The sequence below is a fragment of the Helicoverpa armigera genome, chromosome 8 (assembly GCF_030705265.1).
Source record: "Helicoverpa armigera isolate CAAS_96S chromosome 8, ASM3070526v1, whole genome shotgun sequence".
NCBI lineage: Eukaryota > Metazoa > Arthropoda > Insecta > Lepidoptera > Noctuidae > Helicoverpa > Helicoverpa armigera.
The window spans coordinates 1,415,951-1,979,111 of record NC_087127.1 but is presented as its reverse complement, the minus strand read 5'-3'; the positions used below and the strand labels follow the sequence as shown (position 1 = coordinate 1,979,111).

The following is a 563,161-nucleotide window of genomic DNA, read 5'->3' as shown; positions in this document are numbered from 1 at the left end:
TTTTTTTTTTTTAACGACGTAAAAAATCATCAAATGACCCCTCCCGCTGTGGGTTAGCAGCGGTGAGGGAGTGTCAGACTCTTACTGACTAAAAGCCGTCGTGTTCCGTCGTAGGCCTTCTTATGTGCTAGGGCCGCGGTACCTCTTTCGAACAACCCGCAGCCCAATAAATATTATATCTAGTAATGAAATTAAACTAAAAATTCATATGACAGTTAAAGTGCGCTCTGCTACGCTGCTCTTTCGGTGTGAGTTGACCCTTGGATGACGCCGTATTATACGCCTTACGACCTCACAGTGACGCAGTGAGTGGTGAAGAAGTTCTGTAGGTACATAACATATTATATGGTCTTACTACAAAAACTTTACCATGTGTCAAACACTTGTCTAAAAAAAATGTGGTTCCAAAATGGACCTTATTTCAACGTCATAATTTGTCAAAACTTTTAAACGTAACTTTAAGACTCGTCTAAAAAAATGACAAATTATGATGTTGACATATGGTTCATTTTGCAGCCACAATTTTTTTAGACAAGTGTAAAACAGGCGTTTAAGTTTTTGTAGTAAGGTCATTTATGTTTAACACTAAATGGCCCTTAGCCCTTGGATATTGTCTGAAAATTCAAGTTTAAAACAAAACTTCCTGGCACCAGTCTTATGGATGTCACTGCCTAGAAATTAGACGAGCGACTCTATTTTCGCCAGCGCTTCAAAAATTGAGGTAAATACCAAGTCAAGGACAATTGCCACAAAGCAAACTGTACTCAATGGCAGTTCAAACGATCAGAAAACTCACCAATCAGAGAACAAGCGTAGGTAACGCGATATTTAGCTCCGTCCCTATTGGTTATTCCATGCAATAACGTGATACGCCGCCCGCGAGAAAAAAAAATACTTTTGTCAGAATGAATCATACAATCCGATTGAAATATACCTACTTGTGACGTCATTATTCAAGTCCGTCCCTCTTTCCTAGTTAGATACTTACAGACATATTCTATGTGTCATAAATTCTAATATATTTTTTTATCAGAAACAAACGTTAATTTATAGTTACTGTTAGTAATGGGATGGGCCCGTTGTTACCAACACATAGATAATGCCTTAATAAAGCTGATTGCATGTAATGATATTATCCCTGAATCGACCGGTATAATATTTTTAGTTTGAATACATATACCTACGTGTGCCTTGTTGAAAATTGCATAAAAATCTGGTTAGTAGTTGTTAGGTTACGCGAACATTAAAGTACCTATTTATGTTAAATTTTAACCCCTCTGCTCGACAAGATTTTGACATATGACTACACCGTTGATTCGGCGGGATATTTTGAATCGCGACATGGAAGTCAAAAATTTGTACTAACTTTCAACACATGAATTCTAAGTCCGTAATGCCTGATTAGAAGTATTTTACCTATAACTTTAGAGCTCACTTATTTGACAACAACGTGCAAAGGTCAAATGGGGTCAATTAATTCAGAAAAATATAATAATTACGGTGTTTTTAAGTCTATCGAAAAGTTAGGCATTTCAAATTTGGTGAAAACTTACCAATAAATAATCGCATCACTTTCTCAAACACAACACAAACGACATATTTATAACATTTTCAATCCATTGCAATACATTTCGTGCACTTATTTATGTTCAATAACTAAAAAATCAGCACATAAAATACACAATAAAAATTAACAATATTTACAAGATCAAAGTCACAGACAAGTAGAGTTTGGAATAGAGTTTTATTTTTTTTTTCAATCATCGGTGTGCATTCGATACCTAAATCGGATATTTATTATAAATAATCGAATACCAATTTTATATATTTTTTTTAATAGCAACTTATTTCAATTTTATTTATTAATTTTAAATTATAGGTTCAATTTGGTTTTGTTGTTAAGAAAAAAGATATTTAAGTTTTATGAAAGTTTTAGCATTAAATTTTTATATGTATTATTTATTTTGGTGTTGCGTCATTCGTAATAATTTTTAACTTTAATTGAATTTTTATTACCTATTACGGAATTTTAATTTATTCTTATATTATATCTGAACAATTCTAAGGTTTTTGTTTCGGCGGAGGGTAAGCCTGCTCATAGAGGTATTTAGCCTACTTCAATCGATCTCAGTGGCGTGCACTTGGAGAGGCCTATGTCCAGCAGTGGACAGCGATAGGCTGATGATGATGATGATGATGAGGGTAAGCCTGGTGTTCTGAAATATAATGCAATTTGTAACTACCAAAGTAATGTACTTATTTGATGATGAGAAACAATAATAATAATTGATTGATTTTAAAGTCACCAAATATTTTTAACCGAATCCCAAAAAGGAGGTGGTTCTCAATTTGGATGTTTGTTTTTGGTCGAAAGGGTATATTCCCCATATTTGTTATTAGGTCCAGGATCTGATGATGGAAACCTTGAGAAATCGAGGGCAACTCTCGAAAATTGTAAGCATAGATAAGGTTATAACTTGACACTCAGATGTATGTCTGATAACACTATGAAACAGTAAAGGTTTGGAGCTGACCTGATGATGGAGACCAGAGAAGGTCGAGGGATCTCGACAACCGAACTTCTCTCGTCTCCATCTCCTTCACTGTTGCAGAGGCCTCGTAAATACGAATAATATAAGCACAAACACGAGAAAGTTTAAATATTCAGTTGTCGAGTTCCCTCGAACTTCACTGGTCTCCATCATCAGTTCAGCTCAAAACCTTCACTGTTGAATAGTGCTACCAGGCAAACACCTGAGTGATAAGATTTCAACCTATGTATTTCTGCAACTTTCGAAAGTCGCCCTCGATTTCTCAAGGTTCCATCATCAGATCCTGACCTGATGATAACGGGACCACCTCGGAAGTATACGCTATCAAACAAAAAAAGAATCATTAAAATCGATAAATAAATGGCTGAGTAATCGCGTAACAAACATACAAAAAACGGTCGAATTGAGAACCTCCGCTTTTGGGAAGTCGGTTAAAATAAGTCGGCGGCGGCCATCTTTCCATCTTGGACCAGCTTTCGATGAACAGCGAACTATTTGCCCTTTCAAACAATGAAATCGTCATAAAATTTTGCGATAACTACACCTAACTACGGCTCTCGTCAAATAGCTTTGCCGCTCAGTTAAAAGTTGGAAGTAACGAATCGCCATTAAGTTTGGCAGGTCTACAGGAATCCTGCACATAAAACACCCGAAGAAATAAATAAGTCTTCATTTGCCGTCTTCAGAAACCCTAAAACCGAAGATTTTTTATTCCGGCTACAACGTATTTTCTACCACTGATTTTCTAGCATTTTTTCAAAATAAATTAAGTCATTTTACTTTTCCTAATTTATTTTCAGATTATGGTAAGTACCTATACAAAAGTGCAATTTAGTAATATTATAATATAAAATTATTAAATCGATTCTTTATTTTAACGAATCGGATCATTCGATGCAAAACTTCTATCACCGTCGCCATCTTGTCTATGCGTCTTCAAATTTAAAAAAACAACTAATGTAAACAAACATGGCGAGTTCGATCAGAATTCCCGGTAATTACGATTGGATTTTAAAAAGGTATATTTCTAACGGGATGCTAAATATGAAAGGTTTGAATGCGTAAAAATAATTTAAATTTATTTAGTTATTTTATTTAGTACTCACAAATGTGGTTTGATTGGAAAGAAAATAAATATGAGCGTAAATAATTAGGAAAGTGTATGACTGATTCGCAGACCCCAATTGGGGTCTAAACCGAGCTTACGGTGACATTGATGTTCAGACCCCGATTGGGGTCCGCTACGGATTTGACGGTTAAACCTCTAAAACATAAAGTAATGTTCAAAATGAATGAGATAGAATAATAAAAAGAACGAGAACAATAGAATGGCTCAGTTATTGCTTTAGTTTGGTTTTAGTGAATGTGGGTGGAAATGATGTCATGTTCAATGAAAGAGACAAGGCGATAAAATCAGAAAGAGATAAATATAACTTCACAGTTAAACAATCATTACATTCGAGCGGTGTAAAACGTGAGGTGTTTGACAGTTTTTTTTAAGACAATGGCGCTCAGCATGATTCGGCAGATCCTTTCTGGCAAAGAAAAGAAGTAGGTATTTTGGCCCATTGCCACTGACAACATAAACGCCCGTTTTGCTTAAAACAGCGTGCATTTTTTTGTGACGGTTGTTGTAAGAGAACTGACGTTTATCTTGGTGGCGAACTTGGCCTCTTATCTTTCAAACATCTGTAATTTCACAGTAGGTAGCCGCTCGATTGTAACAGACACTAGACAGCAAAGACAAAATGTTCCTTCGAGATTGCATGTCGATGTTTGTGCAGCCATATGATGTCCTCCTAGCAGATTTATCGGCTTCGGTGGTTGTTCTCATGTAAAGAGATTAGTCAACTGCGTAAGACATATTATAGTGCACAAGCATTTGCGCAGACACAGGTGCACCCCCTATTCCTTCACTCTCATAAACCGATGGGACGGCAAATCTGACACGACCGGATCTCTCATCAGGCACAGGACCGACTTTACGTGCTCTTCGATGCACGGGTGTATCACCAACTTCCAGGCTCCGGGCTACTTTGTGCAAGTTTCGTGACAAAGTGATTTCGGCCCGTCCCGGGAATCGAACCCGAGACCTCGTGCTCAGCAGCCGCGCTTGCGACTGCTAATCCTACGAGGCAGCCACATAGGTACCTACACTACGTAGGTACTGTAGCGCGCAGCACGCTCGGTACCGGAATATCATAGGTATGTATCTATTTTATAACTGAAACATAGAAAAACTTTAACTTTGGTTTATTTTTGATTGGGAGCGAAGTGACGACTTCAATATAAAAAACCTAATACTATTCTTTTTCTTGGAACACATTTAAATAATTGTCCGGCCAGTAATAAAATATAATGAATAAAACCTTACGGTTAAAAAGTTTAGGTTCTAGTCAAAACGTAGGTAAGGAAAATATGCTAAAATAACCAGTAACTAGTGACCAGTATTTGATAAAAGAATGTTCCTACTTATAACTTACAAAATTATGTAGACACATGCGCTATGTAGACATAAGAATTCTAGTTTTTTTTTTCTAACAATTGTCAACGAATTAATTTACTATAAATTATACTCTCGTCATCTGTAAAAACTCACCTTCATTCCATTTTGCAATGGTATAGATTGAGCTAAGCACAAAAGAAAACTTAGGTATAAAATCCAGTTTGTTTATTTCTTGTGGAATTTAAATTAAGATGTTATTAATATTATGTTACCGATTAATGTGATACTCCAATCGGAAAGTCAACTATAGGTATTTAATTAAACTGGTTATAAGTTTGTGTGAAACGTTGTTTATAAAAATAAAATAGCAACAAGATAAAACATGAAATAAATTTTATTTCAAGTTTGACACAGTTAGGACCGAATGAGCAACTCCATTAGATTATTGTGATAGTCCTGTAGCTGGGGCCCCCGAGGGCTCTCGCTACGAAAGCCCCCGACTTTCCCCACCAACCAAAACGTCTCCATACAACCCTTGCCCTGGAAATGCAAACAATGAAATTAAAATCATCATCTTAAGAATAATTCATTATTTAAAAATAATGTATTGTGAATGGCTCAGGGTTATATTTAGCAAAATACCAAAGGTCATATTCTGAACAGCTTCTGCTTAAACTAGCTTAGATAAAAAATATAAGTAGAGAGATATTTCTTATTTGATGCCATGCCTTGTGTCTAAGGATGCTGATAAAACCGTGAGACCTTAAGTATCGACATAAGTTACCTATATTTAACAGTATTAAATTACATTATGAAATTTCCGAATTTCCACACAATAAAGAACAAACCATAATTGAAATGGTGTCATAGATTCCGAGAATATACTGTGACCCACCAGAGATGGAAAGATAAAGATTCATTTCAAAGTCAAAGTCAAAGTCAAAGTATTTATTTGCACATGAATACAGTAGGTTCATAAGGTGTTACAAAATTTCAGTGTGTTCGGTATTCAGTCACAATATAATGACATGCAAATTAGTTTATACACACACATAAACATGCAAGTGATAAAGGTTAGGTACCTATTTATATTTTGGAAATTTATATTGTAAAAATATTGAATAAAAAGGATTATCAATTAGCCATCTACGTAGTGCCCTTTTGAAGCGGGTAGTTGGCTGAGAATGTCATAATAAGTTCTATGATGATCTATATCTCGAATTGAGTATATCTTAAATGAATAAAAATAACTATGGTTTATTATTCATCCAAGTTTGTTATGTATTTTTCCGTCCAAGTATGGATCGTCGCCTTTTTAAGATTGGCTATATTGGATTGGTGGTGGTTATATCGACCAAATAGACTTTGCATGAGGGTTTTGCTTTATACAAGCTATTGATTTGCATCCGTGTCAAATTTCAGAATGTTGACATAAGATAAGTGAAATAATCAATTGAAAGTACGGTATACAGGAAAAAGCTGATATATGCTGCTTTTTTGTTCTTGCATTTTAATACCTAGTAAGTATACTCAGAAGTAATCTTTTATGAATGACCGCTGCGTATGCTTTGCGTTTACCTACACATTGTATATTTTATTTGGGCCGAGAATCATTAGAGAATCATCATAATTACCTCCTTGAATTTGAAACGGATGTGCATCAACAGCTTGTAGGTGCAGAATCATTACATTTTATCAATTAGAAGTAGAATCAAAGAATAAGACATTGAGTTTACTTACCGCAACATTGACGGGACCTCTCGTCTCGAACTCATAGTTTCCGATTTCATCTAATGCTATTTTCGTTGTATACGAAATGTGGATTTTCATGGCTGTTGACAAAAAACGTTATTTAGGAAAGCTTTTTTAACCTAAAAAAATATGTATATTTTTTCTTGATTAAAAGGTGAAGGAAAACATCTCGAGGTAACTTGGACTATATACAGTCTGAAATAATAACCAACCCGCATTTAGCAAGAGTGGAGATTAACGCTCAATCCTTCTCAAAATGTTCTTCAAATGTGAGAGGAGGCTCTTCTTCTTACATACCTTTTTTTGTTGATGGCAAAAATCATCAAGTGTCAGACTTTTACTTACTAAAAATCCATCGTGTTCCTTCGTAGACCTTTTAAGTACCAGGGACGCGGTAACTCTTTCGAACAACCCCGGCGGATTCTTACCTTCGCCAGTACTCTCCATTCTGCTGGCAGTATTGATGGTGTCCCCGAAGAGGCAGTAGCGCGGCATGGTGGTGCCCACGACGCCGGCCACGCAGGGCCCCGTGTTGACGCCCGCGCGGATCATGAGCGGCGCGCCGGGCCGGTGCGGCACGCGCGCGCCCTCCAGGCTGCGGAGGAGCGACAGCGACATATCGGCTATTTCTGACGCGTGACGGTTACCTGCAAATATATTTGATCTCTTTTTAATTCCTTTCCAATTGACCTAATCATGACTAGAAAGTTAGATTTTCCCGGCAACAGAATGAGATAGGTACCTAGAGGCTAAATTCTATATGAATGCGTTAACTTCCCTTGAAATAGGGTGACACTACGGGGAACAGTAGGATATATGCCACTTACCATTTCTTTGTGGTAATCCCGACACGACCATGTAAGCGTCTCCAATCGTCTCCACTTTATACACGTCGTAATGTGTGATCTTCTCATCAAATAACCTGCATAAACGTAAGAATGGTCACGGTCAATGTTAAGGTCAGGATTCACGGATTTGTCACTATCATCATTATGTTATTTATCTACCAATATATAGACTTATACGTCATTCAAAATTAGATCTCATAATATATTATTATCTAAGCATGTCATTCACTAACGCATAAAAATGAGATCCTTTTTTGTAATAATCTGCATGAGCGCGCACTTTATCCTTACACTTCGTCATTCTTGGAACAACGTGATGACACCTAGTGACTTTGAATAACCTATGACATATGAATATCAAACTATATCCTGTTACAATTTGAACCGCGAAGACAAATCACATTTTTTGTTGCCATTCACAATTTCCCAATTTTAGACTTTTCGAGTGCTCAGAAGCCACGTAAGTTTGACAACCAGTCTTAACGAGGGGTATTGAGTTGCCCGGATAACTGGATTCAGGTGGTCAGATAGGCGGCCACTCCTTGTAAAACACTGGTACCTACTCAGCTGCATCCGTTTAGACTAGAAGAGATTTTTTTTTTTTCAAACTTGGCTGCAAAACAGCACTTTTCGAACGTCAGAAAAAAAATACATAAGACAACCCCCAAAGCACCCACCCTTCACCACTTCCTATGTGTTTTTGCTGGGAAGAAGAAGTGGCTCAACAAACTCCCCAGCAACACATGTCTGTCTGTAGGTTAAGAAAAGAGATTAGATTATGACGAGCTAGTTTTACACTAAAACCAGTCTGAAACAGCTTGTCAGTTACATAAATATATCCTGACATTAAATCTTGGCACACTCTTTAGTAGGTACTTAACAGGAAAGTGACTGAAGGAACGTACTTTGCTTTTACATTTATTGCATTGCAGATTAGCAATAATTAGCATTAGGCAACGATGAGATGAAAATCCAAAGTGAGTTTTGAATTTAAAGGATAGGTACTTATTTTGCATTCCACAGAAAGATACAAATCTTTAATGTGAGGAAACATTTTTTTTGTTTACACTAAAGGCTCCGAAAATACAGAATGGATTTGAAAAATTATTTAACTGTTGGAAAGCTACACTCATCCCGTGAAACATATATTATATTTTACCACTGTAGGTACTGAAACCGCAAGAAAACAGCTATATCTAATAAGCATACAAATACGAGGACAAAGGCCAATAATAGTAGTAATTACTTTTGCGGATTTTATCGCGGTTATGGCGGTAACGGTCCATGGCATAGACCATAGATAGAATAGTTCAAAATGTTCACCTTTCAAATAATATTCATCTAATATTTAGTTATTTATATTTAGTTTGTTTTTAAAGTAGTACTTATTATACTATCTCTAAGTACCTATAATATTACACATTCAATTTCTTATTTATTAAGTTTTATGCACCGATTGATGTCACATGTTAGTGTCGGCCATCCTTAAAGGCCATGTCTAATATTCGCGGAAGTGTCAGAAATCAATATGTTCGCTAAATTCCCACATTGAGCAGTAGGTACCTACCTACTTTAATAGGCATGATGACAAATTTTTAAATTCCTTTGTATGATGTAGGTATACGTCTATTTTATATGAAAAATTATTAATTTTAAGAAAATGCGAAGTTTTTTTTATCAAATAATTGCATTTTTCTCTGTCCACTGTGAATCCGGCGCGAAAACGCTTGTCAGTGTCATGTCGTCACTTGTGACGTCACGACTGAAATTACAAGACGCAAGTAAACAACGCTCGTGCAATAATTAAGTTTTTTGTGTTATTAAATATGAATTCGAAAGTGCATAGGTGTTGTGGGGTCCCCCAGTGTGAGAACACATCCAAAACAACTCCTGATAAGTTATTTGTGTACGTTCCTCACAATAAAAAAATACGAAACAAGTGGCTTAAACTTGCAAGGCGAGATTCAAAAGCAATATTGCCCAGGGTACAACTTTAATTTTATGAAGATCACTTTGATGTAAGTTATTACATAGTTCTCTAGATTCTAGCATAGAAGTTTTTTTAATTAAACTAATACACTTACATGGAAGTTTTTTTAATCAAACTAGTATACTTACATGGAAGTTTTAACATTTCTAAATTCAGCTGACCAAAAATCTTTATTTGATGCCAAAAGTTCTCCCAGCATTATGATATCAATTCTAGGCAAAAAAGCGCTGTTTGCCTTGATAAATCCGGGCTCCATAACTCGTGTTATAAACAATTAATTAATTAAAAACAAAGATCGCAGTGGAAGTTCACAATAACGAAATGTGACGTTCGCGCGCTTTCGCGCGAGTTGTTTTGAGAGATGACGTCACGAGCTCTGATTGGTGTTCAAGATATCATGGCGGATTGCCTTATTTCGTAATTTTATTTTATAAAAATACATATTAATCACATTATTAATAAAGAAAACAATGCGCGTTTTATATTCCAAGCTTCAAGTTTAATTTAATAAATATATTATTTTAATGATTTTTGATTACTGTCATCATGCCTATTCTGTGGTGCTGTTCGATAATTTGAGTCTACCTAATATTTGTCTGTTAAAAATGTTTCCGATTACCCATAGTCTTGACTTTTTTTTCGGGCAAGCTAGGTGGTTGTAATGTAAGGGAGGAAGTTTCGGACATATTGTACCATCCCCTGAAGAAGACTATTTCAATGGCAAGATAATTAATATTAAAATAATCAAAAAATATTTGGTAAGACGGATGAGACTCAGACTCAGTATTATCCAGATGACCTTGGAAAAGACTTTGTTAGCTTAAGTAAAGAAGGACATGATGGCGAATATTTACAACAGCGTCTTAGTTTGTTGCATCAAATCAGGACTAAGCTGACTCCTTGCCATAAAGTATAAACTGTAGCCTAGCATTCATGAAATGGAAGGAACGTGGTTCAGATCACGAACCTGTACAGCATATTGAGCATATTTATCACCTCCATGGGGGTGCTACTGGCCGATATGTTGGTGAACCCGACGATGTCGCTAAAGAATATGGTGACGGCGTCAAAAGCTTCTGCTGGGACGGCCCTCTGTGCCCTCAGTCTCCTCAGCACGGGCAAAGGCAGCATTCTCGATAACAGAAGATCACTCTTCTGCTTCTCTGCTACCAACTTTTGTGTGCTCTGCTCGATTGAGTGTGTGAAAGTCTGAAACGAACAAAACATCTTTAAAAAATCAGTTTGCAGTTGTAACTCTAGTGAACCGAAACATCCAATGTGATTTAAAGGTGAAATAACACAGGCTTTAAAAAATGACAACTTTTCTGACGGACTCGAACAATTTTTTGGCATGGCAAATGAATTTTTAAAAAGCTCTATGACGTTATTTTGCTAATTAAGATATTGGATTTGAATAATTTTGGGAATTCGCCATTTAGTATTTATTTTAATTTAGTTAAAGGTCATCTGGCACGGTTTCTGCGGTTCGTGATCCACGCACCTATTGTTTGTGACTCATAGAAAATACAGCTAGGGTTTTGTGTTTCCATTTTTTTTCTCCATTCAGGAACTCCACGACATGTTACCAATACCTATACCATAATAAATGAAGCCATCAATCAAACATGATCATCTTCCAAAATATTCAGCTAACAGATAATGATGATATTTTCAGAATGCACAAAATAACTTTATTTGCTCTAGGTATAAGAGGGTTTGAATATACATAAATATAGAACTCGTTTCCTCTTTGACTTTGACTTCTAAATATGTAATAGGTACCTGTAATCTGTATAAAGTAATTACTTTAAAACCACGGTTGAAAAGGGTCCCTTTGGTAAGCGATGGGGGGTGCTGTTTAAGGCTGATGGTAATTTGATGATTTATACCCACTACCTACTTTCTTATGTAGGTAGTTAAGAAACTCGATAGAAAGAATCCGATAGAAGTATCATACAAAATTTTCAAAAATGTACATACTATACTTTCTGTATACTACGTGGCTCCTCAGTCCAAATATTCAGATTGAGGAGCCACCTTTTTGGTCATATAACTTTTGAACTATCATACTACAAATTTCAAGATTGATCCTACAATACTTTTTAACTTACTACTAGATAAGTACAAAACTTCATTAAGATGCAAAAAGTGGCTCCTCAATCCATTTTGACATGTACTTCGGTCAGTATGGGGAAACCCCATACCTATTGTAGTGACACTTACAAGTCAGATGACTAATCTTAAACTAAAACTTCTTTGAACAGTCTCAAGACTCGCATATAAAAGTAGCAATAGTATTAGGATGCTTTAGTGCACCATTCGCTACCGCATCGTGGACAGTCGTGTGTTGTGTGTGTAATTAAGAATTTCTGCTGTTAAAAAATGCGTACTAAATTTCTTTTAGGAGTGCTATGTACAGTTGCCGGTTTAAGCATGGCGCGACTATTGATTGCTCCTTCCCACAATAAAGGAGTTGACGTTGAACGTAGTCCGGTCCGCGTAGCAACATTGGAAAAACAGATCAACTCGGGACACGATAGAGTTGAGTTTCCTTTGTCAACTTCTGCTAAAAGTGGTTTAAGAAGATACAAGAGGTTTATAAACCCTGGACAAAATATATGTCCCATAAACACAAATGCTACACAAGTTGGCTCCACTGTGCAATGTGTAGACAACGAAACGTAAGTACCCATCAGCTTGATTTTTTAATCTTTTTTTAATGGGCGGACCATTTAATCGCACTGTGTGTCGGGTTCGATTCCCGGGCCGAAATCGCTTTGTAGGAACTTCCACCTCTGAGCCTGGAAGTTGGTGACACACTCATGTTTTGGAGAGCACGTAAATGTCCTGCGCCTGATCTCTCTGCGGTCGAGGCAGATGTTAGTCACATTAAATACTTAGCTCTGTTAAATAGCCACTCCTTACAAAGGTTCCCGTTTGAAAAAAAAAACAAAACCATCATGAATATCAATAGTAGATACTCTCTTGATTGAACGTTGTCCTTTTGTTTATTAAATACTTATTTTAGTTTTTTTTTTAATTTTAGATACGAAGATGCATCAAATGATCGATGAAACAATAGAAGCAATTTTATCTATAGTACAAGTTCACCTTATTTGAACATTATAATATATCTTCCTACATAAAAAAGTATTGACGGTATGAATAGTAATTTTGTGTTTTTTATTAAATGTGCCAATCAGTGCTGGAAATAATACGCAATTTAATTTTGATAATTTCTCTCCACAAAAAATACAATTCAATTTCATAACACATTATATAATTCTTTGTTCCAAAAAATAGTGTGTTACAGAATTTAGATTTTTATTTAAAAATATTAAAGTTTGATTAATTTTAAGAATCATTCAAAAGTATTTTTTTCGAGAAGTGTTTAATGTGCCCTTATCCTTAGACATTTACATTTATATATGAATTTTTGTATTTAAAAATAAATAAATACGAACCTCGTGAAAGCAGAGAAAGAGAAACAAATAAAGTATCTCGACTTAGCGCACGAGGTTGTCGCCATGTGGAGTGTCGACACGGCTGTTATTGTGCCGATTGTCGTTACGGCCAATGGTTTAATAGCCAAGAGCCTCGACGAACACCTCAGGAGGCTCTCGTTGGGCGACTGGATCAAGGGACTGATTCAGAAGGCAGTACTCCTTGATACGGCACGTATTGTGAGGAGGTTTCTGTCTCTGGGACCCTAACCACCGGTACCTTGGACCCTGTGCCCGATATCGGTGGCAACCTATTTTTTATATTTTTAAATGTTTTTTATTTTTATACTAGCTTTCCGCCCGCGGCTTCGCCCGCGTGGAATTCGGTTATATTGCGGTATAAATCACAACTATAAGAAAATCATCAAAAGACCCCTCCCGCTGTGGGTTAGCAGCGGTGAGGGAGTGTCAGACTCTTACTGACTAAAATTGTCGTGTTCCGTCCTAGGCCTTTTATATACCAGGGCCGCGGTAACCCTTTCGAACAACCCGCAGCCCCGGCTGGCCCTGGCCCTACTGGGCCCCACTGATTTCAAAACACCTTAATAAGACTAATTCGCGGCGAACCTTAATACCGCGATACAGAAAAGCACAACGCCATCTATCGAGCTATCGGGAAGCTCGCAATTGAACAATGAGCTACAGGTTAAAGCGCGAGATATCATTGCACTTCTTACGTATCTTAAAAAAAACAACGTCACCACGTTTTAAAAAGCTATCATTCCACTTCTTACGTATTTTAAAAACACATCGTTACCACGTTTTAAAAACACCCAGCGCCATCTATCGCATACCTCAAGAACTAAATAACTTAACTAATACATATACCAATTAGTAATTCGTTGAATTATAGTTATTTCAGGATAAGTAGATGTAAAAAAAACAGTTAAGACGATAAAACAAATTGTACGTCATCCCTCGGGAATTCCTCATTTTCGAGGATTCATTATCGTATCATTTTTTAAACGACACACAGCGCCATCTACAATCCATCCATCAAGCAAACAATATTTTTGTTTTCCCTCGGGAATATCTATTTTTTTTAGGGATAAAAAGTACCCTATTATTTAATCCGGACTTCTAACTTTACGTCTGCAAAATTTCAAAGCAATCGGTTCAGTAGTTACGGCGTGAAAGCGGAACAAACAAACAAACTCACTTTCCGATTTATAATATTAGTAAGGATTTAATATTTAAAAATGTAATAAATATGTGCAAGAATAAATGAATGAATGAAAAAATAAATACGAGTATTATTATAGATATTATAGAGTTCATTTATTGGATTACAAAATGTATGATTAGGTACTCCATATACACTGTGTAAGTTCCTAATATATTGTTCCTTACATGATTTTAATAAAAATGTGTACAATAAAACACTGATACTGTCATACTTATTTGGGACAGAAATCGAATATACGTCATCGCCGTATCGTATTTAAGTCAATCGTCAAGTCTGGATTCCGTATTTCGGAAGGCACGTTTAATTCGTCGGTCCCAGCCATCATTTGACAATCTTTGTCAGAAATCTGGACAGTGAATGAGATAATAACGAGGATGAAGTATCAGTTCTCTTGATTTAACACTTGTTTGTCTAATTTACTAGCAAACTGGTCATTTTTCTTCTTTGATTTCTTCATATCTAAATAAAACTATAATAGATAAAGTCCTTAGATTCTTTGTTGAACAGTACCACCGCTTAATAGTTTTTTTTTGTTCATGTATGTATGTATAGCAATAATACCCCAATGCTAGACAGACTTTAATCCTACTATCCTACTAATATTTCTTATATATAATATACAACATGTAACGTAATTAACGCACACCCTCAAACACCCTAATTAGAATATTATGTTATAATCATAATACATACACTGAAATTTTAATTTAACATGTATATGCATTGTTATTTACTAAATTAGTTATACCAATTTTTGGAGAACTTTTTGGTCATACTACTACGCACGCAAATATAGCGCCGCGCGCCGCTCGACTCGACACAACATAACCAAACTACGGAAAAAGCCGACAATACACGAAGTCTTATTACTTTGAGTTACGGTCTATTTGAATTTGTTTTGATTGTACAGGGTTAATATGACAATAATTTTCGTAGTTTTAATTATTTTTGGGATAAAAAATTACCTATATTAATAATGATATAAATCGATTCAGTAAACGATTGTGAACAAACTAATTTCAGGATGTGCGTTAATTAAGTTACATGTTGTATATAATATTATAAATGTCAATGTTTGTGAAAATGTATGGATGTATGTTTGTTATTCTTTCACGCAAAAACGGCTGTACTGATTTGTTTGAAATGCGGTATATAGATAGGTGATATCCTGGATTAACACATAGGCTACTTTTTATCGACACACCACGCGGGCGCGAAGCCACTGGCGGAAGCTAGTCTTAAATAATAAGCAATCACTAAAACGTAAATATGAAATTACACCAAAGTTATAACAAGGAATTAAGATGGTTTACAGGTCTCATTTGTTACTGAGTTAAAGAAACGATAATGAATAATTATTCAAATCACGTAATAATACGTAGATACAGACATAAGAACTAGAAAAAGATGCAAATGACAAAATGAGGTAAAACAATGCCTTAATATCCGCAAATGATCGTCACCCTCCACTGTGTCGTATACATAATTATACAATAATAGGTAGGTACTCACTTTTCACAAGGAATACACTCTTCCAAATACAGTACTTTTCCCTCAGGGCAGTCACACTTTGGTCGAATGACAATCGTCGTCAATTACTGGTTGATCAGATGCCTTCCATCAGCCAGTTGCATCAAACACAACATGACCAGTAATGCGATAACCACTACGATATGAATTTTAAAAAGCTTCATGTTGATACCTGCTTACTGCCCAACTGCACAAAACTTTATAAAGATCTTTGTATCCTGCTCCTTATAACGATATAAACTTGTTTGATTTAATCACTAGAACCGGCAACATTTGTGCCGCAAAGCAGGTTAAAGATTCAGAAGGTAAAGTAAACATCTCCCAAGCCTTATTCAAATGAAGCTGGGTTGGATACCAGTCTAACTCCGAAATGTGCTGTAAGTGACTTCTCTATAACCAAAACGTACTAAAAAACAGTACAGTCAAATAAGTTTACCACTCTGAATTCTGGTATGTGATGCCTCTTACTAAAGCACTACTTATGATGTTATTACCAAAGATTTAAACAGACATGTTTAAACCAAAATATCATGTTAAACATCTGTTCTTCTTTTGTAACACCATATATTTTTGACCAAACATTTTGACTTGTTCTGGTCCAATTTCTGATCGGTTATTAGCTATTCTTAAAAACCAGAAGCAGGTTTGTTTAACGAGGAAATTACAAGAAATAGTTTAAATATGAAAATCAACTAAGATTAGTCAAGAACGCGGCAAAATCCTATTCTGTCAAACTATAACATGTCTTGTCACAATGACGTTCGAAAAAAGAATCTTCCAAGCATAGATGCACGGCTGAATGGCGAGGTGTCTATGGTCGCTCGTCTCTGCTGCCCTCTTTGTAACCACTGGCAGCTAACACGGCCTCTCCTGACACCCTGACGTCCTCGGCAGGATCTGGGTGAGCCTGGTTGAGTCTCGGAACACCTGCACATGCAATAAGCGAGTTGGAGCTGGCTCAATTTCGTCATATTTAAATCTCGATTGGTTATCGTGGTCATCATCGGTTTTCTGAGGACATGACACTTTCAGGATAAGAACTATTCGAGGACTTACAAACCTCAAACAAAGTACTAATCCATTTAAAGAAAGAAAAATAAGTAACATCAACTTTAAATCAAATAACAAGTACAAAATGAATAACAGAACACTGGTATACCACCCAGTGACTCGCAAATAAATAACGTCAACTTTAAATCAATTAACAGATACAAAATTAATAACAGAACACTGGTATACCACCCAGTGTAAGTGTGTCGAGTGTAAGGCTGAAACATATTAGTTGTACACATATAAACACACAACATACAAAGAAATCATGTAAATTATTAACCTGGTTTGGAGTGTAAAGCTGAAACATATTAGTTGTAAGAAGAAATACGATTACTTTTACTTATTAGTTAAACCGTGGGTGCAAGCGTGCACTCAAGCGCAAGAAATATGTTATCAAGAACAAATACTCGAACTATACGAAAGTCATAGTCAAGCCAGGGGCTCAAAATATACGGAAGTCATGGTCAAGGCAAGTCATAGTCAAGCCAGTTGTTCAGACTATACAGAAGCCATAAGCCAGGGGCTCAGACTATACGGAAGCCATAAGCCAGAGGCTCAGACTATACGGAAGCCATAAGCCAGAGGCTCAGACTATACGGAAGCCATAAGCCAGAGGCTCAGACTATACGGAAGCCATAAGCCAGAGGCTCAGACTATACGGAAGCCATAAGCCAGAGGCTCAGACTATTCGGAAGCCATAAGCCATGGGCTCAGACCATACAGAAGCCATAAGCCAGAGGCTCAGACTATTCTGAAGGCATAAGCCAGCAGGAGCACCAGCACAGCAGCGCTCGTGCCGCGACGAGCAGCACCGGCATAGCAACGCTTGTGCCGCGACCAGGAGCACCGGCAGAGCAGCGCTCGTGCTGCAATCAGCAGCACCAGCACAGAAGCGCTTGGGCCACGACACGGCCGTTACACATTCTCGTGTATAAGTCTGCGAACAAGCACTTACGACATACATTTCGTTCGGCCACTTCTGACCATCAAAATCTGGAAAGCTTTTCGCTCTCAAAGAAATAAATTCAAGGCAAGACTTAGAAACTATGTCTCAGAAATATCATTATTACTAAACATGTATCAGCAACGCTGAAAACACAACTACCATTACAGTTTTATAAGTTACGTGTAGTTAACTTCACTTCAGCTTTTGCTACACAGAATACTCATATGACAATACCAATGGTTGGTACATTATTACACATTTTTCCTCTAAATACAGCTAAGAGCATAATTACTTCAGATGTGTAATCAAAACAATAGAACAGATCACCTGACCTCAAAGCATGATATGCCAGGTCTGCTATCCACTGGCTTTCACTACCGGAGTATGCCAAATGAGATACTGGCCGTCAGCACTCCGTACAGCATCCAAAGCTTGTGCAGCAGCACAGCACCCGGGGAGCATGAAGTGTCACAGCACTCTTACTATGTCAAACGACACAGCACCTGGAGCGCTTACACCATCACCTCACACAGCTTAGGCTTATCCTCAATACCTGTAGTCAGCAAGCATCTGGCTAAGGTAACCAAAAGTTCAATTGACAGACTCTCAAGCATTGTCATGTTACAGATTTGAACATTAGTTAACATCAAAAATTAATGCAACCGAATTACATAATCAGTAAAAGAAAATAAAAACTAAGGTCTGAAAACAGACTTTCAATTTGTAAATTGTAAAATGGCACCAAAAATCTAGAGCCTGTTGCACAATTTTAACTATTCCATTTCAATGAAAACAATTTGAGTAAGTCAATATCAAATCAGTGTGCATTTATATCACAAAAGCAGTAAACTTATATTTCTGTGTAGGTACTTGTTGAAACTCTCATGAGCAGAAAGATTAGAAATAAATATTATTGGGCTCATTTACACAGTAAGCCTGTTAGTTATCTAACTCAAGTTCTCATACACATTCAGTATGTCTTTAACCAATAAACCACCAAGATGGATTACAAGACATGTATTACATAAAGGCTAAATAAAATCGGATTGATCTCACCATTCACATACAGGTAGGTACATTACAGAATTCTTCCCATAACATCTGGAGCATAGTAGGAGCAAGGCATGTTGTTCACGGATACCACAGCAATACATAGGCAGAAAGTCATTCCACCCAAAACACACGAGAGCAGCATCAGTGTACTAAGCTCGAGCAATTCTCGAGCCGCCTGCATAGCATCTTGAATCCACCAATCTATGCAACGCACTGCAATCCATTACAAAATAAAATAGAACGGCAAAAACTTCGGTAATGGCGGATATCCTTACACCGCGTCGTACTTAGTAAAAGTGCCAATGAATCTAAACTGAAATCAAAAACTTTATAGTGGGAGTGAGACTATCCCACTTCTGATCTTAAAAACCAGAAGCAGGTTTGTTTAACGAGGAAATTACAAGAAATAGTTTAAATATGAAAATCAACTAAGATTAGTCAAGAACGCGGCAAAATCCTATTCTGTCAAACTATAACATGTCTTGTCACAATGACGTTCGAAAAAAGAATCTTCCAAGCATAGATGCACGGCTGAATGGCGAGGTGTCTATGGTCGCTCGTCTCTGCTGCCCTCTTTGTAACCACTGGCAGCTAACACTATATATAGCTATCTGACGAGAGCAAGGTCCTTAACTATGGGTGCATTTTAACATTGACATTTCATTTCCATGACATTTTCATTAATGGGTTGACTACAATAAAGCTTAGCTCCTATACTTCGTTATATTTCTGTTTTTTATTTTATTTGAATCAATTATATAAAGGAAATAACCAAAATTGTTGAAAATCAAGTTTTATTGACATTATGCAAAATGCAGTTTCTGCGAGCTTGTTTCTAAGAAGTAATTATAAAATCGCTATGTGCTATTTATAGAAATTCAATATAAATTTATAATTGCCTTCGGAAATAAATATCTATGATCATTAAAATATATTGCTGCTTCGTACTTATACGTATACCTAATGATCATAATCTCCCGAGCTTTTTCACAACTATGTTGGGGTCGCCTTCCAGTCTAACCGGATGCGGCGGAGTACCAGTGCTTGACAAGGGGCGTGCCTATCTGTCCACCTCAACCCAGTTACCAAGGTAACCCAATACCCCTTGTTTAGGCTGGTGTAAAAATTACTGGCTTCCCCTAAAGTCTACCCATTAAGACTGCCAAGGATGTTCATTGACAGCCGGGATCTACAGTTTAACAAGCCCACCGAAACACAAACATTGATGTTTAAGATATTACTTAGTAAGTACATACAATCTTAGAAAAGTTGCATCGGTACTTGCCTGGAATCGAACCCACGCACTCGTACTTCAGTGGTTGATCCTTTCCCCACTGAGCCACTAAGACTTTTTTATGTATATATATCTAATGATGAATCTAATATGAATGACCTTTAAAAACATAGGTAGGTAATGTTACATAATATTTTATATAGAGGTAGGTGTTGTTTTAACTTGAACCAAGGACTTTATTCTTGACTTGATCAAAATGAAATTACACAAATAAATTATAAAGTTTCAAGGTCAAACCCGGAATTTAACAAACCAGTGAAGACGATATCATTTTCTTCTAAATACACCTATATTTCACCAATAAGTTTAAAGATGCCAATTGGTCATTGTTAATTCATGAGCAATTTAACACTTAAAAATTACATAATCAATTAACTACTTTATTTATAGAAAGACGCCAAACATACTTTGAACACAGGGAACTATTGAAAAGATTCAATTACAATTGACATTAAAACGGTGAAATATCGATGTTACTTAGAATGTTGCAAATAAAGTTTATAAATTGACGAGGATCTGCAAATAATAGTATGTATACCCCTGTTCCCAGTACCAGACATTTGCTTTTATGCACTCGCAAAGATCATCAGCTACCTAGTTTTTTCCCAACTATGTCGGGGTTGAATTCCATTCTCACTGAATGCAACTTAGTGCCTGTGTTTTACATGAACTGTTTTACATGCCTCTTTAACCCAGTCATCTGAACCATCTAATACTTACCTCGGTAAGACTGGTTGTCAGACTTTCTGACTTCTGCTTTCTATTTGACCAACAATGATCCTTATAAACATTATAATTAGTTCTGGAAGACAAGTTTACGCTAAAGCTAATAAAACAAATGACAAAAGATACATATTTTATTTCGGATAATAATTACATTATCTCATATTAATATATAAAAAACATACATTAAATGGAACGGAACTAACATATTTTTATTAACTAAGTATATTATACTTAGTTAGTAGTGCAGTCCACTTTTTTTATAAATTAGGTTACATAATTACTAGCAAAATGAATGTAGACAATTAAAATAACTAAAATTTGCACTGAGTTGAATATTGGTGGGGACCTTGGGCTCAGCATTATACATAAAATATCAAAAGACCTCATCAATCCAGAGCGAGCTTCCGAAGATATTCGAAGCCAAGCCAAGCCAAGGTTTTGGATATTTTGTAATTTTGACAAAAATGTCAGACACACCAAAATTGTAGATGATTAAATTATATACAAAATTAACAATATATTCTTTTCATATCGATATGATGCTTGCATATATATATTTTCCAATGCAAGAGATAATGTCATAAAATATATTATATCTCTGAAAATACTTTCAATTGATTATTAGTATGTTAGGAAGATACATATATTACACTGTCAAAACTTAATGTAATTAAATCACCTGTCTAAGCCAAAGCACCGACATACATACATGAACATGATTCTACTATTTGGTATCTTCGTTCGCATTCGCCATCTAAGAACTTTTTTACCCTGAAACAATGCAAAAATACTCAATATATAAGTCAGATATATAATAAATATATCCTATATATATATATTGTATATATATACACCATAAGAATAAAATACAAAATCTATGAGAGTGACGACTACTCAATTAGGAAGAAGAGAGTTTAAATAAGGGGAATAAAACGAGCGATTAAAAAAAAGCTTTGCGACTGATGATGACATACTGTATTAATAACTTGAGCGGTATGAATTTGAGTAAGCAAAAAATTAACTAAACTAACAAAGAATAAAAAATACTGATTAATAATAAAATCCAGAACTTTGAATAATGAAGGCGGACTTTGCGCTTAAAGGAATACTTATTGGATGCCTTTTTTATGTCAAGGGGAAGGGCGCTTCAGAGTTTTATAGTACCCGAAACAAAAGTATACGTCGAAGACATACTCGATTATGACACATCAATTTTGAAAGTATTTTGCATTTTTTTTATTATTTAGCGCTTTTGGGGCACTGTAATTTATTAAAATATGATTTATAAATCTAGACGTGGTTGCAGACGAACACAATAATCGCATTTATCTATATTTATTTATTTAACAATTTATGTACACACACAGAATACAGAGAAGAAGACAAATAGAACAGATTGTACCTACAAAGGCAGAGCTATACTTATTTATATAACGAAGTTTTTTGATTGAACATGCGAACCTCAGTAAGTACCTACTGGCCGGATTTTCAAAATCTTTCAGTAAATGATAGGCCGTTTATCGTTTATAAAAACCTTTTACAACAAATATAAAGTCCTTAAAACCATTTTTTTATTGCCCGTTTTTTGCAAAAGAGTTTATTATGCTCGTAGAATATGCTTACAAAGAATGTTGGTATGCAGATGATGAAATAAATATTCTATATACATGATATATACTCACCCTTCGAAAGTAAGACACATTCCGTAGCAGTAGTACGAATCACTCGCGCAAATGTTAGATCCAGGGTGTATAGCCATTTGTCGCTTGACTCTTGTATGACCGGTGACTTCTAATTGATTGTTGACTGGGTGCGCCGAACAAAATGTGACCAAGAACGCACTAACCACCAACACAATATTATAAATGTTAGAGAAATTCATGTTGACACGTTCTCACTCGTCCACGGCACTAAACGGTATGTAAAACCACAAGCTCGCAAGAGCTGTTATATACTTATTGAGGCCTATATCTGCTTATTCATGTGACTAATAAATAAATGAGTCAAAACAAAATATCTATTTGTAAAGTCTTATGACAATATGTGTGACTTGTAGGCACTAAGGATTATTATCCTCATAGATAAGGTTCATATGTGAAACAATGAAACAAAACTATGTCATATAATGAAAATGCAGACCTATTTTCTTCAGTGGCGGAATGAAAAAAATCGTCATACCTAGTTGTTTTTCGCTTGCTCTTTAGTTAAACTAAGAGTACCTCACACTGCAGAGCCGACGGAAGGATGTTTTTTTAAAGAAAATCATGAATTCAATCATCATGATTTTTTTAGTCGGTCTGAAGCCGACCAAATACCTGATAATTCGTGTGAGTACTAATTCATTCTCATAGTGATTTGTGAGCCCAAATAAATTACCGGCTGACTAAAAGTTCAAGTATCAATTAGCTAACTTGCCAAAAGTTTTCAGCTAACTTTAAAATAAAAAATGACTTTTACACAAATTAAAAACATATAACTGAATTCCAAAATTCTTCTTATAAATATTAAAGATATATTCCGAAAATGAACTTGTTATTAAAATTCTGAGTCAATTAAGAGGATTTATGAACATGACAGACTTTCTGAGCCATATAATCCGTTTCCCGCTCTCACGCTTCATTTCACGGAATTAAAACGGATTTCCAACGGCAAAGTAATTCCAATACCTCCAAGCTAATACCTTAAGTTTATCATTTTTTTTTTTCAATTAGAGGATATCTTTTTCGATGTCATTACAAGGAAAACTCAGTTGAATTACTTGTTCAGTTCTTTAATTGTTATAGATAGGTATTAAGAGATAAGGAAAACATTTAACTAATAAACAAACACCATTAATTGTAAAGTTTACGACTTTATTTCATGAATTAATTAACAATTTTCCTCATTTACTTTAAAATTATATGATTCATATACGGCCCGAGCACCGCTGCAATAAATGCATATGCGTTTCTCATTAACATTAACTCCTATGCACCTTTGGCACGTAGGTACACCAGCCGACCTCACTCAAGGGTCGAGTAGTTTTCAGTGCTTTCACCCTGGTGGATTTCTAGCCCAGCACAGTCCAAGGGCAAAAATCTGTCGCTCGGTTCTACAGCTTTTTTACATTCGCCGATTTTTCAAATATTCAACTAACTAAGCGACAATGTCATTTAAATATCGAGCGGAAAATCGGCCAGTGTGAAAGCGCCGTTTAGCTTCCTTTGACACACGTGCATCTTGGTGGTAATAGCGCTCAGGACAGCCACAGAATTCCTTCACCAACACCCTCTTCCGTGGTGATGCAAGGTGCAATGTGTATTGTGTGTATACATATGTTTGTAAAAATAACAGCTCTACTCAAGGTAATAATTTCGACACAATATTTCTATTTTTTTTCTTCTTCCGTGTGCAAAAACAGAATTTGTGAGGAAAATCTTACAATTAACCTGATGAAACTTTATTTTTTATATAAAAATAGATATAATTTCAGCGATTATGATTCTTCATTCTCCTACTAACTTGACTCCAGTTCAATAAAATAAAATTCAGGGTCCATTTTGAGAAGAGGTCTATTTTTGACAATATGGGCACTCGTCTGCGTCTGTTGAATTTTTATATCTGAAAAACAAAGAAAAATAATGCTATATTAAACATTCAATCTAGTGAGTAGTGGGTGATTATGATTATGATGAGCGTAAGATTGCAGATTCGATTCCCAGGTTGGGCAAAATAGTGAAACCTTTTTGTTTATTAAGAGTCCTTTAAAAATAGATCACACAAACGTACCTAAACCATATTTTTATGAAGTCAGTTAATATAAAATCTTCCTTCTTTACCTAAATCTTTTAAACTAAAGTATAAATGCAAAATTAAATGTACAAGATAACGGGTTTTTATTAAAAACATTGTAAGATGAGATCTCCGTTAGTACAATTTGCCAGTATCAGTGTTATGAGTCTTAATAATAGATGCACATAAATGCAATATCTTGCAATAAGGAAAAGATCAGATGTCTGAATTATTTATCAGAAAAGCGTGTATCTGCCTAACAATGTAACATAACTACAGGATTTATGTAAAAAAAGTCTTGTTATGAGGCAAAACAGTGGCAACAAATGTATCTGTCAGTGGACATTTATATGCACATCATAGAACTCATACGATTTGTATAGCCATCTAGGTACTGGCATACCCATCAAAAATGCTATGTAGCTATGCTATGTTTGTGACATTGTTCTAGGCTATGCAAGCACCATCGCAACTTTACAAAGTTATATATACATTTTAAGACCAAAGACACCAATGACTGAGAAAAGGTGAATGAAGGAATAAGGCCTTGAAGAAACAACAGAACAAGGATTGAGCAGACGAGCACGCTTTATGATGATTAACGCTCATTCCTCCACTCATCATCTGCCGAGCCTTGTCCCAACTATATTGGGGTCGGCTTTCAGTCTAACGGGATGCGGCTGAGCAATAATTTGACTGCGACTGCCTATCTCACCTCCGAAACACAGTCATTGGTATCTAAGATATACTTAGAAAGTACAAACAAACTTAGAAAAGTTGCATTGGTACATACTTGCCTGACCTGGAATCCACCCTACTACTTGAGAGGTTGGTTCTTAACCCACTAGGCCACTACGACTTTTTTCAACGCTCCTCTCTAGGTGGAAATTCACACTGCGGTAACACAATAAAAAAGCTGATGTTGAAAATTTATTATGTACTTACTCTTCACAAGTTACGCACTTCTGTATCAGGAATACATGATTTTTTGGGCACAAACAACTCGGGTTCATAAAGGCTTGCCTTTTGACCCTCGAGTGTGAATTATTGTCTATCAATTGTTTCACTGTTGGCAAACTTGCCGTCCACACTGTGGCTGATACCAACGCCATAAAAAATACTAATAAAAATAACTTCATGATGAAAACGTGTCTGTCTCAATGTCTGAGAGGAAAATAGTTCATTTTAATAATTCCATGACTTTATATACCGGTCGTGGAGCGTGAAGTTAGCTAATTAGCTGTGCAGTAAAAAATGGTATTCCCGCGCAGTCACATACTAACTTCATACTCGTCGGAATACATAGGTTAAGTAATTAATTTGGCCTTGGACGACCGAGCGTGGCTTCAAGCCACCCTTCCGATCAGATTCGGTGGCCTCGGTGTCCGCAAAATTTCCAGTTTAAGTCTACCGGCGTTCCTATCCTCGGTCTGCGGCACTAAGGAGTTGACCAGAAAAATTTTAGCCCCTTCACTGGTCGATTCTGAGGTGCCGTGTCTGACTGATGGCATGAACGCCTGGAAAGTGGCTTGCCCAAACACAGCCTTCCCTGAAAACCCGGCTTCCCAGAGACAGTGGGACGAGCCGCTCTGCAGATTGACGAGAAATAAACTAATTGAAACATCTGTCAATACTGCTGAGCGTGCCCGCCTACTGGCTGTGGGAGAGTGGGAGTCAGGGCTATGGCTTCACGCACTGCCGTCACCCAGCGTTGGGACCATGCTGGGTGACACTACATCCGGCTCGCTACATGCCTACGCCTCGGCGCTCCCACTGCGGCTCCGCATCGCTGCCAGTGTGGTGAATCTGTGGACCGCCTTGGGCACCATGGTCTTTCCTGCAGCAAAAGTGCTGGTCGCATGGCACGACACGCCAGCATAAATGACATTATCCGTCGTGCTCTTGTCACCGCCGGAGTGCCAGCCATTTTAGAACCCAGAGGCTTGGCACGCGACGATGGCAAGAGACCAGACGGGATGTCTATAATGCCTTGGAAGATGGGAAGGTCTTTGGTGTGGGACGCAACCTGCGTCGACACCCTTGCACCTTCCCACCTTCCCAGTACGGCGAGCTGTGTCGGTGCAGCTGCTGCGGCCGCGGAAAACCTCAAGCGGCACAAATATGTAAACCTCACCGGCAATTGCATTTTTGAGCCGTTTGGGGTTGAAACCCTGGGACCATGGGGCCCAAGTGCCCACAGACTATTTCGAGAAATTAGTAAGCGATTAGTGGAGTCCACTCGTGACCAAAGGGCTGGCCTATACTTCGGTCAAAGGATATGCATTGCCATCCAGCGTGGCAATGCAGCCAGCCTTTTGGGCACGATCCCAGCTGACAGCGATGCGGATGAATATTTTGATACCTAGTTTTAATATTTCCCTATTATAGATTAATATTGATTTTTATGAATGAATAAATAACAATCTTAAAAGGTTAAGTAATACTAATAAAAATAATAGAGTTGAATATACTACAGACTAGCTTCTGGCGTCTTAATCACACACACTTTTCCGATACAAAAATCTACGGTAAAACCGTGTCTATGGAGGTATGCACAGTCAGTACAATATATTCAATTACTTATTGACTTGAGGTTCGCTATGTTAGGGTCGGCTTTCAATCTAACCGAAAGATATGCACAAAGTTGATTAAAAATCATCCCTGAATGTTAAGGGTCAGGCGCCAGAAAGTCTGATAGCCCATCGTCTTGATACGACGTGTGTTACTTACTCTAGTCTAGTGTTACCCATTTGTAGTCGTCATAATGTAGAACGCTTAAAAATATAGTTATTTATGTTATAATGTAAAGATATATAACACTAATACTTGCACGGAACTATATATTTAGTAATCTGTGCTGTACGGGATAAGACTCCAAGATAGTAAAATCACATTATAAGAATTATTATTCTTGTTTTTCTTTTCTAATTTATCGCCAAATCCTTGAGAAAAGTTTCCATAGATACTTATCCTCCAATCGGTCATTCATTGCTATTTAAGTTATACAGGTATTTGCGTAATGGCTCCTGTATGCATCAGCTACTGTTAAAGGCTAAACAGGTTTTAATAAATAGTTCCTGTAATAGCTTGAATAACCATAATATGATAAACGAAAAAAAACTCAAAAGTATGATTTATTAAAATAATGGGTTTCATTTTTATTACATAACTTTTCTTAAACATGATGACTGAGAGCACACTACAAACTTTTAATTTTTTTGGGCTTATTTTATTTAAACCGGTATAAATAAATTCCTGTATGTGCAAATAAATAATTAATTAGCATTTGTCATAACGCAAAAATAGTATTTTCCTTCTTCGTCATAATGTTTTTATTCGCAAATCGGGCACGAGTCTGCCTCTGTAGCCTTTTTGTATCTGAAAACATACAAAAAAAGGCTATGTAATCTTATGAACAAACATGTAAGTAGTATGGGAAAGTAAAATAGAAATAGTCAATTACTATTTTCAGTATGAGGTTACGGATTCCATTCATAGATTGGACAAAATTGTATTGTTTAAACTTTTTGCAGCCAAAGAAGGCCTGTTAAGACAAAGTCGTTATTTTGTCCGTGAATATTTATTAATTTTGCAATGTATGAAGGACAAAATTATATAATAGGAAAACAAGTACGTGAGACAAGACATGACTGAAAATCCAAGACCAACTTTACTTATGTGGGCGAAAAAAGTAGCATACTGAATAAATAATCGGAACAAACATTTCTATTAAAATCGAAAATACAATAATGGTGTACTTACTGTTCACAAGTTATGCACTGCGTTCTTAGAAAAAGCATGTTTTCTGGGCACCGACATTTCATTTTTCCAACAAACCACTGCCTTTTGAACCTCAAATGTGGCTTTTGATCTACCAATTGTTTCACTCGCGGTACTTTTGCCGACCATATTGTGGCAAATATTGATACGAAAACAAATATAGTTAGCAGTAGCTTCATAATGAATACGTGTGTGGTCGACGGCTAAGAGGAAATTACTTATTGCAGCTACTCCATATATTTATATACTAGGTCGTGTAATGTTATGTAAGACAATTTGCGGCGCAGTAAACAGTGTTATTAATAACATTTTAAGTGCATAGTCATATAGCTAACTTTAGGCACGTCGTTTTGTCAAGCGTATACCCATACATAGGTACTTTGTAATTATAATGTACTTCACAGTGCAAACAATTCTGATTTCATTGTAATGATACATGACATGCTGTAAGCATACTAGGCAATGAGTCAGCCTCGTTTATTTATTTAACTTTTTCGAGAAGACAGGGAAATTAATTCAATAAAAATATTAATTAATCCATTCAATTAAACACACAGTGGCAACAATCATGACAAACCTTATCAGAAACTTAGGTATTAGCGCATTTTCTAAACTTATTTTAATAACGCATTGTTGTCATGTTATATTTTAGGTTTGTTTGTTACTCTTGCATGGAGATACTAATTGATGTATCATAATAACATTTATACGAACTTAAATTTCTATTCCATCAGTATACCTACCCAATGCTACCGGTGCAAAGTTACCTATTGGAAGCAAAATGCCGACCGCACGCGCAGCAACTTTATGAAATCGGTGGATATCCGAGAGAGATTGGAGATGCTGCCGTCGCTTCGATCCAAAACGAGGCCATGTAGTACATATAAAACAGACGCTGCGTGGCACGTGCGGGCGACAGTTGCAGTCGGCAACTCGATTACATAACGTATCTTAACGGTGCATCCTTTGTGATCGATACGAATGCAAAGCGTCGCAGTAACAACAAATAGTCGATTAAATTCCTTTGAAGTGGCCAACGTGACATCGTGCGGTACAGCAGTGGCCGAAGCGTACATCTACCTATCAGTTCGCCTCGGATCGATTCATGTTCGCGGTTTGCCAACACAGGACGCCGAAGGTCGTACAGGACGGATGACCTTTTGGGATGGTAACCGCAGAAAACCAAACTGATTTCATAGACATAAATAATTAACTATTCTTTATAGAGCAGCATAATGTACCGAATACACTTGTATGAGAACAAATGTTTAACTACAACCAAATAACAGAACCTTTTTAACCAAAATGGGTCAAATCGTAACCGTTATAACTGAGAGACGAATACGCAAATACAAGCTACCGTCCTTGAAGCATTGTAAATATACTTTCGGAAACCCGTTCTGGGCACATCACTATGCATATTTTGATGTGTTTAGTATATAAGAAGATTATTCAATCGTGTCTCGTCATTCGTCTGTGCGTTATCTAGTGACAATGAAGCTCTATGTGTTTTTGTTTGTGGTGCTAACCGCGATGGTGACCATGGCATTCGCTTACCCTGGGAAGTTTAACACGCCTGAGAAGTGTCCCGCGGGCTACATTCGAGTAGCTGACAAATGTTTTACTAGAGGAGTAAGTACTAGCTATAGACGTAGCTTTAATTTAAGTGTGTGTGCGTTTAAACGGCTCCTAGCTGCATAAGGATTCAGTTCATCAACAACATAAACGTCAGTTTTACTTAAAACAACTGTAGGGTGTATTAAAACTACTAACACCCAAATAATGAAACGCCACTCGATAGTAAGTTCCTTCATCTAAAAACTAAATAATATCTAAGTAGCATTTGAATTTTAAAGGGAAGAACTTTATTGATTCACGACATGCTTAAAACAAATTAAAGATGAGATACTCCGAATATCATTAATTGTAAAAAAAAACTATATTACATGACAATACCTACTAACCTTGGACTAAAAATCAAGCTATAAAAATTCTGCATTAATTAAGTTATTCTCGTGCAATACGAGTTTGATTGGAACTGGTTTTCTAACTGGTTTTATAAAAACATAAACAAATCATTATTTACCGCTCAGTATCCCTTATGTAATCCGAATACAAGTTTTATTCAATATATTTTTATTTCGAGAAATCCTTGAGAAAATTTTCCATAAAGATTCTAAAATACAATCGTTAATTTAAATGTCAATCATCTCATAGCAGTTTTACATGCATATATGTATAAAAGATAGAATATTATCATGTTTAAAGGTAAAATACAGCTTGTTGAATAGAATCGATTCATTGATAATAACCTGCCCATGTTAATTAGTCAGGCATAACTTATTTTGTTATTTATAACTCCCGCAAAGATAAGAATGTTAAGCGTACATAATTATAAAGTTCGACAAATTCGTTTGTGGCAGTGCTATTGTTTATGCGAGTAGGCATTGCTTACGTACCCCCTTAACCTCAGTCCAAGAGAGCTTTACAAATAAGTTTGCCAACTACTAGTCCTATAGAAGAAGATTTCTACAAAAAAGGTGTATACCGCCAGTTTCGTGGCCGGCTACGTGACACCAGTCAGCGAAACATGACGTCGACACTTTCTGTGCATTTGCACAAGTTAAGCAGATATACAAAGAGGGTCAAACCTAATAAAATCAAATAAATACTGTAATGTACTGAAGAACGCCATTAATGAGTCAGTCAGTACAAACAACGTTAGTTTTCCTTGAAACCTTTCAACTGCACAAAATATTCTGTAGCCCAATTTTTTATCTCTGCTTTACTAAAATGATTCCTGTAGCTAAATCACTGAACAGATATGGTTATTATTTTTCAATTCCCTATACCTCTAGGTAGTCTAACATAAAGTACCTATGTATGATAGGATTTAATGTGATTAGGTTTAACGCATCCATAATATATGGGCCATAGATGTCTAAATAAATAGTTAACAGAATAAAAAAAACTTACCTACCGAATTGAGAAGAGATTTTGTAGTGAAGCCTTATTATATATACCTTCTATAAGTACATATTTAAACGAGATTCTTTATCCCACTGCTGATGTATTCCGGCAATATTTGTCATGTCATGACATACATATTGTTGTATGTTTCATTTATTGTTACTATATAAAAATATATTTGTCCCCAGAAACTGTGATGCGGAAGAATGGAGACGTCCAAGATTTGAAACCTGACCGAACATCTGTAAAAAACAATAAACGCTTAACCGAATAAAACAGTGTTTATATTTTGCCTAATCCCGTAAAGAAATATAGGTGCACAAATAAACATAATGTTTGTAAAATTCTAAAATTAGTCGACTTGCTGTTAGTTGATACTCCTACCTTAAGCGGGAATTACACATACCTATTGTCTCGATAAAGGGAAACCCTTTAACGAAATCAAAACATGTTCAAAACCACAACTATAATTTAATTTGAATAAGGAACCACAAATAATTTATAAATTATTTTACACATTATTTACACTACCATTATCTACCTAAACACAAACATTATTTAAACAAGGAAAAATTTATTGTTTATTCAATATGTAACTCGTAAATATATTTTATTAAATACTTACCCGAAAGCTATGATCAGAGAAAAGATGCATAAAATATACAAACACGATCATTATTTCAACCCAGGTTGCAATCAATTGACAACTAAAGACAACCAATAAAAAAATCACGTTTGCCATTAATTCATGCATAAATATAGACCTGTGTGTATCTGCCGATGACCTAAAGATAATATTCATTCTTATTATAATTTGCAATGCAAATATGACCTTTACTCCTCCAATACTAAGAAGATTATTACAATATTTTAAGCTGCCCAACCAGCAGCTATTTAATTTGCTCAATTATGGTCTTAGATTACTATGAACAGAATTAAAATAAAACCATCATAAAGTTTTTGTACTCGTTTTTTCTGTGATTATTCACTGTGCTACGAAATTTTCGTAGCGCGTCGTAGCATTTTACGTAGCAACCGTAGCAATCAAAAAATATATTGCTCAAGAATACTGTAATAAATATAACGTGTATTCGTATGTTCGTACGTCATATTATGAATAATACTTACTGTTACAATCCAGCTATAGTCCAGTTGCTATTAATAAATTAAAATGACCTCGAAGGAGGTTAACGATCGCCGCAAAAACCTTATTTCACAGCCATTTAATATCCAATTTTAAAATATTATGTAATAATGAATTCAAACTTGTTCTTTAAGAATATTCGTGTTGCCGAATCGTTTAAATCAATTAATGATATGATACCTACGTTTTGTTAAAAGGTATTTTTATTAGCAAATTGGATTGGTGTGGCAGAGTCATGCTTTGCCTATATTTATGTATTTTACTACCGTGCAAAACAGTAAACCCTGCCAGATGACCGACGACAGTATAATTAAATTGGAGCACATAGATACATGATTATGCTCATACATTTTTTATTTAATATCGACCATGTAAAGATCCAGATCTTAAGTATATAATCGTGGCATGGTGGTACACTTATCCAATATCTTTTAACGAATATTCAACTTGTTTGGCCCACCACTCTTTCTCGAGGAAAATTATAGTTAACTACTTAATTCGGGGAGTTTAAGTAGTGTCCATTGAACCCAGTTGATACCTAGTTGAACTATTGAATTTATCATGTGCGAGAAAGGAACGTATATCATAAACACCCAGTAAAAGAAACTATTGAATTTATCTCGAGAGGGAATAGAACTCACTACTAAGTTAAACATACCTGTATGGTGTAAGCTATGTGACGCAACAACAGCAGCATGATGGGAGAGGCGAGGAGGACGAGAGCCAGGATCGCCACTCCGATGCCGAGGGTCCGACGAGCTACCCACACCACTTGCCGCCCCGACCAACTGAAAATTATTATAAAGAGTATTTTATTTACAAACGATGAACAGTGAAACCTACTCATTTATAAAAATATCATCATCATCAGCTTTTTTGATGCCCCACTGCTGGGCACAAGCCTTCTCTCCCACTAGTCACCGACTTGCTATATACAAAGTTATAAAATAATAAAATATTAGGTATAAGTATTTACAATTACAATTTCAGACTTAACAATAATATTTCTTTTAACGGCCACGTTGTAGTTATGGTAAAAACTAAGTTTAAAATGCTTTGTTAAAAGCGTAATCTTCAAAAAAAGAAAAGGATAGAATACTAGATGTGTACCTCATCAACGTTTCTTGATTAAAATTAAAACATCATATACAAGTTTTTTTTGTCTTTGCAATTGTTTGAATAAGTAGTAATCATCGAGCATAATAATATTGGAAATAAGAAAACATTTTAAAAACAACAATTTAATATCAAATAATTCCATCCATACTTTTGGTAGTGTTCGCGTGGTACAATATTTACAGTATTACATGTTGATACTAGATGGCGCTGTACGATGGGAGGCGAATCCTGAATCGCGCTATGGTTTCGTTACACTGCGAGACATAATAACCGAAAAGAATATATTTCAGACTACGGGAGTTCATGCAGCTTCTAAAGAAGCAAATTTTTTGAAAATCGTCTCTTTTAGAGACGATTTATTAATACCACAGGTAACCTTAATAGTTATGTTAATATGTACTTCGAAAGTTTAGACAGCAATTTCTTCCGTACGCGTAGAGTTGTATGCTGCTGTGTTTGTTAATGTTGTATGCCATCTACCTATTAGTTCCAGTACAACATTAATTGGTCTGGGCTACATTAATGGGTATTTTATTATTTTACACCTGGTTAACGTTCACCAGAATAGACGGATAAGCGCACCAAACTTTCAGTATCACACATGACACACACGCACCGCAAGAAGTCCTTGTAATTTAGTAACAACGTTCGGAGCGTAATTTGTGAACCACAGATAATTAGCAATGAAAACAAAACAAAAACAATGGCATGATTCACTGACTTTTAGTCTAATATACCAATTAACATGACACACCTCCAAGATTGCTTGAATCTTGAATGAGTCATTGCTGATGTTTCATTAAGTTTTGAGTTACTCATCACGCAATAAAACGCTTATTTTTTATTCTAATTACCTTTAGGTATTATTTAGATATTGGACAGGTCATACATCATCATCATCAGCCTATCGCAGTCCACTGCTGGACATAGGCCTCTCCAAGTGCACGCCACTGAGATCGATTTTCGGCTTCTCGCATCCAGCTCCTGCCAGCCGTCTTGCGCAAGTCATCACTCCACCGTGCCTGAGGACGTCGTACACTACGTTTGCCGAGGCGCGGTCTCCACTCTAGAACTCGTTTACCCCAACGGTTATCGGTTCTTCGGCTAATATGGCCAGCCCACTGCCACTTCAGCTTGCTGATTCGGTAGGCTATGTCGATGACCTTGGTTCTCTGACGGATTACCTCATTTCTGATGCGATCCCTCAGAGAAACGCCGAGCATAGCTCTTTCCATAGCCCGCTGAGCGACTTTAAACTTGTGGACCAGCCGTACCGTCAGTGTCCACGTTTCGGCTCCGTAAGTCATGACAGGTAGGACGCACTGATTGAAGACTTTTGTCTTTAGGCACTGTGGAATCGACGATGTTAGGACTCGACGTAGCTTCCCAAATGCAGCCCAACCCAACTGAATTCTCCTATTCACCTCGTCCTCAAAGTTGTTTCTACCTAACTGCAATGTCTGCCCGAGGTATACATATTTCCGAACAACTTCGAGAACGGCGCCGTGTATCGCAATCGGTTCCGGTAGAACATGTTCATTGAACATGACCTTGGTTTTGTCCAAGTTCATCCGTAGGCCGATGCGTAGAGAAGATTCAGCCAGGTCGTTAAGCATCTGTTGTAGGTCCTGCAGCGTTTCCGCCATGATGACGATATCGTCAGCAAATCTCAAGTGAGAGATGTGTTCGCCATTGATGTTGATGCCGCGTCCTTTCCAGTTCAGCGTCTTGAACATATCCTCCATTGCATTAGTGAACAGTTTCGGGGAAATAACATCCCCTTGTCTCACTCCTCGATGCAACGGTATGGGCCTTGTTTGCTGATTCTGTACTTGGACGGACATTGTAGCGGCTTTGTAGAGACATCTCATCACTTGGATGTATCGCCAATCTACTTGACAACGCTGCAGGGACTCCAGAACAGACCAGATTTCAACCGAGTCAAAGGCCTTCTCATAGTCCACAAATGCTAGACACAGGGGCTGATTATACTCTTCGGTCTTCTGTATAATCTGCCGCACTGTGTGGATGTGGTCTATGGTGCCGTATCCGCTCCGAAACCCAGCCTGCTCCGGTGGTTGGAATTCGTCGAGTCTTCGCGCAAGTCGGTTCGTGATCACTCTTGAGAACAGCTTATAGACGTGGCTTAGGAGGGAAATGGGTCGATAGTTCTTCAACTGGGTTTTGTCTCCCTTTTTGAAGAACAGGACGACAACACTCCTACTCCACGGCTCTGGAGTTCTCCCTTCAAACAGGACGGCATTAAAAAGCTTCTGGAGCTCCCCCAGTACGGGCTTACCTCCTGCTTTTAAAAGCTCTGTTGTAATGCCATCCTCGCCAGGGCTTTTCCATTTTGAGCTGTCTCAGAGCGATCTCGATTTCGCCACTGCTGACTTCTGGCAGGTCTTCGGTGAAATGGCGTGTTAATGTGGCTCTAGAATCCTCATTTCCGGGATCAGGTCGAGATGCATGCGATGCGTATAACCGGCCATAGAAATTTTCCACTTCCGAAAGGACTGCCGGCACCGAAGAAACGACTTCTCCACTTGTTGTGGTCAGCTTCGTCAAGTGGCTTCTTCCAAGAGATTGTACGAACACCTTTGACCCCCGATTCAGCTCAATTGCTCTTTCAATGGCAAGAGTATTGGAGCACCGGAGGTCGCGTCGTACGTGCTTGTTGATCTCTTGGTTTAGAGCCCGCTTAGCTGACGAAGTGACAGGCGGGTTTTCACGTCGTTTCTTCATAAGCCCTAATGTCTCTTCCGAAAGCTTTGATTTCTTGCCCTTACGCTGCATGTTACAGAATCTCGAACCTTCCTCCCTGAGGATCCGAACCACATATTCGTGGTTCTGGTTAACGTCTGTTGTGGTTTCCACGGCGGCAAATCGGTTCTCCAAATTTGACTGGAACGTTTCGGATCCTGTCATGGTTTGGAGCAGTGTTGGTCGGAGCCTGGCCTTCATCAGACGGAAACGTTCGGCCTTGAAGTTGATATTCAGAGAGCCTCGGACAAGTCGGTGATCGCTACCGGTATTAAACCTATTGATCACGGAGACGTCTCTGAATATGTGCTTCTTGTTCGTCATGATGAAGTCAATCTCATTTTTAGTCATAGTGTCGGGGCTTTGCCACGTCCACTTCCTTTGGGGCTGCTTTTTGAGAAAGGAGTTCATCAAAAAGAGCCCCTCGCGTTCGAGGAAGTTGACGAGCATTTGCCCCCTATGATTCCTGCTTCCAAATCCATGGGATCCTACTGCCGATTCGCCGCAAATCTGTACTCCCACTTTAGCGTTAAAGTCCCCCATGACAACGGTGTAATGGGTCTTTGTAGTGAAGTGGAGGGCCCTTGATATATCATCAAACATATCCTCCACTTCATCGTCTGAATGTGTCGAGGTCGGTGCGTACACTTGCACTACCTTGAGGCTATACCTGTCGGTAAGCTTTATGATAAGGTACGCTACCCTGTTCGACACACTAGACACCTCCACAACGTTATCAGCTAGGGACTTATTAACCAGAAACCCAACGCCACCTTGGGATTGTTGGTCTCCCTCTCGGAAGTACATTAGGTGACCTGATTCGAGGGTTATGGTGTCCTCCCCCTCTCTTCGAACTTCACATAACCCTAATATGTGCCACCTAATCTTCCCAAGTTCCACCTCGAGTTGCGCCAGATGCGAGTCAAGCCGTAGCGTGCGGCCGTTGTACGTCGCCAGAGTCAGTTTTGTTAGGTGGCCTCCCGTAACCCGGAGATTCTTCGCACCCCCTGCCCCGCCGTAACCACGGTCGCCACCGTGACCGGGAATAGCGGGACTGCCGGGAACTAGGGGCCGTGGCTTTTTTGTGCTGCTCATGGAGGTATTTAGCCTACTGCTATCACGCTGGCCAGACGGGTTGATAGAGGGTTTTTTTTTCGAGTTTTCCTTCTCTCGCACTGGTGTTCGGTGCAATTGTCTCCATTAGTCGACTTCTACGACACCCACTGGAAGAAGGGGTAGCGACATATGTATTCTTAAGCCGTCGCTACACGGCTAGCCGTCGCTACACGGCTCATACATACATGGTGATAAAATTACATTTTATTTTCGTAGATATAATCCAACCATTTAACTAATCTCATAACTAGTAGAAGTTTTCAATGGCTATAGCTGCGGTACGCAAAGAGAGATAGTAGGTTTTCATCAGTCTGAAAGACCACCCCTTAATCTTGGGGAAATCTACTTAGCGCACCATACTTTTTATTTGCAAAAAGAATACACAATGCAAAGGCAAGGCACATATTATTTAAAGCAATACGTAACTAACGTATTTTTTTTGTTATCACTAAACAATCAACTGTGGTGCTGTGGTACTTACCCAACTATGACCCACAGGTCCTGTTGAACTACCCTCATTCTGTCGAGGTAAGTAGACCAGTCTACAATATCAGTGTACAAATATCGACTGATATTCGCTGTCGTGGGCTCGATTCTTGGTTGATTCACTATCGTCCTCTTTAATTCTTCAAAACTGAAAAAAAAAATAACACAATATCTTATTATGTCCATGTTGCAGAGGTAATGATATATCCTTACATATGTACGAAAGAAACTGCCCTTTCATACTTAAAGATTTTCAGCTAAACCCGTACAAGTTTTCTGCCGCGTATAAACCCGGAAAATTCGCTGGGTTTCCCCGGTTCAACGGATCTTACGCATATACATCCGATAACCGCGATCCCAAATAACTGAACCAGCGGCCGAAAGTGCCACGCATGTATGTCATGTATGAGTCCCAAAATCCTCTAGTGTAAAAGGGCTCTTCAGTAAAAAACCTGGCATACTAAGTTTCGTTTTAAACATCCTACATTGAAACGTTCATTTGCATATATATTTATACAATAAAAACATGTCGACTGGGAGCGTACCCAAGAGGCTGGCAGCATTACGTCGTTGGATGGCCATGCTGATCCTTTGTCCGAGGTAATAGCCAGCCTTTTGGTCAACCAGCCACCGAGATAGATCTTTATAAAACGATTAATACTCACAACATTAAAACTTCATTCAACTCTTTGACCTCCTTAACAATTTTCTCTGTCTCCAAATACTGTATGGTAGACTTCAGACTATCTCTCCCGGAGTCAAGGTGTGTTTGTATACTGCTTATTACTATGGAGTCCAGCTTTTCAATGCTCAGGTAGTAAGAGTGCGTTGTGAGGGCGAGAGACAACTCCTCACGGGATCTGAGGAGGTCGGAGCACGCTGATAACTGCCTGGAAATTTAGATGAGTTAAGTTAAATTCATCATCTCCTTACCCTCGGTCCCAATTTTATTTGAGGGTCGGCGCTGTATGTAAGTTACGATTTTTTGTTAGATAATCTTTGAATAATATCATGATGACCATAGCATTCATTAATGTTAGTAGATTTTGTATACATGATGGTTCTTGGCTGTATGTGTTCAAATGAAGGCAAATAAGAAGATACCGTTGTAACTTTTCATTTATAATTTACTTTCTAAGCATATCGAAACATCTAAACGGGTGAGGTAGTGTATTAATAGATCTAAAGTGAATATTAAAGCCCTTTATCTATATTTTTTCTGATTATATCTGCATCACACTGCATGCCCAGCACGGTGAGTATAGGCAGGCAGGCTGTGGGTAGGCCTTTTTCCAGTGCATTTTTTAGGGCTGTGATGAATATGTTTTGTCCTAATTAATCTAAGAGCAATATTTAAACCGTGCAAAATTCTGCAGCTTAGATGCTTTTTTTACCTGCATAAATAGGGAAAACTTGAATGTTTTCCTTTAATATGCTAGTTTTGACCACAAAAATGTATCAGAGACTCAAGACAATGTTTCACATGTTAATATTTGAGGATCATTTCCTCAAATGACTTAAGGCCAAAGTCTACTTAAAACATAAACTTTAGTTTTCTTAAAATAATTCAAACAAATTAATAATTAATGGATAGGTAATTGAAAGTCACCGTAGAACATTTTCAATACAAAATATTCAGTGAAACTGACATGGAAAAATATTAAGTAGGGAAGACTGAAGGTGTAAGTACTATGTGATATAGGCAAAAAAGAAGTCGATCTTTTTTGCCAGTGTGAGATTTTCAAGGTTAAGTTACTGTTGATGAGAATTTTGTGGAAGACATTAAAATATTTTTGCGAAAATATCAAACTTCTAGCTTTTATCATGCAAATAAGTTTGCGAGTTTTGACAAATATCTCATGTAATCATATCATTTGAAGTTATAAATAACATCGTATTCAAAGAATATTTTATCCTACGAGTGTATGTAATAACTTCCTGAGGTTTTTCACACGAGGCAACATAAAGGGATCTTTAACAATGTGACCTCGCCTCTATTACAATTTTATGGGTGCTCAAGCTATCTAATAATAAAGTTTTCAAATAAACTCAGTCGATCGTTTTTGTTATATCGTGATATTGTTTCATTTGGGAATGTCGAAAAGTATTTCTAATTAAAATACTTTTATTTTAATATGCTCTAGGAATTAACTCATACATACATATTTCTAACTTCGAAAAATATCGTTGAATTATATTTATTTCTTTTACTTATATGTAATCGTGGAGAAAAAACTTTTCCAAACCATTTTTTTTCAATAGAAAGATCGATTAAAGATACTGCGTTTTTTTGGAATTACCTAATATTTCGTGGCTATTTTATTAGACCTAATTGTCATTCATTGCTTAGGTATCTTTTGTACGCATTGAAGCAGGCAATACCTAACCTTTTGAAAATCAATGTGAGAATGCAGGAAGCCCTATATAGACTGACATTATACAGCTTATGACATAGGTTCTTCTTCTTATCGAGAAGCCCTATATAAACCGACATTATACAGCTTATGATAAAGGTTATATTCTTCTTCTTATCGAGTGAGCTGCAATTTTAATCACTTAACAAGCCCAAATGTCAGAGCTTCCTCAAATTCGCCTGACGGCCACTGCTGTAGAATACGGCCACTGAGGTAAAATTATAATTATGTGTTGTTAATAAGAAAAATATATTTCTATAAGTAAAAAGTACGTACGTCTTACCTCCAAAGCGATGAGGTGGTTGTCTTAACATTCTTAGCAACGTTCAGCAGTAGTAACGTATTTATATCTTCATATATTCTCGTCCTTTTAAACGCCTCTGCTTTCAAATTTCTGTAAATTTGAAAAACCACGTGAATAGTATAGCTATTTTCTCAGTGTCTTTTTCAATTGCATACAATAGGCATAGTGAATTTAAAATTCCATTATGTACTACTCTATGTCCTCCATTATCTACTACCCATATGTACTGCCTCTATGTACTCCATTATGTACTGCCCCTTATGTACTACATTATGTACTGCCCCTATGTACTCCATTATGTACTACCCCTATATACATTATGTACCACCCCTATGTACTCCATTATGTACTGTATCATTTGTAACAGATTTATTGGAAACTATAACAACAGCTATGCGTATATTCCTTTTCTACCTAATGATGTAAGATCTTATCTCTCCTCGATCGTTCCCTCAATGCTGAGGATCGTGACTCCTTTTTATTTCGTCAACCAGTTGTCTCCATCGGTTACGTTCCGTTGCTTGGTGTAGTGCAGTGCTGACAGATATCTCCAGTTCCTCCGATATCTGGTCTGACCACCGTTTGGGACTTCTACCTCTAGGTCTTTTGCCTTCAATTTTTCCTGTTACCATCAGGCGTTCCAAGTTGTTAGTGTCTCTGCGAGCAACGTGGCCGAAATACCGTACTATTCGCTGCAAGCAGGTAGTGGATAAGCGTTTTGTCTTTTCTAGCTTTAGTTGTTGTAGAATGGATACATTTGTGCGGAAGGCTGTCCATGGTATCTGCAGCATACGGCGCCAACACCACATCTCAAAAGCGTCGATTCTCAGCCTGTCGGCAGCTTTAAAAGTCCACGTTTCCGCACCATATAATGCGATGGAAAAGACAAGAGTGCGGACCAGATGTATTTTGGTCCGATATCTGATGTTTCGGTCCTTCCAGACTTTGTTCAACTGGGTCATCGCTGTCTTTGCCATGCCAATTCGCCTACGTATTTCAGGTTCGCTACTTCCCTTATTTGTTATTAACGAGCCAAGGTATTGGAACTGGTTTACGGTCTCGTAGTCTTGTAGGATATCAGTGCGTTGAATAGTGTCAAATCGATCAACGATCATGAGCTTGGTCTTAGATTTGTTAATTGCAAGTCCCATTTCCAGACTGGCTGTTTCTAAACGACGCAGCAGCTCCGCCATTTCGTTTTCGGATGATGCGAAAAGGGTGGTATCGTCTGCATATCTCAGATTAGATATCTTGACTCCACCTATCTTTATGCCACCCTCCCAGTCTTCTAGCGTTTGACGCATAATGTGTTCTCCGTAAATATTAAAGAGTATAGGAGAGCTTATGCATCCCTGACGAACGAAGATCTTATACATATTTTCTTTAAAGACTTCAGTAAATGTAAAGAATTTCCAATCGACATTTCACCTCCCTAAAATCCGGGAATATACGCACCCTTTGTGTGAAGTCCGCATTGCGTATAGTGATTACCGCCCTAGCCCTACGATGTAATTTCATTTGACATTTATTATGTACGTATGTCAAATGATATTGAATTCCTTAGGCAAATTGCAATGATTATTTCTAAAACAAATAATATAATAGGTGAATCGATGTATGAAACAATCCTAGTTGTTTTGAAGTAATGCGTATTTCTATCTTTGCATAATTCTGGAGATTCCTATACAAACCTCCATTTTGTATTTCAAACTATAGCCATATATAGCATAATCAAAAGAACTAAAAACATGTGATGGCCTCATAAATACTAAATGAATACTTACTTGATATTTATGAGATCTTCCCTAAAGTGGCTGCATGGAAAACAGTACAAGTTTTATTTATTTGAATGTTCTATAAAGGTAAATTTATGTTTAATTTTATTACAACAGATTATCCACCCATTGTATGTAGACTAAACGACAGTTGACTCGATCGATAGCAAAAAAAAATATTTTTATCTTGATTCCAATCAAAGTTTTCAGACGGTGAAATACCAGATTTCTTGTAAATTGAATACTACCCGTCATCTTTATACTGATTTCTAAGCACAAACATACTACCGGATGACTAAATGTTTTCTGTGTATTTTTTTACAGAATTACTCATCTAAACTCATACTCATGTCTGCATAAAATATTTCCAAGCCTACGGAATATTCCATTCAATAGAACCGCTTGAAATAAACACACAATCCCAAAAAAGGCGATTCAGTTATAACGCAAAGCTAATTTAAGAAATGACGTTGGTAGAAAGAGTATTGTTTGTACATTTATAAAAACCGGCAAGTGCGAGTCGGATTCGTACATGAAGGGTTCCGTACCATTATTTATAAAACCGCATATACCTTGCCGTTATCGATATCGAGCAAAAATGAGCAAAAAAATCAGGTTTGTTGTATGGGAGCCCCCCCAAATAATTATTGTATTATAGTTTTCAGTATTTGTTGTTATAGTGGCAACAGAAATACATCATCTGTGAAAATTTCAACTCTCTAACACGGTTCATGAGATACAGCCTGGTGACAGACGCACGGACGGTCGGACGGACGCGGATAGAGGAGCGAAAACAATAGGGTCCCGTTTTACCCTTTATGTACGGAACCCGAAAAATGAAAATAATTCACCCAAGACTATAATATTCGAATCGAACCCAATAATCTCTGTCTTTTCCCTCGTATCTAGAACGCGTATGAATTAAGTCAAATCAAACGGTTGGTAAAACCTGTTCTGCACCTGAAACCGCAGCTGCGCAATTGTAATGACTCAAGTCCCCTTTATTAGTAAACATTTTGACTTCAATAGAATACGAAAATACTCATAATACAATCAAAAAAACATAAAACATTCCATTCTCAGTATTGGACCACACTATAATTAAATTATAATATTTGACATACTATTACTTAATAATAATTTATTGACGTCTACAATTAGAATTATTACGAATTGCTCCAATACAGTCATTGCTATGGAATGCCCAATACTCAGTTGCGTAATTTAATAAGCTGAGGGAAATTTCATAGAAGCATTTACCGCATTCCTATATAGTATTATAATAAAATTATCTGCATTTTTCACCGTTAAGTGGCTGCTGTCATATCTTAGTGCCATTACGTACTTCGTATTAATAAATTGGACTTTGAGACTCCATCTGGTCAAATTAACCAAAGCAGCAAGTAAGCCACAGATTATTAATTTATTCTTTGGCATTTAGAAAGTCATGAACAGTCATCAACCCTTTACTAACTGGTTCGAGGAGGTCACATAGGCATCAACTATGTTGGGGTTGGCTTCCAGTCTAACCGGATGTAGCTGAGTACCAGTGCTTTCTGACTATCCGTAACGACTGCCAAGGATGTTACCTTGAAAACGCACTAGTGCCTACGAGCGATTGTCCACTAGCTAGTCAAAATGAATAAAATATATGTACTTCCTTAAACAACATACTAACTGTGCTAAAAATAAACTCAAGCCGACCACAGAACGAAAGTTACACGGAAAAACATAATATTTTCCAAGAATTGTCTGTCCAAGAATGATGTAAGTATTACTATTTTAAACTGTAGCCTAAGAAAACCGCTAACTTGAATGGAATATATCCAATGACTAATCCTCAGTTGAATCTCTAAAGTTGCCTTTTTCATATAAAACTCAGAAAATACTTAAAAACGAGTCAGGTCTTAGGTGAGTAAAATAAAATTAGCTGATTGGAGGAAGAAGTAATAGGTACTTAACTTACTATAGTGTCATCAAATGGTCCTGAATGTCAGGAACACTGGTGAACTGGTCAGCTATCGTCACGAACGCCCTCTGCAGAACCGTTCTGAAATCAATGTGAAACCGAATAGTATGATAGCCATAGATTTAGGATCTGACTGTCGTTTGATAGATCGGAAATGCGTGACAGATATGGTATGGACCCAAAAAACTAACACTATAGTGGCCTGTAGCGAATTTTAGCTTCATTAAAAATCTATTTACTATTCTATATTTATGGTGAAAACCATTAGGTGCAGAAAGTCTGAGAACGCTTGCACTTAACAAGTCTTTTTTTTTAATCTTAAATTACGATTCACAAGAAAAAGCAGCGAAGACAGATTAACTGACTGAGCGTCTTAGTAACAGAGTCCCGTAATATATAAAACACTCGAAATATATAAAACATAGTGAAACGCAATTTCACAGCCTTGGGACATGATGGAAGGTTTTTGCAAATACCCATGAATCCATTTAGCGATAAGACTGCCCATGTGTTTCTAAACTTTTTAATATTTTATTTTTTTTTGTAATAAAGAATCTATAGAAGTTACAAAAACCACACTGAGAGACATCACTTGCACAAAACATTGGTTGAGATACCACCCACTAGTCATCTCTCGCCGAACAGAAACACAATGTACTCAAAATACCTAAGTCCCTGTGGTAAAAATAGGTACCTTATAGCATGCCTACTGCCGGGACAACAAACTATAGTCGCATAATGAATTACCTATTATTTGTGTACAAGTCATTTATTTATGAATGACACAATTGGAATATACACTGTTTGTGTTTTTTGGAAATCTATGCATGCATAAACAGAGTGACAAATAGTTTTCTACAGCTACTTATTTATTGAACGAATAACTTTATATTTATTAACCTATAAGTTCCGAAAATGACGTAAATAATAATATTTTTGTTTGTCAGAGTACAAAAAACAAAGTTGTTTGTCGCGTATGGTCGCGTACCAACGTGAGTTATTATGTTCCACGTGAAAAGATATGTTTTTATTTTGTTTGATTATAATAATTTTAGCTTTTGACAGCTACTGCCGTGTTCCTTGCTTTTTTTTATATATTATCAGTGTTTGTGTACCTACACAGTTGATGAATCAAGAAAAAAAATAGAACAATCTAGTAACCGAAATTTATTTTTCGGAATCTAATGCTTTTACATAGTTCTAAATTAACGCCCCAGTTTATCTTAGCTTTTCTATTATAGTAGCATTTGGCAATTATATCTCGCGATATATTAGACTTGATGGCCTACATCCAAAATTAGATTATTCTTAAAGCGGCTCTTGATGGGATAATGGGATGACAAATTACCTTTAGAATTGATTTAGTAGAAGCTCATATAAATAAATACATAAATAGCTAAGTATATCTAGCTTATATTATTTTTCTCAAACATTCCTGTTACACACAGCAAAAAAAATCAGTTTCTTGTTTTCTGACATATGTTTTGTAATACATATATTGTGTAATGGTAAGATAAAATCAACACATGTCTTGTTAACTCAGACCCGTCATAAATCACGCACAGCGAAAAAGAACAATAACAATAACAGATTTATTCGCGAAAAATAAAACTACAATGTGATTAATCCGTTCTTAGTACGCAGATTAATGATTCGAGGCCCGGCCATTCAATGGGTTTCCCAAATGCATATTTACTTACGAGTTTTCCCTGTTATACCTATGTACGCAACTAGATAGCCTAAGCCTAAATAGGTAAATAGTGGTTTTCAGTATTTACCTATTTACGCAGTACGCATAGTTTGTTCAAATCATGAATTTCAACCTCTACCTCCTTAGCCGAGAGTCGTATTTTAATTATTTCAGTTACTTATGTAGATATACTCTGAACAAACACACAATGCAAGGAAAACCTTGCATTCATTTTGTGGTTAATTAATAATGACTTTATTGGGGCCTAATTTCCGTATTCGGGTAAAAGTGTTGCAAATAAAATCAGCAGTGCATAACAAACAAACAAACGAATATTTTGAAAAAAAAATGTACTTATACCGGACTAAGACAATTTTTAATCTACATATGCTAATATGAGATAGGTGATCTATACTAATAATGATTAAACGTTTTACTTGTACCCCAAAGGCTCCGAAACTTCTAAACCGATTACACTGTTACCAAAAAACATAATATATCTCTACATAGGCTATATTTTTATTTATTTTATCCCAGTAGGGGTAGTAATTCCTACGGGATGCGAGTGAAAACTACTATTTATACATACTTATAATAACAGCTAGTAATAAACTTAAGTTATAAGTAGTAATAAAACTTACACTTCTATTGTTGATGATTTGAGGAGATAATCACTGATGATATGTCTCTCGTCTTGCAAACTGATGATCAAGTCTCCCATGGACAGAATTGTGTCTACCTGAACAAACAAAATAAGGACATTTAGTAAGCATTTCATGAATAAGCAGAAATAATGTAAAATTTAAATTATTTGTACTTATAGAACTATTTTGCGACATTAATTTTAGTTATTTAATTATTTATGAAGACTGGCTCAAATCTTTTTATGTTATTGTCTCTACTATATAAATAAGATGAATACTTAGTAGGTACATAAATTTGGTATAAATAAGTATATCTTAAACTAATCTATTTATCTATCTATTTCTATGGAAGGGCTATACAACAACCGAATTTCTAGCTACTATAGAGACCTTTTGATTTTATGACTTTGTGTTTTATTTCCTTACCTCAGTATCCAGATAGAGCGAGGAGTCTAACGTCTGTGAAAGCTGCGCCATATTGGAGCAGTTCTGGATGAGCAGGGCGACGTGAGGAACGAAGCAAACGATCAGCATCTGCAGTAAGAAGATCCTGCGACCCCGTCTGCAACAAATTCACTTTATACTTCATTTTCTTTCCGATCCTTTATCACATCAACTTAATGCCGTCCAGACTGATTGAGCTGTTTTCCCCAAGGAAATCAGCCAGTTGTGCAGGACATATTATTATAGTGCAATGTACAGGTTCAGGTTTTTTATGAAGGAATTGTTAAGCAATTTCCTAATAAAATAATGTTTTTCAAATTAGAAATACCTAAGGCTCAAAAGCTCATCGACAGCATATATTTTATGTCCGTTTTTTCTTAAAATTATTATTAACTTTAAATTCATAGAGAATAACAGTTTTAAGTTTCAATCGTTTCAACCGATATCCTAAAAGATATTACGTGTGTAAAATCACTGCTGTGATGTTGGGCTTGCCAACCTTCCGACAGGCAGGGTCCTTAGGTGTTGATGAGGGTAGACGTGTTAATAAAACAACAGAACTACATGTCTAGGTATAGTCAAGGCAACCAATACCTACTAAGAAGTGCACCCCTTTATTGAGTATACTACGCTATTTATACAAAGGAAAAGCTACGTGCTTATCTTAACTAATTATTATCTTATTAAATATCTTATTCTGTACGAGGCATTCCTATCGTCTACTTATCTTAACATTATCAATACTAACTAATCACTACGTGATCATAGACCACACCACATCACCCTTCCAAAGGAAAAAAAAAATAAATGCATACTTTTTTTTTTTTTTACCTTTTACAATATAACTTAGTCCTATTTTTATGCACTACTTTATCTACATTCGACTTATCCTTAATTACAACATTTGGTGATTCATCCTTGACAACCACAAACGGTCCGTCATATACACAATCTAATTTGGTACCCGTTTCATTTTTAATTAACACCAAATCACCTTCTTTATAAGTTATTGGATTTATATTTCTATCATAACACTCTTTCCTCAATATTTTACTAGCTACTAAATTTTGTTTAGCATCAGCTTGAGCTCTTTGTAATCGATACTTAAATTCTAAAGGGTAATTATCAAAATTATACAATGGTTCAACACTTGCTCCTTGTAAATTACTTGGTAATCTGCATATCTTTCCGAAAACTAATTCATAAGGTGTATACTTGGTTACGGTATTAACTGTTGTATTATATGAAAAACACCAATACGGAATCCAAGAACTCCATGATGTTGTACTGTTATTTGTTTGTATTCTCAAATATGCACCTAAAGTTTTATGAACGTTTTCTAACGATCCTATACTTTCGTGATGATACGCTGTTGATGTTGTTTTCCTGATTCCCAAGATACTACATAATTCTACCATAACTTTTGAAATAAATTCAGAACCCCTATCTGTCGCAATGCCTTCTGGTATTCCATAACTTAAAATAAAATTTTCTGCTAAAACTCTTGCTACCTCATTTGCCGACTTGTTTTTTAATGGATAGGCTTCAACGAACTTAGTAAGTTCACACTGCAACGTCAATATGTACATATTCCCATATTCGTCCCTATCAAAAGGTCCTACTACATCTAAATAAATCTTTTCAAAAGCTGATGATGCTGTGGTTGTTATGGTCATTGGTTCCCTAATATTTTTCTGATACTTTTGTTTCTGACATTTATCACATTTCCGCACATACTCTCCGATATCTTTTTCTATAGATGGCCAATAATAATACTTTTTTATATTGTTCACCATCCTACGTATTCCAGCATGTCCACTCGTGGGTAAAATATGAAAATCATTCATAATGACCTTTCTTTCATCTATATCTTCCACTCTTCGTACACCCGTTACTACACAAACTTTAAAATCTCCACATATCGATTTACTATTCTCTTTAAAATATTTTGCCAGTTTTTCTATCATCTCTTTGTTATAACAATTTTTAAAATAACTACTTCTTTTATTCCATTTTCCACACAAAATGTGACTATGTCTTTCGACAACTCGTCTCGCGATGATGCCGATAAAGATTCATAGTTTATATAAATACTCGAGTTTTCTGGCATATACATTAAATTACGCGACTTTGCAAATATCGTTTTACAATCATTCTTCTTGTTACGTAACAACTCTTCCCACTTATCTACACCTACCTGAAGTACTTCTATATCATTTCCTTGTTTTTTAAGAACTTCTACGATCCTAGGGTGATCAGTCCTATTAACCGCAGAGTCTGTCTTACGAATATCCGAGTTTTTTAACTGTTTGCACTGTGCTCTGGTCATTACAGATATAGTTTTTTCATGCATGCTCTTTAACTCTTCACTTGAAATAACTATTCTGGATAAAGCATCGGCTAATACATTTTCCTTTCCTTTCACATATTCGACCTCAAAGTCGTATTCTTCTAAACACAATCGAAATTTAGTCAACCTACTGGAAGGATCTGTCATGTTAAACAAATACAAAAGTGGTTTGTGATCAGTTTTTACAACGAACTTTCTCCCATATAAATATGGTCTAAAATACTTAACTGACCAAACTATAGCCAGCAATTCTTTCTCTATTATAGGATAGTTTAACTCACTCTTATTCAAAGATCTACTAGCATATGCAACAGGTTTTCCATTCCCATTGCACAAGACACTACCTATAGCAAAACCTGAACTGTCTGTCTGCAATATAAAAGTATTTTTATCAGAAAAATTTGGATAATCTAATACTGGAGGATTCATCAATGCTTGTTTTAATAATAAAAATGATTCCTCACATTGTTCGGTCCACTGAAACACCATATTCTTTTTACACAACTTAGTCATTGGAATAACTATTCTAGCAAAGTTAGGAATGAATTTCCTATAATAATTTGCAAATGCTACAAAACGCTTAACTTCCTCACTATTTGTTGGACGCGGATAATTTTTAATTACTATGACCTTTTCTGGGTCTGGTGAAATACCTTCTGCTGAAATTACGTGCCCTAAATAAAGTATTTGTTTTTTCAAAAATTCACACTTTGTTGGATTAAGTTTAAGATTTACTTCTCTTAGTCGAGAAAAAACTGACATAAGGTTCCGATTATGCTCTTCTAAATTCCTTCCGAACACTACAAGGTCATCCAAATATACTAGACATTTGTCATAATTCAATCCAGACATGGCTACAGTCATTAACCTGCTAAACGCACTTGGACTTATTTTTAATCCCATAGGTAACCTGCACATTTGATACTGACCTTTATCCGTAGTAAAAGCCGTATACTTCCGACTATCTTCATCTAAACTACACTGATAATACGATTGAGATAAATCACAATGACTAAAGTAAACAGCTCCTGACATTGAATCCAAGATTTCATTTATATTCGGTAATGGAAATTTATCGTCCTGAATTTTTTCATTCAACTGTCTGTAATCTATCACTACACGCCATTTTTTCTCACCACTACGATCCGCTTTTTTAGGAACTATCAATACAGGACTAGACCACTCACTAACTGATTCTTCAATAATACCATTCTCTAGCATCTCCTGTACCTGTCTATCAACTTCCTTTTTCTGCATATACGGTATCCTATACTGTTTCCTATAAACTGGAGTAACATTGTCTTTCAATCGTATCGACTGCTTATATACATTCGTGATAGCTAACTTATCTCCTGGAATATGGAAAATATCTGGATATTTCGCGCATATTTGCTCAACTGACAACCTCTCCTCGGACCTCAAATAGTCAAGTTTAAGTAAAGAAAATATTTTCTTTACACGCTCAACGTCCTTTTCAGGTTTTACAAAATTACAACAATCGAAATTACTTAATGGGAAAACTTCTACATTCGACATGCTACACATAACTTCCTCCGAGGTTGTATTTAAAATTCTAATGGGTATCATCCCATTCCTAGGCCTAGCCATCACACTAGCTAAAAAAACTCCTTTGCGTAATTCTTTCCTAATCACTACACAATCTTCTGCTCTATTAACAGGAAAATACCTTACTACTTCACAACGCGGAGGTATAGTTAATAAGAAATCATAGGTCCTTAGCGGCATCGAAACTAACTGTCTAGCATGATTTTAAGAGTCAATCTGTTCGTCGAAAATCTATAATACCTCCATACTTCTGCAAGAAATCCTGTCCCAATATGCCAACTGACTTACAAGGCAAATCATCAAATATATAAAACTTATGCACGAATGAACACTGTCTGTGTTCCAACTTTAAATGTACATAACCTATAGCTCGTAAACTACCTCCTACACCATTAATCACTAACTCATCCTTAACTATCTTACAGTTCAAAGCGTTATCCCTTAAAAAAATATTTTTTACGGCTGATATCGACGCACCCGTATCTATTAACCATTCGCTATGTATACTATTTATTACTAAATTAACCCAGTTAATACTATCGTAAGCTAAAATATGCTTAGACTCGAAAAAACTGCGTTTCATTCAACTGTCCACCTTCGCTACTTCGTGACATTGACAATGAATCATTATCGCTCCGCACGTGCGAAAAGTATGCTACACGCCTTCTACCTTGCTGAGTCTGCCGTCCTCGATAAGCATTATTGCTGCGACCGCGCATTCCACCGTTATGCCCCATGTTGACATTTTTGCGCGTACTCTGCGTGTACGAATTTCTTACAGAATGTCTCCTAACACTATCTCCACGACCTCTATTGAATGTAGAAAAACTACTCCTTGAGGGCCAGCGTTGGTACGTCATGACTTGTGACGATGAAGCACAATTCTCGTCCTCTGCTACCCTAATAGCATCTTTTAAGGATGTTAAATTCCGTGCCGTAATGATCGTACCAAGACGTTGATTACGAAGGCCGTCTGCAAACTTCCTAATTGCATATTTTTCGTTAAATGGTTGTAATATTTTATAAGCTTCCGAATCTTCTCCCGCCTGAGAAATAGTCAAATCAGTCATCAGCCTTTCTATTTCTGCACCAAAGTCTGCAATTGATTTATTATCTTGCCTAGTGCGTGTTAACTTAGCTTGTATTGCAACGTCAGATTTTACCGTAAGAAGATGTTTCTTCATATCTGCCAAAAGACTGTCTACCGACGCGTAAGTAGGTGACAACCGAATCCTAGCACCCTGGGTAAGCCGTGTAGTTAGCACAAACTTAATCAAAAGAACACTATCGGTCCCTTCTAACATAGAACTATATAATCCTATAGCATCAATTAAATCTTGAGTAACTTGTTCATCTCCATTCATTTTCGGTAGTAAGCTAACCGCCGTTTTCAACGAAAACTTTTCTGCCGCCATTTTCTGTTCGTTACTGACCTCGCTCTCAAACTTAATAGTATTTTTGTACAAACTTTCTATGTTACTCACTAATTGCACTAATTCCTCTGAACATTTTTCTTTGCTCGTTCCTTCAATTATACATTTAAATTTACTATAAAGGGCTTTTGCTTCACCTATCTTTTTATCAAAGTTTTGTCCCTGTCGCCTACTGGGACCTAATTTAACAATAGCTTCTCTTAATAATTTTAACTGTAAAAATAACGTTGTTAACTCTACTTCCATTTGAACAAAAACTTATTGTCTCTAATTCACAATAAACCACAACATTGTCACAACACTTAGTACATATTTAAACACTTACTTCAGATCTTCCTGTCGCTCCGTATGCTCCTTAGGCCGTCTGCACTACTCTTTGCATCTCCCTTTGTCGTATTTTCTCTTCAATCCAGTTCTGGTGACATCTTCTATATAACCAGAATACCACGCCAATGATCATAAGCGCAAAACAAGTGGCTATAAAAAACAGCACCGTGTTGGTCGTTGCTAATTGTTCCTTCGCCACCGTCGCGACATTTGATCCTCCTGCTGCCGTCTGGGCTACTATTACTTCTTCTTTGGACGTCGTGCTTCCCATGGCGTTTCGATATTGTCCAACCGCTCTCGCAGGGTCTCGCAGGGTCTGCTCGAATCACAAGATCCGCTCGAATGGCAGGGTCCGTTCGAATGGCAGGGTCCGTTCGAATGGCAGGGTCCGTTCGAATGGCAGGGTCCGTTCGAATGGCAGGGTCCGTTCGAATGGCAGGGTCCGTTCGAATGGCAGGGTCGCCATGTGATGTTGGGCTTGCCAACCTTCCGACAGGCAGGGTCCTTAGGTGTTGATGAGGGTAGACGTGTTAATAAAACAACAGAACTACATGTCTAGGTATAGTCAAGGCAACCAATACCTACTAAGAAGTGCACCCCTTTATTGAGTATACTACGCTATTTATACAAAGGAAAAGCTACGTGCTTATCTTAACTAATTATTATCTTATTAAATATCTTATTCTGTACGAGGCATTCCTATCGTCTACTTATCTTAACATTATCAATACTAACTAATCACTACGTGATCATAGACCACACCACACTGCTCTTTTTTCCCTTTGTCTCAAAAAAATAACTGTGACAATTTAAGAAGTTGATACACTGTCTATTCTCTCACCCTCATAGCACAAAGTGGCGGTATCCAACGCGGCCGGAGAGAGATCAGGCGCAGAACCGACACTTTCTCATTGTATTAAACAATAATAATTAGTATCTAATGATTCAGACACTTAATCAATTACTTAGAAAATTGCGGTCAGCCCATCAGGTAGGCATCTGAAAACTTGAGAATGCGTACGTGACAACAAAATTGTCGTTCACTTCTGGATAATTGACCACAAACACTATGAATATTCAAAATAAAGAGTCATCCTGTCCCGTTAATTAGACCTATGAATCAATGTTATTAATTTTCAAAGTCAATGTCAAAGCTCTTTAATCTGTGTTCACAACTTACGAAGGTGTTAGTTTGTATATAATACATATATAGTCTCACTTTGCCCTGCTCGTAGAGCGTACAGAAATAATAAGCAGGTGCCTAAAACTAGGTAAAATCTGTATAGGTAGCTACTTGCATTAATCATTATATGTTCAACGTTTCTAACATAAAGGCACTGTTTTTGGAAATACAAATTTCTCTAGAATGCACTTCAAACCGCTAGAATATTTAGTGAGAATTCGAGTCATACGACCCAATTATGATTCAAATGAATCACCTGTAAATACAGGTGTGATTACATTAGGTTGAGGTGTAGATTGAAAAGTCGTTGTGGCCTAGTGGGCAAAGAACCAACCTCTCGAGTATGAGGGCGTGGGTTCGCTTCCAGGTCAAGCAAGTACCAATGCAACTTTTCTAAGTTTGTATGTACTTTCTAAGTATATCTTAGACACCAATGACTGTGTTTCGGATGGCAAGTTAAAATGTAGGTCCCGGCTGTCATTGAACATCCTTCGAGCAGTCGTTACGGGTAGTCAGAAGCCAGTAAGTCTGACACCAGTCTAACCATGGGGTATCGGGTTGCCCGGGTAACTGGGTTGAGGAGGTCAGATAGGCAGTCGCTTCTTGTAAAGCACTGGTACTCAGGTAAATCCGGTTAGACTGGAAGCCGACCCCAACATAGTTTGGGAAAAGGCTCGGAGGAGGATTACAGGTGTGATTACCCGACTGCGCAGGATAACTGTAATATTTTGACAAGGTTTTATTTATGACCTAAAAAGTATGAACCGTTTTTTTTTCGATATTTACAGAAATGTTTAAACTTAAATAAATAGGTAACCAAATTAAATCAAGCTTCCAAAACTGAATGTGGTAATGATAATTAGACTATTTATTCACTTCATTCAAATAAGTTAGATACTCAAATACCTACAATCTACATATGTTCTAGAAATGTACGTAAAGGTACATTAAATGGGTTATTGAACAAGGCATTGATACAAGGGTAAGTTCTACCAATTAGGGTATTCTTGTTCCAACACAATTGTACAAGGAGAACCTTCATGTCTTGGATCAAAGTTATAACGAGCCAAATTCACCATTCACCTATGTAGTTCAATCTTGTTATGTTAAGTTCTGTTTAGACTTAGCGAACCGAGAACAACTAAGAGTTAGAATAAGAGCATTATTTCTAAGCATTTTAGGGTTATGGACCTATCATTGTGTGTTCAAAGATTGACGCATTCGAAATGTGGTGCTGGAAAAGATGCTCCGTATATCTTGGATAGAACGTCGGACAGAAATGAGCCAACCTGATGAGCTGAAAACTCAATAGCGCCTTTCTGTCATCTGCCGGGAGTCCATAAGTCCATAAGGTTTTCGGACACACATATTAGTCCCAGGTAGTCTATACATAATCCTAACAACTGGTTCGATTGAGGGGAAAAGGAGCAGAGGAGACGCTCGAGAAGCCACCAGGACTATATAGCCGTACAGCTGCCACAAGATCGGGTGGTCTGGAAAACGATATTTTTTTTTACACAGAGCCTTCTTTCTTTGTGCAGTATAACATACATTCCCATATTTTTTCTTTATGGCTTTAGCTTGTTTCAGTCTAAGTCATTATAAGCGTTGTTCAAAATGGTGATTAAAGCTCACACATTCTTTTCATGAAAATAAGCCTGTGCCCAGCAGTGAGATACTAAAAAGGCCTATTACATTATTACTACTCATTAGAACGATCTGTTTCATTAAAACAATTTTTTCCAATGTATTGCGCATTACAAAAGTTTTCTCAAGATTCGATGGCATTGATAAATTCCGAATAAAATTGAGGTATGGCATCCCGCTGTGCCGGGCGACAAAAATTTCGATGAAAACCGATACTAAGTGTTGTTTTTTTTTATTATGTTAAAGTTTATGCGGTCTTGCGTCAATTCTCTCAAAACTATTAGTAAACAAATGACCTGGGTATTTCCCTTGTTTTTGTTTATTTGTTAGTAGAATTTTTGAGTTAGGAGACTCATCGCTTATTAGTCAATTTCCTAGTAAGAACTTAATTAACTGCGTAGTACAATTATTACACACTAACGCTTTTCTACTACATAATTTAGATGTAATTCTTTTGAAAGTAATGTAAGGAGTAAAAAAAGGAATATACTAATATTGACTTACCAGTTCACATACCTATCGTAGTTTTTTATTGATAACTAGTTAATATGGCGATATTTTTGCCCTCTTCATATGAGAATCAAAAACGTTCAAACTATCTTTTCACACTAGTTTGTTGCACTTAAACATGGGATATACGAAATATTAGCACATAAAAATAACTAAAAAACATTAAATTTTCACATTTAAAATAGCAAAATGCTTACATAACAACATTAAAACTAAAATTTTACGGAACAAAAGAAAAAACAAAATTTTATTCTCAGTTCCAAATTCAAACCGCATTGAATTTTTTTAAATAAATTTTTGTGGCTATCTGTCCTAATCTCAAAGCTGCCAGGGTGTTGATTATCTAAAAAGGTTTATTCAACAAGAAGGTTTGTCATAGGGCGAAATTACTCATCGAGGATGTATAGCGGGGATTTATATTGTTCACAGATATTACCTGTACCTAAGTAGATATATTAATTAGTCATAGCCCATCGGGCTATGAGAGTGAAGGAATAGGGAGTGCACCTGTGTCTGCGCAAATGCTTGTGCACTATAATATGTCCTGCGCAGTTGGCTAATCTCCTTACATGAGAACAGCCGCCGTAGCCGATAATCGGCTAGGAGGACATCATCATCATCATCATATTAATTAGTCGATGTTGTAATTAAAAAAAAACCATTATTCTAATTGCCCGTGTTTGATTGTAATTGAATTATAAAGAATTAAAGAAGTCCGCCTTTGTACAGTGTTAAGTAAATATGTGCAAAAAGTACAATCAATAATTCATAACACAGGTCAACAAAAGAAAAAAAAAATTTTGGTGCCGAGATCTCATTTACGGTTTTGTATTAGGTATGCATTGACAACACTAAAAATATTTTTTTTTTTTTCCTACGTGTAGTTTTTTGTCTACCCTCTATTTTTTAACTTTGCAGTAAATAGTACTTTCGTGAGCACGGTTTCAAGTCTTATTTGTCTCTTTCAATAAATAAATCGATTTTGATACAATGTCTTCATCGCGTAGAAGTTGTGTCAATGATCCAAATATGTTTTGTTACATTTGTGGGGAATATACAGTCAAAAAGTTTAGGAAACCTATTACAGATTTTATAAAAAGTGCCTATTTTTCGTACTTTAACTCGCAAATTGAAGATAAAAACAAGCCATGGATACCGCAAATTGTTTGTAAAATGTGCTATGAACACTTGAGACAATGGGTCAGTGGTAAAAGAAGCCGTATGAGGTTCGGGGTGCCTATGCAATGGAGAGAACCAAAAAATCACTTCGATGACTGTTACTTCTGCTGTGTCAATTTGCATGGTGTTAACGTTAAAAAAATGATTTATCCAGACTTACAATCGGCTAGAAGACCTTTACCACATTCAGAGGAAGTACCTGTTCCAACGTTTTGTTTTACCTATGAATCATCATGTGAAGAAACCGATAGTAACGCGTCAAGCGATAGTGACATTGAAGAAACAGCGTCTTCAGAGCCAAAACCTTTTACCCAAGTCGAATTAAACGATTTAATAAGGGATCTCGAACTACCTAAAGAATCTGCAGAGTTGTTGGCTTCTAGATTAAAAGAAAAAAACTTGTTGGCGTCAGGTACGAAAGTGACATTCTATCGTACAAGAGAGCAAGATTTGCTACCATTTTTTAATTCGGAAAATGATCTTGTTTTTTGTTCGGATGTGCAAGGTATACTTCTCAAAATGGGTCTTTCAAAATACCAACCAAGTGAATGGCGTCTCTTCATAGACAGTTCTAAACGAAGCCTTAAGTGTGTTCTTTTACACAATGGCAACCAATTTGGTTCAGTTCCCATTGCTCATTCAACCAAATTAAAGGAAGAATATCAAAATATTGCACTTGTTCTAGGAAAAATCAAATATAATGAACACAAATGGAGCATTTGTGTAGATCTAAAAATGGTTAACTTCTTATTAGGACAGCAAAGTGGATACACCAAATACCCATGTTTTTATTGTCTGTGGGATAGTCGTGCTAAACAGCAACACTGGAGAAATAGAGATTGGCCTGTACGTGAGATGTTGGAAGTGGGAAAGCAGAATGTAATAAACCCATCTTTGGTTCCAAGAGATAAAATTATATTGCCCCCCTTGCACATTAAACTAGGACTAATGAAACAATTTGTGAAGGCGTTAGATAAAAATGGGCAATGTTTTTCTTATATAACGAGAAAATTTCGTAGTCTAAGCATAGAAAAGATAAAAGCGGGTATTTTGATGGACCACAGATAAGAATATTAATAAATGATACTAATTTCTCAAGTTCAATGACCAGTTTGGAGCTACTTGCGTGGAATTCGTTTGTTGAAGTTACAAAAAATTTTCTGGGAAATCACAAGTCTAGTAACTACTCTGAAATTGTTAACAACATGCTGGAGAATTTCAAAAACTTAGGATGTAACATGTCCATCAAAGTGCATTATCTCCACAGTCACCTTGACCAGTTTCCAGAGAATCTTGGTTCCTATAGCGAAGAACAAGGGGAGCGGTTTCATCAGGACCTAAAAACTATGGAAGAGAGGTACCAAGGCCGATGGGATCAGCATATGATGGCTGACTACTGCTGGGGGATGCAGCGTGATTGTCCTGCTACTCCTCATTCACGAAAATCGCGTAAAAAGAAGTTTTTGTGTACATAAGAATTTAATATATGTTGTTTTTGGTGTAATTATGGTTTTTTCTGTTTAATAAAAAAATCTAGAAAACTACACGTAGAAAATCAAAATTTTTGCTATTTATGTAATTACTATAGGGTCCTAAATTAAAAAAATAATACAGCTTTTCGGCACCAAAACCACTGTTGACCAGTGTAATAAAAGTAATGGAAACCATTATTTAACGAAAAACTAATGAGTGGAAATATTAAGTATATCTTTGGTACTACACACGCTGGTACACTGGTGCTTATTGGTTTTCATATTTAATAGGCTAATGCAGTGTCGTAGAAAAAAAAACATAAAACAAGAAGAAAGTGCTATTATTTAATTTTTTTATTTGTATTTATTACGGTGTCGTTTTAACAGAACGTTTTGTTTTACTTACATCTTCTAAATCAATAAAAATCTTTAAATACTTACTAGTTTAACATATAAAACATATCTATTAATTTGTCATGAGAAAACTAAATTATATTCAGTGTGGAACTCCGAAATCCGCAGTAGTGATCTATGGAGCTAATTTATTATCTTCGCAACGGTCCAACGTCTGCAATTAGCAAAACTAAACGAAGTGAGCATATAAATGGCCTAATGAATATAATGTTTAGATTAATGAACCATTAAATTCTCTTTGAATGATTATTTTAACATCTGTTAAGATTTTTTTCAAATACATATGCTATGGTAACTTCCTTTCCAAGGTTTCCGTTACGTCCCCCAGGAATAGCTAACTTTTTTTAAAATTATTTATTACGATCAACAAACAAAATATCAAATATATATAAAAACTCCATCTCCAAACATCCAAACACTCCCAGAACAATAAAACCTTACAGATTAAAAATATATATTTTTTTAAAAATATTCAAATCTTTGTCACCATTTAAAAATAGAACGACCCAATCGCCAAAGCAAGAAGCTTAGAAATAAAAATGGCGCGTTCGACTTTGCAATCAGCTCGGCTCAGGGACTTAGCAGCTTCAACCAAAGAGTTGTCATAGACAACTGCCACTTGACATCCACAACCCTATTACGGATTAGCGTCGAGATTTTCTCTCTCTCTGACTATATCTGTACAGGAATTGAAAAATCCTTATTTCTAAATTCTTTATTTTCATGTTTAGCAGAAAGGCAAACCCACACAAAAAGTTGTAAACCTTCCTCCAAAAAGGAGTTTTCATACTATTCAGATGTTTTTTTTTATGCCTGTGTAGGTTTAGGTTAGAGAAAAAGGAGGTTTTTATATACCAGACCAGTAACATGCAAAAATTGAAATGATATTAAATATATTAGCTTATAACTAGTACATTTAACAACTATTGTAACTTTATAAAAAAAATATTAAAATAAGATTTACAGAAGAAAAGAAGTGCAAAAAGTGGAATCTAACTTTACTCAATACACAATATCTTAAACACGTTTTAGATAAATACAAAACATAGCTAAACAGAGTGCCTAAGTAAATAACAAGCTAAAAATGTGCCAGCGTAAAAAATAACAGGTCTATAATTAAAATACACTCTCAAAGTTTTTCTATTTGGCTTGCAATTTCCCGAGTTTTATCGTTGTGTGTTACTTAAAACTTCGACGATTCAACTTTTGGGATAAATTCATTACCAATGTGAGGTTTTCCTATTACAGATGAGCCGTATCCAGACCTTTTGCTAAGATGCAAGCCTCGGAATGTCTGGATCCACCTTTGGATTTATTTTTTATCAATCAAGGATTTTTTTTATACAGACACCGTAACAGCTCATCAGGAAAAAGCGCGAGTGCTGTGCTCAATTTCAGACCCCAGTTTTGTAGTTTAATTAAACTAGTAAGCATAAAAAAATCCTTAGGAAAGTTGTTTATAATCATGAGTAGAATCACGAGTTAAAGTATCAGTAACTACCTAATTACCAGTCACCCTTTACCAGTAGATTTTCCTAAGGTAACCAAAAAACTATACCTATCGGTACCAGGCGCCCATAAAAAAATAAGATGTCTTTTTCTGTTCCGAAATCAATCTCAATTCGGAGCCGTCGAGACGAATTACCAACTATTTGCTTCTCGAAGCTTCGACGTTGCATATACGAGGAAATACGATGGATCACTGATGAAATGGATCCAACTTAGATGGTATACGTAAAGGTATCTAGACAGGTATATTTATGTGTTACTTTACAGTAATATGCCTTATTTTGCGTAGAAAATAATCTTTACTCGTTCTCGTTCTAAAAACTACTTACGTCAATCACAATTCCTTTAATAAATACACATTCTTTGCCATTCAATATAAATAAACCACATAATAAAGTTATTAGAACATAGTTACGTTTATTACATTTCTGGTGATTTTACACAATAATATGAAAAATATTACTTACCAATTAACAATAACAAAATACTTGAATATGTAACCAATTTGTTTACTGTATTTACATTTTTTCGCGGAATGTGTGAGCTATTCTAATAAACAATCTAAATAAACGTGCCAAACGTAATGTTTCGTAATAAAAGGAAAGACAAATATTATTCTCCAGTTTAATTTGGAATACTAAAATACGCCATAAATATGTCAAAGGCCAACTTGATGAATCACTCCTTAAAATAATTATATTTCATGTGACGTATTACTCATTAGATGTACATTATATTATATTATTTAACTAAATAGTCTGAACCAATTGACATAGTAAAATAGCATCTTGTATACTGATTGACAGAGTTGTCAACTGCACCAAGAAATGCTCAGACAATAAGTTGTAATTATGAAAAAAAAAAACATAAATGCGAGTCAATCAAGGTTCACCTTTTGTAAAGAACTGTATTCGTGAATAAAACCAAGGAAGCAATTTACTAGATTTTGACAAAAATAAATAGGAAAAATGTCCCTCTAAGGCTTTGAGAAGCCAGGGCACGCCACCATCGTGGCGGTAAGTCCCCTCTTTGAGGAGTGGCTCGGGAGGAGTCACGGCGCCCTCACGTACCGCATGACGCAGGTCCTCACCGGACACGGTTGTTTCGGGAGGTACCTGCACCGCATCGGTCGTGAGGAGGCGCCCGGGTGTCACCATTGTGCGGACAGCCCCGAGGACACGGTGGACCACACAGTCCAGGTGTGCCCCGCATGGGAAGGGCACCGCCGGGTCCTCGTCGAGGCTTTGGGCGGCGGCGACCTCTCGCGTCCGGCCCTGGTTCAGGCCATGGTCCGGGGCGAGAGGGAATGGGATGCCGTCGCCTCCTTCTGCGAAGCGGTCATGCTCGAGAAGGAGGAGGCGGAACGCCAGAGAGTTCGCACCTCTCATCCCGGCCGCCGCGCTGGACCAGGTAGACACCATGGGCGCCGGGTGTCGCGAGATGACTCCCGGCCACCGTAGGCGTGGGTCTGTGGGCGGTGAGTTCGGGTGGCTCATCGTCCCTCTGTCTTTCTAGACGACAGACCCGTGTCGACGGCGCGCGTTGTTCCACGCGCTCCTCAAAGAGATGTCAGCAACCCCAGCGGGGCCCAGCAGGGCCAAGGCCTGCCGGGGCTGCGGGTTGTTCGAAAGAGATACCGCGGCCCTGGTACATAAGTAAGAGTCTGACACTCCCTCACCGCTGCTAACCCACAGCGGGAGGGGTCATTTGATGATTTTACGTCGATAAAAAAAAAAAAAAGAAAAAAAAGGCTTTGAGAAGCTTATCCGCTTTATCCGTGTTTAAGTGACCGTGTTTAAAGGCGCCGAGTTTTGCTAACCTTCTTATTCTTTACAATATAAAGAACTCATAAATTAACTTGTATATCTACTATTTTGTGGTATATATAAGTGGTTATATATTTTTGGTGGCTTTCCCCAAAACACTCATTATATGTCAACCTATCAAATTGTTTTAGAGAGAGAAATGCAGGAATACTCTGGGTCTATTTACATTTTAAAGATTTACTTTCGGGTTCGAATTATACTATTATCCTAGCTCCATTAGCTTTAAACACAGCCTGAATAAATAAAAGAAAACTAAAACAAACAGAATCCAATATAACCTGACTTGTCAATGATCAAACTTTTTTTTAATATTTCGAAAGTGGAACGCTAAAGTCAACATGCCAGATGAAATTTTGGCACACGTAACAGCACAATAAAAACTTCAACCTTTTTAATTAAGAATGTTGCCGAATGAGGGTTTTCTAAAATGGCAATTCACGAGGTGGCAGCACCGAGTCGTCAGGTCCAATAACTGTCAAAGTGCTTATCTTTACTATGAATAGTGAACGATTTTAGTGTTTTTTTTATTTTATAATTAAAGCACTGCATTATTGTTTTACTATTGCGGTTGAGTAAATAAAAAAAACTAAATCATATTGTGTTAACAAATTTTTCAACAAGATTTTCCTTAGTACCAGTGACTTTTGCACCTTCTCTCTTAGCTCAGTTCGGAAACCTTATTCTGACCGTAGTCCATAATAAAATCAATAACACTTCCAATATGACAGAATTTCAATAAAAAATAAGTTCGGCACCTACAATTCCATACTATTTGACAGCTGTTTGGACCAGACGCATACGTGGCGCCACCCGGTGGCAGAAAAAATTTCAAAAACCCTCATTTAATTAAAATACAGGCGTTTTCCCGCGCAGGCTGTGGAGGAAAATGCGTGTGTACCATTTTTCACACCCTTGAAAATGATGTTTGTAAAATGTGTGTTGGCAGGTAAATAATTTAGCATATATATATGTATGTTTGCTTGGCTGTAAAGTAGGTACTTTCTTTAATGGTTTTAGTGAGTCATTTTATAACATTTCTGTGTAGATATATAAATAAATAATACCTAATACAATTGGATAGAATAACCTATTAGAAAACATATGGCTACAAAATAATACAATCAATGTGTATTTATACAGTATAAAACATGTTATCATGTGTCTGTCATAAACTGCTAGTTAGTTGGCTGCCCACAGTACATACACATATGCAGTATGTATTATATAAGGAAGCTTCGGCACGTGGAATAGTGCTTCAAATGCGTTACGCACACATACAAGCACGGAATGACACAACCCCACTATTAGAAAAGGTAAATTAGGAGAAAGGAACTGACTTAATCTTGGGGCAAGAAACCTTTTTCTGTAACATTTTGTAGAAAAGAAATTGAAAGTAAATCTTTGTTATTGTAGGTACATATGCCTTGCCTTGTTTTACCTACCTTTTTCCTCTCTATTTAGCAGTCACCATCGGATCTCTAAATACAAACTACATGGAACAATAAAACATGACGTAATGTTATCGTTTTCTCGCAAAAACCAAACAAAAATGTTACAAAAACATCTAAACAGTTTGGATACATGATGAATGAGATCAAATCACGCACGCTTATATAGCTACAGGCGTGTTGTGTCTGTGCTCGGAATAACAATGGCCGCCGAAATACAAAGGTGATATATTGAAGTAAGATTACAAACTACAGGCTTTTCAGCCTGCCGACAGTTTTATCGGCCGCTTGATATGTATGAAAATGCGCACATTACAAAGATTAAATTGTAATAGACAGCTGTGTTGCTGGGAAGTTTGTTCTTCACCGCTTCTTCTTTCCAGCCATAACACTAGGAAGTGGTGAAAGGGGGGCGTTTTGGGGGTGCTGTCATTCATGTAAAATTTTGACGTTAAAAAGTGCTAATCGTATTAGCCTATTTTAATAAATGATTTTGACTTTGACTTTGACTTTGACTTTGACTTTGATCAACCAGTGCAAACTAGTGCAAAGTTCAACTAGTTTGACGTTTCGAAAGAGCTTTCATAGGTCTATTTGAAATAAAAAAAAAATCGACTTTGACTTTGTGTTTGATTTGGTACTAAACCTGTCTCAAACCGACTGAACAATGATTGGAATCAAGATTTATTAAAAAAAAAATGCAACTGTCGGCCGATTGTTTAATCTGCACTCTGAGAGTACTCTGCTCGTAATGCTGAGTGATGAAAGAGTAAATTAAATGTGTAGAATTGGATGGGAACAGATTTACTTTTAACTCCCTCCAAAATAGAGAAGGTTCTATGTTTAACTGGTATTTTTTTTTACGTAATCAGGCAGGACTTATAAGAATCGGGGTCTTTGTGGAAAAAATCCATGTATTCGCTTTAGGAAAAGCTTTTTTGCCTACCTATGGAAAAGCAAACTTTCAGTCCTTCCCAGAAATCGTCGAACTTTAATTTATTTTGTCAACCAACTTACGAAAAAGGTTCTGGATTCGAATGTATTTGTTTGTTTGTTACCCAAGTTTTGAAGACGCCTCAACCTCTTTTATTCATAAGAAAAGGTATACCTGCTGCTACGTGGTCATACGGCCATAAGGATTTTCCTAAGCACTTATCTAAATCGAAACTCGGTATAAGTACACACTGAATTTCTGATAACAGAACAATATTATTTACAAAGTATTTGTGCAAATAATTTTAGTTAACTTAAGCCCTCAGTTCACACACTATAGTGTTTTCTTATTTTGTTACAATTATTAAAATAAACCATTGTAATTCTATCTATTTATGTTAATAAAAACGCCCACTATACAATTTAGATGTTGATTTAAGTTTCAAAAGATTCTCATCATTTTCCTTTCCGTCCGTGACTCCGTATCTTTTATCTTTTGTGTCACTGAACTCTCTAGAAACTCCATAATCGACAGGGTTGAGACTTAGTTCAGAAACTCCTAGCTTTGTCTCTTAGCAAAAGTTTGTTCCTATTCAGTATTTACTTACAATTTACTGGGAAAATGGTCTTCGCAGACTAACGAGTCAGCATTTCTGTGACTTTCATATAAAATCTTCGTTATGTCAGAAATCTTAAATCTATTAGGTATTCCTTACTAGGACTTTTGAAGAATTCTCTTGGAAACGCGATATAACCGAACACTACGCGGGCGAAGCCGCGGGCGGTAGCTAGTTTCTTATAACAAGATATAACTGAAAGAGGCATCTAAAATTAAAGTCACATTTTAATTGTATAGCAGATTTCCTTATACTAACTTTCATTTGCACCTTTTATTGACGCCTAAGTTCCGAAATATCAAGAAAACATCATACCTATGGCCTTATATACAGTATCTACACATTTTACAAAACCAAATCACACGTGAAAATGTATTACGTACAAAAGATTCCTATTTTCTTTTTTCATTTGTAATGTTAGGTATATTTTTATTGTTATTATAAATCTTATCTCAGGACGCTAGCACACGCTAGACAGTAAGATATTGTATGGCTCAAATGTCTCGGAATCAAAACTGTAAATCTAATGCGAATAGGAATATGCTAGGGGTTCCGTATCAATAATAGTATAGACGTTTTTAATTATTAGTGATAATAGTTTGATCTGATTGGGCCAATAAAATGTCATTTGGTTTGTAAGTCAAATCAGAGAGACCATATTTTATCTCTAAAATAAATTTGCGTCAGTAAACAATTAAAGGCAGTACAGTAATCAACTACTCTTTCACAAAACTAGGCGGAAAATTAGGTAGAGGAAAAATAACTAGTAATTTACAGGGATACAAACGATTTCGTAGGCATAAATAGGTTATACCTACTTATTCGTAATTTATTTGATAAACTTATCGCATCTTATGGTTTCAAAGATCTACATAAGTACTTTCTTGCTTCGCTCTCAAGTTATTATGTATTACTATAGTAAAAGTAAAAATACCCTTACAATTTCTCAAAGATACACATTTTTTATACCTCGCTATTACATGATACAAAAATAACTCAGATAAAATCTTACGTCCCACGGCGACTAAGATTTCGCGCTTTGGTAACGGGACCCTAAACGGACCAACTACAAATTTATTTTACTACAAAGGAATAGTTATTGCCTTCTCTTATTCTGTGATAGAATAAAACTTAGTAGTAGTTTTATATATAGATCTAATATGTACTTGTATCTTATTTACATATCTTGTATAATATGTATTTTTTTAAAATAGTGTGAAAGTCGATATGGTCAGAAAGAATATTGCCTGTAAAATAACGGCAGATAGAATTGCATGTAAAAAAATGGGATAGGGATGATAATGATGATGAACACAGTTTATAATAAATAAATTCCTTTGCTTTGTGAGTATCTCTACTTTGTATGCTTAAATAAATCCTGAAAGCTCGTATAGTACGGATTTTTTACAATCGATTTTCAACCTTATCACAATAGTGGAAGGTTAATGTTCGATTGGTAAAACATTACAGAGGTAGGTTGACCTGCTAGCGTTGTACCTAATGCTTGTTAATTTTTCACAAAGACTAATTGCCTGTTTCGGCAAAGACCTTCCGGATTTAATCTGCTTTAGTACTCAATGTACTTTCAGAAATCGTGATCACGGGAGATACGAAAATTATTAGCACTTAATACCAATTTATATTATGACTCCAAAATACGAATTGCGATTAAAAGTAGGAACATACGTTAATCTGGCGAATCTTTAGATATGACTAGCTTAAATTAATTACCTAAATATGTGCCTGTAATATTATTAAACTGATGAGTTTGTTTGAAAACTTCTTTTCATGTTAGATAGCCCATTTATCGAAGAAGGCTTAAGGCTTCTTTTAATGAGGGTGCGCGGAGTTATACTCACAGGAACCGGTAATACCAGGATAGTTTTTAGGAGGTAATAAGTTTTACTATTTAGTAATCTAATCTGCTTAACCTAGCATAGTTGAGTCCAACTGCGTTTATCAGTTAGCTAAAAGGTGTTTCAGCTGCTAATCTCCTTAACGAGTTCAACATTTGCAACAAACGCGGTTAGAGAAATGAAAGGGTAATTGATGAAGCGTCAAGTAAGTTAATTAATTCTTCAAACAAATGATTTGTCATCAAAATGTGGCTTTCGTTAAAATTAAGTTTTTCCTTTTCCATTTTCCCTCTGTTTTTTAGTACCTATAAGTAACAATCATTTGTACCTATATAAACATAATTTATGCAGGTATTTAGTATGTTTCTAGCTAAGTATTTCCCGTAACCTTTCCGGTGTTTACTATTAGTTATTCTGAGAAAACGAATAAATTAAAAACCTATAAAAATGCACCAGTTGTTTCCGATTTATAAATATTCTAACAAAATAAACCAAACAGAATTTAGAACAAAAATGTAAATATATAGGTACGACTAATGTTGTTATTTCTGAACATCTCATAAATAAGTGAGTATACAAATTTCGTAAGTGATTTCGTCTATTACCGAGACAAAAGCTTTATAAAAAAGAATTGGATATTAAGCAATTGTTTTTCTTTATAAGAAAACATGCTTTATTTATAAATTCTTTGATACGAGATTATTAATGTTAAGAGAATCGCAGCTTCAGGGAGTTTTACGAAGCTATCTTTATAAATGGATTTCATAATCAGTTTTGAACGATACGCACTTATGCTTGAAAAATAGACATTTTGTCAAAATAGGTCAAGGTGGTGGTGTCAAGGGATGATGGTGGCCTAGTGGGCAAAGAACCAACCTCTCAAGTATGAGGGCGCGGGTTCGATTCCAAGTCAGGCAAGTACCAATGCAACTTTTCTAAGTTTGTATGTACTTTCTAAGAATATCTTAGACACCATTGACCGTGTTTCGATGGCACGTTAAACTGTAGGTCCCGGCTGTCATTGAACATCCTTGGCAGTCGTTACGGGTAGTCAGAAGCCAGTAAGTCTGACACCAGTCTAACCAAGGGGTATCGGGTTTCCCGGGTCACTGGGTTGAGGAGGTCAGACAGGCAGTCGCTTCTTGTAAAGCACCGCTACTCAGCTGAATCCGGTTAAACTGGAAGCCGACCCCAACATAGTTGGGAAAAAGGCTCGGAGGATGATGTCAAAATAGGTCAAGGTAGGTCACATCAAACATCTTAAATATTTAGAAAAACATTCATTGGCTTTATTTACAACGGGCTTCCGCCCGAGGCTTCGCCCGCGTAGAGTTCGCTTCCCAACCCTCCGACTAGCCACTACCCCATCATCAGATTATTTGGCTTCTGACTACTCTTAACGATTATGGGTCCGTTCAAACAGACCGGCTCGGAGAGCATCGGCGCGTATTTTTCTTTTCAGACAGACCGGAGCCGATCGGCTGCATGTGCTAAAGAGCATGCAATCGGAGCCAAACCTTTAGAAAAATTACGCGATCGGAGCCGGTCGGCTCCTCTTATTATTTCACACCGAGCACCTTCGAGCATTCTTAGTGACAAAAGCAGTGCACATCCAAAAATAAACCTTACTACAATTACTAAGTACTCGATTTTCAACGTGTTAAGAAATTGCTCTTCTCTCCGAGCCAGTCTGTCTGAACGGAGCCGACATCAGAGTCCCGAAGTATGGAGGATCTCATCATAACACGGTGGTCACCCAACCATGGACCGACCGCGACAATCGTTGCTTATTCTGTGGTCGAAATGTATGGATGTAACTTCTCCACGAGCTTATTAATACTAGTATGGTGAATGTGGACTCACTTGGACGCTGGGTTGATGTGGATGAAGCCGACCTTCACGGAGACCACGTTGTCCTGCCTCTCGGATGGAGTGGTGCAGTGTGAAGAGCAGTTTTCCACCTTCAGCGTGTGAGGCGTCATAGCGCTGCAACAGAAACCACCATATTAGAAGACCCTCGGCCGCACACTGCAAATTATGTATAACTAGACGGAAAATAATACTTTTATATGTATATGTAAATTAATTTATTAAACTGATATTTAAAGATGATAACTTGGAATAATAACATGGACATGACATTTGTGTAATAGGCGCTAGGTACCTATCAAAAAATATGGGATTTCGTTTTTTCGTAAAATATGTGTCACAGTAACTATTATCCTTAATGAAGTTGTCACGGGGACTTATGAGTGTAGAGAGCTATCAATGTAATAGTGAGTGCACACATATGAATTCGAGCTGCAATTTAGTACGGCACAGTGCAGTCGCGATCACCAAGGAGTCAGCACGTCTCACCATGAATTCGCTCACGATTTTCGCGTTGTTCGGCGCCTTGCTGCTTACGTTGGGGAACACGCAACTCCTGGATCGTTCACAAGCTGATCAACCAGATACTACGGTTTTTACGCGGCTTAAAAGGCAGGCTATACTCGATCGGCTGTCTCACCCGTGCCCAGTCGATACTTTCTTCTACGAACAGACCAAACAGTGCATAACTTGTGAAACGTGAGTATTACCAAATAACATTTATTATTGTATGTAAATTTAGTGAACGAAGAACTGATGCTGGTGAAAAATAACGGATTTAAAGGCCAAAACAAGTTGAAAAATCGTAGTTGGGTTTTAGGTAGCAGGTAGCTAGCTAAAATAGACAATCAAGAGAAAAAGAGGTCATTCAAGTTATCTTTTCAGTTCGTATTATTTTACGCAGGCGTGTTTTGTTTTATTATTTTTTTATTCAATCTTATTTTGTTTTTTTTTACATACTATATTCTTGTATACAATTAAGAAGGAATAAAACGCCAATCAGAAATAAAGAATCATCTAAATCGTCAAATAATAAAAAAATATATATAGAGAGTATAAGAACTAATAAATATCAAATTAAATTAATATTACTTCACTTTTTCAGGTATAAAAACGTGACGGAAAGCGACATAGCCTGTCCGTTGAAGAAACGTTAGTTAAAACGGATTCATATGCTACCAACAAGCCGAACCAGCGAAAACTTGTATAAACTTGTAATACAACATACACCGTTTTTACTTGCAATTAAGATAATTAGATATTATTTCATATTAAAACGTTTGTAATACTACAACAATAGTTTCATTTGTCCTGGGCCCCGATTCTCCTAAGTTAATAATGACAAAATCGAATAGAAATCGAATCGCAATATGATCGTAATAGCAGTTTTAACCATATCGGGCATTCTGCTACTAATAAAAGACCAATCGTATTCGATTGACATTTGATTGGTGTGCGATTGGTCTGCTATTTTGATGATTTTGGTCTATACGGTAGTTTGCTGTACAATCATTTTGCAATCGTAAATCATTTGCAGACAAAATGATTCATTATTGAATGACAGAAAAGGATAAAAACGTTTATTTCAAAGAAAAAATAGCGGAATGCCACATACGCTTCAATCGTAATCGAGTCGGGATTGGATCTCAGTCGAATCGAGTCGAACGTCAATCGAAGGGCGCTCAAGTAAAATTAGGAGAATCGGGCACCTGTTGGGCACGTCAATTTTACGAAAGTAGGTATACCTACATTAAATAATATTTTATCAATTCTGTTGCGGACGCCGAGCCTGCAGTAGATATAGGCTAGATGTATATAATATGTGTACTTAATTTAGGAATGTTATGAGGTAATCGATTGTTGTTAAACCAAATGAATCTGCATAACATGCATGCTGAAACCTGCTATTACTGATACTATTGATAGCCAGATAAGCTTTGTTTAATATGTGTTTATGTTGTGACTAACTTGATTGTTACGTAATAAGATTTTGAATGTAACGGTTTTTAGTAATAATATCTGGCTGATGCAATAGCAATAATCATTGCGCAATAGATAAGAAAGCTTACATGTGTGCGTAAAAAGATAACGGTCATCAGTATTTTTCCATAATTTTCACCAATGAGCATGCTTAGTTTAATCAAAGAGCCCCCTCGTGTCGAGTAGCGGGACTAAAAAAGGTCAGGCGTAAGTCGTAAAATTTTAGCTAATTGGTCAACGTAAATTGTAACCCGTCCGGTACCCCTACGACTTGAGACCTTAGAATATTGTATAAAGATAGAGTCATTTTTCAAAGAAATTGTAGTCGACCCACAGTAAGCAAGTAATGCTCGTTATAACCAGTGCTCAGTGAAAATAGTGAAAGTACTAGGGTAAAACCTATGCCCTAAAACTCTTAAAATTGTTCTAAATCTATGTGCTAATAATTGTGTTCTATAAAATCGTGTAAATTGTGTTATAAAAACTGTGTAAACTGTATTATAAAACTGTGTTAAACTTATGACCTAATAGTGTTAAACTTGTGACCTAACTTAGTGTTAAAACTTATACCCTAACTTCTTTGTGCTTAAAACTTGTAACTTCATTGTGTTTAAATCTCTATTGTGCTAAACTCTATTGTGTTCAAACTATTGTGTTTTAAATCGTTATAACTTTGCTGTGATAAATCTCGTAGTGTTTACAATCGTGTGTAACCTAATAAAGTCGTGTAAACTAAAGAGTAAACTTAATGTAAACCAGTGATAACAATTGTGGTGATAAATAAAAGCCGTGTAAAAGTGTCGCATTCGTTTATTATTTAAACAAGTCCCTGTGGCAATACATTCGCGTATAACTCTAATCCATACAGTCCACTCAGTGTTTCGTGAGTTATCGCCGCCGTCGAGTGTAACCGCCGCAGTTTTGGTCCTTCGAGCCGGATCTCGAGGTCGTGACCAGCTAATAATAATCTTCCACGCCGATTTCGGCAACGGCGACCACTTCGACCCTAATGGCGTGCGTGTGCTCTCATGTGGCTGGAGTATCCAATTTTGTGCGTGAAAGTCCGCGCACACTGCGGACATGTCAGGGTACCAGCCACAAAGTTGTAGTTGATAGCTACAGGTGGTCGAGCTTTCAACTCATCTCGTTTGGCATCCAACTCAGAAAGCCGGCGTGCTTCAAAGTCAAAGACTTTGGCTTTAACGCGGCTTCTCCAGTCTCTGCGGTTGGATGCCAGATTCTCCCACTGAGACGGTTCAATGGAACAGCTTTTCATGTGGCGCTTCAGCACATCCTTGTATCGCAGCAGCTGTCCGCCACGTTTCCGCTTGCCCTCCTGCAACTCGGAGTAAAGGATGCGCTTGGCCACTCTAGTATCCGGCATGCGCAGTACATGCCCGCACCAACGAAGCTGTCTCCTCATGAGGTATGCTTCAATGCCACCTACATTGGCTTTCCTCAGCACTTCTGTGTTACGCACACGATCAAACCAACGGATATTTAATATTTTGCGCAGACATTTGAGGTGGAAGCGGTCTAGTTGCTTGATGTGGCGTCGGTACGGTGTCCATGTTTCCGCTGAGTAGAGTTTACAAGGCAACACAACTGCCATATACACAGAGACCTTTGTGGATATCTTTAGGTCATGGGAGCTGAAGACCTTCTTGTCGAATTTGCCGAAAGCAGCTGCTGCAGCACCAATTCTGCTATTGATTTCGGCGTCAAGGTCGCACTTTGATGTTATAATGCTCCCCAAATATCGAAATTTATCGACCTGCTTCAGCACATCTTCACCAAGCATAATGGCCAGTTCTTGATGTCCGTGATTGTCTAAAGACATCACTTCTGTCTTTTTGATGCTGATTTTTAGACCAAATGTACAGCACTGCTTGTGAAGGTTCGTGACTAGCTGTTGCAGGGCTTCAGGGGATTCAGCCACGAAACAGAGGTCATCTGCATACATAATATCCTGTATATGTGCATAGGACACCTTTGTGGTCGCCTTGAGTCTATTCAGATTGAAAAGTTTGCCGTCAGTCCGATAACGAATACGAACTCCTTCAGGAGAAGAAGTCAATACTTCCCGGACTACAACTGCGAAATATAATGCAAACAATGTGGGAGCCAGGACACAACCTTGCTTCACTCCACAGGTGACGGAGAAGAAGCTCGATTGGTCATCTTCAACCGCTACACAACATTGCATGTCATCGTGCAGGAGTCGCAGGAGTCTTATGAACTTCTCTGTACACCCCAACTTTCTCAGGACCTTCCAGAGGGCCTCGCGAGGGACGCAGTCAAAGGCTTTCTCCAGATCAATAAAGCAGAGATACAAGTGCTGTCCCTGCTCTCTACTTTTTTCCTGGAGTTGACGGACTGCGAATATTGCCTCACAAGTTCCTCTGTCTGGTCTGAAACCAAATTGGGTTTCCGGCAGAATCTTTTCAGAAAGGTTCCTGAGGCGGTTCAGAAGTACTCTGGCGAAGACCTTTCCAGAGACAGAGAGCAGTGAAATACCGCGATAAGAACCACATTCCGACCGGTCGCCTTTGTTCTTATAGAGAGCCCTGACGCGTGATAACTTAAAAGTTTCAGGAACTTGTTCTTTCTCCCACATAAGCACAAACATTTCCCAGACGCGCGAATGCAGTTCCTCGCCGCCGTACTTCAGAAGTTCACCTGGTATAAGGTCTAGGCCAACCGCACGCTGATTTTGCTGTTGTTTGATGGCACAAAGCACCTCATGTTTAGACAAGGCATCATCCAATTCTTCTGCTATTTGAAGTTGAGGCAAACTGTCTATGTAGTGTAGATCGGCTGTTCGATCTACATTAAGTAGCTTATTGAAGTGTTCTGCCCAACGATCTAACACTTCATTTTTGCTTTTCAGCAGACTTTTACCATCCAGCGACTTCAGTGGTACCTTTATGAAGTTGGTGGTACCCAGGAGATTGCGAATTTCACTATAGAAATCACCGAGCTGATTACTATCAGCAAGCCACTGGATGTATTGAGCCTTGTCTTGCCACCATTTATCTTTAGTGTGTCTCGTGAGTTTACGCAACTCACGGTCACTCTCTCTTATAAGTGCGCTGTTATTACTGCGCTTGAGAAGTTCTCGGTGTTTGGCAATAGCTTTAGAAAGAACTTCGTCGTTCTCATCAAACCAGTCTTGCTTGCATTTATTTTTTAGACCTATGGTGTTAATGGCTACGTCAAGAATGGACGACGATAAAGCGTTCCAGTCTGCATCAATATTACCGGTATTTTGATGAGAGTGTATATCACATGCCAGTGTTTCAGCGTATTTGCTTCGGGGTCCCGGATGTTTGAGTTTCTCAATGTTTATATTCTGAGGCTTTTTCCTGCTAGCCCTGAATGGTCGCCGAAGGCAAAGACGCAGTTTGGTGACAATTAGTCTATGGTCCGTCCAGCAATGAGCACCGCGCATAGCACGAGTGACTAGGACCTGAGAGATGTCTCGCTGCCTCGTGATGGCATAGTCAATGAGGTGCCAGTGCTTAGATCGTGGATGCATCCACGTAGTTTTGTGCTTAGCAGCAAGGCGAAACATGGTGTTTGTGATTGCAAGTTGGAATTGAGCACATAAACTAAGCAGCAACTGGCCATTAGAGTTGATGTTGCCTACCCCATGTCTACCCAAAACTTTAGGCCACGCTTCATAATCTCGACCAACTCTAGCATTGAAGTCCCCTAACAAGAGAATCTTTTCTCTGTTCGGTATTTTATGGAGACATTGTGTAAGTTCTTCATAAAATTTATCCTTGATGTCGTCAGAACTACCTAGCGTCGGTGCATAAACACTGATAACATTAAGGAAATTGTCACCGTCTAAGTGAAGGCGCAATGTGGTTATACGGTCCGAGATGTGAATTGGACATTCTTGAAGTGTCTTCACAAGACTATTCTTGATCACAAAACCAACTCCCGACCTCCTTGGTTCTGTTGCAGCAGTGCCCTTCCAGTAGAAAGTGTAGCCACCGCCATGCTCGACTAGCTCGCCCTCATCGGCAAGGTGGGTTTCGCTTACAGCAGCTATATCAATGTTGTAGCGGCGGAGTTCTCGAGCAACTATGGCCGTTTTTCGTTCTGGGCAGGCGTTTGTCTCCCGGTCGAGAAGGGTGCGGACATTCCATGCACCAAAAGTCAGTAAAGGTGTTTTAAGTTTATTATTATTGCGTCGACCACGAATAAAAAGATGCGGAAGCAGCCGTGGTTACTGCTATCCAAAGAGTGTTTGGGGAGAGCATTTTTTTAGGGCACCTTTTCTAGCCCCCTCCCAGGCTGAGCAAGGAAAGCAGTGCTCCCCTAAAAAGGGCTGCTTTGTCGCTCTGGGTGCTGCCGGATTCCCTCTGTCCCTCCAGCTCAAAGAGAAAACGACCACGGCATGTACTCACGCCCCCAGAGCCGCTAGTGTGCAGGTCTCAGACAAAGCTCAGGTTGCATCAGCCCGAACCTCTCTACCTCAACCTATCGCCACTAGTCTTCGCCAAATCGGGGTCCATTATACGGAAGCAGTCAGATGCGCAGGATATATTATAGTGCTCAAACATACGCGCAAACGCAAGAGCACTCTCTCGTCTAACATCCCTTTATCCGATGGAACGGTGAACCGCTACGATCGGAGAGATGTTAGATGCAGCAGTTTGACATACGATAACACGATCCCTATCGCTGCCTCTAGGCCTTCCTGCGATGCCTCGGTGTCTTGCCACCAGTGGTGGTCTGCTATTTAGCCAAGACACAATTTCGGGGGATTTCCGATCAGGCTTGGGAGATGTTGTTCCCAAGCGCCGGCGTCGACGGTAGCCGCCGCGCTACTGACTGCGCTCGCCGCCGTGCGACACTGTGCACGACACTGTGGCGCCCTCCAGCGGACACGCCAGGTACTGTGGAGAGCCTGCTCTCGCACACGTCCGGCACCGGCGGTGACCGCCGCGCTACCACCAGCTAGTGTAAATCCGAACCGATAGTGCAGTGAACGTTGAGTGAAGTGATTACGTGTGTGCCGTCTACCGATCGCGATGGTTATCACACGTAGCCAGAGCGACTTGACGGAGTTGGAGGAGCAGAGGCGGGCCTCTGAACGACGAGACCCGGGCCTGCTCGCATCGCTGCAGCGTCGGGAAGCGGAGAGAATAACTAGGGAGCGGATGCGTCGCCTCTCCATGGACCCGCCGGCATCACCGCAGGTAGAACAATCCACTTTATTAGCCACTGAGCACGCTGTCGCTGGACCTTCATCTAGGTCAGTAAGGTCGACTACCAGCGCGACCACGCGCTTAAGGCTTGCCGAGTTAGAGGCAGCTGAAAAGCTGGCTGCTCTCACCCGCCGAGAACTGGAAATGGAAGCTGAGCTGGTGAAAAAGCGGCTTGCCGCTGAAGTATCTGTAATTCAGGACGACCAGGAGAGCGTGCAGGACGAGGCCCTGCACGATGATCACCAGCACCAGCACAATAAGGTAAGCCAGTGGCTGAATACCCATACCCCCGCTGCACGGGGGGAGGGGGCCGCACATACTGCGGAAGAACACAGACCAGCGCGAGATGAACGGCCGCGGGAGAGGTCGCCGTCTAGAAATAGAAACAGTATAGATCAACTTGCTGTAACATTGGAGAAGATGGCGCGCCCTCGGCTGAGGCATACGGACCTGCCGGCGTTCTCCGGAACGGTGAGTGAGTGGCTTGCATTCAAGGCAGCCTTCAATGATACTACCAATATGTATACAGTGTCCACGGCTGAGAACCTTCAGCGGCTCAGGACGTGCCTCAAGGGCGAGGCACGGGAGGCGGTAGCAGCACTGCTGCATACAGCAACTGATCCGGCTGTAATAATGAGGACGCTGGAACAGTGTTTTGGTCGGCCGGAAATGATTATCGACAAGGCGCTGGACGAGTTGAAACGCGTGCCGCGGCCCGGATCTTCGGCGGCAGAGTTAAATAGCTTTGCAGTTAAGGTACAAAATACAATATGCACACTCAAAGCCATTGATCGTCGCGGATATCTATATAATCCGTTACTTACAAGGGAAATTTTGGAAAAGCTGTCACCACACCTGAGATCGAGATGGTGTGACTTCGCCTGCGATAACGAGGGTACTGCGGAGCCAGAGATATGTAGCCTAGCACGTTTTTTGATGCGCGAGGCAGACAGGGCGCTGAGATATACTTACTCAACAGTAGCGAGCGCCTCGACTGCCGGTCAAAAGCGGGAGGTCCGGCCTGCAGCATCTAAGTTCCCAGTCGCCGGCAAGAAAAAGCAAGGTGCAGTATATGCCGCTATTGAGACAGCGGCCGACCAATGTTTCCTATGTAAAGAAAACCACGCGCTGACACAGTGCCCTAAATATAAGGCCATGGATATAGGCCAGCGCTGGGAGTTTGTAAAAGAAAACGGCATTTGCTTTAAATGCGCCGTCAAGAAACATCGGCGCGTCTTATGCCGGGCAAAGCCGTGCGGCCTTACATTCCGATCCTCCTGCCAAGAAGGAGGAAACAGTCACACCCAAGACACAGACGGAGGAAGCAGTAATGTCGGTAGCCAACCGAGCCGCCGCCGACAATAGGGCCGTCCTGTTGAAGATGTGCCCCGTGGTCATAGGAGGACCACGGGGGGAGGTAAGGACCCACGCGCTCCTCGATGAAGGAGCAACTATCACATTAATTGACAGCAGCCTGGCAGAAAGTATTGGCGCAGAAGGCACCGTGCGGCCACTGCACATCTGCGGCGTCAACATGTCCTCGCAGGAGGAGGACAGCCAGGTGGTCACCATTAAGATAAGAGGGGTGGGCAAGGAGTGCTCGCCCCACCAGCTTCAAGCAAGGACAATTAAAGACCTGAAGCTGCATCAGCAAACAGTGCCGGCGTCGCTGCTTGGTTATAAGCACCTGCGGGACCTGCCGGCAAATGAGGTTTGTTACGCGCCCACACGCCCAGGAGTATTGATTGGAACGGATCACTGGGAACATATTGTCTCGCGAGAACTCCGGGTCGGAGGTCCGAACCAACCTGCTGCCTCAAGAACACAGCTGGGTTGGGTGGTGCATGGAACAGCACCTCGGACGCTCGTGGCCACTGAAGATGGAGTGCTACATATTCATGAACGAGACATGAAAGGTGATAATCAACTTCATGAACTTGTGGAGGCGCATTTCAAGATCGAGGCCCTAGGTGTCACTCACAAGACAAGAGTGAGCGACGCGGACCGTCGAGCACAGGTCATCGTGGAGGCCACAACCACAGCCATCGAGGGCGGCTACCAAGTGGGGCTGCCGTGGCGAGAAGACGCAGTGTCCATGCCGCCTAGCTATAAGGCGGCACTACGAAGACTGGTCAAGATTGAACAGAAGATGGACGCCGCGCCTGAATTCGCGGTGCAATATACATCGCAGATAGATAACCTATTGGATAAAGGTTATGCAGTGCCATGCGATGGGACGGAGAAGGCCAGCCCCAAGTGCTGGTACCTTCCACACTTCGCGGTGCAGAACCCAAACAAGCCAGGTAAGCAGAGACTTGTGTTTGATGCAGCAGCCCGAAGCAATGGTGTGTGTCTTAACGACGCACTCCTGGCCCCGATTTACTGCTCTCCCTCCCAGGCATTATATTTAGGTTTCGAGAAAAGGCTGTGGCCATCACAGCTGATATCCAAGAAATGTTCTTGCGTATAAAAATACGCCCCGAAGACCAGCCAGCTCAGCAGTTCCTCTGGAGAGGAAAGAACAGGAGCAGCCCGCCTCGAGAATACAAGATGACAAGTATGATATTCGGTGCGGCGAGCTCTCCATTCATGGCGCATTATGTGCGCAACCACAACGCTGAGCTGCATGGCAAGGAGTGCCCGCTGGCACTAGACGCCATCACACGCCATCATTACATGGACGATTTGGTGGTAAGTTATGATAACGCCGACGAGGCACACACTGCAGTACAAGAGTTACAGAAAGTACACGCCGTCGCCGGGTTCACGCTGCGAGGATGGAGCTCCAACGATCCAGGAGTTCTGCGCAGCGTGCCTTCAGAGCTGCACACTACTGCACCTACACAACTGGGTGGTGAGTTACCTGCCAGCAAGATATTAGGCCTATACTGGAGCGCTGAACGTGACGAGCTCGGGTTCAACACTGCAATGAACCGCGTGCCAGCCGAGGTGCGCAACCGAAAGCGCGCACCAACGAAGAGAGAGGCTTTGAGCGCAGTCATGTCAATCTATGACCCGCTTGGGCTTCTAAGTCACTACACAGTAAGGGCGAAGATTATCCTTCAAAACCTATGGAGGCTCCAAATGTCTTGGGACGACTCCATTCCACAAGAGGACAATGAACAGTTCTCGGAATGGTTGTCGCAACTGTCAAACCTAACCGATTTAAAGCTGCCCAGGTGCTACGAGACAACCCACCATGAAGAGCGTGAACTGCATGTGCTGTGCGACGCCAGCGAGCAGGCATACGCTGCTGTGGCGTACTGGCGGATGCCGAACAAGGACGGCGCCGCAGACATCGTGCTGGTCGCTGCCAAGGCCAAGGTGGCGCCGCGGAAGGCGCAGACCATACCGCGCTTGGAGCTGCAAGCCGCGGTCATAGGGGCCAGGCTAGCCGAAGCTATAAGAAAAGAGCATCGGCTTAACATAACAAGAACCGTCTACTGGACGGACTCAACCACAGTCGTGCACTGGATACAGCACGACGCGCGGCGATACACGCCCTTCGTCGCGCATCGCCTCGGCGAGATCGCCGAGCTAACTTCAAAGGAAGAATGGCGTTGGCTTCCAACGCAACTTAACGTGGCGGATGACGCCACACGTTTAACTGGTGCGTCAGTTGCGATAGGTGCGAGTGATAGATGGTTTCAGGGTCCGAGTTTCCTCCAGAGCGGCGAGCACTGCTGGCCTTGCCGAGCCAGCCCCGAAGATGACGACGAGCACGAGACGCTGCACGTCGCCGAGGCCCCTGCAAGCTGGCTGCCTAACCCAGCCCGCTTCTCCCGCTACAACGTGCTGGTGAGGGCCACGGCGAGGGCGCTCTTGTTCGTTGACAAGTGTCGGCGCGCCGCCACTACGCTCGAGCTCCGCCACATTGAACGGGCGGAGAAGGAGCTGCTGCGACGCTCCCAGGAAGAGAGCTTCGCAGACGAGATGGCGCGCATGCAGTCGGCGCGTCCCCTGCCACGGACGAGCCGGCTGTACAAGCTGGATCCCGTCATGGAGGACGGGCTACTCCGGGTGCGAGGCCGCATCGAGGCGGCTACTGCACCAGCTGAAACCAAACGGCCAGTCATACTGGACGGCCGTCACCCACTAACTAAACTTTTAGTACAGAAGGAGCATTGTGCTGCGGGTCACGCCAACAGGGAGCGCGTGACAAACGACCTGCGGCAGCGCTACTGGGTGCTGCGACTGCGCCCTACCGTGCGCGCCGTCGAGGCCAGCTGCGCCTTCTGCCGGCGCAGACGCGCCGTGCCCCGGCCGCCAGCTACAGGCGACCTGCCCCGAGCCCGCCTGGACCCGTTCCACCGCCCGTTCACCAATTGCGGGGTGGACTACTTCGGGCCCATGAACGTCAAGGTGGGCCGTCGCCGAGAGAAGAGGTGGGGCGCGCTCTTCACGTGCCTGACGTGTCGCGCTGTCCACCTTGAGCTGGTGGCTTCCCTGTCAACGGACTCTGCCATCATGGCGCTGCGCCGCATGGCTGCGCGCAGGGGATGGCCGAGCATCATGTACTCCGACAACGGCACCAACTTCAGAGGTGCCGACGCCGAGCTTCGAGCGGCATACAACGAGTGGTTGCCGGCCCTGAAAGAAGTAGGGCTGGCGGCCAAGATGGAGTGGCGGTTCATACCGCCTGGCGCGCCGAACCAGGGAGGCGCCTGGGAGAGGATGGTGCGAACCGTCAAGTCGGCTCTCGGCACCACGCTCCACGAGAGGGCGCCCTCCGAAGAAGTCCTGCTGACCCTGCTGACTGAGGCAGAGTTCGCAGTCAACGCGCGCCCCCTGACTCACGTGAGCGTGAATCCCCTCGACCCCGAGGCGCTCACCCCCAACCACTTCCTGTTGGGCTCATCAACGGGCCTGCCCACTACGGGCCCATGCGACGAGGCGGACCGCAGAACCTGGCGGGCCGCTCAAGCGCTCGCTGACCGGTTCTGGGCACGCTGGGTGCGCGAGTATCTACCCTTGCTCGCGCCCCGAGGCGAGCCCCAGAACAACGAGCGACCACTGCAGACCGGCGACGTGGTTCTCATCGCCGACGGGACGCTGCCGCGTAACGTCTGGCCGATGGGGATCGTCGAGCGCACACATCCTGGACCTGACGGCGGCATCAGAGTCGCCGAGGTGCGGCCACGAACGGGAGTCTTCCGGCGCCCAGTCAGCAAGCTCGTCGTCCTCGTGAAGGAGGAGGCTACGCGTGCTGCGCCGGGGGGAGAGCTGTTGCGGACGCCGAGCCTGCAGTAGATATAGGCTAGATGTATATAATATGTGTACTTAATTTAGGAATGTTATGAGGTAATCGATTGTTGTTAAACCAAATGAATCTGCATAACATGCATGCTGAAACCTGCTATTACTGATACTATTGATAGCCAGATAAGCTTTGTTTAATATGTGTTTATGTTGTGACTAACTTGATTGTTACGTAATAAGATTTTGAATGTAACGGTTTTTAGTAATAATATCTGGCTGATGCAATAGCAATAATCATTGCGCAATAGATAAGAAAGCTTACATGTGTGCGTAAAAAGATAACGGTCATCAGTATTTTTCCATAACTTTCACCAATGAGCATGCTTAGTTTAATCAAAGAGCCCCCTCGTGTCGAGTAGCGGGACTAAAAAAGGTCAGGCGTAAGTCGTAAAATTTTAGCTAATTGGTCAACGTAAATTGTAACCCGTCCGGTACCCCTACGACTTGAGACCTTAGAATATTGTATAAAGATAGAGTCATTTTTCAAAGAAATTGTAGTCGACCCACAGTAAGCAAGTAATGCTCGTTATAACCAGTGCTCAGTGAAAATAGTGAAAGTACTAGGGTAAAACCTATGCCCTAAAACTCTTAAAATTGTTCTAAATCTATGTGCTAATAATTGTGTTCTATAAAATCGTGTAAATTGTGTTATAAAAACTGTGTAAACTGTATTATAAAACTGTGTTAAACTTATGACCTAATAGTGTTAAACTTGTGACCTAACTTAGTGTTAAAACTTATACCCTAACTTCTTTGTGCTTAAAACTTGTAACTTCATTGTGTTTAAATCTCTATTGTGCTAAACTCTATTGTGTTCAAACTATTGTGTTTTAAATCGTTATAACTTTGCTGTGATAAATCTCGTAGTGTTTACAATCGTGTGTAACCTAATAAAGTCGTGTAAACTAAAGAGTAAACTTAATGTAAACCAGTGATAACAATTGTGGTGATAAATAAAAGCCGTGTAAAAGTGTCGCATTCGTTTATTATTTAAACAAGTCCCTGTGGCAATACATTCGCGTATAACTCTAATCCATACAGTCCACTCAGTGTTTCGTGAGTTATCGCCGCCGTCGAGTGTAACCGCCGCAAATTCAGTTATTAGAAGAACGTTGTCATACCGTATCCGTGCTTCGAAGGGCACAATAAACTGAATTACCCGGCTGTCCGTAGTCAGAAGCCAGAAAGTCTGACAACCAGTCTTACCTGGGTAACTGGGTTGAGGACGTTAGATAGGCAGTCGCTCTTTGTAAACCACAGTATCTCAGTAGCAACTATGTTGGAGTTGGCTTCCAGTCTAACATCGTTTATGTTGTCGGTGAGCCTTACTCAGTTTGATACTGGCTGGATACTGATCGTGGTAATGCGAGCTACCATTCCTGTAGGTACATTGTGCGTGCGTACGTTTGTGGGTCCGATTCAACTATCGGACGGCTGAAAGTTTGCCGTGTGTGGGAACTCTAAAAAGCCACAACGCATTTGACATTATCCTTACTATTCCTTACCCAAGCCTAAACTATATACACTGGTAATTATCGATTATATTAGAAAAGCTTAAACTTTAAAGGTTTCCATCAAGCATCAATTTAATTATCAGCTTATCTATAAGAAGCCTTATAATGAAATATGCGATTCCAACGCTAAGGATCATAATTTATCTTGCAAATATTGTGCAATATGTTGGGGTCTGTTTCCAGTCCGACTGGATGCACTGATCGGTACCTACCCGTACAGGTTTGTTTGTACCGGCAACCTGTTTCTTTATGTAAGCACCCTAAGACTGGTTGACAGACTTACTGGGTTCTGACTGCCAAAGATGTTCAAATGTCAGGTAAAACATTATGATATAAGACCTTTCAAAGCGAAGAGCCCACATTTAATCGTTTGTTTTTTTTGTCCTAAAGCCAATTTTAATTACAGAGTTTTATTTGACTCTTGTTTACGGAAAGTATCCCACATATTTGCCATCCGCATTCCGCATAGCTTTGAATTCTTGAATTCATGAGTTCTTTTTGACTATTTAGGAAGCATTGAGAATTTCAGGAATTACTGGAATGTTGGATAACATGCCCAAAGCTCCCAGGCTCCGCCTGAGCAAATGCTTGTGCACTATGTCAATTATGTTCTGCGCAGCTGGCTGATTTACTTTGAGGTAAAAAAGACAGAAATAGTACAACGTATTAGGTACAACTTATTTGTCTGGGTTGTAAATAGTTTAGTAATTAAAAGTCACACACACACAGCACAGCAAATGAATTTATGGTCACCAAGTCTCCTAGTCGGTGGCAGTGTGTTGAGCAGTTTTGCACCTTCAGCGTCATAGCACTGCAACAGAATAATAAGCCCCGCAGGACATCTGAGGCGAATGACGGGGAGTAGCGACCCCACGGGGCTATATATACCGAGTGCTCCAGGAAGAGTATACTGTCTCCCTCCTCCGGCCGCCGTCCAGAATAAAGCATGACGGGGGATAGGTCTCCCGCCTCTGGCTTGCCTTCATTGAAACAAATTGGCTTGCTGTTCAGACTGGAGTGGCTAGAGCAGGGTTAGTAGCCTGCTCGGAGGGAAGGGAGCGAGTGATCTGCGTTAAAATCAGTAAATCATTCCCGGGGGGAAAGTAAGTAAGCTGGCAAGCCTCCATTTTTACATGTATGCAATACATTTTTATCAGCAGGTGCCATAGTTCCCATAGTTATCAGTGGCGAGAGGTGGTTACATGAAGTAGGGAAGCAACAGCAAAAAAAATTGGGGGGGAGTACTCAGGGACACAGGTAATTTCTCAGTCCACCTTGCAAATGACTGAGAGACTGACAGTTTGAACATGTTTTCTCGAGGAATTCGGTAGATTCGACTGCCTACCTAGCTTCCTCAACCCAGTTATCCAAGTAAGACTGGTTGTCAGGCTTACTGGCTTCTGACTGTCCCTAACGACTGTTACGGATGTTCAAATGACCTTCAGTTAATCGTGCCCTCCGAAACAATGTTCTTCTAAACACTGAATTGATAAAATTATTAAATATACGTATACTTTCGTAAGACTGATGTTTATAACAGGATAAATAAAACCATTGTTGAAGCATTACATACATTTTAATACGAAATCATATCTAATTATCATAATTGCAAGTTACAACGGTGTAATTTGTATTACCACCCAAAACAAAAATGTGAAAGACTGCCAAGTTCGATAATATGGGAATGCTTCGCCTATAAAAGAAGTGAGATCTGAATAAGTACCAAGTTCCATACACATACCTCAGTTAAAAATAGTTACTTTTTAATGATGTTACTTGGCAAGTTTTCATACACCTTGTTATAAACCTACTAAACGCAATGAATCAAGTATTTAATTTTCTATTAAAACTTGCCAAGTAATCAACATTAAAAAGTAACTTTTCTTAACTGAGGTATGTGTATGGAAGTTGGTACTTATTCAGATCTCACTTCTTTTATAGGCGAAGCATTCCCATATTATCGAACTTGGCAGTCTCTCACATTTTTGTTTTGGGTGGGATTTCATTTATTTTTGTAAGGTTGTTTATTTTATTTTTTTCTTATGATGAAGTTAGTTAAAGAAATGTCTCATTTATACTATCTTTTAGATTTTTTAATATGCACTATGTTTCTTACAAAGAAATGAACTAGATTAACTATGACTAGATTTACCAACTGACTGACATGACATGTTATCATATATTATGTTCGTGGATCAAAGTTACACATTCGTTATTTTCGAAAGTGATTCACACTTGGCCGTTTTCAGATTTTTACTTTACTTTGACTAAATACAAACCTTTGTACCATTCGAAGATATATTATATAAATATAGATAAATTTAGTTCGTTTTAGTTCCTTAGGGGTATAAATTTACACCGGGTATAAAACACCTTCATTATTTTGAAACCGACTCACACTTGGCCATTTTCAGATTTTTCCCTTTACCTTGACATGAAGACCTACCTCCATGCCAAATTTCAAGTCAATACGACCATTGGAAGTGGTCTAGGTTTTTGATGAGTGTGTCAGTGAATAAGTGAATCAGTGAATAAGTGAATCAGTCAGTGAGTGTATAGTAAAAATAGCGATTTTCTGACGTCAATATCTCAAGACCTACAATAGGTATATTAATGAAATTTTGTATTTTAGATAAGTGAGGGGGTCTCAACAGATACTAGAAATTTGATATGCGTAAATAAAATAGATTTTGAGTTACAGGGGGGTCGAATTTGGCCCGAAATGGTTCGTGTAATATAACCCACGGCCGGCGTGTCGCCTTTTTTGCTCGAACTTGGCGGACACACTGCCGTGTGTCTAGATAAGCTTATATACACATGTTTTCGCTGGTTCAGCTTGTTGGTAACATATAAATCCGCATCAATTTTTCAACTAAACTTTCTTCAACGGACAGGGTTCTTGATTGTCCGTAATTATTTGATACCTGAAAAAGTAGAAGTAATATTAATTTACTATAGTTTTTATACACTCCCTAGATATTTTTTTAAATTTTGAATTATAAGCACTGTTTCATTATAATGGAATTAGCTTCTGCCAGCGGTTTCATCCGCATCCCGTGGAAACCTCTGCACGAACTCAGATAAAAAGTAGCCTATAGCCTTCCTCGATAAATGGGGTATCTAACACTGAAAGAATTTTTCAAATGGGACCAGTAGTTCCTGAGATTAGCGCGTTCAAACAAACAAACTCTTCAGCTTTATAATATTAGTATAGGGACAGTTAGGCTTTTTTTTTTAGCGACGCTACAAATCTTCAAATGCCCTCCTCCCGCTGTGGGTTAGCAGCGGTGAGGGAGTGTCAGACTCTTCCTGACTAAAAACCGTCGTGTTCCGTCGTAGGCCTCTTATGTACCAGGGCCAGGGTAACTCTTTTGAACAACCCGCCGCCCCGCCTGATGCATACACACACCGCCCAGGGAGACGGTGAGGTTATGTGGGGATCGCATGTTACCAACGGTAGCTCTTAAAGAAAACCTCTTTTTGGCCCTTGATTATCTTTTTTAGCTGGCAGGTATCGAAACTACGATTTTCGGCCTTTTAAATCCGTTATTTTTCACTAGCTTCAGTTCTTCTCCTCCATTAAATCTACATACAATAATAATATGTTATTTGCTAATACTCACTGTTCACAAGTTATGCACCTTTTAAACTGTTCGTTGAAGAAAGTATTGTCTTCGCACGGGTTTTCCAACCGACTAATTATAGCCTGCCTTTTGAGCCGCGTAAAAACCGTAGTATCTGGTTGATCAGCTACTGAATGATCCAGGGGTTGCGTGTTCCCCAACGTAAGCAGCAAGGCGCCGAACAACGCGAAAATCGTGAAGGAATTCATGGTGAGACGAGCTGACTCCTTGGTGATCGCGACTGCACTGTGCCATACTAAATTTCAGCTCGAATTTATATGTGTGCACACATTACTACTTAAGTCTACGTGACTGCTTCATTAAGGAAAATAGGTACTGTGAATAATATTTTCAAGAAAATACGAAATCAAATATTTTTTTGGTACCTAATATTACACAAATGTCACGTCCATTTTTTTATACCAACTTCAAGTTATTATAGTTTCACATTATTTTAAACGTAAATAAATATACACACATTTACTATATACAACTTAAAACTAATAAAAAGCACCAAAAAAACTGCTCCTCGTCGCTGTCACTAGGTAATGTACTCAAAAGGCTGGCGGCATTGCCATGTTGGATGGCAATGCTCAATCTTTGTGCGAAATAAAATCATTTAATTTACATTTAAGTTTAGTAAATTAATTTACATAAATAAAAGGTCAAGTCCAAAAAAAGGAAGAACTTCAAAAAAGCCACTAAAAAGCTGGAGGCCTCTAGGCAACGCATTCTAGACCGATGCGCCTAACCTTCTTTGTTTACTTCTTGTTTTCTTGTTGCTTTTTAATGTGTTTAAAAGTTGTTTTTTTGTTTTTGTAAAATGTTTTTTTTTTATATTCATGTTGAAAAAGACTTTCTACCGGTATGGGTTAGGGCATAATGATATTTTTTATGAAATAAAATTAAAAAGGACTCTACAAAAAAAAAATAGACTTCATAAAACACTGAATGGGACCAAATAAAACTTATGGCAAGGCTCAGAAATGTTAGGTAATTAAACCACTCAATTAGCAAAACATTACATTCCCGCAATTCTGTGATGAATGGCTTCTATGACACAAGTTGGTAGTGAATTCCCATCACCTCGAATAAAATAAGCCCAAACACGTGGTAGTTGCAACATGCTATTCTGGAGTTCCCTCGACTCTCTGTGGTGTCCATAATCAAATCAGCTCCAAGCCTTCAATGTTTCACAGTGCCCTCAAAGATACATCTACATGTCTGATTTTGACTTGATACGTCACCATCATCTCGGCCATAGGATGTCCACTGCTGAACATAGGCCTCCCCCTTAGATCTCCACAGAAACCTATTGGAGGCGACCTGCATCCAGCGTCTTCCGGCGACCTTTATAAAGTCGTCTGTCCACCTTGTTGGTGGACGTCCTACGCTGCGCTTGCTAGTCCATGGTCTCCACTTCAGCATCTTTCGACCCCATCGGCCATCCGCTCTGCGAGCAATATGGCCAGCCCATTGCCACTTCAACTTGCTAATCCGGTGGGCTATATCGGTGACTTTACGTCTACGGATCTCCTCATTTCGGATTCGATCACGACGATGACTTGATACGTTTGTACAATATTTGAGCTTTGCCCTCGATTACTCGAAAAAATATTTAATTTCGTATTTTCTTGAAAACATTATCCACAGTACCTATTTTCCTTAATGAAGTAGTCACGTAGATTTAGGTAGTAGGTAGTGTGTGCACACATATAAATTAGAGCTGAAATTTAGTACGGCACAGTGCAGTCGCAATCACCAAGGAGTCCGCACGTCTCACCATGAATTCCCTCACGATTTTCGCTTTGTTCAGCGCCTTGCTGCTTACGTTGGGGAACACGCAACCCCTGGATCATTCAGAAGCTGATCAACCAGATACTACGGTTCTTATGCGGCTCAAAAGGGGGTATATAATCGATCTACCGAAAAACCAGTGCCCAGACGATACTTTCTTCGTCGAAGCGTTAAAAATATGCATAACTTGTGAACTGTGAGTATTAGCAAATAACATTTATTATTGTATGTAGATTTAATGGAGGCGACGGACTGATGCTGGTGAAAAATAACGGATTTAAAGGCCGAAACAAGTTGAAAAATCGTAGTTGGGTTTTAGGTAGCAGGTAGCTAGCTAAAAGAGATAATCAAGAGCCAAAAAGAGGTTTTCTTCGAAGCGCTAGCGTAGGTAACCGAACTGTGTTATCATGTCATTCAAGTTATCTTTTCAGTTCGTATTTTTTTACGCAGGCGTGGCGTATAAAATTAAGAAGGAAAAGTGATAAAACGCTTCATGTAAAGCACTGGTACTCAGCTGAATCCGGTTAGACTGGAAGCCGACCCCAACATGATTGGGAAAAGGCTCGGAAGATGATGATGATGAGTGATAAAACGCCAATCAGAAATAAAGAGTCATCTAAATCGTCAAATAATAAAAAAAATATCTATAGAAAGTATAAGAACTAATAAGTATTAAAATAATATGACTTCACTTTTTCAGGTATAAAAACGTGACGGAGAGTTACGAATGTCCGTTGAAGAAACATTAGTTAAAACGGATTCATATGTTACCAACAAGCCAAACCAGCAAAAATATGGATAAACTTATAATACAAAATACACCGTTTTAACTTACAATTAATATAATTAAATATTATTTCGTATTAAAATGTTTGTAAAATGCTTCAACAATGGTTTCATTTATCCTGTTATATACGTTAGTCTTACGAAAGTATACCTATATTAAATAATTTGATCACTTCAGTTTTTAGAAGAATATTGTGGTACTTGTGTTTCGGAGGGCACGATAAACTGAAGGTCATTTGAACATCTGTAACAGTCGTAACGGGCAGTGAGAAGCCAGTAAGCCTGACAACCAGTCTTACCTGCCTTAGTCTTTTCACAATTATGTTTAGGTTGGCTTCCAGTCTAACCGGATGCTGCTGAATACCAGTTTTGTACAAGGAGCGACTGCCTATCTTATCTCCTCAACCCAGTTTCCTGGACAACCAAATACCCTTACTAAGAGTGGTTGTTAAGCTGGGTACTCACTTAGCAGTGTAGCACGTAACGTATCAGATACGGTATCAAGTGAGTACGTAGGCACGAGCCCGCTGCAAGCCGCTCGAGCGTGGAGCGCTGTAAGCTCGCAGTGACCCGCCGAGTGGCGGTTTCACTGCGAACACAAAGGCGGCTCGCAGTGTGTTCGTGAGGACCGTGGACGAGCCGTACCCACTTGCAGGTTGATACCGTATCTGATACATTACGTGCTACACTTCTAAGTGAGTACCCAGCTTTAGACTTACTTATCTTCTGACTGACAAAAATTTTCAAATGACAGTAGCTAGTAAAAAATTATTCAATTAGATGTATATTGTGATTATTGAGCTATGAAATCGTTGAACCCACAAAATACTCAAAATGATTTTGGTTTTGGTCCTAAAGCTAATTTTAATTGCAGAATTTTATTTGATCCTTGTTTGCGGGAAATGCCTCACATATTGCCATTCGCATTCCACATAGCTTTCCGCTTGAATTCTTTTTGACTATTTAGGAAGCATTGAGAATTTCAGTAATTTCTGGTTTCTGGAATGTCGGATGCAAAACTCCCGATTTTATTGTTGACAACATTTGCGAAGCTTTTTTCTAGCTAGTACAATGTTATTTTGTTTTTGTCTGGTCTCCATCCATCGTGTTCCTTCGTAGTCCTTTATGTAACAGGGCCGCTTTAACTCTTTTGGACAATCCCGCAGCCCCGGAGGAAAATATATCTATACTTCACTCTACTTCTTCATAGTTACATTAAAAAAAACGTTAGTCTATTAGCTTCCCCTTCACACAGCATATTTGTCTGGTCTGTAAACCGTTAAGGAATAAAATATAGTCTACTGCACATCTTATGACTTAAGGGTTACCAACTTAATATCGCTTGCCACAGCATTTTATAGCAACACTTTCTTCCTACACCACATTCTTTAACACGTAGAAAATTGCGAAGAAGATACTTATTATAAATTCCGGTCAGTTACCCATTGTTTACCAGCAAGTTTGTAGGACAATAACCACAGGAAGTATTGCTTGTTTACACCAGCTAGATAGATCGGTTCACAGGAATGTTTGACTATTAGTTACGACGAGCTTCTAGAGTAAGTTACATAGTTAGGTAACTAATTGCTAGTTATGCAAGAATTATCACTTATAATACCACAAGAGCTTCAAAATTATCGGGTATTTTCCGATAGGTTCGTTGCAAACAAATGAAGGAGTCAAGTTTTTCAGGTTAAAAAATAACGAGCGCGAAGCGCGAGTGATTTCCTGAAAACTTGACGACTTTATTTGTTTGCAGGGAACCTGAGGGAAATGCCCGATAATTTTGAAGCTCGTGATTATTTTTCCGTCCCAAATGTCGGCCACAACCTGTCAGTTTGACGTAGCAACGACCAGAGAAAATATTCAAAAAAAATTATCAGTATAATACCATGTAGGTTGTACCACGTGACGTCGAATGGTGCAATTCTATTGGTCGATATTTGGGTCGGAAAAATAATCTACTTAAGTTGTGTAGGTACGTACGTAAGTACGGTACGAGTATGAAGATGGCAGAACTTTTTGAATTATAATTATTTGAATTGTAGTTAATGGCAATATAATATCTGATATTTTCAAGCTACGAACAGCTAAAATTAAATGTTTTTGTATATTTTTAGACTCACACTTCAGCCAGAGCGGAAGAATTTTTTAACAACCTGTAGATTTCCGAATATTTAACACAGCGTATTTATTTTGAGGACAGGATGTATGGATAACAATCAATGTATCATATGTTTTATAAAAACTTATACGCTTTCGTGGAGTTTGGCCTTAACAGTTAATTTCCCGAACAAGTTCGAAATAAAAGCGTAATCATTATCAATTACTTCCAATATTAATGCAGCCTTAAAACCGAAAACAAAATTATAAATATGAAATAACTGGAATCCTATTAAAATTGCTGTCTTTGAAGGTTTTTCTGTAATTGACTGAATATTATCGTGGACAGACCAATTTGTGGAGACTTAAATTAAATTCTGTCTTCAAAGGGAGCTTAGAAATTGACGCTGAACGTTATAGCAAGATGGTCTAAACTTGTTATTGAGCTTAGAATATATTCCGATATTCTCTAGTATCGTAAGTTTTCTGTTTATGTCGCCATTTTTATACTATTGTTTAGTTCTGTCTGTCAGCACAAATATTAATTAACTAATTTTCCTTGAAATTCCCTACAAAACATTCGGTACCACTATGTATTTTTTGTAAGAATTATAAATCAACTCGTCCTAGTCAATCTCGTCTACGTGGCCGAAACGGGAAGATTTTTGCATCTAAATACCAAAAAATAGAAAAGAAACGAATGGTTTCTATATTATAGAAAAAGTCATCTCTATTTTTTTTTAATAATTTTCATATGAGACTAATGAAACTCGTCCAGTTTGAACTACTTTTCTGAGATGAGCCCGATCGAATAAACGAACTTTTCAGGATTATAGAGGTTACATTAATTTAGAATTTTAGATGTTAAAATCTATTTATGTACCCAATGTCATACCAAACTAGACCTTTCGCTTTAGGCCAATAAAGTCCCATCAAAAATTGAAGTTAAGCTGCTTACTACTCACTCGAGTGCAAACTAAATGGTTATTCCCGGATGATCCGTAAATGGTTGGTGAGGGATTATACCTGGGACTCGGCGACATCCACCTGTTGGCTAAATATTTGGGGCAAATAGAAATTTACTAGAAGTCCAAGAGGTCAATACTGTTGCTACCCACGCTTTTTTTGAAGGGGATTTTTCATCATACTAGCCGTTTTACCGCGGAAAAAATCTCATCGGTTAAGTAGTTTCAGGGCCTTTAGGTTTATATTTATAGAAAAGAATTTCTATGTCGTTCTACAAACTCACTCAATAAATTAATTAAAACCCATTGTTTTATTATTTGCATGCCCATTGACGGCAAAATATAACCTATATTGTATTGTAACAACTGCGTATAACTTACAATCCATGTTTGCAAAATAAATTATTTAATTTGATTTGAAACCCCCCAGTTTTTTTAATTCTGTGAGTAAGATTATTAGTGATTAAAAATATTATAACGCAAAAGGAGGCATAGTTTTTAAAGTTTGGTTTCAGACCTTTCTTAAAATATATACACATTTATTTTAATTATGTTCATTATTTTCCTGCAAGTATCATACGCATTAATGTTTCCGAATGAGAGCTTACGTCGCTTAAAATTAATGTTTATATTTAATTGGTTAATTAGCGTGGAAACGAGTTAATTGGAAATTCATAACACCTTCGCCTGCGGCAGTCTTAATTAAGTTCAACTTATTTTGGATCTTACTTTAGGCACATATATCACGGAGTAGCACATACTTCTACTAAATGTACTTTTTAAGATAGGTACAATGATTTTGAAGAGTAGGTATATAAAAACGAGACAGCTTGTCCAAAGAAGTCAAATTCCTGTAAATCAATCACAAACTTTTAAAATAGTTTTACAAAAGTTTCTCCTTAAATGTCAGATACAATGAGATTGCTACAGAACTTCAGACGTAGGTACAATAAAAAGTTTAAAGTCTGCAATCACAAACACTTTGCTCAGCCACCTATTCGATAAAAAAACTTCATACTTCAATAACTACCTATACAATTCATTGATAATATAATCCATCATTATTTACTCTTTTAATCTTACTTTGGTTTAAAAAAATAACACAATAAACCGATTATTTATATCACATAGTTTTGGAGATAAACGTGTTTAAAATAATCTTCAAAAAAATGGCGAACCTATGTTGCTAGACTAGAAAATTCCCCTTGAAACATTGCACGATCGTTATTATTAATAAAGCTGGCAACATTATGGAGCACATCGTTTAATTAAACTTGGTAATTTGCAACAGATGTTGTATGCGGTGCAGTTAGCTGCACTCAATTGTGCAATTAACTGTTATGCATTTCCATATTGCTTAGTTAAAGATGAATAATGTACCCACTATGTACCCACTATGTACTGGGCTCATTCAGAGGTCAAAGTTCAGCCATGAAATATTTAAAATAGTTTAACCAAACTAGTCTAACTCTTTCAAAAAGTAAAGTAAAACTTCATTTGAATACTTTAAAGAGTTTGCAGTTCAAAATAGTTTAAAAAGTCATTTAAACAAGAAACTATGTGTAAATACCGAAAGTTTATTTCTGAATATTACTCTGCAACTTAAAGTACCTACATATATCAAAAGAAATTATTTTCTAAAAATATCAAGTGAATATTGGGATTCTTTTAATTATTGAGATTCAGTCAAATAGTTTTAGTTTTGTGAAATAATAAGTAAAAATTTTCGTGGCCCATGAGGGGATCGAACCCGCGACCTTCGCGTTATTAGCACGACGCTCTAACCAACTGAGCTAATGGGCCGGTCCTGTTACTGTCGAAATAACCGAGTGTGTTCTGGGACACTCGACTGATAACTTTGCAGTCAATTTGATGACCAAAAAAGTAACCACGAAGAAGAACAGAAAGTTCTGCTCTATGGCATATGGCATAATAAAGCTGAAAATTCATTTGAATTGAGTCTGCTTGTGACCATGGATGCTGTAGAGGATCCGAAACGCCGTGATTAAATAATATTAATATAACCGCGATAAAATCTGTGAAAGTAGTTTAATTTAAATTCATTTGAATTTAATATTTACTGCAAAATAATATATGGTGATATTATTTTGCAGTCAATATTGATTCACCGTCTACGTTGCAATTTTAGTTTGCAGTCTATATTTTATAACAGAGACGTTATAGACTATAATAAAACTCTAGAATCAGACTCGCAATCGATAGTCTGTGAAAACGTCGGCTGGGTGTTTAAAAATTTATAGCATTATGTTACCACGGTCAAGAGCGGACGACTGTCGCAATAGTATTGCCCAAATTAATAAAAAAATTTAAGTATTGGATTCAGTTTATTTATCTAGAAACACTATAGGCTAGTATTTAAGCGGCTGTAACCCCTGGTGGAATCTCAAATGTGATTTTTTATTTGGATTTGGATTGCAATATCTTAAATTTTGAACAATAATCATGTAACTACTTGATTCTCCTTGATCTCAACAACTATTGAATCAACTAATTCTGAAGGACTGTTTCCTTAGTGTGATAAAAAATCATAAAAATACTTCTACCAGATCCTAGCCAGTAGAATGAAATAAAACCGGTTTTATGCGGAAAAACAAATTCATTTAAATCACACTTATGTTTGCTCAGAATCATCTCATCCCCGACATCGCAAACATAACACATACTTTATCAGAGCAAAACCAATCTTATGTCATTTGTCATACGTCACATTTTGCGTTGTGTCACGGTATATTATTATCATGCTTGCTTGCGGATGGATGTTGTCCCATATAAATGCGTTTGGGGCCTCAGGGTCACCTTCAAATATCTCAACAGATGTTTCAACAAGGAAGCTCTCTTAGTTTGATTAAGAATAGCTTTTCATTATTGCTTTTTTAAGTAGTGATGCTTATTTTCCTTCTATCAGATTAACTGAACTTTATATCCCTCTTTTCTTTCTATTAAACATTGTCATACCTTTTTAATTGAGGCATATAATTGTAATTAAAACATCTATCTCAATATAATAAAGAGGAAACATTTTTTGTTTGTTTGTACCCTAAAGGCTCCGAAACTACTGAATCGATTTGAAAAATTCTATCACTGTTGGGAAGCTACACTCTTCCCGAGTAATATAAACTATATTTTATTCCGGTACAGACAATAGTTCCCACAGAACGCACTCTTTCAATAATAACAAGAACATAAATCTTACGACACGTTTCGTTCTACGTAGCGTAGGCGCGTAGCACTGCGTAGCAGTCGACTACGGCGTAGCAGCTTATGAAGTTATTGACAATATACGGTTTTAAAATCAACTGTACATTGTATTTTACTTCAAGGAAATCGTAACAATCATGAATTGCTTCATATATGCCTATATGATTTCAGATAACAACATTTCCAGCACATACCATTCAAACGGAATTCCCAAAAATTCCACATTATTATATAACAAAATAATATCAGTAGAATTCGATACAAAATATTTATTTTATTTGACCTACGCTCGGCGAATTCGCTCGTGTCAAAACTTGATTATCTCATTTGGATAAATTCGCGCGGGAATTATGAAAAATCCGTAGCCATTTTGTCTGTTACGTCACAATTGGAACGCAGCGGTTAAAAATGTTGTAATTTTTTACTGTTTTTTGCTGTTGTCTGTTTGTTCTAGTAATTGGTAGTAAATATTTGGTTGTTTATTCGTTCTCTGGCGGATTTCTCTTGGAAATTAAATGACGTAACCAGAAAGATCGGTGACCCTTCCCATTGTGTGCTCAGAGAGAGTATCAGACTTTTAAATAAAGTTCTTTTTTCAAAATGGACTTTTGCCACTGACCTCCATATTTACACACTGGACCGGCTGTTCCGTACGTTTGACAGCAATTTTTTTGTGCCCATTTGAAGCGCCAATATCGTCTAAGCGAGTGTCCACAGAACTAATTTTGACGTATAATTTCAAATGGCTGTGAGAGAAGTGTTTGTTCTTTGGTTCACTGTAAAATAATTTTAGTACCACGGGCACTCGCTACGTCTAACAGCGCCAAAATGGCGATTATCAAACGGTCACAAAAGCACGTTGACTACAGCCTGTCCAGTGGTAAATATAGAGGTCAGTGACTTTTGCAGACTCTTGTAAAACGTCATAGTCTGAAGCCATAGGTCTACCAATCACCAGAGAGTCCTGAGAGCGAGGCATCTCCATTAGATAAATAGTTCTTGATGAATAACTTCTGTAGGCTCAAACAGATAGACGCACTCGTGTAGTTTCAAGGAACTTCTCTACAACTCTACGCCTTTGTGAGTATGAAGGTACTCAATTACTTATACATGCAGTACACAATATGTGTATATGCATTCTGCAAATTTTTTATGATGATTCACAGCTTTTGGATGTATATTTATTTATTCAACAAGTAATGTAGATGGTAAATTAAGAAAAGAAGGCAATTTTTTTTTTATTTTTCAGTTTCAATATTAAATACCTGAATTCTCTGCCTAGCCTTATCCCAACTATATTGGGGTCGGCTTCCAATCTAACCGTATGAAGCTGAGTACCAGTGTTTTACAAGGAGCGACTGCCTATCTGACTTCCTAAACTCAGTTAACCGGGCAACGAAACACCCCTAGGTAACACTACATAGTTGACAGACTTACTGGCTTCTGACTGCCCATATCGACTGCCAAAGATGTTCAATGGCAGCCTAAATTCTCTTTACAAAATTCAATCTTCCAATTAAATAACTTAACACCCAACTCCAACTCATGTTTATTAATTAAGTGATAATACTCAGAGAAGTTTTATCCGTATTTAAATTGTTTTAAGAAGACAAACGTCTGACCTCGTCTCAAGCATCAAGATTATTCGGATTACATCACCAACAGCTGAGCAGTTTCCAATTAAATCTTCAGTCAATCTTATCTTATATAAACTTTCATAATTGCTCCATGTTTTCCAATTATAAAACTGTTGATAACTGTTGAAACAGCCTCTTGATTTGCTTTGAGTGATTGCAAAAGACTGCTGAACGTAAACCTAATTAGTTTTGCCAAATGAAAGTATCCTACCTTTATCATAACTGACGAGAACTTTCCCGTTTTTTTAAATTTTAATACTAGCGGCTCCGGCTGCACCGTAGGTATGTATACGTAGTATGCTCCTATGCACTAACACCTTCATTCATAAATTCATTTTCAGCCTACATTGTCCCACTGCTGTGTAAAGTCCTCCCCATCACGCTTCCACACTTCTCGATCTTTCGACCGAGTCCACCAGTCTCGACGATAGGCGTCCAAAACCTTCGCCGTAACTAAAATATCTATTGATCTATCGCGCACAGAAATCCAAAAAGACGACTTTTAAAGAAGTCTTTACACAGTTAACCCCATTTTTCCTGCAATAAATGAACAAACAAACAATTTATTAGCCACTCCATAAAATCTCAGTGACCTGTATGTTTGTAAACGCTCCGCGATACAAAAGAGATTTCTAGTGGGGCGCTACGTTAAAAGGAAAACGACGAAACGAATACATTTGCGAGCAAAAAATGGGAGTCACTCAATACTTTTAAGAGGTTATTTTTCTTTTCATCATCTACCCTCGTTTCCCAAATATGTTGTGGTCGGCTGCCAGTTTAACGGGATGCAGATGAGTACCAGTATTTTACAACGAGCAACTGCCTATTTGACCTCCTCAACTCAGTCACCCGGGCAACCCAACACCCTTGCTAAGGCTGGTTGTCAGACTTACTGGCTTCCGACTACAATTAACGACTGCCAAAGATGTTCAATGACAGTTATTTTACTTCTGTGACTGTAGAATTTATCTTGTGTAGCAATAACTTCACGTGGATATAGCATAGCGTAGAAGTTAGCCGAAACTTAAGTACATGAAACAACGATTTATGATAGAGGAACATAAACTGAATAATATAAAGGGATGTAAGGCTACACGCGATGATAGTAACTGTACTTCGTCTAATATTAATCGGTGAATAAGGTCAAAATGCTCAATTATCAGCAGTGTAGGGTTACATCGTACGTGGGCCGTATTATGACGTGAGCCAGATGCCAGAGCAAAACAAGGATAAGTGCTTATTATGAATGTATAAGCGGTATAGAGACTGAATCAATCGCTATGAGACTATTCTTGGTCTCATAGCTAAAAGTCGTTTGCTATGGTCATCCATACTTAATTAGCGAAATTAAATCAGCAATTTTTTTCGATTTATGGTAAAGAAATAAAATGCACCAAATGAGCTCACATTCACGGCTGTTCAATTTTATTACAATTACAAGTGATTTCTCTTCATCATTATCATCCTATGAATGAAAACACGACCACAGGTATAAAGCTTGGTTCGCGTAAATATTTTTATGTGTGACCCAATTTTATTGTCCTCACTGTAAGAGTATCCCCACACTGCAGACTAAACAGTTGGCTGAAAGTTAACCTCGTGGTTGGCAGTTTTTTTAAAAAAGAAAGTCTTTATTCCAATGAATGTTTTCAGTCGCTCTAATACCGACTGAATACCAGATCCCTGTAATGTGCGTACTACCGTACTACCATTCATCTTTATATTGATGTACGAGCCCAAACAAACTATCTGCCGACTAAAAGTTTGAAGTGTACGGGAGCGCTACATATACGACGGTACGACACTTTCTCAAGCTTCAGGGATCAGGAACGTGCCTGTTACGTATTTCCCCACTAAAAACATACTTTGTATTTTATAAGGGTATACTAATAAAATGTTTTAGGAACTCATTCCCGTAGCTCATGTTCAAAACAAAATAATTAAGTAACTATTGTTTGGATGAACCGTTGTTCAGTTTAATTAATATTCGAGGGTATAAGTGTTATTGAAATGTGGAGTCAGGTTAATTAAATTACTCCAAAAATACCTTCCTTGTTACAAAATCATTTCTTGTATTAATGAAATTGGCTATTAGGAAAATTGGTTCGGATATAAACACCATCTCGATGTTTGGAAATAATGATCTTATACTCCATTTTTCAGTGCAAGTACTTTAAAGATAGATAAAGAGTGTTCATGAGTTTGACCCGAAATTAAGATTTGTGACCCGTTAACCCATAAACCTTTTGACAATAGGCTTGCCCACTACTATATACTATATATACGTACATATGTTAACAATATATAGTTGGTTTTTAAGACAGACATTCATATAAGACGATTGATTTACTCTTCAACTAAGGCTAGCTATATAGCATCCTAATTACATTCTTATCCTTACAAACTCTCATCAAGACTTTTGTCTAAATGTCCAAAAAATTTCTGCTTTTTGGAGAGGATCAGTTTTATTATCTATTTTTAGTCCGTAACTATTTCCCTTCATTACGGGATAATCATACTAGCATTTTAAAGGCGAAAGTTCGATCGTATCGTAGATTTATTTGATGAAACTTAGCCATCTAGCGTATAGATACATGAAGAATAACACATAGGCATACTTTTACCTTTTTTTTTTTTTTATCGACGTAAAATCATCAAATGACCCCTCCCGCTGTGGGTTAGCAGCGGTGAGGGAGTGTCAGACTCTTACTGACTAAAATCGTCGTGTTCCGTCATAGGCCTTTTATGTACCAGGGCCGCGGTATCTCTTTCGAACAACCCGCAGCCCCGGCAGGCCTTGGCCCTGCTGGGCCCCGCTGGGGTTGCTGACGTCTCTTTGAGGAGCGCGTGGAACAACGCGCGCCGTCGACACGGGTCTGTCGTCTAGGAAGACAGAGGGACGATGAGCCACCCGAACTCACCGCCCACAGACCCACGCCTACGGTGGCCGGGAGTCATCTCGCGACACCCGGCGCCCATGGTGTCTACCTGGTCCAGCGCGGCGGCCGGGATGAGAGGTGCGGACTCTCTGGCGTTCCGCCTCCTCCTTCTCGAGCATGACCGCTTCGCAGAAGGAGGCGACGGCATCCCATTCCCTCTCGCCCCGGACCATGGCCTGAACCAGGGCCGGACGCGAGAGGTCGCCGCCGCCCAAAGCCTCGACGAGGACCCGGCGGTGCCCTTCCCATGCGGGGCACACCTGGACTGTGTGGTCCACCGTGTCATCGGGGCTGTCCGCACAATGGTGACACCCGGGCGCCTCCTCACGACCGATGCGGTGCAGGTACCTCCCGAAACAACCGTGTCCGGTGAGGACCTGCGTCATGCGGTACGTGAGGGCGCCGTGACTCCTCCCGAGCCACTCCTCAAAGAGGGGACTTACCGCCATAAAACCGCTGACTGAACCTAGTGTGAAGCCAGTAACATAATATAACTAAGGAAATAAAAGGAACAAACAACATGTTTTTCTTCCGTTATTTATTCCGTAGCAATTGTGAGAGGATTTACATCGTATGTGAATGAGGTAGACAGGTAATACTCGCTCGGTATCGGATTGTAAGCGATATTATTGAGATGTGAGAAGTATTGGCTCATTTTGTAAGATTAGTAGGTGATTATCTCTGGAATTGAGAGTGAGAGTTATCTGTAAGGAATTTGTGTGTTGAGAGGAATGTTTGAAGGTGTTAATTCGAATAATGGGTGGATACATACAGTGATAGTCTTATTATATGCTAAAAGCGATTGATTCTTGACTCTTGAAATAATGAGTGCAACCCGTCTCGTTGTATGCCGGGGCAGATATACGCGAGACACAATTGATTTTCTATTGTTTTATATTAAGAGGCATACAAGCAGTTAAATTAACAATTCCATATTGTTTAGCACAGATACATATAAAAGGTGTAAGTTTGTATTTTTAATAAACCTACCTAGTATTTGAATACCTCAAAGAATAACACGGCCATTCCGGGAACATAAATTAAACAAAATAACAATCATTTTGTATAATAAATCCTCTTAGTTACATCCCGCTTTTGGTTTTCCACAAAATCACCAACCAAATCCGTTAAACTTCTTATGAAAATATTGGTTTTAAATACAATAAAACCGGCCAAGTGCGAGTCGGGCTCGCGCACCGAGGGTTCCGTACAAATCCTGTATAGATAAAAAGTGAGACTCGCTCAAACCGTTCAGTTTAGAACAATCATAGTTATAGTAATTTCGTGAGAGTCAAAATAGTTGATATTTTTATTTTATAATATAACTAAAATAGTAGGCCATGTATGACGTTTCTTTGAATATAAATATTTTATTAAAATTCCATGGAGACGAATGTCATTTAAAAAATATAAAAGACAAGCAGTTTCAGAGGATTGTACAGTTTGCAATGCTAGTTATTATTGCTAAAGACTTTTCATAAAGAACCAGGATCCAGGATCCAAGACCAGGTTCTGATGAGGATCTGGAAACCCTGAGAAATCGAGGGCAACTCTTGAATATTGTAGGCACGCACCAAGTCAAAACCAGACATGTGAGTGTATTTTTGAGGGTACTGGTAAACAGTGAAGGTTTGGAGCTGATTTGATTATGGAGACCACAGAAAGTCGAGGGAACTCCTGAGCGATATGTTGCAACTCTCACGTGTTTGGGCTTATTTTATTCGTATTGACGAGAACTTTTCACAAAAGTTAAAAATAAAGACTTTTTTCAACAACAAAAAAACAACTTCTAAAAGCAACAAGAAAACTGTTAACGTAACTAAAACATACTGTTTAGGAGATCTCTCGACTTTCTCACGTCTCCATCATCAGGTAAGCTCTAAACCTTCACTGTTTGATAGTATTATCAGACATACATCTGAGAATCAAGTTTTAACCCTATGCATGCCTACAATTTCTGATAGTTGCCCTCGATTTCTAAGGATTTCCATCATCAAATCCTGACCTGATGACAATGGAAATAAACGGCGAGTATACTCTTTCACTACAAAAAAATGATTTCTCAAATCCGTCAAACTTGGTCGTTTAAATTCCCCATTGAAATGAGGAAAATATTCGATGTTTAAACATGATTTTCTCTAGATTCCCATGGTTCACATTGATACGACTAATGCCATAGTCAGTACATCAGAGCCTTATATCATTATACTGTGCTATATTTCGTTCGTGTCCGCCGTGGGTATGGTGCCCAATGACCTTTGAATGATCTAGAATTTTTCACAGTTTAGAGGCAATTAGATTTAAGAAGTGTTTGATATGAATTTCAACTTTAATATCTCTACGCGTTCATGTGAAAAGGGGTAGGCAGGAAGTTTATAAAATAAATATTTTATGTCATGTAAGCAAAAATAATATTTTAATATTTTATGTAACTTCAAATTTATCATTTTCGCAATTTTTCCTTTATCTGTACTATATGACGTTGCTTCGTGCCGAATTTCAAGATTCTGAGTTCACGGGAAGTACCTTGTAGGTTTTGATTCCCTAGCGTGTGACGGAAATTCGTGTAAGGTGTCGGTATAACTGCTGTATCTTTTGATCGCGTTAACTTAGAAGTTTGATTTTTTCACTGCTTAAAGGGACAATAGACCTAGGTATTTGGTATAAATTTCAATTTGATACCTTTATTATTTCGTGAGAAATAAGGTAATAAGTTTCATTTTATTAAAATATTTTTATTATATTATATGACTAAAAAAATGTGATTTTCGCAATTTTTCCTACATTTGCATTATATGACAATGCTTCATGCCAAATTTCAAGATTCTGAGTTTACGGGAAGTATCCTGTAGGTTTTGATTCCTTTGTGAGTGTCGAAAATTTGTTGAAAATATCGACATAATCGGCTGTATCTTTTGATTGGCTTGGCTTAGAAGTTTGATATTTTCACAGCTTAAAGGGGCAATAGACCTGAGTATTTCATGTGAATTTCAGCTTGACACGTCCACGCGTTCTTGAGATAAAGGGTCTTGACAGACAGACAGACAGACAGACAGACAGACAGACAGACAGACGGACAACAAAGTGATCCTATAAGGGTTCCGTTTTTTCCTTTTGAGGTCCGGAACCCTAAAAATGAAACGATATTCTCGGTAAAACTGGCCGATGAAATAACTTTGTAGTCGAACCGATTACAAAAATATAATCGAGTCGGGCAAATCGAAACTCATCAGAATTCCATATTCGATTTCCTGACAACGGATATTTGTATCTCTAATCGTTTACCACAACCGGCCGGTACAATTGCATTCCGAGCACCCGGATATACGAGCATTACCCGGCTTCGTGCGAAATTCCCGGGTATCTCGGATTCCGGGACTAATTCCCATGAATATGTATTAGAGAAAAATTAATATTCCAGCTATTTCTTTTTAACGGGAATTTGGAAAACAATATGTATGTAAATCTAATAATCGAATGAAAAAGTCGATATTCGTTCCCTTTATAAAGAATGGCAGACCCATTCTGATTGGGTTAGGCGTATTGACAAATAGGGAGTCGTATGTAATTAGCACGTATATTATTTTCTTTTTTTTCGTGTCTGATCGGTTAGGTTAGGTTAGAGGTTCGGTTAGAGTGGGTATGATTCTAATAGCTAGGCTAGGCTGGGTATGACTTACTTCTTTCCAGTAAATTTTCCCACAGTCAGTTAAAGTCTATGTCAATTCAAAAGAAAACCTTAGCAGGTACATGAAGTAATGTTTCATATGAAACAGTATTTCTATTGGTAAAAACTGTATTAAAATCTGCTCAGTCGTTCTGTTTTAACTGTGGGCACACAGTGGGTGGTTGAAGTTTAATAAACGTGCATAACAATAGATACCATTTGTACAATTTCGTAAATTTTCTGGTGACCAACGAACACCAGCGAAAGATATTAATGACAAAACAATATATCTTGCAAAAGGTCAAGCTGAAGAAACCCAAATAAAGTATTATCTTACAACCACGTGTGGGAAGTGCCCTTATTAATATAAATAGAACGTCCAATAAGAATACCCGCACACTACAAACTTTTAGTCGGCCGATAGTTTGTTTGGGCTCATTAAGCAGTTTGAAGATGAATGGTAGGACGCACATTACAAAGATCAGGTATTTAATCTGAAATTTCAGGAAATCTCAGGAAATCTGAAATCTGAAATTTTGATCAGGTATTTAATTTGGTATTTAAACTTTCATTTTAATCCAGATTTTCTTTCAATAAAAGTTTTATCCAACCATCGGGTCAACTGTCGGCCGACTATTTAGTTTGCACTGTGCGGCTATCTAAGTAAATAGTATCTATGTATCTTTTACCTTTACAAATTGTTGTGTAGGATGAGAAAACATGTTTGTAATACAAGGTTTCACAAACATTAAGAGGACGAATTGGAATTTTTGGCGCGTAGGATGTCAATTTTTCTCAGTAAATACAAAACGGATCAAAATACAACTTGGTTACCTGAAAGTTCATGATATAAACCTTATTTTGTTAGTTGTAGAAACATGATTAGGTAACTTTTATAACAGAGAAAAATATATCAAACATACCTCTTTTTAAAAAGAGATTCACATATTATGGGCAAACGGGACCGATTAAAGCCTCTTAACTTTTTTAGTAGTTGAGTATATACATACTCTTTAAAATTGTAGTAGGATTTTTTATCAAATTATCATTTCTAAATAATAAAATTACAAAACCATTTTGTCGCTTACGACTTTTAGTTATAAGCTAGCGCGCGTATTGTTATCCTCGCCCCGCTCAGACGCTCCGACCCCTTTTGGCGCCTTAGATGCGCGTGCCGGTTATGGAATTATTGTTGACCACTTCCTCGCCTTAACAAAAAATATTTGCTACGGGGAGGAAATAAATTGGGAATAATGAGCACTTATTAGTTTGTTTGTTTTGAGAGGTTCTATAAACAATGGTTAATGTTGATGTTCTCCGTAATTAAATGGAGTGCCTAAAAAGCTTAAATATACTTCATATTGATTTCGCTTTTATGAAAATTAGTCAATAAGGTTTTGACAAATAACGCCTAAGTTTGTAATGTATGTAACTCGTAGGTATGAATAAATGGATGGATGTTTGCCCTCGTGCACACAAAATTAATACTACTGGATAGAATACAGAATAATATACAAGGGAAGGAGTTCTTTAAAGAAGTGAGTGTAACTCAGGAGCTGGCCATTCTAAACTAAAATAACAAAGAAGAAAGTTTGTAAGGTGATGATACTGACCATGCGTGGGAAAGGTCAATATTAAGTTATTTGTTAGTGTCATTGGCTATATTTTACGGTATTACTGGAACGGTGACCTAATTCGTGTATTTCATGAATTAGAGAGGACGTACATCTATTGGTTGAAAACCTGACCTCTGCCTCGATAATCGCAAAATGCTTTATACTATTTTGCACTTTATTAAGAAAACAACTTGTGCTCTCGCATGATTGAGTGACAAAATACACCCTGATAGTTATAATATGATGAGTAGATAGGACAACAAACAATTTTTCCATCCTTCTTTCAATAAACGTGATATTGTGTCTCGTCTGTTTATTCAACCCAAAATGTAATCCAAACTAGATTGATCATACTACATAGAAATGGCCTCTAGAGATTATCATAATCGTTCCAGCTTCAATCTGTAGTTGCAAAATATACCTTAAGACTTTAGTATATAGGTCGAGTTTTGAATGTAGTGATTTTCCGGAATTTTGTGAGAGAAAACTTTTGAGAACACTTTTAATGATCGTTTATTGTACCGTCGCATATAAAATGCATATCTTCAGTACAATATTTAAACTGGGACATTATTAGTGTAATTTAATAGGTTTTCTAAACAAACATTACTTTCGTTTTATTTGTAACTAGCTGATCCCGCGAACTTCGTATCATTCAAACAAACATATTAAAACCAAAATCAGCTCAATCGGCCCAGCCGTTCTCGAGTTTTAATCAGACTAACGAACAACAATTCATTTTTATTTATATAGATTAGTATTATTTAAGCTGGGGAGTTAGTTGCGCCACTTTTTATTCCCTAAAAAGACATAAAACTCCAGCCGTCTCATGTAATTGTGACTTTCGAAAAGTGTTGTTTTTAAATCTGTCTCTAATTTAATTTTTAAAAAATAACTGAGAAAATCCGAACAGTTATACGTTTACCGTAATTTCTAGAGGCAAACAGTATTAAAAGCAGTGCTTCCAGGAAAAGATTGCTTTTATATTTCAAAAGCACAGAAAAGTTCGTATCGATTTTTCTTTAAAAGGATGAACATTTCAAAGGAAATAGGATAAACATTTGACGTCCAAAGTTAATTTTTTATCAGCTTTCATCGTTACTTTCTTTTGAAATTCAAAAACGGGTCCTACGCAAAACTTCAGAGCAATTAAAAAGCTTAAAAACGGAATAAAGTTAGGTTAATGGCGACAGAAGAAGAAAAAAAAACAATTCAATGGAAAATATACCTTGTACTAACAAGGTTAAGGTTCATAATGGTAAACTAAGGGATTATGTATTTAAAGTAGCTTCTATACTTTTTCTGTAAAGCCTTCAGCTTTACAAGTAATTCTTATTCACGTCAAACCGAGCTAGGGAACATTACTGATACATTTTTAATATTCTCCTAACGAAAGGGTTTGTTTAGTAGTAAGTTATTTTTAGAAATAATTGTTTGCCAACACCCTGTTTTCTAAAGCGGGTTGAAGGATTACTTGAATTAATTAATTTGTTGTCAAAACTCGCCTTTTCAGTTGTTAAGGTTTTGATATTGTTAATTTAGAATTCGAGATAATGTCCAATGTTTGATTAGTCAAGTTTGAGTAGCACTTTACAGTTCTTAATCTTATCCGTCGAATATGAGGAAGTGACTACTGTAATTCAGTTACCGGCAGAAATGACAGTCGGGGTTATGTTCTGTTTAATTCAGCACATGAAGTAATTCTGTAAGTAGACTCTAAGCAGCATCGAACCCTGCAGCAGAGGGATTCTTCGAGAGAGTTGCCGCGGCCCTAGAACACAAAGGGCTGTAGAAGAAACATGGTAAGTTTTAGTCAGTAAAAGTCTGACACTTCTTTACACTACACGCACAGGAGGGCTCATCTCATGATTTCCCATCTCAACAAAAAAAAAGAAAAAGGCATCACCGAGTAAAGTGACCTAACTGATTTTCACAGTCCCACGCAATCCATTTATCATCATATCAGATAAGCCTTTGGACTAAATGAAGCTATTATTTCTCCTTAACCAGTTAACCATTGCCCTACTCACCTTACCCGTCACTTCAGAAAGAGGGTCACCTATTTTTAGACCGACTGCCGAAACTTGTGCCAATATCACCGCAAACACTGATACTGAAAAAGGCTTCTGTGTTTAAATAAGCCGATTTAAATGAGCTACTCATCTCATTTGCCAAGCATTTTCCCAATTATTATTGGGGTCGGCTTCCAGTCTAACCGGATACAGCGGAGTGTTTTACAAGGAGTGACTGCCTATCTGACCTCCTCAATCCAGTTATCCGGGCAACCCTTGGTACGACTGGTTGTCACAGTAACTGGCTTCTCGTCTACGCGTAACGACTGACAAGAGTGTTCAATGACAGTCGGGATCTACAGTTTAACGTGAGCTCCGCAACATTGCCATTGATGCCCAGGATATACTTATATAGGCTAAATAGTATTATCTCGAAGCTAAGCAACAGCTACATGACTCGAAAAGTTAATTACTCAAAGCCCGGATGATTGGCCAATTTTCAACATCACTAAACATTTGATATCATAACGAAACTCCTCCTTGCCTAGTACATTTAATACTATTTCATTCAGCACAAAGCTAAAGCGATTTCAAATCCCACTTTGGAACATTCTAGACCATTCTAGATCCATCAGTTAGTGATTTCGAAGTTAATGGCGGCATAAAAACCGAAACTGAACAGCGCAGATATGATGGCCCGGCTCAGAGCGTGAGCTCGCATGTTAATGAAATTTGCCGGCACATTCCAGACATTATATTCAACTTTTACTGGACGAACTAAGGTATTAGAGAACTTGGGTGGGTTTTCAATTGTTTTTTACTCGAATATAGAACGTTGTAAGAAGGATGGCTTACAAAAAGGCAGGTGGCTTACAGATTAAATGTCAATTTTCAAACGAAATATAAATTTTCTAAAAACTTTTTTGATAAAATAAGTTTGTGTTAGAAATCTTTACAAAAAAGTATTTTATTGACAGAATATGAAACCATTTTAATACAGAATAACTGAGAGAAATCTTGAACTCTATTTTAAAGTACGATAATATAATAACCTTCTATGTAAGTATACTTATATTTTAATGTCATAAAATACTATGACAATAATAAGCATATTGTCTGTGGCAGTGCCCGACTCTAAGCTCAACTTAGTAAGTGAGGGTCTTTGACTAAGTTGAGCTTTGAGTCGTTCATTGTTTAGCTCTAATACAATATTGTCTTATCTTACTTGAGCTCAACGACCCATTACATGACGATGCTAGATTTTCAGGACTATTTTTGCTCATATCCCTAAGTCTAAGAGCCCTGCCTCATTAGGACGCCAATGGCGACGTCGCCGGCTACGAATCCAAGCAGTTAGTATTGAAATGTATGGAACCTAACTCACTTGGCTACGGTTTGGCAACGTCGCCAAATTGGAGGCGTGGCCACGAGCTACAGTTCCCTACGTGGCTTTTGGCTACCGAGGCAGCTTGGCGACGTGGCCACAGTAGCCACTATAATGTACACGGTAAAGCGCACCTCCCTCACACAGTCGCCAATGTGGTCACCAATTAGCGTGCAATTTCTTCAACGACGACGTAAACAATTGACTGTCGAGACGCCATGGCCACTCGACTTGGCGACATTTGGATGCCAGAAGTAGCCAGCCCAAGCCGCTGGCGACGTCGCCATGGCGTCCTAGTGAGGCAGGGCTCTAAGAGTACTCAGCACACTGCAAACTTTAAGTCGGCCGATAGTTGGTTTGGACTCATGAATCAGTATAAAAGATGAATGGTAGTAGGCACATAAAAATGATCAGGCATTAAGCCGGTACTAGACCGACTGAAAACTTTGCTTAAAATCAAGATAACCTTTATAAAAAAAATTTTGCTAGTCATCGGGTCAACTGTCGGCCGACTGTTTAATCTGCAGTATACGGGTACTCTGAAGGTCTACTTAACTTTATATACGTAAACCATTGTGAAGACTTATGCCCATACTTTATAAAAGCCTCTTGGGTATTCTCTCCGTTTTGAATTTACGTACTTATGAATAATTTTATGAACGAAAGAACGCGGGTCACATATTTTTGGGTGAAATAGCAAGTAATTTTGTTGATGTATTGGAAAACAAGGATCGCAAAATACTGGTTTGGTGACCCCTGTTATCTTTTTATTAAAATATATGTTTGCGTAGACCATAAATCAGTATTTATTAGGAGTAATGTAATGAAGTAATTCTGGTTCCAATTCATTTTGGACTAAATGATGAAAGCTATACCTTTTCTTTATAATGAACATCAAATTGCTTACGAAAATTTTGAAAAGCAACAACGCAATGGGCTTTCTTAAGAGCAAAGCTGTCTATTGAAGACTTTCTTTGAATGTCCCTAACACAATTAAAAAGTACCTACATATGTAGCTATTCAAAGCTACGAGCTACACGCTGCAATCAGCTACATACACACTTTCGTCTTAACGATAAAGACAATTCTGCAAAGTCGCATTTTTTACTTCATATTTAATTCTGAGATATCAAAATCATTTGGCTATTCATTCACAAAAGATTACCTATATTTATTTGGAAACTGTTTAACAACCTGTTGCCTTTTGTTCTATGATAAAAGTAGTATGTACTGACGCAAGTACAAGAGTGGAAGGGGACACAAATACAAACTGTCGAAACGTCTCAAGAGTTTTTAGTAAAAAGGGCAAAGGCCCAAAATAGAGGTTTCGATTCAAAAGGAGTCTTTATTTAGAAGAGTATTTTTACACAGAAAGAAAGAAGTTTTCTTTCCTACTTTCTTTCTCCTGTTTACTTTCTAAAAACCATTTTGAAATGCCGGGTTTTTAGTAGACACAAATTCAAGAAAACAAGGAAATGAAAGTTGTTCTTTATGACGATATTTTTCTTGAAGGACAATCGTAAATTCAGGAATTCAGTGCTAAGAGGAGTTTCCTTTGTGAGTGTGTGCGGTAATTGAGTGAGATGTTGACGCCAGTAATATTAGGTTACAGGGAAGTTCCGCGTTTTATTAGGTACCTACAACTTTTATATATCATAACAACTATTTACTGTATTGATCTACTAGGTATAATAAAATAGGATTTTAGTACCAAGGTATCTTAACAAGAAATTTAAAAAATTACTCACCTGTTTAAACTTTTATACATTTAAGTAAGTTTTTTCTTAGCTCCAAGTATTTCCTTAAATAACTTCTTAACAATACTGACTTTCATTTTACAGACCTAGCATAATAGAACAAAAAACACTGTAAAACTTTCACTGAATACTATGAGCCATGTTTTCTAAATAACATCACTATCCACCAAGTTTAACATAATACACGAACTGTTTCATGTTTAAACATAAATTGCTTATTATTTCATTCAGAATATTAGTTCGTGTGTATGTAAAGAGGAGCACATTGCTTCGACACGAGCGCCTGACGCGATTGCCTGGGCAATACTGAATGAACGCTGACTGGCCGGTTGGCAAAATTCACACAGGCGCTCTTACAAGCTCAAATTATGATCGTTACCCACTAAGATGTAACGTTGATCGTACAAAAATATTAAAGATACCATAGTAGTGTTTTCGATTAATGTTTTTATTAAATTTGTGGAATGAAAGGAAGTAGCAATGTTTGATTATTATTTTTTGATGAATGTCTATGATGAATATTAAATCCCTATTGATACATTAAAAGAAACAGAACATTATATTCCTTATTTAATGAATTAGAAAAATATTTATTTACTAACCATTTTCCCACGGTTTCGGTTCGGTAGGAGCGGTTCAGTAGTTTAGGAGCCTTTATTCTTTATTTATTATAAAAAACACCTCTCTATTTCATTACTTAGTATAGATTTACAGTTTTGAATGCAAATAATGAGTGGACTTTAAATTCAATATTGCTTGACATTCACCTAATTGCATGTGGGTGAATTCCCAAATGTTACCAAAGTATGGATAGTATAACGAATTCATAAACAGTAAGCTACTTATAATTGTAAACAGACGGAAAATGCGTTTATTTGGTTCGTTTGTCGTATTTTCAACGCATGAACGCCTCCATCGATTTACAAATTGGTTCACAGATAATTTGGGATGCGAATAGGAATGCGAGCCGTCTTTATAGGAAAAGTGAGCATCGCTGTAGGGAATATGATTATCATAGAGATACAGAAAAATAAAGGAAACAGGTCACAACACACTGATATGTACCTAATACCTAAACGTGAAAGTTTTCTTTTATATCGGGTGTGTCGTTCACAATCACATTAAATGAAATGGGTTAATATACCGGTTAATATATGTCGGTTAATACAAACAAAAAAGAAAAATACGTAAAAATAAAAAAATGATTTTTTCAAACAAAGTAAATAGAATAAAAATGTGTGAAAATTAGAACACCATATAAAAGCCAGTCATTACAAACAACTGAAATTCTCCCTTGAAAACTGACATCTGTCAACTGATCAAATCGTTCGATAGTCCTAACTTTATCTCTGCTTTACACATGATGTTGTAAATTATAAAAACGAAAAATGACTCCTGTGGTTAAACCACTGAATGGATTAGGTTATTTTTTTTACAATTCGCCATAGATATCATAAAGTATATGCGATAGGATTTAATGTGATTGGGAACGACACTCTCAATTTTTGTACTCCTTCCTGCAAAAACGATTTATACAAATCTTGATGACACAGGTATTGTTCATTGAATTAGTCTTTTTACATAGTTGCTAGAAGTAGTTCTCTTAGGACACAGGTAAAAGCGTAGGGTATCGCTAGTTTCAAATCTTAAAAAGAACATACATTGCGAGTTAAATAAAAGCTTGTAAAAAGCTTCTAAATTCAACCGTTTTTGTGCATTTTCTTTAGTAATTAAGTTTTTAAAGTCTGCAATAAATTATATACATTGGTAACAAAATATTTCTTGTTCCTTTATGTGCGTGAAACCTTATTCAGATGACAATGAAGGTCGAAAGAGACACAATAAAACTAGAAGTTCGTAAACTACGCCCCACAAGTTAGCACTGTTAGAGAAGATTTACTATCTCTTTGTGCCTAATGGTTGTTTCTAATGATTACTGTCGCGTTATTTATATGCATATTTCTAAAAGTTAGGTAAGGTTGTAAGTTTTGAGGCAGATTACTTTCTGTTTCGTATTGTTTTCCGAAAAATGAGGCATAATGGTTGTATCACTTCACTTTCCCAGTTGAAAGATTTTTTTGTTGGTATATTGGAGTCGCAGTTCTAGTTTAAAATTTATTTTGTCGATCAAAGTAGCAGCATGAATAAACATTGCAAATTAAAGAAAAGTTTGTAAACCACCATTTGCATTTTACGCAGGGTAAGCAGCGATAAAAAATAAGCCACATAAGCCAACCACATGCATATGTTATCCAGTAGTTTCTACATTTAAGAAATTTCGTACTTTATATGCCACTTCTTCTACGTTATACTCTCTTATTTTATTCTGTATCTTTATTTACGGTTTGTAAGCAAAGATAAGTGTACACCGCCTCCTCGTTCACTCGGTTAGGGGACACTTATCCTTGTCCAGTGAGCGTGCATACTTTGTGAACTAAATAATATATTCTACTTGTCCCGTGTCCGGCTGTCCCGTAAGCTAGACTTTATGAACGACTAAACGACCGCGGGTTTGTGCGAGTGGAATAGTTCCTTTTGGAAGAATTATGTTAGCGACGAACTCCTTCAAAGCATAGTTAAAAATAAATAAATATCCATAGAATAATGTACAAGCAATAAAGGGGACTAACTTATGTTGCTGATGCACGACATTAGGCATTAAAGATCCTTGCCAACTTATGTGCCGATTATAATAATCATTATCATCTAGGCTGCATAGCCTTTTCCCAATTTTGTTGTGGTCGGCTTCCAGTGTAACAGGATGCAGCTATGTACTAGTGTTATAAAAGGAGTGACTGCCTATCTATCTGACCGCCTCAACCCAGTTACTCGGGCAACCCAATACCCCTTGGTAAAATTCGTTGTCAGACTACTAGCTTCTAATTACCCGTAATGACTGCCAAAGGTGTTCAAATCTCAGCTGATTATAATAACGTGTGGTTATATATTTGAAATCATTGCCTCCCAATATCCGTATAAAGGCGCTATAAATATAAAATTTATTGGTCTACGTGTAGACAGCGAGACAGCCGGTCGCGCGCCGTTTAATCAATTTCAGCTGGCGAGTAACTTTGTGATGCGTTCTAAAAATAGAACTGAATTTTCTCTTTTCTTGGTAGAAATAGGGCTCAAAGGATGTGTTTATTTTTTTAGCTGAAATAATCAGAATATTCTTAGTGATACTTATGTGATAATAGAAAGTTTGTTAGATTTTCACGCTATAGTAACACGCACTGATTAAGATGAAAGGTGGTTAAGACTCGAGGCTACTTTTTGTACGGGACATACCCACGAGGTCATAGGCGACATGCAATAATTTTCTAGTTTAAATTCAGGCTTTAGCGCTTACTAGTGGGTTACCTGCTTTATACATCAGGCATCACCTATTCTCTTTTAGAAGAAGCCGAATTTACAGCCGGAATTTTAGCTGTCTTGCAGGTTTAAAAGTGACACAAATCTCACACAGGTACCACACAGCCTTAATAAAACTCTTCACAAAAATAGGAATCCTACTTGAAAGGACGTCTCGAAAGACGGTCTAGATTTTTAAGGTTCCGTTCTCAAAAAAGTGGCAATATAATCCATCCATAACAGGATTTTCGCATAGAACAACTTCACAGATAATATATTTATCTTTTATTTTTATTCTTGACTAGCTGTTGCCCGCGACTTCGTCTGCGTGGGCAATTTCGAATTGTCAAAATACTACTTATGCCATAGCGTAGGTGTATTCTTTTATATAACAGTATAATTAGGATTACCACTTAGCAGCAGCACGGGTTGATCAATCAAGGTGGTGTCGACGATTTGTGACTATTTATCTAAACAAAAGAAGTAAAGTTTGTGACGTTGTGGAAATCTCTGGATCTAGTCAACCGATTTGGAAAATTATTACGTAATTCTCACAGAAAACAAAGGTCTGACAAAGTTGTCATTTGTACATTTTCTGCAGCAGCTGCGACAAATCAGGAGCCAGAAAGTCCATGGATAACGCGGTGTCTAGTTTACTGGGTTGAAGAGATCAGATAGGCACTCCAAGTAAACATTGGTACTCAAAAAGATTCGGTTTGACTGGAAGCCAACACCCACACAATTGAGGAATAGCTGGGTGGATGATGACTGAGTCATCAGGCAAGCGCATAGTTTCACTACTTGTGTTTCGGGGATTTTCTGTGCACTCACTCACTATGTTATGTTGGAATTCCACCGAAATGTTTGCATTAGTTCACGATCAGGTAAAGTATACGTCCGAGAGAGTAAGTCCAGTTCGTGTGTTGGCACTTGAAGCCTGCAGTTCTTCCAAGATTTTCAAAATGTACGCTCGCAATTTGACATTTCTTGGTGGAGCCAGCAGATCAGAAGAAACATAAGTGCTGTGTTTACTGTGCGTCACTACTGCACAACGGTAAAATTTCGTCTTTATAAATAGCATAAACGTTCGCTCTCTTGCGGAGGACGTTTCATCACACGTAGGTAAACAGGACAACAGTATATTATCATCGAACCGCTTTCAAAGATCTGATGAGCGAACAGACCAGAACTGACTTGATCGCCTCGAGATAATCAGAGCTCTATGAAGCGATCATTCGCTTTGGTGCCTACTGTTATTGTGGTTTCTGAAAATGTATTCAATTAACCAACGATGAATATAATTCTTAGCAGGCCGACTCTTTTGACTTCTCGAAAATCATAACGTTGGTTTTTGTGCAATGCACAAACGGAAATTCGATATATTACACATTCGATATTCACACTTCTACAGAATTGATATTAAAAGGTTTGACCAACTTTAGTGATCCTTCAATAAAGTTAGAGAAGCGGGTGTGCATGATGAACATTAAGAGTTGGTAAATACGTGATGAAGATGACCTAATTCATTACTATTCTAATTTGTTTATGTACCACAAAACTCAAGTTAAGGTGGAGAAAACGATTACCAAGCTCCCAAAGGCCTGGGCATTTGCAACACGTTGCATGGCATCCTGGAAAGTTACGTAATTCTCAGCCATCAGTTTGAGCAGCGTGAGGGAGTGTCAGGCTTTGGCCCTAGTGGGCCTCACAGGGGTTTGCTGAATCTCCTTGAGGGGCGCGTGAAATAAAGGGTCTCCCAGAAGCCGCAAGGTCGATGACCCACTCAAAACTAATCGCTCACGCCTACGGTGGCCGGGAGTCGTCTCTCGACATCCGGCTTTCGTGGTGTCTTACCGCAGTGGCTGGGATGAGAGTTAGGAATTTTCAGTCGCTCCGCCACCTCATTCTTTGTCATCCCATTTCTTCTCGCTTCAGATCATAGTTTAAACCGGGGCCGGGTGCGATAGGTCGCACAGTCCGCACAGTGGTGACACCCGGGCGCCACCTCCATGAGATCAGAGTTGGGAATGTATGTTTGCAAAAAAACAAAATACCCGACTGCACACTAAAAAAAGAGTAAAACAAGCCCCACAATAATATTGATCAATACAACTTTACTGAATATAATTTATAAATATTGATGGAAAGCATCGCAGGCGGGGACCAACAGAGGCTTATTTATAGTCATTTCGGTTGTGCACCATTTAGCAGAATTTTCGTTGGTGGCGGTCAAGGTGGTCCTGTCACAATACGTCAACAAGATGTCAACAGAAGACAAGAGTTCGTTCGTTCTGAAAACGTACAAATTACGCGTCGCAGGCCAGAGACATACTTGCTTTCAACTTCTGATCACAAATCATCGAGCTAAGAATTATATCACAAATACACCGTTCACCATTACGAACAGTCACAGTCACACGTTTATATCATTTATATTATTCAGTTACAAAGACAGAATTACTATCAAACGTGTTTTCGCTAAATGTTCTATTAGTTTTTACCCGACTGCCAAAGAAGGAGGGTAATGTTTTTCGAGTGTATGTAAGTATGTATGTATGTCTGTTCCTTTGTGACCTCCTGTAGCCTAAACGGCTTGATGGATTTTGATGTATGAGGTATCGTTAGATTTGTCTTGATTACGGGAGTGTCATAGGATACATTTTATCCTAAAAGTCCCACGGGATATTTTTCTAAATTTCCTTTAAAAAATATGTATGCGGTATCATTAGATTCATTTCAATCACGGGAGTAATTAATATAGGATACGTTTTTTCTCAAAATTCCCACGGGAACATGTTAATTCTGCGTCAACGCAAAGCAACTCATGCGTTAGCAAGCAAAAAGCGATTCTTTTGGCGATACAATCACGTCGTCTTGATCAAATGCATGAACGTCGTCTTGATCGTCTTGAACGTCGCATTGGCGGTAAATTTATGTTGCGGAGTAACATCACTCGTAATCTAAAGCCAAATGTCGTCGAAATAATTTAAAATGGTACTTACATATACATAGTCTTCTACATCTACAACATTTTCGTTAAATAAAACAGCTAAAAGTTATAAATAAAAGAATTATTATTAAAAAAAAACAAAATACCCGACTGCACACTAAAAAAAGAGTAAAACAAGCCCCACAATAATATTGATCAATACAACTTTACTGAATATAATTTATAAATATTGATGGAAAGCATCGCAGGCGGGGACCAACAGAGGCTTATTTATAGTCATTTCGGTTGTGCACCATTTAGCAGAATTTTCGTTGGTGGCGGTCAAGGTGGTCCCCGCCTGCGATGCTTTCCATCAATATTTATAAATTATATTCAGTAAAGTTGTATTGATCAATATTATTGTGGGGCTTGTTTTACTCTTTTTTTAGTGTGCAGTCGGGTATTTTGTTTTTTTAATAATAATTCTTTTATTTATAACTTTTAGCTGTTTTATTTAACGAAAATGTTGTAGATGTAGAAGACTATGTATATGTAAGTACCATTTTAAATTATTTCGACGACATTTGGCTTTAGATTACGAGTGATGTTACTCCGCAACATAAATTTACCGCCAATGCGACGTTCAAGACGATCAAGACGACGTTCATGCATTTGATCAAGACGACGTGATTGTATCGCCAAAAGAATCGCTTTTTGCTTGCTAACGCATGAGTTGCTTTGCGTTGACGCAGAATTAACATGTTCCCGTGGGAATTTTGAGAAAAAACGTATCCTATATTAATTACTCCCGTGATTGAAATGAATCTAATGATACCGCATACATATTTTTTTAAAGGGAAATTTAGAAAAAATATCCCGTGGGACTTTTAGGATAAAATGTATCCTATGACACTCCCGTAATCAAGACAAATCTAACGATACCACATACATCAAAATCCATCAAGCCGTTTAGGCTACAGGAGGTCACAAAGGAACAGACATACATACATACTTACATACACTCGAAAAACATTACCCTCCTTCTTTGGCAGTCGGGTAAAAACTAATAGAACATTTAGCGAAAACACGTTTGATAGTAATTCTGTCTTTGTAACTGAATAATATAAATGATATAAACGTGTGACTGTGACTGTTCGTAATGGTGAACGGTGTATTTGTGATATAATTCTTAGCTCGATGATTTGTGATCAGAAGTTGAAAGCAAGTATGTCTCTGGCCTGCGACGCGTAATTTGTACGTTTTCAGAACGAACGAACTCTTGTCTTCTGTTGACATCTTGTTGACGTATTGTGACAGGTAGTTATAACCATTGATGTTAATTTTAGAAGTGACACAATGTTTTCGGTCGTATTTTGCCTACATTCTTCATTACTCAAAAAGTATATTAAAACCAGGAACTTATTTTTATTAATTACAATGTTTTTTTATATAATAATAAAATCTTAGACTCGCAATGCACTTTCAGTGTGATGCATGTTTGTTATTGGATGAAATGAATGGATATTCATGTTTGTGAGAGGTATAGCTTATATTATGTCAGAACAACATATATTATGTAGAGTTTTTAAGAATGTGGGGAAGTTCATAATTTCTTCGGGACGTGGGTGCCGCTTCCCATGGGAACTACTGCCCGCACCGGGATAATATATACCCTATGTTACTCGCAGATAATGTAGCTTTCTAATGGTGAAAGAATTATAAAAATGTCCCTGATGATGCGCTGATATTTCTTGTAGTGTTTTTATAGTAGCGAAATACACACGTTGTCATATAATTTTTTTTTGAAAGTAAGAACATACCATGACAAAGTGAAGTCTGTTTTCATTGATATTTTACCTATTACCAGTTTTATGGCACATCTGTTTCTGCATGATTTTCTTCATCTATAATTTTAGGATATCATTTCTTTAAATTCAGTTTTTTGCTCAAGTTACTTATAAAAGCGTTATTTTCTATGTAAAGATTGATAATAGGCCGATAAACTTACAAAGTTCAACATTCAGATATGTGTCATTATTGCACCCGCTGTTGCAGAAACGTTAACAGAAATTATCGTTCATTGCTCATCCCCCGTACGTGATAGCGTGATAATATATATCCTATATGTTGAACCGGCCCCCAGGTAATATTCATTCAAAATTTGATTTAAATCTATGCAGTACTTTTCGAGTTCAGTGAGACCAAACATACAGACAAACAGACAAACAGACATACAGACAAACAGACAAAAATTCTAAAAACTATATATTTGGGTTCGGAATCGATAATAGATCACCCCCCAAGTATTCTTTTAAAAAAATATTCAATGTACAGTTTTGACTTTCCTATCATTTTATTATATGTATATGTTATGGACCAAGTGATAAATTGGGCAGTATACATAATGCCCGGTCATTATGAACAATGCCCAATATGAGAGTGCAATTTGATAATAATTACTCAAACAATCAAATTGACCGGGCACTATACATATTGCCCGTGACCTTTTGGGCAAAGTAATACAAACATATTTAATTTCATTTTTTTACTGTTATTGACATTTAACTTAAAATGAACTAAATATAACACATCCCATATCAATTGACAGAGCATAGAAGTAAGCATGCAACATGCAGCAAGCATGGCTTCTGTCACGGCTCCGGCGCTGCGGGGCTCCGGCGGTCCCATGCGAGCTTATCGTCGCAGATTGTTTTCACGCTCACCACCGCAGCTTCGGCTTGCTGGCCGGCCCAGCCGGCCAGCCTCAGCCGCGGCGGCGAGCGCTTCAACTACCTGCGCCTCAGCTCGCAGGCCGCCTCGCCCCTCCGCGTCTACGCGGTTTTGAATTGCACTCTAGGGGTAGGGCAGACAAGACTACGTGGAGTCGGTTTTGCAGCGATTCGTTTTCGTCACTAAGTTCAGTTTTTAATACAATGTTTTGAATCCAAATTAAATTCTACCATAAAAAAAACGAGCCAAGAAAAATACTATAATTTCCCATTAAAATATAACATATAATTTAAAACAATAATCATAAAATATGCAGCAAGTAACAGGATTTATTTATTAGAACAACTGCCACCCTCGCACCGCATAAAATATAGCTTTATTATCAAATTGCCCAACTATCATGTAGCAATATAATAATGCCCGTGCAATGTGATAAATAATGAAGTTAACATAGTTATTAATCACTTGGCCCGATAAAGCTAGACATTATTCATAATGCTCGGGCATTATAAATAATGCCCGAATTAATCACATGGCCCATAACATATAGATTGTACCTACGTAATAATTTAGTTTGGAAATAGAGTATTAGAAGTAGAATAGTAAGTTTGTATATAAATGTATTACAATAACGTATGTAATATTGATATATCTTTTAGAGGTTTGGCAATTTGGAGAGTGTCTCTATTGTTCATCAGTATAGACATATAGTTCACTTCACGGAAGTCGGTTACGAGATTAGCCTAAACACAGAAAGATGGATGATACAGAACCAACTATCACTTTAAGAAAACAAAAATAAACGCGTCAATGTCACTCAAAACAAAAATATATTTTGCGAAACGAATTGAGAAAACTTTGTGAATATTCGAATTATGTCACTTTTGTATACTTTTGACGATAGGAATAACAATGAATATTTTATATATTTATGATGTGAAGAGAAAATTCTTATAAAGGATAAGTCTTTAATCCTTTACTCAGCTTAAGTCGGAACAAAATTATTGAAGTGAACACTCGTCTACTGGATTCTGTTATGATGACGACAGATGGTAATACTACAAGGACGTATGGTAATTAGATCGCTCTCAGGCCCCTTTTAATTATTATGAAAGTAAGAAGATTTTGTAATGCCATTATTTTGTTAATTTGCTTTAACTTTAGCTTCCTCAGATCATGGGCATAGATGTAATTATCTTTAAGATACCTATCCTAGTTATATTCGTATTCCACAAAACTGCAGGCATTATTTGTTATGTATGATTCTATATATATAATAAAGAGGAAAAGTTTGTGCTTTTGTGGCGATGCAAGGGGTAATCTATAGATCCGCTGTCCGCTTTTTAAACTTCTATCCCACTACAAAAATCATTTAACATTTTCATACCACTAAATCACACTCAAGTCTCCAAACTATCAAACGCACAGCACATACCTACATACCCATACTACCACAGTGACGTCACAACAAAATGCCTCGTGATTACCCAGGGTATTGATTAGAAGAGCAACAGGTCAAGTGTTCCCCCGGACAAAGGTACAAGCGGCCAGCTTTAACTATTCATACTCTTTGGTAGCTCTCCCCGGGTAACCTTTAGTACTGGGATGACGTCAGAAGGGAGGTCATTTGTAGTGTGGGGATGTTGGTAGGTTTTTATGGGTTAGTGTGTAGGTTTTGGGGTAAGGGATGTTCGGGTAGGAAGCTGATTTGTTTTATTGAAAATTGTTGACGACTAAATTATCTATAGTAATACACAGCTGAAGAGTTTGTGTGTTTCTTTATTTGCTTGAACGCGCTTATGTCATTAACTACTGGTTCGATTTGAATAAATCTTTCAGTGTTAGATAACCCATTTATCGAGGAAGGCTAAGGGCTAATTTTTATACGTGTCCGTGCAGAAGATCCCACGGAATGCGGATGGACCGCAGACAGAAGCTAGCATTTAAATAATTTCAAATCAAGCTTATGTAGTGGAATTATTATAAATGGAATTACTTGCTTATTGTAAATGGAATTACTAATATCGTATTTATAATACCGAAGTAAATAATTCAACTGTGAAACACGCAATCAGAATCAAAGATAAAATATTTCTCTAGTGTGCATCTTATTCTATTTTCGTATAAAACATAACCTAACCCAATATATTACTACAAATTGAATTTCCCGCAGCAATTCCATGGCTCATAGCACCGCAACATAATGTGTTCCCATATAATTGGGATCGTGCAATATCGTCGCTAACTGCCGCTTGCCACATTCCGGGCAACTGTGTCTAGTCTTTAACGTTCTAATGTTACTACATATGTGTGGGTGACCTGCACTGAGCAAGGAAAGAATGGAGATGCCAAAAGGCAGGTAGGTCACGCATCTTCGTATAGGTCAAGTAGGCGTGATTAAAACGATCATCACAAGAACTAGTCAAATCTCTAAACCGGTTATGTGGGAAACTGTCTTATATTTTTTTTTACACTGGTTTAATAATAATAAACAAATAAATTATAAAATAGAGGCGTTCAGGTTTCTAGTCAAATCAAGACAAATCCGTCAAAGATTAGACATTATTGCTTTGGTAAAACAATAGGCGCTTTAAAAAGCATATGATGATAAAACTAGTAACTTTCCTCGTCCCCCGAACACCCGCATTTTGGCGCGCTGCTTTCATAGGAAGTTTTGCGCTATGACATCTCTGGTAGTCATTTTCTCCGTGGCAACCTGTACTTACGTACCATGTATGTATGTGTGAAAACAGCCAATTTCATAAGTCATGTCGATAATAGGTTAATTAATAGAGTTTCTCACTGCTAGTGGATCTGACATATTCCTTGAGGCAATTTGCATGATATTTGCCTTTGAATCTAATACGTGTGTGAAATTATTATTCGCATTCAATTTTGAACTGGAAGCGTGGTTTATGCACGTGTAGAGTCACAGCTAGTTGGTAGTTCGTATATGTATAGCCTCCTTATAGCACCGTAGTACATGTAAAACTTAGTAGTCCATATATGTATATCTTCTTAATCTACACACAGTTTTGTAGTCAATACATTACTATGTAGTCCATGCCTAGCTTTGTAGTCCGTGCACAGTCATGCGAAGTTTCTCAACCCATGCATAGCTTTGTATTCAATGCATATCGTAATCCATGCAAGACGCCGTAGTCTATGCTCATGACCGTAGCTAATTCGTAGCGCTGCGTAGTCATCTCGTAGCATCGCGTAGTATATTCTAGTTTACGTAAGCAGTTGCGGACCGGACTACTACTGATATAAACAGCCTTACTACAAAAACTTAAACATCTGTTGAACACTTGTCTAAAAAAAGTGTGACTGGAAAACGGACCTTATTCAACGTCATAATCTGTTTTTTTTTAGACAAGTGTTCAACAGACGTTTAAAAGTTTTTGTGGTACGACGGTAAATGTCTTTAGATTGTTATATCTATTACTAGAAAGTCACAACAACTTATTATACTCATTAATCATTTTATTGTTATACAAGAATAAAGTGTTTCTTATTCGAAACATTATATCTATTTATTTTACTAAAAAAATATATTATATTGGGGGTTTTCATCACAAAGAGGATTATGTCGAACATCTAAATCATTCCCAAGAACTGATATTTCAGCTCCAGTCGTCTGTAATACCCTTGTGTGGGGTCGTAGGTGTTTTTGTGTATCCAACCTTTAGAGTATCCGCATACTGTAGACTAAACAGTCGGCCGACTGTTGGCCCCGTGGTTGGCCAAATAAAAAAAAAGACAATCTTGATAACAGTCGTAGTTTTCAGTCAGTCTGTTACCGGCTTAGTGCCTGATCTTTATAACGTGCGCAATTTTTAATTTATTCTTATTTTATTTTATAAACTTAAATTAAAAATGAAAAATAAAAGCTTAAAATTAACTAAAGTTAACTAAAGTATAAAATAATAATAAATAAAGTAAAAACACGTTAGTAACAAATAATAATAAAATTGCATTGCGCATACTACCATTCATGTTCATTTTGATTTATGAGCCCAAATAAACTATCGGCCAACTAAAAGTTTTTAGTGTGCGGGCGATCTTAAACTCACAAACAAGCTTTTCTCTGAAACCTATTGTACTTATACATCCAATTAAGCTGTGAACTTAAATGAAATAATTGCCAAAATTCTCAGAATATGATGCCACAACTACCAACTTTGTGTAAATAAATAGAAAACATTTGAGACTGCTTACTGCAAGCACTTGGTTCAATAACTTTGAATACCCACCTTATTTGGGAAGTAATGACCTTTAAAAGTCTTTTTGACTTTGACCTTGAGAGTCATTAATTTATTGACCTTGAACTTGAGAGTCATTAATTAGTTTAAGGACTAATTTATTTGCGAGACATTTTGAGATCTTTCTTCACTAACTCTTAATTTATATACGCGGTTGGTTTATTAACTTCTTGAGAGAAGGAATGACACATATTTTTCACAAAAAACGGTATATTCTTTTACATATTATACTTACATCAACTTGCTTAATGTATTATATTAAAGTACTTCTCCATGTCGCTGTCATTTAAGAAAGTGCCTTTCTTGTATACATATAAAGGTAAAAGGGTGGGTTAAAAAAGTTGTGACTCAATTTATTTATTTTCATTTTAGTTACCTACTGTTTTTATAGAAATTTGTTTATGCTTTTAAAGTGCCAGTATTATGAGTTTCGTTTATACCTGCACTTATATATTTCATATTGCCGGAAAATAACAATTCTAATTTTTTTTTCTCAAACAGAAGCACATTAGTAGGAGCCAAATAAACCCAAAAGCTTTAATTTTTTGGAATAAGCTCTTGGATCAATGGAGGCTAAAATCTGTCATAATAATAGATCTCTCCCAAGAGAGAGAATGGAGACCGAGTTCTTTCTATATTGGAACTTCGAATATTTAAGATATTTCTTATGAATATTTAAGTCTTTGTTGTCTTTATACAGCTTTATGAAGCAAATCGTCCCTTCAAGCGTGCTTAAGAGAATAAATACCTTTTGTAAAAAATATTTGTGTTTATAAGCTTCTAATTTTTATTGTACCATACCATATAAAGAAAACACCAACCATAATAGGTGTACCTATTTTCATCTTCGATTGATTTCTTGGTATAATCATACTGTGAACTTCTTCCCGCACCCGGATAAAATATAGCCTATATTACTTGAGGATAGTGTAACTTTCCATCACTGAAAGAATTTTTCAAATAGGATGAGCAGTTTCGGAGCCTTTAGGATAAAAACAAACAAACAAAAAAATTACTTATGTATATATACATATTTGTATAGTATTCAATAGATTAGCAATAATAGCAATCCAGTGCTTAGATTTGTGCTCAAATGACCAAGTCAAATAAACTCCAGTTTGCACAGACCATCAATTTTCCGGGATGACAAGCCTATATGGTATAGTACAGTTTATGACCTCAGTTGCTGACAAAGATAGAAGCCCGAATATCAATACACGAGCAGAGGTCAAGGTCACAATCTCTGCGGTATCCGTTTTATTGGTTCACGTCTGCAATCCGATGTACTGGTAAACTATATGTACCTTTAGAACGAAATACAGGTGCACTGTGCTATTAGAGGTTTATTAAAAACTTTTAAAGGAAATAATGTTTTAGTTGAGAATTTGTTTAAAGCTTAGAGAAAATTCACATGTATATTTTTGCTTTGTGATCTCAAAAATTCGAGATTTCAGGTCCGAGCAGCACGTTGTAGCTTATTTCGGAGAGAAACACATCAGCTTATTCATTTAAGACTTCTGAGCTTTGAATATATTCTTAAAAGTTTTAACAAAAGCTACAAAATATCTTACACATTTTGTTAGAGTTACTAAATACAATATTTAGTTCATTTTGGGAGACCATCAGCATTATGAAAACGTCAGCGTCTCTTAAGTAGCATATTGAATTTCATTCAAAAAATATTGTTAAGAAGAAAACTGACACCTACCAAGCTAAGCAAGTTCCCCGAAAAGTACCTATCAAACAATTTCTTCTTGTAATCGAATTTACCTTGAAACAAAGTAATAAAAACGACGCTCATGAATCTGTCTGGCTGTGAAAACTTTAGGAACATTTTATCCCAAATGATTTATAGCAAAACCGTTTCTTACGAGTGCCAAAATTTTGTGCAAACAGGAGCATTGTTTACAGCGTAATTTATCACCCTTTATGGAGGATTACCTTTAGAACGTGTATGACTTTTGTTTTTAGTTTCCTAAACTTTAGAGCCTACAAGAATTAGTCAGAGGAATTAGAGAGAAAGCCATAAACGATTAGATATTTTAAAACATTTGCAAAAAAAAAGTATTGTTAGGTGCATCGGCCTAGAAGTCTGTGTTTAGCGGATACAGCTATGTTTATTACGCGATCAATTGAAAAACCTCCACCTTTTTGTGAAATCGTTTAAAATATGTAAAGGTGCTTCAAAAACTCTATTCTACATATTTAACAAATATTCTCTATAGCCTTGCTTGTATTCCATATCTAGGTATGTATTTCTCTGGTTTGGCATGTTTCCGTATTTCAATGCTGGTCGGCAAATAGAGGCCTTTTTCCAAACTTTTGTTTACAATCAAAACAATTTCAGGACCTTTTCATACAAGAGAACAAACAATAAACTTACATACAAAATAGAAAAAGCTTTGCCGTGCGTGGTAACAATTTCACGCTTCACCTTTCAGCAAAACATTCTAATTTATTTATCATATTTGAGGCATTATAACATAGTTTGTTTAAAACTGGCGAAAAGTAAGCTTTGCTAACCAAATATTTGGGATCCCTTGGGGTTTGTTGATTTTAAAATCAAGCAAGGTTAAGTTAAACAACCTAAGGCAATTATAACTATTTGGTTTATACTTTTGGTACACAGAAAGCTATATGCACGCTATACTTAATTTTATAACCAGTACTAACCGGTTGTATCCGGTAACATGCTCTTTTCCATAAAATTAAACAATCTATTCTCCAAAAAATACATAACGCGTAAATTCTAAGCCAGCATTCCTTATATGTACTTATTGTAACTTTGTTACCGAGTCAACCATGTGTGAAACTGCTGTTGAATATACCACCTCCAACTGCGACTTTACTCGTAAATCACGAGTGTAATAAAACGTACCTAGTTATATGTAAGTGTGTAGCCATATTTTACTGAATATTATTAATTTACAGCATGTACTTGAACATTAAATTAACAGACAGACTTTTAGTCAGCCGACAGTTTGAGTTTGAGCTTCATAAGTACCTAGATATGTAGGACTGCGCACATTACATAGGTCAGGTAATTGGTCAGTATCAGACCGACTAAAAGTTTTGAGTGAATATACGATTTTCTATTTTTTTAAATCCAACAATCGGACCACACTCGGCTGATTACTCATTCTGCAATACGTGGGAAAAAAATTCGCAGTGGCCTAGTGGACAAAGAACCAAACTCTCGAGTATGAGGGCGCGGGTTCGATTCCAGGTCAGGCAAGTACCAATGCAACTTTTCTAAGTTTGTAGGTATGTACTTTCTAAGTATACATATCTTAGACACCAATGACTATGTTTCGGATGGCACGTTAAACTGTAGATCCCGGCTGTCATTGAACATCCTTGGCAGTCGTTTCGGGTAGTCAGAAGCCAGTCTAACCAAGGGGTATTGGGTTGCCCGGGTAACTGGGTTGAGGGGGTCAGATAGGGCAGTCGCTCCTTGTAAAGCACTGGTACTCAGCTGCATCCGGTTAGACTTGAAGCCGACCCCAACATAGTTTGGGAAAAGGCTGGGAGGAAGGGTGTGGGTACTTAACTGAGAGTAAAAACTATATATATTAACTTAAAAAAAACTTTGGAAAATATTAAAGCAAGCCAATAGCTCGCAATACACCACAAACTTTAGCAGTACAATCCCAATTTGCGTCCGAATAATGGTATGTTAACAAGCACATTCACTATAATAGAAATATGGTTTATTCAGAAGCAGTTAACTTGAGTTAACATAAGATAATAGCTGCTTTAATAGCAATAGTTTCTACCACGGTTATCATCTAGATAGACTGTGTTATTCGAAACAAATGGTTCTCAACACTTTTTGAACCATTCATATATAAAAAAAAAAACATAAAATACTCGTGAATAAGAAAAGGGGTCATCGTTCCTGATGAACGTTTGGGTTTTATACTGACGCAAAAAATATATTTATACTTTTCATATATGTAGTTTTTCTACCTATGTTCGGGAACAAGTTCCACGTTGCAATTAACAGGAAATATTGCCATCCACAGAGTAGGTATGAATATTATTGCATGCGACTTAAACATGGCCATTAGTTACTCAAGCATACGACTGTCAATGACTTCATTCAACATTAAAAAGTTTAGTAGCTTTCTAGTTGAAAAATGTTGAGAACCTCTGATTCAGATATATTAATATGTTGAATATTAATGCCTACTATTTGGAAACTGTAATGCTAAATATGGAACTCTAGGAAAATTAGGCTAAGACGATTCACATCAACCAAACATAGACATTAACTTCAAGTCATATTGAAACTAACTTACATATGTACATATTAATGACTATAATAATGTTTTGGCAAACATATTTCTATATGAAACTCAAATGTAAGATTGAATAAACACAAAGTCAAATAGCTGTACTAAAATTAGCCCAAACACAGGTTTATTTATGCAAACTCATATAAGATCCCTACTAAAATTATAAATGCGAAAGTAAACTCTGTCTGTCTGTTTGTCTGTTACGCTTTCACGTCTAAACCACTGAACTGATTTTAACAAAATTTGGTACAGAGATAGAGTTGACCTTGAGAAAGAACATTGGATAGTTTTTACCCCGGACTTTTGAAGAATTCTCTTGGAAATGCGATATAACCGAACTATACGCGGGCGAAGCCGCAGGCGGAAGCTAGTTGTAATATATTTTGTCCAATTCTATCTAGACATTTAAATAGAAGTGGCCTAGGAAATATGACTCCAATATAACAGATATCTGTAAGCATTACACTAACATTTTTTTCCAAAAAGTGTGACCACTATTCAGGCTTTTGCTAAGAAGACTTTTCTATTACTTTTGTCCGTGCAAAAGTCCGTGCAATAATTATAGAAACAGAAACATATCTTAACCCACAAGAAAATTTAATAGACAGCAGAAAAACCTTTGTGAAAAATTAAATACAGCCAGCGAAAGAGCAAGATTGTACCACAAATTAGATTTGTTAGAACAGACTTGCCACGAGGCACTATTTGAGTGACATTTGCTTATTATATTACACGAAGTATATAAGGGGCATACATTTACTTCATACAGTCATGAATTCAGTTGCGTTTTCGCTGAGTGAGGGTAAGAATACCCGCATACTGCAGACTAAATAGTCGGCCGATAGTCGGCGATTCTTTTAAAGAAAATCATGAATTCAATCACAGTTTTTAGTGGTTCTGATTCTGGCTAAATACCTGATCTTTGTAATGCGCGTGTTACCATTCAACTTTATAGGTACTGTTACGTTAGGTGTTAGGTACAAGTGCCAACCGAACATCGTGTGACTCAAAGTTTGCATTGTGTTCTAAATATAAAAAATGCGCTCTTACCTTAAAATTCCTCTGCGCTCTCAAATCAAATAGTTCAATTCAATTTTAAAAGTGTTTTATTTGTTGAGATACTCTATGAAATAAAGTACCTACCCATATCAATCTTTTACTACCATAGTCCACATAAAAATACTGTTAGTCGGGTTTTATAGCAGAAAACAAGATTTTCTGACGCTGCAGTCTGAAATGAGACATTATAAATGTAGTCTGAATAAAATATTTCAATTACTGTGAACTACAATAAAAATAAGGGTACATTCAAACTGTTAGCCATAGTAAACCTTTTTATCACGAATCTAGCAAGTTTGAAAAATACTATGAAACTATTTTACACTGAGCTAAATAACCAGCAGACCGGCTTGTTAGGCTAGGCTTCCAGTCTAACCGGATGTAGCTGGATACTAGAGTTTTACAAGTATAAATAACTAGTAGATTTGACTATTTATATACCATCTTTGATATCCATACCTACATACTTACACGATGACAGCGTTAAAAGTAGTGATTCTAATTAGTCTGCACTTTTATTTTAACAAAACTATTTTTTAAGTTATAACGCAACAAAGATTGAGAATAGAGACTCGTGATGTCACGTCTATGTAGAATATGTACTTAGAAGTGACGTAATACAAAATTCAATCGTGGTGTATTTTGTTGTTTGTGAGAAAAAAAGAAAAATACGTGTCCATTATTTTTGGGTTAGGTATCTAAAAGTTAGACGAATTACTATTTTCGTTCACCATGCCTATTCTACTAAAAATCTCCAGTACAGACCAACCTTTACAGGAACAACCGACGGACTCCCTAGGGATCAATACTCACTAATATTATAAATGCAAAACTTTGTCCGTCCGTGCATTCGAACAGTGTTCAGCTGAATCTGCGAACTTTTGCATAAATGCATTGTATTTACAAGTTTTGATCCCGGGTTTAGTTTTCAGGGATTCCAATGAAATATTCATTATTCAGTAGGATTAGGCACAGAGCTCGTATTTGCCCAATGGTGGGATTAAGCTGTCGAATATTACTTCCGCGATAACTGGTATTAATGGCTTGATATTTTATCTACCATAGGGCTTATAAATGTGCACATTGTCTGTGTAGAACTTTGATACTAAGCGCTCTATAGCTTACGCCTACAAAGACAATAAATATCTAGCTATGTACATTTACACAAACCACGACGACGAATCGTCTGTGAAAAGTATGTTCCTATCCCCTTCCTATCACCTCGTTACACCTTTTTCGTCCCACTGCAGGGCACAGGCCTCCTCTCACACGAAGAATGTTTGAACGTTTATCACCCCTAACTCTAACGCTCCTATCACCTACAAAACACAAAATTCTAAACAAAACAAAATGAATTATGTTCAATTGAAGCCTAATTACTCAGCCAATCAAAACATCACGACCACAAGGTGCAGCAAACTAATTAAAATACAAACACTTGATATATTGAAATTGCACTCAACCTCGTACATTTGACAAAGCCACATAACGCTACACCGGACAATTAACTTAATTAATATCGTAAAACCGGTTCAAAGTAATAACAGCTAGTTGCGGTTTACTAAATTACAATTTACTGCTATATTAATTTATATAGAAAGGGCAATTTAATTAGTTTTCAGAACATTAGGGCTCGCAAACAAGTAATTATACTGTCTTTTCTAGTTTTATGTGTCGTCATTTGATCATATAATAAGCTATCGAAAAACATCTGCCGTCGCGTCGTACCAAAAAAAATTTTAAACTTCTGTTGAACACTTGTCAAAAAAAACAGATTATGACGTTGAAAAAAGTTCGGTTTTTCAGCCACTTTTTTTAGACAAGTGTTCAACAGATGTTTAAGTTTTTGTAATAAGGCTGCAATTGTTTAGCCTTTCCCCAACTATGTTGGGGTCGGGTTCCAGTCTAACGAGATGCAGTTATCTACCTGTGTTTGCATGAAATGACTGCGTATCTGAACTCCTTGGTAAGACTGTCTAGCTTCAAATTACCCGTAACGACTGTCAAAGCTGTTACCGTTCAAATGGTAGTAGGGATTAACAATTTAACCTGTCTTCTGAAACACAACTATCACAAACCACTATCGGCAGGGATTCTTAATTCGCATTTATACGATTCTTGGCATTTTAAATTTTCGCTTGAGACAGCTGTAGGTACCTATCTGTAAATCAAAAATCGCTTATGATAGCATTACGCGTTCGCGTTGGACTCAAATATAGAGCAATACTTTACTACAACGTAAAATGCTGGCTTTTTATGATTTACTAGCTGTTTCGGTGATTTCACTAGTATTCCGAGGTAACTTCTGCCGTAGGTACGAGATACCAACAGTGAAAACATTGTTCAAATTGGTTCCGTAGTTTCACAGCCTTTAAGCTAACAAAATAAAATTCGCCTCTATTATATTATAATTTAGTCGTGTATAAATATGTACGTAGATAATAATTCGTTCAAAATCATTCCATGTATACCTACGTTCTGAAAACACAACTAAATAAATATGTACTTAAGAAGTTAGTACGTTCTTCGAAGCCGAAAGCTATCTTTCAAGTAAGAAACGTGACCCAATTACCTAAAACAATATTATGAGTATCAAAGTAAAATAAATCAGAACTTTTTATTTATTCACAAGATTCAAATTGTGCTCATTTTCCCTACAGTATCGAGACTCTCGAACTTCGAAAGAAAGTATAAGCTCGTGTAAAAAGTTGGGTTTGTTTGTGAAACTCATTATTTAAGGTTGATATTTTAGAACACATTTATGTGACATTGAGATAAAGAAATAAAGGGAAATATATAAATAGTTTTCTTTTGTTTTATTGTAAAATCAGAAATATTACATTAAATGTACCTTTCTGTAACATCATCCTTCTGCCCCTACCTTGATTTGTACAGTCAATCAGTTAGTGGAAGTTATCGGAACATCATCACCCTTATACACTATTATTTACTTAACTATTATGTCCAGTATCACCTTTCTCTGTAAAGTAAATGTATTCAAAATTACTGAAACTATCAAAAACTTGGTGGTAACTAGGATTTTACCGTACCTGCCTCTTGCACCTTTATACCACTTCTAGAAATAAAAAATCTTACACGAAATATCACAGCCCGTTTCCAGAAAAACAAAGGAAAATTACCCCCAATGCAGTCAACATTTCCACAAGAAAATGTTTGAATTAACTCGCGCGTAACATCGCGTTGCAATTAATTTCAGAAATTCATACGGATTCTGTGTTTCTTGAAGAACCTTTCACTTAAAAATGCAAACCAAACGACTGTTTCTCAACATCACAATTCCATTGACGTTTTAGACTTGTTTACTTTATCCTGGCTTCATTACAAACGCGCAATGGATACGGTACATATCGAGAGTGTAGTATAAGACGCGGTTGCACAATTGAGTGGGTTGTCCTTACCAGGAGCGGTTCTCAACGTGACTTGGAACCACAATAAGTGATCTTGAAAACCGACTGCAGCGGTACAGATGCACTTGAAAATTAAATTTTCTTTATAGACTGCTGGAACGGAGTTAAGTAGCTTTAAAAACAGACGGGAGGTTTATTAACCACTTCACTGTCCATACAGCTGACACAATAGTTAAACAATAGGTGTGTATCACATACGACTCATTGGACAGATCATTTATTAAGTTTTTATTTTATCACATTTCTGTGATTGCCATTTTTAAAGGTGACTACAAACTTTATAGAAATAAAAACACTAATGCGTCTTATGGCTAACTTCAGATATGAAAAGTTGGTCAGTGGGTCGTCTTAGGGGCGTTAATTGGCACCAACTATTATAACAACAAGCTTGTTGTTATATTAAATACTGAGAAAATAAAAAGTATACAGACTAATATATACATAGGACAGCGTCTGAAATTGTTAAAGAAAAGAACTACATATTTTACAAGAGGTAAGTCAAAGTTTTATTCCATTTTTCTTGTTAATAAATAAGTAGGGTCGCCATCTGTTTTAAATTACGAGGACGCTAACAGTAGCTTTCACTTCAAAATTCTGAAATCTTATGCTGTTCTGCGTTCAAAGTTACAAAATGCACAAATTGAAACGAAATCACTGAATTGTAATGTATGACGTCGTAAACTCTACGCTATTCTTACCTCCTAAGTGGATGTTCAGACCGTGGACCGACTCCTCGAAAAAGCATGGTCACCCAACCACGAACAATGCCTTAAGTGCACTTACAGACTTTTTTCATAAAATACGTTTTGTAAAATGAAAGAAATTTAAAAAAATAAAAGGTACTCAAAGTTGAGTGTGTTTTGTTTTAAAAATAATTTATGTACTCATGAAAGGGTGTTAGGCGTTTATAAGTTTAGAGGCTTTGTCGCTTAAATCCTAATGGATTAAATGTATGTGTAGATTGAATTAGGAACGATGTTAGCCAGGTTTTAACTTTAAACAGCTTTATAAAAGGGTTCAATGTCTCTTCGTTGACAGCAACAAAAAAATAAAAATAGAAAAGAAAATCCTTTGCCTAACAGTAGAAAATTATTACAAAAATACTACACAACAAAACACCTGAGTTTTCGAGTACTTTTTCCTCATCGCGAGCTTTTTGAGTAATTACTTTTCTTCTCATAAATACAAATGTTACAAAAATAGTAGTTGTTCTAAAATCTGACTCTCAATATCAAAGTAAATAATATTGGGTTTGAAAACCAGTTTAATCAATTGAATATCGGGTGTCACTCCACGCACCGGTCACAATAATGTGACAAACATTCACATCAACATGCTTATTCAAAAATAGTCTCTATAACAAGACGCCGAAACTTCAAAATCGAATAATATTCAAAACTGTGGTAAGTACAATCAGAGACCTTTATCGTAATCGGTCAAATGCAGCCATTATCTGTGGACGGCCCTTTAATGATACGCTCGTTATAATCTGTGGTAGCTTGTTACCAACTCCTTACCTCGACCGCATCATTGGTATCTATTTTATAAACAGTAGGTATTCATTTAGTAACGCGCGAGCCGGCAGCGCGCGCGCACGCGTTCACGCCGCCATTTTGTCTATTTTTAAACATGGCGTTGAGGTTATTTTTGTTTTTATTCTTTGTCGGGTTCGTGGCTAGTCAGGCCCCGAATCCAACCATAAGAGTGGCCCATGGTGTTCTGCAAGGAGCTTGGAAGGTGTCCACTAAAGGCAGGTCTTACGCCAGCTTTCAAGGGATACCATATGCGCGGCCGCCGATCGGGAAATATAGATTTAGGGTAAGTTATTAAAACTAGTGGTCATGTTTCTTTGCTAAGTTTGTAGATGTGGTTATAATACAAATGTATTAATCTGCTTTCTTCTCAAGTGTTTAAGTACTCACACTATTATAGCATTTTCTTGAAATGATAACCCTTCTTCGATAGATCGGTAAGCAAGTAAAAAGTTTTCTCAGCAGCGTATAGCTTACATAGTTTTGTCACTATCGAGAAAAAGTAATGATAGAAACTAAATCACCGAAATACCAACAACTTATTGAATGCGTATTCCTTCTTTATTCATACCGCCTCTAAATTGGAAATAGCACTGATAAACTTTTCCTAAAATGACTAAAATCAGAGACACCCTACTAAAACTGGGAAATCAGTATTAATTAAAATACCTGCCTATATTCAACTTTAAAGTGTATATTCAAAACATAAGGTAAACAACGCAATATAGTGGCTTATATTTGCCTTTATTATTTACTTAAAACAACCATACAAACTACATACTACATGTTTAACCTTGAAAACAAAGTTGGCGACCTAATTTAATAGTAGGCTTATTGTTTGTCCTTGAAACTTGTATTTAAACCTATTGTACTAATACTGCTACGAATTTGTGCTTAGTTTTTTCGTGGCAGCAAAGAGTTTATAGTCTGAACGCTTTTTGGCGCATTTTACAGTTGACAGCTGCTGTCAGCTAGCACAAAGGTATTTGCCGGCTTTTTCCCTTAAAATCTGAGAGCTATCAACTGCACAGATCAGTCGGTACACCCAGGTACACCTATAAAGAAACAGCTGGCTTCAACAGCAAATTGAAAGTAGACTTAAAAGGAAAAATTCTTACCTTCAAACAAACTGTACCAATTTGTAACCGACTTCCAAAAAATGAGGTTCTCAATTTACCTTTACGTTTTATATACATATACATAAGTTTTCCCAAAGATTAGAGAGTACAGGTGAATTTCTAATTAAGCTTTAATTAACAAACTTTTCCAATAGCACTCCTTTCGTTTAGGAATTTTCCTAACGCTCGTAAAATTTTCGAAGTCCTTTTAAAATGAGTTTATTAAAGAAACTTAGATACAGTCATGTTCACGCTCAAAATACATACGGCGATCTATCGGAATATTGTATACATGTACAATGTACATTCAAGTAGCAGAATGGAGTAAACTGTCTTTAAATCTACCTTTTACGTGCAGTTCGAGTAGGTAATCGTGACTGGTCAATGAATAGATTTGTCTTTCGTTTAGTGCACTTGTCTAACTATGTATTTATTGTAATATTGGTAACGGAGTCTGTACATAAGTAAAAACAAATAGGTATAAACATCATGAACACATAATACCTATGTAGGTAGTTACGTTAACATAAACTTATAAAACCGGTCCTGTTTTCTTTGGAAATTGTTAAGAATTCTTAATGGTTTTATAATTGTTTTTAATAATTTAATTATCAGTAATTATAGGACATCAATCTAAGTATAAAATACCAGTAGGTATGTGATGTACGGAAAAAAACTGGATTTTTAATTGTGACTGAGTAAATAACAAAGTACTTACTTAGAGTTCTTTTGAACTTGCTTATCTCAAGTCAATTTTTGGGTCGATATGGCAAATTATTTCAGTGTTAGATGGTTCTTAAAGAATGCTAATTGCTTTTAATTCGGTAGTGCGAAGAATTTTCCCAGTTTTCCACCCACGAGACGCAAGGAAAGCCCTGGATGCAAGCATGGGAGCGAGACCGAGACCCACCGACATATTTTTCTTACAACAACTGTTCAATTGTAAAAATGAAAGTGAAAATTCACGGTTCACTGAACTTGAAAATTTATAAAAAAAAAAACAACAAACAAGTAAAGATACATAGTTTATAATATTAGAATTCGTTAAGATTATTTTTGTATCGAGCTGGCCGCTTGGTATTTTTCGCAACAAGAATTATCATGTGTTTATTCTGAACTGGTATTTATATTGTATTTACTAATACGCCTGCCAAGACCTTAATTATTTGTATCAACTAAAGTTTCTAATCGGCTCTCAGTGCCCACTCGTCTCTCTATTGATACCTGCCTAGCCTTTTTCCAACTATGCTGGGGTCGGCTTACATTCTTACCTTGTGTAGCTGTATGTCTATCTGACCTCCTCAACCCAGCTAAACGGGCAACCCAATACCCCTTTGGAAGACTTGGTTTTGATGGTAACTCAAAAAAACTACCATCATAAGCAAAACGAGTTGTTGATAATTATAAGTTATTTGACTTGAAGTCTAGACTTTTAATAATAAAAGAAAGCTATGACAATACATCTTCGTACCTAATAAATATTGATATTGTCAACGTGGAGGCAATAAAAACGAAGTGGAAACGGCATAAAATATTCGGTTCTATTTGTGTATTCTATTTTTAGTATTTCTAGCTATTACGTAATTTAGAGAATTTGTTATTCAAGGCTGGAATTCCATCTCTTACAAACACTATTAAAACATACTACCACGTCTATACTTATTTTTAAACGGTTTTATTAAACGGTTTTATTTAGCTCACCCTGTTTGTTTTATTTATTATTTATTCTTTCTTGGGTCAAATTTAGTAATTCAAATTTAAGTATCTTCCTGTTGTCAGATTGATCTGAAATTTGGTACACACCTTGAATTCCGATGACAATACAATATAGTAATATCAATGACATTGTAAATCCAAGATGGCCGCCGGTACAAAATGGCGGATTACATATTTTTTCCACAACCCCTCAATATGGGTATCAAATGAAAGGGCTAGTCAAGTAGAATACTGTCAGCAACCCCAACGTGGCCCAACAAGGCCAAGGCCTGCCTGGGCTGGGGGATTGTTTGAAAGAGTTACCGTGGTCTTCGTATATAAGAGGCCTACGACGAAACACAACGGTTTTAGTCAGTAAGAGTTTGGCACTCCCTCAACGCTGCTGACCCATATATAGAATGAGGAATATTCGGTATTTTCATTAAATACTAAAAACTAGAAAATAAAAAATCGGTAAAAAAACTTTTAAGTTAAACGGTTTTATCTTATGTGCACTGAAAACTAGAAAATAAAAAAAACTGTTACTTACCTTAAACCTACGTAGGTGGTCCCGGTCATATTAGACTAAAATAAAAACGTGGGGCCCTCTGAAATCCTACCTATGGCAAAGCATATCTTTATACTTTGGTAGATCGTGAGCTCGGCGTTCGCTGGTGAAGCCGCTACGGCTGATTATTGATTGTCAAAATCTCCAGTTACGATTATAGTAAGTCGATGCAATCCACACCTATTATACCTCTAGAAGAAAGTATTACAGCAATAGTTAGGTAATAGGCCCCACGTTTTTATTTTAGTCTAATATGACCGGGACCACCTACGTAGGTTTAAGGTAAGTAACAGTTTTTTTTATTTTCTAGTTTTCAGTGCACATAAGATAAAACCGTTTAACTTAAAAGTTTTTTTACCGATTTTTTTTAACTATTACTAACTTGCCAGCCGAATAAAAAGTAGCGTACAATCTTATTCAATAGACGGACAGCTTATGTCAAGATTGTTTTTAAATTGGTCCACCAAGTAACAAACCTTTTTAGTTACGTAATTATATAATACTAGCCGTTTTACCGCGATTTCACCCACCTCCCGTGGGAACTACTGATCGTACCGCAATAAAATATAGCCTATGTAACTCGGGAAGAGTGTAATTTTCCAACAGTGAAAGAATTTTTCAAATCAGTTCAGTACTTTTGGAGACTTTACAAACTGACAAAAATTATTCCTATTTATTATGTTAGTATAGATAGATTAGTACTAAATACAGATTTGCAAACATACAAACTAAAAGAATAACAATAGACACTTGTTTTAAAATGGAGAGTTTATAGCGCGTTGGTTGCGACCAACAATTTGTATCAATATCAGTTGCCAGCTCAGAATACAAATTGGATGCAGTATTCTCGTTAAAACTGATCAAGTGTAAATTTTAAATACAAGCTACAGGGGTTCCGTACCACAATTATTTAACCTCCAGGGACCAATTTTAAACAATCGTTGCCAGAATGGGAGTTACGAAAATTTGTTAGTCTACTTCTATCGTAGTAGATGAGAAAAATATAATTCATTAATCATTTCTAACGTTGCCACGTCACTTCAATTTACTTTGTTACAATCGTTTCACACCATGAAAAGTTCGAAAATAAAAATTTAACCTTACTTGAAAGACAGCTACTTACAGGCCCTCTTTTTATTGATGAATTTCTTAAAATGACAACTTAAATCATAGCATTAATTAAAAGCCAATCTATATAACAACTACGCAGTAAACTAATGTTTGAATTATAAACATCTTTTTCGTGAACAGAACCCTAAAATCGGTATAAAAGCTTGTCACTGAAGTGGTGTATAATTACTGAGCTTTCATAACTAACTGGTCTCCGGGGAACGAGGCACGAGCGCAGCAATGTCTTCAGAAAAACTTTGATTAATGTAAAGCACCAAGAAGTTCATTATAATTGCTGAAGGTTCCACGTTTTTCTTTTTTTTTACGTATCTATTTCATTTATGGATAATTTTTTTATTAGTAACCTATCCATCTGCTTATTTGTTACTAAGTAGAAAAAGAGTTTTCACAAATCTATTCTGCTCGTATCGGGATAAAATACAGATTAAGTTACTGAGGATGAGTGTAGCTTTCCAATAGTGAAAGAATTTTTTAAATCGGTTCAGTAGTTTCAGAGCCTTTGGGGTACAAACAAACAAATAATAAAATGTTTCCTCTTAATTATATTAGTGTAGGCTACAGATAGAATTTTGACATCAGCTTGCTTTGTATAATTAACGTGAAATTCCTATCTCTAGCAAGCAAAACAGCAGATAGACAAATTAATGGGAACGACTGTTAGTTATTTCTTCAAAGGTTATCGCTTTTACAAAGATTTTACCTAGTACGTTCCGAAGAAACTTGGAATGCTACGAAATTTCAAAACTTTCCCTCGTAGAAACACAAAATTTTACTCAACTCAAACTTTTTCGTTATTCTATTTGGATGCATGTTTTTATTCTTCAACATTTCTTTTTCAATTTACTTTATTATCCTATTCTGTCACTCCTTTTGTTTGACACGAGAAAAGAGGATTAAATTCTTCATTTTAATCTTTGAATATTTTATACATACAGAAGACGGAGCTAGACTTGATGGACACCCAATTAGGTGAAAACGAAAAATTCTTAGAAATGTCTATGTTGAAATGTACGAGCACATTGCAGACTTTTTAGTCGGCCGACAAGTTCGATCGAGATCATAAAAATGATCAGGTATTTGACCGGTATCAGATCGACTGAAAACTTTGATTTGAATCCCGTTTTTTTTTTTTAATCTTAATTCTTTAAATGGTAGTGGGAATAAAGACTTCCACTATTCCCACTAGTTCCACTGAACATTTGCTGTAGAACTAATTGGACATTTTGTTCTACTACACAGAAGAAGTACAGTCGACGGCCTGGGTGACATCTCGCCGGGTCCGTGGACATATGCATATCTAAAACCTTTGGGCCAACTGTCAGCCGACTGTTCAGTCCACAGTGTGCTCTAAGTCTAAAACGAAAAATTCGTAGAAATGTCTAACTTGAACTGGAATTACAAATTACTAAGCGAGAATTCAAAGTATTGTATTTCTGAATATCTTCAATAAAGGCTATTCTATGAAACAACCTATTGTGTTAATGTCTCTAATGAAATATTAATATCTTCATTTACAAAGGGTTTCTTGTTCCTATCTCTTGACTTCAATCTTTGCAGAAACTGTCTAAAATCTATCTCTTCATCATTTAGACCATCCTTTTGATCCTTGCCCTTGGAAACAGGTGATTATAATATTTGGTCTTAGTAGCCAGATACCTAGTAGATTTAGACGTACAATAGACTGGTCTTGATAGAAGATATGGGTCAAGAATCCAGCAAACTCTTTGTAAATAGCTACTGAACTCATTTTCCACGATTAAAGCAAAATATTATGAGAAACTAAGAGATATTTAAGTTATTTCTAAGCAAGGGTAAACTATATGCTCCTCTTAAATTCCTATTTATTTACTATTTATGTTACCATAGTGCAAACTAGACTGAATGAAATGTACATTTTCAAAGTGTTATACCTACAGTACCTACCTAAACTGTTTTATCTTTCCTTTCACAACTATGTATGTTCACTTTGTTTACAATTAATCATATAAGCTATCACAAAGGTGTGTTATCGAAGTGACCTCTGTTTCATTATACCGATAAACTATTGTAAACATGCAAATAAATATATAATTGGTAACCAAAGCAACGGACAACCTTGGTCTGATTAACCTGTAAAGCTTTGGTTTCCTAGGAAAGCGGTGCCGTCATATAGCGGCCGTAATACAGCGGTGAATGACGTCACCAGAACGTTGTCTATGTAAACAAAATGGGGCGGTTTCCTAGAGAGCGGTACCTGATGCCGTAAGTTCAAAAAGCGGTGCCGCCAATTGCATGACGGCCGTCTTGACGGTGTCAGATAGTTTGGTGAACGTTTTATTGAAAGCGGTGAAGCTGCTTTTAATACGTATTTGTGTTTTTTTTTTCGGAACAACGTCAAAAATTAATAACAACTCTTGGAGCAGCGAGGACGACGAAATTTTAATAGATTTCGTTCGTAACCACGAAGCAATTTATAATATAAAAAGTAAAGATTATAGAAAAAGTCAACTAAAACAGAATTGGTGTCGTGAAATTTGAGAAATATTAAATAAAACAGGTTAGTAAGTATGATACAACTAACAAAAAGTTCATGACGGTGTGTTAAAACGGCCGTGGAACTTTCCACATGTCACCACCGTAAAGACGACCGTCTATTTGCGTCCGTAATATAACGGCCGCTATGTGGCGGCGCCGCTTTCCTAGGAAACCCAAGCTTTATATGTCGGAGCGCTCATATGCACGAGACACAATAGATTTTCTATTTTTTTATAAGTAACTAGCGACATACAAGCAGTTATTTCGAGTAACTAGTGGTGATTTTATTTGCAAAAATAAAAGAAAATATTTTTTCGAGTAGGTAAAAGAATTATTAATTATGTTTTTCTTTGGAAAGGAAAGAAATAAGAATTTATCCAAGTGGACAAAATCACCCAGTTAAAGCTGCAAGGGAAAAAAAAAACTTTTTAATAAATCTTGGGATCTGTCGAAAAAAGGTTAAATAGGTTAAAGGTTAAATTAAATTCTAGCTACAAATTCTACATTAATTTCTTTACTTGTACTTGGTAAGCCTAGATAGATAGATAAAACATTTATTGAGACAAACAAAAAGACACCACAAAGATACACAATAAGAAAAATAAAACAAAACAAGAAGTGGCCTACGATCCTTTAACCTCAGTAAATATAAATTACTCAGCCGAATTCTCTAGAATAAACTAAATCCAAAATTCCCATAAGAATAGTTGAGACATAAACAAACTATAACACAACATTATCCAGAACAAGGCGCCACAACGAACTTTCTCTATTATCCCTCAGTAAATACAAACTTAAACAAATTAAGTTCACAACCGTATCCGATCAAAGTTGTTTTAAGTCCATTGGAAATGTTTGTCAGAACAATAGTTAAATCTGAAGGAAACTGGTCAATATTAATAAGTAAACAAACTTAGTTGTTAAGGTCAGACAAGAAACTTAAGTATAATATTGATATTAAACCTGTATTGTATAAATCTTACGTAGATTTTTGAGGCTTCGAGAGGCTTTTTACTGGAATATTGTTACGGGAAGTTTTGTGATCTGTATTTTTATTGAAAAAGGTCGGAAGTATTTATGAGAAGTATCAGGAATAGCAGAACTCATCCACATGCGAAATAACTGATTAAAAAATGATCTGCTTAGTTCACTAACATGTACATGGAGAACAAAATGACTAGCGGAGATGTCATAATCCAAAATCTCCTTTGAAAGTAGTGCGCTAAAATGCGGGGAACAAGGAACATTACCAGCTCTTCAAAATAAAATCACCAATCAATCAAGACTAATCTTTGACTGGTTGGTTATGGTTTTGATTTGCCCAAGATCCCGAAAACCTCGTTAGTTCTAGTAGCTGATCGCGCACTGCACAAGCAGGCGGCTAACCTACCTTCCGCATGTCATCTCCGCTGTCTTTCCTTCATCCGTGAACATATCCCTTTGTCAAAGTTGACTTTTTTCTCAACAATAAAATTATGCTAGGGTAAATCTTCTGCACCAATTGTTTCGATAGTGCAGCTGTTTCTCATACAAATGCATAAGTATTGTTGCAATCTGTAAGTTGGCTGCATACATTTCAAATGCCAATGAGCGTTTGACTCGACTGCATGTAGAATTGTAGATTTGTCTCAATGGGGTCGTGACTCGTCCTGAGATGGAAATTGTGAACTTTCTGTTATTTTTCTTTATTAACTTTTATTTGTTGAAGTTTGAGAAACTCTGTACATCAGATGCTACGTTTAATTTGATGTCTGCATACACTCTCACAGAATTGGTAGTATTAAATTAATCATCATCATCTAGTCCTATCCTTGTAACAATAATTCGGCATTCTTCCATATCTTTCATATGACAACATTTCACTAGTACGGCATTAAATTGGAATAAAATCACGTAAAACCTTTAATAAAACAGTGAAAAAGTAATGAATTTCTAGCATTCTTTTACACTTACATCTTTTCTGCATTGTTTTATTTATTTTCAAACCTTCATCAGTGATATATGACGGCTCCACTTGCACATATTTCAGCTGTAAGTAAATTACAGTAGGCAGTACATGAATAACCATGTGTCAGTGAGGCTCTCCCGAGTGATTGATCATCAAGTAATTAGGGCAAGAGTTACGCATGGTGGACTGTGCTCAATATAATCAGACTAACTGGAGTGACTAGGTTGTATTCATATTGTGTCTAATGTGCCTGAGATACAGTGTTCAATGGAAAGGGGTTTATAATCTTATGTAGTACTGAAACTATCTATACTACTAATATAAAGTTGAAGAGTTTGTTTGCTTGAACGCCCTAATCTCAGGAACTACTGTACTGATTTAAAAAAAATGCTTTCAGGGTTAGATAGCCCATTTATCGGAGGTAGAGTTTTTACCTGGGTGCGCAGAGTAGTGATTATGGGCGCGGGAGAATGTTAGTATGTTATTTGGGCTTTAAACAAAATATTTACATTAATTGAAATAAATAAATAAAATGAACTTATATATGTATGTTATTTTGCTATAAAATATCGTAAGTTTTCACACAACCTCATTTTCATGTGTATAGTATTAGTGTGGTATCATAGAATGGATATAAACTGAAACCTAATTAAGACCGTTTCTAGCAAGGTTTATGAAGACATTTCTTCAAGATACGAGTTAATAAGAACAGCTAATCGAATAAAGGTGCTATCTCATTTAAGTTTACCTTTTCTTTCTCTTTCCTTCCTTAATCTAGATTTCATTCACAGAAAAACTTTAAATTAGTTGATCCGCAAGACCCGTACAGATTCCATCATCTGTATCCTGTTAAACTAGAAGCCAACCCCAACATTATTGGGAAAAGGCTAGGCAGATGATGGCATTTATCTACCATGCTTGTATTTAATCTACATAAACTAACATGCTTTTCATAGCTATTTCAAGAATCACTCCAAGCCGTTGTCCTTATTGGCCACGGCGGCTGTTCTCATGTAAGGAGATCATTACTTATTATGCAGGAAGATGATGATGAAACATATGCGCAGACAAAGGTGCACTCACTATTCCGTTAAAGAAATCAGGACCGACATTTACGAGCTCAATGAATATATGTAGCTTATACCAACAGCATACATTCAGAATGATCTCCAAAATCACGTCTGGTTTCAATCCCACAAATCTATTCACGAAATCAAACGACACATTCATATTCTATGCAAATTTTCCACCACAGTTCACATGCAGTTGCAGTAGGCAATATACTCCAAAATTGCTCACTACACTGAAACTGATTGCTTTGTCTGTATGTCTAGCGTGAATTTAATGTGCTCGCTTTCATATGTATCTACTAGGAAATAATTAAACTAGTTCATATCATAGCTATTGTATTTCCTGGTATGTTAAGAAAAGGTATTTAATGTTAGACTGAAATTAAACTGAGTGCAAAAAAAACTGGTTCCTTACACTTAAAGGTTTGTTTTTTGTCTTAGTTCTCACGTTCACTTGCAATGTTGACTAGATTGTTTAGTGCTTGATTGGTTAGTTATGTAGGTAGGTATCATTGTATCAAAGTGAATGTCTCATGCTTTAATGTCACTGACACGGCAAAGTAGTATATTGTAAGTACATATACATTTTAAGCAAACCTATTTTGCTTTTGATTTTAAATAACTGACCCGTATTTACTTACCTCTAGTATATTTCGTTAGTAAAGTTTATCAAAGGAGTTCCAGACACATACAAATATACATAAGTACGCGTATATTGTCTAGACATGCAGAGATGCAATCAAGACATCCTCCCATTCCCGTTTGTATCAAAGATGCGGTCGGTAATTGCAATTGTAAAGCCAGAATAATACGAATCATAAATCTTGTCTTGATTCTAGATTTAGCCATTTCATTATTTGAATTTGAATTTTACTTTTATCTATAATTTCAAAAAAGTCTATAGTTTAAAAAAAGTCGTGGTGGCCTAGTGGGCAAAGAACCAACCTCTCGAGTATGGGGGCGCGGGTTCGAATCCAGGTCAGGCAAGTACCAATGCAACTTTTCTAAGTTTTTATGTACTTTCTAAGTATATCTTAGACACCAGTGGCTGATAAAAAGGTGAAGGAAAACATCTTGAGGAAACCTGGACTATATAGTCTGAAATCACCAACCCGCATTGAGCAAGCGTGGTGATTAATGCTCAATCCTTCTCCGTGTGAGAGGAGGCCTGTGCCCAGCAGTGGGACGATAAATAGGCTGTAACTAACTATAATTTCAAAATATTCAAACATGAAAATATAAGCCACAATTTTTCCCTGGTTTTTCTCGCGCATAATACTGTCTTTGTTTTATACCTCTTCTATAAACTCGCAAGATAGATTCTTTATGAGTATTATTTTGAATTTTCAGGAACCACAGCAGTTGAAGCCATGGCTCGGAGTATGGGACGCCACCAAGCCGCTGCCCGCGTGTCTGCAATACGATCCCTTCATAAAGAAGATCACAGGTATCAGTAGTTAATCGCGTATTAGCTTTATTTTTCGTACATTTTGACTGAAGTAAAGTTTAATGCAAACTGAAAAGAACCACGATGAAGATTCTCCTCCGAAAAGGCACCTCTACTGTGCCTTCTTACATGTCGAAACAGACAAAACTTGAATAAGGATTCATGGATGTGTTACAAAATACTGAAACATTTTCAATGAACTAAAAAACCTATTTGGCCCTCATGTAACTTGCTACAAAGAAACTGTAACAATCTCTTGACTACTACTCTCAAGACGAAGCTGCCTTTCGTTAACAATTTCGTGAATACATTTCACAATGTTTCCCCCATTTATTGTAATTACACAGCTTCCAAATTAAGAGACATCGTCGTTTCTGCACTCCAGAATTGGTTTGCACGAACCTTTATTTCGGCCAGATCATTTAACTTAAATAAAGCGGTTTCTCCCGCAGTTTATTTCAGAAAGAAAACTCTTTCCAAGTTCGTTTAAGTTATACTTATTGGAGAAAACTTGTTATTTGAAATATCTGGAAGAATTTATAAAGCATTGCGGTCAAGATGTAGCTGACTCGTGTCTGGATATTCTCTCTGATTTAGTAACTTAAGAACTTTAGTGTCAAACGGTTTTTGAATCGTAAACTTCTTTAGCGATGCTGTGCACTTTTTGTGATGGTGAAAAATGCTAAACTTGCGACTAATCACGTCACCAACAGATTTGAAAGACCATAAGAAACCAAACTGTCCGTCAGCATAACGCATTACGTATCGGTCGGTTAGATGTGAACGAAAAAGTGAATATTATGAAAATACAATTGACTGCAACTGCCGAACACACGCGCCGCGACTTCAGTTTTTTTTCTAACTAACTTCTTTCTAACTAGCAGTCGTTTGATTAATCGATATTAAAAAAAAACTATTAACCTTATTATCTACACCAGAGTTCAGACGAACTAAGAAAAATGCAAGTCATCATCTAATTCTCCTAAATTCCTTCACCAGGTAGCGAGAACTGCCTCTACGTGAACGTCTACACTCCGAAGATGAACCCTGGAGCCAACTTACCCGTGATGGTATTCATCCATGGAGGTGCCTTCATGTATGGAGAAGGAACAGTATATGATGCCACCAACCTCATGGATTGGGATATGGTGGTGGTCACTCTGAACTACAGGCTTGGACCTCTAGGTAAGCATGTTGTAAAGCTATTTATAATATCTTATTTATCGACTTGATCTCTTCCGGTCGTGTCAGATTGCCATCCAATCAGGCTATGAAAGTGAAGGAATAGTGAGTGCACCTGTGTCCGCGCAAATGCTTGTGCACTATAATATCTCCTGCGCTGCTGACTTCCTCGTAAAAGCAGCCGCCGTAGCCGATGATCGTCTAGGAAGCCAGTTATATTATTTATCGACCTTAGGACTCGACCTTAGGATAAATATGAATAGGTACTTGTAAATGTCAAATAATCTCGCATTGTCCACTACTTTTGTCTCGGATTTCCTATTCCTAGACCAACTGTGATAAATTCTTATCGTCAATGGTCCTCCCACTATCATCGTCATGATTCTATTTATATCTGCGCACGAGTGCACTTGGGGATACAATTCCTTTTTGTCTGCAGATACTGAATAAAAATCTTAATAGTGTGGGTGATCACATAGCCGAGTAAATTGTGGTAGAGTAATGTAAAAGAGACCGTTTAAATAATGTGACTATTTTAAAATAGCGACAACACTGCGGGAAGTTCGTGAGATCGATATACCGAATGCTTGGTTGTAGTATTATTAGATACAGACTCTTAACTGTCAGATATCTAATTAGTTTAGGTATCACATTGATAATAAAAAAGCGTAAGTGTGATGTTTGTATGTTTCTTAATTCGCTCAAATTGCTGGTCCGATTTCAAACCGATATCAAAATAACATAGGTTTCACGTTCACTTTCACTTTTTATACGTTTTCAGGAAGATACTTCTCAGGAAATCGCAAAACTGCTGGCTAAAGTTGATATTACTCCATAACAATTATACAATATTGCCCTAGCTCGTAATACTAAAGTAAACAACAAAAAAATACTGTTTCATCAATATATTTACGCAAGTATCTGTAACAACATTATTTTCGCACAAATCAACAAAACTAAAAAAACAAAGCCTTAGAAACCTACAACTGTTACCCAAACACTTGTAACTTTATTCGAAAATATATCTACAAACAAACACACAAAATAAGCACATTTATATTTGAGCCAACCGACCGAGACCTTATCTCTTTTGTCCAAGGTCGGGAGAATAATTCAGGGGAACAGAACCCAATCATTTTACATAATAGCCACAATAATAACAGAGTAATGAAGGAAGCTGTTTATCTCTTTTGTATTGTGTGTTAAAACACCCAATTTTCTCTTTTGAAAAGGAATATTGTTCTTTGTAAAAATGTTAGGAGTGAGGTTTTATGGCTAACAGTTTCACCTGCATTTTGAGAGAACTACTCTTCGTAACTGGATGAAAAGTAGGCTATGTCCTGGCTCAAGCTCTAAATTATGTATGTTTCAAATGACAATTAAATCGGTTCAGTGGTTTTGGTGTGAAAGCGCGAAAGATAAACAAAGCTTTCGTATTTATAACATTAGTAAGGATTTCAAAGTAGCATAGCAACTAAAACAGATAAAAAATCATTCCAGCCGTTTAATTCTTATTATATTTTCTTCTTATATTATTGTCTTCTCAACTAATCACGGTCATTAGCTTCTAAACCACTTCTATCTCCTCAGGTTTCCTTAGCACTGGTGACGAGTTCGCTCCCGGCAACAACGGGCTGAAGGACCAGTCCTTCGCGCTGCAGTGGATCAAGAACAACATCCTCATGTTCGGAGGCAATCCTGACAGCATCACGTTGACTGGGTGCTCCGCTGGGGGCGCTAGTGTGCACTATCATTATTTGTCGCCGTTGTCTAGAGGTAAGGATATTTACTCGACTTATTTAATTAGTCAATGGTGGTTGAGGAGCTTTTTGATGAATACTGTAATACAAAATATTTAAACCATACTAGTTCCTTCCAAAGCTCGGTAATTTTCAGGAGCGTATGCGTCCCTTTTCAGTTATCTAATCGTTGCTTCTATTTCTTTGCCTATATTCCTATCTCCTTCTCTTAATCCATTAATCCCTTCTTAAACAGCCAAGCTCGCGCGCAATCGCATTATTTACACGTTTATGGAATTTACCTACACCTTTCATAATACAAACTTTGAATTGCTATGTCGACACTTTTAGTCTCAAAAATATTTCCCACCGAATAGAATACGAAAAATATCTTGTTTTTATCGACATAACAACAAAGGCCGCTGACCCTACAAAAAAACTATCAAATGAACCATAACATCAGTTGAGCGAACCCAAAGTTTCCTAACTAGATATCGTACAAATCCTCGGAGTAAGGAAAGAGGAGCGGAGAAGCCATAATGCAGGTAGGTCAGGCACCTTCTTCTAGGTCAAATTGGCATGACCAATGCGATCAGTTATGACTGAACCAACAAGGCTTTTCGGATCCTTTGAGCCATCTGTCAACGATATTTGGTATTACAAAAATGTTTACATCCAAAGAAGTCATATAAGGGCGTAGTCAGTAACGTTCCTCTTTCCCCGCTCACCACGCATTTTGACGCGCTACTTTCTTAAGCAATTTTTCGTTATGGCACCTCCGCTAGTCATTGTGTTCTCCATGTAGTCGTACAAATCAGAAACTACAGTCTCCCGGGTCGTCGATTTGTAGATAGCAGCGATCACTTGGAGATTTCCGTCACGTTTCTAAACCAGTACCAACTAATATATTTATTATAGAGATGTCTCTAGTTATGATCGCAGAAATCGAAGACTCTTGTGGAATCCTGAATGAACCGTGCATGAGAAACGATAAAACTAGTTTACGACATTTCTGAACTGTTGTGAAGTAACTTTGGGAATGAAAAAGTTAATGATTTCATATAATAATATGTATATACTTAGGTACTTAATATATTGCGTCATCTTCGCACACAGCCAGCTAGCCCCATGGTAAGCTATTTATTAGCTTGTGTTGTGAGTGCTAACACAACTGATAAACTACATATGATATACTTATAGACACATATTACAACACCCAGACCACAGTCAACAAGCATGTCCATCGCACAAATTTTGACCGTACCGGGAATCGAACCCGGGACCTTCGGCAGTCTGGCATGGTGACCATTGTGCCAACGGGGTCGTTAAACATCATTAGCTATAATTTTTTTAATACCGCACTTATGTTTTTATTTTGTTTGTTGTGAACACAATCGCTTTAATTTCTTCAATAAAACGTAATTCATTGCTGTGTTTGTTTGCAAAGTTTTCCCTCTGCCAACCAGAACACAATAATATTGTAGAACAGTCAAATGAATGCTATTGTTATTCCGAATGTTACACAAATAGCTCTCAAATGGGACAAGAATTGTGTTCAAAACTGCATTTTATTTCATATTTTCTTTTATTTTGTTAGCCAAAATATTTTTAGTCGTTAGGTACTTATTTCTTAAAGGCATAAAGGCACGTTTTGAATGCTAACTGCCGACTGCAACTGCAGACCGCACTTGCCGTGACTGCAAGAAGTCGGTCGTAGCTGCACTACTGTTGTGTATGTATTTGCCTACATGAAATCGTTTTGGATCGAAGCGGCAGCAGCACGTGAAATCGCCCTCGGAGATCGATTTTTTTCATGCAGTCGCGGCATTTGCAGTCGAAAGCTAGCATTTAAAACGTACCGTAAAAGTTTCGAAAAAGATTAGATCGTACAAAACGTGTCAAAAGTACATAAAAACAAAATGGCTGCGGGTCAATAAACAGCTGCAATATGCTACAGGCACCGCAAGTAATTAGAATCTTTAGTTCTTCGAACAGACGTTCTTTATGTCAAAGTTATGCCAAATTCTCTCGGTAATGGAAAGAGCAGAGCGCGATTTTCGTGTGTTATAGCTTTTTAACTGCGATTTTAAGCTGAAGTTTCTTTTAAAATTCGAAGTTAGTTTAATAGTTTTCAAATAGATTGTTATTTCTCTATTATTTAAAAAAATACGATTTCACAGTCATTTGCCATAAAGAACTCTACTTATTGTACAAATCAGTAATGTTTATAGGGCATAAGAAAATATTTACCACGTTTTTTTAGATTTTCATAAACTTTTATACATTTTCAGTAATGAATACCTACGTGCCTTATCGGTTAAGCGAAATTAGCTATTCTGCGCCTCCGCGTAAACGGTATTTTTAACCGAGTGATGAAAAATTAATTCAAATACTCGTAACAGGAAAACGTCTTCCACCTCAACCTATAATTTTATAAACGCGAAGTTTTGTACTTTTTTTACGAAACGACCACCTAGGATATGTAGATGAAACTTCGCAATCATGTAACTAACCTATACATACATCGTATTAACGTAGGTACTTTTTATCTAAGTGCGGGAAACAGATCCCTCACTAAACAGATAAGTAAACCGCTGGCGAAAGCTTCTTCATAAAATCCTTATTCCTTAGTTATTTTAACCCTGACTAACACTGCAAATAAGAGCTTTCCTAGAAACATGTGTCTTGCATCCTTTGTCTCAGTTCATTCCCTTGACAAACACATTGCAACAGCTAGCTGCATTTATTTGACTAAGCAAACCCACACACTGCCGACTAAACAGTCGGCCGACAGTTGACAACATAGTCGCCAAATATTTTAGAGAAAATCTTGATTCAAATCTAAGTTTTCAGTCGGTCTGATACCGGCTAAATACCTGATCATATTGATCTTCATACTGCTTCAAGGAACTTAGAGTCATCTCCTGAGACTAGGCTATGTAGGATAGACATCTAAGCGAAGTACTAAATGAAATCTGAATCTTCATACTGATTTATGAGCCCAAACAAACTGTCGGCCGACTAAAAGTTGGCTGTATGCAAGCTAAAAGGAACAAGGAACGTAAACTTTCAACTGCGTTTGTCTTTGTAATTGTTCTTGCAGATAAACATAGTGTTTGGTTTGTCAACACGTTCCGTTTGACGCACGGTAAACGTTACACAGACATTTTGTGTCTACAGCGGTGTAGGGTTATTGTGAAATGCAGATGTAACATTATAATAGTATTAAGTATAGTTAAGTACATCTGACTAAGTTAAGTTTAAGATAACAATAGCGTTATTATAATTTCTGAGATCTTGCAAATTGTAAGATGTTTAACCATGGCTCCTGAATGTGATTCATAGCCGAACAGAATACCTAAGTCTTCAACAGAAAAGAGATTATTTTAGTCGACACCTAAAATACGACGTGTGGGAGAAATTGTCAGAGCAATTTGTTACTTCTACGAACTCCCTAAAAAACTTCAAAAGCTAGCTCAAATCTACAATTTCATTCACCTTCAAAGTCCCTAAAGAATGTCTTTCTAAAAACAAGTCTGTAATTGGACTAATTGGTTCTCCACAATCTAGTCAAACGCTCAAATGTTCGCTAAAATGAAAAGCTATGACAGACAGACACAAAGCCGAATGCTAGTTGTTCTTTGTCCACTATTCGGATTTATCCGACACTGCAAAACATCGAAAAAGACATCAGAATCGATTCTCTAACGCTCGTTCCCAATATACTATCTCTATCTGTTCATTTGCTAACTAAAGATACAATTTTGACATAAACCCCATACAAGTAATGTCAAATTTCTATCTCTAGTAACCAAAACAATAGATAGATAGGATATTGGGAACGGCTGTTAAACGAACGAATGTCAGTTGTGTTCTCGATTGGCAGTTGACATCTTTATTGTTCATACTCTATTGGATTTGTGACGTATGTAGATTTGAAAAAATAATCGTTTTGACTTTGCACGAAGTTTGGTTAAAAAGTACAACCTCATTATTGGACTTTATTAACTTTGGTCTGTGATTAAAAGTTTGGGCTCGATTTCTTCTTGATTTAGTTGTAGAATCTTTTTGATTTAGTTGTTGAAGATTATGTCCTATTAACTTAGTATCTGGTAGGTACAGTTATTAACTGCTGACTGAAGTAATGAACTGGCACTGAGTAACTTATGAAATAAGCTTATTTAATCTACCATTCAAAAATTCAGTGCAATATTTATTTCAAGTAACAGAACTAACGATGAATAATGAATTAAATAAAAGAAACGTGTTATTCTGACAGTTTCCTAAGTAAGGAATATTTTATGGTCGTTTGTTTTGCCTGCTATGTAGCTGGCCACATCTGGCTGATACCACTGGCTGAATATACTTAGGCACATTGCGTAAGTACGCAAGAATAAAAAAAAAGTTTGTTTTGTTTCGAATTTAGAACGCGTCGCAATGGCGGGATTTACTGCAGATGTTTATTTTAAGTGTTTATTGTTTTACTTTAATTTTCTTTATAATGTTACTTAAATGGAATTATAAATAATATTGGCATTATTAATGAGGACCGTTTCATAATACGATTGAATTTATTTGTTAAGAGCTTTTAAACTAAACAGATGAATACTAAATAGGTATGTTCGAAAGATTATTTGTATTCATTTTCACTTATTCTCAGGGTATGTAGTAGACTTTTTTTTAACTAATCCAAATCTATTTTTCTGGACAAACCCCGTATGTTTTAGAAAAGATTCTGCTCTCAAACTAAGCTCGGACCCACCGCCTAGTTTAACTAGTTTCATGATTGTTTAATGTATGTATTTCCTATGTACAATCTAGTTAAGAACTTTTGTAATGGATTCCTAGACCAATTTTATTTGACCCAGTAAGGAAGTTTTGTTCATTTTGTAGACTTCTTTAATTTGTTGCCAAATTCAATTTGTTCTGTTCTTTTTATTTATTATTTACTTTTTTTAAAACTAGGCATCCTTTTGCGGCTTTGTACGAACAACCTTCTCCGTGAACAATTCTAATGGCTTAAAATCTCATAAAATACTTGCCTTGATCAGACAGTCAGACACGACAAAAGGCTTGGTTCCAGTTATGTATTTAAATCGGAACCTTATGAATCACTATATTAATCGGGGAAATCACATAAAAGCCGTGTAGTAGAGTAGTAGAGATTTCTAGTTATGCCCCACCAGACCAGACACCTACCGTCTGTCTTTTTTAATAATTGCTGTACATAGATTACTCACAGATTACTACCTCTGCAGAGATAACGTCAATCAAAATATCCACTCCATGTTCCAGGAACCTTCGCCCGTGGCATAGCCTTCAGTGGAACAGCCTTAGCCGAGTGGACCCACTCCATCAAGCCGGCTGAGAAGACCAAGGCCCTCGCTGCTATAGTCGGCTGCCCCACCAACACGAACAAGGAAATGATGGACTGCCTCAAGTATAGGCCCGCTGAAGCCATCGTTAATGCACAGATTGAGATGTTTGTAAGTATAACAGTTTAGAAATATGGATAACAGCCTAGCTAATATAGGATATTTGCTCCCCTTGCACGCAAAAACTGTTGGATAGATTTCGATGAAACTTGGCAATATAGCTTCATTGTAAGAATAACATGTAGGTTTCTTCGTACCCATGTGCGAGAAAAAGTTCCCTAAGAATCAGGACACGGGTGAAACAGCGGGTGAACGCTAGTAAACATTAAAACTATAGCTCATTCAAATTAAAGCATACCTATTACTACCAAACGAATGCATGATTCTATCTAACTTGCAATTTTCATAAACAAATATAATACGCATTGCAGTGGTTATATTCACGTCAAACGGTAACGTCAGTTCTTCAGTATATTTTTCCTGTTATAGATACTTATTAGAATTTTCCTTGCCTTCATTCATACACGCATTTACAGAGTCCATATCAAATAAGGGGCTCCTTTATTCATCTCAAGCTACTAACTAACTCTAGACAACTGAATACCTCTTAAAATAATCGGACATATTATTCACATCATAAAATGTTTCATCATTAAACGCCCAATCAATTTGCAGTCAGCACTCTATCCTCGTTTGCATGCGGAACCATGACAGTTTATGTCTCCATCAAACACAGGGTATATTGGCATACTGCCAGAATAGTGTTCTGCGGTAGTGCAGTACTTAATTCTAAGCTAAACTAGATCAAAAGCAATTAATAAAAAAAGTGCCGATATTTATTTATTCTGTATAGGTATGCCGACGTAGATTTAGAAGACCGTTTGATAGATTGGCAATCCACCAATAGTTTGGCGTAAAAATTAATAAAATGTATTTTTGGGTATCAATAAATAAAAAAGTTATATTATATGGAAACGCTATCCAAACACACTACATATACTGATATCGAAGACAAGGAAAGACATATTTAAACCACGCTTACATATTTACTCATATGAAAAGTCACCCAACAGATGTATTTCAGTTTTATCTTCGCTAAAATACTCGATCAGAACAATTACTTTTATGTCCAACTTCGACCAAACTTTGTAACTTATACGATCTAAGTCTTACTACAGATTTTAAAAATAAAGCAACCTCTACCCTTTAGCCTAAGATTTATTCTGGACCTGACCTATTTGGCACGGCCACTTTGAGCAACTTTGTTCAAAATCTATTGAAACTGTACGTTACCTATTTAGCTTTTCACTTTAGCTTAGCTGGAACTGCAATTTTCTGTACGTCATGTGGTTACTATAAGCATTTGTTTCTTGGAGAAATCGTAATGCATAAATCTTCAATGAATGTTTTCTTTCATCTGGTTACCAAAGTCAAACAGTATTTGAAATTAATCTTTTGCTTATGAATCGTCACACTAATTGCACTCGATCCTGTCTGTCATGAAACTTGGTTTTCTTTTTTTTTATTAAAATTGCACTAAAATTTGCTCGTTCTGATAAAGCTGATAGGCCTTTACCGCATGATATCATTTTCAAGTCCATTTGTTGGTACCAATAAAGTAAGTTCTTTTTAAATCTTTTCTCTAGGAATGGAAAGTACACATGTTCACGCCGTTCACCCCAGTAGTGGAAGCTCCAGGAGTGAGGGAGCCGTTCTTACAGCAGTACCCGTACCACGCCACCAGGGCTGGTGCCATGATGAACGTCCCCCTCATCACGTCCGTCACTTCGGAGGAGGGACTGTATCCTGCTGCTGGTGAGTTTAAGGACCTGGTCACCTGGTATTTAAACATTTTTCCACTTTTTATTTTACCACTTTGTCTGCGTGGTACCAAACAGTTCTCTAGGACTAATGGTCACTGAGATTATTCGTGGAAGGATGAACGGACAGGCAGACTTAGCAAAACTATAATGGTTCCTAGTAGACTATGGAACCTAAAAAGCACGAAAAATTAACATAAAAAATAAAACTAACTATTGCAGTCCGCTATTGTCCCTTCGGTCTTCTCACAAAGTTGCAATATGGCCAGAAAATGGCATAATCAATGGTCACCTATTCTTAAAATTTCACTGACTACAACCAATCTCCCCAGCTTACCAAGAGTCACCAGACCTCCTCTCCGACCTCGAAGCTCAATGGAACCAGCTCGCAGCCAACATCTTCGAGTACAACGACACCCTACCTCTGAGCCAACGCAATGATGTCGCTATGAAGATTAAACAGCACTACTTAGGAGGAAAGCCGGTCAGCCAGGAGACTTACCCGCAACTTGTACAGGTAGGTACCTAATTAGAGGATTTTCTATGTAATGTTTGTATCCTGTGGTCTTTGGAATAAATAAGAATTTGGGAATTGTTAACTAGAAATAAGATATCTTCTGCAGTTCAAGATGCAAAGTCGAAGTTGTTCTTTGTTTCCTATTACCGACCATAGGTTAAAGATTATTATTTTGTCTAAATTTAAAACTTCTGTTTTATGTTTTTTTGTCATATCGCCTTTATTGTCCCCATTCTAAGATTCAAGATAATGCCGATATTTTCATGCAAACTTTGCAAACATAGAAGTAATGTACCGTACCTAATTAAGCAACTACTGAGATTTCTAAGTTCTATCCAGACATACCATATTCATAATCCAAAATTACGTATCGTCATAACCTCACATACCTTTACCTAGCTTTAACTTAATTACATTTCAGTACTTCGCTACCTAAGTCTGACTAATTACATTCCCCCTGAAACACACGGCCTCGGCTCACTAATCATGATTCGATTGAATTAATGGCTATTGATGGACGCCATCTTGTTATCAATTAGCTCGATGTTTCAGGTAGGGTTATGTCTTAATTGTTATTGTCGTAAATCTATGTAATCTATGACTACCATGGTGATCTACCCAACATACATTTCCCTTTTAAAAATTTGAAGTTATTGCAAAAACTATATTTTGAAAAAAAAGATACAAAAAATCTACGCTTAACTAAATATTGCATGTGATGGCTCATATAATTTGGCAAACCACAGCTTTAATTCAAAATCTAATTGTACTCCTTCTAAAATATTTATTACAAACGAAAAGTAATTTTCAAAGACCTCTGCTATCCTCAACTCCTGTCGGTTTTTCTCCATAGGAAACTACTTTTGGAATAAGCAAGAATCAAGCTTATTTACATTTTATACATACACAAGTGCTTCTAAAGACCTAAATAAAACAAATAATTTGAATTAACTTCCAGGCTCTGGGTGACCGTCTGTTCGTAGCCGAAGTGGGCAAGATGGCGCAGATCCACGCATCCAAGTCCGGACAGCCGACTTACGTGTACCGGTACGCTTACCGCGGTGTCAAAAGCCTTTCCAACCTGATGGCGCATAATGATGCTAATTACGGTAAGTTTGTTTTTAAGAAAAACATAAAGAATGACAAAAGACTATTTGAATTGCCTGTATCTTAATTGTTTCGGAAATGTAATGTATCCTATGGTCTGATACTAAGCGTTTGCCACACATCGTGCCTAGTGTGGTGGTGTTTTTGCATTATAAAAGCTTTACATTCTATGCAAAATAAATAAAAAAATCTATGACATTGGCACGAGATTTTGAAACCTACTTAAGGCTAGGGTCTTCAATTCTACATTGATGTGAACCACAGGCGCAGTACGTGGGTACTTTGATATTTTATCGACAACATGATCTGATTCTTATAATGCTTCCCGAATGATGCATGTGAAATAAAACAGAAAAAAACTTTTTCACGACTTCCACAATCTCCCAAGTCCCAATTTTCAAATTTCTCATAAAAGTGGTTACACCGACTTCTTTCGCAGGAGTGAGCCACGGAGACGACGTGCTGAGCATCTTCAAGTTCCCCAGCATGGACTCCAGCGACCCGCAGGACAGAGCCATGGTGGACGCCCTCATCAATATGGTGTACTCCTTCTCCACCACTGGGTAAGCAATTTGAGAATATTGTAGTCATAATCTAGGCAGTGATTTCCTTCCCACTTCGTATTACGTTACTAGCCTGCCTGTTTTCGCCCGAAGACTGAAGAAAAGAAAAAAAGCATTTAAAATCAGATAATGAACCTTTTTTTTATTCTTCTCTGGACAGTTTTTCAAGCTCCCTTAAGATTAGGTAAGGTAAAAGCAAAACTTTACAAGTAACTGTAGATAAGTATCATATACATACTAATAGGTATACAATCTTACCTCTAGACTGTAAATATACCTATAGATAAAGACGTGAATTTCCGTAACGGGTACACCCAGTAACAATACCTAATTATATGTAGGTATAGGTACATATAGACCAGCTGTACTAGAAAATCCTAATCAGACATTGATATGTACCGATAATTGGACTTTACAAGTTATTTGATTATTATTGTCACGTGCAGGTACCCATGTGTGTGATAAGAAATATCTTTTGATAAACTCCTATGACATTATACTTTCCCAAAAATGTACTCGTCTACTGATGTTCTTAAAGTTTTGTTTTTATTTACAACAGCCATGCATATAATTTTATGCAGGTAACCCACTTGATTTATCGCCAAGTGCGAATCGGATTCGAGCACGAAGGGTTATACATATGTAAAAAAAGGTTCAATATTTTATTGTTTACTTCATCTGCGAAAATTTCATCTCACTCAGTACATAAGATAGCTGATACAACTTGATGAATGACGGACAGCGAAGACTTAATACCTAATAGGATTGCATTTTTCAAAAGTCAATTTCGTCGAAACCCAAAAAAAACATACTGTTTTAATTAATTTTATTTTTTCAATAAACTTTTTTTCAGAACACCAAAACTGACCAACGGCGGCCCTACCTGGGAACCAGTAAAGCCTGGAGCACCAGATTTAAATTACCTGGACATCCTCTCTCCCACTAAGATGGAAATGAAAGCCTCCGCAGACTTCGGACAAAAATCATTCTGGGACAGCTTAGGATTTAATGAGAATGAAAACTATCGCGTTTATTTGAGAGATGAACTTTAAAATGAAAAAAAGCTTTCTTTACTTAAAATAAGTTTTTAAATATACTTTTTTTTATTCAATTTTCAACTTTTTTATGTTTATATGTTTCCTTGGTTAGGAACGTTCTTTTTTTATGTGAGAACAGTTTGTTTTTCTTATCTCTGCTTTCATTTGTACCTTTTTTGTGCCATAGATATATTTTCTTCCTTTCATTGAAAACGATCTTCGTTTTCACTTTATATACGTATTAAGGGAAATAAATTACTTACGCTTAATTAAAAACATCTTTTCCTTGTTACCTATGACGTAATTTGAGTAAGCCTTCAAATTAATTTGGCTTTACAAAAAAAAAATGTTTAAGTACAGGAAAATTTATCAATTTTTGCTACAAAAGGTGTAATTCTGTGGGTAACGATTTTCTATTTAAAGGTAAGGAAAATATTTATTTTTCCTGAGCAGCCTTTCGTCGGTGAAAATTACCTGTTACCGTAGTACAAATATTTTCAAATGTCGCCAAAAGGTTTTTAGGTTTGCGCATTCGTGCCAAAACTATTGTGCCGATTTAAATGGATACGAACACAGATAAGTACTTTTTAATGCGAATGAAAGTTTGTAATTAATTTAAAGGAATTAAATTTTTATGAAAAAATTGTATCGTCATTTTGAGAGCTGAATTAAGAGCTGAAGTCTGAATGAAACTCTGCAACCCTGCAAGTGGAAAAGAGCCTAAGAGAACGTAACCCCTCTAAAGAATATTGGGAATAGGTATAAAAAAACTACTCTGATACTTAGTTGACCAAACAAATAAACACTAAATGAAACTAGTTTTTACAGTGAATATGAATGTAGATTGTATAGCTAAAAATAATAGCCACGTAAACAGATAGAAATCGAGTTTATTTTTTGGGCAATGTTAAATATTAGAAAACTGTCTAACATTCGAAATTCCACAGCTTTCGACGATCTTTTTATGTGATATCGGTTCAAAATTAATTAAACCAAGCAATTTCGATATCAAATATGATGAGGATGATAGATGGGTATTTTATGGGTTGCCCTCCCACCTCCCACTAGTAAGTACCTACCTGTACCTTTTTGACGTCATTGCGTATAATTTCGGACATAGGTATTTTTTGTCGTCTTACCGTTTTATTAAAATGTATTTTTTTGCAGGGAGGTACCTAGGTACCTCTCTTCTTGAATCTTGGCGAACCTCATTTTTGCAATGGAAACTTCTAGTTGTCCGGAATAGTGAGTCAATGCTCGATTTAAAAATAGTGTTGTCAGCATTACGTTATAAATTCGAAATAATTGTGTGATTACCTTTCTGCCTAAATAGTTCTACGAACCAGCCTATAAATAGAGATAGACTTGTTGATTGATTGATTGATTAGGTAAAATCCCTACTTCCCTATACATAATGTATTGATAATAAAGGTAGGTAAGTATATTTTGTTTATGCTTAGGTACGTAATAGGGTATTTTAGTCTAGATGAGAAAAAAAATAAAAGTGTATTACAATGATTGTTTAGAGGAAAAGCAATCGGGAAATGTTAGTTTCACTTCGTAAGGTACATAAATATATTTTTTATTGCAGTTTAAAGTTTTTAGGTTTTTTTATCTGTCTTTGAACACTACGAAATGTCGCCGCCATGCTAATGACGTCATTACGGTAGTAAACAACTTTTAACCAAGTGTTTCTCATATTTATATCCACTGGTACTTGAATCCATAATTTGTCTGGTGTTTTTACACTAGTGTTCTCACATTCAGAAACAACACACCAACGATACGGAGCATAATTACTCATTATTAAAATTTTCAATACATATCAAAATATGTACCTATTACTGACAGCTGTAGTTTGTTTACTAACGTAATGACGTCATGACCAAAAAACAATCATGGCGTCCGTTGTGTGCCGCGTTTTCGCGAAATACGCGCGAAATTTGAAATTATGATAAAACAATTAATTTATATTCGTACATAACGTGAGAAAAAAAAAATATTTTTAATTTTTTAGAGATATATTAAGACTAAAGAATTTATTTAAGATATATTTCAAAAATGCATGTAATAGGTACCCTATTAAATAGTGGTTCAAGGGATGACAAAGATATTGAGATCACTTGGAAAACCTAACATTCAGTATGTTGCATGTAATAAATCTATGTAGCTTTCACTAGTAAGTATGGACTTTAGTCCTATAAGTACTTTATTCTTTACTTACTTATTGATGCCTACAATGAAATTCATCATACTATTCTCGTCTATCTAAATAACGTAGTAGGCAGGTACAACGTAACGTAGAAACTGGTAATCAAATAATTATTACATTATAACTCGGAACACAAGGTGCGTCTGACCTTCGAACTAACCACTGTTCTCGAGTCTACAGACTACAGTTCAACTTAAATTGAACCTTTACCTTGAGAAATAACCAGGAAAATGATTCTTCAGTTAATAATATTACTTAGAGTTGTATCTCAGTAAATAGGATCAAAGTCCATGCTTCATGGACCTAGCTAGGACACACTCAGTATGCATGTTAGTGGGTTCCCACATATACTTGCCTGCTCAGTGCACAGGGCAACTACCTCAAGCGTCTAAGATAGCCAGACAAATATCAGCAGTCCACGTACATATTTACAATTTCACAACACAGCAGACATTTCGTCATCTGGTGTGTTGTGATCTAACAACATTTATTATGCATGCTGTGTATTTATGAATCATACCGAGGTTCTCTCTAAAAATAGATGCGTAACTGACGCTTTGGCAGACTTTCCAATACAGATTAGTTGACGCACCGTTAATTAGGTTGTCTGAAAACTGTTATCTTGCGAAGATTAGAAGTCAACTGTCTTATATTATGAGGCAGTCTTAAAAAAATACGGAGTTGGGTATGAGCCTTTGTCGGTCTTCTAGCGCTTTGTACCTTTGTTCTGGGATAAAGAAAGAATAAAACAAAAAATTAAAAATACAAATTTATTTCGAAGCAACACTGAAAATAGTTAAATATAGAAATACATCACAAATACACCCACTTGGTTACTAAACTACCCATAACAAACCCATACATAATATCAAATTCAAAACCATACAGGAAAAACACTTGCACCATAAACACAGAATAGAGAACAACAATCTGCTTACCATAAACTTCTTTCTCGAAAAATGTCACTCTTTTTAAAATACTCGCAATTATGCGCGCGAAAAATACAATCATATTCGCAATTTTCCCGTGTACACTGGTTCTCCCTATTCTGTTTTCATGACAACTTTTCTAAATACAAAACAAACAATCCAAATGGATATGAATAATAACATTTTGTTTGAAAATGTATTAGAACATGAATAAGTACAAATTGTGATAAGAGGAAGCATAAATACATTTAGTGTATGTTAAAATTGTTTATGGGAATACAGCCAATCTACCTAAAAATAAATGGCGGCAAAAAAATCTCGCACCAAAAATGATGTAACTGAGGAAATGTGTTGTTATACACACATTGTCTAAGATGACTAATCATTTATTATTTTTAGTGTAATGTGTACTTTGAACTTTGAATCCAAATACAAGATTATGTCCAACTAGACCTGTCTTACTGGTGATAAAATCAACAAAACACCTAGATAGACCATATAAATACTCAAGCTCAAATGTTTGGAAGAGGGTACATTTATAAAGAAAACAATTTTTTTATGATTTCTTTGACAATCTTGCAAACTGGTTTATATTATATTTCAACAAGATTGGGTTGTCTTTTTAAATTAAAAATAAAACAAATAAATTAACAATTCAGACTTTTGTTACACAAATAAACTTAAGAGTAACTTAATTGCATCATTTCATTTTCATACAAAAATATGTTTGAGGATGTATTGAGAGCACTGGGTGCTTCCGATTCAGTAAAAAATATATATCCTGCACACACTCAACAATTATTTTAGGTAAATAATGTATCAACATCATATTATATGTATAAAAAACACAATTTGTATGTTGCAACTGTTAAAAATATTACTTCATATGAAATGGACACTGACCCTACCATCATTTCACCATAATATTATAATTAGATACCACAAAAATAAATGCAAACATTGCTCTTTATAATGCCTTAATTAGTTACAATAATTGTGAGGACATTGCTTAAGTGATTGGTTATTATTAGAATAAACATCATATATGAAGGATAATTTTAACAAAACCCCATAACATTACAAGGCAGGTTATTAGATCTAAAAATTACTGGAATCACAGATTAATCATTGCATATTTTTGATAGACTGATAGCAGGTATTAAAGTTGTTCAATAAGCTTAGTGATGCGAAGACTTATAAAATGTTCATGGACTCATACATCACTACCTAATCAGACCACAAGTTACATCTTTGACGTATCTATTCATCCTTCTTGGAGTCACCGCCGCTGGCCACTGTCAGCTTCTTCTGCAGTTTGCTGTGCTCCTCAGCAAGTCTGTCATACTCCTTGTTGAGGCTCTCAGCCTGGGATTTTACAGCCTCTTTGTCCTTCTTCTCCTTATTCAATTCCTTTTCGAGCAACGTGATTTGGCTCCTAAGGTCCTCTACTTCTTTCTTGGCCTTCTCGTCGCCAGCGCCGGCCTGGTCAAGCAGCGTCCTAGCGGTGACTGTAGCGCTCTGCGCTTGACGGAAGTTAGCCTCAGACTGCGCCAATAGAGTGGCTAATTCCGAGATCAGCTGCACCAACCGGCGAATTACAACCAGCAAGAATAGCGCGAAACCAGAGATGTAGAAGTTCCTCTGGGCACGGAACAGCCTCATGTTACCTTGCATCTCTGCGTCCAAGTGCTGGTGGTCCGTGGACTCGATGTTGGAGTACTTCTGCATTTCGCGGATGGCATCGAGGAGGCATAGCACTAGCACGCCGATCAGAATTAAGAAGTAAATAGATGCTTGACCACTTATGTAAGCGAGGAATTTTGATTTGAAAAACCTCTGCCATTTTGATGGACTTGCGATCGGCAATGTCAAGAGGAGCACGATGGCTATTTCGGCGTATAAGAACGTCGCGATAATTGTCCACTGTAAACTCATTGTGAAACTTTGCAAACTCTAACTCTTACAATAAATCAAATAGCTGCAGTACTAGCAGCAACACAACACGATTAAGAATCGGCTTTATCAAAACGAAATGCGGTTTTTATATTAAAAATAATCGGTGACTAAGGAAAATGACGTACCGTTCAAATAAAATAATGACGTGTCTAAATCACTAAAGAAATCCATACACCGGACGACTGAATTCACACAGAAGACAAAGGTCAAAAACGTATGGAAATGAACTTGTTTCTAACTGCGTATTCCTGAACAAGACGTCAGATGAAAAGGGAAAATAAAAATAAAATAAATCTAGTTTGTTTTAATTCTCATTTGACTATATTAGATAGAAACTCCATCATAGAATTGTACATTTTTTACGCCCTAGAATTGTAGGTCTTTTGCGTAAAAATAAACAGCTGTTGAATGGGTCAACAAGACGAAAATGGATTTCGTTTCTAGACGAACAACGTTCCTTCCAAGACGAGTGGTTTCAATTTTAATTTATTATCAAAAAAGTAACAAACATTCTCTAAATCATACGTTTTAACCCATACACTATCGTACACTATATTTGTACAGGTTTCCAAATTCCAAAACATTAAAACGTGACGTCGTTTGGAACTGGAACGAGTGGAACGTAAAACGGAATCTTTCTGTCAAAAATGAAATGACAAATGACTGCTCATCCCGTTTTTGAGTGACGTCATTTTATGTAAAAGTTAAAATAAAATTGTTTAAATTATCATATTTATATTTATTGGTCAAATAAAAGACAGATCTGTACAACCATGGCTGATCCTAAATATGAGAACCTTCCTGGCATAGTGAGTGCAACTTGTTGACAGGACAGAAAATTATTGATTTTGCTTTGTGGTGCTAAGTTTTTATTTCTTTTAGGCGTATGATCAACCTGATGTGTATGAGACCGGAGACCTGCCCGAGGCTGACCAGCCCGACCCCGCGGAGGAGGAGGAGAACGAATGCATTGAACAGTTACATTTATCCGTAAAGGATTCCTTCAACAAGTTCAAAGGCAGATTTTTAACTGGTGCTGTCGACTTTTCTGATAGACTTAGCAGAAAATCTAGGATTGGGTACAGGTATTTAATGAATCTACATCATTTTCTATACTGTATCTACAAAAGTAATATCAAAACTGCATTGAAAATAACTCTTTTAGTATTTGTTTCATCTTATTACTATTTACTTCTAAACTAGGGCTGGTGAATGGGAACTGGCGGCTGAGGGTGAACCGGAGACTCCCCTGGAGCGCTACAACAGGCTCCGCTGTGAGTTCTCAGAGCTACTTGAGCAAGTAACAGAGCAACAAAACAAAGCTACTGAGAGTGAAAAGGTAAACAATACATAAGTGGATTAAACAAGAACATAAATAGAGTTCCACAAGGTTCTCAACCTTGTAGAATATATTAAATGTTGAGCAATGTGGCATCATAAAGAACAAGTTACACTATACTGCTACTTTGAAATTCCAACTAAAATAAATCTCATCAATACTTAACCAGGTTAAAATTGTAACAGACCTAATTTAAATTACATTTTCTATGAATGATACATACTATTCCTAATTTTAGGAAGAATACACAAAACTGGCAGTTCAAATCAACTCTACTAAGAAACTACTGGAAGAATTGAAATTGGAGGAGGGAGAACAAATTGACCCGAAGGCTGAGAAACTAAAGTAAGTTCTCTTTGATCAAATAAATATAAATAAAACTGTATGGTATGGAAAAAAAACTCTGAATTTAATAGTACTTTTGTTTATTTCCACACCATTTGTAATATACTTGTTTAAAACATTTTTTCTACCTAACAATGATTATAGGAATTTATCTTCAAATCAGTCATTTCCATCTATTACAACTTTTTATACAGATGTCTTTTTATAACATGTGTACATGTTTTGGTCTGGCATTGACTTTCAAGATGTACCAATTAAATACTGCCAACAGTATTGTTAATTATTTTTACCTTAAAATCAATCAACATATATCTATTGTATGTCTGTCATGGCTATATGTTGCATACTATATGTTATATGTGCCTGTTATGTACTACTACTGTATGTTATATCAATTGTTGTGTATTTCAGGGAGTACCTATCGAGCACCAATAAGAAGAAGCAAGGAGAAATGATGACGGCTCACTTGAAGCTCAAGCCTGAAGTGAACCTGGCATACACCACTAGGATAGCTCAGCTGGAACACAGGTACTTTATAATACTACAATTTCATATTAGTCTGCAGTAATCACTAATTAACTCATAAATTTTTGCTAAGGGACCACCAACACTTACTATTCATGTAATAATCATCAATCAAATATGAACTAATGTTATCATGTGTAAATGTATTTTATTGATTTCCACAAAAGATATTTATTTAAGTCATTAAATATATACAGGTTACACAAATTGGAACAGGCAGCTGGAGTGAGAGATGAGGAAGCTTTCCGAAGGTTACAGGCAGCAACAGGACAGGTAAGAGATAATTATGAAAACAAAAAAATATTTTATTTGCTATTGTTTCAAGCAGTTTCATCCACATCTAGGTGTAACTTCTTATTGTACATGGATAAAATAAAGTCATATATTGAAGAATCGCGAGAGAATTTTTCATACCAGTTCAAATAGCTTAAAAGCTTTTAGGGAACAAACACAAGAAGTTGTCTTTATAAAATTGGTAGGTACAGATTAAACATAATTTTAGTTTAGCAATTCTACATAGAAGACTTATCAGGCTGCCCGATCTTGTATATACATGGCCACAATGTTTTAACTTACTTATTTATATTATAGATATAGAAGAAATAGTGTTACTATTGATAATTGAATGTTATTTCTCAGGCGACGCTCTGCGGTGCAGCAGCATCGTTGGCAGCTCAAGCAACACTGCTAAGACCCGGCGAGCTCGCGGCTGCTGAAGCCAGGGTTACTTCTCTACTGACCAATGTGGAAGCCCTGAAGACCGCGGTCAAACCTGCTGACCCTGAGTTAGATGCTAAGGTAGGATAGGAACATAAATTCCTTTAAAATTAGTTGTAATTAATAACATTAATTATTAAAAAAGTACAATTATTCTCCAAATTTTTTGGAAAAAAAGTGCAATCATTCTCCAGGAACTTTTTGGTGCCCATCTATAATATAAAAATGAATCGCAAAATGTGTTGGTAAGCGCATAACTCAACAACGCCTGGACCAATTTGGCTAATTCTTTTTTGTTGTGTTTGTTATTGTCAGGAGACAGTTCTTATGAAAAAAAAATTGGGTAAAGTAGAGAAGTCAGTTGACGGGAGCGAAGCCGCGGGCAAAAGCTAGTACATTATAAATTGAAGTTATTTGATAGCCCAATGATTGTAGGTAGGAGTAAACCATGCTCTGATATTCCCAGAATTTGTGCAGATTTTATTAATATTCCTGGGTGATTGTGCTAAATAAGAATGTATATTTCCAGGTGAATGAACTGTACAAATTGCTGAAACAAATAGATGGTATATCACATTCCGAGATATTGGAGCGCATGGAGGCTTTAGAGGCCTTACATAACCAGGGTAAGTTCAAACATATTAACAATTCTTAAATCTCAATATCCTTTAGTAATTTTAATTGCCATTCTTAATGACTGGGGAAAAGACGAAGGGGCAGTGTTCCTGCAAGATGGTGTGACCAAACTCAATTTTATCTGCAACTCCGTCTGCACGAAGCTATACACACTGCTGCTGATAGGAGCACCTGGAGGAAATTATCCCGGCCCAATCTCATTGCTGACAGAGACTAATGATGGTCACGATCCCCAGTCTATGGGGGAACGACTTTGATGATGATGATGACTGCTTACCTACCCTAATAACTGCTTAATGCCTTTAAATTGTAAAAAATAAACAGTATTGTCACACAAACAAATTAACTCAATGACTACACCATTTCGTATTAAATTCACTTACATCATCATTTTCATCGTTTACAGCGAGCAACTTCGGCAAATCCCTAACAGAGTTAGAGACCCTACAGACGACGATAGCTAGCGGTGTTCAAAACAACAAGGAGCTCCTACAGGGTGTTCAGGAAGTGTTCGCACACAACGTCGAAAGTGTTCACAAGGAAATCAAGAAATTAGACGAAAGGATCGCCAAGCTGGCCGCAGCGTGATGATCGAGTCACTGTAAGGAAATCGAGTGACTTGTCGATGTTTCTTGGACTATCCAAACGTCATTTGTCATCTGCTTATAGCTTGTTCAACATTACTGCGATTTTTTTACTCGATTAACAGGAATCGATTCTGTAAATTCGATTTAAAAATTTAGTTTTTTTTTCGATTTAGCTGCTTGATTTGTATCCTCAGAATTGTTGGCTCTCTTTACCTTATGTATAATAAGCTAAATCAAAACCAATTTAATATAAATTTTAATTAATTACAATAAATAAATAATCAAATCATCGACAAAGCAATCGATTTTCAGACATTTAAATAAATAATTTGGAGATTACTCTCGAATCATTTACTGTAAATGCAATTATTTGAGATTCAAGTCATAACCATTTTGTATTATTTGCTCATTTATACGTGCTATACAACTGTTACCGCATTTCGTGATTCTGAACGGATAAACCATAATTTACATTCCGTTCTATTAACTGTCCCAAGTGCTTTACAAAATATTTCTCATTCAATGACTAACCATGATGCAGTTACTACTAACGAAAAATGTATCAAAAATATATTTTGCATAATACCGCAGTGGCTTGTATTTTTGAGGGTCCAATGAAGATTTTTGCAAATACTTAATATCATTTTATTTGCAACGTGCAATACGTAAAGCCTTAAGATTCAGGGCTTGTTAATTATAATTTCCAAAGTATATCAGAAGTATGAATTTCAATTTGTCACAGGTGCATTTTTCTTCTGCAGTTGCAAGCAAGAATGTCAGCATTATATTTTATTACTATTATTTCAAAATGTTGAACATTCACCATAATAACTTGTATTGTACGTTATCTATAAGAATAGACTGCTTAAGAGAATATAATTTATTTAATTATAATAAATCGATTATGTAGCTACTTGGTATTTTATTTACCACCTTTATCGACTTTAGTATCCGTAAAATACTTTTGTAATGACCAGGCAATTTTTCGCCGGCATTGCAGCCACAAACAAGTATTTTCATAGAACAACTATGTCTCACCTACAAGCTTTCAGCGCAAATTGAGTAATAATAAAACAACACAGTGCATTACGTTAGTAATGTTTTATTTTTTATAATTACTTAGAACCTAAGCTTCTGGAAGAACCACTTGTTCTTTCCGCTCTTGTATCTCTCCTCGAAGCGCACTCTTGTGTTGAAACGGAGCTTCTTGCGCTTGGCGGGATCTTTCAGGTCCTTGGCGCTGAACTTCTCAAAGCTGAAGTCTACGGAGTAGCGGGTGGGCATCAAGTGGTTGTAGTTCACCACCTGGAATTAAAGAAATAATAGTTTGAATATGCAGTAAATGTAATATAATTCTGTGAAGGTCATGGTCATAACTAGGCCAGTTTGAGATGGTTCCAGTTTTCTCAAATAAACATGTTGGCCTCTGACAATGCATTATCAAACACTGATATTGATGTAATAGGCGAACAATGAAGAGTAATTTATTGTCCTGAGCATGTAACTACATAGGACAACAAAGTAACTGATTTGGCCAAACTAGGGAACCAAAAGCTGTAGTTACAAAGATAAAACTGATATTTTCACATAAAATAGTGGAACACAAAGGTGTGTATATGCTATGCAGATTGAATCAATGAATTTAACTTTAAGGATACAAGTACTGGGAGGGAAATTCCTAAATTTCACTGGAGCTTGATTTGCATCCACCCAACATCATATTGCCTAAGTTTAAGTTAAGTAAATCTAATTTTGGCATAGATGTATTCAATTAATGGTACTCCTATCAAATAATTAACTTGCGCAGATTTAAATGAAATCCATCAGCTGCTGCATATGTCAGAAGCTATTGCTACTAAAGCATAAGCCAATAGTTGATGTTTTTCACAAGTTCAACCAGTATAACAGTAAATGTAAACAACCACATGTGTTTTTCACTTACACTATCAGTTGTTAGCAAAAAATATTGAAATGAAAAGCACCTCTAGTGTGAAATTAATAAATTCACTTGGTAACAAGTTCGAAACTGCTAAGTTACTATCACGCATAGGAATGATAAGGCAAACTTCTCAAACAATAACAAAGAGGTTATATTCAATTTAAAGTACAACTCACCTTGACAAAAGGCTTGACTTTGGAGCGCTTGTGGATTTTGTTTTTGCCCATCCTCTTGTGCACTTTGCGGGGATACCTGTCGATGCCGGCGACGAAAGCGTGTCCGTAGGGCTTGTCTGAGGTACCTTCGTCGTAGTTTTTGACTACGATCGCCTTGCGGCCCGCGTACCGGCCACTGAGGACCAGCACCACTTTACCTGGCTTCATAATCTTACCCATTTTGGGTGATCTGAAAACAACAAAACTAACCTTCAAAACTTGTCTGTTATTTCTATAAATCTCGATTTAAATTTCTACTCCTATCAACGTGTACTACAATTAACACTCAATATGAACTCCTAGAGTGAGTGTTCACCAAAGAATATGCACAGTTAACCCAACAATCACCACAAACTCTTGTGTACAACACGAACTTTACTATTCTATTTTCCACGCAAACTTTCAAGTAATTCGTAAAAATATCGTCACTATTATAACGTGCTGATCACACTTTTAACAATCGTGAACAATTCCATTCAATTTATTCCCTCATTTCATAGATTTTTATGGATATTTTTAGAAAAGATTCCAAAACTCACATTCCCTTTACCCGTCGACTGAAAAAGAAACTGTGTTGCTAATGTAAAAAAACAGCTTAGTTTGACAGTGACATTTTCGAACGCGTTCGGTTTAGCATTCATCTTATCAAGTTAAAAAAAGAACGATCTACTTTTATGCAGTTTAAAAATAAGCAATCCATATTGATTTTATTACAAAAGCATTGAACATTATCAAATAAATTGGCCTCTTCAATTTCACACGTCCTGAAACATCAAATATATGCACGGAAATAATAAACATTAGCTAATCAGTTGTGCTCGAAATCGAACAAGCCTTTAAATAATTTAGTGTGGCAACTCAAATTAGTGATGTGCAATAGTGCAAGCATGGCAGTTTCCTGACGGTAATTTTACGGTTTTCTATTATTTACTGAACAGCAAGCTTTCTCATTATGGCGCCAAATGATTTCAAAATTGTAGCATCAATGAGATAGTCAAAAATTATTATAACTGTTTTCTAGTTTATACTGTAAAATAGCGATTATAAAATGTTGTTTTTTTTTTCATTTTTATTAAAATACCAGCAGTATTGAGACGAGGAATGTGTAATTTATTATGAATCCACATTCTGCTGGGGATGAAATTACTTCAAGTGCGTTAATTACATAGAATACAGGGATTGCCAAGAAGAAACAAGTGAGTTGATTAATTGAGTTTAATATCAATAAAATAAGAAAATTATTTACACAAATTTTATCAAAATACAAAAATAAAACACTGTCACATACATATAGGTAATAATAACGCTTTGAGGAGGTACTATTATAATTACACATTAGTCTTAGGTATGTTGCAGCGCAGCTGTATTTCAAACCTATTTATCCTCAAATGACACATTTTCGGATGAAGGGAAATGTCGAAAAAAAACAATCTTTTGTACAATTTGTACATATACACGCATGATATTTTGGTCTAAACGCATTCAGACAACCAAAATTCTATAGAAATTAACTACGCATTAATTACAAAGAACTTCACCACTTTCTAATAACTTAAAACATGCAAATACGTTTACACCAAAATATCATACAATTTTATTTCAAATAATTACTTCTAACTAGAAATAGTCTTTCTAAGATATTTATGGACATTAATATCTGGACTTTAGTCAGGTCAATCAACAACATTACTATGATCATGTGCATTGTCATTTCAACAGTGTTAATATAGCACTAAACGTGAAAATTTAAGTACGCACAATCAAACTAATGTGCCAAAACGATAACTACATTAAAATAAATATGAGAAACGGAATGTGCAGTGATGAGAGGCAGACGAACGAATGAAAGAACAACATAAAACAGTTCCTAGTAGGCCGTTCAACAAAACCTTTTTGCTACGTATTAAAAAAAAATACGCTGCTGATATGTTTATTATGTAGTTTAAAAAAATATTGTATTTACTGGCACCAAAACTAAAACAGTGTTTGTTATTACATACGCAATAGTAACATTCACAACAAATACTATTACACAAGTTCTATACAAAATTGTCCTTAGATATTTGTTTTACATATTTCTCATGAATATTTACATACTTAAACCTTAATAAATAGAAGACAGTTATTGTATTTTTTTCTATACATGTTAAAACGTATCACCATCGAATATTTTGATAATCAGCGTTCGCGAACTCGCGTATCAAAATCTGGTGATACGTTTTATATATTTTGATATTTTATATTATATAATATTAATAATAGATATTTATTTATTTATGTACATAATGTAATCTCAACTGACTCACTTCTATTTCAACGCGTTCAGTACATCCCGTGTAATTTAGAATAATATATTCTTTTTACATTACAAATAGTATAAGTACAGTTTATGCTGGGCAAAATAGGAATTCGGAAAGTTGAGATCCGTGATGAAAACAAAATGGCGATACTTTATTACGCACGTTTTTAACGCTTTAAAAAATTGTCGTTTCGAGACTTTCACAGACCAAACTCAATGTAGATTTTATGTATAACCATTTAGCCACAATTTTGGTAATTTGATTGTTTATTTGCAAACTACTCTAATGTGGTCTTTCATTCGAAGCGAAGTTTGTCGATGTTTTGCAGGCTAAAACTCTGTCCATGCATTTAGTTTACATAAATTCTACATAGAACATAGCTGACACTCAATAATTCCTGTCACAACCGATCCTAACCAAAGATATACATAGGTCTGATAGTTCACGCGTAGTCTGCGCTCATAGTGAACTCTGGCAACTACTGATATTAAAGTTAATTTAGAAATAGCAACTATTTAAATAAAACTTTCAATTGCATTGTTCATAAACTTTCAAAGCTGCCTGATAATACCGACATTATGTGTTCTTCATACCACGATACTCAAAGTCACTAGATTATGCGCCGGCGCCGCGTAATTCTAACTAAGGTTTGAGTATCCGGAACGAGTTGCTCGAGCCAAAGTTTTTACATAATTTTATATTTAATTATAAATTATTTTAGTGCGTTGTAATCACACAACAATTTTTCACATTTTAACACACGCAGATATGATTATATCGTGAACATTTAATCACACACCTCGGTAAACTTAAGATTTTATCTCGCTATCCCGCTTGGGCCACTAAGCCGCGTCGTCTCGTCTCCAGTAACATTCCACATATTTTATATATTTTGTCACTAATCATAAAATAGGAAAGTTTAATTTATTTATTTATTTATTTATTTATTTATACTTCATGCACATTTCGTACAATGGCGGACTTAACGCCTTAGGCGTTTTCTCCCAGTCTACCTTTAGGTGGTGGAGAAATAGCAGTGGTAGGTGCAAGGTTTTTGTTTGGATAGTTAGTTAAAAGTATACAATATATATATAGATAATAATACATAATATACATACATACATACATATTATAATTGCCAGGAGAGATAAAGAGATAGATAAAAAAAAAACAATCTACGGTAGCGATTCTGCCAATTTCCTATGGATGTGGTCGCGTAATTTCTTTTTGAATGTATAACGACTGTTAGCCATCCTGATCTCCAGAGGTAGCTCATTCCAGAGAAGAATAGATTTAACAAAGAAGGAAGAGTGAATGATATCTGACCGGTGAGCAGGGCAGTGAAGAAGACGATTATTAGAGGAGCGGAGATTTTTGCTATGTTGAGAACATATATATTGGAAGTGAGGAGTTAAATAAGAAGGCGTACAGGGAGAGTGTAGAATAGAGAAAAGAGTAGTTAATGCCCTTATCACACGACGTTGTCTTATCGGTAGCCATTTAAGTTGCGCTCGATAGGCTGACACATGATCGTACTTGCGGAGATTAAAAACGAATCGAATGCAATTGTTGAGAAGCCGGTCAAGTTTATTGAGCAGATCTGCATTCAGGTCGTAGTAGCAAACATCACCATAGTCGATTATGGGAAAGATTAAAGTTTGCATAAGCGTCGCCTTCACGTTAACTGGGAGAAAATTTTTCAAGCGATAGAGGAACCGCAGCGTGCTGGTCACTTTCTGACTGACAGCTGCAACCTGTGATTGCCAATTCAGCGTGGAGTCAAGGTGTAGGCCAAGATTTTTCACAGTGCAGCTGTAAGGAATGTTAACCCCGTTAAACACTAAAGTTGGTAAACCAAGACCATCAACTTTGCTCATAGCTCTCGAACCCCCAATAATGATGGCTTGACACTTGGTAGGGTTAACCACCACCCCAAACCTATCAGACCAAGTCTTCACCACTTCTAAATCAGCATTAATTTTGTCAATAGTATCAGTCAAGTCAATGGCCTTGGTGTGACGGTAAAGCTGCAAGTCGTCGGCATAGAGATGATACGAACACTGAAGCTCGAGGGTGAGTAGATTTATAAATATCGAGAATAGAAGAGGTGAGAGTATGCCGCCTTATGGAACGCCAACATTCAATGTACACCAACTTGATGAGCCTTCATCCACCCGAACAGACTGCTGGCGATCCCGAAGATAAGAAGAAAACCAATCTAGAGCTTCAGAAGAGACCATCGAATAGGATAGGATGGATAGTAAGATATCGTGACTGACGGTATTGAACGCATTCGAAAAGTCGACTAGAACCATCACTGTTAGGTTAGCGTCTTCCGTAGCCCGCCTAATATCGCCAGTCACTTTAAGGAGGGCAGAGGAAGTGCTGTGGCCTGGCCTAAACCCAGATTGTAGCGGGCTAATGAATTTATTTGCATAAATAAAACGCGCAAATTGTTTATGAGCACAAGCCTCAAGCACTTTGGACAGGAAGGGAAGAATGGAGATTGGACGGAAATGACTGGGGAGAGTGGGGCTGGAAATTTTGGGAAGAGGACGTACGAACGCTTTACGCCAAAGCAACGGGAAAGTTCCAGAGTAGAGGGAATAGTTGACGATGTGGGTGATAACAGGAAGGATCGGGACAAGGATGGAAATAATCATTTGGCGACTGATGTTATCACATCCCATCGCTTTAGACTTAATGGATAGGATAATTCTTCTGATCTCTCCCTCATCGACTGGCTGAAACTTAAAAGGATTAATATCAGGACGCGTTAGACTTGATATAAAGTTGAGAGTGTCCTGTTTGGTTAAATAATCCAAATGGGAAGATGTGCTGAATTGATTGTTTAAAGCATCTAAAGTTATAGAACTAGGTAGGTCTAAATGTCGCGATTTGCCAATACCCAGAGTCCTTAGGAACTTCCAGATATCAGCAGAAGTCGATGATGAGACATTGCTAAGTATATGGCGGCGTTTAGCGTTGCGTATCATCAGATTACACCGATTCCTTGCAGCCTTATACAGAACCCAGTTTTCATCCGTGCGTTCCCTCTTGAACTTGCGAAACGCCCGGTCCCTCTTACGCATGGCAATCTTGATAAGACTGGTCATCCACGGAGCTGGTGGCCGTTTTATCCTTACCTTTTTAATTGGTGCATGGACATCGTACAGCTTGTTCACTGAGTTGTTAAAAATAGTGACTTTGTCATCTATGGAATCAGCTGTCATCAAAGGTGTCCAATCAATATTAAAGGCGTCCTCAAGCAACCGATCTACATCCATGCGCGCGAAACTCCGCCTATGCAAAACCTTAGTCTTGGGCTTAGGAGGTTTAAGGACATAGGAAAGGAAAATGAGGTCGTGATGAGAAAAGCCAGGAGCAACAAGTTGACCGTGAGAGGAAATGAGGGATGGGTTGGAAATGATCATTAAATCCAGCCAAGAATCATCACCGATTGTGGATCGATGAGTAGCCTGAAGAGGCAGTATAATTAAGCTGGATGACTGAAGAAGGTGCAGGAGTTTACGGGTTCGAGGAGAGTTAGGAGCAAGGAGATTTGTGTTAAAATCGCCCATGATAATGTAATGTGCATACTCTGAACCCAGCGATTCTAAAACCGATTCTAAATCAGTGAAGTAGTCGACGGAAGGGGGACAGTAGACAACACCAACGACAGCTTTGGCTCCCTTTACCGAAACCTCTAGAAAGAGATATTCAGCACTTGCTAGAGGACCAGAAGAGCAAGCCAAAATCCTATAAGGAAAGTCTGATCGGAGGTAAATTGCCACGCCACCCCCTCTTCTCCCAAGCCGATCATTCCGAATAAGTACGAAGCCAGGAAGAGAGTACGAGGTGGACAAGAGATCTGGTTTAAGCCAGCTTTCAGAAATCAGGATGGCGTGAACATTAGAGTTACTAAAAGTCACCAAGAGTTCACTGTAGTGACTCGGGACACTTTGAGCATTAATGTGGCATACATTAAAAACTTTATTTAATTGCTGGCTTTATTTAATTTATCACTAGATTACAAGAATTAATAGACTTGACGTTCTCATAAGGTCAAATAGCGCAAGTGATACAAAGGATTTAGCAATTTGTTTAACGTGGTTTTATCACAACAAAATTCAGGAAAGTTTTATAATCCCACATCGAAGATCAAAAGCTCAAAATCAATGAACAAGACGCGTGCTCTAAGCTACCTGTGACTACAGAATATTTGGCACATTATTTCACGCATCGTGCATTTTTTACTTTGGAGAAGTCATCTCTGTCAATTTGTGTCACCTCGCTTAGTTTGCTACACCTTTTATGAATGGAGTACATTATAAGAGTAGCAACGGCGTCCAAAACTAACGATAAAGAAATAATACTTTTTTTGATAAAAACGTCAAGTAAAAAACGCACGCTGCGACATTTTCTAAACCTCGCTGCGCCCGCAGAAAGTTTCAACTAAAAAAATTGAGGCAGATTAACGAATCAGTCAATTCCATAACCTCCGACTACCTGACACGTCGATTTAAACCTAAAGGAAAAACATACAACAGCTCCTTGAAAAACAATGTTCATAAATATATTTTTTACACAATAATTGAGACACTCGGGTGCTGATACATTTTCTCTTTTATATAGTTCTATATAATTATTATGTCATCTCGGAATCACAACACTGGGGGACTATGTACACTCTCTCGACGATTCACAATTAAATATAGGTCAACATTACAAATGACTCACAAATATACATAGATATAAAAGTGGGTGCGCTCAGACGGAGATCTCGTAGTTGCAGTCGTAGACGGAGGCGCGGTCGGGCGGGTCCGGCGGCGGCGCCCGCGACTCCAGCGCGTCCTGCACCTCCAGCGCCCGCACGAACGACAGCGGCCGCCCGCCGCCGCCGCCCGCCCGCCGCCGCGCGAGGGGCGAGGCCACGCCCGGCGGGAACACCGCCACGCCGCCGCGCGGCGCCGCGTGCAGCGCGTGCGCGTGCGGCGCGTGCGGGCGTGCGGCGCCGGCGCGTGCGGCGCGCGCTCCGCCCACAGGTAGTTGCCGCGCTGCGGGGACGCGGCCAGCTCGCGGATGTCGTCGGCCGTGGGGCGGTGCGGCGCGGCGGGCTCGGGCCGCAGCAGCTCGCCCTCGGACAGGAAGCGGCGCTGCGGCGAGGCGCGGCCGCCGACGCCGATGAAGTCGGGGCGGCGCGGCTGCGTCGGCGTGCCCGGGTTGGACCTGTCAGGCGCGGCGCTCACGTCAGGGGTTTAATCGCGCGAGCTCGTCCGAGCCCTCGCTATCGTTATCGTACGGCCTACGGACAGAAGGAGAAGGGAGCTGCGGGGCGAAGCGTTTGCACGTGCGATCGCGCGACCGGCGCCGCCGCCCTCGGACACGGCACGTTCAGACTGCCCCGCGGTGCTGCGCCCCCCTGTCGGGGACGGCGGGGCGGGCACCGCGGGGAGTGCGGTTCTTGTTATCAGGTCAGTTATTTACATGAATGATCACTAGACCGTACCGCAACCCCGACTACGTCCCAGATGTCACAATTAACAAACAAGTCTAATCTACGTTTAACAATGAGCATGTAACACGTGTTTGGGAGCAGAGTATAGTCATCGTCGGAGGTGACGACCGGGTTCTGAACGCGTAGAACTTTGGGTCCGGAGGCGGCGAGCGCCTGCTACGGTTGCGGGGAGCATACCAACGCCACATGCCACAACTATGTTACACTAATATATCATACACACTACTGCATCACTACGATCTACTGCATGCTTATCCTGGTGAAATAAGTAGTAATATCGGTGTTAGTATCTCTTGTAAATTAAGCTTCTCTTGAAATTAATTGTTCTAGCTTTAAAAAACCAAGAAGCATTATTATCTAAAATACAGATTTGATCTTAAAAATAAATAAGTCAACTAGGTGCAATGTGCTTGAACAAAAAAACCGTGCATCATTTCATCAGGATAAAACAAAAACACCGGCAAGCAACGACACGACATACAATGGCATTGTACATGATGAATAACTGTATTATCTTGAAATGGTAAGAAGAATTCAAGCTTAAATGCTTATGAAAACTTTCTGAAAACGAAGAATCCATTAAAAATTCCATAAAATTATATGAATATTTGGAATAAAAAATCAAGATAAAAATTGTGGAGATAGCACGAAAATATAAAGAAAAAAATGCTGGCTTTATTATGACGAAGAAGCGACGAAAGAATTATTTAAAAAAAGGAAAAAAATCGTGAGTTCGACTAGCAATCGTTCGTTTACCATGAAGCATAACTTGTCTATGATCATAAGTCGACCATAGACAGGCGTTGGTAGCCGTTTTCAGCCATTGTATAGTGTGTCGTACTACGCCTGCGTCCCGGTTTCTCACAACAGCTTGCAAATAAAAAAGTAATGTATATATTTTTATGAGGTATACATAATATTTGTGTGAATTCTGTCATTTTATCATCCACCAAAAAAAGCTAAAACTTCAAAACTGAAGGATATTTTCTAAATTGATGTAACAGACAGAATTCCCATAATAACCTAGTTACACCATTTTTATTGTACCTAATTTTTGAATTCAGTAATAATTAAGACAGAGCCAAAAAGGCTGCTTGGTCCCCCTCCCCAATAAAATATTAAAAAAGTGTAAAATACAAGAGTGGAAACCGTAGCCACAAGATATGTATATTTTTTTAAATAAATTATAATACAAGTTTTTCTTAAACATGCAAATTGCTTAAAATATTACGGTGTAACTGATTATATATTTACAAAAAAAAACTAAATACAAAAAAAAACATGCTTAACCGCTTCGTGCTTTAAAAAATACATTAAAAATATAAAAAGCACAATCAAAAATAAACTTTCAGATTTCTGTTCCCACATTATTTACAAAAACGTCGCAGAAATGTCTTAAAGTAGAATAAAATATATTTAAAAAGAACTGCAAATGCAGGCAATTTTCAAAAACCTAACGCTTACTTAGTATTAAAAATATTCGTAGCAAAAACAGAACGAAGTGCATAACCATATCAAATATACAAAAAATAAAATAAAGTAAGTATATGAATTAGTGGATATTTTTATTATAGCTCTAATTATTACAATATTTAAACTTACTGTTGGGAATCTGAAATCTAGAAGAAGAAATAGTTAAGAACGGCTTGATTCTACATGATTTTTTAAGAAGAATTTCTAGGATACATCCAAATAAAAAAAAAACTAAAATGAATGAATTGCAATATGGCGACATGATAGATACGGTCAGACCGTTTTTTGGTGCATTTGACTTTTCTGTCAGCCAAAAATGCAATTGCCATTGAAAACTGACACCTGTCTAATGAACAAAATATTCGGTGTAACTATCGTTTTTTGTGCAGTTGACAGTTGATGTCATTCAGTTTATACAATGTTACCATCCCTTAAACTGACAGCTGTCAACTGCACATCATACGAGGTGGCACTATAAAATGATTTATTTAATAGGAATGAGTACCAGCAGTAATGATAAGCTTATGTAAAAATATCCACAAATTCTTTGTAAATAAATAAATAAATAAAAATGGCATAAACACACAAACACACAGGGGCAAACAACGACAGTAGACGAATTACCGTTGACACGTCGGCTCTATGCGTTAGGTCCACCTGCCGCGGTAAGCGGTAAATCACAAAGTTTATATTTCGTAACTGCTATGAGACCACAAACATTTTTATATAGAATTTCTTGCTAAGAAATTAAAATTTCCTCCAGCCATGATTTTGATATAAGTTAAGTAAATGATAAAATATCCATATGTGGGCTTGAAGATGAAATAAAAGAAGTAAAACCATTTATTCACACAACACTTAATGACTGTTTTAATGACTATTTAGTACTGATAAATCGTTTGAAATTAATAAAATGAACATGAAACAAGAATAACGTAAACGCATGTAGGATAGAAAGACAGTAGTTTTTGGGTAAGCACAAAAAGGTTTTCACACAACATTTCTACTAAAAGTAGAAAAAATATATTCATGGTCTCACCGCATATTTTTTTCGTGTATTTACATTTTATAGAATTCTTTACATTCCCAGTTAAAATACCTAATAGACAATAAACTAGGAAACTGATATTCCATTATATTTTTGTGACCCTATTAGGGGGTAGACTAAGATTTTTACTCATTGAAGATTTGATATTATTTCTAAATCATCAAGATGTGTAAATGATTTATCTACAATTGGAATTTTAACCAGGTTTGCTTAAATTATTTTCGTTGTATAACTTTTTTTTTATAAAATACGAAATGGGGCATTTTTTTTGCTGAAACTCCAAAATCTCAAGTCTACCCACACTTTGGCCACATTTAAAATATTTATATGTATTAGTAAGCAACCCTCACATCTTACGAAGCTAAATATACACCACTGACAATAAATATGGACAGTAAATTAGTGTTCCCAAACTCAGTAACTTCTAATATGTGAATGCAAAACATTTTACATGCAAATAAACACTGAATCAAATCAAAAACATATAAGCACAGTACGGACTAAACAGAAATATAACTTTGCAAAATATCAAAAGTAAAAAATATTTTTGTTACTGTAAAAAAATTTATTTTAAATTATTTTTCAAAGTTATACTTCTGTGCTCGTCCGTACCGTGGTTTAAGCGATGCATTCCCGGTTTAGGTAGAAGGGGATCAATACCATTTCTGTTAATGATGGGAACAGGCCATGATACAATGGGAAATAATATAAATACCTATTTAATCATTATGGGAACATGTTCTCTTCTCGATAAATCAGCCAATTAGGTAATCCTTTATTGAAATTTTGATCTAGTAACATATTTTAGTACAGTAGTATAGTTTGAAGTTCAATTATCAACCTTGATTTGACGAAGAATTTTGAAAAATTATACTTGTTTTGCGGAAACTGAAAGGATGTTTTCGAAACATATTAACATTTTTCAATCACAAATAAAATAAAAAAATCTTGATAATTATCTCGTCAAATTTTTAAACAGTGACATTGTGACGTCATTATCCATGACTGAACACTAATATAAAGTGACGCCATATATTGTCTTTCAGTCTCCGCCGGTCCTTGGTCGCGGCCGGTCGTACATACCTTCTGACTGGACTGCTGACGGCCAGCGGCGTGGGGACGCCCAGAGCCTTGATCCTCTGTTGCATTGTGGGCGAGGGCCGGGCTCCGCCATTGGAGCCCGTGTCGTATCTCACCGGCTCCATTACGACTCGGTAGCCGGATGTCGTGGTGCCACCGTGGCTGGAATACCATAAAGAATCGTGTGAATACTTGATTCAGATTTGGCCTAGTGGACAAAGAACCAACCTCTCGAGTATGAGGGCGCGGGTTCGATTCCAGGTCAGGCAAGTACCAATGCAACTTTTCTAAGTTTGTATGTACTTTCTAAGTATATCTTAGACACCAATGACTGTGTTTCGGATGGCACGTTAAACTGTAGGTCCCGGCTGTCATTGAACATCCTTGGCAGTCGTTACGGGTAGTCAGAAGCCAGTAAGTCTGACACCAGTCTAACCAAGTGGTATTGGGTTGCCCGGGTAACTGGGTTGAGGGGGTCAGATAGGGCAGTCGCTCCTTGTAAAGCACTGGTACTCAGCTACATCCGGTTAGACTGGAAGCCGACCCCAACGTAGTTTGGGAAAAAGGCTCGGAGGATGGACTTGATTCAGATTTGAAAACAGTGTGATCAATATGACCATTTAAATATTCTCTTCTCATTCGATTCTTCTGTAACGAGTGATATAGAGAAATTGGTGGCAAGGGGCAAACATAACTGAAAACTTGAATCAATCCTGACTTTCAAACAAAATTTTATCATTTTTATTTAACTACTCAATATCATCATTGGCTAACGTGGAGTACCAGAAAAAAAACTACTCAGTCGACTAAAAATCTTAGTTTATGTAGTTGTAATGTACATTAAATAGTAATTCATTGTCACCTGGTATTTCTCGAAAGCGGACTGAGTCTCGGATAATGGTGCGGCCTAGGCGGCAGATGATGATGTGCGTCGGGCGGGAACAAGTTGGCAGCCGAGCCCCGGCGCTGCAGGGGCGGCGGCGTGGGCTCGCAGTCCGCCGACTGGGAGGCGCCCGGCCCGTCCAGCTCGCCCTCCGCCTCCTCCCGTCCCGGAGACAGCTGCGAGGGCGCCGCCCACACCAACTTTACACTCTAGCTCTTACTCACTCGCCGATAGGGGTTAAAAGGGAGAGGGACAAGGGGACAGTCATACGACTCGGTTTTGAAAATAGGAACAAAAATTTTACTTCTAGATTGGATTTTGCAGTTTGACAACCCATCTCAAAATTACTGAGGTAGATCCAAACTGAATTGGTTATGTTAAAATTTTGGCGTACAATTTCTCCCTCGTGAAACACAGTTATAGGAAAAAGTGCGGACAGTAAGAATTAAGTGTTTATAAACAGAAACTGATCTACGACACATAAGACACCACGATAAAACATTCCATCAAGGTTAAAGAATTAATATTTTTATGTTAAACAGCGCCATTGCAGTTTGCATTAGTTTTTAAAGCGTGTGAATGTGAAACACTGACTCCATGACAGATTTTTTATTATTCAGTGAATTATTGAACAGAAAAAGCTCAGAAATATGTGATATAATAAAACACACATATAGCTTTATATTGTAATAAGAGATTTTGTGTTAGAAATGTTGACAAAGTCGGAATACGTTACTTTGATCTAATTACTATTATATGTAATGTTAATTCTATGTTTCTTAATGCGATATTTATTTAAGTAACTAATATCTATTATTTCTAAATGCTACAAAATTATGTTCCGACTTCGACCGAAAACTGGTTTTACTTTCACAGTGCACAGATCACAAAAAAAAATTATGACGTACCACAAACAAAAGACAATTCATCAGAGATTTGACATTTAAGTGCATAATAAATAAATAAATAAAAAATGTGCATTATAAAAGTGACACCAAATCATGAGCATATCCACGGTTCAGGCTAGTCTTCCAAAAACTTACGTATAAAATAACGTCATCAAAGAACGACAAGCCTAAAGCCGTTAAAATTAGGACGTAGTAACTTGTTCAACCGATTCAGTACCATCACCACAAAATTACCTGATTGACTATAGTTCAGAAACATTAGTAGAGAGCCAGACATATCATGTCTTCAATTCACGTTAGTAAGTAAAGATTTAACAAAAAAATGTGCAAGTGCTAATTTCGACCTTATGTCTGTGAATTGAAGGTATGTAATTCGCTCTACAAGCATGATAACTAGATGATGCTACTGCCTTATTGGATGTAACAAGCTGTATTATTACAGCCGCTCTCAACATTATATCTATCTTTGCTTACCTACTAGAGATAGGAGATTGACATTACTTGTTGGTGGTAATGTCAAAATTCTATCTGTTGTAAGCTAATGAATAGATGGATAGAATATCGGGAATGGTCGCTAGTGAAGCATGAATAATAAAGCTAGATAGATGCTATAATTACAAATGGTTTTAGAAATGAAAATTATTTATTTTATGTGTTTTTAGTAAGATGTGAATATAAGTTAAATCCTTTTAATTATTTAAAATATTGTGATCTAAGATAAGCTTCTATAATGACAATAAATAGTTAGTTTTACTGTCGTTTTATTTTATGGTTACACCCAAATATTTTTGGTGCATTTAAAAACAAATATAAATGTCATGCACAAACACTGAAATCCCAAATTAAGGCTACATAATGATTAGTTTATAGGCACAATAGTCTAACTAACCCAATACAGACACAATACTCATCGAAAACCATAAATAAGATCAGATTTAGAAAGAGAAAGATGTTGATAAGACCACAAACAATCATGCGATCCAAATCTTTAATAGCAGTATAAATGTTTTCTGCAAACACCAGCCAACATCATATAAATCAACCGAGTGTAAGTTTGTCTTGTCTGTTTCTGGTAGAGACGGAAAAAAATAGCAATTACCCACTACTTTCAAGTGACATTTGAGAATGTGATTGTTGTGGATGTGACTCTTACATCCAAATATCCTGTTCTTTCCTCATAATCCTCACCTAGCTTAGCAATGTCCCCATGGCAATTCCCACCTCATAAGGCCTTGTTATTTGTCCCCATTTAGCAATGACAGAAATACCCCCAAAATCCCACCTAGCTTAACTTAGCAATGACAGAATTACCCCTCAAAATCCCCCTAGCTTAGCAATGACAGACACCCAAGTACCCCCAAATCCCCCCTTAGCTTAGCTTAGCAATGACAGAATACCCCCGAAAACCCCCCCTTAGCTTAGCTTAGCAATGACAGCAAAGCGTCTGGCTCTCACCTTGTTATAGTGCGCGTGGGGTCCGGCGGGGCGGTGCGCGGTGCCGTTGTCCGCCGTGTACGTCTTTACCTGGTGCTGCGTGTCGGTCGCTATCGTGGAAATGGCGGACGCCGAGTGCCCCCCGCCGGGCATCGCTTCCCGCCGCTTCTTGCCACCTTTGTAGATGTATTTCGACGGTCGGACTAGACTGGAAATTGATTGAAGAGGATTTTAAGATTTTTTTCAGAGATAGGTAACTGATTGTGATGTTGAGACTGAGGGATTTGAAAAATAAATTGTGCAAAAAATACAACCAACTTGGAAATAACAGAATAGAGAAAAAAACTGCTAAATATTCTGAAGAGGTCGTCACTAATTCAGAAGTGATTTATCGACTTTTAAAGCAAGAAAATTTCACTAACAGTATTCGATATATCGATAAACTTTTTTTATCGATATACAAGTAATGAAAAATTGTCCTATGCTACAGATATGTATGATCCCTACCTAAACGGAGCAACAGAGCAGGATTTGCATCTTCAATCTATTGGGATCTTGTATAGGGTTAGGGCTGGCGTTTATCGGTTCGCTACTATCTGTACTTTTTGGAACTTTGAATCTGTAAATAGGTATTATAACTGAATAACACCCATTTTTCATACTAGAACTACAAAAATCTATGGAAACTATTTCGGGGACAATCTGAACGCAGAATACATTTAGGGTAATCGAAATTGACATACATAAGTTGGCGCAATAGTCAATACACTTGAATACGTCCTATGGATTTTTGATTATTGATTTCTTATTTATTGTTTTTTGAGCCCGGAACAAAATTTTTGTTGCTATTTATATCTTGATGATAAGGATGATTAATGTTTTGGCTAACACAGTGACGATGTAAAATATCACCATGACTTGTCAATCTCTCTTTTTATGGTTTCATTTAGGAACCTCCTACATATTTGGTGTAAAAAGGGGGGAGAAAACACTTTTTTTTAATCATAAGTGTTTGCCTAATTTATCCAAATTTACTATGAAATAATGTTAAAAACATAAGCGATAAAACATAAGCAATAATACATTAAGTTTGGACACTGCACGCTAAACTTGTAATGTTATCGTATGTAACTGAGTCATAGCTGCAGGTATCGATTACAAACCATGTGGTATCACTACTGTCATATCGATATTGTCATTTCTAGCGGTTAATATTTACAACGTGTTTTAATATAAACTTATATTCATAAACGAGTTTTTTTAACTTTGCAAGTGAAATACTTATTACAGGCAAAAGACCCAATCACAGTTTTGACGATCAATTAATTTAAACATTTGATACTTGTACTTTTGGAAAGATATAAATCAAATTGCACTTTTCTATCTAAAACAAGATTTTTCACCTAAAACAAGCCTCAAACTTTTACCTTTTCTTTTTAAAACAATTTCAAAATTAATTGTTTTTCCAACACAGTCGTTTATTAAGTGCGTAAGTTCTGTGACTATTACCGAAATAATAAGCTTTTCTTTGTAAGTAACCATTAACAAAATTGTCAACTTACCTAGGATACTGTGGACCAAACTGCGTATAACAGCAGTTGTACCAGCACCCTTTCGAGAAGGGGTTGTAGCCCCCGGTGAACTTGCCCGTCACCTGCTCGTTGGTGGTCCTGCCCCGGGAGACCAGCACCATGTGGAACCCGGTCAGGCCGAATATCGGTATCGCTAGTAGTGCGATTATGCCCATTATTACCATTCTGAAAGGTACTGGTTAAGGATTTTTGTAGAATGTTCTGGAATTGAATTAAGACTTTTCCAAATATTTTATTTATCTGTTGTTTGGCTTAATAGAGATGGGAATTTGTCATTACTTGTATAAGGCTAATGTTAAGATTATGTATGTAGTAAGTAAATCAACAGATAGGTATAGAGTATTGGGAACGGCTTTGAAAGACAGCCATGTCATGGTCGTGAAAATTTTAACTTTTAACTTCAATTAAGTGAATAAATTCAGTATTTTTTCAATCAACAACTAAACAGATAAACAGATAAATTCAAACCACATGAAAAACGTGACTGTTTCGCAACTCAGAACTATCTAATTCCGCTTACTGAATCTGTTATCTAAAATCCGGTGAAATACACTCGAATTATTAGAAACAAACGCAACATTTGTAAAGGATACGACACAATAGGCTCGACCTGCGTCAAAGTTTTGTTATTGTTCATGATATAATATAAACTGAGGCCGAATATGCTCAGCATGTGTATGGAAAGCGATATTAAGAAGAAGAAGAAGAATCTGTAGTTTCGTCGTCCGATGCAGTTGTTCACCCACGGACAGTGGTGGTCAAATGTCTGTGGACAACGAACATAAATGTCTTTAAAAAAATAGAGGACTAATATTATGAAAGGTATTTTGCAATTTAAAGTCTTAGGCGATACAAGCATTATCGTGGCGTGTACGCTGCGTATACGTTAGTATACGCTGAAATAACGCGCCGTGCGTACACGTGTGTAATGGCTCCCTAAGACCTTTTCATAATGGGAGCTAGTTCTTAATGGGCTTAAAAATTATGAGTAATTTTTTGCTATCAGATAGTAATTTGTGAATAGTTGTAAAATAAGTATTGTTAAAACATAATTTCGAGTTATCATCGAAAACGATGGATAAGACCTCGCCCACTACTGATTAGCGTTGATTTTTCCTAGAATTTTACTTGTCCCTGAATGGGCATGCGACCATTTAGTCCATGGAGCATTAGACTCTAATAATGAATGCGTGCAGATTTTCTTGCGAACTTCGTAAAATTATCTTTGATATTTTAGATTCCTGTTTATAGGCAGCCTCTGCGTCTTCCCGTACCTACTGCAATCGTCGAACCTGGCCGCTCCATTGGGGTCACCACTCAAGATTATAAATCTTGAACTAAATGGAACTTTAACACCCCATCACTTTTCAAGTATTCAAAAAATTTGAAGCTTAAAATAAGCCTTCATTTTTCCTCATATACAGTACGTTAAGTTTGCCATAACCTGAAGGCTTGTAACTCTGAGATTCCTTTTTAGAAGGTAAAAAGTTGAATATAAAGTTAAAAAAAAAAACTTACTTCTATGCAATGATTGCACACAGAACAGTGCGAGCACCGCGGCGGCCGGTAGAACTTGCACGTGACGCACCATTTCATCCGCACGGTTATACCGTTGATCTCCACGCTGCGATACAGGGGCGCTCGGAAGTCGTCCTCGCGGTCCTCGTCAGGTGGAGCTGGGGGGGAAAGCTTGTATGTATACTTGGTAGAAAAGAATTTGGGTCAGTTTTCATCAATGAATATGTTCGATTTCTTTTTTTGTAAAAGATTCTGTAGGTAAATCCTACCTAGGGGTATCGTGTTACCCGGTTAAGATTTTGGGAAGAGTAAAGGTGTAGAGGTCAGAGAGGACAGACAGTCGCTCTATGTAAAACACCCCCACGTAGTTGGGAAAAATCTAGGCAGACGTTTATGTACCTAGGTAAATACCTACCATAATTAATGTGGTAGCACACAATGATTTGTAGACAGTTCTGATCATAATTAGTGTTGGGGTAAAATGAATTTATCTATCCTAAAATGTGCTCGATTCTAAGTAAATCTATTATTTAGGCTAGGTTAAGCTTAAGAAGAGTATGTAACAGCCAAATTCTTTGATGCTTTTTAAGTATTTTTAACGGTTTCAAAACTAGTTTTAAGAAACTGAATGAACATTTTTATCTTATCTACTAACAAACAGATAATGGACAATTTATGCTATAAAAGTAGTGACTCTAAATGACATTAAAAGACCATTAACAAACCATTACCGAGTCACGGTAGGAAATATCGTTTATTAGGCAAAGAGCTCAGGATCGCCAATAAAATTATACACTTTTAAACATTAATATAGTACCAATTATACTATTACATTATACTTTTATCGCGTTAAATTCGTAGTAAATTAATTAAGGGCGAAGTTAAGTATACGATACCAAAAGTAAACGACAGAGTTGCGATCAAAAATAATAGGTAAGTACTTAGGCTTGATAATTTGTAATAGCTCAAATCAAAATCAAATTGTTTTTATTTCAAATAGGCCTTTGCAGGCTCTTATGAAACGTCACATTAATTAAAACACACACACATAAATTAGCTAAGTTCAAAAACTGAAAACTGAATTTAAAATAACTTATGGCAGTGGTTTCACGCGTGTCCCTTGGGAACTACTTCGCGGACCCAGGCAAAAAATGTAGCCTTCCTCGATAAATGGGTTATCTAACACTGAAATATTCTTCCAAATAGGACCACTAGTTCCCAAGACTAACGTAGTCATGCAAAAAAAAAAAACAATACAAGCTTTTAGCTTGAAAATATTATAAATATTAGTATCTACAAATATATTTCGAGTTTCGACCTAAAAAAGCTTTACAAAAAAAAAACAATTCGTGCATTCAGGCCGTTATGCAATATCGATTTTCTGCTATTACTCAGTACAACAAAATGTCCCTTAAATTAGCGCAATCGTGTAAAATCAAGGGCATTCACATTAAGCCCGACCGATAAGATAGTGTTTCACAACGCACAAACGTACCGTATATGTATAAAAAACTTCATTAGCTCTGTCTAAGTAAACCCTAATTTACTTGTAGTAGGGTGCGTTTAGAAACGTAGAAAGAATTAGTGCTAGAATTTGGACCGAATACTTAAACGACCCACATAATTAATTTTACGGAATTCTCACAAATCATTCTATGTCTCTCTGCCGTACTTGAGTGATTTAGGCGTAATTTTTTTAAGTAGAACTTAAATTTAATTATAGTTTTTCTTAGCATCTATTTAACTTTTTTCCCAGGCAAGTTCTTTTCATACAAACAGCTCTTTTGAAACTAGCGGGCCTTCATTTTATACTCACCTATCAAATTGTTCTGAAAATGCTTTGTGACAATGTCCATTAAAAAAATTAACAGCAAAATAATACTCTAATTCCCAGCTCTATTTCGTTGGTCTATACTCACCCTTAGACATACAAGATTCTTAATAGACTGTTTGTCTATGGCTTTGTTTAGTTTGCTTGATTAACTATTGCGGGCTTTCTGAAGGGCGGGTCATTATTTTTAGTCTTAGAACAATTAAGTGAAGGATCAACTTGGATTACCCACCCTTCAGGCAATTTATTACTCTTATAAAAGCATTTACTAAACAATTATATCAATTTATGTTTAGTTATTTAAAAGCTAAAGCTTAATTAAAAGTTTAATAGTTGATTCAAAGTTTTTCGCTAACAATGGAATTTTATACTCCAACCGCAATTAAAATTACACCGTCAAATGAAAATAAATTTAACTTTAAGTAATCTGAAACCTTATCAAATTAATCCTTGCACTGAACTGTGTTATCAAAGATAGATAGTATTTTATTCGCTAATGAATTACATGTATCATTCAATACATAATGTATTTTTGACACACCCGTTTTTTTCTAATCTATAATATCTCAATTTAAAGACTGATCGACAAAGTTAAAATTAATTCTTCTCATAAAAAGTTATTTTCAAGTTTCCACTTGAAGCTAGATACCTGTTATAGCAAAAGTTATTCAAAGTAGTTGAAATACCTCTCCGAATACTTAAACGTCACTTAACTTTAAGTTTCTGTCGATATAAGTGTAATTGATACAGAATTATGTTAAAGCAGACCACTAAAATTGAGTCGTGTTATATATATTTATACTACTGTACATTTTTACTTCAAATGTAGCATAGTATCTCTAGTGTTAAGAGGATAGGTTTCGCTACGTGTACGGACTGTTTTAAAAAGAAGAAAATGTTACCTTTTGGTATGACTCCCGGGTCCATGAAAGTGGCCAGGGTAAAATTGGCCAAAACAAAAAACGTTATGAAGCCTTGGTACGCGGGAACCCATGGGTGCTTGTGAAGGTAGTATTGACACCTGAAACAGACATACAAACAGTTAACTAGTGTTAATGGCATCCAAGACAGATTACGACCACGGCGGCTGTTCTCATATAAGGAGATCAGTCAGCTGCGCAGGACATATTATAGTGCACAAGTATTTGCGCAGACACAAGTGCACTCACTATTCCTTCTCTCTCATAGCCCGATGGGACGGCAATCCTACACGACCGGAGAGAGATCAGGCGCAGGACCGATTTACGTGTTTCAATCACCAACTTCCAGACTACAGGCTGCTTTGTGAAAGTTTCTAAAATCCACAAAGTGATTTCGGTCCGACCCAGGAATCGAACCCGAGACCTCGTGCACATACAGGTATTATTACATATTAGATTTGCTGAGTGAATGTGACATTTCTATAGGTCACGTTATTCACAGATCAATGAGTAGGTGAATGATTTTATTTAATTAACATTCCTGCTAGGAGACAGGTATTAATATTAAATACCAACAGTGTATATCAGATATCATATTACTAACTTATTTACTTATTATTATTTTGTGTAAAAAAGTAATGACATATAAATTATGCTTTATGGAAGTAAGTAAACCATCCAGAAATTGAATATCTAGATAAACAGGATTTGTGAGTACCTATAGGTAGGACTTGTAGACACACAAAATCAAGGAGATTACCTATTTATCACACATTCACAGATACAAAACAGAGATGCATTATCTTATCTAGTTTCACATGCAAGCGATAATATAAACCTAATTACAACCTCTTCATAGCAACATTACCCCCTAGGTAAGTTAGATAAAATGTTTACCACTTTTTGACTGAGATTTTATAAGAGGTACAGTCCGTTACAAAGGTCCTCCAAGTATTGAAAAAAGTTCCTGTGTAATCTGATATTTGCTAAGATTCTCACCTTTCTATCTAAGGGTAAGGGAAAATTGACATTGTTATTTCGTCCGCCGTATCGATCTTTTACTTTGTTTTATTTTAACCACCATTAATAGGCATTACGGGTAGTCAGAAGCTAGGCAGTCTGACAATCAGTCTTACTTAAGGAGTTTGGCCTGGTAACAGGGTTGTGTAGGTCAGATAGAAAGTCGCTCCATGTAAAACACTGGTATTTAGCTGCATCCCGTTAGACTGGAAGCCGGCCCCAACATAGTTGGAAAAAGGTGAGGATAGCAGGCAATGAGAAGAAATAAAAAGTACACCATCAATCAAGTTAATTGGAGAGAAAATGAAGGAGGAACTGCTTAGAAGAGATGCTTGGTAAAAATCAGAAAAATTTAAGGAGTATTTTTGCATCATTCATAAGGAAAGAATTAATGTGCCACAAACGTTGTCAATGAATTTTATAAATAGGCATGATTATTCATCACACGAGTAAGTGGGTAAATTATATTATCAATTAATAATATTTCCATATAAATGGCATAAGGAAAAGGCTCTACGTCCTATGTTTTAACGGTAGAATACTTTAGCATGGCTAGAAACATTTTAGCAGAGAGCATGTTAGGTTTCAAGTATACCAACTATTAGTAATTTTGCCGGAATTTCGAGTTCCAGAAGGCACTATAGGTAAATACCGGCTGTCATCTCTGGCTTGGCTTCAACGTCTCTGGCACTTGTTACGAGTAGTCAGAAGTCTGACAACCAGTCTTTTCAAGGGGTACTAGATTGACCAGGTACAGGGTTTAGGAGGTCAGATAACACGGAAGTCAAGTAAAACACATGATACTCAGCTGAGTAAGACTTGAAGCCAACCCCAACATAGTTGGGAAAAGGCTAGGCAGATGATATTCAGTTTTTAAGTAGGTGAATACGAAGAACTAGATTAGTAAAAAAAACTACGAGGATGCACACATTGCACACGCCGGGCATGGGATCAATAGAATGAGTCGGGCCAAAGCAAAATGTTAAAAAAATATGACCGCAATACTGGGGACCTAATTGAAATATGGTCAGTTTGTCTGTGTGCAGTTTCGCGTTAACCCATTTAGTGGGAGACTTGTTAGGTAGGTATACTGTAGATAGACAATAAAAGGCTGACTTCGTAATACTCAAACGTTACTTAACTTTAAGTGCTACTTGAAATAAGTAATCAGTGCTTAGAATTGAATTGGATTTTTGTAATGAACCTACTTGGTAAAGAGCAAAAATTAAAAACAAAAAAAAAAAACACTGATGCCCTAGACATGAAAAAGATTCAAATAAGAAAAGTCCAACTAAAAATAAACGAGATAAACCAAACTTATAAGAACTACAGACTTAATTTACGACCGGAATTCTTAGCCTATAATTAAGAGGCTAAATAAATGCATAGTTGCAATAGTTTACAATACAATACAGACTATGTTTATCGCCGGAAACCCCTAAACCAATCCGCGGTACTAAACACTAGTACCAAAATAAATGTTTCGTGTTAATAGATTAAACACACGCTTGTTCAACGTACATTTAAATTTTCCACAGGTAATCTGACTAGGCTTTTCCTAATTGGGTTAAACTTAACTAAAGTAAACCAGTCCAACTATCATCAGATGTTACTGTCCCATTGCAGGGCACAGGCCTCTTCTCAAAAAGAGAAGGAATGAGCGTTAATCATCACACTTGCTTAATTGTTGGCGATTTCAGACTTAAAAGTCTAGGTTTCCTTAAGGTGTTTTTCCTTCACATTTAAGTGATTCAATTCAGCGACTGAGTCATTGGTTTCCAAGATATATTTCGAAAGGATGTTCTACATTACTTGAAAATGTTACATAGGTACTGGCTCAACCTGGAATTGAACCAAGAAAACATACTTTCTATCAAGAAAGCAACAATAACAATTATGCAAAACAATTATAAGCTATTATAATCAAATTAAAATAATAACACGCTGAACTTATACCAACTTGTTCAAAACAGGTTTAAATAGTTCACCACAATGTAATTATCACAATGTAAATATTTAAAAGGAGTCTCAACTCAACAGTTATTACATAAGTATAGCATTTAGTGTGAACTTAACCCAGTTTTTTGTTAACTTGTTAAGTTAAAATCAAGTCACGGACAATTGAAATTAGTAGTTATAATTACCATTTAACACCTGTTTTTTCCTACATAGTTATAGGTACAAAAATATAATTTATATAGCCAAATGTTTTGTTTCCTTACACATTGTAATAATATGTGTTTTTAGGTATGTATGAGAAAGTAACTTATCTGTTCATCAGTTACGCTTTCACAGTTCAACTTCCAACCTGTTCTTTCTTTATTTAACTAAAGCCTTTTTCTTAAATGGTAATTATATGTATGGCATATAGAATATATATAGATAGGTGTACCTGTAATTTTTCTACATAAAATTATAAATACAACAAACTATAAGTATTTAGTTATAAAATGTGGAAACCATACCACAGGCATGTCAACTTTAGTATGACCAATAACAATCTAGTTACTGTATTAAATGAATTAAGTTATAAACATAAAATTAAAACCCACAAACCTTGTCAGTCACTCAAGAATTCTCAGAAAAATAACTAAACAACCTACAACTTTTCCTACATAGTAGTTAGTACTTATGTACATCATCATCTGTCTAGCCTTTTCCCAACTATGTTGGTGTCGGCTTCCAGTCTAACTGGCTGCAGCCGAGTACCAGTGTTTAACAATGAGCGACTGCCTACCTGACCTCATCAACCCAGTTATCTGGGCAACCCAATACCGCTGGTACATATGTACATAAAAGATAAACAATTTATTTAAAGAAAATTCCTTAATAAGTTTGGTCACACTACAAAGATCTTGAATAAATGAATATTTTTGAGACTCATTATTTAACAGTTTGTTGTTAAAAATGAGAGTGAAAGTTAAAAGTTGAAACATTAAGAAAACCAGTTTCTTGCTATACAATACATTACTACAGCAATATTATTATATGAGTATGTGTACATATGTATTGAAAACAACAATATTGTTATACTTATGTAACTATATTATTTTTATGAATTTAACATATTCTTTTGAAATTAGACTTTATACATTTTTTATTCTATTATGACACATTGAAAAATAATAGTACTACAGATGCATTCTTTATATGTAAACAAATAATAAAAATTGCGGAACTACTGTTTTACTAGTCACTAAACTTTAGAATTTCAGAACTATGTTTATTTCTGATTCCAATAAGACTTAATTATTTTTAAAAGAGGTTGTATACAAGAACACACAGGCGTTATTAATATAAACAAATTAAATAAGAAGCCAGTGAGTGTCAAAAGACAGGGCTATTATTTTTAAGGTCACACAACATACTCTGTAAACAAAATGTTCTACCTACACAGTTCGTACATAAACACACAAAGTGTACATATGTATACAAGTTAATGTGATTTTCAAAACTATATCATGTCGCACCTTTAAAGTAAAACCGTTACTAAACGAAATTATGAAATTTTATAGGGGAGCCAATATTAGAAAATAGTCACAGTTTTATCTAAATAAAATCTGAGTTCAAGGCTTTTTAAGATATTTAATGAGTTTCTATGATAGATCTCTGTTTACATTATGACATGTCATTTAAAAAAGTTATTTTTAATATTTACAGCTTTATTTATTTTGATTTATATTATTATAGTAACACTTTACCATTAATTTTATTTGTTCATTATTGTATATTAGTATGAAATTACAGTGCAACTAATGTTACTAAATAGAAAACTATTGAAATTTCATAATTTAATAATATTATTATACAATTAAATTAAAAATCATAAATTTTGCATTATTACGATGTTATAATATTACTAAATAAATAAAAAAAATTCGAAACTAATAATGTTTTAAGACAAAATACAGATCCATACAATCACTTTTACACGGCTTTTTAAATCGCTGTTTTTTCTGTCACTTAATTTTAATCTTGACTGATATAAAGGCTTGCTCCTCGATACATCCTAGTGATGAGATGTCTCTACGAAGCCGCTACAATGTCCGTCCAAGTACAGAATCAGCAAACAAGGAGCGTACCGATGCATCGAGGAGTGAGACAAGGGGATGTTATTTCCCCGAAACTGTTCACTAATGCAATGGAGGATATTATGTTCAAAACGCTGAACTGGAAAGGACGCGGCATCAACATCAATGGCGAACACATCTCTCACTTGCGATTTGCTGACGATATCGTCATCATAGCGGAAACGCTGCAGGACCTACAACAAATGCTGAACGACCTGGCTGAATCTTCTCTACGCATCGCCCTACGGATGAACATGGACAAAACCAAGGTCATGTTCAATGAACATGTTCTACCGGAACCGATTGCGATACACGGCGCCGTTCTCGAAGTTGTTCGGAAATATGTATACCTCGGACAGACATTGCAGTTAGGTAGAAACAACTTTGAGGACGAGGTGAATAGGAGAATTCAGTTTTGTTGGGCTGCATTTGGGAGGCTACGTCGAGTCCTAACATCGTCGATCCCACAGTGCCTAAAGACAAAAGTCTTCAATCAGTGCGTCCTACCTGTCATGACTTACGGAGCCGAAACGTGGACACTGACGGTACGGCTGATCCACAAGTTTAAAGTCGCTCAGCGGGCTATGGAAAGAGCTATGCTCAGCATTTCTCTGAGGGATCGCATCAGAAATGAGGTAATCCGTCAGAGAACCAAGGTAATCGACATAGCCCACCGAATCAGCAAGCTGAAGTGGCAGTGGGCTGGCCATATTAGCTGAAGAATCGATAACCGTTGGGGTAAACGAGTTCTAGAGTGGAGACCACGCCTCGGCAAACGTAGTGTAGGACGTACTCAGGCACGGTAGAGTGATGACTTGCGCAAGACGGCTGGCAGGAGCTGGATGCGAGAAGCCGAAAATCGATCTCAGTGGCGTGCACTTGGAGAGGCCTATGTCCAGCAGTGGACTGCGATAGGCTGATGATGATGATGATGACGTGTTTGCGACGAACGATTATTGAGGATACGATAGAACGAAGACTGAGGACGACGGTAGCGTTTGCTCTTGCAATAAAGAAGGAGATCTGCAAGTATCGATAGTTATCGGATTAGCATCTCGTGTAAAATTATTATCCAGATCGTCCATGGATATTTGCGTGGTTTCTTCAGTGTTTACATTTTTTTTTAGATTACATAGCCTCTAAAATGCGTGACAAAAGCGGGATTCGAAAATGCGCCATGACCTAAAACAAAAACCTAGTTTTATTATTTTTATCAATATTAACATAAAATACATTTTAACAGGAATTTTAGATACTATAAATATGAATTACTTTTATTTATGTTAGTATTAAAGTGATACTAAAACAAAATAACATTAACAGTTTCATACATTATGGAGTCAATTTTAACATTAAATAGAGTATAAACAAAATGTAATATTTTACTTCTTAAATGTTAATACAAAAGATACGTTGCTTAAAGAAATAAACCGTGACTAACATAAATGTCCCACTATTGTAATTAAGTGTATGATTTAATTTACTTACAATTTATCGACAAACTGTGACCAAAGAAATGGTTACACTCTAGAAATAAACGTTATTGGATTTATCTCTAAAAAAAATAAAAGCAAACTGTGACTATACAAACTGTAACATTTTATCAAAGAAATTGAATTGTAAATTGCGTAATTTCATAACACGAAAACTGTGTCTAAACAAATTGAAACATTATACCTATTAAAAAAAATCAACAACTTACCTTTTTGTGACTTCAAGCCGTGTTTATCCAAATAATAACACTGTTGTTTTAAACTTCGGTCATCACTCTACCACGATCACGTTCTTATTGGTATAGATACAATATTGTATTTAGCGAGCCGATCATACCTCGGTTTAGTAACGCTTTGATTTACCGCTAGATGGCGCAAATCATTAAATTTTACAATAAAAACAAGTCTATCTTGTAGCTTACGTGTGTTTTAGATAGATGGCATTGATACCTCAATTCATGAAAATTTTTGTTTAGTAACGGTTTTACTTTAAAGGTGCGATGTGTAACTAGGCTAGATAACTCATTATAAATACCTAATGGATATTCATTTAGTCATCATTTAATATTTACAAAGTGATAACATCAATGAAACTTCTAACTCCTACACTTGTAATAATGTTAATATGTAGGTAAACAACACGAAAGTTATCAATCAAACTTAATAAGAAATAGAATAGGAGAACAAATTAATGTATGTCTGACTGACTCATTTATCACACCATGAGACATCTTTTGTTTATACAGATTTGGTTAGAGCACAGGAAGTGGCTGGCCATTGACACGACAACACTGGTTACTCACTTCAAGAAACGCTAATTATTAAATGGATATTATGGTAATGTAAATATGACTTATAATTACTTGGAACATGGCTCCTACACCATCATTAAGAATCTTATAAAAAATGCGCTTACCGTTACCGCCACAGGCATTGCAGGGGTATAATCCACACACAGACACACAGGGCAAGTGCACAGCCCCAAGATATTAATAGAAACAATTCAACAATCTCATGTGAAAGTTGTCAAACCGAAAATGAGAATTTACAGACGATCGACGACATTGTATACTTACGGGAAATAAAAAAACAGGGATGTTGTGCCCAACAATAGAGTCCAGGCGAACGTCGCGGGGATGTATCTCGTTTTGAGGTCGCATTTGGGCATATTGTGTCAATTTTATTTCCCTAAAAGAAAATTAACTCAGTTTTATTCACTACAGATCAACATGGCCGCACCTATTAATCTGACAGAAACAGTGTGGCCGTAGTAAATTTTAGGGACGTATGAATGTCACAATTTAATAACCGTAATCAAATTTTACACCTTTTGTATCGGTTTTCATTCATCGTTTATGTATTGAGTGGTTCTGGAGTAAAATATGTTTACCTTTTTTCTGTATTTTAAACCAAGAGAAAAATTGAGAATATAAGTATAATTGGTTACAATTCCCTATTTATTACATGGTTTTCACGTTCATTGGGGATTCTTTTGGTTGTTCTACTAGCTTTTCGCGTTCCTCATTCCTGAGGAATTCGCTAAGGACACGGTAGAAACGTTTTTTTTAAATAAAACTGTACATTTACTATCCTCCTTGTATTAATGTACGTTAATCGTGTGACATATCGTCAAAAAACAACTATCCACATTATCACAATGATAATATGCAACGTGTGCGACACACAGAAGTATGAATCTATAATACATCAAACGGGTTCATACACACAAAAGCGCTTTCACACAAGCGGATTTTCTACCAGCTCAAACTGCACGTGTGAAAACGCTGTCTTACCGTTTTTTTGGCATGACCGTGTTGTAGCTGCTTTATTGTTTGAACATAATTCCTATCTCAATGGTTGGATGTGACATAGACACAACTTTTAACCACTTAAATAAATAATTCAAATCTAACGTTGAACGTTAGTAATGGATTAATGATTAGTAAACCGTAATAAATCATTAAAATAGATTTTTTCAATATAGCCACATTTTTTTCTTTGTTTTAAAACGTCATTAAAAATCGAAAAATAGTTGTCATTTGTTAAAATTTATTGTAGATTGCGGTAATTGGTCAACAAACGTAATGACAGCTTTGACATTCCTTTTGATTGGTCCACAATTTTTATATCGCAGTCTCGCGGATAAAAATGGCCGTAGTGTTGACTTCTTGTCGTGGTTAGTTGGTGATACTTTTTTCGTAAATCTTTACTAGATTTTTTATCAAAGAACATAAGAGACTTTTTTCGCAATAGTGTTGAGTAACTGTTCGATTGAGTGTGACAATGTCTAATGGTACAAGTCCGAGTGTGTTGAGTTTCTTGAGACAGTACAGGTTCCAGAGGAAACCGAATGGTCCTGGGGCTAGTTCTAGCAGTCCGGTGACAGTTACCTCGGCGCCTTCCAGTTCCCGTGAGTAAAAAGGTTCTATACGTAGGACAAGGTCATCGTGAAGGTAGCACGTGTTTGTGACTTTTCACCACGAGGAGTTGTGACCACGTTCAGCAACCCGTGTTTTCAGAATTTATTATAAATTTCAAAACTTTTGGATGAAAAAAATCCTGTAGAAATCTAGGATTTCGTGATATTCTTCTGGTATTTGCATGCTGTTCATCAGCTGACTGCTTTAGTTTTTTTTTCTATACCTACCTTCCTATTATTTCATTATTCTTAATATCATCACGCCATCTCTGTAAGGAGCAAGACGGTTTTCAGTTTGCTTATCAAATCATGAAGCATTTTTTCACCTGCTCATAATATCCTCATCACAAGTCTAATTTGCTTTAACTGCATAAAACATGTTGATAGTTGCATACCATAGAAAATCTGCAGTTTTATAAAAGTGCTGTTACAATTAATTTATAAATAGACAAACAGACAGATTAATTGATTACATTACCTACTTGTTAATTCTGTTTTTGCTGATGTATTTCTCAAACGGATTAAAAAAAACTTCATCATCTTAATTACCTATTATGCATTGCTTAAGTACACTTTTGTAATGAAAGTCAAAGATTATAAAAAAATACTCAATACTCATCATAAATAAAATAAATGTATGTTTTGACCCTTTTTGTTTCATTCATTTTTTCCTTCAGATCACATTATTAATCAATTCTGCAATCAATTTTGCATGCCTTTGATTATTATACTCTTTAAATCTAATTAATATCCATCTTTTAAGTAATCATACTATTGTATTAATAAGCTAACATTATTAACACCTTGAAAATATTGATTTTGTGACCAATTGCAAGGGCATTCCCACATTCATAGAAGACATTGTCATTGCTTTCTATTTTGTAAATAACTTCTACATTCAATAATTAACAATAAGCACAAACATGTTTATTTTGCATTTTTTTACTTAGATTTTTGTTATGCAATAAAATGATTGAATAATTTTGTTAGAAAACCTCAAATAAATAGCCTAGAAGCTGAAAATAAAAACTTAAAATCCGAAATAGAACTCTTAAAAAATGTTTCCATGCCTGAACCAAATAAATCTAAGATGTTGATGGATAATGAAACCTCTCAAAAAACCCCAGAGCCACATGATAAAAAATTTGTTCTCTTCGGCCTACATGAATATCATCACGAGTCAGAAACTGACCTACACGACCGGATCATAGCAATATTCCATGATTTGTTTAACATTAATCTCATTGGCTATATAGAAGATATATCAAGAATAGGAAGAAACAGTAATAAAAGACCTGTTGTTGTCGAATTATTAAGTAAAAGAATGACTCGTTACCTACTACAAAATAATAGACTACTTCGCAACACTGGATTGGCCATAGCTGAATTCCTTGACAAGGACTCTATTCGTGAGAGAAAAAGACTTAAACAAACCCTATTTGAAGCAAGACAACAGGGTTGCCACGCAGTGATTCAGAACAATAAGCTAATAATAAATGGAAAAGAATACACCAAAATCAAAGATACCTCCAACGACCAGTCGCAAGATGTCGGATGCTCTCCTAGTGTTGTTACCCAGAATGCCAATATAATTAATCGGACATTTCGTGGCCAAACCCAACGTATATATAAAGGACAAACCCAAAATAACACATTCCGCTAGTAAAGCTAGTCAACATAGTCAATTTGAAATCCTTTACCAGAATGTATGCAGCATAATACACAAAACACATCTACTCCAATCAATCATAGAAGAAAGACAAACTATCCAGGCACTCTGCATCACAGAAACGTGGATTACACAAGATAAAGTAGATACACTACTCTTGGATGGATTTACCGTCGCATCTTCTTACTGCAGGCAAAACTACGCAGGAGGAGGCGTGTGTATATTATTACACGAAAATATTCAATTTACAAAACGTAAAGATATAGATGATATGACGGTCGAGTTCATATTCGAAACATGTGCAATAGAAATAGTCAAACTAAATCTTGTAATTGTAGTTGTTTACTGGCCCCAAAAAAATAGAAATCCAGATATTTTTTATGGTTCACTCGAAAAACTCTTAAACATATTATTGTTAAAAGATAGCAAAAAAGACATAATAATAGGAGGAGACTTTAATATTAATATTTTAGAAAATTCCCAAACAACCTTATCTTTACTAAACCTAATGAAAAGCTTCAACTTCCATCAACAAGTTAAAGAACCAACCAGAGTAACAAATACATGTGCCACCTGTATTGATTTAATCTTTACAAATTTTGACGTGAAGGACACCAAAATAACTGTAAATGATTATGGAATCTCAGACCATAAAGGTATACTACTCAGTAAAAACAATATGCTATCTACTGATAGGAAAACCTGGTACATAAATAAAAGAATATTTAACGAAAAAAATACACTACATTTCAAAACAGAACTAGGAAAATTAGACTGGGAAACAATTATCACTAAAAACAATAACGTAAATATTAACTACGAAGCATTCCACAACACAATAAACAATACATTAAATAAATGCTTTCCTAAAACGCGAATAAAAATAAAGAATAAAACTAAAACTACATGGCTAACATCCGGACTAAAATCATCCTGCAAACAAAAACGTCTACTCAAAACATTTATAACACTAAACGACAACCCTGTGCTAAAAAGCTACTACAAAAAATATGAAAATATACTAAAAAAATGCGTAAATAGATCTAAAAGACTACACTATATACAAAAAATAAAAAATAGTGATAATGTGTCAAAAACAATGTGGCAAATCATAAAAGAACGTACAAATAAATCAACGAAACAGACAAGAAATAATATTAAACTAAAAGTTCAAAATACAGTTACAGATGAGCCTTATATAATAGCAAACATATTTAATGACTTTTTTGTTAAGGTCGGAGGTACGCCTGGTAATCAACCAGGGCGCCCAGTTCTAACGCGCTCGGAGAACTCCATGTACTTGGCACCAGTTGACCCACTTGAAGTCTTCGCAATAATAAAAAACCTCAAAAATAAACACAGTTCCGGTCACGACGAACTCCCACCCACACTAATAAAAAAATGTGCCGAACAACTCGTGCTGCCACTTACGTATCTGATAAACCAATCATTCTCAGAAGGTGTCTTCCCTGACTTGCTAAAAATATCCATCATAAAACCAATACACAAAAAAGGTGACGTAACGGACTGCACAAATTACCGTCCAATAGCCCTTCTGCCAACCTTTTCAAAAATAATAGAAACGGCAATTTCAAAACGCCTTTATTCATTCTGCGAGAAATTTAACATCTTTGATGAAAATCAATACGGCTTCAGAAAGAACAGATCTACTACCTATGCAGTATACCGGTACATCCAACAAGCTCTCAATTACATCAACGATCGAAATTATGCTATAGGTATTTTGCTTGATATGAGCAAAGCGTACGATAGGGTCTCGTATAACATCTTGCTTAATAAACTGGAAGGTATTGGAGTCCGAGGTGTAGCCTATGATTGGTTCTCCTCTTATCTCAACTCTCGCTCACAATTTGTTGAAATTGAACACCATAATTCACAAACCGGTGAAATATCACATGTCCGATCAAAAAAGAATTATATAAAGAACTCTATCCCACAAGGCAGTGTACTAGGTTGTATACTGTTCTTATTATACATAAACGACCTCCCAAAATCATAGATTCAGTAAGTATCCTATTTGCTGATGACATATCAGTGATATTTCCGTGTAAAACAAATTAGAATTAAACCCTAAAATTAATAAAACCCTTTCTGAAATTGTAGCGTGGCTTGAAGACCATAACCTTGAAGTTAACTTCACTAAAACCAAAATTATGCAGTTCAAACCATATCAGAAACGTCCAGTAACAATCAACTACACCCACCATAACACAACAATAGAATGCGTTGACTCTTTTAAACTATTAGGCTTACACATAGACACTAACTTAAATTGGAAATGTCATATCCATAACATAAGCGGGAGACTATCCAGGTTCACATATGCTCTACTCCAATTAAAAAAATCGACAGACCTAAAATCAGCAATTGTCGCCTACTATGCATATGCACACTCCTGGCTTGTGTATGGAATAATACTATGGGGTAATAGCACGAACGCAGATGTCCTATTCAAACTGCAGAAGAAATGCATTAGAATCCTCGCAAACATCGACGGAATGGATAGCTGCAGGCCACACTTCATTAAACTTGGCATACTTACATTAACATCTATGTATATTTTTGAAATCTGTATATTTGTCAAAAAACACATTCATTTATTCTCCTTAAAGAAAGACCATTACTCACAACCTCGTAACCTAAGAAATAAAAATTCACTTGCTCTACCGACATCAAACCTATCTATATTTCATTCTGGGCCCTATGTAATGTGTATTAAGATTTATAACAAAATACCAAAACAATTAAAAGAAACCTCCAGTTTCAATATATTTAAGAATAAATTAAAAAAATACTTAATCCGAAAATGTTATTACAGTCTAAAAGAGTTTTTCGAGGACAGAACTAAACAGTAAGATAGTGTGCAATATAAAACAATTTAAATATAATATGTTAGAGCAAATAGAGGTAGTATAAATATAATGATAGTATAATAATAAAGGTATATATGAATATAATAATATATATAAGTAAATATATAAGTTGTGCCTAAATATATAAGATTAACTAAATAGTTTGTAAGTAATTGTATATTAAAATTGCTGCGCCCTAACAGGGTATCATGTATGTACCTCTACATTTTATAACACCTTGTAACACTCATGATTGCAATAAAGATTTGAAGTTTGAAGTTTGAAGTTTGAAAATATGATTATCATGTCTGTGTTAGGTTAGACTTGTTAAATTATGATCTCAAAAGATATCTTTTTAAACAATGTAAAATGTGAACAGATTTCTGTAGATCATATAATTAATAGATTTTGTACTTAAAACAAATATAATGGGTATATTTTCCTGGCTAAACATTATTTGGAGTGGGTTTCCTTATTGTAACTCATATTACTAACCTGATCTATCATTTGGCATAATAATGCTTTCTGGTGTCATCACTACCTAATATTATCTTCACGCTAATTCTCATTGCAGGCTAAGCAGACTAGAAGCAAATTATAACAATAATAATATTTGCATTACCATCAATCAAAGCCACATTTAGCCGTAAGTGTAGCACAGTTCTTGCAATAAAACATGAGTTTTGTTTATGTATGAGTAAATATAGTAAAAATACAGTAAAAAGGGTCTTTATGTTCCTTTCTTGGCATTCACATCATCAGCCTTTTCAATGTCTCACTGCTATGCACACCTCTCACACAGAGGATTCAGTGTTAAACCCCATGCTTGCTTAATGTGGGTTGCTGATTATACCACTCACACATATGCAAAACTTGTATCTTGTTGTGAAAACTGTAGCAGGTTGCAACTGTTGTAATGTACATGATGGACTGCAGTAATACTTCACCATCTTAACCCTGTGTATCATTCACCAACATCAAAGCAATGGCTACCAACATTAGTGCCACATCATCGTTTACAAACACGTTGCAATTTGTGCAAGATGATACGAAATAAATACCTTCTGTGTTGAATTATGCTGATCAGCATGAAAGTGCAACTTTCAACAAATATTGCTGATCTTGAATTAATGTTTGCAGAAATGAATAACCAAAACAGAATAAGGATGGCAGCGCCAAACACAGTGGTGGTTAGAAACGGGCCGGTGGTATACAAACGGATAAGACTGCCAGACTCGGATTCTGATGATGCAGCATCTCCAGCCAAGAAGCCGGCTCATGTTGAACTCACAACTGCTGTCAAAGAGAGAAGATTTACTAATATGCTACAAATGTTTCCTGATATATCTCCCTATGTAAGTATACTACTTTAGTATTTAATGAAAATAAGTTATTTTGGGAAGGTCCTTGCCGATGGTCAGCTGCAGTGGCTATTATCATATAAGGAGATCAGCCAGCTGTGCAGGACTTATCATAGTGCACAAGTATTTGCTTGGACACAGGTGCACGACCGACATTAAAGTGCTCTCTGATTCTGATGTGCATTTTAGGATATAATTGTTATTATTGTGGAGGGTTGTCGTAAAAGAAATCGGACGATTTTTTCGACTTTTACGACGATTTATTTCTTAACGAACTATTCGCGGCAAACCTAATGTCTGCTCGGAACATCGCTCCATTCATGACGAACGATATAGTCTTTATGCGTGTACCTACGCTCCGAAGTTAGTAGCGAGCCGCCATTAACTTTGCCCTGACCTACCTTTAAATTCCATACAATTTGTCCACAGTTCGTAAAAACAACCTTAGCAAAACACGGATGGAATGAAGAGCGTTCTAGAGACGAGCTATTAAAACATGACCCTGAGAGCAACGACAAGGGTTCCACATCTACTTTCTTTGGGTCCAACCCCAGTGTGTCTGGGACTGCCCAGAGACCTTACACTAATATGGGCATAGTTAGGGTCACCAGTGGGCCTAAGACCACTGTTGTGGTGAGGAAAGCCTTAGAGGGTAAAGGCGGGAGGGTCAGAAGGGGTAGCAGCGGCAGTGAGGATGATGACTACGGAGTTAAGAAAGGAAAAGATGATAGGGTTTATGACAGGTAGGTGATTTCTGTACATTTATAGAAGTTATGTAGAAAACTGTTCGAGATATTTTCGGTTAAACATAGTAAGGTAATTAACTAAATTGATAATTTCATGAAATTGGGTAGGTTATAAACAGACTAACAGATATTTCAGTCTTTATGTGTCGAGTTTGCTATATTTTTCGCCTTCCCATCATTTTCGGCCGCCGTACGTAAGTTACGTGTCTGTCGTAGATTTGGATTGGTGTCGTGTCATTTTGCTGTGTGTAGATTGTCATTCATACCTTTTGTATAATGAAATAAAGCACTAAATCGAATGACAAGAAGCAATTTTCTTATATATCTGTAACTAACTTCCACCAGCGGTTTCAGCCGCGACTCTGAGATAAATAGTTACTCCATACCCGGACAGAAAATAAAATATCCTATGTACCTACTATTCCCGGTTCTTTTACCACTCCGCCAATTTTCATCCAAATCTGTTGAGCTATTCTTGAGTTATAAAAAGTCCAAGTAACACTTTATTTTGAAGGCTTTTATTTAGACTGATAAGCTAGTTATTTAGTTCTTACAGTTTTTTCAGTAAAAATAATCAGTTTAAATTATTTTCCAGTGAGGATTCAGACAATGAGATAACGGATGACCTGATAGGTGACAAAAAGAAGGTGTTTGAGTTCTTAAACAACAGCAATATGAATGAGCTGTCGTTACTCAGCGGATGTTCCCAGAAGAAGGCTGAGGCTATCATGTCTTTGAGGCCTTTTAAAGGCTGGCTAGATATGGTAAGTTACTGTTTTATTTCTTAAAAACCTTGACTGATGGAACCAAGGAATAAAGTAACCAACTTCTTAACGATTTTATGGATGTGTCTTTGTTACGTATACCTGATAAAACAGTTGGCTGATCTGATTCAGATGTAACATTGATATGTGCCCCCGTGTGTATCATGAACCCCAGGAATAAACAATCAAAAACTTATAAAAGATCTTGGCTAAATGTTAAAAAAGTCTATAGTGGCCTAAAATATAACTCTTTATTAATGTTAACATCAACTTCTAAACCTTGTCTAATTTACTTCAACAGGTAGAAAAATTCAACAGCAACAAATCTCTAAGTACGGAACTGTTGAATTCTACACAAGAGCTACTGACCACCAGGAACAACATACAGCGGCTGATGAAGAAGTGCGTAGGGTTAGCGCAGCAGCTGGAGTCGGCCGTAGACGCCGGAGCCGGGCGGCTGAAGCAGCCAGCTATACTGGACGATAGGTAAGGAGACAGGAACAACATACAGCGGCTGATGAAGAAGTGCGTAGGGTTAGCGCAGCAGCTGGAGTCGGCCGTAGACGCCGGAGCCGGGCGGCTGAAGCAGCCAGCTATACTGGACGATAGGTAAGGAGACAGGAACAACATACAGCGGCTGATGAAGAAGTGCGTAGGGTTAGCGCAGCAGCTGGAGTCGGCCGTAGACGCCGGAGCCGGGCGGCTGAAGCAGCCAGCTATACTGGACGATAGGTAAGGAGACAGGAACAACATACAGCGGCTGAAGAAGAAGTGCGTAGGGTTAGCGCAGCAGCTGGAGTCGGCCGTAGACGCCGGAGCCGGGCGGCTGAAGCAGCCAGCTATACTGGACGATAGGTAAGGAGACAGGAACAACATACAGCGGCTGATGAAGAAGTGCGTAGGGTTAGCGCAGCAGCTGGAGTCAGCCGTAGACGCCGGAGCCGGGCGGCTGAAGCAGCCAGCTATACTGGACGATAGGTAAGGAGACAGGAACAACATACAGCGGCTGATGAAGAAGTGCGTAGGGTTAGCGCAGCAGCTGGAGTCGGCCGTAGACGCCGGAGCCGGGCGGCTGAAGCAGCCAGCTATACTGGACGATAGGTAAGGAGACAGGAACAACATACAGCGGCTGAAGAAGAAGTGCGTAGGGTTAGCGCAGCAGCTGGAGTCGGCCGTAGACGCCGGAGCCGGGCGGCTGAAGCAGCCAGCTATACTGGACGATAGGTAAGGAGACAGGAACAACATACAGCGGCTGATGAAGAAGTGCGTAGGGCTAGCGCAGCAGCTGGAGTCGGCCGTAGACGCCGGAGCCGGGCGGCTGAAGCAGCCAGCTATACTGGACGATAGGTAAGGAGACAGGAACAACATACAGCGGCTGATGAAGAAGTGCGTAGGGTTAGCGCAGCAGCTTTAGCCAGTACTTCACTTTATCTGCTCCATTAGATGATGATAGATACCTAGATCTTGTTTGTCTGGTCTATTGCATATACAATCTCTAGCTAGCCCAATTATAAAGTCAGCGCTAAATCCTAACTCTCTCTAGCTAAGATCTGGCTTTCTCATTATTGTAAGGCCTAAATCGCCATTACGTAATAAGTTGTTTTCGTCATGCTAAAAAGGAATCCGCACGCAACGATTAGCTGCGATGGTATCGTCCTTATGGATCTTGGTCCCTAGAGTTTGTATCGAATTTAATGGTTCCTTAGGGCCCCACCTTATTACAGTACAATTATTCTGTAAACCCTGATCACAGTAAAACATCGTAAATTTTCTCTTCCAGCCTAACCCTAGCCCCTTACCAGCTAGTAGGCCTCAACTGGCTAGCAGTTCTCCACAAGCAAGGCGTCTCCGGTATATTAGCTGATGAGATGGGGCTCGGCAAGACGGTGCAGGTCATCGCCTTCCTGGCACATCTGAAGGAGACCGGACAGGCTAGGGGAACTCATCTCATTGTGGTGCCTGCTTCTACTCTTGGTGAGTTGAGATTTTTAATAGCACGGTTATGAAGTGTGAAGTCTGTGTTTATATGACTGTGACATAATGCGATTTGTTTTACGAGAGCATTAAGTATATAAGCTCATCCCGGGAAGACTTCTTCCCGTACTCGGACAAAATGTAGCCTATGTCCCAGGGGATACTGTAGCTTCTCAACAATGAAAGATTTTTCAAATCGGTTCAGAAGTTTCGGAGCCTTAGTTTAGGGTATAACAAACAGTTTTCTCATTATTGTAATAATATAGAAGTACAGTTATTTAACGCTTAAAAGGCGCTAATGTGGCCTGAAAGCTCTGATGTGGTCGGATGAATTTCAGAAATGATGCTATACATTTTCATCTATCGTTCCTTGAGGTTTAGCAAACCCAATATACTTTTTTAACATTTTTCTCAAAATATCGTTTCCCAGACAACTGGAGCAGCGAGCTAGCCCGCTGGTGTCCCGCCCTCCGAGTCAGCAAGTACTACGGACACCCTGAGGAGCGGCGCCAGCTGCGCATACACTACTCGCGCGGACTCGACGACATCGACGTCGTGCTCACCACGTAAGTCTACTGCACTTAAAGACTACTGTTGTACCAAGTACTACGGACTTGTCTTAGAATTTTTTCACAGCATAAACTTTAAGAAACGCTCAAATTACGACAGAAATCAAGAGGGCGTTCATGCTCGCGAATTTTGTCGTGCATGTAGTACGCCCACGATAAAATCACCACTCAAACTGGACGTTACCGCGCCATTCGGTTGTTGTCAATTGTTGTTTTGAGGCGAACCTCGTACCTGTAGGCGTTGCTTGACTGTTTATCGATAACGAGGTTAAGAACTGCAAATCCGTTGCTGTTAAAAATCGGGAGGAAAATACTCTACTTTGAAAGTCCAAGTCAACAACATCTTTTCTATTATTAAATGTGTTCTTTTACTGATGAATCGTCTAAGCTGAAATTCACGCCCCATTACCGCATTAAGGGATAAGGGTAAGAGGATGATGACTACCGCATTTACGGTTTACAGCGTTAAGCTTTCACTATAATTTGTTCACTAGTCCAAAAGCAATCCTATACTTATTACCTTTCCGTATTTTCCAGCTACACAATGGTGAACAGTTGTCCGGAAGAGCGCAAGATGTTCCGCGTGACGCCGATGCACTACGTCATATACGACGAGGCGCATATGCTCAAGAACATGTCCACGCAGCGGTATGATAACCTGCTTAAAATTAAGGTAATTACTTTACCGTTGATAGTGGTGCTTCTACCATAGTGGGCACTGTGGGCACCTCTGCAATCTTAATTTACTTGTGACGTTACATTACACTATACATTTCTAATTTACTATACATAAATTCCCTTATGTTCTACGCCTATATACTCGCTTATTTTCTACCCCTTTTTCAAATTATATAGTAAAAGGACCCAAAAAAAATATGCGCTAAGATTTCGCCCATGATGAGTGTCTACTTTCTTGATTAGAAAAGAGTGTCATACCGTATACCGTCACTGCATCCTAGTTTTTTTTTTTTGTATAATGTCGGGACACCTTTTCACACACGGTCGGTTAGCCCCATGGTAAGTTATTAATTAACTTGTGTTATGGGTGCTAACACAACTGATAAACTACATATATACATATGTAAATACATATTGTAACACCCAGACCACGGCCAACAAGCATGCTCATCACACAAATGTCGACCGAACCAGGAATCGAACCCGGGACCTCAGGTTTGGTCCGGCAAAAGTAGGTAGTTGGTCTTAGTTTCTGAAGCGCAAAATAAAATCTAGTATTACAAAGTCCACCCAAGTCCCTACAAAAACCACAAATCAACACAGAACCAACCTTATCAACACACAAATAAAGTATAATTTCCCTCACATTCCAGTCTAAACACCGTCTCCTGCTAACGGGAACGCCGCTACAGAACAACCTGCTGGAACTGATGTCGCTGCTGTGCTTCGTCATGCCACACATGTTCTCCGGCAAGACGGACGACCTCAAGAGTTTGTTCCAGAAGAATTCTGTAAGTATTGCTTTTAATTTAACGTAAGGCATGTACGTAATCTGGATTCTAAGTAACGACTGCCAAAGACATTTAAAATGACATCCAGACCAATATAGGCCTATTTTCACCAACAACGTAAACATCCATTATCCTATTGAAAATTGGTTATGAAAATTCATAGTAAACAGTTGTTTTGTGAAGACTGTAATTTATGTAGTCTCAGAAAATAGGCCTTATTGTGCCTGCTGAAGACGCTGGACCTCACTCGTGATGATGGTCATCTATCCAAGGACCGACAGCGCCAAGCTTTGTTCAACCTTATTGTTGATCAGTCAATAGGCTACCCCTACTAAAGATAGGCATTTCATACAACTTGAATGGAACTAATGTCAAAATTCTGTCTCCTGTATGCAATTCGACAGATAGATATGTTATTGCAATTCACAATAAGCCATTGTAAATTTATATTTACATATTTTTTAATAACATTTTCCAGAAATCAAAAACAACAAAGAAGGCAGAAGGAAAAGAAGACGACGAGCTGCCCTTCGAACAGAGTCAGATAACCCAAGCTAAACGCATCATGAAACCGTTTGTGTTGCGTCGGTTAAAACGAGACGTGTTACAAGACTTGCCTAAGAAGACTAACCATAGGGAACTCTGTGCTATGTCCGAGAGACAGGGCATGTTGTATAAGGATCTCATTGCTGGGTTTGCGGCTAAGGATGGAACGGTAAGTTTTAGCTTTACTTCTAAACTAATATTATAAACATGAATAATTTTTTTTATTTGTACTATAAAAGATCCGAAACCATTACCCTCATATGTACTATCTTAAGTACACCCTCATGTACTCCCCTATACATACTCCCTTATTTACTCTACTGAAATATTCCCATATGTGGAAACTTTCTTATTTACTTCCCTTTTGTATTCCCGTATGTACTCCCTTATTGACTTTTCCGTATGCATGCCGATTTTTGCTATATGGAATGTAGGTATGTGCCCACAATTTTTTTTGCGGAGTGGGTCTGTTCCTGATAGCAAACGCAAGCAAAATTTTACTACAAAACACCAATTCATCCATTTTACAGATCAAAGTCTATACTGTAATCTTCACATTTCAGATCCGTGCAACTACAGAACAGTCTGGCATGGCTATGATGATGGACATGCGGAAGTTGGCCAACCATCCTCTACTCCTCCGCTACCACTACATAGACACCACTGTCCGGCAGATAGCATCCCGTCTGGCTAAAGACTCTAAATACAAGGAGAACAACGAACAGTATGCCTGGGAGGACCTCATGTGTCTGTCTGACTTCCAGATACATCAGCTTACCTTGCAGCACGATGTTAGTATCATCTGACTAGCCTTTTCCGTGTGTTGAAGTCAACTTCTAAACAGATACAGAATATCAGTATTTTAGATGGAGCTGCTCTCTGTTGAGGTCATCCGAATTTGAATTCAGCAAAGCGACAGATTTTCGCAATAATTCTTTGTTAGTCTCCTTGTCAAACTCTCAGGCTTTTGACTACTTGTCAAGGATGTTCTAATACAATTGCCATCCGCAATTTAACACGCCTTCCGATCACCAAGTAACTTATGTGACATAGATGAACTGGCCGAGACCCTGAACAATAAGCTAGTTGTTATCCAGGTGCGATGATGGAATAGCAAATAATATTATATTTCTACCTCCACAGTGTATCCGCTCCTTCGGTCTGCCGGACCACCTCATCCTGGACTCAGGCAAGTTCCAGAAGTTGGACGAGATGCTTCCTCGGCTGAAGGCTGGTGGCCACCGGGTGCTGATCTTCAGCCAGTTCACCATGATGCTGGACATCTTGGAGCCCTACCTCACTATCAGACGTCACCGGTACCTGAGGCTGGACGGCAGTACGGCTGTTACTGATAGGTAAGACATTATGCCTGCTCACAAGCAAGTCTAACTATACCCTTATGTTTTTATATATTATTACGTGTTTTTGTTGTTTGTTCTATCATCCAATGTTATGTATGACCCTCCACTATGCTAGTTTTTGTAAAAACAAGGAAATACAATAAGGGTGACATTTGGCATGCATTGTAAGGTAGTTTCAAATGAGTTTTAGACAATGTGGTTGATAGGAAGCCGTTTGGCTTGACGGGGCTCACCTGGATGACGAATAAGGCTTGAGGAGCAATGCTGTTAATAAAATATAATTTTACTACAGCAATTTGTTCGTGCATTATGCAAAACTTAAGGAACCCTATATTCATCTTCTGTACAATTTCTCTTTTAACCCTTTTCACCGTAGGTACCTTTTTCTTTATATTCCAGACAAGAGCTAATAGACCAGTACAACAACGAGGATATCTTCGTGTTCCTGCTGTCTACGAAGGCAGGCGGGCTGGGCATCAACCTGACTGCGGCCGACACCGTCATCATACACGATATCGACTTCAACCCTTATAATGATAAACAGGCCGAGGATAGGTGAGCATTACTTACTAGTCATATTTTTTCATAAGTTTGTAGGTTTTTGGAAAATCCGAAAGTCGTAAGTGGATTGTGGGTCTGTGTTCCTTACTCTTGTTCTGGGTAATGGCTCAACCTATCTTGATGTATGACAATCTGGGTTTCTGAAATTCATCAGGGAAAAGCTGCTGACACTTGGTACATAATCTATTACACATACATGTTAAAACACCTGAACTACTATTCAGACAATTTCTGTATATAGGAAAATTTGATTTAAACTTGGGAAAATGTTTGTATGACAGCAAACATTACTCACCTACTTAGAATTTAAAAGTTTAACATAGAAATTCTAAAACGTGTTATTATTTTCCTGTACAGATGTCACAGAATGGGCCAAACTCGTCCCGTAACGATCTACCGTCTGCTGAGCTGCGGTACCATCGAGGAGGGAATATATCAGGTGGCGCAGGAGAAACTCACGCTAGAGAAACATGTCACTGGTGTTGATGGTATGTGTAGATAGCATATTATACTACTTGCATCCTCAGGAGAGTTTGAATCGTCGACCACGAACAGCGGGGCGCTCGTGCCATAGGTTGATTCTAGTTGCCCGTTCCAAAAGTAGCTTCCAATGAAGAAGAACAGGCAAGAAACTCCATGGTTACTATTTTATAAATAGTAGGTATCTAGTGTACCGCGAAATTAATACTAAATATTTTTCCTAACTTTTAATGCCATTGATTCCGCAAAGTATGGCTTGATTACATAATTTAACTGTAAGAATTTGCCATGGGACTAGTACTTCCTGAAATTAGCTTGTTTAATCAAAATTGACAGCTATTTATTATAGAATATAGATAATCATTGAATACACACTCAGATATGGTGAGCTACCACAAAGCATTTAACTCAAGGCCTAACAAGTATTTTATACAACTTTTACAGAAAACGACAAAGCGGAACAGAAGAACGTCGTCCGGTTATTATCAGCTGCTCTCGGCCTCACTTCACCAAGCAAATGATTACCGACCAACCCGTAATCGCCCAGGACTAAACTATGACCAATAGCCAAGTGACAACATTTGTGCAAACATTGGCCAATGTTCCCGGTTATGTGAAGTGCGCTGTGAATTGTTAATCAAAAACGAGTGATACAATTAATACAAGCTTACATAGATTAAAAAATATTTTCGATACACAAAATCAGTTTCTTGTTCATTAAAATGTAAAGAACCGGTGAGATTTCGTCATTATTATATTGCCACCCACTGCCTTATAAATATGTCAATAAACAACATAAATATAATATTATATTAAGGGCCGATTTTTCAATCATTAGTTGACTTCTATCTGTGGAATAAGTATGGCGGTATGACATATTTTTATACAAAAGTTGATAAAACGTCAAAACATTCTTCAGAGAAAAGTTATCTGGTGATTGAAAAATCGGTACTAAAACCAATGTATTATATAGAAGCTAGCTGTAGACTCAGAATTGCAATATATAACTTATCAACAAAATATGTACTGGTATTTAGAATTTGTAACCTTGGCCCATAATGAGATTTTTATAACATACCCAGATAGCATTTAGAGATTAGTGGAAAGCAGGAAAGTATATCCAAATTAAAAGTATTGAATTTGAATCCATGACTGCTGATTAAAAATTATACAGTGTCTGATTCCATAGCTGAGTTTGGCTGATCATAATTTGGGTTAACTTCAGCTTTGATGAAATAAATTAATTTATAATGATTTTCTTCTTTGAATAATTGAATTATGAAATCCGAGGATCGGTTACGATGTCTGCACTTGTAGTAAATAAATTAATTTAAGTAGGATTGCAATGTATAGGGTGGTTGGTAATTAGTGACTCATACTTGAATACGCGATTCTCCTTTAAATAGCTTTGAACTTGGCCCGAATTTTCAGATAGCTGTTTTGCTATTGTGATTAAACTAATGATTTATTAATAAAGTCTATAAGGAAAGTTATTTGTAATCAAGAGTAGAATCAATTACCAGCCATTCTACATATTTACTTTTTTAATTTAGTTAAAATAAAACACATGAAACTCTTAGATTGCTTTGTATAAAAAATGGGTTAGATATTATTGAAGCTATGGTTGATTCACCTCTGTTCACTATTATTGTGTAACTAAATAAAATGTATGTGTGAGTTTAAGAAGTAAACGCGTTATTTATTTGTATTGTATCGCCTGCCACGTATATTGCAGTATTTATACATAAGTATGTTGATTGTCGTTTATATTGCTGGGCTGAAGAGAAATAACTCTTGTAATTTTTTTTTATAAAGACGTCAGGACGTTGACCTACTTAAATCTGTCAAATTTCTTCAATAGATTTTCAATCCTATCACAATAGTGGAAGGTTAATGTTCTATTGGTAAAATATGACAAGATTTGGGTAGGTTGACCTGCTAGCGTTTTCTAGAATATGCTGATGTATTAGCTAACATCGCATGAAGGTGTTTACTGTAAAAAATTAACACTGAAACTGAGCTGTTTTTATGACGGATTCAAGACTATTTTAAGCTCTATAGCGTGAAGATAAAGTTCAATTCAGGTCAGTGTAACAATATAAACGATTATATCAATCTCGAAGCGCCCACAGATTAGTATATAAAAATATTATTTACTAAATACAATGTGACTTACTGCTTTGTACTGACATATTCTAGGTAATACGGCTAGATCTAAGATGGCGTATTTATAAATTAAATATAAATAACAAATCTGGTTTTGTTGTCTGTGTGTCATGGTCATGATTTTGGGGAGTGCTTTAAACTACTTAATGAATTATTTGTCATTTTTGCCAGAATGAAATTATATAAAAAACACATTGTGTTTTGGGAATTATTTAAGGAGAAAAGAAAGGAAAACAACATAATCTGCGTATCTTTACGTTAATTAATTCATATAAATACATAACTGAGTCTGTATATAAATAATATAATATTCCATATATATCAACGAAGAGGCCCTTTTCCCTGAAACATGAAACACAAACATGAAAACCGAACAAAAAATTGTAAAAAAAGTATACGCGAATTAACTTGTACCTATTAGATAAATGTAAACTATGGATTAGTTTAATACACTCGTAATTATGGTCATGTAAAGTTAAATGTTATATTTGGTAAGCTTTAGCATTCTTACAGCCAGTTTCTTCATCAAAAGTAAAAGTAATGTCTAAAGTAAAAGTAACGGTCAAATTCGTTTTTTCAAGGCTAAAGTAACAGCAAAACTAATAGAAAAAACGAATTTGACAGTTACTTTTACTTGGATTTTACTTTGGCTTTTACTTTTGATGAAGAAACTGGCTGTTAGTAAAATAAATTTTAGTGGGAAAACTTTTTTACGTCGTTGTTTCGGGAAGAGTCAGGTGATTAGACTAGCTTTTGCCTGTGTCTTCACTTGCATTGATTTTGGCCCTAGCATGTAGCTCTTACTCAACTGCTACTGAAATTTGTTGAATTCTAGTAATTATTATCTTTTGTAGAAAATTAATTAGTAGATTTATGAAAAGTATGGTTTTGAAATTCGATATCCTTTCTGTATAAAAACTGGTAACTCTACTCTTGACAAACAGTCACAAATTAGAAACAGACGGAAAAACGTCCGAGCATATATTAATTTTATTGCGTGGTACATAAAGTACAGTTTTGATCGTTCATAAAGAGCCTTAACAGCTTATTTTGAATTGGTCAAAACTATGCTTTATGCCCTTCACATTTAAGCATACATTAAATTGATATAGAAGATAGAAGTGAGCAATTTGCTTGGCCGTTATTTATACATCTATCAAGTTGCTATTGTTGCACACCATAACTCTAATTTTCAAAAACAAACGTCCTAAGACCGAAATATCTAATACATGCCAAATTGGTCATATTGTACCTCTCCCCACCATCTCTAAAATCTTAAAGTAGACCCAGAAGAAGAAAGTCTATTGAAAAAGTTAAGAGCCCACCAAATGGGAAACACGAAAAATGTATTTCTTTTCTCTCATCTATTTCTATGATTCGGTGGTAAAATTGATAATTTCTGAAGTGACCTACAGCCTACAGCCAATATTTGGGTTTTCTAAGGCCAAAGTATTAATAATTGTACTCATTTGCAATACGTGTATCTTGTGGATAACGTTTTATTTTGCTTTGTAACGTGGTCTGCTCCCATTAACATGTGGTCTAAAAAATTATGTTGATTTAAAACTATATTATGTACTTCAACCAGGCCTCCGTCACTCCATGTACTTGCGCGCTATAAGTGCCTACCGCCCAGCCGAGCGGTCTCGGTCCGCCGGCGGATCAAATTCAGTTGCGGTTTTCACAAGCGAAGCGCGCGCACGCCGTTCAATTTTTAACCGACTTCTAATAGTGCTGTTCGTTCGTACGCGCATTACGATGCCGTGTGGTGCCTTATGTGCTGTAACTTTAAAGATTTTTTTATTTTACCTACACACTGATGTATATAATTATGTTTTATCTAGGTTTCTTCTACAGTCAGCACCAATAGGTATATAAAACAAAACAAACTTACAAAAATAATAAAACAAACTTTAAAAAAAGAGAACCGACTTCAAAACACTAAACCGTAAGAAATAATTTATTTTTTGATGTCGGTGCTTTTTCGATTCGTAATTACCAGCTGTTAGCACCAACATAATTACCAGCTGTTAGCACCAACATAAAAAAAAAAACAAATTATTTCTTACGGCTTTGTGCCTTGTTTGAAGTCGGTTCTCTTTTTTTAAGGCTTTTTTTTTTCATTTCTAGTGAACATCTCCGAAGATCATCATCAAACTAAGAAGTATTATACTTATTTTAAAACGTTCTCCTAAATGTAACAAATCCTTTTCTCAAAATCGCATCGATATCGATTTAGCCAAACGCGAGAATATCGCGCACAAACATACATACCTACAAACCATACAAGTCAAACTTCTCAGTTTGGCCTGTACCTATGTCTAATCACCTCCTTTTTTTTTAAGTTGGTTAAATATTTTATAAATGATAAAATTTTTAACTGCCACATAAAAGTCAGAACATATTCACAGTTCTCAATAACATAGATAAAAAGTTATGTTAATTTAATTTTACCGAAGAGGCAGCCCTGCGATTACTGTGGAATCGCGCGGTGCGAAGCAATCACTGCTGTACGCTTGAGCATTTAGGCGCATTTTAGCATACAGTGGTTGCTGACGCGAAGGAGTAGGCAATTATCGTAATAGGTATTGGAAGTTTTCTACTGAGTGAAGTATCTGTAGTAATCTGTGCTTCAACTATTAAAGCTATCTATCCATGAAATAAGTTGACATGAGTGTAGTTGTCGCCAATCTTTTTGTCATAATAGAACACTGCGCGCTTTCCAGTATGACGAGACAAATAAAATTATTGGAACAAAAATAAATTAGCAAAATAAAACATTATTCAACATTGCAATCTTGTGAGTTAGATGATTTAATTAGTTATTTATTCCTTTTTTAGATCAATTTTTCGTTTTTAAGTAGTAAGTTTTTAGTTTAATTCTAGAGTAGTTAACATTCCTTAGTAAAATACATAAGTTTATTTAATTTTTGTTTTTTTTTTTGCATGCTGTACCGCTTTCCTATCCTTTCAATTTCCTTGATTAATACAATAAATTGTATTGAAATGTGCTAGAATCTTACTATTCATCGAGTATTCGGGTTTTCTACAGGTCAGAGAGCCAAGCACACACAATTGCTGCAAAAGAATATAAAAGGTAGCAGCAGCCTTGGCAGCAAAAATTAGAAGACAGTTCGCTGTCAGTGAGCATACAATATACTTAAAGAGAAATGCTTAAAGCCTATATTTGAATAATATTATAATGTTATGGCTTTCTAGCCTGTTTGAATGAATTTTTCTCAAGCTGGCCTCATCCTCTGCGGGTTGCGGATTTGAATCCTCCATAAGACACACCGTAAGAGAAAATATTCCAGGGCAAAAAAAACTAGTTCTTTAGTTACTTATACTGTTAATACGAAAATAATTTATTTGATTAGAAATGTAAGTCCACTGTATTTATACCCTGTAACATAGAATTTAAATGTGTAAATTAATGTAATGTTCTGTACCTCAGACTTACCGTTCCCAACATTTTATACCCATACCTACAGGTAATGTCAAGGACCCTATCTTTGGTAAACAAAACAGTAGATAGATACAATATTGGGAACGGGAGTTAGTGGATAATATTTAAGAATACGTAATTCTTACTATATTCACAGCCACTAGCATACCTAATAATTGGCTAATTAATTTTTGTTAAATAGCAACTCTGTTTTGTAATGTGTAAACACTGTTTTGCCAAATATGCACGAGTGATAAAAAGTATATGTGACCTTTTCAAAAACACTCTTGATATTATTGCTTTTGAATTATTATATAATTTCCCATAGTCTATGTATGTCGTATAAAAGATGTGATAAAATTGTGAACACTATAAGGTAAATAAAGAAGATTGAGTATACTGTATGAACCTGTTAAATTATTACCAAACAGTCTACGTATTTATTTCCCATACTCACTCAAAGTCCTGCGCCTTATATCTCTCTAGTCGTGTCTAATTTCCGTCCCATCGGGCTATGAGAGTGAAGGAATAGTGTCTGCACAAATGTATGTGCACCATAATATGTCCTGCGCAGCTGGCTGATCTCTTTAAATGAGAACACCCACCGTGGCCGACAGGTTAGGAGGATATCATCATACATGTATTTGTACCGAGAATCGTTACTATTCAGGTTGACAGAGCTATTAGTGCTCGTTTACAAGCAATTAGGATTGCATAGTTGCAGTAACTTGTCACCTTCTTGCTTTATTAATATTAGCTGTTTTCCCGCGGTTTCACCTCAGTCCCGGGGGAATTCCTCCCCGTTCCTTGATAAAATATTTCAGAACTCTACACCGACAATCTCTTAACGTTTCCCTAACTAAGTGTCACTTAGAATAAGGGCTCCCCCAATAATAAAGGTTATAATGGACACTTAAACTTTGGCGAAAACGAAATTCGTATTAAGTGTTCCCTAAATACTCTTAGGGGATCCGTAAATTTAGGTATTTGTTGGTGATGATGAGCATTAGTGTTTAGTAATAAAGTAGAATGGGCAACTCAATGTATGAAGGTATCTCATAGCATACATATGTATTTATTTCCTTATGGTAGGTAAATGAGATAACACTTATTTAGTGACACCCAATTTTTCTGTAATTTTATTGCTCCTTTGCGCAATATTCAACTTTTTCTGAAAAAATACATTTTTTACCATGAGCCTGAAAGTTAAAAAAAATATGATTCATAATCTAACATCGCCTTAGGTAATCATCAGTTGGTTATGCAGTTTTGTAAAGGTGCACGACTCGCGACGTTTCAGCGTTCAGGCGATTTGCTCGCCTTTCACTTCTTGACGATGTGGGAGACGAGTGTGGGCAGTGTCGGTATTAGCTAACGTTGCACGTAGTACAAGATCATCTGGCTTGCATTCCTACTGGGTGGGCAGAGATGTAGGATGATCGCCGAGAAAACTGTGTAGGTAATTAGATACTGGGACTTTTAAATGTTATGGGGAGATAGAAGTCATGAGGAGTAGAATGAGTCTGCGTTTTTTATTGTGGATGAAAATGAAAATATTGTATTGGAGGGTGAAATAAATAAAGTAAGCATAGAAGAACTATATGATGTTGGCCATTGCATTGTCAGCATTATTATTTACTAAAACATTGTTGCGCCAATTTCTAATCCGCCCTATGTGCAAATTATTATCACTTACGCCTCTGGCAGAAATCTGAGTTGTTTGTTGGTATTGCCTATATGAGAAAATTCTTAGAACTCGACTACTGCAAGCATCCAGTCTGCCTACCCAGATGCATAACTACTTGTATCGACTTTAGTGGAAGTTGCGGATAACATAATGCAGCCAATGTTTACTTTGGTTATACAAACCCAGATTTAAATTGTTTAGATTCGTTTCTAGGGTGTTAGACTGTTGCACTATCTTTACATAATATTTATATTCGGTGCCGACTCCCTGAACACCGACAATACAAAGCAGTTACCAAAGCAACAGTCGAAGTAGAGCAGCCAAACATTAATTCAATGGTTGAATAGTTTGCGAATCGTGCGCAGTGTGTTTTCCAACAACGCGCATTCGCGGTTCTGTGCCACATTCTTACTCAGTAAATAACAACACAGATGCACCACTGCTCCAGTGCAGTGTGTGAGAGGGTGTCGAGTGGTGCAGCAGTGTGGCTTCCCTGTGAACACGATTAAGATGGCAAGGAAGGGCTGTGTAGGAGCGCTTCCGGCCCCGGGCGGCGCTGAGGCTCGCGGCGGCACGCGCGGCACGGTGTCGCGGCACGGAGCGAGCCGCGGCCCGCGCGCTCGCGCCGCGCCAGTCGGCACACCGCCCGGGCGGGCGCCACACGACCGGGATCTGCGCAAGCGACCAGCGGCGACGCGAACCAAAATAATATCTGTGAAATAAACACGTATCCGCCAAACGCTGAAACATGCGAGCGCAAGATTCTGGTGAGTACCTACACCACACCCCGCCTACAATACACTGTGACAGACTGTAACTAATCTAGTTTAAAGGCATTTCCTACGTCTATATATAGTTGCGCCTTATTTTGGGACGCTGCATTGACGAGGGAGTTTCACGCTGCGCTTTTACGCGGTTTCCTTCGTCTGTTTCCCGCGTGAAAATTAACCGAATCAACATAGTAGAACAATTGACCCGCGTTAACCCGTGCGTCAGAGATGTGCTCTGTAGCAAAACGCAGCGAGTGAAATCCGTCCGCTGAAATTAATCGAATAAGTGAAATGAAAGTGGCGGCTGCACATGGTTCAGCACCGGCTGAAGCGAATACAACGTTTCCAGTCACCTAATTAGTTTGGAGCACGATAAAAAATAGATTTTCTTGTGTGTGCTTGTGTTCTCAATAGGCCGCAGACTGCGCTCTGGCCTAAATACCAGCACAGCTAGTAAAGATCAATGTCTCAGCTAGGAGGCGTCAATGAGTGGATCACTTTACCTTCGCCTGTGTAAACAACATCATAATTGCAAATAAATTACGATCCACGTTGTTGTATGAACGTGGTCGGAATTTCGGACACCTTGAACTCAATGAGATAACTACCTAATCTCCTAACATATTCATTCTTCATACATGACTAAGAGCCGAGGCATCATTGTAGTTTCTCATAAGTAAAAAATAGGCATTACCTAACTTAATATTCTGAAGTTGTTATTGACTAATTACTTGTCTTATTTGCCCTAAACTTAAAGTAGGTAGGTACATTACCTACGTATTTACTTGAAAAATAAACCGGTTACCTGAATTACAAATGTCGTAATACGAATTCTTCACATAATCTGCAATTTGCTTATAAAAAGTTTCCAATCCTGACGGAAAAGCAAGTGCGTTTTCGTGAGCAGCCCTTCGTAACGGTCGATGGTCACGCAATGAAGACAAAAGAAATATGTATAATAAAGGATGATCATATTTCAAGTAAATGCAATATTTCAAATCCCTAGTACAGTTAATTAACAGCTCAAAATCGACTTTTGGTGCGCGGGCGCACGGCGTTAGGTAACAAAAAATATAGCGAATGGACTCAGACGATTGATTCAGGTCATTTACCCCTGAAACTGAGACCGTCCAACGGAGTTACAGCAATTGTTCGCTTTACGTTTATATTGCAGTTTAGCATTATTCAGATTTACTGAAGAGAAATTTCAAACAGCATTTACTCCGTTCTGAATTTCAAGAGATGCGACAGAAAGTGGCCGGCAATGCTAATCTGCAATGAGAGATCGCGTAATTAATAAATACGAGTGTATCATGAGACATTGCTGCTTAATTAAGGTCTTAACGAAGCGCAGTGAGCAAGCTATCCGCGATCGTATAAACACTACATTTTAATTACTGTGAACAAGGAAGAAAACTCTCACAGTGCGTGATGTGATGATAAGTGTGCATTAATTGCCTGGTTTGTAAGTTATTAATTACCATTTTGAACATAACGCTTAGTCTTAGATAATAGAATAAGATATTTGATAATATCAATAACAGTGTGCATCTGGATTGAGGACCCATTTCTAAATTCTTGAGAAAACAAATAACATTTACAGGGAGCTTAGTGAAAAATATATTTATAAGAACAAAAGGGGCGTAAATAAAAAAAAAATCTTGATTCCTGAAGCCAGACACATATAGTGGTAGTCTATGCATGTGTTCAATTTTTGCGTCAGATACCTAAGTGTAATTTTGTAACACAATATGCTACTAGTATCTGATATTCCTTCGTAGCCAGGGCTCCTCGTAATTGTGCATGATCTATCACGGGATGGACAATCGCCTACGGACGTTACAACGAGTCGTTTCCCGTAGATGACTCTTGCAATTGCTGCGGTTTCCACATCATCTACTTAGGATGAGATTTTCTTGGCAGTACCTACAGACATACATAGAGATTGCTCATGTTTCTGATTTCGATTGTTTACGAATGTACCTCTAGATAGATGTAACGTACATGGGTTACCGGGTATGGGTTTGTGGATAGATTTCTGGTGCCTGCTTACTCAGTGGGTAACACCTTCGTTTAGCAGTGGATGGCAATTATTGCCTGTTACCCAAGTATAGGCTATTCAGTGATTCAATTTGAATCATTCAATTCAATCAATTCAATTTGTACAGTGCTGCTTCTCCGGGTATGGTAAATGTATATGATTAAATTAAAGATATTCTTAATTCTTATATTTGTGAGTGACAAGTAGGTGTATGTAGGTCCAATCAATAAGCCCTTTTGATGAAAACAGGATTCACAAAAGATGGTAATAACCTATTTACAGTTACGGTGCACTGTAGTACGAATAAATATTTAATCTGTATTTAAACTGGATCGCCATGCATTGTTCTCATCCCGCGGGGCATATTCTAATATGCAATTGTGCAGTTATATTTAACCCTCTAATGATTAGAATAGCTGCAAACCGAACGGCATAACTTAGACACTGGCTGTTTGCTTTGCTAAGGATTATTAGGTTTTAAGTCTTTTTAATATTTTTAATCATAATTCTCCATTTTTAAGAATGCTCCTCGTGATGCATATCTTGCAATCTGCGAAAGGTCATAACTATTGACAGTCGACAGATGTGAAAATGCAAGCGGATAGGGTTTTAGTACTTTCTCTTTTAGTTAGTTTGTGTAATATAGCTTCCTACGCTGTCGAGACCACGCCTTTTGAAAGCTCTCTATGGATTTCAATCTTCAACTGTCTGCACTTATCTTATAGATATGGCAAAACTTAATAAGATAGCATTCACGAAGGAGTGTGAGGTTGGGTCAAGTAGGTAACTTCAGATGAAAACTACATAATATGCTAAGACGTCGTGACCAATGTAGGATGAAATTTTCATATATTTCCCAGGTTAAAAATGCAAGGTGAATGACCAGATATTCTGCATAAGTTCTAGTTTACTAAAAGATAAGATAACGATGTTTAAAACCTAGTTTATCGTTTGAGAAAACATCTAGTGCTCTGTCTTGCAATTAAACGGGAACAGTATAATTATTTAGTCGTTTGTGGCAAAGAAAAATAGTGTAAAACATGGTTAAGCTCGTATTATAAAGAGAAAGGTACTGCAGAGATAAGTAGGCAGTTTGAAAACAATAGTAAGTTGCATTATTTTACGGTGTTTATTATAAAACCCTTTTCATAAGATAATGTTTAGTGTAAGAGTTATTAATTTGTAGGTAAGTTAAGCGTTCTAAGAAACTTTGTCAATGTTTCTTTTTGTAGTAGGAGAAAAGGGCGTAACCCAAATATTGGTCATAGCCAAAATAAACAATTCATGAGTTTCATATGCCTACATTTCTGTTTGTTAGTTGCTGAGTTGCTAAGTACCAGCTTTACGCCAAAGCTATAATGTAAACCCAGATTTGCAAAATAAAATTCTATTCTAATCTAGGCGAGATTCGATTTGAGCCGTTACAATAGTTAACGCCTCCCTGCCTGGCAAGTATTTGCCTGTATGTTAGGCTTGCTCAAATCTGAAAAATTACACTATAGCGATTCTCTGCTGTGAGGGAGCCCCTTTTGATCGTCATCAAGAAATGGCTTGTACTAGTTAGGGCACTTTAAACAATTCAGCAGGTGCGGTAGACTGATTCAAAGTCAACAGAAATAATTACTTATTATCAGGTTAGCTCTAAATAACAAAAGAAACTTCATTAGTAACAGTACCTAGACTAGTAACTAACTTACGCTGCAGTGTGAGCAAGGATATACCTACTTACTTACATATATGTAATGACAGAGAAACGTGATATGAGTTCGTAACACCTGATATCCTGCCAGCATAGCGGCCTTGAGGACTCGTCATCGGTTCACTGGATTTATATGTTTAGTGCTGGTTAACTGCGATCATTAATCATCAGTTATAATAATCATCATGAATTAACTTTAATAATTAGAGAAGGCGCTACTTTGTACACAGTCGTGACATGAAGATAGTTAGGTACTTTTAATTAACAGTCATTTAGACAAAAAGAATTTTGAAAGATGAACTTGAATGCAAGTAAAACTGTGGTATCATCCTCCGAGCCTTTTCCCCAACAAGCACGCCGTTTTTCCGAGCAAAACGTGTTAGAGTTTGGTAAAACTTTAGATAGTTGTTTAGGGAATATTTAATTTAAATAGATCTAAACCGTGCAAGCAAAGTTGTAGCCTATTTTAAATCAGCTAAGAATTTCAAAGTAGGTAAGTTAAGCTTAGAAACAGCGCAGAAACCGTTCTTCCAAACTCCTAATTTGGAACAACTCCGTGCACTATAAAATTTGCACAAGATGTAAATGGAGTGTAACGCGCATGCGTGATTTTATTTCCATAACCGTGAACCGCTTGCGACGTGCAATTAGCAAGTCTTCTGTTAGAAGCCATGTTTTATGCACTCTACATAATAATACTCAATACTCTCAAGTCTTTATTAGCATTCTATATGTTATACATTTTACAGTCTAGAAACAATATGGAGCCTATAGGGTACAGCTTAAGAGCTTAAAGTTAATGACAGAGGCCTTACAAAGTTATCAGTCATCATTTAGTTATATTTTGGATAAAGATCTAGAATTATATAGAGATCTAATTACCTACCTTTTTATGGATAAGGCAAAAAAGGTGAAAGAGCCACCTACGTACTAGTAGTACGTATTCAAAAGGAAGTCCCAGCTAAGAATATGTCATTATTGCAAGAATGTAGAAACGTTTGAGGATTTGGTGGAACACAAGACTTGACAGATTTGGATGAAAGAGATTTAGTAGAGTAATCTTACCACTCACCGCCTTCTAGCTTTACCATCTTTTGAAAGAAACCCCTCATCATCTTGACCTACCTTCAACACCGTTACTGTAACGTTCAAATTAACCAGGCACAGTCATCTCATTCATATCAATAGGGCCACAGTTTGCCTCACAATACTTACAGTACACACAGTGGCCCAGTAAGCTGCAGTTGATATGCGCAAACGCAGCGTAGGCAGCTATGTAGGCGACGGCATTGACAAACACCTGTCTGTTTGTCCATACTTACATATACTTATGCATATAAGTTCTAAGTTAGAGAGAGGAATGTGTACGTGTTTGAGGGCTCGCCAGATATGATGGATTTCTGTTAGGTATACTTGAAGATTCTGAACAATGTGCTAATATGAATGCTGCAGGATATTTCTGCGAAGTAAGTTGGCACATACTTAACGGGAAAAGCAATGCTGAAGTAGCTTTTATTTTCAAAGATAATGTGAAGATGTGTATGTGTATGTTGTTTGAGATGGACATGACTCCTCTTTGGGAAATAAAATTGAAACCTTCGTGATAAAACAGATTGAATCATTTTCAGTAGAGTCTAAGCAGTAGATAACTATTAAGTGATCTGTGGTCAAAGTTTTAAAGATGTTACCGTAGTCAGACTAATTAGAAAAAAATCCTAAAATGGCATTATCATGTTGTCTGCAATTCCATCATCCTCGCAACTAAGAAATATTTCGCGAATGACGTCATCTGCTATCAATTGTTATCGCTGAACAAACCAGCTTGCTTGGACAATTACAAGCCACTGCATCGTGGACCAAGATAGCAAAGATGATGATAAATGAAATACTGCAGGAAAATCATAGACCAAATATATATAAAAACATAGGGATTACAAATTGTCGCATTCTCGATTATCTGCGTGAGGAACAATCCCGAAAAGCGTTAACAGCAAGTTAAATCAATTATTGAAACTAGACTATATAGATTAGAACTCTTTCTAAGCATAATTACAAACGGACAGCATCCCCAAAATGCACCCCTTTCACCACTACCTACTGTTATCGCTGCAAAGAAGAAGCGGTGAAGAACAAACTTCACAGCAAATGCGAAATCAAAGCCTCATCTTAAAGTCTCCAAATCGTTCAAGTTATGTCAGTAACGTTATTACCAAGTATTACTTAAACTACGTCATTGGTAAGCAGTAAAAACTCTCATGTACCAAGTCCATTAGCCATAAGAAACGAGATAGTTTTTGCTCCCAACAGAATCTGTGCTCGAGGTTTTTGCGATGGTCCGGCGAGGTGGCGAGCTGGCGTGAGTCATACGGCTTCTACTGACACATCGCTCACTAACTTATTAGTTTAGTGGCTTTATAAATAGACTTGGTACGTGTCCTACAGGATTTGCTTTGGAGAATATATCTTCAGATCTGAACTTTGGTAGAGTTTTGAGCTCTATCGTTTAGGCATATTTTTTGGCTTTCTATGCGAACTGGGATAAACATGGTATTGTTATGTGGTAGCCGCGTCATCATTACTTACAATTTTGGAGCGAGATCTCTTGTTTTGGATTCAGTCATGGATTGCTTAATGCTCAACCCTCTTTTATTTCTAGATCGACTTTGTTTTTTTTTGGGATATGAATACAGTAATGGCAGCGGAAAATGTTTTTGCGATAGACTGCACTTGAAGGACTCTACGCATAAAAACATCCTTTTTAAAATGTGCGAAATTCAGTCCAGTTTTCCGCAATGCAGGACTAAAGCACTTTGTCTGCTTTGTGGGAGTATTCCGTGCTAGGTTTATTAATCTTGTTTAACGTGACGTTACATGCAGTATATCTTTCGTTCCCATTAATAACAGTATCAAGTTCAAATTGCTGCGCAAGTGGTGTAGGTTGCACTGCACTCCATAGACTCCCACGATATTGTAGGTACGTGATCTACAGAAGTTCGTTATGTTATTTACTTATATGTTGCGCAGTTATTCCGACACAGTAGAATGCTTTGACATTGCACCTGTCTGTACTTACTTACACCTATTGGTTATATCGAGATTGAGAAGACTTTGAGAATTTTCTTGTGCTAATTCGATAGCTATGTTTCGAATTTTCCGACTACTTTTTAAACGTATAACCTTACGCCTTAGGAATTTTGATAAATTTTGAGCAATCTGCTTAAGTTTACTTTGTAGTTTAATTGATATTAGAAACAAAAATCGTTATAATTCATACTGAAAACGATAAAGAAATTGAACAAAAATAATCAGCACCTAAGTTATGAGAACGCTTCAAATTCTTTCCATCATTATAATAATACATAACTATAGTTACATTACATACCACAGTAATGGACATAAAATAATACCTACCAACTAGGACCGGTTTCCGTCAGACCACTGACTCATGCGCATGGTAAACAATGCTTGCTTATGTCTTGATCGCTTGTTATTTTCACACATTCACGGGTTATTAACGTTTGTAATGGGATAAACATTGTTAGATATGACTTAGGGCTATTAGATGTAGAACAAAACCTGACAAAATATGTATTTTGATTGTCTCTCTTCTTGCACTTCTCCAAAGGCCCAATTTTACAACGTTTTGTTTTCCCTACTCTACTCAATCAATGACCTAAGTGACAGTAAGTTATTCTAAATCTGCAACTTTCATTTTGGAGAAAACTTTCAATTTTCATGCAGTTTGCCAAAGGATGCTGTTCAATCCTTCTCGGTCTTGTAAATTGGGGTCAAGACGACTGCCGTGTTGCGCAAGGTGCTAAAACTTTTTGGTTTAAGTGCACAACCGTGTATGACGCTCAATCGGTCGCACCCAAAAATCTAAATGCCAGCAATTTTATTCTTGTCGTAATTACTTCATTCTTAGATAAATATGTGCATAAGATTGTCAAAGGTCATTGCTCACTGCAAGACAATTTATTAGTACCTACCTGTGTGTTATTAGAAAGATCCTATACTCTTCTTCTTTGCCAGTCGATGGCTTTCGAATTTAATAACTTCCTTGTCCAATGAGTCATATATGATACACACCTTTTGTTTAACTACTATGTCTGCTACGTGAACAGTTAAGTGGTTAAATTTTGAATTTTCGAGGCCCAATATTTCGCCACGCTCACGGCAATGTCAGCGGCCGCATGCTGGTGTTTCGCTATGTAGATTTCAGGGCATCTACTGGGCGTCGTGAATGTAACCACACTAAGATAAATTGTTCTCGCGTCTCCCCTGAAGGAATAAACTATAAGCACAGGTTGCATTTAAGCCTATGTTCTATAGATAATTTTTTGGTTTGTATGTAAGTACGTATATTGTCTATGTTTATCTTCAAACGAACAATAGAAGAATAGGTATATCTAGTACCAACTAGTTTACTATATCAAAGACTTTGTTTTATAAATTATAGTCTTTGTCGAAACTACTGTTATAAATACAGGAAGTAAAACACTTGCTAGAAAGATAATAATATCCTTCAAAATCCTGCCATAGATATGTAAGTAGGTATCAATCCTAATCCTAACTAATATTATAAATGTGAAAGTAACTCTGTCTGTCTGTCTGTCTGTCTGTCTGTCTGTCTGTCTGTCTGTCTGTCTGTCTGTCTGTCTTTTCTTCACGCCTAAACTACTGAACCGATTTGTGTGAAATTTGGTACAGACATAGTTTGGAACTTGAGAAAGGACATAGGATAGTTTTTATTTAAAAAAAAAAATATAAAAATAAAAAATAAAATTTATTCCGGACATATAGCGCCATCTATTGGTCAAACCAAAAATATGCCGGAAGTCACTATTCCATGCGAACGAAGTCGCGGGCAAAAGCTAGTATTCTATATTTGTCTCGTTACATTTTTCTTTTTACTTTTATAACAATTTTGGGAAATCCCCGAAATAGTTGTCCCTAGTTTTAAAGTTTTTGCAACTATAATAACATGGAGGAAAATGATTTCAGGCGCTGCAACAATTTCAATATCTTAAATACTTCGTGAAATGTCTTACATTAATAAACAGACTTCACTACTTAAGTTGTAGATATTTGAGTGTTAAGACCTAAGCATTTGAGCATACATAAGAGAGCAAATACACTTTTATTTCGTTTTAGCAGTGCGTACCTACTATTTAATTAAAAACATTTCCAACTTAGGAACTCAAGGACAGCAAACAAATGCGATCATTGTATTCAAAGTCGATTAAATCCAGCGATCAATGAATCGATACCGCGACAAAACAAAAGCGGCTCGTGCCCACTGACCCAGAACACTGCAGACTTCGTAATGTCTGCACAGATGTCTGTGCATCTTCACATAACTCCTCAACTCACGACAAGGAATCTTCAACTTTACACCTTTACATTACAGTTGAAATTTAAATAGCTCTGTTCGGAGATAAGATCTTTTTGGTCGTGATCTCAGAAGCATGTGTGCGTCGTTCACAAGTAAACATGATGATGTCATCTGGCTCCGCCTACATTGATTCTCTGCAGTTTTTTTTTACATTCGTAATTAATCGCAGTCTTTAAATTAGAGTCAGATTCACAAAAAGCTTGTCTGTATAATTAATTGAGACATTACGTTGTGGACAGTTGTTACTTTGTTGGAGGTCGTGTGAAATGTGTGTCTTTGTTGAAAACAACTTTTTTGTAGAAAGAAAATTTCAAAGACTCTGTACCGCTGCCTACTAAATAAATGCACTATGCGAGACAAACATTCTTGCTTCCATGGATCCCTCTTATAGCCCAACATTTGCCGAGAGTTTTACCAACTATATTGGGGTCGGCTAAGAGTCTAACTGTATACAGCTGAGTACCAGTGTTTTACTAGGAGCCTTGTAATCCATTTGTCCATAATATTCCTCTAAGTTTTCATGTGTTCAAAAGAGGTGTATTAACAGCAATATTGCCACGTCGGATGGCAATGGACGTACCTTTCAAAAGTGTGAGCCGATGATGTCAGACTGTTAGGAGCCGCAAACTGCATCATCTTAGGTTAAGGAAAATCTGTTCATTTACGTTCAACAGTCAAAGACGACGGTCTCATTAGCATCTTCTATTGAGACTGTATAGGGTGTTACTAATCTGTCGGCTTTGTCTGTATAATAAACTTTATATGCAGTCATTAAAGCAATGAAATGCTCTTTAACTGAGAACGGTTGCAAGTGGAAAAGGAAAATTGGAGTAGACGACTTGGAAAATTCCTTTGCTTAAAACTGCTCTACTTATGGTATTTTTGAAACAAGTTTTGTTTACAAAGGAAGTTTTTCCAAGTGATAGGTTATTATTACCTATGTAGTTTTATTATTTATCAAGACTGACTATCTCGTCATTGGCTAACACAAAAAGTGATCGACCAGAAAAAAAATATGGTGTGGCTGTGTTGCAGGCCTACTTCCCGAAACTGAAGATATCCATTCAACCGAACAAAACTCTAGTTTACAGGTACAAAAGTGTGCACGATAACCGAATCTATCGATCACGCAATTAGCATTTCTTGCACACACTAGGTATCTATGTGTCATTCTAAAATATTCCTCGACAGGCTGTGTAAACCACGTCATCTTCACTTATCTACTATGAATATGCAAAACACGCTAACTTACACACCAAATTGTAGCCTTTTACAAAAAATATAAAGTATTTTCAGACAAAAACTCAGTTAAATTGTCATTTTTTCGTCATTTCTATTTGAATTACAATGATAATTTCATGCACAGCGTGAAACTGATGTCATTTCCTCTGAGTGTAACATCTTGAATATTTAATTCTTTCGGTCCTCGATAGATACAGCAATGGGCTCAAAACAGTAGGTACAGTCAGCCCCAAATGTGTAAATGTCATGGAAGACGAATTATTTTGTCCTCCGTGGTTAATATAATTATCACTTATAATACCACAAGAGCTTCAAAATTATCGGGTATTTCCCGATAGGTTCGTTGCAAACAAATGAAGGAGTCAAGTTTATTTGTTTGCAGGGAACCTTGAGGGAAATGCCAGAGAATTTTGAAGCTCGTGTGGTATTCGGGGGATTATTTTTCCGTCCCAAATGTCGGCCACAACCTGTCAGTTTGACATAGCAACGACCAGAGAAAATATTCAAAAAATTATCAGTATAATACCATGTAGGTTGTACCACGTGACGTCGAATGGTGCAATTCTATTGGTCGATATTTGGGTCGGAAAAATAATCATTAATATTAGTTAGTCATTACACTTTTTAGAAACAAATGCATATCTATTTTCTATATGAAAAACGGAGAAATTATTTTTCAGTCATTGCATTACCTAAGTATTCTTTTTAACGACTGTACCTACCTGCTGAAAATCAAAACTGAAGCTGAAGTAATCTTTCAGTTTTTTGTCTAAGCTATTAAATCACAATGTTGTTTCTAAAGCATTTAAAATGAACAACAAATGTTTTCGAAGCGTGACCATTTCAGTAACATTTATTTGCAAGTTATTTAAACTGTTACTCTTTCTTTGATCACAATGTCTTCAGAATAGATCTGTAATAAAATCAATCACGTAGTGTTTGCGGTAAATTGATATTTTTTGGAAGATTTTCTTAGAATATTATTCACTTTACAAGTTCCTACTTTGGTAACTTAAATAGAAGACAAGTTTTAGAAGTGAGTTTTATTTAAACCTGTTGTCATGTTTTAAGGTGTGGTAAGGTCTAGGTTCTAAATTACACCCCACTTTGTGTACATTAAAAAAAATATTTAAATAGATCGAGGTTCGTAACGGGTAGTTAAATTAAAAAGAAAAGGAAGATTTCTAAACGTTAAAATCAACGTGCAACGTTACACTGTAGACATATTTATCGCATCAATTGATCTACCAAAGTTACCTATACTAACTGTGTTTAACCGACATCAAAAAAAGGGACGTTCTCAACTTAAGCTCGTACATTTTTTTTAAACACGGTAAATCAGGCACGGCCAGCCAGTCACTTAACTCCTTCCTTCTAATAACCGGCAAGTTAAGGCTATAAAACTTGAAATATGATAAAATTATAAAAGTAATTATAAACTTTCTCGTTGTTTCAGTGAATTAAATACGAGTACGTGAACGAGTCTCTAGTGCAGAGGACGAAACGACAGACTGCTTCGAGAGAGCGGTGAGTCATCAAAATGTGCTTCTACTCTTATATTATGTCCAATCTAAAGCAGTTGAATACCTATAAGTGATTTACACTGAGCGTTTACCTACTCAATATCAGTATAGAAATGTACATAGATAACGAACATATTATTAAAAAAAAAACTCCAATTTATCACACCACAGCACCAACCAAATACCTACCTACCTTTCATGTAAATTGTACATAATTAGGTATACCTATGTAAAAGATATTTTAACAGTTTAGTCACTGATATTTATTGCATTGGTATACTTTGGGTATATCCCGTTATGGAAGAGAGTAAATAAAAATATTTTCTTCAGTAATCGCTATTGACCGCATGAATGCGGTGTCAGTAAATTCATTATTACTGAACTATTTTTATGTATTAATTAATTAGGCATACCTACAACGAACACTAAAGCCTGAAAGTGAAAATTACTCGTTTGACTGAAACAAATAATGCAAAAGTCAATTATTTCGGCTCGGACTTGGTACATCAGGCCCATTACATGATTCATAAAATATTAATGTACTGTCAGTACGAAAACTGCAATTAATAACAAAAACACCAGTTAATTGTGGAATAAGCGAGAATAATTTTGATCGAAATCATACCGACAACAATTTAGTCTGTATTAATGCGTTACGATCATAATTATACATTTATATTAATTAATGTCTTAAATTACTATATATTTTATACTTTAAAGTCAACAGAAGTTAATAAAGAACTGTAAAAAAGGACTCGTCTTAAACATTATTATTTTTAAATCTCCATTATTGCTATTCCGTGATCATGTCACGGCTATAGAAAATTTACACAAAAACTGCTTAAGATTTATTATAAAACAACTCAAAAGTTATAAGATTATAATTTGATTAGTTTCTATTATATTTGATTAGTTCAGTTTGGCTATCTCTATCGTTATCTATTTCTATATTATCCTGTCATTAATGTGAAAATCTCGTTCGTGTAGCGTCGCGTTGCGCAGACGCATAGTTCATCGCACTGTAATTTCAGCGAGTTTCCATTGATTATTTCTGTCGAGCACCTGACAACGCATAATTGATACGTCAACGTTTTTACACATAGTCGAGGTTTTCCACATTAAAACGTCAGACTTGAGATGTCGCTGAAATAAATTGTCTTGCAGGTAGAGAAAATGAGGTGAAAACCCTGTTTTTTATCGAGGTGTAGTAATCATAATTTAGAGTGACATTAATGAAAAGGGAATGTTAGTATGATGGACGGTAGAGTATTATATATAGAGATATTGTGCCTTGGCTGCAAAACAGCACTTTTTGAAAAGAGCCCCCTACAATAAAAATACTCAATTATTAGAAAAATAATAGGTATCATAATTAAAAGAAACCCAAAGCTTGAGGATAATCGGTAGAGTACTTCTAAGCGGGTAAAGAAAAGGTATTCACAAAAAAAACGCAAGTAAACTATACTGAGACGCGTCTTTAAAATTGTAAACATCATAAAATCTTCGTTTATACATTACTACGCAGATCTGTGAACGAAGTTTGGGATGAACTATATTTTTACTCCAAGGAGGTTACAACATTTGATTCTCTTTGCATCATACGCAATAGTTGCGATGTAAAAAAATCTACGCGTTATATTTTAAGTACTATGTAGATCAGAATGTATTTTTGTTGCCAAAGGTATACTACATTTTTAAGAATGAATTTCTGTATGTACGAAAAATCTAGCTGTTTTTAATGCTCAATCCTTCTCCGTGTGAGAGGAAGCCTGTGCCCAGCAGTGGGACGATAACATTGACATTCTAAGCTCGATGGACGATAAAAAGGCTGTAACAGTTTTTAATTCTGTCTGTACCAAAATTTCTTTTACGTGTTTTTTATCTTTTGAGTTTACAAGCCTTCAAGATATGTTGTCAACGTAACGCGAGTATGCATCTTATATGATCAGGGTTCTTAAAGTTTAATCAATCTTTTAAAGAACATAAAATGTTAAAGGTTATATAGTTGGTATCAATCAGCAGCAATGATATACATATGTAAGCAGACTGAAATCCACAAATTATTGCTAAAATTACGTTAATGAGTAGGCTAGCCGCGAACACAAACGTAACATTTCAACGTAATTGCTGATTTCCTTAATTTTCAGCTACCTGTAACGATGAGTAGGTACTTCTGCAAACCGGTTACATTAGGGAACTCGATAATGCGACGAAAACTGAAAATGTTGCTGATAATTTAGCTACAAAAGAATATACTTATGTATTTACCTTATGTAGGTATGCACTATCTTCCGCCCTATTCCGCAAATAGGCTTTTTTTGCGTCAATCGCACGTCGCATCGCTCTGCAAAAACTCATCATCATAGCCTATCTTAAAAGATCAATGATGCAAAAAATAATAAATAACGTACGTAATAAAGGAGTGCCAAAGTATCTAATACTGACTCATTTACAAATCCATCCTATTTTAATAAAAATATTCTTTTGTATTGTATCTGTGTTGGGTTACCGCCATTTTGGGAAACTAGACCCGGCCTTGTGAATCATTTTACTTACAGAGACTAAAGTTGAAAAAACTTGTTATGAGCAAACGATTTCACTTGAAATATAAATAGATGCGTCCTTTTTGGTAGAGATTTACAGTATCTTGGATCAGGTTTTTTAAATTTGCCGTAGAAAAAAATGGAAGGCTTAGGAAATGATTTTGTAAAATCTTGGGAATTCTGAATTCATCTGGCAGTTATTAAATAAAACTGTGCTATTATCAAGGAAAATATTTTTTTAAATTATTAGAGTGTCTTTTTTGAAGAGTTGAATGTGAAATTTTGTAATGTACTTTCTGCTTGTTCCAGATCAGGGTTCATTGAACCCCTACGACGAAACGATTCGAGTTGGCGCCGAAGAAGTCTCTTCTCGGCCCCTCGAAATATTGTAAAATCGCTCCGTGACTGTCAGACACTAAAATATACCTGCACTACTTCTTGTATTATAGCCGTACTAAGAAAACGAAAAAATCTCGACAGACGCCCTCTATCAGTGGCCACGACAGAGGGCTGTAATTTATCTACATTTATATATGCATATATAAAAAGAGAAAAATAGTGATCTCTAACGTGACGTCACAATACCAAAATTGTGATTATTTAACTAATTAATACATTATTTTAATCGCTTTGCTGTTTTCAAATCGCATTTTTAACGCGTATTGCCCGTTGTATTGTTAGATGTTTATTTTAAAATTGTAAATAGCAAGAATATACTTAATCATAATAAGTGTGACATTGCGTAATGTAACTATAATACTAGTCATTGATCTAGTGTATTTATTTTGGTAAATTATCAATTTTATAATCTATAGAGGATAAACTAACGTAGAGCTTTCTGGCTAGGTAAAAAAATATATATTACAAAAAAAATACTACACTGAATTGCCCTCGGGCAATCAATTACCAAAGAAAAAAATACAGTGAACTTTTAAAAAGTAAAAGGCAGCCAGCAAAAAAGGCGGGAAGCCGTGGGCAGTACCACAGATTAACTAAATATCTGTTGTATCGATTATCATAATCGGCAAGATGCAGACTCAAGTTGGTGTTGGTAACGAGCTGCAGAGAAGCTATAGGATGCAGGACTTTGCATCGCCTGGCGTCATCATGCGGGAGCGGAGCTTCATCCGCCCGCAGTCCCATCACAACATGCATCATAACCAGGTATGTCAGGTCTACTAATGTAAAACACCATTTATGTGACACTTACCTATTGAGTATGCTGTAAATAGTCTGAAAAACTGTGTCATCATGTCCTGTATACTGTAATTGGAACGGCCTTGTCCTAAAGGGCCTCAGTGACGAACAAAAATAGATCAGCCCATCGTTAAAAAAAGTTAAAAACACGCATAAAAACCTAGGTGACTAGAGTTGCTTCAACCTAGTTCGGAGTTATTTGATTAGTCGTATGTTAGTAAGACCTTGGTATGTGCTAAGGATTTCTAGTACGATTGCAGTTATCGCGTAGGCAGGATCACGACACGCTATTCGACGCCTACGTCTCGTCTGCATGACTCGCTAGCCTTTGCCTGTGCGATTATTTTGTAATCGATTCGTGTTGACACCTTGTTTTTATGAATCGATAAATGAGGAATTGTGATAATGCGCATACCTAGGAGAGAAGTAAGATTCTCAATTCTTATTGGCTATTTTCTCTTTGTTAGATTTTATTCCCTTTTACTAATTTTTATTGTTTTTAATTTACAATACAGCTTTTATTGGGACAGATTCAACTAAAGTCAAAATAAGTAGACTAAAGAGTAAACCTATTTACCCTCATTTTTATGCGACTTTTCTTATGCTAACTCTAATGATTTTCAAACACATGGACCATGAAACATCTACTACGCAAACACACGGACTACCTAAGCATTTACGTTATATTTGTCGATGAAAATATAGTTTCATCATCGCGCATGATGAGCTGTCGATCTAGAAATAATGTCTGACAGATCCCAATATTTGTTTATGCTATGCCACAAATTATCATGCAAAATCAAACGAATATGTTTATAGAGTTTTCTTCTTTACAGTTCAACAATGCGAAACGACGGAGCATGATTCTGACGAATGCTAAGGGGAAGCCCACTTTGGAAATTTATAGACCTCCCGGTAAGTTTAGATTTTTGTTTACTTTGGTTATTAAAAATTATGCTATGAAATATTTCACAAAATGTTATATTACTCTTTTGTCACTCTTTTTCTACCATTTAATAGTATCATTATTAGCACCGAGATTAGCACTCAATTAATAGCAATTTATGTAACACAATCGTAATCGATTTCAATTAGGTATCATTACTTCTCGATTCGTCACAGGCTGAATGTAAACACTTGGCTTGCTAGCGTCTCTACGTAAAATTGGCGCCAAAATTAAAAATAAACAATTTTCATATTTGGAACAAGTCGACAGTCGAATGTTTGTTGCGACGGGACGCGTTTGTCAGACGAATGTTTGTTTGTAGTTTTATGTGTTGTGATAAAAGTGAGATATTATTATGTCTCGGTGTATCGTGAAACAGTCGTTGTCTCAGCCGGTGGCGGTCGCGCCGGTCGCCCCCGTGGCTCAGGTGTCGCCGGTATCTGTTTCCCCCGTGTCCGTGACTCCGGTATCGGTGTCTGTGACCGTGACTGCAGCTCAACCAGTTTCTGAAGCCTCAGGTTTGTTAATGCATTCAGTAGCTGCAGTTTCCTTGTTGGGATCGCCATAATATTAGCATTGAGCTGTTCAGTCCGTACGCCGGTCGTGATTCCGTGAGATTGTTTGAGAACGGATTGTCAACATTGAGTCTTGGCGGTAGATGTGGTATTTCCGTCACAAAACACGAGTGTTTTGGCGACGATGTACGTAATGAAGTAATTGTATGTAAATAAAAAATGTCTATATTATTCTTGGCAGCTCGCTGTGGACTTCAGGATTTGAATAACTTGAGCATGTGGTTTTGTGAAACAGACAGGTTTGTTCTCTAGTCTTTGAATTTGACAGCTTGTCATTCACCTTGATTGTTGAGTGCTGTGTTTAAAATGTCTTGATTTGCAGCCGCTATTTTCATGAACTCGGACAAATGATATAACACGACAAGTAAATTAGACCTGTAAAAATAAATACATTTTCTTAGAAATATTTCAAAAGCCAAGATGCAGTGTTTTTCATACGTGATCACATGTTCAAATTGAACAGCATCTTTATAGAAGTAAAGCAGCAGAAGTTTAATACAATATGATTTATGCTTAATTTTCAGTCAACTTCTGATCAATTATGTACAGTAAAATCATATCAAATCCAATAACTGTATTAACACAATATAAAATCCAATCAAAACTACATATTTGCCAGTAAGTCTTGGATGAAAGTTTCGCGTTGTGCGTTTGAGCGAAACGGATCGCGTGCGGCGCGCGATGATCTAGGTTACCCAATTAGACTCGCGCTTGCTACATGCGTGATGATTTTATATATTGTTGCTATATTGCTACTTATTTTAATTGTTTTTTTAATATCAATTTATAGCCTAGGAATGGTCAAGAGCACCACCAGTAAAGAATGCTAACTGGATTTGCAGCGGGGAATTAGCGGTCTGCCTTTGCTTGATCATTTAGAATTTTCTCGAAAGAATATATGAAAGGTCGTTTTTGTCGTCTTCCAATATGGAAGTCTTTAATTTTCAATAAGTCTATGTATCAGTCAACTCTACTATTATTTCCAATTCCCAACTGTTTGGCTTTAATATTCAATTAAATTAGTCAGTGTCGATCATCGTTTACAACAGCCCGTTTTCCAATTCGATTTCCTTCCGAGAGAGCATAAAATGTGCTCCAATTTTACTAAAGTAATAGATATTTCCAATGGCAGGCCCACATACCAGACGCTCGCGGCCACCGGACACCAATCAAAGTAACTGTACCTCGTCTGCACAGTTGTTACGTTATCGATCTTGTTTTTAACGAACAAGTACTCGATTTGTTTACAACGCCTTTGTCGAATAGTAAACATGTACCATCACTACCAACTATCTATGATGAGAGAAACTATACATGACATAATGCTGCGTACAGCATTTTCTCTGAACGCGTCGGCATCCTAAAATAAATGTTATATTAACTCTAAGCAATGTGACGCAGTTTCCCTGTAAAATGGTTTATGACTGAATATGACTCAAGACAGGCTGGAAATGAGGAATTTAAAAATTTGAATCATAAGGTCAAAAGAACGTTAAATGTTTTCATCAAGCTCTTCCACTTGTATCGAATCTGTAAGCATTCTTGCTTTGGATGCTTTTTTTGTTGTTTGCGGTTACGTTGCAGTAAAATTGGGGTTTTTCACAGGAAACTCAAAGTTTTAAGGATGGTTTCCACGTAGTTTGGTTTTTGTCTCGCTATAGGTCGACTAGGTATACCGATATATGTAGGTACCTATTGCTTTATCTTCTACCACTATGGATATGTTATATTTTCTTTGCTCTGTATGTTTTCATAATACTTTCGTGTCAACTGGTCCTAAGCTGAGGCAATTTCTAGATTTTTTGCCTACGATAAATCGCTGTAACGGATCTATTGTATCTGAACTAGACGCTAGAGTTCACTGTTGACTTTTATGCAAAGTAGGACAGTTTTTTCCTTCAAGATTACTCATATCGTTTACAGCAATTTGACTTGCGTTAATAGGAACTAAAATTTTTGAAATTGAATGTTTTGTAAGCAATGATTGAATACTGTTATTAAATCGTCTCTACTTTCTTACACAAACTTTGTCTGCTATACAAGTGACTGCTTAGATTTCCAGTTGGTCTATATTTTCTCAGTGTGTCACGGTGTTTTGGCCAAGTTCCATCTGTTCATTCATACGTACATGTTTGCCTATCCCTACCGGAAAAGAGGGATGAGGCGCCGTTCCTATTTATTGCTCTTCTTTCATCTCTATCATTTAAAACACATTCACTCTTCACTGCCCTGTCATGATCACATCCCGATGATACACAGCCAAATTAGAACTTGAGATACTGAACATCTATGACTGTCTTCCATCAATAACCTAGTACACAGCATCTGTCCTATCTCCCTCTTCTCTTGACGCCCACCGTTGACCACCAGGTGTCCGCACAGACGGCGTGGCGACCACGGCAGCTACCTCCGGAGCCACCGCGACCACCACATCAGCAGCGAGCGCCTCCACACCTGCCTCCACCAACAAGCTCAATGTACACGCTAAGGAGTTCACCATGGCCAAGCCTGCCGACCTTCACAATAGGTGAGTTTGTCTATTTTATATTTGGATCGTTTTCTTATTTGTGTACCAATCTGCTGAAACTAAATGAAGGAGATCTCGTATTGGACTCATTTATAATTAAACTATCAACTTCTGTAATATTTCTGTTGCCAATTTGGCGTGCAAATTACCAAATCTTAATATTACTTGTACTCTATTTATAAAATAACTCCAAACAATTTGGCTTGGAGCTATGCTGGATCCGGTACCAAACTCGTAATTGCTGCACCCACTCGTGTGATAAAATCTTGACGACACGTTCAGCTCAACTCCGTCACAGCAGTTTAATTGCCACGTGCATGGAGTGTACTATGTCGTATAAAATTATAATAGACAAAACCTTGACTTTGCATCATGTGAACTTTTCCATTGCACTAACTGTCTCTGCATCTGTTTAATACTTGCCACGCTTTTAGGTAGTCTCGAGTTCTAATTTATGAACTAAAGTCCTCCCCGTGCCGGCTTTAATAAGATTTCAGATAATTTTCCGCCGTCCACACGGTTTTTGACCTTGGTCTGGTCGAGTTGTACCGCTTGTTTCTCATCAACTGTAGTAACGTGACTGGAAGCGATGGTCTGTGCTGGCACCGCTCCAGAAGAGACAAAACAAAAATTTATGGAACAATGTGCGAAACTGTGATGTGCGAGACGCGTAGGTACATAGACTCGTAGTATCAATTGTAGAGTTTTTGTTATCACTTTGTTCTTGGCTTCGGTGACGCGAACACGCCCGCGCGCGCCAAAACGGGCCGAAGAGCGTGCCGCCCCGCGCAGTCCGCGCACGCGCCGGGAGACGCGCGGAGTTCCCGACACGACCGCGACCAAACAACGACCAAATTATAACGCGAACGCCTCCGAACGAACTTGACTCGTACACTCCGTATTTTTGAGTACAAATCTCAACAGTGCCGTGTGAGTGATCCGCCGACAAATCGCCCACTTGGCCAGGAGTTTATGCACCGCGCTGGAAAGTGTAAGCTCACGATAGGATGTGCGCGGATACCGGATTCTATTAATAAAGTTCTGATGCTAAGAGTGAAATGAGACGTAATTCGTCGGCAGTATTGCCAAGTTTGCATTGAGATTTGCATTTGAAGGTAGTGATAAATTTTATTGTAGCTCGCGTAAACATCAAGATTTAAACAAACAGTGCGATGACGAGCGTGATATAGTGGAAATGTCTTGTGATTGCTAGCCTCTATTGAACGGAGATTTGTTGTGAAAATGGTTCGTGGAAGATATTCTACGTCGGACTTGTGAGTAAATACAGTATTTTCATTACTATTTATGATTAGTCAACTGTTCTACTGTGACCACTTCGTTTAACTCCCGGAATTGTTCAGGCCACTTAAGCTCAACTCTGAAATTGACATGACTGGCGTAAAGAGGACAAAGTCTTGCTACATTATATTTAATGGTCCTTTGTTGGTCCTGAGATGGGCGGACGCAAGCACCATTGACTTTGATAACCCGGTTTGTTTCCACAGACATACGTCTTCTAATCTTTCTGATCTGCTCGATAATTTAAAAAAGCATATTCTAATTGCAGTTTGCAATATGCAAAACGATGAAAACAAAGTAACTCGTAAGTCAATAATTGTAAGCATGCGGTGAGTTTCGCTTATCAAAAGAATCAGCAATGTACGCTGGATACGTACAAAACGCGTACCGGACGTTTATTGACACAAGATTTGGTCTAATTTAGATCGTTATGTGCCATTGTAATCAGTCTTACTTATGTTTGATGAGTAAATAGGTACATGTTTTGATATAAAAGAGTTTTTTTCTTATCTTTCCTTGTGCATTGTCTATTAAATATAGTACAATTTTATCTAAACCTGATTCTCAGGCAAACTCAATTATGTGTGTTGCCACGTTTCAGCAAGTTTTGTTTACCTACTCATTAGCCTTAGGTAGGCGCTCTACATTTTGTACATTTTCTATGAACCTATGTTCAGATCATAATTTCCCTGTTGATTCGATTTGGTTAGTTATTAAACACCTAGTGCAAAGATTAGCTGTTATTTCATACTTTCATCACGCCGAAGAATGAACACTAATAAAATTACAAGAAGTTTATCTGCGTTTAATAGGAAGCACGTTACTATTTTTTGGCATCGCATTGGTGTGTGATAAAATTACGTAGGTGGTTAGTTTCCGAACAGTTCGGCTAATTCAAAGATTCATTTTCATTACTCACCGCAACACTCAGATCTTCTATCATTTATGTTGATTCCTTTTTGATTTGCCTGTCCTATCACCTTTTAAACTATTCCTCCTAATTCGACGATTTATTTCTCAGACTACACTCCCTCTGAGGAGCCATTCAATAGAACTGTTCTTACGTCATTCTCATCTAACTTTAGAGATAATTCTAATGTTTTGTCGACTTGTCATTATTCGATCTCAAGGTCGAAATACCACTCAGTTTTATTCTGTTTATAAATATGACTTCATTCGTTAAGTTTTACATTTTCACTAATTGAGCGCAGTTTGCCTACTAGCCGCTCAAAATGGTTGGCAGTTGTCGAATGTTATGCAAATGCTGTCAACACAGGTGTATTCACGCCGTGTCGACAGATCCCTTTCCGTGTTCGAATCAGTTTCTAAATATCCTTTACACGAACACAGCAAGTGCATTAAAACTTTCTTAAACAAATTGGTGCATTAATAACGATAAAATTTGTGAAGACACCGACATGATGTACGTAGAAAAGTTGCGCTGGCGTGCAGTCGCGCGTGAGTCACGGAATGCTGGCTGTAACGTGAGCGCCAGTGTAGTGTGTCTTGTTTATACGTAATTGCCTTAGTTTTGTCCCACACCGACCACACGTAGGTATCAGATATCCACTGCATGTTATGACCCTGTATTGATATTTAATTGATCATTGTGAGAATCCACAGCAACACCACCATCTGTAAACTCTAGGTTTCAAACATTTGTGTTTGGTTTGTTTTCACTTATGTGACTATTGTTACTTTTCTGTTGTTCTTCTCTACCCGCCACGGGGCTTATCTTAGTGTGTGGGAATTAATGTTGTCAGTTTTCCATGTGTCTCAAAATAAACGATTTTTTCAATTCTAGCAGTCTTAATCTTTAACAGCCTTGCAGACAGCGTCGTATTGAATACTCTTGAGCATTTAATTTTAGCTTCAGATTGAGTGAAGTAAAAGTGTCGAAACTGCTATAAAATTGAAAGCATTTGAGTTTTCCTTGGCAGTCGGGACTGCTACCTCGTGGATTTCACTCGATATAATTTTAATGGAGTCATGATGGATAATAAAATATTTTCTCCGAATTCATGTCTTCCGGTGGTCGAGTAAGTGTCAGTCTAGCTTTAATGAGATTTATGAAAGACTAACACGTGGTTTTCATCGGTTCTCATTAAAAATGAAAATACTATACTCTATCCACGGAAGCAAGAGCTAAAAGGTAAACAAAGAATGACAGTTTTTCAAGATGGCGGTATAACCCGACCGATGACAAAATCACATACTGCGAACATTTTACACAAAAATGTGACGTTTTGTCATCGGTCGGGTTAAAACGCCATCTTGAAAAACTGTCATTCTTTGTTTACCTTTTAGCTCTTGCTTCCGTGGATGGAGTATAGAACTCACGACTAGCTAGAAAGTAAATTACGAAAGGAAATGAGAAACCGCAAAACCTTTCATTGAACCGATTATTACCAATAGCCTAGATAAGACATTGTTCCATAAGTAGATGTGATTGGAAAGTATCTTGCATTCCTGCCTGTATTTGCATATCCTCCTTTATGACTAGTTTATCCTAGTTTCCTGCTCCATATTGACAATCCCCATCTATGAATCTGAGACCTTTAAGGTCAAAACCTTTGCCTTGTAACAAAATTGCAAAATTTTCATATCATACGTTTATTACACAACCGGGCCATTCAACTCTAGTTCAAATACATCACGTGCTTTAAGGCATAAAGTAGATAAACACGCGGTTGTCAGGCGACAATAGTGCAGCACAGGACATGCCACTTGCCCCAATTTTGAACCACGTCACTTTATTGCCACTGGTAGAGCATCTGTTACGAAACGCCAGGTCTCGAGACATACCGTCTGGTTTTCCGATGAGAAATAGGCCGGCGGAAAGGTGTTAGAAGGGGGATAGAGTATATAGGTTAACTGTCAACGAGAATTGGTGAAGTTTTATGGAAGTAGGAGGGTTTGAAGACAAGTTATAATTCTAAGCTAGGGACAGAAGTTGGTTAGAACGATGTTAGGTTTTTCTTGAGTTGGCGCTGGGAAACACACTTTTATTCTCTTCGCCCTTTACAGATATTATTATTAGGTATTGTCTTTTCTCACTCTTACAATATTAATAAGAAAGCAAGGATGAAACCCAGTGGCAGGTCTACCTAAATCATTATGATATTTTCAAGTTCAGTGACATTCAGGACGTAGGTGTCCAGTAACTGGATAACTCGAGAGAGGTCATTGTTGGAGCATAATAATGCATTTACGTTGCTTATGTACCTACAGTCAGTCGTTCCAGAGTAAGCTTGTATTGAAGGACAGTGACACTTACAAAGACTCCCTGGTCCTTCCATCTATACGGTTTTTGATTTCGATAACATCTTTTTGGCAACTCAACCAATATCTATCATTTACGTAAAGTCAAAGGTAACCGATGTGTCTAAAAAAATATTGGTTTATTTACAGTATAGTATAAACCAATCCTGCTATAAGCACTTATTCATACCCACAATGAGTCAATGATTAATCCTCGCCGCCATTTCCTAACTTAATGAAACAATTTGCGTGGCATTGCGCAGGAGTGGAGCGCCCATAACGGGCTCGGTGCGCGCATCGCGACAATGATCACTTATTATTTATGAGGTTTATGCCCGTGGCTATGGGCACGCGCCACTGGACGCCATTGTCCACCATGAATAACAATAGTAATGGCAGCTGCGTTTGGCACTCTTATTATTGAAATATCACTTTTAAAACGTTTCAACACCACACTCTCCATATGGGAGCTGTTAATTTTTCCTCGTGCATATATATTCTGTAAGAATTCATCTTTGGTGAGGAAAATTCTGAAAACAATACTCTTGTAGTTCCTAATACTGATTTGAATATGAATGACCGCAGTTTGCCATAGTTGACATCATACTCAACATGTGTGACAAAATGCAGGCCGGTGCTGCAATTTTTGTTACATCATTTGCTAACAACAGTTGCAAAATAAAATAACAACGTGCATGCTAGATATTAGCCTAGTGTTCCTGTGAAATATTAGAAATTCAAGGCTACAGGTATTAGAAATCAGAAGCTAAAGGAAATCATGTTGTCGCTAGAACCTAGCGTGAAATATACCGAGATATTTATGCTTAGACTGGTTACTGCGTATATTCCCGGCCCCCAATTAAGGCCAGGTATCCCGTAAACTAGTTAGGGAAGGTTTGCATTTTGTCTTAATTACGCGATAGTTGATTTTATGGTCTAAATTAAAGCTCAGCTCGTAATCTTCCAAAAATGGTTCTTTTATTTCCGGGCCTCTTAATTGCTTCGTTTCAATTTTCGAAGAAAAAACTCTTGTTTTCAGCTGCCTCATCTGAATTAAGAACCGTAGCTTTTTCATCCTTCGACATGTACATACCTATTTCAGTCTTTTAGACATATTTATAGGCAGACACTTCTAAGTGCGTCTAGGTGTCCTACTTTTATGTAATGTGTATTTCATACGATGTTGATTTTTCATGATGCTGCTAATCCGTGTAATACCTAGATAACGTACGCGGTCGTGTCTGCGCCGAGGTTGGCATTGTAATTTGTACATAGATAAACGATCTCGTTGTATTGTCACATTAGGTACATGACACATATGTATTTATGTACGGACATATATTTTACATACCTGCGTTATATAATATGCATGTATGCCGTACGTGCGGAGACTGGGATTAATTACTGATGCGTTTGATTACCTATCTACCTATGGATGAGATTCGCAAACCTATAAGAATGTTGTCTTGTTAAAAAAAGTCAGTCTTGCAAGAAGTCGGTCAGAAAATCCAGTCATATCAGTCCTGCAAAAAATCTGGTCCATTATCTGTCCTACAAGAAGTCTCACGTGGGGTGGGCAGCCTTATACTTATTCTCAAAGAAAGAGTTTTCAATGTATGTGTTGTGCTATTGCAGGCCGGCGATGGGCATCGGGTACGCCAGCGTGGGGCTGCAGCACTCGCGCTCGGCGGTGCTGCATGCGCAGGTGCCGCCGCACTACCGCCCCGTCATGCCGCCGCACGCGCTGCTCAACAGCGCCTCCAGCGGGAACGTGCCGCACGCGCAGGTATACCCACTATGGACCTTTTTTTATGGGAAATCACCAAATGACTCCTCCCGCTGTAGGTAAGAAGCGTGAGGGAGTATCAGACTCTTACTGACTAAAACCCATCATGTTCCTTCATAGGCCTTTTATGTACCAGGACCGCGGTAAATCTTTCGAATAATCCCACAGACCCGCTATGGATCTGAGAGCACAAAAATAGCAATTACAATATAAGTCCGTAACTGGAAAACTCAACGAATCTTGTCATTTGATAATCTGCATTATTTACTGCCTACTCTCAAATTATTTATTTATTTATTTATTTATTTAGTACACTATGGAGAACTTACAGCTAAACAAAAACAAAATAAAAAAGGAAGTCATAGTCGATAGAGAGCCAATTAAAAGTCCTCGCTTATAATAACAGCCTAGCAATAACGTGATCACACATCAGTGCAACTTTTTAGAGATATTAATATAAAGAAAAGAAAGAAAGAAAGAATTATCTTGAAATCATAACAGGACCATGGTAAAACGAGTACAGTACTTCATTTTCATAGTACATAAGTCAATGTTCCCGAAATAGTGTTGCAAGACTTGTCGTTCATCATTAGCACAATGGGCAAGACGACAATTTTTGAAAATGTGTTTTAAAATATTCTTAACTATCTACTATTTCTAAAAAATATAATATTTCTGTAATTTATTAAATAATTATTGAAAAAAATTAAATTTTAATGAAATGTTCATTTATTCGCGCCAAAACGCAGTCACCGACGTTGACATTTGCTGTGACGTCAATCCTTAGCAAACTTGTAAACATTAGAGTCGAGTAACAAATAAAACATATTAAATATTATTTTAATATGAATTCTAAAGGATGTAAGTGGTGTGCGGTCCCGCAGTGCACTAATACGTCAATAAAAACCCCTAACAAAGTGTTTATTTACGTGCCAAACGATAAAACGATGTGATGTAAGTGGCTAACTCTTGCACGGCGAGATCCTAAAGCTGTTCGTCTTGATACATCTATTTATTTCTGCGTAGATCATTTTGACGTAAGTTTTAACGTTATTCCTTATATTCATAATATTCTGCGACATTGTTTTACAAACTAAACATTAATTACATACTAGGTATTCGGTAGTAAATCTAACCTCGAAATGTATAGAGCTTGTTTATCGACTTTATATTCACAATTGATTATTGATTACTTTATTCATTTTCCAGTTGCCACATGATATGGATAATTATATGGAATATCACATAATGGGTTCTGCGTCGAAAATTCGAATGAAACCAGGGTGTATACCCACTAAATTTGAATTCCAAGCAGATAGGAGAAAACGAGCATCTGATATGACCGAACGACCATATACTGTAAAAAAAGCAAAGACAGGAATTAATTCAAGATTCTATAAAAGATCTGGAAGATAAAAGTATTGTAAATAAAGCTATAGAGTTTGGAGAGACATCATCAAGTTCAGGTATCAATCAATTTTGAATGTATGGTTCTTTGTAATGTATAAGCAGAACAACAACTAAAAGAACTAGAAGTAAAAAACCTGTATAAAATGTAAATCATTAAAGTTTACATTCTGTTTATGTAAATTGTATCGCATGTTAATAGTAGTACCTAATTTTTAATTGGACGTAGTTATGCAGAAACGTTCCAATCCACTGTACGCGTAAATGCTTATATCTCAAATTCAACTCGAATTTGTGATATAAGCATTTACGCGTTTCAGTTGTATTCTTTTTTATTCTAACTAGTAAAGGTACTAGAGGTTTTATTGTTGAATTATATTGAGTTTAGATAACCATATGCTAAATTTTAGGCTGTTCAATCACAATAACTCGATTTCAGGTGACTTGTGGGTTGGAACGTTTCTGCATAACTACGTCCAATTATAATAAACAATATGGGTACTAATACTTTATGTGTGAGGTACTAAATGTGTGTACTAATATCTCATTATATATGTGTATCTCATTATGGAACACCTTTAAAATCAAATAATTTCTTTGAGTTTTAATTATGGGGTTATAATTATAAGTAAATATTAATTTATGTGTTTGCTTTTCAGCTGTGCATGGAAATACAGAAAGTATTACACAAGAGAAAAATAAGTCTGCAAATAAATCCATCCAAGTTTACATCACACACAAATTCAGGAGCAAAGGAGCAAATTAGAACCTATGATTATTTAACCTCTTCTTGTATGATCATAATTAAATAGGAAAAGATAAAAGCACTAATTAACTTTGTTTGTTTTATTTACATATTATGACTAACTAAACAACACTGGTACAATAGTGGGTACACATTATGCTTCCATGAATGGACTAAGGCTAAAACAAATTCTGAAACATATTGCACACAAATTATATTTATATTTTTATTTATGTTATAATTGCAATCTGCAACACAGAAGTAGCCTTGTTGACGACCAGACAAATACATTTGCAACTGCATCTGTGCATAATATTTTTTGGTTGGTTTCCCATTATTAACATAATTTTTGAGAGTCTTAGTACTTATCCGACATTTAATTTCTATTATACTCTCGTCACAGACCCCATCTGGTGATCCAGCTATCATGGGATATTTTTTGCTGATGAACAGGCCACATTTATTTATTGTTTTTCTGAGTTTAGATGAAACTGTTTCCCTAACTTCATCCTCCAACATTCTGCCACGTTTCATTGCATGTGTGTCTGGGATTCTTCCACCCATTATCTGAGCAATCAAGGTTCCATCATTGGTATTACATCTGGTGAATTCATATGCTCGTGAAGCAGTAATCCTACCATACCTTAGTTCATACCAAACACTACTTTTATTTTGTTGTCTTGTTTTTTCTTCAATAAGTATAACATCTGCATCGGTTAATACAAGCTTTTCCAAGAATATGTCACAGGATTTTTCCTTATATTTTAATATTAGTTTGTGCATGGAGAATGTAATCACTTTATCAGGCACATAATCTTCCTGAAATTTGATCAATTCACAATTGTGAAGTTGCCTTTTCCTCCCTTCCTCGATAAACTTGTCTAATACTACACTATTTGATGGCAAGCTAGGCTTAGCATCAGATAAATCTTTTGCTGTCATGTATTTTATGGTAGTCCCAACTTTTGATAGCTTGGATTTCATCCAGTAGCATTCAACTGATGTAACAGATGGTTCTTCACTCCTGCGATGCACCCACATAAGAAAAGCCACGGCATGTTTGCAGCCTCCTTGTGATGCAACACAGTCGTGGCAATCCACCGAAACAACTGTCTCATTGACTTCGTCAACTACTAATGTTACTCCATATAACTTTCCATGGACCTTGTGTTCTGGACAGATTTTTGACTTCACCACGCACAGATTGCCATCGCGTTTTAACTGGACATAACTTATGGCATCATCACCGTACGACGGCCTGGAAGACCTATAACAAAAAAATAGGTGTGTAAATATAGAGTTACATACTTAATCGTAGATTACATACACAAAACCTATTCTCATAACGAAAACATAACCTCAAATACTTAATATATCAAGTGATATTTTACAAAATATCTTCTAAATTTATAAAAAAATTCATACAGTAACAATAGTACTTACGCTGCAGTTTTCACGTTTCTGAATTCTGCTGAACAGAAATCTTTGTTTGACGCCAGGAACTCTCCCAACATTAACAAATCCACTCGAGGCAAATTAGAACTGTTTGCCTTAGTAAATCCTTGTTCCATGGCTTAATTAGTAAAGCAAATTTAAGTAAGTAAGCAAAAGACCGATATAGATCTTATGATACTACTTTTAGTCAATTTAAACACTGATAAAACTCAAGAGATAGCCGAAACTCGAAATAAATTCGGTGACAGTGACAGTATTTACTAAGGGCTGACGTAACACTCTGTGATTGGCGTTTTAAAAAACATGGCGGATGGCAGTATTTTGTAATTTTATTTTCTCAAATAAAATAATAATCTCGTCTTAAATCTTAAAATGGAGACATTTTCCACCATACATACACAATATTTTATCAGTTAAACACAATATTTTAATGATTCCGTCTTACTGTCGTCTTGCCCATTGAGATAATTTTTCCACTTTTTTCCCAGAGTTTTCATTGTTGACAGCTTTATCTACTTGCTTCACGTGTAGATTACTTAACTTTACTGTCAGATTGCTAATTGCTAGTTAGCTATGAGAACCGACTATTACTGACAATGTACCTACTTAGCCATAATGTATGTATCACAATTATTATCCAGACCTCACGGTAGGTAATGTGAGCTGTGGGTATAGATATAGAGTTTGTAATTGATCGAATAACATTTCAGGCGGGAGGACCACGCGTCCACTTCAAGTTGCAGCCACAGCAAGCTATCATTCCGGAAAAGAAGAAGTCTCCCCCGTCCTCGCTGACGAACGGGAACGGCAAGAGCATCAGACCGCAGTCGTTCACGCCGGGCCTGAAGCGCTCCAAGTCTCTAACGTCAGCAGATGCACTGGCTAGTGGCATGGCGGCGTTAGGACTTGCCGCTGATGCAGGCGATCTGGGCAACTTCCCGCCAGAGATACAGGAGTGTATCGATAAGGCTCTCGAAGGTGAGTAGAAAATACAAGAACATTGTTAACTTAAACTTTTCAAGAGAGAGGAGTCTTTTAGGAGACCCTAAAGAAATTATTGAATTTCGTTGCCGATGGCAAAAGCTGCTGGGCTGTGTGATCTGTATGCCAATTAAAATGGTTTCAGATGTGGGTTTTTCGTATTTCATTGGATATGATACAAATGCCCTGTAAAAGGCAATGTTTTTGAAAAGATTCTTTATGTTCTTGACATCACTACTTAAGCCATGATTCAGATGCCCTGTATACGGCAATGTTTCTGAAAAGATTCTTTATGTTTTAGACACCACTAATTTCCAACTATCACTTATATCTCTTGTTCCCTGTACCCTCAGACCCGAACGCGGTCTGCGCCCGCACGCTGATGGACGCGGTGGGACACCTGGTGTCTCGCGCGGTGGAGTCGCCGCGCTACGCGCTGCCGGCCGCGCGGCGCTGCATCGCCGTCGTCGAGCGCGAGAGCACCGAGACCTTCCTCGAGTCGCTGCTCAACACCTGCCAGCAGTGGTACCACGACAGGGACAAGGTGGGGCAAGAAAATAACATTCTATAGAAATAATATCGTATGACAATGAAATAAATAGCAATAAAGCATATAGGTCAGATTCATTTTTTAACGGCATATTAAAATGACAAAATAGTGCCTTAGTCACTTCCTATTCATATATTTTTCTAAGACGAGAAAATGATCTTCTCAAGCTCTAACCCGAAAAAGTAAAGTGGGTCGCATATTTAACCCTGAGGTATCCCTAAATTCCAGTCTCAATAAAAGTTATAATTATGCGATGAACACCAAAACCAATTTATTGAGATGGTTCTGTAGGCATACACATATGTACACTATTTATAAATGTATGCACGTGTATGTTATGGTATGTGTAGATAAACGAACATGATCAACACAATCGAAAGCTTCAACCAATTCAATTGACAACACAACTTAATATTCCAGCTACTGGGCTCGCAAGTGGGCGGTGGTCGGCCGCGGCTGATGGCGTTCCTGTCGTTCCTGCTGGAGATGTACTGCCAGCTGCGGCGCCGCGCCATCCAGCGCCGCGGCGCCTCCGCGCAGCCCGGACAGGTGCTGCTCACGCTCATCTGCAAGTGCTGCGAGGACTGCATCCGCCAGCCCGTGCCCTCTGCCAGCGATGTAAGTACATTGTTAATTTTTACTAGAAATCACATTGTCTGTCATTGAACATCCTTCTTAGCACTCGTTACGGGTAGTCAGAAGCCAGTAAGTCTGCCACCAGTCTAACCAAGATTCCTCGATTCCTGTGTATTTAGCTTCATTGCCTCTATTGTATACAATGCTTAACTGTCCTCTACATATATGTGTCCCCTTAGACGGAGAACCTGTTCTTCGTGCTGACGTACATCGGGCGCGACCTGGAGTCGGTGCTGCCGGGCGAGCTGGAGCGGCTGCTGTCGGCCGTGCGCGACGCCTTCCTCAACTCCGCCGCCGCGCCCTCCATCCGCCGCACGCTGCTGCAGCTCATCGAGCTGCACGCCAGCCGCTGGCAGCTGCCGGGCTGCGCCGTGCTCTACTACTACCCCTCCTCCAAGTAACCGCCCCTCCAGCATCGCGGCATATACCCTGCTCCTTGGAGACTTGATATGATCTTCAAACAGTACTGCGGCACCGGCGAGACTAGCTGATAACGCAGTTACGTCACCAGCTGCTGCATGACTATCTAGCGTAGTCAAACCAATGGCGCCAACGTCTTCTGGGAGCCCGGGGCCTTGTAAAGCCTTCACAATGTCGGCTTCCTCCATCATTAGATCAGCAATGCAATGATGCTGATGCATGATAACTTGGTGAACGTCAGATGCGGAATCTGTGGTCCTTTTGTGCGGAAATACTTCTGTACTATCGTACTAAGTGAAATCGTGTTTGGAGAAGTTGTTGTTTTGAACAAAATCCCCAGTGTTTTAAACCTAGTGAATTTTGGGAGCAAATTGTTATTTGTAATGCCTACCCCACACCCGCTTTACGCACGTTGCTTTGTTAGCCTCGAGTCCCTAGTTGTGGACAGTACGTCTAGTAGTTGCAAATGTTTTCGTGTTCCGCGATTATGTACATTGCGAAGATATTGTTTACGCGATGGGTTTCCTGCAACCTGACGTACTGCTCAGCTAGGACCAACACGTACCTAGATGGCTTTATCGAGATATTTGGTCCTTGCATGAAGGACACCAGCTGTACAGTCTGTAAAATCTTAGCGTACTTTGGGATCTACCACATTGTACCTTCATAAGGTGGCTAGTACCCTACTGTGCCGTAGACTAAACTGTGTCGTATCTTAAGTTAGCAAGTACAGCTACATGAGATTTAGTTCTTGGCGACTGCTGCTGGTGGTGGTTAGATCTTCGGTCAAATCCTTTGCCCCCTGTAAATTATTTGGTAAATAGCGATAACATGCTAAGTTTCCCAGTCCGAGGGGTACGTTATTATTCTATAGGGAGTAATTATGTTAGATTAGTATACAAAGGTTACAAGCATTTGTTGTAGTGTTTGATTTGTTTCAGTTTGACCTTCCTAGCGTTGCGTTAGTTGTACAGGAGGTCTCCAATTGTTGTCCCTTATACGTATCGTAGGCATGATGCTGCCATAAGCTCATTTATTGTGCCTTTAAAGATTTTAGTAGTTATAGACACGCTCTACTCGCTCCCGAGACAATAATAAAGTATTTTGTAATATTAATCGGTCGTAAGAGGCTCGGGAGCGGCAGATCGTAACAATTAAAATGTAAGGTGTAGTTTAGCTTAAGGTGGATTTAGTAAACTCAAGATATGCCTTGAAAGTATTAAACAGTACGTGTAACATATATAGTAGGACAAAACGTCGATGTACATTACTGTACGATCTTCGCATAGTATTTGGTGCATTGTACCCTTTGTCGGTTGTGTCTAACTGTAGCTCACGCTTGTAGACTCGTTTGCCTAGCAGCTCGCACTATACTATACTCTGGTGTTAGTTTATTTTCTATTAGCCTAGACATCCCAATTATGCAAATGTACACTAAATTGTAGATGAATCTTATCAGCTTACTTACACAAAGATCATATGAATGTATGACTGAACTTCCTAAGTATGAAGTGTTTCAATTTATTATGCTTGTGATATTATAAATTTAAGTTATATAATCTCTGATAATATCTCTTCTGTCCTAACCAAAGACTGTACTGACGATGTGGAGATTCATTATGATTATTAACAAAAGTGTAAACTCAATGTTGTTGAAGCTGGACCAAATTATCTTGTGCGTGGTGGCGCCTGTAACCGCCGCCACCGCGCATCTCTTCAGTGACTATTATAAGTTCATTTAGTTGTAGACGTACGTCGCATCACCATTATATAACTAATAATTGTTTAAATTAGTTAATTACGTTTTATGGAAAAAGTTAAAAAGACCATAAACTTTTCGTTATTACTATGCATTCGTAGCAATATAAGGTAATGGTATGTTTGTAGAAAAGTCGAAAAAATAAAAAAAAATGGTGCTAACAAAAATATTGGTGTATTGTATATTATTTAATAGAACACGGGCAATAACTTTGTTCTCGTTACCGCTATAATTTTGTACGAATAAAAACATAAAAATGATATATAACCAATAAATTATATAAATACAACGTGGTGTTTTATTTATTTTACCTTAACTGCAAGCTGCCCTAAATAATGATGTTCACACAGTGATAACGAGGCCAACCAGGGTAGTTTACACTAGTCACAAACAGTCCTGTGCAAGTCAGCGTTAATACAAGCTCGTTTCATTGATCGACAGAGGCCATTCGATGCCCACCCATTCACTAATCACCCAGTCATGGTAAGAAGTGGTGGGCAAGAGTCTTTCGCCGAGACGCGATGGTATGGATGGATAATGCGTTGTCTTCAAACTGATTCAGTCGGCCAGGGGCAACCAACGGACTACAAAAGGGAGTTTATAAGGGGAGTAGTGCAAAAGGGAGCATATATGGGGAGTGCATAAATACCTACCCTTTACAGTAGGTCCGCCACTGTAGAGCGCTATCTATGAGTTCTATGGGTGGGTAGATGTGATTACCAAGTGTGTAGGTACTAAAATCGCAACGAGAATAAATGCATATCGGGGCTGAGTATTGTTCAAAAGATTAGTGGCAACTCTTGCAACCGTGGCTTATGTTGGCTGACGTTTGAAAAACTTTTTTGTGATGTCAATAAAATAGATCATGATGGTGGATATTTTTAAAGTATGTATGTACATATATGTACAGACGTATATAGATGTAATTCTGGGTTGGGCTATTTCCTATTAATTAAATTGAAAGTATTCAGCTTGCCTCAATTATCTACGTAGTCTCTAACTAAAAAACGGAACGTTAATCCGGAGCATGGAGCGTGCACAAAAGTACCGCCATCGATATATATGTACTACGTACAGAATATATGTCAATGAGTACCGCCGAGTAAGTAACGCCATCTGGAAACATATTTCGTAACTCTCTCTAAACTCAACCGGGTTGTCAAACAATCCGTTTCACATTATGTACATACCATTGACATATAACTATATTACATATAACTATAACTATATTGACATATAATTCTAAGCTCGATGGTACATACATACATGTGTACATTTAATATAACGATTTAATGAATTAAGCATTGGCCGTCATTTTGTTATTATGATTTGAAGTTCTTAATAGGAATAATCGAGTAATGGTATTTTTTTAATTTAAACATGTAGCGAAAAGACACATGTTCCAACAAACTTATTTAAAAACTGACTTTCGTTTTGAGAGGTGAGTTTTGAAACCAAATAATTTTCAGTTTTGCCGGAATTCGATATGTACGTATCAGTTCGTAAAAGTTTTTTTTAAATTATTTTACATACATATTGTTAAATACATTACGACAAATTTTGGTCAAAATTGTTTCATGATTGTAAAAAGTTGTGTTTTATTGAAAGCAAATCATAATAACGTAGAAAATTGGACAATGAAACATAAACCTTAGTTTCTGAACGTGCCATCATTCTGATTGGACGCGTGCTTATCAGTCGCTTCCTGCTAACTTCACGTTACTGACAGTTCATACATTTGTGTCGGCCTTCGCCCTTCGCTCGAATTTGCTTTGTTGTTGCTCGCAGTCGCCGACGAACTAGTTTTGCGCCTCGCCGCGAACGTGTGATGTGACCTGTTGATTTATTACTCATCGTGTTTTAGTGCTTTTGTCTGTGATAAAAATGACATGATGCTGTTTAAAAATGTTATAAGTGGTGCGCGTTGAGTGATTGTGTGTTCAGTGTAAAATGGGTTTGATTACTTCAAGGGAGCAGACAATGTTGGACGGGCCGGTGGCGTCGGCCAAGAGTCACCATGTACGGCAGCCGTCGACTAGGAACCGAACGAAGCCCCCGATGCCGGACCGGGATGAGCTGGAGAACCGTTTCATCAAAGTTTTGGTAAGTGTTGGCACCGAATTTTGCCGGCATTATGTTTACAAACATAACATTGTTTACCGTGTGAACGGCAGACGTTACTTTTATTACGTGAGTGCGGCACTCGCGTCAATATTGAAACAATTAGCTGTAAACAATTTGTGGTGCGATCATAGTAAATAATCGTGCGTTAATTTAATATTTCGGAGAATAGGCGCTCGTTAGATCGGGTGATCGGGCCCATGTGTTGCAGGGGTGGGTCTTATCGACGCTGCGTCAAAACTACGGGATTCTTATTTGTTTTTGTAACTGAAAATGTGTTTTTATGACTGCAGCCAGTTGAGAACATTTGCGTATAGTGATTCTCAGTAGCAGTTAATGTTATTTATCATAAAACTGAGCTTAGTCTGCCAGGTTAAATGTAGCTAGTACAGTTTCCTGTCTTTGTTATGTTTTCCTGCAGTATTATTCATACTGGCCAATGGGGCTTGGCCCTTTCTATCAATAGTGTGTCTGTTGTGATTTTCTGCTATGATTATAGTGATATCTTGTGTACACAGTACACAGTAGTGTAAGTTAGAACAATTAGAAAGGGCTAGGTACAATAAAAGCTAGCATTATCCAACTTATTCACAAAAAAAAACCACAAACTTCAATGAGTAACTACCCTGATAAAAAAAATCTAAATCTTCAAAAACTTTTTGGCAAACAATACTCTTCATAAAGGAATTCTGGATTTATTTACCATCCTAATAAACAAAATATATTTAAAAAAAATTGGTATGCATAGTCATGTTCCTTGAATATTGAAATAGCTTGAAGGGCTACAGATAGCTTTTGCCAGCAGTGTTACCCTATCCTGTGGAAACAACACACACCCAGATATAGAGGATCCAATAGGCTTTCCATAATAAATGGGCTGTCTAACACTGAAATATTTTTTTAAATGAATCCAGAGGTTCCTAAATTAGGGTTCAAGCACAAATATTGGCTCTTCAACTTTATAATACTAGTATGGTCTTACTTACTACTTTGTAATAATAAAGAGTTCCCAATACTCAATAGATTCTCTTTGTCCACTTAACAAATCTATACTAATATAATAAATAGGAAACATTTTTTGTTTGTTTGCAAGGGCTCCAAAACTACTGAACTGATTCTTGAACTGAAAATTCTTCCACTGTTGGAGAGCTATAGTATTCCTCAGTGTTGTAGGCTATATTTTATCCGGGTACTGACAGAAGTTCCCCTGGGACACGGGTGAACCCCTTGAAAAATTCTAGTACTCAATAAAAATTTTAGAAGCCTTTTTTTCGCTGATAAAAGTATTAGATTACTGTCTTACTTTAGAATAATAGTAAGTAGTTCCTCTTTTCAATCATCATAATGTACAAAGCTGCAAAGAGTTCCTATACAAGAAGTTGTGACAATACAATAGTATTATCTTTTTTCAAAACATATCATCGGCTACTATCAGAAGTTCCTGACACAGAGTGATAAGACAGTTGTTTCATTTCCTGTTTTATCTTGCATTTGTCATGTTTTCTAGGTTTTGTTTATTATGTTTATTGGTATTTGTTCCTAGAACTAGATAGTGTAGTCTGCGTTATTGTCTGTCTCTTGATATTGTGGACATTTTTCTGTAATGAGGTTGCATAGTTTGTAAAAAGCACTCTAGGTATTAGGTAAAATATTTTAATAGTCATTATTTAGTCTTATTTACAAAACTACATAGTGTAGTATGCAATTATTTTTAATTAACAACACAATGCATTTATAAAATCTGAGTTTTAAATAAATATTTCTATATTTAGGTAATGTTAGATAAGCTCAATGTGATGACCTTTACACGTCCCACTTCCTGTGCAAAACAGATAAAAATGTAAGTTCCATAGGCATCAAGCATGACTGATAAAAAATTAAGAGAAATATTATTATTTCCCAACAATATAGGGTGGTCCCATCAGTAATGAGACTGGCTTCAAGTTATTCATTTTTCATCATCATTCAGCCCTTATTCCAATATCAATCAGAGCTGGAGATGCATACTTTTGTATTTCATACTTCTCTGTCTCATAACATTTCCCAACTTAAAAAAACTTGTGAGCAATAAAACTAAGACTACTTCCCCTGAAGTTACCAGATTATGAATCCTAAAAGATACATTAAGTTATATCCTCCTATTGAGAAGTTGTGCAATAGTTACATGCTCTATTATCTGAATTACTACGAAAATAACAGATGTCTTAACATGTAACCATACCAGCTTGGTAGCACAAAAACAAATGAACTCCCTTACAAATAGTGTGACCGCGAGAGTACGTACGGCGACGTGTCGGGGGCTGCGTACGCGGCGTTATCGCGCACAGAGCCCCCATTGATGGCTGGCTATTTCTGTACTATCAGCGCCAGGAGATTGTGCCTGTTTTGTAGTATCTATAAATTATTTCTCTTATTTTGAAGGACTTTTTAACCTTACGTATTCCCTAGAAATAATCTCTCAATGATGTGTTGTTGATTTTTTTACGTACAAATTAACAATACAGAAAAGTTGAACAATCCAAATGAATGGATTACAAACGATACTAAAGACTGGTTTTTAGCTGTTCAGTCAGACAGGTGTAAGTATTTTTTGCAACATAGTTCAATCATAGTTGTAATGAAACTTTACAATTGATGAATCATCGTCAGCGCATGGTTCTCTCTAAGATCACAAATTGTCTTAAGTGGACGAAAATGAGGATAAAAACTATTTACACACTGAGTACAAAGAATTGTTGAATCACAAATATAAAAGCCAACAATATGGATTTAACTGAGCCAATATATTCCTCGAAACAAAACAAATCAACAATAATACCAGCTTGTTAATATGCAAATTAGTTTATTGACTCGGGAACTGACCTCAATGACTCCCAATCCCACTTGATTTATCAATCCGACTTTGAAGTTGAACCCACGAAAGTAAGTTGAACAAAAAGGTTGGTGATTCCTTTCTGCAACAAAAACAGGAACTCTTCATTACGGCAAGGTCATTCATTCGACTTTTTAACAAGTAAATGACAGTTCGTGAGTCATTGGAACTGGGTATTTTGAAATAGGGTCACCACGAGGCCTTGGGAGCACCAAGTAACGTATTATTAACTCGTCGGGTGATGCGAGGCACAACGTGCTGTTGATAGAAGTCATATTCGAATTTTTAATTGACTCTGACCGTTCAGGTACAGTGATCATATCGTCTATGTAGAATAGACAGACATTACTTAACAGCAAAGATCAAGGATAACAATAACTAGCCGAAAGTAGGTTTCGTATCAAATACTGTTCTAATAATCTAGATCTCGAATTGATTGAGATTAATCACCAATTTTAACAGCAGCCATCAAATATGTTGCATTTGTATTTCCATCTCTATTTGACGATAACTAAGCCCCTAACCAGTCACTTCATTATAAAGAACATAACATTATACTTTGTTTTGTCGATCTTATCCAGCATTACTTTCTCCAACTAACCGACGTCGTAAATTGTGTGCCTGCGTTGATCGAATCGGATTTTTATTAGCACTTACAAAGTTTAATTAAATAGGCTTACTTGGTTTTCATCATGGCAGAAACCAGAACGGCAGTAAATTGAGATGTGTATGTTAAATGGTGTGATGGCCTATTTCAGCCTGACTTTATAGTACAAAGTTGTCAACACCTTTCATTTAACACGACATTGGACAAAAGCAAAAGAAGTCCATTCATGTCTGAATCTGCTTTCTTTGAAGTTCCCAAAGTTCTTTAAAATTCCAATTGTATACCATCCTAATTAATATTTGTGTCTCACATAGAATGTGATCAACGTTTAAGTGGTCTGCAAACGTTGATATTATGCATGCATTGTATGCCAGTTATCCTTAATTAAATACATCTCATAGCTAAGTGGCATATCGCATCATGCTATAGGAAGTTGCCATATTAGTAGAAGTAGTTTGCGGTATGCAATAACTAATTACTCTTCTAAGGTCGCAGTCTTTTTTGTAGAATCTACTATTGCGTTACACACAAATGCAAACTTAGTACCTTAACACTTATAAGTTCAATGTTTTTTTCCACAGCCATCAAAATTGCTGATACTAAAACTCAAGCTACTTTTGTAATTTGAAGTATCCATAGCAAAAATAATATGGTGTCCAAAATTTGTTCCATTTCAGCAACTTCATCCAACATCTTCCTTCGCATCGCTGCAGCCCATGCATTATGCAATTACGTCACGCATATATGATAAGCGGCGTATTTCTAAAAGCGTGGCAACTTGCGTATCCCGTCTCGCGGCCTGTCATACAGGTTTTCTATTAATCACTGGCGCGACGTTCTTCGGCTGCATTCCTTCGACTATAGGGTGCCTCGGTGCCTCCAGCTCGGACTCGGTACAAATAACAGTTATTAGAGACGAGGTGATTAGATAATACTCGTGTTTGAAGATCTGCGCGGGATAGCGCTCTTAGCCTATGTGCTGAAATGTTGTTCTAAGGTTGATAGCATTCTTATTGATCATTTAATACTGGTTAGTCCGACTAATACAAGAAGGTGAATGATTGATATGTAAGAATCCATTGTTCAGAAGTCAATTCAATGTCATGGCCATGAATTGTTTTCTGAACAATGGTTTTAGGCGTAGTTATTCAATACATAATACTGGACATAATCAAAATAGGAAAAAAAATATGAATTACCAGACAAACAGGAAAATACTCACTCAGTTTCAACTCTATTGAAGCTTAGTTTTGAATATAGCTCCAGATTTGGCACTAGTAATACACGCTGAAAAAGTAATGAAATAGATGAATAATGAATACTCTAGGTACTAAACCTACCAAAAGGGAATTACAGGTGTCACCAGTCATCACTTACACGTTACAGGATTTCCATCCTGACGTTTACCATTTCGTCATCCACAGCATTGCTAATTGCACAGTGACACAACACTGCGTTAAAGGGAAAACTTCTCTTTTCCCTTTTCATTGTCATCCTAACCCGTCATGATCATGAATCAAGAGTCCGAACCCAGTAAAGTACTGACAGCTGACTCAGACATTCAAATCGCGGACGCAATAAAAACCTAACAGCGACAAACTACGGTATGTGGGCGACGTAATGATATCAAAAACACGACAATCGAATGCGACGCGGCGCGGGCGCATCGCAAGCGACGCCATGTCGGAACCAATCAGCACACAGCGACAAATCGCTGCGATCGACGTTTTTACGTCGCATTTTGTAATCGCAATCGTTTATAGTTTATAGCTGTCTGTGCACAAGATTAATGTTTCGATAAATCTTCTGAAGCAGTTGTTATGATATAGTAGAGCTCGTTCAGCTGATGTTACGACTTTTTAACTGTTATGAGACATTGACAGGCAAATTGCTCGGTAATTGTATACCTTGCAGTATTGTAAGTGCTTTTTGCGAACCAATCTCAGAAGGAAGCCTTTAAATAAGAAATTTTGAAGCTCGAGGCTCATTGGATCCATTGATGAAATTCTCATTAATTTTGGAGCTACGGACGAGTAGCTAGAACTGTCAATGGCTTTACCAAAATATGGTACACTATACATGTTATGCTTATAAACAAGTAATTATATAAAAGATTTATAGCATTTAATATCTGTATGCCGCAATAAACGGTTCTGGTTCTCCTTGTAATGGACTTATTTAACATGCGATTAATTCATGGAATTTGTGTCCTCGCTTCCATTGCTTGTAAGAGGTAGGTATGTAGTTAATTTTCCCTGTCGTTGTATGTATTCTAGGGGGTTTCCTGTACATTTGAGGTACCTATTTGTTAATTAAGCTATTGTACTTTTGTTTCAAAAACCATGCTAATAGATTTTATATTCCCCAAACGGAATTTCCCGGTTTATCGAGGTTGTCACGTTGGTTTGACATGCGTAGTTTCTTATCATCGTTAATACAACTTGAATGAAGTATATAAAAATAAATTAATGGGTAAGTAAGATTATCCTCATAATACGAAAGCATGAAATGCAAAGAAAAAAGGATCACGACAATCTCATCACGCTGAATGAGTTTGCAGAACGTGAAGGGGAGTGCTTCCATGTTAAAAGCCCTGTCATGCATTATAACGAAAGAGATTACATTTTTCAAGTAGCTGGCAACTTTTATTTTTTGGATAAGTGCCTCATAATTATTTTTGATATAAATGTAAGATTTATGACAAACAATACTCCATTCGCGTCTTAACTGCAAATCTGATAGTTTCCTTAAACTCGCGATAAAACCGTGACTGGTACCACTTAGTACTTCATTATTAAAAGTTAAACAATGCGACCAGTGTGCTTGATACAAAGTTGTAATAAATTAACTCTATGTTCGGTACTTCCGCTCTCTAACATCCTTTAAATTAAATGCATAGGAAGGATGCGCCTGCGTCGGTCGGAACTAACGATAGCCATTTGATGTTCTAATGAGGTCACATGATGTAATTAAAAAGTCACTGATGATGATATTATGCGCAATTAGCTTTTATTGCATCTTTAATTATCTTAGGTACAGCATTTAAATATGATGGTTGAAAATTACAAGTATTTGAGGACCTTTTACTATGTATATTTGCTGAAATGTGGCATTCGCACATAATTTATCACAGCCTGATTTCATTGTATCTAATAAAAAACTGCAAACTCATATTTTAGTTGCACAGAGCAAAACCTCAATCGCAGTCAACTCAACATTAAAATCATTAATTATAATAACTCAATAGTTTTTCATGACATTTGCAACCTACATTGAGTTGTACTGCGCAGTTACGCGGCCATGGCAGCAGATAGGGCTGTCCGTCATTAGATCCGATAACTGTGAACACCATGTATCATGTTGCAGGTAAGGGTACACCAACAATGATGGCGTGTGGCCAGGCCTCTGTCACTCGACGTACTTGCGCGCGATAAATGCCTACCGCTCGCTGGGTTACCGGTAGCCCCACGCGGCTCAGGGCTTTCAATAGTCGCACGCGCCGCGCGCGTTCCAATATTATTATATTTATTTCGTGGCATGTTATGCTGTTGGTTTTTATTAGTTTTTAGCTACCTAACAAACTGATGGATTATTTTGAGTTGTGTTGGTTTATATGCGACTATTGTAAGATTTAGAAACATTTTATATTTATGAACTTATCTAGTGATACTATTTTTTTTATATCTACTTTATGATTTTAACAACAGAGATCATTAGGTACTTATTTTACTTTAGATACCTACTTAGTTATATGAATTGTATTGTGAGTTTTGTAGCTCAAAACACATCTCGAGTGTAAGTATAGTTAGGCAATACAATAGTTAACTAAAGACAAATATTCTTGATATTACTTTTTATTTAAAAACTCAGTTTAAAAAAAGGCTATTTTAAAATAAGCGTAACCTTGTTTTCCTACTTAAATATTAATAAATTGTAAGAAGCAACCCTAAGCACGGCCACGGCACGGTTGCGGTCACTGAACTGTGCGCTATCGCATTGGAATAACAATCAAGCGATCGAGTTTTTAAGGTTCATTTTATAACGCAGCTAGGAATTTGTAGGTAGTTGGGGAACTTGTAGGTGCTTATAACAGTAGGTATGGACTTTTTTGTATGGAGTGATTTATCTGTTACGTAGTAACTATTATATAATCTGTGGTGTGGCCAACTGTGTCGTGACGTCGGCAATATTCACAGATAATAATTAAACACCTTGGTAATTGAGCTGTGCTGGATTTTCCTTTACTACCTTTTTGCTGTAATTAAAAGCCGGTGACATGTCCTTGGTTATTGTACCTACTTAGTCATGATTCTTCGTTATAGGTTTTTTTCTCAACTCTACATAATTTATTATAGCTTTTCTCTCTCAGAGTGTTGGCCATCATGTTTCGGACAAGGGAGTAGATAGTTTACGCCCACTTTCAAAACTACATACACGAATAAAACTTCAGTTCTTGGAGAATCGTGAAAAACCAAAGCTAAACACACCAAAAATATTTCTAAACATTCTTAACCACCTGGCCACTTTAAAATACTGGCCAGATGGGACATTCCTAATTTAGACCTAAAAAAACAAAATGACACGGCACAAGCCACGCTAAAGTGACAGTTTGCTGTTCCCCTTTGGGGCAAAAACTATGGGTTATTAATTACTCGGGAGGTCCAAGCAAGGTCGCCTGTAAGCGTGAGTCATCAGGACGGAAAACATGGCGAATAATAATGCGCAGCATGCGAGATCTAAGCACCGGCCGCTGATGATAATTAAGCTGCCAGCAATTATATTGTTATGAAATAATGTCCCGTTTTTTGTGCACTTTGTGTGTATGAGGCTGGTGAACGAGGACAGATATCAGAAAGGAATAGTTCGATGGAATTTAGAAAACGAGCTGCATGGGGGTGTTTGAAAGAAACTTGTAACTTTTCAAAATAGTTCCATATATGGGTACTGGACATTAGAGGAAGGCCCTCTTGACATTTTCAAAAATTAGGAAGTACATAGTTGAAATCGACTCATATTGTTTATTCTTTCTCATTCCTATAGTTCACGGAGTACCGCATTTATTATAATTGACGCAACAGAATAGATTCTTAGGCAATGTTTGTAAATATACAGAGCGGCTTGAATTGTAAAAATATCTCATTGTTTTGATATCTATTCACTGCTAGACATAACCCTATGAGATTTCATAAATATTCACCTCTAACGACTGGTATTTTATAATAGTGTTTTGAGTTATCAGAAATTGCAATGTTCTTGTAAAATATGTTTGGAATATTTCCGTTAGATCGGAATTAATTTTAAAATGAGGTTCCTTCATGAATGGGACCACAGAACTTTTATTTTCAAGGAAAAAGTGACTGATGATGATTGAGACCCTGGATCAAAACTTGAAGCTTACAATCATCAAAAAATAAAATTACCGAAGGTTCATTAAACAAAATAGCGAGCGTTCCACACTCGACAGCATATAGTTACTGCATTACTGCATGTAGGTTATTAATTACCTAGATAAAATTCTCACAGTGCACCGAGTGTGGACAGTTACACGAGGTGCGCGGGCGCCGTCACGGCCTAGACCCGCCTGAAGGTCGGCTCACGTACCGCTGATGTTGTTATTATTATTTATTACCAGATAACTTCAGCTGTTGGGATGTTGAGGTTAAAGAAAATGGGAAGTACAAATCATTGTAGATGGATTGTTTAGCTTCTTATCCGGCAGTGCTATCCGTTTGAAATCTAAAACAATACCCAATTCGACATTGTTTTGGCTGCATCATTCATTTCTCAGAAAATATTGGTTTTCGAGACAATATGCCCTCGGAAGTGTCAACGGGGCATTATTCACAAACACACATGTTTTCTGTTTGCCTGACTCATCTTTTACCTACTTAAGGCAATGACTACCCCACATTTCACCTTCATTGTTGTATGAACAATGGATCGCTCTAGTAAACAGAAATATATACTGCATAAATGTTACGTGTGTATAGGCATTGTGGTCATCCACCGTGAAATTACGAGTGTCCACGAAATACTACGGTTAGAATCGACGGATCGTAGTAAAAACGTTACGAAAGAAACCTTGGTTGTGATGTAAGCCCTTCGATGGGCTTCGCTTTTTTGGTAAATAGGAGCTTGCACCACTGGGTTTTCTGTTAAGCATGATGATTGATGCCGTTTCGACACCTCGTCGGTCGTGATGCAAAGGTTTTGATGTTAAATTCCTTATTTATATGTATATCAAAGTCTTTATACCCCAAAGGTAAGATTATTGTTCCTATTGACCGTATTGGAGCAAAGTCCACTTCGTGCCATTAGGGTTTAATGAATTGACATAAGCAGTTGCATCGTCATTGGGTTTTTAAGTTCGTCTAGTCATGACACGTTGTAGGGCTGACGTTATAAATATTCATATAATTACTCAATAGCTTATGACGAAAGAAATATCTTTAAGATTTGTCATCGAATTCATGCAATGCAAAGAAATGCAATAAAGATAAAAATAGTGACTGCCCAAGTCATTGAATGCAAAGATATTTTATGAAATACATACATAAACTTCTAATCAGGTAAAATACAGCTAGATAAAAAACTACAGAAAAAAATAACATGGTCAAAATTAATTCCCAGTAAAAAGAGCTGCTAGACCATAAAAAGGCGTCGGTTGTTTTAGCAGATTAAAGGGCGTAATCCTGTCACGAACTCACGACACATCGCGTGAGTGCTGTTCACTTGAGCATTTGAACCTGCGGTGAAGATCCTAGTGATTGTCAATGGTTAATAGTTACTTGACCGATTGTTGGTTATGAATGGGGATTGGCATTTGTTTTTTCGATGATGGTGATGATTTTTGTGACCAAAGCTGTTTATGTGAGCTGTTCCATACACAAACACTGCCACTGCTTCAAATCGGTCTAGTAATAAATAATTTTGTAGCAGTAGCATCCCCTCTAACACCTATTTGGTCTCCCTATGTTTTTTTTTCTTTTTAGATGCTCATTTTTATCTACAGTGTAAAGGTATGGGGCTCAAATCTTGGAAGCATCTGTACTTCAATTAAAAATTTAACTACAAAATATTACATTACATAACCCAAAAAGAAAACCATCCTTTACACTCAATTCATTATACTATTTAAAGTACAGTAATCAATGACAATTAATAACAGTTATTCCCTATCATCCCAGACATTAGGATAGATGACGTCACGCCGATAAGTCTTAGATAGCGGTCGAGTGAACTGTGGCCGGGTCAACGACCCCGGTCATTAACAAAAAACGCATCGACGAGCTACGCATGGTTCAGACCAACATGTGGAATTGGGATCCAATGTATTGGTGTACTATCTGATGTGGATACCTTTCAATATTGGTTCGCTTACGTAATCGAATGTGATCTTATTGAGTAAGTTTAGATGACATATCATTAGCAATAAATACTGAAACTTATTGATTAGCTATTAAATCTTTTATAGTCTCTTTTATATCTCACTCTAACTTTTTTATTGTTTCTCTTCGTTTTTCCTGTGTACATATAATGTGTAATCACATGAAAAACGAAATACTATCTAGGGAATAAAATCTGTGAATAGATCTCTGACAGAATCAAATAAGCATATCTTTGCGAAAAGGGACCATAAGAACTTGAAAATTATCAGAGGGCATGATCTGTTTATACTGGATGGTGTATGCATATATCCTATCACGTTATTAAACTATGTAAAGCTTTCCTTACAGTTTGTATCGCAGACTATGAGATGCTTACCAGCTTTTGTTGGATAAGAACTAGGGGAGACATGTTCCGATGTCAGTGTGTTCAAGTTTAATTGAAAAACTTTGAACTCGCCAATCTAACTTACACGGACATTGCAGGCTAGTTCTAATTAATAGAAATTAACCTTTACTTGCACTGTGGATGCAGTTGTGGCATAGCTTATGGAATAAGACATTTTTGATGTGTTGAATAAAGACGTTTAGAACGTAATCGGAACAGAATTTGGATCGAGGTGATGAAAAGTACAAAAGATTATATTATGCTACTTTTTCGGTTGGAGGGAAATCGTTAAACGACATCACTCCTTTAGTTAATGCTTGTTTGGATCTAAAGACTGAAAACTAGGCGTGAAGAAGATAAATCTAATAGGCTTGAGCCATTTCAGTGAAGCTTATCAGTTAATAAACCAATGTTCACCATAAAGGATAACAAGCTTCAGCGATCACCATTAACCTATTTCCTTGCCATAACATTATCGTATTTTTTATGCGAAAATGAACATTTTCGCCGAGCGACCAAATGTCAGGCGGGGACTTCTTTGAAAAAAATCCCATAAAAATTTAGGTGGCGACCAACGACATTTCTTAGTATGTTATGGAAATGTCAGTAGACATAGGTTTACATTCTTATAGTAAAATATTTTTGGTTACGGAGAAAACATATAATTGCAAGATGGTTAAATTAAATGTAGTCTTTGGAGGCATTCCTTGTACAATCATTTATTTTTCACAGACTGGACGGCACACAGAAATCTCCTACATTTAAATCCTGCTTTGTCCATATAGAAATAAACACTGCATAATATTCCCAACATTCAACCTAAATTACCTAGTTAACTGCTAATCCTTGCAATATCTTTACGATCAAGCACGGCTACAAATCTTAAAGATTATAATCTGAACCCGCATATCTGGTTAAGCGATGAGCTCAGCTAAGTTAGCGCATCGGAACATCAAACGCTGCACTCGCCAGCTGACTGGCATGGCGGCCATTGGATGACGTCATCACATGTGGCACCCAGCCCGCGACCTTTTCGTTTTGTTTCCTGCCTCCCTTTGTTGCTGGCCGGTTGATAGTCTTTTTTTTCATGAACCTTTTTGGATGTGTAATAAATATCGGGATGTTTTGTCGCTGGTTAACCACAAAATATGCATAATGTCGAATGCCTAAATGATTCAGTCTTGGGTCGTTAGCACCTCTGCAGAGCCAGGAACTTTAAAATTTTCCTACTTCTATCAAAATTGACCCTTGTCTGGTCATGTCTTCATAAAATTGGGCTGAGATAACTACGCATCGATAAACAGCACAAAATTTATATTGTATACCTTAACTTTATAATTAAGATCGACAGTTCAGATAGATGCATCAGTCATTGCACTGTGGCGCATGCTTGGCATTCGATGTCCCACATCGCAGTCTTTGATATGCGTAACATGTTCAATAAATAGTATTGTTGGCCTCTGACCTTTTGTTTTCGTTAAAAGTCATGGGTCATACTTATAGTGTCTAATTTCACTATTGTTACCAGGAGTAGAAGAATTGTTTAGAACTTTTGATTTGAAAACTATTGGCCCTTGAATGAATGTCATCATAGGTGTGTTCTACATGGTTATTATTCTAATATCGTCTTATTTTCTGTGAATGAAAACTATGATAAAAATGCATAAAACGTCCCAAAATTCAAGTCATCTAAGTGCCCACGTTGACTCTACCTTAGAATTAAGATTCATTCCCATATTGCTGACATCATTGTATCAAGTAATGATGACGACCGTAAAATAGCTAGCAACACAGTTTACATCGTAAATGTGAAATTAGTATTTAGTGCTTACTAATTAGGATTCTGTACTAGTAATCCTAAGTGGGGGAAGTCTTTTATGACTTGTTATAGTTTACGCCTGATCCATGTTAAGTAGCTGAGGATAACGAAGGCTATAAAATGTAGTGAATATTGTGAGAAAATTTTCTGCATCGTAATGTGAGAGGCGAAGAATGAATTTCAATTTCTTGTCAATCACCTTCACCCTTAATTGAGTCAAGGGATGCCTGTGCACCTCTAGCTATCTAAATAGGCCACGCGGGATGCAAAAAGCAGTCTTTCTAAAAAGAATTGCTCTAATAAAACTGAAACTTTAATTTTTTCGAAAGTAATCAGCTCAATATCTTACCATACGGTCTAGCGAAGTGCAATACACTCAACGAGATTGAAAGTCTGTAACGGACGGGTCCTAATAAATTGTCCTGACGGCATTGAACTTTTGCTCGTTTTTTCCGAATTTCAAACGCTTGTGCTGTAATAGAAAAACATTCATTTAGAAATCCATCTTCTCTAGGGTGAAATGTCAACGACAGTATTCCCCTCTCGCTTTCGAATTCGATCCTATATTGAGTTATTTTAGTATTTCTGTGAGTTTAGTGTTTCCGTATTCTGTATCAATAAAAGAACTTGCAATATCTTCAGGCGTTATAATATAAAGTTTTAGCTCTTTACACTCTCTCGTTCTCTCACTTTTTTATTTTATTTGATGTTTCCTCCTCTACTATGCTGGCTTACCCTTACATTACTTGTGAACCTAAAGCAACAGATAACACACCCATTTATTTCCCTAAATAGCCCTCAAATTCACAGCAAGTCAAGAAGGCAACCCACCGCCATTTCCCTGCTATTCTTAGCGTCGACGTAACAATAAAGTCGTATTAACGAGAGCAATCTCCCTAAAAGCCGTTGTATTGTCCTTCCCGCGCAATATCCTGGAGCTAATGACGTCATTGATCATGCTATTTTTGATCCACTTACGAATATTGTGGGATTGGAAGTGGGAATACTTGAGGCTGATTGGATTGGTACGTTCTGGGCTAGTTTTCTGTCCATTGATAGAGAAATGTACGGAAATTGGGAGATGTGCTTATACATGATATTGAGATCTTGTGGCTGTACATACCTACACTTCCTTTATTTTCCACAGTATGTTATTATTTTTTTCTGCAGACACAGTTACCGGAATGTGACATTCTTGTATCACCCGTTTTCCTTTTTCATAATGATAAATGATTTCCTGTTTTTCTCCCTTGCACAATGTTTTCGCTTTCCGAATAGCAATTTTATTGTAAACAATAGTGTGGCGTGACGAATGTTGCTCATCATGAGATAGTACCTACATCGGTATATAATTTCGCAACTATATGACATGAGTGTAATCATTTTGTCACGCTACTGGTGATGGTGTTACGATTACTATGCAAGCCAGTGTAGATCGTAATTGCGTTCTGGATTCCCACAGTAAAAGCGGTGAAAATTGCATCCAGATCACCGCAGTAATGCATGCCTTGTGAATTCTTCATGATGATTTTAAAATTAAATGCATGCTGAACGAAAAGATTAATCCCAAATTGGAGGTACAGATAGGCTTGATACGGAAGATCTATAAGAAAGGTTTTGTAGTGTAAAGACCATCAAGACATGACAAGCACAGGTCGCGAGTACGAGTCCATATGAAATTAACCTCTACAAACCAAATCAGCGTACAAAACCACACGAAGCGGCCCAGTTTCATTTCAAAATCACAAACGCGGACGTTTGCAGTCTCAACCAGTGATTGGTCTAAGCAGGATGTCGTTTCGCAGTTACGCAGATAAGGTTCCAACTTGCAGGCAAACGTCGCGTGATAGAACCCTGTCGTGTTGTGGACTGCGAAATAGGTTGCAGTGGACTTCCTTATTCTGATAGCTCTCGGATATTACTGAGCTGCGGTCATGCCAATGGGCTGGTCTGATTGTGCTTACTTTGTTGCAAAGACAGTTGTTTCAATACTCTTCTTGCCATGTAAAAACACTATAAGTTCAGCTTTGAATAACAATCTATCTAATAGCAGGTCGTTTTTACCCAATCAAACCATAACGAGGTTCACTGATCGATATAAACGCCATAAGTGTTCTCAATGACGAAATAGCGTACTTTTATAATTCCCTACTAAGGTCGGAACATGTGAATCACAAATGTACATAACGTTGCTTGCATTGCCAAATGCTTACCTTGTATTTATTGTAGCGTTGTTTTTATGTACTTGTTTGTTTCTTGTTACACAACGGTGTAATTGATATGGCCATTTGTGCTGGTCAATTGGAATTAAGTCATGGTCTTTCGGGCGAACCAAATAAACGCTATCTGATTTCGAAAGAGGTCCTGATCTCTTTAAGTGATATTGAATAATTGACGACTTTTTTGCTCCTGATTTTGATATGAATTTTTGTTTTGTTTTAGAGTCCTTAGTAGTATTGACTTTACACATGTGTGTTGTTACATTATTCTAGGCACGTTTGCACATCAAAGCTGTCTATCCAATATGACATTTTAAGTGCACACTTACACAATCCAATCACAGAAAACAGTGTCACGGACCATCCAATAATAATAAAATCATATCGAGTTCATAAAAGGAACGATTTTACGAGAGTTCCGATTCCTAGTATCGATTCATAGGAATCGGTCAGCAGTTAGGGTGATGCAATAAACATATGGCCGGCTGATGAATAACTCATTCATGCTCGAATTTATGTATGGGCTGCCAATGTAAGATTAGTTGTATCAAATGAATGGAGTTTGTAATTGCAAAGTTGCATAACGAATGAATATCATACATACTTAGTTGTTTGTGGGTTCGTACCTATATCATTATTTGTGTTTATCGTTCGACAGTTTCGCAAAATAATCCAAATGCTTGGTGCTAAGGGTTAGGAAAAGGGGATTCCCAGGCTTGTCTGTTTTTCTTGGATCTTCTACTTTATACTGATGTGCAAACATAACCGATAAGGGTGTAGGCGTTGCAATTTTTTATGCGACGTAAAATTATTAGCCAACTAAACCTTGAAACAAAACAATAAATCGATAAAAATACTGCATCATGTTAAACCAAAGGCAAATAATACGAACATCTTTCAAAGAACATACAATATGACTTTTTCACTTATTATTCCAGCTGCATATGTCCCTTTTATTCAAAAAAGCTCTGATGTCACTTGACAAAACTGACGTCAACTTATGTTCTTCGCATACAATGTAATGATTTTCGCAATACAATATTAGTTATCGCAAGACAGGCAGCGCACGAACTTAACGGACAATGATGGATACTCATCAGTGACAGTGACAACATCAATGAAAAGGCATATCTCATTAAGGTTACCGAGTATCGCTTGATGGTCACAGCTGTGCTTAATAGCAACATCTTTAAGTCCTCACACAGTCATGACAATACATGTCTTACATCTACAGTCTAATGCCCTTTTATATCGGCTCCACATTATAGTCGGCGTTGAAACACCTTTTGTCTGGTACGCGCACAAACACGAGTGAGTCAGCTATTGCGAAACATTTGTTATGTACCTCTTGTCTTATATACTGAGGACTGAGGAGTGTCTGTCTTGCAATGTTTGCCATTTTTATCAAATACATTTACTTGACACTAAAGATATGGTAGCGGTCCTTTGAAGGAATTGCGGAGGGTAAAATGTTGTAAATATTCGCCGTGATGGGTTTTATAGGTCGTCAAAAACTTTGTTCTAACCTAAGGGTTTTCCAATATCCCCTCGTTTGTTGAAAGCTTCTAAAGAACTATAAAAAGTTTTGTGCGTCTGTGCTAAAGGAGCTATTACCGTCCAGTATTTTAATAGTTTATGATTCCTTATTGTGTCTAGCGTAATTCTCTAGACTCTAGAGTCACAACTTTCCGGAGCCATTGGGTCAGTCTCCAGCACTTGGTGTTCCCAAAGCGGCTTTTCCCAATTCCCATTGCACAGAAGTTAATTTCCAATAAGTTTCACCGCGTAATTTTTTGGTCTGCGCAAACGTGTGGTTCCCAGAAGACGGGAAGGAAACGCGAGGCGTGATGCGCGTACATAATGCAAGTTGAATGCAGCCGCTGAGCACGAAGTGGAGGCGGCTGCTACTTTCAGATATGGGATTGTTTGTTATCATAATTATTTTACATACTTATGGATATGTTCAACTGCAACGAACTCGGTAAAATTGGACGTAGTTAGACCGTGAAATGAGAATATGTTCTTCATGCTGCCTATCAAAACGCACTTCAGCTACTGGTTCTATTTGTAGAAGTTATAAATTAATTTGTCTATTTTTAGCAGACGTCTTGAAATGATAATATCCTTTAGTGATCCTTTCGCTATCAATAGTGTAACCCGCTGGCTCTTATCACTAAGTGGACAGGCGCTTGCGTCACTGGCGCCTGGCGTATTATTTCTGAAGCAAACACACTTTGCTGCTTGCATGGTGAATGGTGATGTCCAATATTTTCTTTCTCACGCCTCTTGGTGACTGGGTTACTGGGATTTTAAATTGAGTTTCAATTTAAAATATTCTGTAGTAAGATTGAAATGATATTTCTTTTTATCTATATGCTAGACAATTATTTATACTTGCTTACTTTAATTTGCCAAAAGTGAGCAGATGACAATGAGTGTGTGTGACTCAGTGAAGTGTCAAGTCAAAATTCGTAGTTTGTTTATTGAATGTCCTACATATTTTTTACATTTCATTCTACATGTTTTGCTCGGTAGATATTGTTTTCTCCTCATATTTAACATTCGCAAGATTCCCAATGTTAATAACACAATCCATATAAGCACATTGAAGGTGCTATTTGTTTAAAACCGATATTTTATTTATTCATTACTGCCAACTGCTAGTTATGGCACATTTTATGTGTTTAGAACCGCTTTTGTTTGCGCAAGATTCCTTTGGTGTTTAATGTTTGTTATTGATAGGTGCTATTGACTCTCTGGTCTTTAGATACGTGAGGAATCCAATATATTCAATGAAAAATTATAGCTGTCTTTAATTTCCACTGTTTGTTGATCAAATACGTTAACATGTACTAGTCGATCTATCAGTTCTATCAAAATATTAAATCTTTTTGCTGCTTCAGTCAAACAGATAATGATTTTGTAATTAATACTTTAAGTGTTATTTCATTCAAAATAAATTGTCAATCTACACTAAGTTCTCGCAATAGAATAAACTAACTGAAGGAAATGCGTGACGCGTGGGTCTAAGCAAATCAATAGTCGGTGCATAAATAATATGCACTTGCAGCAATTTATAAGCAAAAGCCAGTTAACTCATTTGTGGAAAATTGTTACTGATTTCCGCATATTCTATTGGTGATGAACCATTGTTCATAGACAAGTAAGCTTGCAGCCAAGCAATAAATTGAACTTTTTACACCTATCATATTATCCTATGCGAAGGGAGCACAAACCATTTTGAAAAACTATTGAAAACGATTAAAGAAAATGTGCAGTCAGTACATCGTGAATGCTAACCCGTTTCTTTCGAGTTTGCATTTTGTATTTCCTAGGCCTTACTTGAGCACGCCTTGGCTCTTAGTAAGATCGTGTAAGGACGAATGAGGAGCTAAGTCGTGTACTCGTGTCCTTAGTTATCGGGATTTTACTGGCTTACACTTGGATGGAAACGATGTTTAATCGAGAACTGGTTTTATCGAGAGTATACAGTCGATTCTTTCAAGAGTTATTTTGAACGCATGCTCATTTTCTCAGTCTCAGTAAATCGTGATGGTAAACCATCTGGACATAGTGTGCGAAAAGCTTTCAAACCCTCATGATTGTGGAAACAGCTGCAGCGTGTATGCAAATGCCTTTACTCAATGTGCAGAGCTGTGCGAAACTCCTTACACGTGGGGCGCACATTATTCCATCATTTTATGTAGCTTTTGTATCAACACTTGTACGTCAGGACATTTCACAACGGTGACCTACAGTGCAGTATTTTTTATATAAAGTTATGTAACTTCATCAGATTATGTCCTAATTACTTAACTGATGATAATAACGAGCCCCAATACACTTGTGCTCCGCCCACCCATATCGCACCCGGAACAATAAACCGTGCCCTTTTCACTATCATAGTATGACGAAAACAAACAAATCATAAACGAAAAAATACACCCATTTGTGTAGCGGTGCTTGTACAAAATACTACAGACGTAATAAGCCCCTAAACTTTATTATGAAAGCTTTGTACCTTTATAAGCTGCATTTTTTGATACTTAAAAGCCTGCTTTTTGGGTCAACGTTGATTTATTAAGTTTATTATGCATATTGTAAAAGGTATACTGCTTTGTGCAAACGTGTTGCGAAATTAAGAGCCTTGTTAATGAGGCCCAAGGGTCCAATAAGCAAGTCGTCCAATAAGCGTAAAACATGTTATATTCTGAACGAACCCTTCTTTTATGAAAGCTTAAATACCTTATTAGCGTTAAGCATTTCTTCATTCAAAATTATGTTATTTTCTAATGGTGACCATTGATTTGGTTAAAGGGCTCATTCACAGCTATTTGCAGGCTTTGGTTCGATTGATCGCCAGAATCTTAAAATTGTCTCCCTTTTCTTTCTTCATATTTTGCTTTTCTACTTATATTTGTTGGCTGGTAAAACACACGCTGGTAAACCACAAGGAAACAAACAAAATGCTTAATGATCTGGGTCAGTGAAATGTGGCAACCCACAGATTACTTGCAAAACACGTACGTGCCGTATCATAGAGTTTCGCACTCCGCCGGTCGTGTCTATGAATTCGTATACTTTACGACGTGACGAACTGATTTTCCTGCGAGTCCTGATAGGGAAGTTGCCACACAAGTTAATAAGTTATTTTCCAGTAAACAGGCGTGGAGTTGAGAAATTTCTTACTAGAGGACGAGTTACTGTGGAAGTTCCAGTGGCTTCTGATGATATATTAGTATGTATGTTTATCTAATGTTGCCACTTAAACTTGGTTCAGAAACATTTCTTTTGTGTGTCTTTATAATGATGTGGATTAAATAAGGCACTACTAACAACAATTTACTAAAAAATATTAATTCGTAGGAAATAATGGAGGATGTTGTTGGGTTGTAATTTTCCGAGTCTAAATTCATAATAGCTCCTTATGTTTAGCAGACTCAAGCTTAAAAACTTGTGTAGTGAGGAGCAATCTTTCACAGAGTGTTGACCGAGCTGTGTCTAAGAATTTGCACAGTTTACGATGCTTGCAGAGTCACGACAAACCAGTTACGCGCAAGCTTTATTGAAGGAGTATCGTTGTGAAAGGATCAAGGATCATGTACTTTGGTGTAAGGACCAGTCAACTGATCTATGGAGGTTAGACTGAAGGTGTTTACTGAGCCATAAATCGAGAATGGGAGTTTTTTGATAGATGACAATGGGGTGACCTATGGTCGTAAGCGATCTTGCTTTTGCGACGCCGTCATAAGACCGAAATAAAAATTGGGACCGAACAAAGATTTGCGTATGAGGAAAATATGAGCCACATGCATTTAGGTAGTAAATCTTCCTTTCTATACTCCTGTTATGAATGTGTGAGCCTGCTGTAATATTATGCGCATATATTAGGGGTTGTTAGCCGCACCCTTGTAGCGTTTGTTTACATGTCGCTGATAACTGCGGTTATTTATGTACGGGAAACGAGTATAATAACCCAGCGTATTTAATTTGATATAACGTGGCCTGAAATAGGATGTAAGTAACACGTTGAAATGGTTCCCTTAGGAGTTATTAATTAAAAGTCTGTTATAACCTCTGCGCGAACCTTTAATTTGGAAAGTAATTAAATTACTGTTGTTAGCCATTACTGCCTAAGCTTCAAATTCATTAATGTAAACCCTTAATCTGATTTCCTTCCTAATTTCCCAACAGATTGTTTGCTATCGGAAAAAATATTTCACTTCACCATTTTCCTTGTATCTGGTTCCATCGCAATTTATAAATCAATTGGCTTCTTCCCCTCCTCATTTGAGAGGGACTGAGGAGAGACTTGAAAGCGAGAGTGACGTTAAGCCAGTCTCGAGTCGAGTGACATTACAAATAGGATCATATCGCATCCTATTCAGTGTAGGGTTGACAGGGATGAAATTGTTTCATGCATACTTGATGTGAATGGGAATGTTTATTGCTGTATATTTATTTGTGGAGTGTTGCCTCTTGTAAATGATACTCTTATGTGTAAATGATGCAGACAAAAACACGGTTTCTTCCTCAGTTTTTTGTATTACAAAATTTTACAATAAAGGCAGCCAAAACTCACTTGAAAGATATAAAAGAATTATGTTCAAACTGTCTCTTAAAACAACTTATCCAAAATAGACTACAGAAACACAACCACCATCCTTACAACTCCAGAAATAGCTAATCCCACGAATTCCCACTTTATGATCGTCTAACTCCTAAATACGTCATTTGAACAGAATTGTCGTAAAACAAAGCCATAGAATGGACATTTCAGAGTTACGTAGCCGTGTCATGCTGAAGGTTTCAGCCGTGCCCACTGCAAGGGGCGACGACCTGAAGGGTTGGCGAGCGAGGCGCATGATGGAGTCGGTAGCGTGATTGTGCAGTGTGAGGTGAAAAAACCTGTCAGGAGATGTGAAGTTTTGTCACGCAGGGTTGTGTTCATTATGTTATGTAGATGATAGAGTCACTAGCTATTTCCCGCAGTCCCACCCGCTTCTCAAAGGGAACTTCTTCTAGCACTCGATTAAAATGTAGCCTATGTCGTTTCTTAGGCTCTGGATTATCTGTGCACCAATTTTCATTTAAATCGCTCTTTGACGTGAAAGTTTGCAACTTTCACTTTCTTCAAAGAGCTATTAAGTTATTTTTCTCATTTATAAAATAAATAAGGATTCAGTTTAAGTTTTGTATTACTTTTTACAATTCTTTGATGTATTCGTCTCCGAAATGCTATGATTCTTTTTTAAACTCTCAAACGTGATTTAAATATATCCCGCTTTCAGCTTAACCCTCACACCGCTGCAGGCGCCACAGACGGACGAACTTAACGAATCAATTGTTTCAGCGTACTCACTACGGGTATTTAGGGAGTGGGTGGCCCTTTCAATCGCCCTTTAAGTGCACCCAGTGTTGTGTGAAGGCACAGCTTTAGGCTATATTGTTGTAATGGAAAGTGGTTTCTTGTATGGCTTGCTTATGTTTTGTTTTGGTTGATTTTTGTGCTTTTATTACCATCTCGCCACTTGGGACCTCGTCTTAAGGGCTAATTTTCATTTGTTTAGAATTGCTATTGATTAACCGGTTAGATGTCTGAGCGCAGATATACGCGTGACACAATTGATTTTCTATTGTTTTATAATTAGCGACATTACAAGAGGTTAATGCATTTAGGTATGTTGTCTCTATAAATCTTAGCCGTCTATATATTCTTCAATAGTTATAAAACAATACGGCTGCGAAATAACAAAACCCAGTATCTGCACAAAACCAAATTTTACAGGAGAGCCGAAAAACGATTTCATATCTTTGACAGCTTGCCGTTTCAATAATATTAGTCGTACCGTCCTGGGAGTGATTGCAAAATTTGAGGGAGATAACAGGGTTTTAAAAAAAAGTGTTTTAATGCGTCTATCACCAAGTATGTACGTAGAGGAGCAGTTACTGATAAAAAAATTGTTTTCTTAGTTCTAACTTTTTGAGTGTGACAATTTCAAAACCTAGTAAGATCACTTGCTTTGTTTTCATCTAGTTCTAAAATATACTGAATGGGGACAAAATGCAAATTAATAGACCTAGTAAGATCACTTGCTTTGTTTGCATTTAGGTCTGAATTTACTGAGTAGAAACTAAATGCAGTTTTATAAACCTAGAAAAAAGAAGAAACAATAAAAAAAACAACGAAATAGTGATAAGCAGTTTTAATGAAAAAGATAAAAAAAATAGATAATCGGAAACCAAACACTACTTTTTCTCAGTACAAAAAAAATAATATTTTTTAAGATTGGCATGGTCAAGGGATTGTGTTTTTTCATAACGTTCGGTACGGCCGCGGGCCGTACACTACCTGAACGTGCCCCAAAGGGTGATAGCCATTAGGCTAATCCGGGGGTACCGCATGATCTCCCGCGAAGCAGCTAGCCTACTAGCCGGACTGCCACCATGGGATCTGGAGGCGGGATCTGGAGGCGTCTTCTTGCGCCTGTACGACTGGCGCGAGGAGGCTCAGCGCCGGGGGGAAACCCTGTTGCCGCGGCAAGTTGTCGAGCAGCGGGCGGAGCTCCGGCGCGATCTCATGGTGGCCTGGAGGGAACGACTGTCGCAACCCAGTGCAGGGCACGCCACCATCGTGGCGGTAAGTCCCCTCTTGGACGAGTGGCTCGGGAGGAGTCAAGGCGCCCACACGTATCGCATGACGCAGGTCCTCACCGGACACGGTTGTTTCGGGAGGTACCTGCATCGAATCGGTCGTGAGGAGGCGCCCGGGTGTCACCACTGTGCGGACAGCCCCGAGGACACGGTGGACCATACAGTCCAGGAGTGCCCTGCGTGGGAAGGGCACCGCCGAGTACTCGTCGAGGCAATAGGCGGCGGCGACCTCTCGCGTCTGGCCCTGGTTCAGGCCATGGTCCGGGGCGAGAGGAAATGGGATGCCGTCGCCTCCTTCGGCGAAGCAGTCATGCTCGAGAAGGAGGCGGAGGAACGTCAGAGAGTTCGCACCTCTCATCCCGGCCGCCGCGCTGGACCAGGTAGACGCGGGCGCCGGGTGTCGCGAGATGACTCCCGGCCACCGTAGGCGTGGGTCTGTGGGCGGTGAGTTCGGGTGGCTGAGCATCCGTCAGTCTGCTTAGACGACAGACCCGTGTCGACGGCGCGCGTTGTTCCACGCTCTCCTCAAAGAGATGTCAGCAACCCCAGCGGGGCCCAGTAGGGCCAAGGCGGGTTGTTCGAAAGAGATACCGTGGCCCTGGCACATAAAAGGCCCACGACGGAACACGACGGTTTTTAGTCAGTAAGAGTCTGACACTCCCTCACCGCTGCTAACCCACAGCGGGAGGGTTCATTTGATGATTTTTGACGTCGTTAAAAAAAATGCCTTTTATTCATTAAAAAATCTTGGAAAACAAACAATCTTGACAATATTATGCACTGAAGCGTACTTAAATTTCACCATGTTGTTCTTTTAAAGCACTCAAGATCAATTTCGACCTATAAAACTGATTTTTACTCATTTTTAGAGACAAAAACACGCACTTGCAACGACTTCTTCTCACTTACTAAAGTTGCGCGGGAGTTTTGACGTTTATTACAACCATTTCATTGGCTTAGTATCTACATGAACCATTTTATATCCAAGTAACTACAAGCACTAACTAGGTTTTTAAAATGGTTGATGTTAGATACTATGTTTTAATCTTGTAATTTTTGCATTTTGAAAACGTTTACTGTAGATACTAGGTTTCCGACTTTGTGTATCTTCGTTTTTGTCAAATTTTTGGGAGTTTTTGCTATCCTAGTATGTGGAGAGTGGTCTATAAGGTCGAAAAATGCAAAAACACGCTTTTTTAAAAAAATGTCAGATACTAGGTTTTGAAATTGCACAGCCGAATAGCTTGTTTTAATTCCAATTTCGGAATGCTTTTGTATTGGGAAACGAGTTGAAGATAATTATTGTTCGTGCCATACATACTCTATTCTTTTTGTGTTACATAACATACATAGGTATATCTTAAGGTTAGCAATTTGTCCTCATATTCGTACTGTTAATAAAACCTCATTGTTCATCTTCCTAAGAATAAGTCCAACGAATATAATTGTACCTTTCATTGTTATCAATATCTTCCCACACTATTAAAGGTCTTGGAATGAAAAACATTATTTCTATCGTTTGCTTAAAAACAATATGAGTCACGTAGATGCCATTTGAGTTTGATATTCATAATAATGATATGTCACGTTATATGGGTTCGTGACATATGTACACACAGTTACGACATACATAGAAATGTTTAGTGAATTAAATACTTTGAATTCGTTAATGTATGATATCATCGTTTTGATTTAGCTGGAATTTTGACTCATGTATTTTTGGGGATATTTAATCTAAGCAGTGTAGATTAAAAGTGAGCATATCCTTAGTAAAGTTTGCCAAATTAAAAGGCACCTCAGGGCATCCTTTATTTCTTTGGAAATCACAGTGATTTGCAATGTTACAAGTAAAAGTGAATCCCATTTAGAGACACCGATAACTATATGTATAAACCAATCTTTTAAACGAATCGATTTGGGTGAAAATACCATTTCTGGTTCTGCGTTCAATAAATTATGCATAAAAGGTAAAGCTATCTTACAGTTTCTATCTCTGTAATCCACTAGTGCACATAAACAATGAATTACATATTACTTACACAAATAATCTTGATAAGACCAAACCTGCCTCATCCATATCACGTTACTCTTAGATTTAATCGTTCTATTTCACTAATTGGCGACACAAATGAGTCGTATTCAGACAATTAACGTGCCGCAGCCGGTCAGCCAGCTACCAACGAGGCTGAAACACTACTCTTCCGTTTTATTCTAGAATTTCAATAAAGTGGTGACAATCTCACATTGCTCTGGTCTATATTTATAATAGAAAGTGTTGATAAAACTGCCTATACTTTAGCTATACTCGTCATTCAATTTCTGGGATTCAAGTCAATTCATCGGAGACCAGCAAATTAACTTGGAACGAACCACTGTGTCTGATGTTGAGAACCTCATGAAAATCCGTTCTGTAGTTTCTGAATTCATCTCAAACATTTTCATAGACAGACGTGGTTGTAGATTTTGTTTAATAACATGTTATGATATGTAGTCATTAAACGAACACTTCCCCACATTTTTTGCTTATCAGAGTTCATCTTTGTTCTAACATTTGTTTGTTGTGTAGCGCAAAAATACTCTGAATAATACTGTGAGAATCGACACACTAAACCGTAAAGTTAATAGTAAATTCTTGTTTGTTACAGGTAAGGCTGAATGGCGAATCAACCACAACGAACTGGATATTCCATATAATATTGGATTTAGCACTAATTATACAGTACACGAATCAAAATCAAAAGGACTTAAAAGGGCCCAACGAGCAGCTCATTTCAATCTGCAAAATAATTTACATAAGATACTTTCCGGCTCAGAAAAGGGATTCCCGTTGCCCAATCAAAATAATCTGCAGCCAAAAAAACACCTAATGAATAAAAGCTTAAAACCAAAGCGTGGTTTTGCCGCGTCGACCTTAATAATGTACTGGGTAACCCAGATTTAAGCCAGTCGATAGAACCCGACCTTTAGCTAACTGATTACGGGGTAGCCCCTAATTCTAATGAAGAAAGAATAGACTTGGTTTTTGTTCGTAGTTGTAAACGAAAAATTATTGAATTTTTGAGTACTGATCATAATTAATGAATTCATGTTACCGACAGTCACTGGCTTATTGCTGGTTTGGTAAAAAAGGCAGGTCGCCTTGCTTATTGTCTGGTTAAGGATAGATTGGTTGGCTTAATATGAGGCTTTTCGAGTACAATAGAAGTCTTAATGTAACATAAAGGAATTCGCCTAAAAAGGTCTTCCAGGGTATCCGAAAATTATTTCCGTGAAAAGGGTTATTGTTACGATGCCAATTGATATTGTACCAATTTCTTTTTAGTAAGGTAGAAGTTATTCTCCGCATATTCCTTACAAATTATTAAGGATCCCAGTTGAAACCAAGAGTACCCACAACTTTCAACCTGTACCAAAAGTGTGAGATCAATCGTTTACCTAGAACCAAGTTAATAATATATTAACGACGTCCAAGGCACCGAGGTGGGCGTCTAACGGGCGGCGACAATCGCTCCATTATGTCCGCACCGGGCGTCGAACCCGCACCCACATGCTTGTCATTACTGCTGCATATCGGCTGTGGGCCACACTGCACAAGTTAATGAGATCAGGAATAGTAGCTTACTATGTTAGCTCGGGATGAGCAGATAAGGGTGGGTAGATCACATCACGTACGCCGTTCATTCACTAGTGTTCTTGGTATCAGATACTGAAGAAATGACTTAACGTTTCCGATAACGACACGGGAACCATTTGGCCAAAAATTGGATTTAGGTAAACCAGAAATTTTCGTAAACTTGTCAATGGCCATGGACACTAAAAACACTGTTGTAAACTTGCTAAAGGAACAAAGCACTTGTATGAAATAATACGTCAAGATGTAAAAAAAAATATTATTCATCTAATAATTTGATGCGTGTCAAAGGTTATCTATTGATAATGATGATGACTCAATATGAAATCTATATACTTGTGTTTACAATGCTATAATGTAATGCCAAAGCCAATGTCCCTTTCTTTGTTTCTCATCGCGATAACTTAACATTCCTCTCTTGTCTGGCTTACAATCGCACCTATGACACAATATTAGTCACATCTGCATCATGCGCGAACAATCGAAGCATTAAGTTTTTGTGGGCGGGCATCGAACTGGCGACCGTGCCCCCATGTCTCCCCTGCTTCCGGCCCCTCACTTATTTGTGGATATGAACTAATGTTAAAGATGTTTTCCTTTTGTCCTAGTAGGTCAGGTCTTATAGTCCAAGTGGCAGCTTGATTGTTGTGGATTTACACTGATAATTTTGGGCCTTCAGTCCCAATAGTATTAGTAGGTCAAGGGACGTACAGGACCCCCCAGTAGGAATCTTATATGTTGTTGTGTATCAGCTAGTCTTGAAGACATTGAAATATTTGGTCCTAAGAACCTGCATGAGTTTGCACTGCCCAATTTATTATTTGCAATGCGGAGTATAGGTAAAGCATCATATTTGTTTTCATATCTACAATGAAATGGGGTTAAACAGTTGTCAGCCTGACTCGTTGGATATTCATTTATAATTCTATTAAAATCACTCTCTAATAGAACAATACTCCTAGTTTCCATTATCCTTTCAATAGCGTTGACAGTAGCAATATGAAAGTCTATTCAATGGTGTAACGCTCGGTCCGTTGGTTCTGCACCGGAATCGTGCCTATTTGCATTTTTAGGCCTCCACAGTGTCAATAAAGTACTGCAAATATGTGCCAATGGGCTGCCTGCTTTTGTGTTAGTTTGATTCTGTAGGATACACAAACATTATGCCTATTGAATCACCAAAGCTTCATCCAAATTATTGTTTTTTTTTTTTGGAAAACAAATCTGCTTGATACTCTTGGATAAGTTTCTTGTCACCATTGATGATAACAGATATGATTGAGACAGATTGATGACACAGATATCCATTGATGATAACCAATTTACAATTATACACCCAAACATACATATATTCTCCGCTGTGCTTACTGCTTACTCGAGCACCGACCTACATATTGTATGCTAACTTCAATGGGCCATTTCGACGTCTTTCAGTCAAAAGATCCTGGTCGGGCTGGCTTGCAGACGTAACGAAGCGTCCGTATGTGCCGCAGTGTGACGTCAGAGCCCTCAAAAAGCCCATTGTTGTCTGTTGTTGATTGATGGCGTTTTGTTTGCTGCCTCCTCAGAAGGATGAAAGCTAATGACTGTTTTTGAAAAGTTTTACTACTGGTCAGATATGGAAGGGAAAAGAAAAACAGTTTTAGCTCAGTAAATATAAAAGTTCCCTAATGAACGCAGGAGGCACCTGTTTTGTAGTAACTTTTTCCGCTAAAGTTCTACAGTATATGAAGCGACTGAAACGTTTTATTTTTTCCGTGCTTCTCTACTGGGAGTATTAGATTTTCTCGTTTGAAGATTTAGTTGTCAAAGTATGTGAGCTGTATGAAATGAATAGTGATAGCATCTGTATTGGACCGAAATTAATTTGTCAAATTCTTTCCATTCCCTACTAAGTCTTCTTGACTCCGTACTAATGTTAGAATGAATTTTACATAATTTTCCACTGCGAGATTAATCTCAATACGGTGAATCAATAAAAAGGTCTTATTTATATTCATTAGTTAGATAATCTCCGCGATAAACATTTAACCAGATGGATGCACATGTAAATTGTATTTGAACGATTCCCATCGTACGAGTCTCTAAATATGGTTGCCTTATTTGACGGTCGGGTGATTCTTGTTAAAACGAAAAAGGTTCGAAAACAAGTTACGACAGTATATTGCATCCTGATGTCGTTTTAAATTAGCTTTATTTAGGAGAAGGTCTGCTTGGTATTTATTAGATATTGTTGTTGTGGCTTTTGAAGTTTCTAACCAATTGCAAAAGACTATGTTAATTGATTATGCATCAATGTCTAGTCACTGCCATCCTAAAGGTTTTGAGCTTTAATCAGATAAACGTTTGGAGCCCCTTTGTCTCGTATACAGTATATTTCATTTGCCTTTCCAATTCACACTTTGTACCTTTGAATAACAAATCAAAGTCCTTTAGCTTAGCAAATCAAACAAATAAAGCAAATGCTTAGTGAGTAATGCAAGTGAACGGTCGCCAATCAGTTCTCGGGCTCACAGGGCGCCATGGCTCATGTCTGACTTGACTAATGTCGCTGTACCAAGCTCACGATCTATCTGAATCGGTGCCTTTATCATTGTTGCCTAAACCAAAGATAGAATTGCCTACATTTAGTTTTCGTCACCATCATCAACCTTCTCAAGTCGACTGTTGAATGTTTCATTCCAATTAAAATCAAATAGGTTTACGTTATCGGCAGAAGTAGATGTTGTTCCATTATTCATAAGCGTTTCAATACCAATAAGACACTCAATAATGGAACAGCTATAAACCCAAGATGTACTTACAGATCTGAAATCACTCTAGAACTTGAACGATCAGTCATTCCTCCCGTAATATTAATTACGATCGAAGATCCGAGGAGCCTCGCATATTTCATGCTAAGACCATTGTTCGTCGTGTACACAAATAAGGCGAAAGACAGTATAAGGACAGGAATGCCACCTCTGAACTGGCGGCAGTCGATGCATTGTAAGGTATGGTTTATAATGGAGAGTCGAGCGATAATGTTATGCGTTGGACAGTTGAGATTATATTTATGGATGTGGGTCCTCTTTTCTGTATTGCAAAGGTACTTCCAAAATTTTCCAGTCTTCATTTTGACTGTCAATAAAACTCCTTTGAGGGACCTGAAAATTATTTCTGCAGATCTTAAAATTCTCTTTTTACACAGTCATCTTTCAGGTTTAAATTGAGCTGAACAATTAACATTTAGAATGAAAACCTATAAAGCAAAAGCGATAAAATGGGCACATCAAAGAAAAGCCATAAACCAGTTTCGGTATATAATATCAGACACTTAAGAACACTAGTGTCATCGCATCGCTGGACTTAAAGATTATTTTCGAAAAGACGGATAGCTTCTAAGGCAATAATGCTTAAGGAATGAAACTTCTGAACCTATAACAGTTGGTACGACTTAAGTATCGTTTACCAAGCTGTGGCGAATTGGAGTCCCATAAAGTGACACTAGCCTAGACATCTAAAATACGTTTATGGGTTTACTGAACTGGACCCGAGAGCAAGCTTTCTAGTAATGCTGGTATATGTGCATTTTATTTAGGACTGTCATTAGATTTACCACTGTCTGCAAGAGGCAGCAATACATGTTCGTGTTCTGTATTTTCTTTATTAGGTCAATCTGTAGTTTGTACCTAGAAAACAACTTTGGTAGTTGTTATATCAATACAACCACGTTATTGGTTCGTTACATAATCATGCGACCCAGCATTTTCCATATTGAATATTACATGACAGAGTTGTCAGCTCCTATAAGGGATATAAATAAAACAAGTAAGATGTTTCTAAATGCAGATTGAAGTAGCTTATTGCTTAGTCATTACCTCTATGTCGTAAACAACTCTATAAATTCACACTCATCGTTTCCCTTTCTTCAACAATGTATTTAACATTTCAAATGGCTTCTATGGAAAATATTTTTGAAAAAGATTTCGATCATTCCAATAAAATACCTTCAGCGTCAGAATTTCAACGATTTCAGCATAAACATGCCTCTAGGGCTTCACAATGCCCACCCGTGGTGTCGTGCAACAATGGTATGCAGGCATGCTAAACTATGCTCTGACCCTGTCGCTAATGCCCCGTATATATTAGAAAGGATTGGGACGTCGATCTGTCTGACCAGCAACTTTGCGAGTCACGATGTCGATGAAATTGGCTCTTGTTTCTTCATTTGCAAAAATAGCTTCCTTATTTTGGGTTACCTTCATTGACTATGCTTTGGAAAACTTAAGGTTTTCTACAGTAACGTAAGATTCACTTTTTGTGAGGGAAAAACATTTATTGTATTTAGCTCATAGTGGTCCAAACCGTCCGATTACATGGGTTCCACTAATGCACAAAATGTTGTCAACAGAATTATTTATGTGCATGATTCATATTATTATTCCGTCTTTATAGAATAACTACAATAACAACATTACTGAAATACCTCTTCCATAACTTATGATGTCCAATAAAATGATTCAAAGGACTATTTTTACCGTGACTTCCTTCAAAACAACTTGAAACGAGCAACAAACTGAATATAATATAGATTTATAGTTACTTAGAAACTTCATTTGGTGAATGACGGCATGCAATTGAAAGATTAGGGTTAGGGCTAAAACCGATTTGGTGGCTATTTCGGGTTTAGGAGTGAGTCACGTGTACTCCTCATTCGTTACTCCGTGTGAAACTTCATTTGTTTTTTCTTCCACATTCTTTGGATTTTAATGAAGCGTTTCTTCTCGTTTTTGTTTTTTTTTTCGTTTTGGTAGAGCACAGGGATAAAGTGCTATTGTTTAATTTGAGCTGTAAGCTGCTTGGCTGGACTAATTGTTGCTGCGACCTTTTGTAGTAATTAAAATTATTTTAATTAGTGTTCAGGGTGACAGTATAAAATACTGCTGTTTTGCAGATGTCTGGTTACTTCAGAACATTGAGTTTCAGTGTTGCATTCCTACTAAGCTATACCTTTTATCTAGGTATTTAAAAATATGCAATACAGCTTAATGTTAGTTGTTTTTATTTTGGTGCTTTGGTACTCGGAATACGGTAGTTTAAGTTATGGTCCTTCGTTAATGGGGTGGCTGTTTCTTGCTTTACTAATTAAAAATAGTTAAACAAACTCCATGTCAAATGATCAACTGACATCAATTATGTAGAAGTTCAACAGAATATTTCGCATTGTTTTTCCAATCCCGTGATAGAAAGCGAAAATCTAACTCATCGATCAGCCACAGCTCCCGAGTTGGTAGCTTACCACCCGAGAATCGAGAATCGGATGATCTCGAGTACTACCGTCACGCAAGCCCGCCACAGTCGCCATCACTCGCATACTTGCACGCGAAATATCGATTTGTGAAGCAAGCTGCCGACGTGAATCCGTTTCAAAATTGATTATCTGCTAACTGATTGATTGTCACTTTTGATTTGTGGCTAATTTGGGGTTTTGTCCCCGCAACATGTTGCTAAATGGAGCCAATTTTAGATATTGTATTGAGTAATTTGTGATACCACTAAGTTTGTAGCAGATTTGGTAAGATTTACGTCATGTATCAAAAACAAAGTTCAGTCATAATCAACGTCAAACTAGAGCGGCACAATGGTCTTTATCAAATTAAGATATCATTAACGCTTTTCTATTTGTTTTCTTACTCATCACAAACATTTACTAAAATATTCGTCACAATCTAATTCACTTCCTCTGCTACCCACGTCAATATTCCAAAATTTCTCTATAAATATTTGTACACAATATTTTTCATTACTATTTACTCAAACGTGCAGGAAGTGCATCATTATTATCAGAAAGTGTCAATAAGCAACTCTCGATTCTCGACAAACTGCTCACCAGTCTGTTATTATGTCGTCCAAATAGAACATTTGTGTGCAATATTGTTGGAAAGTCCGTTTGTCTCGCGATTATCTCGGTAACGACTTATATGTATCTGTTTATTTGCATAGATTTCTTTTTCTGTTCTTACATTGCTGGCAGTTACGTTTTACTACAATTTATTACACGAGTGCTATCCGTATAATTCGGCGGAATCAATTGTTTCCTTGACTTAATATTATTATGTATGTATGTGCCGTAATGTATTACCAATACTAAATGGTCAAAACACCTCATTGATCTGTAAGTCACGTATGTCTATTTGTCGCAATGGTATGTATTATCTAATAAATAAGCATTGATTGGCATCGGCAAGTGTCTTTTAAGTTACATTACAAAGATTGCCTTATGGTCCGAAATCAGCTACGGTAAAATCTTTATCGTTTCAAATTGATACTGCTTCTTAATTTGCACCAAAACTTGGCGTTCAGGTCCACATTGTACAATTTTGGTCCATATTATCAAAACAAGTTCCAACTTTTTATACTTATCAGGGGTATAATTTGAGGCCGTTTTATTCAGTCTCCCTTTCGTCAAGTATTTTGTGATTGACTCACTCGAAGGTCGCGGACTATATTCGTACGTAAGTTTATTTTTTGTTCGTCTGATTCACCGGCCAGTGCTGCGCATTCGTTATCGATAAATTATCAGGAAGCCGCGAATGTATCGATGCTATTCCTTGAAACGTTTAATTGCTTCCTTTCTAATGTAATTATATTGTTTCCTTTTGTTGTTATAGTCTGTAGTCATCTGAGAGTGTTTTATTGCATCCTCGCCTAGATAACGAATAGTAAATGAATCAAACTCTCACGTTTTGGTATTCATAAATCTTGACTTGCTACATTTACGATATCAACTACAATTTCGTCAATGTAATGTGAAGTTTCTTGTCAAGTAACCTCTGCACTTAAATGGTCATCATTATGTCAACTGCAAGTCGATAGTTCGTCCAGTTTTGGGAAGAAAATTGCTGCAATCACTGTAAATGGACGACAGATTAATGATTGTTGTATCGAATGTGACGCAATTACTATATCGATGGATTTCCCAACTTAATCGACTGTTTTATACTTAGAAGTTGGGTGGTCTTTTAATATTAGTTTTGAAATGTCCATAAATATGCGTATGTCTATTTCTAACGGTTACGTCAAGTTGTACGATCCTGGTTATTATTCAAACCACAAGTTTCCTCATTGTCTTGTACTGTGATTCACTACAACGTCACTCTGGGAAAATATATACATAAATACATTTTACATAGGTGTCCAGTTTATCATCGTATTTATAGAATTACATATATTGAATCACTTGAATTCAATGAATTGTTTATAATGTCGGTAAACAATGCAGTTTTAATAGAATTTCAACTTTTTCCTATTCATCAATAATTCATACATTCCCATTGATTTACAGGTGTAATACATAAACGATGAAGTTATATGCAATGCATGTACAATTAATTCATTACCTCGTGGACCTAAATCTTTTATAAATTGAAACTTCATAAATTATGTTACATTTTTCAGTGCCATTAATAATGCTATCAAAATAACTCCATAAACCGCGCTCGAATAAAATTGAATTATCGTTCTACAATCTGATATTAACAGTAAATTAATAATTTATTTCCCCCGTAACAAGCTGTATCGACGTAATAAATCTCATTGTATCTATCGATACCTACAATGTCGATAAATTGTAGCCTTAACTCATTCACGTCACTAGTCTACTAAAATAGTAATTTTTAAGTTTACACAGCCGTTTCATTCACGACTCACGCGTCTCGAAATAAAATATCGACCGTGACTGAGTGGAAGTAGGAAACATTAGTTTTAAATTGGTATTGTACCATTTAGGCCCAAGTACACCGACAACATAAACGTTAGTTTTCTTAAAACTACGGTTTACTATGAATTTTCACGTTCAAGTTTCGAAATAAGCAGTTGTTTCATGATAATTGGGTGGTTGTGTTGTCGGTGAATTTGGACCTCAGTGGTTTCATGCATTGTTTTGACTGTGTAAAACCGTTTTGTACGTCCATTCCTACTATTAGACGCAATTTGAGGATTGTTAGCATGTACTTATAGTCTTTGGTCGTGAATTTTGTAATCGCCTCTTGGTGTTTGGCTGTTACGTCAAGGTTCGTTTTACAATTTAAGTTGTGGCTTATCTCTTGAACCCTTTAATATTCGATTTTTGGTTTTATAGCTTCGTACAAAAACAAAAGGACACTTCAGCTTCAGATCCCATACAAAGCAGATATATTCACTAGTACTACTGCATTTATGATCCCCTTGATAATTTACGAGTCTTTTCACACGATTGGAATTCAGACGGAATGTAATAGTAAAATATGAAACAATATTATGTAGGTTTTATGTAGGGCTGCCATCCGTCCGGGTTTCCCCGGATTTGTCCTCGTTTGGAGGCCGTCCGGGGGCCGTCCGGGCGGGGTTTCAAGAAGTGTCCGGGGAAAACCCGGATATTTTTCATAGGGCCATCTTAACCTATGGTGCCTGGGTATGCGAATTACCCGGGCGCCTAATAATGCAGAAGTCGAAGTGTCCCAAAACTCCAAAATTTTCGCGCTCGCTTCGCTCGCGGCTTCTTTTCTTAACACATTTTTTTTTAAGTTTAGCTACTTTAATATCCCAATATTCAAAAAATTTTGCGCTCGCTTTGCTTGCGGCTTCTTCACTTTGCGGATTTTTTTATTATACAAGTTTAGGTGCTTTAGTGACGCAAAACTCAAAAATTTTCGCGCTCGCTGCGCTCGCGGCGACTTCACTTTACAGTTGTTTGTATTTTTCAACATTTTTTTGTCTAACCTATCAAGAAGGTAACTCCTAGTTTCCATATGAGCTTTCTTAATTATGACCTTCGAAATACATTATATATGGTAATATTAAAAATTAGGTCTTGTTTTGTTAAACAAAAAATTGGACTCGTCCGGGGAAAAAATGCTATTTACGCCAAATGTCCGGGTTTTTTTTAATATTTGTCCGGGTTCGGCGAAATTCGAAATGGCAGCCCTAGTTTTATGACGTGTTTCAAAAAATTTAATGCATAAGCAATATCGTTATCGCAATACCTAACTAACGTTTTGATGGAGAATCACCAAGTGCAAGAAGTTATCTTAAAAATGGAAGAAGATCTATTGAAATATTTGAAGAACTGACTGTAAATACTAAGAAAAATATTAGGAAAGTTACAGTCAACTTTGATAGTGAAAATATGGTGATTTTCAATTCTAACTTTTTGCAGTGCTTTTGAAGCGAGAAAACTAATATTAAAGTTTTCAACAGTGAAGTAATAATACTGGGAATTTCATAGACTAGCGCTAGACGCAAAGACACTAAATTATTATGAAACTGCAGAACTAAGGTGCAACAACCTGTCGATTGCAGTGTCAGACATTAAAATAAACTGCTAAACATAAAACTTTGATAGCATAGTTTGTACTGGCTGTATACCGCGGTTCCATCTATACCTTTTTTTGGATCGTCTAAAATTTCTGAACAGTGCATCTTTCTAAACACAGTAGTTTGAGCCATACTTTGATCAAGCAGTCAGCCAGTGAGATTAAGGAACAACTTCCTCAAAAGGAAGATGTTCTACTTATATCAGTGATGATATAGTCATCCTATTTTTTGGATTTAATGTTATATGTTGCTATAAATATGCACTTGGCTGTACACAAACACTCCTTTGAAATATTTATTTATTTATATTAAGCTATAAATAATTTTGTCTTTAGTGCCGTCGGTTGTAATAAAAGTTAATAGCATTATCACATATTAACAATTAGCCAACTATTGCCTTTCGGCTTATACAGGTACTTTAGCTCTGTCCGTTAATGCTATTCTGACAAAACTCTTATTTGTACATATTTGAAATGTTTCAGATGAAGATTCCTCTAAATATTTATTGCCTACATGTTAGCAATATTTAATTGCTTGCCCAACCGCTCATTTTATGTGATACCCACAAAGCTCAATTCGACTTCAAAGCTTTATTCGTCTTATTTTAATCCTTTCATCATCATCATCACCTCAGCCATAGGACGACCACTGCTGAACATAGGCCTCCCCCTTAGATCTCCACAGATACCTGTAGGAGGCGACCTGCATCCAGCGTCTTCCGGCGACCTTTATAAGATCTTTTCTTTCTTTATAAGATTTTAATCTTTTAGACAAAAATATTCGAAACCGATCGCACACATACAAATAGGCAAAGCTAACAATACTATATTTACAATAAACAACTAAGTATGAAGGTTGAAGTCCGTGCACTTTCATGGTCTGATTATGAGCATGTGCGTCTAATGAGGCGGGAAGCGCCGGCGCCATCGTGCAGCTAATTAGAAAGTAGAAAATCTAATTATTTCGCTAGACCCCGTCTGTATTGCATATCTAAATGGACATTAAGCTGGGGTCAAGTCGCTGTCACTAAGGAAGGAGACTGTGATGAGCCTGATGGGGACGATGATGTGGGATTAGTAGAGGTTCCGGGAGTTGTTGTGAATATATCGATGCCTTACAGTAGCATACCATACGAATCAACTTTACTGTCTTCGTTTATTTAGACACTGTTGGGACATTAAATCATATTGTGACTTTTAAGAATCAGTGGCATTATACACATAAAAAAATATGTATGCCACTATCAGACCACTATTACTTCTTGCAGCACTCCAACACAATCATCTACGCTTACAAATGTCAGTGTCTCTCTCGTCACTTTTTCCTACTATTAGTGCAGCACTATGATATCGATAAACGTTCTCGATATATTCACGATCTAGTCTTTATCCATCACTCGGCGACCGGTCGTGATCGTCATGCATTTGCATCGAATTCGCCTCGCTCTACTGAATCGATTCGAAAACACATGCGTGACGGCATCGCGGCTATATTGTCGCTGTTATCATTGATCATCATCACTGTATCAGCATTTAAATGTTCAGTGGACGTAGGTTAGACATGCTTGGTGTAAGGAGTGATCAGATTATTCAGATGGTGTAGGGTATGGCTGCCGTTGAGGCGCCAGCCCTTAATCCATATGGAGTCTTTAAAAGTACAGCTATGAATGGAATCTATAATTCATCCAATCTTTATTAATAAGTTCTACTCAAAACTTCGTGAAGCTATTGATTTCATAACACATCTATGTGGAGAAATATGAGTCTTCATGTCTTAAACGTTAAGTAACAAACAAAGTGTTTTTCTTCCGCAATCAATTTACCGCGGCTATATTAAAATTAATAGCCACGCAATTAACAGCACATTCCTCACAGCCAAAACAAATGTTTGAAATCTTTCATAAAGTGACCATTAAAACAGGCCGCACCTAAGAAATTAACGCGAAATAAATGATGTCAAAAACCACCGTTTTACTGAAAACCGCGATAAATCTGTCTTTGGCCCTGGACATGCCACAACAGGTACAATACCAGCAATGACAGTTACAATGACAAATGTACCGGGAATACGACTATAAGGAGAAACATTAATAACTAAGTAGAAAGCGGTTATAATGCGGGAATTAATGATTTGTCTGTCTCAATATTGTGAACGCTTTTGAAGCTTGACTGTTCCTGGATTTGAAAAGGATAGTATATACCAGAACAGTTTTGACGAAAGGGGTCATACAATCGATGTGTTTGTATTTCAGCAAGTATTAGGTTCATTATGAAACTTGAACCACTAATCCAATTTTGATGAATGAGCTGTCAACTATATTACTTGAAAATTATAGTCCGTGAGGCACAGGCATCGTCGATTAATAAACTGTTCAACTAACCAGCATGAAAAACAGAATAAATATCCAATGAACCCATTTGTCCCTTAGAAACATTAACTCAGTTACATTGTAGTTGGGCCTACTTTCTTCGCTGTATCAATATATTTTTCTACTCATACAAACGTCCCGCTGGGTTTCATAAAAGGTCTCCAGAGACTTGAATCCCACAGATTACCTACCAAAACTATTTAACCTTCTGATTGTGATAGTGACTCATTTAATATTCCCAAAGGTTTATAAATAAGCTATGAATATTATGTCATAACTGGAACTGTTCTATGAACTCAATAGCTATATCCAGTGACTAATGGTACTTCAATTCTGCTGACTCCTCAAGGGCTTATGTTGATTCAGTTCTTAAAATGTTCGAAAAGTTCTGGAAACATCTCCTGTTATGTCAATAGCTCTTATGAGAAGCTTTTTAGTTTGTCTTTTGTTTTGTTTCATTTTTAAACCTCTTCTCCTCTATTTTCAATGTGGATTTTCTTATTTTGGTGCTGTCAAATATTTCTTAAGAGAGTCTCTAAAATACATAGTATTTGTTCCAGTTTTAAAAAGAAGGTTGATATAATGTTTAAGTTGAGAAGTCTCGAAAACTTGCTAAGGCTAAACTTTAAAAAACATCTCGTGTTGATATACTGTGATTTAAATCGTCGCAAATCATCTATGGTTGAGTTGAGACACTTCACAAATATCAAAATCAAACCACTAATTTATTCATGTTTGACGTCTCTACTAAATCACCGTTCATGAGATGCTATCTAATATTTACACAGTTTAAACACTTACATACATAGGCCATTCACCTGCATGATCAACAAGTTTTTTGTCGCAGTAATTACCTAAGTGAAATGTGGTCACTAATTGAGAAATTAGATTTATCGCCGTTTCTATAAAGGTACGGTTTTCCCATGTCGATCAATTACGAAGCAGATTTAATGCATCGAAAGTCCTTGATGATAATAAAAAAGAGCTTTCAAAATATTATATTAGTATTCAGGTTCTTTACCTATTCCTCGCTAGTATCTTTTATTGCATAGATATAGCTACTTAAATTAAGTAAATGCTTAAATGCATGGGAATTGAACAGTTAGTAATTAAAGTTCATACAAGCAAAGCTTGCAACCAACTATTAAAGTCAACTAAATGTTAACTTAATAACAGCATGCGCAATTTCAACAGCGGTATTTGCTACCTACAAAATTAAGTTTGGGACCACACCTTAGACAGCAGTGCGTGGGATCACGCCCATAGCATCATAATTGAGAACACACTGTCTATGCTAATACGAACAACATAAACTTACAAAGCAACTAAAGAATCATTTCAAAATAACCCTTATGTCTTCAACATAAGGTGCTGATAGAAGATAAAGATAAATTTGCAAGGCGTGAAGCAGTGAATCATGGGAGATGAGACTCATTCGCTGCGATAGGCAATGTTGCAGTAATGAAACGGATAATAGACGCTATTTCTGATATGCATGGGCGTGGACTTGTCTATACGTTATCAAGTTCGTTATCCGTGGATAATTACTAGGTTTTAACTAAATATAGCTTTTGTATTAAATTGGATTTCTGTACGACCACCCATGAGGTTTGATCAACAATCAAACCCGCCAAACTACCTACAGTAATGACTCATTTCGGGGTACAATCACAACATTTATTGAAACAAGGTGACGTGAATTTATTGATAACCAGAGACCCGACATATTAAATGACCTCTTTCGGATCAAAGGACCACACATTGGGGGCAATAAGGAATTCTGTGCAAAGATCCTCAGAAGCTCCTGTATTCCGGTAACAATGTTCAAGTGTTAGATGTTAGATAAGATTACGATGATGCTTAAGCTTTCTGAACAGGTTTGGGTCAAGTCCACTTGGCACGTGCCGTGGCTTACGATTGAGATGAACGCTTTGTCAATTGACTGTCCAACGTGAATGGAGTAGAAATGTTTCTTAGATTACCTATTGAAGGTGTAATGGAATCAATTGATAAGGACTTTGGCTTTGACAACCTCTTGGCTCTTGACATTTTCATTGATAAACCTCAAAGACTGAAGCTTGATATTGAGTGTAAGCGGTTGAAGACATGTTTCTTCTTCTTTTTCTTGTGTGGAACGTCAATGTTCTTCGTTTGCCAGAAAATGGCCCATTTACATTCTTCTATTGCATACGGTATCCAAATATTTGTTTTAGTTAGTATATCAAATAATTTAAACTAAGTTCTAAACGGCCTAAATTTCGAACATCTGGCCAATATATCATGTAGAGCAGGCTGAATGTCGCGAAACCCAAACTGTCCAATTTAGTTCAGTTTAGTTTGGCCATTACCAATTAGTGTACAAAGTGCACTTAAACAGTTTGTCCTTAGCCAATGTACTATGCGTAGACGAGTTTCGTACCCACACTGAGGCTGGTAGGGTTACCAAGAGTTTTAAAGATACTTTTAAAAAGGTTGAAACTACTATTTAGACCCTACCACTTTTGTAAAACACTGGTTTTATGAACTGAAAATTCGACGAGCTTTTTCTTTGCTCGTGTGGGTAATCTAATAACATGTTATCCTGTTCATGAGACATGATCTGTTATTTTCTGTTATACTGTTGAAAGGTTACGCACAATCCTTAATAATGTCTTCGAATAAATCTTCTGGTATTACGTAGCTTCATAAACGTAACCTTCATAAAAATAAAGACAAAATACGCCATTTTTCCTTATAAACGTAAAGCAGGCATTCTTATAAAGCCCAACCTTCAAATCGTCAGTTTATGACTACGCAGCGTCGATCCTCATAAGTTCGAGAACCTATTGGTCGAAACATTGCCAATAAATAATATCGCAATAATTGTCAGGCTGAAACGTGATTGTATGAAGAGAAATGTAGAACTGGGATATGGATAATTCAGCCTTAGATAAGGGTATTTATAGCCTAACAAATCATAATTCTCTGCTAGCTTAGCAACTTACATTCTCTAAGAAAATAAAGAACAATATGGTCGTAAGTAGGTAAGACTTCACAGGAATTCTGAAAACGAAACTTCCTTAAGTCAAGGAGTCTCTTGAAGCCCAAGTATACTTGTACCTCTTTAGTCAAGTAGGTAAGTAACTTGTGCCACTCGATACGTCTTGAATTCAGTTCAAAGATTCGAAACACATTCATCGGATAAGGTATGATGAAATGATATCATTGGAGCAGGTGCATGACCACCAGTCACCTTAAGTCCGATTCAATGTCGACCGATTTGTATCGATGATATGACAAACAATGTCTTGGTCAACTCTCAAGTTATCATTAAGATTGTTATCAATTTGATGGTGTTCAACATATGTCTTTGTGCCCTTTGCTTTCGACACTTCAGGACAAGTGAAAGCAGACTACTTTAATTTCATTATCTGTAACCAAATGGAAACCTCCATATTCGTAAAGGTTCCCATTCTACACCTTCAGGGTCCATAATTCTTGCTAATAGATATAATTCACCTTTAAAGTATCAGCCCTGTTAGGCTACGTATACCGTTACAGACGTATAAGCCAATATCTTAGAAACTGGTTCAATGCTAGCCGATCCTTGTTCGGATACTGAATCCATCACGATTGAATACAATGTGCTGTTATAACATAGGCGTAATGTATACCTTCATGGGATGTTTATGGGAATTTGTGAAGTTGGCACGAACTATTATAAACGTACAGGAGTAAACTTGCCATATGGGTTTTTTAAAGCTGATCTATTCTGTTTTCAAGTTTAACACGTGCCACAACATTGTAAAGCTTTTCCACATCCATTGAACACATTGTAACATTTCTCCTCCTTTGTTTCAGGCTTCAATGGATCTCCCCCCGGATAAAGCGAAACTTCTCCGCAACTATGACCTGGAGAAGAAGTGGGAGATCATCTGCGACCAGGATATGGTTCAAGCCAAGGACTCCCCAGCACACTACCTCAACAAACTCAGAACGTACCTCGATCCTAAGGCGTCCAGAAGTCACAGGGTAAGTTCTTACATGATAAGACTAAACATCGCTGACAAACTTTGAATCTACGTATTTATATGTTCAGGAGCGCTTTTGGCATCGTTAGTTAAGCATGTGAGATGTCTTTCTTGTGTTTTGTTTTAATTTGGTCAGTTCTTTATTCGATTTGATAAGCTTTCATCGCAACTTACGCTTCATGATAAACGTGCAGCAAACATTGTATTGTTTCCATAAAGGAGTAAATAAAATTGTTACAAGAATACTACATTGTTCCCTCGCCGTCAAAGGATACTATAGAAATGTCTGAACAAAGTTGCGCCAGGCTGTGTCGCCGTATTCGGCGGTACCGTTACACATTGTAAACAATGAACGAGGCATTAGTGAGCGATAGAGATCTGTGGCCGCCTGCAATTTGTGGCCACGACACTATCGGGAACATTGGAAAGGACTGTCGGAGTTTCCTTGGTTACGTTCTTTAACATCTCTTTTATCACTGAAGAGTTAGTTCACAACCAACCTCTCTTCTTCATCATTGAAATAAACTGAATTAGACGTATTGTTTTATCAAGTTTCTGAAGAATTCTCCTTACTGACATTAGGTACTCCGAATTCCTCCATCAGTCTATTATTGATACAAGAAGTATTCAAGCAGGATCATGTAGTTTCTAATGTCAAAACATCATGTTTCCATCGCATAAACAGCAAAAGCCCTCAAGCTCCTACACCCGTTACATGTCGCGAACAATGACCAATACATCACGTTTTATCGATAGGGATCGCTGGCCAGCCACAATTTGTGGGCAATCCCTTCCCATGCTTCTGTACAAGTGGTCGTTACAACTAATGGGCTAAGTCCCTTTTAGGTTTCATAGCCTGGGAATCGAAGAAAAAGCCTAGTTCGTATTAGGAATTCTGTTCACAGCTTCATTGGGTCTCCGATTATGTGTGCAATGTCGTTTAGACTAGTAGCTGGGTACAATCGATATGGAGCCCAGACGTCAGTTAGTCGTTTGATTTAGTTATCAGTGTCTGCTGTGAGCATCGAAATTGAGTAGGAGGGTCCTTTTTATTTTCTTTTAAAGGCTTATCTCCCTTTTGCACAAAATTCTAACTTGATTTTTCTGGTTGCCTAAATTGCAATATTGTGTTCAAGGACCAAAAAAAACTCGTAAAATATTTTAATTATTGCTGCTATACGCGGAAATCATTATTAAGCTCGTTAGGATGCGGAAATGCAGATCATAAACTGTACTGAAATGACGAAATAGAGCGAAAAAATATTCCATTATTTACGTATCTAGCGAACAAATCCATTAAACTTGACCCACTGCCACTTATTGATATGCCCCAGATTTGGGACAAACAAATAAACAGACTCTTTGTTTTTACGCGATGGGATTGTGGGTTTTATGGAGTGCATTACCATGTTTAGAGATTTGTTTGTTTCGTAAATATAATCAAGAAATGGTTTTCTGCCGTTTTCGTATCCATTCGTATAACTATAAATGAAGTGATATTCTTATTTTTTCGGTTATTCCAGAAATAGTAACAGTTAATATATTTTATCTTTCATCTTGATTTTTGGTACGTAAAAATCTTAATTCATAATCCGATGCAAAAACGAAATATGTTATTACGGATTTCCTTGTAAGCATTTGTTAATATTCTCCACCTTACATAAACTAACCAAGCTTCATACGTACTAGTGTATGGAACATCGTTATTTTTAGTAAATCCTCGTGTAGTATGTAAAACTTGTAAACACCTGTGCTGTGGTTTGGCAGCTTTTACGTAAATGTGGGAACGCACGCGCAGGTGTATCTGTATGACTCCAAGTGTGTTATTTGCTGTCGTGAGGTTGCAAGAATATTGGTGTTGAACGAATACATATTTTGGTGCATTTTGAAAGTCATGATAAGTTTATAAACCATTTAGAATACTCTTTGGGATAATTTCTTTGTCAACCCAACATTGTTATTGTTATTTCAATCTAATGAAATGGTCCAGTAATCTAGTTAAATGGAAGAAAGGGACATAAATGAGCAGGTTCCTTTGTTTTATGGGAAATCGTCAAATGACGCCCCCGCTGTGGGTGCACCATGAGGATGTGTCAGGCTCTTATTAACTAAAACTCACCAGCACCGCGGTAACTCATTCGAACAATCCCGAGCAGCCCCGGATGAGTCTTCACCTCGAGTCCATCTTCAAAGATATCAATAGAAGTAATGGGCCTTTAGTTCCGTCCTCAAATCGTAGTCTTTAGGTACAACTTAAGTAAGACCAATTCGCCTCGTCAAAGATACCGCCGCAATAAACTACCTCATTAGCGATAATGAAATACATAATTACTATACTTACACTCCACACATATAATAACGATTTCCAATTAACTTTCAAAGTACGGTTGACAAAAAACGCCCAATAGAAATGAAAGCAAATGTGTTTTCACATAGGTACCGTTGCAACGGTACTTCTAAGTTATGGACTTGATTGATTCGTGTTTTACAAGCACTTGAAATAAGTACATACATACAGCTTTCGAAAAAACCGGTCAAGTGCATGTTGGGCTATGAAAAATGGTTTTGAAGAATATTCTAACTGGCAGTCTGGTAATTTAGTTTTTCAGATTCATTGTTCTGTAACATTATTTCGATTATCTGCTTCTTCATTCATATTTCTGATGTCACTACTTCGCGCATTTGTAAATTACCTTTAATGTTAGATAACCTAAGCAATTCTGTTCTATCTGAATCTCCGGAACAATTTCATTTTTATCTGACTGGCCTTACGTTGGAAGCTTTACAGCTAGTCAGACTTATTTATTTTAATCTCGTTAAATAACAATTAGCGAAGCTTTTATTTACATGAAACTAGTCCCGTCTTCTATTATTCCGATGGTGCCATAAGAAAAGCAACAGGCGCCAAAGTGGCACTCTTATATTTACTCTGACATCTCGCACATTGTGTTTGACAGCTCTGAGTACACAAAAACATGCGTATCGTTTTTTTCCTGTGCTTTTTTTTGTTTAAATATTATGTGATATAACATTTTTATGGTTTAGGTATCTACAAGGCATATAAGTATACTGTGATGTGTATGTATGTCAATTTCAAAGATATAAAATTCTTTTCTCAATTGCCGTTTCCACAATGTCCAATTGCAAACTTCATATTTATGTTATCCGTGTATCTGATGGGTATGTTATTACCTGCATATTTCTGTATCCCAAGAAATGGCAACAATTCAAATGTTCCAGGAACGAATTGAATGTTATATCATATTATGAAAGGAAGCCGTCAACTATCGATAAATGTTCCTGATTCACACAATTAAGTTATCGATGAATGTGTGAGAAATTACATTGATTTAATATTTAATTGTATATTATATTCTGTGCGATGTGACAATTTCTCTCGCGAGAATCAGCTGACCGATTGAAAAGTGTTTTGTAATTACGTGTGAACGAAAGCGGTCTTGAATGAGTATTGGAAAAGTACATATGGAAAAGCAGCCAAGAAGTATGAAAGATCAGGAAATGAGAAGAGGCCATCGGCCTGATTGATACAGTACCAACGTAACTTAGGTATAGAGTAGACAGCTGGACCATTGATACAAAATTGTGTTCATTCGGGATTATTGTTAGAGTCAAACGAAGATTTCCAAATACATACAGCCATAGTCGTTTTATACTAAGCGGCAAATGCTCATAAAAAAAACTACTATAAACTTATACTGGATACTTAAACTAAACTGATACTGGAGAAATACTGTAAAATCTCTTTTGAGTCGCAATCTCAAAACCAAACATGACGTGATGTAAATTAAAAGAATTATTTATCAGTGCCCCTACGAATAGAGCCATATTTTCTCCAAGATACCCTTGTTATCGTCAACGAGATCTAACTGGCAATTAAGCCAGTATGTCTAACAGTAAATCCCGATGAGATACTACAAAAGATAGGAGGCCCCACGCCGCACTGGCACTTGACCTCGGCACCAGCCATGCAAAGTTATTGCGTGAAGTCTTCGAGATTTCCTTTTGAATACCGGTGATGTATAAAATGATAACTATTACGGAGCTATGAACTGATTCCTGTAACGATGTCTCTCGTTTCCCAATTGAAGGCTGAACTATCGAAAGTGGCTCTGGTGATGGTCGAACACCTTCTCTCAGGGAATTTTCTTCTCCTAATTTGTGTCTGTCTGTCCTGAGTTGTTAAAATAAGACTTAGTTAATCTAATTGTCATGTCAACTGTCAACACGCGCGAAAGTGCTGTTGGAGATTTTAGTGAAAACAAGTGTAAAACTGTCATGTCAACTGTCAACACGCGCGAAAGTGCTGTTGGAGATTTTAGTGAAAACAAGTGTAAAACTGTACAAACCTTTATAGAATAGTGATAAAAACATTATTTAGTCAGTGTTTTCGATGTGACATTGTTAGTGAAAGAAAAGTGATAGTGATTAAAGCAGAAAACTTTCTCTAAAAACCCAGAGTGACAATCAAATTTCCAAATTTTTCTTTAACCACCCTCATATTTTTTAATAATTTTAATTATTTGTCTTTGACATTTGAAATATGTCATCTGACATATGGAAAAGTGTTGCAATAGTGATAATAAATAAAATTCTACTATGAGCTCGGAAAATGTTGGAAATTTAGTGGACGCTGGGAATCACGCACCAAATGAAACAAGCGCCGAATGCGTAGTTATGAGTAACCAGCCACCTATAATAGCGAATGCTACTGGAAAACGATATGTCCAGCAAGCTTTTCACCCTAGCTTATTTATGAATAGACCAAGGAGTCCTTCCCTTAGAAATGAAGATCAGCTAGTAACAACTAACGCTACTCCCCTGACAGAGGAACACAATATGCAAACATCAAGCAATAGCACACCCCGCCCACCGGAATGGCAAAGAGTACCAACAACTAGAGGCAACAAGCGAAAAAAGTTGTCACAAACCCCATCTCCTGAAGCAATTGAAACTAACAATAGGTATAACAGCCTACAGATTGATCAGATAGATAATGAGCCTGAAAACAAAGAGAAACGCCCGAACAAACCTCCACCCATTATATTATATGGTATTGAAGACATAAATAAATTAATTGAACTTATTAATACCGTAGCCAATAGAGACGATTTCTTCCTAAAATCCATAAATAAAAATCAATTAAGAATAAATTCCACAGATATCGAAGCCTACAAGAAAATTATTACCATAGTTCGTGAAAATGGACTAATAGGTCACACTTTTAACAGAAAAGACCAACGGTGCTGTCGTCTAGTTATTAAAAAACTCCATCATTCAACCCCTCATAGTGCCATAATTGAAGAAGTTGAAAAAACTGGAAATAAAGTACAGGGTGAAATTATCAATGTCAAACATGGCCCAGAAAAAATACCAACATCAACATTTTTTATAAATCTAATGGCTGGCCCTAATAACAATGCTGCTAAATCAATTAAATCTATCAACAACCAAATTGTGGTCATTGAAGAGCCTCATAAGAGAAACACAATGACGCAATGCCAAAGGTGTCAACAATATGGCCATTCAAAAAATTATTGCATGCGGCCATACCGCTGTGTAAAATGTGCACAGGACCATAAGACATCAGATTGTCCCAAAAAAGACCGCAATACCCCCGCGACCTGCGCATTATGTGAAGGTGCGCATCCAGCAAATTACAAAGGGTGTGAGGTATACAAAGAGATACTATCTAGAAGAACAGGTAACAAAAAAACAACAAGATCAATCAATCCTCCTACAACTACAAATAAATCAAACAATGAATGGCAGCCAGACAATAAAAACACCAGATTACAACAACAGAGACACCAAATGTTTGAGAAATCTAGACCCCCCAACAAAAACTCCATAGAAATAAAATCCTATGCAGATACTCTGAAAATGCACCCCCCAACTTATGATAATAATTTAGAGACTCTACTCAAACAACAAGCTTTAAAGCTAGATAAATTACTAGATCAAATGTCAACAATGATGAACCTTCTAACAACAGTAATCAACAAACTTTTCCATTAACATGGCTCCTCTGAAAGTAGCAACTTGGAACACAAATGGCTTGATTAAACATAAATATGACGTACAAACCTTATTGCAACTTGAAAATATTGATGTACTTCTTATATCCGAGGCGCACTTAACACCAAGTCAGAAAATTGAATTTAAAAGTTACACCATTTACTCAACATTCCACCCTGATGGAACTGCTCATGCAGGCACAGCTGTAGTTATAAAAAAGCACATCAAGCATGAGATTCTACCGGCATACAAAACAGAATCAATTCAAGCAACTACAATAACGGTGCATGACAATCAGGGATCTCTAACTATGTCAGCCGTATACTGCCCACCGAAACACACGTTGAAAGAAGAAGCATTTACAAGTTATTTTAAAACACTTGGACATAGATTCATATGTGGAGGTGATTGGAATGCGAAAAATATTCACTGGGGATCTAGACTAACTTTACCCAGAGGCCGAGAAATGAAAAAAAGTATAGACAAAAACAAACTTTATGTACTGAGTGCAGGCAAACCCTCGTACTGGCCTACAGATCCGAATAAGACACCCGATCTTCTAGATTTCTTTGTGTATAAAGGGCTGTCAAACCGTTACCTAAAGGTAGACACTTGCCTAGACAGCAGCTCAGATCACACGCCAGTAATAGCCACTATAAGTACCACTATTATTGAAAAACCAACGAAAGAGCGACTCTACACCAAAAAAACTGACTGGGACGCGTTCAGGGACAACATTAATGAAAACCTAAACCTGAAAGTGAAACTTAAAACGGAAGATGATATTGAAAAATATGCAACAACTATAACAAACCTAATACAAACAGCCGCATGGAAATGTACACCGGTTACAACACTGGTACGAGGTAGTAAGAATGTGCCCATGGACATTAAAACAAAAATCCTGGAAAAAAGGCGACTCAGAAGAGTGTGGCATTGCAGTCAACATTCCCAGGACAAAAAGGCATTTAATAAAGCTGCTGCTGAGCTGAAACAATACCTTAAGGATATTGAAGATGAGACCCTACAGAATAAACTGGCTAACCTTAGTCCTCAAGGCAGAAACGAATATTCTCTCTGGAACAGTGTAAAAAGTAGTAAGGGGGCCCCCCAGGTCGCAAATCACCCTATCAGAAATAATGATAACACCTGGGCTAGATCAGATAAAGAGCGGGCTGAGGCGTTTGGGGAGTTTTTGCATAGAGTCTTCATTCCAAACAGTGGTGATATTGCAACTGAAAAAGAAATAAAAGCGTATCTCGAAACTGATCTACAACTCTGCCTTCCGACACAAAGCTGCTCACCTCGAGAAGTACAAAGAGAAATAAAAGGTCTGGAGTTAAATAAGGCACCTGGGTTTTGTTTGATAACAGCTGAAATTCTACGACAACTTCCAAAAAGAGGCATAGTTGCCTTAACACAACTTTTTAATAGTGTAATTAGAATTGGATATATCCCTATGATATGGAAAATATCAGAGATAATAATGGTTCCTAAGCCTGGCAAACCCCCGCATCTTGTATCTTCATACAGACCAATAAGCCTTTTACCAGTTCTTTCGAAATTGTTTGAGAAAATCATCTTACGCAGGTTAACACGAATTCTTAATGAAAATAACAACATCCCCCAACACCAATTTGGATTTAGAAGTGGTCACTCTACTGTAGAACAAGTACATCGTGTTGTTAATAAAATTAGAGAAGCTCTCGAGAAAAAACAATACTGCTCTGCCGTTTTCCTTGATGTACAACAAGCCTTTGATAAAGTATGGCACTTGGGCTTACTTTTCAAAATAAAAAAGCAACTTCCACACAATTTGTACCTACTCTTGAAGTCCTACTTGGAGGACAGGATATTCAGAGTTAAAATTAATGACACCTACTCTGCTTTTCATAGCATAAAGGCTGGGGTACCACAAGGATCTGTTTTAGGCCCCACTTTGTACATATTATATACTGCAGATATACCCACAAGTGACAATGTTCTGTCTGCAACGTTCGCTGATGACACAGCGGCACTCTGCAACCACAAAAACCCTACTGAAGCATCCTTGGCCCTCCAGACCCACTTGAACAAAGTTAATTCTTGGATGAAAAAGTGGCGAATCAGAGCCAGCTCCAATAAATCAGTGCATGTCACTTTTACTTTGAGACAAGAAAACTGCCCTCCAATCAAGCTCGGAGACGATACTCTACCCCATCACGATTCAGCCAAGTATTTGGGCATGCATCTTGATAGGAAGCAAACCTGGAAAATCCACATCCAAAAAAAACGCGAAGAGTTAAACGCACGACTCAGAACCCTAAATTGGCTGGTAGGCAGAAGATCCTGCGTCACAATGGAAAATAAGATACTTATTTACAAAACTGTCATCAAACCCGTGTGGACGTATGGAATTGAGTTATGGGGCTCAGCAAAAAACTCAAATGTGGAGATTCTGCAACGGTTCCAAAATAAAGCACTGAGAATAATAACCAATGCACCACTGTTTATCAGAACAAATGAACTCCATGAATACACTGAAATGAATATGGTCAAGAAAGAAATAGAAAATAGAGTTAAAGCTTACAAGAGTCGCATCGACGCTCATACCAACACACTTGCATCAGCACTCTGTGAATCGTTAAAGGACAGAAGGCTAAAAAGACAACACACATGGGACGTTCTTTGTTGACTAATCCCAATCTAATATGAGACGGTTTCCTCGCTGGAGGAACAGTTCTCAACTGTCAATAAATCCTCACAAAAAATCTGTTTAAGGCTGGTAAAGCCGATCGCAAGATTATTGCAAAAAAAAAAGTTAATCTAATTATATATCAAATCGGTCTTGAGGAAACTTACATCGCAGTAAGGATAACTAATTTATTTATGACTTTTTGCGGACTTAACGCCTGAAGCGTTCTCTACTACTTCCTAAATAAAATGAGGTCCCTTCTTGGTAGTCAATTTACGAAGAATTGATTAAAAGAATTCGTTGCTTTTAATTCCTAATTTTTAATCATGTTTGTATTTCTATCAGCCATTTGGATAACTGGAGCGAGGTGATAATCTGTGACCCGCGATGCCTTAATTATTGAGGTCGCACGGCAGTGAGTCGTTGCCGAAAAGGTCGCGCCTCAAACGGCAATCATGTCTGACTCACATATCGTAACTTCGTGCCTTTTAGTGGCGTATGGTGGAAGATATAAGCTGAAGCTGTACGCGCAAATATGGCGTCTATGCTCTTGGTTCTTGTATAAAAAGTCATTTATTCAATGAAGGCTCAAAGTTCGCACATTTGAAGATGAAAATAAAAGACAAGCCCCATAAACGCCACCACTTTCTATGTGCTTTTGCTCGGAAGAAGAAATAATAGAATAGACATGTTGCTCAAATAAACCATGGAATCGAATTCTTATGTGACCGCTAATTGTAATATTTCTTGTTTTTTCAATGAAGAGTTTTCCTTCCTTCTAGACTAGATCATTCGCATGTGTTATCGAGACCTCAAGACACAAAATTGCTGGGATTAGCCACCTGGAATCGAACAAGCAGCAGGAAAAGTCACATATGATTTCCCATCGATATTGAAACAACAGGGGTCGTCATTACCAACCTCTACTTCCCTTATATTGAACCTCAACGTGAACACAGATACACCCGAGATTAATGTTAGCGTAACGTATATGGACGTGAACTTATTGTCTTATCTGTTCTTGCGGTACCTGAACTCACTCCTGATATGGAACAGTGTTACAGTTCGGAGGTCAATAAATAACAGGGTGGCACCAAGTTTGGTATTAATGTGCCTTTGTATGAAGGGATCCTTTAGGTGTAGTAAATGAGCCTGAATAATTGCAACATTAAGTACTTTTCTGGAGCAAGTTTACGCTATGTTATAGGCAATCAAATACCTAGCAGTTTTGTGTTGGTATCTAACCTATGTAGAGAAAGCTCAGCCATCCTCAAATTGGCTTTTCGGCACAAATCGCAATATGAATATTGTTAAACTTTTTGTTTACTGCTCAAAAGACTTCTTGAAATCTGTCAACCGATCTTCAAGAGTAGGTAATGGAATTATTGTACCTTATATTCCTTGGAAAGTTACAAAGTAAATTCGTGACACTCAAGAAGATGACCCTTCAAAACTACATACTCAACAGAATTGTACGTCTGACCTTTTCACGGTCCACAATACGTTAGGTCTAAGCTCGTGAAGTCGTGATCCACACATACAGACATATCTTGCCAGGTCTCAGGGCATAGGAGTATAATCTGCAACTTTCTCCGGATGTTTAGCGTCGTAAGCTTCGTGATTAGCTGGCGGCGTTGTTATCTGGCCGGATTGAGGTTTGTTTATTGAATGTAGTCAGGTGTGTCTGGCTTGATCAGGGATTGAGATACGTTTGAAGTTGGATCCAAATTATAGGGCTTGCTGTTTGTTTTGGATAAGCGCTCTAGGCTTTCATATTCTACAGTACTACGGAAATATAAACAAAAGATTTATCCATTTATATCCGTTATGATGGCGGTTGCTTTCTATGTGAATTAACGAGAGTTTTTTTATGTATTCCAGAAGCGGAAAATGGTCGGCGACTCAACTTCGACGCAAGTCCTCAGGGACTTGGAGATATCTTTACGAACAAATCACATAGAGTGAGTACTTTAAATGATATAATTTTATTAAAAGAAAATTAAGCTTAGAGTAAATTCTCTAATACAAACTAATTCCAAGATCCAATTCCAAGATTATACAATAGTTATACGGTCTAGACGTTAGAAACTTGTGGACACGACACAGCTGTATCGTGTAATGAATAACCAAGTAGAAATGGCTTGAAAACCACAACAAGCTTAACTCACAGCCTATCGTTCCCTGGCACAGAATATACTGTATTCCCATAACTGTCTGGACGGCAGCCAGAAAATTATGTACCGTTTAAGGATAGGCCACATATTTCATCGAAATATACAGCTGAGTGAAATCATTAATCTTACATAGGCTGCGTTCAAACCAATCTGAATGTCAGCCGCCGAATGTCAGCGTCTATGCATATTTCGCATAACGTACTGTCGCTAAAATGCGAAAGAAAAGAGAATATGTATGGGAATACACACTGCGTAAAGTTCGCTCACATTCGACGGCTGACAGTAAGTTTGGTGAACACAGCCTTATAACGTTTGTTTGGTCTTCAGGTGGGTGCGAGAGTTCCTGAACGAACAGAACCAGGGTCTGGATGTGCTGATAGACTACCTGAGCTTCAGGCTTAGCATGATGAGGCACGAGCAGAGGATCGCGCTCGCCAGGAGTCAGTCCAGCGATGGGATCAATCAAGGTAAGAATCATGAGTCTATTTGCGTTTATCATTGCCTGAAGTTTACAAAAGTAATTGAAGTAAATATACGCCAGCATAATAACTTTATAAATCCGAAAGTGGAGTCAAAAAATTTGTGTATCAATTTCGTGAAAAAATATCGTAGTCTATTGGGGATACAAGTAATACCTTGGGGATCAGTTAACTAGTATACTAGTTCGACATCGAAGCTTGCCTACGCATATTTACGCAAAATCAGATATTGAGATCTTTGGAACTACTGAAGTAATAGTCTTCTTATGGTCAGCCACATCATCGCTCAAATTCGTTGCTTTATAATTAAGTACAAAAAATCGCTAGCTCAAAGTAACTAACCTCATACCTCATCACACTAACCCATTCATCTCACTGGTCCACTACTATCAGTAAACACCACCACATCAGAATGCAGTGGGCCCACCGAGACGGGGTCTACCATGTCGGCCTCATGGCGACGAAGGGCGAGAAGTGCGGAGGCCGAGTGCGAGGGTGCAGCCAGCCCGGCTGTAGCTCGGAGAAGGACGAGACACGCGGCGAGATTGAATATGGGAGCTTCCACCGATGATATACATGTGTGCATCATGTGTATGCGGGCTATCATGAATAACAAGGTAATTATTAAGAGTGGTGATTTTTTTTGGGATCCTTTTTGTAATTTAGTTACTTGAGTAAAGCTATTGTTAGAAATCAAACGACCGGTTGCTGACAATGAACTAAAATTTTATTCATTTAGCAATAGACTACAAAAATACATAGACGACCACTAGACAGTCATATACATAGATACAAATGAGGTTGCATTTTGTTAGCCCTAATAGTAATAAGCATATATATTGAGATATTTATTCATATTCAAGCCCCAAGAATCGGGTGCGACACTTACCTGGCTATCAAGACTATCAACCATATTGCAAGTACTTAGTATTTTTTGTTTCCGAAGAATAAGAAAAAATCTGTAATTTACCATCATTTTCTTTTTCCAGTATGGCTTCAACATGGTGATCCAGCATCGGGAAGCAATCAACAGCATAGCTCTCTCGCTAGTCCACCACTCGCTCCGCACAAAAGCACTGGTCTTAGAACTGCTAGCTGCCATCTGTCTGGTGAAGGGTGGCCATCAGATCATACTGTCTGCCTTCGATAACTTCAAGGAGGTGGTCGGCGAACCGAGGAGGTTTCACACGCTCATGGAGTATTTTATGAATTATGATAATTTTCATATTGAGTTTATGGTGAGTACGAATTTAGAACCTTTTTTATCGTTTCATGAGATAGGCCTATGGATAAATAAAAAGATGATAAATTACTGTGCAGTTTTCTCTCTATTACTGAGCTTGAAAAAAAATACACGAATCACATACCTAACCAAAAGAAAACAACAATAAAAACAGAAATATTTTGCGCAAATCCCATGTAAGTTTTGCGCTAACTTTCCGCAAAGCCTTTAGTTTTGCGCAAATATAAAAAAATATCTTCCATTCGTCTCCTACGACCAAGCTCATAATCTTATTTATCTTACAGGTGGCGTGCATGCAATTCGTGAACATAATAGTGCATTCAGTGGAAGACATGAACTTCAGGGTGCATCTACAGTACGAGTTCACTGCGCTCAAGTTGGACGACTACCTCGAGAGACTGCGGTTGTGTGAGAGTGATGATTTACAGGTAAAGAAATTTTGGAAAGTTTATTCAATCAGTGTGCGGGCCTACAGATTTTGGCAGTGAGATAGGGCCTATTTTCTGCTTTAAAATAATTGTATATCGTGTACCTAATTAGGGGGGCTATACTTAACGACTGTAAACTTACATTCAGAGGACGACGTCAAATAAAATAACTTTCAGTTTATCTATTAAAAAAATGGTTTTGATCACAAAGTTCTAAAAACCTTATCTTAGTCCTGATCATATCTTGTCTTTACTCACCGGACCTTTACAAATTACAATAGACTATTTTTCTACAAAGCTATGTATGTATTACTGAACCTTTCCCAAATATTTCCAGGTTCAAATCTCAGCATACTTGGACAACGTGTTCGACGTGGCCGCCTTGATGGAGGACAGTGAGACCAAAACCGCAGCGCTGGAGAAGGTCAACGAACTCGAAGACGAGTTAGGACATGTAAGTAACAGCTGGTTGCCTAGTGTTGGGTAGGACATAGTCATAATAAGCGATAAATATGAATAAAGTCAAACTAAAATTAATTTATTCAAACTTGGCTGCAAAACACGTCAAAATTTACAAAAGATAGCCCCCAAAATGCTACTCTTGTTCACCACTTCCTATGTGTTTTGCTCCCCAGAAAAAGTGGCCACAAATTCCCCAGGACTTCATGTCTGCCTATAAGATATAAATATAAATGTGTATGTAAAGTATCTTTAAACAATTAAATTACACATACTTATCGGATACATACTTATACAGAAAAAATGTAATGTATCGAGTACAAGGATCAAGCACAGGAAGCTCAATAATATAATAAAAATAATTGAATGAAAAAATTAGATGCTCAAATATTCTTGCAGGCTCACGAAAGGATGGCGGCGTTAGAAAGAGAAGCTATAGCGAAACTAGCAACATTAGAATCCGAGTTGGCTGCCGTGCGGGCCGAACGCGATCAGCTGGCTGAAGCGAGGAGACAAGTAGTTGAAGAGGTCAGTTGTAACAGGGGTCTATTGAACAATGTTGTTTGAATGTTCTAAAACACCATTTCGAAAGACGCAGGCGTTCGCACTCTTTCATTTTGAATCTTAACAATTGAGGATTTTTAGTGCAAAGGATTCTACTAAAATGTAAATGAAGCACTTTAGAATACTTAACAGAATTCTATGCTGTTTGCTTGCTTGTTAAAATTCACAATAGGGTTTAATGAGATAGGAGTGCAATATGTACCTATTTAATTAACAATAGAACTTCACAGTCATTCTTTTTATTTACTTTCATCGTGTATTACAAATCCTCATCCTCAGGTATCGACGTTACGCCGTGCGCAGCAGGACTCGCGCAACCGTCAGTCGATGTTGGAGTCCAAGGTGCAGGAACTTGAGTCGCTCACCAAGTCCCTGCCAAGAGGAGCCTCCAGTAAGTACCTACTTACTTTAGAAAACAACCTTTAAGAAACCATTTTAAATAATTGTTAATTTCTGTGTTACAAAAACCATGACAGATTTATATGAACGCCTGAAAGGTTACTCATTCTATTGTACCATTTCAATGAGGGTTTTTGAAATTTTTTCTGCCACCGGGTGGCGCCACGTATGTGTCAGGTCCAAACAGCTGTCAAATAGTATGAAATTGTAGGTGCCGAACTTATTGTTTATTGAAATTCTGTTATATTGGAAGTGTTATTGATTTTATTATGGACTACGGTCAGAATAAGGTTTCCGAACTAAAAATTGAGCTAAGAGAGAGGGTGCAAAAGTCACTGGTACTAAGGAAAAGCTTGTTGAAAATTTTTTTAACACAATATGATTTAGTTTTTTTTATTTACTCAACCGCAATAGTAAAACAATAATGCAGTGCTTTAATTATAAAATAAAAAAACACTAAAATCGTTCACTATTCATAGTAAAGATAAGCACTTTGACAGTTATTTGGACCTGACGACTCGGTGCTGCCACCTCGTGGACGCCATTTTACGAAACCCTCATTCTTCACATAAAACTTTATTTCCAGTGGGTGCTATATCAACACACGCTCTCTGCAATGGCACAGCGAACGGCCACCTCCCTCCTCCACCCCTACCAAACGGGGACACGCCCACATTCAAATGCCCGCCTCCTCCTCCTCCCCCCGCGCCTCCTGCGGCCGCTACACCGCCACCAGCACCAGCGCCCTGCCCCCCACCACCTCCTCCTCCCCCGCTATTGGCTCCAGCGCCCCCGCCCCCCGCGCCGCCCGCCCCGCCCGCGCCCGGCCTCATGCCGCCGCCGATGCACACAGACGCGATGACCATCAAGAGGAAGGTGGATACCAAGTATAAGCTGCCCACGCTCAATTGGATCGCGCTCAAACCTAATCAGGTAAGGAGAAATAGTTATTCTGCCTTAATCTTTGAGAAGAAACTATTTAGCCCAAATCACACAGCCTGGTTTCATGAGAACAAACATTTTGAGTTTTTTTTACACTCGACTTTTTTTACCTCTTCCCTTTTCCAGGTCCGAGGGACAATTTTCAACGAGCTGGACGAAGAGCGTCCCCGACGGAGGATAAACTTCACAGAGTTCGAGGAGAAGTTCCGCATCGGCGGCACCGTGGGCTCCACACCGCTCGACACAGACACCGACACGCTCGCCTCGTTCCCCAGCAAGCGCTTCCGCAAGCCCGACACTGTGTCGCTGTTGGAACACACCCGGCTCAGGAACATAGGTATGTTCTATATCTAGCACTCGGCACTGTGGCTGACACAGACACCGACACGCTCGCCTCGTTCCCCAGCAAGCGCTTCCGCAAGCCCGACACTGTGTCGCTGTTGGAACACACCCGGCTCAGGAACATAGGTATGTTCTATATCTAGCACTCGGCACTGTGGCTGACACAGACACCGACACGCTCGCCTCGTTCCCCAGCAAGCGCTTCCGCAAGCCCGACACTGTGTCGCTGTTGGAACACACCCGGCTCAGGAACATAGGTATGTTCTATATCTAGCACTCGGCACTGTGGCTGACACAGACACCGACACGCTCGCCTCGTTCCCCAGCAAGCGCTTCCGCAAGCCCGACACTGTGTCGCTGTTGGAACACACCCGGCTCAGGAACATAGGTATGTTCTATATCTAGCACTCGGCACTGTGGCTGACACAGACACCGACACGCTCGCCTCGTTCCCCAGCAAGCGCTTCCGCAAGCCCGACACTGTGTCGCTGTTGGAACACACCCGGCTCAGGAACATAGGTATGTTCTATATCTAGCACTCGGCACTGTGGCTGACACAGACACCGACACGCTCGCCTCGTTCCCCAGCAAGCGCTTCCGCAAGCCCGACACTGTGTCGCTGTTGGAACACACCCGGCTCAGGAACATAGGTAACATAGACGATAAATAGCCAAAGATAATCCCAAAACTTCACCTGTATGAATATTTGTCAAATGCTGATGCCTTTGTCCGTTTCCTTTTCCAGCAATATCAAGAAGAAAACTCGACACGCCCGTCGAAAAAGTAATGGCTGCAGTCAACAATTTAGACCTCAAACAATTGCCTCTAGAAAGCGTCGAGATCCTGCAACGCATGGTGCCAACCGAAGCCGAGCAAAAGGCTTACAAGGAATACGTCGCAGAAAAGAAACCAGTCAACCAACTTACCGAAGAAGATAAATTCTTAATGCAACTGACCAAAGTAGAAAGGATATCTGCCAAACTATCCATCATGAGTTACATGGGCAATTTCTTCGATAACATACACTTAATAACTCCGCAAATCCACGCCATTATTTCTGGTTCCTCCTCTGTTAAATCGTCGACGAAACTGCGCAATGTATTAGAAATTATTCTTGCGTTTGGAAATTACTTGAATAGTAGTAAGCGCGGGCCAGCTTACGGGTTCAAATTGCAATCTTTGGATACTCTTATGGATACGAAGTCGACGGATAAGAGGATATCCTTGTTGCATTATATCGTGGCGACTATTAGACAGAACTTCCCTGAGCTCATGAACTTTGATACAGAGTTGCTGTACATCGATAAGGCGGCGCAAGGTGAGTTTTGTCACTTTTTTCTTGTCTCCTCAGGTGAGGCTGGTAGGATGGCTTTTTAATTTTGAAGTTTTTTTTGGAGGGAACTTAATTGATTTATAAGTCTTTTAAAAAATGGGTCGTTATCAATGTCAAAAACTTGTTGCTCGTGGTACAACCTTCAGTACCATCGCTGTTGACAGTAACGCCTCCCCTCCTCACTCACATAGTATTTACGGCGCATAAGGCGCTGAGCCTGCGAGCGGAGCCGGTTTTAACCAGTTCGGGCGCAATTTTACCGCGTCGTACAACGATGCTCCAATCGAGCTGTGCCCACTAGCGCTGATGTACCTATCGTTCCTTGTGTTAAGTCGTTCACGGTTGACGCGCGTAACTGGGACTCACATGTCAACGTTCTAGTCAAATTAGTTTAACTTCTCATCCCTCATCTGTGGTTTACCCCGTAATATTATGTTCACAACGTATCTATATGTGGTTTCCTCAGTAGCACAACTCTCTAATGTTCTGTCCATGTCCCCAGTGTCCCTGGAGAACGTAGCGGGCGACGTATGTGAACTAGAGCGTGGCATGGAGACCGTGCGGCGCGAGGCGGAGCGCGAGGGGCTGCGGGCGGCACCCCATGTGCTGCGGGACTTCCTCGCCAACGCCGCCGACAAGCTGCGCCGGCTCAGAGCTGAGACTAAGCATGCACAGGTACCTATCATCATCATTAGTATCCTGCCTTTCAGGGCCGCGGTAACTCTCAAACGCAAAAACGTTTATTCAAATTAGGCCGGTAAATCAGCACTTTTCGAACGTTCAAAACAAAAACAAAAGACAGCCCCCAAATACGTGTTTTCGCTTCTTTCGAACAATCCCGCAGCCACGACAGGCTATGGTTCTAGTAGGCCCAACTGGGGTTTGCTGACGTCTCTTTGAGGAGCACGTGGAACAACGCGCCGTCGACAAAGTCGAAGTCAAATCATTTATTTAATTTAGGCATTTACAAATACTCACGAACGTCAAAAATATAAATAAGGTTGATTCTAGTTGCCCATTCCACAAGTAGTTTGCTATGGAGAAGAACGGGCAAGAAACTCCATGGTTACTCTTTTAAAAAATAGTATCGTATTACAGTTAGTATGTATTGATACATACAATCAACACGGATCGGTTGCCTTATGTAAACGAAGGGACGATGAGCCACCCGACCTCACCACCCACAGACCCACGCCTACGGTGGCTAGGAGTCATCTCTCGACACCCCAAAGCTGGTGGTGTCTTTCACGCCCACCTCAACGGCTGCGAATTCTCAGTCGCTTAGCCACCTCCAACACCAAGTTTGGAATTTCGAAAGTTTTCCAAATTAGACCTTATTCCCCTCACAGTAAAGTCCAATATTAACAACACATTGCTCGCAGGACTCGTTCGCATCGTGCGTGGAGTACTTCGGCGAGGCGCCGCGGGGCTGTGACGCCAACGCTTTCTTCTCGCTGCTCGTCAGGTTCACGAGGGCGTTCAAGGTAATATAAACGTTACATGTTACGTTAATTTATTATCATAGATGTCTCAAAAATAAATAATTTATATGGACCGTATAAGAGTAGATTACATGACAACAGTAATTAATAAAATGACACACCGCTCGCCATACGACAAAAATATTGCAATCACTTAACTTTGACCATGTTCGCCTCCCTTTTTCCGTATAGACTTTCCTGAAAATCCCAAAAAAATGTCCATAACTCGATTATGGTGGAACATACATAGAGGTGTCTGTTGGCATGGCGAGTCTATATTTTCGAGATTAACTTGACCTTTTGGACCACCTTTTTTACTCTCATAATAAACTTGAAACTTAAAATGCCATCGCAAAACTTCCAGCAAGCAGACGCAGAGAACGAGCAACGTCGCAGACTGGAGCAAGCGGCGCAGCAGGCCGACCACGTCGACCCCAACAAGACTAAGATCATGCAGAAGAAACAACAGGTATGACAAATTAGATCTTATGTGAAGTACATAAGGCTCATTGTACTATGTGTGATGTTTAACAACAGCAGTTATGCAAAAGGTTACCTTATGTCCACGAGATAAGGTTGATTGTTGTACAGTAAACACTCAGTCACTTGGACTTGCACACTGGATAACAGTTACGCAAAAATATACTTTATGTCATCACATAAGGATCTTTGTTGTTCAGTGGACGATGTGTCACTTGGTCTTGCACGTTGAACAACAGTTACGCCAAACTACACCTTATGTCCACTATATAAGGTTCATAGTTGCTCAATGGTCAGTCTGTCACATAGACTTGCACAATAGTTACGTAAAAGTTTGCCTTACGGCAATAATATAAGGTTGATTTTTGTTGCCGTAGACCTTATGTGGACGAGTCAAGGACTGTTGTTCAGTGAAGATATGTATATGAGGGTTAAGCGTTGTTTAGGAATATGTTTAATTTAGAGAAAAGCGTCAGAGATTATTGTCTGATAAATAAGTAATGAAATATCATTGCAGTGAAATTTTGAAGCAGACGTGAGGATATTGAAATTAAACTATTGAACCAAAATGACGATGTTCTCTTTTTTAAAAGTGTATCCCAAAAGCGTGGGGAAATAAATTAAAATAAATATTAAATCTTTTCTTTTAAACACGACTCACAAATCACTATTTCCTGCTGTAAATAGCTTTGTAACATAATATCTTTTGAGTACTAAACAGCGCTTAATTCCTAAAATTCGATGTTGCATACTGTTAGTCGCTTCGATGGCTCTACATAACGCTTCCGAGGTGAATGGACGTAATGATGTAGAGTTACAAGCCAAACACCTTGATTATTGTAAGAGTTTATATATTTTTAATGCGCTTAAATAAAAGTATTATTTTACATAACTTTACGGCAAAAAAAATATATTATCTAGTCCAAATTAATGCGCGAGAGTGCTGTCACAAATGAAAAAAATGGATTCTTAATACGTAAATATTATGTCGGTAGTAAAAATAACCCATAAAACTTTTGACTATAGAGGCATTAACTGAACAGTATTTTTTTAACTTATCGATAAGTTGAATGTATCGATAAATTGATATTTTTTTTTCCATTGCAATAATCAAAGTGTTTCGGCTTGAATTGATGCATTCTGTCTACTGTAGCCAGTGACTCGACTTTCTACATAATGTACTCATATTTTCCACTAATTTTGTATTTTTTTACTATGATTTTTCACTTAAATTTTTCATAATCACCTTTACCAACATCAATTTTTGTTTCATCATTCTTATTATTTTATCTGTGGAATTTCTTTTTTTTTCTTTTCTCTAAAGGTGATTATGAAAAGAGGTTTGATTTGATTTCACTTACAATCTATTACGTAAAGTTGTGAGTGAGTATGTGCATTAATATTGTGATTTGAGGTGACAGGTAGACAACATTTACATTGAAACACATGATATAACATGCTATTTAGTGGTGGTGGTGTATTTCATAACGGTTTATATGGCAACACTGGTCAAACATATTTTATTTTTTCATTAACATATATTATTTATCTTTCAAATGTACAGAAAATTATTTTAATTTTAGTAGAATTTATCGATATTTCGCACAAACCAGTGTTGCCATTACTACCAACAAAAAAAACTACCAAAACAGTTACGTAGTAGGTGATGGTAACACCGTAAACTTTCTCACAGAGGTTTAACTACGCGGCCGTCAGCGCAGGCCTATTGCAGCAACACTTGTCTCAGTTGAGGCACAGTCTAGAGCCCGTGTAGGCCTCCGCGGCCTCTGAATAAGGCCTAACTTATAGGAGTAAGTCCAGTTCACACTGACGGGGAAACACTTGAGTGTGCGTGTGTACTAACCACTGTTGGGAGGGTGCCGTTGGTGTGTCGTGGATCCAGGGGCTAGAAATGTCTTTTTTTGTGAATCAGCTATAAAAAGCGGTCGTAAATAAATTCAAGTATATCAAGCCTTGCTAAAACTGTTCTAAATGGTGATGAAATATAAAATTTAAATTGAAAAAATGAGGAGAAAAGGTGAGGAGCTGCCAGACTGTTGCTGTGTTTAAACGCAAGTTGAAAGAACACTATCTTTCCTCTCTGTCATAGATGTATATAGTATTTATTTTATATTTATATATATGTATTTAAGTAGTTTATGTTAGTGATTATATATTGGTTATATCTTCTTTCTTTTTACACTGTCTATCTGTACCTATCTCTTCTATTTCTAACTCTCCCATAACGGGCCTGCTGGAAGAAATTTCATTAGAGATAAGCTGTGCCCTTGTACAATTTTTTCCTATTATTTATTATTGTTTGTGTTCTATGTGTACAAAAGTGTTAAATAAATAAATAAATAAAATAAATAAAAATACTGTATTTTTGCTTACAAAAAGTCTTGACATCATCTCATAAAATATTTAATGCAAGTTATTTGTTATCATAAAACTATTTTTTCATATATATTCAAATATTTAAGTTACTGGCATAATTAACATACACTACAAAGTAACAATAATGACCCCTTTCACTACAAAAATAAAAAAAATCACCCCAAATCCTGAACACACCGACACAGGGCTCGAGTGACTAATTCCCATGAGAAAGAGAGCATGTTCCGGGGCCATAAGTCTGGACTGGTTGTTAACCCTCACGCGCCAAGCATGCACACGACATAGTAACCCTCACATCTAGGTGTAGGTCTTAGGGTTAGGTCTAGATTGGGATACGTTAGAGGTTGGTTGGTTACGGGAGGTTTTTTGGGGATCAAAAGGAACTCGGCGTTTTTGGTAGAGTGGCCATTTCAATAGTTTTATTCTGGGGTCTTTAGTCTTCTGTAAAACCGGCAAGCGAATTTTGAAGTTTATTTTGCTATTTACGAGATTATAAGATATATCTTAGATATAAGATATATAAGTATTAACTGCCAACTAAAACATGGGACTAAGCCTAGACTCCACCAAATAAAAGTGCAGTGGAGATGTTTTTAAATAATCAATAGAATTTCTCAGCTTAGGGATACCTACTGAGTGGGTTGAGGAGACACGATGTTTGCATAATATTAATTGTATAAAAACTTCTCGGCTTCGCTTTCCTTGAGTCTAAGGTATATATCAGTTTTTATCAAGAAAAAAAGTTTTACTTCAAAAAGTCGCATGTCAGTTTTCAGTACCTATGCTGAAAATATAAGTTAATTTGTATGGGGGTTGAGTTTATTTTGATCCTCAAAAACTAATAACGAAAGAGGGATAAGATAGAAGTGTGTGTAAAGGGAGTGCTTTCACAAACTGGTTGTTTTGTAAGGTACTTGGTATTAACACATTGCACTATACATTCACAGGTAAAGGTCACATTAATAAGTCAAATGCATGCACCCACATTATTTCGAAATAGGTTATATTTATGTCGGTTTGTGGTATACAGCATGGAATGAGCGGTATTTTAAAATCAGGACATTGCCACGGAAGACGAGTAGAACTGAAGAATGGGTAAATTATTGCCTGTAGGTTTGCCCCCTCATAAAATGTAAAAAATATTGTACAGGCTTAGAGAAATAGGTTTTAATTAGTGTTATACCAAAATGTTTGATGTTCTTGTAACGCTGAGTAGAATATTCAATGAAACAAATTAAATATAGGACTTTTGACATTAGATGTCCCACTTTACTCATTCACTAGCCAATATCAATAAATGTTATGTAAGTAGGTAACACAACAAATAAAGCGATAGGTCCTAAAATATAATTTATTTATTTACATATAATTTTGTTTTAATTAAGTTACTCATGCATAAAAAACCCATAACAAACGTACAATGTTATTATATATTAATATTATAATTTGAATGTACCAAAATGCTGGCAACAGTTAACTTTTCCAAACTAAGTGTAAATATGTATTTTGTCTTAACGCTGCACTTGCATGGACTTAACAGGGAATGTGTTTACTTATTACTGCTAGTTTTTATAATTATAAAATACGTTTTTTATTAGCTTTTTTAATTATTCTTCTTTAGTGCTACTTATATTCGCTTTTTAAACGGTAAAACTTGCATTTTCATGTAACTTATTCGGATAAACAATATCTAGTATTATTGCCATAATTTTAAAGTATGATTTTTAAAACGCTTCTTAAGTAAATAGATGAACTAACCGCCGTAAAAAATCCTTAAATATTAGAAAGAGTCTTTATTATCCCTAGCTTATTTGTCCGTAGAATACATCCAGTATTTGTATCGAAATGTATTGCTCTAAGCATGTTTCATTTTCTACCAATCTACCACGTATCAGTAGCGGTATATTTAGACTTATTAGAATCAGTATTAAGCCCATTATCCATTACAAATACATGTAAAATTATCATTTTGTTAATAGTCCCTTTCTCAACAGGAGGCTGTAATCAACGAATTAAAAACGAAATCTCAGGCCGTCGGCGAAAAGAAGTTGCTTCACCAAGACGAGGTATACAACGGTGCGTTGGAGGACATCTTGCACGGCTTGCGGAGCGAGCCCTATCGCCGCGCTGACGCCGTCCGACGCTCCCACCGGCGCCGCATCAACTCACACCGACTCTCCAAGGGGCTCGAGGAGCTGGACGTATGATACGAGCTCGACTCCAGTCCCGCACTGGAATCACCCGTACAGAACGCCGTCAAAAACATCAACGCACGCTGCAACGGCAATGGTGACAAAAAGAAACGCCGCAAAGATCTGGAAATGGTCCACAAAAAACACTCCATTGCTATCTATAATATTGAGGACAATGTCACAGAGTTTCCCGTTAACGAGAGTGCTAGGAAGAAGTCGACGTACAGAGTGGCGCCCGCGCCGCCGGACTGCGAGATCGAGGAGCGCTGCGAACTCATCAAGTCTACTTACGAAGTCATTTCGAAGTACACGCGAGCCATGTTCGACAAACAAAACGAAACCGTCGTATGAACGATGTGCCTATTTTGTATTGCGCGTATATTGCACTCATTAACTATAATGTTTTTAAATATATTCAATGTTATTGGCTTGTAGCGTTAAAATTGGCCTAAAAGGTGCGGAGTTATAAACGTCCAAATAAAACAGACATTCGAATTTCGAAGCCGTTGCAAGTGTTGCCATTAAAATAATTACCCCGATAACTGGGTGCAATATATGTAAGAGTATACTAACTTTGATACGCCTACAATTCATTCCATTCCACACGCGACAGCGATAACCAGTATTTTGCTACGATACCATTTACACGAGTGGTTTATTTCTATACGAAAGCTTAGCTTTTAGTATTGTTTATAAGCCCATAGCATATTCATAAACTTATAAAAAAATTACGAATCTCAAGCACAAATTGAATACGGACCAAAACGATGAGAATACCATAGTGAAATAGTTTACAATGCTATGGGCAGTTAGTCCCGCTAGAACAAAAATGGCCTTTTAAATAGACGCACAGTTTTCTACCGCGATTTTTTCGATTTAAATATAGCATAGGTACTAAATAACAGTGTCCTTATATATGTACACGTATACATGATTACGAACCAATAAACGATTTTTAGTAATATTTAATATTATAGTATGGAACATACGCATTTATAATATAGCATTTTTACCTACTTGTGATAGTGCAATTTTTTTTAACGCCTCGATACGACATTTTCGACTTTCCCTAATATTAATAAGTGGTGTTTTTTACTATTATTACCTACAAAATATAATTTCTAAATAGTCTTTTGAAAGTATTTTTATTTTAATGCATGTCTATTTTAAGGATAAATTACTTCTATAATTAATGAATTATAGTTTTATATTCCACTCCTTTCATGCTACAACTCTATTTAATTTTTTAAGCTCTTACTAGCTCTCATAACTGTCGAAAAATGTCGTATCAGAATAATTAAACTATGTATGTGTATTCTATATTATTGAAGCAACACAATATCCTTGTTAACTATATTGTATCCTGGTATTAATCCTAACATGACACTATAGTTATAATTATTTATACGATTCTATTCCATCTAGACTAAGTTTTGTATACAAACTCTTTCTCCCAATTAAATAACCTTTTTTGATCTGGTAATAATCTGAAATTTCGAATAAGTTATTTTAACGTTGTAAATATGTTTTTTTTGCTGTCTGTGAAAGTTCCAATTTCAGAATTGAATTTGCGAAAAATAGAAAATGTAAATATTGTATTTTTTATAATATATGTGTTAAACTCAAGTTACTTGAGAATGTAGGCGGGCAATATAATTTGTAGGAACTTAGAACCTATATGTTTATATTATATTTTGCCTGAAATCGGTACTTTTACATTGTAATGTCGAATAAATAAGTTTAATTATTTAATTGATCCAGTGAATATTTAATATATTAATGCTTTAGCACTTACCTGGGCGCGTAAACAATAAAATAAAAACATTGGGCAACATTTTAATAAAATGTTTAAGATTATTCCATATTTATCCAATTAATTATCGAATTAAATATGATTTTGCTATGAATGATTCTCAAATTAATTTGTTTTGTTTTAGATTTATTATTATAAGTATGTTTTGATAGCTACGCACTCGGGCTTACGTTATTAAATAGAGGTGCTTATACGCACGTTAGCTTTATGATATTCGTTTCGCTAAGTCATGACAAAATGATTAGTATTCGGGCGGGAGTTGTATAAAATATACAGGGTTAAGTTAAGTAACAAGTATACATGCACAAATCTGGCTCTGGCTTGTTTTAACGGTCATTTATTTTTCTTGCGTTCATAAAGGAAGACTTCTTAAAATGCCACAAAATACTTCCAAGATTTTACTACATACAAAAGTTGATCAAAAGTTTATAATGAGAAAATGACCGTGAAAGTAAGCCATTGCAGTTTTAAATTGGGGTTTCTCAAGTTATACATTTTGAATATTTTTTCTTCCCGCATACACATGAGGGTGTTATTCATAGACAACTTTACCCACCATCTCGCCCCACCATAGCGGTTAATAATGGGAGTGATAGACCATAGATAGCTCAAGTGTTGCCAGAATTACATTCTTATGCTCCGTTAAAATAGGGTAGTGTCCAGGGTCGAAATAATGAAATAATATTTAGTCCGCTTTTTAGACACTCAAAAAATATTGGATACGTATTTTTTCTTTTTTTAATTAAACATAAAATGACAAAGATAATACACTTCAAAAATTAGGAGTGGGGTCCTTTTACGTCACAGTGTCCTGAAAATTGTAGCAACTTGTGACGTCACACTCAACTTTAACACGCTATATCTTAACAAGTTCTGATCCAATTTAAAAAAGAAAAAATACGTATCGCTTAATTTTGGACAATCTACAAGACGGACTAATTATTATTTTTTAGGAAACTAGCCTATTATTCCTCGTTTTATATGCCTTTAAGATAGGTGGGAATTAATATTAATCTATGTTAGTTATATGTTTTGTTTGCACAAATTATTTTTAACAATTCTGGCGATAATTCAGCGATCTATGTGCAATAAATATTATAGATATTCGTTTGTCTCGCATTACGTATGATAAGGTGTATTTATGACAGTAATCTAGACTAATGTAACAGTTTGTGCCTATTCACGATATATGTAATTTATCTATAAGTTATAATAGTAACAGTATCATAACTTGTTTTAAATATTCCAAGTGCTATAAACATATAATAATGATAATAATTTTACAGTAAATAACTACCATTTATACGAAACCCTTTTTGGAACTGTATATTTTTGAAACTGAATATTTTTATCGTAATCTCGTATTTATAAACTTTCATGTGTATTCGGGAATTGTTTAAGTTTAGTAGAAATTTATAGAAACGTTTTGTGTATAGTTATATTAGTTATGGTATGTTTGTATTCGATTTTGTTAGTATCGCATGTACGCTAGCATTAGTAACAGTATTCGGATGCAATAAATAAAACATACATTTAATTAACAGGTTTTTTATTTTAATTTTTATATTAATTTGTGTCATTTAGCACCTTAAAAATACTTGTATCTTAATGGTACATGCTATTAAGTATTGCGTACAACAGATTTATTAGAGTGCAGTGCTATTAAAATATAAGTTCCGAGCCTTAATATGGACTCCTTTAGTGCAGTAATACTTACACAATGCACTATTAGCATTGTTACATACAAATATGTTAACATGACTTGGATTAGTGAGTGCTTATGCATCCAATTATTTATTCCATACACATCCAAATTACATTGGAAATACCTTCTTTAAATTGTGCAGTCGACAGTACATCGTAAGTGATAAGTAGCACATTTGGTTGCAAGTATAGAAGCCTTTGTGATAAGCAAGATTAAAAACTAATTAATACAATAACATATATGTTATCTATCCATTGCCAATAATTATACCTAATTAAGATAACAAAGTAAGAATGTAAATAGTATTTACTAATTTGATCAATTTTCTTTGGTCCTTTAATTTAAAAACTAAATTAGTTTTTTTATGAGTATGGAAAATTCTACAGTTAAAGAGAGACTAAGAAAGAGTAAAGCAAATTAGTCTAAAAACAAAATTATTTTTCTCTGAGATACATAACAGGAACCCATTGATTATCATTTTGTCAGTACAATGTAATGTAAAAAATATAATATTCACATAAAAAAATCAATCAAAAATAAATCTTTTGAACTTAATAATAAAAAAATGGAATACATATTTGTAAACCACTGCACATGAAACATACAGTGGTTCAATTCAAATCAATTTTCAAATTCTTCTCGTAGTCTTTTTAAAACTGTTTAACAAAATACTAAAAAAATTGAAGTAACTGAGCATGATTTTTAAAATAATAAGACAAAAAACCGTTAAAAAAATATATGTCATTATGAATAAAGAAAAAAATTACTCTTAAGCTATTGAACAGAGTAAATGGGGTATAGTTACCGGCACGGATATTGAGCTCTCGGTGGAAGAGTGGGGATCACTTTGCGCACTGTACACATAAGGCCGCGTTTCCACTGACGCGGAGCTGGGCGGAGAGGAGCTTAGCGGTGCCCAAATTGACCAATGACTATGCTTGAAATCTCCGCTCCGCTTCAATGGAAACAGTACGAGCGGGGTGGAGCAGAGCTGAGCGAATATTCATACATCGAAGCGGTGCAGTGCGGAGGACAGCGAGCATTAGGGTGCAGAGCGGAGGACAGCGGGGCGGTGCGGAGCGGTGCGGAGCGGGGCGGTGCGTGATTCGCGTGCAGTGTGTCAGTTGTCTTCGTTACGTCACTAGGTGAATTCAAAATCTTCATCGCTCCTCTCCGCCCAGCTGCGCTCCTCTCCGCCCCTCGCCGCCCAGCTCCGCTTCAGTGGAAACACTGACCACTTTTCACCGCTCTTCTCCGCTCCTCTCCGCCCAGCTCCGCGTCAGTGGAAACGCGGCCTAAGGCAATAAACCAATAAATCGCTTCTGCGCAGGTGAAGGTCAGGGCTCAATATCCATGCCGGTAACTATAGCAGACATGTTCATGGTGCTCAACAAAGGGTAAATTTTTCCAAACTAGCACTGGCTTAAAGCCCTAAAAGCGACAAAAACAGTGGCAGTTGACATCCTACTACTTACAAACTACCACAAAAACCTTAAGCTTTGAATCTTAGCATTTAGTCAAAAGAAACATTGAATTTTAAGTCAGCGATGCTTTTAATCTTCTCTACTATAGTTTCTACCTCCGCCATGGCACCGATACCCGTGTCCCCACACATGAGTTTCTTACTAATCGGTGGTATTTCAACGTGCCCCCAATGTTTGAGCATGTCAATCTGCTGAGCTGTGATTGGGTGCTCCCACATCCTAGTGTTCATTGCTGGACAGAAGACTAGCGGCTTTGACATGTCCCATGCACGAGTTGTGCAGGTAAGGAGGTTGTCGCATATGCCCTGGAAAGTAATGTTTGTTAGTTTATTTTGTTGTTAAATATAAAGAGAATGTTTCTCGTAATTGACATTGACATTTCATTACATTTCTGAAGAGAAATTTCACAACAAAACATGGGAACGAAATAAAGACTGGATTGAACGAATTGAAACTCATTTCTAGTTGTTCACATAGTCAAAAATTAATGTTCCACTTACTTGTGCCATCTTCGCGAGCGTGTTAGCGTCTAGTGGAGCTATCAGCATGATGTCAGCGAGCTTGCCTAGCTCTATATGCAGCACAGGATCTCCCCTCTGCTTCCAGGCTTGCCATTCCAAGCTATCATCGTACACCTTGACGTGCGCGGGCAAATCCGACATCTTGAAGAAATGCTTCGCATGCTCCGTCACTATTAGGTGCACCTACAATTATACAAGCCATTTTAACTTACTTTTTCCCTGATTTTCTTCACAAAGCTATAGCTCTATGTAAACATAACCTCAAACACATAAGTCATTTCGTCCTCAGGTATATCTAACAGAGTTTTTATTAGAATCGGGATTTTTAGCGCTGCTACGCTACCTGTTGCTGCTATTAATAACTTGCAAGATCGTTTGTCCATTTTGAAATTATTTTTTTAACAATTTAACATCTAAATATTTACAATAACGCAATGACATTCGCGAGTACGTTCACAAAGTCTGTCTGACACACGACTGAATGAAGATGAAGAGTTGAAAGATATGCATTTTAATTAAAACTTTTTAACACTGCTTTTTTATATTATTTGAAAATAATAACTTGAAATATAAGAAAGTTATAATGCCTTGCCTTATAGCATATTCAATTGACTTACTATAATTATTTAAAGTAACAGGGGTAATTCGAAACACCTATACTGGCGATACTGAACTGAAACGTCACTCATTTTATTATCAACAAAATACTCGTCGTAATAAAATTACGTCAGTCTGTTAAAAATCGCGTAAGGAGTGGGTGTATCAATTAGTGCGTCGAAAACAGTTTTATTTACGTTAATGAAAATAGTGTTCGTGTGTTACTATTTCTGTTAAATGCTTTAGTGTTCTTGTTGTTTGTTTGTGAATTTACTGAGTGTAAATAGAAATATGTGAGTGATGTGTTATTGAAATTCATTTGTTTACAATGGATGGCAAAGTGAAGTATTACGAAGGTTGTGGACAGGAAGGGCCAATTCGTTGTATATTTTTGTGTGAATTCCACCCGACTGCTGGTCCTAAGATAACATGCCAAGTGCCAGAAAATTATATATCGAAAGATATTTTTGATACAGTCAGTCATTATATCATACCGAAAGTACAACTTCAAAGATGCACGTTAACAGTGTAAGTATGATTGCGGGTAGTCGCAAAATTCTTTTATGACATAAACGTTGCATGTTCTGTAAAAAAGTAGGTAATTGAAATCTGTTGAAAGATTTCCATTTCACTTATTTGTTTGTTTGAAAGTGAACAGAAACCTATCTTTTTTTTGTTTGGCACATCTCAAAGTGATAAGTGCTAGTTCAAGTGATTTTTTACACATTGAGCAATTTTGACAAATTGTTACTGATGCAAAAATATGAATTACCTACAACCGTCATTAGAAATCCATCCTTTCATTTTTGTTTTGATTATTACTTAATGAATATATATCTACCTAAACACTGACCAGTAAATATACCTAAGTACCAATAATCAGGTATAGGTGGTAGGTATCTAACAATAAATTATCCATAATTCTCAGATACAAATACCTACTTAGGATTGACAGCTTGAGTTCCGTAATGAAGTGTTGGTACCTAATTAGAAATAAAAGACGATTAAACAGTAAAATCACGCAGGTAACCGACGTTTTAATAAATCACAAATTAATTACCATAATTTATAAAATGATTTGTTTAAGTACCGCAGCAAACCGTCTCAACTTTTAGGTACAGTGATTTTATTATATTCTCAGCAGTAGTTCTAAACTTCGAACGAAATCAATTAAAAAACACGCGCACACATACAGCCACTAAAAAAAGTCTTAAAGATCGGAGCCGATAACTTTCGCGCCACGGATGCCGTTCCGCTCAACTCGCCGGCTACCGACTCTACCGTGCAGCTGCAACCAAGAAATTACCGATTCACCACAGCATCAAAGTTCATTGTCTTGTATGTACCGGACGCTAGTAATGAAAATGAAAAAAAAGTACCTACATAGGTAGTACCAATCAAAATTTTTGATTAGGTTCACACGAAGTCATTAGCAGCATTGCAGCCGTTATTGAATGCGGTAAAAGATATTAATTAATAATTGAATCTTATGAAAAGATCTTGAGAAGAATTCGGACAAGAGTGGAGCAAGGATTTCTTATCTTCGTATCAGGCTTAAAAGGCCTTGGAAAGTTATTTACTGATCAATTACTGACTCATCTGAGTTTACTTTTTCACCTACATTTCATCGTTATCCTTCTGCCCGTATCCCAATTTTTATTTGGGGTCAGCGCAGCAAGTTTTCACTTAGATCTAAACCCCTTAATTTGCATAATGGACAAAAATGATTCTGTATTATTTTCCGTAAGTTAAACTACAAATATTTTTCCAGAACCCTCCTCGGCTCGAAGATCCTGGGCTTCCCAGTACGCATAGACAACAAGAAGTATGCTCGCAACGCTTATTACTTCAACCTGTGCTTCGTTTGCGATGCCTGGGCCAGGACGGTGCATCTCGAGCCACTCGTCAAGAAGCTTACAGAATACCTGGTTAGTAGCACTATCAGAATATAAATTAATATCTGATACTCCAACCTGGATCTCGATATACCAGGTGGCGATAACTGGGGTTGAGGAATTGTTCGAAAGCTATCGGGCTAAAGGGATCGCCCCTTGAACATAAAAGGTATAAGGAGCAACATGGCGGGTTTTAATCAGTAAGAGTCTAAAACACCCTCAGGCTGCACCCACAGTGAGAGGGGTCATTTGATGATTTCCCATAAAAAAGGGTGGCGATAAACCAATGAAGGATACTTTTTTAGGACGACGTTCTGTGTGAACGATTCGACCAAACAATGCTTTTCACATGTTCGGTCTTCTAAACATAAATATTTGCTGAACACCTACATTAATTAATGTTAGTGTTACAAAGGCTTGCTTGAGTAGTGTGAAACAAGGCCAGCTAGTCGTTGTCACTCAAAGTTGGCAAGTGACAATAACAGATTATATCATACTTCAACCATGTTTGTCAGTAGACCTGGCGCCGGTTGTTACCTACGAGAGACTAATTGACCTCTCCTAGCAATTGATATGATCTATCTAATTACTTATGTACTAGAAATACACGTGCTACACTGATTTTATTAAAAGGAGAAAAGTCCATTGCATGTGCAATATGCACTCACAAGTAAGGTTCGGTTTCCTCAAATGAGCTCACAATACGATAGCAGTGAGTGGTTTCCGATTTCCCGTAACAAATGAATATATTCACCTACTTATCCTTTTAGAGGCATTATGAATCGATAGTTCCATTATTCATCCATTCTCTATTGCAACACGCTTTACCATATAATGTAGGAAAGTTAGAAATGGGGGCGCAGTATGAATAAATTGGAAAGCAAGAGAAACAAGATCTGTTTTGGAAATATTAAAATTTTTGAACAAGTAAACCGACTAGGGCTTTCAATACCGGTATTACGGGATCCCGTAATACCGTGATCACGGATATATTTTGGTCTTTTTTCAATACCGGTATTGACGAGCCAATACCGTGATTACGGTATTACATCTTTTTATAATTTTAATTATTGTGGTTTGTTGTAATAAGCAGCAGGAAGTTGTATTAAATAAGATAAATAACTACGACTCGTAAGATGTATGTACTGGTAATATTATTCTCACACTTCACACTTGTGTATTAAGTAACACACAGTACACTTGTGTATAAGCGCCAACTTTTATCTCCAGCATACCCGCCCGCACCTTTCTTAAACAACGTTATTGTTTTGTTAGTCAGTAGTAAAGAGACATCTCATCACTAGGATGTAACGTTAATCTACTTGACAACGCTGCAGGGACTCCAGAACAGACCAGATTTCAACCGACTCAAAGGCCTTCTCATAGTCCACAAATGCTAGACACAGGGGCTGATTATACTCTTCGGTCTTCTGTATAATCTGCCGCACTGTGTGGTGCCGTATCCGCTCCGAAACCCAGCCTGCTCCGGTGGTTGGAATTCGTCGAGTCTTCGCGCAAGTCGGTTCGTGATCACTCTTGACAACAGCTTATAGACGTGGCTTAGGAGGGAAATGGGTCGATAGTTCTTCAGCTGGGTTTTGTCTCCCTTTTTGAAGAACAGGACGACAACACTTCTACTCCACGCCTCTGGAGTTCTCCCTTCAAACAGGACGGCGTTAAAAAGTTTCTGGAGCTCCCCCAGTACGGGCTTAACTCCTGCTTTTAATAGCTCAGCAATCTCGATTTCGCCACTGCTGACTTCTGGCAGGTCTTCGGTGAAATGGCGTGTTAATGTGGCTCTAGAATCCTCATTTCCGAGATCAGGTCGAGATGCATGCGATGCGTATAACCGGCCATAGAAGTTTTCCACTTCCGAAAGGACTGCCGGCACCGAAGAAATGACTTCTCCACTTGTTGTGATCAGCTTCATCAAGTGGCTTCTTCCAAGAGATTGTACGAACACCTTTGACCCCTGATTCAGCTCAATTGCTCTTTCAATGTCAAGAGTATTGGAGCACCGGAGGTCGCATCGTATGTGCTTGTTGATCTCTTGGTTTAGAACCCGCTTAGCTGACGAATTGACGGGCGGGTTTTCACGTCGTTTCTTCATAAGCCCTAATGTCTCTTCCGAAAGCTTTGATTTCTTGCCCTTACGCTGCATGTTACAGAATCTCGAACCTTCCTCCCTGAGGATCTGAACCACATATTCGTGGTTCTGGTTAACGTCTGTTGTGGTTTCCACGGTGGCAAATCGGTTCTCCTTTGACTGAAAAGTTTCAGATCCTGAAATGGTTTGGAGCAGTGTTGGTCGGAGCCTGGCCTTCATCAGACGGAAACGTTCGGCCTTGAAGTTGATATTCAGAGAGCCTCGGACAAGTCGGTGATCGCTACCGGTATTAAACCTATTGATCACGGAGACGTCTCTGACTATGTGCTTCTTGTTCGTCATGATGAAGTCAATCTCATTTTTGGTCATAGTGTCGGGGCTATGATTGGACGCTTTTTGATACTAAAGGATTGTGTTTTAAAGGTTTTAATCGATCTTAAATTAAACTCCGATTTCAAATTAGACGAATTCGATTTGACAATATTAAAAAATATTTACAACAGCATTTCTGTAGTCAAAGTAACTGTATTAAAATTTGCATGACCGACAATACCGTGATCACGTGATCACGGTATTGAAATTTCTAATACCGGTATTGATACCGGAATTGAAAAAATCCGGTATTTGAAAGCCCTAAAACCGACCCGTCCCGAACTTTTGGGGAGTTTGGAGAAGTTTAAATTTAATTTTAACGTTTTGTTTTCCTGTGAATCCTTTCAAATTATTTTAATTTGACACCATCAGGAGAATTGGCAATTACCCAAGGGGGCAAATCAGAAATCCTTTTAGACCAGCAAAAACTCACAACCATGAACAATGTAACTGATTTAACGTCTAAATAAATAATTTACTTAATCCCTCTTGTCTAGTTATCAATGGAGTTGGAGACTGAATGGCTCTCGAAACAGTCAATTTCTGGCGAAGCGAAGGCGCTTGGCGGCCTGATGCGGCAGGTGATGCAGGACATCAACAGTCGCAGAATGTGTACACTTACTGGTAAGTCAATATTTCGCACACTCACTTCATCATACACTAGAACTCAGTTGCATCCGGTGAGACTTGAAGCCGACCCTATCATAGTCGTGAAAAGGCTCGGCAGATGATGATTACTAAAGCAAACTCATCACTTTGCAAGCTGATTTTTCATTGACATATTGATAAGACAAATGATAAGGACGAATCGTAAACTGTGGAAAGTTCATTTTCAAAGTCAGCCTATCCGCATAACCAAAATGCATAACTTTATGTAGTAACAAACTTCGCGGTATTCGATAGAAATCGTAGAAATATCTTGTCGTGGTTGGCAGATGCTAGCTACAAGCGAACTTGCCAAAATAATATGCGATAATCAAATTATCATTTATTAGGTTCATCAAAACAGACGCTGTTGTTTTTGAACACCAAGCGGCTAAAGATATGTTTTTGTTACTCACAATAATAGGTATTTAAATTGTACCTATTACATAATAAAATCGCAAATCTGTTTTCAGAAATCACTGACTGAGAACTAATGCTAAATAAAAACATACCACTTCATTTCGTAAATATTTACATACAAGCGATTCCCCAGCCATCAAAACAGCACATATTATTAGAAGGATTTGGTATTTGCTTACTTCGAATTTTATGGGTAAACAATTAACACGCAAAATATAAAAATATCCGTAGACTTAATTTTTTAATATGCTTCAGCTCATCAATTTCGAACTTCGAACACAAATTAAAAAGTTAACACGAACTTAAAATTCAAGCCGAGCACTTATATTTTTGGTGAAAATGACAAGAGTTGCCATTAGCATTATTACCCTGAATTAGGGTAAAATAATTTACAAATTTTCACTTTCTATATTTCGTAAGTCATAAATTTCTTTAAAATCGTTTTATATCTGCAAATAGACGCCATCATACACATGTATGGGCAAATTAATTAAGTCCCACACACTAAGTCAACGCCTCGAAATAGAAAATTCCGTTTAGACAATTGAATATTTAAATAAATACATAAAAATATTCAAACACGATATAGCCGTGGCTCTTTTGGCTGTTGCTATGTCAAGTCAATATCCAGTTAAAAATACGCTGTGTTATTCTAATCTCACCCGTATTAATATAAGCATAAAGTTCATAAGAAGGTTTCGATTATATTGGTCAATAGACAATAGGATGTCATAAATGTCAAATGGAACATACCTACGATTGAACCAAGATTTGGTACTGTTGGAACATATTGTGCATACTAATAATAGATAAACAATAAATATTTGATTAAAAAGATGTTTTCGAGGAAATATATTACAGTTTTTCCCCCAATTCCCCAATTCTATATGTAATTTCACCTGTCACTAACAAAACTCCTTCTATCAAATAATATATTGTTTATGAATTCATCCTAACATGGGGAAGAATGGCCTCCTTTGAGATCCTTTGAAGAGTATGATTTGTTTTTCAACTTTGATTGTTATTTCCTTTGTGTGGCAAAGAGATACGTATTATTAATTACTAGGGAATTAGACAACACGTTTATTGATGCGATCGTTAACTATCTATTACCTAATGGTGTTTTTTTATCTGTAACATTTAGTCTCATTTCGTCTTTAGCTTGTTTATTTGGAATCGATGCATCATGGTCTACAATGGTACATCTTTCTTGAGCTCCATATTCGTGCATAGAACATGGTGGAATTTTGAATTAAAACCACTCATTTGCCAATAGGCCTCCAAGACAACGGTATCTATTTTCAGGATAACAAATATTCGCTTAGCTACCGACATATCCTCAATAAAGCTTATATCATGTTTGCATAGGAGTGCTAATATTTCAATGTTGATTCAGACAGAAGTGTCGAAACTCATAGATTCCAGCTTATTAACGTTTATTAGCGCGAGTTCGATAGCTGTTGCTAAGTATTTGCGCCGTTCTCAAGGAAAACTTGAAATTATTGATATTACTATACCTGGGTGGTATTAGGTACGGAGTAGATAGATAGAGTGCCAAGTTGTACCCAATCCTTGTAAGTTTCTTAACCGTTGATATATTGTGTGCAAAACTGCAAATGACTCAACAAGTGATGAATTTTGCCTCGACAATTAATTAACCGGTAAAGTACAATAAGTTGAAGGATTTATTTACACATGAAACATGACGACTACGTCAAAAGCTTTTGTAATAGGAAGGTATATTAAATTCATCTATTTGCTAAGGGGAGACATGACTTTTAATTACTATATCAGGCTTTGTTTGACATGACAAAGAGTAGATGTATCACTTACCGCCGTTTCAATATTCTATGTAATTATCTGTTTTGTCGCTTGCTAGAGATCGGAATTTGTTCTTACATGTATGGGGCTCTAGTTATTTGGTCCTCCGTGACGGGGCTAGTGTTCAAATTCTATCGTTAATCACAAAACAACGGATAGTAGGTTATAGAGATCCACCGTTAGATAGTCGGATAGCAAACAGTCAACAGCAGAACCGCAGACTATTAACTTACAACGTGCAGACATAACAATACCTACCAATGTTTAATTTAAAGCATTTTATTTTATAACGTGTCAATGGCAATTGACAATACAAGTACCTACTTCGTAAGTATTTGTAGGTGAAAACAATAAATAAACGGCGACACGCAATGTCTCATCCACGTATTAATTTGCATACAAATGTGAAACAAACTATTTTACTTTAAAGTTAAATGTTCCGGGTTCATAAGCTTCACGTGTTTTTAATTTTATGTTAACTTTATCCTTGTTTATGTGAATTGTTCTTGGTAAAGTTATGGGTGCTGATTATGGTGCGATTATTTAATTTATACGTAATCTACTAGCTATTATTATAAAGCTGGATAATTTGTTTGTTGGTGACCTATTTAGTTTTTAGGGTTCTGTTCCTGAAAAGTCAAAAATTGGAACCGTTATGCTCAGTTTGCAGTTTATTATTTTTATCATACAAATGTAATCTAATATCTTTGATTTTTTTACCAAGTTCAAGTGTATAGTCTACGAATATTTAAATCAGGCGATATCCACAGATTCCAGATTGAAGGTTTTGAGCAAAAGATTATTATTAAAAAACCTGTGGGTCCATGGGACAGTCATGTCTGACAAGTCTGTAGGCAAGAGGGGGCTGATGAAACTTTTAACCAATACTAGTAATATTCCGCAGTTGATAACATTATAACCGTATCTGAATTACATTGATATACGTGATCTTCAATACAATTAATCCATTCATAGATAATTCTCTACCAAATGATGTAATGTATTTGTGTTATTGCTTCATTCATAAGGAAATGTCAACTGTTGGATACAACTAATAGCTTTCGCGTTTACTTTTCTTACCACAAAGTGTGACGACAGGAGTTAAACTGTGACACACAAATATGACTCAGTTTTTACTTTACTACCTATATAGGGTTTGTACTCAACAATCAATTATACCTACTGCTCACGTGTCCATAAAACTCTACTTAATTTCTATTAAAAAGGATGAAATAAGTAAAATTGAATATTTCTTGCAGAGATATTATCCACACAATATTTAAATTCTCGTTTCTCGTTCTCGTGATACATATGATCAGCTTTTATTGAATGTAATGATCTTCATATTGTGATGAAATGAGGACCGGATATTAATAAGATTGAATAGTGATGAAATTACTACATAGTCTTTTTGTAATTTTTTCAAATTAGATTTTTTCATTGTCAGCTGAGTGCATGTTTCTTATGGAGCCTTTGTTTCGGTAACTATAATATTGAAATGTACCAAATATTTGTATTTAGGTGCCAAAGGTGAATTATTTATTATTCCACAAAGACGTCCCTTCGTTCCTGAAATCTTCGCCAGAGACAAGACCCAATAGTTATTCTAATGATCCTTCATGATTTTGTAACAACACGGCCGGCTACCGCCCGTCACAAACGCCACATTATTCTCACAATTATAATTGGTGTACCTCAGGGAACTATTGTTGGACCCTCACAGTTTCAAATCTCACGCGAATAGACTAAAACAATACTAGCACTGTTTTAAATATAGAACGTATATTTAAATGATGTTTTCTACAAACACAGTTGGGAGCTCAGAAGCTAATTGTTTGAACAAGAAACATGTATGTAAATTAATTCTGAACGCAGCATTTGCATACATTAATACAAAGGAGATTATGTATATGCAAGAGTTTTTCTGTGTTATGCAAAGTCTTGTTTGACAAGGATACATTGATTCTGGTAAAACAGATGCAGTTGGTAAATAAATCACCAGCAGCAACTTGTCTGATGCTTGAAAGCAAGAATAATAAGACAGACTCTTCTAGAGGAAACCTTCATGGCAAATAGTGATAGATTAAAGGAATAACACGTAAACTATCGAGACAGTTATTAAAGATCTGAACCTGTATATTTTAGTAAAAAGATTATTAAAAAAACCCACGAAACTATGGAGCACAGGAAGTCCATCATAAACATTTTACCACAAAAGATAACGAGAAAGAAATCTTTCAGAGTTAATTGCTAATGAAACATCGTAATCAGTGTTGCGATAACCTGTAATCTGTTACTGAGATAACGAGTTTTTTATTATGTTGTGTATTGTAATCGCAAAACATATAGATGAAGTGCCTATCTTCATGCGTTTGATAACAAAGACAGGCTGACACGTGGGTCTGAAGACGGATCTTGTGGACAAACACACTAAATTAAGCAAGATTAATTAACAGGATGATAAAGTACAAAGGTGTCGCTCAAAATGATATTAGTTAGTTACTTTACTTAGCATCAGTACTTAATCCCCCATCAAAATTGAAAGCCTATGAAACTAAAAAGACGTGGCCTTATTATTTTTAGCCTATAATGTCCCACTGCTGGGCAAAGGCCTCCCCAGCTTGCTTCCACAGTTCTCGATCTTTCGACCGAGCCCACCACTCTCGAAGATAGGCGTGGCCTTGCAATAGTAAAAATGTTTTCATTCATTTCTGCAGTCCTAGATTACCGTATGTCACTCACAACCTAAGTTATTAGTATAGTAAGTATAGGAAACATAAACTCAAGTTTAAGTGTTCAAGTCGCTCGCATAGCTTGTACGTTATACCTGTTGGTTGGACGTCATTGAATCACATTGGCATATTTATTTTCCGTTTAAAAAACCACCAACTTTCAATTACTTTTCTCATGAAAACGCAAAGAAGACTGCTATCAGTTACCGTCTTTTTTCACTCGTATGTATCCCTAATCCCCTTAGGAACTACTCCATCTACCCGGATAAAAACAATAGGGTAGTGTCCAGGGTCGAAATAATGAAATAATATTTAGTCCGCTTTTTAGATAATCAAAAAATATTGGATACGTATTTTTTCTTTTTTTAATTAAACATAAAATGACAAAGATAATACACTTCAAAAATTAGGAGTGGGGGCCTTTTACGTCACAGTGTCCTGAAAATTGTAGCAACTTGTGACGTCACACTCAACTTTAACACGCTTTATCTTAACAAATTCTGATCCAATTTAAAAAAGAAAAAATACGTATCGCTTAATTTTGGACAATCTACAAGACGGACTAATTATTATTTTTTAGGAAACTAGCCTATTGAAACTTTCTTTGATCTGTCATTCAAGTAAGCCCCTATCCCTAAAAGTGTCTAAGAAACATATATAACTACTAAGTTATTTACCATGGAGAACAAAATGACCAGCGGAGAGCGGAGATGCCATGACGGAAAATCTCCTAAGGAAGTAGCACGCAAAAATGCGGATGTTCGGGGGACAAGAAACGTTACTGTCCGTGCCCTTATAAGCCTTTTTGGGACCTGCCAATTTATTGTTAGATCAAAAATCGTTGACCTGTTGTCTTAAAGAACCCAAACGCCTCCTCTTGTAACTGATGGCTTTGGTCATACCGTACATACGTAGACCTAGAAAAAGTTGCTTGACCTACTTGCTTTATGCATCTTCGCTCATCTTTCCTTACTCCGTGTTACTCCTGCACGTGGGTAAACTTCAGTAAACTATATACCTATAAGTGTTCAATTCATCCTATCACAAGTAGATAGGCAGGTACTTCATAATTCTATTCAACTTAATGTTCCGAAACTTGTTATCGCCATGTTCGATAGATGTTCTGAACCATTTAATTTCGCGATAACAATGTGTAATCGGTCGTCTGGCAGTCTGTTATCCGTTATAACGTTATCAGACACTCATGCTATTTTTGACGTGACAGTAAATATAGCCAAAAATGTAATACCTACATAATGTAGACAATTGTTATTATCCTGGCTTAATATGCACTTCATTTCGGTTAGAAAAGTTTTGTACGGAACCCTAGTTGCGTGGGTCCGACTCGCAGTTGACCTGTTTCTTTTTTCAGTCATTTATGAACATTTAATATTCAAAACACAATCCAGTACATGAAAGTACATAAATTTGGATTGAATTTGAATTGGAATTTTTATGAGAACCAGGTGTTATCTCATAACCTTGATACAGAAAATAAAATTCCTGTTTCAGATAAAAATACATAGCGCAATAAATAAAGTACATAGATACCTACTTATGTTATTGTGTATGTGTACTCACTGGAGATATCTCTGAAGTGTGTACTTACTTATTTACATATCGTTATATAACTGTTAGAAGTTACAGTAAATATTTATTTATATGATAAAGATGAAATATGACTCCTAGAGTTTTCTGAAGATGTAGCCACCTATATTTATGTAATCCATAAAAGACTTCTGGTTTTTTACACGCTTTTTTTATAATGAACATCGTTTATCGAATTTTCCTCGTCGACTTTCCTTACAAACAACAATTAATTTAATTGTATTGCAATCATTGTAAGCCTCTTAAACAGAAGTCTTACAAAATTTTTAAAATTTTTGATTTGATTGATCGAATTGTCTTCCTGCTTCCTTAGCTAGTGAATAAATTAATTTTCCCCAGCTTTTAATTTGTAACCAAATAGGAAAGACACTTAAAATGCTTAGTTGGCGGATTGAGAAAAGTCATAGACGGGCAAAGTAGTTCAGAATGTGGTCAAGCTCGCGAGACATAGCTAGTCAATTGAACGAACGGAGTAATGAAAGATGAGCGGAGATACCACAATGCAGGTCGGTCAGGTGCCTTCTACTAGGTCAAATACTTACGGTGGGCATGAACAAAACGATTAGCATGAGTGAACTAACGCGGTGTTCGGGTGTTTTGTGACATGAGTAAACAATTTTTGGTGTTACCAAAAATGGGCAGGTTCCAAAGAAGGCGCAAAAATACGGGGGCAGTAACGTTCCTCATAGTCGCACACCCATATTTTGGCGCTCTCTTTTCTTAGGAGATGTTTTGTTATGGCACCTCCGCTAGTAATTTTGTTCTCCATGATCGAACGTATATATACCCAGATATTAGACCGGCTTATATCTTAACGACTAGTCGTTGGTAAATAATAGTGATTACGTTATCACTAGCTATAATGATAGACAACATTTTTGGCCAGAGCTACTTACACTCGTGAGTTGTAAGCTAACCACTTTAGTTTCCCTACTATCTTATTTACAACGACGTGATGTATTAATTTTAGCGAATAGAAGGTAGATCTAGAATTTCGAAAGTAGGAGACAGACTAACGTCTCGTTCTGCCGGATTGTTCGAAAGAGTTACCGCGGCCCTGGTACATAAAAGGCCTACGACGGATCACGACGGTTTTTAGTCGGTAAGAGTCTGACACTCCCTCACCGCTGCTAAACCACAGCGGGAGGAGTCATTTGATGATTTTTGACATCGTTAAAAAAAAGACTATCGTCTCGTTTGTCAATCAGGGCTTGTCTGTTCTTGAGATTATGACAAATTGATGTAAAATTGTCATCATCATCATAATACTTAACTGAATTTCATAGCTTATGCAGTCTTTTTTTTCAACAATCTATGAAAGTAAACAATAAAATTAAAATGTAAACGATGCATAGTGATGAGTCAATGATAAATCATTTTGACACAATTGCAATAGCAGACTGACGACTGCTTGATTGCTACCTGCTGAATCAATATGTTCTGTTTGGCATTCGAAGCAATATATTCTCTGTTAAACGGGCATGATTAAATTGTTAATAGTGCTTAATAACAACTTCAGTAACTGTCGTAATCACGAGCATCTAAACTTCAATTATTACAAAACTATAACTTGTGTTTCTCAAGTTTCAATCACCACTTATGAAATTATTCAATCTAACTAGAAAATTACTTCAAAACTATGTTGATTTCCAAACTCAATCTGCTCTACTTTGGCTCCGAAAATAGGGTAGTGTCCAGGGTCGAAATAATGAAATAATATTTAGTCCGCTTTTTAGATAATCAAAAAATATTGGATACGTATTTTTTCTTTTTTTAATTAAACATAAAATGACAAAGATAATACACTTCAAAAATTAGGAGTGGGGGCCTTTTACGTCACAGTGTCCTGAAAATTGTAGCAACTTGTGACGTCACACTCAACTTTAACACGCTATATCTTAACAAGTTCTGATCCAATTTAAAAAAGAAAAAATACGTATCGCTTAATTTTGGACAATCTACAAGACGGACTAATTATTATTTTTTAGGAAACTAGCCTATTATGAGCTTCATTCAATATCCATCAACGAATATTAGAATACTTATCTATTAAATATCCAGGCTAGTAGATAACACTCCAGTTATAAATAACTTTATCAGAGCCTGGTTTCTGAGTGATTTCATAAAATAATCCGTCCGTGTAATCCCTGTGTCTGGCCTGGCTACTGATTGTGATTTAGGCTTAAAAAGTAATGAGGTCTAGTTACCAACGTATTTTTCGTGCTTCTAACTCAAAGCAAAATTCACGAATTCAGGTGCTTTTCAAATATCAGATGATTCTTTTAATTCCATGTATGATATTGAACGTAATCAAACAGCGTGAGATGAAAATGTCACAACGGTAGTTGTCAACTTTTTAATCAGGACAACCCATCATGCTTACGAAGTTTCCGACTTCCGCCGAGCAGCTAAGTACTTACAAGCTAGCCGTAAAATATTTTCACTTTTTCATAACATGCTGGTCTGTTACTAAAAGAGTCCCCCACGGGACAGCGATGCATTTTCATGCATAAATGTCCTTATTTCTACGTCATTGAGCAGAAGCGCAAAATTGATAGCGCGTCGCAAATTCCTCGCGTTGTGCAAACTCGAATTTGCTTCCTCACAGTCTTGTAAAAAGAAGGAGATTTTCTCGATTTTAAGTGAAACAAGCTTACAAATAAACGTTATTAGTGAGGAAAAGCGTGATAAAAATAACATTGACAATCGCATTCTTTTCCCAGCCTGTAATGCGAATTCAATAGGATTAGAAGTGATTTATGTAGACGTAGTAGGTAGTTACACTGTTTATGGATAATCCACTAGTCGCTATGTGTAATGTTTTACTGTCTGTGTTTATGTAGGTACGATATTATTTACGACGTTGTTAGAAATTACAAAATTTCGCTTCTATCGGGTATTAAAAACGATTTATTACAGTAGAATATTGTTAATTTCAACAATTTTATGTACATATGTGTCTTAATTCATTTCCTAATATGTGTATAGATCTACAGGTAGGTAGGTACCATAGACTTTATCGAACGTACTTTAGTACGTGTGGTAAAAAAAGGAAAAGGTTGTAGGAAAAAGTGATGCGAATAGTGCTAGTAAAAAATTAGAATAAAGATGCAATGAACTAGGAACCACGGGACAAAGCTAGTCAACATCTATAAATAGAAGAGTTAGTAACAAACAATGGGCGATCTATTTACTGTGTGAAAAGCGAGCAAATTGTCTAGACGCATCATTGTAATGCGAGAGTTTCTCAATACACTTGTGCTGTTAGAATGTCCGTTTTTTACATCTATTTAATTATCATAGTGATGGGGCAGACGCAAAATAATTACCTACGCTTATCGATGTTTTGATCTCAATGTACTAATACATAATTTACTTATACATAGTTCTGTAGTAAAAAAAAAAAACTAGTTATTACGGTGTATTTAACAGCATAACGCCTGCGCTGATTCAGTCAATAAACATGTCTTACCGTTTTTTGGTGCAGTTGACAGGACTGTCAATCAATACAAAAATGTTATGTTCCCTTGTAAATTGACAGTTATCAGATCAGACATCACAAAAAAATCGGTTCCCCGATACCACTATAAGAAAGTATTAAAAGTAAAAAAATATATTGAATGGGTAACAATTGGACTACAAAGTTCATTTTTTTTCCTTCAATGTGTAATATTAGGGGTTAAAGTATGAAATTGCCGTTTTATTCTAGTAGGTTTTTGAATTGCCATAGAGTCTTCATGGTTTGAGGTTTTCGAATGGAACTTTTTTCACGTGGTTTCTGTGATGTTTTTCTTTAAAAAAATGTGAAACATTTGATTATCGATGTTCAATTGTTTTTGTTATTCAACTTAAACAAGAAAGATGGATACTGCGAAAATTTGAGTAATTTTTGAATATGAGTTCCGACGCGGGATTGAACGGCAGAAACAGCCCGCAATATCAATGCTGCATTTGAAGAGGTGTCTGCTAAAGAACGCGCCGTGCGATTTTGGATTAAACGCTTTCGTGGTGGAAACTTCGACTTGAAGAACGAGCCATGAGAAAGACCGCCTGACAGGTGATTAACGAGAAATTAAGAGAGACGGTGAACGCCGATCCTAGTCAAACTACCCAGATACCCAGCCGAACACCGAATAATGTTGAAAAAATTAGCAGTAAAACAGCCACGACTCATGAATCGACCTTCACCGCTATTGCTCCATGACAACGCGAGGCCTCATACAGCAAAATAAACCGTTTTAACTCTTCAGGAACTGCAGTTGGAAACTATTCGTCTTCCTCCATATTCGCCAGACCTTGCTCTAACGGACGACCATTTTTTTTTGTGATTTGGACAATTATCTACGTCACAAGAAGTTTCTTCCCAGGAGGCAGAACAAAATTCTTTCACACTGTTTGTGCAGTCTAGATCCTCAGAGTTCTATCGTAAAGGCATAAATGACCTTCTTATTAGATGACCGCAATGTATAGATAATAATGGCAACTATTTTGATTAAATAAGTTTGTTAAAAATTAAAAAAAAATACAATTTAGGTTTTCAGTACAAATCGGCAATTTCATACTTTAACCCCTATTATTATTATGAACAAAGAAATCCAATTCGTTACAGCCATTCTCTTCACTTAGCGACAACGTTATCATGATAACCTTAGTTTTACTGCTCAGAATTTTTGCATTTTATGCCTGTTAAGCAAGGTTAGTTTCTGATAATTTTAATTTAAAAATAAAGAGGGATATTTTTTGTGGACCTTGCTAGAAACATATTATTTTTTTTTAATTTATGAAATCTTAATTTTATACTTAAATCTACAGGACTACTGCGATTTTTTAAATTTATTTTAAATCTTCTGATAACTTAAAATAATTGTTTGATCTAGTTTCCGGTTGACTGAAAAATAAATAAATAATCTCGAACTTCATTTGTACAAATTTTTGATGAAAGAATGGTTACATAGGGCTTAGCGATTGCGTATACAATTCTGGAACAGATACAATACTTTCAACAAACAGGTAGAAAAGTAATTTTGCAGTGGGTACCATCTCATGTTGGCCTTGTGGGTAATGAGGAGGCTGACAAATTAGCCAAAGATGCCATTCTGTCAGGCAAACAAACACCTTACATTTTACCTAGTTACTCGGAAATATTAAGTAAATATAAAAAAAATAAACTATTTGTCTTGGAAGGAACATTTTAATGAAAGATCGAAATTGAAAGGAATCTGGTATAAAAGTATACAATGTGAGCCTCCTCATATACCTTGGTTCGCCGAGGCGCACCTAAATCGTAGACAAGTTGTCGTGGCACATCGAATGCGATCAGGACATGTTCCACTAAACAATTTTGCTTAAACTTGATGCGAAAATCAAACTCTCCTAACTGTGAGGTTTGTGGCAAGAAAGAGGACATACAGCATGTGTTGGTGGAATGTGTCCGATACGCGGATAAAAGAAATGCACTTCTCAAATGGATGAAGTTGTCTGCAATGGATGTTGGAGTGTTCCATGGCATTTTGGCTAACCCTGCATCAAAAGCAGCAAAATTGCTCTATACTTTTTTACTACAGTAATTTAGTTAATTTTTTTTTTAATTTTGTGTTATTTAGGTGTTTAATTAGTTTAGGAAGTAAGTCCATATGTTTATAGAAGTACGATGGGATTGACATCGTCGCTTATTGTGTACAAAAATCCCTTAAATAAAGAAGATTAAAAAAAAATATATATATGGTTTTCCGAATTTATTTGATACGTGGTTCTAGGAAATAAAATTCCATCGTCATTTTAAGTTCTGTGTCTACATGTATATGACTCATACAAAGTTTACACAGATGCAATATTTCTTTAATTTTTCCTTTATTTACACTAACTGGACTACAGCTGTGACCACATTTATAAATAACATACTACGACGAATTCTCTATGGTGTTGCTAACAAAGAAAACCTATTTATTCCAACTAATATAATCAGTAATAATAAGTATTGTTCTTTTCTTTATAATCGATTAGAAAAATTGGTATTTGAATCGATTAACTCGCGCATTCACTACGCTACTGAACGCATTTAGCAACTCTAATATAAATTGGTAATAATTTTTTTATGCATTTTTTGAAATTACGCAATTTTAATATTGCAGAAAATACCTTGAGTTTACGGTCTGTTTATTATAGATTAAGTAATTATTACTAGAACAAAAACTTTCCCAAGTATTTAATTCTGAAAGTAAATATTTTTATAGTAAAGTAAATTAGATCCATTTGACGGCTTTTACGCACACTTCAGTAAGTGCACTCAGCCACTAATTGATAAGTGCACTTAGAGAAATGGTATCATCTAATGAAATCTAATGATTATGTCCTCCTATATTGCTTTGATTAGCCCTGACTATTTCATTTTATCGATAGCTACATTGCAAAATGGATTAAACTTATGTCAATATTGTTCATGTAACGGAATAAGTAGGTACTGGATTAACAAGATTTAGAATTTGTACCTAAAAAGTGGCAAGAAGTTCTATACAAATGCCTTTAAACCTCACTCGATCTTATCGACAAAAATATATCGATAAGTAAACTCATTCCCACCACTATTGCGTCTGCTTAGCAACAACTGTTGTATAGCATTAGTTTTTGCACGTTTTTGCGTCTCGTGCGCATGTCCCCCCCCCCTCATTGTTCCGTGCATACTTCACGCACGCTTGCAGTTACAATGCGCAAAGAAATGCACTTTTATACTGATTTCATTTGCAAATAATTAATTGAATGATAGCATAGCAACTACAAGATTTTATTGAGCGTTTGCTTTGATTAGGCGCTACGGAAATCTATATCTGTGCTAATATAATAAGGAGGAAATATTTTAGTACCCTTTTCACTGTTGGAAAGTTAAACTATCCCAGAGTAGGCTATATTTTATCCCGGTACTGGCAGTAGTGAAAACGGCTAGTCGTACATATAGGTAGTGATTTTTCAGTCTCTGAAAAAAGAATTCCTAGGAACATCGATTTGTTAATGTTTTCATGAAGACTGGACCATAAATTACTTAAATATGTGTATACTTGCCTACTGCAATTTTGATTCAGACATCAAGGAAGACTGCAGCGAATTCTCAAGTAAAAATCCTGAAATCTTGTAGTGTTCAACGAAAAATCCTGAAATCCTTATTCGCAAATTCACAATTGTAACCACTTCTCTCTCTTATCCACAGTTGGCACCACAACCACCCACTTGACCGTCGTCAGGGTGAACAGTGACCCGACTCCCGTGAAAGACCATCAGGTTCCCGTCTTCCTGTATAGCAGGCACTCTTTCGTGGCTGACCAGTGGGACTTGACTACTAATCAGGTAAGATTTTAGTATAGTATTGATTAGTCGATTGATTGCAAGCTACATCGTAGTGTGCGTTTTGAAGGTGGAGAGTGAAATAGACGATTTTAATTTTAGGAATAAGTAATCGAATTCATGTTAATCGATACTAACTAATCGAAATTTTTTTTTAGTCGATTAGTTAAATAGCGAAAATCTGTATGCATTTATTTTAAGTTTATTAATGGCTTCAGCAAAGACAGAAATAACTGCGTAAGAGAGAAAAATATCGAACTTTTAAATATCGCCTGAACTAGAATCGAATAAAAACCCATTGGTTTGAAATAGACATGACGTATCTATTCTAATTTTTATAGGTCAGTAATTGATGTAGGTCGGTAAAGTACTTGCGTAGGATATTTATTGATAGAACACATGTACAATCGTAGGGAATCGTCTAGTCAATTAAGCGCGTAATCGGAATAAACGATACGTTGTGCAATTGTAGTATTTTTAGTAGGTAAGTAAATATCTGCGCAGTAGTACACAAATTGTGCAAGAATAACGTAAATACCTACTTAATACGTGTTTTCATTTATAATTACTGCGGAAAATAAAATAGATCCAACTAAATTTTGAGTAAACAAGACAATAAAGAAGTAGAATTGATTATCATGTCTCAATTAAGTAGTACCTTGTGGGTGCAGGAGTGTCAGAGTTTTACTGACAACCCACCATGTTCCTTCTAAAGCCCTTTATGTACCAGGGCCGCGGTAACTCCCAGTCTTACTGACTAGAACCCACCACGTTCCTTCTAAAACCCTTTATGTACCAGGGCCGCGGTAACTCTTTCGAACAATCCCGCAGCCCCGGCAGGCTTTGGCCCTGGTCAGCCCCACTGGGGTTTGCTGACGTCTTTTTGAGGAGAGTGTGGATTGTGTGGAACAACGCGCACCGCCGACACGGGCCTGTTGTCTCCTAGGAGACGGTAGAAATTACTGCCGAAACTAAAACCGGATTACACTAAATTTTAAGTAAACAAAACAATAAACAAGATGGTTTATCTTGTCCCAATTAGTTAGCTTTTAACGATGAAGAGAAAATGAATGTTATTCTCCTAACTGTAAATATCTATTGCTCATTAACTAATGAGGTAATTTGTTCTTTTTTAATGGAAGCTTCCAGATTTTTCCTTAATTTCGCTTGGGAATATCTCATTACACAGCAGAAATTATTTATTTGTGAACACGAATTCCGGTTTCCTCCATCATTTATCATTAGACAGGTTTTTATTGTATATTATTTTTAAATGTTTTTTTTTTTAAACAACAACGAGCATGTTATGAAAAGGTGATTTCCAGTCTTTATCCAGTTTATTCTATAACGAACTTTTTGAGCAATTTTAGTCGATTATTCGAGTTGACTAATTTTGTTTGACTCCGATGATCCGTCAACATTTGCGTACGATTAAAATTCTTGAATAATTGTGTTAACTGCTACACGACTGACAAACACATGTGAACTTGGCAAACATTTTAAATTATTTCTCAAAAAAAAAACTCATTAATGACTAAGATACTTACTCTTAGTTTGCCAGTATTGTTTCGATTTTCGATGCGTAAATCGATACTTTTTTTTTGCATTCCTCTTCCGCATTTTCCGCCGCCAGTCATTTTATTTTTAAAGTATGAACACAAACAAACTTTGCTCTATATCAGACAAAAACACGTGTGTTTTGAACACGGGTTAACAACTTAAGGCTATTTCATAACAAGATAACATCAACCGTTTTATTAATTGTAAATTAATTAACGTTGTTGTAAACGCTACGATCTCTGCGTTCCAACCCAGCGTTATAATTCCTTAATTATTCCAACAATTTTATCTACGATCTTCTCTAACACTCTATCCGCGCATTTCAATAACATATCTATTTGTCGATTTGACTACTAGAGATAGGAAAATGACATTAGATTCTTTGTGGCTTTTGTCAAAATTCAATCTAGTGAGCAAATCGAAAGATATATCGGCTCCAGCGAAGGTTTGTTATTGCAATTAAAACAAAACACAATCATTTTACAAATACGCAGCAAAACAGATGTGTCCCATTTATGTTGTACACGTTATAATAATTGTTATCATTCGGCCATTATTCGCGGCTATCGCAGCACAGTTTAATTTTAGTGTCGTGGAACAAAGCGATATAAAGTTGTCAGTACACTTGTGCCAATATGTTGCGAGGTCAATGCACTTGTCTATACATTCCCGACTCATTTCATATGGAAAATAATTATTGAGTAACACTTACCTGTCTATTAGTCATGCTTGAGGTGGTTCAAACAGTGGCTAGGTTAAAACCTGCTATTAAAAACGGTTAACCGCAAACTCAATTGAAAGTGAAAATAAATTAACAGCTCTATTTTTTGCTTGTTCGTTTTTATATTAATAGTTTTGTTTGTTATTCCACTACGTCTATTCTTATTACTTTCGAGTTCCGTGGGCGCTTGTCTCAAGTCTAAAATATCATAAGCACGTTTGGTTTATGTTACCCGATAAAGTACAGATGATCGTAAATTCGATACATGTAATAAACTGTATTCGTATCAGACACGTGACATTTTGAATAAGCCGGTTTCGAATTTCTTTTTTGGTCATGGCAATTTAACGGTTCCACTGTGATTTACATTTTAGTCGATTATTAAATCAAATATTTACAAATCGATTATTTATTCGAGTTTATTTTTAATAGATTTTTTGTTGTAAATAGAACTAAAATCTAAACTTACCGTTTATATTTAATGCAGCCAAATGCTATGAAATTAGATGCATACCTAAAGCTGATTTTGAGAGATCACAACTGAATATCGCAGTTAATAAGTAAATAGCTTGGCTTATAATTATGTTCAAAGACTTTAATTTTATTGTCACAATCACAATTCCCTGTATACATACGTGTAGAAAACAAAGTTTTCTGTATTTCAACACAAACTTTATTAATATCGTTGGCGCTTACATAAATTGGATGCGTTTACAATTTATCTTCAGTGTAAGCAATAAACTCACAGATTCAACAGTACAATTAATTATCCAGATGCGACAGGCCATTAATTGTATAATATCACACAATATAAATGAATACTAATATTATAGAGTCATTTTTTATGTTTGTACCCTAAAGGCTCCAAAACTACTGAACCGATTTGAAAAATTCTTCCTCTGATGGAAAGCCACACTCTTGCCGAATAACATAGGCTATATTTTATACCAGGACGGTTAGTAGTTCCCACGGGAGGTGGGTGAAACTGCGGGAAAACGGCTAGTACAATATAAAGTCAGCGTAGATGTGTTAAGTATAAATGTGGCGTGCAGATAAAGAGTGCATTGAACCCTGCTGATATTGTATATAGAATATTTTCGGACGCACGCGCCGACTGCCCAGGGATGCCAATTTTTTTTTGTTTACTTGCAAACTTATTTACAGTGCTTTCTGGCTGCATGTAATGTGTCGGTATCGAAGATAAATGATTCTTGCAGTTTTAAACAATACAGTGTTAATGAACTAAGCTTTAAAATAAAAGTCTTTTTTAGCAAAATGTCGTAACGAGTAAATCCTTTTATCCTTACGTACAAAGTTTTAAATGTGAAAGTTCCCGGCATTGTTTTGCTTTCACGGATAATCCGCAGAAGCTATTAAGACCAAACGTGTAGGAACCTACATGTTTAAAATTAGATGCTCATTATTCGTGTTATTATTCCTTCAAAAAACCAAGTGAAAATGACTTCGCAAGTATTCAAAATAAAACTTTTTAATATAGAGATACTAGCTTTCACCCGCATCCCGTGGGAACCTCGGCACAAATCCGGATAACAAGTAGCCTATAGCCTTCCTCGATAAATGGGCTATCGAACACTGAAATAATTTTTCAAATCGGACCAGTAGTTCCTGAGATTAGCGCGTTCAAGCAAACAAACTCTTCAGCTTTATAATATTAGTATAGATTCGTAGAAGTTCGGCAGCCCTACTAAACTTTGAGGAAACAAAACTAACAAGTTTACAGTCTACGCGTTTTATTTTCAGTCCATTTCGAAATCCAACAAGTCTTCACAGAATCTTCAGACAGCCAGCTGATTTATACACCTATATGTTACCGAATAAAGCCGATGAAAACACAATTTGTTACCAACTAGTGCAGTGATTTCATCGATATTTCTGTTTTATAGCCATTCAATGTTGCCAGCTACAATAAAACGGGAAAAGTGGCTAATTCGGATTTGTTTACGGAGTATAAACTTAGGCAGTTAGCCAAGTGAATTAATTCAGGTGACGGTTTAAAAAAAACCGTTGGAACTAAATTTTATGTTGAAAACAGTAAAATGCCTCACAGCAGGGCTCCTAATTAGTGTAGAAAAAATAATTGCACATAGGTATAATTAAGTGACTTGCGGTTATGATAATGGTCTTATTTATAACAAAATACTGGCTGTTTAGTATAATGTAACTATTTGTTGTATTTGCATTGAGGTTTGATTCGAATATTGATGAGTTACAAACTGGTTATCATATAAATATGGTTTGCTTGCAAAGCGAAGTGGAGAAACTGGTTTCGAATAGCCTAATTTGTATACGAATATTAACCCAATTATTATAAATTATATTTTTTATTATACCTTTTGATTTGCTGAATATGCAACGATCAGATAATGTTTTTTGTATATTAATTTGTAAAAAAAGATAATGCTTACAAATAACTATTCAACCTATTAATAAAGATTCGATCTATACTAACATAATAAAGAGGAACCATTTTTGTTTGTACCTTATTTGTTTGTACCTTAAAGGACCCGAAACTACTGAATCGATTTGAAAAAATCTTTCACTGTTGGAAAGCTACTCTCTTTCCGAGTAACATAAACTATATTTCAGCATTTCCCGGTACGGACTATAGTACTACTTCTCATGGGATGCGGGTGAAACTGCAGGAAAACGGCTAGTTTTATAAAAAACATGCAAACTAAACTATCATCTACTAAAATTACATACATTGTTTACAGTTCGTGTATTAAATGAGACGGGTACCTAATAAACTGTAGTTCCCACTACATACGGCCTGGGGCCATATCTCGTCAAATTAATGGCCCTGTACCCAAATCGAGGCCAGTAGGCGCCGGCGCACGTATACACAACTAAATTAAATGGTGTCTACTGTCTGCTGTTTAGAAGTACTTCTTCTTGTTATGGCAACCGAGTCCGAGTGCTATTTAGTTTGTTTTGTTCGATTAAAACTAGAATCGACTAAAAGTAGGTTGTTGGACATCCCTACGGTTGTTCTTTCTTTAGTTCAAAATGTAAAATATTTTTAATGTGAAAAGTGTGCTTGTTATTTATTTATGTGAGGCGGTCCAATATATCTAAAGCATTAATTGTTTTTTTTTTCTAAACCTATTACAATTTGTGGTGCTATGAACTGCATAACGCATAGCGCATTCCTAAACTTTTTCAAGTAGGTAGATACACTTATTTGCCTGTAAACATGTTTGGCTCGGACTTACACAAATATCATAATAGTGATGTAGCATGAGTATCTAAATCGAGATGTGTCGATGACGGCACAGATCATTTTATCGCCCACGCCCAGATATAAAAAGAAAAACAAAATATTTTTGTTTATTTCTGTTGTGATTTGCATCATCATCGTCATGCCAGTTTTATTTGTTGACCAATTTTGGGATGTTTTCGATAGAAAAGATTTTTAAATGGATGTGTGTTGTAAAATCTGTCGATTTCGTTTTGTAATAAATTTTTTTATGCTGTTCATCGCTTGATTTTCGAACATTGAACTGTAAAACTCCTACGAGACTCCTTTATTACCTAATTCGAATAAAAATAATTTAAGCAGACGTAACTAATTTCCAAATCACATATTATAACTAAATACAGAGTTATGATATCTCATATTTCCAAAACAAAACGATGCAACGTTGTAACGCTACAAAATGTTCTAATCTCAACTCAGCTATTTTATAATGTGAGATATAAAAAGATAATTTGTACGTCGAGCGTGTCGCTTGAGATAAATATGGCTGTTGCTATGTGTTGTAATGAGCCGTTGCTCGTGCTTAACCTAAATTTAGCGATGCACGGTTGCAGACGAGCCACTTTTGGGCTACAATAGAAACTACATACATATGTATATACTTGTCTAAAAGTTGTTTTAGTTATTTTTTGCATGAGGTTTAGTAGCTACAAATGTTTGAAAATCTACATACTATACTAAGAGGAAAGCTTTTTTGTTGTTAATTTGTACCCTAAAGGCTCCGAAATTACTGAACTGTTTAGAAAGATTCTTTCAGTGTTGGAAAGCTGCATTATTTCCGATTAGCTATCTGGGTATATGCAGTAGGGTAGACGAATGAAACCACGGGAAAACGGCTAGTGGGATATAAAGAGCCGTAAGGTGATCTCAATGCGCCAATTTTGTTAGAAATCGAAAGATAGTGATTTTGTAAATCCGGGTCACATTTATGTATTTATTCATTTCTCATGCACCAAACATTAGCTCGACCTTCGTATTATATCTCTATTTACAGTCTAGACTGCATTGATATCTGCTATCTTATCAATATGAATTAAGGTGCCTGAAAGGTTTTTGTTCATTATTGTTTCGTCAGTGATAGAGAGCTCATTTGAATAATGTAGTTGTTACTAGGGCTGATAAGTTTGTAAGTATGATAAGTTCGAACGAGCTTTGTTAATTACTTTCCAATTATTAATTTTGAATCTAAACACAAAAAAGTCTTAGGCACTATTGCCTGAATTTCCCAATTCTTGAATTTTTTATTTTACATAGAAGCTACATTATTCCGTGCAAGGTTTTTAATGCACATTTACGAGTATAAACAGAGTTTAAGTGGTGCAACTGTTGCCTTCAAGTTGCTCGTCTATACTTCAACGTTTTAGGAAGTTCTACTCTATGTGTGACATCATGATACGTGATTATTAGTAGCTCGATGTAGCTGATAGGCCGATATGTATGTAAGCAATGACGGTTTCCTTACTATTCTCAAGTTGTTCCAGTTTTAATGCAACCTACGCAATGAGGTACAATAAAGCGTTTTAGATGGCTGTTTGATTTAGAATAAAATTTAATATTGATGAAGCAGACTTTTGGTCATTTCATTGTTATTATAGTGGTACCTACTAATACTAAGTAATGATACAATGATAATTAATAGTACCTAACAGTTTCAAAAAGAAAACCTTGATGCTTCAGAATATCCTTATTAGGTATTTATTATTGATAACTAGCCGTTTTCCCGCGGTTTCACCCTTGTCCGAAGTGTCTGTTATGTACCAATTTTATTCGGGATCGGTACAATGTTTTCCGCGGAAAATTCTGAATATTGATAACAAATAAATAACAACATTCAATAACATTTACTATGTAATTGTGGACTAGTGATCGATGATGATATTCTTAATCTGACATAATCTTCGTAAGGCCAGACTTAAAGAAGTATTTTTCTAATACCACTCATCAATTTTAGTTGTAGTTTAAGATATACAGATTTAAGAGATAACCAGTCTAGACAGGTGTAATAAATCATAATAAAGATACCGTGTTACATCAAAATTTGCATTGTAATCCAAGGCTAAAATAATATTGGGATGTAATTTTTAAAAATCATAACATGTTTATCTTGCATAGGTATGCAAAAGTTTTTTTATGACGTTAAAAAAATATAAAAATTGTACACAAAAACATATACAAATACACACAACACAGAGTACCAAAGTACGAAAGTAGACATGTAGAAAGGCGAGCTTAACCCAGAACTGGGTTCTCTAACAGCAAACCTTAGAGCGATAGAGAGATGCGATAGGGAAGAGAAAATTAAAAAGTGCATAACATTAAACAAAACAAAGATAAAACTACATAACATAAAATATATACCTATAAATAAAACATAAAATAAACTAAATAAATATAATAAATAAAAATTGAAATATTTAATTCTTAAAAAAACAGCCAAGGAATTAAAATCGCAATTTTAGTTTAAAATAATCGGTTTGTTATTGAGTACAACGCACTTCATCATAATTGGTTAGTTAGACGCTAGTTTTTTCTAACTACCTTCAAGCCAGTCACGTCTTTAGTATTAAAATACACGTTTTCATACTTGTTATAGATTATTATGCTCGATAAAACAAGAATAACAATTTAATATACACTTGCAACGTCTACAACATGTTCGAGAATAAAATAAACCAGATTCAGCTGTTGTTACAGGAAAATAATAATGAACGGAATTACATGGAAGCTTTCGAATATATACAAAACTCTTCTAGACAAGCTAGAATACTTTCGAAACAATAAAAACAAGAAACGCATCTTTATGAGATCAACGACCGCAAAAAAGCTTTTATTTCAAGAATAGCACGAAAATAACCAAAATAACGGACAGTGATGTGTTGCAAAACGTTAAACTTGTCGCGAAATAAATACCGATAGTCATGCATTGCCGCGCAAATCGTAAATGTCACCTATTCATATGCGTTTGCTCCACTTCTGAAAAATCTTGATAAACACTTCCTACGTACAGAATTATTATTACTACACGACTATATGTCGCGACGCACAATCTCCTTAATGTCTTTAGGAGACGCCGGTTGTCAAGTCCTGTGAGGCCCAAATAACAAAAGGAATCAACACTAGGTATCTGACCTTGACAAATTCGAAGACCTTCAAACATATCAATTTCACACGCAGTAAAGCGTCGGTATTCTCAATTAAAAGGAAATCTATTAATAGAACAATAATCACCTAACCTGTGATTACGATTCGTTGTTGTTAATTACTTAGTCGAACAAACGGCAGTGAGTAATTTAGTCGATTATGTAAATGCTGGCCATCACTAGCGCCGGCGTTTACCGGCGCTTTTCGATGAGATTCGAAAATTGAAATTGGTTTTTCATTAGTTGACTTCGTAGCGCGGTCTGTGCCTCATTTACGTCCGTTCCCAATATTCTATGTTCTTACCAGAGACACAGATTACTGAATAGTCCAGAGATTGGAATGTTGTCATTACTTGTATGGGACTAATTTCAAAATTATATCTCTGGTAGGCAAATCAACAGATTGATAGAACATTGAGAACGTCCGGAAAAGAGCATTTTTTTTTTTTTAATAACCTAGAAATGTTTACTTTTAAAACAATATTTTTTGTACATATGAAAATTACATACACACTCATACATACGAAGTTTATGACGTAAATACTATAGTCCTGATTTATGTATTAAGACGAACTTTGTTCAAGTTTTATACTAAACTAATAAATAATTTTAGCAATTAAAGAACATTCTTAGTCCAATTAAATTTTATGGCTTTTTTATAGTCATTGAGGTCGCTTGAGAACGGGAGTTTAAAAATACTTCGTCTAAAAACATGTTAAAAATAACATAATTATTCCGTTTATATAATTTTTATATTCATACCAACTTAGAAATACGAGATGACAAATATCTATGTGAGTTATATTTTTAACACGGAACTGTTTTATATCTTTTTTATTGAATATCTCTATTTAGTAGCTTATCACTGCTTGAAAATTTTACGAGCTCGTAAAATTCAAAGATGGCGGACAAGCTTTTAGTTTTTCTAAAAAAGTCTTGTTTACATTTTGAAGATAATGAAGGTTGACAACACAATCCCCCAATTTAACTGGAATACAAAAATGAAGTTAACCATAAATCTTATGCAAATCGCCAATATTCAAAATGAAATAAAATTCGATTTCTATTCGATTTTGACATTATTAACTTAGGAGAATCGGGCCCCAAGTGTTTTTCTATAACATTTTTTTTACGATTTAAGGGTTTTTATTAAATAAGGATATGCCAACCACATACGAGTAGTCAACATAGTCCATCATTTTAATATTGAAAAGCAAGAGTTGGTATAGAATCTGCACGCATTTTAAAATTGTCTGTGCCCTCAAAACCTGACTGGTTTTGTCTATGGTAAGTTTCAAACCCTGCATTCCTTCTAATAAGTCCGCTCCTAATGATCATTTATATCTACGATATTATGAAAGGTACCAACAAAATATCTCGTTCAGCCCATTGCCAGTCCCTTTACAAGGTCGAGCTTACAATGATGGCCGCCGGAGCCCTACCAGTTATTGAAGGTCGGTACTCGTTACTAATGTAACTACATCTGTGTACCACTATTTAGAAGGAAATGTCTTAAATTGATTGGTTGGGTGGCGAAGACATATACGTACATATTATAGCCCTAGAGTCTTTGTGAAAGTATAGATATACTTATTTGACAAACATTGCTTTCTAATGATTAGACTGAGACCCATTCGGCAAAGAAGAAAGACCCAGCAATCATTCTTGTAACTCATAGAAGGTGCTTGATTATCAAGTAAATAATTCTCGGCTTATTTCTATGCAGTAGGTACTTCGCCCCATGTAGTATTTTGGAGCAAAATGTTTGGAGTTATAGAATTCCTCGCTTGGTCCCGTTCTAACAACGGTCGACGCATGTTTTTGGAGACGCAATCGAAACTCGTCAAAGAAAGTTGTCTATCCACTAACAAATTCACACTTTGTTTATTTTTGAAATAATTATAGCCCAAGCTTCTTGCATTTCTATTTAAATATTCAAATTGCAAGACCGCAAGCACGTGTCGATTGGTCCTCTGCACTGACTCAGACAGACTGACAGAAGTGACAGATTTATTATTATAAATGGCGGCCAATAGGAACTTCATGCTCGTGTATGCTGCTATATCAATTATATATGAGTTGAATAAATGCTGGCTGGCTTTGGTCCTGTCTAGACTTGTGTGTGGCGGGAAATACAGCCATATTTTACTTTTATTTTCAAACCATTCACCATAATGGTATTTACTGCTTAAAAAAACTACGACGGACAAAAAAGATAATTGGATAAAAATTATCCTTAGGTATCGATGTCCGCGAACAGAGCATGCCTTTTATGCTACTTATTTTTAGGGCCCCACAAAACAAATAAAAAATAAAGTATCTCAAAATAATTTAATTAAACGCTCGGAAGTTTGTTCAATTGTTTGCTTCGGTGTTCTAGGAACTACTGGACCAATTTGAATATCTCTTTCAGTTTTGATAGACCAGTCAGTTCGTTTAGTTTTAAGGAAAAAGCTATAGATGGGTCCTTTATTCGGATGCACGAATTAGTTACGCAGGCGAAACCGTAACACCATAAGGTACTGAACATTCAATAAGGTCGCGACAAAACTCCAAAGGGTTCTTATTTTAAAAAAAGTTTTGTACTTCGTGACGATTATCTAATAAATAACCAACAAAGTATCGTGACTGAAGAATGAAGTGTGCAGTTGCATCGTTGCATGACAGCCATTGTTCAAACGCGTCGACTTGACACTTTTTACTACCCAAAAGTATAGTACCGACTTCATTAGTCACGGGGTCTGAACACTTTAGTTATCAACGCACCTACGAATTACATATTAAATAAATTAAAAATTCATTTAATTAAGCTGTCAATCATGTCTACGAACCGGAACATTAAAAACACGATGAATGATTGAAACGCTACTTAGCTATAGACAAAAGAAGAAAAAGAACGAGCCTATCAAAACCTCTTTTTAGTAAGCATTTCAAAAAAAGAATGTCATCGCGGTTCACAATAATAATAGACACAATGTTTTTCTTTTCTGCACCGAATGTTGACAGGTTTTATGTTATTTTTTCAATTTTATTATTCATTAATTCATCGATTCAAGAGTTTAATAGATAGATTCAGACAGACAGGTTTTTATGTACACCTACTAGGAACATATTAATAAAACAAACAAAACCCGCCTAGCAACAACTTTACGCCTTCCTAACATCTAAACTAAACCGTTACATGTCAAAAGGTCATTACCCCTGTAAAAAAAATCACGCAGATAACATTTAGAGTAAGAGCACACTGCAAACTTTTAGTCGGCCGACGGTTTGTTCGGGCTCATAAAACAGTATGAAGATGAATAGTACGCACATTACAACGATCAGGTTTTTGACCGGTTTCAGACTGACTAAGGTGATCTTCACACTGCCCCGCATCACGCTGCATCTTGCGTGTCGACGCACCTACGCGCGTTCTTGCGGGAGTGCAGATCTGCATCATCGTGCGGGTTTTTCACGCACTCACGCGCGTAGGTGCGTTTTGTAAATTCACGCACAGCGGCTCTCATCGAGTTCCATTTTCAAATATAGACGTCACGCCCATTCAAAATCACGCGCGTCACTGCGGGATTCAGTGTGCCATACCTTGCGTCTCGCCCCGCACCTACGCGCGGGGGTGCGTGTTTCTCCGCATGTATGTGCGTGATCCGCATGAACGCGCGTGGATGCATTTTCAGTGTGTTGGACTATGCGTGTTTTCCATACAAACGGAGATATTTCCATACAACGGAAAAAAACGCATCCACGCACTACGCTGCATCATGCGGGGCAGTGTGATAATCGCCTAAAAGGTGGTTGAATTCACGATTTACTTTTAGAAAAAGCAGCCCTCGTGGCAACTGTCGGCCGACTATTTAGTCTGCAGTTTGCAGGTACTCTTACAGCCTTACTTATAAAATAATAAGTTATACTTAAGAGATGTTTAAGAAAAAATCTTACTTATAAACGTGGCTGAAATAAATCATTTTCTTAGCAATGTCTTAAATGAGCTGTCAAATTAAGTAGCCTCACACCCTTGTTTAACCCGCTAATTATCAAAATGGCTGGATTCTTACCAGCTGATTTTTCATTTCCGGTTTATTGACAGCTCAACTTTTTAATTTTATATTCTTCGGATGCCATTGTTGCCATTACACAACGTTTTGATGACAAATATTTTTTTAAGCTACCAACATTCCGGTAGTGTTGAGAAATTAGTATGTTTTTATGTCATTATCTGTTCATTACTTAAGACATGCTTAAGCAACGTTTATAGGTCAAAATAATTTAATCACTACTTAAGGCTTTAAGTAGTAATTACTTAAAACATTGCTTAGAAGATGATTTGTTGATTTTTATAAGTAAGGCTGTTAATGTTTATTTAGCACCAAAAATCTTTATCTTGGCAGCCTTCTAGCGATAAGATTAACTTGAATAAGTACCAAGGTACCGAATGGCATACAATTTTGATAATCATATCAAATATAAATGTTTTTATTGTAAAACTGGATCGCCATACTGTCTGCGGGATTTTTCCTTTGTAGTCCGTTGTATTTGAGAATTTGGAATGTTGAATATCATGTCAGTTTTGGCCCTTAAATGATGGTAGATATTCAAGAACTGCTTGTAGAGTATTTAGCAAGAATACATTAAGAGACATCGCGAAAGACCTAACGAGAGATGAATCGGTGAAATATGAGCGCCTATAGGTGCCTGCTTGACATGTTTGATAAAAACTAGCATAAACAATAAAACTGACTTATTTAATAAAAACCTTAATGATCTCGTAAGACAAATGATGATGATGATGATGTCCTCCTAGCCGATTATCGGCTACGGCGGCTGTTCTCGTGTAAGGAGATTAGCCAACTACGCAGGACATATTATAGTGCACGAGCATTTGCGCAGACACAGGTGCACTCACTATTCCTTAACTCTCATAGCCCGATGGGACGGTAATCCGACACGACCGGAGAGAGATCAGGCGCAGGACCGACATTTACGTGCTCTCCGATGCACGGGTGTATCAATCACCAGCTTCCAGGCTCCGGGCTGCTTTGTGAAAGTCTTCTAAAACCCACAAAGCGATTTCGGCCCGACTCGGGAATCGAACCCGAGACCTCGTGCTCAGCAGCCGCACTTGCGGCAGCTAGATCAACGAGGACAAATACTATGCTGGCAACCGCATCAGTGAGATAATCGCGCACAAACACTATGAATTTCTTTTTTTAAATCGGTTAAAAACAGTTGAAAACCAAACTTCCTAAACCACAAATAAAATACATGAATAAAGTGCAGTTTTGTAAGTACACACATTCCGACTCAATTCCCCCATTCAATGTTATCATGCGAAGGGTAATTAACAAAGCATATTATACATATATAATATTACACGTGAAGCAAAACACGTGTGGACTTATAACATTTCAGTTAACCCAGTTTTCATTCAGTTGTTTAGCATATCGAGCGTAAAAATCAACCGAGTGCAAGCGGGGTTCCGTACCGTGAAGTTTTTAAAGCAAATAGGATTTAACTGCAAAATACGTGGTATGGAAATGTTGTGTCAACACGAATTGAACTGTCTAAATTCAAATTGTAATAAGCATATTAAGTTGTAAGCTCTCATATTTGCAATGCTGAGAAAGGCCTTCAAGCCGTAGGTAGGTACTTTTTGCTAATGAAAACACCTGTTATTGTTTTTTTATTTTTCTAGCCTTAATTGTCCCACTGCTGGGCAAAGGCCTCCCCATCCCGTCTCCACACCTCTCGATCCTTAGATTTCCAAAGAAAATATTTTTTTTTGAATTTGATTTCGGCAGTCGAGATTCTGATGACTTTCTAGCGTAATAAAAGTTCTAAATAATCTTCAGGCTATATTTTGGCGTACCTAGACCTGCTCAAAACTGGGCGACATATAGCCCCTTTTTCAAAAAATCAACATATTACGTTTTATTATAATTCGCAAAATAATCAGTCTTATTTTTTCCGCTACACTTAAGCATAAGTAGGTTACTAAACCACTATATCTACTGCTAAGTTACAAACACACAAAAACTCGACCAGAGACTAACTCGGCTTGAATCAAAACAATCTAGTTGCCACCGTATAGTATTACCCTGGTAAATTAAGAAGTATCTTTGACTACAAATCAAGTAGTGGTATGAACGGACTTGTAAATATATCCGTATAAACTTTGGTTGACGACGCTACAGGGGCGCTCAACCTTGATGATAAAATCACTGCTCGTCACCAATTTTATTATTTTATCGAGATCTTCCTGTCGCGTCGTTAATATAATAAATTCGTGGGTGTTATTGTTTTGTAATACATATTCATGGTTAAGAATAATAATGTAAGGATGAGGAAATTTCCGCTGTGAGTAAATACGTTGATCGCTTCCACGTATGTATCTTGTTATTTACTTGATTGCCTCAAGATGTGTAGTATAAGAAGGTAAAATACTTATTTTTCTGACAAAAAGACTAACTAGGTAATTCTTGATTCCCTCTCACTTAGCAATAACTATTTTATGTGATGTCGCTAAATTTTAGAGGGTACGATGGTGTTGACTTATCCATGAGAATAAAAACCTGTATTCAATAAGTATGTATCTTTCTCTATTTTTCGGGCAAATATGAAATCATGTTCTTAGATTTTTCTCTTATATCTATTATTATAAGTTATATAAGAATTCTTACTAACTCATATATGTATGTAGATATGTATTTTCTTAATAAAGCAAAAGAAACGATAAGGAAAACGAAAAACAACGTATGTCCTTACATATTGTGAAATAACACGTGTTTTCACGGTTATACTTTTCCGTGTATACTTATTAAGTACAAGATAATAATAATATTTTGAAGTAAACACACACTGACACACACTTACATATACATACATACGTGCGTGACTAAACACATATGCATCCTGTTTACGAAAACTATTTATAGCAAGTCATGAGATCGGTAAACACTATTTTTTTGCAAATTTGTAAAATGTGATGTTACTGACCTATCCAATTAAGTATTCGTGTTGGAAAACTTGAAAACAACAATTGATTACGTTAGTGTGCACATATCGTGCGAAAATGCTTATATTCAAATCTAGTTACCTACTTTTCGTTATTGTAGCTACCATTGGAGTCCTTTGCCGGTTCTTGTCAGGGTTTCTTGCCAGTTCTTCTCCATGAGACTCATTCCTTGAAACGTGTAACTAGCTTGACGTTTCAAAACAGCTTTTATAGGTCCATTTGAAGTAAAACATTTTGAGTTTTATTTAAGAACATAGAAGGTATGGAAGATAACATTATTTAAAATAATGCTAATACATATTGATAGAATTCTATTTTTAAACCGACAAACCTAAGATAAAAAAAATGTGTCAGTCAGCGGAGCACTGATACAAAATAAATATTTGTCGAATATAGAATACATATTATATGTATCTGTGGAGGTATATTTCTATTCAAAAGTTAATTTATACACGCCTACACATGGCCCGCAAAATACGAGTATAAAGTAATAAACTTATTTGCTTTGCCCTGTCAAAGTTTCTCAAATGTAAATAATGTGATTTGCTCTTTAAAAGCAAAAAAAAACATACTCAATGTTTTAAAATCTCCTTTGAACACTTTGCTACTTATTTTTCACTAAAGTATTTTCTCTTTCTGCGTGTTTGAACTAAGTACAAAACAACTAAGTAAGCAAAGAAATAAACAATAATGTCTGCCACTTCTTTTGTTTGATATTATTTTATTCAGAAACAGTTTATTTCGAATCAACGAACAAAAGAAAACCCATAATAGAGTAAATTGAATTCAAAGAAAAAAATATGATTGTGTGGCGAAATAAATTAGTTTCTATAATATTGATATTTTGTGAAAATATAACTATTACTTCTCTACCGGGACTTTCTTCATACAACATTTAAAAAAATATAATGTTCATGATACCTAAAGTCGACGGCTGCTTGAATTACCTCTATAAATACAAAGTACATAAAACCAGTAGAAACTCAGCTAACCTAATTACCGGGCCATTTAATTGTCACAAAAAAACTGTGAAACAACAAACCCTCTCCGTTCCAATTTACGCGCATCCTGTGTACTTAAAATATCGTAATTCATGATCAAGCTGACTGCCCACCGTTTGTTATTACAATCTTCACGCGTGACGTCACTGCACCGTTTATTTACACGCAGACTGATGATGCTACCGATCTAAAGGTTTAAAAAATAATACAGATAAAATGAGAGAAGAAAACTTTGAAAAAAAAAAAATATTTAGAAAGGGTGAAGGGTGGCATTTTTGGGTGCTGTCTTTAGCAAACTTGGCCCTCAAAAAGCATTAGTAGCGGTAGTAACGGAATAAATGCCTTTTTTCATCTAGTAAACACACCAGTTATTATTACCACCAGTTCCAGTTATTATTATTAACTTTTCTGCTACTTTTTTCATCACCAATTTTTAAGCAAAGTGGTGGTGAAACTCCAGGTACCTCCTACCTATGCCAAAAATCCGTAATCGATAAGGGACGCAACCACATGGCACGGTTGGAGCTATTTATTTGAGCACACCATTTTACCCAAATGCCCCATATTTCCATTTGAGTACATCACATTTCGCGATCCCCATCGAATTTCAAGCCCCATAAATAACCAGGTACCCCGTGGTCGGCGATACTGCGCCTCCCTAGATAAAATAGCCTAAATTATTATTTATAGCATATATTTTGTAGTAAAACCTCCCCGAATTTGAACGAAAATCATTTTCATCATCTGTCCAGCCTTTTCCCAACTATGTTGGGGTCGGCTTCTAGTCTTACCGGATGCGGAGTACCAGTGTTTTACAAGGAGCGACTGCCTATCTGACTTCCTCAACCCGGTTAGCCGGACGACTACCCCGCGAAACGCAGGGCGCGAACCCATTTTAAATCTATGACCCCGCTTAAGACTAGTTATCAGACTTCTGACTAACGACTGCCAAAGATGTTCAAAGACAGTAAACCAAAAATAATTCACAAACTCTAAAATTAGCAATTAAGGTACGCAATTAAATTATAATTATCTCATATTGAAGAAAGCAATTTAGGTCATTAATTCTGGAGAGATAAATAGGTGTTTAATTATAATTTGTGTTATAAAAGATGAAAGGGCTCCCGTTTCAATCGTTTCGCTTTGAATCTTTCGAAACGGGAGTCCCTTTATGTGAACACATCAAATAACACGCTAAATCTACACGAAATGAGGCGGTTTCGTCAAAACAAATGAACCTTATTGATTCAATTTATTTTCATCTTCATCATTGGCCTTTTTAATGTCCCACTGCTAGGCACAGTTCTCTTCTCACACAGTGAAGTTAGCGTTAATAAACCTACAAAACATAAAAAATACACACATACACCTAAATATTTCTGCGTCTTTACCAATGCTCATTAAAACTCAACAAAAAATATAGAAACAGTATCATTTTCAATTTGTCAAAAATGTTGAGAATCTCTGCATCGCGATATTCTCTCGTGGAACTAATAAACAATGTATATGCATAATTATATTAGCTGAGCGAAGGTCAAGCTTCATTGTTGATATCGCTCCGGAATTCAATTCTATCCGATATGTATCGATAATGACGTTATTAACGGTTATTTTGTTACATTTGAAATGCATACTCGATACTAGAAAGAAATGGACTTCGCAGGCGGTAGATTTTTAATAAAAATGTGGTAAAAAGGTGTAAAGAGATATTTTCTAAATAGGTAGATTAACATACTAAATGATCCCGTATTAAAGGCATTCAACAACACACAACAATTCATAAACCGAGTTTACGGTGGCCTTATATGAATCGTTTACTTGTTTAAATTAGTTATCATTGAATACAATTAATTCCACACCTGTAATTTACCCAATCAAACAATAAAGATTACGACACGACTACACAGGGGTCAGTCACTTAATTTTGTATTGCCAGCACAAAAAATAGACAAATCAAAACATGATTGCCCAACTCTATAATCAATGTCACGATGCACATTATCAAGAAGGTCAATTTTACGCTCAAATGACCTTCAATACGGTATTTTAGTTCCGTCAAGCTCTATCAAGATTTGTTCGACAGAAAAATAATCATTTAAGTACCTAGTTGAGTTTTTTAGTTGCCGTAACAACCAAAGGGCTTTTTAGAGCATGAACTCAAAGCTTGCCTTTTCCCGCTAAAATGCGGCCATAGATTAAAATCGTGGGAAGTGGGCACAGATAAAATTCAACCTTTATACATATAAGTTTAAAAATATTTTCAAGGCTTTAGTTAGATATAATTTGCGTCATAAATATTGCTATAAATAAAATTTATAATTAATGGACAAAAAATTTACGTTATTTTTTTCAATGTTTTGTTATGGTCAGTCACGTTTTTCGTTGTTACACAAGGAACTTGGCTTATTTTTTTTTCGTATACGGAAGCACGTCTTTTGGGCATCTAAGTAAATGGTGTGTGAAGTAACTGTGTGTACCCACGCACCGCACTAACCACAAATGGTGATGGCTGTTTCTTGTCCATCAATTAGGTTGTCAAACATTTCGTGTCCGTGATGGGTCCACACGATACTGACTTTAAGTTTACCTATACTACAAATATCTGTACGAACTTAAAGTCAGTCAGTTTGTCTGAGTAAAAATCGAAAGTCTGAGTGGAAAGAAAATACTAAATGACAATTAGATATTTGTGCAGACTTGTCAAAAGCTCAGACTTTATACAATCTTTTGTATGCACCGATTTGTTGCGCAGACAAAATTCTATGAAGATCTGTGTTTGGTATCACGAGGACTCACCATGAGGAACTTTCTTTTTTAAGAGACTTAAAATAGCTGCTCGAGTAAAAAATACCAAATAATAAACTGCACAACTCAACTTACCTTCGATATAAAGATACGATGTCTTTCAAACACTGATCCATCATTATGAATCAGGAAATAAATGTTCAGTCATGAGTGAGGTATCACTTGAGGGAGGCAGAAATTTCCCCCGACACTTTATCCCTTAAATGTCACATTGAATAAGCATATTTGGCACCATCTGTTAATATCGATGGATATTTTATCCCCTTTGGATATTTGGATAAGTCCCTGTGCGATTTATTTACGGCTGTTCTCAATATTTTATATACTTACCTGTTTCTTTTGCTTCGTGGAGAATTTGAGATTTCTTCATCATCATCCTCCGAGCCTTTTTTCCCAACTATGTTGGGGTCGGCTTCCAGTCAAGGTCAATTTGACATTACTTAAGTCAAAGTCAAAGTCAAAGTCAAATCATTTATTTCATTTAGGCCTTTACAAGCACTTATGAACGTCAAAATTATAACTAAATTTGATTCTAGTTGCCCATTCCAAAAGTAGCTTCCTATGGAGAAGAACGGGCAAGAAACTCCATGGTTACTCTTTTTAAAAATAATATAGTATTACAATTTGTATGTATTGATACATACAGTAAAAGCATGCGAAGATCATGTAGAATCGCAAAGACAAATGAGGATAAAGTGACAATTAAAATGCTACATGGTGTTCACATTTACAAAATGGTTTATATTTTGGTACAAAGTTACAAACAAATAATCAAAAGATGAATACAATTTTATTTGCTGGTGTAATTTTAATTTGTTAATTAATTAGATATTGTCAGTATGTCCTATGGAGCAGGACCAGCATGTTTCCAAGCATTTTTATCTTGAATGTAATCTTCTAATTTATAATATGCTTGCTTACAAAGTGTGGCTTTTATATGAGTTTTAAACCGCGTGTCATTTAGTTCCAGAATGTTGTCTGGTATTTTATTATAACATTTGACACTTATATGGGGCCGATGTCAATATTCTATCTCTAATCGCAAATGAACGGATAGATAGGTAATAGAAAGCTGCCGTTAAACAACATGAAAACCCCATTAGTGTCGAGTGTACCTTTTGCTCCTTACTGAAAGTGTAATGTCCATTTTGAGTCATAATTTATGCAAAATAATGCGGTTAGTAAATGGAATTAATTATTACTGTTAGGGAAATGGGAAGTGACTTTTCATTTTGAAGTCCATGTTGCAGGGTTTCAAATTGATGTTTTGGCGCAAAATCTCAATTTAAACCATTAAAATAAAATCCGACGAATTGAGATTATCTCTATTTTCCACGAATGTCGGTTAAAGAGGAGACTATACCCTAGTATTTTTGCAATATCATCTAAAAAGATCACTTTATTTTTGAGTATTCTAATTTAAAAAATGCTTTTGTTTTTTCACGGTCGAAGGCAAAAGTGTTTCAATGGTCAAGGCCAATAAAATAAACTAGCTATTTAAACACAAATGACTATGCAAAAAATCGTGCAAAGAAAATGATAAAAACACATGAGTCATATATTTTAGTATGTCGTTAAATAGTTAAGTGTTCACACACGTGTGAGCGCTTCAAATAAATATTCGCATTTTTTTTTTATTTACTTACTTCTTGTATTTTCATGAAAACTCGTACGAATGCCGAGAATAATCATCATCAACTATGTTAGGGTCGGTTTCCAGTTAATCTGGATGCAGCTGAGTACCAGTGTTTTACAAGAAGCGGCTGCCTATCTGACCTCCTCAACCCAGTTACCCGGGCAATCCAATACCCCTAGGTTAGACTAGTTGTGAGAGTTACTGGCTTCTGACTACCTGTAACGACTGCCTATGATGTTCAATGATAGACTTAATGATTTGTATTTGTTGTGTATTTTCATGAAAACTTGTACAAATGCCGATATTATATAGGTACATATCGATATAAGGATAATATCTTGTCTTGTATAAACAAGATAATGAGAAGATGATGTTGCAAAAATATTATTAATTACTTGCGGTACCTACCTGTATCATCAAACATTGTTTACGGTACTTTGGTATCATTACCTGTATCAAAACCTTTAATTAACCTCTTACATAGGAAAACATTCGGGAAGATAATTAATAGCTGCCTCTGACCTTTTGAACTTTCCTATTTGAATCATAGAATAAAACATCATAATATGATAGGTAGATACAAGACTTACATATAATAATACGATCCTGAGAACGATAGGTTAGGAAAAATAAACTTTCAAACCATTATCTACATCAGTCTACATCTAATTGTTATCAGTAGATTGTCGGTCAACGTCACTTAATTTTAAGCTGCTTTCCTGATTGTCATATGCTATCAGTGCGGTGAAGGTTAATTTAACTTACTTTGAAAAATGCATACCTACCACTGAAAGATTCTTTAACCGTGTTAGAAGGTTGGATAGGCAAAAGTAACCCTGTTGTCTTAGCAACTTTGTGTTTAAGATGCGAGCAACCTTTTAGCAACCTCTAAATACTCAAACGTTACTTAACTTTAAGTTATGTAGTTTGTGTGACAAACATAGAACTTTGTTTGAGCTGCCACCCCTTCCCCTGTCTGTCCATTTCTTTAGAACACTTTCAGGGTACAGTTTGATTACACATACATCATATATTATTATGAATCGCTCCCGCTCCCTGCCATCACACAGCACAAACCGTCGATTACCATCAGAAAGCTTGGCGATCCTTGTTTACAGTGCAACCGGTCAAACTGGCGGTGCCTGTATGCCGTATGGCTTTCTGAATGTCAATCGCCGCTTGTCCCAATTGCTTGCCCTTCTCTTTATTATTGGACCTTTTGGATGGTATAACTTGTTTTTAGGATTGCTCAGTTTTGTTTGTTTATTTAAATCCGTTTATCGGATTTAAATCTGATAATATAAAGCGGCCAGCTGTTCTGCAGGACATATTATAGTGCAAAGCATTTGCTCAGACTAGTATAACATAGGTGCACTCACAAATATCCGGACTTTCTATTTGTAAAAGAATAGTAGGTAGGTCCTCAATCCTCAGATTACCTCCTAAAACCTTACGAAGTTTACACCTTTATCAGAAATCTTCAAATGACAGGATTGGATGGTTTACAACGCATCCCTTTGCCTTTCTTTGCCCTTAATTGTGTTCCTAGGACCCGGTAACAAGCAGTCACTATCTTGGTATTTTCAATAAGGTACCAATATATTTTTGAAAACTTAACTTAAAAATAAAAAACAAAGCTAACTTAAAATACCAAGCGTTTACAATTTCACACAAAATGTATGTGTCTACCAACTACAGTCCAGTATCTCTAAATGAACACCAAATAACAATATCCTGTGTTCCGTAGTAACATGTAACGCGGTGTCGTATCTCCAATTATCACGTAGTTTCAATACAAACGCCCACCAGTTGTAACCGTTACTGTATTAGATAACCACTAGCCACTAGCAGACACTCGCGGCTTCGTCTATTTTGTTTAAATTGACGAGCCCAGCACCAGATGTTTTTACAGTAATAGAAGTGGTTCCTCTATTTCATTCCTCATCATCATCCTCCTGCCCTTAACACCATTTTTTTATTGGGATCGGTGCAACATGTTTTTTTCTCCCATGCTCTTCTGGTAGTCGTTATCTCACAAGTAACATTCTTTCTAGACACATTGACTTTCATACAATCCATCCATCCTTTCTTTGGTCGTCCTCTTCCTCTATATTTATTTACGTCTCCATTCATGCTCATCGCCTTCCTTGCGCATTCGCATTCTAAAAGTCAAAATCTATTCTGACACCATACCATTGGTGTACCAAATATTCAGTAAAAACATAAAATAGCTGTTATCACGCCATACCAAACAGCTACAATTTTGTTTATTTTTAAGTCCCCCACGTGGGTGACGGTACTGCCGGTTAAAAGTCAGGGTCATTGTGTAACTGATAGTAACAAGTCGACATGCAGGACGTTTCGAGTCCGCCTACATTAACTGCTTACGTGAACGTGGAAGGAACGTGGTGATCTGAATTGTGACGTAATAAGATCACGGAGTTGGCGAAGAAGCTTATTGAGGTCTTGTTTGGAAATATTGGGTTGCCTGGATAAAAGGGTTGAGGAAGCCAGTAGTTCCTCATACTTATAGGCAGTCGCTTCTTGTAAAACACTGGTCCTCAGCTGCATCCGATTAGACTGGAAGCAGAACCAATAGATGGGAAAAGGCTTAAAGAAAAAAAAAAAATGCCGTCTTATCTTACAGTTCTTTTCCATGTTTTTTTATTAAATAAATGGATAAACTCCGCAGTTACCTACTAACGGTGCTCGTATAACATAATTCGTATTTACAACTAAACGAACTGCGAAATTGTTGTAAAAACAAACGAGCGTATTATGATACGAGATCCATTTCTGAAATCCAATGTGAGGTTACACGTGTCACCGCATACCGCTACCATTGCAACCTAGGGCCTGAAACCATATTTTATTTAAGAGCAGGAATGGTGCTTCTACTTATCTCCATACTTTTAAGACCTACTTAAAAACGGAATTTCAGTCTCGAAAATAGACCAGCCTTAAGAAGACTATCTTCTTTATAAAATAGGAGTTGAAATGGGAGAGATTACATAGCTCGGTTGACATTTTCAAAGCTATTTACAGAGTGAATCTCGTACCGAATTTGGTTTATTGAACGTAAATAATAACGATACGACCTACACACCCAAATAGGAGTTTTCAATTTCGCCAACATCAATAAGTAAAACACCTACGTAACTCTAAAGATAATCTTGTTAATACAGGACTGGGAAATTCAGTAATACTTTATGTGTACCTAGCAGGTATGTAAACAGCTCGGTGGTCTAACTTCTAACAAAAAAGTAATCCTGAAACAAATATCATGCCGCGATCATACTTGTCTTCTCTCCCCTGCACTCTTATGAATACTTGCACACCTATACTTAATTTATTCATCCAATCCACTGCCTTCTATTTATCCAATCAATCGTCTTAACTATTTTAATTCAATTAACTATTAATCCGCTTCAAATCACGCGTAAATAAACTAGAAACTTGTTAATCCAACCACATAGTATATTAATTTAAAATGCTAAACTAATTGGTTTTACCATCACGATTCTCTGAACACCAGTGAATAGGTAAGCAAGCAATATAATCTACATCATGGAAAACAAAATGACTAGCGGAGACGTCATAACGCAAAATCTCCTAAGAAAGTAGCACTCCAAACAAAATGCGTATTTGGGTGTTCAGGGGACGAGGAACGTTACTATATCCACCCTTACACGCCTTCTATAGAGCCCGCCCATTATTATTTTCAAAATAAAATCACCAATCAATCAAGACTAGACAGATTTGATTTGGCAAGGTACCCAGACGCCTCATTCGTTTTAGTAACTGATCACGCCTACCGTACGTTGCTTAACCTACAAGCAAGCGCCTACCTTCCTTATGGCATCTCCGCTATATTTTCTTCCTCTGTGGTCTGCATGTATATGCATATGTAGATGCACCGGCTTACACGTGGATCCACAAGGCCACTGAAATATAATATGATAACTGTTTTCATAAACAATTGTATATCATATCTGTGTTTAAGATAAGCTTTACTTTATGTTGCGGTTTGCACGGTTATTAAATAACCTTGGTGGTAAAATAATATTTAAATGCTGTAATAAGTATATAATTCTTCTTGTAGCATTTTCGTATTTGAACTGATTTACAGAAATGTTTATTTTTTCTCCATGTGCATTAAATCTAAAGAGCAAGAATTTGATAACGATAATAACAGCACTATGCACCTACCTATGTAGTTTTATTAGGTTTGTATACAATATGTTGGTATTATTCAATACCCATAAAATTCTAAAATTCTTTCTTCTTATTCTTAAGAGATGTGTGTGAGTTAACCCTCTAAACAAGCAACAGTGACTTGAATATCCCTTAATTAACAATTTAACCGTTGCACAACAAGCAATAGAGCAAACAATGATTTGACAAATTGATTGATATAGGTAGTAGATATAATTTTAAAAGATGCTCAGTCAGTGATTTTAAATAGTAGGTAAGCTTACCTTTGGTCTCGACGAGGAGATGCATAAAAGGCGATCACTATAAAATGCTCGTTATATTGAAGATAGAGTCCCGAGGGGACGCCCAAATAAACGACGACAAATGACCCATACGAATGTCCTTCAAAAAGTCCGGTTTTATGATCCCTTGGGAGTAGGGCAAGTCATTTGTGTATGGACTTCGGGACTTCTATGTTTTGGTTATGTTACTTATACAACGTACGTTTTATCAAGGATAGCCACAGCACGAGCGTAACAGCTAACAAGACATCAAGATTTCCTTTAGCAAAACAAATGCACACCAACGTAAGTGTAGGTAAATAGTAATTAGACTTGGCTTATTTTTCAATCATCCACTACCCTTGAACATGAACGTAGATACATAGATGTAGAGAAAAGCGATGACCAAAGAAACTTAAGGATTGTTTGAAAGACGATAATGGCTGGAAAGAATGTTACCTACTTGTGAAATTAAATGACGTCAAGAGAAATATGGCTGAAGACAACTACGTGGACTAACATTGGTACAACGGCAGAAAGCATCCACTGCTTAGTTAGTTACCAAGGAGGCGTTTGACATTCAATACTCAATAAACAATGTATATTGCAATAATATTGTACTTAGTTGGCAGTATAATGTTCACCAATGGAATTTGGTGTTCAATTTCGATTCCGAGTAGCGTGGCGTGATTAACAGCTGTTAGTATGTTTTGATACTTATTGCTAATTTCACATTTAGTGTCGTCATTTGTAATAGAGCTTTGAAAAATGAGAACGTATTCTACATTTGAGAAGTTTTGTTTATAAACAAAGTTGCATCAACACGTTGCTCGTCTCTTTCTAAGTAAATCTTAGACACCAATGGCTGATAAAAAGGTGAAGGCAAACATCTTGAGGAAACCAGGACTTTAAAGTCTGAAATCACCAACCCGCATTGAGCAAGCGTGGTGATTAATGCTCAATCCTTCTCCGTGTGAGAGGAGGCCTGTGCCCAGCAGTGGGACGATAAAAGGCTGTAACAGTAACAGTTGCTTGTAAACAGTGTTAGTCAACTGATGGATGACTTTAAAGGGTCTTAACAGGTGCTTAGGTCACTGTAATTTCATTTAAATAACTCTTAACATTATTACTTAGGTTATAGGTAACTACCGATTTATGGTTTACATGATGTCATATGTGCATAAATAAATAAAACAATCTGTATTTACATTCAAGATAATGTTTATTTAATTTAATCATACAGTGCAAAAGTTCCATTAATTTACAATTCAAGATCACGCTATAAACAAGACTAGAATTACTCTGGCTGCCAAAGACAACATAATAATGACCGTTTCCAATCTATTCTTCCTGGTGATTTGCTTACCAAACAGATAACATTTGGACATTAGCTCCATAAAAGTTATGTCAAACTCCTATATCTAATAACAGTGCATTGTAAATAACCGATTTATCCGATGTTTTGCGGTTAGCGATTAAACATTTTTCAATTTGCTGGGGAGTTTGTTCCACCACTTCTTCTTCCCAGCAAAAACACATAGGAACTGGTGGGCGGGCGTTTCGGGGACTGTCTTTTGTAAATTTGACCTTCAAAAACTGCTGATTTTCAGCCTACTTTGAATAAATGACTTTTTTTCTTATCTTTTAGGTAAATTAAAATATCGCAAATCAACAGATAGCAGTAGCAAAGTAACAAAAAGATAGAATATTAGAAACTTAACCTAAGTAAATCATAAGTAAAAAAAAGGATCGCTGCGTTCGTCTTCAATAGATACATTTATGTGTTCACGATTAGTGACAATCAATTTAAAAACTATTAGCAGCGATTTCCCAATGACTAATATCTACCACTAAAACAGATAGACAAATATAAATAGACAAATAATGTCGATTACAACAATAAGATTAATAAACAAATAAAGCCGTTAATTGCATTCGACGCACGCGCAGTTGTTATGGCAAGAGAACCGCTCCACGTGTATGGCGTATGGTGCCAGTCATAAGCTGAAGCGGGCATACTGACAACACGTTTATATTAATAACTACCTTCCATCAGCGATTTTAGCCGTAGCCTGTGGAAACTTCGTGTACTTGGATAAATCATTTCCGAAAGTTTTCCTCCATAAATCTTTATTACTATAATAATAAAGACCAAACGCATTTGTAGTGTATGTTTGTACCGTGTAAAGAACTACTGGATGGATTTGAAAAAATCCTTCACTGTTAGAAAGCTACACTATGCCCGGGTAATATAGGATATATTTTATCCGGGTAAAGGACGTTTCCCTACGACGCGGGTGAAACCGTCGGTTTTATACATAACCAGCTGCCACCAGCGGTTTCCTCCGCATCTCATACAAAATACCACGCGTACTGGGATAAAACATATCTCATAGCCTTCCTCGATTATGGGTTATCTAGTACTTACTGAAATATTGAAATTAATGTTCCTGAAATTAGCGAGTATTGCTTGGACCACACGTAAACAGCAGGGAATTGGATATGTGTAATGTTTTGACGCGATCATTCTACTTACTTTGTTCATTGTATGATTATTTATAGTTTTCTTTGATCAGAGAATATTTCTCTCGCTAGTTGCTACTGCCAGACGGGAACCGATTATTATGAAATATTGGTACGCGTAAATAGTAAATGGGGTACATTTTGCAAATTAATGTGGACTATAGTAAATCATACTGAAACGTCACTCATTTTTAAAGACTGCTCAATAATGCTCAAGCATCATTTTATCTCTATCACAGATACATAAAATTCTGCGTCAGAACTATTTTAAAGCAGAGTAGGTATTTCCTGGTAGATGTTTTTTTTCTCAAATTATTAAAATATCTAGTTCGCTAAAGTCTCACAGTGATCTAGGGACATCGTTCTTCTAAGCACAGATCCAAATAACCAGCATTCATTCCCAACTCATAAAAAGTTATCTTCAATGATATAATATATAAATCTACGTCAATATCCACCAAATAAATTCACCCACATAGTCCAGCGATTCATCCTTACAAAGAACTGAATTGACACACAAGATGAGATCGCCTGTTGTCAACTCATTCGAATAGGCCGGCCTATTATGAAGTCAGGCTATTATTGGACCAGTCATAGGTCCAGTCACAGTCAAGGCCTGCGTCAAATTTAAGTAAACATCGATAATTTGCATATTAAATTCTTGACCGTTATTTGAAGCTTACTAGTTTGAGATAGGCACCTACGTGTTTTCCGCTTTTATCTCCGTCCTTTTCTACCCCATATCTTGCATCTCTCTCGCACATCGACCAGTTTCACTCCCCACCAGGCAGGAGGCGACGAGTGTTCTCGGCGGCCACAGTTCGTCATTGGCGTCTTGTTTTCCGCCCGAGAAGGTTGGTTAACCAACCGCTGTAGTATTTCGTTGAAAAATAAACTCAGTGCTCTCGCAGAACACAGGTGAGTTTACATATAATATTTTATACAATTTGTTAACGGTTTTACCGTTCGATATTCGATTTTTGCGAAATCAAGTGTTAATATTTTGTACATCTACCCCTTTTTTGTCACGAGTTTCTTCCGTGTACTTTTTTTTTTTTCAGTAATTTGTTTTCAGAATGAGTGACTTATAAAGCAAATACAGATGCGGTAAATAATAAAGCTACCACAGCCCGTGCACGTGACTATGGAAAAGAAAGCAAGCCCGAAGTTCCTAAGGCACCTGTGGCCCTAGTTCAATCCTGCAAGGCGTTCAACGGTTTGACAAAAAAGAATAGTGTGAGGTGCGGTCCAACCAGCATCTCCTTAGTTTCGGACTGATCACTACCGCACTTGAAGAGGCCTGATGGTGTCAAGAAAGCTTTTCGGCCTTGAAAGACTTGGCACGCTCCCTTCGGACTGCCAGTAAGTCTGTTAGCCACCCCCCATGGGGGTCGGCTCATTATCACGGCGTGTGATGGTTTTCGGCCTTGAAAGACTTGGTACGCTCCCCTCGGACTGCCAGTAAGTCTGTTAGCCACCCCCCGTAGGGGTCGGCTCATTATCTCGGCGTGTGATGCTTTTCGGCCTTGAAAGACTTGGTACGCTCCCCTCGGACTGCCAGTAAGTCTGTTAGCCACCCCCCGTAGGGGTCGGCTCATTATCTCGGCGTGTGATGCTTTTCGGCTTTGAAAGACTTGGTACGCTCCGCCTAGGACTGCCAGTAAGTATGTTAGCCACCCCCCGCAGGGGTTGGCTCATTTTCACGGACCCGCGCAGGGTACCAATCTTGCATGTTGCGAGACGCAGCATCATTACAAAGTGGGGACCAGTAAGTATACTAGCCACCCCCCACAGGGGTCGTTTCATTATCACGGACCCGCGCAGGGTACCAATCTTGCATTTTGCGAGTCGCAGCATAATTACAAAGCAGGGACCAGTAAGTATACTAGCCACCCCCCGCAGGGGTCGGCTCATTATCACGGACCCTCGCAGGGTACCAATCATGCATGTTGCGGGTCGTACCATCATTGCAATCTACCCTCGCAGGGTGGCTATTTGAATCGAATTTCGAAGAGTCGCCATTATAACCTTCCCTCGAAGGGAAATGGTAATCACACTCACGCTGAATGGCGTGTGACGCAAAACTCTAAAGGCTCCCTTGGGACATCACGAGTAAATTACAATAGGAACCATGTCCAACAGACGAAACAAAGCGTCCAGGACCGCAGGCGGACTTTGATGCGTCCAACAAGGCACGTAAGTTATGACTTTCGAGGCGGGTTGCCTAACATTATATCAAGACCAATGGAAAGAAATGGGAGCTCCGCCTTTCTTGTCAAAAATAATAACTGGGTATCGGATACCATTGGCCAAAAGCCACCTTTGATAGATAATGCCAGATTTGACCAGAGAGTCCAAAGAGATGGATGTCGTCATATCCTAAATGATAAAACAAAAAGTTCTATTGATAGCTGCAAATTCTGCCAGCTTTCTTTCCAATATGTTTCTTGTGCCCGAAAGGCGACGGAAAGAACCGTCCAATACTCAATCTCAAGGTTCTCAACAAGTTCATAATTACGGAACCCTTCAGTTTAATAAATGTTTTTTCGGGTGCTAGAGTTTCTTCAGAAAGACGAATGGCTGTGCAAGTGGATCTCGCCCAGGCTTACTTCTACCTTCCGTTAGCCGAAGGTCACAGACATGTTCTTCGACTAGTATACAGAAGAAGACTACTTCAGATTACGTGCCTACCATTTGGCTTAAGCACGGCACCCAAGACCTTCGCCACAGTGACCAATTGGGTGGCTCAAACTTTGAAAACTCAAGGGTTACTTATAATTGTGTATCTCGATTTTCTGGTGGCTCACCAAGATATATTCGCCTACTTTGGGATCATTTGCACCACGTTTTGGATGGCAAGTGAATAAATCGCAAGCATTATCAACAAGATAATGACAAAACGCACTACGTGACAAACAGCACGACAAACTTAGAAGACCTGCATAGCTTGATAGGACTTTTAAACTTCGCAAGTTTTTGTTGTCCCATACGGCAGACTGCATTACCGGGCTCTCCTCATTTTCCTCAATGCAGTGTTGAACAGCAATCTATACCTACCCTATTCATGGAACCGTGAGCCAAACGGTGAACAAACCATAAAAAGGGTTCTTATAAGTCACGATTGAAGTAATGATCATATTTTATAAAAATAACTACGAAAGTAATATACTGACAACATTAGAAATTATATTTTAGAACGATGTCTGTGGAACTTATGCAATCTTTTCAAACTTATTTGAAATCAAATATAATAAATGCCGTAAATTGTTTTCTTAATTTTAATTAAATATGTAGTAAATCGTTTACATGTAAAATTAACCTAGAAGTCTTGACTGTCATACATAGAACCCTACTTAATTGAAGACCACAGATACTAAGAACATTTTACATAAAAATGTGACGTTTTTGTCATCGGTCGGGTTATACCTACCATTTTGAAAAGTGTCATTCTTTGGTTACACGGCTCGGTGAATGGAGTATAGCAATGTTGAACCTACCAGCAGATGCTTTAGCAGATCTAAAGTGGTGGCTGGCCAGCTGCCACCAAACCTTGGATATTCATACGCCATTTCCCGGTCACCTTATAACCACGGACGCCTCCGATGTAGGATGGGGGCACAACTGAACGGAACTCCCGTAATGGGTTCATGGAACAAGAGAGAAAAAGGCTTTCACTGCGATCTGAAAGAGATGCTTGCAGTATTAACTGGATAATCACGGCGAGTTGCTAAGGAGATCAACAGTCATTTTTCAATGCAAAAATGGGACTGTAGTGTCATATCTAAGAAATCAAGGTGGCACCCGATCAAGGAGCCTACCGAACTTGACGTACAAAGTATTCAGTTATCTCGAGCTGTATCAAATCTATCACGTCGTGAATCATATACCAGCCCTATTCAACAGTCATGCAGACCATCTCTCCCGACACAAACCTCCACCGGAGGGGCGTCTTGTATCAGCAGTGGACCTATTTGCCTCGAAGCGAGCCCAGGGATACATAGTTGTGTACTACGTGCCCCTAGATCTGAAGGACCCGAAAGCGGGGTTCCACGATGCCCTTTTTCTCAAGTTTGGACTTACCCGCTAGCATGGGTATTACCGCCACCTTACCTTATACCGTAGGTCCTCAGTCATCTCAATTCAGGAACGGGAGTTAATCTCATAGTAGTTCCTTCGGTGGCACCAGGTATTTTGGCGAGCAGATTTGAAGTCCCGATCATTAGCAGTACCCTACACACTGATGAACCTCGAGCAGAAACCGATAGACACAGCAACGGGGATACCCCCTGCCAAGGTCAAGGAAATGGGGAGGGGGGGGGAGGGACAAGGAGTCTCTCCGACTGAAGTCTTCTTCAATCCACACGCAAGACTTATCAATCAGCTTGGAGTCGATGGTTAAATTGGGGCGAAAAGTATGAAATTGGATCCTATGAATCCTTGAATCCCTATTTGGACCTATACTTACCCAATTTTTTTTGCGGACTTACACATAGTAAATAAACTAGCATACAATACTATTTTATTACACAAGTCAGTTATAGCTACACTATGCAATGCAGAAACCACTGGAGAGCTAGGTTCACACGTTCTAGTCGGACACATTTTAAAATCAATAGCGCTGAGCAAACCTGTTCCCCGGGAAGCCGTCCATCTGGAATATTGACCAATTATATAATATAATAATAATAATAAATTCGTTTATTGATCCACAGTTACATTCGCAAATCACTTCTTAATGTTATGAGGTAGATTACAATAAAGGTAAACTGTAACTATATTACGAGAGTCATTTTTATCAGTTCTGTGGTCCCCAAACTAGGCTGTGCCTGTATCTTGGGGACCTATTTTCTAATTACATTGTGGTTCTTATGCGTAAATTCTGATTGTAGGTCAGATAATAACATTAACATTACTTTGTATGTAATCGGTGGACACTTAGGAATATATAAAACTAAATTAACATATATTAAGGAGATCAGCAACTAAAACATAAATCGCATTCTTGCAGATAAATAGTTCTCTCTCTGGAGATTAAAGTAATAAAAATAAAATAAAATTTAAATCAGGTTAATGAGGTCAAAAACTGAAAACATAAGTTGCTTTTTCGTGCAAATTAATTGTTTTGTTTCTCTGGACAATTAAGTTCAAAAAAAGAAAAAGAGAAAAATAAAATAATAACATGAATAAAAACATGAATAAAAGAAAAAGAAATGAAATCCTCTTCTTTTTAGCTAATAGGTAGATCTTTGTATGTTTTTTGGTGTTTGTGTGTGATGTTTGGTGTTTCTGTGCGTGTTTTGTGTGTGATGTTTGGTGTTTGTGTTCGTGTTTTGTGTGTGATGGTTGGTTTCGTGTGTGTTTTGTGTGTGGGTGGTGTCTGTGAGGGTATGTGTGAGTTAGTGTGTCTTTTCAAGTGTTGATGAAGCGGTGAGAATATTCTCGGTTTCTTCGTATGTGAGTTCCATTAACAGTTTCTTGATCACCTTTTTGCATGCGAAATACGGAAGTTCATTTGTGCTGCGGGATATACTACGGTTGACGTTGTTGAATATTGTAGTGTGCAGGTATGTAGGGCATCTTCTGGCTAGGAGGGAGATGGTGCGTGGTACTGGGACTTGGTTAGTTCTTTTAGATAACAGCGTTTGGTAATCCGGTCTTTTTTTTAGTTGTTTGAATGTGTGTAGGTATGCATTTAGAATATAGAGTTGACGGACTCGAAGTACACCAAATTCGTTGAATAAGGTGTCTGTGGGATATAGGAATGGTTTCTTGAGGAGCACCTTGATGACCGCCCTTTGGGCTCTCTCGAGTTCTATGAGAGTGGTTTTGCCAGCTCCTCCCCAGATAGATATTCCGTATTGAATTATAGATTGACATATGGCGTAGTAGACCATGCGCTGTGTGTCTTTAGATGTCCGATCTCTTAGTTTTTTCATAATATAGATGAGCTTTCTGACTCGCGTGGATAAAGACTGGATGTGCTCTTTGTATGACAGATTTTCATCAATAATTAAGCCGAGGTATCGAATAGAGTGAGTGCGTTGTATTTGTTCACAAGAGCAGCTATCTTTTGGTGTGTTTGTGTGGCATGTGTGGAATTTGAGTGAAAGGTTAGAAGGCGGACTGGACGTCATGGTTTTGAAGAATGTGATTGCTTTGGTCTTTTTTATGTTTAGAGTTAATAGGTTATTGTTGAGTGTTTGTGCTACTGTTGACAGCCCTTCTTCTGCTAGGGAGAATAACTGCTCCCAGGTTTTTGCTTGAAATAAGATAACAGTATCATCGGCATAAGATATTAGTTCTGCACTGTGTATATTTAGGTTGAGTATGTCGTTTATGTATATAGTGAAGAGTGTTGGGCCTAGTAGACTACCCTGCGGGACGCCAAAGTTTATGGAAAGTTTGCTGCTAGTGAGACACGCTGATTTAACGTATTGGCTACGGTTAGTGAGGTAACTACGGAACCAGTCCAATGGTATGCCTCTAATGCCGGAGGCGTCTAGTTTCTTAAGGAGAAGATCAGTAGAGATGGTATCGAAGGCTTTAGCCAAGTCTAGGAAGACTGCCATGCATCTGTCCCCTTTTTCTATACAGTTTGCAATCGATTTTGTTAACAAAAGAGCGGCATCTTCAGTAGATTTTCCCTTCCTAAAGCCGAATTGCCTTTCTGAGATTATGTTATTTTTCTCCAAAAAGTTAACTAGTCGGGTATTTACAACCTTTTCAAGAATTTTAGACAATATACTAAGAAGTGCTATGGGACGGTAGTTTTCCGGTTTATCAGGTGGTCCTCCTTTGTGTATAGGGCTTACTGCAGCGACTTTCCATTGTTCTGGAAATACTCCTGTTTCTATGCTAAGGTTAATGATATAAGTAAGAGGAGCAACTATGAATTTCTGTATTTTTTTTAAGAGTTTGGCGCCAATTTTGTCTGGTCCGGGACTACTGTCTTTTTTCAATTGATTAATGAAGAGAGATACTTCTGTTTCGTCAGTGGGTTGAATGAAAAAAGAGAGAGGTAAGTTTTTTTGTGGCGTGTATTTGTTTGTCAGGGATGTCTGTGTTTCGGATATTCTTGTGAGTATAGTGTCCGCGAGGTTCTTGCCTACTGTTGTGAAATATGTATTGTATTTGTTTAGGCAATCAATTGGGTCTGGGCAGTTTGGTGTAACACTGGATGTTTTATTCTTCTGGGTGGAGCTAGGATCGTATATCGATTTTAAAACTTTCCAAAGAGTTTGAGGATTTTTACTGTTTTCTTGCAGCTGTCGACTATCGAATTCAATTTTTATTTTTCGTAAGAGGTCGTTGCAGAAGTTTCTATAACGTGTATATATCAGTTTTTTGCTGGTGTTTTTTGGATCTGCCCTCAGAGATAGATGAAGCCTGTCTCGGTGTTTGATACATCTCATGAGCCCAGGTGTGATCCAAGGCTGAATGTTGAGTTTGCTACGAGGTGTTTTGATTTTACGGGTGTGTTTTTCAATTAGGTCTACGAGGGTTGTTGTGAGCAAGGTTGCCGCCGTGCTCGGGCACTGTTGGGTTAGGACGTCTGACCAGTCCTTGTTGGCTAAGTCTAGGATAAGGTCGTCGTCATTAATTTTGTGTTTCCAGGCATTTGGTTTTCTCCTTGATGCGTCAATATTTGGTAAACAGGCTATTGCTATGTCATGGTCTGTGATGGAGCTTTTACATATAATGCCCCTGGGCTTCGGCTTGCTCTTAATGAATATGTGGTCAATACATGATTTGCCTCTGGTTGGTTTGGTTATGACAGGAAGCAGGGAGTGTGAAGCCATTAAGCACAAGTAATCGTGGTGTTTGTTATTTGTGGTGTTGCATATGTCGATATTTGTGTCACCGGAGATAATAATTGTGTCGTATTTGTTCATTGTCGTTAGGAGATTGTCTATGGAAGCGATGAAATCTGATAAGTTAGAAAAAGAGGGTGAGCGGTATAGTCCTATTAGTGCGATTTTGTTGTTTAAGACTAGGAGGAGACTATCGGTGTCTAATAGGCTTGTGCTGGTTATAGATACATCATATTTGTTTTTTACGTAAATAACTACGCCGCCATTTTTGTTTTGTTGTTTATCCGATCGGTAAACATTGTAACCAGGAAGGTTATCGATTATCGATCCTTCGTGTAGCCAGCACTCGGTTAGGACAATGACGTCAAGGTTCACGCCAAGTCGTTGCAGCGTTATGGCAAAGTCATCGAAGTTTCTTTGATAACTTCTAATGTTTAGAGTAAGTAGTGTAAAATCGTTTTCGTGGTTATTGCTTTTGCAGTAATTCCTACATTCTTCCAGTTCATTTAAATCATGACATTCTAGTGTTGTTATATCGTCAATATTTTGTATTATGTCATCCAACGCCATTACTAACGAAATTCATAAAAAAATGATTGTAATTTTTTAATACGATGGTTGTGGTCATGATTTGACGAACTGTGAATTTATGCAAGGAATTACATTTTGTAGAAATAACAGGTGGTAGGATGTTTAGTTTACGTGTGAGTGTTGATGTGTTAGAGCGTGTAGCTAGCTTTTGTGTGATTTGTGGTATAATATGTTTGTTAGTGACTTTTGAAGGTGATATGAAGGTGATGTTGTTTGATTTGACGTAAAAAACAGTGAGAGTCATTGTCATGACTCGGCTGGCCGCGGATGTATAATAATATTGGAAGGAAACAATTTTCGCATGTATGTACGAGTGTGTTAAAGTGTTTGAATTATTGAAATGTGTGCCTTTTTTATTATTTTGTATGTAATTATTAGATAGTAGTGGTAGTATTTTATTTATATGAGTTGTTTGAGTATCATGTGGAGTGTATGTATGGAGGTAATATGTGTTTTTCTGTTTTGTCTTCATTGTCTGTGTGTGTGTATGTGTGCGTTTGTGGGTGTATTTTGAGTAGCAAAATATTTTTATCAAACAAAGTAGGTAATAATAATTATGATATTCTACAGTTAAATCACAAGATATAGTTTTAGGAAAAAGAAAGATTAAAATTAAATGAGTTATTTTGGCTTTTAGTAAAGCGTAACAAGGCACTAAAGTAAAAATTGGGAGGTACAAGTAGCCATAACAAAAGAATATGAAATTAAATCTGTACTGCTTAATATCCTGGTGCGGCGCCTTATTGCAGGCTTGCTGACACGGGGGAGCGCTCGGCCGGAGCGGCCGGTGCGCGTCCCATGTGACGTTCCAGATCTTCCATGTTCTGTATGTGTATAGCGGGGTTGCCCTCTTGCTTGCGTATAAGTATTGCGCCGTTTCTGATCCAGCAGTATTTGTATCCGTGTGTCTTTGCAGCGTTTCTAGCCGCACGAAATAACTGTCTATTACAGGACGTGAGTCTCTCATTCACAAAGATGTTTCTTGTAGGTCCAGCTATTTCGATGTCGGTAGAGGTCAATGACCTTCTCATTTTCGCCGCTTTTAAAAATTCATCGCGTTTGTATCGTCGAACGAAACGCACTGCGAGATTGCGAGGCGGGGCGTCAGATGAGTCTGTCTTCTGGCGGCGGGGTCCGACACGAGACACAAAGTCGATGTCATTTTCCTCCAAAGACACGCCTATTTTGTGTGCCATTACACGGATAATGTGCAGCGGGCTTTCATTTTTAAGCTCGTCTATTCCACTGATTTCCAGCTCGTTTTTAAGGGACGCTTGACCTTGATTATTCAGCTGGTCCCGCAAGTTGGTTATGGTGCTGTTAAGAGCAATTATTTCCTCTTCGCGTTTTTCCAGCGTTTTTATACGAGTGTCGTATTCCTCGAGACGGGAGTAGCATTGAGTCAGGTGTTCGCTGAGGTATTTAATGTGGCTCTTTAGATCTCCAACATCGCCACGTAGTAAGTGTATCTCGGAGCTGAGTGACCGCAGTATCTCTGAGTCGGAACTGTTGTTATTGCAGGGTAAATCTCGGGATGAGACTGTGGTTTGGTCAAGCTTGTTCGAGGAGGCGGTGGCGTTTTTACCAGGTTCGTCGGGATCTGGTACAGACCTCGCAGGAGAAATTGTTTTCTTTGGTCCCCTGTTCTGACATGTGGGGCAAGTCCAGGTCGCTTTCGTTTCATTTGTTAATTTAGTTTGATTACTAGTATTAGCACATGTAACGTGAAACAGCTGATCGCATTTGGAGCATTTAATGTTAGATGAGCGTAAAGGTTTTTGGCATGAAGCACAGTTATTTGCCATTATTATTTTGTTCTAGGTAATGTAGATATCAAAAATGTAAACAAGCGCGGTGAGTCGTCGCAGGTGTCAGGTGTTCCGCGATTTCCGGGAACCGCGGCGCGTGGCGGGTATTTCGCGCTAAGTGCGACAGAGATGAATTATTTGAATCGCGCAGCCCTTCTCGTTTACTCGAGGTGAGGAGGAGCCTACCTCGGGACACTCGGCACTACGCGAATTGTTTTGCGATATTTTTTTATGAATTTGTTTGCACTGCACTTTGTATCTAATCACTGTTTATGTAAGAGTCAGAGTTTCATAGCAAATTTGATTAAATTTATGGGAGAGAAATTAAATAGCCAAACACACGTCCACTCTTCACTGGGCTTTCGAATTGGTAACCTACTTAAGTGCAGTAAACGTAGACAAGAATAATCCTTTTGCAACTTCCAGGCACACTGCTGCTCTTTCTTTTGCTAGCTTGTTTCGGAAAGGCGAGTCCATGATCTTGCCTTGCTTGCAATAGACCCAGAACATTTCAAAAACAACAAAGATAATTTAATCTTATGGCCAGTCTTTGGCTCTAAGACCGACAGTTCTAGTCATAGGCAGTCGGGTTGTTGTTTGATGGATAATCAGGAGAATATAAATCTAAGTCCAGTGTATTGGGTCAGAAAGACTAAAGCCTTGTTAGAAGATAGACGGACATCGGCTAATTCCTTAAATTTATTTATATCCGTTAGAGGCCAACCAAAGGCAGGCACCCGAACGATGATTGCGGGTGGATTAAGACATTGTTAAAAGAGGCAGGAATAACTACAACCCCAGGAAGCTTCCACTCGGCGGTAGCGTCAAAATCTGTGTTGACAATATACCTTTGGACGACATATTAGCCAAGGGTAATTGGCGATCAGGCAATACATTTGCCCATTTTTACAGAAGAGAAAGATACCCACTAAATAGAAGTAGCAAGTTATCTCGATTATTTAATAAATCCAGCTGATTAATGTCTATATTTTTGTTACTATTGTTATTAAGAAGTATCGCAATATTTTTGTTAATTACTATTAGAAAATGAAATCAATTTTGCTTTTGTTCTTGCATCTCTCTTTTAATTTTTATTACTCATCCTCCGAGCCCCTTTCCCAACTATGTTGGGGTCGGCTTCCAGTCTAACAGGATGTAGCTGAGTAGCAGTACCAGTTAACTTTTATTACATTAGTATTCCAGGACGCAATACACATACTTACATGTGATTACTCGTGTACCTAAGTACCTATTTACATACACAATTTCATTGTGCTTTTGCTCACATTGGCGTCCACTTCCACCAGGCGATAACAAACACGTCTCAAACTAGTAAGCTTCAAATAACGGTCAAGAATTTAATAGCAGCGTTTTACCTGAAATAAAACGCATATTAAATACTTACCTTATTTGAAGCTTACATTTTAATTTCTGCCTGGTGTTTTCGACTCAATGACGAACTGTGGCCGCCGAGAACACTCGTCGCCTCCTGCCTGGTGGGGAGTGAAACTGGTCGATGTGCGAGAGAGATGCAAGATATGGGGTAGAAAAGGACGGAGATAAAAGCGGAAAACACGTAGGTGCCTATCTCAAACTAGTAAGCTTCAAATAAGGTAAGTATTTAATATGCGTTTTATTTCAGGTAAAACGCTGCTATTGTTTTTGCTATAAGGAAGATTGTTTTAATTGTGTTTTGTGTAGGCTGGAATACCTACTAAGTTAATAAACTGGAGAGGATTATTATTAATCTTTGGTAAAAGGTCTTTCCTTATTGAACTTTCTGTAGATAGATAGGTACGTTAATTTGTAGTTAGCGTGTTCGCTGTTGTAATTACTCTAATTAAGTTTATTTTGTAGCTTAACGTCATTTGGACAAACTACGTAGTTAAACCTAGTTAAGAACCTACCTACCTACTACAAAAGCTTAAATTTCCTTGACTCAAAGTTAGATAGAGCTAATAAGTAGAGTCAGCTATACTATGCCAAAGAAACTGAGTTACCATCAGCATTATACAAGTTTTACATTACTTTAATGTATTGTCCCATTTTGGGAATTGAACCCTCTTAGTATTACAGGAGTCGATTGTTAAATATGTCAATGCTGACGTCAAACTAAAGCCCTGAACCCTGATATTTACCAACCCTACTTGCCTAAGCAAACTCCTCTTGCTTTTGCCCAATCTGTCAAAAAGCCCGCCAATATTGACATAGCTAATACCACAGACTTCATAAAAAAACGAAGGCTGCATAGACAAACTCTTTGCCTACATGATTACCCAAGAGGCGGGTTTATGATTGATTCGGTTGAGTCTAAGTGATTGATACCTTTCAATCACTTAGGTTCACTTAACATTTGGCCTTGGAACCTGAGCGATACGTGTTGGGACTTTGGGAGGTAATAAAAGTTTTATATATTAGACTTGCGTGATAGACTTTGACTACAAAGAAGGTTGTATTGTATCCAACTGAGCACTTTTTGGTTGTAAGTTTGCAAGCAGATAGATTTTTGATTTAGTTATATTTTTACCAAACCGCATTGAGCAAGCGTGGTGATTAATGCTCAATCCTTCTCCGTGTGAGAGGAGGCCGCAGCCCAGCAGTAGGACTGTAACAGTAACAGTATATAATTACTATTGATAGAAAATAATTAATTATCTCTTCACTGTTCCACTTTGTGACCTTAGCAACAACCTTATGAGCAGGTAAAATCCACATCGTTTCGTAAAATTAATCACCGTCGCACACAAATAATCAAATATAATAAATCTTACAAGTAAACAGAGGTATAACTCACGACGCACGCGCACGGATGGCACGGACGCGATGTTGCTATGCACTAAATAGGTCATCAACTGATCAAGTGCATTTGTTTGTCTGTTCACCGTCTTATATGGATTATACGATTGTCAAGAATAGTTAAATCACTCAAATAGTGTTGCTATCAGGGCAGCAAAAATGTGATAATTGAACTTTACCCAAACTCCTTTGACGATAAACCAACTGCATTAAATAAGTTAGGTTAAAAAATGGCATACTTAGGTAAGGTTTTCTGTCTTGGATAACTACTACAACTAGATGATGCTAAACAGGGCAAAATTTTAGTAGTTCCTTGTAGCAGTTACTCCTGATGCCAAATTCATGAAGTAGCCAAAAAACAAACAAAATAAATCATAAATTTTCCAACAAAATCTTGAACTTAACTAGGCCAATAATTATGACGAATGATAATGATGATAAATCGTCGTTCCTATAGAGATAGGAACGACGTATGCGCGAGCGCACCGGTTGCTACGCTGTATCTGGGCCGATTGGTAATCAGATGCACTATTAGTCTCGTTACCATACGGGCGGTAATGCTATTGGCTGTTGCTAACTGCACTGTGGTCTGTAGGTACGCGTGATTAGGAAGACTAGATAGGTGGGTATATGTCTTATGTTGCAATGTTGCTTGTATGGGTAGTATTTACTGAGAGTGTAGGTATAATTATGCTAATTAGGTGCACTTTAAATAAGTGGACAATTGTCTCGTAGTTTAATTTTCTTCTTAAGAGCTTTATGTTTTCCGTGTCCGTGACAGTAACCAATTAAAATTGTATAGGTATCTTCCTTAGCAAGTCAATCAAGGGTTTATGGTTTTTCTAAAGTAAAAAGTTAAATTAAGAAGATACCACAGGTGTTACACCGCTGCTGCAGAAAAAAAAATACGGATCATATTTTATGGTTAGAGTCTAATATAAAAGTTTGCTGTTTTCCTACCACTCACCTACCTACCTATTGTTCTACGAAGAACTGTATTCTTACCTCAAGCCGCGTATAAAAGCGGGTTAAACAAACATACACGTAGGTATTCGTTATAAAAGCTCCTATAAGCTGGACTTTTGCCAACAGAACGGAATCTCTCTTACATAAAACGGAGCTTGACAATGATAAGACAATGGAGAACAAAATGACCAGCGGAGATATCTGTCAAAATCTCATAAAAAGTATCGCGTCAAAATGCAGGTGTTTGGGGGACGAGGAACGTTACCACTTCTTACATGAGTTCCTTAGAACCCGCCCAGTATTTTCTAAATAAAACTACTAGTCAATCAAGACCAATCTGTAAAAGATTCAGTCAATCAAGATATTGGTTTGATTTGACAAAGAACCACAACGCGTAATTAGCTCTAGCAACTGGCGCCTGACCTACCTTCCTTTTGGCATATCCGCTATCTTTCCTCCCTCCGTGGATAAGGCATACATGACGTTGCAAAATTACGGAAAGTCAACTTTCTGGGCAATTGAGTAAAAATATTGATGATCTTTTATCCACAGGGCATACAGAGATACTGTTACGTGCCATGGCTTCGTATAAATTAACAACGATTAATCTTATCCACTTATAACTTACGTAACAATACTATAACAAAAAGGCCACATTAGGAATCCTTCCAGAAGGTTGAGGAATTAAGTGATGAAAAGTCCCCAACTATTACATAGTTATATGTATTTGCTATAGGCATAAAAACTCTGGTAGACCAAATTAAATTGTTAAATACACACAATCCTTAACTCTCCCGAGTTTCACAAATAGGTGACTACCTATTTTTCATAAATCACTATCAATTGTAACCAATTACATAGCTGATACGGTTTTGTTATTAGTAACCATCCATCTGGAATTATCTATATTCCATACAAAACTTGTGGTTCTTCCTACATTTATTATATTCCTATATTGGCAAAACTAAATTGCCATTCAACTCCAGCTCCAATACTTTGTCATTCTATAGTACAAATAAAATGTTTGTGACATTATTCTTATTGGAAGACTCCCAAGGTCAAGTTCAAACCATTACATTGGGTGATACACTAAAATAGTAGCGTAATGTCCCATGATTTATTTGACAGTCGGCTAAATTGGGAATTTGGGTAGTTGGTTACTTCCTGGTGGAGCGTATTATTTTGGTATACAGAGCAAAAGTGTAGCATTTTGTAAGTCTCTGTTTCTAAATTGGAGCGAAAGGATTAATGGAGATGATTACTAGGTTAGGTGTTGTTACTGTAGCAGGGCGTTAATGTAAAAGCCCTCTAAGACTGTCTTAATAAGTGGGCTATCTAAAACTGAAAGATTTTTTTTATCAGTGCAGTAGTTCTTTAAACGAACTCTTCAGCTTCATAATGTCAGTATAGATGATTGATTGACGTAATTTGAAAGACTCTATGGACTCAAAGGCCCTTGTATCGTTGTTCCAGATCCTACCCTACATAGACGGTTTCAACCACGTGTCGAAGATAGCCGCGCTGACAGACGTGGAGATCAGCCTGGTGCGCGCCTGCGTGCAGAATCTCGTCTACTACGGAGTCGTCACGCTCGTGCCGATCTTCCAGTACTGTGCTGTAAGTAGCTACTATTTTGACTTGATAGTAGATGTTACGATACATCAGTACATTTAACGTAAATAAAAAATATCCGACCTTCTAAATCCAGTTTCTCAAACAACCTATTGGTAATACTGGTTGTCAGACTTTATGGCTACTGACTCCCTTGAGTGCCTGCCGCCCGCCTGATGTTAAAGTTACAGCCGGGACTCACCAATTTGACACCTAGGAAAACTCGTAATTACTTACATAAATCTGGATGGGTCCGAGTAGTGACTCTGTGTCACCCAATGTACTCATTGAAGGAAGAATAAGAAAGAAAATACGGTGATCTCCTCAAAATAATCCTGGTTGTATAAAAAACTCTGACAAAATACTTTCCTTGCATAGTTAACAGCATTATCATAATGAGAATTTGTAAATTTTCAGGTGTACAGTGCTACTCCTAAGCTGAGGCAGCTGACTCGCTGCGCAGGACTTCAACGACAATGTGTCGATTTCTGCGCAAGATCTCGTAAGTACTAAGTACATAAGCTACTTTCTATCGACGTATGAGAAGTAGTTCCAGGTAGAAACTAGCAAAATATAAATAATAGTAAAATATCTTATTTTTGTTGTCGTGAAAACCCTGGTTGTGTCCCTTCTCTTATAATATTTCATATCACTCTTATAATACCCAAATCTTTATGAGCATTCCATATGTTATACAGGTGGTTGACGTGGTACATTTAACATTCTAGAAACAATCTGGAACCTATAGGGCGCAGCTTAAAGAAGGTGGAGAGTTCATTAGTAGCTTATTACAAAATTATAATTATATTTTCATTATGTTGTCCCTCATACCACAGATTACTTGCCCATAAACATCATTAATCATTTTACGCTATCAATTTCAGCTCGTCAACTGCCGAAAGTGAGCGACATATTCCGCATGTACGCTGGTATGTCTTATGGCAGCACCATCAGGGACCTGTGCAGAAGGATGAAGCCTCAGGAGCTGGCCATCAATGAGAGGAAACTGGTTCTGTTTGGAGTGCTTGAAGGTCTTATTAGAAGGGTGTATAAGGTAAGGATCTTTAATAATTTTCACTTGAAGAACATGATTTACTTTTCGACGAATCATAAGTTCCTAAATAATTATACATTTTCCATAGTACCTAGGTAATGGACAATTTATGTTTTTTTTTGCCTTGAGGTTCACAAATCTTTAGTAAATGTGAGATGATGGGTTTGTGGAAAGAGTATCCCTATTTATAAACTTATTATCATTGGACACGAATTTTCGGCCTTTAAGGACACTTTCAAAAAAAGAATACAACTTTCTAGTATTTTACAAGACAGAATACTAATTGTAGGTATAAAAATCTAATATCTTTATTATTATTTTCAGTTCCCAATAACCCTTCACAACGACGACACGGCGTCAATCATGAGCGACCACAGTCAGCCACTCGTGCGCACGTACAACGGGCTCGTGTGTTTAGACGAGCTGTGTTGCCAGAGCGGGCTGTCCGCGCTACAGATCGAGGAACAACTAGAGAGGGACAGTAACGTCGTGTTTATTGTTAAATGAGGCAGATGGCGTGAGTGTCGTGTTTAATTCAATGGCATAGTTTGGGAGAGTGTCGTGATTGCAAAATATATGAGGATTTTTGTGGAATAAGTGTTCTAAGATGATTATCATTGGTTGATATAAAATAATGTCATGAAAATCATAGTTTGATTTTGTGACAGCTGCAAATAATGGTAGGTCTCGCAACTGAAGAATTATTTAGCCTGTATTGTCCCAAAGTGGGCAAAGGCTGAAGAATTAGTAATATATGTTTTGTTATTAAGGTAACTATATTGAAGATTTTAAGAATGCTGATTTGATACATAAAGATTTTAAGATAGCCATACGTTATTTTAGATTCGCATGAAGATGAAGAAATGCACAAAATATACGAAAAATTGTTAAGAAAGGCTTCATCTAATGTGCCAAAAATACTTACGTACCTACTTCCTTTTTAGAGATTATGACAAGCAAATTCATTGAATATGAGTAGGTAGATAAGCTACATGGTGCAGAGAGTTCTACCACATTGCACTATGATGAAGAAACACTTAGGGAGCCAGGATGTAATTTTGTCGCTGTAACTTTTGATTATGGCAAATCCAAAGTGTCAAGTTCTGTCTAAAATTAAGTCATTCTGTATTTTGTAATAATTATTATGAATAAGAACAACGAAGTTGTGTAAATAAGGGTAATAAATGTATATCTGTTTTATACATAGTATGTAATAATATATTTTTTGTTTTGAATTTTGTGAAAATGTAGGTACTCGACAGCAGACTTTGTAATTGATTTCTAATATTACCTTTACCACTTTTTAGAAAGCTAGAATACTATTTTTAGACTACAATATAACTTTAATACTTAGTCTATATTCAATTTCAATTTATATTATACCTGTTTTGGTGTGCAACATACCTACCTTAGTTTTACAAGTTCATAAACTGCTCAATATTCTAAGTTTAAACATATTTTTATAAATGTTTTTATTAATATTTTACTAATTGTACATAATTACCGGTCAATCCGTGAAGGTGCTACTTCTATTCTTATATTTATGCTTGGTTCCTATAAACAACAAAAAAAAATCGGTTTCCATGCGGACTGTAGTTTTTTTTTTATGGGAACCCAGCATTAAACTGTATGAAAAGGGTAATTTTACTGTAAAAAAAAGAAAAAAACCAAAGAAAAATATTGTGTTGTCTTTTACAGAAAAATAATATATATTTTGAAGATCATTTTATCATGTTAGAATTTTCTTTCAATAGTTATATATCTTAGATTCATGTTTTAGAAGTTATAGTAGGTTATTTATATCTCAAGTACAGTATATCAATGCCGAAATCATTTCAACACGCATTTTTCAACTTTAACATAATATCGTGTACATTTTTAAATTAAAAGAAACCCACCGATTGTGTTAAAATACTTTTAAAAACATCGCTATGACATCGGATTACCTACCACGTAATACAAAAACTAAAAAAATCTTTTAGTACATATTTCGATTCGAATTTTGTACATGTGGTGTCTAGTCGTGTGTGTATCTGTATAATTGTTGAATGTATCTTTTCATTTATAGACTTTGGCCGGCTATAGTCAGCATCAACCGGTTATTCTTAATTTTACCCAAATATTGTTTTCTCGTCAATTTCGTTTTTTTATTGTTATTAAGGCGTGTTCAGATGTAAATGTTTTGCGAATAGGTTATGTTATCTAGGTATGTTATATTATATTTTTAATTTTATTATAAAGTTTCATTTTATCTTTTTTAACGATCTTTGAATTGATTTTTCTGAACGCGCCAAAACTAGTCAGGATTCTTTTGTGCCTTATTTCTTGTATATTTGAAAACGTAATCAATGCATAATATTAGATATTATTTGTTATTTTTAGAGATTATCATCATATCTTGTTTTTTCATGTTTTTAAGCCGAGAGATACATTTATTGCACTAGGCTTTTCATTAAAACTATTCTTGTTATTGTCAATACAATTATAGATAAGTACCTAATGTAAAATAAGTAAGTACATAAACGGTAAAATTTTGAAATATTTTTCTTACAAGTTTTATAAAACCAAAACTTTATAAGTGTTATTAAAATGTAAATTCTACAAAAAACTAAATTATGTAAATAAATCATTATCATTATGTACTGTTTTGTGTAAGAAGGTACAAAATAAGTACACTTTTTTGTTACTATTTTTTTCAGTTCCATTACCTGTTGATTGTAAGTATATTATTTTAACTATACATATGTATATGAAACTAGCGTTTTAGCTTTACAACATGTAACGTTAAATGCGCAAGACTTGAACATTTTCTTAAGAACAATGTGCAGAATTATATTTTTTTCAAAAAAATCTTTGTTAAAAATATTGCCCTGTCTATTCATTAATAAGTCAAGACAAACTCGCCAAAAACCGTTGCGTTGCCCTGTTGTTACATACGCAGGAAATGATCTGAATTGCCAGTACAATTTAAACAGCTCATGAAACATTTATTTTCTTCCCTTTTTTTTCAGAATTTGGTCATATTAGAAATCATTTGGTTGTCTGAGTTTTTGTGCATCTAACTTTACACGTTGTGCATACGTTAATTAAGTACATAAATGTTATGTTTTATCTAAATACGTGTAAGTAATGGAGACTCATTAAATTGATTATTTTTATACACCTGCCTTTTTATTGTTAATACTAGCCGTTTTCCCGCGGTTTCACCCGCGTCCCGTGGTAACTACTGCCCGTACCGGGATAAAATATAGCCTATATTACTCGTGGATAATGTAGCTTTCGAATGGTGAAACAATTTTTAAAAACTGTCCAGTAGTTTTTGAGCCTATTCATAACAACCAAACAAACAAACAAAGTTTTCCTCTTTATAATATTAGTATAGATTAATAATTTCCATTACATTGCCACCCCGTGTGGCAGCCTTTTGGGTACGATCACCGCTGCTTACGAAGCAGTTGAATTTTTTATACATAGTTATGTTTTTCCTTTTTTATTTTTAATTATTTTAACGGCGGCCGTGGTCCAGGCGCTCGGTGTTTTATAATTTATGATTCGGCGGGCAAGCCAAGTTGCACTTTTGTTTGGACGCGGGACTGAGTGGTTGGCCATTACTCTGTGCAAACCTTTCAGCGATTATTTTGTGTTCTTGACTTTTTCATAGTTTTTAAAGTGTTAATCAAAATATTGTGAGCCCTCAACTAAAAACTTAAGGCTCGAGCGTTAAACTGTAGGTCCCGGATGTCGTTGAACATCGTTGGCAGTCGTTACGGGTAGTCAGAAGCCAGTAAGTCTGACCAGTCTAACAAAGGGCTATTGGATTGCCCGGGTAACTGGGTTGAGGGGGTTAGATAGGGCAGTCGCTCCTTGGAAAGCACTGGTACTCAGCTACATCCGGTTGGATTGGAAGCCGACCCCAACATGTTTGGGAAAAAGCCTCGGAGGATGATGATTGCGAGCCCTCGACCACGTGATGACGGTTAATAACGATAATTAAATAAAATTATCACAAAAACAGTGAAATCTATCTTAAAGGTTAAATAAAAACTCGCCAATGAAATACAGTAGTGATTTATTCTTATATAACACATAAGTTACAAAATACATAAACAGTTATATAGGTAACAAAAATCGTGACTAGCGATACGGACACGCGTACGAGTCGATGTGAAGACGACATACTGGTTTATGATACACTGTGGTATACTGTGGCGTTACAAGAACATACTACACAACTGGAGACTTCATTGTTGTTGCTTTTTTTCATATTGGCTAACATGTAAGCCTAATTTGAATAAATTTAAATTTGAATTTAATTTATCAGTTCAATTTACAGAAAAATAAGGATTTGTGTATTTTGTTTGCAGAATACAGGTAATTAGATGTTATTTAGTAATTCCAGTTGTTACTTGTTACTTTTGCGAAAAAAGAGATTTTTGTGGCATGGCAAATAAAAAACCTCGTGGAACTTTGCACATTACAATTCGTGTGCATAAGTCACTCACACAAACTTAGCAATAAAAGCTGCTTTCATCATAATAGTTCACGAACGATTTGTCTATGCCGTCTTAGTTTAAAGTTCTTTTTGAATTTTGGCAAAATCCTGGAAATAAAGATTTATAATATAACGCCACAGTTTCGCAAAATAATTTGAACACTAGATGCCCCACATTAACTACTTTAAATCAGCAAACTAAATTAATAAACAAAAAAAAAATAATTCCTTTCAAGGATCATATTTTATTTACTTCATTTTTGCAATCGAATAAAACAATAAACTGTAAATAAATGAAAAACTCATGTTTTGTTGAAATATTGAAAATAAACTATTAATAAATGGGTAAAGTTGATAATGATTAGTCGGAATTGACCGGGTATTGTAAATAGAATTACTATTTTTCAAAAGAAAATACTCGCCGAGATGAAGCGTATTTACTAAGTCTGGCAATTTATTTATCAAATATTTTTTGGCGAAAATAAAAGTTAAAATGAAGGCGTTTGAGCAATACCATCTTTGTTTCACACCCTTAAACTATTAAAATTATACAGCAAGGCACAACAAGCAAGCCTGTGTCTTCCAGAGGGAATCTCTTGACAAGACACCAAACACGACTGCTCATATCAACCGGTCATTTCGCACATAAACCATACAAAACTTTACCCAAGTCATATATTTTGGCACTGCACATAGTGTAGAAAATTAGAACGCTCCTTTATATTACAATATAATACTCGATTAATGTTCATTATTGTAGAAAATAAACCCTATTATTATTTATGTTTCAATCGCTATTACAAATTCGACTGTGCAAAAAATTCTTTACTTAACCCAGTCAGTATTTAGCCAGTGATTTTGTGAACTACCCGGCTAAATTAGGCTTTATTAAAATCACATTAGGTATCGAATGTAAAAGGCGTCTTCGAGACGGACGATTGCTTCAAATGACACAAAATACATTTTATCGCGTCAAAAATATTTAAAAAAAAAACATGTTCGCCAAAAAGTCTGAAGTAATCGTCGTCTGACCTTTTGAAAATAAATTTGATTTCAATTTCCGATTTAAATTGAAACAAAAAAGTAAAATTTTTCACATAATTACATTAACCTTACAAGCTATTGCTAACTTAATATATTTCGCTTTATATTTTATATAATACACTCAGGCACACTGCATTCTGAATTATACCATATTATCATAAACAAAAAATGATTAAGGAACTTAGAAATCTGAAAATGAAAAAATACGATAAATACTACTTTATGTAGTATCTCTGGCTTTATTTGTATTCGGGGAACGGGGTATTTGTATGTTCATTATAAATAATAAAGATCCCGACGAATTGAGAACCTCCTCCTCTTTGGGAAGTCGGTTTAAAAAAATAAGTATAAGCTTGGCCAAACGTTTATTTTAAATGAAAATCAAAGTATGTATTGTATGTACAAAAGTAAATAAAAATACTCGACTAGCTGAATTCCATTACACTTGTGTTCTAATAAAATTTCTCACAACCAGATACAAATTATTCAAATGTCTCAAAGATTCAATCAACATCAGGCTATGTTCAACCGTAAAAAAGTAAGTATACACATGCATTAAATTGTAAATTTTGGCATAATTCAGAATGCATATACATTATTAGTTGGGTATTCGCTCATAAATAATGTAAATTCTAACACCATGTCTCTATACATAGCTTTTAAAGGAATGGCCTAATTTTTAGGGTAAAGGGGGGTACTTGACTGGCTGAACAATCTGTTTTTACAATAAGGCAGTTTTTTTTATTATGAAGTATCTATAATATTATGCCAAAAAAGATGCACATATAATCATATATTTTTTTATTCAAACACGGGCATTTTCCCGCATCGCAGCAAAACATTATTTCTTTGCATTTATTATTATTTTATATTTTGAGCCACTTATTAAAAAGCCAAAAATATTAGGCACTTAAAACTATATCTACGTGCTTCTTTCCATTACAACTGCGATGCGGAAAAATACGAAAATGTTTTAAGAATAAACCAAAAACAAAAAATTGATTTTTAAGTCGCGGAATCTCTATGGTCTTTGGCCATAGATTCGCAACGAATCGAGTCACAAGTAAAAAAAGAAAAATATAATAAATTAAATTTAGCTTCCACGTTGAACTAAATACAAATAAAAGTTTTTTTCGATTTCCTCACACTTATAAAATCAGTCAATAAAATTATTATGATAAACGATCATGCTTCGATTTTCATACTTCGTCAAGATTTTACTATCGGACAATTTTGGCTTCCAAACATATTTAGGAACAAATTTCATTAACCTCATACTACATGTAAATGGTCATTTAGCACTATATTTTAGACACAATTCACGGCTATACCTGACGTCATTTAACATAGCCTGTCAAAACACTTTTTGATTTTAAAGTCAATTTCATAAAAACATTTACTGCTTCATCATCAGCCTATCGCAGTCCACTGCTGGACATATGCCTCTCCAAGTGCACGCCACTGAGATCGATTTTCGGCTGCATTTACTGCTTAACATATTTTAATTTGACGGAAACATTTTTACATATTTATTGTAAGAATATTAACTTTCATGGTATTTGAAATTGATCTCATTAATTTTTATTTATGGCAATCCAATTTGCCAATGACAATTGAGATGAGAAGCAAGTAGAGCTTCTTATTAACAAAAACATTTAACATGACGTTGGAGTCATGAGTCGATCTATCTCATTTCTTTAGAATGAAATATTTACAAAAAAAAATTGGTTAAAATCAAATATGGCGGCCCTGTCAAATGATGTCACAATTATCAGCCATTGCTATTCATCTAGCAGCCATTCAGTACTCCCAAAAAGAGGAATAATTTTTAGGTTTATATTGAAATCATAAATATTTATATCCTATGCTAGTCAAACGAATATTTAGGCTTATGACACAGCTAATACGGCTTCTACTAGGAATATCTTTTTAGGACACTATACACGTTTTTATGTAATGTTTAATTGAAATTTCGTTACAGGCGGAAGCATTTTCTTTTTTACTCACAAAATGTTATATATGTTTAACTACAAAAACTTATTTGAATCATATATGGCAGTGTATTTGTTGGGAAGTACTAACCAACATAGGTTTCTGACCAGTTTTAACAACTCCCGATAAGTATGACAGAAAATTAGTGCTGGTTGCATCGTTGCACCATAGAGTTATATGGATAACCATACTATGAACAGCAGTTAAATCACTGTTTTGACCAATTGGTAGCAATTTTACGGCTGGTTATGGTTTGGTTATCGTTATAATTACATGGTGCAACCCACTCTTATTTCTAACCAATTCTTTTCAAATGTTTAAGTAGCCTTTACAAATCATACCTTTATGGAAGTGATGAAACAGTACCTTATTTTCTTCTCATGTATTAAAAAAATTGAATACAAAATATGGCAACTATAATTTTTAATTTTGAAACACCAATTAAACATTACTTAAAACCTTTATAATAATATCTTAAGTCGAGAAATGTATTTATTTTACATTTAATGCTTGACTTCTAAACACGACTTGTGTAGCATCAAAAATTAGTTTAAACCTCAATCTTTACTATAAAAGTGCGATCGCTTTCATTCACATTGAATGTTGCCATTTAATACATACAATATTACAAGATAAAATAATGTTTTAATGAATAATCCAAAAATAATATGATTGGGACCTAAATGTAACATTTTTACTTGCCTTAGGATATCCGAGATCAATTGGTAATTTTTTTTATTTATTTTTTTAACCTAAGGAACTTTCATCACAACTTTTTTCCCCTTTTTTTTTACTGAAAACGATCGCACCTCGTCCCAAGATCAGAGATTCACATACAATACAAACTATTCGATTTAAGGCATGTCTATTAAGTTTGAGACTCGCAAGCGCCGCTCTTCTGTACAGTAAACTTAGAGCTAATATAAATATATTTATATACGGTATATTCGTGTGCGCTATACTGTATATAATTACAACTAGTATATACTTATCATGGTTAGCCCGAACACATTTCTGAATGCTCGTCCCACGCTGCTACCTGTGGACAATTAGGAATACTATCTAAATAATGACTCATATTACTTTGATTCGTTGAGAGAAGCGCGTAACTAATTAATACCCCCACGGATCGATCATCATATGGTTAAGCTATACTTGGCGCGGTAGCTCCGCGGATGGGCAACCATCTTGTCAAAACAAGTTTAACTTGTTTCGGAAAGCACGATAAATTGGTGAGTCCCGGCTGTCACTTGTACATCTCTGACAGCTTTTACGGGTATTCAGAAGACTGAAAGTCAGACAACCAGTTTTACCAAGGGGTACAGAGTTGGCCAGGTAACTGGGTTGAGGAGGTCAGATAGGCAGTCACTCCATTAAAACACTGGGACTTGGCTACATCCAGTTAGACTGGAAGCTGTGCCCAATATAGTTGGGTACAGGCTAGGCAGATCATGACCATCACTTTTATAAAAATCCTTATTACAGTTCAATGTGGCGACGTATGACTAAAGTGACGTATTATGCAGGCAGCTTTATCATGGTTTCTGGTTACTCACCTGACAATCACGACTGCAATACCACTGGTTAGCGCAACCAGCACAGACGAACTGCGCGTCTCTACGCCTGCAGCCCTGGCACAGCGGCGCGTCGTCCGCCGCCTCCGCCGCCTCGCCGGCCTCCGCGCCCGTCTCCGCCGGGGCTTCCGTGCCGCCCTCGTCGATCACCAGCCGCCCTGAACCGGAGCCTGATGGAGAACCGGACGCTTCGCCTTCTGATGCTGGACTTTCTTCGTCGTCCTGTAATGTATGAGGATGGGTTAAATTTTGGGAGAATGTTCCATGGTTATGTGACTATTTCAGCATTGAGTTGTATAAAATACATTAAGTTACAAAAAAATAATTGATTAAACTTATTATCCGAAGAGATATTTTTGCCGGTATCACCAAATCAATTTTAAATCTTAACATAATTTATAATATTGGACCGTTCTATCGATATTCACCTGATGTGAAAACTGAATAATTTACACATTAAAATAATTACTAGCTTCTGCCAGCGGTTTCACCAGCCCTCTAAGGACCTCTCGCAACTGGCCCAACGGTTTGTATACAGAAAAAGTTAAAAACATACCAGTTCACAATGTTTATCTTTTATAATACTTTCTGGTGTATTTATTCTAACTTACCAACTGTACAACTTCCTCAGTCTTCTCAGGCTGTGGCTCGGGAGGCGGGGTCGGCTGCACCGGCGTGATTGTAATCTCGCCGCAATTCTACAACACATACATATTTACTTAACTTCAAACACATTAATGAACATAGTACATTATATAGGCATACATATTAAATTATATAAGTATTAAAAATATATTCCAATTGTCTTATTCCATAATCATTTATGTAAGAGCTTAGGAGCACATGAATATATTTCCCTTTTTAACCGACTTTCCGCAAAGTAAGAGGTTATCAATTCGGTTGTTTTATTATAAGTTATACATATGTATCCCAAGAAGTATGATCATGTTAACATTTTGAGTAGATTGACAACATGCTATATTGAATGTGAATGACAAACATGATGACCCAATAAACTGCTTAAAATTGTTATTTTTAGACCCCCCCAGTTAGTAAATTTTCCCCTGGCTACATAGATAAATGATTAATGTGCACCTAAGCCTATGCATATTATATATATTTATATTTTAAATAACGCAGTAAGCAGGGCGGAGCGAATCACGTTCAACCAATCAGACGCTTGCCCGGCTGCATTATTAACATTTGAGAAAAATGGCAACATTTTTTGCTAAATATAAATTAAATCAATGATAATTTTGGGCCCAAGTTCGTTGAATACATAGACGTCCGTTTTTATTTAAAAAAAAAAACAATGTTTACTTTAAAAATTAAACTCAAAAATTCATAGTAAACAGATGTTTTAAGAAAGCCGACGTGAATTTGGGCTTTTTATAATTGAGATTTGAGAAGTGGACGTTAAAGCCATTTTTGTCAAATGTATATTTCGCACAATAATTTGTTACATAGAGTATTTTTTGCATTCTATATATTCATATAAATAATTTATTTCCCGCAATATAATAAGATGCTGTAAAAAAGCCGAAAATGGCTGTGAACTTTGCCAATACATACATTATTTAGTACATTTTTTACGATACATATATGATTTTTATAATTTTGACAGTAAATATATATGGTCTGTATGTATATATTTGCCTACAGGAGTATAGGATATAATATTTTTTGCTCATAAATGTTTTTTGATATTATGGTCCATGATTATGAGGTGGCATTATCAATGAGCATTGCCAGACTCACAAAATTCAAATCAAAATTTTTGAAATATAAAAAGTTGAAGCTAATTAGATGAATGTTAAAAGCAAATATTTACTGCAGTAAGTTTTGAGATGAATCAATATTTTTACTTATTATTTGCTTTCTTTAAGTTGCCCTTAACATTCAAATAGATTTTGCAAATATTTTTAAGATTTTGACACATTACAGCATCAGAGGCGTGCATTTAGGCCCATGATCATTACATTTGAGCAGGACACATTTCAGTATAAAACCTTTTCGAACAAAGCATAGACAATGTGTCACAACCCTAAACAGAGCAGCTTCAACTCTTTAAAACCATAACATAAACTTAAAAACTAAATTTTGAATTTGGAATGATCAAGGCCAATCAGCACACCAATTGTTATAATCTCGTACATTAGTGGTACCTTGGCCTGACCGAAAGTTGGTAACGTTGGCGCACTCTGTTTCCTTTCCGGCGACATGAGCAGTTTAGCCAACGTCGGGGAGTAACTCTGAGACGCAGGAGACGCCTGCTGGAAGGTTGGCAACACTCATTTCAAGCTAGTTTGCAAGCATTATTGCCATATACAAAAAAAAAGAAAATATTAATGGAAGCTGGGATATGAGTATTTCTACAAGCAATAAAATGATAATTTGTTTTTTATTTAGATACCTTGGTGAGAATGCCGTGGAGTAAGGAGTTCTGTTGTGTTGACTCCTGGCTGGTGGTGACAGGTAGAAGAGATATTTCAGGGTACGGTGGTGGTGGTGGCAGCCTGGGGCTCGGAGACGCTAATCTCTCCGCCTGCTTCACAGACACATGTACATCTTCGTGGTTTCTCTCCTGTCTCCTCCTACCCTCGGGCCTGACATGGTGTTCTGGCCTGTTGGTGATTGTTTCCGGAGGCCTGTTGGGTATGAGGCCTGAGTTGGCTTGCTGCATGTTGGCAAACTGGACCAGAACGTCTTTGAAGGAGAGGCCGTTCGGTAGACCACCAGCTTGGATTTGTTGGAGGCGTTCTAACATCGCTTTCTGGTTCTGAAATTGACAAAAAAAAAATAGAATTTAATATATTGAATGTAACACGTAATTTTAAAGACTGCATAAAACGCCTAAAACTTTTGTCTTCACTGAAGTGAACGTTGCGCATGTAGCTGCGCAGAAAACAATTCTAGGTATCAGCTTCTTTCTATTTCTTATTCTAGGTAGGAGCGGCTAGTGGGGTTGGATACATGCACTGACTTATGCGTGGAATTTAGTTGCGAGACGTCATCGAGCTTTACGAGAACTGTAGTAAGTAATATTATATATTGAACAATGACATAGAAGGGGCATCATTGATATTCTTTTTCAGAATGTCCATACTTATGTTAAACTATGTTAGAAGTTTTTTTTTTTAAGTCTATTCAATTTAAACGCACAGCATTTACTTACATTCTAGTATTCTAGTGATTTACATTCTAGTACACACTACATGAGTTAATAACCGACATATCAAAATGCAAGAGGTAAACATCGTGATGTGGCCCACCCACTTATGATTACACGGTAAATGCATGGATTATTATGAATGAATCTATTTAACTTGAACGGTAAATAGTAAAATATTAGCAGTATATATTATTATCAAAGAAGTTCTCAATCTAAATAGTTTGTTATATAAAACAACTAGTTTCACCTACGTCTTGAGGGACCTACTTCTCTATTCTGTAACAGGTTGAATGTCCTTCCCCCGGGTCTAAGCTACCTCCCCACAAATGTTCAGCCAATTTGGTTTGGCTGTCCTAGAGTTGTGTAACTAGTGTAAATAAAACGACTTTCTCTTAGATGTAGATTTTTTTACAATAATTTTGCGTTTTGTATCAATTAATTTAAGAATTTATATTTTTGAGGAATTTGAGAAAAAAATGGGCATTGCATTTTTGTTACTAAACAAAAACCACTTGAGAATTAGCAGAATTTTATGAAAGCGCAGGCATGACAAGTTTTCTTCAAGAGATTTTCCCGACTACGAAACTTTACCACGCCAACAACTCCGTAAGTCAAGACCTTTATAGCCTTAAGAAAAACTTTCTTGCAAAATAATAATAAAAATATATGTATAAGTAAGTACAACGGTAAAACTAGCGACTAGTTGATTGATCGAAGGCCGTTTGAATCCTAGCGCAGTCATAGATATTGGATCAAGGTGACACTCTGTCACTCACCCATAGACTATACTAGTTTGTAAAGGTTAGATATCTTAAGTTTTTTTTTTGTGTGGTACGGAAAAGTACTGGGTAAGAGGTAAGTAGGTATTACGTTTAAGAGGGGTTCTCTCTACATATTTTCTGTAGATCTATGTCTATGTATATGTGTTTATGGGTATTTTTTGCGCGAACGCGTTTCTCAGCAAAAAAGATAATATTGTTCTTGTTCAAATAACAATTTAAACTTGTACTATAATTGAAGAGCAAAAATTTAAGATCACAGTAAAGATTCTAAAAATCTAAGGTATTATATTATAACAATATAATTTTACGTTTGTAAATAATTATGATAACTTTTTTTCTTTCTATAGTAGCTTATCTGTTTAGTTGTAAAAAATCAAAATCTACATTTCTTTGTAAATGATTGAAATAAAGTTCATTCTTTTAACACACAGCTATCTCAATCAAACTTCCATCAATTAACTTTCTACACCCCACTTTTCTGCCTACTCCCTAATCCGCCAATTCAAATTTCGAACATACAACGTCATCAAACCTTCGCCTACCCGCAAACGACGTCAGTCCGCCATCACAAGTGGACCAGTACTGTTCTACGGCACAGACAGTCATTGACAATTGGGGTCAAGGAACAAAATTACAAATTAGATTATTGACTCGACTGTAAACTCTAGCGATAGTCTATGCTGTTTATGTAATGTAAAGAGTTTGTATATTGAATATGAATTCAGATAGATGTTTGATTGATGTCCTCTCGTTTTTGGCGGGAAAACGTGAGGAGTTTGGGAAAATGATGTATGAAAATTCATAAAAAGTCTTTCTAAAATGTTCTTTGGTGGATTTTATAATTAAAGTAAAGTTTGCTAAGGGAAAAAGTGCCTACTTTTTTTCATAGATTGTTGAATATAACTTTTTCAATTTCTATGAGCGTTAAGCGTAGTAGCGAAAGAAGTCGTAGTTAGAGATAGTCATAAATTGACATTTTGTCTTAAGCATCGAAAACAACTCTGAAGCAATAATTGTAAAACCTTTTAATAAGAAGAACACTTACCATATCCAGATTATTAAACAGCATATTCAAGCTATTCAGATTGTTCATACTATCCATCTTCGGCGCTATAGGTCTTGGCGCATTCATCATATTAGGATTCAATATGGACTTCATTCTCCGACCTCTTCTGGGCGTCACTTCAGGGTTCCTCTGCCTATAATCTGCTATTATCGACTTCACATCTTTTGTAGGACCTTGTCGGCCCATGGGAAGCCCGAAGCTAGAAGGTAGCTGCCCATTCATGTCTCTAGGGAAGCCAGTGAGATGGCCAGGCATCATCATTTGCTGTGGGAATACTGGTTTCGGCATCGACATATGCGCTTTGTCGTATGGAGGCGGCAACCCAGACATTGGGTTAAAATGCGTTGTAACTGGCATAATTGGCGTCTGCATCATAGGACTGATCGTAGACCCAGGCTGTTTGAGTGCCAACCCTGAAATCTCATCACTTTTATCGATAGCTAAGTTCTTCGCTTGGTTCAGATAATCGAAAGGATCCCTATCGCGATCAGCACCGTTGATTTCAGCAGATTTTTCAAAGGACAGCACCTGTTTTCGTCTTAAGAGCCTTAGAAGAATTTCCTCTTTGACTTTTTTTAGGTGTAGTATATTGTTCCATTCATGTTCTTTCTTTTGTGCCAGTTCCCTTAACGTTTGTATTTCCGAGAGCAGTTGTTCCGTATGCCTTTGTATTTCGTCTACGTTGTTCTTGGTGGCTGTCTGAATGTAATCGTTGATCATCGTGTCGTGTTGAGGGAAAGTCTTCTCTACTTCTTGACAGAGTTTCTTCAACGGCGACTCAGTGTCAACCTCTTCACTTGACCGTCTTTTCGTTCCTTGTTCCTCCTGAAATGAGAAATTGTGTTAGCTTATCGGTTAGGCCCAGCAGTTAAAGCGCCAGCCTCCCAAGTACAAGTGTGAAGGTTCAATTTAAGGACAAGTAAGTACCAATGTAATTTTTCTAAGATATGTTCTGTCTAAGTACCTATGTCTTGGACTAATCTTTCGAATGAACACTTATATTTTGTTGCGCAATTAGTTTTAGGCAATACTTTAATTTAATGCGACCTTAGCTTTATAGGTTTTTGAACCATATTACTTTTACTAAATCGCTCATACTTGCTTACCGCGCTTCAGTATATTAAAGTTCCCTGTGCGACTTTTCAAACAGATAGATTTGAAAGCAACAATGAAAACACGGGATTTTCCTATGGAAATCGGCCATGACTTCTACGCATTACTTAACCCCGGCTTGGGGAAATAAAAACATAAAACATGTTTACAAGTACATAGTCATATAATGCGCCTGCGACGTTCGAGTGCTTAACGGCAAGCCACGCCTCTTTTTGAATGGAGCCATGTCCGCCATTTTCAAAAATACTGGTCGCTCCTTTTGGAATTCTATACTTCTTTTGAGAAGGGCTAACCAGAAAGTAAGGATACGGTCTAACTATAGGACCAATTTAAGTTAGGTAGGTACTCATTTTACTGCCCAAAAAATCTATAACATGGAAATTCTTCACCACTGTCAAATATACGCGAAAAAAATCATTGTTGATCTGTCTACTGTCTACAGTACAGAATAAATTATAATAATTGTATTACGTTACGACGCAAGCGCATTTCGAGTGCAATATCGCCATATTGTTCAATTTTACCAACAGCTCGTAACCTTGAGAAAGATCAAGTGTCATGGAAGGTCGTTTTGCAACAAGTTTTTACGAACAGACGGTTAGGTCAAATGCTGAGTTAAAATATCGATGAGCGTCTAAGAAAGAAACTGTATTTTGAAATGCATAGTGGATACTCAGGCTTGTTGTCTTTCAAAGGCTTGTAAAAGTAGGCCGGATCCACGTTTCTTGGGTCTACTGACGTTTTATAATTCTGAGATTAGTCTACTTGGTATAATAGCAAATGGTAGTTCTCCAAAGCCTGATTACGACGAGCATTTTCTATTTAATTTCATTACCAACTCGTCTTATTACGTTCATCTTCGAAGCACAAGTAATAAATGACCTAATAGTTCGAGGGACCGCTTAGCAACAAAACGGTCTCATAATGATCCCATAAGGCAGTTCACCCACTAGCGAAGAGTTCTTTTAAATTGTTCGGCGCTGTTGGATTTCAAATATATTTTTGTCTACAGTCTGCGGTATAGTGTGTTCATCGCCTAATTGTGCCCGCCTGAAAGCCTCGGTACGGAACTTCGGTTGATAATATAAATTGATATAACGTTCTTGAGGTCAGCATATAATACGTAGGTATTCGTGTACTTTACTAGCGAAACTTTCCAGCTAAACATAGCCTAGAGATTACTAAGGAGTGGCCATACATAATGTAGGAACAAATGAAAAGCTACAATGTCGAATTTTATGACAGTTGTGTAATAACTTACAGACACTCTTTAGTGAACTGTAAACATTCGATGGTCATTTATATTTACATAAAAATAAAAAATAATTGTTTCCTTTTACTTTGTAACAACAAGAAGTATATTACTTTGTAGAAGAAAATCGTACGTATCGGTAAGTTATTTAGGCCCATCACAGTACAGTGTACTTTCAAATAGATGCTGAGCGGAATTCTGACGACATCAGAACATTGCGGGATCGACAAATGTTTGAAATACACATTTATTTTCGAGAATATTGAGTAGGGACAGACAGGGATACATGGCCAAGGACTTCGTTTTATAATATGTTCTACAACCTACAGAGCATCTTAACTTTAACTTAAGTTAATCCTAACCCACTCAATTGCAGTAGGTCTTCACACTAAGTAGCTGTAGATTGTATGTTTACAAACACCACAAGTGACTGTGTTTACATCTCAATGACCCATAATATTGTCAGTATGAGTATTATGCATTAGCACAATGCTTCAATTTCTACCAATACCACACTATAGAGTAAACTAGCCGTTTTCCCGCGGTTTTACCCGCGTCCCGTGGTAAATACTGCCCGTACCGGGATAACCTATGTTTCTCAACATAGCCTATGTTTCTCGTGGATAATGTAGCTTTTGAATGGTGAAAGAATTTTTAAAAACGGTCCAGTCGTTTTTGAGCCTATTCATTACAACCAAACAAACAAAGTTTTCCTCTTCATAATATTAGTATAGATAACAAATGGAGTCTTATAAGTCTCTTCTACATCAGAGTAGGCAACTAGCAAAAGGTCAGAGAAGCAATCTTGATATGACTTTTTATAAAATACTTTTTTTTTTAATTTTTGCACATATTATGCAAAACAACTACTGCTTAAAATAATATTTCAATTGATTAAGTAATTTCTATTTATTGTTATAAAGTAGATTTTTAATTAAACTTTATAATTATGTAACAAGATTGTGTACTTTTAGTCTTACTTCATTACGTTCGTACTTCATAGAAAAAACTGAAGCTATATTATAATTTTATAGAGGCCTTTAGTCCTCTTTCTTAATAAGCCTTAACATGTGTCCAGAGCTGGGGAATTAAGATACTCACCTTAGTAACATCCCCATTCATTGGCTTTGGTTTAGGCTTTTCCGTTTTCCGTTCCACTTTCTCTTCGACCGTGACCACCTCAGTCATATCCACATCAGCTTCCCGTTCCAACTTTTTCGGCTCCTCAACAACCATAAGCTCCTCCTTCACAGGACTTGGCTCCTTCTTTGGGACCTCAGCAACTACAGGAGCATTTTCAGGAGCAACCGGTTTCTCAACTACTTCGGGAACTGGGGTCGGTTCCGCTACGGTTGCTGGCTCATTCTCAGGTTGGGTTGTTGCTTCAGGGGAAGGGTTTTCGGCAACCGCTGGGGGACTATTCTCTTCTTTTGTCAATTCCTCTGAAAGAGTTATTGGTTTAAGTCATAGGTTTGACTGACCTATTGCATTTTAGTTTTTGTTTTGTCAATAACTGAGACTAATTGGAACAAATATGAATGTAACAGATATTTGTAAATGTGGAATGTGTAGAGATTTTTTAAGGGTACCCATTGAACGGACCCATAGAAAGTTATTTTAATCTAAAAATAATTGTGAGAGACAATAATAAGATTAAGGTCCTGTACTTTTTTTCATTCAACATGAATTGGTTATTTCAATTGTAATATTATGTCATGTCATAATGTAATAAGAATTTGATCCAACTTAGACATTCAATGACCTAAAACATTTTTTCTGAGTAGATGCTTTTTTCATAAATAACAAAATGGTTTTTAGAATTTCTTTAGGATTCCAAACCAACAATGCAACAACAAAAAACTATGGTATCCTGCAATAAATTCAAATGCTTTCAATTGAGTCTACTTGATCTCTGCCCTATTGTCTACAATTGTATAACTTTTTTATATTGTCAAGTGCAGTTTCACAGCAAGAATATGATGAATAAAGTGAAACAGCTCAATAGATGAAATTACTGCATAGTACATGCTCAACATGCAATCAATGACATTCTTTAAATTCTTTTAAACTTAATTCATATTTATACAAGGTGTGGTATTAAAATAACAGCCATTTTTTGTGACATACAAAGAGATTTGCTATCGAAAGAGGTTTATATTCTCTAATAGGCGCAATATCCATTACCTTTGACATTCTCAGCCTGGACATTTAGGAAACTATCACTACTTCCATTCTGGCTCTCACTTATATTTTTTTCTTTGGCATCATCATCACAGTTTCCCGCCTTTTCTTCGTCAAGTTTCTCGAGCACCACTTCTTGCGATACCGGCTCTTTGATCCTGTCGAGTTCGGCTTCGTCTATAGCCAACGGATCCACCTCATTCTCGGCACCTGCATCCCCCGTCGGAGACACATCAACACCACCGTGGCTCTTCGGAGATTCCACTATTTTCAAGCTTATATCGTTCATGTTTATTTACATATTTCCGATTCACAAGTCACTGCACAGTGTCACCACGCCGCGCATAGGTTCAATGACTTTAAAATGACCATTTGTAACCATAGTACAGCAATTTTTATCTACATCCAACTACCATAGGTTCGTAGAAGTTGTACAAAAACTAAATAAATTATATAAACAACACTAATTCCTAAATTGTTTGTAATTTCTATCCCATATTGGGTAATATCACAATGTACTAGCAATAGCAGCCGTGAACTCTGGGGTCATTGTGACTAATTTCGTGACAATACTTTCATAAACGCTATCTTAACTTATCACTGCACATCGTTTTCATTATAAATTAGTTTATATTTAAAAAATACTTTTGTATTCTATTTAATAATCAGCAAAATAAATGCTATAGCGCTAGGACGCAAATCGCACGCGAACTACACAGAGTTGCCATATTCTATAAGTAAAAAAGCTGTAAAGTACTGGTGAATTCTGGTGAACCACTTAAAGTGGTTTCTTAACCAACCGCACAAAAAGTTTTGCTGTAAATAATCTATGAAATATTGTATATGATGTTTAAAATCTTTCCTAGTATGTTGCATACAGTATAGTGCATTTCATATATTCAGATTAAAATCTACCATGGAACTTTATTTTTACCAATGGCAAGAGGGAATCTTGTGCGTTCAGTTGAATGCAGCATCATATTCATACAAATTTTCATGGACTATAATTAACTCACATAATTATTTCTAAAATCAAGAGATAGTATGTATTTCCACATACTTTCCATAGAAATCATATATGTGTGAAATAACAGAAAAGTGAAACTCGTTTCAAAAATGTATAATAAATGATATAGTTTTGCAAATGCTACGCGAAATGGGAAACTAAACATCCGGCGGATGCACATGAGATGTTAATCACATATCGTTTAATATTTCTAGATTTAATTATGCAATTTTGATAGTTAAAAATATATTATATTGTAAATTATGCACTCACTTATTTGTTACTTTCAATGTATTCACTTCCTACGAGTTACATACATAAAAAAATAGTCAACTTATCTCATTTCGAATTTTCCGCCAACACTAACAAAAGTTAATAGTGATGGGTCTTTGTAATCAATCAATCGATTACACAAAAATTTTGCAAATAGATATGTACACACGATACGATACATAATCTAGGATTTAATTTAAATGCTTGATAGCTTCCAACTGATGGAAAACCGTTTTACTTCCTTCAAATAATTATGGGTTTTCAAACATTTTTATTTAAAATAGTAGGACTATTTTAAAGTTGGAAGATTTAAAAAAAATAAATATTTTAAAATCTTTAATGAAGTTACGAGTACTGTTTAATAAAATACAAGTTGATTAAAACTGCTTGTATCAAGAGGTAAATAATTGAATTATATTCTCAACCAACTGTAGGTAACTATTAAACCATTTTTCATTAGTTAGTATTTTAAACAGATATGCTTGTGAATAAATTAATAGTATTATAAAGCGTTTTGTCATATTTTGCTAGCGATACTTGTTAAAGCAATAACATATTGACGAAAGTATCGATACGTTAAACGAGTAAATTGGGTGTACACGTCAATTCCGATTCAGTGCCAACATAATAGCGTGATTCAAATAAGCACAACACTAAACGATGATGAAAGAAAATGAATGAAAAAAGCAAATGGCTGACTAAAATCGACGTTCTTGGTCCTAATATAAATCCGATGTAATTACATGAATTATGCGCTCTTCATGATCATGACTAGCGAAATAAGATTATTTAAAGAGTAAAGAACTAAGATAACTATATATTACAGGCAGAAAGCCTGCTGAAACTGTAAAAAAATACAAGAAACTAATACCTTAGCTTACACAATTCGTATTAAATTGCAAAACTATTTATCGTGCGTGTGACGGACGCACGTCCGTTTATTACTCAGGTAAGTCCTTTATTTTACATTCTTGTTGCATGTGCTTGTGCAGTGCCGTGATTTGTTTGTTATTTTTTTTGGAATTATCAAAAATCGCGAGTGCTTACGACTATTTTATTTTTAGAATTTGATACTTTTTAATTGATATTCTCATTAACCCATTGTTTTGTAGTATACTAGTGACTAAAGTGTTATCTATTTTGATTTAGGACCTTCGGATTTTTTGTTGTGTACCTTCATATTTTTTGTCTACGTGCTTAGATTTTTATGCGGGTACAGTCAACCATTATTTTTACTGCTTGACAAAATGACAATCACCGATCATTTATTTTTATTTACATCAACTTTGTGAAGTTTTGTAGGTACGTACTAACCATTCATTTAATTATTTTTTGTGTTATTTTTGTGAGATAGAAAGAACTTTGCACAGCTTAGTGCTTATCATTTCTCATCAAGCTTTCAGTAAATAATTTCTCAAGTTGTAATATATTTACTCAATAAAAGTTTGTGATGTTTCAGTTGAAGTGATGTGAAGTGTCGACACAGGGCGGGGGCGCCGCCCCAGTCGACCATGGACCGAGGCTACGACAAGAAGCATATGAAACACCACAAGGAGAAGCATAAGAAACGTGCTCACAAGAAGCACAAGTCACATTCAGGTAGTTCTCATGAACAATCTTATGCTACAGTCAATTCTAACAAACCTCTTGTGGAGTATTCCGATGTCAGTTCTGAGGCATTATCAGCCCCGGAAGCTGGTGAGATTGACAGTGAAGCAAGCTCTATCAGCAGGCATATCGCTGATGACCTTGACAGGACGAGGAAGTCCCATTCCATACGTACATTTGTAGATAACAAGACAATATCAGTGACAACTACGAGTCGCCGGGCTGCTGAGGAGTATGCTTTGAGGGATGCTTCGGTGCCGAGGAAGAGGCGCTCTGAGTATGATGATGGGGAAGCAGAGTTTGATGACCATGGTAGATTTAAGAAGAAAAAAGAGAAGCGGAAAAAAGATAAGAAAAAGAAGAAGAAGAAGTCAAAGAATAGGTCACGGTCAGCGAGTTTGGAGAGTGTGTCTCCAGACGATAATGTGCCTGAAGAGCTTCCATTGAGGGCGGCTAGTCCTCAGAGATACCAGCAGGTGCCTGTGAGTGAGTGGGAGAAGGCATCGTCTCCATTACGGAATGGATCATGTTCGCCGATGTCGCCGTCGACGACGCCTCTGATGCGCCTCGAGTCGCCGCGCCACCGGCCGTTCGTCCGGGAGGCATCGCTGCATCACAACCAGATACCTTATTCTCCGCACCGGGAGAGATCACCACCTATCAGGTGAGTTTTTATTTTCCACCTCTATTATAAGTATTGTGGGTCCGAAAAACTATTGCAACACCATTCATTTTTGTTGCTGTTCATCAACATTATCACAAACAAAGTGTTGTGTTGGATGCCAGTAGATATGTTTTCCGGGAAAAGATTCTCACAGTTTTTCTTTCTGAATATTGTACCTACTTTAATCATTCAAGCAATTTCCATGACTAATAGGGTGACTTACGTTCTAGATTCTAGAACACTATTTAGAACTAATCCATCTAAAATACAATTTGTTAATAATACAAAGTGGCCTCTATTGTGGCTGTTCCCAATATTCTAACTATCTTTTCTATGCTTACTAGAGATAGGAATTTGATATGACTTATACGGGTCTAATGTCAGAATTCTATCCCTAGTACGCCCATCAAAGGTTAGATAAAATATTGGGGTTGGCTGTTAGTTTGTTTTCCATATCCTTGAATTAACTGAGGGGTGTTCGTTACCATGGTTTCTAGCCCATCCTGGATTCCGCCGATTCATCATATGGCACCCTATATTATACAGAATAATTGCGATTTGTGAGTGATCATTTTATTGAGCATGTGCCTATGTGTTGTTGTAGATAAATATGTGTGTGTTGTTAGATAGATAACTTAATATCTCTTAGTTTTACTCAATGATGGACCAAATGTTAGTTTTGTGTTGTTCAAATCGGAAATGATGCTTAGTAACGTATGATCGCGAAGTCGCTTTTGTTTTTTTACAATTTAATTTTTTACTTCTTCACAGTAATTTTACTGGAGTTCTTTTGTTTTGTTCCTGAGTTGTGCCCGAATTCCCAAATTAACCAAAGTGATTATTGCATAAATTGTACTTCCTATTTAATTTAAAATTGCTAAATAGATATTTTTCCAAGTTAGCTCCTTTCTGTAGGAATATTTCTACATGCTTCTTGTATAATAGGTTTAATATGCAGCTTTTATATATTTACCACTGCATGCTACCCCAACCCCTTGATTGAATATTAGAATTCTCTACTAACCTCTGTTTTTTTTTTATTTTTTTTATTCCAATTTTATTTCATCAGTAAATTGTTTCCTGTAGGTATAGTTTTCTTAGTGTAAAAATGAGTGCATTTTTTTGCCTGACTGACAAAAAGGGTTATATTTTTTATCCTTGTTTCATGAAAATCTATTCAGTTGTTTGCATGTAATAAACTAACAGACATACATACTTCCAAACTGTCGAATTTATTAATGATTGTCATTAAGTGTGTTGTTAATACGAAATATGCATTTGTATTAATACTATCTATCAGACGATTTTTATAATTTAATCATCTGAGTGAAAGTAAACAGCATTTATCATTTTCTTATCAAGTTGCGTTAGTTCAGTCGTCCGGATATGGACAATTGAGACTAATATGCTACTTGAACGTTTGTTAACTTACATACATACATAATGTTCTAACACACATAGATATTGTGTTGTTATGATTGTTAAGGGAGATATTTTGCGTTAGAATTTTAGTTAGGTGGTTTTATAGAGAACTAACTAGTCTTTTTCTGTGGTTTCACTTGTGAATCTAGGGAGCTACTGTCCATACCGGGATAAAATATAGATAGCCTATGTCCAATATCTTATTAGTTTAATATTTTAAGCTGATGTTGGAAGTGAATATTTTATTCCAAGAAATTGATAAAAACATATCAGGCACAAATATCTTTAATTGGGTAATCAAATCAATCTTATCAAAACAAAACTTTTATTGTTTGAATTAAATACTTTTTACTGCACATTCTCTATGCCATATCTGTGCAACTTTTTACTTTTTTGGCAATTAATCCCTTATAATATCTGTTGGTCAAGCTTAAGCTGAAAATTAGAGGGGAGGTAGGTTAGACCCGGGAGAAGGACATAGGATATATTACATAGTTTTTGTCACCATCCCGCTACGGGAAGCAGTTATCTCGAGCCGTCGGCGGAAATAGTAGTTGTTACATATAAAACAAAACCAAAAAAATAAGTTCCGGTAACCGAGTCTTACAAAAATTCATAACTAACGAAACGTGAAATGATTCTCACGAAACCGCAGTAATCGTAACAAAAACGCATTTATTTCGGAACTTTAACCCGCCACCCGATCCTTGCACATAAATGTTTTAATTCAAGGCCGGATAACGTAGTCATGAATTTTCGTATTGTATGTAAGTAGTGAGACAGACAGACAGACGAAAGGGTCAGATTTGCATCCGCTATTTACCTTTTTACACACGTTTGTGACTACTTAAGGGCCAATGCACACTTCGTTTTTATGGATCTGTACCCAAAGTGGAAAACGGGATCCTATCACAAAGACTTCGCTGTCCGTCTGTGTGTCTAGTTTGTCACTAGGAAATTATATATTCTATCTCGCCGATTTTAGGGGGATTTTTCCCATATAACAAACGTGATTCCGAACACCACGTGCGCGAGTCCGACTCGCACTTGGCCGGTATTTTATCTATTTACGCACGTTTGTGATCGGGCTAATGTGTAATTGCTTGCTACTAAGAATTTGCATTTACCAGTTACTCTGGCGGGTAATCAGAGTCGCACTTAAGCTTTGGTTTCCTAGGAAAGCGGTGCCGTCATATAGCGGCCGTAATACAGCGGTGAATGACGTCACCAGAACGTTGTCTATGTAAACAAAATGGGGCGGTTTCCTAGAGAGCGGTAACTGACGCCGTAACTTCAAAAAGCGGTGCCGGCATTTGCATGACGGCCGTCTTGACGGTGTCAGATAGTTTGGTGAACGTTTTATTGAAAGCGGTGAAGCTTTTTTAATACGTATTTGTGTTTTTTTTTCGGAACAACGTCAAAAATTTGTTACAACTCTTGGAGCAGCGAGGACGACGATATTTTAATAGATTTCGTTCGTAACCACGAAGCAATATATAATATAAAAAGTAAAGATTATAGAAAAAGTCAACTAAACAGAATTGGTGTCGTGAAATTTGAGAAATATTAAATAAAACAGGTGAGTAAGTATGATACAACTAACAAAAAGTTTATGACGGTGTGTTAAAACGGCCGTGGAACTTTCCACGTGTCATCACCGTAAAGACGACCGTCTATTTGCGTCCGTAATATGACGGCCGCTATATGACGGCACCGCTTTCCTAGGAAACCCAAGCTTTACAGTTGACTTTTGGATTGCTCTTACGAATTAATGTGCCTCTATGTAGATGCAGAAGTTTTAAATTACACGGCCTAGTTAGGGTTTAACTTACCTTACGGTGTAATTTAACCATGCCATGAATAAAAAAACGTAGTAACTAGAACGATAACAATAACCGGCCTGCAACTCACCCTTCGATAAGAATAAGAATAAGAATCTTTATTTGTATGAAAAATAGATATATCGATCAAATATAAATATGAAGTTGTTCAGTTCAACTACACAACATTTAAGGAAAGAATTCACAAAAACTCCTATCATTTCTCCTTTTTATTGGCGTTCAGAATTATCCTGGTTTGATAAATAAATATGAACGCCCAGATAAAGTATTAATATACTAACTGGTCACTTATTGTTTCTATACCACTGCATTATTATTAATTAGCATAAGGAATATTTAACGACGCACGCGTGAGATAGCTTTCACACGCGCGGAACGACACATTCTCACTAACCTTCGTGTTTCGCTTATCATCAATACATTAGAATCTTTTAAGATTCTTTAAAAAAATGTCTTGTATTTATATTCAGATAGTCTACTGTTTATACCTTGTAAAGTTGTGGTGAACGGTCCAGTTAAGGTTATTGTGATAGGTCATGATTTCGTAATAGAGAGGAACTTGAGATAAAAAATAAAAGAAAAATAAACGACTTAGCTTATAAAAACCAGTGATCATTTATATAGAGTACTAGCTGTTGCCCGCAACTTCGTCTGCGTGGGCAAGTTTCATACAAACTTTCATCCCCTATTTTATCCCCTTGGGGGTAGAATTGATCAAAATCCTTTCTTAGCGGATGTCTACGTCATAACATCTACCTGCATGCCAAATTTCAGCCCGATCCGTCCAGTGGTTTCAGCTGTGCGTTGATAGATCACTATGTCAGTCAGTCAGTCACCTTTGAGTTTTATATATTTAGAAGATAGACTGCATAAAGCTGATTAAATTCACCCTTATAATTATTATTTCATACTTCTCTTTTACATTCATATACATTTCGTAACAGGACCGGTTTCTGCTTTCAGACATAATTCAGCTTGAGTTAACTTGATGAACTTGGGCAACTTTGTTGCTTTTGGCTTCTTTCTATTTAAGTCACGTTTTTCCTGGTAACAATAGTTTGTTGTATTATTTTCTCATAGGGCATGGAAAGTCATTGCAAAGGCTACCATAAAGGAGTGTGTAAACTTTTTGCTCAATGTACATCGGCGGACTTAACGCCTAAGGCATTCTCTACCAGTCTACCTTAAGGTGGTGGTGAAATAGAAGTACAAATTCATTACTTTTATCGGTTTTTTCTTTATTTGTGTTCGTCTAGCTAATGCTGCTTCTCATACCTGCCGTTTATCCAATAACTAGGTATAGGTATTTAGGATGAAAACTTAGCATATTTTAACATACAAATAGCCGACAGATGTTACCTACTTCCAATTCATAACGAGACAAGTCTGTTAATTGGCTTGAGATTCGCGTGGGATACTCTATTACATCTCCACTGCTCTTTGACGAGAATTTACTTAGGATGTTGTTTTCATCATACATATTTACCCAAGATATGTGTTTATGTAACCCCCGGCGCAAAAAGAGGGTCTATTAGGTGCGTGTATGGCTTGGCGCGGTCGGTCCGTGGATGGGTGACCATTTTGTCATGACGAGATTGTCCTTGTGTGTGTTCAGATAGGGTAGTCGCTCCTCGTAAAGCACTGGTACTCAGCTGCATCCGGTTAGACTGGAAGAAGACCCCAACATAGTTGGGAAAAAGGCTCGGAGGATGACGAGTTCCTCCCTGTGTTATTTGAACAACTTTATAAGTTTGAGTTTGACCCTATGTGTGTCTGTGTCACCGTAGCTCTTAAAAGGACAGATTTGGAAGCAGTTTTTTTATATTAGGTATTACTTCATTCTTGACGACTTCAGGATGACGACGGGAAAAGTTGCAAATAAATCGTAAAAAGGCCGGTTGCATAAATAATGTTGAATCATCGGTAAACCATAAAATGTGTCGTTGTGATTGATCGTTACCATGCTGTTGACGGACTGAAACTAAGGAAGAAAAAAATATCCGATAATATAAATATCATAAAGTATGTAAATTACAATTTTCATATGACTCAGTTGGCAACAGTCAGCAAAGCAAGTTTAAAAAGTTGTACAGGCTCAAGAACAACAATGACCGTCAAAAATAAAACCGGTTTTCATGCAAAATAAGCGCACCTGAAACATTCATTGAGTATTTCATTAAATATAAACATACATTTTTATGAATTTAATATACGTAATTAGTATTTAAATGTCTCTATTTGGCGGTCAAAATAGAGGTTGATAATTAAAAAAAAATATGAAATTAAAGTTCTACTTATTGTTTTGTACATTCCGCGAAATATTTTTCATGACAGTGAAATAGTTTTGCTATCGAAAGTTGTAGGTAGGACTATTTTTGGACAGGAATAAACATCATAAACTGTATGATTGAGAAATGAATTACAGCCTGTCTTGCCTGTCTACCAGTGACGTAGTTATTTTACTGTAAATTTTTCAATAAAGCATGATACTGAGTTTTTTTGTAGCTAACTCTTTGATATTGAATTCCCTATAAATACAACTTCAACCGCACTTAATTTCAAAACTTATGTACATAATTTTTGCTTCCAATAATTTAATTTGATTTTTTTTTGTGAAAATCGTTTGACCTACAAACAGCGTTAAACCATGTACATATAACATCTACTAGCTCAAAAACTGACCAAACTCAGTAAAATTGGATTTTGTTGTAATTTTTTTAATAAAACTTAATAGCTGTACGTAAGACGACTACTCACAGCAAAACATAAAAGCCAACTAACCAATTTTCATTCCCACAGGAGACGACAGAAATCAACGACACCCCACACGCCGTCAGCGCCTCCGTACCACGACACGGTGACCATAGACTCGGACACGGAGCAGGACTATGAGCGCGGCAGACGCGACTACTGGCACGACCAGCATCGCGTGCAGTCGCCCATCATGGTGTCCGGTAACATGCGATGTACTTTCTTTGCTCATTGTTTAGTATTCTGTGCTATGCCTGTGGACGGTTAAAACGGGGGATGGTTGAATCAGAGATTTGTTGTACCCGGGAACAGTTTTATCAGGGGATGGTTGAGCCAGAGGTTAGGTGAACCAGGTATTGGTTGAAGCAGGGGAAGATTGAAAGAAGAGACACTGGACCCTGGGTATAGTTGACACAGTATGCAAAGATTTATAGTGACAATACGTTTTTTGTATACTCTTATTAAAGTCCACAGGTACAGCACTCTCTCATATTCATTGCGTTACACTGTAGTATCATTCAGCAGTAGATGTAGCAATAGTAATGCACAAGCTATGTATAATTTTACTATAAGCACAAATAGTAATAGTACCTATAGTAATACTAAGGGAGTAGTTGTGCTCATGTAGTCGGCCGCTAATGTACCTAATATGTACGTACATAAAGATGGTTGTACTCGAGGATAATCTGCACCAACCTCAATTGCTATTCGCAAATCTTCAAGATATTTTTGCGCCATAATTATGTCTTGCAACTAACTTTTGAGCTCAGGTACGCTCCGACACCCGCTGAGGCCAAGTCTCCATAGTGATTGTTGTCCAACAGTATAGATAAGTAAATCTACATTTGTCCGTCAGACTCGCCGGTGCACGAGGTGTCCCGGGGCCGCGAGTACAGCCCGCGGCGGCCGCACCGGCGCCGCAGCCCGCACCACCGCCGCCGCTCGCGCTCCCGGGATAGGCATCGCGACAGGGAGTTCAAGCCGACTCATCGGTGAGTATTTGCTATGTAAAGCTTTCTATAACGTTTTGGACTTTGAGAAGTCTACTTCTATGTGAATGGCAATGGTCAGACCTTCCTTTGCTTCTGACGCACTTAATGTGCATCAGTGTTTAGGAAGGCACGATAACCTGGCCATTAGATCAACTTTGGCATTCGTTACGGGTAGTCAGAAGCCAGAAAGACTAATAACATGTCTTACCAAGGGGTATTGGGTTACCCGGGTAACTAGATTGAGGAGGTCAGACAGGAAGTCGCGCCATGTAAAACGCTGTTACTCAGCTTCATACGATTAAACCTTAAGCCGAGCCCAACATATTTGAGAAAAGGCTACGCAGATGATGATTACATAATGTGCAGGTTAGTATTACGCTGGCGAAACAGTATTACAAAGTAAATTCTTGAGATTAAACCACACATATACAAAGCAAATTGCAGCCTTTCTCAAAAGGTCTCCTTGTGTAACATTGACCCATATACATACTAAATGCTAGCGATTGACCCATATATTTATGTACATCCATATTAAGTATTCTTCCAAAAACAGGTCGCATAGTCGCAGTTCGCTGAAGCGTCGTCGCTCGGGCTCCCGCAGCCGGCGGCGCGGCTCCACGCAGTCGCCACCGCGGCACCGCGCCAAACATCGTGACGCCTCGCCTAGGGAACGACACCGGTAAGTGTCTTAACTAGCTGATTTCCACGGTTTCACTCTCTTTTCCAAGGGACTGTTAAGTTGGTTAGTGAAGAGTCCACATGGTTGCAAAGGGTTGACAGGATATTTCTGTGCCAAATGTCATCTTAATCGGTTTAGTAGTTATGCCGTGTAGGCGTCAAACTCAATTTCTATGTAAGGGTTATTACCATCTCTATGAGTACTGGTTCTGAGACTTGAAATAAATCTCCTTTATAATAGTAGGTACTCAGTATACAGATATATCAGTCTGTCATCATCATACTGTCATCATTCAGTGATTCAAATCATTTCATTCAAACTTACATTTCTGATTCTAAAATGGAATACCATTTTTCATTTCAATCAGACATGGAAATCATCATCATCATCGGTAAATACCATCATTTTCATGTTCATCATACTGAGGAACTCCAATAGTGATAACAACTATTGGAATATAGGATTGAAATGTTTGTAGATGTTTGTAATAGAGCTAGCATCTGCTTTATGCAACAATCTTCAAACCAAATAAAATAAGTAAGTAATATCCATATATAGCATTTATTCAGGGTTCAGCAGAATTTTAAATATAAATTCAAAATAAAATTTTATAGAAAACCAATGAATCAATGTTTTTTATTTCAATCAATCTCGGGAGACATCGGCATTGGTAAATACATCTCAATGATTCTGCATGTAAAGTTGAACCTTTCAAAACTACGAATTTTCATTCCAATGTAGCAAGGGCTATTATACCCAAGTAATAACTATTTTCTTCCATGTTTCACTCATACAAACTCACTCATTATCATTTCATATATTTCACGACAATCACGACTTTTACAGCTAAACTTATTTCTCAGCAATAATACTAATAACAATTAATATTCCCAATTAGTATCAAGCACGAGTCTCCGAGCCCGCCGACCGTGCTACAACGCAAGATCGACTTCAAGGAGAAGATTAGCGACACCAGTCTGTTCGCTGAGCTAGTCAAGGACAAGCATAAGAGAGCTAAGGTAACTATGATAATTATTTTTAATATTCATCACCATCTGCCTAGCCTTTTCTCAACTATTTTGGGGTCGGCTACCAGTCTCATCTCATCGGATGCAGTTGAGTACCAGTGTCTGATATGGGGCGACTACTTATCTGACCTCCTCAATTCAGTTATATGAATATCGTAAGACTCTTGTAAGACCTTTTATATAAATATGTCAGAATAACGTTCAATACAAGCATGGTAGTATTTTGTTTAATATTTTAGATTTTGAGTTCATAATCTGTGCATTTCATTATCTGTCCAAGATGAACGTTTAACAAAGTATCAATACTTTTATTTTATATTCGAACTGAGCATCTTGTTAATTGTTGGTTTATTTAATGACAAGCGAATTACTTATATCTGTGTACGCCCACGCGAATTCACTCTCACTCTCTAAAATGTATTCACACCACTAATAATTTTGAAAACTTGCAGAAACTACAAGAGATCTTGAACCAGAAAGAGGAGGAGTCTCAGGGAGCGCTGTCGAACACCACGTCCATCAACAACCCGGAGATACTCACCATTGACGAGCTCTCCAATATGACTTGCGATAGCTCTACACAGGTACGTTGCATTGCTTTACACTTTATGTATGTCTTAATTCAAACTTGGTTGCAAAACAGTACATTTGAACATCAAAAATTACATAAAACGGACAAAACCTTTTTTTGTGTGTTTTTGTGGAGAATAAGTGGCACAATAAATTCATCTGTCTGTGTGTGAGGTTTGGGTACTACTAAGTTCCCAAGCGGGAAGCGTTGAATGACTAGCTTTAGAGCAGCAAAGTTTTATTTATTTATTTTATCAGTCTTTTTTAATTGAATTTACAACTACATAAATGTTATAAATTATTTTATCGTAACTTTACTAATTATTTTATCGTATCGTAAGACCGAATTAACCATCGTATTATTTTCAGCAATCTAAAGAGAACGGCGAGGCATCTCGTGAAGCGGGCGACATAGTAGACATTCCGATGCCGAGCTCCGACAGCGCTCCGCTGCAGCCGCCGCCCGACTTCTCCGCCTTCGAGCTCAAGGAGCCACCCAAGATGCCCGAGCCACCTCAGCCACCGCAGCCGCCGCAGCCCCCGCAGCCACCCCAGCCACCTCAGCCCCCGCCGGTGACGGAGACGAACGGAGATGCTGCGCCCTTGCCGCCTAATCCGGCTCCTGTTGAGGTGAGATTAACTTTTGTCTTTATTTGAATTTGGAAGTTATGTGCCATATTTTGGGTAATATTTTTAGGGTTTCATACTCGTAAGGATAAAACAGTACCCTACTTCAAAGTCTTCGCTCTGTATGTCTATCAGGCTATATCTTATTTTTTTTACCTTAACAGAAGCCGCTAACTCCGCCACCACCAGCGCCAGCTTTACCCCGGTCCCCGGCAGCCGCGGCGCCGCCCAAGCCCAGCGTGGTGGAGGCGGTGTACTACCAGAACAGCCAGCCGCCTCCCGCCAAGCCCAAGAGCCTCACCAAGCTGCCCATGCCGCCTAACACACAGGTAACACATAGCTAAAAGGTAAAGACCACGTAATCAAATGCGAGAAGTTTCTGGCAACTTAAGCCAGGAGTTAAAGAAAATCTTCGCTTATAAAGGGAGTGTCTATTGAAGAACTACATAGGCTAGCTACCTACCTTAAAATGTCAGTGCAATGACAAATCTAATTACAAGGCTTAACCTATTGCAATTGTATAGATAATTACATATTTCTAACAGCAAACTTTTATCTCAGGAGAACACAAAATTTTCATTTCAGATATTACATTGATACTTACTTTGGTTACACGCTGGTATTAATTTTATCCCAAAAGCGTAGAATATTAATATAATTTTCCTTTGAATTTCCAGGTGGAGGATTTGAAGACGTTGGCGAACGAGAGTCCGCTAAGTACGCCGTCTCCGTCGCCCGTGAAGAAGCCCGACAAGCCCAAGCGTACCGGCATCATGAACTTACCCATGCCGCCTGGTAAGTATTTTATGCACCACGTATTAACTAACTGCCGCTTTCAATAACGTATCCATCAGTTATTTTGGTTATTAGAGATAAGAATTTGTCATTACGTGATTAATGCCATGTTTATCTCTTTAAAAAACAACAAATAATAGTATTTCCATAATATATTTATTCAATTAATGATATTTTATTTAAGTTTTCATAACCTCGAGCATTTTGCTAAATGAGACATAAACAATAAACATAGGAACAAGTGCATACAAGCTCCAATTTTTAAATGCTACTCACTAGTCATAACATCATAATTTTACAACTTTAATCTTATGTTTCACAATATTTTATAATAAGACCTGTTATTTTGAGGTACACTGACAGCACATTTCATAATGGCTACAAAAAAAAACTTAAGAATCTATGTAATAGCTGTTCCTTCTAAGTACTAAATCCCCCACACACCCCCCATACAATTTATACTAACGTACATTAAAACTTGCAGGCGTGACAGTGATCCCGGGCTCGGAGGAGTTGTCTGGCGACGAGCTGGACGGCGGCACCCCGCCGCCCGCCTGCCGCCGCGACCAGTACTCGCATGTCTTCAGCAACAGGAAACATGCTAGAGACAATGTATGTATAGCTATATTTTACTTTTATACTAGCGGATTGACCGCTCGATGCCTTCTAACAGGCAGCAAAAATCTGGCAACTATTGGTATAAAAATTTGCTAGTGTAAAAGCGCAGTAGAGGCCTTTGTTGTGTGTTGTGGTTTCGGGAAAAGCTTATTGAGGCCCAAACCACACCCGAGGCGGAAGAGAGCGGAGTTTTTGAAATAACCATTAGATTTGCTCCGCTTAGGGTCATCGCATCATGCGAGAAAAATCTCTGAAATAGATTAGAATTAAGTACCAGATGTTTTTGGGATCAGGAATATCATATTTCTAGGTATTACGATGTGTAGACATCACTATGTAGAGTCTTCCATTTAATTTCAATCGAAATATAAACGTTTCCAGTCGGGTTCGAAGCTGAAGCGGCCGCGTATCCTGAAGCGTCGCGGGTCTAAGGTGGTGCCCGTCGCCACTCCCACGCATCACGCTAAGGACTGGGGAGAGAAATGTGTTGATGGTTTCCAGGTATGTACATTGCTATAACTACTATATTTATTTGTGTAGATTTGTTTGTCTAAATTCTTTCGTAAAAGCACTTCTTGAGGAAAGACCCGAGGAAGGAGGTTACAAACGTCTTCATTTTTGTGTAGCTATATTTCCCTTCGAGGATATATTTTACTGGCTGGTGGTTTCACCCTCTCTTTGAAGGAAGTACTTACCCGTTAAAAAAATTGTCTTTATGTTATTTTGGTATATACTGCCAAGTTTCATTAATATCTAGTCAACAATTTCAGCTTGTACAAGTTACAAACATATACACACAAATTTTAACCTTTATAATATTAGTGTGACAATATCCTATATATCTACAAAATCAACACATTTCTATTTCCTCAGGTAATAACCCAAATCGGCGAAGGCACATACGGCCAAGTATACAAGGCCCGCGACAAGAACACTTCTCAACTCGTAGCGCTGAAGAAAGTGAGGCTCGAGAACGAGAAGGAAGGGTTCCCCATCACCGCTGTCAGAGAGATCAAGATCCTGAGGCAGCTCAACCATAAGAATATTGTTAATCTCAGGGAAATTGTCACTGATAAGCAGGATGCTTTGGACTTTAGGAAGGTGAGAAGAAATTAGTTAATACTTATTTATTAATATTAGCTTCTTTCAGAGCTTAGCTGCGTGTCGTTTGGGCACTATTTCACGCACCCGGATAAATAGCTAGTAGTCCCTTGATAAATGGGCTATCTTATACTGGAAGAATTTTTCAAATCTTACCATTAATAGATTCTGAAATTAGCATGTTTAAACAAACTTTTCAGCTTTAAAATTTTATTTAGTATTCCTATTATATGTAGCATATACTTTTATTAACTACGACATCTCTATCGGATTCACCTACCTACGTGCAGCGAAAACAACATACTCTATGCATGTGGATATAAATTGTAACCGTGCCTACCTAAATTATGCTTTCATGTATCAATATCCTCATTCCAGGACAAAGGCTCCTTCTACCTCGTCTTCGAGTACATGGACCACGACCTGATGGGTCTCCTGGAATCCAAGATGGTGGACTTCACAGAGTCACACAACGCCAGCATCATGCGACAGCTGCTGGACGGACTGGCCTACTGTCACCGCAAGAACTTCCTGCATAGAGACATCAAGTGCAGCAATATATTGATGAATAATAAGTGAGTTTGTATTTTTTTTTTAGTTGTTTTTTTATACGTAGTAGTGTTTAAGGTTAGGATCTCATTGTCCAAATGTTATTCAGCGTTTTTAGTGTGAATTATTGACAAGTTACGATCGCATTTGATTTAAAAGAATGTTTTCGCTTAACAAATTCATAATTATGTTGGAGAGATTAGACTTCCTGGATGCAATACATGGAGCAATTGCCTGTCTGACCTTAACTATTTAGTTCTCATTTTATTTGATTAAATGGTTGACTTTTTGAAATGGTTGCTCATTTACATAATAATTTAATGACCTAGCTAGGTAAATAAAATAATTGAAGTAAATTTTGTCTTTCTACTGCCATTTTTGAATTTCTCTAGCTGTATAAATATGTCAGTACCATATTTATTAATTCCTATTTTCTTTATTCCAGAGGCGAAGTAAAACTCGGCGACTTCGGTCTGGCGCGGCTGTGGTCTGCCGAGGACCGAGCTCGGCCCTACACCAACAAGGTCATCACGCTGTGGTACCGCCCGCCAGAACTGCTGCTCGGGGAAGAGAGATACGGACCTGCTGTCGATGTCTGGTCCATGGGATGTATACTGGGGGAGCTGTTTTTGAAGCATCCGCTGTTCCAGGTAAGGAGAATATGTTGGGAGTAGAAAATTGGTGGTTTTGGTTAGATAAATTACACTAGTTACAGATAAGCTACCTCTTTTGTGATAGATCCCTTTTGTGATTTTTGTAGTATTTTTTGAAATGGTTATTGCAAGTGTAGGTAATTTTGAGAAAGTAAAGCAAAGTTCATATTATTATACAGTAATGCTATGTCTACAATGATATATGTACTACGTGATATAATATGTATGTAAATGGTACCTTTGAGGTTTGAGGTAATTAATGCTCAATTTGTGTAAGAGTAGGCAATAAGGATGCTGAAGTTATAGATTCCTCAGCAAAATGGTTTTGAAGTTGATTGATACGAGTGACTTAGAAATTTTTTCACTAACGAGCTTTAGCTGCAAGATCTATTATGTAGTACAGATTTTCAAAATACACCAACAGCTCTAATTCACAAAAAATAGCCTCAATATTAATTACACTTTTTCCAACCCAGGCCAACGTAGAAATGATGCAACTAGAAATGATATCCCGCGTCTGCGGCACCCCCGTCCCCGGCGTGTGGCCCAACGTGGTCAACCTGCCTCTGTGGCACACTCTGCGGCCGAAGAAGTTCCACAAGCGCTGCGTGCGCGAGCACTTCGCCTTCATGCCGCCGCACGCGCTGACCCTGCTCGACCGCATGCTCGAGCTCGACCCCGACAGGAGGATCACTGCTGAGGATGCTTTGAAAAGCCCCTGGTTGAAGAACGTGGTGCCAGACCAGTGAGTTGTTTGTCTTTTGCTTGCCGGTAGTGGCAGAGGAGTTTACTAGTCCGGGTAGATACGTTGACCCCAGCGGGGCCCAACAGGGCCAAAGTCTGCCAGGGCTGCGGGATTGTTCGAAACAGTTACCGCGGCCCTGGTACATAAAAGGCCTACGACGGAACACGACGGTTTTTAGTCAGTAAGTCTGACACTCTCTTATCGCTGCTAACCCACAGCGGGAAGGGTCATTTGATGATTTTTGAAATTGTTAAAAAAAAGGTAGGTAAGTTGACAGTGCAGGTTCGATCCCTGTAATAAAGTCAAACTTCTATTTGTAGTAAAATGAAACTTCTACGTATAATGATAAGAGGCTTGTCCAGCAGTGGGTGTGTATTAACAAGTGGGTATAGACTAGTTACTGGTGAAGAGAAATTATCAAAAGGAAGAGTATTCCATGCATGCATTGGGATAGAACATTTTCTGTGTAACAGGTCGCTACAGAAAAACAATATTTAGGCAAATATGCGAATGATCTCAACATAGCAGTATAATTTTTTCACCTCATAGATGCATTTCTCATATGTGTAATTGTGCATGTCATATATCATTTATCCATTGTCCATATGTCATACATTATTGAGTAAAAAGGCGTTTTTTTTTATGCAAAGAGCATTGATTGACATCATCATCATTTACCTATCATCAACACCTTCATGAATCAAACTGAGTGCATGACTATTATTATCCAAATAACATGGGATGATGTATGCAAACTATGAAGATTTTGCATGCCAAGATTCAGAATGATTGAGAATTTGATAAAGGTTTGCTCAAAGGAACCATTTGCCAGTTCATAAATGGCGAAATTCACACTTCAACTCACAAACCAAATAGTCTACTTACTTGGTCTTCCATGTTCTTTTGGGCAAATCTAGTAGAAATACCTGGTAATAGGCTGGGATTTATGCTAGGGTAAATACCTAATGAACTAACTTATCCCTATAGTTATACCAAATGGGATTATCAAAATCCGTGAGTATTGATTGATTTGTACATATATTGTTCAATCATCCAGGTTTTGAAACTTTCTAGCTGTCAAGGAACTTACTAACAAGTATGGAGTGAATGAGTGCTATCATAACCACATTGGTGTCGTTTTCATCCAACTGATCATCTTGGAACCCAAATCACACAGTCATGCATGCATGTGCTGAAACCAGAGATTTCATATGCAATCACTATATCATAGACAGAAGACTGACTTGTACTGCAAATATACCCTTTGTCTCAAAGACTGCATTTGATCATGTGCTGTATCCTGGTAAAAGGAAAAAAGGTTATTGGTATCAACCTAAAACTAAGAGCCACAAACTCGACGAGATCAAGCTATGCGTCGATGCTTATCTCTACCTCGGTACAGCATTAATATAATCTATTTTCAGAATGCCTGCACCCGAGCTGCCGACATGGCAGGACTGCCACGAGCTCTGGTCCAAACAACGTCGCCGACAACAGAGAGAACAGGACCATACACAAGGCAAGAAGCCCTATGGATACCCAGAAGACAAAGACCAACCCAAAAACGACAACCAGGACTATAAGAGTGAGCCTTACAAGTCTGAGAGCGGCTTCAAACCTACCGAGCCAACACAAGAGGCTGTCGGCCAAGTGAAATAGTACAGACTACATTGTAAGAGGTACTTTCGCAAACGAAAGAAACGGTGCTTATATTAGACCAATTGACTTTGTGATCTAGAATAATTAGTTGCCTGTGGAGTGCTCGTGACGAAGTGTGGGTTCCGTGCAGTGCGGTATTGTGCCTAGTCTATTGATAGCTTCAATCTCATGTACGATTAGCTCATAAGGTGAAGGCTGTGTTCTTCAAGAAACTTTAGCACTATGCTATGCTTCTTGCACAATTACGAATATTCAGTACAAAATTTAACAACTCGATCCGATGCACTAACGTCGGCTATTGAAGAGGATAGTCTGAATAGACTTTACTTTCTGTATTTTTAATAAAATCTAATCTTATATGGAATTTAAATTTAATGATGATTGTAAAGGTGCGGAACCCTGTGAAGCAATTTAACTTATTGCGTTTAACGTAACGCGTACCAAAATGTATGATAATATAGTAGTAACCAAAGTATCGCATAGCGCTAGTTACCCTCGGACGGATGTCAGGCGTCCTGTGCATATATTTGTAAATAATGTAAACTAGAATAATTTCAAATAAGAACATTTTTGTTTAATTTAATTTTAGCGAAACGACTTGTTTTATTTGTGTTAAGAGTCCTTGTGGTTTTAGCAATGATTTGACGGTTGGCAACACCGCGTTTTACCTTATAATCTGGCAACTGGCAGAAGTTGTCACGTCAGGCAGAGTACAAAGTGCCTAAATCTCATTTTATTCCTCTTGTCCTCCCCTTGCATAGTTCTGTCTGTAAAAATACCTTTCCTGTCATTCATACTTTGATTCCTTATCTAAGAAAAATTAATAAGTTCGAATAAGTTGCCAGCATTCAATCAAATACCAGCCTTTGTGTTGCCAACATGAATGCAAAACAGCATAATAGTTACATCCTATTCCAATATGAAGTAGTAAGACCTCTTTCGCCTTGTAAACGAAGAAAACAGTTTGTCCAAAATACTGCCATTTTGTATGTGATTAAGATAAGCTCTTACACTACAAATTGAATGTTGAATTTATTAGGAAATTATTGAGTTACTTTTGCAATACTCAACATTTGGGCACACTTGTCTCAAAATTTACAAGACGATGTTCAAAATGCATACAATTTGCTATTACAACATCACCTTTGTCTAAAAGGTAAAAAATAAAAACTATGCTTTACTGCATTTTTTGAAGAAGATGTCTGTGCAACGACAAAAGTAATAAAAGAAGCTTGGAATCCAATATATGTGAGCAATATTTAACATGAATTATTTTCCTAATTACACAGTAAGTTGATGTGAAGGTCCGTCGATGTTGTCATTATCAAAATAATGTTAATGATGTTAATTAATCGAAATATGTTAGACAGTATGTTCTTCTGGGGAGACTGTGATTATGTATAAATCGGAATTGAGTTGTTTTGTCTCGGTTGTTTCGCATACTTTTATATGTTTAATGTTAGGTGTTCGTTGGGTCCTGTATGCGCTGTTTTGGGCGATATGCATGTCCTTAAATTAAGAAGTGTGCTGGTCATATAATATGATTTCAAAACAATGATTGAGAAATGTTTTTCATCACTTGTGTCATTGGATCTCACTACAATTTTAGATTAGGTTTGCCAGAAGAATTCGCATATTTCTCAATGTACCAGCAATGTTTTAACTGTATTTATTGAATGCTTCAAGTTTATTCATATCGCTCTTAATTCGAATAGTAAGTCATAGCAATAATATTGGACCTGACTTAGTTGGCATTTATATAATATAAGCGTGTATGTATATATTCATGAGTTCCAGACACCGACAATGGTGATTTTCATCTAGTTAGAAATACCTAATATATATCATGTTGTCTGTTCACAAAATATATGATTGGATGTAAAAATTACTTGTAACTTAGGAGCTGCGTTATTTTTTTAAACAATTGTCTAGTAAATATGTCTGAGCGTCTATAGTTATTGTTTTGCATTATTTTAAGAACGTATCTTCCATGAATTAGTTGAAATGTATATAGAATAGAATAAACTTCCTCCTGCATTTTATAAACGATATTGTTTCGATCGAGAAGGCGGAAATTCACACGAAGCGACCATTAATTTTATGCACCTCTGTAAAGAATATTGTGTAGAATGGAATTCATATAATTATAAAGTTATAAATGTGTTTTAGTCCTCAGGTGAGGTTACATGCATGTACATAAATAGGGAATATAATAAATATGACAACGCCAATATTTATAGTTTTAAATGTTTCATGTCTGTAGACAATATGTTGCGATATTGTGAATTTTCGCTTTCTGTGACGCGGTAAGATCATTGTGGCAAGTCATCGGCTGAAAGACTATGTTCCCTTGTATTATATTAGTTTTAAGACGCGATATCTTTCGTGTAAATAATCCGGAGTTTCGGAGATAATCGTCGTTTTTTTATATTTTGTATGGTGTGCTAATTGGAGGGTAGTTTGTTTTTATTTTGTTATTGTGTGGGTGTTCGATTTTATCAATGAATATGCTTGGATCGCCGTCCAGGTCACAACCGTAGATGGAAATTGTATGGAGAAAATTAAGAAATAATGTATACAATGAATTGCCAAGAAGCTGAATATTTTATATCTGATCAAATTATCCGCATTGACAGGGTAGGTCCGCAGTTATTGAACTAATTAGTTATTCCGTGATTGTTTCGTTTTACAGTAAGACTGAAGTAGATAGAACGGACGATTGTCTGTCACTGTAACTCTGGATTGTTGTTATCACATTTATGATAATAATAATTGTAAAAATGTACCTAATGTTTTTTAAAATAATTATACCTACGATGAAATATGATTTTGGTTTTTATTTTATACCTTCATGGGAATCTAAGCGTTAAAACAAATGACTTGTGCCCTTTATAAAAACATATCCCTAAGAAATCAAATAAAATAGGTAAATAAAAAATAAAACATTAGTCTTAATTAAAATACGTTTATTTAAGACTGCAAAGGGACTGGCTTTATATAAACAAGGCACTTATTAGCCTGTACCATTATGGCATACGTAAGGTAAACACAGAGGCCTATTGTGTATTTTTTTCTAAGAATAGTTCATAACCGAGCATGAATACGAATAATAATATATTTTTCGATGACTAAAATATCTTTACAACACAATAGGCTCCTAGTTCACTTTGTATAAGTCCTGTATTATAGGATCGCGCCATTTACATTGATCTTATAAAATACTTTCGTTTGTAACATTACTTCAAAATTTCCTTAAAGTAGGCACCTTTGATTCAGCTTATCCATTATTACAAACAATACGAAATGTGTCAATAATATAAATACTTTATTTTATAACAATTATTAATAGAAGTGATTTTTTTTTTAATCTAATAGTTTGAACTAGCTTAATTTTTATCAAAATTTTGAAATTACCTTTGGTAAATACGACTATTATTACTGCTATATATTCAGCCAGTAATTATTTTACAATTTATTATTATTTACAAAATCATTTAAATTGTTTATAAATATTAATTGACACATTTCTGACGATAACTAAGTTGTATGGCATACAAAAAATACTAAGTACTTTGTACGTAAATCTCATGTAGATTTTATCACATCGAATACATAAATCGTTAGAAAATTGTTACAAATTATAACATTATATTAAATAAAATTTTAGTATCATCAATTTAATAAAATTGCATGCGTATAACATTAACATTTTCCGGATATTTATAGTTAAGAACTCTAGGTAGACTATATAGAATTTCTTTTTTTTTTTTTATATTCTATAATTTATTCTAGGAAGTGAATTAACTTTAGTATCATAGAGCCCTTAACTAAAAACAGAAATAAATAAAATTGAATAAGAAATAAGTACTCTACACAAAATAATAATCAATCATTCATAATTTATAAAAAAAACTTAACGGTCACTAGTCGTTGTTCACTTGCTAAGATTAAGTTAACCAAACGTTACAAATGTGCCTGAGAGTTACAACACTACTTCCTGTAGTAAACCGACAATATTTAACGATTGAATGGCTGAAAGGCAGATTAAGTCGGTACAAAAGATACATTTTTATATGCTCAGTAAATATCCAAAAAATGTCGGAAGTAGTGACGGTTAAAATTATAAGAAGACGATTTTTAATATCGATAAATTGCTATTTACATTGGTCAGGCACATGACTTGGCGCTACAATAAATACTATGCGATACGAAATGGAATAGTTTGAAGTAAAACTACGTACAGTAACATCGTTGTTTGTTTAGTTTACTAGTTTGTTGCAATACTGGTCCGCTCAGGGGGTCGCGATCTGGAATTTACGAAATTTTAGGATTAAAAAAATGTGTAAGCACATAGGGACAGGCTGGCTGGAATTGTATATTTTCATTCATAACTTCTTTCTGAGACAATTTAACATCCACGTGTCAAAATTTCAATTTTTTTGGTTCACTGGTTCATCATTGGGTCACTAACCGACTTCCCAAAAAGGAGGAGGTTCTCATTTAATATAAATGACCATGGGTATTATTGCACAGGTAGGTTTTTCAGAAAATCGGATCCTTCATAAATAAGCATGTTCTTTAAAAAGTTATTTTGAAAGTTAGTCCTTCAGGTTTATTCCTTGTCAAAACCTTGATGCACTTGATAAAACTCTTCTCCGATAAGACACGAAGAATATTCTATATGAAAAATGTAAGGTCTAAATGATACGTACAACGAGCAGGTTGCCGCTCTTGGCGCGGTGTATGTTGGCTTGCGGCCCGTTCTGCACCTCGATGGTGCCGCCCTGCTTGCCGTTCACCAGGTTGTGCGCGATGCTGGAATATAAGGGTTATTAAGTCATAAGGAGGAAATAACCGTAGTTCACTCTCGTGGACCACGGGAGTATGGGAGTGCCAGTAAAGCATTTTCCATGGTATAGCACTGGGTTTAATTTTGGTTTATTCCCGGTGATTCGGTCTTCTGAGGATACTTTTGTAGAATTAAATCACCAGAGTGAGCAATTCCCAGAAACCTACTACCGAGGTCATCAGAAGATCTCTAGGGTCTGTTAAAAAATATTGGTCTCCCAAGTTCTTATTCAGCATTTTGACAACTGCAATACTTTAAACTGCTAAATGTACTTACGTCCTGGTGTCGACGATCTCGATGAGCTCCGGCTTCTTGGTGTAGTCGGTGACGATGGTCAGCGCCTCGATCAGGTTACTTACCGAGATGATCAGGTCACCCTGGAATATCAAACATATACAGTCAGTATTGATCCCTACTCCAAGAAACCTGGATCTGATTGAAGAATTAAGATTAAAATCAGCAGAAAGAAATATTTTAACTATCGCCATCAATACCTACATTCGCTGTGGAAAAACCTTTCTTCAATTCCACGGTATTTTCATAAGCATGTACTTATTACACAACGTACTTATTGAGAGGTCCTTATACACAACATACATCATGTCTCCCTTGACTCCAATATTTAACTGACCTTATCCTTCTTCAACTCCTGCGGTATCTTGACAAGCACGAGGGTGTCGTTCTCATTAGTGACGACTACCCTGAGCTTGTCGAGCGGCAGACGATGCTTGAGCTTGTACGTCTTGCGTCCGGCAGCGTCCAGCACGTACAGCGCCTTGTCGGACGCGAGGAGGGCGCGGGAGCGAGGCTTGTAGCCGCGACGGTCGTATTTCACGGCTTCGCATGAATACTGGGGGACGATGGAATGTTAGACTTTTGTTGCTATTTAAGGAGATATGGATATTTAGCTAATTGAAGTTTTTATACGTAGGTGTACCTAGTTGAGGTCATTGAAAAGCTTCTTTAGTTATGTGTTTCTTGTGATAAATATTTTTAGCCATTCACTGCCCACGAAGCAGACACAATAGTAAGACAATCGGTGTGTATCACATATGACTCATGGGACAGGGAAGTTATTAAGTATTGCAGAAATCTGTAGTAGGTAATGTTTTTTTTAATTTCGATAACAGAAATAAGAAGTAGAAATAAATTAAGGGAATAAAATAAATAAAAAGTGAGAGCAAATAGAGAGTACTCGAGTATTTATGTTTAGAGTTAAATAAGCAGGATCGAGACTACAAATGTGACCGATTTCTTTAAATAGAAAATTCATGGGATTCCCTCATTTATCTTAAGTCATCTGTTTATATTTCTTTCCTATAGGTAAACACGGTACGGTTCAGTATAAAATAGCTTTCCACTCACAATAAGCTGTTCTCCAGTAGGCCAGGAAGGCGAGGCCATAAAGGTGTTCCTGAGGGTCTGGTGCTCCGCAGTCAGGCGATCCTCCACAAACCGCTCGCTGATACTTGCTGGGTAGCTGTTCTTCTTGCCTGAGGGACGAAAATGTAGTTTTATAGACATTCCAAGAAGGTGAGTGGCAGGGGTAAAAAGCTTGAGTTACTACGAAGCAAGAAAAAGGTGGCTATTAATGGAAAAAAACCGAAGAATTAAGTTTTGAAACAATGAAACTCGCCATGCTAAGATGTCGAAGTCACCCAGAGACCGACCGCGTCAGGGGTTGCTTTTCGAGGGTCAAAGAATAAGACTTGCTACCACGAAATGTTTTAGTTACATTTGTAAAACTATACTAATTCTAAAACCAATCCTTTTAAGACTCCACTTTAACCTCCTCCCGTCATCACATCCGTTTAACAGCTACAACTAATCCTTACCTCGGAACATCTTCTCAGCCAGCACCTTAAGCTCGAACTGCTTCTTATCCTGCGGCGCCAGCGCCAGGCGGTACTTCCTCGACAGATGAGCCCTGTGCAGACGATGCAGCTCCTTGGAAGCCTCCTGACAGGTGGCGGGGCACACTGGCCAGGATAAGTCCAGGATCTTGGTGGGCAGCTGGGTGGCGAGGCGTTTCAGCCAGTGCACCTTGGCAATGCCGAGGAAACGACGGTTTTCAGGGGTCTCGGGGCCATTGCGGGTGATGAATCCTGGAAGATTTTGTTTAGTGACGATACGGTTTCTAAAGTCTAGATGAAAGTATCACCACTTAACAATTTTATATGGATATTTTAAAGTTGTTGATAGATCCTTCTGGACCTACTGATGATTGATAGATACTCTTGATGACAATACATATAGTTAAAATCGTTAGCAAAAACAAGGACTGTATTTTAACAGATCCTCATCTACTCTTTCCTACGAATTACCATTTTGACCATGATAGAGCATCTCCTCACCTTTAATAAACGCCCTGATGACCTGCGCAGCCTTCTTCCTCCTCTCCTTAAGCCTTTGCGCGAGGAACCTCCTCACCCACTTCTGGATGACGATGGCAGCCTCCCTCATGCGGAGGTACTGCTTCCTCTGCCAGTACCCTCGCCATCTGCTCTGGATGACGGTGGCGATGTCGTTCTTCTTGATCTGGTATGCGTCTTCTGTCTCGAAGAGCGTCTTCGGGAAGCGGATGAAGATTTTGGTGCTGGAATTGTTGTATGGTAAATGTAAAGTCAAACTCCTTTTTTAGACTTCTTGTAACACACGTGTGTTACATCATACGTTTCTTTGAAAAATATTTTTACAATCTTCTAATCCAAAAATGTTTGTAAATTTTTACAACTACCATATCAGACTTGTCCTCTAATTTATCTGAACATTATATTTTATCGTAAAACAGTTTGTTACTCACTTGCCCATCCTGTAGTCCTCCTTCTCATAGTTGAGGACTTCCACCAGCTTCTGCACACCATCCCTAGCGGGTCCACGGTGGTTCGGCCACGTGTCGCGAGATAGACACTTGTATCTGTTGAAAGAGTGATTGATAATGAGTTGGGCTTAGAAGTCAGAAGGAAGTAGGTACACAAGGGAATATATTATAAGTAAGTAAATAAGGGAGTACCTATATTATAATAAAGAATATAAGAGAGGCAATAAGGGTGTACATGTATAAGAGGAATATATAAAGGAGTATATCAAGGATAACATAGGGGAGTATGTAGGTACAGTACATAAGTAAAGAGGGCAGTACTTAAGGAAGTATAGAGTGGTGTTCACAAGGGATCATATATGGTTCGTAGTAAATAGTAGAAGTAAATTAGGGAGCACAAGAAGTACATAAGAGAATAGATTGAAACCCAGAAATCATCGCGTCCTAAAAAAACTCCTATCTTTTATGCGAAGTTCAAACCCTTTTTAAAATTGTATTGAATGTTCGAAGTCCAGTACATACCTCTCTAGGAAGGCTTCGTAAGTCCTCCTGTAGGCGAAGCCAGCTCGTCTGACGCGCAGGTTCTCCATCAGGCCGAGGTACTTCACTTGGTGGGAGACTAGCTTCTCATCAAATTGCACTGAAACAAGTGTTACATCGTCAGATCGAGTTTTGGAAACGGTAAGTACCTGAATCAGTGACGCATATTAAAGGGTTGTTATAATTGACCGCTTTTAATTTGTTTACTTAGGTATCAAGTAATTCAAGATGACGTTAGATTTCAAATTCAAAACACGATAGGATGCTTATCATTTTAAAATAAAAGCAACGGTCTATTGTTTAGAGCGGAAATCATCAGATGACTCCTTCCGCAGTGGGTGTCCCGCAGTCGAATGTTTACTGAGCGAAACCCATCTTTGTTTTTTTCTGGAGCCCTCTGTGTATCAGGACCACGGTTACTCTTTCAACTTTAAACTTTCACAAAGCAGCCCATAGTCCGAAAGTTGGTGATTGATTCACCCGTGTACGAGAGTAAATGTCGGTCCTGCGCCTGATCTCTTTTCGGTCGTGTCGGATTGCCGTCCTATCGGGTTATGAAGGTGAAGGAATAGGGAGTGCACCTGTGTGTACGCAAATGCTCGTGCACTATAATATGTCCTGCGCAGCTGGCTGATCTCCTTAAATGAGAACAGCCGCCGTGGACGCTATTATTACTCTTTCAAACGATCCTGCAGAAAAGTCTTGGTTAAAAATATATTACTAACTAGGAGCCTTAAAGTCATTAGGCTTGATGCACCGGATGTAGGAAGGCTCCTTGCTGCTGAGGATCTTGATCAGCTCGTTCAACGAGTTCTTGAACTGAGTGATCGCCGTCTCAGGGCGCTTCTTGCTTGCTCGGTTCACGTCCTGAAAGCATACGTAGAAGATTGTGATATCTGGATTGGGTTGGTTCAGATTATCCCCTAACAGACATCACATCTTAATTTTAGGAAGTCTTAAGCAATTTGTAAGAGAAAAAAACAAGTTTCTAGCATCTGGAAATAGGTGTGTCAAACTAGAATATTCTTCTATATTCTCGTCACTTTAGGAAAGGCTGTATATTGCAAAGATGACTGTATATTTTGTGGGACTCGTATAAGGTCCTAACTGTTACTTTCGAGAACTTATCTTCGAAAGTACGCCAATGTTTGAAGAAGATTGAAGTCTTACCTTAAAGCAGCTAGCGACGATGGTGTTCCCACTGCTGGCCATCAGGCTCTGGATGTCTCTGAACAGCAAGTCATTGTTCTTCTCCAAGAACGTGTGCACGTTGTACGTGACTTCCCCAGCGTAGTGCACCAGGCAGAACTCCTGAACAACGGGATTGCGTACATTTTAGAAGATTTTAAGTTAATTGGCAAATATAAAGTATTGAATTTTGAAGAGACTTTACATTTTAGGAGATCCTAAACTGTTTGGTAACGGTATGTTCTAAGATTTGAAGAGTCCATGCGTTGGTAGGAATTGAAACAATTGAAGAGTTCACAAGTCTGTCTTTTGCAAACTTTTTCACGGCTTCCGCATTAAAATGATTTGTTACGGTAGTCAATTGTTTAAAAATGCCGGAATTATTTACATTTTCTAATCATGTTTCTAACTTCCGAAAAATAAAATGTAAGTGGTGTTTTTTTTTTAACACAGTCCCGATCTATGACGGAATAAAATTCGCCCTTCCTGATTACGTCAAAAAACTTTGTAGGTAATATTTGTGCACTAACTTCACGTTCGAACTTGGACACGAGTGCATCCGAACTGGCGTCCCATAGAATTCATTCTATAATAATTCAAAAGCATTCGCACAATGGAAGTATTGTTTCCCATCTAGTGGTGTATTATCAACTTATGCCAACGTCAATATATAGGCAGGCATTCAAATATTACATCATAACGTGTTTGATTGACTGATGCCATTTCTATTTTGTAAAATATATGAGTGGGTATGAATCAGGGCGGAAGGAAAGGTAGCGCAGATACAATAACGAAGGTAGGTCAGGCGCCTTCTTGTAGGTCAAGCAACGTACGGTAGGCGTGATTAGTTGCTACATAACTAACCAGGCATTCCATGTCAATTCAAAACCAATCTATCAAAGATGATTGTCTTGAACGATTGGTAATTTTATTTTGAAAATAATGGGCGGATTGGAAGGCGTGTAAACGCAGAGCTACTAAAGTTTCTCGTCCCTCGTCCCTCGAACACCCGCATTTTGGTGCGTTACCAGAACTGCTATGCATGAAATTCGCGGGCTTTAAACCTTTTCCGAATAAGTCAAACTTTCTGAACGAAGTCCCTGCAACGCGGGATCTTTACCTCTTAAGGTATGTTTTGAATTCTAATTAACTGCAACTGCCAACCGCACATCCAGCGACTGAATGAAGTCGTCCGCAGCTGCATTACTGTTTTATATGTATTCATATGAAATCGTTTCGGATCGAAGCGACAGCAGCACGTGCAGTCGCCCTTAGATATCATTATTTTCACGCATTCGCGTACCTTTACGCATTACAAAGCTACAATAAATTGTTTTATATAAGTTATTAATATTTACTATTTCAAATGTCATGTCGTCTCAAAATATTTAATTGTATGTTCGTACCCATGAAATTTGTAAACACAGGCACTGCGTTTTGTCAACACATTCTAAGTGCATACAATACATAAGTTACATAATGTTATGTATTTTGAATACAAATGTAGTCAAGAAGTAGGTCAGAGTTAGAGCCTTGATAACAATGTAATGAGCACGAATACCTACGGAATATATGGTCATTTTCCTTCTCTCATTGTTTTTGCGTAGTGTGTCAAGGAAAATTCGAGTTACCAATTTACTTGGACGTTGAATCAAAAGTTGTAATGCGATCGCTACTTGTGAAAGAAACTGAAGTTATTTGTAATAATGAAAAGTAGTAAAAAAAAAACAAATACAAAATACAAATTAACTTCTGCTATTTTCGTAAACAGCCCGTTAGCTGTACTGTCCAAATAAACATTCAGTTTAGGTCTTTTGAATGGACCAGAACACATTTTACACATGTGATAAGCCAATCATATTCATATTATTTATTTGCATATCTTACTCATACTTAGCTAATGTCTTTATTACTATGTAAATATCTTTTTAGTGACCTAGTCACCTTTCTAAGAAATCTTCCTAAACTTGCAGGAATATCTTGGAACATATCTCAATTCATTAGCTTCTTTCTTCTTTCTAATTTCCTAAATATACATCAGTCTACTCACATCGCGTCCCATGATCTTCTGCGTCTTGACATCAGAGCGACGATGTGACTTGTAGTGAGGGTGCGGCTCCAAGTTCTGCGTCAACTTCTCCAGGAAGCTCAGGTCTGTGGCGTCTCCCGGTCGGAGGCACTCGTCATCCAGGATCGAGATGATACCTGGTCACAAATAGATAGGTAAAATGAAGATAGCGTTAAGAGCTTTTTCTTGAATTCTAAAGATTTGAGGATAGTAGAATATCCTAATGACATTGTATGTATATATTTTGTCTCTTTGATTGTGTATGGTCCTTTTAACTACAACATTATATTTAATATTTATTTAGTTCATGCTGATAGTAGAGATACTACAGATTTAGAATAATGGATCTTTAAAATTCAATCTACAGACTAACAGAAGGCACAACTCAAGGACTTAATTAATCAGCACCATTGGTAAAAGTTGTGGGCTTGCGCGTTCCCCCTTAATTATCTTTATATCAAGAACTGAACATAGTCTTGGGTGGGTCTGTCAAAAAGAAGGACGGGTACAGCAAAATGTTAGGATTCTTGTTTTACTTGAAAACTTGATTTTTTCCTTTCATATACACTATACAGTGAGCTAAACGTTCTTCCGTGTCAAGTTTACCTGTATGCCTGGCCTCAATAAGGTCACAGATGACGATGTTGTTGAAGTACTCGACGGGCTCCCACTCGATGCCCTCGCGCAGGTACTCCTCCTGCTCCTGCTTCAGCGTCAGCTGGATGAACAGCTGCTGCAGCTTCTCGTTGCAGAAGTTTATGCAGAACTGCTCGAAGCTAAAGAAAGATGGACAGACGGTGGATTAGGTTGTGAATAACATTTATCTACTAATTTGAAGGAGGAATGCTGAAGAGACATTTTTCTAAGAATCGATAGAGCTATAAGAAAGAATAATGGTAATAACGGCATTGAAAACAAACTTAGTCATAGCTTAGACTCTTTGAAATGTCAACTAGAGTTTGAAAAAGACGATATAATATATGGGAATTATATTTTTTGTCACCAAAATTTATATTTGTCATCAAGTTGTATCACCTAATAAATAGATCTATCGCCACGAAATATTTTCTTTCTCAGATAAACAAAGAGTGTTCCCAGGTATGAATTACCAAATTATTGTTAATGTAATGTATAAAATATGAGATGGATTACCAATAAAATTGTAGGGCATTACATGAATATAAACTTCGTTCTTATAATAATAGTTTTATTACTTAAATAATAGCTTGGTGCTCACAATGGTAGATCTGTCACCAAATAAATCGATTAATCGATCCCTGACTGCGACTCCTTTTTATAAGTTATTATGTCACCAATACAGTAGTTACATTTTATTTCGTTCAGTTATTAAAATAATGTATTCGTTACCAATTATATACATCAGTTTATAATTTTAATGAAAATATGTTCAAAGGGAAGAGGAAGGGAAGGGAGACAAATTGGCGCGCTTTCGGGCGTCAACGAATGGGTTGTAAGTACGATCATACGATGCTTATTTTGACTTTAATCAAGTGTTTTAGTTATTATTCAGCTAAAAATTTAATTTAAATATATTTATACTACAAGTTCCAAACCTAGCGAATTTTTGCTACCAGGATGATATTGATTCTAAGCAAAGTTTTCTTTGCTACCGTATTTCGTATAAATGGGGTCTCAGGTGTGATTTTCAATACCCTATTAATATCGGGAATTAATCAAATATAAAAAGTTTATTCCACTCACCTGTTCTTCGGGAAAATCTCAAATCCATAAATATCCAGGATACCAATCACAGACGACCTGGTGTCCTTATCCTTCGGCGCTAAAGACGCGTTGAGACGGGAGACCAGCCAGCTGAAGTGCTTGTCGTAAATAGCCTTGGCTAGGGCATCTCTCGCGTACTGAGCTTGTTCAAGGTCTAGAGGGGTGCAGACCACGTCGCCTCGAGCATCGATGGTACGGCTGGTTAGGACCTCGCGTAGTTTTGAGCTGTTCACTTTGAGGAGCTGTGGAAGAGGTTTTTGATAATAAGGTTGGGTTTAAGATGGCAAGATGGATCATGTTTCGGAAGGTTTGCTTGTTTGTTGAAATTTTAGTAGCAACTCGTTCAATTTCATCCTCTTTCTATATGCTATAATAAGAGTCGATTGTTTTAGTAGTTATGTGAGCCATAATACCACCATTACGATATGTAAAAAGTAAATTCCTAGTTTTCTAAACAAAACAAAAATAAGAGATGATTTTCACGTTTCTGCATGTATGTTGGATCTCTAAACTAAAAGAATGTGTCTGTGGACTTATAGCTGAAAATATTAATTTATGTTTTTTTGTCGAAGTGAAAGATTTTTATTCATATCTTGATACACGTGCATGACATGGCTGTTTAGGCCCTCTGTGGAGTTCCCATGAACTTTGCCTCGTACTTTCCTATACCTATCTGGTTGCTTAATTATTTTGTGCCTTATCAGGTAACGTATCGACCGATTAAATACATAAATAGAGATAAGGATAGTCTGGAGGTCAACTTTAGGGTAAATCCACGGGATTTGCCTAAACCATTTCAAGCTGTGCGGCTATCACTTTATCTAGGAGGATGGAATGTTTCGTAAAAATAAAACATATATTGGATGTAGATACGTCTGCAGGTAACATGAGAAATACATAGAGAATTTTCATACTTAAATAATTATATTTACGAGAATTCGATATTTGTTAGAGGTTTCGAAGAGTATCTTTTTTATTTCGTTTTTGACTACACAATGATCAATTCAACTTATTTATGTATTTTTGAACAAGTTAAAGTTCTATTTGGTCTGCAAAGTCAAGAAATAGTACCTACAGCACATAAAAATGTAAGTAACTCTACCGAACGATAAAACTATTGTAACTTACAATAAAGAAATTGTTTATACAAGCAAACGTGAAAAAATATTAGGAAATACTCCACAAAACTGGATAGTAGATAATATGGTTATAGCCGTTTTTGTCGTTGATGACCCCAAGACAGTTAAAATTTATCTAACGAAACTATGAAATAATAAGATGCAGATAAGAAGAATGAAAGCAAGAGTTATCTATTTTGGGTATTTTTTTCTTAAATAGATAACTCTAATATTAAGTATAGAGAGGGAAATTAAGTTGGCTATTGCGACATTTGTACAGAAGTTTGTTGGTTACAGAATCGATGTAAGATCAGTAATTACCTACTGGTCGTAATAATAAGAAAGTAGATACTTTATCTAGACTTAATCAAGTGCCCATTTCAAAGAACTGATTATGTACTAAAAAGCTGCACTGGCACTGGTATTTTATTATCAGTTATCAATAAGAAAGTTATTTCCAAGCCGATTGACGAACAAGGAAAATAACGCTGCATAATATTTGTTATAGAGGTATCAGTAAATAATAAGTAAGATAAGTTTATCGATTACCTAGTTTATTTTCCTTGAACGAAAATAATAAATAGGAATCATTAAAGTCCCGTACAACGGCCATTACTCGTTTGAATCATAACGGTCAATTGTAAGAAACAAGCAAGACAAGAATTGACAGAATCAATCTTTAGAGTAGGTAATACTGCTATTCATAAACCTGATAAACCATAAACTTTTATCAGATACTTGTGAATTGAATTGAATTAAAAATCCTAGTAATAAGTACTTAAGTTTACATCGATCGGCCGGGATGACGGCGCTCGGGTGATAGCCGTGCGGTGGACACATGGCCATAGTAGGTAAATGTATGTATCACTAAATCGGCGCCATGATGAATAAATAGCCTTTGAATCTTTTTGTAAAATTAATAGTGGTACATATTAATTTTAAGATCTAGAACATCATAAAATATAGAAACCAGATTCAGATACAGTCAAAGATAATATTTTGTCTTATCTATACATAATAACGATATCATAAAACCTACAAGTAGTTACACCTACACAATTTTGACAAGTCACGACTCACGCCTAGACCGTTACTATTCAAATACCGCGAACCAATTCCTCAAAACCCAGGGTTATCACGGTCATTATCAGAACAAATGGATACGGCTTCATAAGAAATTGGTGCTGCGTCATCTTTTCCTTGAAACTGATCTTTATCACAAACGGATTAAGTTGGAAATGGAACATCTTTATTGGAGTGAATGTGTTGCTTGCTATTGTATGTTTTGGGGTTGAATCTTTAAATATTTAAAAAAGTCCCAAAGATTCCATCATAGCCCAAAATATCCTTAGTAAAAATACCAAATTTATACAGCAGCCTACAACAGCTTTTTTGTAAGTAAAAATAATGATGTCTTTGAGATTTTAGAAACTAACTAGGATCAGCCTTAATGCAAGTTCAAGAGAATCAACTATCGGAAGTTTTACCACGACATACGTCTTTTAGCATTTAGCCAAATTACAATTACATTTTTATATCACAGCTGTTAGTTCAAGTTGAACTTCTACACCTGAATTCGATGACGTCATCACATATTGGGCAGACAATGGCAGCCAAATAATATTTACAAAAACAAATAAGAACAATGGACATAGTTAGGGAACTAAATTACAGACCTATAAACATAACAAACACAATTGTTTGCAACAGGTCAGACTAGAGTTTTGGGAGCATTTGAATAATGGTATTAGGGACGATGATAATGATCAATTTGAAAATAAGGTTGTATGTAACTAAAATTATCTACTTATCTATTGAAATCGATAATGGTACAGACGCCAGCAACGACGACGCAACGAAATGTCGATTTCTAGACGTATAGGATTGAAAGATTGACAGAAAAATGTCTCAAGGTCAGACAGATAAAATTTTAGAACAATACATCAAACGCGTGCTTTGGTTAATGACTTTTTTATCGCATGTTAAAAGTAACAAGTAATTTAGTTAATGCACGAGCAACTTCCTTCTCAAATCTCGAAGAAAAAACTTTGAATCATATTGTTCATAATAATAGCCTTCACTAATCCGATTTTTATTCATGAATCATTTTTTTTTTTCACTCAAAACATGTGTAACCTTCAAAAGCAGACTATATTTACATTTACAGAGTCTATCTCCTCTGAATGAAAATCTTCTTTCGTAATTTCTCCTACTGTACTTTTTTCACAATCATCATCATCATATCAGCCAACTGCCATCCACTACTCAACGTTGACCCTTTAAATCCTTTAAATCCTCTCAAAAAAGTCCCCGGTAAGTACCTAATTTCTTGCTAATATATATATTTTTTTAACAAATCTTCTATCATATTTTAATCAATCATAACTTACGTCAGCCACATTAGCAGAGTTAGCATCATGCGTCAGTATCTCAGCATTGCCTTTATCATTCTGCACAAACTTAGCGTTGCCAAGATGCAGGATGCTGGCGACGATCTCGAAGATTTCAGTCTGCTCCGACTGATTGATCTCAATAACCTTCATAGCTTCTTGCACTGTCCTGAACTGGTCGGCATCTTGGTTCCGCTGGTTTGTTTGTGTTGTCTGCAAAGAAATTGGTATTGTTTAACGTATATAGGTAAGTTGGCTTTTGTGTATGGTAGTGATAACTATAAGAACTGTTTTGTGGTGTCATTTGTCGTTCCTGCATTGCATAGTCAAAGTTTATAGCTTTTGATTTAGCTTTACATAGTCTGAATGTATATATACAAAGTATCTGCTACAAAAAATATACCAAAAGTTAATGGACTTTTTCAAAGAAAAAGATAATTGGTTGGTCACGGTATGTTGGTAATTCGTATGAACGTATGCCATAAGGCAGCATTTTAGGTCCGATGGTTTCTGTCGCTTGTTGTATTTGGTTTTTATTTCCAAGTGGTTTTTACAGGAATTAATTTTTCTACAGTATAAAATAGCTACCAACCGTATCAGTAGTGTATTTGTAAGCTTCAGGTCTGCCTTGCAGCTTCAAATTCTTCAACAATTCCTGGTCTGCTCCCGCCAGCAGCTGGTAGAAGATATGGAAGTTCCTCTCTCCGTTCATTTGGCTAACCACCCTGGACTTTTCCAGAAGGTAGTTGAGGATATGTCCTCCTTCAGGTGCGCCTTCATAGTTGAACTGTATGTCCATGTACTTGCCGAAACGACTGGAGTTATCATTCCTGTGGGTCTTAGCGTTACCGAAGGCTTCCAAGAGAGGATTGGTTTGAAGGAGTTTGTCCTTCACAGTTTCTACGTTACGTAAATGGTTTGTTCTTGCTGCTATGTACTCTAGAACCTTTTTGGAGGCTTCCGTCTTGCCTGAACCGGATTCGCCTATAAAAATTAAATTAGGAATTATGTCATACATTTCTAGTAATAGAAAAGTTACTGTATGTCGTTAAGATTAAAGAATCTTACCTGAGATCAAAATGCATTGTTCTCTGTGTTCATAAACTAAAGACCGATATGCGTTGTCTGCAATCGCAAATCTGTAACAAAAGTTATACAATTACCAAATAATACGATAAAGCATCTTTCTCAAAAACTTTGTTTTTATTGTAAGAAGTTCTAATGATACGTGATTATGAAACAAAAAGTCTGCTGACATTGCCTGAATTGACCGATCATGTATCTAATAGTTATCGTTTTTCTTACAAACAGGTAAGGGCTAGAACTCCTGTGGTATATTCGAAATCCAGCACTCTGTAACCATTACCTAAGTGTTATTATCTAGCAGATAAGTGGCCATTATCTGGTCAATAATAAATAGTAGGCGCTTTAGACAATAGCTCATTGTCACAATATTTACAGGTACTCTTCATAAGTGCTAATATGAACTTACATTGATATATGTATTTTGTCTAAACTCTTTACTAATACTGGGTTTTTACCGATTGAACTATGTTTATGATGAAGAATTTGACTCATAACTTCTAGAATAATAAATTTTAATATTTCTAGCCGTAGGGTAACTGGGATGAGGAGGTCAGATAAGCAGTCACTCCTTGTAAAACACTGGTAGCTGCATCCAGTAAGACTCAAAGCCGACCCCAACATACATAGTTGGGAAAAGGCTAGGCAGATGATGACGATTTCTTGCCAATTCTGTGTTTTGATATGATCGTAATCATGTAGAAAAAAATAGTCGATCAAATTGTTTTAAGTGAAATATATCACCATTCGACAATCTGAAGAATATAGAATTGTTACTCCATTAATTTCAACATGTGAGATATGCATCTATATTTACTCTTTTTATTATCCTAGTGAAACCATAATGCCTGTATATAGAGGCTCATATATACCTACTCACAATATTTGGAAAATAGATAGCAACTGATAAGAGTGACACAAATATACTTTCTGTTTGTACTTTCCCACACATCAAAACGTCAATGATAACATCTATCAGTCTATATCTCTTGTGACGCCAATGTTCTGAATCATGATGGTAACTATAAGTACCATTTATAACTATGCCATATCGAGTAATTCTTGTATGGGTGAAAATATTGTGTTTTCTTAGCTTGAATGAATATAAGTCATTTGTTGAGCTTTAATTCAGCTATGACTTTTGTGTTAACGGTCAATTTTGTTTCATGCAAGGATTGAGAAAATAAGCCAGACGGAAATGCAATGTTAAGGAATGTTTCCTGTTTACTTAGAATTTTAAAGTTTCCATTAAAACACTATTTCCTCTACCATTAACTAAAAGGAACCTACTTACACAAACAAACAAAAAATTAGGATGAGTTGTTTTCTTTTCTAAAAGTAACATAAATGATCCTGATGATTGTTGTTTCCTTTGAAAAAGCATCATCCTAAAAATAAACCTAAAGTAACTTCCCTTGCAGGATCAGCACACTGCAGACTTGTAGTCAACCGCTAGTTTTTTTGATCATAAATCAGTATGAAGATGAATGTTAGTGTGCGCATTACAAAGATCAGGTACACGGCCGGTATCAGACCAACTGAAAACATTAAAGTTTTCAACTAAAAACTTTAATGTTTTCAGTTGGTCTGATACCTGCCGTCCGTCTGGTACCGTGGAATTGTCTTTAGGATAAAATTTTTTCAGGAGGCAATTTTTGCCAACCGCCAGGTCAACTGGCGAAAGACTGTTTAATCTGCAGTATACCTTAATTCAAAATAACATCTTGTAGAGTTTATAAATTTACAGTTCATACAAACTTCCTATTGTTGTTTATGTTCTCGATTTTTCCGAGGCATTGTCTATGCTCTCAGGCGCGGTTCAATAGTCGTTGCATTGTTATATTGTATTAGATCGAGCTGTAATTAAGACGTAATCGTCTCTCAAAGATATATTATCGCGTAATGATATATTTTATAGCGTGAGTCGCGTGACTAAGTCTAGACTTAGCGCATGATATATCTAAGGTATAACGAGTTAGAAATTAGCCCCCTTACTTATAAAATCTCTAATCACCTTCTAAGCAACATTTTAACTAATCACTACTTAAAGTCTTAAGTAGTGATTAAATGTTAGTTAAGACATGCTTAAGCAACGTTTATAAGTAAGAATTTTCTTAAACGGCCCTTAAATATTACTTATGTTTAATTCACGTTTATAAGTAAGGCTGTATGTGTTTTTACAATAGCTTAGGTAATAGTTTCGAAACTGATTCCAATCAAACTTTTTAGTCTATCTGATTATATATTAACTAATAAGTTGTAATGTGCACTACCTCTTCATTCATCTCAATACTGATTTTTGAGATCGATCAATCTTATAGGTCACAAGTTTGCAGAGTGCAAGCGTGTTGAGATCCTTCTACAAGCTCTAAGCTTGCTAATAGGTCCTGATAACTTATACCTTCTCTCAATTGTTTCTTTCAGCAGATTTACCGGTATTTCAAAAAAATAGATTTTCTCGATTCAATGAGTGCCTGAACCCTGGCCTCTTAGCTTGTTGCACGTAGGATACTTTTGTGCACTTCACCTTTATTTCTTCTTAAACCTTCACGTCCTATTATGAACAGTTGCCAAAAATGTAAGGCTAATACTCACACGTGTGGCGGTGCCTCGAAGAAGGCCTTCTTGTAGTAGAGCTTGGTCTTCTCCTCCGTGTAGATGGGCAGGTTCTTGTACGGGTTCACGGATATCAGCACATTGCCTATGTATGTCTGTGGAAAAAATTACTTATTAGATATTGTTCTATGATTTAGATACTTGTAAGCTTCAGACTTAACAATTTGACATGGATGCAGAATAATCGTCAATCATCAATAGGCCATTGATCAAGCTACAGACAAAGAAAGATGAGAGACGTTGGGGTAAGCATTTGCCCAGCAATATGACAGTATAGAAAAAAAATTGATAAAGTCTTAAAATTGCTAAGATTAGAGGAATTCTGTAAACTTTAGATAGTGCCTTTTGAGAATGCTTGGTAAAGAAGTCTAAAGATCGCACGGCTTTTAAGGTTATTGCAGTCCATTGAAAACTTTACTGGAATGTTACCTGTGTACATGGAATGTGCTTTGAACAAATGAACAATAAACAGTCGACTTGATTTGTTGGTGCGAATACAACCCTTGACACTCACACACAATAGCGCAAATCACATACATCAGTAATTCATTAGGTAATAAATCAATCAAAAGAGATTCTTCTGCGGTTATGAAATTTTCATCATAATGCAATGGTCATTGGTCTTTAGATGCCACTGGCTGTTTAATGCCCCTTGTGAATACCTATGTAATTTTCACGGTATAGCCTATAACTATTCATACAACAACAATAGGAAATATTTTAGCACCAAAACACTACCAACTTAGAGTACCGTACACTGTAGACTAATCAGCCGACAGTTGGCCTGTTGGCTGGATTTTTTTTAAAGACAATCGTGAATTCGAAATCAAAATATTTATTTGCATATTAAGGTTGGACAGTTGTTAAATAAGTTCAGCTTAACGGTCTTTTGCATTCGTTGCAAACAATTTTTTTAGACGGTTATATGTAATGATACCTGATTGTTGTTATGTGCGTACTTCCGTTTCAATTCCATACTGATTAAATAAACCCGAGCAAACTGTCAGCCGTCTAATATTTTATGTGCGGAGCCTTAATCTAAATATCAATCTTATTTTACCTATAGCAAAAGATGAAACTACTCACATAAATAATATTCTCATTGAACCGCTTCTTCAAGTTGTCAATGAAGGCAGCTTCGGACCTGAAGTCTTCAAGTAGCACGAAGTCCTGCACGCCGACGCGCTCACGGTGCACGAGAGCGTGCTCCATCACGCCCGACACTGATACGGGCCGCAGGAGCCTGGGAAAGGAACAAGCAATGGATTAGATACAAGAATAATGTTATAATGCTTGTCATAGTAATATAGTCGTGGTGGCCTAGTGGGTAAGACACCAACCTCTCACGTATGAGTGTGTGGATTCGATTCCAGGTCAGGCAAGTACCAATGCAACTTTTCTAAGTTTGTATGCACTTTATAAGTATATCTTTTAGTCACCAAACATTTCGAGGAAATCTGGACTATATAGTCTGAAATCACCAACCCGCATTGAGCAAGCGTGGTGATTAACGCTCAATCCATCTCCATGTGAGAGGAGGCCTGTGCCCAGCAATGGGACCATAAAAAGGGTGGAACTTATAATAGTTTGGTTTTAGGCCCTAGTTGCGGTGTAGGAGAAAGAATGGTGAAGTAAATGTGACATGGCGAAAATGCCCTTCAGTTTCGTTCGTTTAGTCTTCTTAGTTTATTGGCACTTCTTATAGTATGCATAATATTATAATTTTCGGTATAACATACAATTTATTGACAACATGAACTGAGAAATACCAATTTGTCAGTTAACTTAAAACGTCTATTTATGTCTTTCTGTCTTTTATTCAAACAATAGATACAGGATTTTATCTGTGAAAGAATTTAAAGATTCAGAGTAGGATTTCCTGAGATTAGTAGGATCAACTTTATATTCTTCTCTTAGAATTATGACACTTGTATTGCACATCATATAAGTATCTACCTACTACTTCTACATAATATGTACATACATAGACCGTAGCCGCATTTTGTTGAGTTTTGCATCAAAACCACAACACAAAAAGGTTTCGCGAAATAGACAAACCTATACATTAAATCCTATGAAGAACTAAGCTAACAACTCACCACCCTTTGGACAACTTAGCAGCCACAAACACAGTGTAACAGAAATCACTAAAATCACACTTATATCCCATTTCAGAGCAGCTCACACAAACTTGATACAAGTAACAGAACCCCATCTTCGGAAACCAGAGTAGGACTGTCGAAAAATTTAAAGGAGATCGAAAAGGTGGACTAATTAGTGTTTACAAGATCATTAACGCCATGGGAACGGTAAATAGGAACGTAAATATGTTTGGTGTTGCATTGTTTGTAAATAAAGATTTGTTTGTACTTAGCAAAGCTTAATGATATTAAGCAAATACGGGGCTATTGTTGATGCTAGTGTGCTGTTAAGTAATTAGAGAATGAGAAACAATTTCTATAATGTAAGTATTGAATAAGTTATTGCCATTTTTAAGTCGCTGTCATTAAGATAATTGTAAAGTTCACCCAAAAGCTTCATCCTTAGGTCAACAATAGAAGCATAGCAGATTCGAATTTAAGGATAATGTTAACTAAAACATCGAATTGAAGTCGAAAGATACCATAAAATATGCACACTATTACGTAAAAAGGTTCTACAATGTACTCCGACTGTCTGACATTATACTTTTACTTCAGACCGTAAAAAAGTGTCGTATTGCAGTAAGACCCAATTAGCCCAAACGGTGATATTTGCGGGAATGTCAACTTTCCTGACATTTTACTGAAATATCATGACATTATGACATGAGACGATTCCGGTGAGACTCGGCGATTACTCACCAAAATGAGTGTGTAGGTGACGAGAAATTCGCGGAAAATTAGCTTGGCATTACAATTTGTGGAGAATTAGTAGTGATGAGCGCTTTATGGAGTGAAATTAGGAAAGGTTTAAAATATTATGAAAAGGAGATTTTTTAAATCATTTGTAAATGTTTATTTTGTTTTTCAAGTTTTTGATGATCAAGCGTTGGAATAGTTATAGACGAAATTGGGCAAAAAGAAAAATCAACACCTCGAAATGTTCCAGGATTTTCTTCAAGAAACATAAAGTAGTTTCCTTGCCCATTTAAAAATGGCAGAATAATTTAGAAATCGCAGCTTAACCTACAAATAACCTGTCACAAGTTAGTTGTCAACCTCATCTTTTCAAAACCCCGACAAACAATTGCCTATCAAAGTTATCGATATCGCTAATCGACTTACGCACATAGACTAATGTTACAGATTACATTGCGATTGACGTCATCGACAATTGCATGATGCATACTCATCCCTAGTAGATAGCGTCTTCCTGTTACATTGACCTGGTTTCGCTATTCCCACGTCCTGGAGTTGAATAGTCATGTTTTTGTAAGTAGGTTAAATCACTATTTGCAAACGGTGCTCAGACAAAAATGTATGGCAAAAAGTAAATTACTTGTGCGAAGATTATTGATGACATTCATAAAAGGAAAAGACCTCACATGAAATGGGATTTAACCTATCTCCACAATATTCAAGAGCAATTATATTGGGCCTTTTTTAAGACCTGAAAGACATTATATTGTACTACTAGCTGGTGCCCGCGACTTCGTCTGCGCAGGTTTAGTATTTCGAACAATATGTTTACAAATTGTAGCCTATGTGTTATTCTGATGTATAAGCTATATTATTGTAAAGTTTCATTAAAATCCATTCAGTAGTTTTTGCGTGAAAGAGTAACAAACATCCATACATCCATACATACAAACTTTCGCGTTTATAATATTAGTAGGATATTTTCCGCTATCTCACCCCAAAATAAGATCGTCCATATACAAACTTGACTTTATTTGACCGAAACCCACCTTTATTCCTTCCGTAAAACCTTTTGTGTACCTACCAAACCCTCGGTAACTACACCTACCAGTCAATATTTACCCACGTCATTATTTTCACAAACCACCCAGCAGCGGCGGCCCTAGCCATTGCGAGGCTACGTGCGGCAGGTCTATGCGAGGCCCTTTGTCCTACGTGAAAAGTCTGTGTTGCGAGCTAGGAGTTATTTTCTTGTAAATAATAGGATTTACAAGCGACGCTACCTTCTAGGTTCGGCTAAGTAGAAAATAAAGCACCCGCGAGCGAAGCGAGCGCAAAAATTTTTGAGCTTTGGGTCACTAAAGCACCCAAACTTGTACCTATAGTAAACAATAGTGCAAGATGAGCTCGCGAGCGCAGCGAGCGCGAAAATTTTTGAGTTTTGGGACATAAAAGTACTCTAATCATGTTAGAATGAACGGTACCGACAAGTGAACAGCCGCGGGCGTAGCGAGCGCGAAAATTTTTGAGTTTTGAGACATAAAAGTACTCTAATCATGTTAGAATGAACGGCATCGACAAGTGAACAGCCGCGAGCGTAGCGAGCGCGAAAATTTTTGAGTTTTGAGACATAAAAGTACTCTAATCATGTTAGAATGAACTGTACTGACAAGTGAGCAGTCGCCAGCGTAGCGAGCGCGAATTTTTTTTAATTGTTTGTTTAAAGACTCTCAAATTAAACTCGTATTTAAGCACAAATAAAAAGAATCCGTGACTGGATCGAGAGCCAGTTTTTGTTACTTAGGTGTTCCAACTTTTTGTTTGAGAACTCAAAAAGTAAACGCAGAATGAATTAGAAATAGAGAAAAATTACATAAATTTTTTTTTGGACCAGATATATATTATTTAATTATTATAGTTTTTTATATTAGTGTGGGTTGTAGCGCGAGGCCCCCCCAAGCGCGAGGCCCTGTGCGAAGGCACAGTTCGCACACCCCTAGGGCCGCCACTGCCACCCAGTCCACTCGAGCGGTAAGCCTGTTTACTCTTCAAGTCTGCGGTCGTTTCCGCAAATCGTCCTTAAATAAAAAGCGACCTTTATTCCCTCATTCACCTTTATTCACCTATATTATATTCCTTTATTCACCTTTATTCCTTCTGGAGCCCTCTGTGTAACCGATATTTACACACCAATCAATATTTACTCATCACTACATAGTATAAAACAAAGTCGCTTTTTCTGTCCCTATATCCCCGTGTCCAGCGTACAAAGTACACTAAACTACGCAACCGATTTTGATGCGGTTTTTTTTAAATAAATATTAAAGATTGAAGAGGAAGGCTTATATGTATAATAATAACATCTATTAAATAGTGGGGAAATACTGTTATCCCTTGCGAAGCCGGGGCGGGGTCGCTAGTATTCCTACAAACCACACTTCAGCAGTAACTTCTCAAGTCTGTGGTCGTTTCCGCAAATTGTCCATTAATAAAAAGCGACATCGCGTGCGGTTCGCCTGACCTGACACATTAGCGGTAAGATTGCTTCAGTCGAATTGTGAATTTGTGACTGGGTCAAGTTGCTATGAAATGTTTAGTTTTTTGTCCGTGTTTTGGCTAGGATTTGGTTGAATTTCAAGGGTATCAAAGGAATTAATTTCTATAAAATGATGAAGGTTGTCTGAATTAATGTTACAAAAATAAAGCTCATCTGATTTTATATGATGTTACACAACCAACTTAAAAAATTGAATTTAATTGTGTTACACACACACAATTTAATTCAATTTTTAAAATTGCTTTCAAACATATCTGTAAAATTGCTTTATTTTAATCTGCAAAATAAAATAAACTAGGTACCGATTAAGTTGCTTCGGCTTAAATAGGTACGCTCATCCACTGAAAATCTCCATTAAACTCCAAAGGAATCGTGACTAGACTAAAGTTAGACGATATTCCAATAACAATTTCATGTCCAAATCGGAAACGTGTCCAATTACGTTCATTAAGAATTCTCTTCGCATTTTTGTTTCCAATATAACGTGTCCTTAGAATACAAGATAGCTTCAAGGAAACTTCCACCTGGCTACTTACGAAATAAGGTTGTTATTTCCTTGTAGTTTTATGGATAATGTGTGTAAGTCAAGAATGGAAGTCGGTGACTATTTTGGTAAAGCATGTCCCGAAAATGGCCAGGAGTCAATCACCTTCGTTTACAATCGTTTGGTAAAGTGCTGCCGATTTATAAATACAGGTTCTGGAAGCGAGTTGTTTGGGAAAACGGGATGTCTGGTTTGAACCGGGTTGTTTTATTGCAGTGTGATGAGATTGAGTCAATAATGTTTGGTTAATAGGAGGTACATCAAAGGGATAAAATACTTAAGTGCTTCGAAAGTAATATTGTTTAAATTGGTTAATTTATGATGTTGAGACACATTTAATATAGAATTTAATTTTCTTTTGCATTTTTTTTTGCAAAATAAATATATCTTTATCTTTAGGTGTCAAATACTTTCACAATGATATCTAAATTATAGTTTTTAGAGACAAGCTCCCTGTAAGCAATGAAACTGTCAGAAGCAACCAGTTAATAAAAAACCTTAAAGAAGAGATCCTGAGATTTTGTTGAATATAAAGTTCTCTAGAGTGGCTAAAATAATTTATTACGTACTTGAAAATTTTAACCAACGGGGAATTACCTTCCTTATCTGCAACATAAGTAGATAGTTAATTAGTATATCTTTCAGTTTATTATTTTTTAGATAATCTTCCAACTCGGGTTGATTTGCAAAATATTTTTTAATCGATCATGTCATTACCGTCTACATAGTTTTATTAAACAGGTGCAGATCTTATCAAAATATGAATTTTAAGTTTTAATATTATCAAAATGTTATCTTTTAAAGCCTGTCTGATGATATAACGAAAGCAATTGAGAAAGTACCGACATAAACCGACAAATACCTAATCAATAGGTACTAATATTATAAGAGGAAACAAAGTATTTTTGTTTGTAATGAATAAGCCCAAAAACTACTGAACCTATTAAAAAAATTCTTCCACTGATAAAAAGCTTCACTCTTCCAAGTGACACAGGCTTTTATTCCGGTACGGGCAGTAGTTTTCCAGTGACGCGGGTGTACCCACGGGAAATAGGATAGTATCTAAAAATTTTTAGTTAAAATACACATTTCTCATAGTAAGTATTTTATTTTTATTAGAGTATAGTTTAAATAAAGACTTATATCTGTGCTTATATCTTTACAAAGCAAGTTATTTTCATAATAAACTTGTTTAAATTGATTATATAAACCGTAGGAAGGAAGATCCGTTGTTAGTGGCGACAGTTCAAACAACAATGATGGCTCAATCCGTTATTGTTGCCAAATTAAGAGCTCATTTGAATCCCTCATCGCTTATAGTCGTGAGGCGAATATCAATCGCTTTACTTATTGTATGATTAAGTAATATTAGGGCTGCCCCATCTATACTAATTCTATAAACCTTTAAACGAACAAATAACAAGAATTACCGGTCCGATTTGAAAAAATCTTGCCGTGTTAGATAGCCTATTTATTTAAGAAAGCTATATGCTACTTTGTATTATATCAAGCCCTTTAATATTTTTAATTGCCCAGGAAGAAGGACGTTGTGTGATCGAAGGCAGCTTTCTGTATAGGTATACGAAAAACATACTGGTTCTTATCTATAGGTACTACAACATAATTTTATAGCAGGCACGTGTTATATGTTGATATTAATAGTTATACATATTGTATAGGCAGCTTATACGTACAATCAAATCTACCTTTCATATTGAGTCATTGACACTAATTACATGGTTCAAGGTTACAAAGCTGTTACAAAAAGTTCTTAATCATCTCACGTATATCTTATTGCATTGCAATCTAATGAGTATTTAATCTAATTTATATGTGATTATTTAATTACAATCTATACTAATATTATAAAGAGGAAAACTTTGTTTGTTTGTTTGGTTGTAATGGATAAACTACTGGACCGATTTTAAATATTCTTTTACCATTAGAAACCTATATTATCTGCGAGTAACATAGGCTATATTATATTTTATCCCGGTGCCGGCAGTAGAATGCCACGGGAAGCGGGTGAAACCGCGGGAAAACGGCTAGTGTAAGTATAAATTAAGTAGTTTGAATGCACCCGCGAACTACTTAAAAATTAATGATCGGTATAGATAAGTATTTGTATATTACAATATTTTTCATAGTATGTCAACCCTACTGAAAGTACTTCTTTAATGAATTCCTTCCGACGTTAATGCTCAACCGCAGTCATATAAAACATTGTAAAGGTACGATGATGTCAGTTTATCCTCGTGTGGCGGTTAAGAAATTAACTTTTTTACGATAAATAGTTTAATTATTAGACAGTTATCGCCGATTAATGATTACCGAATTGATAGATAGGTAACGAAATTGTAATAAATTCTGGCAGTCACAATTAAAACGGATAGTTCTATCATTTGCTTAACTCTCAACAAATCAAGCATTAAGCTTTTCCCGTATTTTTTATTTATTAAAGGGTCATTTCATTCTCATGAAGGGAGCTGAAGCAAAGTCTATGAAATCTTACTTTATGGCGCAGAGGAACCTATGCAAAAAAAATCATTTTTATTTTATTGAAGCAATAGCCACTTTAAACACTTTTTCCTTATTATCTCTACTTACTTATTACATGTTTTAATAATGGTTTATAGATATTCATTGAAGATGGAACAATCATAAAAACAATTATTTACCCATTTAAAGCATAAGCTAACAATATTTTCCAGAAGCTTTGAGCACCACTCTGCCTTCACAAACAATTGACAATAATGCGCTTAGTACAGGCAACAGCAGAAATTATAATTCTAAAACTGTGTACTACCTTTATTTGGTTTTTAATTACACAGTGTTTAAAGTTATGTTGTATTCGTAATAAAAATAATCACCCAGGAATACATTTTTTTTTAGCTGACTACTATTTCTTCTGTGTCTGTTTAAGAAACAAAAAAATACATACCTACTGTTAGGTATGTATTTTTTTCTTTGCACCTGCAATCAGTTATTGTTTGCCCAAAAGGGTGATCGTGTTAAAGGAATTAAAAACAATATAAATAGATATTGTGATTTTGTAAGTGATTTTTCAAAATGTTTCGCACTTTAGTTCCCGACTGTACTCGTCATCGTAACTTAAGACGTTGCCTTCCTAGAACATTAGACGCGCTAGATTGCAGTTTGCTAAGAATAGGTGAAAGTACTTACTTTATAGTTACTTAGAAAATTATTGTTTACCAAACAGATGAGCTTAACATAGCTCTGAGTTTTTCACTACATACGTATATGCATCACATAAGTATGTATCTTGAACACCAATGACTGATTAAAGGTGATGGAAAGCATCTCGAGAAAACCTGGACTATAAAAAGTCTAAAATCATCAATCCGTACTTATAGAGCAATCGTGATGATTTCTGCTCAATCCTTCTCCATGTGAGAGGAGGCCGCAGCCTAGCAGTGGGACGATAAAAAGGCTGAACAAATGTCAAACAATATACGTAATAATTTAAGCAATTATGCAAACTTTTGTGTCGATGTCAACCCATAACATTAATTATTTATTTTTGGATTTAAATATGTTTGAACAGAATGACAGCACCTTATAGAACTGTTGTGAATCAATATGCAAAACATAACGGATCAATTGGTTATAGTTGTATATTATATTATTAAAATGCAAATATTAAGTCACACTGAAAAAGTTTTGAGTTTTATAGTATTTTGTGGCTAGACTTCCATTTATTAGGTAGTAATAAATAATAATCTAGAAATGATTCAAGGAAAATCAACCAAAATATCAATGTTAAAGCTAAAGTTCCCATCAAATAGCGCAGCCACTCTTAAGTTGATTTTATAATAGACGAAATTTTCTTACGTATAAAACACTTCTTTTTAGAAGAACCCTAGCCCTCTCAAAACTTGTGAACCCTAGAAAGTGCATTAGCACTTTGAGAACCACTGCCTCAGACGGCAGCCCTGAATAACCCGTTAGCGTACTTAACAAGAAAATAGCTCTATTCTAGGCTATTGTATTTTAACAGGAAATCACTCTGGCACGCGTCACACTCTGGTTTGCATACGTATTTAAGAGCATAAGTTCACCGACGACCGACATGCTTAAGATACCGACGTGCTTAAGCAACGTTTATAAGTAAGAATTTTCTTAAACAGCCCTTAAGTATTAATTATATTTAATTCACGTTTATAAGTAAGGCTGTAAAAAATCACTTAGATATGAGAGTTGAGAATGGGAGTTTGGGACATCACGTTTATATAAACTACACAAAATTAAAACGTGTTCTATCTTCGTTGTTATTGTTCTGTTAGAGAAATGAAAAAATATGTGTCAGTTATTTTAGGGTTATCTAAAACACAAAGAAATGCCTTTAAGAAAACTGACGTTCAATTTGACGGTGAACTTGAGCCTGAGTGTACTATAATTTGTTTTTACACGCTTATGGGTAAATGGGAAGAAAGTAACTGTATTCTGTTATAAAATTATTTAAACAAATATTGTCTCAAAGGGTTATGACTAGGCGCATTCCGTCTAGCAAATGTTTACAAAATAATCTAGGTATTGTTTTTACACTGAAATAGTTTTTTATTGAACTATAAATTCCGCAATTTATGAGCATCGTGATTGGTATTGTTTCTATTGTATCAAATGTTATTAAAACTAAGCATGTTACATAACCATGTAGAAAAAGTGTAAATACTTCTCTGACTGACTGTACTTATTTTATTTAGAATTTACTCACAATGGCAATCAAGTTTTTATGTGAAATCATCAAAAGGTCCATCCCGCTAAGGGTGCTGTGGGAATGAGTGTGATCATACTTCTAGTGACTAAAACCCACCAGGTTCCTTCTGGATTGAAGTCTTTGGTGTACCAGGGCCGCGAACTCTTCCGAACAATCTCGCAGCATAGTGGCAACTTAGGAAAGAACTAAGGATATATCTCAACAAATCGAAAATGAGCACTTAAACAGGATCATTTATAAAGAAAACTGTCGCCATTATGTCACGTAAAAGACTCGCAAAACCTGTAATTTGACCATCCAGAAAGTCTATCAAATTACTACTCTGCTAACACTACCCTATGTCCAAAATTAATTTTACTTAATAGGTACATTTTACAAAAAGACTCGTAGCATACATATGTAACATAAGATAGGCTGTTCTTACACATAACAAAAGGATCGGGTGTCATGACGTCACCATATACTCTGATGTTCACAAAGACTAGAACCGGTCTACTTTCCATACCAAGTGTGTATTGTCACATTTACTTTTATGGCAATCCTTTATAAATAAAGCATTTAATTGTTTACCGAGGAAAAGAACCGCTTTAATCCTTAACGACAAAGTAGTAAGACTTTGAAAATTTTAGGGCATTTCAACAGCCGTTTATTATTTTCCGAGATTTGATCAACCTAGAAAATTCATCAACTTACGAGTTTTTCCGGTGACATATGCAATAAACGAGGAGATAAGTGTTGGGAAAAAGGTTTTAACTCCTGCACCTCCTTCTTTACTTACTAGACTTGCTGAAATAGCATGAGCTTATCTTAGCTTGTGACAACAGGATATCTGCCATTAGAAGATTTATAAAATATCGTTCTTTCTTTAGATTGCAGGGTGAAGCATTGACGATAAGGCTGTCACAAAGACTATAAAAGACTGTCTATATACTTTATAGTCTGTCACGACCTAATGATTCATAATACCTTCTAAAGCATTCTTTAACCGCTCGTTAAGTTAATTTAAGAATGCCCACAAAATACATGTAGTATTAACTGCTGTAGTTAAGCAAAATATTGTTTTAAGCAAAACACACGTAAATACAGGCTAAACCCACTAATTATTATCCTTAAAGCTGGGATAACACTTATCGGGTTTCCGCCGAATATAGCATGTTATCGCGAACTAATCGATACAAGGAAATTAGCTGAATTTTCCCACATTACGAAAACTTGAAGTTGCTAAAAGAAATATTGCAAAAATTCGCGTGTACTGATTATAGTGGGAATTCATGAATAAAGTCGCATATAGCGTTTTGTCCAGAAATGCGCTATCTAGTATCACTGCAAGGATTTCACAAATCGAACCAGTAATTCCTCAAGCAAACGAATGAAAAACTCTTCAGCTTTATAATATTAGTAGGTATAGATAGATAAATGTTTGGAATCTATTCTATCACTAGAATGCAAAACAGATAGTACAAAATTTACAATATCTTCAAAAGTCTTATAAAGAATATCCTAAAATCTATAAGACCGTTATAAACTATGAATGACATATAAGACGGCCTCTAACATAGAATGTCATATTGGCTAACACCGGCCCATCTTTCATTGATCTTACAAAATGCAGTTTCGAAGGTAATCTGTAGAATTAGCTTAGAATTAGCCAATTCTTAATGATGTTATTAAATATAGATTTTATAGATATTTCAAAGAAATTATGTAAGTCGTTAATAGTTAAGAATATGACCTATATTGGTTAAGTTTTCAATGGTTTGAAAGTATGAAGTTGGCAAGATCTTTCAAATGAGATAAAAGGTGAAAGGGATATGATTTGTAAACTGTGATAATGTTTAAGTTTGGTGCAATACCTATAAGTACAGTTGGAATTAAATGGTAAAACTACTTTCGAGACCTAAACATTTATTCGTTTAATAATGTAATACTTCATATTTAGCAATCCTTAATAATATTATAATTACGAAAGTAAATCGGTCTGTCGGGGTTTCATGCTACTACTGAAACGATTACACTATGACGGGATATTGTTTTGAAACCGCGGGGTACCACACCACTAGTTTTGGTGAGCAATAATGATCTCATTTGTCAAATGTATCAAACGTGCGTGTTTTTTTGTGTTTAGCCTTTATGTTCTAGTTATTTATGATCTAATAGTCATCTATAGTTTATAGGTCCAGGTATGGCGTCAGGCAGCCTACGCGAGACTAGATACGGCACACGTTGACCTTTCCAGAGTTAGAATTCTGAGTATTTTGTTGTTGAAACACACAATGTGTTTCAGTGGTGAATTGGATAATCTAAACTATAGGCATTAATATGTTTTATAAAGAGGAGATTTTGTTTGCTTGAATTTTAAACATTCTGAAAACTACTGAAGAAATCGAAAAATTCTTTCACTGCTAGGAAGCTATACTATACCCGGGTGACCCAGGCTGTATTTTATACAGATAAAGTTAGCAGTTCCCCTGGGATACGGGTGAAATCGCGAGAAACAATTTATTTATGTGGCTATTGTGGCTAAATAAATGATTCAAATAATGTAGAATCAGCTAGTACCTTATTTATATTTTTTAAAACATAGGTGTGCTTAATTTGGCAGAATGTCGTAGTGGTCTGGAGGTTAAAGGGTCAATTCTCAAGTGCATTTGAAACCTAAGAAGTGGATAAGTACTTAATACTTAGTTTGACTTTGAGTCTAGGTAAGTTTTTGTATTTCGTAAAGATCTCAATTTAAGTGATGATGATGATGATGTCCTCCTAGCCGATTATCGGCTACGGCGACTGTTCTCATGTAAGGAGATCAGCCAGCTGCGCAGGACATATTATAGTGCACAAGCATTTGCGCAGACACAGGTGCACTCACTATTCCTTCACTCTCATAGTCCGATGGGACGGCAATCCGACACGACCGGAAAGAGATCAGGCGCAGGACCGACATTTACGTGCTCTCCGATGCACGGGTGTATCAATCACCAGCTTCCAGGCTCCGGGCTGCTTTGTGAAAGTCTTCTAAAACCCACAAAGCGATTTCGGCCCGACTCGGGAATCGAACCCGAGACCTCGTGCTCAGCAGCCGCACTTGCGACAGCTAGACCAACGAGGCAGTCAATTTAAGTACATGCTATATGGGACACTGATTTTATTGAGAGAATCATGAACTTGTGAATTTTATTGAAAAACACAACAGTACTAATAATGATTTACCTGCTACATAAAAAATACTCCTCCTTTTTGGGAAGTCGATTAAAAAACCTGCTGAAACTCTGCAAGAACTTACTATAGTTCAGTTCAAGGTCAAAAACGACGCAGCTAGGTCAAGGACGAAAGTGATGGACAACTTTCCAGGTCAGGAAACATGTCGCGACTTTGTAATAAGATCTCTTAGGTAAATTGACGGCACTTTTTAGGCTTTCAAAACGAAGATGGATTAAGGGACTGAACATGCCTGATATTAAGTGTCTCTTTCTTTGTCTTGCTTGACTTATATTTTTCTGAATATTTCATTACAGATTATATTTTCAATGGGGTTATCTAAACTGAGCATAATTGTCTATGAAATCCTTATGTAAACTTTGTTTGCCATTTTATAGTGAAGGCCAAATTATAGGTCCACCCTATCTAAATAAATTCTATTGCATTGATTATAAAATGGCAAATGAAGTTAAGTTAAGCTAACGTAACGTTCCGAAGTTATGTTACTTGACGTAACTTAGTACCTAAGGTAAAAGATTTTTTTTTTAGTCTAGCGAGGTAAATAACGCTCATTCCTTTTCTATATACGAGAAGAGGTCTAGGCCTAAATAGGGCTCATAAAAAGGCTGATGATGATGAATACTGGTGAATACATTCTTAGTATCCCCATGCATACGTGACTATTCCAATCAAAGCGTAGTATGCATAGATTACAACATACAAACAAAACAAGCCTGTGACATATAACAAATACTTGTCCTATTAATGTAGTTCCTATCATGGATCAATACAGTTCAGTTTGTCATAATATGGCATTACATCATCATGTAAATATGTCACCACTGTACAGTAAACTGCACATTAGTGGTAACTGTCATACAACTTAACTCAATAGTAATAAGTACGATCTTCCTATAAAACTATTACCACTGATCTGCAGTTGACTGTACTTATTAATTCATACGTTTTGTTAATTGAACCGTTTCCCTATGGGTTTGTAATTAATTAATTAACTAATTGAATAGTTAGTTGGTAATATTGTTTTGAATCGTATTGCGGGAAACAGCTAGTTCTGCCTGAATATAAAAAAAAAAAAAATTCAACAATAACTGAGTTTTTGATGACTGTTAATCAAATTATCTCCTGTCAAAGTAGGTTAAGTATTGAAATAGAAAGGTCATGTGGATCTAGATAAGATATACGTAGCCTGGCATAACAGATAATAAAGAAAAAAACGTTTTTGAAGTACTATTTATATGCTTAATTTAAAATTTAACTACGGAAAAGGAAACCTAGATAGCAAAAAGCGAAAAATTACACGCTTACCGTTAGTTAGAGTCAAAAATCTTCGTACTAAAGACAGTTAAATTGATACACATCCTGTGCTTTTAAAAATAATTATTTTAATCGTAGTTAGCACTAATTAAACTAGAATTTTAAAACCTATTTCCACTTATCTACGATTTTCGAACGAAGGTCGGTCACGTCTTTAAAAATACTCCGTGCATGAACTGTTTACGATTCGCTGTAAAGATTACACTTATCAAAATGATTAAAGTATCGATAAAGGTGTGATGAATAATATTTGAATAAAATACATATAAATGTCCAAAAATGTGGTAATTAATTTTAAAACACTGTATAAACGCACATAAAAATCATCAAAAGACTTTTCTAACAAATCCAAACAAAGCTAAGATATTATTTTTAATCATGAAGTTCCGTTCATATCTTCCAGCTCCATTATCAGATCAGTTCGACAGAACCATATTATTGCATTTTCATCAGAACTATACATTATCAGCTACCAATTTTCATGACGCTACGATTCTTGGAAGATGTTTAATGTAGTTAGTTACCTTAGATTCCAGTATTATACAGGTCTAAAAGCGTGTTGAAAATGATCCAACTACGTCCTGGACTTTATAAAATAAGCATTTAAATGGTAGAAAAAGGGTTAATATTCAAATTTGATGGTACGGAGCCCTAAAAATAAAACCTTCTTTAGCCTTCAGTTTATAAACCACGTGTGATATCTAGCTAGATATCCAACAATTTAGATCGCAGTATCAATTTTGTTATGCCAGTGCAAATTCACTGTTTACTTTGGACGTTATTAAGTAACGCCTGTTTTTAATTACCCAAATTAACCTGAATAGCCAATTAGTTCTAAATGTAATGTTTGGAAATTCATTTAAGTTAATGTTTAGCTCTTTTTTTAGACTTTGTGCCTTTAATTTATGAATGTATTTCATAATATATTTAATTTAACTAATATTGTAAGGAGGTTTGTGACGTTGTCGAAATAATCTATGGATCAACTGAACCTATTTTGAAAATTCTTTTAACAATAGAAGGCCACGTTATTTTGGGTACGTAGAACTATATAGTAATCTGTGATCATCTATATACTAATATTATAAAGCTGAAGAGTTTGTTTGTTTGTTTGAACGCGCTAATCTCCGAAACTACTGGTCCGATTTGAAAAATTCTTTCAGTGTTAGATAGCCCATTTATCGAGGAAGGTTATAAGCTACTTTTTATCCGGGTTTAAGCAGAGGTTCCTACGGGATGCGGGTGAAAACGCTGGCAGAAGCTAGTAAGTTATATTTTATCTGGATACGGGAATAAGTTCTTTCGGAACTTGAGTGAAACCGCGGGATTCCGCTAGTTTCATAGTATAATATGATCGGCTTTTCTATGAGAAAAGAAGAACAATTAAGTTCGTAAATTATTTAAATGAATTCCGTATTCGTGTGTAGAACGAGATATGAAGGCCACACGTTTTTAATTTATTTTGCAACATTATAATAAATTCATTAATAATAATTTCACACACTCATGTTGGTTATGAAATTAAGAGTAGGTATGTAGTTTTCGCGTGTGTAAATGTGCTTTTTGTTTGCAGTAAAGTACCGACTTAATCTTTTACTTTTTATTTCAAGACTATTGTTTTATGGAAGTAAAATAATACCTATAGTTGGAGGAAAGTAAGTATAATTAATGCAATGAATGCCATGAATTTTCTATCTCTGCACCTATATTTTATTCTGAGTAATTAGAAGCGGCTAGATTTTCATTTGTTTCAGTAATTAAATGACCTCTAAGTTATGCAGATGTAAAGCTGTCTTGAGATTTTAATAAATAATGAAAATAGAATAAAGAATAAAAACATGTCATACGACATAATCTTTACTAACATAGGTATTAGCAATACATAATTAGTAATACGACCTTGAGCATCTATAAATAGCGACGAAAGTATTAATTGAGTCATAGAATCCTTTGAAGTGCAAGTCGATTCTAATTAGGTTTTAAGTACGAAGAGGTTAATTGGCGCTATTGTTTCATGGCCTATTACCTCCGTTTACAATACGAAAGACTCATACCAACCTAGATTTCTTTTTTTCACAGTATAAGGTATAAGTACATAAACCTTTGTTGCCTACCAGAAAATTAAAAGAACTTTTGAATTGAACTTTTTACGAAGTTATAATGATATGAGCTTCAGTCAGCAATTTCACCGTCATTTCGTAGGATAAACTTCGCACACCCGGTTAAAAAGTAGCCTTGATAAAAGAACTCCCACACTGAAAAAAAAATCGTACCGAAAGTTCCTGATATTAGCACATCAAGAAAACAAAAGAAACTCTTCATTTGTCAAAAGAAAGTATAATAAGGATATCAAATAAAACGGTTTGACAAATAAAGATTTAAAAACCCGTCTAGAAAGTTGAGTTATTGTCGTAATCAGCAAATGTCAGTGACATTTACCGGCTGATGACTAATGTCTGCATAAATTATGGTTTTGGCAAGTCCCCTTATAAGGTCAAGTTGATGTACTCACTCAAGTACATAGCCAAGCCCCAAACTCGCTTGTGGCTGAACAAAAAACGGTACAATGATCTTTGCGCATTTTATTACTCACTCATCTGCAGCGAGGATTTTAATTAAATCATGTACCTATTAGAACTGTTTGGTTAGAAACTAGATTTCGCAAGCAACTTAGGCATCGGGATAAAAGCTATTTTTATGTCCATCTCAAATAGTTCAGTCGTTTCAGCAAGAAAGCTCAACGATGTAGGATAGATTAACTGGTAATTCCATGTTTAGCAAAACGTGAATTATAGCAAAGTGTTCCTGAATTAACGTTAAATGCATCAGGAAGGATGTTACATTTTCCTTGACCAAAATGGTTCCAAATGTTAATTAACCACGACCTTTGACCATTTAAATCCTGTTGAGGTTATTACGGGAAAATGGGAATTGTAGGTAATAATTTCAGGAATCGTGTAACGCTAATGTAAAAGTTGATGTTAGAGTTCGTAAAGATTTTAGTCACTTTCAGCAAATTACTAATATTGAGACTAGCTTATAATCTAGTAAAAAATGCCAGTCAGGAAGGCGATATCGAGGCTAAACGCCTAGGGTGCGTCGAAAGTACATTAACATATCATCTACTTAGTAAATAACAATATGAACATCAGGCCTTAACTTAGATACATCTCACTGTATTTACTTGATAGGAATATGCATAGATAGATTCACATATTAATAATAGAGCTTCGGTGCCACAGACAGACATACGGAGCAGTCAAACTTATAACAACCCTCTTTTCGTATTGATGGTTAAAAAAAATACTCTAGCCTAGTCTTTTTCCGTTTTGACGTTTATGCGACAAAAACCCGCAATTTATGTCCCGGTCTTTCTAAACCTAAGTAGACAGTCAAACAATGATAGGAAAACTTCGTGGTTCACTTCTGGTAATCAATGAATGCTAACATCTATGTAGGCAAGTATATTGTTCTCTTAAAGTAAAATTTACGAGCATCAGACTGCACTTTCACGCCTCACAAGTTTATGAAGTACGCTTTCACATTTCAGTTCCTTTAACGGAGATATCTCATGTTATTTTAACCATTTAGGTTTACTGATGTTTATCTTTATTTAATGTGAAAGCTGTATAAATTGTTCTAAAGATTGATGGTATTATTTCAACTGAAACTGAAAAAGTAACGGCCTCTGACATACTTACGTTTTCTGCGAGAGATATTACCTACTTTTGAGTAAGTAGAACTTTAAGGTAAGTAACGTTTGAGTTTTTCGAGGTAAGTGACCAGAAAAACAATGATTATTATCAAAGATTCTTTAAAACAGGATGTTCCTTTCTTTGACACCTTTATTCATACAACTGTGTAATTTTTACTCTACAGTTAAGTACTTGAAAGTAATAACTCGCATTGTAATGCATGCCATACCTTTGATGTACATAAATGTCACCAGGCCCATTGGGTGTAATAAAGTCAATATGTCATACATTAAATACGGGACTTGTTAGGATCATTTCTCATTTCATAAACGTAAACAACCTCGATGGATATGGGCGTAATTAACAAAAATATATTTTATAGCGGTCAGACTGAAACTAGCTGAAAACTTTCATTCATTTTCACTTACATACTTTTTTCAAGAATTGTGGTCCAGGTTGTTCAATATATAATTTTTAATTTTCAATTTCTCAAAACACCTGTCTACTGTGAATTTTCACGTTCAAATTAGCATCTTAATTTCATCATTGGTCAAAATGGAAGCAAAAACACAACGTTTTTACGATTGATGAAGCTGAAACATTTAAGTTATCAATAAAAAATCCTAACTTCCAGTTTCCCCTTTACCCACAAAAATACATAGTACTTCAGCAACAATAGCATATCCGTTTAGCCGACAGGTCGACAGCAAGGCGCAGCTAGAGGCGCGGCCGACCTACTTACCGCATCCGACGGAGAGGCGCCGAAAATATTGTGACGTCATTTTAGTGCAGTTGTTGGTGATGCAGTGTTTCTAGGACTTTCTATGATCGAAAGGGTTGTTAGGAAAATCTACTTATAAGAATAAATTCTAAGTAGCATTAAGAGTTATAAGAGGTAGAAGTGCGGTACCAAATTCCTTCCTTACCCCATAAGACCGATATCCATATATTTCTTGTCATGAATAGCAGGTAGTTAGTTTTTCAGCTTAAAAAATAGTACATAAGATCTAGAGCAGCCCAAAGCCTTGCCCCATTTAAAATTTTATAGACTTTGGCTACCTATAGTCAGGTCTTGCAATGTTCTAGCATGTTTCTTAAAAGGTCAAGTTTAGCCTGATCAAAATTAATTAAATAGTATATTATTTTAAAATATCATTAGCTATTTATTTATTCGAATTAAGTTCAAGAACATCTTGCATAAATAAAAGTGATATCTCGTTAATACTGCAGATTTCGTAAACTTTATTCAAATTTTCTAGATCAAGATTAGAATGACGTCATTGCTTTGTAGTAATCCTATAAATTATTAGAAAAAACCGATTGTTTTGTAAAAATCATGTAGCGACAATTACTTACATAAAATTAAATAAAAAATATCTACGTCGCGTCGCTGCGGTTCCACTGCATGTGTTCGCGGTCAAAGGTTGGTTTTCACGGAAATTTTAGAAATGATCGCATGAAAGCTTCTAATCGACAAAACAGCGAAGTGAAACATTTTCGTGCAACGACAGTGCCACACAGTCTCGTCTTCAGAATTTTCTTCACGTTTATGTTATGAGAATCAGATAGGTAAGTAATAGAAAAGATTATGGGAAAACTGTGACACAAAATGTTAAGTACCTACATATTGTATGAAGTGTTTTAGAACAAAGTCGTGCGGTCCTTGGTCCAGTCACAGCACTCATAAGGTAAATCGAGTGGGCCATTTGTTTTGATTACACATACCTACTAATGTTCTACACACACTTAGCATAAGAATGGAGTAAGTATTGGCGCTGACTAAAGTGTTGTTTGAGATGGGTTAGTCAGGTGAATTGAAAAGGGAATAACAAATAGATATTTTACATGATTATTGTAAGATTTTTTAAATTTTGATATAATTGTATCGAATATGTTTGTATTATTTTTCCAATCATGCAATTCTAGTTTCCTCTAGTGGTTTCTTCCGTATCACGTGGGAACAATTCAATGCACCCGAATGGAAAGTGTCCTGTAGAAGTGTACAGTTCCTCGATAAATGGGCTACCTAACACTAAAAAAATAATTAAAAAAAAAACGGTTGAGTAGCTCCTCATTAGCACTCAGCAAACAAACAAATTCGTTAGCTTTTACTATTTTAGTACATCGATTTTCAATTAAAGCTAAAAAGTCAATTATTCAATAAGACAGCACAAATTAATCTTCTTGCAAGCGGAAGTAAGTCTTACATCTCGTACAAATTACATTTATTTATGCAAATTCACCGCACGACTACACTTGGTTAATGGAAACCTCGTGATGGAATCAACCTTTCATAATCATCATAATACCGGTTCTTAGCTTAACTAAGGAGATGATTTCTAAATGCATTAAGAACAGTCTAGAATTTTCTAGATGGTGATTAGGAACTTTGTGATATCCGCGCTGTCTATGTAGGCTGAGATTGAATTTCCTATTATAGTGTAAATTGGCTGTTGCTGATGAATACTAAGCAGTGACATAAAGTTTAATGCCAAAGATGATGATGGAAAACTGCCGTAAAGTATTAATTTCCATTAAGAAATAAGGTTACTGATTTTTCCTTTTGAAACTTCTGAAGCTTTACAACATCATTCGCAAAGCTTGTAATTTGAAATAGCATTGAAAAACACACGGTATTTTTCTTGCTATTTTCAAAGTGCACTGGTAGAATCGAAGAATAGAAGTTCATGACATTCTTCTAAATATTGTGGAACTTAATTTTTTATCCTTCGAAGTATTTTAAAGTTGTCAATAAAGCAGTGGATAACAAAAGACAGTATTTGTTTGAATTTAAATACGAAAGTTTTCTAACTGTTAAACTCAACAATAATAAACTTCAGTGCCATATTTAGCTGTAACGTTTGCATAGCTATATGGGCAGTTATGTGGTTTATATCCTACTGCATACGTGAGCTTCCGCTATGCAAAGTTCAGTCATAATCCGTTGCATTTGTGCCGTGACTTATACAGCAACGATTTGTTATGTTAGTTGTTGTAAATGACGTCAGATTTTCTGACAAAGAGAAGGAAATTAATGAGGTGGTTTTCTTTGTAAGGTGATTTAATATTGTGTTAGGTTTATGACCGGAAAAAATATCGACAGAATAGTTTTAAAATGCAGATATTTTAAAAAGTTTTCGCAATAATACAAAAAGGTATTTAGATGTTGATTTAAAGAATTTTAAATTTCGAGATCTTTGTGTTTATTATCGACTTTTTTACTTTATTTTCTTTTGTCGCTTTTAATGGTGCAAGATGATGCTACGTAGTTTTATATGTATCTACTTGTATATATGTAAGGCAAAAAAGTATCTCCAAAAGAAATCTATCTATTACCTCAGCAATTAAATTAACTGTAAACTCAAAGTCAAAGACCTTGTTACAAACAGGTATCCTGTCTAGTTTTAATCTATTGTCAATTAGTTTGCATCCAATTTTTTCATGGTCTCCAACGGTGAACACGCGTGCATTTCCTGGAAGTCCCCAATTTATGCCTAGCGGGAAATTTGCATCCAGTGTGATAGTACCGCTAGTTTTATATTTCTGATTTTTATATTGTTTTAGTGGTTTTGATAATATGGAAATATTGTTAGGTACGTGTGCTGATAATAAGTTATTGTTCAAAACTAATTTGTTTTAGGTCGCTGAAGGAATAATTTTGTTACACAAAATATTATTTATTTCTTGAAGATTCTAATCCGTTGATCGATTGACATAAATTTGGTATAGGGTCACGATATTGTTCTTATTTGCAGTGTTAAAGACACAAAAATGTTAAGACTTGTAAAAAAAAATTAACTTTTCAGGACAAAGAAATAGGATGTGCTTGAAAATTGAGCCGCGTATTTAGGCGATTTTCACTGTAACACAATAAGTGCTAACAGAAATTAACACATACACACAAGAAACAGATAATCGTTAAATCCTTGTTGGCCAAAATTCGTGTTTCCTGAGTCATCGGGATGATGTCACATATCCTTCGCAGTACGTGACGGCTTAGCAGATCACTCACGAATCATGATTAGGTAGGACAAGTGAGTTAGTATTAAGTGTGTATCTCCAAAAATGTAGGTACGTAAGTGTGAAGACATTTCGATAAGCTGAGTATGGATATGAGTAACAGCTTAATTTGTACATGGTTATTGTGGTTGTTTATTGATATTGGAATAATTTATATATTTAGATTTATATTATTTAGGTACTTAATATTTATAAATAACAATTCTTCATTAGAACTTCATGTTTACCTAATATTGGGTACTTGGTAGGCACTATATTTCTGAGTATTAGACCCGTCTTTCCTGTTTTACCCGTGTTTTCCCGGTTTAAATCACCAAAGCATGTAAATAAGTATGTAGTAAGTTATATAGAATTATATAAATAAATACATTACATAAGGAAAACTATGTCAAAGTTGCGGAGACATCACAGTATTTATTTCCCCTTCCCAGTTCATCATTAGTGCACCATAAACTTAGATCATTCAGCTGACTGGAACCGCCATGATAATAAAATCTCTATGCGACAAAGTCATACAAATTCGCGCGAGGGCAGGTAACGCAACGGATAGTGATAGTTTACTTAGGCATTTTTGAAACACCGTTACTCAAATTGACGAACACTAGCATAAAATAACAAACGAGTATTCCAGGCGTTCTTTTTTTTGGAAAATCATCAAATGCTGTGGGTGCAGCGTGCGGGAGTGTCAGACTCTTATTGACTACAACCCATCATATTCCTTCTGGAGCCCTTAGTGTGCTACGGTCGCGGTAACTCGCGTAAACGGTCCCACAGCCCCAGCAAGATTGTTAGCGAACTCTCGTACCTTTAGCAGAGGGCAATGGCGTCTCCGGTAAGTAAGCTGATCTAAGAGCATGAGCATAGTATGGGAAAGTATTGTAGTTTTTATCTCTTGTAGTAATTCCCATTATTATCTCCTGGGAACCGCTAGGATGTCAATAAAATGTCACGTTACTATTGCAATGTATAGCGGTAATCGGAAAAAGAATTAATTAATTATTGTTTTCGTCTTGTTAAAGTTTTTTTGTGAATAATATGCTAAGTTAGTGAAACTTCCAATAGATTTTAAGGCTTCTAGATACCACAGATCTAGTCTATAATAATCTGTTTTTAAAAGGAATTTCAGCTCACATTTACACAGAGAATTATCTATGATAACTGTTAACTTAAAGCGCGTTTATAAATGCTGCAGATATTGTAAAACATTTTGATTACAACTCCTAAATATGTGCTTCTAAATCCGTTAACTGGCCATTGATAAAATTGTAAGAATTAAGTACTTTAAAAATAACGAAAAAATATTAAAAACGTTAGGAAACGTTTTTATTATGAAAGGAGCCTACTAAGTATGCAATCAAACAAACGAAATTTACCTATGTTTACATACCTACTTTCAAAATGTCACATTTATTACCAATATAACTTCGAACCACAAACCTCTTACTTTAAGTGCTAGTTTCCTAACCTCTGAGCTATCTAGACTCCATTACGTAATATTTACTTAATAAGTACTTTTGTAATGATTACTATAAACTGTACCTGGGACAGCTGTGTAAATTAAGAACTGAATCATAATGTTTTTATTAATGACGCCGTTTTGTTCTTTATTTTATGTTTATGACGACTATTAAAGTTTCGGTCGTGTTTTGGCAAGAGTTATTAATGTTATAAGACCATATAATTATAATAGTGATAATATATGTTTTTTAAGTCCTCTCTAAATAATTTTCAAAGATTGAGTTACGATATAAGACGGCTAATGATTTTTTTTTGTTTAGACAAAATACTTTTTTAGTAAACCGACGTTATATCGATACACGTGAGCGATAAGGGTGTTCAGAACCCGGCCATAAAACGCTATCATTTATCGATATTTTCCACAAAACAAAGCAAATAATATCGATGTTTTTACATAAATAAATGTCAGCAAGTAATATACAGCGCGACCAATCCATTCATGGAGCGTGAATATTTGTAATTTAAATTCATTTAGAGTTTACGTTAATTTGCAAATCCACGCATTGCTACGCTACGCTGGAAATGTTGATAATTTTGTAGAAACAATTAGAAAATTACGTAATTTATACTAATTATTTAAAATTGAAGCGTATTTTTCTGTGATTTAAGCGTTGTTTGCTTGAAAAAAATCTTTCACTGTCAAATAGCCCATTTATCAACTAAAACTAGTTGTGTCATGCAAGCGAATCTGCTGAAATCTAGAAAAAATAAATTTTTGGTCTGGATAATATGGAAAGAAGGGAATTTTTTTAAATAAATAAATAATGAATAATTTTTATTTGCATAGCAAGTTGTGCATGTTCTGCATTAACGTTATCGTAACGAAATTTTATTATTCAGTCGGTGACATCAGAAAATATTACATTATGAAGCGATATATTCACGATTACGACCTTTTACAATATAGTGATAAGGATCAGTGGCGGCCCTAGGGGTGTGCGAACTGTGCCATCGCACAGGGCCTCGCGCTTGGGGGGGCCTCGCGCTACAACCCACACTAATAAAAAAAATTATAATTAAAAAATATATATATGATCCAAGAAAAAAAAATTGAAAAATTGCATTTTTTGACTTTCAAAACTCAAATTTTTCGCGCTCGCTACGCTCGCGACTTCACCTTGCACTGTTGTTTATTATACAAGTTTAGGCGCTTTAGTGACCTAAAGCTCAAATTTTTTTGCGCTCGCTACGCTCGCGGATGCTTTACTTTCCACTTCTTTTGTTTTTTTTTCATCATTTTTTAGCCGGACCTAGAAGGTAGCGCCGCTTTTAAGTCCTTCTATTAACAAAAAAATTACTCCTAGTTTCCGTATGAACTTTCTTATTTACGACGTTCGAACTGCTCAAGTCACAATCTTTCAATACATAGGGGGCTCTTGGGTCATGATTGCACCCGGGCGCTACATGAGCTAAAGACGGCCCTGATTATCTCGGTGCTGAAATATACATAGGTATATTAGACAATAATTTAATTGAAATTTATAAACTACCGAAATAGTACATAGAATTCGAATAATAAAATAATAATATAGAAAAAGCAGTTTTTGAGGCTTAAAATTATTAAAACATGTTTACGGAATTCGATGACACAAGATCGACTTTCAGCCCTTGCTATTCTTTCGATCAAAAATGACGTTGCTCATTCATTCCATTATTCTGCTTTAATTAAAGATTTTAGTCTTAAGAAAAGTCGCAAGCATCAGATCATTTTAATATTTGTTAATGTTGTGATTCTTTAAATATAAACTGTAGTAAAAATAAAATTTTATTAATTTGTTTAACTTGAGCATTTCTCCTCAAACAACGATTAGCTAAATCAAAACACCAGCTTACTCTCGCAACACTTACTTTTCAGGTAGGACTAGGGCTGCCATCCGTCCGGGTTTCCCCGGATCTGTCCTCGTTTAAAGGCCGTCCGGGCGGGGTTTCAAGAAGTGTCCGGGGAAAACCCGAACATTTTTCACAGGGCCGTCTTAACCTATGGTGCAGGGCATGCGAATAACCCAGCCATACATTCCTAGGGCCAGCAGATTTCGTAGGATGATCACTCGATTTGAGAAGATAAGAAGTCAAACAGGTTTTTTGATAACAATCGTTAAATCCACCAACCAAGCCAATTCATAGCCTGCCACGCCTTCATCAACTACGAGTTGAAAACATAGTATACATGAGATTGCTTGCCTTGTATGGAAGTGTAACCTTGTAAAATTACAAATAGACAAGCATTTGCTGCAGAAGTGTCCCAAAAGTCAACAATTTTCGCGCTCGCTTCGCTCGCGGCTTCTTTTCTTGGCACAATTTTTTTACATTTAGCTACTTTAATATCCCAATATTCAAAAAATTTTGCGCTCGCTTCGCTTGCGGCTTCTTCACTTGGCGGATTTTTTTTATTATACAAGTTTAGGTGCTTTAGTGACCCAAAACTCAAAAATTTTCGCGCTCGCTACGCTCGCGGCAACTTCACTTTACAGTTGTTTGTATTTTTTAACCTATCAAAAAGGTAGCGCCGTTTTAAAGTCCTATTACTAACTAACAAGAAGGTAACTCCTAGTTTCCATATGAGCATTCTTATTTATGACCTTCGAAATACATTAAGTCACAATCTTTCAATACTACATGAGCTAGGGCCCTGACTTTTCATGTAAGGAAGCACCTCATTGAATTTAAGTATATGGTAATAAAAAAAATTAGGTCTAGTTTTGTTTTAAAAAAAATCGGACTCGTCCGGGGAAAAAATGCGATTTACGCCAAATGTCCGGGTTTTTTAAATGTTTTTCCGGGTTTGGCGGAATTCGAAATGGCAGCCCTACGTAGGACAAAGGGCCTCGCATAAGACCTGCCGCACGTAGCCTCGCAATGGCTAGGGCCGCCGCTGATAAGGATAAAAGCATTTAAATAAAAAGTATTTGATATGAAACTCGTTTATTACTGAAATGGATATCGTCCAAAAATATTTTCACTTTATTTCAGGAATTTGAATGAATAGTGAAGGAAGGAAATAATATAGTAATTTATGTGAATAGGTAGTCAATAAGTAAATTTTATGCTACATATATTATAGACGAACAAGCTTCGATAAAATGTAATGGATAAATGGGCTATTTGACACTGAAAGATTTTTTCTAATCGGTCCTGTATTTCTTCAGCTTAGTTCACAAATAAACAAGTTCTTCAGCTGGGTATATACTAACGCTAGTAGGTATAACTTCATACCAATAAAAAACAGTCTAGTTAGTACTTACTCATAGATATTGCACACATTCAGAGCTAGAAAGGCGCAAAGGTATTATAACCCAACTAGGTCAAGTGTGAAAACAAAATCTTTTGTCGGCGTTGCAGCTAAACTATCGATTCATGTATGAAACTAATATTTGCATAGTTTGCAGAGAGAGCCTGGGTGTTCCAGTTCTTTACTGTTATGCATGAGGTACTTATTTGCATTTATAAATAAGCTGCGGTTCAGTTGACATTTCTAGGTGTAAGTAAGTCTACTCATCTTCAATTAAAATCTGTTAAGGCTAGGTTATAAAACACATTTATTTGAAACTTGCTATTTCATCTGTGTCAGAAGGGAATTACTATTTCCCGCAGCCGCATAACGTAAACGGTATATCAGGCTTTAACAAATTCGTGACAAACAGCTTTAAACTTAACAGATCTATCGGCTCACACGGCTGTTATTTAGAGACAAGCCTCTGAGGACCCCTGACATACGTAACACTATTTATACGAATTATGATATACATGAGTACCTAATATGTATTTTCTACTTAATCTTCAACGGTAAAAACGCCTTCATGTATACCTACGTACACTAAAATTAATAGAGTCGATGAACTACGTTTATTTGGTAGAACGTGAGGATCTATTGGACTGAATTGAAAAATTATATCATTGTTATATATGTAGCCCAATTACAGTGGCGGCGTAGCATCGGGTGGCACCCGGGGCGAACTACTTATTGAGCACCCTCCCAAAAAAACGACAAATCATAATCACGTAGTAAAAAAAAACATACAGAATTAACACAAAAGTACCCAAACAAGTTTGAAAAAGCACTTCAAACTTCAAATATTTATTGCAATCATGAGTGTTAGAAGGTGTTATAAAATGTAGAGGGACATATAGGCACCGTAAAGTGAAGAACCCGCGAGCGAAGCGAGCGCGAAAGATTGTAAAGACGCGGAGGAAAGCAGTGTAAAGTGTAAGGCGCGAGCGTAGCGAGCGCGATATTTTTGAGTTTTTAAACACAGAAGTTCCCAAAAATGTTTGAAAAAACGCACTGTAAAGTGAAGAAGGGCACGTAAGTTTTGATACTTGTGACGCAAGAAGATATCTAAAGAGAATAGAAAAAATAACTGTCAAGTGTAAGGCGCGAGCGCAGCGAGCGCTAAATTGTTGAGTTTCAGACATGTCAAAGTAAAAAAACGACCCGAAATTGAAGCAGCTGCGAGCGAGCTCAAAATTTATTGAGATTTGGGACACCGAAGTCCTCCACCTCCTCTTACAAATAGCGCCTAAATAGCTTAGAAATATCCACTGTAAAATATTTTTTTTTTGAGGACTCTAATTTAACTCAGAATTAAGCACAAATTAAAAGAAACCGTGACTTAAGCGAGTGTCAGTTTTTTTTGCTACTTCGGTGCTTTCTTTTTGCTAGATTGAGGACTCAAAACGTAAGTGTAGAACAAATTGGAAATGAAGAGAAATCCGCGAGCGAAGCGAGCGGAATTTTTTTTTTCTAACTTTGAGGAATTAATTAAAGTAATCAGATAAAAGCAAAAATACGAGAGAAGGGTGACGAGTCGAACTGAGAGGGGTGACCGCCTCGATGTCTCATGTAGTTTTGTTTAAAATTTGAATATCACGCAGTGATTGGTAGTGAACCTAGGCTTCGCAGATTAGAATGGCACCCTTAGTGACTTGTCCCTTCTGCCCGCGCCATCCTGGTCATGCAGATATGTGCCGACCGAGATGGCACCCCCCGAGATGTGGCACCCGGGGCGTACCGCCCCCTCCGCCCCCCCCTTACGCCGCTACTGCCCAATTATCAAGGAAGGCTCTAGGCTACTTTTTATTCAGGTACGTTGAGTAGTTCCCACGGGACGCGAATAAAACTGATGGTAGAAGCTAGTACCAGATAAAATCCTAAGCGTGATATAATTTAATTGAGAGAAACCGGCTCTTTAATGATATATAGCTAAATATAATAGCTTTGATAGCGGTCTATATCTCATTTATTGTCCATTACTATAATCTGTTAAGCATCATTATTGTTTAAAAGATAATTTCTTGCTTAATGGGTTGGTCAACGCACTTATGGATTAATATTTTGAAAATATTGTCTGCTGTTCTTGTACTTTTATTTGACACGGTTTCAGATCAGTCATTTTTAACTTCAGTTCGAGTCCCGTAAAAACGACTTTTCGTCTTCAAATAAAATGTACCCTGTGTCCTCCGGGAATATTGTAGCTTCCCAACAGTAAAAGTTTTTATCGTTTTCAGTAATTGCATAGCATTAAGTGGCACAAAGAAACAAAAAAAATGAATGGATAGATAGGATATTCGGTCAAATGCTTCTTTTAAAACATACGTCGTTTCACATTTTAGAATCCTCAGGTTCAACATTTACTAAAGGTACGCATTTTTGTTGCCCTTTTAATTCAATTCTTAAAATCAATATTTAAATAGATTTCTTTTGCCACGTGAATAAGACATACAGAAAACAAACACATATGTGGAGTGGCATTGAAAGGAGTGCCCTCGGCATAGTCTGACTCAGCCCATTAGGTCGCCAATACAATGGCTTTCTTTATATTATAGTGATAAATAACTTGTTTACACCGGGTTCATTGAGAATTCTCTTTTATAGTAATGGCATGCCGAAGGTATATATCATATAAATAGATATTTTAAAACCGCATATTTGTAATGAGTAAACTTCATGTAAAAATTGTGTGTAATTGAATAAAAATATTTATTGATTGGTCTAATGTTATTAATTTTCATATCGATTACTTCAAATTACTGGGGAAAAGAAAGATGTACTAATGTCCTGATGTTAATTGTAAATGAAGCATGAAATTCTGAACAGAATATTACGAGTAGAAGTAAAAAGATTACACGGAGCCGGATATACTCATATACTTTGAGATTAAACAAAAAAAAATACAAACAATTGTTTATAACATTCTAATTCAAAGAAATACAGATACAACAATATCGTGGACTTTGATCTTATTATAAAAGCGATAAGATCAAAAGCAGATGATATAGTTCTGTGTTCCCAAGGAGTGTGTATTCAACAGTTAAATATCTGAGGTCATGGAGTTCATACAGTCAACGTAATTATACCATAGCTATATAAAGGTACGTTTTGCAAGCGAGCTGTCGACTGCAACTGCCGACCGCACGTGCCGCAGCTGCACCACTGCTTTTTATGAAATCGTTTTGGATCGAAGCCGCCAGCAGCATGTGTCAGCAGTTGCAGTCGGCAACTCGCTTCTAAAACGCACCTTAACCCTGCGTGCACGCAATGCGGTGCCATTTAATATGCAATAGTTTTCATACCATTGCCAATAAACAGTTTTATTGCCTTTTGCCTTTAATGTCGTAAATCTCTCTTTACAGTTTTCTCAGAGAATCTGAGTGTTAAGACGAAACGAAAATGTTTATAAATTAGGTGTTTAGTGTTCATGTTATTGCGGAGACATGATCAAGGTTTTTACTGCGGTGTTAAGTTTAATTTCTGTATTTTAAATATTATATTGATAGTTTATAATTTAATGTTTCATGAATATAAATAATTTAATGATATTCATCAATATCTACATTTATGTTACTGCACGCCTTTGGAGGACCCTTTGATGAAAAAAAATGTGCATTGATTTCAATTCGAACTCCAAAAGTACCTGCCTAGTAATAGTAGCGAACATTAAGTTTGTCTATCCTTAAAAGCATAGATAACCTAAGATCGTGCTCATAGTGAAAGCCGATCGATCAATTGAACACATTAGTAACGATAGATATACACCAATAGATAGATTGATTCCAATCTATTTGCGTAACCGACACTTAAGTGATCAAATTGGTCAGTAACATTTCAATAATAGATTTGCAACACAAATATTATTAAATGGAACCGGCGTAAATGATGATTAAAAAGATAATGAGGATGTTGGCAAATAAAAATGTTTTATTAATCTTTTTATTCGATTCGATCGTTCATAGGGTTAAGCAACGCTTGGAACGGTCGGTCTGTAGATAGGTGACCATCTTGCCATGACGAGTTCTTCTGTCTTTCGGAAGGCACGATAATTTGGCTAGGCAGATTAAGACAACATGATCAAAGTCAATTTATTGTCCTGATTGAAATACTTTAAGATAGTAAAGAATTAACGGTATGCCCAAAAGATATCTACACGATCCTCCCAGACAGTATTTTGACTACAGATTACAAAATTATTTTGCCGGTCAGAGGTCAGGTACATACAAATCTAAATTCAGACTAGCTAATTTCGTTGCAATGCAAATTATACCTACACTTTATTTAGATACATGTGTGAATTCTGTCTAACACATTTTTTCTCTAAATTACGACTCATCTTTAAAATATTCAACTTCTTTGAGAATTTCCTGTGTCACTGAATCCGGCATTTCTGAATCTGTATTTTTATATAGATGATGTGGTTGATGTGCTGTCGTCTATTAGGTATCTCTTACTTGTCATATATATTATGTCTATGAGGTAAGACAGCACATCAACCTACCTCAATCTCTCAAATTTCTTCAATAGATTTTCAACCTTATCACAATTAGTGGATAGTTAATTTTCGATTGTAAAAATTGGACGATTCGGGTAGATTGACCTGCTGTCTGTAAGTACATATAACACCGGATTATAAAAATATGACATCAACACACATCTATGGGATTCTATTCATAGTTTTATATGGATTGTTTCTATGTCTTTATAGAAAGGTCTAACAGAACTTATTATTTATATTTATTCCTGCCTTCCTCGAGGCAATGTTAACAATACTTAGTGAAACCCTTGTGAGGCTTGGTAACAATGACATCGTAGAACAGATATGACATCACTAATTAAAATATTTACATTAACGAACAAACATGATGAATCACAAACCTATACTATTGACTCGCTGGATGTCATTGCGAATAGCTGTTTGTTAGAATTCCTCAGTTAGTGCCTTATATTTCTAACATTCTCAAGTATTATAGCCATGTCTATAGACAATATATTTTCCCAATATGTGGCAAAAGGTTAGGTTAAAGATTTTCTTCCATACCACCTAGTCTATGAATTATGATTCATTGTTAAATACCTTTCAACTCTTTCCTGGTCTATCGTCTATCATGACGATAGTGGTAGACAGAACACATAACGATAATTTAATTTACTATTACATTCATTTATTTCCTACTTAGAGGAGGAAGTGATGATGGTACTGCTAATGCTAGAAAACATTATGTCGTCTTCTAACTTAAAGGCTTTACATACTCTCTCATTCTTAGTATTATGCGTGAGCTATGACTCCTTTTCAAATTCTTCTTTAAGTAGGTAGGAACATCATAAATTCCATTCCTATCACCTATTGGTGGAAAATACCGTCGTTAAGTTCTAATGAATTTTTAACGTATTTAGGACATAAGTATGACGAAGTTAGTGTAGGCACTTCTAAGAAGGCTGGAATATCCGTAATGACGAAGGTAAATCCTGAATATTAATTGAAAGCCTCGCACCCGTTATATAAAATGTTGAATTAGACTGCAGGTGAGACTCTAACTCCCCCCCTAAAGATACCCCCTGACAAAGCCTTACTAATAATTAATGTCACTGATGAAGTGAATATTTCTCTGTAACTTTTTTTTTTCATTAAACAATAGGCAAACCTTTGATCACAATCAACCCGACTATTTTCTCAAAGTCTTGCTGATCAAAATTAAAGATTAGTATAGATACAGATTCAATGACAATATGAAGTAAGTAACTTTGTACGTATTCGACAAAAGTTTAATAAAAGTTGCAAATATATTTTTTGCATCCTTAAAAACCAAGATTCAATCACAACCGCAATCGGTGCCGGCCGAATTTATCATCGGATCAATTCGCATCGTGAGTAGCCTGAAAAAGTTGCAAGTCAATGACCTCTAAGATACAAGACTCACCTTGCTCAAACCGAAACTTGCTTACTCCAAAACATTCGACACCCCGCGGTGCATCACAACACGAAAAATAACCTGCAATACACCTTATAACATGTGGCCTATCGATTTATTTATCACTTCTTATCTACAACACACAATTTTGAGGTACACTTGAAAGAATTTCAACTGCTAAAAAACTATCTTTTTTCTTTCCACTTGTCACTTTTCCCGCTCAATTTTTATTTTTAAGTTCGAGCGAGGTCGGAGTTTAAAAAAGTTTTGTATCGCTAACGGCCAGCGTTGTGGCGACTGACATGGAAACTCCGCGGGAGTTGGCACCGTACTGAACTGGCGCGGTCCGGTCAAGTGAGAGCGCACATTGTGTCATCATTGTGCTGTGTATTCCTGCTAAGCACACATGTGTGGGCAGATAAATAAATACTTCTCATAAGATTGTGCTGACTTTTGATAAAGTTCAACGACGCTCACTTGAAGAAGTTGGTCTTAATGAGGTAGCTACAAAGAAATTATGTAGCTTACACATGACAGTTTGCTAGTAGATACAACCTTAACTAATGATTCCTAAGTTCTGAATCATAATGAATAATCATTATTCGTAAGATTTTCAGATCTAAAGAATTTTATTCCTTTGAATAGAGGTAAATGAAAAACTGTTCTGACACAAATCCAATAGAACAATGCATAAATTGAAATGAATAGAAATTGCTTTAAAGGTGATGGACGAGATCTTCCACTGCAGTCAATCACGTTTGCAATAAAAATGTAAAGCAATATTATCAGGAAGAATACCTACTCATACTATATCATCTAACAGTTATGTATCAACATTTTAGTTTATCCTATCTTCCTAATCCTTTAGGAGAACAAAAGTCAAGTTTTATCTTACACCTATCAACAATATCTCTGAAACTGTCTAAACAAAACACTTCTATATATGAATCATAAGATAATTCATTATCATCTTTAACTTTAAGATCAACACTAACACCCAATTCCCAATATTATATCTGTTGATTTGCTTACTAGAGATAGAATTTTGACGTTAGACATCAAAAAATTAAAATCAAGTCATTTATTCAAAGTAAGCTGAAAATCAGCACATTTTGAAGGTCAAATTTACAAAAGACCGCCCTCAAAATGCCCGCCCTTCATCACTTCTATGTGTTTTTGCTGGGAAGAAGAAGTGGTGGAACAAACTCGACAGCAACTAGCCCCATATACACAAGTAATGTCAAATTCCTATCTCCAGTAAGTTAAACCACAGATAGATTGCATATTGGGAACGGTCGTAAAAGAACACAGTGAGACACATTAAATAGTGTGTTCGTCTTTTGAAACGGTACCCCATGTTCAACTGTTAATGCAGCTGTGTTATAGGAAAGTCGACCTTAAAGAATTGTATAAAAGACTATGTCACCAGTAAATGTTTTTGCAGACATTGGTAAGTGCGATCTCGTAAGGTAAACTTGGTTCTTTATTTTCCTGAGAGAGACATTACTACTTCTATACTTATCAGGCTTTTAGATTAAAAATTATTGCAATTTTCTTTAAATTCTTTAAATGTTTCTTTTTCAGAGCACGGATAGATCTAGTTTATGCTCTTCAGTTTACAGGAACAGTTTTTATTGTATCGATGTTCGTAATTTTTACGCCATCCCATGGTGTTAATATTTTTTTTATGATGATTGTTACAAAAGGTTTATTTATCACTTCTTAATAAATACTTTCAGGATTTTCTCTTTAAGTATGAACCCGCAAAAACAGCTGGTAGGTAGAATGTTTTTATCTGGCATCTTATCTAGCATATTGTAATTTATCTATAAGTTTATCAGCCGTAAATGCCGAATGTATAACGGTGGCCTTGGCTGCAAGATTGTCCTAATAATTCTGATATTCCGAACTTTCCTTTTTGATTATACCTGATCCTCCTTCCTGTTTGTTCAAAATTATTTGGGATTGATGCAATATGTTTTCAAAATAGTGATACATCACAAACTTAAAATTCACACAAACTCCAAAAATAGCCTTTACTTTACCTTTAAAAACCTCTACAATATACATATGTAGGTGTTATCCAAAAACGCATGATAATTCAGGGTCCTAATTCTCATAACCAACGAAAAACCTCATTATGAAATAATTAAGTTCTAAATTATTTTAAAATGCCAATAACCACGTAGGTAAGTAATCAGTTTATTTGAAAACAGTAGATAAACATTATTTAAATTACCATTACCTATCAGTTATCTTCCCGTCGTTTTTATCACATTTTATCTAAAGATTATTTCGATTAGAGTTAATTTACTAATAATTTGATAGAAACATGTCACTGGATAACTAATATATTGTATTTAAGGAAGTTGAAAATGTTTAATTGTGGGGGCAAGCTAGTTAGATACTGAAAGCATGAGACTTTTCACAAAATATTATCTCTTGATTGTAGCATATCATAATATTTAAACTAAATACAGTTAACGTTTATTAGGCGTGCCACAGGGTTCAATACTGTGTCCGATCCGATTTTCGCTAGGTCATCTATCCATATTCCATCATCATTACATTAATCAAGATTCTTATTAATAAAAAAATATATATATTTACCGCAACGTAATTACAACATCTATAAGAAAATAAAATGGGTTCTGTAAGGTATATATTAAACTTTAGTGTTATATAAAAAATATTTATGAAACGTACAGTCTCTTCGTCCAATGAATTCCTGTACCGGAATGTTCTCTTGCCAAAGACAATAGGCAAACAAAACTTATTCCTCATAAAATTGAAATATTTACAGCACCATACAATTAGTTGGCATCTCTAAGTTAATTGTGTTTTACCAAACAATGGGATTTTTAAATGGCAATCCCATTCTTAAGCTTCAGGTTGCTCCATTAATTTAAAATATCTTCCATTTTCATTTTTTGAATATTTTTTTTTTATTTTTTTATATTCTCGTTCAAAAAGTTTTTCTTAGGCGTCGTCCTAATTAGGAGCGATCGCACGATGGCGCGATGCGTTTTTCATCTCACGATCTCACTTGCGAGGTTCAAATAGGACACTCTGATGAAATCTGTATGTTTGAACTCATCGAACGACGAGAACGCATCGTGTCATCGTTCGATCGCTGCCAATTAGGACGACGCCTTAGGGTATGTAAAAACGAAACGTATCTCTGTACACATTGCCTTTTATCATTTAAGAAGTTCGTCAATGCTTTGGTACATACGTATTAATATTATGCAATCACCCGCCTAATTCTTTACTCATTTGTTTCTTGTCTCATCATAAATTAATAAACGACATGTACAATCAATGAGCCGATATGAGAGTGAACAGTCTTCAATTAATATAGATTGCTTACATTTGCGGCGGTCGCATGCCTTTCTGTTTGTCGTAATATCTCTCACATATGTAGGTAATGTTACGTCAAATCTAGATGTGTGTTCTTAGTTATTTGTATGATGTATCATGTCATCATCATTCTGCCCAGATAGATAGATAGCATTCTAATCTGCCATCTTTCATCGTGGAATTATGCTGCCTACTATAGTTTACTTCTGTATTGTTGCTTAGTGCTTGATTCCTATCACGTTCCTATGAATAAGATTCGTTTTGATTACCTACGAGTGATAACTTTTGACGAAGAAGCGGTTGTTAAAACTCTACTAATTTTCATAGGATTCTGGTATAACATTATTAAAACATATAAAAGGGTTAAAATTTAGGATTATTTTAATAAAAATATCTTAAATTAAAAGTAAGCAAAGTAAATATCTTAAGTTAAATTAAGTGTCCTTATAAGCAAAGAAGTTCTTATGGAGATGGCATAATATCTCTTCTTCGGAAAATTTTAACGATTTATTATGGTTCTAGCCATATGTTATATACCTATGTATTAAAGTGTAGACAATGAAGTTTAAGAAAAAAAAAAGGAAAATAGTAAAGTAGAAAACCTGCACTCTATTGAAAAGCCGGCTTAATTCCCCAAATATTTATCGAACCTAAATTAAACTAGTATTGCATATGATTAAAAAACATTTGTCCGTTACCAACAGACGTTAGCATAAAGACCTTGAACAAAGATAGGTTCGATAACAATCAAGTAAAATGTAGCAACACATTATATATTCAAGTTGTGTAAAGAATTAATGATTCACCGCCAACATTTAAACCAATCACAAGATATTCACGATAAGTGTTGCCTGTAATATTTCTAGTAAATAATACACTCTATTTACTTTATCGCTTACGTAAGTAACTTATATTGTGATAATAAATGTCTTTCGCGATAAAACACATAATTATATGATTTGAAACGGATTCTCAAGGATTTGTAGACGTGTAAATCAATTGTGACGTTACACGTTTTGGGTTCATGATCACTAATTTGGACTTTTTGGATTTAAACTTTTTTTGACAATATTTTCACCATGATCAAAGTTTGTTAAGTTATAAAGTACTCACTCATTCATGTTCTTCAAAAGCATAGCCCCCTCGTTGTCAGCGACGACTTGCAGCAGCGCTTCCTTGAGCTCGACGCCGCTGTCTTGCGTCGAAGCCTCGCTGTCTTGCGTCGCAGCCTCATTGTCTTGCGTCGCAGCCTTGCTGTCTCGCGTCAGGGGTTCGCTGTTAACGGTGACTTCCACTGTCACTTGAGTGCTTGTTACAGAGTCCTGTGCGGGCTGTTCCGCCACTGTCACTGAGTCCGACATCGTTCTAACTAATCCGATTTACCGCGACCTATTTAAACATTTATTTATTTATTTTTTAACTGTTTTATTTTTGGCAACAGAATTGTTCTGATTATTAAGTTAAATATCGGATTGTTTACGGTATAAATTATTGCGACTTTTAAAAAAAAAGAAAAATTGCAATAATTTATGCAAAAGGGACAGTTAGAATTTAAGTAGCAAAATTATATATTCTGTTGCCAAAAACAAGCTTAAAAAAAATCACTCGCGGTTCATATTTTTATCACTGTATTTTACTTTGTAAATATAAAGACCTAAAATTGTTTAATTAATGATATTAGTTAAAAATATATTTAAAATAAGTAAGACTATGTCCTTACAAGAATCCGATGCCAAGTGGACGATTGTCGGCCATTTATCTGATATAAAAAATAATCCTTTTATCATATCTACAGTTAATTGTTCCAATCAATAAGTAGGTAATTCACATTCTTACTATAATGTGTTGTTGCGATAGTAATACAATAAATTGATAATTTCACCAATACCTACATATTTTGGTAACAAAATTAAAGCGGCAATCCGCCTTGATTTTGCAAACGCCATTGAAATACTTACCAAAAGAAACATAAGTTGGGACTAATCCTGATATTATTAGTTTAAAAATAACATAAAAGGGATTAAAACTTGTTGGTATCTTTAAATCGCTAGTCATCAAATACTCCAATTTTATGTAGTCCGATAGTCAATCAGTGGTGATTAAGGCAATCTTAATGATTAGTGACTAATGTGTTACCAGTAAGCATCTACATTAAACGTGCTTGAAAAACAGACATATTAATTCCTTATATTTACATATATTCCATGGTTATGCATTTGTTTATTTAGAAATTATTTAATGATGAATTACCTACTGAAATTAATGTAGACGTAAGTATGTGCAATGTGCATTATGAAAAACAGACAGCGATATATGTATAATGAATGTTTAGACAGACAAATAATATTCGTTGTTAATTACAAAAATACAAATTGTTTCTAGGATACGGCAGAAAAACAATTAATTTATTTATTTATTTGAATCAGGCATCTAAGGCCCATAGAAAAATACAATACACAAATATTATAACATTAAAACATACACTTATACATATTTTATATAAGTAACTTAAAACTAATGCGAGGTGTCGCGTTAAAATAGCAAAGATAACTTTAAAGATTAAAGCTACATGTGAGAGGATTGCTATATTTTTTTGTTAGGAGACTTAACTCTATGTAAGTACGCATATAGTATCTAAAAACTAATTCTAAGGGGCTGAAGTACGATATAAACAATGCCCTCTGTTACACAACAGGCTTAATAAAAACACGATTAGAAAAGAACACATTTGTAGTTAACTAACGCTATGTAACAAACTCATTAGTTCTTCTATTCGACAAAAGATGGCGCTGCCAAGGCACACATTTAAAAAGTCCACTTCCAAATAATTGCTTGTCGGTAGTACTTTCACGGTAAACCTAAAAGTTTTATAGGGAAATGGTTTAACCCTTGAACAATCTAATTTCAGGTTTACAGCTAGTTTACCTAAGTGTAAGAAGACGCTGTTTTTACATTTCGTAGGGCTTAATTACATTATTTCTTGGAATAACATATTTTATTCCTGTAACATTTTTGCATTTCTTGCCTTACAATTTACATAAATCGAAAGAAAGATAGATTTTTCACGAAAATAATATTTTCTTCCATTCCTCAGCAAACATTTTACTATAACGATCTGTACAGGACAGCGTTTAGTAAAGTAAGAGATCTAAGTGAAGGTGAATTGGCAAGCACCAATGTGTGGAGACGATTAAATAAAACAAAGACCATAATTAAATTACTTTATTACTTAATACGTAATCAATAATTAAATAACTCTATGTCTAATTGTGGGAAGCACACACTTAGTACTAGGCATAGTTGTGTAAGGCCGTAGTTCAGTGACGAAGTGCGACGGCCTCACACAAATTAATGAGTCTTTTGTGCAGAATCTCTTGATAAACTCAAACAAAAATTGTTTACTTATTTGAGTTTAGATTAAAAATGAAAAATTCTTTTGAGACAACTCCTTACTCTATCCTCCAATCAATGCAACTCTACGACACGTTAAATAGAGCCGAATTCTCCTATATTTCATATCAAAATAAAGACTGAAAGAAAATACTGATAACTAGATATACATACATAAGATGATATGAGAACTGTATATTTAAGAGAATTGTTGGCATATTTCACGGTTGACTTACTTAAGTAATTTGCCGTAATTTATAAACGAAAATAAAGGTACCTAGTACCTGAAGGCAAAAGGTACTTGAATTATTCGGTTTTACAGAACGTAACCAAATTGTAGGATTTAGATTTATCCTAATGATTATGAATATTATGATCTTTGATCGTACACTAGTTAGGTCACAGTTAAGATCGCTCACTACCATACATATAAAAAAAAATCTTTCTAAGACCACTACAATCCACAAATTCATCAAAGAAATTCCACAAACAACATTTTTATTCTTTTTAAAACGGGCACAAAATTCGAAATTCAAATACAGAATACAAAAATCTAAGATGGCGGCTTAGTAGTCTCAACATCTTTGACCGTGACCTGTTCATCTTCCCTCTGGAACAGGTAGCTGGTGCCAGGAGTTGTGCTGCTGCTTCCGTAGACCTGCTGGTAGGACTGCCCGTAGTTAGAAGTCTGGCCGTAGCTAGCTGGCTGTCGACTGGATTGGTCAAAGCTGTTCTGATTGCGACCTGTTTCTTGGTTGTAGTTGTCTCGGTTTTCGAGTTTCTTTACGGAACTGGAAATGGAAAAAGGTATTTTGTTTCAATTAATATATTTCGGTAAAATAAGGTCGGCACGTTTTCAAATGTCAGCGAAACAAAAGATTCTTTAAACTATCTATCAGTTAGAACAACTTACTGCAGATTTCAATAAGTTGGATTTGCTTTTTAGAAAAAGTGTTGTAACTCTAGCCTCTTTATGTCAAATTCCTATATCTGGTATCCACGCCATTAATCAAGACCTTCGATTTGAACTGTATATAACTCGATGAAATAAGAGTTTCAATCTGATCCAAAAAAAACTAGAGTGGGTGAAACTCTGTCATCATATTTATCCTTCAACATTTCCTCATAAAAAAAACGCTAGTAAAACTTCCTCACCTCTCATCCCTATAAGGTCTCCTCTCCCCCACACTATGCCACCCGCTCCCCTGTCCATACCCACTACTCTGCCCGTACCCTGCAAAGCTCTGCCCGTAGGCCGCAGCTTGGCCATAAGCCGCACTTGGCTGGCCATAGCCTGCTCCTTGGCCGTACCCAGCGCTGGCAGTGTAGCCACTACTGCCTTGGGCGTAGGGGTCCCGGTAGGAGCCCGCGTAACCAGAGTAGCCAGCGGTCTGGTAGCCTGTGTCTTGTGGTCTGTGGATGTGGAAAATATTGTGAATTAATCAAATTGCTTTGAATCAGTAGAGTTTCATATTCTGATGCTTTTGGAGATTGGAGCTAAAAGTGGTGGTGTAAGTGCTATCAAGATATTTTTCGACTTCTATGATAAGAGTAACTTTAAAAATGTTTCGAAGGATTAGAAAGAAATTTATGTAAAATAAAAGATGCAAATAACATCTACTGTAACTCTCGATCCCCTATTGTAAGTCTATCTGGATAAGTCAAATGATCTATTGTGATTACCTGGCGTACTCAGGACGACCCCAGCCTGCAGCGGGAGCAGCATCAGGCCTACCCGATGCGAAATAATAGCCTCTGCCACCCGCGTCCCAACCCGCTTGACCCCGGTAAGTTTCATCCCAAGGCCTGAAACTAAAACATACCAAACTTTTTACTAAAATACTGGCTGGATTAATTGACGTTATCAATGTCTATGGTGCACGTTTGAATAGAGAATTATTAAAAAAAACTAGGTGCTTCGACCTCTGTTTAAAATTCGAACAGAAAGGAAACAAACGGTCAGTAACCGTCAACCCGTGACCAGCCAACGGAAAAAACAAAATGGTGGCAGAAAAAATATAGATACCGCTTCGCAAATTAAGAGTACACGCACATTGGGCTACTAAATAGTGCTGACTTTTTCATTACGGAGGTACTTTATAAAGCCAAGTTACACTATTATGGAAAAATATTTCTTATTTGCATACAACTGGGCAGCATAATATGCACCCCTTGAATGCATTAATTTCATGGAACATGGATGGTTGACAAGACAATGCACCACGGTCTGCGTAGCATGTTCATTCGGATAAAAATCAGGTCTGGAGAGCTGTTATTTAACTGGAAAATAGGGATTATGATATTTATTTATATGTAAGCAGAGAAATAGCAATTTAATTATAAATTGCAAAAATAAATATAAGAAATGATCTGCTTGTCTAGATTTTCGTAGGTATTTCTTGTGACAAGAAATGTGCGTTATTTGCATAGATGCGTATTGAGCAGATAAATGCTATTGCGGATTTATAAAGCTGAATGAAAACTTGAATAATAAAGTAAAAGCCTACTGGGTACAACAATTCATGGCCTATTTAAGAGAAGACAGGAAACCGCTTCACAGAATTTATAAGTCAAAATTAATTCCCAGTATAGTCGTTCAACAAAAAGTGGCTTCGCGTGCGCTTAATCTTAACTCCTTGAGCCAGGAATGTGTTTGAGGTAACAGTTACCGCGTACTGTTAACCTGAATCCGCGAAACATCTGATTGTCTTGCAAATTGGATAATTGTATGGAATTAGAAGAATCCCAGATTATCTAGTCAAAGACTTACGGTATTTACGTGTTTGTGTTACTATTGTTTGTACGTAATATTCTGTTGTTGTTTCTCACGAGATATTTTCAAGTAATCGCACATCTAGCTGAAAGTTATGATACGGTAAAAGTAGGTACGTTTTCCGGAATAAATAAGTCAGTCAATTACATATATTCTTAGATAAAAAAATATGTATTGTGGAATCATAAATACACTATTGTATGAAAAAAATGAATTGTAAGAAGATAAATATGAGATAAAGCCTGATAAAGCTGATTAACAAAAACTAGATCAATAACCAGATGTTCGCACAATGAAAGCAGATTGCCATCAAATCGAACAAATCTAACTGCATCCAAAACTCGAACAAAGACCCAAAAACCTAACAAAAGGTAAGTATGACAAAGTACCTATAATCACATGAACAATTTTCCCAATAAAATCACAATGGCGGCCGGAATGGCGGGAAACTATAACCTAACCTATGCAACTTTACCGTTACATTCCATAATTTGTATTGCCATTCCCAATTTTAGGTGAAAGCGTCATATATCGATGTTCGACATTATTTCAACTAAGCCGACACGCTTTTGTTGGTTTATTTATGTGAATGAACTTCGCAATAGTTGATTTTATGGTCTGCTTCTAACGTGTGGTATAATGAAGTAATTTTAGGTACATGAGCTGGTACTTGCTTTTGTTTTGTAAGCCCATAAAATCCGACTGTGGTGATCCGATGGGAAATCCGACAAAATAGTACGCCCTTTTGACTGTTAGTAGACTTACGTACCTACATACTCTTTGAAGAATTGGGTCACTACTTATAACTTTAGATAAAGCGTAGACAAATATTAATTTTATGATAGCTTCACTTACCTATCATGAGGCCCTCTGCCAGCGCTAGGTCCGTAGCCCCCATAACCATCATCGTATCCTCTGTCATCATAAGCTGGTCTTCTAACTCCTGAATATCCATAACCATCGTATCTGCTCAACCCATCATCATAGCTAGGATAATATCTATCATACAAAGGTCTTCTTCCTCGGTAATCGTCGTAATAATCTCTTTCTCTATAAGGATCTCTTAGGAATCTGTCGTAATAGTCTGGTCTGTAGCGTTCTCTGTCGTCGTACCGATCTCCTCCTCTCCTCCTGTCACGATCTCTGTCCCTTCCACGATCCCTGTCTCTGTCTCTATCGCTCCCTCGTCGGCTACCACTCGGTCTGCTATCCTTATCGTCATACGCATTTTTACCATCTCCATTATCCTCGTCAGTTCCATTTTTGTTCCCACCTTTTCTGTCTGAGTATCTATCTTCGTCGCTATCATAGTTTTTCTTATTGTCGTGTCTGTTACCGTATGTCGGTTTGTGTCCCCGTCTGTCGTCGTCGTATCGGTCGCGTCTGTCGTAGTCGTCATCGTCGTCTCTGCGATCATCGCATCGTCCGCAGCGAGGCCTGTCGTACTCCTGTCTGCCGTACTCTATCCTATCGTAAATAGGCCGTGGTGCTCCATATCTGTAGTCGTAGTAACTTCTGCTCTGTCTTTTTAGTTTGTCTGTCTGTTCCTCAGTTTTGGGTGTTAGTACTTCTGATAAGACAGTTTCTTCTGCTGAGGTATAGTGTAGACAGGGTACGATGAAGGCCAATAGAGCCTGAAACAAATGAATTGCCATATCACATTTAGGTGTTATTATTAAAACAATACGGAACTCTTTTTAGTATAGTGGAAAACATGAAAAATAAACAAACCGCGAACAAAAGAGCAACATTAATAAATACAACATTACCTACTCATCAAGTATTATCTTATCAGATCAGTCAATATCATGCTACGTTAACTATGCGCACGGATTGTTTCATCGTTTTTTGTGCAGCTGTTTCCGCGTCGATAAGTAGCCATGTATTGTGAAAAACTGGACGTAATTGTTTTAATGTAAATATGAATTGTGTAATTTGTCTGTCTGTCTTTGAAATGTATCTTGTTAACGAGTAATTTAAGCTTTTTTTATGGGAACATCATACTTCCTATTTTGACTGACCTATGTATTATGATAATTTTTTGTAATTTTTTCATCCATATTGTAATCAATTCTAAGGGACTAACTGTTACCAATTAAGGATTTACATGATATATCTCTTCACTTGATTGCTTCCTCTGTACTCATAACTCTTACATCTTTACAAATACTTTAAGGCTGCCATAGCTCAACAGCGCTCAAGCCTCAATGATTTAAAAAAATATTTAAAAATGAATTAATGTCACTTTTTATACTATATTTGCATTTTCTACGAGTACTCGGTCTTCTCTTGCCTTTCAAGCTCGTATAGTTTATGATTTATCAAAAAAATCAAATGATGCAACATTATCTCATAAATCAACAATACTTGAACATTTTCCTGCACTAAATTATATCGAAACAATACAAAATTAGGTTGTGTCCTTCATGTTGAAGTTTTCTCTTTGTACTCGATCGTATGTGATATCATACCATTGTTTCAAAGGTCATAACCATGGTGGGAGCCATTTGATGGTGAATTTTTTGCATATATTTGTGGGTTTAACAATAATTTGACCTTATACATATGTGTACTTAGATAAGATTAATTTGTGTGATCATCGTGAATGTCTAGGGTTTGTTATAAAATGTGCTAGTTTCTACTACTGAAGAATTTACATACACCTGCGAAGTTCAATATCCTATGCAGCTGTTGATTTGTCTACAAAAGATATGCAGATAAGATATATATATATATATTCGACTTTACCTATACAACCTATCTTACATGGAGCAATTTTCATAATTCTATCACTAGTAAACCTATCAACAGATAAATTGTTATTGAAATCAGCAGTATATCGATAACAAAATAATACTTTTTTCAAGTCACGTAAGATGTTACATTGAAACTTAGCAAAAGAGCATTCCCAGTAAGTGTATAATCTATGGGGCCTATTTCATATGCGCGTCTGTGCAGTAGCTCCCATACATAGATATTGAAAGAAATCGGGGAAAATGGCCTACATTTTTCTCTAAAAGTTTCGTGCGTTACCTCAAAACCGTTCTACATATCGACCTTAAAACCCCACCACAGACCTATTTACATTTCCATACAAGTTGTCTCCAAGCCGTGGGAATTAGGACTAAATATAACAAATTATATAATAAAACAAACATACACATTAGTCAGTGAGCTTACTAGCATTGTTTAACTAACATCCGTTGGTATAATCGGCTTATAATTGTGGCCGGCCATGGACTAATGGGAGACAAAAGATCGGCATTGTAGGCCTACGAATTATGACATGGAATTTACGTCATTTTGTATAAAATGTAAGCGTTGTATAGTCTGAATTTTATATCCATTCAATATGAATTTGGGTTTTTTATAAATGACGACTAATTATACTAATTCTAGGTTGGGTTATAGGTAATTGTCCTCATTCAAATCTATGAAAATATACAGTTATTTACCCTTTTACCGACGACAATCAACCAATCGCTTTTCTTTACTCCACTTAACCTTTTGCAAGGTGTCTAACATTACCTATGTTCAACTTTCCGCACCTATCAATATTAAGCCAGCCACTCATTCATTACTTTTCTGCATGAGAAGCCCAGAAGTTTAGAACCATGTAGGTGCTCTATAAGGGACGGTTATGCGTGACAATAAAATAATGACTCCGCTTCCTGAGTTCCTTTTAGGTTGTTTAGTTTTAGATAAGAGGTATTTCCTTACGTTTCCACTTTGAAATTGGTATTTACCTTATTAAACGTAGGTAAATCACCAATTTACTATTCAAACGACGCGTTAATACGCCAATAATTAAGAAATACACCTCAATCTCCGCAAAACCAATATTTAGAAGACGTTAAACGCAAGTCCAGTTGTCCACGCGACTATCTCTCGTCTTTATAATTCTAATACCCATACAATATGTAAAACCTTCAGTTTACAGTTATGTACTATTGTGGCTCCTACATTAATTGCTTAGGTACTGTTAATTTTATGGGAATACCCATTCAAATATGCTCTCTGCGATGTAACGGTTTGGCACAACTAGGAATAGTGTTGTTCGGATATAAAGGGCTGCTGACAAAAACTATATAAAAAATATATGTAAGGAAATAGTTTAGTTTTAGACGATAGACGATACTATTTAAGTGGAATATAAGTTAAGTTTTCGGTAATACAAAAATATTTCACATTCACCTATACCACCAATAATTGAAGCTCAATTTGATTGCTCGATATAATAGAAGCATTTATACTAATCCACCTACAATAACAGCTCTACAAAATAATTCGATTGAAAGCTCGAGTCCTTTAAAATTGCCCTAATTTAGTTATTTATAGAACTTCATCTGAATTGGAAACTGGTCTTGCCTTGATGAACCACTATTAAGATGATGTAAAAAGGACTCGATCAACCAAGGGAGTATAAAAAGCTCTTCAGGCTTAGGTACTTTATATAGAACTATATTTGAGAAGGCAGATACATTATTCGAATTCTCATTGTTTAATAGGCTTTCGTAATAGTAAAATTAAACTCACCAGAATCACAAACCGTTCCATTTTGTTGAAAACTTAACTATAAATCAGAATCTGTAAAGTTCATATTTTAAATCCTTATTCCAAAAAAAAACTATATATAAAAAAAGACTTCTATTTTTAAAACTCCAACTTTTACATATTGAAAAAAGTTTCGAAGTACAAAAAGTATTTTGTATATATTTTCGTGTCTATGCGCCTGTGGATGCGCGAACGCGTTATGGCGGACTGGCCACAGCGCATGCGTCCCCCGCTTATAAAATAATTATGGCGATCGTTGCTTGTTTTGTTCGGCCATCCGCCTAGGGCCTACTGGGTCGGTATTGTCAAGGTACTACCATATATCCTGCACAATTGATCGACAGTTTTTTGACTCCATTTTCCGAAATATGGGGTCATCTAACGAGGTCAAAGTGCTCTGTTCGGTTAGGTTGTAATTTGAACTCCATGAATTAAGCCGTTACTGTAGTGTAATGAGTTCTAATTTTTAATGAATGCCAATTATTATTGGGTACTTTTATTATGATACACCTAAATTAAATGACATCGTCATCAATAATGATAAATTTTTTGATGCATCTGTGAATCAGCCATGATTTTTTTTTTCGAATAATAAACAAGAAATAGATGAATTCTCAAGTTTTTTTTACAAAAAACGTAATTATATTTTAAACAGCACATTAGTTCTGAGGATGCTGTCAATTGGTTTTTCCATTGTGTCTCAAGAACAGATCGTATACTTTATACTTTGTAAGAAATTAATTGGATTCGTTACGCATTACAAATTCTGAAGATCCGGAATCCTGTAAAAAATCATATGTTGATCTACCAGCATACATGTTCCAGAAAGAATTTACCAGAATCCCTGAGAACCGCTGGATCCAAGTGTCTAAATGCGGCTTTGCTTAGTACGCCAAAAAGGTTGTATTGCAAAGCTCCCTTGGCTTAAGGTCTTTCGCAATATCTATCTGTCTATTGATTTGCTTACCTACTGGAGATAGGAATTTGACATTACTTGTCTAATGTCAACATTTTATCTCTCGTAAGCACAAGACAGATATGATATTGGAAACGGCAATTAGGGGACTGCCAGTACCAGTAAAAATTTTTACAGCTGTTCTCCTATAAGAAACAAGTCTACGATGTCAGTCAACTCTATTATAATGAGCGGATCCATATTAATTCCTGTCATCAATGTTAGAGGATGTAAAAACTCGAACTATGTTATTACGATTGCGTAAAGTCCTCCGCATTTGTTTTATGAAGGCCTTAAAGGCTTTGTCCATCAGCTCAGTAGAGGTTAGATGATAGTGATAATGTCATCACCAAAACAATGCTTTATCTGAAAATATATTGCAGGCATGGCAATAAAGTTTGTTTGGTAATTTTCAGTCCTTTACATAGTAAACTTTGCTAAGTATGGTTTCGTTAACTTAACTAGGAATTGTTTGGGATGGTCTTTGGGTAACAGATTTACGCAGGCCAAATTCTCAATCTATAGTTGACTCTCTTCCCGTAGAGAAAATACGGTAGATAGAAGAAAGAGACTCTGGAGAGTGTCAAAATGTTATCTTATGCCCGTTTTCACCAACAACCTCTTACCGTTTCCCTATCTAAAAGCTACTTTTAATAAGGACCCCTCCCAATTTGACACCTACCTAAATTCATTTTCACCACACTTGTACATGGATCCCTTAAGTAAGTGACAGATTACTAGTTCTACAAACGATAATGCAAAGTCGATATTTTATCGATAAAATGATTTTTCTCTACTTCTTAAGAAATAAACGTCTATCGAGTATATATTACTATAGCCTGTGAGTTTTTTTCCTTGTGATGTTATTTTAATTTAACTTAAACTACATTACGCTATGTTTTATGCAATTAAACAGTAAAGAGGTTTTCTATAGGTGAATTTTTATCTATGTCATTCGCGCGTTTGTCAAATTGACTGATGTGTATGTGTACATAGAGTGAGGTTAATTTTGGGTTTATTATTGTTGAATAGATAAGTTTATTTTGGCAGAGAAGAGAAAACGAGGATAAACCTTTCTTGCAGAAGAAAAAGACAAGCTAGTGAAATTGCTGACGTCTCATAGAGACACAATATTGAACAAAAAACGGATGGGACCACGAACGAAGCCAAAAACAAAGCTTGGATCCAGTTACAAATAGTTTTAATGCGATAGGAACCGTTTACAGGTAAATGTGAATAATATCTGTGTATAATAATATAAGATATTGCCGTTCAACTGTGTTCCTTGTTTTACTGTCGACTTCATTGTATTTTTGTTCTCCATGAGTTGATGGATTTAAGTATGGGGTTAAAATTATACATTTATTATATTTATTTAGTTTCAGGTGATGCGAGAAATTGGAAAGACGTGTAAAAACATGCTGCGCCCAGCCCACCTCAAATTGAATTGGTGCAGGAGGATGATGATAATGTTTGGTACATCATATGAGGACTAATATTAAAATATTTGTTTACTATCTTTGTTTTAATTTATATATTTTATTATGTTCAATATTAGCCTACTTCTTACCTCCAGAGGGTATCCCCTATCACCTAGGAGATAGGCTCCTCCATATTCACCATTTTCGAATCATTGGTATCTACTGCAGTTTTGGTATTTTAAGGCCAATTCAAACCTGAGCGATATTCGCTGCCGCTGTGGGTAGAGTTAGATACCGCACGGGTTTCGCTCAGGTATTTAGTATCAAGTATAGTTACCGGCACGGATATTGAGCTCTCGGCGGAAGAGTGAGGATCGCTTTGCGCACTGTACACAAGGCAATAAACCAATAAATGGCTTCTGCGCAGGTTAAAGTCAGGGCTCAATATCCGTGCCAATAACTATACCTACCGCGGCTAGAGCGACCTGAGCGATATTCACTGCCGCTGTGGGTAGAAGTACATACCGCGCGGCAGCAGCGGCATACGTCCCGAACATCAACAGTAATATTATCGCATACCCACTGGGTTTTCTCTGTCGCAGGTGGTAGCGAATACCGCTTAGGTCTGAACAGTCATATTACCGCATACCCACAGGGTTTTCTCTGCCGTAGACGGTAGCGAATACCGCTTAGGTCTGAATAGGCCTATAGATGTCCCGGCCACCGCGAAACTACATCAGTGATTACCAGATTTGCATCTGTTATGGTCTGTATATTTATGGACATGCAGGACTACCTATTTTTGAATAATTCAGCGACATCACGACCTAGCAAGTGCATTCATAGCAAGTGATAACCTATAATCTATATCTATACTAATATTATAAAGAGGAAAATGTTTGTTTGTTTGGTTGTAATGGATAAACTCAAAAACTACTGGACCGATTTTAAATATTCATTCACCATTAGAAAGCTATATTGTCTGCGAATAACATAGGCTATATTTTATCCCGGTGCGGGCAGTAGCTCCCACGGGACGCGGGTGAAACCGCGGAAAAACGGCTAGTCTTATAAAAAAGTCATGATCATCGTACTTATTTCTCAGTCATCTGCTCTTTCACGTAAGATAGGTACGTGGTCTTCTAATGATTATTATTTTACATATCCACAACCTCCACAGCTTCTAAACTTTCTAAAAGTTTACGTTTCATTTTTTTTTTGTATTTTTTTGCTTTTTAAACATGCTATTTTTGGTGTTACATAACATATAAAGGTACATTTCACTATCTACGGTTCAAAATATGTTTGTATTCTGTAATGATAATGATAGGGGTTGTTTAAGCAGGCATCAATCGGGCCCCCAAGTTGAAGTCAAATTTTAAGGTTATAATTTGACACCTAGGCTTTGGTGAAAATGAAATTCTTATTAAGTGTTCCGTAAATGCTCCCTAAATTTAGGTATTCGTTGGTGAAAACGGGCATTAATCTCCAGTCTTCAGTGTGAAATTAAACAGGAGAGGTAGGTACCGAGCATTTGCTACCTTTCAACATGATTTAGGATATCTTGAGGCTAAAAGATTGAAATAGATGAGTCGTAATTCATTGAAATAGGCTTTGGTTCCTGACATTACAGCAGCGACGAAGCGTAACATGTCCCCATCAAATGTCGTTCACACTTCATGACAAATGCTTTACAGCTAGCTCAGTTTACGGTCGAAAAGTTATGAATTTATATGATTTTCTTGAAGGAGGATGTGTCCAAAATTAAATAATAGCAGTTGTAATCGCTTGTGCTGAAGCAGGAAGGGGAAGCGCTATTGTCTAAAACTAGCTGCTGTTTCCATTGCGCAGTGCATATTGACGTCAGGGAGATGTTTGACGTTCTTCAGTCCTTTTTTTTTGGTGCTTAGTTCTTGATGTGAAGTTACATAAATATATTTAAAAAGACAAAAAGTCCTTTTTTCAGAATTAAAAGGTGAATAATCTATTGTAGTGAAACATTGCTTTTTTACAGACCAAGTAAACTAGCAAGTATAAAATTCCAGAGAATCCATAGAAATAGTCGGTCCATAGAAATCCAAAAAGTATCTAACTTAGTTAAAGCAGGAATAGATCTGACACCTCATTCATATTTTTACTACCAGATTATTTTGTCCAATTTATCAAGAGGCTTTTCCTGTCCGAATTATGTCAACCATACTGACTACAATATGCCGCTAAATTCAGGATAGCAAAAAACTAGCTTTCCAATATTCGGCAAAATTGAGAGAAGCTTTGACGGGAAATCATAATCATGACGTATGTAAATGGAGATGCGCTAATTAAAACAAGTAAATCTAAAAGTGTCGAGCACCGAACCGCGACTGACACGTCATTGTGGTGCTAACCAACGAACCGTAGCTACGCATCATCATATTTCAGTAAAGATCTAGACACACGGCAGTGTGTCCGCCAAGTTCGAGCAAAAAAGGCGACACACCGGCCGTGGGTTATATTACACGAACCATTTCGGGCCAAATTCGACCCCCCTGTAACTCAAAATCTATTTTATTTACGCATATCAAATTTCTAGTATCTGTTGAGACCCCCTCACTTATCTAAAATACAAAATTTCATTAATATACCTATTGTAGATCTTGAGATATTGACGTCAGAAAATCGCTATTTTTACTATACACTCACTGACTGATCACTTATTCACTGATTCACTGACTCACTCATCAAAAACCTAGACCACTTCCAATGGTCGTATTGACTTGAAATTTGGCATGGAGGTAGGTCTTTATGTCAAGGTAAAGGGAAAAATCTGAAAATGGCCAAGTGTGAGTCGGTTTCAAAATAATGAAGGTGTTTTATAGCCGGTGTAAATTTATACCCCTAAGGAACTAAAACGAACTAAATTTATCTATATTTATATAATATATCTTCGAATGGTACAAAGGTTTGTATTTAGTCAAAGTAAAGTAAAAATCTGAAAACGGCCAAGTGTGAATCACTTTCGAAAATAACGAATGTGTACCTTTGATCCACGAACATAATATATGATAACATGTCATGTCAGTCAGTTGGTAAATCTAGTCATAGTTAATCTAGTTCATTTCTTTGTAAGAAACATAGTGCATATTAAAAATCTAAAAGATAGTATAAATGAGACATTTCTTTAACTAACTTCATCATAAGAAAAAATAAAATAAACAACCTTACAAAAATAAATGAAATCCCACCCAAAACAAAATGTGAAAGACTGCCAAGTTCGATAATATGGGAATGCTTCGCCTATAAAAGAAGTGAGATCTGAATAAGTACCAAGTTCCATACACATACCTCAGTTAAAAATAGTTACTTTTTAATGATGATTACTTGGCAAGTTTTAATAGAAAATTAAATACTTGATTCATTGCGTTTAGTAGGTTTATAACAAGGTGTATGAAAACTTGCCAAGTAACATCATTAAAAAGTAACTATTTTTAACTGAGGTATGTGTATGGAACTTGGTACTTATTCAGATCTCACTTCTTTTATAGGCGAAGCATTCCCATATTATCGAACTTGGCAGTCTTTCACATTTTTGTTTTGGGTGGGATACGAATATAATTGATTCTGTTAGTTGGAGAAAAAATGTATTTCATTATTGTGTGAGGTCAGAGGGTTGCTGTACTTCCTGGTCAATGATTTTGGTTAAAAAAAATTACTGAGTTGGTAAATCTCATATGACAAGTACCCTAAATATATGGAAACGTCAAATCCGTCCCAAGGGCGAGATGTAGGTAGATGGTCAGATTTTAGGGTCGGATTAGCCAGAATGCATCTTGACTGGGCAGTCAAGTCTGTCTACGTAACGTTTTATGGTACCTAACAGTAGGGATTCACAACACAGACGGGAATTTGAGTGACACAATTTTACCCATATCTAGGGAAACAGAGACCCCCTAATGGAAACTTATAATTAAGTACCTAACCTAATGAACCCCAATTATCAAAATAATACAGGTAAATAATACCTAGAAACTGAGGGCTTGCAAAATATAATTCGCGGTTTTCGATCGAATGACACATGTGGTTCCCGCCCAAAGCAGGTGCTCTACCTACGCATGCGCGTGACGGCCAGCGCCCTCTGACTGTTGACATTGGAACTATAACGTATGATTCATACTTTTTGTGTCAATGTAGGTACACGATTTTTAATAATTTGCATATTATTTTCTATGATTGTGCAATTTCAGTAGCAATTTTGATGACAGCAATTTTTGGTTAATATAATTTTGAAGTCAAGGTTCAAGGTAGCTGTATGTATGAGTAAGTGAGGATTTCCCACTTTGGTTAAAGTTCTTGATTAAGTTACCTGTCAATGCGTTTAAATCTAAAAGCTTGATAAAGTACCAAATACATAAAGTAGAGCGAATAATCACATCAAGTGTGCTTTGGCCAAAATCTATACCTACCTAGTTGGATATAGGAAATACATCTAAAAGTTTTAAAACCTTAGACATACATAATGGTAGGTAAATATATCTTGTTATCTAGCTCTGATTTTATAGTGACTAACTAACATAATAAGGAATAGGCCTAAATAATAGGTCATTCAAAATGTATCTACTGATCGTCCATGAAATGCATACAACACGCAAAAATAATACAATACAAACATGATACAAACCTTGATCTGAAAAAAGTTCCCATCAATCAACGCGTCGACAGCTTCTATTTTCAAAAATCAAATTAAATTAGCAACCTCTTTGCAGCCAGACAGACTTCTTTTGACAATACAACTGGCCGGCTATTCGACCTATTTTAACATGGTGAACTAAAAACCTCGGCCTATTGGGCCATGTTTTGACTTGGAAGCTTCAATCGGCCCTTACACTTACCTACACTCGTGCGTGACCCAGATGCCAGTAATTTGTTTGATGAATCAAAACAAAGGCTATTATCATCGAATTGATTGACGGCTAATCGATATTATTTAATCGGAATAGTGACGTTTTGATTGCTAAGAATGCTAGTGAGAGTTGTGTTGCGTTAATTAATTATTTTTGCTTTAAGTTTCTGCGGCTGTCTGTCTGAAATCTAGAAAGTTCTTACGTCTTCTTCTATTCTGGTTATAGCTCAGCTGGAGATTCGTGAAAAATCGGGTTTATGATGGCTTGTTAAGAATGTCAACTTAAATGAAAACTGATGTTTTCCCAATTACGTAGAAAAACAAAAAACGACAGCATAAAAAAACATCGAATACTTTTACCGAATACCGTGGACGGAGGGCAGCGGTGTCAACAACCGGCCACCCTTCCGGTAGTGAATAATTAATTGTAAACGAAAGTGTAAACAATAATACTTACGGTCCAGTAATTGCTTTGATATATGTAGGTATAAAGCTTTAGGAAGTATGCAATCAAACTATAAATTCGACTTCCACTCTTCATTTAATATGTAGGTACCTAGAACATTCACGTGTTTTTTCACGACACTACAACGCAAAATCAAAATTTGATTATTAAAATTAGACTGCTACTGATAATTACGTAAGGTAGGTACCTAACGTCTACGAAAATTGCCCAGCCACCATGCATCCATGTTTTTGCAGGGAAGACGAAGTGGAGTACCCAAAGACTATAAAACCACTTGACTGCGCATACAATGCCCCGACGCTCGCCAAAAGTTAGTGATTTTGCGCGTACTATAAGGCTACGATCAGTACGATCCTTTAGTAGCGACCGTGAACTGACCAATAGTAGCCGCGGATTATGCCGCGTCCCCCCGCCCGCAGTGGTGAGTCGTGTTCTTAGAAGAAATTGGCGAGTGCGCTCTCTAGTGGTTATTTACTTTATGGGAGTACCTAACCATGGCACACTCGCCAATATTGGCAAAGACATACAAGACAAGTCGGTATAAAAATGCATTAGGTATTTTTCCCATCTATAGCAGCCTAAAATATATATGAGAGTCTTAGTAGAAAAATGCATTCTAAAACGAAAGATCAAAGACTGAAAACAGCACAACTCTAGTATCCCTCAGTTGTCGAGCCAATGTATGAAGCATATCAATCACCATCCTTCCTCTACGATATCAATCATAAACGCCATTTATTGTGATTTTCTATATGATACAACTATAATATATTATTTTGTATAAAATTCTCATGATTAATAGCTTGTAGTACAAGTACTATGTATTATAGTAATTTGAGTTGTTAAAGAGACAATGTGAGACCTTGGTGCGGTCAACACGAGGTGAAAAGGCTATGACTTAGGAATTAGCTTGTTACTACGTGCCTGATTCTAGTAGAAAAGTGATATTTCTTGATTAAGTTAGTATATGATAACATATGACCAATCATTTCATGGTTGCTACCTACTTCCAGTACCCAGATAAAATAATAGCTATGTCACTTGGGGATAGTGTAGTTTTCAAACAGTGAAATATTTTTTCAAATGGGTCCAGCTGTTTTGGAAGCTTTAAGTTACAATCAAACGAATAAACTTTTTTCTTTTCGTCATAAGTATAGATGGTAGAGACTAGCGGCTGTGTCATCTTCAGGAATACTTCGTTTTACTTATTGGTGAAGTTTTTTTAGAGATTATCGCGAAAAGACGATGTAGCGGAGGACTCCGTTCTATACTATCCAGTGATCATCCATCCTCCAAGCCTTTTCATAACATAGTTGAACATAGTTGGGGTCGGCTTCCAGTCTAGCCGTATGTAGCTGAGTACCGGTGCTTTACAAGGAGCGACTGCCCTATCTGACCTCCTCAACCCAGTTACTCAGGCAACCCAATACCCCTTGGTTAGACTAGTCTCAGACTTACTGGCTTCTGACTACCCGTAACGACTGCCAAGGATGTTCAATGACAGCCGGGACCTACCGTATCCTTACTATCCATCTTAGTAAAATTATATACATCCCTAAAAGCCCATTTAGATGGGGCCTGTTTTGCTATAGAGCGATGTCAATGTTAAATAAGGAGTGTATTAAGAATTTTCAGGTTTTAACGAAATAATTATGTTATCGAAAGTACCTAAGTAATTGTTACCCCATGTGCGTAAATGAAGAATTGCTTCTACAATAAATGAAATAATGGGTTAAATATTTAATGTGCCATTAGCGGCACACAGTTATTATCTTGGACAAGACAATTATGTTACTTTGTAAACTAAAATAGTGAGACATGAAATAATACTGTAAGTAGCTAAATATACTTATTTTATTCTAGGGCCATTTTTGACGGGAAACCATCAGATCATCCCTCCCGCGGTGGGGCAGCGTGAGGGAGTGTCAGACTCTTACTGACTAAAAGCCATTTCTGTATTTAATTAAATTAAACCCATATCCTTTTGGAGCTTTTTATGTACTAGGGCCGCGGTACTAACTCTATCGAACTTTCTCTCAGTCTTTGTGACCGAAGTTTGTTTGCTCTGTAGACTGATCGTGGGTTTATTCTTCATCTATCCTGTTCGCATCATACTTTCATTTGTTGAAATACAAAAACACCCAAATTGAGAGATTCCTCCTTGTCAGTTTTAAAGAAATAAGGAGACATTTTTTGTGCACACGCGTCAAAAATATTGGCACAAGGCATTAGCAATCAATAAACATATCTAAGTGAGGGAAGTCGCAGTAAGTAATTTCATATCGGTCGATAAAACAAATAAACTGTAAACAAAATACATACATATAGATAACTTGTCAGTTCTCGCGCTAATGGAAATTGGAACATCAAAACAAACAGCATTGAATGTGCTATAAAAAAGTTGATGTCTGTATCGCGTGAAGTTTTTTTTTTCTATATTGCAGCTGTCTGTAGTGTCTATGATGTATTTCTGATATATGTAAATACAGAATAAGGTACTAAACAGTACAATATTTATTTGCCGCATACGACTTTTCTGCCTACAAACGACGCTTAGGTTTACGGTGAAAAAAGTATGAAAATAAAAAGCGTTAAAAACTTTTTTATTCAAATGTTACATGGATGTTTCATAAAATTGTCTAAAATTGCAATACTTATTTCAGTTCTGAGAATAATTATTTTACTAACATGAAGTTCAATACGAGTGTGAAACCCCCATGAATTAGCTTTAACAACCCCTGGCTGAAAACACTTCAGTCTGTGCTTCGAGCGCGCTTGTGACAGTAGCGTCCGCCATATTGTGGAAAATATTTTCCCGCGTTACGTTCGCGCCATTAACAAAATATTAATTTTAATACTCTTTAATTGATCCATTAGTATAAGATATTAATAATAACCATAAAGTGAAGTGTAAAATCGGTATTTATTTAATGTTATACAGTTTACACATTTCTGTTCACATGACAATGATCCCAGCCAGCACAAACCTTTTGAGTAATTTTTGTTTAACAGCAGTCATAGAAGCTAATTGCAGAAAAAAAGTACTGTAAATAGCTGATATGGCGCTTACTCAGACGTTATTCAAGCAATTTGGGCACAAAATATACTGCTATTAGCTGTGTAATAGCAACGTAAAAGATGAATAATTTTTGAATAATTGTACGACAAGCTGAATATCTTCTACATAAAAAGATTTTGTTCTTTAACACAAGCATTACAGCTCTTTTAGCCAGATGATGACTGAATGATGAATGAACATATTATAATTGACTGAGTTTTTCAAAGCTCAGATATTCAGATCATACACAGCGTTTAGCTTATTTCAGGTATATTTTAGCAAGAAGTTGATCACATTAAATATTGACAAATCCGAACAGAGTTATACATATTCGTAGTATAATATTTTACCTATCGTAAATTTTACCCTTATTTAGGCTTGATGAAAGAAATTGTAGGTGCGCATGCAACTTTACCGTGTATATATATATATATTTCGTGTAAATTTTTCACGCGCTTCCTGATAAGCCGGGTTTTGAAGAAATAAACAAAATTTCTTCTAGTTATGTTTTTTACGTGTAAAATATTTTTTTAGTTTATTACAATGTAAGGGTTCAAAAATAACCTTGTAAAACTTTTTTAAGAATATTATATTTATTTCGTTATTAAACTTGAGTAATTGAGTATAAAATTCCACATTATTATAATTAGGTTATGTTGTTCGATAATGGCGACGCACATTCTGAATAAAATCTGATTGCACAGTGGCTTACCGTCTAATGCATGCATAACAGACCATAAGTGTCCACTTATTAAGTTGTGCTCTGGTTAAAAGTGGACTGCATTAAACATTTTTCGACAACTGTTCTATAATAACACACATTCGTACTGTAAATCAAACAATTAGGATTCAGTCATATAATAATAAAAACCCACATTATAGGAAAGCTATATTATTTTTTATTTTTAGTTCTTATCAAATTCAGATAATTATAGAAGATTCCGATGAATTGAGAACCTCATTCTTTTAGAAGTCGGTTAAAAAATATTACGATACGAAAAATTACATACTTAATTATAACTAATTATTGTAGTACAGAATTCATAATAATACGATACAAATAAATAAGCATAGTAGGTACTATATACCTACTACAAACGTGCGATGCATTTTCACGTAGTATAACCCTACAAAACAATTAAATTAGCTCTGTCAGCCGGTTAAATGCTGACTAACTTTCCAGAACAGCTCTTCTAGCTTAAAAATGTCTAAGTACTTCTCATTACGCAGCAAACTTCTGCATCAGAATCTGTTAATATTGCTTTAACTACAGTTAGCTGCATATGACGGTAATTTCATACTCAAAGCGTCATAAAGTAGTTACAACAGCTATCTTTATTTCTGTTAAGTCACTATATGCTTCATAACAGAAACAACGCCTATTTTATACAGCAGCTGAATAACTGTCAAGGTGTAGTGTGTAATACAACTAAAAGAAAACAGAATACAGCTTATCCAGTATCATGCTTGATAATGGAATTTTATACCAATGTTATACAAAAGATTACACGAACTCTTGAGTAGCAGGTCTTTTTATGATGATTATTCAGTTTGAAGAAATAAAATCCGCAAATTACTAAACTAATTCAGCTGATAGCATTATTATAGCAAGAAATAACTTTAATACATAATTTGGTAATACACTCAGCTTATATTCATATATAATAAAGCTTAACCCTGCATAGAGTTAAATTCTTGGCCAGTTATCTGACTTGTGTGCTGCCTGGGATAGGAACATCGATTATTATGACATAGGCTAAATAGATTATGTTACTAATTTATGTATGTTGCTAATTATCGGTCCTAAACTAACATGAATATTCGTTTTATAACTGTTATATTATTTTGTGCTACTCGTAAACTTTCTACAAAGTACTTAATTTAAAAGCCCGCATAATGTGAAAATGTTATCAAAAACAAACTCGTGTTTACCATTGTCGTTTAGTTTTTCGAAAATCGAACGCGTCGTGTCGGTAATTGTCGTTGAACTGATAAAGTGAAAAGGTTGTATATCAAATGTTGGTTGTTCGTGAAAATGGTGGATATAAGCCATGGCGTTGAAGAACCTGCAGTTGTTCCACCCTGGGAAGACGGAGATGGTGTACCAGCAGCGCCAGGCGACCCCCATGAGGGCGCCTCCCACGGCGCTCTCGAGGAAGATGTCCAAATCTGCTGAAACCCTCGCGGGCAGTACTAAAAGTTAGTTGGCTTCACTTTACATGCAACGTTTATCAAACCTGATCATCTTTAAGACTAGATTGTCTTCTTACTTATAATAAGTTGCGTTCAAGCAAGCGCTACATTGACCTGGGTTCTATAGGTTGGGAGCTTCGGACCCGTGGAATCTTGGAGTGGATAGCACTGCCTACTCCTTGTCCTTCAGTGTCCATATGTACATTGATACCCATTGGTATTCTGCGTGAAAAATCGCAAATTATAAAAAGGAAATGCAACATTACAAAAATAGTAAATTCAGTAGGTATTTACAGAGCTTTTACACTAGCAAATTTTCCGTGCAGTAATGCTCGGTTTCTGCGGGCAGTTTTGCGCTATACGATCGACAACTATCAATTGACAACTTAGTACTTACCATAAACCATAAACAATGGCACCTGAAATTACTCTTACTCTCTATTTCTGCATGGAATATATCACGCATAGAAAAAAACCAATCCGCTAGAGTTAAATCTGTACTGTCAATTTTAACTTTTAACACAGGAATAATAAAGCTCTCTATTGCTTGTCCCAAAGGCAAAGAGCCAAAGACCCGCAAGGCTCGAAGTACGGAGCAACCAGGAGGTGGCATGGCGAAAGGCAGCAGCGTGCTCGGTCTACCTAACCTGACGAAAGGCTGGGGGAGAGACGACGACAGCATACGAAGTCGCTCCAGGAATGGCAGGTATGATATAGGATAGGCCGGTTTTTAAGTAGGGATAGAGGTCATAGTCATAGGATCATCAGAATAACAGACGGACTATCATTTAGGTACCGACCTACGTACGTAAATGGGATTCTGCCAGTGGTTTATCCTTGTACCATAAAAAATATTTCATATGTCCAGATTAAAAGTAGCTGTAGCCTCCTCAATAAATAAGTAATAATATGGGCTATCTAACACTAACAGAATTTCTCAAATTAATTTATTCGGCAAGGGTTTCCTGAGATTACAGCGTTTCAACAAACAAATTTTCTTCTTTAAATTAAAGCCCTTCATAAATCAACAACCATACTCCTACATTTTCCCTTCAGTATTCTTCTCATCATAGATATCAATTATTACAAAGTTAACTTGACCTGGTATCGCCGCTCTTGACCCTGCGACTGTCACACCCACGCCTTGGGAACTTAGCGTACTGGCTCCTGCCATGTGCTGTTTTACACATAAGATATTGTGGTTTATAATTAGCTAAACAAAGTATAAATTACTAGCTTCCGCAAAAGCTTCCCATGGGAACTACGTACTCTGCGAACTCGAATGAACACGTTACATGGGATATCTGATACTGGTACTGCTTTTTTTTCGAATTTGTCTCGTGATTCCTGATCATCATCATCATCTCGAGGGCATTCAAACTCTTCGGTTTTGTAATATAATTACCTATAGGCACATCCCTCATCTTTCCCCTTTAAAGGAAAGGGAAAACCTACTAATGAGCGTGACAATAAGACAAACTTTAACATACAATTATTAGTAAGGATTAATCATGAAAGCTTCATTAATACAAAGCGGTGTATCAGCCTAACCATTGCTATTACCTCAGGTTAACAGGCGCCTTCAAGTTACTCGCCCACACGCAACCTTTCTCGCAATTAGCTTTGATTTCCTAATAACTAGCAATATATTTTGTCAAATACCTAAAGTGAAATCATTAATGACGTCATTAGTTAATTCATGAAGAAAATGTGTAAAAGAAATGACGTGTGTTCGTTGTATTTTACTTTTAAAGAATACATTATATTCGAAAGCGATTTAACGTAGCTAAATCAAATATTGGCAATTGATCAGGGTCTAGCTTTTATTTGTAGAAGTACTAAGCCTTGAATACGCCTATTAGTCATTAGTCAGGCATAGGCTTTCTTTTCACTAATCAAAATTTCTTAACACTCTCAAGTCTCAAGAGGCATCAGATTTCACCTTTACCAACTAATTATTCAGTTTCAGCAATAAAGTGACTAACACTAAACTAAAACTCACGCAATTTCCTCTTTTCCACTTAAAACGAAGATTAAAAACTATGAGTAACAACTAGGCTGTATACGCAAGTTTCCTTCGCTCCCGTATAATGAATCACTAGGGGTGTAACACGCGACGTTACATCCCTAGCAATCGGCTCGCAATTACCAAGCATACTGCAGACTAAACAGTCGGCCGACAGTTGGGCCGGTAGTTGCAAAAAAAAATATTTTTGAAAGAAAATCGAGCATTCAATAAAAGTTTTTTATTTAAGGCTCGAGCAGACCGGATGCGTATGCGTAACCACGCGCGTAGTCACGCGCGTAGTGTTAACCAAGTTGTAATGTATGAGACAGGCCACACCGCTTGCGTAACGACGCGCGTGTCTACGTTATGCAAGCGGTGTGGCCTGTCTCATACATTTCCATACATTACAACTCATGGTTACGCCGTAACTACGCGCGTGACTACGCGCGTGGTTACGCATACGCATCCGGTCTGCTGGAGCCTTTATTCGTCGGTCTGAATATCGTTGTCGTGTGTGTGTTAACATTCATTTTCATGCTGATTTATGAGCCCGAACTTATTAACTTAGTAAAATCAGTTTATATCATAATTTTCTCATATATAACTTCCTAGTTGCCTTGTATATGAGGAGGGGAGGGAAGATACGCATGCAACAAAGTGTGTGCTAAGTATGAATGTAGAAAAAAGATGGATGGATTGCCTGAAAGATGACAGAAATAATGAAATGGAAGAAGGGAGTGAGTGTCAGTATGACGAGTGACAGGGGAAAATGGAAGAGGATGACATATTGCGCCGACCCCAAATAAAATTGAGAACAGGACAGTAGGAAGAAGAAGTTGCCTTGTATAATTTTCTCGGAGTCAACCTATAAATCATTCTAAACACTTCTTTTTTGAAAAGAGTCTCTAAGGAGTTTTTTCCCGTTCTTCTTTATAAGAAACAAACAACTCTTTGGAACCGTGCAACCCAGCTATTGACGTTTCTTAAACACCTGTAATAGGTCTATACGAAATAAAACCTTTGACTTTGAACAAACTGTCGTCCGTCTAAAAGTTTGTAGTTGGCAGTTTGGTACTGTTAACGTATAATCAAGTGGCACCTCTATTTTACCCCTGCATTTAGAATTGATATATCGTTTCCTATGAATTAGTTATTAGGTGTCTACTGTGATTTCTGAAGCACAAGTCCTTGAAAATGTAGCTGGAAACTTATTTTAGCTGTCAACTTGTGGTAGAGACATGACTTGAAAGAAATATTTTGTCACTACAACTTAGAATTTTAAAATGAATGGATTTTACAAAAAGGACATTCACGTCCATAGAATCCGCAATCTTAGTTCATTTCCCACTGTAAGGTATCCGAGATGAAGTCCATAACTAGTCGGGTGTTATAAATAACTAACTGTTCCCGCGGTGCCATCTGCGCCAGGAAAAAGTAGCCTGTGTCCTTTTTTAGGCTCTATATAAAAACCATATTCCAAACAGTTACATTTTTTTTTTTTACATGAAATACAGATTAAGTTACTTTCGCATTTATAACATTAGATTAAACACACATTTAACTTTAGGTACTCTTGATAAATGAAAAGGTAAAGTTCACGACATTTCAATCTAAGCCGCACAAAAAACCCACGTTTTAGCAATTACAAATACTATCAAAATTCTAATAAACTAACTGTAACTGAACTAACTCTTTCCATTCACAGTTTAATGGAGTATTGATGGAACCTTGATCCAAATTGTTGGTGCTAATGATTCGCTCCCCATTCATTCATGGCAACGAAATTTTTATCAAAATGTAAAGTTATAGGTAATAGGAGTATCGATTTTCATGATAGTCAAGTATTCAGAGGTTGAAGGTCTGTGAAGATACCAAGTGAACTTTAAGAGTTTCAGCTTTTCGTTTCAGTAAAGGCTGTCTTAATTTCAGGTATTTTTTTAAACTTAGGTACACTTCTGAGTACAACAGTTTTGAAGAATATGTTATAAAATGAAGACACTTGAGGCACTTCAAGACACTATAAATTTTGCCCGTTAAACACTAGCAAAGCTAATGAAAAACTACTAAAGAATGGAATGAAAAACTAGCCGTTCTTTAAGAAACTTTACACCCCAATATAATCCAAGCCACATGTCGATATATGTACGCTCTTATTGCCAAAAAGATTCGTATCGGTTGCCGCAATTCTACGTAGGTAGACAACCTGAAAGTAATTAAGCTCCTAAATAAAAACAATCGGCAAACCTCAACCTTATAAAATATTCCACCCGTAAACCTAATCACTCATTCCCACAAAATCAGATTTGACACTTCTACAAAACATTAATCTAACAAATACAAACAAATAGTGGCTTAAACAGAGGTCACTTTTATTTCAACTGACCTTTAGCACGATGGTCCGCGTAATTTGTCAATTTATATCATAATTCTTGCTTCGGAACAAGGCATATTCATACGTCAGACTGAATTATTTATGTAAAGCTTTACAACCACGAGTAGCATTGACCTTGGCCATCAATAGTGTTCAGGTTATTCTAGACTGGTCAAAATGCTAAATAACCAGTCTAACCAATGGGTAGAACACCTCGGTAACTGGGTTGAGGAAATCAGATAAGAAGGTCCATGAAAAGCACAGAAACTAAGCTACATCTGTTGAGACTGGAAGCCGAACCCGATATTATTGGGCATATGATGGTTAATAGAAAATCTGGGAGAAACTTGCACGCCTCGTAGTTAAGTAGAAAAAGTTTTTTGATACATAGGCTGCAGTAACTAAACAAGGAAACTCAGGAACTACTTGAATGATATGTTAATTAAGGATATTTCCGTGTGGCATCCGTAGCATTGTTTTTCATAAGTATTATTTTGCCAACTTGTCTTTTCACTAAAGTCATCAAGTTTCTTGGACTAAAACTATCTTTCCTTCATCCGTGGATGCATAGTTAAACATTCTAAAATCCACCTTTTTTCTCTCTCAACGTGCAATTTAAGCTTAGAAAAAATGTATTCTTCCAATCAATTTGAAATAAGCGAAACCCTCATTAATATAAGCCGCGGTCAATAAGGGAGCCCTTGGCATTTAGCAGTACGGCGCAACAGCTGTCAATCAGTAGTAAATCTATTTGAATATTCAACTACTTAACGTGAAGCGTTTCTGGGAATACTTTGTGTGTTCTGCCCTAACGGGTCTGTGGGAATCACGCCATGCTTTTGTTTTGGTTGAAGTTTAATTAATGGAAATTTTTAAGTCTGTTTGACTATTTATTCAGGTAAATATTCATTAATAAAGGCCAGTAAGAAACTCGTTTCTGTTTACTTTTCTTTGACTAGATTAATTCACAATTGCAACTTCGTTGCATTAATTTCGATAATAAGTTTTATCGCACTTTATTCAAATAGGAGGAAATAAAACTGGCCATTAACCGACCATTACCTCTAATTCCTTCATTCTTCGTAACATTGTAAAACAAAGTAATTTGTAAGCTCTTACTCATAATATTGGCTATTTGTTATTTAAATTCAACCGTCAAGCGCCATTACTCAAGATGGCGGCGTAGGCGGGAGATTTCTGATTACCACGCAAGGGAAACACTCTGACGATACATTTCCTTTGCGGCTTGGTCACATTACTGAGTTACTGACTATTAAATTAGATGCGGTCGTGATTATGTTTCATGATGGAGTCATTTAGAAATTACCTTTGGCTCGTTTGTTGTGAATTTGCATTTCATTTTGTTCAGTAGGTACCTACTCGTGAGAAAATAAGGATAGAAATTACCTCTATGTGTGAAGAGTCACACCGGTTTAATATGAAGATCATCTTGGTTTTATAATCATCCTACGAATTTCTACGGTCAAAAAATTACTAAGTGACGATGAAGAACTAAAAATAAAAATGCATTAAACTATAAAACTTGCCACATATCTTTCACTAGGTTGCAAGTTCTAGTTCAAGGAAACTAATCGATTGAACCAACACAATTACTGTCCATGCATAAAAAATGGGCGAATTTGAACATCAAACAATATTGTCATAGCTCAGAAATACCTAATAGGTGTAAACACATATCGAGGTCAATTGTCGTCAAACAAGGGAAACAACCCCTACTTACATGTCATAAAATGGCAGTTTTCTATTATAGGGGGCAGTTTGGTTTATTTGTCTTATGGTTAAGTGTAAACATTCGCCTTTTAAAAGCTTTATGACTGTATACTCGTAAAAACATAATGTTTTGGGCCACACATCCTAAGAATCCAAAACTATTGAAAATAGTTGTGTCCATTTTCTTAGCGACACAACAAAAACTACAATTGACTTAGCATTCAAAAGTTTGTAAGTCGCTGAACAACATTAAATCCATTGTATTGTAACATGCATTGTAACGAAACGGACACGGGAGAACGTAATCCTCTTCATTGCCTGCACCACTGGTCATTTTGTAAACACTAGACTTGTTCAAGCAGGTAATAAATGTAAAAACTAGGCTTATTTGAATAGTAAAAGATGTTAAAATATTTATATTTTTAGCGGCAGCAGCAGAGCAGGCAGTTTGGACCGCAGCACCCGAGGATCTAGCACTACGCTCAATTCTGATGAGGACAACATCAACGTCGTAGTCAGGTGAGAACATGAGATATTCGATTACGTTTTAAGAAAAACTCTTAATAATACGAGAGTCGCTGTAGCGAAATAATTAGCGTAACGCAAAACTCCATAATCTTTTCAGAAACCAGCCATTAGTTACTTTACGGTGTTTGTAGATTCCCATAAAAACAATAAAGAGTTTTCAGTTAGTCCATCATACAAGATTAGTTGGTTTTGATAGAGGGTACGTAAATACTTAGGAAGGAAATATCTTCCAGCAGACCCGTAGTAGCACTACGCTATGTAAGCCCATTACTCAGGCGTCTTAAAAACCCTGGCTATTAAGTCGTATAATAAATGAATAAAGAAGTTTTCCATAACCGTTGCTTGTGGCTTATGGAAAACTTTTCTTATTTAATAATTAAATTAGTTTACATAACTACATTAATTGATATGACGACACCCTAGCAAGCTTACACGTGCATCCCCGTTGTGGACACTATGTTACCAATAAGCCATTCGCAATCTATACTAATATAAAAACCCGCCAAGTGTGAGTCGGATTTGCGAATAAAGGGTTCCGTTACATTATTTAAAATCACGTTTGTTGTATGGGAGCCCCAAAAAATATTTTTTTCTTTTTAGTTTTGTATTCTAGTATTTTTTGTTATAGCGACTACATAAATACGTCATCTGTGTTTCCAACTCTCTTACTCCTTTGGGCACGGAACCCTAAAAAAGAGATTTTTTTTTGTTTATTTGTACCCAAAAGGCAACTATTGAATCGATCTCCAAGATCCTGACCCTGCTGTTGGAAAGCTACACTATACCCGAAAAACTTAGACTAAATTACCTACATCAGGTAAGGGAAGTAGTTACCTGGAGAAGCGAGAGAAAACGCGGGAAAACAGTTAGTAAATACATAATTACACAGAAAACTCAAACATAAATAACGGCAATTGCGAGTGAAACATCGAAACGCTATTATGTCGATGTTAATCGGTATAAAACATAGGTATTTGGGTTGTTGACTCTCTTCTTTGATTAGCGAATCGATATGCGGGCGACACCTTGACAATGTGTTCAGCGGGACAATGATATGTCTGCGATTTTAATACTAAAGTAGGTACTTAAATAATGGTCCTGAATTACTTATGAATTCGGAGTCAGGCAGCCAGCTATTTAATGTGAACATATTTTACTGGGCATGCAAATAAGTAAGTATTAGAAATTAGACTGACTTTTTTGGTGACCGTCTACAGTCCACTGTCAGGAAGTACCTAAGTACACTAAATCTCTTTGGCGAAAACTCTGACATTGGGCTTGTTAGGTGATTAAATCCTGCAGCTCACTCGATAAGAAGAAAAAGACAGTCCAAACAAAAGTTACAGTAACAAAAGTTTTCCACTGTTTTCTATTTAAATAAAACCTTGTTTATTTCTTCAACTTACGAAAAACAAAAGGCCATCGGTCGTCCTTCGACATTTCTCTCACAATCAGTTCTAAACTGAAAGGACGACTCCGCCCCAAAGTGATCGATGTTCCCGAACTTAACAACTAATGTACTAAACTTGTCTAACATATAAGATTTTGGGTGTTAATCATAGCTTGTACGTAAATATTTCGATTGTTTACTTTAGTTTGAGTTATGAAGTTTTAATGGTGGTGTCGTTAATGTATCAACTGCCTGGACAGTCTAGACGTTTTCAGTATTTCTAACTAATATTACAAATGTGAAAGTAACTCTGTCTGTCTGTCTGTCTGTCTTTTCTTCACGCCTAAACTACTGAACCGATTTGTGTGAAATTTGGTACAGACATAGTTTGGAACTTGAGAAAGGACATAGGATAGTCTTTATTTCAAAAAAAAAATATATAAATAAAAAATAAAATTTATTCCGGACATATAGCGCCATCTATTGTCAAACCAAAAATATGCCGGAAGTCACTATATCATGCGAACGAAGTCGCGGGCAAAAGCTAGTTATATCATAAATCTTTAAGCACCAAATCATAGGATAAGAAATATTCAGATGAAATAAAATAAAACTTACTCAAAACGTTTAACCAATAAAATAAAATCACAATAATTTATCAAATGAAATAAAATCATCCCAAAATCATAGACTGATAGAGAAATTTAGATAGGCAAAGCGGGAAAACATGCTATGATTTTCCTTTCCTGAAAACTAAACAGCCGCTACGAAAAGTTTACAGGGCTATAATTAATGTTTGTGGTCACACCATAGTACCTATTGTTTTTCTTTTAAACATAGGTACGTATGCTTTTCTCTTTTGTAATAACACCAAAATTTTCGGCAGGGTTCGTCCAATCAGCGACAAGGAGCGTTCGTGTGGGGAGCGCTCCTTGCTGGAGTTCCCTGGTAAAGGGCAGGTGGTGGTGAACAACACCACGCCCACTCAGAAGGCTAAGGTCTTCTCTTATAATGTTGTCTTCGAGCCTGAGGCTACGCAGGTAAAGATATAATGGATTTGAGTTCCATCATGTAGACTTGTAAATGTTCGTTTATACTCTGAGTAGTGCATCCCTATCGGTAACTGTATTTAAACCCACTAGAGAACCTTCCACTTTTGGTAGAAAACTTCTACCCTACCTCTATCGAATATCTCTACCGCTTTAAGGTTGGCTGTAAGAGAACCCAATTCTGGGTTAAGCTCGCCGTTGTACATAACTGTCTGTATCCCGTATGTATTTACTGTTTAGTGTGCAATAAAGAATAAGAGAAACTTTGAACATCAAATAACCTGAAATTCTTTGAGACCAATAAATACAGTATAAGAATAAATATAAGTACCTAATGTATTGTTTGCCAACACCTGTAAAAGTTAATATCCACTATGTTTCAGTGCACCATCTTGTAATCAATTTTTTTTTCTTTCTTTGAAACAGGAAGACGTTCTAGAATTTTCTGGTGTTAAGAGACTGTTAGAGATGGCAGTGGAGGGGTTTTCTTGCACGGCCTTCTGCTACGGGCAGACCGGCAGCGGGAAGACACACACTTTGACTGGACCTCCGGGATTGGTGAGTATACATGATATAATAATATTTAAGACTATTTGCATAGACGTGTGGGTAAAATATTAGCATCATAGATACTCTGAAAGTAGTACCAGTTACAGAAAATATAAGAAGCTGTTGTCGTGGTATGGCCATGTAAAGAGGAGATATGAAACACGTGCAGCAAATAGTGTGTTATGTATGAAAGTGATTGGATGGAGAAGGAGACCGGAGAAAAGATGAACGGATTATCTGAGAGATGATACAAATAACAATTGTCTGTGAGAGACAAGTGTGTAAGCGGAAAACATTATTGCGTCTACCCCAAATATATTTGGGGGAAGGGCAGGAAAAAGAAGACTCGAGACTATTTGGAAATGCTGCTTTTAGATTGGTTTTGGAAAAGGTCGTCGAGTTACTGAATTGTCTACCCTATAACTAGCAAGTACACAAACATCAAAACAAACCCCTTTGACCACGAATATCAGTGTCAATACATCAGAAAATGACATACAACCCATCCCCAGTGTGAACGGGAGTTAATAACAGTGTGTACTGTACCGAATGACAGTCGATCCGACCTCGTCGCGCTATCGATCGTGGCGGTGCATTGATGACTTATGATTGCCACAGATTCTGCGATAACCACATCTATACTTTTTTAAAGGGACGTTCATAGGAGTAGACATTTTAGGGGCTTTTTAGGGGGTGTAAAAAGTTATTTTGATGACTCGATGGCGCAATATTTAACATGCTGGACTGTTGAATCAGAGGTCCCGGGTTCGATTGCTGATTCGGTCGACATTTGTGTGATTAGCATGCTTGTTGGCAGTGGTCTGGGTGTTAAAACTCGTATATATTATGTAGCTATATGTAGTTATCAGTAGTGTTATCAACCATAACATAAGTTAATTAATACCTAACTTACCATGGGCCTAACCGACCGTGTGTGAAAAAGGTGTGTGTGGTCCTGATCTTATTTGTATTTTTGACGTCATCATGGGTCCCATGTGTTCAATCACAATTATGTGGGTACTAACATACTTTATGTGGGTTATCTGTTATTTATTTACTCGGACCTCCAAAGGTCAAGTTACACGTGTAAAAATTTTGACAGTTAAGTAAACACACAAACCTCACAGCTAATATTCTGTAGCTTTACAATAAAAGCAGTATAAAATGAGCCATTAATTCAGCTGGACAGTTTGACAACAAGCCGGCGACAAACGTAATCACGCTAAAACAATGGCGTAACGCGACACGCGACATGCATGTTTGTCTGTCGATGTCATTTGTGCAACACAACGTTGTCACGATGCTTTGGTGAAAAGCTCATCTAATAGGTGCCACGTAAAGGGTTACATCGATTTAGTGCTTAGACTTTGCAAATTCATCGTAATAGTCAGTCTTTTATCCTAAGCTACACAAACTTCTTTGCAGATTCTCATAGTTAAGTAGGTAACTAATGAGTAAATAAGTTTAAACAGCCAAACATTCTGTAGTTGATAGGTACGGTACCTACACCAAACATTTGCAGACAGACATGTTGCAAATGTTTGGTGAAGTTTGTTCTGTTCTGTCACTTCTTCATCCCAGCAAAAATACATAGAAAGTGGTGGACGGTGGTCTATATCTAACCAGCCTAATATTATAATTAAGAACGAATTGTGACCCTTTAGTACTTAACGCTAAAACTACTTCTGAAACATTTTCGGAATTACGGCGAAAATAAACAGTTTATTGCAGGTAATACTGCAGAAAGTACCCGTGTATTACGATGTCACATATAACTTTGACACAAACGAGTACCAATTAACATAGAAGGTCCCTACAACCGCGCTGAAACCACACCGCGTAACAAGTGACGTCACGCGATGTGCACATATTATTATGCATTTGAATAAACTGCATTTTAAAAGCTTTACCTACTTGTTTTTTTAACATAATTTTATCGTCACTTTAATTCGCTAACTCCATCATTATCACTTCACTGATTGAAGATGCTAACAGACGAGGCCGATTTGGAAATACCCAGACCAGACTCTTGTAATCTCAAAAGACCAATCCAGAACTATGTACCTACGACTTTGTTCACGCCAAGGTGTCAAATGTGATAAGTTCATAAAAGCTTTTTAGCGCGAACCGTCAAGGTAACTTTTTCACCCTTTTCTTCATAAAGGTGAAGGCACAAGTAACAAAACGTCCGTTGTCAACTTTAAAAATTGAACGTCAAAATTAATATTAACCTTAGAAAACCATTTTTGTCCACAATACAGGTGGAAAGTGGTGCGAGTCCATTCGCTCCAGAGCACGGGTTGGTGGTGCGTTCCTTCGTTTACCTGTTCCGACTAATTAACGAGAGGCCCGAGTCTCACTTCATATTGAAGGCTTCCTTCTTAGAAATATATAATGAAAAGGTATTTATAACTCCTTATATAGTTAATTTTCAGTGTCTTCTTTTTAATATGTTGGCACCAAACGCCAACTGCAATAGTTTATGAAGCGGTTAACTACGGATCCAGAGGTAAAATATGCATTAGATGAAAAACCGGATGTCTTTATCTATTCTATCTGCATTTATGCTGTACGTTTGCTAACAAAAGCCTTCGATTTCAGGTAATAGATTTACTAAATCCAGGCAGTGCCAGAAAACCCTTACAAGTAAGATGGTCGAAAGAAAGCAGAAGTTTTTACGTAGAGAATCTTTTTACTGTCGACTGCGAACAGTTGGACGACTTGTTCGCCGTGTTAGAGGAAGGTGAGTTAACTACATAATGGCATAATAGTTACACGTAGTTATTAATAGATAGACGTAAAACCACTTCAAAGTTCCTTCCGACACATGGAGGACTCAAAGTGGCTTGTTTTTATTTCAAATGAGCCTTAGCAGACTCTTATGAAACGCCACCTAGTTGTACAGTTGCAGACAGTTGGTCTCATGGAGAAGAGCCGGCAACAAACATGTGTCATGATATAAACGGCCACATTGGCCACTATTAAAAGTCGTTTACAAAGTTTTTGCTGCCCATTTATGCCGCCTGAATTTTTAAGACTATATCAGCACCATTACTGACTTCCCAGGTATGCGTAACCGCGCAGTAGGCGCACACGCAATGAACGCTCACTCGTCGCGTTCGCACACCTTACTCTGTGTCCGCGTGAGACGCGACGTGCGGGCGGATGCCGGCGGCGTGGTCTGCTCCACGCACGGCAAGATCAACTTCGTGGACCTCGCCGGCAGCGAGATGACCAAGCGCACCCACAGCACCGGCAAGACCTTGGAGGAGGCCAACAATATCAACAGGAGTCTCATGGTGCTGGGTAAGTAGTCTATAAATAGTCAGTGACTTCACCTTTCTTCAAGAACTTCATATAGCAGTGGTAATTTCTACGTTGTTACATAACGACTACATACTTCTTACTTGCTCTACTATCCTTTATTTTCTCTCTTATCTTTGTTCCACCAATATGTTTTGCAGTTCCTCTATCTCGTGTTAACAGGATACTGCATAGCCCAGCTAAGTGATGGCAAGAAGAGAGGACACATACCGTATCGAGACAGCAAGCTCACCAAACTCTTAGCCGACAGCCTCGCGGGAAATGGAGTCACACTTATGGTGAGACCGACACTTTAACTGGTTCATTTATAAGAAGAACAAGAGAGGGCAGGCAATAATGTACTTCTGTAAATTCCAGATCGCCTGCATAGCACCAACGAGATCGAACTTGAGTGAGACTATCAACACTCTCCGGTACGCAGCTCGTGCCAAGAAGATCAAAACCAAACCTATTGTCAAAATGGTAAATACAGATGGCAAATGACCACTTTTTTTCAAAGGGATTCGTCACTGATTTCCCTACCTAAATTAATAATATCTACGTTCTTCCTTATTTACAGGATGCTAGAGATGCTCTAATATTAAGTTTGAAGAGAGAAGTGGAAGCGTTACAAGCGGAGAATCAGCATCTGAGGACTGCGCTACACGTGCAGACTGACTACAGCATTGATAGCTTTGGTAAGAACACGCTATAAAGTTCATCAGTGCGATGTCCCTTCCACGTTAGCGACATTGGTCGTAATTCAACTTTATATCTGAATTGGTAACGATCTACCGAACTTCTTAACTTTTCACAGGTAACCGCCGAACCCCAACACAGATAGAACCGAACAAACTATACCAGCTCCCGCAACAGGAGCTAGTAGAACTGGTACAACTACACATGGAGGAGAACTCCGCCCTCCGTACTGAAAACAGCGAACTGTTCAGCGTGAGGGACGCTCTGCTGAGGGACCAGGAGTTACTCAGCAGGGAGAACGAGAGGCTGCTGAAGAAGCTAGAAGATGTTAACTCGTGAGTATAGGTAGCTACTGTAGCTAGTGGCATTTTTATCCCTCTACATCCAGATAGGAGTCAGAACTCCACCCTTCGCACGGGGAACTACGAACTGCTCAGCTTGAGGGATTCGATCACTACTGAGTGACCAGCTTACGACCAGAGAGAACGTCGTTGACTCGTGAGTATTTACATATGTATAGCTCATGGCAGTTTAATCTCTCTATACGCAGACATAAAGGGAACTGTTTAGCGCTAGGGACGCTGTACTCATGGGCAAGAAGCTATCAAGCCGACAGACGTGCAGAACTGATGATTAAAGATAGTTAGTAAGTGGCAGTTAGTTAGATCTGTTTCCATATAGAGAGAGATTTGTGCACTATATTAAAGACCATATTAACTCATCAGGCAAAACGAGAGGCTGCTAAAGTAGTAAGAAGACGTTAACTCGTAAGTATGGATAATTAGTGCAGTCCCTTCGTCAATTGGTCATTTCCTAGTGGTAAGGCAGATGTGCTTACTATCAACCAAGTTACAGACTATATTCACAAAAATCCTAGATCTTGATTTCTCTTTACAATGCCTAGTATATGAAACCTAATATAATTGTAATGGTGTTCCTAGGACATTGTTTGGATTCAGCTGATACTCCAACAAGAACGCAGGGAGGTCAGTCAACAAAACTAAGGAATGTTAACGATTACCTATACAATGCATGACCCACGACACGCCAACTGCATTACTGTTCCTAAATACTCATAGAAATAATTATTTTATTTAAAAACGCATGTAAAAATAATTTTAAGTCCTTTAAATTTTTCAGCACTTCACAATATCCACGTGTGTTTTTAGACTAAATTATTTTTTCGAAAATTAATTAGAGTGAGGGCGAAACTTGGGGTAAAATAGAAGAGAGCTGACCAGACAATGACGTCAAATTACGAGTACACTGTACATTGATATTTGTACTGGCATTTTCTCACGGTTTAATGCACCCAGATCCAAATTTTAATCTGAAATTCATCTTAATACCAAATCTTATCTAAATCAATTTTACTGAGACTACTTTATAACAAGTTTTTAATAATCATATGCTAGAAAAATTACATTTTCTCTGATTTCAGTGTGTGTGTTCGCTCGCCGATAATCCCGGCGCGGCCAACATACTCTGGTTCCAACGACGCCAACATTTGGACCAACCCAGCTAGTTCCTCCTCAAGCATCGTCAGCGGGGGTAGCTAGGAGCTCTAACTCTCTCTCTTGGAATTTTTGGATTAAAAACTATTAAGGAACCATCACAGAGACATGTTATTGTTTGCTATTGAGCCCATCCTCCGAGCCTTTTTCCCAACTATGTTGGGGTCGGCTTCCAGTCTAAACGGATTCAGCTGAGTATCAGTGCTTTACAAGAAGCGACTGCCTATCTGATTCTTTGCTATTGAGCATAAATGAAATATTAATCCAGTGAACGGATTGCAAGAAACTATAACATTTCAGTAGTATCTTACATATGAGTTTCTTGTGAAAAATTAAGGTCTTTGTAAATATACAGCATCTATATAAAATTATGTACCATAGAGTAGTGTGATAATTAGTATAGAATAGACAATAAAAAGTAATTCAAACAGATATTGTATTTTGGTATTGAATTAGATTTAGGTATTTCTATAAATATAAGTAGAAAGTTTCCATGTTAAGACTAGATCTGAGTTATATTTAGGTTTGAGTAACTTATTACAAAGTTGTTATGAAATAAATAATAAGTGAGTGTTTGAGTCTTTTATTGAGTTCGGAATAATTATTTTTGAGGTTTACTGTAATTACACCTTATGGGGAACGAAAATTGAGTACTTTTAAGAATGAGACATTTTACAAATACAAAAAACTGGGGCAAATAGTTTTATTTATCCATACTTTCAAAATGTATGGTATGTACTTCCTTAGACCATTAAATACAATACAAACCAATAATCCTAAATAAATTACTGCTAATGTCTTCTAAACCCATATTTCTTTCTTTCATAGAATAGATCAGTTTTGGAACTACCTAAGTTCACAATCTTTGGACAGCCATCTCTCTGTAAAGAAAATAACAGAATTAAGGTTGATATCAAATAAAAAGCATTCTTTCAAAGATATATAAAGATAGTTATGCATAGAATAACAGTCATGTTTCTGAGATAATGTCAAAGCTATAGGTATGATTGATCTAATTAGCAAGTTACAATGAAATGGCAAAACTTTTGCAACAATTTAAGTAAAACCTAAGACAACCTACTGACCAAATACTTTGTAATGGGAAGTAAGGTGTTCCAGGTTCCTTGACAAGTGATTCAAATCTTACTCACGTCTTTCTCCTGTATGGTACATTCCTTACAATAGTAGGCGTCCGAGACACCGGGACCTCCGCAAATAACGCATCTTCCCTGATAAGACCCGTAATTACACTCGTCGCATATCCTCACCAGGGTGCAGGGACGCACATACGAGTCGCAGATCACGCATTTGCCGTCACATTTCTCACACAAGCGACCAATAGCTGAAATATAGTGAAAAAGTTGTGAAACATCATACACGGGAATTTTATTACATTTCGATAAGAAGTTTCACATTACTCACCCACGCCAGGTTGTTTTCTACAGAAAATGAGATCTGGATGATGCTTTGCCATGATTTATCGTTGGCTTGGAGGTATTATTTATGAATTGAGAGATAATTTACAATAATAACAACTCACGAATAACCTCAAAAGTACGACGCTTTGCTGTTTACTATGGGGTGTTCAAATATATAATCATTACTAAACGTATATAGATTGAACAAAAAAGTTATTAAAATAATACACCATATAGGAGTATATAGGTGCCTCATTAAGTAGAACTAATTTTAAAATTATATTGTGAACATTTCCATTCGCTAAAACAAACAAAATTTTAATAATAAAAGAATTTATAAAATCAGAACGTCGAAACAATCAGGTTTTTGAACGGAGCTACGTTCAAATACATGTTATAAGTATTGTTTTATTTGCTAGCGCGCTGAATAAATGTAATTTATTTAATTGCAAAGATTTGGAGAAAATATGTATTAACAATAGCCTCTCTTTTCAGTTTTATCTTCTCTTAGATTAATAAAAATACAATAAAAACAGATGTAAATAAAATTGAACTACCGCGAACGACATTAGTTTTCAAGCGCACAGCCACCTCCACTTTGACGTTGACAGTTGAGCACTTCGAGAAATACACATGGTCGCGAAACTTCCAAAATTGTATTTACTAAATTAAAATGACTCCCGATGTAGAAAGTGAGAGTAGTGACAACGATAGCCAGCAATCAGAGAATGAAGAAGAAACAGAGCAGGCAGTAGAGGCAGCAGAACCGACAGGAGACGACAATGAGGATGACGATAACACAACGTTTAAAGACTTGGTGCGTACATGTGTTATTTTAGTAAAACCTCTTTCGACAAGGTCATAATTAGTTCCACGATAAAATACTGCTGATTTATTCACTTATCTGTATATTCACTTCAATTTTAGAACCTTGCTCATAGCATAAAATCCCACTTATACAAACTTTATGTAGAGGTTATCTTATTAATTCTTTCAGGGGGTAGTGGATGTACTTTGCGAAGCGTGTGAAGAATTAAAATGGAAAAAGCCATCAAAGATCCAAAAGGAAGCGATACCAGTCGCTTTAACAGGCAAGGATATCATTGGTTTAGCAGAGACTGGGTCGGGCAAAACTGGAGCCTTTGCTCTACCAATCTTACAAGCACTGTTAGAAAACCCACAACGATACTTCGCACTAATATTGACGCCCACCAGGGAGTTGGCATTCCAGATATCTGAACAGTTTGAGGCTCTAGGTAAGTTTTATAAAACTTAAAAACTTTTTTCTCTTAGAAACTTTAACTCCATGGTTTTTTGTTTATGTACAGTAAATACTGATATAAATATATCAAATATATAATCATATAATAAGAAGGTTGTGACATATATGGAAGTTCAGGAGTTGGAGCTAAATAGATGTAAATGGAAGGAGCTGCACTGACAAGAGCTGGGCTCAAAAATTAGACAATAAATATATCAGTTTGGCATCCAAAATAATTTTACAGACACAAAGTCGTGGTGGCCTAGTGGGCAAAGAACCAACCTCTCGAGTATGAGGGCGCGGGTTCGAATCCAGGTCAGGCAAGTACCAATGCAACTTTTCTAAGTTTGTATGTACTTTCTAAGTATATCTTAGACACCAATGACTGATAAAAAGGTGAAGGAAAACATCTTGAGGAAACCTGGACTATATAGTCTGAAATCACCAACCCGCATTGAGCAAGCGTGGTGATTAATGCTCAATCCTTCTCCGTGTGAGAGGAGGCCTGTGCCCAGCAGTGGGACGATAAATAGGCTGTAACTAACTAAATAATTTACATTTCTATGTCAGTTGGAAAGACATCAAACTTGCTGTAATAAATAAGAGGCGCAGAAAAGCCTTCATCATCATTAAATAATGTCTATCCTTACAGGAGCCAGCATAGGAGTAAAATGTGCAGTGATAGTCGGTGGCATGGACATGGTGGCACAAGCCCTCATGCTGTCCAAGAAGCCGCACATCATCATTGCAACACCTGGCAGGCTGGTTGATCACTTGGAGAATACTAAAGGATTCAATTTGAAGGCTCTTAAGTTTTTGGTGAGTGGAATACTTGTTTATGTTTATCGCCAGCCTTTTTATTGCCTCATTCCAGAATAAAAGCATCTTCTCATATAGAAATGGGTGTCAATCATCACAAGGCCAATTGGCGATTTCTAATGTTTTATTCTGCCTGTCTAAATTATAACTTAATTAGTCTCATTTTACTAATGAAAATAAAAATTAATTTGTCATCATTATTGTCCCGAGTCCCCTTAATATCGCAAGATACACTTAAACAGAGGAAACATCAAGCTACCAAAAATAATCATCTTAAAATCTTTCTAGGTAATGGACGAAGCCGACCGCATTCTAAACATGGACTTCGAAGTGGAAGTCGACAAGATTCTCCGCGTGATTCCTCGCGAGCGGCGCACGTACCTGTTCTCTGCTACCATGACGAAGAAGGTGCAGAAACTGCAGAGAGCCTCCTTGCAGGATCCTGTGAAGGTGGAGGTGTCAACTAAGTATCAGACGGTTGAGAAGCTTCTGCAGTACTACCTGTTTATACCTGTTAAGTATAAGGTAAGGTTTTTAAATACTATCTGGCCAATGTTTTACCTGCTTACTGAAGAGACACGTTATTCTAATGTATAAGCTATATTAATTAATGCCTAATTTTAACAAAATATAGTCAGCCATTTCCACGGGAAAACCTAGAAATCATGCACATTCAAAAAGTTTTGCCTTTATAATATTCGTGGAACCGTTACGTCAATATACTATGGATATAAATTGAACATTGTTGATAGCTGAAAAGTTTTTGGTCAATATGTAGTGTAGGTCAATAATCATATCCAACATACAGTAGATAAATATTAAATATGGAAAAAAAAATACTCACATAAAATGATTTATGACGTTTTCTCAATATTAAATCCCTTCTTCCTTCTCAGGACGTATACCTTGTCCACATACTAAACGAGATGTCAGGCAACTCGTTCATCGTGTTCGTGGCGACATGCGCGGGCGCACTGCGGACGGCGCTACTCCTGCGCAACCTGGGGCTCGCGGCCGTTCCATTACACGGGCAGATGTCGCAGAACAAACGCCTTGCTGCGCTGAACAAGTTCAAGAATAAAAGCCGATCGGTGCTTATTTGTACTGATGTCGCTTCGAGGTATGTTGGTACTTTACAATAAGATAGTTTTCACAACTTAATTGATAACTAGCGACCCGCTCCGGCTTCGCACGGGATAACAGTATTTCCCTACTATTTAATGTATGTTATTATATGTACATATAAACCTTCCTCTTTAATCACTCTATCTATTTAAAAAACCGCATGAAAATCGGTTGCGTAGTTTTAAAAATTTAAGCATACAAAGGGACATAGGGACAGAAAAGGCGACTTTGTTTTATACTATGTAGTGATATCTTAGCGAGCCAGAGCTAAATAATGGTGTCAGGCTGCAGCCAATAGTGGCCTTGTTCTATGAAAATCTGTTAAAGGAATAGCATAGTTTGCTACACAACTGATTTCCAAAAAGAATGCCCCAAATTCCTTGAACACTCAAAATTCTCAATGAAAGATTTCGGATTATTGTTATTTGACTGCCATGAAGGGGTATCACTACGTCTAATCCAAGAACGCAATTTGAACCACATGTATTCACTTAAATCTACTTATTTGCAGAGGTCTGGACATCCCTCACGTGGATGTGGTCATAAACCTGGACATCCCGCTGCACAGTAAGGACTACATACATCGCGTCGGACGCACGGCTCGAGCGGGGAGGGCCGGCAAGGCTATTACTTTCGTTTCACAGGTCAGTTGAACAAATATACTATATGGTTGATACTTGATAGTTTGAGTGATAACCGTGAAACAGGAAATAGAGTATGCTTTCGTGGATATAAAAGTCTATCATTTTGTATGAACATTCCAATCATACATTGTACTTTGCTTTGCGACAAGTTCCCAATAACGATAATTTTCTTCCAGTGAACATCTAGCCAATTGATAATAAGTGTTAAATGTGGCTGATAATATACTTTTCATTTACTGTACAGCAAAATATTGTTTTCTTTCATCAAAAACTTTGTAGTATTTTTTCTCTCTTTATCTCTCTTCAATTATATAATTTGAATACTCTCTAATTTTCAGTATGACGTGGAACTATACCAGCGCATAGAACAGCTGATAGGCAAGCAGCTGCCGCTGTACAAGACAGAGGAGAGCGAGGTCATGGTGCTGCAGGAGCGCGTGTCCGAGGCGCAGCGGCTCACTAAGATTGTAAGTACTTCTAGAACATTCTAGCAGGAGCATAGAACAGCTGATAGGCAAGCAGCTGCCGCTGTACAAGACAGAGGAGAGCGAGGTCATGGTGCTGCAGGAGCGCGTGTCCGAGGCGCAGCGGCTCACTAAGATTGTAAGTACTTCTAGAACATTCTAGCAGGACCATAGAACATGATAGAGAAGTAGTTGCCCTACCCTTATTGATCCCAAGCCGTCCTTTGTCTGCGTGCCTCTACGGAACCTACACTAAATAGGTAATAGTATTTATGCAATTACAATTTGGAAAGTTTTGAAGTATTTTTTTTGCACACCTAGTGTTGTCTACGTCGCATTTTTACTCCGCATCAATTTTATAATGTCAAAATTCGCAATTTCCAACTTTTTGACGCTGAATAATTATAGAGCTCAAATAACAACATAATAATGCAATTCTTCTTTCCCAGGAAATGAAAGAGCTCGAAGACAAAAAGAACATAAAAGGCAAGAAGCGCGGCGCCGACTCGGACGACGACACGGAGGAGGCGGCCGGAGTGCGCAGGCGCATCAAGGGGAAGAACAACAACAAAAACAAACATGGCGGCAAGAAGAGAAAACGATAAATAAATGTCATTTTATTTTAATAGTAATAAAAAATTTAAATGATAAAATTATTTTATTTGGAACAAAAATCGACATAAACGATGGCAGCTGCAAAATAATTGTGGCTTGTGGCGCAGTTGCCCACGCCCGACCCCTATCGAGTAGGATATGAGTGCCAATAAGAGGGCAAAAATAATTTAGTCCTTAAAACCAAGATTCTCTTAAGGGGCAATTATACTAGCGCAGAGTCGAAGCACATCGAAGCGTCTAACCAAAACTGAAGATAACAAATTCAACCTTAACTCCACGGCGTTACGCACACATTACTTCGGAGATTTAAAAAAGACGCGCGCATTCTCGCGCCCACTAGCGAACCAACGCGTCAACTTGGCAAGTGATTCAATAGCTCTGCTGTTGATGCCCATTACTACACGTGAGAGTGCATTCGTGCGGCTTCGCTTTAGTTGTAAAAAATTTGGCACTTCGATGCGCTTCGACTCTGCGCTAGTATAAATCGACCCTTAGGTGCCCGTTTTAAGCTTTTGTTTACTTTAGAACTTATGATTTACTTACCGTTTCTCTCTTTAATACTTACTCTCTTTTTAGCAGCTGGTGCAGTTGCTTTCTCGAAGTTTAAATTCATAACAGAGTAATCGTGGCAGCAGCAAAATGTTGTTTTCTTTCATCATGATCTTCAAATCACTTTGTAGTAGGTATATGTATATTACATTGGTACTCCAATGCAGTGCAAACACTTGCGTGTTTCCCACAGTAAATGAAGTTTTAATAGAGTATTGGGAATCAGAGCGAATCCTCAAACGAAACAAATTTTTTCAATGCTTTCTTACAGTTTATTCTAAAAGTAAACAGTCATTTCTTTCTATAAAAAAATAAATTAAAAAAAAAGAAATGCGTAAATCGCGTGGCGCCCTTAAACTCGGCGCGCACTTGTAAAAACCGACGCACTTAAAACTAAGCGTTTAGGAAGAAATCACAACGTTGTTTTAAATTTTTTTAATCGTTATTTATTATTTCTATACAAATAGAACTGTACAGATAATTTTTTAAATTATTTACCACATCTCATCTGCTCTCACGATAGACTTTTTACAAAAGTGAAAACTATCAACATTACGCACGTAATAAACGAGATCGCGCGCAGTTACCGCTTACCTACCGCTTCACTACGAGTCGCCGACACGTGTGCCACACGAGCGCCACACGTCGCCACGCGTGCCGCACACGTGCGCACTCGTGCGCCACGCGGCACCAACACGCCGGCGACGCGAATCTAATTGAGCTGCGCGACGCGTGTGCTACGTTACATTATCATTCAATTTCAATACAAAATTACACTATGGTCAGACGAACAATGGAAACAAGACGTGTTGGTACATCTCACTCATCTGGCAGTAGCTCTGTTGCGTTCGTGTTCACATTACCTTCGATAATATACTCTTTCACCTCGATACAAAGCGGTGCCGGTGCATCACAATTAATTTATCACAAACAATAAATAAGTACAATTTATAATATATACCATAATATCTATCCAATAATATAATACATTGGCAGTGTGACATGCATGCTCTTACATAATTTAACTTTTGTTCAAATTTAAATGCACTAACTAAAATATACATAATTTGGAGGTGAAAAAGTGTATTACTTAGCAAACTAATGAAATCACACTGGAGGTCCTTATTGTAGTTATATTTAGGTATCTAGCTGAGCCGCACCTCGCCCTCGCAGGAACGCTGACACGAGTCAGTATTGATCACAATTATAAGAAAACTAGTCAGTCTACAAAAATTAAGATCACAAATACAAAGGGCGGGGTGCGCGAGAGCTAGCACTTAAAATAATTTCAAACTATTCCAATGTCTATACACAAGTTAAAAAACAAATGACCCGGGACGTCCTCGAATCGACCTTCGTTTGACTTGGCGGTTAAGCCGGACATACGTCTGATAAATAAAATATTAAAGCCTCGCGTCCACAGTACTCCATAAAGTAATACAATTAGAATGTGCGTTTGCCAATCAATGGAGATTTGTATGAAGTTGTCAGTGAAGTGCGACGCGGCGCTGTCTGCGCGACACCACAGCGTGAGTATCGTGTTCCGCGGCGCCTGCACGTGTCGCGCAGACAGCGAGTGTCGCGGTGTCGAGTGTCAAGTGTCGGAGTGTCGAGGCCGGCCCGGGCGCCTATAACAATATCACATGTTTCGCTACTAACAACCTTGTATGGCTGAAACTAATCTTCACGTTATCTTTCGCTTGTTCGTTCTTGTGTACAGTTTACAAACACTTCGGCTTCAAATACTGACTGACTCGTCCCACAAATAATTCCATTTTACAAAACTGCCAGAATATGTTCGAATACACTATGTTTTAAGTTAGAGTGGGGCGTCGGGCGGCCCTCGCCCGCGAGAGCCGTCGGCACAGCTCGGCACAGCTCGGCCCGGCACGGCACAGCTCGGCACAGCACAGCGGCGGTCGCAGCACTGCGGCAGGAATGGAGGCGGCGGCGCGGCACACAACACTGTCACGCTCAGTTCAAGTCACGGTCCTCTAAGTACTTATACTCGAACGTGAAGCCCTCCTTCTTGCGCTGGCCCCACTTCTCGTAGTCAAAGTAGATATATGTGCCCTGGAACCATTCACAACACATGTTACTAGTTATGCTGCTAGCACTAATGGCCTACGAACATTGGAATGGCATGGCAGAGCATATTGCTACCAAAGAGAGCACAGTAGCCGCTTGGTAGTTTACAAGACATCCTACGACATCATACATTAAAATACTGGAATTTATGTAGTAGTCATACAAAAATTGGTTCTACAATTCTTTGGCAAAATGTTTAATTCACTGCCATCCCAACATACATCAGCCAAAAACATAATATTCTTCAAGTACATAAGGTGCGTGATGGCATTACCTGTTCATACTCCTCATTAATGACCTTGGGCTCCTCGTGCCTCTGGAACCACATCATGTACTTGGTGTGGAAGCGCCAGCTCTGCTTCTTGAGCGCCTTGGCGGCGAGGTACTGCGCCTTCGTGCCCTCCATGTAGTAGAACACGAAGAATAGCGTCTCCGTCGACAGACGCTGGAAGAACTCCACTGAGTCTGAGTGCGGTAGCAGCACCTGCGAACATAGGCAATGTTAACTTATATTCTGGCATTTTACATCAGGCCAAAATAAATTATTAGGTACATACGTAAATATCACGAATAGCAGTAAAAAAAAGATTTTTGTATAAAACTATATAAAAGTGTTTGTCATAGGACAAGATGTTTTATTTCATGTAGACATCACAGATTCTCAAAAAAACGTCAAAAAGCTAGATCAGTACAGAGAGAGTTTTTGTTAATATTATTTCTACTACCTCCACCATTATATTCCATAGTTACAAAGGCCAATTTCCCATCGCGTACCTGGTTATAATATAAGGGCGTCTGGCATATATTTCTGGGGAGGTACACCCTCATTCGCTCCGAGTCGGACGGGTGGGGCATGTGGTAGAACGAAGACTCCAACATTTGGAATTGTAGCTGATGTTCCTGCAAATATATCAGTATCATTAATTTGATAAGGCTAAGGTACAGGTTAATGTGGCGCCTCGAATCTAATGATGATGAGTATGCTTTTTGCAGGATTTTGATTTCTTGGTGTTGACTTTTGGTTGAAGATAAGACATATTTTGTTTAACCAAAAAGTATCACTAATTTTTTATGTTTTTTCTAAACAAGAAGTAGGTAGTTTCTTAACTGAAATTAGATGTTAACTGGGTATTGAATTGCACCTAACGAATTCTGAAGTTAGCCATTTGACACCTCACGGCAGTACAGTAGTTTTGATTATATTATGAAGTCAGTATTGGCATTTTTATCGACAAGATCTGTGCGAGAATTCGAATGACTAACTGCAGTTATTTAAGTGTGACCTTTAGGTAGCTACTTATACCAAGATGCATAGTCGTCAATAGTGATGATTAATTAAAGAAAATGATAGTGAAGTAAAGCTTTAGGGCTAGGTCCCGCATGGTCTTACCGAGTTGAGCGGCAGCGGGCCGAGCGGCGCCACGCCCAGCAGCGGCGGGATGTGCGCCGCCGCCAGCATCGCGCCGCGACGGACGCTCTGGAATCGACAAACGAAATATTGGTTAACTATGTGGACAATACAACGGCTGGACTCATATAAGGAGATATGACAGACATTAGTTTATATCATTAGCGCAGACAGGGCAATCCAACACGACCGGGGAGAGATCAAGCACAGGACCGTTGGACCCACAACGCCTATGAGGACAAAGCCTACCGGGGCTGTGGGAGTGTACAAAAGAGTTACTGAAGGCAGGTACATAAAGAGTTTAAGAAGGAACATGGTAGGTTTTAGTCTGACAGTCCCTCATGCTGCACTCACAACGGGAGGGGTCGTTTGATGATTTCCCATCAACAAAAAAAGACTACGAAGCAGTTAAAGCCCACGCGCACTAGGCAGTCAGTACCTAATGATATTGTATGGGAGCCCGCGCACTAGGCAGCTACGATTTCCTAGCTGCAGCAGCCAACACAACGAGCCTGATTGCACGGAAGAGCGGGTGTATACAAATGTATGTGGCTGCCGCCAGTGTCCGCGCACTAGTGTAGCAGCCAAACATATTTCCGAACTTTGATAGGATGATTTTCGATGATTGAATGCTCAAATATTGTGGCTGCCTGAAGGGTAAATCTAAGGTATACCTGTGGATGGTGCTGGTCGAGGCCGGCTCGCTGCACGGCCTGCTGCGCCATGCTCTTGAGCGACGCCGTGCCGCTGCCCGGCGCCGCGCCCGCCGTACTCGACGACTCGCTTACTCGACCACTGCAAATATTAAACAATATGTTATAGCCAACAAATCAAAAGTAACTTGTTTCTTAAAAAGAAAAAAGGGAAAAAAGCAAAAAAAAATTTACGACACCCTAATAAGAGTAGCAGACTAACTCATCATCGATATACATCATCATCATCAATCATACAAGCTCCGACGAATAATAATTTTCACACTTGTAATGCTTTGAGTTTTCAATTTTACAGACCAAACTCAAGTTCAAAATCTTTTTGGAAATCGAAAAAACTTCCTAAACTCATAAGATGCCAGTGACCTATATAAACACTAGAACGTAACCTAGTATTGTAACCTAGTGAACTTGTAGTAAGGTTGATCCAATGACCTTGTTACACTACTCTTGACCTACATTACATAGCTATCGAGTTCATTGCGAATTTATGTAATAGGATACTTTTGTTGCGCTCCCATATATTGTTTTAGTAATGTTATACTTTATTGCTTTGCAAGCATAATATAATGTATACAAAATAATCAGTATGTTAGTTTTATGTTACAATCACTGTACTTTTAAATTCTGAATTTGTCTCTGCGCAGCGAAGCAATCATATATTTTTAACTAATATTTTTATAGATGTACTAAATTATAATATTTTTATATCAAGATACAAATGAACACATATATACGACATTTATCCCTATACTTATTCTTCCTGCCCTGTCCCAAATTATTTGGGTTCCCTATACGATTACGGGAATATCTTCCCTCGGAACGTGGGTGAAACAGCGGGTGGAAGTTAGTAGGTAAATACAAGGAGTACTAACTTATTAGGTTGGTGCTGTGGCGTGTGGTGCTGCGGCTGGCTGGGCCCGTTGACGGTGAGCGGCGACGCCGGCTCCGCGCCCGGCCCCAGCAGCGGCACCGACGAACTCTTTGACGTCTGCAAATGTACCAATATACTGTTACAATACACTATTAGATATTAGGGTTCTCTATCACTTTTATAAATGAAAAAATAGCTTGTATTATAATTAATTCGTAATTTTGAAAATAATGTAGGTATCTGTATTATTTAACAGAAAGACAAGAAGCTGTCCATAATTATTAACATGCAACTTATATATCGTGGAAAATAATAAAATACAGCTAAATTTTATAATATATCTGTTTTATATTTTATATTAATTCTATTTTATATGCAAAAACTAGCCAGCTATATTAAAATTGCGAACAATTTGTACTTTAATTTAATGTTTATATATAGCTCACACTTTATATTTAAATAAAATAATGTGTATTTCAATATGTGTAATATCGTGACACTCACTGGCGGTGGTTGCGCGGGCGCAGGCGGTAGATGCGTGGCCGTGTGCGCGGGTGTTGTCGACACCGGACCATTCTCCACTACTTCTGTAAACACACACTACGTTCAACAACACGAAACAACGTCATATATGTTATTGGTTCTTAATATGTAGTATGAACCACATATATGACGCACTTTGTAGAAAAATCGTTTGAAACTGTCAAAACAATTGAGACTACATCCTTTACAGTGTATGTCGAACTTCGACCTTATTGTATTTGATTTTCTCAGCGAAAATTTGAGTAAGGTGGGTTGTAAATGTCAGTGGTAGGTATCTGAGATTACTCAAATCGTGGTGTACTCAACGGACATATTTTATTTGATCAATTTACAATTTTCATGACAAAATTTTTTTTTGAGCAAACTTAACTATTAGTTTGCGAAGACATATTTTTACTTTGATAATATTATCAGCTTGTTACAGGCGCTAACCTCCCCACTCAGAGACATTTAATGATTACTTAAGTCACTCCTTAGTGACGGAATGTCATACAAATCCTTCACTAAGGAATGGCTTAAGTAACCATTAAATGTCTCTGAGTGGGGAGGCAAGACAGTTGTTTTCCTCCCATTTTAATAGCCCCCAGTGTTGTAGCACTAGGTACTACCTCAAAAAAAAATCTTCAACAATGTAAAAAACGCCAACAAATATTAACCCACACCTCAATACCACCCACTACAAACCACGACACCACGTACAAAACCTTATCACAGCACTTAACGTCAACCTAGAACATGAAACGTGTTCGCTTATCGATCACGCCACAGTGTTTACAAACACTGACACGTGGTCGTTACTAGCTCGCTCACGTACTACGTCTTACGTGTAGCTAGGGCACTATAGATATGTACCACCGTAGTGTAACTACAAGGATATTTCACGTGAATTGTACGTAAGAGATTTTGCATTTGTGTGTCTAACTGCTGATTTCTATAAACTATCTTATCCGCAGTTTTGCGATCAAAGACAACAAATATGGAGCTTATGTCAAAATTCAATCTGTAATCAGAAATCAACGGACGTATATGTTATATAATACCGCCTAAAGTTATATTGAGAACTAGGTGTTCACGCGGTTTCAATGTGTTCCAAAAGGAATCATCCACGTTAGCGAGTCATCTACATCTGGGTTTGGGAAGTAGTTCCCGCGGGAGGCAAATGAGCCAGTGGGCCGAGGTATTAGGTAAAAGAGAATGCGGTAGAGTAAATTGTATGTTTGCAAACAAATATTAGCGGTTGGAATGTTTAACGTTTGTGGTTTGCGTGACTCAATTTTATGAGCAGTGCTGGGAGTAATTTCGGGGTCACTCGGGGTCATTACTCGGATATCATTTTACCTTTTAGATAGGTAAACGTATGAAATATTACGTTAAAAGAAGAGGTAAATAAATTTTACGCCTACCATGAATCATCACCAAATTAATGAAAATGTATTTGTCGTTGTTAATATTATTTTTTGTACTGAGTTTAACCAGAATAGTAATCAATCATGCAAAACAAGACTTTTTCATATTAATTGGATGCATTTTGGGGGTAAGCAAACGCTTGCATTTGATGGCAGAGGCGCTCCATCAAGCCTTATTCTTAGGCAGTACATATTTAGTAATCTGTGCTTATAAGAAGCGTGCTAAACAAATGACCAAGCATAAAAACTGATTTACTGAAACCAATACCTTTCTTTAGGGCGAATATGTTGGAACAAAACACAAAAAAATCCACGTATCTGACTTGTTTGTTCACCAAGACATAAAAAGCAACTAAGTTTTCACCACATACTGGTCGGTTTCCCACCTCATTTATTTGACCTTTGCTGAATAAATACTGGTCTTTCATAATTAACAGCTAGCTAGAGGATCGATACTTGCTTCAGCGACAAAATTATAGATTTTACTTAAACACTAGAACAGTCTTCAATCGAGAAAGCTTTTTTTTATTGGACTGTAGAAAATAATTAGTATTTTAACCTAAAGTTTTATGAAGTAACTAGCTTCTGCCAGCGGTTTCACCCGCATCCCGTGGGAACTACTTCCCGTACCGGGATAAAAAGTAGCCTATAGCCTTCCTCGATAAATGGGCTATCTAACACTGAAAGAAATCTTCAAATCGGACTAGTAGTTCCTGAGATTAGCGCGTTCAAACAAACAAACAAACTCTTCAGCTTTATAATATTAGTATAGATCAGTGGTCAACTATATCTCACTGACATACATAAAAGGCATTAATTTCATATATATATAGGTATTAATTTCAGGAAAAAACAGTCATATCTTACTGTGACGAATCGTTAAAAAGGATGAATTTTTAAACCCATTGAAGTTTGAATGGAGTACACAATATAGTTCCTACATAATATTATGTAAAGCACTCTATTTTCCTGTTATGCTTCCTAGAAAATACATTGTTTTCAAATATTTTACAACACAAAGAAACAGTATTTCGGTAGCCCCTGTCCCAGATTCAAAAGACTTATATTTTCTGTTCTTATGATATTGAAAATGTCGTGTACCATGACTCATCGATGTCGACGACCTCTTTCGAAAATACACGACAATATTGCGATACACGCGTAAATATATTGAAAGTAACATTATTTAATGGTGTCGCCATAAAATGCATGAGCATCGTACATGATGGACGACCGGACGTGCTTGTATTAAAAACGGTAATAAATAATCATAATGGCTTCTCATAATTATGGAATAAAGATGTCAAATAATAATATGATTGGCGTGATATAGCTGTAAAATGATTTGTATGTACTAAGTAATTTTATATTTTGTTGCTTAGCATGAAATGAGGCTCCCCGTAGTCCAATTAAAGTTTAAATGAAAAAAATTAAATCATAAATGTGTTCAAACTAGAGAGAGAATCAAAAGTACACACAAAGTGAAAATGGCTATTGTTACACAAAACACAAACTTCGAAAAGCATACATGAATAATACTTTCAAATCATAATAAATAATCACAGCTGATGAAAACAAAGCAGTGCAGTGGGCCAAAAATGTATGATAGTCAACGTGCCAAGGGAGAGGAGAGAAAACTATTATTATTGAAACTCTTTCAATTTCCACTCCACATTTACAAAACCTTGCTAACTAATTACACGTGTTACTGGTTAAATACAGAAAACATACAAATGACAAACACAAATATTGCTCTGCAATGTCAAGATTACAATCTCGAAGCGTAGTAAGTTGACATTACAGGCATTACAGCTGTCAAAATAAAAACTCCACGGACAAAGACTTCCGGACAAACTGTAACGCTAATTCTAAACAATTTGTAGCTGTTGAGACAGCTTTGTATGACATGGCCTTGACAAGGCCTGGCTCACCTTGTAACAGCCATGGTGAACCGAACAATAGGCGCTTCCCATACCCCAGCAACGCACCATAACAAGAAAATTATATAACACGCCATCCAAGTTCACGGAAACCACACAAACATCAAACTACGCAGTTTTCTACATACCAGGATGACTTCAAGTCCGAAACATTGCAAGAATACATGCACACACAACACACTGAACAATAATATGTTTACCATCGTCCATATTTATCGTACATTCGCGCGGGAAACCATTGTTATTATGTTTTCTTAATTAATTCTAAAGTTAGGCACAGGTCTCGTCCGATACAGCCTAGTGACTGAGCCGACGCTCGCCATGTCATCGCTCTGGCTTACGGCCAGTTTTGAGCAAATTTTACGAATATTGGCGGAATGCCAATGTACGATTAATCGTTTTCGTAATGAGTTTGTCGGTGGCCGTGTTCCATTCATTGGTGTCGATAAACGTTTTGTTTATTTTGTAAACAATGGAAGCGTACGTTATCGCGCGCAGTTGTAATGATAACGTGAGTTTTAATTATGCCTAACTAGTGTTTATTTGTGTTGTTATCGTGCCTAGAGGAAGTCGTAATGTGGCTTGTTGGCTTTCAATTGTTGGTGCGACCACAAATTGCGGTTAGAAGCAAATCATTATTATTTAATTAAGTGTGGGAAAAATGTGACGATAATTTTAAATTACGACATGTCAATTAGTTCGTTGGTGAAGTTTTAAATCGTATATTTGATATAGAGATGACAGTAATGAGCACTTCTGTAGTTCGGTACACGAGCTACATTTGGCAAGCTTTATTGTTTAGTTAGTCAAACGTGTCAGGGCGCTTCCTTATTTCAGCGAACATGCATGTTATTACAATATTCTGCCAATTCCTTAAATAAACAAGTGAAAGTTCTTGGTACGTTGTTTACGCACAAATCAATTCACATACATTTCCCGGTAAAATGCAAAGATATTTTATACTATGTAAAATACCCCTGATCTCAGTAATTTTATCGCAAAGCTTGACAAAAGGACTGAAATTCATAACAAAGATGACCTACAAGCATTCAAACTGAATAGAATATTTAGCACCTATAACTTATAGATTACAATCTCCATGACATTGAAAAGTTAAGTATTAATATTTATTTATGATCGACTTTTACAGCTGACAAAATTTACATGAAACAATATAAACTATACCTAACAACTGTGTCTCACAAGTGTTTACTATGTTACAAGTATTAGCACGTGTCATAAAGTGTTAGTGCTAGGTACACACGTGTCTAACAGCTGTTGAGTGTCAACCCACTAGTTATCGAGTAGTATGAGTGCACTCAGTATGTTGAGTATGTTTTGTTTCTGAGGTAATTGTGAAAAGGTTTTGTAGCGCAATTTGTTAGATTGAGTTTTATGAAGAATTTATGATACGTTTTTTGCATTTTAATATTTAAAGGCGAAGACAAACTGTTTTGAAATATCTAAAGGTACATTGTATAGCATACGTCATATACTATATTATGAACACTGCAAAACTTTCTTTCAACAAGTTTAATCATGGCAAAAGGTAGCGTCATTCTGTTTATTGCCTTGTTTAAAGTCAGCTTAACACTACAGACATTCACACCACAATTTTTAATTAAATATAATTTGAGTAAGGTGTCATTAGAGACAGGGTTTTTATATTATAGAGTGTAGTATAGTTATAGAGTGGAGGGTCATTACAGATATAAGGTTATATATGAGTAGGGGGTCATTAAAAACATACTGTCGCACCACAAAAACTTTTAAAGGTCTGTTGAAAACTCGTCAAAAATTTTACAGATTACGACGTTGAAATAAGGTCCGTTTTGCAGCTACACTTTTTTTAGACTAGTGTTCAACAGACGTTTAAAAGTTTTTCTGGTACGACGGATAGGGTTTTATATGAGTAAGGGGTCATTAGACACACAGGGTAAGTTGATACACACAAGTAATACATATAGTTAACAAGTAACTCACCGGTATTGTTGTTGTTGGTGTGCTGCGGCGGCGGCACGCTAGGCCGCGCGTGCGGCGGGCTGGCGGCGCCGCCCGCCACGCCCACGCTGCGCATACACAACACCAGTCACACAGCTGTTAGACTACTACATCTCCATATCTCAAAGCTAAGGGTGCATCCTACGTGACCGAATCAACGCGAACGCAATGCGAAGAAATCCGAAGCAAATATATGTACACATAGGATACTAAGATCTGATTTTTCAATCATCAGTTAACTTCTATCTCAAGAATAAATATGGCTGTTTGACATGACATATTTTATATGCAAAAGCTGTCAAAAAACCAAACAAATTCTTTAGATGAAAAATCGGCTCTAAAAGAAATCCACTGTTTGTTGTTTTCACTTCGCGTTCGCATCAAAATCGCTTACATAGGACGGACGTACCGTAACCCTAATCACTTTTCCATGAAACCACGAGTTGCATACTCCACTACTATACATCTAATACCGAACTATCTTGACTGAAAGATACCACTTGTTGCACACTCCACAAATGTAAACTTAAACTTTTAAGAAAACGACGCAACGTTTAATACTTACTAAGCAAAACACAAGATTAGAAAAAGTACTAAGTTGACGCTAACAAACTATCTTGCTAACTTAACCTTGAATACAAGACACTTGTTGACGCGAAACAAATCCGTTTATTTACAAACACATACAAACACCTTATTTTACCGACTATAACAAAAGATATTTAACTAAAGAAAATTCTTATCAGCAAGTAAAACGTGCGTCCTGATACCGCGAGTAACTAACACTATCATTTATAAATAGAATCACATAAAATCAATAACAGCATGTATAAATTATTATGAGTATGCACATCGAAGGTTTTCCAATGAAATGTGACACTTAATACTTGCATCTTAGAGATCAATATTAAATGCAGTTTACGTCTCGGATACGTCTGCTAGACATTTCATTGAGATTTGAAGAGATGTCGCTAACGGCCATTGCTAAGCTTTTAAGGTTACAATTTTAAGCGGCAATTTTGTACTTGAGGACAAAGTTTTAAAACTTAATATAAAAATATTTTAGTGTATGCAATAACGTGATCTATCATGTACTGTGTTTAGTGAAGAAATACATACAAAGTTTCCACCAAATCATTGTAACTTTAAAAGCTTATTTAATACCCAATTCCATTATACAAATTGTCTAAATTAATATAAGACAATAATTATTCTAAAATGAGCTTGATCATGCGCGCAATGAGATGAGAACAAAAAACCTTTGCAGCTAGCTTGTTTTTGTATTCTCATATTTAAAGTGAATTTCAAATCTACTTCATATTTAAGTGTTCTGAGGATTATTTCAATGAAATATTGTACAATTGTATAAGCCCCGTATTTAAACGCATAGTATTGCAAAAATAATATGTGGTAATTATTATTACTGGAATTTCTACAATTGGCTTTTAAAATATGTATTTAAGTATTACCACAGATTATATAATAGTTACTACGTAACAGATAAATCACTCCATACAAAAAAGTACATACCTACTGTTATAAGCACCTACAAGTTCCCAAACTACCTACAAATTCATAGCTGCGTTAGAAAATGAACCTTAAAAACTCCAGCGCTCGATTGTAATTTCAATGCGATAGCGCACAGTTCAGTGACCGCGACCGTGCCGACAGCGAGCGTAGGGTTGCCTCTTACAATTAAATAGGGAACAAAGTTACGCTTATTTGTAACTGTCTTCCCGAATATCAATGGAGGTGCCCAACTACTTTTCGAGCACAGAACACGCAAGTATTCTATACTTACCTATTACCCCTGGCACAACACCGCTGACCGCTGATACATACCTACTTACCCAAAATTAGGTTTCTGCTCAGCGATATATGCAATGTTCCAAGCCACCATTTAGTTGGACGAAAACTATACCTACCTACTTATACTCGAAATGTTTCTAGCTACAAAACTCGGTAATCATTGCATGTATAACTAAGTATAAGTATCTAAAGTAAGTCGCTTATTTTTAAAATGACAAAGAAGATAAGTATTTTTACTTAAAAAAATAGAAACCTATGTATATTCATAGGTACATAGGTATAAAATATATCTAAATGCCTATACATATATAATAGGAAAACTTTGCATTTTCCTAAAATAGTCACATATACACCTACATAAATCAAAATAGTTCTTCAGTTTATTAGATAATTTTTAAAACCAAATAAAAAATAATCAATAATTGACCTGTCTACATCTCTAGGTAAACGGAAAAACGAAAGCTTTATATTTTTTCTTTTACTTGATCTGCAACCAAGCACAGCACATAACTGGCCAGAGGTCGTCATGTTCACAAATAGAAATAATAAACATAAAAAGCCGTCGAAAGCCCTGAGCCGCGTGGGGCTACCGGTAACTCAGCGTGCGGTAGGCATTTATCGCGCGCAAGTACGTCGAGTGACAGAGGCCTGGTATTACTAAACGCACAGCATTCTACAGCAAATCTCTAGATTTTCTACTTTAATACTATAAATAAATGATTAGTTTACTTAATCATTATCTATCAAAAATAATAAGCGGTATTTTCCATGGACTGAGCGATTTTTTAAAATTATTTAAAAAAATGCTCTTATAGGTACGCTGTCTATATATTTTTCTACATATAATCGTATAAATCAGTCAATAAAAGGGACTAAAATATCCCAATACCCACAGCAATCTCATTGAAATAATCCTCTCTCCAAAAAAAAGAAGAAAAAAACGGTGGGCAATAAAAATAAAAGGTTGGTAAGTAAGAGTTGTGTCACCGGACTGACCTATTGGTGGATGCTGCGGAGTTATTGAGCAAGGAACTAACGTTACACGTGCTGTTACTGACGCCCGCGTTCACCGCGCGCAGCGGCAGAGGTTTTACCGGCTGCAAATATATCAACACAATATCATTTACACGACAGGAACGATTGGTTTTGGGTTCCTTTAGAAAGGAAATGTAATTGAATGGGATTTCAACAACTTTAGAAGGGGTAAAAGTTAAAAAATCATTTTATTAACGTGAAAAAAAGAAATTGATGACAATTTTTCAAAAGGGATAAAGTTAAATATTCATCACTTTCTTAAAAAAAAAGATGAAAATTCGTTGTTAAACTTATTGCAGTTGTTCAGGAGAAATTGAGTCAAAAATTCATGATTTTTTTATGAAGAAAAAAATCGAAGAAAATTCACTCTTTGTTTTAATTTTTGGGGGCTTGGAAATGAGTCTTAAGACTCAAATATTTAGATTTAGGAGAATAATAGGTGTTTAAATAATAAAAGTCAAACTTACCAAGTTTGTATGAATCGTCGGTGAAAAAGACAGATCGCACACCTAGAACAAAAAGGGCGTATGAGCTCACCCTCGTTACAAGGGCGGAAATCACATTTGTTATAGTTTTATATAACAAAATTATGTAAGCATGCGGCTTTTGGAAATTATGCATTTAACGCCCGTGTTGTTCTAGACATGTCTACAACATTTAGTTATTTTTCAAATCAACACTTGGCTATATATTTTGGACATTAAACCATTTTTTTGGACTACGTTTAGAGTAAAATTTTGCGCCTTATTTTGGCGTATAGGAAGCGATATCAAAGTTAACACGAATAACAATTTAGTTAAACGTATTAAACTTTCAGAACTTCGACGAGTTAAAAAAACATTCGATCACAAGAACCCAAAACTAATCATACGTAATAATAAATTTGGAAAATCCACATCAAAACTCCACGAAGCAGTACTTTTTAGACAAGATAATGGATAATAAATATTATATGTGTAATGGTATGAGCTATGCATGTGTGCGTGACTACTCACTTTGGTTATGATCTCTTCTTTTTTCTTTTTTTCCACGTCTATGGAGTCTGTGGAGTGATTGTGTACCTCTAACGTTGGTGATGTTACTGGACTTGTACCTGGAAATAGATATACAAAAGCTTTGAACGATAAACTGTATAATATTTATTATGTGCATTGGACCACCGATTTTCTGGACCTTCTCATGAGATCGAAGATAATGTAGGTCAGTATATTAACCATAAGACCTGTCAGCGGTTTCTTCCACATCCGCAGGGCGTTATTTCGCGCACTCGGATTCTGAATAAATGGGCTATCTAACCTCGATCTTGGTACGTATTAATAAGCTCGTTTTTTTAAACTTTGGGAGTTATCTGATCTTGTGGATTCTTTATTCACAGTTTCATCCACGTATTGTGAGAACTACTTTTCGGGTTGAGATACAACATATTATAATTTTTTATTTATAGTCATCACAAATAAACAAATTCCAAATCTTTCTTCGATAAATACGCTATCTTTTACCGAAAGCATTAAATCGACCATAGGACCAGAGTCCTTGACATTAATTCCCCTTTTCAGGGATATTAGTTAAATATAGTTAAATGTTCTACCTGAGAGCATGCTAGTAGGAGATCCTGCGGAGTCGTTGCTGTTGTTACTGTCGGTGGTGGCTGAGGAGGGCAGGCCGACGCCGCTGAGCTCGATGTCGTCCAGCCCCCGGATGTCGTCGTAGATGTACTCGTTCTCCTCAAAGCCGGGGTCTTGTGACGAGTCGATGTAGTACTCCACGTCCTCCTTTATCCTCTTTATCTGTGGGACCAGCGAACACTGCTTAGACTTGAGATTTTATTCCAATAATTTTGAACACAAGTAAATAAAAAGAAGACAATTCTGGCAACCTTGGGCATAATCACTTTTTCAGTAAATACTTATAGGTAAATAAAAATATATTTGGATATTCTAGCACAAGTATAGAGCTCTGAGCTGAAATGGTGCATCCCACTGCTGCATTAATTTGGGTGTTTCTTAATCTTTCACTTTAATCTACTGAATACTATTTGGCAGTAACTTAAAAATCACAATAAAATGTAGGCTTCTTAAAAACAAAACATTGCGCATGCGTGAGGCATCAAATGGAAACTTCAGTATTGCAAAGCTTGTAAATGCGCGAATTGTAAATGATATTTATTCTGTTAAGAAACTCAACTCATTAGTTTTCTTTGTTATAAGTATTAAAGTTTTGCAATGTTTAAGGTATACTTAAATTTTGAAAATAAGTAGCAACACTAATGCAATAGGTTAGACCTGTAATAATAGTCATATGTTTGGTAAATAAATAAATGATGGAAAGTATATTAATATTTACCTGTTCAACTTCAACGGACATGTTATCCAGCATCCGTAGGAGTGTCTCTAACTTCTTTATGTGGAACCTGTGCTTCTCCAGCTTGAGTTTAAGATCCTCCATGCGGTCCTGTTTCTCTTTGTCCAGTCGTTTCTTCTTACCCACTAGCAGTGACTCTATTTCAGACTCAAATTGATCAACCTGCAATTTGAGAAAATAAGGGTTAATTTAATTGTGAAAGCAAAGGTTTTTTGTACGTAAATGGGTGGTTTTTATCAAGTTGAAGTTCGCGAATGTTCTCTTTTTTGGCCACAAATAAACCAGTGAGCTTGTTCAGCTGACTTTCACTTATTTGCAGAGCATACTTAGTGATTGTGAGAACAACAATTTGCAGTATTTGTCCGTATTTTACAGAAGTAAAATGTTCTGATTCAATTTTTTCCTAGTACAGGTTTTACCAGGCCCAGCACTTGCCCAGCTCTCTTCAGCTTTATAACGTAACTTCAGATGACTTACTTGTAAATTAAGTGCGTCGATGGAGGAGACGAGCCACGAGGACATCTCCTCGCGCTCCTTCTGCGCAGGGTCGAGCTTCTGCGCCGCCCCCAGGCCCTCCTTGGAATACGCCTTCGTCTTCGTCTCCCGTTCCACTACTTTAAACCTTTCCATTTGCTGGAAATAGAGAGAAACATGTTTAAATTACCAATTCATAGAATATGGAACCCCTACGTGATTCAGTTGACAAAAAAAAGGTGTGTAATGTTATATTGTGGTATTGTTTTACGGAAATAAATTAAGAAATATTCTCCTGAAATCGATAGATGTAATGTTAGTCAAGGTTTAAGTTGTGTTATTAAAATCTGTTATTGTTTTGTGTTAATAAATAATCCTTCTGAACTAAGCTTAATTGATTTCTAAAAATGTGTTTCGCAATAAGAGGCTAACTACACAAGGCCCACTCACCACGGCCAGTTTTAACAGACATGTCAACATTGAAACATTTAGCATATCTTCCAAAGGCTTCAATAATGAAGGCTAGTTAATTATGACTGTGGAGGATGGTCAATGTGCGGCAAGCGAGATACGGATAACAGGGTATCCACTGCTAAAATGAGAATATAATATTTTTCAAATGTTCTCACGAAAGTTTGATGTCGAAAAATTTTGATGGTCTTCAAATCCCTGGCCAATTGTTTCACCTAGCTCCGAAAGTGGACACCCTGTGCATATTGCCCTAACATTCTCCAGCCTGGACAAGGCTCTCTTACCAAGTATTGCGGAAAGTTCCCTAGCTGGCGCGGTCGCGAGGCTCGCGAGCGCACGCCGACCTGCGCAACATGGCTCAAGTGTTTTCGCGCGAACCGCGAACACTCCCACTAAGATCATTCGCAACGCTTTACCTCTACTTCAATAAACTACAACAATTCAATGCAGTCAATGTTCCGCTTCAGGACATAAGCAGAAGAAGAAAAACTTAACACATCGAGTGGGAGAATTGCGACTATTTCCATGCTTGCACACAAGAAATCAAAACGAAAAAAACACAATCAGAAAACAATACACTGAGAACACGAATAAACCTTCGTCGCAATAAAAAAGTAGTCTGAATTCAACGTGTGAAATAAAATGGCGGGAAATGGTTTAGTTGAAACTTTAACCTTTAGAATCATAACATTTAGGTATATTAATAGACTTGTTGTTTTCGACGTAATTATTATCATATTCTACATGTTACCTTTGGCATCTTTGGTTTTTATTTTGTTTGTTATTTAATAAAGATCAAACATAGTAGGTAAGTGCTTTCAAAAATGAACTTATTTTTTTTCCTTGAACGTATTTTTGACGACAACAAACTCGTTGCAGAAATAAAATTATTCAATCAATTATGATTTTATGATGACATTCAAAAGGTTTCAACCTAAATAATACATTGGGGACATGAGAGAACACGTAAACAGTTTTACAGCGTTGTTACATTAGTCCGAATGTTGACTGTGAATTTAAATCAGTTTTATCTATGTCAGCCATGTATCTAATGCATTCTAGATTGTTTACAAGATATCGTATCGATTGGCATCATGGCATCATGATGCCGCATTATTTCAGCCTCCGGGAAAGCTTTACAAGAAGCAAAAACTCCTATTGTATCGCAAAGGTTTCTGTTTACAAAGAAAAATGAGGAAAACCAAGTTTCCGAACGGCGTACCTTTTCTTTTATTGATAAGGCCGTGAAAGGTACTTCTTAAATGGCGCTGATAATGAGGTTGTACTCACAAGTACTAATAAGTTGAATAAGTAATCTAGGTTCTACTTTACACGCTAAAAATGAGGTTGAATGCTACACAAGTTCCCGGGTACAACAAACACAGTTATAAAACGTAATAATAAATGAGTTTGAATAACTTGGAACCTCTGAGGACGTACACTGAAAGCGTGACTTGTACCTTAGCGCGTATGAATAACGAAATGTAAGTTTATCTAAGTGATAAGGGATTGTGTAACTGATTGTAAGATAGATCACTATGCTCGTATTGTTATGAAACTTGGGGGTGTGTCTGTAATTATTATCTGATATGTTTTTTTACTCTTGAATTAAGCATATTGAATTACATTAAAGGGATATGTTTTTTCCAATATCTGGAAGCCTAAAATCAGTTTATTTGTATGTTTTAAGGGATTCTTTTGAACTATAACTTAGCCAAGGGTTTACAAAGAGTTACTTATAAAACTTACATGGTCATTTAAATAAATGAGAATGTCAAAGAATGAAAACAAAAACCTAGCCTTACTGAATCAATTGGCATTGTTGAAAAAAGCTCATTCAAGTTGAGTTTGTTCAATAAACTTTTAATTAAAATGTTTTCATTGATTCGAGACTTTAATATTCCTATTGAAATAATGGAATACAAAGAATTTTCCAGTGAAACAAGAATCGTTAATATATGATTAATATTTGACATAAAATGAGTTCAACCAGTAAAAAAGTACTTAATGGAAGATAAGAATAAGAGTAGGGCGTTCTTTACTCTCTGGGGAAGCCAGTGCAACCACGAAGATTAACAGGATATTTGGAAGGTGTACCAAAGAGTTTCAATATGTAAATTGTGAAGTGTTTTGAGGTCTGACAGGCGAAGACGCTCTATGTAAAGCACTGATACACAGCTGCATACAGTCAAGACTGGAAGCCGACCACAACACATTTTGGGAAAGGGATAAAGGCAAATGATGATTGTGAATTTTCCTAAAATTCCATTTTCAAGGCTTTTATAAAGTTAATTAACCATCTGGCTACTCTATTTTTAGAATAGAAGGATATTGTATGAATTTGTTTGTTTTAGATAGTGTTCCGGAATCATTTGCCAATATTTTTAGGTTAGAATAAGGGCCACACTTCGAAAGTACTAATAGGTCTTATGGAATATCATTTTAGCAAAGGCTTTGGCTGAAAATAATGACCACAGGTCTTAATTCACATATTCATGGATGGTTTTCTAAGAAATATTGTGCCGTACCCATGCAACGGTTCTTCCGTCTCATTGTTTGTCTGACTTCGACAATTGCTAATCTTATGGTGAATGTAGAGACAATGTAGAGTACAAGTTAGTGAACTTGAATAGTTGTAACGTCTACTGAACTGAGACTATTCAAGTATTATATCTGTAATTTAAGTTGTATTTAAACTTCATCCACCCAGCATAAAGTATATGAACATAGACTATAGAATTAACTTGTATATCTGTCTAGAACTTTGTAAACTAATAATATAGAAGCTGCCAGGCAGACTTTTTGGAGTCTTCAATTAAAAGGATTTTCTTATGAATTTGGAACACTATTGTTTATAGCCACTATAGGTGCGATGGTAAAACATAGATTAAAGTATTCCTTATTTTGAACTATTTTGTTCCTTTTCTTATCTGTTTTGATGTAACCCAATTAATAAGTTTATTTCAAACAACAAAACAACATTTGTGTCATTAATTTGAAGGTAGGGTATAAATAAATAAAAATTATCATGCAAGGTTCATAAGATAGTCGAGAGAGGGTACATAACAAAAAATAGCACATGGATTCTGATGCACTTATAGTAACCTAATAAGAAAGTTCATGTAAAGTTTTGTTACTTTAAGTTATGATGTAAGACCAAATATAATATTTGGTATAAGTACCAACAGACTTGTGTACAACTAATTGACATTGATTTGAATGTCAATACATACACTATTGATAACAGAAAGACAACTGCAGTTGGCTCAAATTAGTGTTCAAATATAAGTTGGTGGGTAAACTGTACCGTATGTTTGGTCAACTATCTCAACTAGGTTATAGTAAATAATAATAAAGTATCAACTCACTGTTTCTATTAGTTTCCTATATTCTAAAAGTGTACTCTTATCCTTAATCTCCCCGGAGGCGATCCACGACTTGATCTGATCCCGTAGCCTCTGAAGCTTCTTGATCTCCTTCTTGAGGTCTGCCTCATACTTCTCCTTTTGGTTACTGTTCGTCGCATTGTGTACCTTCTGCCAGATGTCATCGAACGTCTCCACGCCCTCCGTAACCTTTTTTAAACACCTGTCTATTTCACCTGCAAACCACATGATTGTGTTAATGCAAAGAACCTGTTTCACTCACGTATCACTTAAAAACTGTTCCGAACTTCGCGTTTTTGTCAATAATATTGAGGGTAGGCCTTACAATCATTGCCAGGCTGTCAATACTGATACTTCATAACAATAGTCGTGTCAGTAGTGCTTGTATCGTAAGGAACGCAGCAGTTTGTCGGCAGTTTGTCAAGTTTTACCGACCACTTGTACGCGTTGAGTTCTGTACGATGTAAATAACACACGTTTCACATATTCTGGCCGCTATCCCTGGCTCTAGTACGCCAGAGGTCTCATCAATTGACAATAATGCTCTAGAACACGTACCTACATCGGTTGGGGTCAATCAATCTCTAACCTGATAACATAACAAATTACCTTGTAATTTCCTTGTCGCAGCCATAGCTATTTACACATATGGACGAACGTTCCGTACATATCCTAAACATACAAACTATTTACAAGAAAATGCACAAAAATTATTGATAAACAGACAAACTACACATCTGAAGCTTTGTTCGATTCCAAGATGGCTACCGTACACCGCTCGAAGTATAGTGTCGGAACGCATCCAGGCTAACCACCTTAGTGAAATCTTTCCCCGCGCCTGGAATGGTAATTAGCACGAAGCTTTCATAAATAATTATGAATTATAAGTTGTCACAAATAACAACAAACTTCAAATTTTCCACAAAATGATTTTAGGTATGTCGCGTAGACCATCAAGAGCGCAGGCGCAAAATAATAGAGCAAAGCATAGACAAAATAGTAGGTAATGAAAATAATAGGACATTGTTATTGTTCTCTAGAAAAGATTTCAAATTTTTTTATAAAATTAGTTGTTTCAGTGTCTCAAATTAAAATACATAAGCCTGTGCAATTCATATAATCAGAAATAAAATTGTTACATGAAGGCATGTAAATGAAAACAATAACTCCTGTGTCTATGGTCAGATTTAATGTTAGCTCACCAGGTGGCAGCATTTAAAATGAGGTGCTATTCTCCACTAGATGGCACTGGTTTCAATAACGATAAATATACCGCGTGGCAGGGGTCAATTTTACCGTAATCTTTGGGGTTAATAACAACCCCAACCTTGGAAGCATGTCATTATGTTCATTGGTGCATGGTTTCATCTATGTTTCATTCGTAATATTATGTACTACGAGTACTTATTCACGAATACATTGTAATTGATTAGAATTGCCGGTACTTTTCTTCAATGATTCAGTACCGCAATTCCCGCATATTCTTTAAAACGTCATAAAAAAGTGTACAATAGCCTTTAGCTGATTTTTACTATTTCACAGTCCTCATAATTAAAATTATGTAGAATTTCAACCTTACTTCATACTTTCAAGTTAATTTCGTGACTAGAATATGCATCATACATAGCGCATAGCGCCTACCAAATAACTCTGACTCAAACTCGTAAGTAAGCAAAACTAATGGGCACCTATCAGGTGCCAGACTTTACAAGTGCTTATCTACAGAAGCGCCCTAACATTAACTTTGTGAGAACTGGCTTTTAAACAACAAGTTGATGGGCCATTAATCGTTATATTACAGCTGTGATAGCCTTTTTAATGACACTAGACATCGTAAACTACGCGGGCTTTGTATTCGTTTGTTCTCTCTGACCGATTTACAATCTGAAAATTTAACGACATCAGTGACAGAAAAAATAGCTAGGTACAATGGATTTATTTACTGTTTGAGCTTTGAAAGTGTTTTTATTGAACTGTTTGGTCATTAACTACCAGCAATATATATGTACCTATACCAGCAATATTTACGTATACCAGCAATATGTAATGTATGGCACTCTATGGTTAGAATTAAACTTTAAAGGATGGCTGCTTTCTCCTCCTCTCAGACTGAGAGTCTCAGTCGCAGGCGGGCGTCCTTATACTTATGTATTCAGAAAATACATGCTACCGTATTTATTTTATAGGTCCTTATATATTTCTTCAGTCTCGTAGAAAAATGGCAATGAAAAAATAGTAGGTATATAGGTACATACTTGCGTCAAAAATAACTCATACTAGAAATTGGTTAGGTAAAGTAATAACGCTAGACTGTAATTGTCTTGCATCCCACGCAATACCAAATTTGTGGGTTCGAGGCCGGGTATGATCTACTCAGCAATTTGCAATAGTTACCATGTAAATATATCATCATCTAATTTGTCCATGTTCCGCTAACAAATATTTGTGGACGCAATTTTCTTAGTTTGGATTTGGACTAATATTTAGATACCCTAAGTATCTTTGTTCTTTACGTTTGTGGAAAATTATTAGTATAAAAATGATGTAGGATGATAAATGTATGTAATGAGTAATAATGTAGGCGTTTTAAGCTACATCACACATTTTCTAATCGTTATTAGGCGCCGATTTGAGATTGCTATATTTATCAACAGCTGCATAAAGCTACACAGTTTTCGGTCTCATTCATTCAGTCACCATTGAAAAAAATTGGTTAGAATTTTTTGAAGTTTCAAACCAACCCAATCAAAGATAACTATAATAGATGACTAGAGCTTACAAAGTAGCCATTTGTACTTATATTTGTTATTTCTCTGTTCCCGAGTTGGCGACGTTTTACTTAATTTTATGACCTTTCTTGGAAGACTTTTATGTATTTTCCGGTAATGCAGGAACCGCCTACGGTTTGTACCTAATGGCTAATCCATTAGCATAGATTTATTATAATTACGGTCTGACGGCAGAAACTTATTAATGTATTTGGATGACATTAACAGCGCCCTCACACTACTTACTTTAACCGCGAGTATTCTTTTTTTGACGATAGGAATAGCGGATTGTATAGCGCGTGAAACCACTGGTTGAAAGCGCTTTTAGACGATAAGTATCAATATTTTTCAACATAAAAAATACCACCACACAAAATATACTTACCTACATATCTTTATTATGCTTTGGTAAAATTGCATGAGCTAGCGTACCAAGGAACATAGCAAACTGTTTCTCTTCACAATAATCTGGCAACCAGCCACAATACACGACAGAAGGTATACACAATTCCAGCCACTACGTTGTAGTAGTGCCCTTCAGTATATTTACATACTCTAATCCAAGGTCTGGTGATGTTGTGGTCATTTCGGCCGGTACCCCTCATGGTCAAGGTTCGATCATTAGAGGGTGAAACGGCCTTGTGTACGGAGGTTGGATAAATAGTTCGATTGCAAGGGGAGAATTAATTTAATGAAGAAAGGTATGTGGTCTTCGGTACGTGTTGGGGTCTTGTTGCCTGAAGGACATTTTAATGGTTTGGACTTTGGACTGATGTTGCCAAGTTGACAGTTAAGGTAGAGGTAGACCCAGGTAGACTAAGGCTAGACCTAGATGTATGTACAAGGAGTGGGTTTTATTCTGACAGTCTCTCTCTGCTAGTCTATCAACAATGAATTGTTTTGTTTACCTATGTCGAATATTTTTTATACGATTTAGGGTCAGAAGAGACGTGACCACTATCAAACATCTTAGGTAAGTATTTGAGTTCCTGTGTTTGGAGATCCTTCTTACCAAATTTTTGCTCTAACAGTCTGGACTAAAACAATATTTGTTCACAGCCGGAATCAAACCCGTTAAGCACAGTGAGCCATTCACCGAGCTGCTATGACCTTCTTAACGTCAATAACTCTATAATGACATGAGTAAATAATGCCTTGCACGGATATCTTCTCGAAATTTTGAATTATTTGGTTTGTCTTACATTGGTGACAATAAGTCAGTACACACTGAATGTCTAAAATCTCTCTTTGCGTCGTATTCCTTAGTGCTGAGGGTCATGACCTTCCCTTCTTCATCACTTTCTCTCGGACGATTTTCTTCAATCTCAGAGTCGTGGACTGTGAAGTCAGTCAAGAGTGTGCGGATCTGGTTGAAATTAAAACACGGTAGTTATGAAAATTACATTCGTTATTATTTGGCAAAAAAAAATCTTGAGTCGTCTGCTCTAAAAATATAGAGATCGTTTAAGTGAGAAAGTATGAATTACACGTGACACATTACATTACATCATAAATTCCGGGTGTACGTGCATTAAGAAAAGAAAAAAAAAACCTGTACTTTAATTATTGTCTGCTTTAAATCGTATTGATAGCACAATTCAGAGATTTCTTTACGCTATAAAATGATTATATAAATAAGTACGACTAAGGTACATGTGCTGCGTTGACAGTTTGTTTGTTTGTACAAACAACATGTTTAGCACGTCGCCCGACGTGACTGCGGGTTTAGAGTGGTCGCCACAAACACCTATAAATAAGACATCGAACATATTTCTTTATAGTTGTGAAACTCGAAAATGTTTCATTTTATTTGAACCTGAAAATTGGACTAAGGCTACTAAGGTATCTAGGTTTAAGATTCAAAATAGGTTTTTCTGGGTTCTTTGAAGAAACGCCTGACCTAGAATATAAGTCCCTGGACGAATAAGGCCAATTTTTAATTATTTAACCTTTTTCGTAATTGAGGACTACGCAATGCTACGCCGTAGCAGCGTAGGCTTTTCCTAGTGATAATTATTTACTGACTTATTTGTTATACTCGAATATAAATATAAACACTTTATACTCATTCAATATTATAGTATTTAAAACCTATTATTAGATATCCGCACGTAATCTGTAATCAATTTAGCTCGAACTAGAAATGGTACTGATTGTACCCGCATCATTTTGTAGCTAGTTAGATAGGTACTGTAATCCGAACGCTATGTATGTAGGTAAAATATGCATGTTTTTTTGGTTGTAAATACCAGTAGGCATCATAGACTTCAATAGCAGATAATTTGACACGTTATTTTTGGATCTAGGGCTTTTTTATAATCTATTTTGATGGTCTTTGATGCGAGCTGCTAACTGCAACTGCGACTGCAATCCGAACTTGCATCTGTCATACCAGCCTTTTGTATATTATTTGAGTGGACATAAAGGGGATTCCTGTTATGAGATACCATGGATGTTCAACTCTACTGATTCCGAACAAAAATACACACAAACATTGTCGAACAAAGAAAAAACAGTTGCTCAATATCAAAACAATCGAATTTGAATCGAAAGGTTTCACACCACCAATCAGGAGACCCGAACAATATAATTAACATGGGCTGACCACCCCGAAGCTGCAGTCAAAACAGGGCTTATTATAGGCTTCGTGAGTTTGTTTGTCACAGAATGCGTCATGGCGACAATTAATCAAAGTCTTCACAACGTCACAGTCATTGATTCTCGATTATGGGACAAACATGAACAGTCAATATTCAGGAATAACTATAGCTTGTGCTGGGTTCTAGACTAGCAGTTTGCCTCGGTTTTGGACATTTTATAAGTGATGTGAAGCAAGAATAGGACATTAATATGCTCATAAGAGAGTTCTTAATGTCTAAAGTATCGTACTGTAGCTGTTAACCGTGGTTCCACCTGCTTTCCATAGGAATGAATTCTCGAACGTGTTTCAAAAAGTAGCCTACATGGTATAAGCAAAAGTGATCTTTGAAAACATAAACTGTAACATGCTGCAGTAACGTCATGGGACTCTGAAATAAACTAAAACCTAAACCTGAAATAATCGCAGATACGTGAAAATATGGCCGATTGCCTTCTTCTTGGCGAGTCGACGGCAGACGACTTAAATAGATATTAATATCAAATTGACATCTATGATTTGTAAATACCTATCAGTAAACCAAGAGGAAAAAAGTTTCTTCCAATAGCACCAAATACCTACCTTATGTACTTACCTAATGATCCTTCATTCCACATTGTTCTATAAATAATCGCTCAGACATTAAACAATAGCACAGAACAAGTTCACGCAATGATTGATTGACTATTCAAATAATAATCTCTTGATTGATTGATTTACAATCAAATAAAGATCCCCAATAAAATAACTAATCCTATCGTTAGTTTTATTCTTTTGTTTGTAAAGAAAACTAAAAAGTATGACTGGATGACGTCAAAGTTATAAATAATTATCTAAAACGTTAATCTTATATCGA

At 36.9% G+C, this 563,161-nt stretch overlaps 20 protein-coding genes, 3 long non-coding RNA genes, 1 other non-coding gene and 1 pseudogene across 43 annotated transcripts; 10 read left to right on the top strand and 15 right to left on the bottom strand.

Annotated features, from left to right (window-relative positions):
• Positions 1 to 5,374: 5,374 nt before the first annotated feature.
• On the bottom strand, positions 5,375 to 111,179 carry LOC110383342 (uncharacterized). Of its 2 annotated transcripts, XM_021344123.3 has the most exons (15): positions 110,879 to 111,179; positions 69,402 to 69,524; positions 47,251 to 47,386; positions 46,822 to 46,919; positions 44,488 to 44,571; positions 42,531 to 42,560; positions 40,726 to 40,836; positions 38,694 to 38,918; positions 38,024 to 38,176; positions 33,203 to 33,332; positions 10,556 to 10,797; positions 7,578 to 7,672; positions 7,179 to 7,397; positions 6,739 to 6,830; positions 5,375 to 5,538 (listed from the first exon to the last, which is right to left on the bottom strand). In XM_021344123.3, the coding sequence occupies exons 1-15, from the start codon at positions 110,896 to 110,898 to the stop codon at positions 5,413 to 5,415; spliced, it is 1,884 nt and encodes a 627-aa protein (XP_021199798.3). In that variant the 5' UTR covers positions 110,899 to 111,179; the 3' UTR covers positions 5,375 to 5,412. The 2 variants fall into 2 exon arrangements, with proteins under 2 accessions (XP_021199798.3, XP_049693928.2); XM_049837971.2 differs by lacking the exon at positions 110,879 to 111,179 and having other exon boundaries at positions 47,251 to 47,400.
• On the bottom strand, positions 19,636 to 23,551 carry LOC135117263 (uncharacterized). Its single transcript, XR_010276753.1, has 2 exons — positions 22,562 to 23,551; positions 19,636 to 21,650 (listed from the first exon to the last, which is right to left on the bottom strand). It is a non-coding gene; the product is annotated as an uncharacterized LOC135117263 (long non-coding RNA).
• On the bottom strand, positions 23,711 to 25,822 carry LOC110383367 (uncharacterized). The gene is made up of 2 exons (XR_002430065.3): positions 25,596 to 25,822; positions 23,711 to 24,479 (listed from the first exon to the last, which is right to left on the bottom strand). It is a non-coding gene; the product is annotated as an uncharacterized LOC110383367 (long non-coding RNA).
• LOC110383359 (uncharacterized) lies at positions 27,977 to 28,771 on the bottom strand. The gene is made up of 2 exons (XR_007510685.2): positions 28,413 to 28,771; positions 27,977 to 28,028 (listed from the first exon to the last, which is right to left on the bottom strand). It is a non-coding gene; the product is annotated as an uncharacterized LOC110383359 (long non-coding RNA).
• Positions 94,386 to 94,459, bottom strand: Trnai-aau (transfer RNA isoleucine (anticodon AAU)). The gene has a single exon. It is a non-coding gene; the product is annotated as a tRNA-Ile (tRNA).
• A 23,320-nt stretch (positions 111,180 to 134,499) lies between the features above and the next one.
• LOC110383378 (venom carboxylesterase-6) lies at positions 134,500 to 159,586 on the top strand. Its single transcript, XM_021344173.3, has 10 exons — positions 134,500 to 134,765; positions 145,874 to 145,970; positions 146,970 to 147,155; positions 148,743 to 148,928; positions 154,187 to 154,377; positions 155,913 to 156,081; positions 156,419 to 156,603; positions 157,562 to 157,712; positions 158,150 to 158,273; positions 159,127 to 159,586. The coding sequence occupies exons 1-10, from the start codon at positions 134,577 to 134,579 to the stop codon at positions 159,323 to 159,325; spliced, it is 1,677 nt and encodes a 558-aa protein (XP_021199848.3). The 5' UTR covers positions 134,500 to 134,576; the 3' UTR covers positions 159,326 to 159,586.
• Positions 159,587 to 162,278: 2,692 nt separating this feature from the next.
• LOC110383204 (B-cell receptor-associated protein 31) lies at positions 162,279 to 164,576 on the bottom strand. Its single transcript, XM_021343951.3, has one exon. The coding sequence runs from the start codon at positions 164,384 to 164,386 to the stop codon at positions 163,712 to 163,714; it is 675 nt and encodes a 224-aa protein (XP_021199626.1). The 5' UTR covers positions 164,387 to 164,576; the 3' UTR covers positions 162,279 to 163,711.
• Positions 164,577 to 165,055: 479 nt separating this feature from the next.
• Positions 165,056 to 169,469, top strand: LOC110383696 (dynactin subunit 2). Its single transcript, XM_064035794.1, has 9 exons — positions 165,056 to 165,216; positions 165,290 to 165,492; positions 165,611 to 165,746; positions 165,985 to 166,091; positions 166,503 to 166,619; positions 166,814 to 166,889; positions 167,256 to 167,414; positions 167,863 to 167,959; positions 168,376 to 169,469. Exons 1-9 carry the CDS (start codon positions 165,181 to 165,183, stop codon positions 168,555 to 168,557), a joined length of 1,113 nt encoding a protein of 370 aa, XP_063891864.1. The 5' UTR covers positions 165,056 to 165,180; the 3' UTR covers positions 168,558 to 169,469.
• A 169-nt stretch (positions 169,470 to 169,638) lies between these two features.
• LOC110383711 (large ribosomal subunit protein eL27) lies at positions 169,639 to 171,352 on the bottom strand. The gene is made up of 3 exons (XM_021344525.3): positions 171,250 to 171,352; positions 170,672 to 170,900; positions 169,639 to 169,861 (listed from the first exon to the last, which is right to left on the bottom strand). Exons 2-3 carry the CDS (start codon positions 170,888 to 170,890, stop codon positions 169,676 to 169,678), a joined length of 405 nt encoding a protein of 134 aa, XP_021200200.1. The 5' UTR covers positions 170,891 to 170,900; positions 171,250 to 171,352; the 3' UTR covers positions 169,639 to 169,675.
• A 6,209-nt stretch (positions 171,353 to 177,561) lies between these two features.
• Positions 177,562 to 199,085, bottom strand: Zdhhc8 (Zinc finger DHHC-type containing 8). The gene is given in 10 exon segments (XM_049837973.2): positions 177,562 to 178,016; positions 178,019 to 178,239; positions 182,133 to 182,291; positions 182,992 to 183,188; positions 185,376 to 185,562; positions 186,917 to 187,111; positions 187,540 to 187,712; positions 188,465 to 188,622; positions 191,198 to 191,316; positions 198,875 to 199,085. Coding segments are annotated over 10 exon segments (1,737 nt in total). The 5' UTR covers positions 198,967 to 199,085; the 3' UTR covers positions 177,562 to 177,780.
• Positions 199,086 to 199,881: 796 nt separating this feature from the next.
• LOC110383096 (SWI/SNF-related matrix-associated actin-dependent regulator of chromatin subfamily A containing DEAD/H box 1 homolog) lies at positions 199,882 to 219,683 on the top strand. Its single transcript, XM_064036061.1, has 15 exons — positions 199,882 to 200,208; positions 205,900 to 206,114; positions 206,550 to 206,863; positions 207,462 to 207,630; positions 207,932 to 208,116; positions 209,411 to 209,604; positions 210,035 to 210,170; positions 210,711 to 210,846; positions 211,505 to 211,642; positions 212,121 to 212,357; positions 212,752 to 212,979; positions 213,332 to 213,543; positions 213,949 to 214,104; positions 214,468 to 214,598; positions 215,035 to 219,683. Exons 1-15 carry the CDS (start codon positions 200,082 to 200,084, stop codon positions 215,109 to 215,111), a joined length of 2,655 nt encoding a protein of 884 aa, XP_063892131.1. The 5' UTR covers positions 199,882 to 200,081; the 3' UTR covers positions 215,112 to 219,683.
• A 2,813-nt stretch (positions 219,684 to 222,496) lies between these two features.
• On the top strand, positions 222,497 to 256,934 carry LOC110383068 (CBP80/20-dependent translation initiation factor). 5 transcript variants are annotated; one of them, XM_064035687.1, is made up of 11 exons: positions 222,497 to 222,655; positions 234,492 to 234,562; positions 237,411 to 237,489; positions 237,948 to 238,265; positions 239,135 to 239,213; positions 242,190 to 242,346; positions 248,542 to 248,692; positions 253,010 to 253,277; positions 253,634 to 253,824; positions 254,251 to 254,448; positions 254,646 to 256,934. In XM_064035687.1, exons 4-11 carry the CDS (start codon positions 238,131 to 238,133, stop codon positions 254,865 to 254,867), a joined length of 1,401 nt encoding a protein of 466 aa, XP_063891757.1. In that variant the 5' UTR covers positions 222,497 to 222,655; positions 234,492 to 234,562; positions 237,411 to 237,489; positions 237,948 to 238,130; the 3' UTR covers positions 254,868 to 256,934. The 5 variants fall into 5 exon arrangements, with proteins under 5 accessions (XP_063891757.1, XP_021199474.1, XP_021199466.1 ...); XM_021343799.3 differs by having other exon boundaries at positions 237,411 to 238,265; positions 242,202 to 242,346; XM_021343791.3 differs by having other exon boundaries at positions 237,411 to 238,265.
• LOC126055784 (uncharacterized) lies at positions 248,703 to 250,935 on the top strand (annotated as a pseudogene).
• Positions 250,839 to 252,779, bottom strand: LOC135117186 (uncharacterized). Its single transcript, XM_064035688.1, has 2 exons — positions 252,288 to 252,779; positions 250,839 to 252,111 (listed from the first exon to the last, which is right to left on the bottom strand). Exons 1-2 carry the CDS (start codon positions 252,413 to 252,415, stop codon positions 250,950 to 250,952), a joined length of 1,290 nt encoding a protein of 429 aa, XP_063891758.1. The 5' UTR covers positions 252,416 to 252,779; the 3' UTR covers positions 250,839 to 250,949.
• A 1,413-nt stretch (positions 256,935 to 258,347) lies between the features above and the next one.
• On the top strand, positions 258,348 to 328,532 carry Frl (Formin-like). The gene is made up of 17 exons (XM_049837962.2): positions 258,348 to 258,748; positions 301,386 to 301,556; positions 312,147 to 312,226; positions 312,767 to 312,906; positions 313,312 to 313,535; positions 313,908 to 314,156; positions 314,446 to 314,589; positions 314,927 to 315,043; positions 315,448 to 315,576; positions 315,892 to 316,003; positions 316,598 to 316,944; positions 317,080 to 317,290; positions 318,041 to 318,613; positions 319,131 to 319,303; positions 320,011 to 320,112; positions 320,474 to 320,578; positions 324,981 to 328,532. Exons 1-17 carry the CDS (start codon positions 258,596 to 258,598, stop codon positions 325,191 to 325,193), a joined length of 3,243 nt encoding a protein of 1,080 aa, XP_049693919.1. The 5' UTR covers positions 258,348 to 258,595; the 3' UTR covers positions 325,194 to 328,532.
• A 1,677-nt stretch (positions 328,533 to 330,209) lies between these two features.
• Positions 330,210 to 331,170, bottom strand: LOC110383738 (phosphopantothenoylcysteine decarboxylase). Its single transcript, XM_021344558.3, has 3 exons — positions 330,962 to 331,170; positions 330,681 to 330,884; positions 330,210 to 330,485 (listed from the first exon to the last, which is right to left on the bottom strand). Exons 1-3 carry the CDS (start codon positions 331,082 to 331,084, stop codon positions 330,210 to 330,212), a joined length of 603 nt encoding a protein of 200 aa, XP_021200233.3. The 5' UTR covers positions 331,085 to 331,170.
• A 224-nt stretch (positions 331,171 to 331,394) lies between these two features.
• Positions 331,395 to 398,180, top strand: LOC110383398 (GATOR complex protein NPRL2). The gene is made up of 8 exons (XM_049837978.2): positions 331,395 to 331,826; positions 333,070 to 333,226; positions 336,170 to 336,296; positions 350,100 to 350,236; positions 393,829 to 393,972; positions 394,384 to 394,468; positions 394,851 to 395,020; positions 395,345 to 398,180. The coding sequence occupies exons 1-8, from the start codon at positions 331,627 to 331,629 to the stop codon at positions 395,525 to 395,527; spliced, it is 1,203 nt and encodes a 400-aa protein (XP_049693935.1). The 5' UTR covers positions 331,395 to 331,626; the 3' UTR covers positions 395,528 to 398,180.
• An 892-nt stretch (positions 398,181 to 399,072) lies between these two features.
• On the bottom strand, positions 399,073 to 414,430 carry LOC110383030 (uncharacterized). Of its 2 annotated transcripts, XM_021343742.3 has the most exons (8): positions 413,692 to 414,430; positions 412,609 to 412,949; positions 409,122 to 409,967; positions 406,536 to 406,901; positions 406,288 to 406,395; positions 404,734 to 404,820; positions 404,105 to 404,344; positions 399,073 to 403,587 (listed from the first exon to the last, which is right to left on the bottom strand). In XM_021343742.3, exons 1-8 carry the CDS (start codon positions 413,975 to 413,977, stop codon positions 403,546 to 403,548), a joined length of 2,316 nt encoding a protein of 771 aa, XP_021199417.3. In that variant the 5' UTR covers positions 413,978 to 414,430; the 3' UTR covers positions 399,073 to 403,545. The 2 variants fall into 2 exon arrangements, with proteins under 2 accessions (XP_021199417.3, XP_063891841.1); XM_064035771.1 differs by lacking the exon at positions 406,288 to 406,395.
• A 1,174-nt stretch (positions 414,431 to 415,604) lies between these two features.
• LOC110382698 (cyclin-dependent kinase 12) lies at positions 415,605 to 436,096 on the top strand. 8 transcript variants are annotated; one of them, XM_064035716.1, is made up of 20 exons: positions 415,605 to 415,916; positions 416,427 to 416,566; positions 416,759 to 417,239; positions 417,737 to 417,799; positions 423,302 to 423,468; positions 424,110 to 424,245; positions 424,799 to 424,924; positions 425,823 to 425,943; positions 426,405 to 426,536; positions 426,892 to 427,152; positions 427,314 to 427,478; positions 427,827 to 427,944; positions 428,429 to 428,556; positions 428,944 to 429,063; positions 429,436 to 429,663; positions 430,042 to 430,238; positions 430,658 to 430,862; positions 431,342 to 431,610; positions 432,598 to 432,624; positions 433,035 to 436,096. In XM_064035716.1, exons 2-20 carry the CDS (start codon positions 416,479 to 416,481, stop codon positions 433,267 to 433,269), a joined length of 3,267 nt encoding a protein of 1,088 aa, XP_063891786.1. In that variant the 5' UTR covers positions 415,605 to 415,916; positions 416,427 to 416,478; the 3' UTR covers positions 433,270 to 436,096. The 8 variants fall into 8 exon arrangements, with proteins under 8 accessions (XP_063891786.1, XP_063891780.1, XP_063891782.1 ...); XM_064035710.1 differs by having other exon boundaries at positions 415,606 to 415,916; positions 416,427 to 417,239; XM_064035712.1 differs by having other exon boundaries at positions 415,607 to 415,916; positions 416,427 to 417,239; positions 423,302 to 423,456.
• Positions 436,097 to 436,218: 122 nt separating this feature from the next.
• Positions 436,219 to 492,486, bottom strand: LOC110382737 (unconventional myosin IC). 2 transcript variants are annotated; one of them, XM_049837960.2, is made up of 21 exons: positions 492,388 to 492,486; positions 491,781 to 492,056; positions 454,772 to 454,928; positions 453,665 to 453,780; positions 451,055 to 451,125; positions 450,579 to 450,970; positions 449,987 to 450,199; positions 446,458 to 446,720; positions 445,342 to 445,511; positions 444,718 to 444,872; positions 442,650 to 442,790; positions 442,205 to 442,346; positions 441,462 to 441,579; positions 440,922 to 441,035; positions 440,473 to 440,714; positions 439,954 to 440,223; positions 439,484 to 439,611; positions 438,750 to 438,968; positions 438,395 to 438,495; positions 437,982 to 438,084; positions 436,219 to 437,576 (listed from the first exon to the last, which is right to left on the bottom strand). In XM_049837960.2, exons 2-21 carry the CDS (start codon positions 492,026 to 492,028, stop codon positions 437,562 to 437,564), a joined length of 3,378 nt encoding a protein of 1,125 aa, XP_049693917.1. In that variant the 5' UTR covers positions 492,029 to 492,056; positions 492,388 to 492,486; the 3' UTR covers positions 436,219 to 437,561. The 2 variants fall into 2 exon arrangements, with proteins under 2 accessions (XP_049693917.1, XP_049693918.1); XM_049837961.2 differs by lacking the exons at positions 491,781 to 492,056; positions 492,388 to 492,486 and adding an exon at positions 487,317 to 487,661.
• A 1,442-nt stretch (positions 492,487 to 493,928) lies between these two features.
• On the bottom strand, positions 493,929 to 501,616 carry LOC110383739 (filaggrin-2). The gene is made up of 5 exons (XM_021344559.3): positions 501,367 to 501,616; positions 497,686 to 498,464; positions 495,741 to 495,869; positions 495,213 to 495,470; positions 493,929 to 494,848 (listed from the first exon to the last, which is right to left on the bottom strand). The coding sequence occupies exons 1-5, from the start codon at positions 501,385 to 501,387 to the stop codon at positions 494,611 to 494,613; spliced, it is 1,425 nt and encodes a 474-aa protein (XP_021200234.3). The 5' UTR covers positions 501,388 to 501,616; the 3' UTR covers positions 493,929 to 494,610.
• A 12,280-nt stretch (positions 501,617 to 513,896) lies between these two features.
• On the top strand, positions 513,897 to 530,071 carry LOC110383725 (kinesin-like protein KIF12). The gene is made up of 13 exons (XM_064035873.1): positions 513,897 to 514,362; positions 514,915 to 515,062; positions 520,893 to 520,985; positions 523,271 to 523,424; positions 523,860 to 523,991; positions 526,244 to 526,384; positions 526,584 to 526,725; positions 527,049 to 527,288; positions 527,469 to 527,584; positions 527,664 to 527,768; positions 527,866 to 527,983; positions 528,103 to 528,319; positions 529,426 to 530,071. The coding sequence occupies exons 1-13, from the start codon at positions 514,215 to 514,217 to the stop codon at positions 529,541 to 529,543; spliced, it is 1,872 nt and encodes a 623-aa protein (XP_063891943.1). The 5' UTR covers positions 513,897 to 514,214; the 3' UTR covers positions 529,544 to 530,071.
• A 114-nt stretch (positions 530,072 to 530,185) lies between these two features.
• Positions 530,186 to 531,101, bottom strand: LOC110383726 (PHD finger-like domain-containing protein 5A). The gene is made up of 3 exons (XM_021344542.3): positions 530,921 to 531,101; positions 530,650 to 530,840; positions 530,186 to 530,379 (listed from the first exon to the last, which is right to left on the bottom strand). Exons 1-3 carry the CDS (start codon positions 530,970 to 530,972, stop codon positions 530,290 to 530,292), a joined length of 333 nt encoding a protein of 110 aa, XP_021200217.1. The 5' UTR covers positions 530,973 to 531,101; the 3' UTR covers positions 530,186 to 530,289.
• A 404-nt stretch (positions 531,102 to 531,505) lies between these two features.
• On the top strand, positions 531,506 to 535,870 carry LOC110383713 (ATP-dependent RNA helicase DDX47). The gene is made up of 8 exons (XM_049837976.2): positions 531,506 to 531,733; positions 531,914 to 532,172; positions 532,830 to 532,996; positions 533,285 to 533,521; positions 533,893 to 534,116; positions 534,633 to 534,765; positions 535,104 to 535,232; positions 535,679 to 535,870. The coding sequence occupies exons 1-8, from the start codon at positions 531,590 to 531,592 to the stop codon at positions 535,832 to 535,834; spliced, it is 1,449 nt and encodes a 482-aa protein (XP_049693933.2). The 5' UTR covers positions 531,506 to 531,589; the 3' UTR covers positions 535,835 to 535,870.
• A 943-nt stretch (positions 535,871 to 536,813) lies between these two features.
• On the bottom strand, positions 536,814 to 557,884 carry LOC110382753 (CCR4-NOT transcription complex subunit 3). 6 transcript variants are annotated; one of them, XM_021343439.3, is made up of 16 exons: positions 557,509 to 557,884; positions 556,882 to 557,114; positions 553,046 to 553,201; positions 552,551 to 552,730; positions 551,796 to 552,012; positions 551,203 to 551,300; positions 550,675 to 550,716; positions 550,169 to 550,269; positions 547,346 to 547,431; positions 541,978 to 542,060; positions 541,475 to 541,590; positions 540,564 to 540,684; positions 539,872 to 539,958; positions 539,256 to 539,381; positions 538,756 to 538,965; positions 536,814 to 538,466 (listed from the first exon to the last, which is right to left on the bottom strand). In XM_021343439.3, the coding sequence occupies exons 1-16, from the start codon at positions 557,531 to 557,533 to the stop codon at positions 538,368 to 538,370; spliced, it is 1,980 nt and encodes a 659-aa protein (XP_021199114.1). In that variant the 5' UTR covers positions 557,534 to 557,884; the 3' UTR covers positions 536,814 to 538,367. The 6 variants fall into 6 exon arrangements, with proteins under 6 accessions (XP_021199114.1, XP_021199122.1, XP_049693926.1 ...); XM_021343447.3 differs by having other exon boundaries at positions 539,256 to 539,372; XM_049837969.2 differs by having other exon boundaries at positions 541,978 to 542,057.
• Positions 557,885 to 563,161: the final 5,277 nt, after the last annotated feature.

Bases quoted from the DNA above. Each gene is read 5' to 3' on its own strand.
- LOC110383342 (XM_021344123.3), bottom strand. From the start codon at position 110,898: ATGTATAAAAGTTTAAACAG. The intron at 7,673-10,555 runs GTTCGTGATCTG...ACGTTTATGCAG, and splicing joins ATGCTCAATATGCTGTACAG to GTTATTTGATGAGAAGATCA. The intron at 5,539-6,738 runs GTAAGTAAACTC...TTGCATTTCCAG, and splicing joins GAGGTCCCGTCAATGTTGCG to GGCAAGGGTTGTATGGAGAC.
- LOC110383378 (XM_021344173.3), top strand. From the start codon at position 134,577: ATGGCGTTGAGGTTATTTTTGTTTTTATTCTTTGTCGGGTTCGTGGCT. The intron at 134,766-145,873 runs GTAAGTTATTAA...TTGAATTTTCAG, and splicing joins TCGGGAAATATAGATTTAGG to GAACCACAGCAGTTGAAGCC. The intron at 154,378-155,912 runs GTAAGTATAACA...TCTTTTCTCTAG, and splicing joins ATGCACAGATTGAGATGTTT to GAATGGAAAGTACACATGTT.
- LOC110383204 (XM_021343951.3), bottom strand. From the start codon at position 164,386: ATGAGTTTACAGTGGACAATTATCGCGACGTTCTTATACGCCGAAATA.
- LOC110383696 (XM_064035794.1), top strand. From the start codon at position 165,181: ATGGCTGATCCTAAATATGAGAACCTTCCTGGCATA. The intron at 165,493-165,610 runs GTATTTAATGAA...CTTCTAAACTAG, and splicing joins AAATCTAGGATTGGGTACAG to GGCTGGTGAATGGGAACTGG. The intron at 166,890-167,255 runs GTAAGAGATAAT...GTTATTTCTCAG, and splicing joins TACAGGCAGCAACAGGACAG to GCGACGCTCTGCGGTGCAGC.
- LOC110383711 (XM_021344525.3), bottom strand. From the start codon at position 170,890: ATGGGTAAGATTATGAAGCCAGGTAAAGTGGTGCTGGTCCTCAGTGGC. The intron at 169,862-170,671 runs GTGAGTTGTACT...CTTTAATTCCAG, and splicing joins AAGTCAAGCCTTTTGTCAAG to GTGGTGAACTACAACCACTT.
- LOC110383096 (XM_064036061.1), top strand. From the start codon at position 200,082: ATGTCTAATGGTACAAGTCCGAGTGTGTTGAGTTTCTTGAGACAGTAC. The intron at 206,864-207,461 runs GTAGGTGATTTC...ATTATTTTCCAG, and splicing joins GATGATAGGGTTTATGACAG to TGAGGATTCAGACAATGAGA. The intron at 207,631-207,931 runs GTAAGTTACTGT...TTACTTCAACAG, and splicing joins TTAAAGGCTGGCTAGATATG to GTAGAAAAATTCAACAGCAA.
- LOC110383068 (XM_064035687.1), top strand. From the start codon at position 238,131: ATGCAGACTCAAGTTGGTGTTGGTAACGAGCTGCAGAGAAGCTATAGG. The intron at 239,214-242,189 runs GTAAGTTTAGAT...GTTGACCACCAG, and splicing joins GGAAATTTATAGACCTCCCG to GTGTCCGCACAGACGGCGTG. The intron at 254,449-254,645 runs GTAAGTACATTG...GTGTCCCCTTAG, and splicing joins CCGTGCCCTCTGCCAGCGAT to ACGGAGAACCTGTTCTTCGT.
- LOC135117186 (XM_064035688.1), bottom strand. From the start codon at position 252,415: ATGGAACAAGGATTTACTAAGGCAAACAGTTCTAATTTGCCTCGAGTG. The intron at 252,112-252,287 runs GTAAGTACTATT...TTTTTGTTATAG, and splicing joins AGAAACGTGAAAACTGCAGC to GTCTTCCAGGCCGTCGTACG.
- Frl (XM_049837962.2), top strand. From the start codon at position 258,596: ATGGGTTTGATTACTTCAAGGGAGCAGACAATGTTGGACGGGCCGGTG. The intron at 314,590-314,926 runs GTAAAGAAATTT...AAATATTTCCAG, and splicing joins GTGAGAGTGATGATTTACAG to GTTCAAATCTCAGCATACTT. The intron at 319,304-320,010 runs GTACCTATCATC...CATTGCTCGCAG, and splicing joins CTGAGACTAAGCATGCACAG to GACTCGTTCGCATCGTGCGT.
- LOC110383738 (XM_021344558.3), bottom strand. From the start codon at position 331,084: ATGGACAAACGATCTTGCAAGTTATTAATAGCAGCAACAGGTAGCGTA. The intron at 330,885-330,961 runs GTTATGTTTACA...GTATAATTGTAG, and splicing joins AAATGACTTATGTGTTTGAG to GTGCACCTAATAGTGACGGA. The intron at 330,486-330,680 runs GTAAGTGGAACA...ATTACTTTCCAG, and splicing joins CGCTCGCGAAGATGGCACAA to GGCATATGCGACAACCTCCT.
- LOC110383398 (XM_049837978.2), top strand. From the start codon at position 331,627: ATGGATGGCAAAGTGAAGTATTACGAAGGTTGTGGACAGGAAGGGCCA. The intron at 393,973-394,383 runs GTAAGTAGCTAC...GTAAATTTTCAG, and splicing joins CGATCTTCCAGTACTGTGCT to GTGTACAGTGCTACTCCTAA. The intron at 395,021-395,344 runs GTAAGGATCTTT...TATTATTTTCAG, and splicing joins TTATTAGAAGGGTGTATAAG to TTCCCAATAACCCTTCACAA.
- LOC110383030 (XM_021343742.3), bottom strand. From the start codon at position 413,977: ATGAACGATATAAGCTTGAAAATAGTGGAATCTCCGAAGAGCCACGGT. The intron at 412,950-413,691 runs GTAATGGATATT...TAACTCTTTCAG, and splicing joins CCAGGCTGAGAATGTCAAAG to AGGAATTGACAAAAGAAGAG. The intron at 404,821-406,287 runs GTACCACTAATG...TATGTGTTGTAG, and splicing joins CAACTTTCGGTCAGGCCAAG to AATTGCGGCGAGATTACAAT.
- LOC110382698 (XM_064035710.1), top strand. From the start codon at position 416,479: ATGGACCGAGGCTACGACAAGAAGCATATGAAACACCACAAGGAGAAG. The intron at 417,800-423,301 runs GTGAGTGATCAT...TCATTCCCACAG, and splicing joins ATACAGAATAATTGCGATTT to GAGACGACAGAAATCAACGA. The intron at 432,625-433,034 runs GTGAGTATTGAT...ATCTATTTTCAG, and splicing joins AAATGGGATTATCAAAATCC to AATGCCTGCACCCGAGCTGC.
- LOC110382737 (XM_049837960.2), bottom strand. From the start codon at position 492,028: ATGTCGGACTCAGTGACAGTGGCGGAACAGCCCGCACAGGACTCTGTA. The intron at 445,512-446,457 runs GTGAGTGGAATA...ATCTTTCTTTAG, and splicing joins GAGATTTTCCCGAAGAACAG to CTTCGAGCAGTTCTGCATAA. The intron at 441,580-442,204 runs GTTAGTAATATA...CACTTGTTTCAG, and splicing joins TAATGACTTTAAGGCTCCTA to TGCAATTTGATGAGAAGCTA.
- LOC110383739 (XM_021344559.3), bottom strand. From the start codon at position 501,387: ATGGAACGGTTTGTGATTCTG. The intron at 495,870-497,685 runs GTAAGTGAAGCT...GGTATGTTTTAG, and splicing joins GGCAGAGGGCCTCATGATAG to TTTCAGGCCTTGGGATGAAA. The intron at 494,849-495,212 runs GTGAGGAAGTTT...TTCCATTTCCAG, and splicing joins AGACCTTATAGGGATGAGAG to TTCCGTAAAGAAACTCGAAA.
- LOC110383725 (XM_064035873.1), top strand. From the start codon at position 514,215: ATGGCGTTGAAGAACCTGCAGTTGTTCCACCCTGGGAAGACGGAGATG. The intron at 523,425-523,859 runs GTAAAGATATAA...TCTTTGAAACAG, and splicing joins TCGAGCCTGAGGCTACGCAG to GAAGACGTTCTAGAATTTTC. The intron at 527,984-528,102 runs GTAAGAACACGC...AACTTTTCACAG, and splicing joins CTACAGCATTGATAGCTTTG to GTAACCGCCGAACCCCAACA.
- LOC110383726 (XM_021344542.3), bottom strand. From the start codon at position 530,972: ATGGCAAAGCATCATCCAGATCTCATTTTCTGTAGAAAACAACCTGGC. The intron at 530,841-530,920 runs GTGAGTAATGTG...ACTATATTTCAG, and splicing joins TAGAAAACAACCTGGCGTGG to CTATTGGTCGCTTGTGTGAG. The intron at 530,380-530,649 runs GTGAGTAAGATT...TTTTCTTTACAG, and splicing joins GTACCATACAGGAGAAAGAC to AGAGATGGCTGTCCAAAGAT.
- LOC110383713 (XM_049837976.2), top strand. From the start codon at position 531,590: ATGACTCCCGATGTAGAAAGTGAGAGTAGTGACAACGATAGCCAGCAA. The intron at 532,997-533,284 runs GTGAGTGGAATA...AAATCTTTCTAG, and splicing joins TGAAGGCTCTTAAGTTTTTG to GTAATGGACGAAGCCGACCG. The intron at 535,233-535,678 runs GTAAGTACTTCT...CTTCTTTCCCAG, and splicing joins CGCAGCGGCTCACTAAGATT to GAAATGAAAGAGCTCGAAGA.
- LOC110382753 (XM_021343439.3), bottom strand. From the start codon at position 557,533: ATGGCTGCGACAAGGAAATTACAAG. The intron at 540,685-541,474 runs GTTAGTACTCCT...TAATATTTGCAG, and splicing joins CCACAGCACCAACCTAATAA to TGGTCGAGTAAGCGAGTCGT. The intron at 539,959-540,563 runs GTATACCTTAGA...TGTCGATTCCAG, and splicing joins TCGACCAGCACCATCCACAG to AGCGTCCGTCGCGGCGCGAT.